Below are 576,716 nucleotides of genomic sequence, written 5' to 3' on the forward strand. Positions count from 1 at the left end.
AATATTGACAGTGTCATCTATGGAGAACCCAAAAACGCGAAAGGCATCGAAACCAAAAAGATTTTCTGCGTTGCTCTGGTCGACCACAAATATGGGAACAGTGCGAATGATTGATTTGTAAGATACCTCAGCATTAACCTGTCCCAAGAGAGAAATCTTCTGTTGTACGTCCGTAATTGCCGAGTGACAGGGGACAGGAGTGGAGAACCCAACTGAAGATACGTCTGAGAATTAATTATAGTGGCAGCAGAACCGGTATCCACTTGCATGCGAACATCTCAACCAAGGATTTGGTCAGTGAGGAATAACTTCCCTGAAAGGGAAGAAGCGCAATTGACAGACAATACAGAATCAGAATCAGCCCAACATTGGGGACAATTCTTGTGTGAATCTTTCGTAAAACACCACGGACATGAAGGAAGTTGCCGGGGGTTTTGCTGCAGTTTCTTAGCGGGTTGTTTATGGCTAGGCTGAGGCTGCGTGTGGGAGCGCACTGTGGCCACGTCGGCCGGCGGGGACGCGCCGCACGTGTCATCAACAGCGCACAGAGGTTGTATTTCCCCGACATCACCCCACGCCTCTATTTGCGCCCCAGTGGTGCGAGAAATTTCAAAATACTGCGCAATGGAGAGAACTTCATCTAGAGTTGGATTCGCCAACTGAAGGGCACGTTGCCAAACTTCTTTGTCGGACGCTGACCGGATAATAGCATCCCATACCATGGAATCGGCATAGGATTCTTTGTGAACGTCAGTTACAAATTGACACTTTTGACTGAGGCCATGAAGTTCAGCAGCCCAAGCGCGATATGGTTGATGTGGCTGTTTTTCACAACAATAAAAGGCAACACGAGAGGCTACCACATGCATTTGCTTTTGAAAATAGACAGACAGAAGTGAGTACATTTCAGCAAAGGGCAAAGACGCAGGATCCTTCAAAGGAGCCTATTGCAACAACAACCGATGGATGAATTAATTTGAGGTGAAATCCAGGAAAGGAACAGAGACTTACATGGTTGTTCGTCCGTGACATGAAATTCCAAGAAGTGCTGTCAAAGACGTTTTTCATCATCAGACCGGTCTTCCGCTGTCTCGTCGTGAGGAGGAAAAGGAGGTATAGCCAACGATGAGAAATGCCCCGCATTTGACGCCGCCATGAAATTGTGAATCGCCGCTGTTAGAAGCGTTTGCTGTTCAAGGAGATTTTGCAATAGTTGCTCGACAGTAGCCATGGAACCCTGTGGGTCAATGGTGAAAAGGAAAAATCCACTACCTCGTCGGCAATTGTTATAACGTCAAGTTTAACACATATATTTCAGAACGACACAACATATGTAAGTCACTGAGTAAGTTGACAAGCAAGACGTGTACACATTAGCATTCGAATGAGCACTGAGTCCCAGTCTAGCAGCTGCTGCACGGCTGGCCGCTTAGGTGGTGCAGCTGCTACATGGCTGGCAGACAGCGCTGCACATAGAGGACGCGCGTAATTGCGCGGCGGCACTTTGAATGATCGGCGAGTCACAACAAACAGTTAACAATGTTGACAGCCAACAACAAAGGTAAGTGCTGAAAATATTTTCTTCACATTTTTTGGTTCATTGTTTTGTTGTATAATTATTAACAATGGCAGTCATTGAAGAATCTGTAACAATAGGGAATAATACAGACATGGGATACTTAATTAGTGCAGTGAAACAACAACAGGAAAATGTTTGTGAAAAACTTATAAAACAGGAAAAACTAATGGATGAATTAAAACAAGATGATAATAATGATATAAGTACCACACTGTCATTGTTAATAAAAATGCACAATGATAATAAGGATCAGTTAATAAAAATGATTAACAATCAGTTTGCAAAAATAAATGAGCAACTTGAAAATCATAAACAAGAAAATACGAATCAGTTCACAGAATCTGTTCATTCAATAGGAGCATTATTTGATTGTATTGGAAAAAATACACTTCAATTACATGATGTTGATCAAAAAATTTAGAGGTTAGATGGTCAAGTAGAATCTGTGGAGTCTAAAGTGAAAGAAACTGAACTTTTAATAATTAAGTTAAGAATGTCAAAGATGAGATCACTGAAGTAGATTAAAACTGAAGAAATTGCAAAAAGATAGGAAATTAATGATATAGAACTTGGTTAAGTTGAAAGAACCAGGGGTGACTGAGAGTTTCAAAGGGCTCATTAGGTAACGATACACAGGAACAGGGGAAAGGAATACAGTAGAAGATGAATAGGTAGCTTTGGGAGCTGAAATAGTGAAGGCAGCAGAGGCTCAAATAGATGAAAAGACGATCTTGGTAGAAATACTTGGATAACACAAGACTTACTGAATTTAACTGATGAAAGGAGGAAATTTAAAAAATGCAGTAAATAAAGCAGACAAAAGGGAATACAAACATCTAAAAATGAGATTGACATTAAGTCCAAATTGGCTAAGCAGGAATGGTTAAAGGATAGCTGTAAGGGCTTAGAAGCATATTTCACTAGGAGAAAGATAGATGATGACTACAGGAAGATTAAAGAGGCCTTTGGAGAAAAGAGAAGCAACTGTACAAATATCAAAAGCATAGATGGAAAACCAGTCCTAAGCAAAGAAAGGAAAGCTGAAATGTGGGAGTAGTATATAGAGGGTCTATACAAGGCAGATGAACTTGAAGGCAATATTTTAAAAATTGAAGAGAGCTTAAATGATGATGATGGGATTAGAGATATGATACTGCAAGAAGAATTTGACAGAACACTGAAGCCCTAAGTTGCAGTAAGGTCTTGGAAGTAGACAACATTCCTTCCGAACCATTGGTAACCATGGAAGAGCCAGCTGTGACATAACTTTTCCATCTGGTGAGCAATATGTATGAGACAGGCTAAATAGCCTCAGACTTCAAGAAGAATGTAATAATTCCTGGCAGGTGTGAAAATTACCGAACTACCAGTTTAATAAGTCATGGTTGCAAAATACTAACACAAATTCTTTACAGAAGAATGGATACATATGTTAGATGCTGACATCAGGGACGATCAGTTTTGATTTTGGAGAAATGTAGGAACACATGAGGCAGTAATGACCCTATGACTTCTCTTATAAGATGGGTTATAGGAAGGCAAACCTATGTTTATAGCATTTGTAGACTCAGAGAAAGCTTTCGGCAATGCTTACTGGAAAACTGTCTTTCAAATTCTGAAGGTATCAGGGGTAAAATACAGGGAGTGGAAGCCTATTTAAAACTTGTACAGAAATGGATGAAAGTTATAAGAGTCAAGGGGTATGAAATAAACGGAAGCAGTGGTAGAGAATGTAGTGAGACAGAGTTGTAGCCAATACTTAATATTATTCAATCTGTTTGCCAATGACATTTTCATTCTATCAGAGATGGCAAAGGACTTGGAAGAGAAGCTGAACAGAAATGAAAGTGTATATAAGATGAAAATCAACAAAGAAAAACAATGATAATGGGATGTAGTCAAATTAAATCATGCTATGCTGAAGGAATTAGATTAGGAAATGAGACACTTAAAGTAGTAGATAAGTTTTGCTATTTAGGCAGCAGAATAACTGATGATGTCTGAAGTAGATAGGATGTAAAATGTAGACTGATAACAGTAAGAGATCATATTTGAAAAAGAGAAATTTGTTGACATCAAATATAGATTTAAGTGTTAGGAAGTCTTTTATTAACAAACTTTCATGGAGTATAGCGATGTATGTAAGTGATACATGGATGTAAAACAGTTTGGACATGAAGAGAATAGCATTTTTTGAAATGTGGTGCTGCAGCAAAATGCCAAAGACTAGACAAGTAGATCACGCATATAATGAGGATGTGAAGAATAGAATTGAGAAGAAAAGAGATTTGTGGCACAACCCAGGAATGTGTCCTATCAGTTGATAGGACACATTCTGAAACAACAAGGAATCACCATATTATATTGGAGGGAAGTGTTGGAGTGAAAATCTTAGAGGGAGACCAATAGTTGAATACAGTAAGCTGATACAGAAGACTGTAAGTTGTAGTAGTTATTCAGAGATGAAGAGGCTTGCACAGGATAGAATAGCATGGAGAGCTGCATCAAATCAGTTTTTGGACTAAAGATCACAACAGCAACACATTGTACTTAAAACAATTTTCAGATAAAAAAAAGGTCAAGAAGGGTGAGCAATGATGGCAAAAGTTTTTTGAGACATATTATAGAATCATATTTTCTGAGAACTGATGGTCAGCAAATTTTCATTGAATATGTGTAATTTGAATACCTATGAAAATTCTTGGCTTTGTAAAAATAATTTGAACTCCAAGAATGCACTAATATAATATTTTAGGAATTTAAAATATAAGTAAGTAAATGATATTGACAAAACTCTTTTTATTGTAAAAGCAGATAACAGGTGATTCATAGTCAGGGATAAAACCCTACTACTGTGAACATATACTATTAATAAGTGACATATGTTAATTCAAACAGATACAGTTCTTAGACAATATGTGCAAATTTAACTGTCTATGTCTTTTTTATGTACATAAAGAATTCAATAATAGTTTTTAGTATCTTGGGTGTCTAAAGGACTGCTTATGTAAGATACAAATTGATTTTCTTATGACTACAGTATGTCATTTATGCAACACTGATTATTTCACTATTTCATTCTGATATACAGGGTGATTATAATTAAAGTTAAACTCCCAAAACACTGTAGAAATAACACCACTGGTCAGAATGATGTCAAATTGCAACGGAATTTTATCAGAGAAGGGGTAACCGTATGGCAGAAGAAAAAAAGAGTTGAAAATTGATCAATAGATAGTGCTGTATGTGTCAGAATGAAAACACCTGTCATGTGCACAACCCATTGAAGTTTGTATAAACACACTCCTTTCATGAATGTGGCATTTGCTATGACTGTCTCAATGCAGGATTGCGCTCTGCTTGTAGATCTGTATTACAAGAATGATGATTGTGCACACACCACTCTGCAGGAGTTCCGGATACTGAAGGGTTTGAAAAAAGGCATTCATCTGAGACTGCCATATGTCTGTAGCAAATGATTTGGAAATTCGAAAAGACAGATTCTTTTGGTGTGCTACCTGGTAGAAGGAGGAAATGAATTGATTCAATTTCAGTAGAAGCAGTGCCCACATTAGTGCAGGAGGAGATGAGTGGTGGTGTGCAAACATGTAGTGCACAGAATTACCATAACATTGGACATACCTGTGAGTACAGTGTGTAAAATCATACAAAACATCCTTCTATGCTATCCATTCAAAATTATCCATGTGCACGAGTTGTTTCCTGTTGACCTGCCAGCAAGAGAGACCTTGGAAGATTTTGTGGACAGACAAAGCCCACTTCCATCTGACAGGGTATGTCAATACGCAGAATTGTTGAGTATTGCCAATGGAAAATCCACACACAAATGAACCAGTACCACTTCATCTTTAAAAGGTCACTGTGTGGTGCAGATTTACAGCATCATTTATCATAAGGCCACATTTTTTCAAAGAGACAGATTCTTCCTGTCCTGTTACCTGTACCATCATTGGTAAGTGCTATGAGTGTCTTTTGTCCAATGTCATTCCAGCTCTCCAAATGCGTGGATGTGTGGATGGGGTCATTTATATGCAAGATAGCACATCTTTGAACATTGAAAATCCAGTTAAGCAGCTTCTGAAGCACCATTTTGAAAATGCTAGAATTATCAGCTGCCATTTCTCTACAGCCTGGTCATCATAATCACCTAATCTTAATCTGTGTGACTTCTGGCTGTGGGAATATCTGAAAGATGTTGTGTTCAGTGTTCCAATTGCAAACTTAGCTGCATTGAAGGCATGCACTGTGCAACACATTCTGAACATGACCCTACAAACACTTTGATACATTTGGAACTTGCTGTTTCTCGATTTCAACTTGTTGCAGAAATAGGTGGACAACATATTGAACATGTTTTGTGCCAGCCACTTGGAAATTAATAATCAGATTTGATTTTGATAGATGCTTTTTATGCAGTTTTTGACCTCAGGACAATTAAAAACTGGTGAGTGATACTTTATGTGCGATTTTTGGCCTCAGGACAATTAAAAACCAGTTTCTCCCATCTGATGTGATAGGACCTTGCCATGGTGGATGGGCTTACATAATTAACAGTATCATACCAGTACACCCACCCACACTGAGTAGTACAGTTTGTTTAACGTCAAAGGTACACCTTAGGCATTTTTGTATGATCCATTTGGCATTTGGAGCCGACCACTATTAAATTCTGATGCTTACAGCGCCATCTATTGCTAAATTTTGCAACTATTTTTTTTTTTTATTCTGTCATACATTTCCCCCCTTCTCCAATAATATTCCATTACAATTTGATGTCATTCTGACCAGTGGTGTTATTTCTACAGTGGTTTGGAAGTTTAACTTTTATTATAATCACTCTGTAAATGGCAAATTGTCACATAATTTATACTACTTTTTGTGACACTTGCATAACATTTATTCATGTAATGATCATTGTTGTTAGTAACATGAGACACTAAACTTATAGAATGACTTATTATATAGATTTACATTAATTTTGTGACCAGAATTAACAGTTCTAGATTAATTAATAAAACATAGAGGGGACACTGTGAAGATGTCTTTGGTATTGAGCTTTCACACGTCGGTTAAACATTGTGATACCTGTAGTTTTAACAGGTGTCTTTGGAGTATCTTTGACACCAAAAATAAGGGGAAGCACAAAATAGTGAATTATCTCAACGAGGCTTAGCAGGCTGGCACCTATGAATAATCCCAGAGTTCCACCAATGTTCACTGAAACAGAATAATGAAAATGTTTATTTAGTATGAAAATATATGCAGTATGTGTGAAATATTATAGCTGGTTCTAATGCTCAGCTGCTGTTAGTATTCATATGGTAGTAAATTATGAGATGTAATTGCTGGCATGTACTCACCTTCAAGAGGCAAACTGTGTAGTCCTGCTGGCAGTCAATTTAAAAGTGACACACTGCACAAATTTTGGAACTAACTGTTCCTTCCATAGAGAGGAGAAAGGGAGAGTCTGGGAGTGAGTAAAGAAGAAGGGGAGGTCACTCAGACCTCAATGCAGGAGGGACCCACCTATAATGAGGAAGACAGACAATGATAAAGGAAGAAGGATCAGAGAGAATAGGTCAGAGACAGTACAATAGTGAGCACTGTGGCAGCTTCACTCAAGATAAGATGTCAGTTTGTGAAATAAAGATAGAGTAGGAGGAAGAGAGATCAATAAAAAAGTATGACAAAAAAAAAAGAGTGGGATGGATGTGTTAATGGAGATTAAGTCCATGAGATGGTGAGATATGAGAATGTGGAGAAGGACAAGTTCCCATTTCTGGAGTTCAGAGGAACTAGTATTTATGGGGAGAACTGATTTAGTCCACATGGTACAGAATGCATACAGGTTCTTAGACTCAGCCTATAGAACATGTTGAGCAACTAGATATTGGATGTCCCTTAGGCCAACAATTCTTCTATGCACATTCATGCACTCAGCCAGATTAGTGAAGTCATGCCATATAAATCAATGTACAGTGGAGAGATGTTAGATGATAAACAACATGTATGTTTCGCAAGTTGCTCACCGAACGGTTCTAGGCGCTTCAGTCGGGAACTGCGCTGCTGCTATGGTCACAGGTTTGAGTCCTGCCTCAGGAATGGATGTGTGTGATGTTCTTAGGTTAGTTAGGTTTAAGTAGTTCTAAGTCTAGGGGACTGATGACCTCAGATGTTACGTCCCATAGTGCTTAGAGCCATCACAAGTTGCTCTTTTGATGTAGTGTTTACCAATGGCAAGGCTTGAGTAGTTGATTGTGGGTGGCTGAATTAGTTAGGATTGTCATTAGGTTTGTCTAGGATGTTATGAAATTTAGGAGTATGATAGAAGATGAGAGTAGATGGTGTGCTGAGGATATAGACTTTAGAAACTCATACCCTTGGCAGAGGAAAGTACTGAGATATTTGAGGCCTAAGCAGTGCTGGATGACAAGGGGGATGCTTGTGAGTGTTTTTGGAAGTGGCTGCTGTAATAGTCAGAGGATAAGGGGGTACTCTCTGGGAGATTTATTTGTGAATGAGATCTTTGGGGTAATTACAGGAGACGAATGCCTGGGAGATGTTGTTGGTAAACCTGCTGAGGAATTATATGGGGGAGAAGATACATGTGCTACAGTTTTCTAGGCTGTAGCAAATGGAGTGTTTATTGTGAAAGGGGTGGAACTGTTGAAGTATAGGTATTCTTTGAATAGCTTGCAGGAGTGCAACTGGATGGTGTCTTGACAACCACCAACATTCCAGCAGTTGAACATCCCATCATTATCAAGGCATAAATGCAAAGAGAGTGTCATACAAGGAAATGACTGGTAGGTGGGACTGTGCTGACTGAGAATCATAGTACGGCATATGCAGAAAGACAGCAAACACAGCATAAACAACTGTCATCACTACACAACAAGGGACGACCAACATCCCACACAAAAAGAGACGACCAACATCAGAAATTATTGATAGTGAATATTAACTACCAGTAGGTGCACAAACAGCTTTAACTCTGTGCCTGCATTGTTTGACCAGGGAGAGAGGAGGATATCAAGAAAAATTTAAGCAAAAACCCCTACCTCTGTCTAGGAGGTCAATTGCTAATTTAATCTCAGTTGCTTCCTTAACAACACTGTCCCAGTAGCTTCAAGTCCATGCCAGAATGCTCAGCTGCAGTAACCTGTTGTCATTTTACACTCCACATAATGTTTCTTCATGGTCTTGATGGTCTAACCAATGTAAGGCATGCCACAACTGCATCCGATACAGCATGAATTTACCTTACACAAATAAACATCATTCTTTAAGGGCCATAGATGCCACCTCTTTACATTCATCACTCAATTGATTCATGGTTGGTTGATGATAGGGCACTGCATGTCTGATCTATCTTTGAATATAATTGTTCTGGCAAAAAGTGATTTTGAGGCCACACTGAGACAGTTGGTGCCAACTATTAGTGTGAGGATCATTATTCTTTTAAGGGCCATAGAAGGGCCCTAATCTCAGATACTGGCCATACTGGTTAAAAGACACTTTTCACATGATGTTTCCACATAACGTGATCAATCATGTTCGGGGGGGGGGATGTAGACTCTGATGCCACCTCTTTACATTCAGCACACACTTGATTCACGGTTCATTGTTGATGATAGGGCAATGCATGTCTCATCTATCTTTCACTATAATTGTTCTGGCAAAAAGTGATTTTGAGGTCACACTGAGACATTTATTAGCCCGATGTCAGTTGGCTTCCTATAAATGTTGTATCCTAATGTAGCATGAAACTCCTGACTGACAGATCAACGAGAGTAAGGCAGCCATCACTATAGTGACGTGAATATTCAGGTGCAGAGGATTCAGATGTTTTAAAAATCTGTATAAATTCTCACTGTTGTGAGATCAAACAACAAACATATCAGCAACCTATCTAAAAAAATCATCCTGGTTTTATGGCCACTGACTTTGGGGCACCTTCTTGAAATCTTTCATAACCATATTTGTAATAACAGGTTTCAAAAGGCTCCCTGCACAACTCAGTCAGCTTGCTCATAGAACTCATTAATTAATAAAATACATGTTGAAATAAGTTAATTTAACACTGAACTTAGCCTCAGTCAGCTCTAAAATATCAGGCAAAGAATGGAAGTGAAGGAGAGACCAACTCAGAACTTACTAAAATATCAGACTTATTAAAACACAGTACTTCTAACTGATGTTTCCTAATGTGTTTTGCTACATGGTATGTCAGAGCAAAATCTTCATTGTAAATGTATATGTAGGAACTTCTTGTTTCATTTTATATGAAGCTTCTGAATGAATTCCACATTAGGACTCTCTGTCTTTTGCCAAGTGCATTTATCTTCAACATAAACTGTAGCAAATTCACCTGTCCACACTTAATCCTGGTGCTTATTAGTGATGTCCACAGTTTCTAAGTGCATACTGATGAAATACTGTTTACACAAATCTTTTCTTCTTTCTTATGACAGATAGTAGCTCAGGCACAACATGTTAAAAATTTCACATGACATCAGCACCAAACTGGACATTTCAGCTCAATGTCAGCATCTAGAAAAGCATCATTTCTTGTTCATTACTACCATTTTTCATTGTCAAATTAACTTTGAGTATAGTAGTGATTGTGTGCAAAGTCTGTTCTTCATTCCAGAGAAAAATTTTGTGCTACCATCTGAAATAAAGTGACAGAAGTTGTCATCTTGTTGGCTCAGTGTAATGTCATTCATAAATTAAATCATTAACACAGAGGATCTAATTTGCATGGACTGTGTGAAACATACTGATATAAGATTGTTCGGATAAGTATGACATGAAGTGTTTACTTCAAGTGCCAGGCCACCACATTTATAGGCTTATATAAATTTTCTAATGATTTTATTTCATTTATCTGGTCTCTTTGAACTAAATTTATACACTGATTCATATTTTGACATTAATTTTGTTTCAACATCAGAAAGAGCACAAATATCTCTGAGCTGGTTGGACAGTTACTAATTGATACTGGAACATAAGCTTTTCATTAGTATTTATGGAATTCTCTCATGCAAATGTTAGGAATGTTTTTAGGCTAATAATCTTGATGATATAAACAACTTAATAAAAAGCATTATTATCAAACATATTTTATGAATTTTAAGACTAGAATGGTGGAAGGGTTCAAAATGACCCGTCATACATTTTTCGTTGATTGTCATATCCAATCAATTTATGTACTTCATTCATGAAATTATATGACTTTTACTAATTTTTTCTCCTCTTTCTGAAGATATTTTAGTATTTATAAAATATTTTAATTTTCTTCGCCATTTCATTCTGTATACCTAGAATGGCGGAATGGGTCAATTTGACTCCACTGTAATATTTCTTCTGAATATAAGTAAATTATCCAACAATGCAGTGTCAACAGTGAGCTGTAATGCAGAGCAGTTGCTCCTCATTGTTGCAACTTGGCCTGTGTACATTCCAGTCTGCCGCTGCTTATGTTGTGTCACTCAGGCAGTCTTCGTCCCTGAAATACATTTTTGAACATGTATGTCACCATGGACTTTCTGATGAAGAAGTGTTATATCTCTTAGAGAATTCCAAAGTTGAATCAGTAGTTGACTTCACTGATGAAGATGATGATTATGTATCTGACAAGTGAAAATGAAGACATTGTGAATGAGGGGTGATTAGTGGAACAGGATTCTGATGCTGATATATGTCAATTATCAATTCTTTCACCACAGCAGGTACAGTTGGAAACTATAAAGATGACTGCAAGGAATGGAACCCTGTGGGATATTGGAAATTATTCATCTTCTGGAAGGCGGTCAGCTATGACTGTTCTGAAGGGGGCAGGAGGTCCCACTGAATATGCTTGCCAATGAGTAGACACCTCTGTCATCAGTGCCTTTCATCTTATTTTTCATGAAGCAATGCTACATCTCATGAAGAAATACACAGAATCAAATGCTTGAAAAGTACTACAAAACAATGACTGGACTCTGTCACTTGAGGAACTGGAGAAACTGACAGCCACCATGTATGTTCGGGGTGTACAGTGCAAAAAAGGTATGTCTGTGGATAACCTCTGGTTGCACACTGGGGGGCCAGTTTTTATCAAGGACATTATGCCAAGGGACAGATATCAGGAGCTTTTCAAATTTCTCCATTTTGATGAAAACTTAACCTGTGCTGAAAGCTTCGCATCCAACAAATTCACTCTTGTATCTGAAATTTGGGTAAAGTTCATTGAAAACATTCTTTGTGCTTACCGCCCTGGAGAAAATGCAAGAATAATCACTGATGAGCAACTGTTACCAAGCAAAGCAAGACGCAGATTTAGCCAATTCTTATCCAACAAACCAGACAAATATGGTCTCAAATTTTGATTGGCTGTTGATGTAATGACAAAGTATATGTGTACTGCTTTCCCAAACCTCGGCAAAGAGGACACACACAGAGAGAAAGAACCACTTGGAGAGTACATTGATCTGTGTCTCATGGAGCCACTTGTAAATTAAGGAAGTAATGTGACCACAGACAACATCTCTTCAACATGCTAAAAAACTCAAAGAAAAGAAAAATACATTAGTTGGTACAATGAATAAGATCTGCCGTGAAATCCCCAATGAGTAAGCAAGCCAAATGCCGAAATACACTCCACCTCAATACTGCACAATAATGGCAATACAAACTGCACCTTGACTGTACACCAAGGAAAGAAGAATAAAAATGTAATTTTTCTGAGTACTGAGTATACTGCATGCTGAAGCAGCAGTAAGCAACAGAGGAAGGAAAGAACCTGGAATCATAGCATTCTACAATGCAACAATGTATAGGGTGGATGCAGTTGATCAAATGACCCATAAATATACTACGAAGGTTGCATGTAGGAGATGGCAAATGCATGTCATCTACAACATACTGGACATGGCGGTAATAAATGCATGGGTCATCTATAACATGGTAATGCACAAGAAAATGGAAAGGAAGAAGTTCATACTTCAATTGGCAAATGAACTCAATGGAATAAAAGAACAAGAACATCAGGCAAAGGAAGAGGATATGGGACTGAAATCACCTAGAAAGCAAAGGAAGTGCCAAATCAGACTCTGCAAAGGCAACAAGACCAGTGGAAACTTTGTAAAGAGCTGCAAAGCTGTGTGCAGAAGATGTGTGCATAAAACAGGAATCACCTGTGCTAAGTACATCTAGCAGCCTCAAATGACTTGAGTGAAAAGTAATACAGAGCTGTTGGGTAAAACCCATATGAGAGTAAAATGAATCAAATATATTAAATGTGTCTAGAAGATTGTATGAATAGTTAATAAAGTAAAATTTATAGTTGAGAAACTTGTTAGCAGTAGCAACAATAAATTTATATGGTACATTAGTGTTCAAATAAATTAGTAATTATTATTTATAATTGTAAATAACTGATGTGATTACTAGAAATAAAGTATGGATTAACAAACACAAAAAAGTACTTATTTAAGTCAAATAAGAATATATTTTATGTGGGATAAAAATGATCCCTTTCCGCCATTTTAGGAATATCAGAAACTCTGCCATTCTAGTGTTAATACTAAAAGCTAAAAGTCACATGAAATAGTATGTTGTGATGAGAGGACAACAAATTAATGCATTACTGGATGTGGCCAGTTGATATGCAGTACACAAGCAAGGTTTTGATTTTAATCCATAAATTTTCTGTTTCTAACAATGGATGACATAAGCAGTGATTGTTAGAAATATATGTAACCAGTGAATCAGTCACTGGGGTCTCAGTTTTCAAACAAACTTTCATGAGCCAGCTGTTTCTTTTTTCATAAATATGTAATTCTGAAAGTGAACATCATATCAACCTGAATTTCTGGAAAGTTTTCTTGGCACTACTGCATTAGTTACACTCTCAAGAATTCAACCAGTTGCAGCAAATTTGGATGTAGTAGATACTCACAAAATTATTATACAGATACTGCACCAATAGAGATCACCAAGAACTGATGATGAGTATTTGATAAATAACTTATGCCCTGGTATATTTAATGAGTAATGGAATTGATCAATGTTCCAATTTTCATTACGTTTTGTACTTACCATGTATCTTGTGAATTAGACCACCTGATACATAAAATTTTTTTTCTGAAATTACATAAATTTGAGTTTTGAGTTATCAGAAAGTAAAGCATTACTTTAGTTATATCCAAAATAAAAATTTATGCTGAAATGATGTATTATAGTGAAGAATTATTGATTTAATTATTTTTCAAAACACAATTTTTTCGATATTTCCAAATGAAATTGTAATTACATTCCAAATTATTGTCATTACTGCTATGTTTGTAATTTATTCTGAAAATATTTATTTGAAAAGATGTAATTACTTACATGTAACTCTCTCTGGATGTAAAAGAATAGTATGAGGACTAATCTGTGATGTTATGTGGAAATCTAAAATGGAGAAAATCCAACATCTGTTGGTAGAAACTGAAACCAATAGTGTTCAGATTTAAACTATAATACCTGATCATATTCCTAGACATAACATGTATTGTGCATGAGTCATGTTTTTCAATGAACCATATTTTTGACAAGCAGATGGGGCAACTATGTGTTTTTTGTATTGTTTGGTCTTGCTCCTTGGTAGTTGCACTACACTAGTGTAGGAATTGCTAATTCTATTATTTCTCAGTTTCTACCATTTAGTTGTTTTTCACAGTAATACATGGGAGATCTGTAATAAATGATATATGAGTTGCCTTATCAGCCACTTTGTTCTTTCCACCATATGGGACAGCAATTTACTGTTCACATAAATTTAGTTGACACCCAGTGCAGTCTCTGGTGGGAGTGAGCCTAAAGGCATTTCCCATTTACAGTCACTCCTATCAGACACTGCACTGTATGTCAACCTAGCTTGTAAAAACAAAACCTGGGATGCTGTGTTGTGTTTGTTAAGGGCAGGCAATGAATTATTTGAGGATGAGATACAAAGCTGCAAAAACATTACACAGTGCTGATGAAGCAATGGTTCCTGTAGGACATTGTTCAATTGGAAACATATTATGTCCCCATATATTGTTTACATAGAGCTGTGTTAATGAGGTTTATGATGGTTCTGCAGAATTACAACACTACTTTGCATGAGTGTGCTGTTGTGCTTCATGTTGGCGTTTACAGGCATGAGTGGTGACACATATTCATTCATGCATTCATTCATTCATTTATTAGTCCATTTGATTCATTACATTCTTAAACAGTACACTGAATATAGGACAAGTCAAAATTGTGAAAAGAGTAGAAACACCCCCCCCCCCCCCCCCACACACACACACAAAGAGAGAGAGAGAGCATGGCAAAATTAATTACAGATAACAATCATAAATTACAAGTGACAAATATAGCAATTTGAATTTAACCATTATTACATAATCATTGTTTACAAGGCTATTTTTTGTAATTTAAAAATTCTTTTACAGACTACAAACATTTTTCCACTAGAAATGACTTAAGATTACCGTATGTTTAAAAATAAAATTATGTTGCTGCGATTTTAAATACTGGGTAGGCTGTTATATAGCTGAAATGTTATCTGTGATACACTTTTTTGGTACTGTGCTGTTCTACACTGTGATATGTGGATATTATTTGTGTTTCTTGAGTTGTGACTGTGTATATGCTTATTTTTTGAAGATGTCCAGTTTCGTTTAAAAGATACTCATTTGGGAACAGTATACAATCATATATGTAAAGGCTCAGTAGGCTCATTATTTTCATCTGGATGAAATGTGGTCTACATGTTTTCTTACGATGCAGATAGCCCTGATTGCTCTTTTCTGCATCCTAAAGATCTTTATGCCGGTGGCTGAATTTTCCCAGAAGATTAGCCCATTTCGAAGTATTGCATGGAAGTATGCATAACACACCTGAATAACTGTTGACTTGCTTGCACTTTTATTTAACACACACAGAGCATAACAAGCTTTTGAAAGTTTTTTCTCAAGATCTTTTATATGACAGTCCCATTTTAAATTATCTTGTACCCATAGGCCTAGAACCTTAGTGTCAGTAACCGAGTTCAGTAATGGATTTTCAAGGTATGGTACTGTAACAAAGTTTTGCACATGTGGAAAGGAGTGGAAATTCGTAAAGACAGTTTTTTCTTCATTTATTATTATTTTATTTTTTTGAAACCAGCTAGTAGTTTGGGACATTACAGTATCTACTGCTATTTCCAATGAGATTTTGTCAGCAGCTGTTATTAATATGCTGGTGTCATCAGCAAATAAGATTAGTTTTCCCAATTTAATAAAGTCATTTATATCATCAATATAAAGGAGGAACAGTAGAGGTCCTAGGACAGAACCTGGTGGCACTCTGTACTTTATTGTTGATTTACTGGAGACATGTGTTGTTGTGATGACATTTCCTTGTACTGAAATGTCATCATGCCTTAATACCACCACTTGCTGCCTGTTTTCTAGGTAAGATCTTATCCACTGATTTGGGATTCCTCGGACACCTTTTTGATCTAATTTGTGAATGAGAAAGTCATGGTCAATTATGTCGAAAGCTTTTGAAAGGTCCAGAAAGATACCAGTAGCATCTTTTCTGCCATCAAGTGCTTTAAGCACAGCTTCTGTGTACTCATACATGGCTGTTGTTGTAGACTTTGATTTACTGAATCCACATTGATTTGCTGAGAGTAATGATTTTTTTGTAATGTGGCTTAGTAGTCTATTGTAGAAAATTTTCTCAAATATTTTGCAGAAAACACCAAGTTGGGATACTGGACGATAATTATTTACATTTTCAGAGTCCCCGTTTTTGAACAGTGGAGTTACTTTAGCTGTTTTTAGGCTAATGTCTCTATCAAGATAAGGTATATTTTTTTTTTTAATTAACCCAATCAATGGGCTGGATGTAGATGCATATTTCTGCAGTATGCAAGCTTCATTCACATAAAAGCTTTCATATTTTATGAAGCACTCTGTTATCAGTGGTGTGCCATATGTGATGCCCTGGAAATGGAGATGAATTGTTGGCTTTAAATTGTTGAATGCATGGTATCTTCATACTTCTGATTGTGTTTGGTGTAGGCATGGGTATTCAAACACAGAGATGTGTAAACAGGCAGAATACAGTGCTATGGTCAGCAATGCCTTATAAGACAACAGTTGTTAGATTGGTTACTGTTGCTACAATGGCAGGTTATTAAGATTTAAGTGAGTTTGAAGACTGTGTTATAGTTGGCACAAAAGTAACAGAATACAGCATCTCTGAGGTAGTGATGAAGTGGGGATTTTCCCATATGGCCATTTCATGAGTGTACCATGAATATCAGGATTCCAGTAAAACATCAAACCTCTGACATCACTGTGGCTAGAAAAAGATCCTGCAAGAAGGGGACCAATGATGACAAGAGAATTGTTCAGCATGATAGAAGTGCAACCCTTTTGCAAACTGCTGCTGATTTCAATGCTGGGACAGCAACAAGTGTCAGCATGTGAACCATTCAATGAAACATATGATACGGGTTTTTGAAGCTGAAGGCCCACTCATGTAACCTTCACAATGATTTCACACACAGCTTTATGCCTCGTCTGGGCCCATCAACACTGACATTGGACTGTTGATACTAGAAACATGTTGGCTGGTTGGTCAAGTTTCATTTCAAATTGTATTGAGTGGATGGACATGTGTGGATATGGAGACTACCTCATGAATCCATGGACCCTGCATATCAGCAGGGGACTGTTCTAGCTGGTGGAAGCTCTATAGTGGTGTGGGGAATGTGTAGTTAGAGTGATATGAGACTCCTGATTCGTCTACATACGACTCTGACAGGTGACATGTATGTAAGCATCCTGTCTGATCACCTGAATCCATTCATGTCCATTGTGCATTCCACCATACTTGGATAATTCCAGCAGGACAATGCAACACCCCACATGTCCATAATTCCTACAGGAACTCTCTTTTGAATTAATACACTTTCACTGGTGACCAAACTCCCCAGGCAGGAACATCATTCAGCATATCTGGGATGCCTTGCAACATATTGTTCAGAAAAGATCTCCACCCCCTCATACTCTTACAGGTTTATGGACAGCCCTGAGGGATTCATTGTGTCAGTTTCCTCCAGCACTACTTCAGACATTAGTCGAGTCCATGCTACGTAGTGTTATAGCACTTTTGCATACTCATAGTGGCCCTACAAAATATTAGGCAGGTCTACCAGTTTCTTTGGCTCTTCAGTGTATAATGCCTCACCTTGTGACCTTTGTTAATGTTGTTTCATGGTAAATACTTCTTTTCTAAGGCCTACTGTCAAAGGTTTCTCTCTAGTTTGAGAATGACAGTCAGTGGCACAAGATTTCTTTATTCCCCTGAACTAATCACTAATGGGAGACAGATCTTGCACATATCCATACTGCTAATTAATTTGCTTCAAATATTACTGCTATTGTTTCCATAAAATATTGCTAAATTTGCAGAAGTTATCAGTAACTGCATCTGGTCATACATTTATCATTGTGGGACAGTAGTCATCATAATTACACACTTAGTTTCTGTATTAATTATAATATCACAAAGTCAGCAATGCCTATGATGAGTCTGTATTCATTGACTGCAGTGGTCATCTAGTGGTTATGGTGTAACATATTATTGAGATTACTTTTTTCTATTCCTGCTGCCTTCCATGTCAGCAGATGTTGAGCTCCAATGTACCTACTGTTTGAATGTTGAGTTGGGTGCAGCTGTACTAAAAATATGTGTTTGGATTTTTCACTGTGATATAGTACTGTCCCCTGCTACTTGATTCTAGACTTCAGCATTCTTGCCCATGTTCTTTGGTGAATTGATGAGGGAGTTGCTGAGCCAAGGTAACTATCATGAGGCAGTCCCTTTTAAACACATAAAGTTATTCACAAATTTGTTTGGAGACAGCATGAAAAATGAAAACTGGCAATGTTCATATAAAAAACAATGTGGACATTATTGTATTGATGAAGAGAAGAGCAGAACCTAATTTACCCATAATATTCTGAATTTGATACTTTCAAATAAAACTTCAATCTAGCATCAGCCTTAAGCATTTAAAATGTCCAATTTCAGTGCTACTTGGCCCCCTTGTCATAATACAATGTTTATCGAACTATAGCTAATACACTGATTTTTTTAGCAGTTACCGGTCACAATAACATTAACATTTCTTGGTATTACTACCTGTCATATTTACTAAATCATTTACATTCATTTCCACATCTTTTATAATGAAACTAGGAGGCCTTACACCCATTAATAGTTGCTTAATGACAGTTAAAAATCATTTTTTCAATGTCATTTGTATTAGAAAGATACTTTTATAGCAGCATGACAGAAATCTTTAACAATTCTTACTTTATGTACTTAAGTACATTGGTGATTGTTCTAAAAATAATACATCTTGAAAAATCAAAATAACTTGTTATCGCTTTTGAGTAGACCAATTTTATATTCTTGTCTTACAATGAAATGTATGTGACAAATTTTATTAATTCATATGCTCTACAATTACTGAAAGTTTCAGGTTGTTTTGTCAAATGGCATATCCTTCTCATAATATTAGCTATAAGAAAAATATTCTTAATTGTAAAAGAAAAATAAAATAATGAAAAACTAAAAAATAATAAAAATTGTGGGAAAATTGTGGAAATGTTAACAAAACTTTAGTGGAAACATCAGCCATGGGAAGGATTTTCTGAGACACTGGTCAACTAGCTACCTATTCCTCTTTTAACAAATTCTGTCCTTTGTCAGCATGCTTCCCTAGGTCCATTTGTTTCTTCTCAGAATTCCTATTTTTCTCATCATCAATGGATGACATAGCATCAGTCACACAATTTTTAAGTGGGAATCTTTGCAGCGTATCATATTTTACATTATAAAGCCACATGGGAAGACAGTGGGAGACACAGGTGCAAGACTCCCATCCTACGAAAACCAGGGCCACCTGTGAAATGAGTCACATCAAATATCATCTGTTGTAACATCTACATAATACTTTATACAGGCATGACCACCAGTCAGTTGGCCACTGAAATGGACGGCTTAGTTATAAAGGCTATTTTACAACCCATACCATTTGGATCATTCACCTCTACACTGAATTCTCTGAAAAGCATAGATGAGGCAAGTCCTTGTAACAATTCTTTTATTTTCTGTATGTTTTCTAACAGTTGTTCCTTGAAACCCTGGCGGAACTTATGAATAACCTCACATTTGTGAAATATGAATTGAAATTAAATAGAATTGGCATGTGGTCAAAACGTATTACATAAAAAAGATAACTTCTCATTGTAAATTGTCTGCAGTTATACAAATGATATTGCATCTGTTTGTTGCTGATAATCTTATAAGTATGGAAAGCATTATATGATAATAAATACAAATTCAGAAAGATTATAAAAAGAAAATTTAGATTATTAGTGGCTGATAAATACACACATGTAGCTGGACAGAGATGTCACTACCTTATGAGCTATTATCCTTCCAGTTTGGGTATGCACTCTGACGCACACATGTCCACAGATACCAAGGATATATGCAAGGAATGGGTAATAGGCAATAGTAGTCAAAATGGAGGTATTATTAGTGAATTGTGCATGTGATACAAAGAGAGTCTTTCTTTGTGCCAAGATCAGTATCAAGAAAGGTAAATCACTTAGTATAAAAAGACCATGTGAATGTCACCTGTTCCACATTAAAATGTTTCTTACCTACAGGCATGGCTTCTGTGGGTGCCTCATCAGCACTGGGAAGCAGCAGCTATCCACCTTTTTTTATTGTATTCTTCATCCTTAGCTTTTCCTGTTAGAGGGGTTGGCTTTCCTAATCATCCAATACAATCTATGCTGCTGGAAAGCAGCATTTCAATTAATGCTTAGTTTCTTTATATCACTTTGGGTACCTGTGAACCAGGTAGTTTGAGGTTTCCCTCTTTCTTCCCTCTTTGTAGCCATGGAAAGATACTTTTTCATGACAAAGTCATTTATTCTTCATGTTAAGTGACCATCCATCTCAGCCTGGATTATGAGAGTTTCTAATTTGTGGAAGCAACTTTAAAGTTACTTCTTGTAAATTCATTACAAGTGCACTTTATCTTTTACTGTTACTTCCCCCATCCATCATAACAAGTCTTTTTTTCATGCCTGGGCATCACTGTAATACAATAATACAGGTGAGACAGCCATTTTATAAACTTTGGCTTTGAGTTTATAGGCATTTTCGCATCACACAGAACCTTTAAAAGCATACGCCTCTTGTTCCAACAAGATGTTATTCTCTGAATTACATCTGGTTCAATTGATCCTGGAGTTGCAGATGATGAAATGTGCATGTGAGTAAGTTTGTCAGAATCAGTACACACAGACATGATCTTGCCAAGCCAGTCCGGAAATAAAACTTACCTGCTCACCCTTCCTGTAACACTACCACACCCATCACCATTGTGAAGTCACTGGGCAATAATCATCTTATCATCCAGTCCTTTAAAAATTGAATAACAACATTTATCAGTGCAGACTGCAGTCAGCTACCTCTCATCACACCCAGAGCTGAAGGAAAGCCTACCCAAAGTCCTAGTTTCGTCCAAAGGAGCATTCTGTTTCAACTCATATGCAACAGCCTGGCCTATTCTCACGAAATCCTGGTTTTGAATACTATACCACATTGGTCAACATCAACATATATACTCTGTAAGCCACTGTACAGTGCATGACAAAGGGCACTTCACATTATTATTGTCTACTATCTGTTCTATTCCATTCAGGTACTGAACAAAGCAAATTTGATGGTCTGTATACCTCTGTGTGTGCGTTAATCTCTCTTGTCTTATTATCATGATCCTTAACTGAGATAAATGATGGGGTAACATAATGGTCACACAGTATTCTTTACATTCACATTCTCTAGAGTTGTTCAACTGGGTTTCATGAGAACTACATCTTTTGTCCAAGTATTCCCATTGAAGTTTCCTGAGAATTCTGTTACACTTCTGTATAGGCCATACCAACCTGTTACAATTCTAGCAATATGTCTCAGAATTTGTTTGGTGTCTATCATTGTGCTTACACATTGTGACATGGTCAAGATGTTCATCACTTATCTTGTAATCAGGTTCTTTTTATTTGTCATAATATCTCACATTTGTCTGTGCTTAAAGAGAACTACCAATGAGTACACCAACATCCTCCTCCTATCAATGCCCTAACTGTATGACCTGCCACATAAAGCCAGCCACCAACTGATAATGCAGTTCAGTCACAGACATTTTCTGTCCTTTAAAAGGCATGGCTATTTGTGAAAACAATCATATGATATATCAGCTGCAATAATAATTACCAAAAATACCACCTAAGCTACAAACAACTTTGACATTAGACAATGCTGCTGCTTTCAACCACTGGGGAGGAAACCAGTAAGTTTGTGCATATAAATAAGAGTAAAATATTCACTGATATAGATGAAATTTAACTGTGTGTACTAAAAGACTGCATTAGCAGTATGGAAGGTCCTCCAACAGACAGTACAAATGAGTCATTCATATCCTGCTCCTTCACTGATTCCTAAAGCACAAAAAATTCTTCCGATTGTAATAAAACTGGCCAGTCCTATTTCTATCACACATGGTAGAATACAAGTAATTTTGATAGATAAAAATTCTACTCACCAAGTAGTGGCAGGAAAAAACACTTACAAAAGGCATTACAGTTTGCAAGCTTTTGAAGCCAGTGGCCCTTTATTCTGACAGAAGGGTTGAAGGGGAAGAAAGAAGGGTGAAGGAAAAGGACTGAAGAAGTTTAGAAAAAGGGGTGGAGTTTAGAAAAACAGCTCAGAACTCAGGTTCAGGGAAGACTTATTGGATGGAATGAGAAGGAAAGAGTGATTGTTGGAGAAGTTCCCAACATCCAGTCCTTCTTTCTCATAGCGCCCAATAAGTCTCCCCCGACCTGGGGCCTCAATGACTTTTCCAAACTATACCCCTTTTCCTTCACCTCCCTCCCTTCCCTCTCAATCGTTCTGCCAGAAAAGCGTCCACTGGGTCTGAAAGCTTGCAAACTGTGATACCTTCTATATGTGTACTGCCCTGCCACTGCTTGGTGAATAGACTTTTTTATCTGTTCAATTACTTATATTTTCCGAAATTGGTAATTGACAGATAGCAGAAAATGATACATTAAATTTATGACACAATCCAGTAGAATCAAAATAATAAGACTGGAAATGTAATTCACTTTTATATTTACCACAAAACAGAATGAATATATAAAATTAACACAAGATTTATTTCCAGCATAATTTGAAACTGAAATTATAAATTAAAATTATTCTCATTATTCCTATTTGTTTAACTTATTCTGAAAATATATTTATTTTTCATACCACTATTTTAATTAAAAATTATGCTCATCTATAAAAATAACAAAGTTAGTCTATAAATACTTTATTTACATAACCAGTTTCAGTCATCTCACCATCATCAAGCTCATAAAAGAATTCACATCATTATGTTAGGTGAAATATGAAATTTTTATTGTCAGATGATAAAAAGATAACTAATACACTGTTATCAACCATAATATAAATTATGTTGGCAACCTATAACAGCAGTGTGAGAGGATGTACTCATTCATGTTAAAATTGTAATCGATATCACTGCTGTGAACAGATTCATACCAAAGAAAGATGACTCTGTCAATGTTTTTTAATATCACTGAACTACAACTTCTGGTATTGCTGTACTGTTGGTTTGTGTAACAAGATGTTAGTCAGTGAGTTTTGGTATGACGAGTTGTTAAGCAGTTGTTATGGAGATGTGAAATTGTTATTTTCAAATGACTGAATTGCACCAGAATGGAGGCTGATTTGTGATATGTGGAAATATGAAATGAAGAAAATAAAGTAGATGATGATGAAATCATGCAGTGTCCAAATGGTCAATATGAACCTAATTATACTGCTTAGATATAAGCTAATTATTGTTTTCAGCAAGCCATGTGATCAACAGCCCATACTTTCGAGAAAGAGCCATCAGAATGAGATGAGTACATTGTAGTATTTTAATTATTATTTCAAAATTCCTTCTTGTGTAAAATGTTTGCACACACTTAGTGATATTATTCCTGAAAAAGTGCATGTGAACCATTGAAGATTTTTATTAGCAACACAGGAGGAGTTCATAACACCAGTCACAAAAAAGTGCAGAAAATGCAGAGAATTAGAGATTGGTTTCATTACTGTTTTCTTTTTCAAAAATAGTAGAAACTCTTATGAAAAACAGACTTATGGGTTATCTATGTAAATTTCAAATTCTGTGCAAAGAAATGTTTGGTTTCAGTTCTGTTCAGAGAACAGAAGCTGCTGAAGCAAAATTTCTTTGGCTAGCAATGAAATAAATAACACTGTTTTTCCAATCTCTCTCAAGAATATTGAGAAGGGTTATGGTAGCCATGCTGAGCAGTTGTTTGTGCTCCATTTGGTGACTGGTACTGACTTAATCAGGTGTTTTGGGGAACTGTCATCAAGTTTTCTTTTTAGTGTAATCTACTGGATATTTTACCTGCAAGCAGTTAGCAACAAGTGTCAAAGCATTGTCGCTGGGAGATTTCTCTCAGCACTATTTTTAAAATGGAAACTAATGATGAAATCCCAGTCAATACTGGCCAATAGTTGGCTATCACTTTGCATACGAGTCACAACATCAAGACTGTCGTGATGCACCCTCCTTCAACACCGTTAATTACAAATAAGCATCAACTGGGAACCATCAAAATACGCTCTCAAGATCACTGTCCTCAGAATGATCAGATGGAGATGGATCAGCATTCATCAAGTTCAGCTGTCTTGTCTCAGTGTCTGACAAACAACACACAGTGACAAAAGGCAAGACACTGATCACCATCACTCCAACAGGCAGCAGCTCCGGATGCAAATGTTCCGAAGAAGGCAAAGGCAAGTGAAAAGCACAATAGTAATGGTGAAGGGGACATAAATATGGTAGATATTAAAAATGTTGCATACACTGTGGAAGTTCTAGAAGTAGACAGTAACTTGAGTGTAAATATAGGAGACAGGAATTGCAATAAGCAACCTACTTCCCTGTAAGTCTGTTACGGTAGTCATAAGAACTTGGACAATCCAGTGACCACAATGGTACCTCCTACAGGAAATAATAAATGGTAATGTAGGAAAGTTACATCTGATAGCTCTTGGAAGAATGTTATTTACAGAAAGTAATAACTTAAGACAAGAAATAGTTAATATCTCAGCTACTGGTAGAAACAGATATAAAATTGAAACCAAAACAGGGCAGTCTGCAAACAGGTTGCAGTTGCTTGGTATGTTTTTCAGCTGAAGAATATGGAGGCTTACATTACAAATTTCCTAACAAAGAGAAGAAGAGTTATCTGTGATGCTGATATTGTATTATCCTACCAAGATGTCCTTGCAGAAATAAAGTTGGAATTTTTAGTAACCGACGTATGAAGGTTCACAATGAAAGTAATAGAAAACAGAGAGCTGAAAGTATTTCCCACACTGAAATGTGTTGTAACATTTAAGTATCAACAACATATGAATTTTTGTGCAGTATATGATGCCCTGTTGCACTGTATGTCCAGTTAGTTTTGCAATGTCACAATTGCCTTAGATACTTCCATTTAAGTTTGCAATGTCGTAGTAGTGCCCGCTGTGCCAAATGCATGTGAGCCCATGAGACCTCACAGTGCTCACATGCCAGAGAGTCCAGGTGTTTGCATTGCAATGGAAACCACCTCACTGCTGATTGCTGTTGCCCAATTTATCAGCAGCACATGGAAGCAAAGTGCAGCAAAGCCTATGGCATTTCTTACACAACTACTGTCTCATCACCGCAACCATCATCTGCATAGACTACTGCTGGTGTTTCTGCAACACAAGAGCTCTCTCCTAGTGACTGGTCTAAAATATGCAAGAAACCAAAAGGTTTGAACATGATGGACAAAAGGTTACATCGGGACCTAAGCATGCAGTTATGTAGGTTCCAGCGCCTAGGTATTACAAAAATAAACCATTTATTCGCAGTCCATACTAGCAGGGTTATTCTGATATGTTATACAAATTTCAGGGTCCACAGGACACAATACAAAACAATCCATATCCTCCCACTCCTCTGGCAACATCTTATACTGGTCAAGGAACTACTATTAACAGTCTTTGGGCTTTAGTAATGCAGATCATTCTTTCTCTTAAAAATGAAACAGGTATGGTAACAACACAGGTTCTTACACATAATACTGTTGAAGACTTCTGCAAATCTGACAATGGCTTTTTAACTACTGTAGTGGAATACACGGTCAGCAATCTCGAACAGAGAAAGTCTTTATCAGGAGCTTAGCAGCAACCACATACCGGTAGCTTGTATTTGCAGAACTTGGTTTCAGCCAACCCAACGAATACAATTCAAAGGATATGCTGTTCTCAGAAATGAAAGAGATGATGGGAAAGGAGGAGGAGCAGCCATTTTGGTTAGAGAAACAGTTAAGTTTAAAAAATTGGATATCACTGTTAGGACAACAGAATGCCAGGTAGTTGCTGCTGTGATTCAGACTTTTAATGGCGCATTCACCATCATCACCATTTATAAACCACCTAAGAGTAAAATACAAGATCTTTCACTGGATCAGATTGTAGTCCAGCTTCAAATGCCATTTTTCCACTGCACAGACTTCAATGCACACCACTAACGATGGGGTTGCAAAATAGATGACGTGGATGGCAGAGAGTTAGTTACACTTTTTGAAAAGTTCAATTTGATTCTTCTAAATGATGGTTCTCCTACTATGATTCATAACCCAAAAAGACAACTGTTGGCCATCGGTTTGACATTGTGCTCTGTTGACTTCAACCGTGTAATAGAATGGACAGTCAAACAAGACCCTCTTGGCTCAGATCATTTCACTCTGGAAATCACGATAGACTTACCTATAAATACAGTAGAAATTACCTACCCAAACAGCAGGTGGAAAATAAAGGATTCTGACTGGCCAAAGTATACTGCAATAGTCCAGGTGATGTTTCAATCTTTTAACAATTTGTTAGCTCCAAAAGAGGCCTACCAACAGCTAATTTCAATTATTGAACACACTGCAACAATTTCCATTACAAGATAAAAGGAAGTCATCATTCTGAAGCAACAGGCCCCCAGTCTGGTGGACACCCGAGTGCTTTAGGGCCAAAGCACAGTGCCAATTTGCACACAGTAATTTCTTTAAACAACAAAATGTAGAAAACTTCATTGCATATCAGAAAATAGCAGCAAAAGTTTGAAGGCAGTTAACAGACTGTAAAAAGAATAGCTAGCAAAATTTCTGTGAATCTTTAAATAACAATGTTAGTATCACTGATGTTTGGAAGAAATTAAGATTTTTCAAAAACAGGAACTCCACTATGCATCTGCAGTTAAGTGACGCATAGCTTGAAGACTTTGTGAATTTAATCTCATCAGCTTCTGCAGCTGAGCAGCCATATTGCAGTTCAACTACCAAGAGATGTGATTAACAGTGGAAGACCTATGGACATGAAACTCCCATACACAGAATACCTCCTAAAAGTAAAAAAAAGATAAGCGTTTCTCTCATGGCAGGAAGAATGGAATGAAAGCCAACAAACAAGAGGTAAAAGCTATGCATGTATACTTACATTCATACCAAGACAGACATGGTTTGTGAACTTCAAACATTCAAGGAAAATTATAACATCCATCGTCAGAATGTGTCTCAGTCATGGATGTTTGCCTCCCCACTTATGTAGAATTGGTGTATCAGAGACACCCTATTGTCAATGTGAGGAGGGATCAATTGTGGAGGGATAGTATGGCAGGGGTGGTGGTCAGTGAAGTGCTGCAGGTTAGACAGAGGGCACAGGAGAGGTGCACAAAATACTGAACTGGAAATACTTTTGCAGTTATGGATTGCTGTAGAGGCAGAATGGATTAATATTTCTGCATGGGACTTCCAATGACTTATTGAGTCCACACCACATGGAGTTGCTGCACTATGCCATGCAAAGGAGATCCATCATGATATTAGTAGGTATCCCTTGACTCTTGACTCTTCAGTGTAATTTAGTCATCAGTAGATAAAGGCATAAATAATATTGACTTCTTTGTAGGTCTTAACCTTTTAAAACACTCATACCATGCTCTAGGACTTTTCCTTAAGCTGTATCATGCCTCAAATAACTTACAAACTCTATATGTTCCTTCCTTGCATTTAGGAGGTTGCTTCACATACATTTCTAAGAAAATTTACCATTAAGAAATTCACTCTGTAGATCCATTTCTCTACAATTAAACCTTTTGGACAACAGAATGGAACAAAACTTTCAATGTTCATATCATAGCTACTGTCAAATAAATATCATCCAGAATTTGTGTTTGTTGAAAGCCACTTAAAACTGATCTTGCTTTACAAGTGTTATCTGATTTTCTTGTAAATCCCACTTGAAATGAGAACATTTACATTCACTGGTTTGGTTATTAGTTTCCACATTTCATTTTTATTTAAACTTTCAATTTCCTTATCCATTGCTTGCTTCCAAATTTCTGACTCACTACTGTTCATCAACTCCCCAAAGTTTTCTGGACTGTCAGCAATACTGAAGTTTACATAAATGAAGCTACTCATTCCATAATTATTAAATCTATCAGGCATTCTATATTCTCTAGATGACCTTCTCAAATTATGTTTCCATTTTTGTTTATGATTGCTTGGACAGCCTTCAATGCACCTTTCTTACATTTGCTCATTTACTGATTCATTGTTTGTGCTTTTGCACTCAGAATCACTAAAATCTTTATTCCCTGAGTAAGAGTCCTTAATATCAACATCTGACATCATCTTTCACAGTATCAGCATGTGTGGCAAAGATAACTTTTGTTGTTAATCAATATTCTGTATCCTACTTTACTGTGATGATGATGATGATGATGATGATGATGACGAGGTCCCATACTTCAAGGACCATAGGGGACAATGCGGGAGACCTGCACCACTGACTAGGCAAGTTCTTAGCAGAGGTGATTTGCCATTGCCTTCCTCAGACTGTAATGGGGATGAATGATGATGATGAGGACATAACACTCAGTCATCTCAGGGCAGGGAAAATCCCTGAGCCCACCAGGAATCGAACCTGGGAACCCGTGTGTGGCAAGCAAGAATGCTACCATGAGCTGTGGACCTGTACTCTATTAAAATTTCCAAATCTGCTTTACAATGTCACTTTGACTTTCTCAATTGTTCCGGCACACATACAAAAACACTACTTCTATACCATTTTAAATATTTAATATTAAATTTCTTCCCATACAATATCTCACAAGAAGTTTCCCTTTCAATAGTATTAGCTAAAGTTCTGATTTTAAGGTATGCAGCTGCACAAACCAGTTCTGGCTAAAACATCCTATCTACTCTCGCAGGAATCTTTACATATCCCTAAGTGACCTGTTGTGTCTTTCAACACCACTATTTAATTCATGTATGTAAGGAGGACAGGCATTTAAGATGGTTCTTTTCTGTCTTAGAATTTGATACACACTAAAATTTAACTATTCTTTCCCATCTTATCAGTTAAATCTTAAATTTCAATAACATATTCCACAAAAAGCCATGTATTTGACTTTTAGATTTGATAGTGTAGACTGTAGCTGCTTATTTATAATCATAAATAAAAGTAGGAAAAAATATTTCCCCATGCAAACCTGGAGTTGAGTGAAGCCCATTCATATCATTTTGAATAAACAGTAATGCTTCTTTTGGTTTGCTTCTACTGTTTTCAAAAGGTAAATTATGCATTTTGTTTTCAATGCAAACTTTAAACTTCATAAATTCTGATTCTAAATCTGTTGCCAATCCATCTGCTATACGATGTTTACACAATGTCTTCAAATCATTAAAATTTACATGTCCAAGTGTATGATGCCATTTCTCCTTTAGTGATAAACTCTCCTTATTACTCACACTGATTGTATTAATCTCTTTCTTGTAAATTTTAGTTGTCATTTTATACAGCCTATCTTCTTTCAAATCAATTGCAAGTATGTTATTGTCTTTATAAAAAAATCTTCGAGATATTGCCTACAGGCACAATTTTATGTTTTTCTGTTACTTTAGCACCACTTACCAAATTTATATCCATGATTTTAATTCCAAATACGTTTTTAATTTCAAGTGAAATCACGTCATCATAAACTGTAAGATAACTAATTATATTTCCTACTTTGGAGCTTGCAAAACTTTATGACCCAGTATTTTTACATTCACAGGTGTTTTAAAGTTAAGCACTCAGAAAAATAGTGTTCATTATGAACAATACGATCTGTGCAACCACTGTCCAATAACCAGATAGTCTGTACATTGTTACCTGACTCAACATTATTACTCACCACTGCAGATAGAACCTCTCTTGAAAAACTGCTCATGCCAGTTCCATTCTATTGATATCCTTGGCATCCTGGATGATGACTGCCTCTTGAGATATAATGTTTACTTTGACAATGTGACCAATTGTTGATGATTGGTTTGCCTATGTTGCCAAATGCTGCAACTACTTCCTTGATGATGTCCACCACATATCCATGAATTTCTGCTTGTTCCTAACTGGCAGAAATTCTTGAAATGTCCTGATTTGCCACATCTGTAACACAGCTGCTCCTGACAGCCCATACTGGTTTCCTTTTCAGTATGAAATACATTGGATTTTACACTTTTTCATTTCCATCCTTGTCTTTTAAATCCATAATTTAACATTTACTTTTAACGTAGTCTTCTGTCTGATCTTCTTCTTTCAAAATATTGATCAAATTCCTGGCATAGCTCAGGATTCCAGCAGGATTCCCTCATTTGGCTTTTCCTTTGCATTCTCTTTTGTACCTGCCAATTTTAATTTGTTCAGCATGTTTCCAAAATACTACAGAATGTTGCCGTGTCATTATAGTCTTTGTCCAACTTGTTTCTGTAGTGCTGTTGATTCTTTGGAATATAGTTTATCAAACTACTTCATTATCTCAAATTATGGTTTCCTAATCACTCATGGAACTTAGATGCTTGTTCAAGACTGCTCTATATATGTATTTCATTGCAGTCAGATTTTCTTCATCCTTAGTATCCACCTTATCTGTGCTCATTTTCATTCTTGAAGCCACTATATAGCATTTTTTCATTTTCAGATACATTTCCATTTTTTGTTTCCAGTTCCCATAGTGTTCTCCATCAAACACTGGTATCTTAATGCCAGCCTTGTCCAATTTCACAAAGCATGCTTTTTGAATAACAATCTTCTTTTTAGATGATAGCTGATCATTACTTTTCTGAATGACACTCTTGTTTTTTAGTTTACAATTGTGGACTGCTATCACATTAAGAATGTTTATTTAGAAAAAGGTAAATACAAATTCATCTTTATTTACACAGTGAACACATTCATGGCTTAAAACTAACTGACTAACTGCTGTGCAGTTAAACACAACATTCATAGTTGAGATCCCTATCAACACAGTCACTACTATTGATATAATAGTGTCACATCCCAAGAATAGTGATGACACTCATCCAATGAAAGTTGTCTATGGATGAATGAGTAGATAAATAAATAAATAACTGTTCTGCAATTACTAAGCATCATTCAATATAGGACTGAGAACTGATAAACTACCAACTCATGTGAGTGCTTACTTCCAGGCTGTGGCTAAATACAAATATGCACACCAGCACAACACACCGCCAATGACTTCAACAGCTGTTCAGTAATCATGTCATTCAAATTCTCCTCACCTTACAAAACCATTTTCTTTTAACTACCTCTATCCTCACAATCTGTCTGGCCTGAATGTCAGCTAGTCTCCTTCTTGTTTATTTACTCTTACCTAACTTTTACTTTCCTGCTATTATCACATCACAGTTTCCCAGTCAAAATCTTGTACTTACCATTTCCCACATCCTAATAACATTCAAGGTTTATATGATAATGATGCTCTACATAAAAAGAAATCTAAGGTGTAATTATTAGTAAAACTTTGTAATCATTAGATGCATTTGTCTGTCAAGAGAAGTGGAGTATTTTGTGCTTCCTTTTTGTTTGTTTTTATTTGATTCTTTGTAGAATTATGTTTTGAAAAGTTACTTTTACATGTTTCTTTCCTGGGCATAGTGTTCTAGTTTTTATGTATTTATTTTTCTCTTCTTTTTGTGCTAAATTAAGCACAATCTCTTCAATCCATGGAAATGTTTACAATATGGGTACTGTACTTCATGTTACATTTTCTATTTGCTTATAACATTTATATTTTGACTTACTTTACTTCCTGTCATCATACATGTACAGTCAATAATGACATCACCCTATAAAACCTCCACAGTAAACAGTGCTATGTAAATTTACAAAAGTGTTCCATATAAAGTAAAAGACATATCATCATTCTTACTCTTTTGTAAAACCCTAAGGGCATTTTTATTGGATCATTGCTTCTATTCAGTAGCAGAATTTCTATCATTTAAGATACAAAAGATTTGAAACAAGACAGTGCAGCTACTGCAGGAAAAACTTTATGGATAAAGCTAAAATTCATGCATCTGCTGAAATAATTACTGTATATATAAAGAAACATTCCACGTGGGAAAAATACATATGTCTGCCTGTGTCTGTATATGTGTGGATGGATATGTGTGTGTGCAAGTGTATACCCGTCCTTTTTTCCCCCTAAGGTAAGTCTTTCCGCTCCCGGGATTGGAATGACTCCTTACCCTCTTCCTTAAAACCCACATCCTTTCATCTTTCCCTCTCCTTCCCTCTTTCCTGATGAAGCAACCGTTAGTTGTGAAAGCTTGAATTTTGTGTGTATGTTTGTGTTTGTTTGTGTGTCTATCGACATACCAGTGCTTTCGTTTGGTAAGTCACATCATCTTTGTTTTTATATATATTTTTCCCCCCACGTGGAATGTTTCCCTCTCTCTCTCTCTCTCTCTCTCTCTCTCTCTCTATATATATATATATATATATATATATATATATATATATATATATATATACCTAAACACAAAGATGATGTGACTTACCAAATGAAAGTGCTGGCAGGTCGACAGACACACAAACGAACACAAACATACACACAAAATTCAAGCTTTCGCAACAAATTGTTGCCTCATCAGGAAAGAGGGAAGGAGAGGGAAAGACGAAAGGATGTGGGTTTTAAGGGAGAGGGTAAGGAGTCATTCCAGTCCCGGGAGTGGAAAGACTTACCTTAGGGGGAAAAAAGGACGGGTATACACTCGCACACACACACATATCCATCCACACATATACAGACACAAGCAGACATATTTAAAGACAAAGAGTTTGGGCAGAGATGTCAGTCGAGGCAGAAGTGCAGAGGCAAAGATGTTGATGAATGACAGGTGAGGTATGAGTGGCGGAAATTTGAAATTAGCGGAGATTGAGGCCTGGTGGATAACGGGAAGAGAGGATATATTGAAGAGCAAGTTCCCATCTCCGGAGTTCGGATAGGTTGGTGTTAGTAGGAAGTATCCAGATAACCCGGACGGTGTAACACTGCGCCAAGATGTGCTGGTTGTGCACCAAGGCATGTTTAGCCACAGGGTGATCCTCATTACCAACAAACACTGTCTGCCTGTGTCCATTCATGCGAATGGACAGTTTGTTGCTGGTCATTCCCACATAGAATGCATCACAGTGTAGGCAGGTCAGTTGGTAGATCACGTGGGTGCTTTCACACGTGGCTCTGCCTTTGATTGTGTACACCTTCCGGGTTACAGGACTGGAGTAGGTGGTGGTGGGAGGGTGCATGGGACAGGTTTTACACCGAGGGCGGTTACAAGGGTAGGAGCCAGAGGGTAGGGAAGGTGGTTTGGGTATTTCATAGGGATGTACTAAGAGGTTACGAAGGTTAGGTGGCCGGCGGAAAGACACTCTTGGTGGAGTGGGGAGGATTTCATGAAGGATGGATCTCATTTCAGGGCAGGATTTGAGGAAGTCGTATCCCTGCTGGAGAGCCACATTCAGAATCTGATCCAGTCCCGGAAAGTATCCTGTCACAAGTGGGGCACTTTTGTGGTTCTTCTGTGGGAGGTTCTGGGTTTGAGAGGATGAGGAAGTGGCTCTGTTTATTTGCTTCTGTACCAGGTCGGGAGGGTAGTTGCGGGATGCGAAAGCTGTTGTCAGGTTGTTGGTGTAATGCTTCAGGGATTCCGGACTGGAGCAGATTCGTTTGCCACGAAGACCTAGGCTGTAGGGAAGGGACCGTTTGATGTGGAATGGGTGGCAGCTGTCGTAATGGAGGTACTGTTGCTTGTTGGTGGGTTTGATGTGGACAGACGTGTGAAGCTGGCCATTGGACAGGTGAAGGTCAACATCAAGGAAAGTGGCATGGGATTTGGAGTAGGACCAGGTGAATCTGATGGAACCAAAGGAGTTGAGGTTGGAGAGGAAATTCTGGAGTTCTTCTTCACTGTGAGTCCAGATCATGAAGATGTCATCAATAAATCTGTACCAAACTTTGGGTTGGCAGGCCTGGGTAACCAAGAAGGCTTCCTCTAAGCGACCCATGAATAGGTTGGCATACGAGGGGGCCATCCTGGTACCCATGGCTGTTCCCTTTAATTGTTGGTATGTCTGGTTTTCAAAAGTGAAGAAGTTGTGGGTCAGGATGAAGCTGGCTAAGGTAATGAGGAAAGAGGTTTTAGGTAGGGTGGCAGGTGATCGGCGTGAAAGGAAGTGCTCCATCGCAGCGAGGCCCTGGATGTGCGGGATATTTGTGTATAAGGAAGTGGCATCAATGGTTACAAGAATGGTTTCTGGGGGTTACGGATTGGGTAAGGATTCCAGGCGTTCGAGAAAGTGGTTGGTGTCTTTGATGAAGGATGGGAGACTGCATGTAATGGGTTGAAGGTGTTGATCTACGTAGGCAGAGATACGTTCTGTGGGGGCTTGGTAACCAGCTACAATGGGGCGGCCGGGATGATTGGGTTTGTGAATTTTAGGAAGAAGGTAGAAGGTAGGGGTGCGGGGTGTCGGTGGGGTCAGGAGGTTGATGGAGTCAGGTGAAAGGTTTTGTAGGGGGCCTAAGGTTCTGAGGATTCCTTGAAGCTCTGCCTGGACATCAGGAATGGGATTACCTTGGCAAACTTTGTATGTGGTGTTGTCTGAAAGCTGACGCAGTCCCTCAGCCACATACTCCCGACGGTCAAGTACCACGGTCATGGAACCCTTGTCCGCCGGAAGAATGACGATGGACCGGTCAGCCTTCAGATCACGGATAGCCTGGGCTTCAGCAGTGGTGATGTTGGGAGTAGGATTAAGGTTTTTTAAGAAGGATTGAGAGGCAAGGCTGGAAGTCAGAAATTCCTGGAAGGTTTGGAGAGGGTGATTTTGAGGAAGAGGAGGTGGGTCCCGCTGTGACGGAGGACGGAACTGTTCCAGGCAAGGTTCAATTTTGATAGTGTCTTTGGGAGTTGGATCATTAGGGGTAGGATTAGGATCATTTTTCTTCGTGGCAAAGTGATACTTCCAGCAGAGAGTATGAGTGTAGGATAGTAAATCTTTGACGAGGGCTGTTTGGTTGAATCTGGGAGTGGGGCTGAAGGTGAGGCCTTTGGATAGGACAGAGGTTTCGGATTGGGAGAGAGGTTTGGAGGAAAGGTTAACTACTGAATTAGGGTGTTGTGGTGCCAGATTGTGTTGATCGGAATTTTGAGGTTTTGGCGGGAGTGGAGCTGGAAGTGGGAGATTGAGTAGATGGGAGAGACTGGGTTTGTGTGCAATGAGAGGAGGTTGAGGTTTGCTGGAAAGGTTGTGAAGGGTGAGTGAGTTGCCTTTCCGGAGGTGGGAAACCAGGAGATTGGATAGTTTTTTGAGGTGAAGGGTGGGATGCTGTTCTAATTTGCGGTTGGCCTGTAGGATGATGCTCTGAACAGCCGGTGTGGATGTGGGAGATGAAAGATTGAGGACTTTTATTAAGGATAGGAGTTGTTGGGTGTGTTCATTGGCTGATTTGATGTGTAAGTGAAGGATTAGGTGGGTGAGGGCAATGGAGTGCTCATTTTGGAACTGGTATAGGGACTGATGGAAAGTAGGGTTGCAGCCAGAGATGGGAACTTTAAGTGTGAGGCCTTTGGGGGTAATGCCAAGTGTCAGACAAGCCTGAGAAAATAAAATATGCGAGCGTAATCTGGCTAGGGTAATGTAATACAGCTTGTTACGGGTTGGCTACAAGCAGCTTCCAACACAGACAGAAACATGTCTTTCCGCTCCCGGGATTGGAATGACTCCTTACCCTCTCCCTTAAAGACACACAAACAAACACAAACCTACACACAAAATTCAAGCTTTCGCAACAAACTGTTGCCTCATCAGGAAAGAGGGAAGGAGAGGGAAAGACGAAAGGATGTGGGTTTTAAGGGAGAGGGTAAGGAGTCATTCCAGTCCCGGGAGCAGAAAGACTTACCTTAGGGGGAAAAAGGGATGGGTATACACTCGCACACATACACATATCCATCCACACATATACAGACACAAGCAGACATATTTAAAGACATGTATATATATATATATATATATATATATATATATATATATATGTGTGTGTGTGTGTGTGTGTGTGTGTGTGTGTGTGTGTGTGTGTGTGTGTGTGTGTGTTGTAGCCCACAATCTGTAAAGATTTATAGAGTGAATCAATAAATCAGTTTAATCAGTGGAACTTCTACATAAATAAATAAAGCTACTTCATCAATTTTTGAACGTGGAATATCAGTGTGGTGAATAATGTAATACAGCTTGTTCCAGGTTGGTTACAAGCAGCTTCCAACACAGGCAGAAACATGTGATCAGTTCAGTGTATATGTGTGCAATGGGCAGGCAATAACAAGCATTATTTCCATTACAACAGCTCATACTGCCCAGTTCTCAGTTACATGCTTGGAAGCTATTAGTGAAGGTTGGTGAGTAATAAAGGACCTTGACCCTCACTCTCTTATTTTACATAGTTTTACATAGTTTGTGCTTCATGTCCCAATAAATGATATTTTAACATTCATACATCATATAAGGGACACTCAATTTTCTACAATGGACGAAAATTTACTTCATAAATTATAATATCCAAATTTATACACTCAGTATGTGTGTCTACATATAGACTTGTACTTCTGCAGGAAACTGAATAATCAGTTATGTGCCTTTCATGGTTTTTCTACTCTACATAACAGTCACACACTGTGCATTAATGCTGTTTATTATGTTTGTCTGAAATATCAAAATTTGAAAATTTACCAACTGTACATATAAATAAAAATGTTTACAGCTCAGATTAGAGAAGTATTCCTTTGAAACATTTCACAAAGGTTGTGCACCCATGTTTGATGAAAATATTAATTAAAGTATTCCATTTTGTTTAATTATTAGTTAATATGAAATAAAATAGACCAATTATTTTAAAGAATTAAAGATGACTACTCACCAACCATGTCCAAACTCCCACGGACTACAACTCTCCGGTAATGAAGTGATGAAGATCTTTCCAAAGAAATGTCTAATGTGGCTATGTCTCCCAAGTCTTTCCTGCAAGAAATCATTCCATAGTCTATTAAGCATAATAAGGAAAAGGGACAGAAGGTAGCCTGCAGAGGTCTCTTTAACAACTCAGCAGATTTGCTGCTACAAATCAATGTATGTACTCACTGATGATGTTTCTAGCCAGAAACAATGAATTATTAAAAAAAAAACAAAAAAAAACAAAAAAACAAAAACTGTCACATACACAAGCATAACACAAGAGAGGGGGAAAATTTCCACCAAGGCTCTGCAACTCTCACAAAAGTCTGAAGGGGAGTAACTAAGTCACAAATAAAAGTATACAACAAGCTTCCCATCAAAATAAAAAAGGAAATTAACAACATGTAGGTATTCACAAGGAAATTAAAAACATTCCTTAGAGAACAAACTTATTATAAAATGAATGAATTCCTAGAGTAATATGGCATCCTTCTGAGTAAAATTAGAGGAAACCACGTACATAAAAAAAGCCCTTTTAAAAGAAAATCTTTACCTATGTCATGAGACAAAATTGTATATTCCTGATGTAAATTTCAATGATGAAATGTAAATTTATTTATATTATAGATTAAAATGTCTACTATCATTTATTCTACACTATTAAGTATTCACTAAAACTTACTTATGTGATGAAAATAAAAATCTTTTATTTTAATTTAAATCATAATGACAGAATGTAAATTTAATTATTTATTTGTGGCTTGGAATGTGTACTTCTATTCAGTTTGCTCTTTAAGCATTCACTTGAACTTATACTATTAAAATGAAGCTTGTAATGTTGTCCGCAACAAATGGTTCATCAAAAATATGTATTTGTATGATATATATAATGCTCATAAACTTTTGTTTCATTTTACTTGACTTGTTCTTTATTACTATGCTGAAGAGCCAAAGATACTGGTACACCTGCCTAATATCATGTAGGACCCCCCCACGAGCACACCGAAGTGCCAGAACATGATGTGGCATGGACTAATGTCTGAAGTAGTGATAGAGGGATTTGACACCATGAATCTGTAAGGGTACAAGGGGATGGAGATCTCTTCTGAACAGCACATTGCAAGGCATTCCAGATCTGCTCCATAAAGCTCATGTCTCGAGAGTTTGGTGTCCAGCAGAAGCCCTTCCTGACATGCAGAGTCCATGAATCCAGGAGATTGTCTCCATAACTGTACACATCCATCCACTCAATACTGTCTGACCAAGCAACATGTTTCCAGTTACCAACAGTCCAATTTTTGTGTTGATGGGCCAAGGCCCAGGCTCAGGTCTTGTGTCGTGTAGTCATCAAGCGTACATGAGTGGGCCTTCAGCTCGGAAAGCCCAAATCAATGATATTTCATTGAATGTTTTGCATGCTGACACTTGTTGATGGCTCAGCATTGAAATCTGCAGCAATTTTTGGAAGGGTTACATTTTTTGTCACATTGAACAATTATCTTCAGTTGTGGTTGGTCCTGTTCTTGCAGGATCTTTTTCAGGCCACAGTGATGTCAGAGATCTGATGTTTTACTGGATTCCTGACATTCACAATACACTCGTGAAATGGTCATACAGGAAAATCCCCACTTCATCACTAACTCAGAGATGCTGTGTTTCATCACTCATTTGCCAACTATAACACCACATTCAAATTCTCTTAAATCTTGATAACCTGCCGTTGTAGCAGCAGTAACTGATCTAACGACTGCACAAGACATTTGTTGCCTTATATAAGTGTTGCTGACACAGTGCTGTATTCTGCCTGTTTACATGTCTCTATATTTCTTTGGTGTTTCCATGTACAATATGTACAATATGTAATCAGCAGGACCAAATAAAGAATCAAATCAAATCAAAGTGTGATAAAGACATTAAGAGCTACCAAAATATGTAATTTGCTCATGTTCCAAGAAATAGTGCACACCAACATACTATTTTTATGAATTGCTTGTTATGCAAAAATTAGTAGCGGTATGTGTGACAAAATTAGTGTTTTAGTGACAGACCATTGATCCAAAGGTATCAGGTTCAATGCCCTGTCACTCTTAGAATTTTTGTTTATCACTTATCACTAGTTTCACTTCAGGCAGTGATTGTTAATGTGCAAAAAATGCTGAGATACACTATGGTTTGGATCCCATGACAAATTATAGCTCTCCTGGTAACTGAACAGGTAAGTGAGTTGAAAGGTTGGAGAAAAGCAAAGGCATATGACTTTGAATTGGACGTTACCTAATATAAGTCATGAGGCTGAAAATTTAAATGAGTACAGAATGGTGTTTACTCAAAAATGTACACAAAGCTACAATTTTGCACTTTCTCACACATTTATTATCTGGGAAGCCCTATTGTTTAGATGATGAATGATTTTTCAACTTTTCAGGATCAATAGCACATAAAATCAGGTTGGAATTCACAAATGAATAAGAATCCAGTGGCAGAATTACTCACATAAATTTTCAAGTGATTGCAGTATAAATTAAAGCACTGCTCAAGAATCAGTGGTAGCTCTAAGTCACTAAACAAAGCAATTAAGTGTGGCATAGAACACAGTTCTTATTTATACAACATACCACAGTTCGCATGCAGTACTGTCATCTAGTACTCTAACAGAGAAAAATGCATAACAGTGTCTCACTCAGGACAGCCCTTAATAAAAATCACCATGCTCAAAAACAGTCCATTCAGATGACAATGATAGTTCATGTATCCACCAACCACAACACTGTTTAGTAAAAATATTCATTAATGTGAGTTACAGAAATCACATAAGGGTTTTTGACACTGTCATTATTGAGTTTTTGTCGATGTTAATATACATATTTTTGCCAACAATTTGTAGATACCTATTGCATTAGCAAACAGTGGGAACAGACTTGATATAGGTGTTACATGTTTGTTAACTTGACTGGGATTAGGGACTGCTGACTTTGAGGGACATTCAACTATTTAAAGACCAGCGTATGAGTACAATGTTATTTTGGAAACTACACAATCATTTGGAAAACAGGTTGATTAGATTTTTCTGCTCAGAATGGTATGTAAGTATTGATAAAAATTTTATTTGTGAAAAATGTGGCGGTCTACAAATTTAGAAATGTTTATGGAACGATTTTATGCATCCATATTAGGAATACCATACTTATGAATCCAACTGTCTTATTGGAAATTTTCGTAAATTACTCAAATTTAATGAATTTATCAATTAGTGAAGTATGTCAGCTTGAGCATATAATTTAGGTCTATAAAAGTATACTGATTGATGTTGGAATTTAATAAGCGTGGAGGCAAAATCTGCAATGGAAGATGTAGCTGCTTCTGAGACTGAATATTGATTATCTCACAAATTAAGTAGTTCCATAGGATTTGAAATATATTATTTGAAAGTTGAACTACCAATTTTAATAACTAGTGGTTTCAGTATGCCCAGAAGTACATATTAGCTCACAGTGTATTTCACGTTATGTAACACAGTGGATTTTTCAATTAGGTTTAACACTTTGTAAACAGATTTCCTGGTAAAACTAAGCAAGATATTGGGGTCAACACAATAAAATGTTACCATGACTAATGAATCTATGTGGGAAATAATTTAACTGATGTTTTTTAATATCGGAAACTTAGAGACTGAGCAAAATTTGAGAAATAATAAAAGGGGAAAATCATAGTTATTAACAGGAGCTGAAGTCCTAACAGATGGACCAATTACTCATCGCCCTGACACTGGATTTTATGGACAGATACTGACAAACAGCTGGCTGCATAGTCCACTGTACAGCAATTAGTTGTAAACATTTTAAAGTACAATGTAAATAAATTATCAAATTTTTCACGTAACCTTAATTTGCAATAACAGCATTAATCTGGAACTAGGTTTGGTCATTGCCTTCCAGACAAAAATTTACAAATTTTATACAATAGTTTTACATATGTATAGACAATAAATTTCTTGGATAAGAAAAAATTCTACCATTTTATAAATAAATAGCAATGATGATAATAATAGGAATAACACCATATTTATATTTTACACTTGCAGTATACTTCATCTATAATCCAACCAACTTCACAACCATCTCTATTCACAGCCTCCAAATGTTCAAGCCATGAGTTCATTTTCATGCAGCCCTGACAGTGTGTATGGTTATGCTCATGCTCAGTAAACAATTACATGGAAAGTATATACAAAATAACTTACATTAACAAAATGGTACATATATCTCTAAATCTAGAGCAAAATAATGAAAATGTTTCATTATGAATTTAACATTTATTTCTGTTTTATGGCAACATATTACTTAATTATTTCAGTTAGTTGGATGGAAGCTGTCTTTTAATCTCAATTCATTGCACTCAAAACAAATTACTTAAACTTATTGAGGAGAAAGTCAAATTTACTATTAGTATAAAATCTTACTTAGCTTTTGGTAAATTTTTGCTTTACTGTTGTTTCTCCTGTCAGAATGTTCATATTTACTTTAGGTATTGCAACTAGTTAATTATCATATCATCTTTTCTTTTAATGCATATTCACTGAATCCATTGGAAACAAAGATGAAAATAGCACTTTGTAACAACATGAAAAATGAGTTCTATTGTGCCATATAGTTCCATGTAGCATTAAAACAATAATATTTCATTCAAATTTGTTTAAAGTGCTACAAACTATAAGCAAAGTACCAAACTATGTGACAAATCATACAGACACTTTACCATAACAGAATTATATTAACCTTTGCATACGGTAGTTTGCCTTTATAATTTTATTTTTCTTGTGTTTTCTTGAAATACTTTTGATAACAAACCTTGTAAATTGCAAAAATGAATTTGCAGAAACAAATTAACACAAAGCCAGAGTTCCTAACCATTGCTGTCCTACGCAATACTTTTCATACTTGTCATTATTACCTCATTACCGATTTCCTTATTGCTCCACACATCTTCATCAGTACCTTGTTGCTCTTCACATACTTCATTACATATTTTCACTTCATTAGTGTATCTTTACTTCATTAAGTACTTCTTAATTATAATATAATTAAACCTTAATTTCTTGCTTTATTGACTTTCACAAAATTTCTTTAAAAATGACACTTTAAATCAAAAAATCAGTTTCATGTAACAAAACTTGGTGAAAGCTTGTACTTTTACTGCTAGTAATGTCACAATTATTACACCATTCTGTGCTATTATGCCGTAGTCAGATGGCTTTCATATTAAAACTGAATGGTTTATCCACATTTTAGCTTCTTTGAGTGTCTGATTGACACCCTGGCTCACTCCTTCTTTTCATTTCTCTTTCTTTCTCTTTTTTTATGTTTTGATGCAGCCTGTATCTCCTGTGCCAACCTCTTCATCTTGGAGTAGTACATGCAACATACATCCTCAATTATTTGCAGGATGCATTCCAATTTATGCCTTTCTCTACAGTTTTTGCTTTCTACAGCTCCCTTTGGTACCATGGAAGCCATTCTCTGCCATCTTAAAAGATGTCCTATCATCCTTTTCCTTATCATAATTTTCCACATATTCCTTTCCTCTCCATTTCTGCACAGTACATCCTCCTTCCTTACTTTATCAATCCACCTAATTTTCAACATTCATCTGTAGTACCACATCTCAAATGTTTTGATTCTTTTCTGTTCCAGTTTTTCCACAGTCCATGTTTCACTAGCATACAATGCTATGCTCCAAAGATACATTCTTAGAAATGTCTTCCTCATTTAAGGTCTATGTTTGATACCAATAGACCTCTCTTGGCCAGGAACGCCCTTTTTGCCAGTGCTAGTCTGCTTTTGATGCCCTCCTTGCTTCACCTCTCATTGGTTACTATGCTGCTTAGGTAATAGAATTGCTTAACTTCATCTACTTTGTGATCATCAGTCCTGATGTTAAGTTTCTGTGTTCTCACTTTTGCTACTTCTCATTACTTTCGTCTTTCTTTTATTTGCTCTCAGTCCATATTATGTACTCATTAGACTGTTCATTCCATTCAGCAAATCAGGTAGTTCTTCACTTTCACTCAAGCTAGGAATGAAATCAGTAAATCATATCATTGATATCCTTTCACATTGAATTGTAATCCCATCCCTGAATCTTCCTTTTATTTATGTCATTGCTTCTTTGATGTACAGATTGAACAGTAGGAGCAAAAGACTACATTCCCGTCCTAAACCAATTTTAATCCAAGCACCAGTTTTGGTTGTCCATTCACTATTATTCCCTCCTGGCTCTTGCACATATGTACCGGGTGATCAAAAAGTCAGTATAAATTTGAAAACTTAATGAACCATGGAATAATGAAGATAGGGAGGTAAAAATTGGGACACATGCTTGGAATGACATGGGGTTTTATTAGAACCACCCCATATTGCTAGACGTGTGAAAGATCTCTTGCGCGCATCGTTTGGTGATGATCATGTGCTCAGCTGCCACTTTCGTCATGCTTGGCCTCCCAGGTCCCATGACCTCGGTCCGTGTGATTATTGGCTTTGGGGTTACCTGAAGTGGCAAGTGTATCGTGATTGACTGACATGTCTAGGGATGCTGAAAGATAACATCCGACGCCAATGCCTCACCATAACTCTGGACACAACATTATTCCTTGACTACAGCTACTGTTGAGGAATGAAGGTGGACATATTGAACATTTCCTGTAAAGAACATCATCTTTGCTTTGTCTTACTTTGTTATGCTAATTATTGCTATTCTGATCAGATGAAGTGCCATCTGTTGGACATTTGTTGAAATTTTGTATTTTTTTGGTTCTAATAAAACCCCATGTCATTCCAAGCATGTGTGTCAATTTGTACCTCTCTATCTATATTATTCCGTGATTTATTCAGTTTTCAAATTTATACTGACTTTTTAATCACCCGGTATATTACATGTCTCTCCTACAGATTACCCCTATTTTCTCAGAATTTCAAACATCTTGCACCATTCTACCTTGTCAAATGCTTTTCCCAGATCAACAAATACTATGAATGTGTCTTGATTTTTCTTTAGTCTAGAATCCATTATCAACCAAAATGTCAGAGTTGCCTCTCTGGTGCCTTTACCTTTCCTAAAGCAAAATTGATAGTCGTCTAACACATCCTCAGTTTTCTTTTCCATTCTTCTGTATGTAATTCTTGTCAGCAACTTGGATGCATGAAATTAAGCTGATTGTGCAATAATCCTCATACTTGTCAGTTCTTGCAGTCTTCAGAATTGTGTGGATGATATTTTTCTGAAAGTCAGATGGTGTGTTGCCAGACTCATGCATTCTACACACCAACATGAATAGTCATTCTATTGTCACTTTCCCCAATGATTTTAGAAATTCTGATGGAATGTTATCCATCCCTTCTTCCTCATTTGATCTTAAGTCCTCCAAAGCTCTTTTAAATTCTGATTCCAATACTGGATCCCCTATCTCTTCGAAATTGACTCCTGTTTCTTCTTCTATGACATCAGAGAAATCCTCCCCCTCATAGAGGCCTTCAGTGTATTCTTTCCACATATCCACTCTCTCCTCTGCATTTAACAGTGGAATTCTTGTTGCACTCTAAACATTACCACACTTGCTTTTAATTTCACCAAAGACTGTTTTGACATTCCTATATGGTGAGTCAGATCTTCCAACAATCATTTCTTTTTCAATTTCTTCACATTTTTCCTGGAGCCATTTCATCTTAGCTTCCCTGCACTTCCTATTTATTTATTCCTCATTGACTTGTATTTCTGTATTCCTGATTTTCCCTGAGAATTTTTGTTCTTCCTTCTTTCATTGATCAGCTTAAGTATTCCGTCGCTTACCCATAGTTTCTTTGCAGTTGCTCCTATGTTTCTCTTTCCAACTTCTGTGATTGCCATTTTGAGAGATGTTCATTCCTCTTTAACTGTACTGCCTACTGAGCTATTCCTTATTGCTTTATTATAGCCTCAGAGAACTTCATGCATATCTCATCATTCCTTAGCACATCTGTACCCTGCTTCTTCGCTACTGATTCTTGCTGACTAATCTCTTAAACTTCAGCCTACTCTTCATCAGTACTACATTATAATCTGAGTCTATATCTGCTCCTGGGTATGCCTTACAACCAGTATCTGATTTCAGAAACTCTGTCTGTCCATGATATAATCTAATTTAAATTTTCCCATATCACCCAGTCTTTTCCAATTACACCTCCTCCTCTTGTGATTCTTGAATTGAATATTCAGTATTATAGGCTGAAATTTACTACACAACTCAATTAGTCATTCTCCTCTTGAATTCCTTGTCTCATCTAATACTCTACTGTAACCATTTCTTCTACTCCTTCCCCTACAACTGCATTCCAGTCCTCTACGACTGTTAGATTTTTGTCTGCTTTTGTGTGTTGTATTACCCTTTCAATATCCTCACATACTTTCTCTGTCTCTTCATCTTCAGGTTGCAATGTCAGCATGTATACCTGAATATCATTGTTGGTGTTGGTTTGCTGTCGATTCTGATAAGAACAACCCTATCACTGAACTGTTAGATGTAACTCACTTTCTGCCCTAACTTTCTATTTATAATGCAACCTACTGCCATCATACCACTTTCTATTTCCATTGATATTACCTTTTACTCATCTGACCAGAAATCCTTGTCTTCTTTCAATTTCACTTCACTGACTCCTATTATCTCTAGATTGAGCCTTTGCATTTCCATTTTCAGATTTTCCAGCTTCCCTACCAAATGTTCAAGCTTCCATTAGGCTTTTGTTGCTTATTCAATTTTTTTCTCATGGTCATCTCCCCTGTAGACCATCCACTCCCAGAGATCTGAATTGGGGAGACAATTCTGGAATCTTTTACCAATGGAGAAATCATCATGACACTTTTTCAATTAGAGGCAAGATGTCCTACAAGTTACATGTCTTTAATTCAGTGGCTTCCATTGCCTTCTGCATCCTCAAATGAGGGTGACTTCATATGCTGGAAGTCTTTGGCACCAATGCTGATTATTAATCAAAATTTAAGCAGTAGCGGGTTTTGAACCTGTGACTAAGGACACTATCCCTAGACCTTGGGTACATGGACAACTGCAGCAAAATTCCATTTTCATGTGTTCCTGCATAGTGGTGTGATGCCACATTCTTAGAATATTGAAGCACAATAGGTCATTGTAGGTTGCTGTTTTCTACTGTTGGTATCACCCCATGGTGGAAGACTTTTACACATATTTTCAGTACCAGGATCAAGATGCCAATTAATTTCTTGCCCGCCTCCTTCCTACTTAAATTCCTGAAGTATTTACCAATCTGTCTGGCCAGTTTGCACAGCCCTTTGTGGCATCCACTTCTGGCTGCCAGTTCTTCAGTCCTATCAAAATGAATGTTGTGGTTCCAGGCTGCAAACATGTTCATGTTTTGCCATAGCTGATCTGTCAATCTCCAATGTTACAGCTGGCCTTGTACTCATCTAGTGGTTTTTTACACCTATTTCCTTGGTACCCACGTACACATCCTGACAAATACACAGAACTCTCTAAATCCTGCATTTCCAGCAGTTTGCGGGGATCTGTGGCCAATTTCAGGTGATCCTGTCTCTTCTGAGTGGGTTTGTAGATTACAGCAATGTTTTGTTGTGTCAAAATGTTTCCTATACAGTCAACATCATTAACATAAGGCAGAAAAACTTCCAATTTCATTGGCACTTGTTCATCACTATGGATTTGTGTGGATGTCTTAAGACTCTTTTTATCTCAGCGGATGAAGAACTATTCTTGAGCACTTCACTGATGATGTGTTTTAATCCTGCATCAAGCAGCTCTGGTTTGCAGATGTTTCTTGCTTAACCTGGCAACGTTTTTAAAAGTTTTCCTGCCTTCTATCAATGACATTACTGATTGTGTAGGGAAAGTTTTGACAAAATAGAACACTGCTGTAATCTACAAACCCATCTGGAAGGTGCGTGATCATCTAAAACTGGTCATGGATACTCGCAAACCACTGGAAAAAGCAGAAATTTATTATAGGGTTCTGTGTATTTGGGGAACATGTAGACAGGTACTAAGCAATGAGCAGTGGAAAAAAAAAAAAAAAAAAAAAAAAACACGACGAGAAGAGCACAAGAGCAACCATAGAAGGGGAGACATTGATATATCAGATGTTGTGGAACATGCTTTTGCAGCCATTCATTTTGATAGGACTCAAGGTTGATACCATGAAAGGCAATACAATCAGACCACACAGATTGTTCAACATTTCAGGAATTTTGGTAGCAAGAAGGAGCGCATTATACTTATTGCCTTCTACATCCCCGTGCTGAAGATGTGTACTAGTCTTCCACCATGGGGTGATAGCAATGGCAGACAACAGAAACCAACAAGGGCCTGTTCCATCCAAGTATTCTGTTGTACATATGTTACTTAATGCAGTGACCATCGTTTGAATTTAGCGCCATTCCCAGAGCACAAAGAAGCCAAGGGTTTCTAGTGTATGCTTCTCTTCTCTATATGAGCTTCTATGGTGCAATTTGAGCAGTGTGTGCAAAAAACATCTCCATGCAAAGAATCTAGTGTTATGGTAGTACCTTTATTTGTATTGTATGTGTGTGATTTCTGCAATATATTTATCAACAGTGATGATGTGCATGTTTTAATTCAAAATTGTGAGAAAAATGAGGGTAACATATAGGCAGGATGGGAAATATTCAATATGTATAATGGCCAAGAGGGAATAATAACAATGGGTGACAAAAAATGAAGTACTCAGATTAAAAGGAGTTAAGACACAGGTGTAGCCTTTCACTCCTACTGTCCAATCTCTCTACATGGAAGAAGCAGTGATGGAAACAAAAGTGGGATTAAAATTCAAGGTGAAAGGACATCAGTGACATGATTCACTAATGACACTGCTATCCTGAGTGAAAGTGAAGAACAATTATATGATTTGCTGAATTAGTGAACAGTCTAATGAGTACAGAATATGGATTGAGAGTAAATCAAAGAAATATGAAAGTAAGGAGAAATAGCAGAAATGAGAACAGCAAGAAACTTAACATAAGGATTGATGGTCACAAATTAGATGAAGTTAAGGAATTCTGATACCTAGGCAGCAGATAACCAATGACAGATGGAGAAAGGAGGACATCAAAAGCAGACTAGCACTGACAAAAAGGGCATTTCTGGCCAAGAGAAGTCTACTAGTATCAAACATAGGCCTTAATTTGAGGAATAAATTTCTGAGAGTGTATGTTAGGGGCAGACCATTGTACGATAGTGAGAGATGGACTGTGGAAAAACCAGAACAGAAGAGAATTGAAGCATTTGAGATGTGGTGCTACAGACAAATGCTATATATTAGGTGGACAGATAAAATAAGGAATGTGGAGGTTCTGTACAGAATCAGAGAGGAAAGGAATGTGTGCCAAACACCGACAGGAAGAAGGGACAGGATGATAGGACATCTATTAAGACATCAGGGAATGACTTCCATGATACTAAAGGGAGCTGTAGAGGGCAAAACTGTAGAGGAAGACAGAGATTTTGAGTACAGCCAGTAAGTAATTGAGGATGTAGGTTGCAAGTGCTATTCTGAGATGAAGAGTTTGGCACAGAAGAGGAATTTTGTGGCAGGCCACATCAAAGCAGACTTAAGATTGATGATGAAAAAAAAGCATGTTATGAGTGTGGTGACCCTTTGTCATGTCATAAATTAAACACATTAAGGTAAGTGGAATAACATACTGGGTAATAAGTTACAGCAATAAAAATAAGGTGGCCTAAGTATAATGGCAACTGTGTTGTGTTTTGATTGTGGCAGGCACAGTGTATCATAAATTATAGCGATAAAGATAAGAGTGTCATAAATATATAAGCAGCCATGTTTTGACAGTGGCATTTACACTGGGTCATAAACTATACTAATTAAGATAAAGTTATTTTGTAAAAATATCCAGCTAACATTTTGAGTTGTAAATTATAAAGATAAGGATAAAAAATTATAGTGATAAGCCCTAAATAAACAATATCCCCTCTGCAAGCAATGAAATAACTCCCCAGGGTATGAAATTAGATCTTAAATAAACACAGAATTACAGCCAAAGTCATAAAAATTCCAATATCACGAAGGTTGCATGCTTGCCCCTGCTGCACAGTTGCCCTTGCTTGACACTGTGTCAGCTCCTGCTGAGCAGCCCTACGGCATACCTGAGGAACCTTTATACAATGGTGTGGAAAGAGCTCTAGAGGTTGACCAATAACAACTGCATTATGTCAGTTGTCACTGAGTCTGTTGGTGAACGTACTTCATTTTGAGTTCTTTTTTTAATAAGTGCAACATGCTAGTTTGATTTTGTTCTGCTGTATTGCTTTTATTATGTTAATGAGTAATGGAAAATCTCATATAAAGATGTGAAACAAATACTAACAAAGAGATAGAGGGGCTGGCCAGTACTTACTTCAGCTCAGTACAGCCGATAGATAACACAAAACAGAACAGAAAATTTACATTCCTAGCTTTTGGAACTTTGTTCCTTCATCAGGGAGGAGAGAGGGGAAAAAAGGGAAGAAGGGAAAGTGGATTTAGTTACCTGGGTTGTGAGTAACTAAATCCACTTTCCCTTCTTCCCTTTTTTCACCCTCTTTCCTTCCTGATGAAGGAACAAAGTTCCGAAAGCTGGGAATGTAAATTTTCTGTTCTGTTTTGTGTTACCTATCAGCTGTACTGAGCTTTTATTATGTTAACCAGTTTTTGGCTTACAAGGCCATCTACAGACATATTTTTGTTTTGCATCAGAGGTTTATGTCATACTCATGATCTGGATGATAAAGTCAAGATCTCCATACATTAAGATGTTCAACATTCCAATGGTGGTCACTAGAGCACATGCAGAGATACTCCTTAGCACTCTCTTACTTTTCTGTGGAAGCCAAGTATCATGCATTGGATGCTTTTGACATGCTTGGCAATACCCACTCCTTCAACCTCCACAAACACCAGGTAAATTGAGTATCTCTGTCATCGTACCCTTCCTTTTCCCCTCCTCCCCCTTCAGCCATCCATTCATCCAACTGCCATCCATTGCTCCTGCCGTCACCTCCCCCCCCCCCCCCCCCCCCAAGTCACCACAAACACACAGTGACACAGTGACAGACACCAAACTTGTCTGTCAGGAGGAGAATATTGGAAGAATGGCTGTTGGTAGGCCTCTATATTTGCATGAGAGAAAGAAATATTGTTGCTGAAGTATTCAAAATGTGCAGCCTTGTAACTTTACCCACAAGCCTCTCAGTGGTATAGTCTTCCAGCATTTTGCTCTGTCAAGGAATAAGTGTCCGAGAAGCTTTCATGTGATGTAACACATTGTGCACTAGCAATTGTAATAGGGACATGAGACTGCCAAGGGCTGAATCTGTGTGCTGGTTTGATGACTGTTGATTTGGTATACATGCCAGCTTGAATGTCTCTTTTGGATGATTCTCCAGAGAAGTTCAGGTGAATCTGGAACTAGATTCTGACCCAGAGCAGGGAAGTACAATCCAAAAATAAACTCAACACTCTGTTCATAAAATGATTTCCAGTAGTTGTAAAGAGAGATAGCAAGTGTCACATTCCTTCTGTTAGTTAACATTGCCCCATGCATCAGATCATGAGAAGCAATAAAGAAAAAAGCTTTATTATGTTAGATAATTAAGTATTTTATTGATACAAGCATTTTAAATCTATAATGAATATCCTACTAGAGAATTCATTGCTAAAAGACACAGTTAGGGGAACTATGGCTAATATCACACCATTTTTTTTGGGTGTAATTTTGTTGTTATTACTTTTATTGAGTTGCTTTGTTAATTTTTTAGCAACATGATTATTGCTGTCCCTTATCTGAAATAATTAAGTGAATATCTCATCTAATAAATAATTCAAAAATAAAAAACCACACCAAATACATATAGGAGTTTGGAAAAAGGTATTCCCAATATAGCACCAGGCGTCTTCCTAACACTGCCCCATGCAATATTAGAGTTACTAGCTCTAACAATTTTAAAATAGAATTAAGGAATGAAAATAAATTAACTGAACATTTTAGAATATTATTATATTTAATTACATGTGCAGATACAGTTCTGTCACACAATTTCACATAGAAAAATGTCATACACTACATACATTATACAAAGCTGGAATTTATGCTTTCAAACGGAGATCACAAATAAAGGTTTTATAGCCAGTACACTGTTCATGACACCGCATGTCAGTCATATAAAGCTGGTTACAGAAAGGACACTCACAATCATTTTCACTGTCTTTGTCATCTGTGGGCACTGTAAATCGTTTATCAGGATCTACATCTGATTCTGAGGATATCTCCAATAATGGCTTATGTGGGACATTCCTTTTCTTGATTACAATAGTTTTCTTCCTATGCATGATTTTTCCTTTTTATGTTATATAGTGAGTTGATTTTTTTTATCTATCAGCAAAAACAGTTTTTGCAACATTTTTATTTGATTTTTTTCAAAATCTCTTCACTGAGTTTCATTTTATTTGGTGTACTTGCCAAAGCAGTTGCTGGGCAGCTTGGTTATCCTCTTCTCTTCAAATGAACTGTTTGGTCTTTCAGTTCTGTTGGAAAAATGCTGTGGTCATTTGCAGATAGGGAGGAAGTTTCAGACCTGGCTTGTCCTTGAACAATAAGTATACCAATCTTGTTTACAGGTGGTTGGGAGCCACTAGGTCCAGGCTGGGGCTCAAGTAGTTCCTGTCTGATGTGATTCGTTTCAGCTGAATACCTGTCATTTCCTGCTGAATGATGGACAGAGTCTTGTGGGTTGTCTTACTGAGCAGTGGACATGGTAGAGTCAGCCACTGAAAATTCATGGTATTGGAAAATGATTCAGTGCAGTGGATACAGCCCAGTTATTCTAAAACCATGTTCTGCTGTAGCTACTGTGGCTGACTTTCTGTGGGCTTAACCAAACAGCTCTGCAATCTGGAAATGACTCACCACTCTACCTGTATGATTTTTCAACCTGCTTTCTATTTCCTGTGCATAGTAAGTTTTTGGGGGAAATATGAATACTCTGTGAAGAGCTTGCATCTCATGAGAACAGTAAGCTGATAAGCTCACTATGTGTACACCACTCTCCCTAGCTGACCTGAGTAAAGGTAAGTTTCTTGTGTGTGAATGGTGGCCATCTGAGACCAGCATCATGGGGTCTTCCTTGGTTGGTTTCACACTTTCTGAAAACTGGTCTTCAAATCATTTAAGGAAAATTTCAGATTCTATCCATGCTGATTTGTGTTAGACAGCCATGCTTGCATTTGGTGCCCCATCTAATAGTTCTGGATTTTGATTTATTCGTGAAAATATAGATAAAGGAGGTATAAAGTGACTTGTCGCACTCATGAAAGTAACAGCCATTACTAACAATCCTCTCTCTGCTGACGATACAGAGCCAATTTGGCTTTTAGCTTTCAGTGTAAAACTTCCACTGTCTTATGCTATAGAACTGTCTCACCACAACTGTAAAGTCTCTTAGGGTCAAAGTTTATCTTTTGTAGAAGAGGTTTGCAAATGTCAAAAAATTGCTGAGCATTTTCCCTGCTAAATCCTCTAATACGTTTCACTGATATTTGTTGAGGTTTTCTTAAACTAAGCTCTTGGTGTCTCCGCATAAGTGAGTGGAGCCACTTCCAGCCAGCAATAGTTGTCTCTTTATTAGAAGGAATTCATAAAGATTTTTTTTCTGCCGAATCAAAAGACATCTTCTTCATATATGTTGCAGTTAAACTGTAAAATCTGGTCTCCATGTCCAAGCAATATTTGTCTAGGGATTGCTCTAGCTCAGTTTTAAGCACAGGTTTTCTCCCAAGTTTAACTGACACTAACTTATTTAAATCCAGAATTAACTTTGTTTTTCAAAGTTGATTTTGGAACGTCAAATTGCTTTGATGGATGTCCCAGGCCCATCTCTGTATTCCTAACAGCAATAATAGCTCTTTTCATACTTCCCTCAGTCCACTGCTTTCTCTTTTTAGGTGGCATCTGTAACAATATGTTATAACTTGTTGCAAGTACAGATAGATCGATGAAATGTCAGAAATGGTATGCATAAAAAAGTGAGCCTATTATCGCACAATGCGACATTAGAATGATCATAGAGCTGCAGTATTAGGTGCAAACCAACATTCCATTATGGCTGACTCTATTGCCATAACTAACAATACAAACGACAATATGCCGATGTCTTGTCAAGCTACATTATTTGTGGTTCTGTTTTATGCTGCACATTTTAAAAAATAGCTTGTGTCTTAAAAGATTAATTACTGTGCTTTTGGAATTTCAAAAACTTTTGCTGTGCACAAAACTTTTGAAACATTACACAAACTGAATGCTGCAGTACATCCAACTAAAGATGACACAGTACTGAACAGTTGATGTTACATACCTGATGAACCTAATCCTGCGAGGTGGCAGAACCTACTTTGTGTTATTTAGAAGGTTACAACATTAGGCTGAGGTGCAATAATAGGCAGAGTTCCCCTAATGAGGTACAATTCCTTAAGTTTTGGCTGTGTAATGAGTATTCTGTGAGGTTTCGGTATTGCAGCCACAGGACATTGACATCTTGCCATATTTGGCTGGCAACTATTCAGCCATCTTCGGGTAAAGATGGCTGAATGATTCTCGTACAAAATTTCGTGGCAAGATGCCAATATCATCCAGGTGTAGCCCCAATATCACATGAAATTAATGTACTTTTCAGTTGATTTCAGTGAACTGGTGTTCATTATAAAACAAAGTACAAAATTATTTATGTTGAAGCAAAAATGCGAAGAATGAAACTGAGACTTAACAATGTTATTACAAAAATTTACCTTTCTACTACACTATTGAATGTCTCATCTATTTCAAGCTCTTCACATCCACTGGGGCATTGACAATAGATAGCATTTGTATCATTGCTGGATTTTGGCTTCAGCCTATATAACTTTTCTGTCATGTGGTGACATAGCAATCCCTCTATGTCACAGACATCCTTCTCCTCTGAAATGAAACAAAAATATATCATCTAATTGTGTTGTGTTTCATACTTACTGACAAAGTAAGTGATCACAGACCTTGTTCATAATTGTGAAGATGTATGGGATGATGTCACAGAGAGCATTGCCTTTTAAAGTGTAAGAGCTATTAATATTGTAATTATTTTGATGTTTTTTTGTTGTTGTTACTATCTTGTCTAATGCTGTCATTATTATTACTCCATTTGTAAATTAGACAACAGTGTGTTTGTTCATGAAATGTTTTAAAAAATTAAATGAATCACAAGTATACAAGTAGTGTCCACATCTTCTGGACTAATACAGGGCTATTACAAATGATTGAAGCGATTTTATAAATTCACTGTAGCTCCATTCATTGACATATGGTCACGACACACTACAGATACATAGAAAAACTCATAAAGTTTTGTTCGGCTGAAGCCGCACTTCAGGTTTCTGCCACCAAAGCGCTCGAGAGCGCAGTGAGACAAAATGGCGACAGGAGCCGAGAAAGCGTATGTCGTGCTTGAAATGCACTCACATCAGTCAGCCACAACAGTGCAACGACACTTCAGGACGAAGTTCAATAAAGATCCACCAACTGCTAACGCCATTCAGCGATGGTATGCGCAGTTTAAAGCTTCTGGATGCCTCTGTAAGGGGAAATCAACAGGTCGGCCTGCAGTGAGCGAAGAAACGGTTGAACGCGTGCGGGCAAGTTTCACGCGTAGCCCGCGGAAAATTGGCTCATGCCACAACTGGAGACCGACAGCGCTGACTTCATCTTTCAACAGGATGGTGCTCCACCGCACTTCCATCATGATGTTCGGCATTTCTTAAACAGGAGATTGGAAAACCGATGGATCGGTCGTGGTGGAGATCATGATCAGCAATTCATGTCATGGCCTCCACACTCTCCTGACTTAACCCCATGTGATTTCTTTCTGTGGGGTTATGTGAAAGATTCAGTGTTTAAACCTCCTCTACCAAGAAATGCCAGAACTGCAAGCTCGCATCAACGATGCTTTCGAACTCATTGATGGGGACATGCTGCGCCGAGTGTGGGAGGAACTTGATTATCGGCTTGATGTCTGCCGAATCACTAAAGGGGCACATATCGAACATTTGTGAATGCCTAAAAAAACTTTTTGAGTTTTTGTATGTGTGTGCAAAGCATTGTGAAAATATCTCAAATATTAAAGTTATTGTAGAGTTGTGAAATCGCTTCAATCATTTGTAATAACCCTGTAGAATGCACCACCTCCATAGTGCACCTCCTGTTCTATCAACTTTATCAAATGACAGCTGGATATCAGACTTCTGTAAAGGCAAACCAATGACAATCCATTGTCATTGTTTTTTCCATCTTCAGCTTACTGCAACTTGAGAGTTTTTTCACCAGATGCATTTTGCTTTTATTTCAAAGCATCTTCAGTGATAACTGACATTTTTTCTCTTGTTTACATGTTCTGAAGTCCACTACTTTTTCTCTCATTGTTGACAGAGTCTGAACTTGAATAAAACTTGGTTGCAGTGTGTTAGCAGTTAACATGTACTATCGGAATATTTTTATTTAAAATGTTTGTGGTTTTTGGACATAAGCATATCTGGTTACAAGATGGTACTGTATAGTAATTCTTCTTTGCAAATGGTTCCTAAATGTCAAGTCCATGGGGACACAACCAGGCTTAACGAATTTTCCCCCATATCAAGAGAATTAATTACTAAATGACAGTGTCTAGTATGTTTGAGTGAAACAATATTTAATTTTATTGGTTCCACCATCTATGACATACAGCGACACATGAATTGTGTAACTAGTACTAAGATAACAGTCATGCAAAGAGAACACTGTTAGAATGTTGTAAGATGACATTTAAAAGTGTGAAAAGCTCACTTGCTCAAATTCTTATGTTATTGGATCTTGGATGGGATTAGATCTTTATCACTAAGCTGTATTACTAAATATGAGTAGTATTTCCACATTTAGACTGAATATCCATTAAGAGCATTAAAATATTTTGTGTCATTAGAAGAAACTCTTTCATTCTGGATAAAAATAAAATATGAATTTCATTTAGTGCAAGTGAGATAACTAAATACAGAAGCTTTTTGTTTGGTTCATAATTATTTTAAAAGCCATTTTGTGTATAATTACTACTCGCATATTACAGCCATTAGAACCTCTAGTCATTTATTTTTCTTGTAGTCCAATAAATTTTTGACTGATATTATTACGAAAGTAAATTTAATTTCTTTTCATAGTCAAGTAAATACCAAACAATAATTTCCAAGCTAAGTGTGCGCGATAGCTATTTCGTAGTCTGATGGAAGGTAATAGTATTATTATCACTCCTGACTACCGTGAAAGTAATTGAGATTAATCCAAATATACAATCTGGCCACAGTTTTCTTATAATCTTATCAACATAGATAGAGTTCAAATAAATAACTTTGCATAACATTTCATACTTCTTGATGGTCATATTCAGAATATAAATTTAATTTGTCATAATTGAAGGTGGTAATGTCATAAGTGCCAGGATGTTTCAGAAACTACAACAGTGACAAAAAAAAAAAAAAAAAAAAAAAAAAAAAAAAAAAAAAAAAAAAAAAAAAAAAAACCAGCTTTTTCCAATTACTAACTGATGAAGAGACAGCAGTTGCAGGGTATAAAACCACTCTACAAAAAAAAAAAAACTAGAAACTTTCAAAATATTCACTTGTTTCCTTCAAATATTTTGAAGAAAGTGGTTTACATAATATAAATGTTTCTTGTGACTGGGACAGAAATATTCAACAACTAGCTGAGTATCTGGCATTGCCCTGGTATGTATTTACTTCAGTTGTATTAATCCATCTCCTCCTTTACCCTTTCTCTGTCCATTTCCTCTGCCCCCCTCTCTGTCCACCTCCTTCTGCCCCTTCTCTCTGTCCACCTCTTCCACACCCACTCCCTGTCCATCTCCTTCTTACCCTCTCTCTACCCTTCGCCCTTCTTCCCCTTTTATGTCCATCTCCTCTTCTCCACTCTGCCTGCCCATATCCTTCTCTCCCCCTTTCTCTGTCCATCTCCTACTCCTCCACCCCTCTTCATGTCCTTTTTCCCTCATACCTCTTGAACTATATGCCGTACAATGATACAATTTTTTAGGTACATTCAGTAGCATATGTGGATATCATCTGCTAAATGTGTTGCAAATAGAGTTAATAACAATGAAGCAATACATATAAAAGTCATGACGTCGTGCGTGATGCGACAGTTCTACTGAATGAACATCAAAAATTTAGTATCCAATAAACTTTTTTCCTTTCATCTTTTTGTAGGGCTTGGTAGCAAGGAAAAGTTTCATTAAGTTTTGAAATTATGTGTAATGTTTGTTGCAAGTCACTAAGTTATCTCATTATCAAATACTGGATACTGTGTATAGTAGCTATACATTATTTAATATGTAGCTACATTATGCAACAAATAGTGCAGAAGTACAGAATAAACACTCAATAGCAGTCCTATTTAGTCTTATTCCACATACAGATGAAATAATAAGCTTCAGGACAATATAATGAAATATTTTTTTAATCAGAATTACAAGACTAAAGGTAAAACATCAAATTCAATAAAACAAAAGAATAATCCAACTCTCAAATACTAAATGAGCTGTAACTTTAGAAGTTCCAAGGAATAAAATGTCAATGTGGACTAAGTGTACCTTACTCACATGATGGCAACTCCTGCAGATACTCCCTGCAGTATTGTTGTACTCTGAGGCTGTATGGTAATTTGTAGGTTATTTGTCAGTCCACGTTAGAATATCTCACTGGAGTCGATGTCTTCTCCCTCTAGCACACCTCGTGTGTTAGAGATGGTGGGCTGCTAGCCTGTGTTGTCACCACTTCTTGTCCAAGTGGCTGAGCGGACACCATCTCTTTATGTTGCTGATGAACTGTGTCATCATCTGGCAACAGCATGTGTGCTGGTTTCACTTTGTCTAGTGAGATGGTTTGCTGTTTTCCATTGATTACTGTCTATATTGTACATTCACCTCTTGTTATTACTGGGTAGCGAGCAGAATATGATAGTTGCAGTGGCAGTCATACTGCATCTGCCCATAATCATACTTGAGAGCAAGAACCTAGATATTTATGTGCAAACATTTAGCATATGATATGCCACTTAACCCTTGTTGGGCGGAGGTTAGACATATGTTTACACACCAACTGCAGGACAGGTGGCATACTGATCATTGTTTCTTCCGGTGGTGCAGCAAAAAACTCCAGTCCAGTACTTCCCAATAAACTAACTCTGCCGTGGAAGCTTATAACTCTGTTTTACAAGCAATCCTGAGGCCCCACAACACCAGCAGCAATGCCATGTTGTTGCACATCAGGAAAGCCTTCAAAGTCCCATGCCGCTACTCAGCCACACAGTTACTTGCTGGGTGGTAGGCAGTTGTGCAGTGATGTCCGAATCCACACAGTTTGGCTAGTTCCAAAAATAATGTCGATTAAAACTGGTGACCTATAGCTACAATGCAAAGGATATTTGAACCGCATGACTCAGGTAGATAATAATGCTTGTACCATTGTTTACACTGATGTATCTGCAACTGGCACTGCTCCTACTCTTCTGAAGGCATCAGTGGCCCACAATGTCCAGATGGACGTGAAAGAATCATTCCGTAGTCTGTGTGAACTCTACTACTGGTTCGTGAATGTGCTGACTGACATTACATCTCTGGCACACCAAGCACGCCTTTGCCTACCTCCCACAATCCCTCTTAATGCTCGGCCACACGTAGCGGTCCATTATAAATTTGATGCTGGCTTTTGCACTTCAATGGGCTACTCCATGAACACTGTCAAAGATAGTCTTCCGTAATTCATCAGAAACGTAAGGTCTAGGCTCAGCTCACAATAAGTCACAACAAAGGCTGACCTATGTCACTGCTGGCCATACTTGCTGAAGCTTCAGTCCGATAGTGTCATCCTACAGGACCTGTTGTAGTTGTTGATCAGTGGCCTGTGTTGCTGCCAATTCTTGATAATCAGTGGTCTGGGACATGTTTCCTACATTGGACCAATAATTGGATGCAAAGTTTCCACCTCCTTTCACACGGCGCAAGTCTGTTGTGAACTGAATAATAAGTTCCAACAGTCAGATTTGTCATGGGGAGTAGCTGTCCTTCAATTTACTGAATGTGAATGTTATCGGTTTGTGGCAGTGGCAAATACAGAAAAACCTCAAGGAGGGGGCAGTAAAGATATCTTCAGCTACCTTTACTTTTACTGTAGTAAAAAGTAACCAGTTGCAAATTTGAGGAGAGTTTTGTTTAAATTGATTATACACACATACAAGACAATGCCATCTTATGATATAAAAATGTTACAGTTGTTGTTCTCTTTCTTAAATGATGAATTCTATGTGCCTATTCTTCCTGTCAAATAGGATAATTACATCATCAATAGGACAATCAACATCAGGGTGAGCTAAGCCATTAAGTAGATCCTCCTTCATTGTGGACCTCAGCTGTGTCTTTGTAAGCTGCATTGTTGAAAAACTTCTTTCTACCCTAGCAATAGATGCAGATAGACAAGTAAATATTTTGTACAGCATGTACAAAGTAGGATAGTCAGATCTGGGACAAACAGACAACACTTGCATAACAGTCACGATCATTAAGGGCGTTTATGATAGTTTGCTTGTACTGAAAATCTTTCCCATTAGTCTCTTCTTAATCACGAAGAGTGATTCTTCTTCAACTAGGACTTTTTACTTATTCATTCTGCAGTCTTAATATTTATGCTCCTGAATGCAAACTAACTTCCTATTTGGCCCTCAACTCTTGTGAGGCCAATTGAGGAGCTACTTGACTGAGAAGCAGTGGCCAGGGGACCGGTGTGCTGCCCACATGCCCCTCCATATCCACATCCAGTGACGCCTGTAGGCTGAGGATGACACGGCGGTCCATCAGTACTGTTAGGGTCTTCAGAGACCTGTTCAGATGGAGATTAGTTAAGTTCTTTATGTATTAGCTATCTATGTGTCAGACAGAAACATATAAACTACGACGACGTGGATGCGCGTGCTACATAGGAAAGTACAGCTACTCGATAACTCAGTTCAATTGAGTTGACTGATGAAAGAAAGGAACAAATAGTGTGCAGGCTGACTGGTGGGGACAGCTTGGGTAGCAATGCGGGTGGCCCGCAAAAGAGGGGTGTGCGCCCCGCACGCAGCCCATATGTATCCATCACTGGTTTGTGGTCGGCATAAATTATGAAAGCCGTGCCCCCTATCTAAGGACAAAAATAATGACAGCTTCATAAATTACCAGGAGCTCTCTATGGTATGTGCTCTGCTTCATATATTCTGCTTCGAGTTTACATAAAACAAACGTTGCCCAACCTCATTCGCATATCACTGAACTACCCTTCTTCAATTTAAATGTTCGATTCCACTTAAATTTCAGCCTGACTAGTTTTTATGCTTCAATTATATATTCCACATCTAAAGACAATTTTCATTTATTTGATCAAGAACACACTATTTTTTTATAATGTAATTTTATTTTTCATATCAATCCATTTAGCAACATACAGCTCGAACCATGAAAATTAGTAATTACAGCTGTTAGCCTTAATGAATCAAAAATCATTTTATAGTAAAACTAAAGTTGTTAAGCTTTAGTTTTCATGTAAACAAAACTTCTGTTTTAATTTTTAATTTTTTAAAATTTGTTATTGCTAATTCACTATTGCTAATATCTGCAATTGTATGAAAACAGGAAGCTGATAGTTTTTATATTGTCGAAACTTGCAACCTGTAATATCACAACCCTTTTGGGATCCTGTATTCTCTCCCAGTCTTATCCCCACTCTCCTAAAGAGGGCATATGTGTAATATCAGTAATTTACTCCAATGTAAATTGCTGATTTGATTTTGTCTTTTCTGGTTATCTGGATTTGTGTACACTGAAGATTTCTTTTGTAGCAGATTATAATTTGCACTAATTTAAGCTACTGTTTTGACATTGTTTACATTGAGCCTCACCAGTATGCACAACAAAGGAAACATGTTGGATTAAAAGTTAATGTACTATAACAAATTTGTACATAATAAAAACTTCAGTCACATGGTAGTAATAATTTTGCTATTGTAATTATGGAGTAATTAACAATTAAAGTTCCAATATTTCTAGTCATCAAGAGACAGCTACTTTTATGTTTTCAAGCTAAAAAGTTGTGTAAATCCCTAATAGAAATATGACATGATGATTTTTCAATCAGAATTAAGCATATTCATATTTTAATTGGTATTAGTTAATGGAACTATAATTACAATTATGTAGGAATATAAAGTTTAACTCTTACAAAATTAAATTAACTGAATCTAGGTCTTTCATTCCATAAAACTAATCACTCTGTTTACCCGTAAATGATATGGTGATCATTCTCTAAGTAAGTAAAATGATGTATACAAATTAATGAAATACATTGTTGCAGTAATAAAAAAATAATTTATAATATTAATAGAAATAGAGTCTTTCCTGACTTTGTATGGAATTATTCACTTTTAATTCATGTAAATTTCTATGCAATTTGTGAAGATGTATCTAAAAATTTTAATTGTATAACTCTAAAAATTTAATATGTAACAATGTCAGAAGTCATATAAATAGAGGTGATTTGCACACCGCCATTAGTCAGTCTGAAGTCAGTCTTATGTCAATCATGAGACAGTGTTAAGTCAGTTTTACACATCTAGTGTGTGAAATGAAAATCTTTGTAGACAAGAAATACTGGAACTTATTTCAACCATTGAATAATTCCTTTATGGCAATGTAGTAACATTAAGATGAACATATGGCAGCATTAAGAAGCAGCACCACAGATTACACGAGATACATATTATTTATTTGGTGGAGGATAGCCATATTATGATGTGACATATTGTTTTTCTTCTGTTAAGCAATGATACACATCCCAAACTTCACCACGCAAAAACATTTTTGCTATATTATATAACAAACAATAATTATTAGGGCAGAAATCCTTGTATAAATAGTTATTTCCAAAAAAACATTATGTAAATTATACCTGAAATTTCAATTAACACAGTCATAATAAAATTTAGTTGTACTACATTCTGTTCTAGAACAATATGGGAGTCATGTAAGCAATACTTATAGAAATTTTAGACACCAAAGTAACTATCAACTTCTATCTTTTATATTAAAATGCTGCACAATGCATTTTCTTAACAAGCGGTGCTGTAGAAACTGTCAAGAATTTATGAATTAATGCTGATGATGTTAAAAAGTAAGAATATTCCAGATGCTTTTACTGAAATACGAAACCTTGAAGTCGCATGGGGTAGCTGTGCAGTCTGACACATCTTGTCATGGTCTGCGCAGCTGCATCCATTGGAGGTTCGAGTCCTCCCTCATGCATGTGTGTGTGTGTGTGTGTGTGTGTGTGTGTGTGTGTTGTCCTCAGCATAAGTTAGTCTAAATTGGATTAAGTAGTGTGTAAGCTTAGGGATCGATGACATCAGCAGTTTGGTCCCATAAGAGCTTACCACAAACTTCCAAAAAAATATACCTTGATCCTATTAATTGGAAGGCATAAACATAACTAACACCCTAGAGAATGAGACAGCCACACCAAGATAAGTAGCATTTATTTGCTAATATAATGTTTCTGCCATTATGAAACTATATAAACATTGACAACACTAGAATAGTTAGTTCAATGTAGGATATTTAATTTGTATGAACATTTTGATAGTAAGGGATATGTAACATGTAAGTGTGATACTAGGCATACTAACAGAACTGCCATCTGTAAATCTATCTTCACTTGGTCGAATGCTTTTCACATTTCTGTGGGTGACTGTAGCAGCCATCGGCCTCTTGCGCTCTTTCCCAGCAGTGCTGCTGTCAACAGTGCTTGGACCTCAGCAGCTCCTAGCAGGCATTGCGAATAGAAATATATCGCCCCTAAAAATTTTCTAAGCTGTCTTGATTAGTTGGTCAAGGTATTTCTTCAATTAAATCTATCTTGCATTTGTCGATGGCACCTGCCCCTGGAATGTCACTTGCTGTTGTTGGAGTGTGCATTTCACCTCATTGATCACTATGCCAAATTTGTTAATTGACTTGAAAGTGTCCTTGAGGTGCTCTTTGTGCAGCTCCGTCAACTCCTGAAATATTACTGTATCTCATTGCCCTATCAGAACCCCTTGGAGAGCATTAAAGATAAACACTAGTGCTAATAGCCTGATTGTAAAGTGACCTGTTTCCAAATTACATACAAAAATAACCACTATTTCAGTATACGTATAATTCGAAAATGATGCTTTGCTCATTAACATTGTTCTTATGTGAAAAACACAATATAAATGTGAAATTAATACCGTAACTAATCGAAAGAAATGCAGCACATGGTCAGGATGTACCAGTAAACCTATCATTATGAAATTACTACAGCAAATTAAATAGAACATATAAATAAAGCACGTTATTGAATCTCCGATATATGTTAGCACTAAAATTCAGGCACTAGTTGATTTGTTTTAAATGAATTTAGAAATGTAATTGTTACCTGTAACATAATTAGTAAGAAAATGTTATATTAACTCATAACTAAGTTGAAAATAGGTTCACCTTGTTCAGCACTGAGATTGTAAATTTTTAGCAATGTGTATCTCATATTCGGTTTAACTTTTAATCATGATTTTCCATAAAATTGTAGTTTTCATTGTCTGTAATTGTTAACAAAAGTATAAATAGAGGTCACGCAGGCACCTTGGGGCACTCATTTTTTGGCTAGGGTTGCGAGCAAATGTATTGCAGGCTCACTCGTTTGTTGATTGTTGTGAACTCTGTGTCGTTTGATGTCAACTTTGGGTACATGTGATGTAACCAGTACAGTTCACCAGGCTCGGACACCAGAGTCCTGGAAATATATTGGTGTTAAAACTGCACTGTACTTTGGAATTTATTTGGGAGTCTTCCGCAATCCTTTTCATAGGCTGCACAGTGATGAGACGAATCCGGGAATTTTACAACACCCCGAGAACTAAACAACTCTCACTGTTGGTAGAATTGACGTGAAAACAACAGCACATCGACTGGGCATTTCACTCAAAAGTCAAAACATTTGCAGTGCGGAGGTGGGAAAATACAAACATCTCAATGTGGTGGAGGTGCTGGGATCAAGTGGAAGACTGTGCAGAGGACGACTCGCAAGAATTCCATGTACAAGAGGCAGACTACGCCACGGATGTCGCCAGGAGCAAAAGTGATATTCTAGAATGACATCGTGAATGAATCAGATAAGTACCCCTTTTAATTGTGTTCTACAATTTTCTGTTTTTGTTTCATTGTGTGCATGTGACAATTTCACTTGATAGGCAGGAAAGTGTTTTGTCTAGTGTCTAGCCACTTTGATCAAAATGAGCGAAACTCAGTTAATTCAAATAGGCATGACCACGCTGTCAGGCCGTCAATTTCATGCTTCTGCTCCAAATGTACACTTAACAGTGAAGCAGATTCCGCGAGCAGTAGTTGTTCGCCTTTTCATGGTTTTTCGGGAGCAAATCAACAACTGAATTTAATTGATCAGGTATCTCAGTTGTTGAATAATAAACAAGAACAACTGGTAACTCAAAACAACCAGTTAGGTAGCAACATTAAAGAGGTCACAGAAAAGCTGGACCAAAATTTAAAATCATTGAGAGAAGAAATCAACTCATCAAATAACAAAGTAGAAATTGTTGCATGTGACATAGAAAGGGTAGAAACCAAAGTTGACTGTTTGGAGGCTTTCACAATCTCCAAATTTAAAGAAACAAACAAAAGCATTGAATTAGTTAATGAATGTGTCAAAAACATGGAAGTAGTCATTTTAAATGAATTAGTGAACCGAAAAGGTGAGTTAAAAATGTTGCAGGAACTCATTGTTTCAGAAAAAGAATTGGTAGGGGAAAGATTGAAATTAAATTCTGAAGTTGTTTCTGATAAGATATCTCGTATTGACAAGAAAGTAGAAAGTGTAACAATAGAACTGCAAACAGTCAGCTCTGAAGTTTCCAAATTGCAAAATAATATAATGCCCAATTTTGATGCAAACCAGATGTTTGTGCATAATTGTAACAATGTTAGCTTAAAATATTACCCAGGTGATGCGCAATTGCATCCGGTTGACTTTGTGTATTAGTGCAAAGTTTCCAACCTAACATGCCGGAGTCTGCTAAAGTTAAATTTGTGAAACGTTTTTTGGATTTTGAAGCCCTTACATGGACTTGTATATGGACCAGATGACAGTGTTGACAAATTTTTGCGTCATGTAGACAAAATTGACCGTGCATGGGAGAATGATGACAGACAGTACAATCAAAACCTCAGAAACACTCACAATAGGAATGGGGGGTCACAACAATATAATGGAGACAGAAATAATAACTGGCTTGGTAACCAAAACAGTAGTTACAACAGACACGAAAACCATCAAGAACAGAGAAACTGTAACCAGCTTCAGAACAGAAATTCCAACCAGGGAAACAGGTAACCACCTTGTTGGGAGCCTGTCAATTTGGGGTGAATAGTTAATGGCACAAACCAGGCAAATAGGAGGTTAAAGAGACAGAAACGTAAAAGCAACAAATAAATAGGGACTACTACTTAGATGATACTAGTTATAAGCAAAACGTTTGGGATCACATGTTGAGTGAATTGAATAATGCACATACTCAAGCAGGACCACAGTTTGAACTTAATGAACATGACTTAGCATTAATTGATGACACATTAACACCTGATGTAGACAGAACTTATGATATGTATGGCATCACTAGCTTGTTTTCTGATGAAGGTAAGTATAATGAGGTATCTATATTAGTAGAAATTGGTAGCCAAAATGAGGAAATAACACCTGACTTAGATAATGAAACAGGTAGCGATTTCAGTAGTGTAACTTCAGATGTTGAACACTTAGTAGTTAAGGCAGATGTGCATGCAGAGGTATCACCCACAGATTATTTTGATGATGATTTTGATAAAGATAGTGTTGTGAAGGATGATGTATTTGATGATATATGTACACAAGAGAAATTAGATGTCATTATTTATGTTGAAGTTATTGATAATGATGTTGCAACTGAAAGTAACTCTGAATGCGAAGTTGGTTCACGTGAAGATATTAAGAGTGCAAACAATGTAATGGTACCAATTTGTATAAAAGAAATCTTAAGTAAATCTACTAATAACAAGGAACAAGCTAAGTTGATAGGTGAGAAGATGTTGGAATCTATTATCAGTGAAAATGAAGATTGTTTCGAAAATAATAAGGAAAGTGAAGTCATCAAATCAGATCCATCCATGAAAGATAATTTTAAGTCTAGTGGAAGTAAGGTATCTGTCTCATGTGTATTTGATTCCAGTCATAATGACACTCAATCTTATGTTGATTCTGACATTGAAACCTGTAGTGAAGAAGTATGTAACAACATCATACAACTGAATTAGAAAGTGACTTGTTGGCAGAGAATGTGAATAGTGACCCAAACATTACCTTAGGTAGTCCTTATGTATAAATAATCATTAACAATTGGCCAGGACTTTGTTTTATTGACACTGGCAGTCCCATTAGTAGTATCTCAGACAAGTTGAGGAACAGGATAAAAGAAACGGAAAGTTACATCGAATTTCCAATCACAGGTGTACGGATTAAAGGTGCCACTGGCATGTTTAGTAAGTTAATAAATAAACAAGCTTTAATTACATTTTCTGTTGGCAACATTAATTTTGAACATGGTTGTTTAGTTATTCCAGAACTCAATGAGCAAATGATTTTAGGGATGGACTGGATAGTTAAAGCAAAGGTGAGTTTTGATTGGCAAAATTCAGAATAACTGTCACTGAATCAAAGACCAGTATTCAAGAAAAAGTAGTAATCCAGTTAAATTCAAGTATAAGCAGTAGTAACCATATTAGGGAAACAGTTTATCCAGAGTGTAGCCATTACATGGAGGAAGAGGAAAATAGGGATCACAATAACCAGAATTTGGTTGATGATAGTTACTCCCTAACTATATCAGAAAAGGTAAAAGAACCAAATGACTTGACTGAGTCTGAAAAGCAGGAATTAGAAAATGTTCTCTGGGAAAACTGTAACATTTTTAGTGATCAACCTGGTAGGGTCAAAGATTATGAATGTCATTTGAAGTTAAAGCCACACGAACCCTTTTTCATTAAGCCTTATGGGGTACCCATCTGTAAAAGGAAAGAAGTGGAGAGGGAACTCCAGAAAATGCAAAAATGGAGAATAATAGAGAGCAGTCACAGTCCATATAACAGCCCGATGGTCTGTATTTCAAAAAAGGATGGTGATGTTAGGCTGGTATTGGATTCACGTCACCTGAATAAGTTTATAGAATGAGAAACATATCATCCAGAATCCATGGAGGAAATCCTGTACAAATTCAATGACACAAAATATTTTTCTAGCCTGGATTTGACCTCAGGTTTTCATCAAATCACATTAGGACAGGATTCAAGGCAGTACACAGCCTTTTTATATAATGATAAATGTCTTCATTATTGTGTTGTTCCGTTTGGGCTGAATGTGTCTGTAGCCAAGTTTATTTGAGCTTAGGATCGTGTGATTGGAAGTGAACTACTATCTAAACTAATTATTTACGCAGATGATATATTAATAACCAGCAAAACCTGGGAGGAACACCTTGACACTTTGTACAAGTTAGCCAATAAGTTCAGACAAGGCGGTATGACCCTTAAATTAAGCAAATGCAAATTTGGAGTATCAGACTTGAAGTTTTTAAGCCATATAATTAACAGAGAAGGCATTCTACCTGACAGTGATAAAATTTCTGCAATTGTCCAAAGAAAAAGAAATTTCTGCAATTGTCCAAAGAAAAAGAAACAGCTGAGGTCATTTTATGGTCTATGTAATTTTTATCGTAAGTATGTCAGCACCCATGCTTTAAATGCACCGTGTTTGAGAGAGCTATTAAAAAAGAACTCCATGTGGGAATGGACAGATCAGTGTCAAGCAGCATTCAATGAGATCAAACAACAACTAAATAACAGTCAATTACTCCACAGACCTCACCTTTCACAACCATTTTGCCTAATGACAGATAGTTCAGATTACAGATTGGGTGTACATTTGTTTCAACAGAAGGAAATTGATAGAAAAATAGAACATCTTTCAATCAGTTTTGCCAGCCGAGGTCTGCAGAAACATGAACGTAATTACACAGTGACTGAGAAGGAACTACTTGCCATTGTATGGGGTTTCACTGAATACAGGAACTATCTAGCAGGCCATAAAGTCATAGTTTTCACGGATCGCAAAGCTCTATGTTATATTCAAGACTGTAAACTTTTCAATAGTAGATTAACCAGGTGGGCCATATTTTTACAACAATTTGATTATAGCATTCAGTACATAAAAGGGGATCAGAATATAATTGCTGATGCTTTGTCTAGATTACCTGTGGGGGTGGGTGGGGGGTGGGGGGTGGGGGGTCAGGAAGAAGAACTATTGGATAACAAAGTGTTTAAAATAATGTACATGAGAGGGATTAAGGGTGAAAAGGAAATTACTAACATTTGTAGTCAGCTTAGGAGATACCAGTACCAGGATGATGATTTGAAAATTGTGAAAAGCCTTATTTGTAAAAAGGGTTATGAAAAGTTTGGCATGTATTATCAAAACTTTAAAGGTATTTTATTCAGGAGTCATAACACTGACTCTGACATCTGGGAGGTTTGTTGGCCTATACAATGTGTTGATGTTTTAATTAAGTACACACATGAGAGCTATGGACACTGTGGAATCATGAAATGCACTGACAAACTTAAGGAAAATGTCTATTTTAATAATATGTTTAGAAGAGTAAGACAGGTTATACAAAAATGTGATCGGTGTCAAAGAGTAAAAGTCACAAATCAGAAATACCAAGGTTATTTACAAAGTATTGTGCCAAAGGCAAATTGGAACTGATAGGAATTGATTTGTTTGGTCAATTGCCGAGAACTAAAGAGGGTCATTCATATTTGTTTGTAGTTGTTGACTTATTCAATAAACTAGTAAAATTGTATCCACTAAAGAAGGCAACAAGCAGGAAAATTTTAAACTGTTTCTATAATGATTACTTCACATAGATTGGAAAACCAAAAGCCATACTTTCAGACAACGGGAACCAATTTACATCTAACATTTGGAAAGATTTCATGAAAGATGAAGACATTAAGCACGTTATTATTTCCATATATTCTCCATCTTGCAACCCAACTGAGCGCTATATGCATGAGATAGGCAGGCTTTGTAGAACTTACTGCTCTAAAGATCATACAAATTGGTCAAGTTACATATGTGATTTTGAAGATGTTTTGAACACCTTACAACATACAACAACTGGTTTTACACCTTATGAAGTCTATTTTAACAAACACCCACCAAACATCTTGTACGAATTGATCAATTTTCCTGTTTGTAATTAGTTTACACCGGACGAGAGAACGGAAATAGTAAAGAAAAATATTGAAACACACTGTGCCAAGACAAAGCTTAAACATGATTCAAAAGGAAAGTTTACACAGTACAATGTAGGTGATCTAGTCTTATCCAAAAGTTATGAGAAATCCAAGGCAATCAATAGAGAGATCAAGAAATTTTTCGATATTTACATTGGTCCTTTTGAAGTTTATGAAAAACCACATCCAAACGCCTACCGACTTATCTATCCCAAATCAAAAAAGCTATTTGGTTTAAGAAATGTCACTCAGTTGAAACCTTATGTGCAATAATTGCAATCCCTCAGGGGGGTTCACAATCTCTGAGTACTATGCGTGTGGCTTATGCAAGGTGCCCCAGCTAATGTGACATTTTCTTCTCGAAAACACTGATGCCACATTCTACGATACCTTTCTGACACACAAACTTCCGACAATACATATGTTAATTTTTCGTACCTATGTTTGCTTATATTTGTTATGTAAGATATTTTCATATGATTTAATTTGTAGTATAAGATAAATTTTGTTTTGTTTGAGTAATCTGCATCATCAGATGTATTGATAATTTGACATTTACATCCTACTGATTGTGAATATTACTGATATGTGAGGACTATGATTTGAACTTACGTTGCCAGGAAAAACCAATATGTATTTTCTAGTGAGGAACAGTTACACATCTTTACAGACAACAGACCATACTGTATTTATATCAGCTTATCCAGAAATGAAAGGTGAATTGTGTGAAGATACACTAAGCTTATTGCCAGCCGCGGTGGCCGTGCGGTTCTAGGCGCTGAAGTCCGGAACCGCGGGACTGCTACAGTCGCAGGTTCGAATCCTGCCTCGGGCATGGATGTGTGTGATGTCCTTAGGTTAGTTAGGTTTAAGTAGTTCTAAGTTCTAGGGGACTGATGACCTAAGATGTTAAGTCCCATAGTACTCAGAGCCATTTGAATCATTTGAACCACTAAGCTTATTAACACATACTTAAAGATTTTATGGTACATTTGTGCAGTTAAAAAGAACTATATACATCTTTTCACTGTTTTTTTTTTTTTAATCTTATATATATTATTCACATGGAAGGAATTACGATGTTTTGCTTCTCATACCGTTATACAATTGACAACTGAATTAATGTGTTACTATATATAAGACCACATGAGATGTTGAAAGACATTATGATTTATGAAAGGGTTGAAGTGATTTGTTAAGAAGGGATTATCACCATGATATACTATATACATGTTTCACTCAGTTATGTACACATGAGAGAGATGTTGAAATTGCTATGAATTGTTGAGGATTGTCTTGAAATAAGGTAAGTGATGTTGTGATTTGCATTTGTATTAAGGATTTGAGGTTGCTGACTCATTCCTGTCTCTGATTCACATGTACTGATGTTTACGGTTTACTGATGGAAGATGGTTTGATTTAATATTGCATTTTCATAGGGGTATTTGGATGAGGATGATGATGATAGGTTTAGGTTATATGATATGCGATGCTGCTGAGGTGGTTCGGTGGTATTCAACCCTCATTTATTAATGGTTTTGATGATTAGTTTAATTGAGGGGATTATGATGATGATGATACTGTGTAGTCACACACAACGGAACTTCTGAATGATTTGAATCACAGGAAGTAGAACTCATATACATTTTGATTGAAGGAAATGCTGATGTGAAATTACAATTGAGAGTTATTGTTGAACAACTATCACAACACATTGCACACAAATCACACTGAAAAACTGTTATTTTACATTAGTCACATCTCACAAGACACAATCTGGAGACTAGTTTGGTATTGAGGGGTAGGAAATGACAACTTTAGTAGACAGACTGAGGACTTTGACGAAATGAAATATAAGATGCCATGTGACAAGGTTCTGGATTTTATTTTACAGAATCTCCTTACTGCAAGGTTGCTAACTATAGCACAATTACATTTTCACTTGCTTAAGTGTATCTTGCCACTTTCAGGAATTTTATTGACGTAATACTTATTTTGTCTCAATTTATAAAATCATGAAGCTGTTTCACAGTGTTAATTTGATCTGACTTTCTGGATGTCTGGTAAACATTTTGAAACGTTATTGCATTTGATGTACAAAGCCAAGAAATATTGACTATAAGTAGTATATTCAGATACTTGTGACAACAACCCGGATTGGATATAAATGAACAGTTTCTATACTGTCACAATATAAATATAAAAATATAATGTTGAATACTCATGTTTGATAAGATTTGTAAAATATTTTATGGTATTGCAAACTATTAGGATAAATTTTATTCTTCTGTCTTTTATATGATAATATTATTCTAGAACATGTCATATGGACACTTTAAAGTGCAACGTAATCAATCCAATCAAATTTGTGATTCGTTAGTTTAGTTGTGTTTGAGTGTTTGAAGGAGGGAAAATTAATGGACGCTCTAGAAGTGATAGGTTCGGAAAACATTGATTCAGAAAATTTGATGTAAATATAGATTTTGTAAAAGTTTGAAAATTTCTTTGTAAACTCATATTTCCAATTCTTGTTTTCTTGATGTATATGTTTGCAGCTATTTGGAAAATTTATAAGTATGTAAAGTTGCATGATTAAATTTTGTATCTTTTGAGATATATGCAGTTTGTGTTATTTTGTCCAACTAGTACTGTATCACATCAATCACACTAATATTTCTGTGAGAGTAGTTTCGTCTATCAGGCTAGGCAAAACTCTTCGGGGGGTATTCAAATATTACTGTATCTCATTGCCCTATCAGAACCCCTCGGAGAGCATTAAAGATAAACACCAGTCCTAATTGCCTAATTGTAAAGTTACCTGTTTCCAAATTAAATACAAAAATAACAACTATTTCAGTATACATATAATTCGAAAATGATGCTTTGCTCATTAACATTGTTCTTATGTGAAAAACACAATATAAATGTGAAATTAATACTGTAACTAATCGAAAGAAATGTAGCACATGGTCAGGATGTACCAGGAAACCTATCATTATGAAATTACTACAGCAAATTAAATCGAACATATAAATAAAGCATGTTAATTGAATCTCCGATATATGTTAGCACTAAAATTCAGGCACTAGTTGATTTGTTTTGAACAAATTTAGAAATGTAATTGTTACCTGTAACATAATTAGTCAGAAAACGTCATATTAACTCATAACTAAGTTGAAAATAGGTTCATCTCGTTCAGCACTGAGATTGTAAATTTTTAGCAATGTGTATCTCATATTCGGTTTAACTTTTAATCGTGATTTTACATAAAATTGTAATTTTCATTGTCTGTAATTGTTAACAACAGTATAAATAGAGGTCACGCAGGTGCCTTGGGGCACTCATTTTTAGGCCAGGGTTGCGAGCAAATGTATTGCAGGGTCACTCGTTTGTTGATTGTTGTGAACTCTGTGTCATTTGATGTCAACTTTGGGTACATGTGATGTAACCGGTACAGTTCACCAGGCTCAGACACCAGAGTCCTGGAAATATATTGGTGTTAAAACTGCACTGTACTTTGGAATTTATTTGGGAGTCTTCTGCAATCCTTTTCATAGGCTGCACAGCGACGAGACGAATCCAGGAATTTTACAACACACCAAGAACTAAACAACTCTCACTGTTGGTAGAATTGACGTGAAAACAACAGCACATCGACTGGGCATTTCACTCAAAAGTCAAAACATTTGCAGTGCGGAGGTGGGAAAATACAAACATCTCACTCTGAGAACACCAAAATGTCATTCAGGCAAACAAAATATTACTACAACCCTCTTAGCACTCGTATCTAAACTGCTGCCACTAGTCCATGACTGTGCTGCATTCTTAAGTCCAAATGACACCTGGATGTACTCCAATAATCCGAATGGCATTATGATAGCTGTCTGCATTACGTCTCTTGTGAGTGGTATCTGGTCACATACCTTTTTGTATTCGATGGCACTAAACGCTGTTGCTCCTGCCAGTTCATTGGTGAAATCCCTGATGCAGGGCACTAGGTAACGATCTGAGACTGTATTGGCATTTAGCACTAGTATGGGAGGCTGTGGCCGGTATGGACACTTTTCATATTTCATATGGTATCTCAAAACTATTTGAACCAGAGTTTTGGAATTTAGTATCTTTGGATTAACCAGTTTCTGGACTAAGATCAACATTAAAGCAGTTCTTTGTGTCTTGCCATCAGCACATGGACCGTGCTGTTGAAGGTACTGAATTCAATGTGCTGGTGAATGCTCAGAAATGATGCGACTTTCATCTCCAGCAATAATCATTGACAGAAATGTGGAATCACGTCTATCTCTATCCAGTAGTTCATCAGAAATTCTCCATCTTCCCTCTTTCTGTTCAATGCTCAATGGTCTATTTACATAACATAAAATATTATAGTATATACTTCTATTATATATTTCTATTAAACTAATAATAAAGCATCATAACCTATTTAAAATGCGAAAGTTAGGAAAAAATAATCAACCACGGCAAAATGCGAACTGCTGCCATAACTCGCATGCTGTAGAAAATCAGTTTAGATTAGATTAGATTAGATTTACTTTCATTCCAATTGATCCGTAGTGAGGAGGTCCTCCAGGATGTGGAACATGTCAGAAAAACAACAATACATGACAAATATTTACAACTAAAACAAATAAGCTAATGTACCATTCCACAGGTCCCAAGTGGAATGATCGTCATATTTTAATGAACACTAAGAGTCATTTTACAAATACTAATGCACTGAATTTAAAATAAAAAAGTTTTTCATTTATTTATAAGGTAAATAAACATGTAATACAACTACTGAAATACTTATTTACAATGAACACATTACTGCACTGAAATGGTGCAGAAGTTAGATTATACTTACACACAACCACACACACACACACACACACACACACACACACACACACACACACACACACACACAGACACACAAATTTTCAGTGAACACATTACTGCACTGAAATTGTGCAGAAGTTATGTTGTACTTATATACAAATCAGTTGGTTTTACTAAGAAATTCATCAATGGAGTAGAAGGAGTTGGCCACCAATAAATCCTTTAGGCTTCTCTTAAACTGAATTTCATTGGTTGTTAAGCTTTTTATGGCTGCTGGCAAGTTATTGAAAATGTGTGTTCCTGAATAATGCACACCTTTTTGTACAAGACTAAGTGACTTTAAATCCTTGTGAAGATTATTCTTATTTCTAGTATTGATTCCATGAATTGAGCTGTTGGTTTGAAAAAGTGATATATTTTTAATGACAAATTTCATTAAGGAATAAATATATTGGGAAGCTGTAGTTAGTATCCCTAGTTCCCTAAACAGGCTTCTGCAGGATGTTCTTGAGTTCACACCACATATAATTCTTACTGCACGTTTTTGTGCCCGGAAAACTTTAGCTTGGCTTGATGAATTACCCCAAAAAATAATCCCATATGACATTATGGAATGAAAGTAAGCATAGTATGCCAGCTTTTTCATTTTTATATCCCCTATGTCTGACAAAATTCGCATTGCAAACAGAGATTTGTTAAGACGCTTCAGCAGTTCTGTGGTGTGCTCCTCCCAGTTGAATTTATTATCAAGCTGTAATCCCAAGAATTTAACACTGTCCACTTCTTCTATCTTCTTGTCATCATATGTTAGACATATACTCTTGGGACATCCCTTACAAGTTCTGAACTGCATGTAGTGTGTTTTTTCAAAGTTTAGTGACAAAGAATTGGCTAGGAACCTGTGATTAATGTCCACAAATATTTTATTGGCTGATCTTTCTAAGACTACACTTGATTTGCTATTTATTGCTTTTACAAAGATGCTTTGACATCCGTATTACAGTCTTTAATATTTTGCAGTATTTCTTATAATGTGCTATAGCATCAACATTGGAAATGTTTCGGATTGACAGATACAGTTTTCTTTTGGTTTTACAAGATACCCCTATTCCTCGAGTAATCCATGGCTTCTTTGTAGACTTTGCTCTAACCTTGGTAAGTTTGGGGGAAAGCAGTGTTCGAATAAGGTAAGCACTTTATTAGCAAAAATGTTATATTTTTCATTCATGCCATGAGCACTGTAAACATCAGTCCAGTGAATGTCTCTGAGGAGTGTCCTAAAATAATCAATTTTTGGCTTACTAATTACCCTTTTGAGCTCAGATTTAACAGATTTTATATCCTGTTCAGTATTAATATTTAACAGAAGGAACTGCATGTCATGGTCTGAGAGGCCATTGACTATTGGTTTTGTAATATAATTTTGTTCATTTGACTTTTCTATAAAGATATTATCAATGGCTGTTTGTGAGCAAGTGGCTATCCTAGTGGGGAACTTTACTGTGGGAATTAAGTTGAATGATAGTGTTACTAACTCAAATAAGTTCTTATTGGGAGAGTCTTTAAGGAAATCTACATTGAAATCACCAGCAACCACTATTTCTTTGTTTTTGGTTGTTAAATGGGCCAGTACAGCTTCAAGGTGGTTTACAAACAGATTAAAGTTACCTGCAGGTGCTCGATATACACTTAATATTATGAAAGATTTTTTGTGAAAATCTAATTCTGTTGCACATGCTTCCATATGCTGTTCTAGGCAAAATTTATGAATGACTATGTTCTTAAATTTATGACAGTTCCTGATGAATGTGGCAACTCCTCCTTTCTCCATTTCTGATCTACAAAAGTGAGATGCTAACCTAAACCCTGTAACACTTAAAAGTTCTATACCAGTGGTCACATGATGTTCGGAGAGCAGATTATGTCAGCTGGGTTTGAAGACTCTAATTCATCTATGCAGATAGTTAATTCATTAATTTTATTTCTCAGTCCTCGAATATTTTGATGCAATAAAGATAGCTGACATTTCACATTGACTGAGTTAAAATTGGGTGGAGTTAAAATATCTGCTGACAGTTGAAAATTCTTAACCAATGGCTGTTTATGTTGATGTAATAAGCTGGAATTATGTTTTTTGATTTCTTTCTCAAACTGAAGGTTTGTCTCAGTTCTAACCTCTCTTAAAATTTGTTTTCTTTCTGTCCTCCCTACCCTAAAAAAGGGTCTTTTCTGAATCCTATAACCACTGGTATTTTACCACTCATGACAGTGCCTCCCCCCTTTAACTTTCCTGCTATTTCCCCAGCCAATTTACCCTTCCCCTTCCTGTTGAGGTGAAGGCCATGCCTAGTATAATCCCACCTACTGATAGAATCAACATGAACCACACCAATGTGTGACCCCACACCCGACATGAGCAGCCGTTCCAGCTCCAAATTAACTCTCTTGACAGAAGAGTTCAAATGAGGTCGGTCATGGCGCCCAAGAACAGATACAAACTCAACACTGGTATGCTTCGATGCTGATGCAATCTTCACCGGGTCACACTCTATGCTGTACCCAGGATCTCTGCCAATACTGTTACCTGCCCCACCCACTATAACCACGGTGTCTTCCTTAGTGAAATCTTTGCAAAGTGATCCTAAATCCTCTGTCACCTGCTCCAGACCAGCACTAGGTTTAAAAAAATTGGTGACCTGGTATTCTGATCCTAGTTCATCCTGCAAGAGTTGGCCAACACCTCTTCCATGGGAACTACCTAACAACAACACTTTCTTTCTCTTTACTGATTTCCCTACATTCTTACTTTTCAATTTGCTGCTGAAAGTTCGTTGTGCCCTGTCTACACCTGTAACTGCTTGAGGCTCACCAGCTTCTAACTGAAGCAACAGGTCAAATCTATTTTCCACATTCACCATAAAGCTGTCAGACAAAGTTCTAGGCCTGTTCCTCCTGTTGCCTGTTGCCACTTCCCACCTCTCTTTACCCTTCTCCCTCCTTAACCTGTCAAGATCTCCCCTGGCCTTGTCTAACTCAGCCTGAAGGGCAGCAATTTTCCCCTCCTGTTCCAGTATCTTCCTATCTCTACTACAAATCCTACAAAACCACTGATGAGTCTCATTTACTTCCCCTATTCCCACGCCACTACAGTCACCCACATGGAAAAAACTACAGCACCCATCACACCAAAGCCCCGACCTAACTATTCTACGGCAAGTCAAGCACTTTTCACTCATGATAAACGTAATAATTTATTAAGAATAAGTCAGTTAAATTACAGATAAACACGAAAATATGGTTACACAAATTGGCACTACTCACTATGCTAAACCAATGACAAGTTGCCGATCGCTAATTTTAGCATATTTCCTCTTGCTAAAAGCCTGAATCATAGCTATGTTTCTAATTGAAATTTAATTATAACAAATTGTACCAAGAACACTGCATTTTTGGTGGATCCTCAGTGTGTCATTGCCTTCAAATGGCATAGTCTCATAATACACAAGTTACAATAATTCTTTTGCCATGAATATGATGATTCTCATATTTTATTTCAACGAATCACACAGTTAACAACGTGTTTTCAAGTGATTCTCAATTTAATGGTGCTCAGAAACAGTATATATATAAGCAATGGACACCAGAAAGCTATCCACAGCTGTTGTACACACAAGGGGGCACACCTTTCCACATCAGAGCAGCATCCTACTGCAGTGGTGGCAGCAGCAAAATCACAGTCGCAACAGCTTAAGTTAAATATTGCTGTAGGTATGCTATTTTTGTAATTCAGTTTCCTTATTAGCCATAGTGATGGAGTATAAGATTAGGAGGTTACCTAGTGACTCCACAACTGGTGAGAGAGAGCCTATTAGCTCACAGAGACAGAAAGAAGCAAGGGATAGAACTAGAAAAGACATGCTGACTTTGTTGATGATTCAAATTAATGGGCAAATACATGAGTCCTTGGATACTTTGGAAAGTTCTATGGGGAACAGAATAGACAGGAAAACAGATAGTTCCATGGGTGAGGTACAAAATGATAGAGAGGGAGCCATCAGCAAATTGGAGGATCTAAGGGAAGAGTTTGTGGAAGCAGAAAAGAATTTGCTTGTTGATACAGTTGAGGCTGAATTCAAGGTGAGATTGACTCATGCAGGCAATTTTGTAACACAAGAAAATTAGAGACATTGTTTCTAATGTGCAATAAAACATTTTAGATGAATAAGTTTACTACTGTAAGACTCTGCAATTTAATAAACAGAGGTTTACAATGTTCTGTTTTATCAGAATTCGTTATTATTCTTATTACTTTCTTCTGTAACAGTAAAATGTCATTTACAAGACAGCTACTGCCTCACAGTAAGATTACATTAGAGATGATGCTTTGGAAGAAGGCAAAATATGGTGATGTCACATAATTATTGGGAACACGTCTTTTTAAATTTCTAATTAGACAAATAACTCTTGAAAGTGTAGCCAATATATTTTTAATATGTGGTTCCCATGTCAATTTATTGTCAATAGTAACACCTTAAAATTTAACATTTTTCTAATTCTTGGTAGTTAGGAATCTCTTTGAGACTGAAATAAAGTGTATGGGTTTTGTTTCATTTAGTAAGAAGCCATTAGCCTTGAACCATAATGAGGACTGAGCAAGGGAATTTTCGGCCAGTGTTTTCAGTGTACCTAGATCAGAGCTTTTATATAGAAAAGTTGTGTCATCAGCATACAATATTGTGTGAGAGTTTATAAATGAGGATAGGTCATTAATCATTAGTATAAACAGTAAAGGTCCAAGCACTCACCCTTGAGGGACTCCATGCCTAACATTAACAAAATTTGATTTCTCCATACCAATGCACACAACTTGTTGACGGTTCTCTACAAAAGACCTGAACATATTTATACTGTTGTCATCAAAACCATAGCAAACTAGCTTATTCAGCACAGTGTCATGCTCTACACAGACAAAGGCTCTGCTCAGGTCACAAAATGTAGCCTGGGCATAGTCCCTAGCCTCAAAAACATCTAGGACTATTTTTACAAGTGAGTCCGTTGCTTCTGCTGTGGATTTACCTTTCCTAAATCCAAACTGTTTATCACTAATTATATTTAGTGTACCCAAGTAGACACTAAGTTGCTCATACATAATTGTTTCTAAAATTTATGAAAAAACTGGGTTATGGATATAGGTCTGTAACTAGAGGGACAGTTCTTTTCCCCCTTTTTATATATGGGCACAACTCTAGAAATTTTTAGTGTGTCGGGGAACTTACTTTCAACTCGGTACTTGTCAACACTAAAAGTTAAAGGATAAATCATACAAGCAACAACATTTTTCAACAAATTACATGACATGTCATAGTAATTAGCACTAACTGAAGGTTTTGAAATTTTTCACTACGTTTAGGACATTATTTGGGCTCACTTCCGTGAAAGTGGAGATGCTTGGGGGAAGCATTTCAAACCAGCTGTTCATAATACTAAATGCATTTTCAGGGGCTTTGTTTATTGAAGTACTAATTTCTTCAATGAACTGAATGCAATATTTATTAAATTTATTTATTTATTTCATGTTCCGTAGATCTTGTATTGTGAGCACGTTACATGAGATGTGGAATGAGTCAAACATACAAAACAACATACATACAAAAAGATACAAAACAGTCTTCATTAAATATATCAAAATGTTCTACATAACTGCATACAGTTAATACAAAATTTAAAGGAAAAACAGTGTTAATACAGAATTTCATGTTTTAATTTGGAGAAAAATTGCAAGCACATTACTTTGTTAACAAGATGGATAATTCTATCTAAATGCTATTTCCCCTTTTGCATCATAAAACTCTTCTAATGTATAAACAGACATATTTAACAAATATTCCTTTAGTTTTGCTTTAAAAAGAGATTCGTTTTCTCTTAAACATTTTGTCTGGTCAGGGAGATGGTTAAAAATTTTTGTTCCTGACCATTTGACACCTCTCTGCACAACTGTCAGGTTCTTAAGTTCACAATGAGGATTTTCTTTCCCTCTTGTATTATATTTGTGGTAGTTCTTACTTGATGGAAATTGTGCAGTATTCTTAATTACAAAATACGTCAGCGAAAATATGTACTGGGATATAGTGGTCATTATTTGCAGCTTTTTGAAAAGGTTACGGAATGATGTCCTAGGGGGTACTCTGCACATAATGGGTCAAAAATATTAATCCATATTCTGTAAGTAAGCCTTGGATCACAGAAGGTATTAAACAGTGATGCAGAACTAAGAGAGAAATTTATGCTAAAATCAGAACAACTAATGATACACAAAAATGGAATCATTATAGATTGTACTGCAAAATTTTAAAGAAAGTAATACAGAAGTCAAAAGCCCTTTTCTATAAGGAGAATTTCTAAGTTTTTCGTTGCAGTGGGATCTTCTCATGAAATTTCAATCACCAGTTTTCTGCCGGCCGGAGTGGCCGAGTGGTTCTAGGCGCTACAGTCTGGAACTGCTCGACCGCTACGGTCGCAGGTTCGAATCCTGCCTCGGGCATGGATGTGTGTGATGCCCTTAGGTTAGTTAAGTTTAAGTAGTTCTAAGTTCTAGGGGACTGATGACCACAGAAGTTAAGTCCCATAGTGCTCAGAGCCATTTGAACCATTTTTTTGAACTAGTTTTCTCCTCCGATTGCGAAAACATCTATTGGCACCCACCTACATAGGGAGAAATGATCATCACGATGAAATAAGAGAAATCAGGGCTTGCACAGAAAAAATTATGTGGTCGTTTTTCCCGCATGCCGTTCGAGAGTGGAATGGTAGAGAGACAGCTTGAAGGTGGTTCATTGAACCCTCTGCCAGGCACTTTATTGTGAACAGCAGAGTAATCATGTGGATGTAGATGTAGATTTTGCAGGGAGGAACTTTGTTTCACTATAGTACAATTGCATTGGCTTGGGCCATTCTGATCTTGAATGAAAGAAGTTGTTGCTACTGAAACAAAAAGTTTGTACATTGCATGCATTCCTTGTGAACAGTACTATCTGATTGCTTGTTTCATGTTTTGGTCTTAGGTTTAGCAGATCTGGATAGCAGAGTGAGTGGGTTTTGATTCGACTGATCCTCTTTATTCAGACTCTTGTAAATGGTAGGTGACTCACTAGGTAATTTTTGTTTCTTGCTACCATCATGTCAGCTGGCTGTCAGGAGAGTTTGAAACAGCACCCATGATCAAAACTACATTGTTGGAACGATATAAATGGTCCATTTGATAAGTCGTTACAAAATTAATGGAGAATACACAAAGAATCTTAGGTAATTTGATTGTGGTACTTTGACCACATGAGTTTAATTTTCATATTCATTTGTTTATTGTGTTTTGCCAGACAAGGTGTAGGTCTATGCATGGATACACCCAGAAACATGAGAAGTTAGAAGCATTAGTCTACTAAGGTCGCTGTTATTGTTTATGTTTTGTTTGCAGAATATGTGTTCTTACCTTTGGTATACACAGTGACCCATATCACGTTATCGATTACGGTAAGTAATGAGAGAGCTCTCATTCAGGTGTTATCAAAGATTTGAAATATGCTGTGCATATACGAGCGTGTAATCGCTGGACGGAGTGAAAGAGTAGAAATATCTCTAAGGACAGAGTGAGAGGAGGAAAACTGTCATAGATGAGAGAGATGGGTAATCACGAGATGATGCAGCTTGATGCAGTTGACAGAGTCTACTAACAAAAGCGGAATAATGGAGAAATGTTTAACTTAAAATTAATATTAATCATGTCTAGATGCATGTGGTTGGGCCAACACATGAACTATAAGGCAAAGGATGTGGCATCTAAGTACGATTTACTAGTTAACAACGATAGCATATCTGTTCTTATTTCTGCCAGAACCTTAAAAGAAAACCAGGGAAATGAGAGCAAAAATGGTTAGATAATAACTCCTGCTCATGAGGTTAACGTCAGGAAGCACACTTACATGCAAAATTAATGCAGCAACAACAACAAAAAGGAAATCACAAGAGAATGTTGTCTTACAGTCTTCCATAAAATGCACATCTAATTGCAAGGCACCAGTTGTGCTGGTACCACGTATGTCTACAAAGTTTAGGTGATTCTTCCTCTAGGAGACCTGCTAGCACTGTTTTAATAATTTGTGTATGTCTTTTTTCAGCTGTGCGGATTCCCAGAGACCAAACACTGCATATTTTGTACACGCATCTTTCCATTGTTTCTAAAGGTAGCTTCACAGACAAAGAGATTTACTTGAAGAAATAACATTCTTTGTTGATATGACATAGAACTGAAGCATAGAATTCCATCTGTCATCTGCAATCCCGCTGGTAAAGCTGCTGGTGAAGTGACACATGATACAAATGCAAACTGTTTGCGTGCAAAATGACTTCCCACTATGGCTTACACAAAGAGAAACTGTGTTATTTGCTAGTACCAGTAACATAATAATTACAGATAGGACACCAGAAATGTTGGAAGTACAAGTTGAAAAGGCATTTATGGTGGTCCACAACTGGTCAAATAACAATAGAGTAACCCTTAATGTAAAAAAGACTAATAACATGAACTTCTACATAAATAAAAACTATTATAACAAAACTTAAAGTATGTAGTTAAACTGTAGGGGGTGTAACTGCCACAAACATTTCATGTGTGCTTGTTAATCAACGATGAACATTAGGAGGTACTTAGAAAAAGAATTAGCACAACGTGCTATGCCTTAAGAATATTAATCACAGTGTGTAAAAACTTATGGCTAAAAGAATATAATTATAAAAACATTCAACATGGCGTCACGTGTGGAAGTAATAATAAATCGTTCTCCAGAAATTGACTTAAAAGTATCAGTTAGCTGTTTATATTGTAGCGAAATTGTTCGTAAAGGTGTCAGACTTTGTTCTGTGAGACAAATTTGGTGTCATACGAAATGTATTGCAGAAGTAAATTTGGAAAACTCGGACTGTAATTGCGGCGTAGTGACTTGTAACGGACGCCGAGCCGCAACAGAAATGGTATATTCTGGTGTTGAAGATTGTGTAGCGAGTGCATTGCAGCGTGATCTTGAACTTAGCAAAAAATACGCATCAGTGCTTCTCAACATGCTTAAGTATATCTCAAGCAGTTCTCATTGTAACGGTATACTAACAGAAACTAGCCGTGACTTTGAAATACCTAAAAAGTTCCGCTCCAAATCTGGTGAAACAGTGTACAAAGTACCGTTGCAGAATCGTTTTGATGCCTTGTATCCAGGCACAAACACGATAGGCCGCGAAACGTGTGAACTAAACAAACATTCACAAGAAAAGTGCATAAACACAATTTCTGAGTGCAATGAAACACAAGACTGTTACACAACTATACAGACTGATGTAAACACAGTAGGCCTAGCGGAAGAAACGTGTGAAGTGAACAAATTCAAAATTGATAAATGCATTATCGGAAGAACGAAGACGAAAAAGTGTTATAAACGTACAAAAGTAACAGTTTACTCTGATAGCCATGGACGCAATCTTGCAGAAATATTGCGTGCTGAACACAATGTGATAGCGTGTGGATATGTTAAACCAGGGGCTCCTATACGGGAAGTAGCTAAAAACATTGAGCAAGACAGATTACAAAACAAAAATCGGCGCATTGTACTGATTGCGGGCGCAAACGATGTGTATAGGAATGAACTGGCAACTGCAGTCCGCAACCTAAAGAAAATTCTTCATGCTACCGAAAAGGACACAGTGATAGTAACAGGAATACCTCATAGGCATGATCTCATACCTAATTCTTGCGTAAATTTAGAAATTAAAAAAGCAAACAGGCAATTCCAGAAAATCTGTAAAGCCTACTCAAATGCCTATTTTCTCAGTGTGAATTTTCTTCAGAGGTGCAGCTACACAAATCATGGAATGCACCTAAACAGAAGAGGCAAAAGACTGCTCAGTGAAAAAATCAGTGAAACTTTAGACAAACTCAACATGCAAGACGACTTTTTAACTGAAACTATTATGCCACTGGACTTTCATGCAGAAAGCAATGATGACCAAAACACACATTCAAAGGAGGTGACAGCAGAATTAGCCGCCATCCCAGGCTATCCCAATAGCAAAAACGATAAAAACTCAACACTAGTAGAAGTAAGAGTAACATCAACAAAAATAGATGCAGAAACACCAGCACAACTGCCACCAGTGTCACTAAAAGCAGCAGTACCAGAAACAGCAGACACAGCACCGTCAGCAGCAGCACAATCAACAGAAGCAGTACAGACATCAGGAGCAGCAGCAGTTCCAACATCAGCAGTGGCAGAAAAGTACACAACCTCACATGGAGCAACAAGCAGACGGAAGAGAGCGCCTCCCTCCCATCTGCAAGATTTTTTAGTCACAAGCATGATGAAAAAGAAACCTCCAAGATTAGTAACATTAAATCTCTAACAGTGCTTCACCAAAACATTCAGAGTGTAAAAAGCAAAGTGCAACAGCTAGAAGTTGAGTTACAATCCCTAGACAGTCCAGTTATCTGCATCACAGAGCACTGGTGCAAAGTCAATGAAATTCAATACATAAATTTGCCCTCATATGTACTAGCTTGTTCTTATTGCAGAAACTCAATGAAAGGTGGAGGATCATGTATTTTTGTTAAGAGTGGTATTTCATTTAAAGTTAGGAATGATATTATCCTACTAAGTGTAGACAAGCATTTTGAAGTGTCAGCAGTAGAGATACCAGCTGTAGATATGCCCAAAAAACGAATTGTACTATGTGTATACCATTCTCCCAGTGGTGATTTAGAAACATTCTTTTCAAAACTTATGCAAAGCCTAGAACAAGTGTCATCCCTGAAAAGTAACATACTCTTGTGTGGTGACTTAAACATTAACACAGCTAAGGCAGATGAAACCAGTAACACTTTTCTGAATATTCTGAATAGTTTTGGCATGTCCTCTTTAGTTAATTGTGCAACAAGAATAACCAAACACTCAACATCTACCATTGACCATGTAGCTACAGATATAGGTGGGGAAAACTGTGTCATAACTGTCAAAAATCTTGGACTGTCAGATCATTTATGCCAAATCATAAAAGTAAAAGCTTCTGTAGAAAAACCAGTAAACCTCCACATGTTTAAAAGAGTCTACTCAGACGCAGCAATACAAAAATTTTGCTTACAATTAAGACATGAAAGATGGGAAGAAGTATATTCAGAAAATAATGTGAATCAGAAATTCTCCAAATTCATGTCGGAGTTTAAGATAATATTCGAAGAAGCCTTGCCCAAAGCACTAAGTTCTACTGGAACATCCACCAAAAATAAGTGGATTACCACAGGAATTAGAAAATCTGCCCAAACTTTTAAATACCTAAACTCTATAAAAAACAACAACAGTGATCCAGATTTTCTTCATTACTACAGAAACTACAAAAAAATCTATAGGAAGGTGCTCAATGTTGCAAAAAAAGGCCAATGATAGACTAATAAATCTAGCTAAAAATAAAAGTAAAGCTACATGGACTATAGTGAAACAAGAGACAGGAACTGCAACACAAAGGCAAATAAACACCCAAATCAGGAACAAAGAAAACCTAACAAGTACCCCAAAAGAACTAGCAAACTTTGTTAATTCTTACTTTAGTAGTATAGCTACAAAGTTACAGGAAAATTTTTCAAAATCTCATAATCCACGAACACGGGAATATACATCAAATTCAATGGTATTGCTACCCACTACTGAGGAAGAAGTATGTAATGTGGTAAGGAAATTAAAGAGCAAAAATTCAGCAGGTTTAGATGAAATTCCAATGTCTGTGCTGAAAAAATGCATAAATAGTATCAAAGCCCCCCTAACCAATATCATAAATGAATCTTTCAAAGCCGGTTGTTTCCCTGATTATCTGAAACATGCAAAAATTTTACCTCTACACAAAAAAGATGATGTAGAAAACATTGAGAACTACAGGCCAATTGCCCTACTGTCATCATTTTCCAAAATAATAGAGTCCATAATGAAGAACAGACTTATGAGCTATCTAAACAAATACAACCTTCTTTCAAATGACCAATTTGGTTTCAGACCCGGCAGAGATACAGAAATGGCAATATCACATTTCACTAAAGTGGTTTTAGAAGCACTGGATGAAGGCAACTATGTATCTGGCATATTCCTTGACCTGTCAAAGGCCTTTGATACAGTTGACCACCAGAATCTATTACTTAAGTTAGAAGCACTAGGAGTAAGAGGGGTAATCAACAAATGGTTCCATTCATACCTAAAAAATAGAGTACAGTGGGTAGAGATCTCGCATGTCTCCAGTAGATCAAAGTTCATAGAAAAACACCTGTCAGATCCACAACATATTAATATTGGGGTCCCTCAGGGAAGTGTGCTGGGTCCGGTGTTGTTCTTGATTTATATAAATGACTTTCCACAATATATCCGACATGGAGAGAAGACATTGTTTGCCGATGACAGCAATATTATAATCACCAGTGAGACATCAGCACAAATGTTGGAAAATTGTAATGAATCACTGAAAGATGTCTACAAATGGTCTACAGAGAATAAAGTGACCTTAAATATTAAGAAAACAAATAGCATACGCTTTAGAATAAACAGAAAAAACAGTCCCCTAAAGTTAAAGCTACATAACACCTCTGTAGACGAAGTGCCCACCACAAAATTCCTAGGGTTGCATATTGACAGCCAGCTTAGGTGGAGTGAACATGTTAAAAAACTCACAAAGAAGATATCTACAACGTGTTACGCACTTAGAGTTCTCTCCTCAGTATGCAGCGATGAATGTCTAAGAACTGTATATTTTAGCTATGTACATTCAGTCATAAGCTATGGGATAATTTTCTGGGGAAATAATGTACTCAACTTACAAACAGTTTTTAAAGTGCAGAAGAGAGCAGTGAGAATTATAACTAAAAGCAGTAAGTGGGCTCACTGCAGAGAACTATTCAAAATACTTGGTATTCTAACTGTTCCCTGTTTATTTATGTTCCACACTATAGTATATATAAAGAAAAATATAGTGAATTATAGTACAAACAGCATTTTACACAGCTATAGCACAAGAACAAGCCACTGCCTTCATCTAGATAGGAGAAATAAGCATAAGACCCAAAAAAGTTTCTTGTATCAGGGTGTAAAATTGTATAACAAGCTGCCACAGGAAATCAAAGAAATTAACAGCATGTACTGTTTCAGAAAAACTCTTAAACTGTATTTTCAGGAACACTGTTTTTACACAGTAAGTGAATATTTAAATGTTTGAATGTAATTTAAGTGACATAATGACATTGTATTGTATATTCTGTAAATGTATAACAAGCTGCACAGGACATCAAAGAAATTAACAACATGCACTGTTACAGAAAAACCCTTAAACTATATTTTCAGGAACACTGTTTCTAAACAATAAGTGAATATTTAATTGTTTGAATGTAATTTAAGTGATAAATGTCATTGTATTTGTATACTCTGTAAATGCATATAAAAGTGTCAATGTATCTGCAAAAATCACTGTATCCAAACTGACAACATCCATACATTGCAAAATGTCTACGGATGGCTAATCAAATAAATAAATAAATAAATAAATTCAGTCTATCATCAACTCTAAGACAAGTTTCTGGGGTGTAAACGCTCAGAATGTGGAGAATGTGTTCAAACTGCAAAACTGAGCCATTAGAATAATGAGCAAGAGTCACAAAAGGTCCCACTGATTAAGCCATTCAAAAAAGAGGTATTGGGACAGTTACAAGTGACCACACATTGCAAACCACAGTTTTCATACAGAAAACATTGACCAGTATGCAACAAACAGCTCAATACATGAACATCAAACCAGATACAGCGACCGCTTGCACCAGGAATAAAGATCCAAAACCACTTTGTTTTATCAGGGAGACAAGGTATATAACAAATTCCTAAGATTGATCAAAAACGTAAAGAAACTATAAAAATTTAAAACATATCTTAAAGAATGTTTACTACAAATAGTTATTACACCATTAAAGAGTTCACGCGACATAAAATTATTAGAAATATATGATCAGGTTGACCAGTTACAAAGAGAATGGAATATGCTTGTAAGCAACACAATACATTGTAATTTGTAATTTACGCCAAGCAAGACAAAACTAAATTATATTATTGGAGGAGTCTTATGATTTATTTCTCATATGTTTAGCAGACTTTATCTGCCTTATGTATTGCAATGATAAATTGTGTATATGTATATTTGTATTACGAATTTATGAATTTCTTATGTATACCCTGTTTTTTTTTTCATTATCTTATGTACCTGTGTGTGTGTGTGTGTGTGTGTGTGCGTGTGTCAGAGAACGCTGAGGCGACTTATTTCTCTCGAGGTAACATGTTGATTATGAGCACCAGCTGTCAGAGCATCTATTTCGTTCGCTCCGTTCGTTGCATGCTCCTTACCCTCATGGTAGTATTCCAGTACCGTAGCAGTAATAATTTTTTTGCACAGTTGCTGAATTGTTATTCTTGTTGGACACGGTCTGTCATGGTGGGGGGCACACCTTTGTACATACAACTGAACTGTTCTCATCGCGTTTCTTCTGCACGTTCCATAAACAATTGGAAGCCGCCTCGTTATTCCACGAGACTACTACATGAGGAAGCCGGCATTCCCTTCCTGCGTGATCGCTTCGGACAGTCCACCAGGGTGTTTTAAACGACGCTGACTGGGCCGCCAGGTCCACCACAGGTCGACGATACGTTAGCCTGACCTGCTGGCGGGAGCAGTGTCTCCCGCGGCGCAGATGCTGACACAAATAGCGTCTCTAAATCCGGAAGGTGCTCATAGAGGCCAATCCACACTAATAGGCCAATAACCCAGAGGTTAGGTCTATGCAGGAACAGCAGCCTGGCTGCTTTTCCTGCACCCACACCTGGCTGATGAAGCCAGCGCTTCTAAGCGAGCGGCCGAGCCTGTTAACTTCCTTTTGGTTGGTGAAACAAATGTGTTCCTTTCCTAAAATTTTGAATTTTGAGATATCGCAATTTCTGTTAACATGTAAACAATTTCTGATTTCTATATCTGAATTTGAGTGAGTTTTACAGGTTGAATATCTGTGATGGAAAAGAGGTGTTTTAAAATTTAATTTTATTGCCGTTGTTTAACCGCACCAATATAAAAACAAATCTTTCATGTACAAGGTGTCTCACTATTCACGTTGCACACTTCTAGAAGTTGTAGGGGTGCTTACCAGATTAAGCTTTAGACTAGAATCCATGTCTAGAAATGTCATCTGGCGATGCTACGGAGCGTCAAAGTTATAGGCACTAGCACCCGTAAATGTATATACATATACAGAGTTGATGTTACTAGCCTTAGAGGATGATGGAGATGGATAAGTGTATCATTTTCATCCATTACGTACCCTACACAGCCTCTAGTAATGTGTAATATGAATTGTGAATCTCCCAAAACCCTTTAAATGTCCTCTTTTAGTTAACATTACACATTATGTGGTTAACCGCTTCAGATCCATAGTACATTACATCGTACATAAATTTAAAACCAAGTTGAGAGAAACAGGGAAACGCGTGGTGCTCTTTTGGCCACAATATTGGTTCAAATGGCTCTGAGCACTATGGGACTCAACATCTTAGGTCATAAGTCCCCTAGAACTTAGAACTACTTAAACCTAACTAACCTAAGGACATCACACACACCCATGCCCGAGGCAGGATTCGAACCTGCGACCGTAGCAGTCCCGCGGTTCCGGACTGCAGCGCCAGAACCGCTAGACCACCGCGGCCGGCACAATATTGGTATTTTTACTCTACGGTATGGCAGCATCTGCAAGCATTTACAACTCACATGTAAAAAAGGGACATCTTGCCTTGTTTGGCATGACTGTAATCACAAATTGTCCTTCATTTATACAAAGCTACTCTGAACTTCTTAAAATGCCTCTAAAATTTAGGAGGTTCTGTTCTGTGAAGCGTTTGTGCACACAGCCGCGATATTTTGTTGGGTCAAAATTATTTCCCCTTAACAACATGAGGACCGTTTTCAGAAGACATGTCGATTGCTTCTAACGCTGTTACTGACTCCTGTTATATTCAAACAACTTTCAGATCGATGCGAACACGTGCAGAATGAACTAAATTATCGTAATACGCAAAAAAATGAATATTTTAGACTTTATCTAAGATTTTTGTTAGTACTGAAAATTTTACTTCTCCAGCAACAGGTTCCTTTTCGCTTTCTGTTTCACATTTTTGTTCTCAAACAAGCAGCACTTCATTCATGTGAGCAACAGAAACAGAATGAAAGCTAGATTTTCTTCATGCCCTTTCATATCTGCATAGTGGCGGTGGAACACTATTTCCTTCTTATCCGACGTGAAGTATATCTTTAATTGGGTATGAAATCACGAACTTGAAAACGTATAAATCACGAACTTTATCCTGAGACGGTAATCAGTTTCATATTCAAAATAGATAAGTCTTATGTTCCGAAACTAGTAACCGGATTTGGACGACTTTTGAATTCGTCGCTTTTAGCAGCACAGCACAAGCAGCAGACATTACTATACTTCTATTTTAATATCGAAATTGATACCGATATTTCTGTAATTAATATAGCTATGAAAATGCGCTATTCGTCGTTTGGGTAGATATTCTTCAAAATTCATCTGGGTGAAAACAGAATTTCGATGTCTTAAACTATTTCAGGAAATACACGATCTCTTCAAACGTATCCAAACACCCTTATGTTATACTGAAGTGACCGTAAGACCACACAAGGGGCGGAATCACTAGTATAACAGGAGACTGGGGGTATTGTGTTGTCGGTAGAGAAACAGTTACAAGAGAATGGGGCGGTCAGGAGACTAGTGGGCTAGTCATTAGAAGTCACCTGAGTAACGACTCCACCAGAGACCTTTGAACCCTTCTAAAGACGCCCAAGTCGACAGTTGCTACTGGGACTGTGTAGTGAAAACGCGAACGAACAACCACAGCTGAACCGATACCAGGTGGGTTTCATGTTCTGATGGACTGGGACCGCTGAGAAATTCGGATGGTGGTTGTAAAGAATCACGTGACATCAGATGAAGGGGTCACTCGTGAGCTAGAAAGAGCTACCAGCACTCCAACTGACACAATGACTGTGCGTAGGGAGTTAAAAGGAAAGGGATGCAATGGTCGAGCAGCTCCTCATAAGCTACACATTTTTTTGTACTCAGTGCTAAGTGACTCTTGAAGTGGTGTAAAGAGTGATGTCACTGCATGGTGGATGACAGGAAAAAAGTGGTCTGTAATGCTGGACCGTGCTATACACTGTGGCAATCCAATGGAAGGCTCTGGCTTTGGCAAATTCTGAAATCATGGATAGTGCAGACAGTGGAGTACAAAGGCGGTGATGCTACGGATGGGGGTATCTCTCGTGGTTAGGTTGTGGTCTCCTCATTGTGTTTAAGAAAATGCTAAATGCGGACGGATATGAACAAATTTTACAGTACTGTGTGCAGTGTCTGGTAGAGAAACGGTTTGGAGATGATGGTTGTTTATACCAGCACAACAATGCACCCTGTCATACAGCGACATATGTGAGGCAACGGTATGAGACTAAAAACGTTCCTGAAATGGACTAGCCTGCCCAGAGTCCCGACCTGAAACTAATGGATCACCTTTGGGATGAGTTATGACATCGACTTCGCTCCAGACTCTGGTTTCAGTCGTAGAGAAAGAATGGGCTGCCATTCATTCACAGTCATTCAGACATCTCATTGTAAGTGTCCCCAGCAGAGTTCATCAAGATGTAGGGTGTACGCACCTAATACTGATGGCCGCTACTATGTGTACAGATACTTTTTATCGGATAGTGTATGTGAGGTGGGCCGTTTAGCTGTATGTGAAAGTATATGCAGATGTATCAAGTAGCTTATAATATAGGACATCTGTTATCACCAGTGACAGTTGTTGTGTGGTTACAATAAAACGACACAAAAAGCTCCACAATTAAGGTATGACAGCATGTCAGAGAACTGGTTTGACTGTTGAGATAGAACAGTAGTGACAAATCATGTCATGTATTTACATGTGCTTTTGTGTTACAGGTTAATTTATTACAGTGACTACAATACATAGAAATGAAATGTGTTAAAATATAGATATTTAAAATAAAAATAAATTAAACTGTAATTTTGTGCAGTGGTAGTTTGACGACTAGGAAAGACTGAAATGTTAAAAACACTGCTTAACATGGATTCTAATGTCATACAATAAAAAGCAAATTCCACACAAATGTAAATTTTGTGATCTAATTGCCTTGTTGTAATGTACCATTCTTTCTTGGCTGGTATGGGTTTTGTGATTTAAATTTGTTCATGAAAGTAATCTCGAATAATGACTATATCACATTGCTTATATGAAAAGAAAACATGCATTGATAAAGCTTGAAAGACGCTATTAGCGATGTTAATCTTTTATTATGGCATTTTCATGTACGAGGTCAAGGTCATGAAGGGGGATTTCCTGATGGAGCACACAAATGATAAATATGTCAGCATGCTTTTGGCGCTGGAGACATACGACAACCAAGCTGCTGTGGCTGCTGCTGCTACTGTTCATCTTTATGCTGCACAGTACCCTCAAAGGCATCATTCCGGTAACATTTTCCTTTGCCTGGAGCAATGCCTTCGGAAAACTGTAATCGTCATTCCACAATTAAACAGAGGTCATCCACAGGCTAGATGTACTCCACATACTGAAACATGATTCTACAACTACTCATCAATCATCTCAGCAAAGTACCCAAGATATTACCAGGCAGTTCCAGATATCTCAAAGACTGGTTGTTGAAGTGTTGCACTATAAATAACTGTATCCATATCATTACACGTTAACTTTAAACACCAGCTGAAAGAAGACCGCATTCGAAAAGTATAGTTTTGTGAATGGCATTTGCAACAAGTGGAAAATAACAGACTAAGAAAGGAGTGTATGTTATAAGATATCGATCTTATCGCATCTGGTGTCATGTTACACATCTGGTGTTGGGTTACACTCATGGGATCCTCGTTTCCTCCATTCCCTCTCCCTCGGGGAACTACCAGGAATTGATCAAACTCATCCGGGGGATTCACCCAGGCAGTTGTGCCTCATGGCATAAAAATTGCGAGGACATCTTTCCTCTCCACTCTGGACCAATGAGGATGAAGAACCTACTTTACACCTTTTACAACTGGAACATTTGTGTGAGAGAGGTTACAAATTAGCTGGACAGCATGATGTGGCGTTCGCTCTGTTACTCAGTGGTTTGGTATTTAACTAATTTGTAAATGGAAATGATAATCTTATTTTATTACACTGAGTAGTTACTAAATAATTTTTCTCCCGGCTAAAGATTTGATCAAGTTTCAAAAGAACTCCAAGTTAACGTCGTGTTAAAGTGTTGTCTGTAAGTTGTGTAAGTGTCACTAAATCACAGTTCATACAACAGATTCTATACAACTATTGATTAAGATGGAAGCAGTTATCTTCAGCAAAATGATCATTAAAACCACCGAATATCAGCCGCGCACAACACTGACGTATGTTACCTGAAACAATATTCTTCGCAACTCGTGCGTAATTAATTTCGGCTCCATACATCAGCTAGAAAAGCTTGTTATAACGTTCGTGCTATGAGCACTGTTTTTTAAGAACCAATCTGATTCGAATTATTTTCATTAAAATGAGTTCGGGACCACCGGTGCACATTTACTTTTACACATTTGTGTCACCTTCAGCATTTATTCTGCAGAGTTGTGTAATTTAAATTTGAATTTGCCGCTGAGATAATTGTTAAGATGGCAGCAGACAATTGATAGAGACTTTCTATTGTTAGAGCAAATAAGTAAATATTTAAAATGGTTATGAAACGCTATAAAATCTACTTTCGTATTGTGCACTATTTAGACTTCATCAAGCAAACATTTAATTTGTTTCTAAGGAAAACACAGACAAACACGCCATACAAATCGCTATCATCAATGACTGCGCTCGTTGCAACGGAAATAAATAATTATCACAGATAATGCATACTAAGAGAGGAATTAGAGTTACAAATAATTAATCACTCAGATTTATAATAATAATGAACTCTATTTTCAAGTAATAATTAACAAATAATTACAATTTCTTAACAGGCCTCAGTTTGATATGCGTCCGCAACTTACAAAAGCCAACCAACAAAAGGTAAAAACAAAGGAAGACAAACGCAGATCATAAAAGGAAATTACAATTATCATTGTCTTTGTATGATACACATCGATTTGTCCAAGTATATCACAGAATATTATATAAATAATTAATATTTATAAGTTTTCACTGTTTTTTCATACGCCGAATAGATAATGTTTATAACTGTCAGAGGCATAATTTCCTCTCGTCGCACTGTAGCTAAAAATTTATCACGTTGATGTTACAATGGGGAGAGGAAGTGTCTACTTGTTAATAACAAATTGTGTTGATTTATGTTACTTGAGTTATTTTTGTCAGTTCCAATATTATGTGACACCAGCAGACAGCACAACCAGACACAAATGTAAGTACTCTCACTTTTAGATATTTTATTTAGTTTCCTCAATTTTACATATTTTTCACTCATTTCCCACAGTTTTCCTATTTTATAACAGGAGGAACTCTGAAGTGCAGGGAGATGTTGTGGCGTTGTCTATATGTTTATAGCAAACTAAGCCGGCCTCTGTGGCCGAGCGGTTCTAGGCGCTTCAGTCTGGAACCGCGCGACCGCTACGGTCGCAGGTTCGAATCCTGACTCGGGAATGGATGTGTGTGATGTCCTTAGGTAAGTTAGGTTTAAGTAGTTCTGAGTGTAGGGGGCTGATGAGCTCAGATGTTAAGTCCCATAGTGCTCACAGCCATTTGAACCATTTTTATAACAAACTAAACCACTATAGGCTATGCTTTAATTTAGTACTATGTGACACCAGCAGAGATCTCATATAAGCAGGTATGGAAGCACTCTCAGTTTTACAGATTTTGCGTATTTTCCTCAGGTTTACGTATTTGCACAGCTTTTCCACAATTTTACGTGTTTCGTCCCATTATGCAACACTGTTCTCGACGATGCCATACTGTAATGTTCTCAGGCAATCCCATTACAAATTAGATATCACTGTTACTGGGACCACATCTCCATCTTTTATTAAAGGAGGCACTCTGGAGCATAAGGAGGGGTTGTGTCTGTCTGTTCATAAGAAATTACGCCACTCTAGGCCAATTTACTTAATATAGCAGAGGCCACACCCAGACAAGTAATGTGTAAGTATTCTCAGTTTCAAGTATTTTCCACACTTGTGCACGTGATATCCGATTTCGAGAGTTACATCGTTTCGCGTCACGACTTCGCTTAGCGTCGTGTAGATATCTTGGTGTTGTCAGCTTTGGATCGATTTATGTATCACTTCCAAGCAACCTCTCCATTACTAGTGTCTGACGTCGTAGTGTTAGAAACGAACACATTGGTAGAAATACTGTCGTCATAGAGAATTCTATCAGCCAAAGACATGGTAAAAGAAATATCACACTACATTACTAGATTATCTGATGTCTACTAAAATAGTGATGCATCAAATCAAAGATACTGTTTGCGTAGCACAACTCTAGAGAGAGTTGTCGATTATCTGTGACAACCACCATGGAGTTAATATCTCGGGAGTGAGCATTCACATGCGCAGGACAGATTTTGTGGTGTCAACATACATTGCCGGCCTGGTCACGCGTTCTCGGGACGTCGTGCGTTTGTCCGTATAGCGTCCTGTATATTTAGAATGTCACTACATCCTTAGTACAGACGGATTCTTTTCGTACGTGTCGTGGATTATCTATATATGTTGCGCAGACACTTTAACAGTATCCATTTCATATCGGGAATAAACCAGCTACGTAACTTTTAAGAGCAAGTGATATTGCATTCTGCTTCTTTGCGATAGGTGTCACAGATCAGATGCACTCGATTTTTGGTAGTTTTCGGCATGATACGGCACTTTATAGTATTACAGAGCCTGACGTACATTTTTGCAGTGATAGTCTTGCAAAACGACTTGACAGTACGCTAGTACTTTTGCAAGTGTCCGAAAAACACCGAATTTGCCACGCATTAGCGATTATATCCCTGCTAATTCGACCTTTTTTACTGCTATTTCTGCATATTTATTTTCTCGTTTTTGCGACCTAAAGCACAATGTTTCTTACTGGTGATACTTTGAAGTATTTATTTAATGCATTTTACGTACTTGCTCCCAGTTTGTTAAATAAATGTTAGACTGAGTAAGAAGGGGGGGGGGGGGGGAAGGCGATTGGAGAATAAATGTACTTTAAAGCAAATACAGTTGGTCATGTAACAGTCAACCCATATAACACCATTAAGGGAAGTGGAAAGTGACACAAATGAAAGAGTTTGGGGACATATTTACTAATATTTTAAGCTTCTTAATCAAATGGTGAAGAAAATAAATTGAAGGTAAAATACACCAAAGAAGATGAATGTGTACTTTGATTAGCTACCTTCAGCCACACACGTCCAAATTTTTCTCTGTCCAAACATTCCTCTTCAAAGTGTTTTGAACATACTTTGGAATATTTTGTGGGGACAAAATTACTTCCCTTTATTTTCTGGAGCCACATCATTAATCGTTGTTCATCATTCGGGAAACTAAAATATAAATCACAAATAATCATTCTCCATGTCCTAGACACATTTAACATGGTCTCCTACTCTAACTTTATAGTAAACAAAAAGGTCTGGACACACATTATACGAAGACAATTACAGACTCCCACTCTACTGAATTTATCTGTCTCCCGTCTTTCAAATCTATATACATAATCGACAAGTCACTGATAAATGCATGGAGGATAGTATTTGCTGAAACAACTAACCACTACCTTTCCTGTTCCACTAGCAAATTTACGAGAGGAAGCGATTGTTTGTAAGCTTTTGTACGAGCCGTAATATCTATTATATAGTCACAAAATTGTAGAAAAATAGGTCTACAGAATCAAGCCTTAATTATAATGCGTCTCGAAATTTTTAAACATATACAGTGTCTCTTACTAATATGCTAACTATAATTAGAGCTACATGGTATGTACCCATGAAAAGTTACTATCCCTCCGTTCAAATATTTTTCTTTGCATCCGTAGCAACAACAGTAATTCACCATCGCTATTACACTATCAACAAACGGTGAAAACACAACAAAAACTCTTGATATTATAAACTTCAAACTCTGTGGAAAGCACACACGCATAGCGTAGTCCCGAAAACACGTGACGATCCTGGTTTAATGCCGACAACATGTGCAGAACGCAATGCTCACTCCAGAGATATTTACTCAATGACAACCACAGCGAAAGTCATGTCGCCTGCTGGAGGGTGGATTACCTCTCAGACTCCGACGTGTGGGTGTGTAACCAAGAACGCCGATTACACCAATACTGTGCCCAGCAATTGCCTAGAAAGTAGCTGCTGGTGCTCAAAACTGCCGCTATATCAGTTCTGGCCGCTAGATCTCGCGCTCGCAGTAAAAACGGCTGGCAGATACCAAATCGCAGGTGGAAATATCGAAGACTATTACAGACTAGATTACGAGGAACTCATCTGTATTCACCGGATAATGCCGATTCAGAATCCTTACACCATCGTAGCCACCACTTCGTGCACGGGAGAGATCCACACGTCTGCAAAACACTATGCCAAAAGATCTCCGCAGACGTGCTGGAGAAATTTACGCAACATAAGTGTAATAACTTTCAACCTAGTAGCTGTCACAAATGGCGCTCAGTCGTCCAGAGAGAGGGGGGTCCTGTAACAGGAAAATCCTGTACTAACTTGTCGACGCTTTTGCAGATAAATACTGATAACAGTTTAAGCGCCAAGCACATCTCTCCCTACCAACCTTTCTTTCCAGACCAACTGGAAACATACTTCCCTGCTCCTTCCTCAGACGGTCATGCTTTTGAAAAATAGTTCCATTTAGACCCAGGCGGCAGCCTGGGCGGAATTAAGACTCGTAACAAAATAAACCTTTCAGGTACATGCGATATTACTATAACCCTCATACACTGAAGCACCAAAGAAACTAGTATCATCATGCGTATTCAAATATAGGGATACGTAAAGAGGTAGAATACGGTGCTGCGGTCGGCAGTGCCTATATGAGACAACAAGTGTCAGGCGCAGTTGTTAGATCGGTTACTGCTGCTAGAATGACAGGTTATCAAGATTTAAGTGAGTTTGAACGTGTGTTATAGCCGGCGCACGAGCGATGGGACGCAGCTTTTCCGAGGCAGCAATGAAGTAGGGATTTTCCCGTACGACCACTTGGCCAGTATAACGTGAACATCAGGAATCCGGTAAAATATCAAATCTCCGACATCGCTATGGGCGGAAAAAGATTCTGGAAGAACGAGACCAACGACGACTGAAGAGAATCGTTCAACGTGACGGACATGCACTCTTCCGCAATTTGCTGCAGATTTTATTGCTGGGCCATCAGCAGGTATCAGCATGCAACGAAACATCATTGATGTGGGATTTCGGAGCCGAGGGCCCGCTGGTGTACCCTTGATGAGTGGACAACACAAAGCTTTAAACCCTGTCTGGGCCCGTCAATACCGACATTGGACTATTGATGACTGGAAACATGTTGCCTGGTCGGACGAGTCTCATTTCCAATTGTATCGAGCGATTGGACGTGTACGGGTATGGAGACAACCTCATGAATCCATGGACCCTGCATGTCGGCAGGAGACTGTTCAAGCTGGTCGAGGTCTGTAATGGTGTGGGGCATGTGCAGTTGGAGTGATATGAAACCCCTGATACGCCGAGATACGACTATGTCAGGTGACACGTATGTAAGCATTCTGTCTGATCACCTGCATCCATTCATGTCCATTGTGCATTCTGACGGACTTGGGCAATTCCAGCAGGACAATGCAACACCCCACGCATCACACGCCCCGAATTGCTACAGAGTGGCTCCAGGGACACTCTTCTGAGTTTAAACACTTCCCTGTCCACCAAACTCCCAACACATGAGCATTATTGAGCATATGTGGTGAAACTTTCCCGTCTCCTCTATATCTCTTTTGTTACGCAACCTTCCCTTCTACAATAACCTATGAAACCTTCCCTTAGGAATTCTATCTCTTGCTTAATAATAACAAATGAAATCTTCCCTTTGAAATTAATTCTCTTTCTCAATCTTCGCATACAAATTTAAATGCTGCTTATTAAAAGTGATTTTCTGATTATTAAGACGAAACATAGAATGTGTCGTAGTCGTTGCCCTCAGTTGTTATCTGCAGTAACCCAAAACTGTTCCTTACCTTTTTACTGTTACTGGATCGCCATCTGACTGCTACATCGATCTGCGACATAAATATACTTACTCTGTTTTACTACACTCTATTAGCTGCTGGTGGGCTGTCATAATAAGTGGTTGTATTTATTACCAAAGCTGACGTTATTCTTTGATTAATTTGACTGAAGTTACGTAATGCATAGTTAAACTATTTCTTGACAACAATAAAATTTTGCCGAGTTTTATGTTGATGGCTTTTGGGATGGATTATAATCAGTAATGCAACATTGCTGGCAAAAATTAATTATATTCTGAGTGAAATGATTTTACAAACGTTCAAATTTGACTTACTTTTTACAATAATCTTACAACTAGCATTGCGCAAACATACCTTCAGCAGTCTTGAGTTTCTCAAAAAAATAATTGAATAATATTAGTTCCCCTCAGAAATCCATTCCAGTACGATTATGCCATAGGTGGTAAATCATTGGAAGCGGTAACGACCGTAAAATACTTAGGAGTTACTATCCGGAGCGATCTGAAGTGGAATGATCACATAAAACAAATAGTGGGAAAAGCAGGCGCCAGGTTGAGATTCATAGGAAGAATTCTAAGAAAATGTGACTCATCGACGAAAGAAGTAGCTTACAAAACGCTTGTTCGTCCGATTCTTGAGTATTGCTCATCAGTATGGGACCCTTACCAGGTTGGATTAATAGAAGAGATAGACATGATCCAGCGAAAAGCAGCGCGATTCGTCATGGGGACATTTAGCCAGCGCGAGAGCGTTACGGAGATGCTGAACAAGCTCCAGTGGCGGACACTTCAAGAAAGGCGTTACGCAATACGGAGAGGTTTATTATCGAAATTACGAGAGAGCACATTCCGGGAAGAGATGGGCAACATATTACTACCGCCCACATATATCTCGCGTAATGATCACAACGAAAAGATCCGAGAAATTAGAGCAAATACGGAGACTTACAAGCAGTCGTTCTTCCCACGCACAATTCGTGAATGGAACAGGGAAGGGGGGATCAGATAGTGGTACAATAAGTACCCTCCGCCACACACCGTAAGGTGGCTCGCGGAGTATAGATGTAGATGTAGATGTAGATAATAGTTAGCTGAGGTCTCTGTGCATCCGTTTATAATCTCTTGTAAATCATAGATGGTGGCTGGCAGGCACACCGCTCCTCTCAAACTCTCGCTTCAGACCTGCTGCCGATCTGCTTCACTTCTCGCTTAGTACTGACTTCCTACGAACGCTAAAGTGCGGTCTCTCCCGCCAACAATGCTTTCTGGTGCAGACAATCCCTGCTACCATTACAAAATTTATCAATGCTCGGTCTTTCCCGCTATTTTCTTGAAATATATCCATACACGGTCTCTCCCGCCCTTTTAAAATTATATCAATGTGCGGTCTCTCTCGCCAACAATACTTTGGTGCAGACATTTCCTGCTACCACAATTATTTCCAAAATGACAAATATTAATTATTCCTACTTAATCCTATTAATAAAATATAAACATCTTTCATAAATTGTGGTTTGACAATAGACAATAGAAATATACACATCTTACACTGCGATGCCTTGCTTCGTGTTGTTCAGAAGAGATCTCCATCACCTAGTACTCTTAAGGATTTATGGACAACCCTGCAGTATTCATGTTGTCAGTTCCCTCCAGCACTACTTCAGACATTAGTCGAATCCATGCCACGTCGTGTTGTGGCAGTTCTGCGTGCTCGTGGGGGCTGAAACCCGATGTTAGGCAGGTGTACCAGTTTCTCTGGCTCTTCAGTTTATATGAAGCATGGGAAAATCTAAGTACGTTATGTAAATTTAACTGATCCATAGAATTCCAAAGACACACGCTATACCGTCGACACACAGCTGTATTTGCTACTAAAACTTACTAGGGCATTAATAATGAGTAGGCTACTGAAACTTAACTAGTGCATTAATAATGAGTAGGCTATACCTGAAGCGTGAGCAGAACTGGTGCAAAGACTAATTTCCTCCACCATGCGTGATCTATTACTGGCATATCGGTGAAAAAATGTAGCAATGAAATGCAATCAAAGATCACGTCGACGGTAGGCTGGATCTGCCAGGCATGTAACCCTATCTATATTACGTCTCTAAAAGACTCGTAAATAGATTTAAAAATAATCATATACGACATTGGCACGTGCAAATGAGGCAGTGAAATGGTTACGGAGCAGCAGAGAAAATAAACTCTTCCTACATACAAAGTTATAGACAGACTCACAGGGGTCATATACTATAAAATGCCACCTTAGAGACTAAGCACCGTACACCGATAAACCGGTTCTCGAAAGACCTATTCCGAACGTAATTAAAATAAGTGAACAACACTCGCGCAATAATAGATGGAAAACACGGATTGCACGGACCTGATGACAGAGCAGTCAGCACCGAACTTAAGACGAGAAGATGTGTGTCTCTGTTGGCGCAGGATCACGACTCCTGCAGAAGCCACTTTTAGCATGAAGACAGACCTGGAAATAATCAGTCACGTCTATGTGCCCGCAGTTGCGGGGAAGTGCTATGTCATCGGCTCCAAATAACCGTGGGAAGAAATCATACGCAAACTGAGAGATGGGATGGTTTAACGGATAGCAGCACGTGTGAACGTCTTCGCCTAACTGGCGCAGCCTCTTAAGACGAGTGCTGCAGCGGCAGTTGGAAAGGAACAGGATCTGTGGATTGTCCACGTGCTGACGGTATCAGAGGAGGCTGGCGACTGGTAATATCGACAGTTTGTGCCACCTGGCGAAGATCGGTATCAGTCAGAGGAATGAAATCGTACTAAAATTAATTTATAGTATACGCCTGGGGGCTGCTGCTTACAGTCTTATTAACAAAAACAGCATTATTTACTTGCAAAAATACATCATACTCGTTACAGTTCCATCAGCAGATGTTGAACCTTAAGAATCTAGCCTGAATCCGTCTTTCATACATCGTTAGAGCTCCGACAACACGATGTTGTCGATGACAAATTACAAATCAGGAGCCTAATACTTCTGGTAGATATGGCAGCAGTATCTACCTGCACAGGGAGATTTTATAAGTCGGTTGTACTAAGAGAAAAATGTTCTGCGACAGGTATGGATTAACTTGTGTCGTGTTTAGTTGTGTGATGAGACTCATTGAAAAAAGCGATCTGACATCATATGTGGTGTTACATTGTGATCGATGTATCGCAAGATACACTCACACACTGTTTCACACGAAGAAGAAAAAAGAGCTGTGATCAGCCAAATTGTTTTATAAGGTTGCTGACCATTTTCGTAGCAGGCACTCTTTCGTCACTGTAACACACTCCTTAGTAAGCAGATAACTTCTTCAAAAATTCAATAGCATAATGTTGGATTTGTTAGTGGTAGTTCGCTCAGAAACAGTGTTGAGAACCAACATTCTCAGGAAACGAAATGGAAGCGAAAATGGACCTTGTATAGATAGAAACGTTTATCTCTCTCTAGCTCTTAAGTGGACTTGGTACAACAAGGAATATGTATCTGTGTTTTAAAAAGAGCTGGAAGGATACATGTCCAAATGATGTTCTTATAAGTGATCTAGAGTGCGGCTGCCAAAGAGGTGTTTTGTGTAACCGATAACCATGTTAAAACTACAGACATTCACTATGGACACTAAGCACATTGTTTTATAAGCAATTACAGGTCCTGACTGGTTTTTTCTTAGGTAGCGAATCAAGATATTGCATCCTACCATTACCGATAATCCATTAAAACTACAGTCTCCCACAACATTTACACATTCAGTTAAAATACACTCCTGGAAATTGAAATAAGATCACCGTGAATTCATTGTCCCAGGAAGGGGAAACTTTATTGACACATTCCTGGGGTCAGATACATCACATGATCACACTGACAGAACCACAGGCACATAGACACAGGCAACAGAGCATGCACAATGTCGGCACTAGTACAGTGTATATCCACCTTTCGCAGCAATGCAGGCTGCTATTCTCCCATGGAGACGATCGTAGAGATGCTGGATGTAGTCCTGTGGAACGGCTTGCCATGCCATTTCCACCTGGCGCCTCAGTTGGACCAGCGTTCGTGCTGGACGTGCAGACCGCGTGAGACGACGCTTCATCCAGTCCCAAACATGCTCAATGGGGGACAGATCAGGAGATCTTGCTGGCCAGGGTAGTTGACTTACACCTTCTAGAGCACGTTGGGTGGCACGGGATACATGCGGACGTGCATTGTCCTGTTGGAACAGCAAGTTCCCTTGCCGGTCTAGGAATGGTAGAACGATGTGTTCGATGACGGTTTGGATGTACCGTGCACTATTCAGTGTCCCCTCGACGATCACCAGTGGTGTACGGCCAGTGTAGGAGATCGCTCCCCACACCATGATGCCGGGTGTTGGCCCTGTGTGCCTCGGTCGTATGCAGTCCTGATTGTGGCGCTCACCTGCACGGCGCCAAACACGCATACGACCATCATTGGCACCAAGGCAGAAGCGACTCTCATCGCTGAAGACGACACGTCTCCATTCGTCCCTCCATTCACGCCTGTCGCGACACCACTGGAGGCAGGCTGCACGATGTTGGGGCGTGAGCGGAAGACGGCCTAAGGCTGTGCGGGACCGTAGCCCAGCTTCATGGAGACGGCTGCGAATGGTCCTCGCCGATACCCCAGGAGCAACAGTGTCCCTAATTTGCTGGGAAGTGGCGGTGCGGTCCCCTACGGCACTGCGTAGGATCCTACGGTCTTGGCGTGCATCCGTGCGTCGCTGTGGTCCGGTCCCAGGTCGACGGGCACGCGCACCTTCCGCCGACCACTGGCGACAACATCGATGTACTGTGGAGACCTCACGCCCCACGTGTTGAGCAATTCGGCGGTACGTCCACCCGTCCTCCCGCATGCCCACTATACGCCCTCGCTCAAAGTCCGTCAACTGCACATACGGTTCACGTCCACGCTGTCGCGGCATGCTACCAGTGTTAAAGACTACGATGGAGCTCCGTATGCCACGGCAAACTGGCTGACACTGACGGCGGCGGTGCACAAATGCTGCGCAGCTAGCGCCATTCGACGGCCAACACCGCGGTTCCTGGTGTGTCCGCTGTGCCGTGCGTGTGATCATTGCTTGTACAGCCCTCTCGCAGTGTCCGGAGTAAGTATGGTGGGTCTGACACCCGGTGTCAATGTGTTCTTTTTTCCATTTCCAGGAGTGTATAAGACCTATTCGAAATCTATGAGTCGTGATCAGAAAAGACACCATGATGAATTCCATCAGAGTATTACACACGGCCGGCCGCGGTGGTCTAGCGGTTCTGGCGCTGCAGGCCGGAACCGCGGGACTGCTACGGTCGCAGGTTCGAATCCTGCCTCGGGCATGGGTGTGTGTGATGTCTTTAGGTTAGTTAGGTTTAAGTAGTTCTAAGTTCTAGGGGACTTATGACCTAAGATGTTGAGTCCCATAGTGCTCAGAGCCATTTGAACCATTACACACCCGCAGTAGACAAATTTCGGAACAACCTTAGGTATACACATTCGTTAATATTAAGAGGTCTGCTCGACAACCAATGTATCATATCAGGAAAGCATAATTTATTCTATAGAGCAACCAACCAGACATTGCAGAGCAGGTGTGTAGTTAGTTATTCTTTGCACTGTCAGATTTACTCTCACTAGAATTTTCCGCACTGGTCTGCTTATGACGAATAGACATGATCCAGATGTGCCACTTCAGTACTGTCGCTACACCATTTGGTATTTAGTGTAGCCCTTTATCAAGCCATTTTAGTGGGGGTGCACGTGCTTCCACTCAGTCATATCTACATCAATTCTCCGGACAACAGTTGGTTAATCCCATGTCAATCTGTGTTAGTACCTTTATATATCTGTCACTTCACTATTACTGGGTAGGTCAGCCCCTGGAATTCGACATTAAATAATTAAAACTATAGGAATACAGATCTATAACCGATAACTCGACCTGATGGTCAGGAATACGAATGACTTTCTGCATGTCACCCATATCTACCTCTACTCCTGGAATGTTGTGTTTCAGCTCTCACATTGACTAGTCTCAGTTTTGACCACTTCTCTCTAACATGTATCATCTTTTGAATAAGTATGGTGAACATAGAATGACGATCATACGTACTGATGACAGAAAACAACATTCCAAGTACATGTTACGGCGTAAAGTCAAGCGCCGGCACTCCAGTGGGGAACGTTAGAGCAGAGAGGGCTGTGAGGTGACGTCAGCAAATAGCACGCTGACCGACCCTTCTTCAGACGACAACGCAACATAAACGACCTCTATGCGAAGAGGACATAAGCGCCACCGGCTGGGCGCCAGTTCAACAGCAGCATCAAGATTAGGCCCTTCAAGACATTGACTTAGGAAATGTACATACTGAAGAACATTGTTTATTTTGTCTGTCATTCTTTGCTTGCGACACATCTGTTTAACACAGTTAAGTATTGTCATGTACGTTTCGAAATAAAACTCATTAATACGATTTGTCTGAACTGTTGTCTAGTGATCTGAGAAGCAGGTTTCCCAGACACCCCATATTTGACAACTAGGCAGGATTCAACAGTACAGGGTTGGTGTCCTTTCAGCCATCTAATATACGATCGTGCGACACTTTAGACATCTGTACCATCACCAGTTAGGCCTCTTCTTTGCGTTACCAGAAATAATTTCACGAGATTTTTTTTCCTTAGTATTCTTAACATACCAGCAAAAATCTTTGGGAGTGTCGATGCTTTGGACGGTTTTAGAAACCGTAAATAATAACCATGTCTCCAAGTCTTGATTCAATGGCGTGTACCAGACCCCCAGCAGTAACATTTATGACGAACAGACGACCATTCCACCAATTTCACACTTTCTACAGCATACTAATTTACTTGCGAAGAATATCCATTAGCGCTTGGAATCTGTTTTATAAGCAACAATTTCTTTTACAACCAATGGACTATGATAGGAGAAGATCGCAGGATGGCAGATAGAGCTGTAATTGACCCTGGACTCTTCGACAATGTTAGACACCACCTGCCACATCCAGCAGCGATGAGACGTTGACTGGTGCGTGGTGCTCGATTACGGCGTTCCTCATGATTCGGTTACGACAACAGCCGTGACCTACCACACGGATCTGCTGTTATGGTCAGTATAGTCTGTGAATACCAGTCCTAATTCGGCGATACCTTTATTGACATTACTGCGGAGAATCAGGTCCGGGACTGAGAAAAATGCATTTCTCATACTTTAATGTAGGACTTCTGGGTAATACTTACGTCACCTTTGTTGGAGTCAGTGTTAAGAATCTCAATTAAAACTATGTGCAGACAGGACATAACTAACAAGCTTTCCTCGGTCTCGAATATCTGGACAGTGCAAGGAAAATTTCGAATACTCTTTCCACCTGCAGTAGATAAACTGCTGCTCTTCAGCAAGTCATCCGTTAGATGGCACAACATGGATGTAACTGGCACCGAGTACAATGTATCAAATTGAAAATACTGTTTGTTGCAATTAAAAAAACACTTCAACAGTCTTGCACTGGGTCAAACACAAGATCCATTTTGTAGTTGTATATTGTAGTTTCCAGCCTGGTAATACAAAGGTCTTTATCCAAGGAATACTTAAAACCTCCTCGTAGTCACACGTCTGGACACTTTATAAAATCCATAAAGTGATTTTTCAACTCTTGGTTTGTGATTTGACATATAAATTTATTATATTTCTGTACGCTACAATAGGATGTCATCAACTTTAAGCAGTCTATTCAGACAGTCTAAATGTTGTCAAAAATCACATAGCAGTTTCACTGGCAGTCTCAGTCAAGGTCTGATGTTACATAACCAGTGTACGTGGCGTTACCACTATCCAAGTATCTAGTCGTTACAGCTTCTATCGACCAACTATGCCCTCTGTATAAGGTTTTTTTCTAACTAATTGTGTGATGCTGTGTCCGCCTCCTCCTCTGTATAAGTAAGAAATAAATTCATTTTTTCCCCCAAGGGGTCTACGATGAGATTGCTTTTCAACCGTTAGCACAGGTCTCAATCAATTAGGTGACATATTGCGTAGTGATTGTAACAGATCACTGATACTCATAGGTTTCTAAGCAAAGGTCAAAGACTTCTTCTCCAGACACTTTTATCTAATGCTTATATCAAATCTCGATTACACTTTAAGTGTAAATGCAGATATCCTATGTGACCATATAATACAGAGGATTCCTATCGAATGTTTTGATATTCCCAACATATTTTCAATATTTATCTATTTTTCCCTATTCCATAAGTAAATGTACAAATACGAATGTGCTCTAACTTTTTACATGTCCAGATGTGGTATGGTATTTTATTTAGACACTCCATCTTTGATACAGAGCCCTAACCCAGCCAGGATGTATACCGGTACTTATTCCTCTAAATGGCAACACCAACGTTAAAACATACGGATTGCTGTTGGGGATAGTGTGTTGATGTTATTCGGCTATAAACACACAGTTACGCTATGTTGCGGGTAGGCTTCCCACTCCATCCACCGACGCCTTCAGATCGTCGTCAGTGAGGGTGGCGGTTGTGGAGGCAGCAGTGGCGCTGGAGATGGTTTTCTGGGATACATTTGGAGATGAATCCAAATGATGTACCACCCTGTGTTAGGTGTGGGATATTACTGAGCTGGATCTACGAGGGCAGTTCAATAAGTAATGCAACACATTTTTTTCTGAAACAGGGGTTGTTTTATTCAGCATTGAAATACACCAGGTTATTCCCCAATCTTTTAGCTACACAACACTATTTTTCAACGTAATCTCCATTCAATGCTACGGCCTTACGCCACCTTGAAATGAGGGCCTGTATGCCTGCACGGTACCATTCCACTGGTCGATGTCGGAGCCAACGTCGTACTGCATCAATAACTTCTTCATCATCCGCGTAGTGCCTCCCACGGATTGCGTCCTTCATTGGGCCAAACATATGGAAATCCGACGGTGCGAGATCGGGGCTGTAGGGTGCATGAGGAAGAACGGTCCACTGAAGTTTTGTGAGCTCCTCTTGGGCGCGAAGACTTGTGTGAGGTCTTGCGTTGTCATGAAGAAGGAGAAGTTCGTTCAGATTTTTGTGCCTACAAACACGCTGAAGTCGTTTTTTCAATTTCTGAAGAGTAGCACAATACACTTCAGAGTTGATCGTTTGACCATGGGGAAGGACATCGAACAGAATAACCCCTTCAGCGTCCCAGAAGACTGTAACCATGATTTTACCGGCTGAGGGTATGGCTTTAAACTTTTTCTTGGTAGGGGAGTGGGTGTGGCGCCACTCCATTGATTGCCGTTTTGTTTCAGGTTCGAAGTGATGAACCCATGTTTCATCGCCTGTAACAATCTTTGACAAGAAACTGTCACCCTCAGCCACATGACGAGCAAGCAATTCCGCACAGATGGTTCTCCTTTGCTCTTTATGGTGTTCGGTTAGACAACGAGGGACCCAGCGGGAACAAACCTTTGAATATCCCAACTGGTGAACAATTGTGACAGCACTACCAACAGAGATGTCAAGTTGAGCACTGAGTTGTTTGATGGTGATCCGTCGATCATCTCGAACGAGTGTGTTCGCACGCTCCGCCATTGCAGGAGTCACAGCTGTGCACGGCTGGCCCGCACGCGGGAGATCAGACAGTCTTGCTTGACCTTGCGGCGATGATGACACACGCTTTGCCCAACGACTCACCGTGCTTTTGTCCACTGCCAGATCACCGTAGACATTCTGCAAGCGCCTATGAATATCTGAGATGCCCTGGTTTTCCGCCAAAAGAAACTCGATCACTGCCCGTTGTTTGCAACGCACATCCGTTACAGACGCCATTTTAACAGCTCCGTACAGCGCTGCCACCTGTCGGAAGTCAATGAAACTATACGAGACGAAGCGGGAATGTTTGAAAATATTCCACAAGAAATTTCCGGTTTTTTCAACCAAAATTGGCCGAGAAAAAAAATGTGTTGCATTACTTATTGAACTGCCCTCGTACAACACAGAATGGCCAGGGATATTATTATTGGGTGTGAATCCAGCATGCACTATATCTGGGTTTAATCCATTCACATAAGTAGCCAGGATGTCAGTTGGGTGGATCCATCCACACAAAAAAATTCATGGATTATGTTCCGTATGGATCCACGCTCATATGATCCATGGTATCCTCCAAAAGGCTGATCCTCAAGCTATACGCATGGGAATATTGTTCTGGCTCGGTCCAGCAGGCTGTACATCGAGGAATATTATTCAAGCCTGGGTCCAGCATGGGTGCATTCAGTGTGGATCGATTTGCACGAAGTCCACGGTCGATCTATATGCTCAATAGTTCTTGAATAATGTTCTGTATGGATCCGCCCACGTATGGTCCGAGGTATCGTTTGAAAGATCGATCCTCGGGCGATACGTCCGGGAATATTGTTCGGGCTGACCTAGTGAGTAGTACGTAGGGGAAATATTGTTCGAGGCTGGATTCAGCATTCAGTACACCCGGGATGGATCATCCTGCATTAGGTCCAACGCCACATCCGCCACTGCAGCTGCCATCGGCGCCCCTGCGGCCTCTGCTTCTAACGACGACGCCCCCAGCGTTGGAGGACGGAGAGAGGGGGAGCTTACCCACGAAGTAGTATAACTGTGTGTTTTCATGATGTTACGTCAACACAGTACCTCCAACAGCAGTCCATGGGTTGCCATTTGGAGGAATAACGGTATACCCTGGCTTATTTGAGGCTCTGTATCATAGTTGGATGGCATAAAAAATAGCTGGCCAAATATGTTCGTGTAATCAGTAAGAGCATGTTTATACTTGCATACGGAATGTGGAAAAAATGGATGAATACTGAAGAAAGCGTCAAATGTCAAGAAATTTGATTGTAAATCTTGATACTCTCTGCTTACATAAGATATCTGTATTTTACTCAGATTGTAGTCGAATTGTGATATAAGCACTAGATCAAAGTGTATGGGGGAGAACACTTAGACACTTACCTAGAAAGTTAAGAGTACGAGTGATCTTTCAGAATCACTGTGCCGTATGCCTCCTAATTGACTGAGATGTGAGCCAAAGGATGAGACAGAGAGCTTGTCGTAGACCCCTTGGAAAAAAAAAAAACAAAAAAAAAACGGATTGTATTGTTACTTACACACAGGAAGTGATAGACGTAGCGTAACAGATCTACTTAGAAAAAAAAGAAACATAATCATTATACATAACTGACTGAGATCTGCGCTAAAGGATAAGAGAGAGAGAGAGAGAGAGAGAGAGAGAGAGAGAGAGAGAGGACTTGTTGTTGACCCCTTGGAAAAAAGATATCGATTTAATTGTTCCTTATACAGAGGAAGTGATAGACGCAGCGTAACAGATGTCCTTGGAGAAAAACATAATCATTATACAGAGGGTGTAATTGATAGAGAGGAGCTGTAACGATTAGTTATTGAGACGGCAGTGATGCCGCTTACACTGGTTACGTAACACCAGACCATGACTTCCGCAGGGAAGGAGGCTGCCAGGGAAACTGCTATGCGATTGTGGACAACGATAAGACAGTCTGAATAGACTGTTTAAAATGGGTGACCTATTATAGAGTACAGATATATAAAAATTTATATGTCAAATCACAACTAAGTTATTGGTAAGCATCTCACGGATTTTATAAAGTGTAAAGATATGTGACTATGAAGAGCTTTTATGTATCCGTTGGATAAATACCATTGCATTACCAGGCTGGAGGCTACAATATACAACTGCAAAATGGATCGTGTACTCGTATTTGACCCGTGCAAGACTGTTTAAGTGTTTTTGAATTATACAAAACAGTATTTACAATTTGATACAGTGCAATATGAGCCAGTTATGTCCATGTAGTGTCAACTAAGAGATAACTTGCGGAACAGCAGCAGTTTGACTACTGGATGGAGTAAGAATGTTCGAAAATTGCTTTAAACTGTTCTGAAACTGAAGACCGTGGAAAGTTTGTCCATTACGTTCTACCTGCATACAGTTTTAATTATCAACAACATAGAGAATTTTAACACTGATTCCAAAAAAGACGACGGAAGTATTACACAGAAGTGCTATATTAATGCATGAAAAATATATTTCTCTCAATCCTGAACATGTTTCTCCACGGTACTTTCAAACAAGATATCACCGAATCAGGACTTACTAGTGAAGTGAAAGATATATAAAGTTACTGAGATAGACTGACATGGGGTCTAACCATAACCATCAAGCGAATTAATGCAGATATGTGTAGATGACTGGGTCGAAGCACGTCCACCTCCCCCAAAATGGACTGATAAGACGTTACACAAAATGCCAAATGGTGACCTGACACTACTCAAGTTGCACATTCGGACGACTGTATACTAGTTATAAGCAAATCAGTATGGAAAATTATAGTAAGAGTAAATCTGAGAATGTGAAGAACATCTATGCATGTGTAGGAGAAGGTCTGGTTGGTTTTGATATAGAATATATTACACCCTTGTGATACGTGTAGGACACATTACTTGCCGAGAAATGTTAGACCATTACCTATTAAAGTATTCGCATATATATCCCTAAGATATTTCTAGATCATACGGGATTGATCATGACGTCCTTTTTGGTTATGACTCCCACAATTAGAATATAAAAGTATTACACTTTTGGCTGGATGTGTACATGGTGTGGAAGACGGCGGTTTTAATGGATTATTCGGTAATGGAATAATACAATACCTTGATGTTCTACTTAAAAAATTAGACAGCCTTGAACTACAGTTGTTTATCAAACCATGTGCTGTGTGTCTATAGCTTTAACGTAGAAATCAGTTATATGAAAATGCTATACTGGCAGTCGAACTCTAGGTCACTTACAAGGGAGAGCAAAAGAAACTGGTACACCTGCCAAATATCGTGTGCAGCCCACGCGGGCACGCAGAACTGCCGCAACACGACGTGGCATGGACTCGACTAATGTCTGAAGTAGTGCTGGAGGGAACTGACACCGTGAATACTGCAGGTCTGTCATTAAATCGTTAAGAGTAAGCGGGGATGGAGATCTCTATTGAACAGCACCTTGCAAGGCATCCCAGATATGCTCAATAAAGCTCATGTCTGGGGAGTTTGGTGGCCAGGGAAGTGTTTAAATTCAGAAGAGTGTCCCTGGAGCCACTCTGTAGCAATTCGGGGCGTGTGATGTGTGGGGTGTTGCATTGTCCTGCTGGAATTGCCCAAGTCCGTCAGAATGCACAATGGACATGAATGGATGCGGTGATCAGACAGGATGCTTACATACGTGTCGCCTGACATAGTCGTATCTAGGCGTATCAGGGGTTTCATATCACTCCAACTGCACACGCCCCACACCATTACAGACCTCGACCAGCTTGAACAGTCTCCTGCCGACATGCAGGGTCCATGGATTCATGAGGTTGTCTCCATACCCGTACACGTCCAATCGCTCGATACAATTTGAAATCAGGCAACATGTTTCCAGTCATCAATAGTCCTATGTCGGTGTTGACGGGCTCAGACGAGGCGTAAAGCTTTGTGTCGTGCAGTCATCAAGGTTACATGAGGGGGCCTTATGCTCCAAAAGCCTACATCGATGATGTTTCGTTGAATGGTTCACACGTTGACACCTGTTGATGGCCCAGCATTAAATTCTGTAGCAATTTGCGGAAGAGTTGATTTTCGTCACGCTGAACGATTCTCTTCAATCGTCGCTGGTCTCGTTCTTGCAGAATCTTTTTCCGCCTGTACCGATGTCGGAGATTTGACTTTTTACCGGATTCCTGATGTTAACGGTACACTCGCCAAATGGTCGTACGGGAAAATCCCTACTTCACCGCTACCTCGGAGAAGCTATGTCCCATCGCTCGTGCGCCGACTGTAACAGACGTTCAAACTCACTTAAGTCTTGATAGCTTGCCATTGTATTAGCAGTAACCGATCTAACAACTGCGTCAGACAGTTGTTGTCTTATATAGCCGTTGCCGACCGCATCACCCTATTCTGCCTGTTTACATATACACTACTAGCCATTAAAATTGCAGTACCAAGACGAATTGCAAATGACAAACGGGTATTCATTGGACAAATATATTATACTAGAACCGACATGTGATTACATTTTCACGCAATTGGGTGCATAGATCCTGAGAAATCGATACCACGAACAACCACCTCTGGCCGTAATAACGGCCTTGATACGCCTGGGCATTGAGTCAAACAGAGCTCGGATGGCGAGTACCCACGCAGCTTCAACACGATACCATAGTTCATTCGTAGTAGTGACTAGCGTATTGTGACGAGCCAGTTGCTCGGCCACCATTGACCAGACGTTTTCAATTGGTGAGAGATCTAGACAATGTGCTGGCCAGGGTAGCAGTCGAACATTTTCTGTATCCAGAAAGGTCCGTACAGGACCTGCAACATGCGGTCGTGCATTATTCCTGCTGAAATGTAGGGTTTCGCAGGGATCGAATGAAGGGTAGAGCCACGGGTCGTAGCACATCTGAAATGTAACGTCCACTGTTCAACATGCCGTCAGTGCGAACAAGAGGTGACCGAGACGTGTAACCAATGGCACTCCATACCATCACGCCGGGTGATACGCCAGTATGGCGATGACGAATACACGCTTCCAATGTGGGTTCACCGCGATGTCGCCAAACACGAATGTGACCATCATGATGCTGTAAACAAACTTGGATTCATCCTAAAAAAATGGCGTTTTTCCATTCGTGCACCAAGGTTCGTCGTTGAGTACACCATCGCAGACGCTCCTGTCTGTGATGCAGTGTCAAGGGTAACCGCAGCCATGGTCTCCGAGCTGATAGTCCATGCTGCTGCAAACGTCGTCGAACTGTTCGTGCAGATGGTTGTTGTCTTGCAAACGTCCCCATCTGTTGACTCAGGGATCGAGACGTGGCTGCACGATCCGTTATAGCCATGCGAATAAGATGCCTGTCATCTCGACTGCTAGTGATGCGAGGCCGTTGGGATCCAGTACGGCGTTCCGTATTACCCTCCTGAAACCACCGATTCCATATTCTATCAAAGTCGGAAACGTGATGGTACGCATTTCTCCTCCTTACTCGAGGCATCACAACAACGTTTCACCAGGCAACGCCGGTCAACTGCTGTTTGTGTATGAGAAATCGGATGGAAACTTTCCTCATGTCAGCACGTTGTAGGTGTCGCCACCGGCGCCAACCTTGTGTGAATGCTCTGAAAGGCTAATCATTTGCATATCACAGCATCTTCTTCCTGTCGTTTAAATTTAGCGTCTGTATCACGTCATCTTCGTGGTGTAGCAATTTTAATGGCCAGTAGTGTATTCTCATTTGAATACGCAGGCCTGTATCAGTTTCTTCGGCGATTCAGTGTATAAGAGGATCATTCCATCATGAGGTATCCCCGTTTGAGAAACAGAAACTATTCTTTATCGTGCCAAATGCCACTCAAGAGCTAAAGGGAGAGGAAAGCATATGTTTGTGCAGGGCCTAATTTCCCTCATGTTACGTTGACTCTGAACGTGTTTTCGAACCTGTTGACTGATTCTATCAGTCAGAATTCCAGCATTACCCTATTGAATTTTTTTAAGAGCTCATCTACTTACTAGGGAGTGTGTTACAGCGACAAAAGAGACAGTGCTAGGAAGGTGATCAGCAACCTTATAAAATACTTTGGTTGATCATAGCTCTTTTTTTCTTCTTCCTAGGAAGCATCAGACGCCGGCCGCAGTGGCCGAGCGGTGCTAGGCGCTTCGGTCTGGAACCGTGCGACCGCTATGGTCGCAGGTTCGAATCCTGCCTCGGGCATGGGTGTGTGTGATGTCCTTAAGCTAGTTAGGTTTAAGTAGTTCTATATTCTAGGGAACTGATGACCTCAGATGTTAAGTCCGATAGTGCTCAGAGCCATTTGAACCATTTTGAAACATCAGACATCGATCATAATATATCACTAGAAATGTCCGAACGCTTTTTCCAATGAGTTCTATCAAGATGGCAAAAGGAACACATGTTACTGCGCCGGCCGCGGTGGTCTCGCGGTTCTAGGCGTGCAGTCCGGAACCGCGCGACTGCTACGGTCGCAGGTTCGAATCCTGCCTCGGCCATGGATGTGTGTGATGTCCTTAGGTTAGTTAGGTTTAAGTTGTTCTAAGTTCTAGGGGACTGATGACCACAGCTGTTAAGTCCCATAGTGCTCAGAGCCATTTGAACATGTTACTGATTATTTGTGTCAGAAGGTTTTCCTCGTAATATAATCGACTTAATAAAATCTCGCTTTGTATATAGACTCTACTTCCATATCTCGCAGAATTATGAGACTCCTGATTTGTGACTTGACATTGACAACATTGCGTTTCGAAGCTCTAACGATATAAGACATATAAGAGGGGCGGATTCGTGGGTAGAATCTTAGGGTCCAACGTCTGCTGATATTATTGTCTCGAGTACAAATATGAAGTAGCTAATAAATGGTGCTGATTTTGTTAATAAGATTTAAGCAGCAGCTCACAGACGTGTAATATAAATTAATTTTAGTAGGTTTTTATTCCACTGGCTGTTACGAGTCTTCGCCAGATGGCATACACTGTCGATATTATTAGTATCATGTTGAACAATCGGGGTTTCGCCGGTGATAATGAAATAATAAGCAGCCAATTGCACAAAAATAAATATATTTTTTTAGCGGTTTTGGGCACTTAATGCCCTTCTTCAGATGGTTATACCTATCGCATTACCTGCGCGTGTCAACAGCGAAGTGCATACAGCAAAATGTCATGGTCCTAAAAGTATACAGGAGGAATAAGTAAAACTATACTGAATCCTTTAATACAATTATTAATGGTTTCTGCATTGTGTTACTTATTGCTCCGGTATACACCGAATCCTTTAATATAATTATTAATGGATTCAGTGTTGTGTTGCTTATTGCTTCTCCATATTTTTAGGACCATGGCACAACCATCTGAAGAATGACACTAAGTGCCCGAAAGTGGTAAAGAAATTAAATTTCTTTTATGCAACTTTTTGCTTGTTATTTCATTAATACGACTACAGCTGCTGAGAATGGATAAAATATTAAACTTTCTGCCGGTTATTCGCGTCTGTTTTGAACGAATTTCATCTGTTTGGCAACAGCAAAATGCATGACTCGTAGTCTTATCCGTGTTTATCAGACAGCACCTAAAGAAGACTGCGAATCACGTGTTTAACATAAGGTGCAAGGAAGACGCAAATAACCGGCAGGAACTCGATTGTTCAACATGACAACGTCTCGCCGCGAAAGCTTTAAGAATTACATAACAATATCAATGACTTGCTTTCTCTGATCCCGGCAGAACATGGGCAGTCTGCAGATCCTGCTTCTCTCCAACAATCGCTGGCGCATTCGTCTTAAGACGCAAAGGCGTTCGCACTTGTTGCTGACTGTTAGACTACCCACCGATAGGTGATTCCTAACATCCCTCAATTGGCATATGATTTTTCCCAGGGTTACTTGTAGCCAATGACATGTCACTTCCCCGCGACTGGCGAGCGCATACACGGGATGAACGGTTGAAGTTTGATAACTATTCCCAGATCTGTCTGCTGGCTCATAGTGACTTCTGCAGGAGTCGTGGTTCTGAGTCAATAGAGACACACATCTTATCGTCATAAATACGGTGCTGATTGCGCTGTTATCCATCATCATTGTACATGTTAGCACTGTGTCCTCTGCAAGTGTGTCTACGATTTTGTGTGTAGCAAGAGTTTATTTTTTCTGCTGCTTTGCAACCACTTCTTTGTCTCATTTGCGTGTGGTGATGACTTATATGATTATTTCCGCATCTGTTTACGAGACTTATCGTGACATAACATTGCTAGAGTTACATGTATGGCAGATCTAATCTACCAGTGACGTGGCCCTATGATTGTACTTGGTTCCTAAATTTTTTTCACCGTCGTACCAGTTATAGATTACGCATAGTGGGGGAAATACGTCTATTGCACCAATACTACTCTTTTTTTCAGGCACGCTCATTATTAATGCACAAATAACTTTTAGTAGCAGATATAGCTACGCGCTGACGGTGCAGCGTGTCTTTAGAATTCTATGGATCAGTAGAAATAACAAACCATCCTCAGATTTTCCCATTTTTACTATATAAGGCTTATAGTAATGTCGCATATATTTTCACAATTTACTTTGTTACGAGTGTTCATTCCACCCAGGAGGCCGCCTAGGTCAAAATGGAGTCACCCATGAACATGACCGTTGAAAACAGGCGGATAGGAATACGTTTCCGGTTGGTCTGAAAGAAAGGTCGCTAGAGAAAGGTGAGCTTGAAGCTGAAACTGTTAGAAGCTGTTATCCGCAAAGGAGTACACAGGTTTCCTCTGGTTAGCGTGTAGGTGTCAACGAGCTAATACTGGTTTGTCTAGGTGTAGAGGAGCTGGAAGGGGTGGTGCTTGGCGCTTAAACTGTTAGCGGTTTTCATCTGCAATAGCGTCCATAAGTTAAGACAATTTTTGCTGTGTAAGGACGCTCTTTCCATGGACGACTGAGCGCCATTTGAGACAGCTGCTATGTCGGAAGTGGTTACACATATGTTGTGGAAATTTCTCTACCACTTCTAGGGAGATGGTCTGGCGTAGTGTTAGACAGACGTGTGGTTCCCTCCAGTTCTCGACCTGGTGGCTCTGAGCGTACAAAGATTATCTAACCGAATCGACAATATCCGGCGAATGCAGGTGAGGAGTTCCTCGTAATCTATGTGTGTACTGGTATTTGATGTTTCTACCTAGGACTTGGGATCTGTTTGCCGTTACTACCGCGAGCCCGAGATTTATCGTCCAGAATTGGTATAGCGTCAATTTCAGACACCAACCGCTACTTTCTCGGCAATTGCTGGGCACTGTGTCCGCGATCGTCGGCTTTCGCAGTTACACGCCTCCAAGTCGATGTCTGAGGGGGCTGAACTACCCTGCAGCAGGCGGCATGACTTTCGCTGCATTTGTCACAGATACTGGACGACTCTCTCTAGTGCTGTCCTACAAATACAGTATCTTAAGTGGGAAGAATCATAATCTTACTATGACGTCGCACAATCTAGCAATATAAAGTGGTATTTTTTATACAATATCTTTGGCTTATAGAATTCTCTATGTCGTCATCATTTCTACCAACATACTCATTTCTAACACTATGACTTCAAATACTAGTAACTGAATGATGGGTTAGAAGTAATACATAAATTGCGACCAAAGCTGGCAACATTATGATGCTGATGCGACGCGACGTCATTACTTATGTAAGGAATCCCTCCACAGTGGCATTTTTCTAGATAGGCTTAAATATGCTATTGTCAAACCATTACACAAAAAGGAGACGAATCATCAGTGGAAAACTTCCGTCCCGTTTCATTATTGGCAATATTTTCAATAGAGTTTGAAAGTGTAATGTACAATAGACTTTATAAACACTTAGTACAGAAAATATTCTCATTCGCAATCAGTTTGGATTTCGGAAAGTATTGTCAACTGATCAAGCTATAGTCACTTTTACAGATGATATATTACAATCAATAAATCAAATGTTATTACCACTTGGAATATTCTGTGATCTGGCTAAAGCTTTTGATTGTGTTAAGCATGATATCCTTATACAAAAGTTAAAATATTATGGGGTAACAGGAGTAGCAGGCTCATGGTTCTTATCCTCTCTTTTTAACAGAAAACTGTGTGTGTCTGTATCAGGCTTACCACATAACAACAGTCATTCAAAATGTGAAAACATCAGACAAGGGGTGCCCCAGGGCTCTATTTTAGGTCCCTTGTTGTTCCTATTATATATCCTTCCATATGCAGTGTCACAAAATGCAAGTTTTGTTTTATTTGCAGATGATACAAGTATTGGTATAAAAAACAGTACCCATGATCTCACTGAGCAATCAGCTAATGAAATATTTGTAAGTATCAGTGGGTGGTTCACAGCAAATTGATTGTCACTGAATTTTGACAAGACCCAGTACATGCAGTTTAGTATCTCACAAAGAACACCTGACCCTATAAGTATAAGGTATTCAAACAATGAAATTCAAGCTGTGCACAGTGTCAAATTTTTAGAGCTAACCAAAACTGGAAAACTCACACTCTAAACTTAATGAAACACCTTAGTTCACCCACATTTGCAGTACGCATGATAGCAGAAATAGGTGATTTAAAAATGAAGAACTTAGTTTATTTGGCCTACTTCCACTCACTAATGAGTGATAGAATCATCTTTTGGGGAAACTCCTCTCACAAAGAGAACATTTTCAAAATTCAGAAACGAGTCATTAGAATTATATCTGGTGTCAGTCCTAGATCATCATGCAGAGACCTCTTTAAGAAACTGGGTATTTTAACTACTACTGCTCAGTATACATACTCACTAATGTCCTTTGTCATTTCCAACATGTCTCTTTTTACACAAAGTAGTGCAAAACTTAATTATAATACCAGAACCAAAAACAATCGGTGTAAGGACTATAAAAGCTTAACATTAGTTAAAAAAGGAGTTAAATACGTGGATACTCATATATTCAATAACTTACCAGAGCATATCAAAGGTCTTCTAAGTGATAAAGATCGGTTTCAGAGTGAATTAAAGAACTTCCTGTTCGCCAACTCCTTCTACTCCATTGATGAATATCTTCACAAAGATTGTAGCTCGTAACTCTGTCTGCATTAGAATTGTACATTATCCATGTATCTGAGAAAAAAAACCTTTGACTCTTTCCACATCCCAGACACTCCTCTCCAAGGGATCCATGGAAAACGATAAATGTAATGTAATGTAATTATTTGGGTACAATGTGCAAAATTGTCGAAAATACGTAGAACTTAGAGTAGTTACATATTACTTGCTTAGGTGTGTCGTCTGTTGATGCCTCGAAATATTAATCAAATAGACCTAGATGACGTAATGTTTATAAAGAAATTGAGACAACCCCTCCCTATGCTCCAGAATGCCTCCAGCTAGAAAAGATGGAGCTGGAGATGTGTGACTCAGCAACATGTCATCTAATTTGTAAAGTGATTGTCTTAGCGCATTATGACATCTGCGTGACGTCAGGAACAGCCTTGCGTAATTAGTCAATATACTCGTACATAGAATTGTGGAAAAAACGTCAAAAATATGTAAAATTGATGAAAATAAGAAAAATATCCAAAACTGAGAGTGATGGCATATCTGCCTAGATAGGGCTCCTAAATTGTTTTTAACAAATGGACCTAGAGTGTCGTAATTTGGTATGAACATACAAACAACGCCTACAACCTCACCTTTTGCTCCAGAGTGCCACGAGCTATAAAATAGGAAATTTGTAAAAAAAATGGGTGAAAGGTATGTATAACTGAGGACGCTATGAAAAGTATGGGAAAATACACGAAAATGAGAGTATCTGTCTTGTTGCGGTCTCTGTTAGTGACACATAATAGTGGTGTTAACAAATACAACTCAAGTGATGTGACTTAATGGAATTTTTTATTAACGAATAGACACATCCTCGCCCTACACTGTCCATCTCCTGAGTAATTCACCTCACACAAGTGTTCCAGTTATAAAAGATGAAGCTGTGTAGTGGGTGCATCATCCTCATTGGTCCAGAGGGGAGGCGACGAAGGTTCCCGCCATTTTTATTTCACATGCCACAATTGCCTGGGCGACTTCCCTGCGTGGAGAGGTGGTGGGGGAAACAAGGTGCCCAAGTACGTAACCCAACACCAGATGTGCAACATGACACCAGATGCGATAACATCGTTATCTCAGCCGGAACACATATTTCTTTCCTGCTAACGAACATTTTATGAAGGACGTTACATGGACTGACGAATCTAGCTTAACGAGTGCAGATATTTTCAACTTTCACAACAGACATTATTGGTCAGAACTCAACCCACATGCCACCTGTGAATGTGTGCCTTTCGGGAAAGCTTTGGCATAGACTGTGGGCTGGAAGTGTGAGAGGAGTGCTTTTTGGCGCTTCAAGTTGAATGTTCCACTCTATCGTGCGTGCCTTTGAAATAATTTGCCTGATGCATTAGAAAATGTTTCATTTGGTGGTCGGCGAAAGCTATGGAGTCAGCATGATGGTGCACCACCACATTTTGGAATGAACATGTGTAATTATTTAAATGAAGCATTTCCAAGAAAAAGGCTTGGTCATGGAGGTCCATTGTTCTGACCTCCACGTTTCTCAGACCTTAATCCACCAGATTTTTATTTGTGCGGACACATAAAGGAACAAGCTTATAATATTTCGCCCATGGATGTATACAACCTAATAAGTAGCGTGCATGCTGATTCAGGAGTGGTGGATGCTGGAGACTTGTTTAGGGTCCAGCAAAGTATGATCTACTGAGTGCAAAGTGTTTGCAAATGCAAGGTTGTTGCTTTGAACATCATCTGTAAAGTGAACGTTTCTCGTATGTGTGCGTGACGGCTATGTGAAGATAAGTCTAGACGTCAGATATACAGAATGGAGTTACTGTGCACAGCGTAATATGCAATCTAGTGCAGCCTACGCAATGTGTTTTATGTATCCCATTGGATACAGACGAAGTTACTGTGACCACTGTTATTCTCTGTTGGCTTTATTTGTGTCATGGACGAAACAAAGTGGTCATTCACATATGTAAGAAGTTCATGTTATGTCTTAATGTTTAAATATAGGTAACAGTAACAGTGAGAAATATACAAGATACTGCTTTGTAGAGGTGTAAACTGGATTCAGTTTGAGACTTTAACTGAAAACAAAGTTTGGCGCGAATGCAAATTTAACATTGGCGTGTCTGCATATCTTTCCCCATTGCATTACCATGTCTTGCTGAGCTAATTGAACGGATCCGGCACAGTGCAGAGTTCACGCAATCTTTTCTTGGCCATACTGCACGCAGATACAGCGATGCCAGAGCCTTGTTTTTTAAATTCACGTTTCTGTTGAACCTACTGGCGGAACTAGGTTTTGCTAGACAGACTTTTGTCTTGAAATGGCATGAAGAATTTGCATACCGACCCACAAATACGTCATTTTTACTTCACCCTTGTAGTATGTGCTAAGTCATCGGCACCTACATGGACGAGTCTGATTGTCATGTAATAATGTCTCCACATATGTTAATTATGCACCAGTATACAATTCAATTGGCTCTGTTAGTTGAGGCAAATAACACACTGAACTTAAGACAACGAGGCAGAGATGGGTGATAAAGTAAAACGAACCACATACTGCCAAGTACTTAAAAAGTTACATGTGGAGACTGCAAAAAAAGAAAAAGAGTAAGACATGCAAAAATAAACTTTTAAGTAAGCTAAAGTAGCTTTCAACGCATCCAAAGTGGCCTGTTGGAAGAAATTTAAACAAATGTAAAGAACAAAGTGGAATCAGCTTTCAAGCACCATTCTCTGACCAGCTCAGGTGGGTGCACACGCAACTTATGTCATAGCCGGCAACAAGTGCACAGATATTTAGGTTACATAAAGAAAGCGTGTTGAACAGAATTGACGAACTGCAGATGATGGAGGGACAAAGATCTTGCCGATGTTGGAGACGATACACACAACTAATCTGCTATTTACAGAATAGAGTCACATGAGAGTACGTTTCAATGCGAGAAAAGTGTATGCTACAGAGAAACAACACAACTTATTACCAAATTTTTCATTAATGTAATGGACATCTAATTTTTATCATAGTGTAATTGTAGTAACTTAAAAAAATATAAATCGTTTTGTAATCATTTTTATATAAGGGGTAACTGAAATTAACTAACCACTGCCAAAAACATATTTTTTTTATGAAAATGAATAGACTGTAATGTACTAAATTAATTCATGTAGCTTTTTCACCTACGCCATTTATTTATTGATAACTGTATATGGTAAATCAAGTGCAATAATCTCATAAATGTAATCAACTTTAATTAACACATAAACAAGGGCCTAACTAATCCATCACTGTTCTATATAACTGAACTTCAAGAATGTAACAGCCACATTGCAACTCGTGCGCTCAAACTGAAATTAATTGCGTCTCTCAGTATTTATGTTGGCCTAAACCAAACAACACATTCGTCCTCAACACAGTTTCAAGGAATATTGTCAGACTGAATGCGATTTTCCTCCGTATATCATGAGTTCTATACATTTTCAGTTGACCAATAAATTGCTTCCAAAACATACATTTACTTTTTTATCAGTACAATACTGTGATTACAGCACATTTGATGAATATGAAATACATTTTGTATGACGTAGACACTGAGATCTACTGGAACGGCAGTGGCCTTTGAAAATGTGCAGTGATGGAAATGGCAATATGCAACAGTTATGAGAATACATACCTGCAAATGGCATCAAGGGAGTATTGCAACCACAAATTTCTAGTTCCTTTTGCCTCCTACACTCCAAAATACATTTACTGTGCGAGTATCGTTTATAATGTTTCAGTCCATCAGTTTCCCATGAAAATCTACATTGTCTCACTTCTGGGTCCACTGATGGTACCAGGTGATCATTGTAAACCTGAAATTACAAATATTATGTCTAAAAATTAAACTATATTTTAAGCATAAATACCACTCAATATGAAATTGTATGTTAGAAATTGTTTGTTCGTCCAGCAGTTTCACTTTTATCCATTATACTTTGCATTTAGTAGATCACAACAGTTGTCTTTTGCAACATGTTGCATATTTCTGCAGTATTCAGGTTCGACTGAAGTCTCTGAGTAACCTTTTTGTATGGTCACTCAGGCACTTTCACAACTTTTGGAGGTCAGTTTGTCTTTCAGCCAATGGTAAGCCTTAACGGATTAGAAGGCATGATACTGTCTTGATTTGAAATAGCTTATGTTATTCTAGTTCATGGCTCTATATTTAGAGGTCTTTTCTGACTTCTACTTTGGGAATCAGACTGACCTTGTATGGTGTCAATGTGCGTTGGTTTTCATTGTCTACAATTATGTAAGATTTAGGTGGGAGTATTAAAATTTCTTGTGGTGGATAAAACTTGGGTGAAGTGGTTAAGTTATTTCAGGGCTGCTTGCCACATTTATACGGTTTACTCCGTTCACTACACTTTCACGCAAGTGGTGGTATTCTTCCACATAGCGAGATGGAAACTCATAGGCTGCTTTATTTTAATTAAATGGAAACTGAATATAGTGACGAACATTAATTTTCAGAATGATATTTTCAATCTGCATCGGAGTGTGCGCTGATATGAAACTTCCTGGCAGATTCAAACTGTGTGCCCGACCGAGACTCGAACTCGGGATATTTACCTTTCGCTGGCAAATGCTCAACCATCTGAGCTACCTAAACACGAATCAAGCCCAGTGTTTTTTTAGTTCAGATGGTTGAACACTTGCCCGCGAAAGGCAAAGGTCCCGAGTTCGAGTCTCGGTCGTGCACACAGTTTTAATCTGCCAGGAAGTTTCATATCAGCGCACACTCCGCTGCAGTGTGAAAATCTCATTGTGCAAACATCCCCCAGGCTGTGACGAAGCCATGTCTCCGCACTATCCTTTCTTTCAGGAGTCCTAGTTCTGCAAGGTTTGCAGGAGAGCTTCTGTAAAGTTTGGAAGGTAGGAGACGTGATACTGGCAGAAGTAAAGCTGTGAGTACTAGGCGTGAGTCGTGCTTCTGTAGCTCAGATGGTAAAGCACTTGCCCGCGAAAGGGAAAGGTCCCGAGTTCGAGTCTCGGTCGGGCACACAGTTTTAATCTGCTAGGAAGTTTCATATCAGCGCACACTCCGCTGCAGAGTGAAAATCTCATTCTGCAAACATCCCCAAGGCTGTGGCTAAGCCATGTCTTCGCAGTATCCTTTCTTTCAGAAGTGCTAGTTCTGCAAAGTTCGCAGGAGAGCTTCTGCAAAATTTAGGAGGTAGGAGACGAGATACTGGCAGAAGTGAAGCTGTGAGTACCGGGCGTGAGTCGTGTTTCGGTAGCTCAGATGGTAGAGCACTTGAACGCGAAAGGCAAAGGTGCCGAGTTCGAGTGTCGGTCACGCTCACAGTTTTAATCTGCCAGGATGTTTCATTTCAGCGCACACTCTGCTGCAGAGTGAAAATCTTCTTCTGGAAACATCCCCCAGGCTGTGGCTAAGCCATGTCTCCGCAGTATCCTTTCTTTCAGGAGTGCTTGTTCTGCAAAGTTCGCAGGAGAGCTTCTGTAAAGTTTGGAATGTAGGAGACGAGATACTGGCAGAAGTGAAGCTGTGAGTACCGGGCGTGAGTCGTGCCTTGGTAGCTCAGATGGTAGAGCACTTGCCCCCGAAAGGCAAAGGTCCCGAGTTCGAGTCCTGCTCGGGCACACAGTTTGAATCTGCCAGGAAGTTTCATATCAGCGCACACTCCGCTGCAGAGTGAAAATCTCATTCTGGAAACATCCCCCAGGCTTGGCTAAGCCATGTCTCCGCAGTATCCTTTCTTTCCGGAGTGCTAGTTCTGCAAGTTCCGCAGGAGAGCTTCTGTAAAGTTTGGAATGTACGAGACGAGATACTGGCAGAAGTAAAGCTGTGAGTACCGGGCGTGAGTCGTGCTTCGGTAGCTCAGATGGTAGAGCAACTTCCCTTGAATGCAAAGGTTCCGATTTCGAGTTTCGGTCGGGCACACAGTTTTAATCTGTGAGGAAGTTTCATATCAGCGCACACTCCGCTACAGGGAAAACTTACATTCTGGCTTGGCGATATTGACGAGTGTACGGTGGTGGTGGTGGTGGTGTGTTTACCTTGTGGTTGTTTCACAAGACGATCAGTTATGCCTCGTAGAAAACAGCGAACATCTTTTGATCAACTATCCGGGTTCGACAGAGGAAGGATAGTTGCTGACCGAAATTGTGGATTATCAAACAGAGAAATCGCTAGTCGTGTTGGACGAAATCAAACAACTGTAATGCGGATATGTGACCGTTGGATGCAGGAGGGTACGACGGACCGACGTGGTCGTTCGCATTCACCTCGGTGCACCACTGCACGTGCTGATAGGCACAGCACATTGCGTCTGTAACGCATCATCCAGTGTCTGCGCGTACCAATCGACGCCGATTACAGCAGAGTGGTCTGTCCGCTTCGTCTACCATTGACGCAGAACCACAGACGTCTCCGTCGCCAATGGTGTGATGACAGACGGATGTGGACGGCAGAATGGAATGACGTTGTCTTTACTGACGAGGCACGCTTCTGTCTGCAGCACCACGATGGTCGGATTCGAGTGTGGAGACACCGTGGAAAGAGGATGCTGGACAGCTGCATTATGCACCGCCACACTGGTCTTGCACCGGGTACTATGGTATGGGGCGGTATTGGATATTACTCTCGCACGCCTCTAGTACGCATTGCCGGTACTTTAAATAGCCGGCGCTACATATCCGAGGTGCTGGAGCCAGTTGTCCTTCCTTACCTTCAGGGCTCGACCACAGCCATATTTCAACAGGATAATACGCGACCACACGTGGCACGCATTGTCCAAAGGTTCTTCGTCAATAACCAGATTGAATTGCTTCCCTGGCCGGCTCGCTCTCCGGATCTTTCGCCGATAGAAAACATGTGGTCCATGGTTGCTCAACGAGTGACCCAGATTACATCCCCAGCTGCCACACCAGATGATCTTTGGCAACGTGTGGAAGCTGCTTGGGCTGCTGTACCCCAGGAACACATCCAACGTCTCTTTGACTCAATGCCGAGATGTGTGTCAGCGGTGATCTCCAACAATGGCGGCTACTCTGGCTACTGATTCTGGCAGGGACCACACGTCACAGACGTCTGTAAACGTAATCATTTGATACTTGGTCAACTTGTTATCTACAAAATAAATTTTGTTGTGCTACCTCTTGTCTTTCTTGGTGTTGCATTTACGGTGGCCAGCAGTGTAGGTTAATGAGTGCTGTTTCAATGATCAATGTTTGCTAAAAGTGCTGTAGTGTGATCTTACACATTACTGTGATATTAGATGCAAATCATATTCATAATTTTTGTATTGACATTGATGGCGCAGTTATTCTTTTATGCTTAAAGGCAATGATTTCAAAACTAAAGAAACATTCTCATGTGCGCTGTTGGACGCTACTAGAAGAAAGCAAATACTCCTTCAGTTCTTAATCACTTTCTTGATGGATCGTCATTCACAAGTCAGCGTACAAAAAATAGTTATTAAAAGCCCAATTTCAACTGTGCAAGATTATTTAACCACATATTGCTGTGTGTGTGTGTGTGTGTATGGTTCTTGGTAGAATAACATTATAATAAATGAAAAGTGCAACTTTGTATTTGCTTTTCAGTGGAACAAAAGTAAAGTAGCACTTTTCATTTATTACACCTATTGGTTATCATTGCATAATTATTCCTTTCTGTGAGTTCCTAGTTGCTTTTCAGCTACAGTTGTCTCAGTTAGCTGCAGTATTTATGATTAAATGTTTTACTTAAAGATATTGATACTGCTACCTTTAATGAGAATGTATAACTTTACATTGATATTCATGTTTTGAAAGCAACTTAATAATCAATGACTACTTGAATATTAAATACAAAATGTATGTCATAAATTGGAAGCAAGTTACTATGATGATCCTTTGGAAAATAGATTTTCTGTAGTTTAGTGCTATTTGATATTTGTTTGATATTGTTGGAAGAATATGCAGCTAAGTTAGAGAGAAGGTAATATTTTTAAATTTTCGTTTATAGCTTGGGTATGAAAACTGTGGTTAGGAGCTGCTGTATTGTTCATGTACTGTGGAGAGAAATTGATCTTCATATGTGAAGTAGAAGGTGAGTCTAGGCTATTTGTGATCACTCATTGAAATTATCCTGAGAACTAAAACAATGAAGTGTGGAGTACTCGAGGAATAATATGGAGTTAGGGTGTAATTACGATTTTCGTTCAAACTTGTGTTTGTCTGAAAATATATGGAACAACAACTTCGAATGAGAGGGATATTACTGTCTTATGTTTAAATGGAGAAACTATGCCACTTTCTTATTGTTTTTTTGGATGTTAGATGACAGATATTTCACAATTTGTTGAAATTTTTCGTCCTTTTAATGTTGCAATTTTCTTGCAGTGCTAATTTTTTTTCATTACATTAATATGTCATGTGGGATATTTATTTAGAAGTATGGATGTTTGTTCATTATCTTTTTGACTGAGAAAAGTTGTTTATTCTGTTGTTAATTTTTCAGCTTCTAGATCAGCTGTTAGTAAGAGAAACTTTATGTGGAAGTCTACTGATATTCTGGAGAAGTTGATAGTGCTGAAGGTGTAATTTTTCTTAGTGAATCAGTCTTTGTAACTTATGGTAAACCTTTGAAAAACATATGTCCGCACATGTATTTTCAAGTGTTGGAGGTGAGATACAGAGTTGACTGAATGTAAATGAGCAAACCATAATTTACCTCATTTATTCACTTATTTTTATATGACTTTGAGACATGTACTTTGCTAAAATTTGTTAGTGAGTCTGATCTGGTGTAGTGTTGACTATACTGAGGGAACATTAAGAATGTTCTGGGAGTTTTTGGTCATACAGATGACGCTTTTTATCAATTTCTAGAGTTCTTGAAATTATTCATTCCTAAAGTTGTATTTTGGTGAACTCTGAACATTCTTGATGTGATGTTTGTTTTGATTGAATATCTGATTGTTTCTGAGAAGAGTTTAAGTCTTGTGTTTTGTTGGTTATTCAAGTGAAAGTGCTTGAGTCAGTGATATTTATGTTGTGAATCAAGAAATCAGGAATGTTTGCATAATTAGGGCGCAATTGAATATAGCATGGTTCACCCACTTAAGCTTACTAGTAGTTTTGGTGTGTCAGCACGGGCTTCAGGAGATTGTCATGTTGTAGTTGAATGGCAGGATGTCAATTCACTTACAACAACTATTTTTATTCAGACTATTATGAAGTTACTATTAGCTATGAAGGTGGAAAACAAGGAACAAGTAGTTAATGTAAAGACACTTAGTAACAAATTGAAAACTGTTGTAAAGGGACTTGATGAGAAGATACAGATTAGTGTGAGGAATGAGGAGAAAGAATAGATGCTAGTTGCTAGGAAGTTATCTGTGAGATTAGAAGCAAATGCAAGAGAACAGCAAGCTAATGTTATTACTTCACAGGGGTAGATCCACAGTTCAGAGGAAAAATTTGAATTAATTGAGGAAGAGGTTACAGAGGACCTGTGTACTTAATACACAGTTAACAGAGGAGTTCTGTTCAGGACTATTATTGTTGAAAATAAACTTGCCATTGCTCAGGAAGAGCAGAATAAATTTCAGTAGGTTGTTAGTAAATAGAATTAGAAGATACAAAATGACTTTCTGACTTTATGAGAATAAGGTCAAATGAATAAAAGTGATTTGTTCGAGAGATTTGAGGTGATGCCTATCCAAGAAGTTGTTACTCAGAAACAATAAAAAGTTTCAAACAATTATGTACAGTACTACAGAGTTCAAAAGAGAATTTTGAGTAATAGTGATTAGATCAAATGGAAATATCAGAAAATAAGGAAGAGGTTAAACAATAAGTTAAGAAGGCTGATGGTCTGGCAACTTCTGTTACACAGTTGCTGTACAGAACTCCAGTGGTACTATGCCTATAGGTGTTGGTGAATCTGAAGAGATGGGGTCGTTGATAAGGTTAATGAAAGTCAGGTGGAAATTCATAAGACATGAAGAGAGTTAGGTCGGGAATTAAATGAGTGTGTACCTAAAACCAAAGGAAAGTGAGGTGAAAGTACAGCCACTCTTACAACAGAGTTCATGTAAGTCATTATGTAGATTCAGGTCATTAACATAAGGCAAATCCTGTGTCTCATAATGATATGAGGAGATATCATTAAAACTGTGGTCATTTCAGTCATGAAAAAGTATGTCATGAAGGCATATCTGGTTTTGACTAAAATCATTTCTTATCTGTTAACAAATTTAGTGCTCAGAAATGTGTCAAATAGTGTTCATCCTCATGCTTGGTCACAGCAATTTTATTATATACTCCTGCCCTCTTGGTCTGTTGGTTATAAGACAAAATTTTTGAATGGTTATTTGGAAGATGAAAACTGCATGAGAAAATTATACACTTTTATTCTGATAAAGACCAGACAGAAAGGAAGAGTAAAGAACTAGGAGGAGCTAAATGTCAGATTTCTGAAGTGGTTGACTGAATTTTTTTTTTGTAAAGTGGCTGTAATGGTAACATAAGCTTGTGTAAAATGTTATTGGTTTACTTGTCACGTCAAATTCTGATGCAATTCCACAGTTTCAGTGATGGAGGAAATCATCAAAAGCTTGGAATTTTATCCCAATTTTATTTGACAAGTAAACCGGGAACTTTTTATTTAAGGGCTCCGTCATGAAAAACTTTGTAGGCATAAGAGCAACATGTGATCCCCGTGATGATGCTACCATCAGTGATAAAGGGGAGTAGTTAGACTGCTTTAGGGATATGACTGAAGCGACTGTTCCCTATCAGAAACTGTTTGTTCTCAGGGACTTAAACAGTAGAGTTGGGCCTCGAATAAATAATAGTGTTGCTGGGAAATGTGGTGATGAAACGCTGAACATCAGTAGGAGTAGATTAATTGAAGCATGTCAGCAGATATAGTGTCATATTATGATTTGGTTTTTCCAGCAAGCAGGACATCTATAAGTACATATGGATTCAACAAATTAGGAACTTAAGGTCAACCATAGATTTAGTAATTGCCAAGCAGGATGGAAGGTCGGTAGTTCAAGATGTAAGTGTTTCGTGGGCTAGAATGTGAAACATATGACCACATAGTATTGCGAAGAGTCATAATCCGACCTGAGAGCCAAATATGTAGAGAGGAAACAGAAAGAAGAACTTAGTATCAAAATTCCATCTCCAAATATAGGGCTTCTTTCGCACTGGAGTATATGAGATCTGTACCAGGAAAGGTTGAGCGGAAATACAGAGTGAATACGGACAGAACTGCAGCTTCAGTAAATGAAGACTTAAATTCATGTTTACTGGGAGCAGTTAGGGGCCTCTTGGAAGTAAAGAAAGGAAGGAATGAAGAGTAGGGTTCAACATCCCATCGACATTGAGGTCATTAGAAACTGTGGAGATACGGACAATGAGGGAGGGATGCTGATGGGATGACTCATGCCTGGAGAGAAAGGACTGTAGAAAATATGACTGCCTTCCAGAAATGGTGAAGCGCTAAAAGAAAGGAAGATAGAGCTCAATAGAATGCAATTAAGAGAGTACTAAGAAGGATGGTTATCTGAGCTAAAGAAGAGTCGTGGGGGAAGAAATATGACAATGAAGAGTATTTAGTTAGATAAAGCATGGGATCAGAAGGTTGGCGATTTATATGTCAACTGAGAGCTCCTGCTTAAATTAGATGAGGATGCCAGTATGACTGCTGTTCTTAAATAGAAGACACATTTTAAAGATCTTGTTGCAGAGGATAGAGAATAGTTTCAAGAAGAGCAAAAAGAAGAGGAGATTTATCCTGTGGAAGAGGTGGTGGTAATGGAGTTTATCAGGTCCTTCAAGAATCAAAGAATGAAAGGCAGCGAGTCCTGATGGTATAGTAACGGAATTATTCAAGTAAACAGGGCGTAAAGCATTAGCAGTACTACTACCTGTTTTTAATAAAGTGGTTTGAGGAGATGAATTACTCTAAGAATGAAAGGTATCACACACTACACCCATATATAAGAAAGGGACCAGGAGAGATCTGACTGATTACATGGGAAGAAGTGTAATAGCTTCAGTCAGGAGGTATTTCAGTGGTAAAGCAAAGAACAGACTGGAAAATCTTGCACAGCTTGTTGTATAACAGAAACAGTCGGGTTTTACTGCTGAGAAAAAACTGTGTTGATAACATTTTTTATGTACGCCAGAAAATGCTCTGAAAAAGTCAAGAACTCAGTTTGGCGTTTTTTGATTTAGAAAAGGGCTATGATTCTGTGCCAAAGGGGACAGCACAGGGAAGGATGGAGTGGATGGTGCATTAACGAAGTTGGTGGAAACTATATATCACCAATACAAGGCAACTGTGAAGGTTGGCTGTAAGTTATCACAAAGTTTTAAAACAAGTAAGAAGCTAAGACAGGCATATTGTATGTCATCAACCTTATTTAAGTGGTATTTAGAAGCTGTTCTTGGTTACTGGAGTAGACAGTGCAAGTGTTTGGGTGTGACAGTAAAGTATCAAATCTTACATTCATTAATTTTAGCCAACAATCAAGCACTTATAACTCTGGATGAGGATGGTGCCATGTATCAAATAAGACTGTTAATGACAACTTGTAAACAATGGAGACTAACAGTCAGTACAGATAAAACGGAATATTTTGTTGTTGGAAGTGGGTAAGGTAAGGATTTGGATTTTGAGTATGCAAGGCTACGAAATGTGTTAGTGTTTAAGTATATGGAATCGCTAATTGATAATACTAGATATTAGATCATTAAATGGTATCTTTTGGTGTCGGGACATATCGAGATGAACAAAGAAAGTACTGCTATATGCTGCGGCTGAAAGCATTCTGACGTATGGCTCATAGAGCGACCCACATAAATGGACTTACAAATGAATTAATAAGTATAGAGATGGATGTAGTCGCACCATTCACAGACAGGACTAATGCTTGAGCACTGTGATAATATAGATACATCGGATAAATGGAAGAACAACTGCTGCATTGTTTACTCAACTCTAAAAAATGGCTCGGAGCACTATGGGACTCAACATCTTAGATCATAAGTCCCCTAGAACTTAGAACTACTTAAACCTAACTAACCTAAGGTCATAAAACACACCCATGCCCGAGGCAGGATTCGAACCTGCGACTGTAGCAGTCCCGCGGCTCCGGACTGCTGCGCCAGAACCGCTAGACCACCGCGGCCGGCTACTCAACTCTGCCTGGAAAAAGGTGCTAAGGAAGGCTAAGGGAAACATGGATGGGGATTAGACAAAGCAATGGAAAGGAGAGGTCTATTAGGAGAAGTTTGGCAGGTGATAAGTTTGGGGCATCTGAGAACAGGCAACTGCTGATAAGTGGGAACGGTTGCTAAAGTAAAAAAGAAGTTATACACTTGTTCTTGTGAGCATATTGGCGTAGGACAGCACAGGGCACAGAAGAACACTTTCTTTTCATGGTACAAAATTTCAGTCATTCTCGTTCGAGCAGTCTTCATTAATTCTTTGAACATAAAGATATGTCATTAAAAATCAATTTCTGTACAATCCTTACAGTCATGCTGAGTTCATTAGCAGTTATCTTCTGAAACATCCTTCTTGTTTATGTAACATTATTCTTGCTAGAAATTGTAAAGATGATATAAAGCTTGTCAGAGTTTATTGTGAGATATGGAATATAATAAAAGTGATGAGAATGTTTGTGGCAAGAAAGACGATCAGTTCTGTTATCCTGATCCGTGGCTACAGAGAAGTTAGAATTATGATTGTGGGCCATTTAATAGATTTTGTGAGAGATATGGATTAGTAAAAGGAGACCTCAGAACGACGTTGAAATGTTTGGAACTTTGGTCATAATCACGGCAGTAGAGGAAATGGCAGAGATGGTCGCTGGGATGTCAGAGATTCAGGTCCATGCACTGTGGAGGTATAATCAGCAGATTTAAGGAACAATGAGAGCTAGCAGCCATATAATGGACAGTTGCTGCCAGCAGACAATTGAGGTCTTGCAAATATGACAAGCTATAGCTATGAACCAATGAATATATTGAATTTCGAAGATCTGAGGGAACTTTTGGCTAGTGAGAGATGGGAAAAAATTCCTTTGTGGCTCCAGTGTTTCTAATAAACGGTAATGGAGTTGTTTTGTCTAGTGTTCTAGATATGAATAGCTAGATGTCTGTGTTGAGTGGGTCAGAATTTCAGAGGTGCTACTCTTTCTTTACTGTGAACTAAGGTGAAAGGGGGTGCGGATTAATGGAAAAATTGTAGAGGTGAAGAGACAAGTTGGTACTGAGTTTCTGTGTAAAGTTAATAGGGCTCCTGGAAATTTTGTGACTGTACCAAGGTTGGTAATTGATACAATTTTAGACACAGATTTTTTGACTACACACCAAGGAGAGATGGACTCAGGGTGTGCTTAAGCGATTTTGCAGTATTTGTATTTCACATGAAATATGGCGTTGTGCTCAGTGTGTTCAGATGGCAGAAGAAGTAATGAAAGAAATTTACTTGGTGTACTTTGAACTTATTCTCCAGTGTTTTCCAAACATGCTCATGCAACTAAGGGTTTTTCATGTCAGTTCAGTATTAAAGAAAACAAAGCGTTTTTTGTCAGACCATATCCCACACCACTGATTTATAAAGAGAGAGTGAAGGCTGAGGTTGAGAAAATGTAGCAGCAATGTGTGACTGAGCATGCTGTCATTTCTGTCAGTTCACACAATAGTCTGTTGGTGGTGGTTCTTAAGAAGAAAGATGGTATTATTTTGGTTTCAGATTCTAGAGAATAAATAAAATTACAATGCTAGAAACTGCCAGACCATTGACATTAGATGAAATCTTGCAAAACTTTCGTGGTATTAGAGTCATGCCTAATATTGACTTAAGTGTAGATTTTGGCCGCTTGAGTCGCAAATTTAATGTCATAAATTTAAAGCATATTTATTTTGTGGCTCCTATTATCAATTTAACAAGTTGCCCTTTGGGATGAACGTCAGCTTGTCTGCATTTATCAGAGGCTTTAATAGCAATCTTCCAGCAGATGTGATAAAAAGATTTATCACTTACAATGAAGATGTTTCATTTGCTGAAGATAGTTGGAAAAAATACATTGAGATTTTGGACTAAGTTATTAAGTATTTTCAAAGAATATGATGTTACTATGAATCTAGAAAAGTCAGAGTTTTGTAGGTGGAATGGCTTGGACAAACTATGATGGCATCAGGGATTCTATCTTAATGAAGGTAACAGATGTTGCACAATTGATGGTCACCTGTTGGTGTTCGTGCATCTCTCAGTTTTTAATAATATCCAAGCGCCCCACTTAGCTAGGTGATAGCACCAGCGAGCGCATTTTTCCTTAATTACGATCAAAATCTTGCATAAAATATTTCAGTAGCCAAATTCGTTTCTGATTACCAGTCATTTTCAGTAGACACGGAACGATTCCCGTGCTAAGGCTGCATTAAAATACAGCCAGGATAACCTTATGGATCATACAAGGATCACGACGTTAGGAAAACAGCCTACTGAAGGTATCTAGTACACATGGTGACTCTAGACATATTTTATGCAGCCTTAGAATAAGGAACGTTTCATAGGCTACTGTAAATGGCAAAACGCTGAATTATTTTATGCGAGATTTTGTAACACTGTTATAGCTTTTTAGTGTGATGACCCTTCATACGAGGGGGGGGGGGGGTTCAGTTAAGATAATCGACCCCGACATCTCTAGAATTAGTGACTATTTCCAGGTACAGCGGAAACGTGACGAAATTTCTGGCGTACGCAAGTAACATTTAGAGTTTATATAGGCGGAACGAACTACTATGTTTTCCATTTTCTCTCTGTTTTTAATGGAATTATCTGCTATTTTGTGTGCAAGAGGAAAGAGCCTTCGGGAGGTCTTCAGTGACATACCATGTGTCGAGCTTATTTAAACAGTAACAAGATAGCAGCGCCGCTAACCGCCGCCATTCCACCTGGAGAACTGGATTTACAAACATCTGTCTACTGTAGCAAATGTAAGCTAATATGTAACTCAAATCTGTTTATTGTCATATTTAGCGCTCAATACATTGACCTTGACAAACGATACATGTAATCCTAGATGCTAGTAAAGCTTAAATTAGAAATTTAGAAAACCTTACACCTGTAAAGGCCGTAAAAAGTAAAAAAGAATGTTTTGCTCATTTAAGTTTAATATACGTTGTAATATTTTGATTCAAGCGTCGTGGTGGTGGGGGGCCGCTAAGTAAATAAAAAAAAGTAGTTAACAGCAGCTATCCTTTCTAGAACAGCATACTTTCATTATTGCCCAGTATAAGCCACTTCTGTTTAGTGTCATCTTTTCCAGGCCTCCGTGTGCCACATCTGGACCTCAAAATAGCTAGTGAAGTTATAATTACTTGTTACGTAAAACATGGAAACCAATATGTCCTTAATACTGGCCTAACACTGTTAAAAAATAGAGTTCCTTATTTTTATATACAATTTTTTCCCATAATCTCATACGAACTTAGTTTGTTGCATCTGTCTTACGAGGCCTATGTCTGGCAATGTTTTGACAATAGAATACTAACTCACACATCGTTAAACCGCGAGCACGGGTCACGCGGGCTGTATGCGGCACGCAGGTCGTAACCAACTGCGGTGACCCGGACAGGCAGGCGCGCGAGAGCACGCCTCATTGACAGTTAAGTGTATATTGCGAATTTTTCAAATTATATTAATTAAGACTTATTAGACTCAACAATTTGATATTGTTGTTTTGATATTTGCCCCCGATGTGACGATGCCTGGATAAAAATATCAGGGGGCAAAGTTTTTTTTTACTTTTTACGTTTTTTTTGTGTTGGAGACTTTTTAGATTGTTGATTCAAGTTCTATTACATGCTTTTTAAACTTCATATCTTACTAGTAGACATAGTACGAGGGTAATCCCAAAAGTAAGGTCTCCTATTTTTTTAATGAGTACAGAACTCTGTTTGTGTGGCAGTTGGTCACACTGTTATGAAGAGTGCTTCACGCGCTCTGTGTAAACACGTGCACGCCGCGCAGAGGCGCTTAGTCTTGGCTTGGCAGCCGTTGAGAATGGAGCTCCGTTGGATGTTACCGCCAAGTGCGAATTGCGCGCAGTTATCGGTTTCTGAACGCAAAGGGCACTGCGCCGATTGAAATCCATCGCCAATTGACGGGAGTGTATGGCGAGTCGTTCATGGATCTCAAAAATGTACGTAAGTGGTGTAGAGAGTTTGCAGCTGGTGTAACCGAAAAAATGGTTCAAATGGCTCTGAGCACTATGGGACTCAACTTCTGAGGTCATTAGTCCCCTAGAACTTAGAACTAGTTAAACCTAACTAACCTAAGGACATCACACACATCCATGCCCGAGGCAGGATTCGAACCTGCGACCGTAGCGGTCTCGGGTTCCAGTCTGCAGCGCCTAGAACCGCACGGCCACTTCGGCCGGCGGTGTAACCGAAATTCACGACGAACAAAGGAGTAGGAGACCGTCAATTTCTGAGGAGACAGTGTTGAAGGTTGAGCAAAGCATGCGTGAAGATCGGCAGATCACCGTGGATGATTTCTGCACGTGGGTTCCTGAGGTTTCCCGAAGCACTACTCACAGAATTTTAACGGAAACATTGACCTACCGGAAGGTGTGCGCAAGATGGGTGCCATGCATGCTGACTGAGGACCAAATGCGGCAACGTGTTGATGCTTCCCACGCATTTCTTCACCGTTTTGCAGTCGAACAGGACAACTTTCTGGACTCAATTGTCACGGGTGACGAAATCTGGGAATACTACTTTACACCTGAGACCAAGCAACAATTACGCCGTGGCGGCATCATTCTTCACCAAGGCCGCGGAAATTCAAACAAACACAGTCTGCCGGTAAAGTGATGACAACCTTTTTTGGGATCGGAAAGGGGTACTATTGGTCGACTCTATGCCCACTGAAACCACAATTAACACTGACAGGTACTGCGAAATTCCGAAAAAACTCAAATGGGCAATTCAGAACCGGAGAAGAGGAATGTTGAGCAAGGGCGTACACATTCTCCATGACAACGTCCGCCCACACATCACTCGGCAAAACGTTGCTCTCCTGCAACAGTTTCAGTGGAACAGAATCACCCACCCATCCTACAGTCCTGACTTGGCGCCCAGTGACTATCATCTCTTCTCTAGGTTAAAAGAGCATTTGGCCGGAAAGCGATGCAGGTCCGACGACGAGGTGAAAGAAGAGGTTCATAACTTTCTGAACAGCTTGGCGGCGAGCTGGAATGGCATGGGCATACAAAAACTGCCTCGTGTCTACAAAAATGCATCGACAGAAATGGTGATTATGTTGAACAATAGCTAAATGTTCAAGCTGTATACTGATGTAAACCATTGTAGAAATAAATAGGTCTATGCACTTATAAAAAATAGGAGATCTTGCTTTTGGGATTACTCTCGTACGATTGACAATCTACTCCCCCTTCACACAAATACTTTCCAGGGTAAAACACGAAATTGCAACGTGCGATCTCTTTCACTTACGTGATTTACGTGTTTCTCTTTTTAATTCACACATATATTCATTGACCACGTTTTAGCATATATTTAGCTAGCGCAGGTAACACAAGCTATAAACGTTGACGATAATTCTAAGTAAAGTGGGAAGAAAGTGGGCTCCTATTATGCTCTCTTGCAATAGGCTGTCTAAATTATTAGGTTTAGTGCTGAACTGTAGACCTAAAAAAGAACTAGAAAAAACCTGCAAGAGCATATGTTTATCTTTTAAACTGAGTCACTATCACCCTTTCTTTGCTTTGTAGGTGCCGAAGTGGGCGACTTAAAAAGCCAAAAATCAATAATGTTGGTCAACCGCAGAAGATAAACATATGTTGTTTGGGGCTTTCGTTTAGATCTTTTGGAGCTCTACATTCTGGTATTACAAGCTCTTACGTATTGCGTAGCGTGTATCGAGAGAGTGCACTGGCGGAAAATATTTTAACCTAATTTAGCTGATGAAATTTAGACGGCAGAACAGACTTACATGGTACGAATGAGAACCACTGCTACTAAACCAGCTGTCAAATAAAAAAAAAACTGTATAAAATCGAATTTTTCGTATGGGAGCTACGATGCCGCAGACAGATATACAGATACACACGTTAAACTTATAACACCCGTCTTTTTGCGTCGGTGGTTAAAAAGAGATTCTGGAAACACAAAGGAAGAGTGATTGCAGTTTAATGCCCCAACGACAACGAGGTCGTCAGACACCGACTGAAAGCTCTGGTTAGGAAAGGAAATCTGTCGTATTCTTCCGAAGGAGGGATGTCGACCTTAGCTTTAACCCAATAACAGCGCATTTATAAGATCGCTAAACTAAAACCGCACGGAAAAGCTGATAAAGCTTTGCGCGGATGTATTGCGGAGTGTCTCTAGTATGTCAGTCTATTGTGCCACGTCGCACTTTTCAGTTCTGAGGTCACAGCGAACACGCAAAGATGCATAGAAACTGGTGTCTCCTGATTTCGTCGAGGCCATGTGATTAAATTGTCATGAGTGTCTTTCTTCATGAGAGGCGGAACTAAGATGCTCCCGCAGCTTTTTCCATGAGATTTTCGTCTCTTCTCTCATATGAACTGCTGGATATGAAGACAACATTTTGGCACAGATGCCGGACTGCAGAACAGCGTAGGGAGTTGCCTGCCATTTATGAGGGTATGGGGAAGTTGATACATGGCTATGACAAATGTCTGTGTCTGAGTGGCGACTGAGTAGAGAAGTAGCTGATAGGTGTGGCCAAATGTTGCATATAAAATATGTTCTCATTGTAGTTTTCATTTCAACCCGTAAACGTCGTACTGCTGGCTGTGACATAAGAATTAATACACATCAGCTGGTGTGGCTGTTTTATGTATCAGATGCATGATTTTTGAGTACGTTAGACATCAAAACGGTTTTCTAAACATAGAGCAACAGCACACTTTTTACAATTACGTGCACTTTCATTTCTTCTTTCTGATCACTAGCGCCAAAACACCATTTTGTCAGTTTTTTCTTCTGAATTGAGGGTACGAGCATTGCGAAATGAGTTTTTTAATTTTTTTTAAATTTTTTTGAAATCTCACAGGAGTGGTACTTGCCTGCGACAGTGTACTTAGAAGGGAACGTCCCCATCGCACCCCCCTCAAATTTAGTTATAAGTTGGCACAGTGGATAGGTCATGAAAAACTGAACACAGATCAATCGAGAAAACAGGAAGAAGTTGTGTGGAACTATGAAAAAAATAAGCAAAATATACAAACTGGGTATTCCATGCGCAAGATAACCAACATCAAGGATGGCTTGAGCTGAGGAGCGCCGTGGTCCCGTGGTTAGCGTGAGCACATGCGGAACGAGAGGTACTTGATTCAAGTCTACCTTTGAATGAAAAGTTTACTTTCTTTATTTTCGCAAAGTTATGATCTGTCCGTTCGTTCATTGACGTCTCTGTTCACTGTAATAAGTTTAGTGTCTGTGTTTTGTGACCGCACCGCAAAACCGTGCGATTAGTAGACGAAAGGACGTGCCTCTCCAATGGGAACCGAAAACATTTGATCGCAAGGTCATAGGTCAATCGATTCCTCCACAGGAAAACACGTCTGATATATTCTATACTACACTGGCTACGGCATGTGCGTCACATGACAGGAATATGTTGTCGACCCACCTAACTTGTACACTTGGCGAATGGGTAAAAAGATTCTACCTTGCCCGATTTAGGTTTTCTTATGGGTGTGACAATCACTCCCAAGAAAGTGATGAAAACGTAAGAGTTTGTCACATAAACTGAAAATAAAAAATTAAACTTGTCACTCGAAGGAAGACTTGAACCAGCTGCTCACGCTAACCACGGGACCAAGGCGCTCCTGAGCACACATTATCCTTGATGTTGCTTATCTTGCACATGGACTACTCAGTTTGTATATTTTGCTTATTTTTTTCATAGTTCCACACAACTTCTTCCTGTTTTCTTGATTGATCTGTGTTCAGTTTTTCAAAGCCTATCCACTGTGCCAACTTAAAACTAAATCTGAGGGGGGTGCGATGGGGAGGTTCCCTTGTTAGGTAGCTGTTCGCTCCTTAGCAGTTACTGTGCTGCGTTGGTCCTGAATTCAGTGTAGTAGTTTCTTTTCTTTCCAATGATCTTGTGGTATATAATGAAGGAGTTGAAAAAACTCGTATCAGTGATACAAAAGATTTCTTAGTATACCCCTTCACTCTGCGTCGTATGATTGGAAAGAGAGTAGTCATCTTGTCTTGAAGACCTTCTGATAGTGAAGGGCTCTTTGAATTGTCGCTGGGGCTTCTTCAGAACCTGAATCACTGAAAGACAGATCACTTACTGTCTTACCACTGTTGAAAGCAGTAACAATACGTTTCTGTATAACCTCCTCATCATCACCAAAAACTACTCTTTTCTCCAAGTTGGTTGTTTACTAAGTTCAGCTACCGTGTGGTAGAGTTGGCGTGTACTTCGTTTTAGAATACATTTAAGAGCCATCTACTAGATAAAAATTGAACTTCATGTATTCACTTGGTGAAGCACGTTAGCGAGCTGAGATCATCATACTGTTCAAATACCAAAACAACTTCATGCAACTGTATCTCGTCATTTTATGCAGTTGAGTTAAGCGATTTAGGGAAATCATGGAAAGCCTAAATTGGAATAGCTGGAAGTGGATTTGAACCGTACTTCTCCCAGACATATGTCCAGTGCAGTAACAGAATTCGGTTCGGGGAGACAGTACAGAATGTAGAAAATCACCTCATCCATCAAGCTGGTACCATTTGGATTGCGTTACGTCCATTGGGATGTCTTCCAATAACTGAGGCAACGTCCCTGTCTCACAATGTAGATAATTTTCGCTATTTACAGTCCCATGAATAGAAGAGGGACTAATGATGAGATTCTTGAAAAGCCCTCACCATACATCAGTAGGCCAAGTGAATTGTTTATCAACTTCTCTCAGACAGCGTGGATTTTCAACTGATCCTTAGCGCATATTGCGAAGACTAATTTGTCCATGGACTGTAAAAAACGCGTAATCGGTAAACAAAATTGTATATACAAAAATTCACTTCTCAGTTCTTCTAGACACCACTGGGGGAACTGAAACAGATTCTGAAACTCATTGTCATGAAGATGGTGATGCAGCGAAATTGGAATTTAGTATTCACAGGACATTCCACTGAGTGACCCAGATCTTACATTCAAGCTGCCTCGAAATGACACATCGACTTTGAGTTACTTCTCGGAAAACTTTATTAGTCTTTGTTTTATCAATAGCAAGTTCTTTTCATTGATCTATTTTATTCTCCACGCTTCCACTTTCTCGATATCTTTCTTAATATTTTCAATCGTGGTGAGAGCTTGGCACTATCATGATACCTTTCAGCATATAACCGCACTGCTGCGGTAAATTTTTTTTAGCAGTCACCTTAAACGAAAACCCTATCCACTTTTCGACCGTCGTCGAGTACATTGTGAAAGTATGAGCAAGTTGTGTGATCGCTACGACAGCAGAGCATAGACTAGTGAGCTTGAAGCGCACGGGCAAACACTATAACAGCACCAGAGGTATGTGTGTGCATGCATATGCTACAGTAGCGCAGGATTTTATGGGATCTCTTCTCCTCACAGCAAGGCAGTGACGCGCCGTCGTCGTCTTTCTGCCTGATCAAGTTCCACACATGTTATGCCACTGAAGCCCTCTTCGAAATGTTTCTCCAAAGAAAAACAAATAATAAACGGTTCTATGAAAGAATTAAAATCGCCAGTTTTAAATGTAAAAAATTACATTCGTTCATCAGAAAGCTCCCATCACATTACGTTGGTGTACAGCTGACGCTATTTTCGCACGTGAATTAATCTCCTCACTGTTAGCATCGGGATGACATTTTTGTGATTAGTAATCTTCACAGACTAACTATATACCTGGTCTGAAGCTTAATTACCACGTATTTTGTTTTCTAGGTGGGCAGGCATGTATCTGATTTGTTCGGCGACATAATCCTGATAGTTGTCTGTAGAGCTGTATTTTAAACTCAACTACAGTAGGGTATAAAATAAAGTTCCCATGGCACAAAATTAAAAAGTCCCTCTAATCTATACTATAATACGTAGAAGATTTTGTTGCGCCATTTAGTGTTTTTTTTTACCAAACACTGATTGTGGCATGTGATACTGTTGTGTTGTATTGATAGTTTTGTACATTAGATTAAGTCTAATTCAGATTAATTTCAAATGAATTTTCATGATTCTCCCTCTATGTTCCGACTTCACAAACATTACAGCTCTATGATATAATGACCTATGCTTTGCTTACCATAACATACCTCTGTAATTACGTAGCGTTGAAAGTACATTTTCTGATATTCAATGAACTTCCAATGAGTGATGCCGTAGTAAGGGATACCTTCTTTGGGCATCACAAATGCCTAAAAGAAAGATTAATTATACTCAAATATGTAACACTGTGTCTAGAATAATCAACTGAATGGTATTCATATAAATTGCTTCTAATAATAAAGACGTGAAATATCTAAGACTGAAACAGAAAAACCTTAATTTAACTAAAAAGAGAAAAGTTATCAGTATGCTGTGAGTAGCTTATAGAGTTCTGGTGGTAAGAAACGGAAGAACTGGTCGGGAGTGAAGACAAAATGAAACAGCACTGGCCCATGCTTCATACTCTGACCATTTCCCACTCGTATTATACTTATTAATGTCACTTGGATGAAAAAACCTAACTGAAAATCGGCATTCTCAAAGGTGCTAAGTGACAAAACATTGCTATTTAGTTATAAACAAAATTATATATTAATAAAGTATTTGCATTGGTTCTTGTATAAGAAACGATATCACAATAAAGTATTCTTGTTTGACTATTTACCATATTAAGCATATGTAAATAACACTAAGCTAAAAAGCGTGTAATGCTATTTTTAAATTTGAAATAAGGAAAAGTGCTTAACTACGGTAGATTTCCTCTGAAAGGTGTTATGTCATTTAGCTTACAAAAACATGTGATTAAGTGTTAATATAATTAAAATGTTTTTATCAGTACAAAACTGGGGTTTAACAGTATGAAACGTGGAAGTATTTTGTCACTGATTTTGCAAAAACATATTTTTCGAACAATAATAACACTAAATATCTTTACCAAAAAGAATGGAATTAAAAGCAGTATGAAATATGAACACTTTTCACTATAATCCTGACAGGATTCAAAGTAGAATAAGTTTACTTTTTCAGGAATGTAGTTCAACATTGACAACACATCTTTCTTCTTTTCAGCAACGATACTGCTCTGATGTTTCAGGCAAAAAACAGTCAATACCGTCACTGCGCGATAGCGATGGAAATATTACCGATGATGGTGCCACTAAAGCGGAGTTACTAAATAGAGTTTTCCGTAATTCCTTCACGAAAGAAGACGAAGTAAATATTCCAGAATTCGAACCCAAAACAGCTGTTAGCATGAGTGACATAAAAGTAGATATCTTAGGTGTTGCGAAACAACTGAAATCACTTAAGAAAGGCAAGTCTTCCGTTCTAGAAGGTATGCCAGTCTGGTTCCTCTCAGAGTATGCAGACACAATAGCGCCTTTCTTAGCTATCATATACAACCGCTCACTTGACGAAAGATCTGTTTCTAAAGACTGGAAAGTAGCACAGGTCACATCAATATTCAAGAAAGGAAATAGGAGTAGCCCATTGAATTACAGACCCATATCACTGACCTTAATTTGCAGTAGGATTTTGGAGCATATGCTGTACTCGAACATTATGAATCACCTTTAAGAAAATGACTTATTGATACACAACCAACACGGATGCAGAAAATATCGTTCTTGTGCAACAAAACTAGCTCTTTATTCCCATGAAGTAATGCGTGCTGTCGACAAGGGATCTCAGATCGATTTTCTATTCCTAGGTTTCAAGAAGGCTGTTGATACCGTTCCTCACAAGCGACTATTAATCAAATTGCGTGCACATGGAGCATCGTCTCAGTTGTGTGACTGGATTCGTAATTTTCTCTCAGAGAGGTGACAGTTCGTAGTGATAGACGATAAATCATCGAGTAGAACAGAAGTGATACATGGCGTTCCGCAGGATAGTGTCATAGGTCCTCTGCTGTTCCTGATTTATATAAGTGATCTAGGTGATAATCTGAGCAGCCCCTTAGATTGTTTGCAGATGACGCTGTAATTTACAGTCTAGTAAAATCATCAGACGATCAATTCCAATTACAAAATGATCTAGAGAGAATTTCTGTATGGTGCGAAAAGTGGCAGTTAGCACTAAACAAACAAAAGTGAGAGGTCATCCACATGGGTACTAAAATAAATCCGATAAATTTTGGGTATACGACAAATCTCACAAATCTAAGGGCTGCCAATTCGACTAAATACCTAGGAATTACAATTACGAGCAACTTAAATTGGAAATACCACATAGATAACATTGTGGGGACGGCGATACAAAGACTGCGCTTTGTTGGCAGAACACTTAGAAAATGGGATAAACCCACTAAAGAGACAGCCTACATTACACTTGTCCGTCCTCTGCTGAAATACTGCTGTGCAGTATGGGATCCTTGCCAGGTATTATTGACGGAGGATATCGAAAAAGTGCAAAGAAGGGCAGCTCCTTTCGTGTTATCGCGCAATAGGGGTGAGAGTGTCGCCGATATGATACGCGAGCTGGGGTGGCAGTCACTGAAACAAAGGCGGTTTTCTATGCGGCGAGATGTATTTGCCGCGCGGGATTAACCGAACGGTCTACGGCGGTGCAGACTTGGACTGTGCGGCTGGCCCCGAAGGAGGTTCGAGTCCTCCCTCGGGCATGGGTGAGTGTGTTTGTCCTTGGAATAATTTAGGTTAAGTAGTGTGTAAGCTTAGGGGTTGATGACCTTAGCAGTTAAGTCCCGTAAGATTTCACACACATCAGATCTATTTACGAAATTTTAATCACCAACTTTCTCTTCCGGATGCGTAAATATTATGTTGACACCCACCTACGTAGGGAGAAATATTCATCATAAAAAATAAGAGGAATCAGAGCTCGAACCGAAAGATTTAGGTGTTCCTTTTTCCCATGCGCCATTCGAGAGTGGAATGGTAGAGAAGTAGTATGAAAATGGTTCGATGAACCCTCTGCCATGCTCTTAAGTGTGAACTGCAGAGTAACCATGTATATTTAGATGTAGACAGGTATTTAACCTTCCTGTGTACCCCTCGATGGCTTTGCTTTTTTCAAAAGATAAAATTTCCTGCGTTTTCCTATATTACTGAAAATTGTTTTCATCAAAACTTTTCCAGGATATCTCGCATCTATTCAGAAGCAGGAGGCATTTGTTATGTTCATTTTGTTAATAGAAATTAAGGAATCTGCAACAAATTGCAAGTCAAGGAAATGATTTACCTCTATGTGTACATCTTTTAACTTATTTATATTTTTCCTGATGTAATAACTTTCCAAAGTTTTGCTGGGATAAATGACTTCATTATTCTTTTATTCCTCATAAGAGCAAAATCTCGGTAGCACTGTAAATAGGTGCGAGTGCTTCAAGATAATTTTGCTGAATTACTTCCAAAATTCCAAGAGAAATTAGGAACAGACACAAAATATTATTCTGCTTTTATTTCGTCCTGCACAGTTATCACTAGACGTATGTAGTTCCTTTCGTTCTGCAGTAGCAACACTGATAATTCGTGAAAGACATGAAGCTATTTCGTTAAATCCTCTCTCAGCAATACGTTCATACCATTAACACACATATGAAGTGCGTGTGTCACCTAAGCTGATGCAGAAGATAAAACAGCTCAAGTGATGACGATAAAAATTCTTAGAACGAATAAGAGTAGGGACATAGAGTACTCTCTCCTAATCCATAGAACTAATTGATATTTCACTTCCTGGAATTTGCGCTAAGGCAGTTATGGCTTTCATCTTGACCGTAGCGCTTTCTGCTTTACGTATGTGTAACTCTAGTGCGTGTATTGTGGGTACGCTTTGTGAACTTTGCCCTCGAATTCCGCATTGCAGTTTGTTGCATGTTTTACATGTATCTGTCTTCCGGATGACGGAATTTCCGTTCAGGGAAATTTTTCTGAAAGCTTTTCTCATAATATTTGTATCCAATTTCGTTATATGGAAATGTTTCATTAAACGGAACTTACAGTCTGTGGATATTTAAGTCTGGACTCAGAAATTGGGTGATAAATTTTGCCCTTGACGAATGGGTTCCATCCTTCGTAAATGAATTAATATTATTTCTCACTTTGCTCTCGTCATCATCTGTAACATAGATGGTGCATTAGGCTTCCCACTGTCAATGTTACTGCTACCACTCTGTCTCTTTTTAGAAATTAACACTTATGTTTCATTGCGGCCTGCATCGTTCATGTTCATAAACGTGTTTTTGCAAACCTTAAGTAACTCACCTTTCCCATTTGGGACACTGTACACTGCAGTAATCTGCTGCCTACTTTCACCTTCACTCTCGCTATTGCGTTTTTGGTGTCTCTGGACCTCTCCAACGTTGACATATTATATAAAATTTTTTCTGGCTTATCAGATCTAGCTTACAGCATTTAGTGAAGAGATGCAGTTTGGAATATTTGTCGAGTTCTCCGCATTAGAATTTGTATTTACATAATTTCTGCAAGAATGAATTACGAAGATGTAATCACCAATATCTATCCTAGATAATGGTTTCAGTTTTAAATCACAATTTAATATAATTAATTTTAACATGAAACTCAGTCACATCAAGTGCTGGAGATTTCTTCTCTTTAGTTTTAGACTGGCAGGCACGATCATAACCACCATTTTCACTTTAAATACAGGTAATGTATATAATTCCGCCTCATAAAGCATGACCCGCACTAAATTCAATACCGCCAACATTAACAATACTGAGCTGCATCTCGTCGGTGGTAAGATCAATGCGGCCCTTAACACTTTTCAAGAGGTCATGAGTGCTGGATTTGACACCAGTTTCACCATCCGTTTTATCCAGAAGTCGACGAGTAGGATCCTAGCGCTTATGAGACCGAAAATCTCAGTTATAAACATTTTGGAACTTAACATCATTGAGAATTCCACTCCACAATTAGAGAACGTTTGCACCTCTAATAAAACGACCAGCAGTTCTTAGGAGGGAAAAGTTGATAACTAACACAATAACAACTATAAACATCTTCAAAATTATAAAAAGCCCTGTCAGTTTCGTAGTCATGTTTCAAGTACAATGCACAGAGTATCTCGCTCGGCACTCGACTATTGCCTTCCCAGTCTACCCCCACCAGGAAAGCAGATGTCATCCTTAATGAGACTTGCGAACAATGTAATGAGCATTTATTGAATATACTGAGCAAATTTAAGCAGATCACTGAAGAAAGGTCTGTCATGAATAGGGAGGAGGAAACGTTCGGTGTACAGCAACGACCAAAATCAAGGAGAAATCGCGTCTCAGCTTGCCGTAGGACCCCCTAAGCTGTTACCTACGTGGAGACGATGAAAGTACTGATATTAAGCTTTCGTAGAAGCCGTTGAGAATGCTAAATCGGCTGCGAGTAGTGAACGCCAACAAAAATGAGCCCTGAAGTTTGAGACAACATCTTTTGTGATTGCAGATGGGTGCAAGACATGCACAGTATGTTACTTCTCTTTTCCCTACTACGTTTGCGGATGTATTGGATACAAATAAATGTACCTGAGGTGTAGATGACATCTAAGCCGAAAATCTATAAAACTTTGGTAGCATCTGGACATGAAAAACAAAATAAAAGTAACAAGAAGACGTAAAACGTACAAAACAGTGGTTACTGAATCCATTAGTTACCCAAATTTGGAAATGTTAATTACGTGATGTGTTGTCAAACTGTAACAGTGATTGCACAGATCAGTGAAAGAGAAGTATATTCCGCTGTTATGGTTTTTCTGGGTATGAGCGACGAAATGTAATGTCCCCGTGGCAATAGGTACTCACTTAAGTTAGGATCATAAACCAGGTTTTTTTATTTATTTTATTTATTTATTTATTGTTCCGTGGGACCAAATTAAGGAGCAGTCTCCATGGTCATGGAACGAGTCAATACATGAAATTATAACACGATATTAGAGACAGATAAAATGAAATATAAAAAGACATATTCAGGTGACAAGTCGTAAGTTTAAATAAAGAAAATCAACAATGTAACACTGCAATTTGCTTAATTTTTAGCTCTTCCAGGAGCTCCTCGGCAGAATAGAAGAAGTGAGCCATGAGGAAACTCTTCACTTTAGACATAAAAGAGTTTGGGCTACTGCTAAGATTTTTGAGTTCTTGTGGTAGCTTATTGAAAATAGATGCAGCAGAATACTGCACTTCTTTCTGCACAAGAGTCAAGGAAGTGCATTCCACATGCAGATTTGATTTCTGCCTAGTATTAACTGAGTGAAAACCTGCAAACTCTTGGGAATAAGCTAATATTGCTAACAACAAACGACATTAAAGGAAATGTATACTGTGAGGGCAATGTCAGAATTCCCAGACTATTGAATAGGGGTCGACAAGAGGTTCTCGAACTTACACCATATATAGCTGGAACAGCCCGTTTTTGAGCCAAAAATACCCTTTTTGAATCAGAAGAATTACCCCAAAAAATAATACCATACGACATAAGCGTATGAAAATATGCGAAGTAGACTACTTTTCGTGTCGAAGTGTCACTTATTTCAGATACTGTTCTAATGGTAAATAAAGCAGCATAGAGTTTCTGAACAAGATCCTGGACATGGGCTTTCCACAACAGCTTACTATCTATCCGAACGCCTAGGAAATTGAACTGTTACGTCTCGCTTATAATATGCCCATTCTGTCTGATCAAAATATCGGTTCTTGTTGAATTGTGAGTTAGAAACTGTATAAACTGAGTCTTACTGCGTTTTAGCATCAAATTATTTCCCATAAGCCACGTACTTAATTCATGAGCTACATTATTTGCTACTGTTTCAATAATACACACAAGATCCTACACTACCAAGCTGGTGTCATCAGCAAACAGAAATATTTTTGAATAACCTGTAATACTAGAAGGCATATCATTAATATAAATAAGAAACAGCAGTGGCCCAAGCGGCGACCCTTGGGGAACACCCCACTTAACAGTGCCCCATTGGGACTGAACATCACTACCACTCTCAATATTGTGGAGAATTACCTTCTGCTTTCTGTTGTTAAAGTAAGAGGCGAAGCAATTGTAAGCTAGTCCCCTTACTCCATAATGGTCCAACTTCTGCAGTAATATTTTGTGGTCAACACAGTCAAAAGCCTTCGTTAAATCAAAGTAAAGACCTAGCGTTCGCAACCTTTTATTTAATCCGTCCAAAACCTCACAGAGAAAAGAGAATATAGCATTTTCAGTTGTTAAACCATTTCTAAAACCAAACTGAACATTTGACAGCAAATTATGAGAATTTAAACGCTCCAGTAAGCTTGTATATACAACCTTCTCGATAACTTTAGCAAACACCGATGGCATAGAAATAGGTCTACAATTGTCAAAATTATCAGTGTCTCCCTTTTTATAAAGTGGCTTCACTACCGAGTACTTTAATCGGTCAGGAAACCGACCACTCCTAAAGGAAAAGTTACAGATATGGCTAAGTACTGGGCTAACACACATAGAACAATACTTCAGTATTCTGCTAGATACCCCATCATATCCATGAGAGTTCTTGGTCTTTATTGATTTAATTATTAACTCAATCTCCCTCTTGTAAGTATCACGGAGGAGCACAACAGCGGTGCGGTTTATGAAGGCTGAATTAGTTGAATACTCTGTTTATTTATGAAACGTGTAATTGCGACTGCATAGACGAACTCGAGAGTGTTGCATTGAAAACAACACCCAGACACGCACACACACACTACAGAACTTTCAGTATCTTATTATACTGTACTATCATTTTATCACTCGATTGTTCATATTTACATCACGTGAGGTTGGGCAGCTACAAGTGGTTTTCAAAGGAATCTCTGTGGGCTGAATACCAGAACTCATGAACTGTTGTTTGTATGATGTAATAATTACCTAGACGATGTGCTGTATACAGTAAAATCTTTCCTGAACATCGTGAGCATCTTGGCCAGGCCCCATAAAACGTGTAGGTTTGTCCGCTGGCCTGTCAGGACTTTTGCCTCCATTTCTATGTCGAATATATTATGGGTACTGATAATCAAATCGCTGATGCTCTTAGTCATACAATTTAGTGTGAACTGTAAATAACCGCTTAATCGCAAATCACCTAGAAACTAGCATGTGTTTATACAATCCTGAATGAAATACCTTAGTTATTCAGTTACTTGAACGAAAAACAGAATCAGGATGTTCGGAAAAATAACATCAAATAACAACTTAATGATGACCAGTACATTTTGGAGCATTCAGTTAACGAAGATCTTTTATGTTACTGTACTGTAATACGTCCGAAAGCTGCCACTTTCACCAAGTCGCCATGAGTGGCCGTGGAGGAGGAAGGGGCCGGACTCCCTGTGGCTAGCCCCCAAGAAGAGGGACACTTCACATTCTGCAAGCACACAGCGGGAAGCCGGGCCGGCGTCCTCGTCTCGTCACAATGCGAGGGGTCCATCTGACAACGAGAAGCGTGCCGAGACCTGATGGATACCTGCAGCCATTAGGACGGAACTCCAAGAGTGTACGAACGAAAGCACCCGAGTTCTTCTGGCCTGGCGGCAGTCACTTTACCTGCCTTAGAAAGCAGGGATGTACCGACAATTCCAGCACCCCACGGGCACGGGGAGGAAAGTACAAAAAAGCGCGGGGGATTGGCGCAGGAAAGCGTGTAACAAAGCCAGAAGATGTTTTTCTCGACAGTGGGGATATTCCTTGTAAATGACGGACTCCAGCAGATTTTGAGACGGAGCCCAAACATAGGACTGTCCAGGACTCACGCAGAGAGAGAGGTTATAGAGAAGTGTTGTGTAGCTTCTCTCCCAACAGCCTCGGAACGCAGGAAAACATCTTAAGAAAGATGCCGATTCACGAGCCACACTCCAGCCCACGCCAGCTAGAAAATTTCCACCTCGCACGGAGAGGCGTGGCGATGAAACGGTGTGATCTGTGATTGGGCTACATTGAAAATTTCGTCCGCCAAAGACAACGCCAAAAGGGAAAATATTTCGAAGAGGAGCTGAGCCGAGAGATGGAGGAAAAGCGAGAAGGGGGGTACCAGAGAAACGGCAGAAGGGAGAGGACTTGGGCGCTCTTCCACCATCGCCAGCATCCGCCTTCCGACGCCGTGATAGCTTAGCTTCAGCCAGGCAACCGACAATGAGCAGACAACACGGAGATGATACCTGGGTTCTGCCGCAAAGCCGCGATTGCTAATGAGGGCTGCTGACCCGTCAGCACAGCTCAGGCGCGACGCGCCGCACCGACGCAGCGCCTGCCGCCAACAGCAGTATAAGACGAACGATTACGAAGAATGTTGAGACGATTCGTTCCCTCCTCATTCTCCTTAACAACTGAGTTGTGTCCACAGCCAGTCAAATCGGCCATGAGATTTGTAATTTTGTTTTGGTTTGTGTAAACAGGATGGAAATAAGTACATTTCTTTCATGGTTTGATAATATAAGCAAACTTTTACGTTGGTACATGAACACTTTAAATTAGTACCCTTTTTGTTTGATTTCATTTAATTTCTCGAGTTCACAACATTTTGGCGCCCAACTTGGGGCCACCTCATTGTTAATTTTCGTGCTATCTGATGTAACAAAAATAATTTCACGATTTCACTACAGTATCCACAACGATCTAAATGAAAAATTTGGCTCTGTGAAGAACTGATTCCAGTTGTCTTCACATATCTTCGTTACGTAGAAAACAATGTCGAAAATTAACGAGCATCTAACTAGGGAGAATCTGAATTCTAACGAACGGAAGTTATTCAGTGACTGTCAGGACTGTAGGATGACTAAACCTAATTCGAATTCTCATCAAGATTTCTTACATTTCAGCTAAGAAGAGAGGCCGATAAATAATTTTTGTGGATTATCTGGAACCTTTTCCCTATACAAAAAGCCGTAAGAGGTATATATTTGTCGTGGTTAACACATTTACTCGTTTTGTTTGGTTATTTTCCAGTAACGAAATGACAACTCGAGTTAACATCCAACATGTAACAAAAATATGTTATGTTTTGAGGCTGGACAAGGTTCTGATAAGCAGTAACTCACCCAGGAATTTAAGAAATTTTGACTCAATAAAGCAGTTCCTCTCATCTTGACTACACCTTAATATCAGGAACAGTAACTTACAAAACGAGTGAACCGTAATTTGAAATCGACTCGTATTATATTTCACGCTCATTCTCAAGTGTGTAACGTTACGCATATGTAGGCGAGTGATTTGACTGCCTGGAGTTGGTGTGTGGGGAGGTGAACTGTTGTACAGCTGAATACTTGCGGGCCCAGGGCTCAGAGCGTGTTGCGGCATGTCCACCTAGGTGACCGGTACAGGTGACTACAGGTACAAAGACGAGCAGTACCAACGGAAGTGGGTAATCCCAAAGCCACATTCGTGGACGACTGCTGCTCGCATGGCCTTTGTGCAGGAGGTGCACCAGAAATGGTGGAGTGTCAGACGAGCTGAAAGATAGCTTCATACAGCTCTGTGGGAATCTATGATAATTTACACCCTCTCCATGAATCATGGATCTTTAAGTTGGTGGAGAGGCTTGCGTGCCTCAGTTATGCAGATAGCTGTACCGTAGGTCCAACCACAATGGAGAAATATCTGTTGAGAGGACAGACAAAGTGTGGTTTCTGAAGAGGGGCAGCTGTCTTCTCAGTAGTTGCAGGGGCAACAGTCTGGATGATTGACTAATATGGCGTTGTAACATTAATGGAAAAGCTGGCACTGTGAATGGCAGAGGACAAGAGGGAACTACAGCTGCAATTTTTCCCGAGGGCATGCAGCTGTACTACATGGTTATATGATGGCTGTATCCTCTTAGGTAAAATATTCCAGAGGTAAGATATTGCCCCATTCAGATCACGGGGCCGGGGCTATTCAGGAGGCTGTCGTTTTCAGGAAAAAACAAAACTGGCACTCTACAGGTCAGAGCATGGAACGTCAGATCCTTTAATTGGGCAGGTAGGTTAGAAAATTTTAAAAGGGAAATGGTTACGTTAGAATTAGATGTAGAGGGAATTAGCGAAGGCGCTGCAGTCATGGACTGTGTGGCTGATCCCCGCGGAGGTTCGAGTCCTCCCTCGGGCATGGATGTGTCTGTTTGTCCTTAGGATAATTTAGGTTAAGTTGTGTGTAAGCTTAGGGACTGATGACCTTAGCAGCTAAGTCCCATAAGATTTCACACACATATTTTTGAATTAGCGAAGTTCAGTGGCAGGAAGAACAACACTTCTGGTCAGGTGAATACAGAGTTATAAATACAAAATGAAACAGGTGTAATGCAGGAATAGGTTTAATAATGAATAAGAAAAAAGAAACATAGGTAAGCTACTATTAACGGCATAGTGAACACAGTATTGTAGCTAAGATAGACATTAAGCTACATGTACTACAGTAGTACAAGTGTAAATGCCAACTATTTCCGTAGATGATGAAGAGATTGAAGAAACGTATCATGAGGTAAAACAAATTATTCAGATACTTAAGAGAGACGAAAAGTTATTACACATGTGGAACTGGGATTCGATTGTAAGAAAAGGACGAGAAGGAATGAAAGAGGAAGCTGCCTGGTAGAATTTTACATAGAGCATAATTAATCATAGCTGACACTGGACTTAATAAACGTGAAAGAAGATCATATATGTGGAAGAAACCTGGAGATACCGAAAGATTTCAGACAGATTATATGATGGTAAGACAGAGATTTCGGAACCAGATTTCAAATTGTAAGACATTTCCAGGTGCAAATGTGGACTCTGACCACCATTTATTGGTTATGAACTGCAGGTTAAAACTGAAGAAATTGGAAAAAGGTAGGAAATTAAGGAATTGGGACATGGGACTTTGATAAGTTGGAAGAACCACAGTTGTTGAGGGTTTCGAAGGGAGTGTTAAGGAATGACTGAAACAGGGGGAAGGACTATAGTAGACGTCAAATGGGTAAGTTTGAGAGGTTATATAGTGAAGGCAGTAGAGGATCAAATAGGTAAAAGACAAGGCGTACTAGAAATCCTTAAGTAACACAAAAGTTACTGAATTTAACAGATAAAAGGACAAAATGTAAAAATGCAGCCAATGAGGCAGAAGAAAGGGAATGCAAACATCTAAAAACTGAGATTGACAGGAAGTGCAAAACGACTAAGCAGGAATGGTTCGAGGAGAAACTTAAGGATTCGAAGCATATGTCATCAGGGGATAGCTAGACACTGCCTACAGGAAAATTAAAGGAGCCTTTGGAGAAAAGGGATAGAGAACCAGTCTTAAGCAAAGAAGGGAAAGCTGAAAAGTGAAGGAGGATATGCATTGTATGTACAAGGGAGATGTAGTTGAGGGCAATGTTATAGGAAGGGATGAGGACGGTGATGAAGATGAGATGGAAGATATGACGAAGACCTAAGTCGAATCCAGTTCCTGGGAGTAGACAGTATTCCATTAGAACTACTAATAGTCTTGGGAGAGCCAGCCATGATAAAACTCTTCCATCTTATGAGCAAGATGAATGAGACAGGCGAAATCATCAGACTTCAAGAAGAATATAATAATCCCAATCCAAAGACAGTAGGTACTAACAGTTGTGAATATTATCAAACTATCAGCATCATAAGTCATGTTGAAAATACTAACACGAATTTCTTACAGAAGAATGGAAAAACTGGTAGAAGCGGACTTTGGGAAAGTACTGACCCTACGACTTATCTTAGAAGATAGGTTAAGGAAAGGAAAACCTACTTTTATAGCATTTGTAGACTTACAGAAAGCTATTGACAATGTTGTCTGGAATACTCTCTTTGAAATTATGAAGGTAGAAAGCGTAAAATACAGGGAGTGAAAAGCTGTTTACAACTTGTACATATATCAGACAGCAGTTACAAGATTCGAGGGGAACGAAAGGGAATAAGTGGTTGAGAAGGGAGTGAGACAGGGTTCAAGTCTATCCCCTACGTTATTCAATCTGTACATTGAACAAGCGATAAAACAAACAAAATAAAAATCTGGAGTAGGAATTAAAGTGCGGGAAGATGAAATAAAAATTTCGAGGTTGACTGGTCACATTGTAATTCCATGAGAGATATAAATGGACTTCAAGAGTAGTTGAACAGAATGGAGAGTGTCTTGAAAGAAGGATATAAGATGAACATCAACAAAAGCAAAATGAGGATAATGGAAATTAGTCAAATTAAATCATGTCCTGCTAAGCGAATTAGTTTAAGAAACGAGACACTTAAGGTAGTAGATGAGTTTTGCTATTTGGGCAGGAAAATAACTGATGACAGCCGAAGTAGACAGGATGTAAAGGACAGACTGGCGCTGGTAAGAAAAGCGTATCTGTAGAAGACAAATTTGTTAATGTCGAGTATAGATTTAAGTGTCAAGGAGTCTTTTGTAAATATATTTGTATGGAAGTGAAACATGGACGATAAACAGGTAAAATAAGAAGAGAATAGCAGCTTCCGAAATGTCGGGCTACAGAAGAATGCTGAAGATCATATAGGCAGATCACATAAATAATAAGGAGGTCTTGAATAGACTTAGGGAGCAAAGAAATTTGTGCACAACCTGACTGAAAGAAGGGGTTGGTTGATACGACACATTCTGAGACAACAAGGTATCACCAATTTAGTTTTGGAAGGAAGTAAAGGGAGACCAAGAGACGATTACAGTAAACAGATTCAGAAGGATGGAGGTTGCGGTAGTTATTTAGAAATGAAGAGCCATGTTGCTATTGTGTCGAAAACTGACATTCTGAGCCTGTGGCTGTGTACGAAATATAGGTTGACTCTTACATAGAAGATAACAGCGACCAGCCTCTTTTTGCAGTGCTATCTATTTATTTTAATAGCGCCGTTACCGCTTCCGAACATTATAGGTTAATCTTCAGAAGGCTAGTTCACTTTAAGATATATTTTACATTAACTTTCACTTTGTTTTCCCAAATTATGAAATTTTTTTGGGGTTGTGGTGCCTTACAACCAATGTGACACAATGTATTTTTACTGTAATGATGCATCAAACCGATTTTTAATGATGTGAACAAATTACTAGAGTGAAGATGTTTTGGTTAATTACGTTGAAAAATCCATGCCATCACGTTCCAGTGCTGACTTCTTGTGATCATGCAGCAGTGAAGACTGTATGACACACTTTTTTTTACATGTAGGGATTCACATTACCTACACACCACTCACACATAAAGAACTTTCACCACATGGACATATTATACAAAGATGGCGATATCGCAAACATAACAGTACCAAAGACTTCCACTCTGAGAAATGATTCGATATATACATATAAGTGACTGTAGGAGTTCACAAATTACTATACTTCGCGTCATGTTGGAAGGCGGTCCAGTTTTCAGCAGTTCTGCGCATCCCCCGCCATTAATTGCTAGCAGCCAATAAGATTCATTGTCATTCCGAGCGGCTAGTCGCGATTTGTGAACTAGACTGCGAGAATCTCTCTCCCAAACGCTGCGCCGTTGCCTTTTTTTTTTTTTTTTGCGACAAAGCAGTTTCATTCACTGAATGACCAAACTATTCATTCAGATGTCCTGTTGCTTTCTTGTAGCAGTATAGCTGTGATTGTGTATCTGTAAACGCTTTAGTGTGATTTTCAAATGAAAATGTCATGTGACGGCAATAAACGTTAAGTCCCTCACGAACAACTTTAATTTAATTGCGTGGCTGTGGAGTATCCTCTTAGTTGTTCGGCCGTATTCGTGAGAGGTGGTATCTGGCGTTAGCAAGGAATTGTTATAGACGCTCCTCTGCCCTGATCTTACAAACTGTTTAGGAGTCAATCTGAGCAGCCCTCTTGGACTGTTTGCAGATTATGCTGTGATTAACGGTCTTATAAAGTCATGAGCGATTAAAGCAAGTTAGAAAAGACAAGCTATCTGTATGGTGAGAAAAGTGGCAAAATTGACTCTATACATGAAAAGTCTGAAATCGTCCACATGAGTACTGAAAGGAATCCACTAAATTCGGTTTATGGGATAAAATAAACTATTCTAAAGGCTGTAAATTCAACTAAATCCTTAGGGATTACAATTACGAATAACTTAAAATGCAATTATCACATGGATAACGTTGCATGGAAAGCAAACCAAAGACAGCAATTAGTTGGTGGAACACATAGAAAATGCAACAGGTTTACTAAAGAGACTACATACACTATGCTTTTCCGCTCTCTCCTGGAATACGGCTGCCAGGTGTGGGATCCATAGCAGATAGGACTGATGGAAAACATTCAAAGAAGGGCAGCTCATTTTGTATTTTCGCGAATTAGGGTAGACACTGCAACGGATATGATACGCTTATTGGGGTGGCAATCACCAAAACAAAGACTTTTTCGTTGTGGCAGGATTTTCTCATGAAATTTCGGTCACTAACTTGCTCCTCATAGTGTGAAAATACTTTGTTGGCGCCCACTTACACAGGGAGGAATTATCATCATAATAAAAAAGCGAGAAATTACGGAAAGATTAAAGTGTTCGTGTTTCCCGCGAGAGGTGAACAGTAGAGAAATAGCTTGAAGGTGGTTTTACGAACGCTCTGCCAGGCACTTAATTGTGAATTGCGGAGTAATCATGTAGATGTAGATGCTTTACGAGCAGTCGAGGAGGTTTATATCCCGTATTCATAAGTTCTTCAAATGTGAATCTGAAAGCGATACTCCTATTTTTGACATTCTGAAGGCCCAAGAACGAACTGCAGAAGTACGTGTCGGCAAGAGAACTGTATCGAGAATGGTAACAAAAGTGTCTGAGTTGTAGAAGCCTCAGTAAAATTTGTTTTCGTGTCGCCTGAAAATCATCGAAATCGCAGGAAACCTGTAACACAAAAACACGAACAATTGGTTTGACAACGATGTTTCAAAGCGCTCTGTGTGTGAAATTCATATAAGAAAGGAATACCCAACATCACAAAAACTTGTTACAGTTATGCCTGAGCAAATCGTCAATGCAAAAAATTTTAAAATACATTGGTTTCAAATATGTTTAGAAGAGACTTTTTAACTGAAAGAAGTGACATAGAAGCAGCACGAGGCAAGCCCTTTATAAAAATGCACCATACGAGAGGAGGTGTATTACGTTGATGAAATATGGGTGAATCAGAAACATTCAATAAATACCTGCTGGAAAATGAGTGATGATACTGACGGTTTTAAAGTTTCGTTAGAAAAAGGTTCTCGGATACTTATTCTACATGCTGGATCTTCTTCTGATTTGGTTCCTGAGCGTAAACTTGTATTTAAGCCTGAGAAAAGCAATAGTGAGTACCATTCGGAAATGACCGCTGATTCACTGAGAAATTCCTGCCATACCTAGTTTCGAAGCCGGTCATTGTAATTACTGTACCAGCTATCATTCAGCTGTTACAGACAAATGATGAAGTACGAGCACCAGGAAAGGAGATATTGTGCTCTGTCTGAAAAATAAAAATATTGCGGATAGTAGAGTGGGGGATATGTGTGATGTTGTGTTTGGTAATCGGAGTGTTTATGTCTGAGGGGGGTAACTGATCTAAGTGTCAGACGCTAGGGGCAAGGTGTGGGACAGAGGTATTGGTGTATTCAAGGACTATGGGGAAGAGAGAGTAATCAAACTGGGGATTATGGGGAATGTAGAAGACATTGGAGTGATGGGAAGCAAAATGGTTATCCTTACTGAGATTGCCAGGGAAGGGGCAGTTGTCTTGAAGCAGGGGGGTAATGCAGGGTGGGATGGCTACTAGTAAGGCGTTGGAAGGCAGACCAGTACTTGGAGGAATTTGGCGCCAATACCAGAGTTTCTTTGCTGTTAGGAGGTTTCGGATGTGTCGTTGTAATTGGCAGTGGCGGAGGAGTGTATCCCGGTCACAGGTGCAGAAGAAGGAGTGGCAGAGGCTGCAGGATTCACAGAGGAGAAGGGCAGCCTGAAGAGGTAGAGTAAGGCAGTGAGGGTGGATAAGTTCGCTAGGAACATGGGCCTCCATGGCACCAGTGATGGTCTTCTGGAGGAAGAATGAGCCATGCCTAATGTCAGCTGGATGGTGAAAGGTAAGGGGATGGCTTTTGGCCTGTGATGCAATGGACTCTCAGTAGGTATTCCAGTTGGCACAACAGTAGTCATGGACATACTTCAGAGGAGCAGCAAGGTAGGGGTACAGGAGGGGGACGATGGGCTGATGAGATGGTGAGAAGAAGTGGGTGGTGGTTGCTACCAATGGGGTCGAGGACCTCTGCAGTCATACAATCAAGGAGATTGGGTGGGGGAGGGGGGGCGGAGCGAGGATAACATCTGGGGAGGACTTACGTTTGAGAAGGGGTTTGCTGTGTGAGGGGAACAAGGTCACTATGGAAGGTGGTGAGGAACTGATGCCACTGCTGAAGAATGACAGGGTCACAGCTGTGAATGATGAGGTCTGCAGCAATCACATAGGTGGTGTGGTCAGCACAGGAGATGAAGTCATAGGGGAGAGAAGCTGTGGAATGGACATAGATAGTGGTACAGGTGACAGTGAGCAAGGGAAAAAAGATGCTAAGTTGTTCCATCAGGTCATTGAGCAGGGGTTGTGGCCGGACAGGGACATGCTTGAGGTAGCCAGGAGCGACCCCACCGAATGCGAAAGGAAGGAGGGTGTCAGTGCAGTGAAGTAAATAGGGAGAGGTGTGAAAAACTTGGTAGGTTGGAGGACAGTTTCGTTAAGGATGAAGGAGTCAACCCGTTGCTGGGACAGGGTATGCATGAAGAGATATTTGTTGGCAGGGAGGGAGCAAATGTTTATGTGTAGGCTACAATACTGTTGGTGCACCAGGAGGTGACAAGGGAGAAGGGAGTGGGGGGAGGAAGGGAGAGAAGCTTCAATGAGGGTGTTTAGACAGGTGAAGGTGAAGTGGGGCTGGTTGTGAGAGTATGTGGCATAGGTATTCAAATGGAAGATGGAGTGGGCAGCAAGGGAGATCTGCTGGAGGGTATGAGGTCGTTGGAAGTGTTGGATATTCTGGAGCACGATGGTGTGGAACAGAATGGTATCTTTGCTCTTAGAGGGAGGGCAGAGGAATTTGTTCAGATGGATGGGCTGGTCTATGGGATGAATGGGGAGAGTGAGCTCGGGGTTGGATGGAGGGGGTTTGGCCTTGCATTTGGAGGAGTGGTGGGATGGGGTTCATTGCAGGTGTTGCAGGAAGGAGGATAGGTGAGGTCTGGACACTGTTTGAGGAAATGGGAGGCATTACAGTGGTGGCAGGTGGGGGGAGGTTGGCAGTTTTTGGTGAGGTGGTCATTATAGAGGAGACAGTGTTGGTAGCAGTAGGATTGAGGAGGGGAACAGGAGGGGGCAGCGGGATGGTGATAGTTGAAAATCAGGGCTCCCTTGGTGAGGAGGTGATCTACGGAAGAGCGGACTTGGTAAACATAAGCATCAGGAAGGTAGTGCTGGAGTTGTTGTAGATACGGTGGGCTGTGCAGATTTCCTGGGTGGGGTGGCCTTTCAGTTCTGCCAACACCTCTGCCACCAAGACCAGTTTTGTGATCATGTCAGTGAGGGTTGGCAGATGATGAGGAGGTTGGCACTGATGGGGAGAGGAGGAGGTAAGGAAAGGTGTGAGGGACACATGAGGGCTAAAGGTGATGTGGGGATGTTTCCAGAGGAGATCAGTGTGGAAAGAAGTGGAGGGGGATTTGATAAGGGCAGAGTCTCTGTGGAGGATAAGTTGGGCAATGGGAGCAGTGGGGATACATTTGTGGATTTAGAGGGCAGGGTGTGGGCATCAAGAAATTTAGGATCAGTGTTGGAAGGGACGAAGGAATGCAGTGTGAGGGCTGGGGATGTGGGAGGAGGGGTGGTGTCCATGGGGGATCAGAAGGAAGAGGGGTGGGTTGTAGTTTTTTGGAGGGATGGAAGTGAGGTGGCCACTTGGGCACTTGGGGGTTTTAATGTGGGGTCGCCAGGAGGAGGGGTGAAGGACCGGTTGGAATGGGAGGTGGTGGGAAGCAGGCCCCTCACATGTGGCAGAGGCACTTTGAACAGAGGATGGGAGCTCCATGGTGGCGACGGTGGCATGGCAGGCGATGAGTCGGGTGTGGTATACAGGGGTGGTCATAGCAGGGCAAGTGGGAAGGGGGGGAAAGTCTTCCTGACAGGTGGTACTGGCGAGAGGGGGGTAGGAGCAGGAGCAGATACAGGAGTATTGTTAGGAGGAGGAGAAGCAAGCACAGCAGCAGCATCGAGTTGGGGATACAGGGGAGTGGAGGAGATAGAAGGGGAGAAGACTGTGAGAAGAGGGGATGGAATAGACGAGATGAGGGAAGCCCAGAGGAGGCACTCAGGGAGGTAATGGTGGGTGCAGGGGAAGGGGAGGTGATATGATGGCGGTAACAGTGGGTGCAGTAAAAAGTGAGGTGAATGGGATGGTGGTACTGCAGGTGTCCATGGTGAACTGTGCGTTCTCCCAGCGACAGGTATCGTCGAAGTGTGGATGAGAACAAACATGGGTGGGAGCGGCTGTGGCAGGATCTTCGAAAACTTCTATTGAGCTCTGAGTGCAGCCCAGGCAACAGAATCTTCTGATTTGGGAGGTATGAGACTACAATCCACAGAATGTGCACAATCGTAATTTTGATATGAAGGCATATATAATTCGTCACCGTATAGTGAAACGAGTAGATAGCATTTTTCTCTATAAACCTTTACTTGTAAACATAAATAACGAAATATTAATTTTTATTCGTTGAAAAATGAGTTTTCTAACTTAAGTACTACCCCACAAGCTCTGAAAACGTAAATAAAAGCAAGTACACTTTTAAATCCTACTTGCCCCTGAAACTGCAGAGAACGAGTGCATAGCGTCACCAGCAGATGGCTCCATGGTAAAAGAAAGAAGTTCGTTCTTTGTACCACGATTTCATACTACCATCAGTAGATAGCTGCACAGATAGATATGCAACAGGGTCGTTAATCTAATTATTTTCTACATCCAAGAAGTTGAAAATTTTTTAAAATGCCTGCAAAATACGTCTGCAGCGAAGTTTGTATAGCTACTTGAGACGATGTTCGATCACTAGACCATGATATCTTACTGCTGCTAATATATTGTTGCGCAACCGAGTTGTAAGTCGATTATCTTTCTACTTCTAAAAAACCAATTCCCATATCTTTTATTCCACGGTCAGTGTCCCCCAGGGCTCCATCCTCTCCCTTCTCATCTATCTCCCGGACACCGCTGATATGCCCAAGCCAACCCCACCTGTCCACCTCCTCCAATATACTGATGGCACCGCCTTCCTGGCTCTCTGTCCTACCCTTCAACAGTCCCAATGTACCCTCCAAACCCACCTTGACCAGTTCACCACTTGGTGTAACCAATGGCTCCTTTGCCTCAACCCCTCCCCCCCCCACCCAAAACCCAGGCAATCACCAGAATCCGCACCACCCACTCCTTCCATCACCACGATTTCTACCTCACCGTTTATAGTCATCCAATCCAGCTCACCCCACCCTGAGATTCCTTGACGTCACCCTCAATCGTCACTTCACCTGGACCCCTCACCTTCTAACCATCCAGCAGAAAGCTCATCCGTCCTATACTCTGTTCCCCCCCCCCCCCCCCAGCCCCACCCTTTTACAAGGCCCTCCAAATCCTCGAACGCCATGCGCTCTGCCTTGCCTTCTGTATCTGCCTTCCTTCCTGCACAGAACTCCAGTATGACCTCATCCCCTTCCCTCAGCTGGCCGCGGTGGCCGAGCAGTTCTAGGCGCTTCAGTCCAGAACCGCGCAACTACTACGGTCGCAGATTCGAATCCTGCCTCAGGCATGGATGTCTGTGATATCCTTAGGTTAGTTAGGTTTAAGTAGTTCTAAGTTCTAGGGGACTGATGACCTCAGATGTTAAGTCCCATAGTGCTCAGAGACATTTGAACCATTTTTGAACCCTTCCCCCAACTCCTCTTTTTCCTCCAACATCTCCACATCCTTTACAATGTCTGCAGGCTTGATCCCTTCCACCCCCTGGTTTCCTTCCTCTCCATCCCCCGCCAACTGCTGCGCCTCTATCATTGTATCCCTCCCTCTCTCCACCTCCACACCCTCCATCTCCTTCAACAGGGCAATTTCCAGCACCTTCGCCTCCCAGATGTTGAACTTGCCATGACATCTACCCTTCCTTCCAACTGTAACCTGACCTTGCTCCCCCTCCCCTCCCCAGGGCCCCATATTTACTCTCTCCTCCTTCTCCCAGAGCAGATTTTCCCCCTTCCCTCCCTGAATTCCTGCACCCCCTCCTCGACTGCTTCCATACCACGTCCTACTCTCCCTGTCGCTCTTTAGCACGCCCCCCACCCGTCTCCCCTCTCTCCTCCCTCCATTTACTCCCTTCTCCCCCCCTTTCTTTTTCCCTCGTTTCTATTCCCCTGGCAGATGCTCTCAGTATGCTCGTCATAACCAGTGTGCTACGTCCGTGTTGTGTTTGGTGCTGTTCTCCTGTGCATCAAGAACTATGATTTTAGTTGTGTGCTGGTCTTATACATAGTGTTACTGTCAGTGATTGTTATGTGCTACGCCGACCGTCAATACTCTTATGCTACGGTCATACTTCACTTTGTGTTCCTTAATTGTTTCAGTGTGTGGTTTTTTGTGTAACTACTTTTTTTACTGTTTTATCTCCATTTTACAGTCGCCCCATGTTTGTCTGTTCTCTTCCATACAGTTGCCCATTTTTTTTATATCTATGTACGCCATGTTTTCTCCATTCTGTTATTTTAAATGTCTTATTACTGTGTTTCGGCTGCAGAGCGGCGCATATGCTGCTGCCAGCCCGTCTCAGATGGGGCACTGAAACACAATAAAGGAAAAAAGAATTCTAAAAAATTCTAATATATCAGCAGAATACATCAGTAGTGCCAGAAAGGGCTAACTTTACATTGATGAGTGAGTATAATACATACGAAAAAGGCTGTTTGGTGTCACAATATTGCAAAAACCTCTGTAATGTAAAAGAAAGCAGGAATTAATTTTCATATATACACATATTCATCAAATCAGTGCCAAAATTTCGAAGTATTCACCCCAGTCGTAGATTTCAATGTCTAATAACAGCTGACATTTTAGAAGTCAGGCCTAATAATTTGATGCTGTAAAACTACCCTGACCAGAAAAATACATGTTAACTAAGCAGGTAAATAGACTGAATGTAGCTAATGAGGCCTACTCACAAGACATCCTCAAAGAATATATTCCTGCATTAAAAAAAGTTTTCAAGCGGCATTTTGGGACGCACAAAGATAGTTCATAACATTATTCACTGGAGAAAATATAAACGAAGCTATTCATTTCCAGTTATTGTTGTTATTACAAACGTCACAGGCCAACTGGAAGCGATGTAAATAACAGCAAAAAATGGTTCAAATGGCTCTGAGCACTATGGGACTCAACTGCTGAGGTCATTAGTCCCCTAGAACTTAGAACTACTTAAACCTAACTAACCTAAGGACATCACAAACATCCATGCCCGAGGCAGGATTCGAACCTGCGACCGTAGCGGTCCTGCGGTTCCAGGCTGCAGCACCTTTAACCGCACGGCCACTTCGGCCGGCTAAATAACAGCAGTTTGCAGTCAGAAGGCTCTCTACAAAAATTTATACACTGCGTCTGTAAGATATTATTGCTCACTATATTCTAAAACAGAACGATGTTCACATATCTAAATACGTAAATTCTACATTAAAACTATGCAGTTTCATTTCCCGATACTATGGCACATGAAAATAGAAACGTGTAACCAACTACATCACCACAGCCACGGACACTCAGTACAATTTTCTTATTAGGGAAAGAGGGACAGAATAAGGAGTTTTTAATACCAAGATATTACTGAGATAACAGAAGAACATGTATGCCTAGTACTTATAAATACATGAACGAAAACCGTAACAGGGAAAGATGTGACGTTCCCAAGACAATGTTTGAGTTGATATCTCAGAAAAACGATTTACTGTATATTGTGAGACGTCTCACACTTTAATGGCACAAATTAAATACTGTCATATCAAATTTTGTTTGTTGCACTCATTAAAATCTTATTTATGGTAGTACAAACAAAATCGCTACAAAAATTCGATTTCATGCGGCTTGCAGATGCTAAGAGCAATCATAATATGCCTAACGCCTAACTCAAGACTTTGTATGACCACCCTCAGTTGTTATAAATGCTGAAAAATACCACAACATGTATTAAAATAAGGGTATTGTCTATAACAGATATGCAGACGAGATGCAGACGTCATCGTGTTCTAAAAAATTAGTGGATAACAGCCAGAAATGACGCTTGAGATTTTACCAGCCCATGATGCTGCCTCAGCTGGAACACACGCTTAATATCAAGATCCAAAGCACATCGTACATTTTAGGACTTAGCATAGTTCAAACAAAGTGTCTGTAAATACTACAAAGTATTGTACTTCAAGATTTCCATGTAAAAGCATGACACTGCCAATTTGCAGAGATGAAGATATCGATGTCGTAACACACAGAAAGCAGAGAAGAATTAATGTGATCACAGTAGCAATGCCGGCGCGAAATTACCATTAATTGACGAAGTGCCGTAATTATACTCCATAACAGAGTAGTTGAAAAGAAAGATACCAGTTATCATATAAGCTATGTAGCTAGACGGTCTTGCACAGGGAACAAACACACGGCCCATTCAGTAGCGATTTCCGGCTAGGTAACACCGAGTTCTTTAGCAAAGGAAGACGTAAAAACTTTGCTGTAGTTACATGTCTGGCCACTTGATAAAATACATAAGGTCACTATGAATAATGTTGCCCACTCCTGGGCTTGCGATTTGACATACATAAGTTTTATTCTAAAATACTGAAGGTCATCGATGTTAAACTCGCAACCCAACTGTCTTATCGCACCGTATAGTCCTACATGTTGCTGTATATGGGAGATATAATCTTTAACCGAACATTTTGTTCCACCTAGGAAAAACTTTATAGAATTACTGAAGCAGGTCGACTCCGTTCAGGTAGATTTATACTGCATTTTGGTGATGTAGAATAGTATGTGAATCCCACATGAGCTACGTATAAATTAATGGCGTCAGAGCTTAAATTGCAAAAAAATGACGGCGATTAATAATGTAATAGGATAATTTGGTGCTATATTCCGTGATTTATGTGACAGAATTTCAAATAGCGACGGACAGATTGAACCACCAACGGTGCTGTGGAGAACAACGCTTCCTCTGTTTTAATATAGCACTTCTGTCGCAATCAAGGTAGCTTATTAAAGACGAGTACGGATAGAATTGAGTTAAGGATCCACCTGTACAGTATCAGACAAACAACAGAGAGCCTTTTGACCCAATGCTAGCAGCACATACCGAAGTCACAGCATACAAGTGTAGGAGACACACTGCCGGAGTGGGTGGAACCTACTGTAATTGAGTGATATTAAATTGCCATCTATCGTCTGGTTCTCATGTGCTGTAAACGATTTGACTGCAGCAGGAAGGTAAAGCTGCAGCGATGTTGTTGATCAACAGCAAGCCAACACTGCGGCCATAGTGCTCTCAAACCATGTCATTGCACATGTAATACATCACAAAGTTCGTGTGGATGGCTGTATACAGGGTGGTCCATTGATACTGACCGGGCAAAATATCTCACGAAATAACCATCAAACGAACAAAATACAAAGAATGAAACTCGTCTAGCTTGAACTAGATGGCGCTGCCACAGGTCAAACGGATATCAACTGCGTTTTTTTTAATTAGGAACCCCCATTTTTTATTACACATTCGTGTAGTACGTAAAGAAATATGAATGATTTAGTTGGACCACTTTCTTTGCTTTGTGATAGATGGGGTTGTAAAAGTCACATGGACCGTTCACCACTTGCGGAAAAGGTCGATGTGGTGTTGATGTATGGCTATTGTGATCAAAATGCCCAACGGGCGTGTGCTGTGTATGCTGATCAGTATCCTGGACGACATCATCCAAGTGTCCGGACCGTTCGCCGGATAGTTGCGTTATTTAAGGAAACAGGAAGTGTTCAGCCACATGTGAAACGTCAACCACGACCTGCAACAAATGATGCCCAAGTAGGTGTTTCAGCTGTTGTCGCGGCTAATCCGCGCATCAGTAGCAGACAAATTGCGTGAGAATCGGGAATCTGGCAAACGTCGGTGTTGAGAATGCTACATCAACATCGATTGCGCCCGTACCATATTTCTATGCACCAGGAATTGCATGGCGACGAATTTGAACGTCGTGTACAGTTCTGACACTGGCACAAGAGAAATTACGGGACGGTGACAGATGTTTTGCACGCGTTCTATTTAGCGACGAAGCGTCATTCACCAACAGCGGTAACGTAAACCGGCATAATATGCACTATTGGGCAACGTAAAATCCACGATGGCTGCGACAAGTGGAACATCAGCGATCTTGGCGGGTTAATGTATGGTGCGGCATTACGGCAGGAAGGATAATTGGCCTCCATTTTATCGATGGCAATCTAAATGGTGCAATGTATGCTGATTTGCTATGTAATGTTCTACCGATGTTACTACAAGATGTTTCACTACATGACAGAATGGCGATGTACTTCCAACATGATGGATGTCCGGCACATAGCTCGTGTGCGGTTGAAGCGGTATTGAATCGCATATTTCATGACAGGTGGATTGGTCGTCGAAGCACCATGCCATGGCCGCACGTTCACCGTATCTGACGTCCCGGGATTTCTTTCTCTGTGGGAAGTTGAAGGATATTTGCTATCGTGATCCACCGACAACGTCTGACAACATGCGTCAGCGCATTGTCAATGCATGTGCGAACATTACGGAAGGCGAACTACTCGCTGTTGAGAGGAAATTCGTTACACGTACTGCCGAATGCATTGAGGTTGACGGACATCATTTTGAGCATTTATTGCATTAATGTGGTATTTACAGGTAATCACGCTGTAACAGCATGCGTTCTCAGAAATGATAAGTTCACAAAGGTACATGTATCACATTGGATCAACCGAAATAAAATGTTCAAACGTACCAACGTTCTGTATTTTAATTTAAAAAACCTACCTGTTAGCAACTGTTCGTCTAAAATTGTGAGCCATATGTTTGTGACTATTACAACGTCATCTATCACAAAGCGAAAAAAGTTGTCCAACTAAAACATTCATATTTCTTTACGTACTACACGAATACGTAATAAAAATGGGGGTTCCTCTTTAAAAAAACGCAGTTGATATCCGTTTGACCTATGGCAGCGCCATCTAGCGGGCCAACCATAGCGCCATCTGGGTTCCCCCTTCAAGTTAGACGAGTTTCGCTCTTTGTAGTTTTTTCGTTTGATGCTTATTTCGTGAGATATTTGGCCCGGTCACGATCAGTAAACCACCCTATATACGCAAATGCCGCTGGTCTCGGTTGCTAAATGAAAGCTGTCGGCCGCTGCTTTGTCCTTGATGAGAGGTAATGTCTCAAATTTAGTATTCTTAGCACACTCATGACACAGTGGACCTTGGAATATTGGATTCAGTAACGGATTCCGAAACGAAATGCCCAACACGTCAAGCTTCAACTACTTTTCTGCTTTCAATGTCTGTTAAATCCTGTCGTGCAGCCATAATCACGTGGAAATCTTTTCACATGAATCATTTAAGTAGAAATGACGGCTTCACCACTGCACTGCCCTTTTATACTTTGTGTACGAGATACTACCCCTACTTGTGAGTGTGTGCATACCGCTGTCCCATGACTTTTGTCACTCAGTGTACAGCAACACATACGGCTATGCAGTTATGCTATATGACAAGAAAGCTAGTGTTGACAGTTCAACGTCGGTGACCTCCAATTATAGAGTAAAGCTTATAGATCATATATGTCAAATCACAAGCCCAGGAGGAGACAACATTATTGTTAACCATCTACGGACACGAAACTAAAGAAAAATTGTTATGTATTCCTTGGATTAAGAACATGCTATTACCCGGTTTGAGACCACCACTGAATGGATCTCGTGTTTGTTCCCTGTGCATGACTGTTTAGGTAATATGGAATATAATTATGTCACTTCGGCAGTTATTGGTAAGCCCATGCCACTATTGTGACAGTGGTCACGTTGTTCCGTTTCTGCTTTCCGTGTATTACGACGTCGATGTCTTCGTCTCTGGAAACCAGCTGTCTCATGCTGTTACACTGAAATGTAGAGGTAACATTTACAGCCTTTTTTTTTTTAGCGTTGCTTGTTAATGTCCTACCATGGACGATATTGTTGTGGGCTTGACATGAAGCATATATTCCGGCTGAAGCAACATCATGGACTGGTAGAATCTCCAATGACATTACCGCTTGTGATCCACTAATTTTTTAGAACACTACGACATCCACATCTGCGTGTGCATATCTGTGCGTTACAGAGAATAGCATCACTTTAATATATGTTGTGGCATTTGTTTACCATTTATAACACTTGAGGGTGGTCATAAAAAGTCTTGCATTAGTTGTTAGGCGTATTATGATGGCTCTTAGTGTTTTCAAGGCGTATAGATTCGAATCTTCGTAGCAATTTTGCTTATATTGTGATAAACATGTATTTTACCGTATTAAACAGGCAGTTTAGATATAACGATATTTAATTTGTACTTGAAAACTGTGAAATATTCCACATTACATGGTAAGTCATTCTTCCGAGATATCGACTTTGACATTTTCTTTGGAAATTTCAAATCTCTTACTGTTACTGTCTTTGGCCGTATATTTACAAGCAGTAGGCCTACATATTCTTCTGTCGTCTAAGTAACATTTTAGTACTAAAAACACATAATTTTTTTCATATTTCCCTATGAAGACAATTATGTTGATCGTGTGTGCAGTTGAGGGTATAGTTGGTTAGAGGTTTTTATTTTGGGAGCCATATTTTCCGAAAATCCAACTGTGCAGTTTGAATACACAGTTTACGCTCTGCTGACGTAGTCGTATTTTTTAGAATGTTGTGAACATTAATATGTATCGGAAAACTGCAGTGTATAAAGCTTCTAGAGAGCCTTCTGACTGCAGACTGCTGTTATTTACACAGCCTTCAGTGGGCCTGTACACATTTGTAATACCGGCAATAACTGGCAATGAAAAGCTTCGTTTATAGTTTTCTCTAGTGAATAATAGAATGACATATTTTTGTTTCTCTCAAAATACAGCTTGTGAAATTATTATTAGGCGTTGAAGTCAACGCTTTCTTTTACACTGCAGATGAGTATGACATTACCTCAATCGATTTGAGTCTTACAGCCTTTTTTTTCACGTATTAACCGAAAATAAAACTGGAAACATCGTACTTTGTTGGCTACCTAAGAAATATTTTATTTGAAGCTGTGTTGTGAGTAGACAGAATTAGTTACATTTAATCTGTCCATCTGCCTGCTTAGCTAACACCTATTGTTCTGTTATTATAAGTCTGGTCAGTGTAGTTTTACTACATCGAAATTTCAGTCCTACCTTCTAAAATGTTACCTGTTATTAGGCATTGAACTCTGCCTTTAGGCCGGCCGGATTGGCCGTTCGGTTCTAGGCGCTACAGTCCGGAGCCGAGCGACCGCTCCGGTCGCAGGTTCGAATCCTGCCTCGGGCATGGATGTGTGTGATGTCCTTAGGTTAGTTAGGTTTAATTAGTTCTAAGTTCTAGGCGACTGATGACCTCAGAAGTTAAGTCGCATAGTGCTCAGAGCCATTTGAACCATTCTGCCTTTAGGGTACACAATTTAGCATTTTGGCACTGATTTAATGAATATATGTATATGTAGAAATTGACTCGTGTTTTGTTTTACACTTTTTCGTCCTGCTGATGTATTTTGCAGACATTTTAGAATTTTTTCCATAACTTAGATGTGGAAAAAGTAATTAATATGCAACTCTGTTGCGTTTTTTGCCCTCCATCAGTATATCGGCGACAGTAGGAAATCAAGATCTAAAGATCGAATTTCCCCTCAACTAGCTATATAAATATCGCATTTTTCGTGGTGCTGACATATTTTGCAGACGTTTTCCAATTTTTTCAGCGTCTTAGGTGTGGAAAATAGTTAAAAACTCTGTTCCGTTTTTTAAACGTGCAGCAAACTACTAGTGGTAGTGCGAAATCATAGTTCAGAAAACGAACTTCTTTGTTTTAACATGCAGCCATCTTCTGGTGGCGCAAAGCACTCGCTCTGTACAATCCAGCGATCTGCTAGTGATAGGAGCAAATGGAATGTGAAAGTGGACTTGCTTTTCTACGTTTTCAGAGCCTGAGATATTGTATTTAAGCTCATTCTCAACAAATACAAATTTATATTTCATTATTGATATTTTATAATCAAATTTTGATTTTTATTATTTGTAGAGAAATATGCTTTTACTGGTCCAATATTCGATGCCGAATGTTATATACACTACTGGCCATTAAAATTGATACACCACGAAGATGACGTGCTACAGACGCGAAATTAAACCGACAGAAAGAAGATGCTGTGATATGCAAATGATTAGCTTTTCAGAGCATTCACACAAGGTTGGCGCCGGTGGCGACACTTACAACGTGCTGACATGAGGAAAGTTTCCAACCGATTTCTCACACACAAACAGCAGTTGACCGGCGTTGCCTGGTGAAACGTTGTTGTGATGCCTCGTGTAAGGAGGAGAAATGCGTACCATGACGTTTCCGACTTTGATAAAGGTCGGATTGTAGCCTATGGCGATTGCGGTTTATCGTATCGCGACATTGCTGCTCGCGTTTGTCGAGATCCAATGACTGTTAGCAGAATATGGAATCGGTGGGTTCAGGAGGGTAATACGGAACGCCGTGCTGGATCCCAACGGCCTCGTATCCCTAGCAGTCGAGACGACAGGCATCTTATCCGCATGGCTGTAACGGATCGTGCAGCCACGTCTCGATTCCTGAGTCAACAGATTGGGACGTTTGCAAGACAACAACCATATGCACGAACAGTTTGACGACGTCTGCAGCAGCATGGACTATCAGCTCGGAGACCATGGCTGCGGTTACCCTTGACGCTGCATCACAGACGGGAGCGCCTGCGATCGTGTACTCAACGACAAACCTGGGTGCACGAATGGCAAAACGTCATTTTTACACATGAATCCAGGTTATGTTTACAGCATCATGATGGTCACATCCGTGTTTGGCGACATCGCGGTGAACGCACATTGGAAGCGTGTATTCGTCATTGCCATACTGGCGTATCACCCGGCGTGATGGTATGGGGTGCCATTGGTTACACGCCTCGGTCACCTCTTGTTCGCATTGACGGCACTTTGCAGGTCCTGTACGGGCCTTTCTGGAGACAGAAAACGTTCGACTGCTGCCCTGGCCCGCACATTCTCCAGATCTCTCACCAATTGAAAACGTCTGGTCAATGGTGGCGGAGCAACTGGCTCGTCACAATACGCCAGTCACTACTCTTGATGAACTGTGGTATCGTGTTGAAGCTGCATGGGCAGCTGTACCTGTACACGCCATCCACGCTCTGTTTGACTCAATGCCCAGGCGTATCAAGGCCGTTATTACGGCCAGGGGTGGTTGTTCTGGGTATTGATTTCTCAGGATCTATGCACCGAAATTGCGTGAAAATATAATCACATGTCAGTTCTAGTATAATATATGTGTCCAACGAATACCCGTTTATCATCTGCATTTCTTTTTGGTGTAGTAATTTTAATGGCCAGTAGTGTAGCTTCAAATCAAAGTTATCATATGTGTCTTGTTGTGCATAGTCTGGTAGGGGCACTCCGCTATGCTTTGCGTACGTTTGTGTCCACCGACGTAATTTGCTTGCGTCGTCGAGACTGTCTTCTGTGTGCGTCTGTACGTCACATCCTTGCGTGTCATCGTTTTATTGTCTTCGTAGCCGGCGCCGGCGGCGCTGCCGTTACCATCACGTTCCGCCGTGTTCAGCTGCCTTTAAATCGTCGCAGCCGCCGCTGCCGCCCCTGTACCGTCCCCCCGCCTGCTCCGTCGCCACAGTCTACTCGCCGCTGCCGCCTCCGTCTTCAGTGGCGCCGCCTTCCTCACCTACTGTCATCACATCGCGCCAGACGCTCCGCCGCCGGTAATTATCGTCGACCTACTGTTCCCTGTTTCCTATGACCCATGACAGACACTCCACGCAGCTACGTGATTTACACCACCTCTTCCTCTGCTCCCCCTATCACTATACGGAGCATTCCCTTTGGCCTAACGCCGTATGTCCAACCTCCCCTTCCAACAGTATCGTCCCCATTTGCAGTAGCTTCTTTTGCCTACCCTACCCTTCCGACAACCTCTTCCACGTATTCTAACGCATCCTTTACATATCCCCTACTTCCAACTGTTGCCACACAAATCACATCTCCTGCAACTTCTGCTAAAATAACTCGCCGAAATACTGTCGCAGTGCCCGAAACAACATTATCATCGACATTTGACCGAACATACTCTATATCTACACGGATACTTTACAAATCACATTTAAGTGCCTGGCAGAGGATTAATCGAACCACATTCTCAGTAATTCTCTATTATTCCAGTCTCGTATTGCGCGGGGAGAAAACGAACACCTATATCTTTTCGTGCGAGATCTGATTCCCTTAATTTATTATGATGATTTATTATAATGTAGCTCGGAGTCAACAAAATATTTTCACATTCGGAGTAGAAAATTGGTGATAGAAATTTCGATTGAAGATTCTGCCCCAACGAAAAACGCCTTTATTTTAATGATGTCCCACCCGAATCCTGTATCATTTCAGTGACACTCTCTCCCTTATTCCGCTTTAGTACGAAACGTGCTGCCCTTATTTTAACTTTCTCGATGTACTACGTCAGTCCCATCTGGTAAGGATCCCATATCGCGCAGCTGTATTCTAAAAGAGGACATACAACCATAGTGCAGACAAGTCTCTTTAGCAGATCTGTTACATTTTCTAAGTGTCTTGCCAATAAACGCAGTCTTTGGTTAGCTTTCCCCATAACATTTTCTATGTGTTCCTTCCAATTTTAGTTGTTTTTAATTGTAATCCCTAGGTATTTAGTTGAATTTACGGCCTTTAGATTTGCCTGATTCGTCGTGTAGCCGAAGTTTAACGGATTCCTTTTAACACTCGTGTGGATGACCTCACACTTTTCGTTATTTAGGATCAACTGCCAATTTTAGAACCTTACAGGTATCTTTTATAAATCGTTTTGCAATTTGTTTTGATCTTCTGATGACTTTACTAGTCGACAAAAGACAGCATCATCTCCAAACAACTTAAGATAGCTGCTCAGATTGTCTCCTAAATGGTTTTTAAATACATATGTAAGGAACAGCAAAGGGTCTATAACACTACCTTGGGGAACGCCAGAAATCGCGTCTATTTTACTCGATGACCTACTGTTAATTACTACGAACTGTAACCTCTCTGACAGGAAACCACGAATCCAGTCACATAGCGGAGACGATATTGCATGAGCACACAATTTCATTACAAGTCGATTGTGCGGTACAGTACCAAAAACCTTCTGTAAATCTAGAAATACGGAATTGTTTTGAAATCCCTTGTCAGTAGCACTCAACACTTTATGTGAGTTTTATAAATTCTGTGACTGTGTGTTAAATGTTCGAACACAATATATGCTCCACAATCCTGATGCATGTCGACTTTAATGTTATGGGCCTGTAATTTAATGGATTACGTCTACTATTTTTCTTGAATATTGGTGTGACCTCTTGAGCCTTACAGTCTTTGGGTACGAATCTTTCGTCGATCGTACGGTTGTATATGATAGTTGAGTATGCAGCTATTGCATCAGCATATTCTGAAAGGAATCTGGTAGGTGAACAGTCTGGACCGGAAGACTTGCTTTTGTCAAGTGATTTAAGTTGTTTCACTACTCCGAGGATATCTACTTCTGCGTTACTCATGTTGGCATCTGTTCTTGATTCGAATGCTGGAATATTCACATTGTCTTCTTTTGCGAAGAAATTTAGAAAGGCTGTGTTTGGTAAATCTGCTTTGGCAGCACTGCTGTCTATAGTATTTCCATTTCTGTCGTGCAGAGAAGAAATTAATTGTGTCTTGTCGCTCTTTGGGTTTTCTGTCAGGTTTCCAGACAAAGTTTCGTTGTGGAAACTATTATAAGCATCTCGCATTGAAGTACGGACAGAATTTAGAGCTCCTGTAAAAAGATTGGCAATCTCGGAGACATTGCGTCCGTTTGAATTTGGTATGTTTTTTTTAGTTGTTTCTGCCACAGTGTTCTGACGCGTTTTGTGTACCAAGGAGGATCAGCCCCGTATTTTGTTAATTTATTTGGTATAAAGCTCTCTGTTGATGCCGATACTATTTCTTTGAATTCAAGCCACATCTGGTCTACACTTACATTGCAATTTGGAACGAGTGGAGATTGTGTCTCAGGAAGTCGTCGAGTGAATTTTTATCTGCTTTTGTAAACGTTTATTTTTGGAGGATGTGGGTGTTACAATATTTAATCTCGCTACGAGAGCCCTGTGTTGTTCTCTAATCCCTGTATCCATTTTGATTGTTGTTATTAGCTCAGGATTATTTCTTGCTAAGAGGTCATGTGTGTTTGCACAACCGTTTACTATTCATGTGGGCTTATGAACTAACTGCTTTTCAGAGAATGCGTTTTGTACAATGTCGGATTTAAACATGTATTTTCGCAAACATATTTAGGGTAAATTAAATTCACCATCAACTATAATTGCATAAGATTGTATGAGTCAGGTACTTGGTTGAAATTAAACTCGAGTTTTCTCTGAACCTTTCAGCAATTTTATTATCTGAATTACGACATCGGTAAAAGGATCGAATTATTCCAGAATGAGATTTTCACTCTGCAGCGGAGTGTGCGCTGATATGAAACTTCGTGGCAGATTAAAACTGTGTGCCGGACCGAGACTCGAACTCGGGACCTTAGCCTTTCGCGGGCAAGTGCTCTACCATCTGAGCTACCGGAGCACGACTCACGCCCGGTACTCACAGCCTTAGTTCTGCCAGTATCTCGTCTCCTACCTTCCAAACTTTACAGAAGCTCTCCTGCGGACCTTACAGAACTAGCACTCCTGAAAGAAAGGATATAGCGGAGACATGGCTTAGCCACAGCCTGGGGGATGTTTCCAGAATGAGATTTTCACTTTGCAGCGGAGTGTGCGCTGATATGAAACTTCCTGGCAGATTAAAACTGTGTGCCCGACCGGGACTCGAACTCGGGTCCTTTGCCTTTCGGGGGCAAGTGCTCTACCATCTGAGCTACCGAAGCACGACTCACGGCCGGTACTCACAGCCTTAGTTCTGCCAGTATCTCGTCTCCTACCTTCCAAACTTTACAGAAGCTCTCCTGCGAACCTTGCAGAAGTAGCACTCCTGAAAGAAAGGATATAGCGGAGACATGGCTTAGCCACAGCCTGGGGGATGTTTCCAGAATGAGATTTTCACTCTGCAGCGGAGTATGCGCTGATATGAAACTTCCTGGCAGATTAAAACTGTGTGCCCGACCGAGACTCGAACTCGGGACTTTTGCCTTTCGCGGGCGAGTGCTCTACCATCTGAGCTACCGAAGCACAACTCACGCCCGGTACTCACAGCCTTACATCTACCAGTATCTCGTCTCCTACCTTCCAAACTTTACAGAAGCTCTCCTGCGGACCTTGCAGAAGTAGCACTCCTGAAAGAAAGGATATAGCGGAGACATGGCTTAGCCACAGCCTGGGGGATGTTTCCAGAATGAGATTTTCACTTTGCAGCGGAGTGTGCGCTGATATGAAACTTCCTGACAGATTAAAACTGTGTGCCCGACCGGGACTCGAACTCGGGACCTTTGCCTTTCGCGGGCAAGTGCTCTACCATCTGAGCTACCGAAGCACGACTCACGCCCGGTACTCACAGCGTTACTTCTACCAGTATCTCGTCTCCTACTTTCCAAACTTTACAGAAGCTCTCCTGCGGACCTTACAGAACTAGCACTCCTGAAAGAAAGGATATAGCGGAGACATGGCTTAGCCACAGCCTGGGGGATGTTTCCAGAATGAGATTTTCACTTTGCAGCGGAGTGTGCGCTGATATGAAACTTCCTGACAGACTAAAACTGTGTGCCCGACCGGGACTCGAACTCGGGACCTTTACCTTTCGCGGGCAAGTGCACTACCATCTGAGCTACAGAAGCACGACTCACGCCCGGTACTCACAGCGTTACTTCTACCAGTATCTCGTCTCCTACCTTCCAAACTTTACAGAAGCTCTCCTGCGAACCTTGCAGAAGTAGCACTCCTGAAAGAAAGGATATAGCGAAGACATGGCTTAGCCACAGCCTGGGGGATGTTTCCAGAATAAGATTTTCACTCTGCAGCGGAGTATGCGCTGATATGAAACTTGCTGGCAGATTAAAACTGTGTGCCCGACCGAGACTCGAACTCGGGACTTTTGCCTTTCGCGGGCGAGTGCTCTACCATCTGAGCTACCGAAGCACGACTCACGCCCGGTACTCACAGCCTTACTTCTGCCAGTATCTCGTCTCCTACCTTCCAAACTTTACAGAAGCTCTCCTGCGGACCTTGCAGAAGTAGCACTCCTGAAAGAAAGGATATAGCGGAGACATGGCTTAGCCACAGCCTGGGGTATGTTTCCAGAATGAGATTTTCACTTTGCAGCGGAGTGTGCGCTGATATGAAACTTCCTGACAGATTAAAACTGTGTGCCCGACCGGGACTCGAACTCGGGACCTTTGCCTTTCGCGGGCAAGTGTTCTACCATCTGAGCTACCGAAGCACGACTCACGCCCGGTACTCACAGCGTTACTTCTACCAGTATCTCGTCTCCTACTTTCCAAACTTTACAGAAGCTCTCCTGCGGACCTTACAGAACTAGCACTCCTGAAAGAAAGGATATAGCGGAGACATGGCTTAGCCACAGCCTGGGGGATGTTTCCAGAATGAGATTTTCACTTTGCAGCGGAGTGTGCGCTGATATGAAACTTCCTGACAGACTAAAACTGTGTGCCCGACCGGGACTCGAACTCGGGACCTTTACCTTTCGCGGGCAAGTGCTCTACCATCTGAGCTACAGAAGCACGACTCACGCCCGGTACTCACAGCGTTACTTCTACCAGTATCTCGTCTCCTACCTTCCAAACTTTACAGAAGCTCTCCTGCGAACCTTGCAGAAGTAGCACTCCTGAAAGAAAGGATATAGCGAAGACATGGCTTAGCCACAGCCTGGGGGATGTTTCCAGAATGAGATTTTCACTTTGCAGCGGAGTGTGCGCTGATATGAAACTTCCTGACAGATTAAAACTGTGTGCCCGACCGGGACTCGAACTCGGGACCTTTACCTTTCGCGGGCAAGTGCTCTACCATCTGAGCTACCGAAGCACGACTCACGCCCGGTACTCACAGCGTTACTTCTACCAGTATCTCGTCTCCTACTTTCCAAACTTTACAGAAGCTCTCCTGCGAGGAGAGCTTCTGTAAAGTTTGGAAGGTAGGAGACGAGATACTGGCAGAAGTAAGGCTGTGAGTACCGGGCGTGAGTCGTGCTTCGGTAGCTCAGATGGTAGAGCACTTGCCCGCGAAAGGCAAAGGTCCCGAGTTCGAGTCTCGGTCGGGCACACAGTTTTGATCGAATTATTATTTTATTCCGGTTACCAAGAATGACCTCTGCCCACACTAACTCACAGGAACTATCCACTTCAATTTTTGGAGTAGGTAAATTACTTTTAACAGCAACAAACACGACACCGCCAACTGTGTCCTTTCGGAACACAGATTTTTCGCAAAAGTTTCGGCTGAGCTTATCTCCGGCTTTAGCCAGTTTTCAGCACCTATAACGATTTGAGCATGAGTGCTTTCTATTAGCGCTTGTAACTCTGGTACTTTCCTAATACACCTACGACAATTTACAACTGTTATACCGATGATTCATATATCTACATTCTTCCTGTGTTTGGCCTGCGCCCTTTGAGACCGAAGCCCTTTTTGTGGTTTCCTGAAATCCTCTAACCCAAAAAGCCACCCAGTCCACGCCACACAGCTCCTGCTACCCCCATAGCTACCTCCTGCCTGTAGTGGACTCCTGGCCTATTCAGTGAACTCAAAGCCCAATGACTCCATGGCGCAAGCCTAGGAAACGGCAGCCTACAAGGTCGCAGACCCGTCTGAGCCTCTGATCAGACCCTCCATTCGGCTCTGTACCAGAGGTGCACAAGTTTCCCCCTTGAAGATTCTTTACCAGCTCATCACATTCCAGTCTCTCCTCACTCACGTGGAACTCCTCCAAACACTTTATATCATCCACAAACTCGACTCCAATAATCCTATCGTTTCCTCTCTACTTTCCAATCCTCACATGCAGCTGCGCCTTTACCAATACATTCCTCCAATCCTCCACTTACTCGCCCTCCATATGCTCTCCCAAGGAAACTTCAACCATTTCCTCCTCTCAGATCATGTACTCTGTTCCGACATTTACCCATCCTACCAGATATATGTCCACCCCACCCAATCAATCTTATTAGGGCTTCTTTCCCCTCCCCTCTCCACATAACCTTACCCCCCCCTTTTTCCCTTCTACGTTCTTTCCCCACCTCCTTTACCCAACAACTGTTAGTGTCACCGGCTCCCACCTCTATTCCACCCCTCTTCTGTCCCAACAGCCACCCCATATCAGCAGTGCACCGGTCCTACATCGTTATACCACCACATTTCTTTTCTATTCACTGGCCAACCTTTCCCATTCAACAGCAGACTACCTATCCTGTGGCATGGTCTTCCAATTTCTAGTGATAGGAAAAAGTGCTTCTTTTACAGGTTAGCGTTTCGGCAACATGTTTTAAATGTGTGATTCCTGTATTTGATTTTCATTTTAGCTATATTATTAATGTTTTTTAAATACCAGTACAAAAGTCATCCTTTGTCTATCTCAAAACTTCCATTTCATTTTCTCCCTTTGAAAGGGTTTTAAAGCCAGTGTAAGTATCTCCGTTATCTGTTTCTTGTTTTTTCATCTACTTTACTATTTTATTGTCCATTGACTGAACAGAGGGTCGCCTGTACCACGGACCCTGATATGGGGTGTGGGGAATATAATAAAAATAAAGGAAAAATAATTGCAATTTGACTGGTGAGCCAGTTCTTAAAGGAACTCTTGAAAGTCACTAATGCAAAAATAATAATTGCAGAGCGAGGGGCATTCAGAGCTGGGGATGTTTCAAGTAAAATTAGCAGAACTGCGTGGGGTTGGCCGTGTCCTCCTTTCCCTCCCCTTCCCATCTTGACCTTGGCATCTGCGGTTACCAGTATGACCTTGGAAGTAAGGAAGTGCTGTTGCTGCTGCCAGAGAAATATGACATGCGCTATTGTGTCAACAGTAATATGACACCACGTTGATGCTTACGACAGCACTTTTCTGCCCAGTATGCCTATTGCGACGCCACTATAACGTACCCTAGCTACATACAGTTTGCACTCATATCCTGATTTCGCTCTTAACAACAACTCCCAGCAATAACTTAAGCATTAAACAGTAAATTTATGACAATGTAGCTGGCAGTTACACTCACCACAGGCCAATCAGTCGTTGTAATTTCCTTAAATTTTACTACCAGTCTTGGCTCCTTAGTTGTTCCATTCGAAGTCATATCAATGGCAGTGCTTGGCCGTCGTCCATCTTTCCTGAAAAATAAGTATGGAGCTTTATTGGTATTTTTGAAAGTTTAAGTTATGTAAAGTGCATCATACACAGTAATGTAATTGGTAATTGTTATACGACCCTGTATCGTATCCATAATAAGCTTGAATGTCATTGCACCGAGTGTGATGTCCATAACAGGCAATGCATGAAAAGAATTTATTTTTTGTTGAAATCTGAGAAGACGTCTTACATTGATGACTAGTAGTGTAATGTGGTCAAAACGTGTTACGTATTTCACTAAACTTTATATAAGCTGCTACAGAACCAAAAATTTGTATATCGAAAAGCGAATAAACTCCGGCGAAAGAATTTTGCAGTTTTTCTCTGAGAATAACGAGGTTATTGAAGGCAGCAGGAGGCAGTTCTCATAGTACGGCAGTATAATGCCACTGGAAAATAGAAATGATTCCTCCTCGTACACACACCGTGGGCGATATTAGGGCAGAGTGCTGTGAGTGTATGATAGTGGGTAACCTGACACTTCTCCATTTGGAGATATACGTTGCTAGGATATGGTAAACGTTTCCGTCGGTAAAAATGAGGTATCACGATACCTCCTGCTGAGAGACAGTGCTCTGGTAGCTAGAACCAAAGCAGTATACTCTCTGGATAGCTAACGACAATTTCTTGTACCAGCAGAAGCAAGATACACCACAGATGGGCACAGTAGAAGATGCAATCACGGAAATAAAACCAAGTTTCAGGAGTGGGAGTAAAATTCAAGATGAAAAGCTATCAATGATACGATTTGCTGATGACATTGCTCTACTGCGTGAAAGCGAGGAAGAATTACATGATCTGCTGAATTGAATGAACAGTCTAATGAGTACAGAAAATGGATCGAGAGTAAACAAAAGAAAGACGAAAGTAATGAGTAGCAGAAATGAGAATATCGAGAAACCTGACATCAGGATTCATTGTCACGAAGTAGGTGAAGTTAAAGATTCTGCTAATTAGACAGCAAAACAATCAATGACGGACCGAACAAGGAGGACATAAAAACCAGGCTAGTACTGGAAAAAAGGGCACTTGTGGCAGTAGAAGTCTATTAGTATTAAACATAGGACTTAATTTGAGAAAGAAATTTCTAAGAATGTACGTTTGGAGCACAGTATTATATGGTAGCTTAACATGGACAGTGGGAAAACCGGAACAGGAGAGAATCGAAGCATTTGAGATGCGGTGCTACAGACGAATGTTGTAAATTAGGTGGACTGATAAGGTATGGAATGATAGGTTCTGCGCAGAGTCAAAGAGGAAAGGAATATGTGGAAAACACTGACAAAGCGAACGGACAGGATGATAGGACATCTGTTAAGACATCAGGGACTTATTTTCATGATACTAGAGGGAGCTGTGGAATGCACAAACTGTAGAGGAAGACAGAGATTGGAATACATCCAACAGATAATTCAGGATGTAGGTTGCTAGTGCTACTCTGAGATGAAGAGGTTGGCACATGAGAGGAATTCGTGGTGGGTCCTCGTATCAAACCAGTCAGAAGATGATGCCTCAAAAAGAAAAAAATCTAAGACTGATGCCGAGGCAACTCTAATGCAGCATGGGCCATAGATGATAGGTATGGACGACAGCAGTGGAGATGTCTATAGGCGAATAGATGTGCAGCTGTTGAGCAGCTAACCACCTAGATGAACCAAGGAACTACCAACAGTGTCTCCTCAACTAGCATTGGATTTGCAACAGGCACCTGGTATATGCACCCATGATGTCTGCTGTTCATCGACAACTAAGGTTGGAGTTTGCATGCAAGTACTCCACCTGGCAGTCCACTGAGAGATGCAGGTGGCATTTTAAGATAAATCCTGTTTTACACTCCACTGGACACACGGCTTTCGACGTGTATGTCGTGGAACTTCTGAAAGCAAATATCCTGCAACAGTCGTTGGAAGGGTCCATGCTGGAGGAGCGTGCGTTGTGGTCTGAATAATGCTTCCGTGGCATTCTCTGAATGATCTTGTCGTTCTAGAACGCACAGTCGATCAACAGAAGTATGCATCTATCCGTGGGGACCATATCTACTCATACATGTAGTTTTTTTTCCGCAGCACGATGACGTGTACAAGGAAGAGGATGGAACGTTTCATATTGCCCATAGTGTATGTGCATGATTCGAAGAGCATTGATTTTATCGGGCTACTCTGGCCACAAAACTCCCTGGATTTAAACCCACTTGAAAATCTGTTGCCGGCCGTGGTAGCCGAGCGGTTCTAGGCGCTTCAGTCTGGAACCGCGTGACCGCTCCGGTCACAGGTTCGAATCCTGCCTCGGGCATGTATGCGTGTGATGTCCTTAGGTTAGTTAGGTTTAAGTAGTTCTAAGATCTAGGAGACTGATAACCTCAGATGTTGAGTCCCATAGTGCTCAGAGCCATTTGAACCATTTGAAAATCTGTGAGACCTCGATCGTGCTATTCATGCCATGGATCCTCAAACTAGAAACCTAGCACTGTTGGCCATGGAACTGAAATTGGCATGGCTTCACATCCACATCCCAGTGCGTACCTTCCAGAACGTCACTGCCCGCTTCCTGGACGTCTCGCAGCGGTACTCACTGCAGATAGTGCTTATTCAGGCTTTTGACAGGTGGTCACATTGATGGGACTGGACAGTGTGTGAACATATTTTCTTATTTCATTTCCTCTTCATTGTATAATTTCATGCGGTTTTACACTGATACTGATTTTTCCTTTGTTTTCCTGATTTATCTGGACGTTGGACCAGTATGTCTTACAGGTTGGTAGGTTTTGTCGTGCTGCTCTGTTTAAAAGTTTTCCTCTTAGTATCTGCATTATAGCATGGTTATGGAGATGGGGCTATGTGTGATGATGCGATACACATCTGGACTATTTCTTACAGACAGAAAAGTGTACACTATCTGATCAAACCCAAAACCAAACACAGGTTTTTGCGTGATTTGTCACTCAGATCAGTCGTTCCCAGTCGTCCACTGTCCAGTGGCGTTATACAATACATCACCTCAAGCGTCTCCTAGCACTGACTACAGAAATATGTGGTTTATGAGGAACTGATCGATCATTGTAAGCCAATCTTTTTAACGCCTCATTGTGCTAGCTGGACTGATATTAGCACTTAGGAACTCAACAGTGATTCATTCGGCTGGTTTCATGCAACTTTTTACATCCACCCTCCGCGTTGCTTGACGGTCCCTGTGCGTCTGTACACGGGGTGTGACGGGTTGTAGTTTAACTGTGGTTGTTCCTTCGCAATCAAGTCACCAACAGACAACCTGGGCAGCTTTAGAGGGGTATAAATGTCTCCTGACCGACCCATCTTCTGTTACTGCTTCGCTACTGACAGTACTGCTTGCCTGTTTTTATACCGGGGTCTCTCGTGATATCTAGTAGTCAGTTCCGCAGTACGTTGGATTTCCTGGCTACATTTCATCAGTTAGTATATATATATAGTTTTCGATTATTCCCTTTTAAGAGAGTGATTTACCTTGAGTAGTCATGATTTCTTCTTCTTTCTTCGTTCTTTCCAAATTCTGTTCATACGTTCCCTGTGTTCTCTCTTGCGTTCTTCCGACGATCTTTTTCCCGTTCTGTTCTTCGTGTGTTCTTGTTTAAGTGTGTGTTTCTTTATGATGTTCCTAAACTGTTCTCTACTGTTTATGTTGTCTTGTGTGATTACAAGTTTTTTAATGTCTTCTTCTGTTTCAGTGATCCACTTTGTCTTCTTTTTGGTCTTGTTTCTAATCTCAAAGATTGGCCTTGAGAGCCTGGTTTTATTCATCCTGCTGATATGTCCATAAAATTGCATTCTTCTCTTTCTAATGGTGTCTATTATTGTTTCTTTGTCTTTGTGATCCACTTTGTCATCTTTTTGCTCTTGTTTACTATCTCAAAGATTGGCCTCGAGAGCCTAGTTTTATTCATCCTCCTGATATGTCCATATAATTTCATCCTCCTCTTTTAATAGTGTCTGTCATTGTTTCCTTGTCTTTGTAAATCTCTCTAGTAGGCCTCTTCATCCAAATTCCTTCCCGAAACAATAGTTCATACATTTTCCTCAGAATTTTTCTTTCCTGCTTTTCAGTATCTCTGATCTTCGTATGACCATGTGTCACTGTAGCTTCTGCAGCATAAAGTGCTTCTTGTAGGACTACTGTCTTCAATGCCTTAGTTTCGCATTGACATAAATAGATTTCTTATTATAGTGATTCCAAGTGAGCTTGTATGCTTTTTGTAATCTAGAGATTCTGTCTTTATTGGCTATTAAGTTCAGTCCTGATGGTTGGATTATCTCTCCCAGATATCTGAAGTGGACAACTTGTGCCACTTTCCCGTATTGAGTAGTAATGGGGAGATTATCTACAGGCTTGTTTTCCATATACTGTGTTTTGTCGTAGGAGATTTGTAGCCCAGTTTTCTGTGAGATTTCGTGTAGTTTTTCGAATGAAAGTTTGGCTTCCTCTCTATTGTTCGTTAGAATGGCAAGATCGCCCGCGAAAGCCAGATACTTCACCGTAATTCTCTGCTCTTTTTTAAACCCAAGCTGAGTTCCTTTTATTTCCTTTTTTCATGTCCTCACAATTCTTTCCACAACCATGGTAAATAGAAGGGGGGACATTCCATCTCCTTGACGAACACCAGTATGGATAGGAAATGTTTCTGATGTTTCTCCCATGAATTTAACTTTGGAGGTGGTTTCTGTTAATGCCTGTTGAATAAGTGACCTTGTTTTCCTATCAATCCTGAACTCCTCTAAAGTGTGGAATAATATTTGTCTGTCTATTGAGTCGTAAGCCTTTTTTAAAATCGACAAAAGTTACCCCCCAGTATTTCTACATCTTCTCATTTGCAAAATTGTTTTAAGATCCATATATGTTCGTTGCAAGATCGACCTTTGCGAAACCCTGCCTGATACTTCCCAATTAACTGGTCCGCTTGTTCTTCTAGTCTGTTTAACAAGGCCTTTGAAAGAATCCTGAATCCTTCCTGGTCATGCTGTCAACGTTTTATGAATTTATTTGTAAAAGTATAGACAGTGCAAATTAAAATGTCCTGTGGTGCCTCTCCTGCTCCAAGTCGGCCCGTTTGACGTCCTACCCCTCTTAAGGTATTCTGGATCAGTTCTAATGTTTTGTTCGTTGGTGGTTTCTTTCTGTTAGGTTGAAATCTAATATTTTCAGCAGATGGTGGTCTGATTAAAAAAAATACCTCTCTTGTTCGTACGTTATTTCTTTGGTATTCTTATTAGATATGGCAACATGGTCTATGTGAGATTCACCCAAAGCTGCATCAGGTGATTTCAATTTTGTACGTTTTTTTACAGGTTACGGAATTGCGTGGAAATGATCTTAATACTAAAGTTTTCGCAGAAGTTTATGAGTCTGTCGCCGTTTTCATTTGTTCTCTTGTGAACTGTATGGCCGGCCGCGGTGGTCTAGCGGTTCTAGGCGCGCAGTCCGGAACCGCGTGACTGCTACGGTCGCAGGTTCGAATCCTGCCTCGGGCGTGGATGTGTGTGATGTCCTTAGGTTAGTTAGGTTTAAGTAGTTCTAAGTTCTAGGGGACTGATGACCACAGATGTTAAGTCCAATAGTGCTCAGAGCCATTTGAACTGTATGAATTACGTTGTTTTTCCTGATTTTTTTCTCTTTACCGAATTGTCCATTGAATTCTCCTAAAATTATTTTCACATGATGAGTAGGGATTTTATTTTAAGCTTCCTCCAGTAGTTCCCACAAGTAATCTGTTACCTCTGGATCTTTTCTTTTCTAATCATTTGTGGGGCCATGTGCATTTGTCACTGTGTATACCTCGTTTCCAGATATTACTGAGATTGTGGAGATTCTTTCTGATGTTGAATGGAAGTTTATTATTGAATCTATAATTGATTTGTGCACAACTAAATCTGTGTCATATTGTTTGGGTCCCTTGTTCAGTTGGACAGCAGGTTTTCCTTTGTAGATTCTGAAGTTTCCCTGATCTAGATGATATTCGTCAGTTATCCATGTTTCTTGAATCGCAAGGATTTTTATGTGGAATTTTTCAATAATATTTGTGAGTTGTTTGAGTTTATCTACTTTGGAGAGTGTGTTAGTACCTATGACGTTTTTCTGTTTTGGTCTTAAAGATTTTGAGAAGCTCCGACTCGTCTGCGCATGACGTTCCTAGTCCCCGAAAATCCGATGACCAGGAAAATTCAGTCTTGAGACTGATGCCTGGGATATATATAATTACTTAATGTGAGCCTTAAGCTTCTTGTTGTGACTCTCAGCCTGAGAGTACTTTCATGCCAGTCCCTGATTGTGACTTCGGCTGTACACGTTTTGAGCATAGGGACTTATAATTTTCAACGTTCTTAAGGGGCAAAAATGATTCACAGTGCAGCACTACCTGAGGAAGACCGTTATGACCTCCATTTCGCTCTCCTCAATACATTGTCTTAGATTTCAAACTTTGTTATTTCTGACATTTTATACGACCTGTTTGTATCAATATGTAAGTTATTTCACAGTGTAGTAGCGGCCCCGTGGGAATTTGAACAGGAAGGTTATTTCTAAATAAAGTGTCTGCTCTTTCCCGTTACGCAAAGTAGGCCTATAATTGCAGGTAGGCCATTACAAACTAGGCGATCCCTTTTAACGCGGCGACTGAATTTAATCTAATACGTTATTTGCTCTGTTATCCAATGATTAATGTTTTAAAATTTGAAGCTCCTTTTTGTAACTGAGACCGTTACCTAGATTTTAATTAACGAAGTGCTCTATGAGAATGTTTCGAAATTTTATTACAGATTTTTACAAATAATCTCCAATTTGTGTAATTAGTATCTGGCAGGCTACAAATTATAGCGTTCGTTACGCTGTATTCCACAATTGTCGAATCGAACGCCCTTCAGTCGTCTAAATTTCCAAATTTAGACGGCTGTAAAGTGTTTGATTCGAGATTCTATAATGAACAGCCGAGGTCTCGAACCATCTCTGGAAAGATGGACATACAGAGGCGAGGTTTTTGTGTTGTTCTTGACGAAATTACTTTCATTTTCAGAACACCAAGACGAAAGTCACGATTAAAAATAATACCTACAATCCACAGCCTGATCAAAGCCCTGGGAGAGTTTCCATAGCTCAAACATTTTTTCATGGTTTACCTTAATCCTAACACGTATGGTTTCCTCTTTCATCTGTAAATGGTTCCCATCACACGTATGCAATGTGCATAAAGATTGGGAAGGATGGAGAAAATTACAGAGAGTATTTGGCACAAGGAAATAAATTGGCTCAGTTTATGAATAGGGTATTTGTTAGTGCTTATTTCTACAAGAGATTGAGTGCATCAAGGATGCACATGGCGTGATAAATCCCTTATGCCACCATGGTAGATTCAACGCTACTAGTGGAATAGGATATGCTTGTGTGTTATCAAATGGACGTGTAAGCGTCTCTATCATAGTCTTACCTCACGTATATTCGCGATGTTTTTTATTGCAGTGTGCTGGGGTCTGAACACTAGGTGAAACTGCATCTGAAGCTACATCGAATATGATGTTAGTGTAATAAACACTTGACTGTTTTGAGACGTTTCATGTCACCTTTGTACAAGTTAGTTGGACTTCGCTGCTTCGAACATATCTCATAAGCTGATCAGAGGAATTTGTATTCTTTAAATCCCTGTTCTGCCCAATTCGAACAATTTTCATTTGCAGAGAATGAGAGCTCTCTCAGTTTATGTGTATATACCTATCTGTCTCTTCCTTTAATCTGACTGCAAAGCATTCCTTGCCCTGCAGTATGGTGAAAGGAGTCAATCAGTTTTCTTTTACTAGGCTTTTGAGGAAGACAGACTGTGCTGAGTAATTGGCTCAGGTGGGTGGTGGATACATCAAAACTAGTTTAATTTTAGTCCACAAACATAATTTTAGGAACCTTTTTGATACCAGTGAAACTGTACGCCGCTACCATTTCTTCTGTTGGCCATTGTATTGTTGGCAGTTCCACATACCCTGCCGGCAGTTGTTAACCGTCCTGCAGGCAAACTGAAAGCATTTTGGAGGCATCCACTTTCTCTGTGCGCAGCTGTAAATTCGATTGGTGCCATTAGCGTTTATATTTTCTGTGTGATCAACATTTACTTGTCAACTAAATATCATATTTTTACGCTTAATTATCAAAACACCTTCCAGGCGCTTACTGAACACTTTCTCAAGGTGGCTGATCAGAGGCAGACTACTAAAACAACTAAGATTAATAGTCTCAAGAGTTTAGAAGAAACATCTCCCAAGATCACGTATACCCAATCTGGACTCGAAGAGGGAGTGATGCGCTCTTTACCCCATGCGCGCGAGGAAAAGAGCAACAAGTATTGCACCTCTTACAGTCGTCCAGTTTGCCAAAGTGTGGTTAGTAAAGAGTGTGGAGAAGGGAACCTGGGTGAATATTCAACCCAAATGAAAAACAGTGTACCAGATCATATGTGAAGTTCATTATATGCTGCTAATTTTTAATGCCATATGTGTTCATCTTACAGGAATCTATTACTCTGTCGAGTTATTTCTTAGACAATAAAGTAGTTTGAATTTTTGTTTTTCACTTCACATCACTTTTATCAAGTGTTACATTAACTCGTTTCCCTTTTATGATTTTTTTTATTTTTTTTTTTTTTGTTCAGCTGATCTTTTACTTTCTAATATATACAAACATGAAATATATAATAAATATTTGTGATAAAAATAAAATAAATTACTTTCATCGCTAAGCCAAGTCGATATCATTTTAGAACCCACAACATAATTTATGATACAAAGAAAGCACTTGTGGATTTTATCCTGGGAAATGATAAAACCTAGAAATAATAACGGCGCTGCTGCAGATAAAATTCACTTTATTATTTACAGCGGTACAACCCAGTACGCGCCGTTAAGCTAAGAGCACACCACACCCCTATCAAGATATTCCACTTGAGAGGACTGCCGCGCTGCTCAGAGAGCCTTATCTGGTCCACTGCCGTTATCTGTGGTAAAGTTCCCGAAAAGTCACAACTCCATCTGAGGGTTAAGGGCTCTTGAAACTAGACACGGACAGTATTGTTCTTCTCACAGAGCTATACATTCTGAGATAGTTCTTCTCACTGAATAGGTTCAAAAGAACTACGTAGTTCATTTTTCGTGTTAAAATACTACCAACAAACCTTTAAACTACTAAATTAGAAGCAAGATTTTACTGCCTACTAAACTGTGTGACCATTCGGAACAAACCCAGTGTGCATATTTCTAAGAACTTTTTTTTTCTACATGGAATGTTTTAGTTAGGGATGGGCTGACCGCATTCAGTTGTAATCCTAGCCTTTGCTTGGAAACTTGTGTAATGGGAAGCACTGAAAATTAAATTATTCTTATAGTCACCAAGAGCGTTTGTCTCCTTTTTCTTATCTGATAGGGCCTGGAAAAAGAAATAAAACGTATTCTTATTTAGTTAAAAAAATTCTTAAGATGAGGAAGAAATATTTACCTACAGTGTAAATAAAACTACGTAGCGAGTGCTAACAAGTGTCAAGGAACAGGATATCGGAATTGGAGCCTTTCAGTAGTGGAGCCTGTACTGCACTACAGTGAACTAGCGGAGTGGTTTCGGTCTTCTGATTCGACATAGTTCGGAACTGGATCCGGAACTGAACTAAGAGAAAAAATGGATGGGTTTTAGTCTTTTGACCTGGAGTCCTAACTGAACTACAGTGAGCTAACAAAATGGTTTCAGTCTTCCAGTTTGGTACAGTTTCGATCTGGTGCTTGAAGTGAGCTAAGTGAACTACCAGAACGGTCTTGGTCTTCCAATCTGGCACAGTCCGGAACTGGAATCTGAACTGAACTAAATGAACTAACAGAACGGTTTCAGTTTTCCAATCCTTCACAGTTCACACGGATCGATGCTGGGCCAGAACTGAACTAAGTGAACTAACGGAAATGTTTTAGTCTTTCAATAAGACTCAGTTCATACATTTCACCGTTAAGAGTTCAAAACTGCAGACACTTAGGTCCTGGAAGGTAGGATGTACTCAGTATAAAAGGAGGGGAGATTCGTGCATGTGCATTCTCAGTTCCAGAACGTAGGAAAATGAGTAGTAAAAGAAAGATAGGTCATTGAAAGAAAGGCTGATCCAAACAGTTCCTTTCCTAGAATAATTCATTTGAACTAATTCGTTCATGAACTACACATCACTACTTAAAATGATAAGTTATTGAAAATATTTGAGTACTGAAAAAAAAATCAGAATACTTAAAAATGTTACAGCAGCTATTAATTTTATGAATTTTGTAATGTCATGAACCAATGTAGGTCTGTAAATGTTAACTTTAACTGTAAATAAATTTTGTTTTACATAACAAAACAGTCCAAATCACATAAAGATGTTGATCGATTTACTGGTTACCAGTTTCGACCACTGTTCTGATCAGCTATGTCCATAGGAGTCTGCTGAAACTGGTGAAGAGCAGGCCCCACTCTAGTATACGTATGACCACTGTTGCATGACATGCAATTTACGTTGCTTAAATAGCGGAAGCTCCACCCACCGTCTCCAGCATTACATCATTGCCAACCAGTGACCGTAAAACACGTTAAATCAAGTCTAAATGCAATTATTTGTGTACAATATTTACGTCCAGATCATAAGGGTAGCTAGTAACCAATAAAAATTCGCATGATGCCCACTATAATTCCCTGAATGTAACAACCAGAGGCAAAGATCTTTAGCAGGAACTCCACCAGTAACCATGTCAACGTTCTGAAGATCGATGTACTATGACTACACACCAAAGTACATCAGTACTGCCTTACAGTCTTTGGCTCGCCAGTAATCAAGGTACCACCGTCAATATTGACATGTTACTACTATCAATCAGAAAACGCAATAGTTATTATACGTTGAAAATAGTTTCTGTCACAATTATATTCAAAACTGACGTGGCATTTCACTCCTAAAATGAGTTACAAGCATACAGTGTTAAGCTAAAAAACATTAGTGCCCTTCTATAAAGACAAGTGCATAGGATATGTCAGGTACAGATAGCGAGAAAATACTTTCTATAATTATGTTAATCTACATCTACGTTTACATGGTTACTCTGCAAATCACAGTGCCTGGCACAGGGTTCATCGAACCACCTTCACAATTCTCTATTATTCCAATCTCGTATAGCGCGCAAAAAGAACAAACACATATTTTTTTTCGTACGACCTCTGATTTCCCTTATTTTATCGTGGTGATCGTTTCTCCTTATGTAGGTCGGTGTCAACAAAATATTTTCGCATTCAGAGGATAAACTTGGTGATTGGAATTTCGTGAGAAGATTCCGTCGCAACGAAAAACGCCTTTCTTTTAATGATGTTCAACCCAAATCCTGTATAATTTCAGTGACACACTCTCCCATATTTCGCGATAATACAAAATGTGCTGCCCTTATTTTAACTTTCTCGATGTACTACGTCAGTCCCATCTGGTAATGATCCCACACCGCGCAGCAGTATTCTAAAAGACGACGGACAAGCGTAGTGTAGGCAGTCTCCTAAGTACATCTATTAGATATTCTTAAGTGTCCTACCAATAAAACGCAGTCTTTGGTTAGCCTTCCCCACAACATTTTCTATGTGCTCCTTCCAATTTAAGTTGTTTGTAATTGTAATTCCCAGGTATTCAGTTGAATTTACGGCCTTTAGATTTGAATGGTTTGTCGTGTAACCGAAGTTTAACGAATTCCTTTTAGCACTCTTGTGGATGACCTCACACTTTTCGTTATTTAGGGTCAACTGCCAATTTTCGCAACATTCAGATATTTTTTCTAAATCGTTTTGCAATTTATTTTGATATTCTGATGACTTTATTAGTCGATAAACGACAGCGTCATCTGCAAACAACCTACGATGGCTTCTCAGATTGTCCCCCAAATCGTTTATATAAATAAGGAACAGCAAAGACGACCTGTGACCTCTCTGACAGGATGTCACAAATCCAGTCACATAAATGAGACGATATTCCATAAGTACGCCATTTCACTACCAGCCGCTTGTGTGGTACAGTGTCAAAAGCCATCCGGAAATCCAGAAATACGGAATCGATCTGAAATCCCTTGTCAATAGCACTCAACACTTCATACGAATAAAGAGCTAGTTGTGTTTCACAAGAACTATGTTTTCTAAACCCATGTTGCCTGTGTCAATAGACCTTTTTCTCCAAGGTAATTCGTACTGTTCGAACACAATACATGCTGCATATCGACGTCAATGATATGGACCTATAATTTAGTCGACTACCTTTCTTGAATATTGGTGTGACCTGTGCAACTTTCCAGTCTCTGGGTACAGATCTGTCGTCGAGCAAACCGTTGTATATGATTGTTACCTGTGGAGCTAATGCATCAGTATACTCTGAAAGGAACCTAATTGTTATACAGTGTGGACCAGATGACTTGCCTTTATTAAGTGATTTAAGTTGCTTCACTACTCTGAGGATATTTACTTCTACGTTACTCATGTTGGCAGCTGTTCTTGATTCGAATTCTGGGATATTTACTTCATCTTCTTTCGTTAAGGCATTTCGGAAGGCTGTGTCAGTAACTCTGCTCTGGCAGCACTGTCTTCGATAGTATCTCCACTGCTATCGCGCAAAGAAGGTATTGATTGTTTCTTGCCGCTAACATACTTCACATGCGATCAGAACCTCTTTGGATTTGCTGCCAGCTTTCGAGACAAAGTTTCGTTGTCGAAACTGTTGCAAGCATCTCGCTAAATTTCGAGCTTCTGTAAAACATCGCCAGTCTTGGGGATTTTGGGTCTGTTTAAATTTGACATGTTTGTTCCTACCGATACTATTTGTTTGAATTCAAGCCACATCTGGTCTACATTTAAGTTATTGATTTGGAAGGAGTGGAGATTGACTCTCAGGAAGGTGTCAAATGAATTTTTATCTGATTTTTTGAATAGATATATTTTTCGTTTATTTTTGGAGGATTTGGGGGCTACAATTTTCAGTCTCACTACAACAACCCTGTGTTCACTAATTCCTGTATCCGTTTTGGTGCTTGTTATTAACTCAGGATTATTTGTTGTTAAGAGGTCAAGTGTATTTTCACAACCGATTACTATTCAGGTGGGGTCGTGAACTAACTGTTCGAAATAATTTTCAGAGATTGCATTAGCACAATTTCGGATGGTGTTTTATGCGTACCTCCGGAATTAAACACGTATTTTCGGCAACATATCGAGGGTAAATTAGTCACCACCATATATAATCGTATGAGCCGGGCTCGTATTTGATATCATACTTAAGTTTTCTTTGAACTTTTCAGCAACTGTATCATCTGAATTGGAAGGTCGGAGAAAGGATCCAATCATTATTTTATTCCGGTGGCCAACTAACCATACTAACTCACAGGAACTATCCACTTCAATTCTGCGGCAAGATAAATTACTTCTAACTTTCGGAACACCGTTAGGTTCTTTGGCTGAGCTTATCTCGGGCTGCCTATGAGGATTTGTGCAGCAGTGCATTCTATTAGTGCTTGGAGCTCTGGTACTTTCCCAACACAGCTACGATAATTTACAACTGTTGTACCGATGGTTCTGTATCTACGTTCTTCCTGTGTTCGGCCTGCAGCCTTTGTGACTGAAGCCCTGATTTTGTTTTCCCGAGACCCTCTAACCTAAAAAACCGCCCAGTCCACGCCACGCAGTCCCTGCTACCCGTGTAGCCACCTCCTGTGTATAGTGGACACCTGGCCTATTCAGCGGAACCCGAAAACCAACCACCGTTTGGCGCAAGTCGAGGAATCTGCAGCCTACATGGTCGCAGAACCGTCTGAGCCTCTGATTCAGACCCTCCACTCGGCTCTGTACCAGAGCTCCGCAATAGGTCCTGTCGACTATGCTACAAATGGTCAGCTTTGCTTTCATCTTGCAAGCAAGACTGGCAGCCTTTACCACTTCCGTTAGCCACTCGAAACCAGAGAGAATCTCTTCTGATCCAAAGTGACACACATCATTGGTACCGACGTGAGCACCCCCTGCAGTTGGGCCTAATATTGGAGCTCTCAACTAACAATAATCCCACCCTCTGTGATTATTCAGATCTTGCAGGCTGAGAAGTTTCCTGTGAAACAGGAAAGGCGACAACATCTGGCTCAGTGATAGTGACAGCCACAGACAGCACCTACACCCTGTTTGTAACCGGGGAGGCCTTACGTGCGGCCGCCTGGGAAGTCTTTCGCCGCCTGCTACGCCCAGAGACGACCTCCCACTCGACCAAAAGTCAGGGGTCAACCAACATGCGAGCGGTAACTGGGCTGGCCACCGGTGAGGACCGATCGGAGAACTCGGACCTACTGGACGTCCGTTGGATACCCTCGGCCGGCCCACACCAGTGGCGCCCATCCACTGCAGCCTCAAGCCGTGTAACCGAAGCCATCACAACCTGAATCGTATGAAGTTTGACATATGCCTATTCTTAATATTATATAAAACATTATATGTGAGGGATTAATTATACGGGCAGTGATTGAATTTCTCGTAGCAGAGGAAGAAACCGTGGGCAATATTCATAAACGCTTGTGCAAAGTCTACGGAACATCTGCAGTCGATAGGAGTACTGTTGGTCGCTGGGCACAGAGGGTGAAAGCATCAGAGGGCGGTGCTGCGGAGCTCCGAGATTTGCCGCGGTCGGGAAGGCCTCCCACGGCTGTCACGCCTGACATGTTGCAGCGGGCTGATGTTCTCATTCGACGGGATCGACGCAATTACGCATTACGACTCGACAATTGGCACTGGAGTTGTCAGTAAGCAAAGGAACTGTGGATGTGATTATCAATCAGCTTGGATACTCAAAAGTGTGTGCAAGATGGGTTCCTCGGTGTCTTACTGTCGATCACAAATCCCAAAGAAAAGACATTTCTTTCGATTTGTTGCGACGCTTTCACGTTGACGGGGAGGCCTTTTTGTCACGGATTGTGACAGGTGATGAAACTTGGGTGCATCATTTTGAGCCCGAAACAAAAAGACAATCGATGGAATGGCGTCATGCTTATTCTCCACAGAAGAAAAAATTCAAAACAGTTCCTTCAGCCGGAAAAGTCATGATGACTGTGTTTTGGGATTGCGAGGGCGTAATTCTCATTGATGTGATGCCAAAAGGCAGTGCCATAAATTCAGAGGCTTATGTCAAAACATTAGACAAACTTAAGCAGCGCTTCCGGCGCCTTGGGCGTCATGTTAACCCACAGGATGTTTTGATTCAGCATGATAACGCTCGTCCTCACACAAGTTTGAGGACTTGTGAACACATCGCGAAACTGGGTTGGATAGTGTTACCCCATCCACCCTACAGCCCCGATTTGGCTCCTTCAGACTTTCACTTGTTTGGGCCAATGAAGAATTTCATTCGTGGAAGACGTTTTGCCGATGACGAAGAAGTGATTCACGAAGTGACAACCTGGCTCCGTAGGCAGAGTACAGATTTTTACCGGCAGGGAATACACGCTCTTGTGTCTCGCTGGAAAAAGGCCGTCGAACTTGAAGGAGATTATGTGGAAAAATAAAGCAAGTAGACAAAACATCAGTCTTTCACATATGTAAATTTGATTGTTGTGGAATAAATACTTCTGGAGAAAAAAAATATGGGGCATTATTTACTGGGCAACCCTCGTATGTAAGGTAACGACAATTAGGACTGTGCCTTACAGGTACCTTGGTAACAACAAATACATGAATGTATCCTCATTATAGAGTAAGTGCTGACCTGCTATCACTTCTTGGTTTATACAAATATTACATTATAATATGTACAATGAAAATAAATTGTATTACGTCAACTGTAAAAGGAGAACTAGTTCATTTGTCAAAATTAATACTCCTGAGTATACAGTGGCCTCACCACGAAACATGAGCTAACATTGATAACCAGAGGTATTTCAACATTGTGGTCAATATTCAGGTAATAAATGAGCAACGATCAGTCATTAAAGCTTTGACTTGAATTGTAATCAGCTATAGTACAAAAATGCGAATATTCAATAACAAAAGTGGTCCATTACTGAACCTCTACTTTGATTAAACAAAGTTGTTTATTAAAACTGCCATTCTTTAGGTATAAACAAAGTTCAGAAAACAAAGTGACTAGGACGTGCGATGTTGAAAACACCGTCAAATACAACTATATATTCAGAGGAAACTTTTACATCAACGAAACAGTAAACCTATAAACGAATGAAGCAGTCGAGCGAGGAATCCTAGAGTAAATTCTTGAAGAGATCAGAAAGAATTGTCCTCTGAAATCTAACGGTTCATTAAGCAAAGACAGTGGTTTTCTTTTATGATGAACATACATTTATAATTATTGTAACGTCTTGAGCAAAGAGCTCTTGCAAGGGGGGCATTATGAACAATCCTTAAGTTACTTGAAATAGATTCTACTGAAGCATGTTCACGGAATCCCAATAGAAATATTCTCACATTTGACGCAGATTATTTTGTAGACCCAGGATTTTGAATACTTATCCTGATGGTTATCAGTGGTGTGTCTAAGTTTAAACTGGAAGGCACTGTTAATTGTGAAAGCTATAGTTAATTCTGTATTCTTTAATAATTTATTTATTTTGTCGGATATGCTACTTAAGTATATCGTTTTAGTTGTTTCACAGTTATTGTTAACATTGCCGGCCTTTGTGACCGATCGGTTCTAGAAGCTTCAGTCTGGAACCGAGCGACCGCTACGGTCGCAGGTTCGAATCCTGCCTCGGGCATGGATGTGTGTGATATCCTTAGTTTAGTTAGGTTTAAGTGGTTCTAAATTCTAGGGGACTGATGACCTCAGATGTTAAGTCCCGTAGTGCTCAGAGCAATTTTTTTTTTTAACATTGAGTTGAAGCAAATTCTAATACGATATTTGCAACTTCCTGAATAAACGATCAACGTCATGAGCTTCATACTCATTCGCATCCGCTATCTGCTTCAGAATATTAACTTCTTTCTCAATCATTTCAGGTTCTAATGGTCACCATGCGTATTCTTATACAGTAATAGTTAATTTTCTTTCTTTTTATTCAATTTTAAGCTTTGTATTATGGTTTGATAAAGCTTCTTTGTATTTTCGATATGCCTATGGTCTGGACGTAAATACTGTATGCAAATAATTGTATTTAGACTTAGTTTAACTTGTTTTACGGCCTAGGCTGGCAATGATGTATTGCTGGAGACGGTGGGTGGAGCTTTCGCTATCTAAGCGATGAAATTGCATGTCATGCAGCAGTTGTTGTAAGCCTACTAGAGTGGCGTCTGCTTCTCGCCGATATCTGCCGACTCCAGTGGGTATAGCTGTCTTTCTTGTACTGTTTGTTGATGTTATATGTTCATTTTTTGTACTTGTAGTTTACGTTCCTGTAAGTATCTTCATGTTACTCTCTTCACAGAGAAAGCGATCTGATGAGGATCAGAACGGTGGTCGAAACCGGTCATCCATAAATAAATAAACATCTTTATGCGGTTGGGACTGTTTTATTATATAAGAAAAAGTTTTGAACAGAACTGTTGATTTAAACTGGTAACCAGATAAAATGTTGCAAAAAATTGTAACTAAATTTTCTAATAGAAAGTTAAAATTTCACTAAGTACAGTAAATTCGAGAAGTCTCCATATCTTCTTGAATAGGTACGGCGGGGGAAAAAAGAGCTTTTTTGTATCCTTGCTTTGAAGAAGGGGAAAAGCACTGATGTCAGTACGGCATTGCTTTATTTCAGCATTGCGTCATTTCATTGGGGAAGCCATGGCTGATGTAAGCGGACACGGTAATGCTACTGAAAAGCTATTAGTGGCGCGTTTGTGGTTGTGCCAACGTTCACAGACGGGTAAAACAATGGCGCAGATAATGGGTGAGTTTGGAGACCACTTGGGTAAGGCCACACCCGTTAAACACCTTTGCTTGATACGGCAAACATGCTTTGTTTTCAGCAGGGCAGTGCTTAAGCCATGAAAATCACAAGTTTTTGAAAACTTGTGATAAAGCTTACAATGAGAAATCATTTCTTATAAAATACTCCTGTGAAATTCAGGTTCTTACAGCAAGATTTCTTATAATCAAAACAATAAAACCACAAATATAATATGAACAACATGAGCTACAGTCTGTCACTTTGCTCCCCAGTTCTACTCGAAACATATCGACAAAAGTCGGCAGTCTTCGTGACTATGACGTCATCTTTTCAACTGCTGAAAGTAGCAACTTTCAAATAGTTCCGTTGTAGCAGCTCGGTTGGCGTGCGTCCATTTTTAATTAATAAAGCATATAGCAATGAATGACGATGAACGTTTCCTGGGCTGTCGGCGTCACATACAATTCTAACTTCCCGAAGAGTTAGCAAAAACAAGAGGCGATGTGGTATGATGCATGGAGTCAGAAATTTAGCAAAAGCTTTGAATGTCGTTTCTATTCTACTCACTGAGCTGTATTAGAAATGGTATGATTTAAGTACATTTTCATTACAATAAATAAGTAAGACAGTCAACACAAGATTTGCCGATATGTACCGATCACTACTTCAGAATGAGGATCGATACATTTTGGGTATAGTGTAGACACACAAACACGCGCACGCACGCACACATACACACACGCACGCAAGCACACACGCACACACACACACACACACACACACACACACATACACACACAGACACTGCCTCGTCCCGCGCCCATGCCCAGCACATACGGTGGTCACCCTTTGTTATGTTCAGTAGTTCTGGCGCAGCGGCAAATTTTGGTTCCTCTGCGATTTAATATACGTGTCTATTTTAAATCTACGGTATTGAATAATTGCAATTCCGGCCGAAATTCAGTACTGAGGCAGTGTCAAATGCAGCCCGCTTAGTGGACGTAAGAAAACATGGGAATGAAAGTTTGCTGCAGTCGAATAAGCTATTCAGCAAATTTAAAGAAAATCAGTTCGAAAAGAGCAGCTGATCTTCAAGTACCAAGGTCAACAATGCGTTATGACGTTAAAAAGCATTTAAAAATCAGGTTCCTTTTATCTGCCGTGTAAGGTTTGTTGAAAAATATATTCTACTCATCAAATTTGTCAAACCAACCCGCAAATAGAATGCAAGGCGTCACATTCCAAGTCTATGTAACTTCGTATCAGGGTATGGCTTGGCCCTTAATGAATGTTGTGAATTGTCGACACACACCGTCTCTCCTTACACTGTTTATACGACTATAAGGGCACATACAGAAACCAATCTCGTATTAAAAAGGATCAGACCCGAAACTTTCTGGAAGGACTGTGTATAATTTCCATTGAAAGGAAAACCGTGACAGAAAGCAACGGCGTAAAAAAAAAAAAAAAAAAGAAAGAAGGAAGACTAGCGTCTAACGTTCTATCGACGTTGAGGTCATTAGAGATAGAGCACAAACCCGGATTGTGGAGTGGTAAAGTAGGAAATCGAGCGTGCTTAAAAAAATGAACTACACTGCATTTGACTTAGGGTATGTGAAGAAATCACGATAAACCCAAATCTGAGTTGCCACATGAGGATATAAACCGTCGTTCTCCCGGACACGAGTCCCCATTGCAGCACCTCAGTTGGTGGCATTTTTCTTTATCTAAATTCTCACTTTTGTATTGCTACGCCGAGAAGTACTGTTCTTGTCATCGTAATTTTCTTGAAATATTGATTTTACGAGTAGTCGGTGAGGTTGCGGGCTCTGAAACCCATAAGAGTAATACAAAGCTGTGCTGTGGGTCAAAATGCCTTACTCCAGAATTACTAATGACTACTAGACACTGGCTGCAAAAAGAGTGATGCACCCAGAAGACATGGATGGATACCAATGTAGAATCGTACATGAACACACCATCGGCAGAAATCAGAGTTGCAATTCTCTGTGAGGGTGGAACAGCCAGCAGAGTGTATTAATGTAGCTTGCGTTTAGTCTTCTTACCAGGCCTGCTTAGCATATAAGTAGCCTGGTTATGTGTTTGTATGATGGCAGCGCTATAGACTGCATTAATATCACTGACAGCTCTCTCCACCCTCGCTAAGAGTCTCTGTGGCTGGTAGACTCGCAGTTTTCAGTTAATAGTTAGCAGTGATGGAGGTTGGACTCGCAGTTGGAAGTTAATAGTTAGCAGTGATGGAGGTTGGCAGTGTGTGGACGTGCGGACGGTGTGGACAAGTGGCCATCATGGAGATTTATTGTTCGTTGGAAATGGAATGTAGAATGATGATTGATGTATCTGCTAATGTTTGGGTAATGGGATTATTGATGATTATATAGTTTTGGAACTGGATGTCACAGATTAAGGTAAAATCTGTTAAATGCATTGTTTGCTCTGCAACAAAATCTTTCCTTTGCTAACCACATGGCTATTAGTAGTTAGAGCTTACAGTAGTTAGAATCTTTTATTCAGCTGGCTGTAGTTGCTGCTTGCTGTTATTGCTGTAGTTCGTGTAATGAAGATTTTCTGTGAGTTAACTGACTTATGAAAAAGTGCAGGTTGTTATTATAATTTTTGTAATTTAGAGTCATTCTTTTGTGTTAATTATTTGAGGAGTCAGACTGCGTTATTCTTTTATATTGTGGGTAATAAACGAATAGGTTAATTCTGAGTTGCATTTGTCAGGGAAAATTCTATAGGCCAGTGTTCAAATGATAAAAAAAAGTAAAGCATTCAGCAGTTTAAGTAGGTTCAGTTTCGAAACTTCCTGGCAGATTAAAACTGTGTGCCGGACCGAGACTCGAACTCGGGACCACTCGCCTTTCGCGGGGAAATGCTCTACCAACTGAGCTACCCAAGCATGACTCACGACCCGTCCTCACAGCTTTAATTCCGACAGTACCTCGTCTCCTACCTTCCAAACTTCACAGAAACTCTCCTGCATACCTTGCAGAACTAGCACTCCTGGAACAAAGGATATTGCGGAGACATGGCTTAGCCATAGCCAGGGGATTTTTCCAGAATGAGATTTTCACTCTGCAGCGGAGTGTGCGCTGATATGAAACTTCCTGGCAGATTAAAACTGTGTGCCGGACCGAGACTCGAACTCGTTCAGCAATTTCATCTCTCGGTAAAGACTAAGAATTTTCACTCAGAAGTTGAAGAAGGTTAAGTAAGCATTCAGCTATTTAAGTAAAAACCTAGAAGTTTCACCCTCTCAGTTATTTCAGTTTAAGTAAAAACATATTTAGAAGTTTCATCTGTCGACCCTTAGCCGAGGATACCTTACTGGAATCTTCTGATTTTCTTGCAGTTTGAATAATTAGTGCATGACTGGTAATTAGTTATTGTGTACTGCTATTGCTTAACTGTATATGGAATTTGCTTTGCAGTTGTAGTCTCTTATTGTTGTACTATATTGTAATGAGCAAAGCAGTTGTGTCATGCATGTGGATTTGCACTACGTATCTTGTAGTCGCTTTTTCAACTAATAAGATATTGATTATTTTCAGCGCAATTTTAGTGTATTTTCCTATTTTTGCTTTTCACATTGTTTTTTATGTGTCATCGTGTGAAATACTGTGATAATCAAGGCGTGTCACAAGCGCAACACTATGCTGAAAGTAAATTGAGAAATGACAGTGACGATGAGAGTAGCTTTTTAGCACCACCTAGTAACGAAGTGACAAATATTCAAGACAATAATTTGGTAATTGGGATTAGGGACATGGAACAGGCAGTAAATAACGGTGTAGAAATGGAAAACAAGCAGTGAACAGGGAACTATTGTCTATCGATCGGTTAGTAGCTGTTCGCCTCAGGAGTGCGAAATAACAGAATGAAATCTTGTAAATACCGTAGATTAAGGTTTTGCGTCTTTACCATTCTCTCAGTTAAATCACGACACTCTCTCCGCTCTTCAAAATATGAATATTGCCGTTGCAAACGCACTGACAAAAAACACAATGGAACTTGTTTCAGTCACTCATGCTTTGTTACTGTATTTAATTCAAAGCTTGATCAAAATCAGAAACAAATACAGTAAGAAATGAAACAATATCAGGAACGAATACTGCAACAGCTCCAAAAAATTAACACAATTGTACAACCACTTGAACGAAGACGTGAAGATTTAACCGCTGAGACACCCGAAATCGAATCGAAATATCAAAAAGTTTCTGAAGATGTAAAAACACAAATTTGTGAGTATCTTCAGCCTATCTTTCCGCAACATGAAGACACATTACAGAATGATTAAGCAGCCATGAAAGAACTGCAGATCGTTGTTCACGAAAATCACGACACCTTGCAGGCTAAAATTGACTTAGTTCCATATATCGATACGGTCACACAACATGTAAAAAATCGGGAAAACCTTAAGGAACCAGTAGATACGACTATGACACAAAATTCACATGGCGATAATACATGGTATTTCTGAGATTTTGAAAGGAATCGGCAGGGTGCATCGAACTTTGAGATGGAACTGCCGACACGATGTAAGAATGACCGATTTGCGACTCTACGTCATGATGACTTTGACTATAAACTCTTCATCACAGCAAGTAAATTTAAAACATTCAAGAATTCTAGTAATAACACACATCCACAGCCTTGACTTCATCAATTTTGTTACGGTTTTCCTCCCAACTGGTCATTAGAACACAAAAAATTTAACAAAAGATTACACCACATTTCTCATGTAAAACCGTTTATTGAGAAATATTTTGGTTTATGACTTAGACTTTGCCTTTAAATTTTTCATCTTAAGTTACTATTACGCTGTGTCACATTTAGCATACAGCGATGCTTTTAAGTTAATTATCTAATCAAGAGCCCATGGAATTTATTAAGATAGTAATTTTACGAGTACACTTTTATAGGGAAAAAACGACACAGTCTTATTGTGTGTACATTTTTGCCTGTTAGTTGCACGATTACATAACGACTATAAGGTTCACATTCTTGGAACAGATACTGCTAGTGAGGTTCTACTGCAACATTTTGGTTTACTTGAAGAAATTTTTTTTTTATTTAAAATACTTTCGGAGAGGTCGCAGATGACACAATGTTTGGTTTGTTTGACAGCTGTACAATTACATTACGACACTACTAACGAGTGACACAATTTTTATTCTTGCTTTTGCGCTGAATCTGCTTTATGTCTGCACAGTTTTCTGCATTCTTCTGAAAAGTAAAACAAGTTTTGGTAATGACTTATGTGGCATAGATACAATGAGACAGTTATTTTTGTAACACAGCAAAACATTACAGTATAGTACTTTCACGGTCACGGCAATGTACGTAATAACTAGGGCATTTATACGCATAGCTCTTTACTTTTGTGTACGACAAGTTAAATACGTCGATTTTTGGAGACCTTTGCTTATGGACGACGATAACTACGACACTTGGCACATTTTTAGTGTTAAGCGATTACAGAAATATTCTTACAACAAGAAGCATAGTTTAGCGCCATAGGACAGCCATTTTAGTGATTACTTTTTGTACTTGGAACATTTTTAGAAATATTTTTGAACTACAATGATACAAAGAAGGGTCTGGTGGTACACTTCGTTCCACAGTTTAATTTGTAACATCTGAGATACTGTTCTTGCTTTTGTGCTGAATCTGTTTTATGTCTTCACAGTAGACTCAGGGGGTACGCCTACTTTGTGTACCATGCGTGTGGCAAGTGCAAAGAGCCCTAGCTAATATAGTATTTGCTTATTCAGTTTCACACATCGGTACCATATTTCTCTAACACAGAATTACACAGCTATCTGGTCATTTAACTGAAAGAAATAAACATTTTTTACGACGTCTATGTAATTACACAGTTGGATTACTTTGCATTTATAACATCGTACTTTGTCTGCCTTTTGGGAACTGTTCACTTCGATTTTCTGAACCACTGTGAAACTGCGAGTGCTTTGAGTGATGTATTTTTAATTAGATCATGACTTTTGAAGTACGTTTGAGGTAGATGATGTATATTGTGGGTAATAAGTGAATAGGTTAAATTTGAGTTGTATTTGTCAGGGAAAATCCTATAGGCCAGCGTTAAAACGATAAAAGAAAGTAAAGCATTCAGAAGTCTAACCAAATTCAGTTGCATACAGCAATTTCATCTCGTGGTTAAGAATAAGAAATTTCACTCAGTACTTTAAGAAGGTTAAGTAAGCATTCAGCAGTTTAAGTAAAAACTTAGAGGTTTCAAGCGTATATAAGTACTCGTGAAAAGCATCAGCTGTTGAATGAAGGACATAGAGATGTTGCGTACTAGAGTGACACAGCATTATTAGTACCTGACAGAGTTTCATAAGGTCCTCATTGTTGATTTCCACTTCGCTGCTGATCGAATCGTGCAGTATCCAGATTTGTGGTGCATTTGTATACGACAAGAGACCGATTTGGAATGCGTGGGAACATGGGGGCAGGCAAGTCATGATTCCAGTCAACCACGTCCGACGACTACAAGAGAGCACCGCTGTATTATGCACCAAGCACATTGTAACCCCATCACATCTGCAGAACAAGTAATGGACTACCTGAAACATTCTGTGCAGTCACATATTATTCATCGGAGACTAGCAGCAGACAAATTGGGCAATCGTCATTTCATGCGTAGCCCGCGATTAATCAACACCAAGTGGTGCGTTTGAAGTGGAGTTTCCCGGCCACCAGGAAGCGTGGACTGCTGATGAACGACATCACGTTGTGTTCAGCTATGAATCGCAGCTCTGCAATATGCTAGATGACTATAGTTGGCGTGATGGTTACCTGGTGAGAGGACCCATTCTTCAAATGCCTTAGAAAGGCACAGTGGTTTTAGCCTGCCGTCATGGTGGGTGACGTCGTCGTGTATGACTTCATGTCATGGCTGGTAGCTATCGTGGGAACTCTGACGGCACACCGGTACGTCACAGACATCCTGCAACCTTACATGTCACGTCTCATTGACTTTGGAGCCATTTTTCTACAGTACAATGTCGTTCAACACACGGTATGAGCCTCTTTTAACTGTGTTTTATTGTACTGAGGTACTCATATGGCAAGCAAGATCCCCAGAACTATTCCAAAGAGAACGTGTGTGGGACCAGCACAGACGTCAGTATGTCCCAGTGCCAGTGTGTGGGGTATTAAGGACCGTTGATGCACCCCACCGACTCGAGGGGAGTTGTTGTTGTCTTCAGTCCTGAGACTGGTTTGATGCAGCTCTCCATGCTACTCTATTCTGTGCAAGCTTCTTCATCTCCCAGTACTTACTGCAACCTACATCCTTCTGAATCTGCTTAGTGTATTCATCTCTTGGAACCCCTCTACGATTTTTACCCTGCACGATGCCCTCCAATACTAAATTTGTGACCCCTTGATGTCTCAGAACATGTCCTACCAACCGGTCCCTTCTTCTTGTCAAGTTGTGCCACAAAATCCTCTTCTCCCCAATTCTATTCAATACCTCCTCATTAGTTACGTGATCTACCCATCTAATCTTCACCATTCTTCTGTAACACCACATTTCGAAAGCTTCTATTCTCTTCTTGTCCAAACTATTTATCGTCCATGTTTCACTTCCTTACATGGCTACACTCCATACAAATACTTTGAGAAACGACTTCCTGACACTTAAATCTATACTCGATGTTAACAAATTTCTCTTCTTCAGAAACGCTTTCCTTCCGATTGCCAGTCTACATTTTATATCCTCTCTACTTCGACCATCATCAGTTATTTTGCTCCCTAAATAGCAAAACTCCTTTACTACTTTAAGTGTCTCATTTCTTAATCTAATTACCTTAGCATCACCTGACTTAATTAGACTACATTCCATTATCCTCGTTTTGCTTTTGTTGATGTTCATCTTATATCCTCCTTTCAAGACACTGTCCATTCCGTTCAACTGCTCTTCCAAGTCCTTTGCTGTCTCTGACAGAATTACAATGTCTTCGGCGAACCTCAACGATTTTATTTCTTCTCCATGGGCTTTAATACCTACTCCGAATTTTTCGTTTGTTTCCTTTATTGCTTGCTCAATATACAGATTGAATAACATCGGGGACAGTCTACAACCCTGTCTCACTCCCTTCCCAACCGCTGCTTCCCTTTCATGCCCCTCAACTCTTATAACTGCCATTTGGTTTCTATACAAATTGTAAATAGCCTTTCGATCCCTGTATTTTACCCTTCAGAATTTGAAAGAGAGTATTCCAGTCAACATTGTCAAAAGCTTTCTCTAAGTCTACAAAAGCTAGAAACGTAGTTTTGCCTTTCCTTAATCCAGCTTCTAAGATAAGTCGTAGGGTCAGTATTGCCTCACGTGTTCCAATATTTCTACGGAATCCAAACTGATCTTTCCCCAGGGTCGGCAACTACTAGTTTTTCCATTCGTCTGTAAAGAATTCGCGTTAGTATTTTGCAGCCGTGACTTATTACACTGATAGTTCGACAATTTTCACATCTGTCAACACCTGCTTTCTTTGGAATTGGAATTATTATATTCTTATTGAAGTCTGAGAGTATTTCGCCTGTCTCATGCATCTTGCTCACCAGATGGTAGAGTTTTGTCAGGACTGGCTCTCCCAAGGTCGTCAGTAGTTCTAATGGAATGTTGTCTACTCCCGGGGCCTTGTTTCGACTCAGGTCTTTCAGTGCTCTGTCAAACTCTTCACGCAGTATCATATCTCCCATTTCATCTTCATCTACATCCTCTTCCCTTTCCATAATATTGTCCTCAAGTACATCGCCCTTGTATAGACCCTCTATATACTCCTTCCATTTTCTGCCTTTCCTTCTTTGCTTAGAACTGGGTTTCCATCTGAGCTCTTGATATTCATGCAAGTGGTTCTCTTTTCTCCAAAGGTCTCTTTAATTTTCCTGCAGGCAGTATCTATCTTACCCCTAGTGAGATAAGGCTCTACATCCTTACATTTTTCCTCTAGCCATCCCTGCTTAGCCATTTTGCACTTCCTGTCTATCTCACTCTATACGTTTGTATTCCCTTTGGCCTGCTTCATTTACTGCGTTTTTATATTTCTCCTTTCATCAATTAAATTCAATATTTCTTCTGTTACCCAAGGATTTCTACTAGTCCTCGTCTTTTTACCTACTTGATCCTCTGCTGCCTTCACTACTTCATCCCTCAGTGCTACCCATTCTTCTTCTACTGTATTTCTTTCCCCCATTCTTGTCAATTGTTCCCTTATGATATCTCTGAAACTCTGTATAACCTCTGGTTTAGTCAGTTTATCCAGGTCCCATCTCCTTAAATTCCCACCTTTTTGCAATTTCTTCAGTTTTAATCTACAGTTCATAACCAATATATTGTGGTCAGAGTCCACATCTGCCCCTGGAAATGTCTTACAATTTAAAACCTGGTTCCTAAATCTCTGTCTTACCACTATGTAAACTATCTGATACCTTCTAGTATCTCCAGGATTCTTCCATGTATACAACCTTCTTTTACGATTTTTGAACCAAGTGTTAGCTATGATTAAGTTATGCTCTGTGCAAAATTCTACCAGACGGCTTCCTCTTTCATTTCTTAGCCCCAATCCATATTCACCCACTATTTTTCCTTCTCTCCCTTTACCTACTCTCGAATTCCAGTCACCCATGACTATTAAATTTTCGTCTCCCTTCACTACCTGAATAATTTCTTTTATCTCTTATCTTTTATCATACATTTAATCAATTTCTTCACCATCTGCAGAGCTAGTTGGCATATAAACTTGTACTACTGTAGTATTCATGGGCTTCGTGTCTATCTCGGCCACAATAATGCGTTCACTATGCTGTTGGTAGTAGCTTACCCGCACTCCTATTTTTTATTCATTATTAAACCCATTCCGGCATTACCCCTACTTGATTTTGTATTTATAACCCTGTATTCACCTGACCAAAAGTCTTGTTCCTCCTGCCACCGAACTTAACTAATTCCCACTATATCTAACTGCAACCTATCCATTTCCCTTTTTGAGTTTTCTAACCTACCTGCCCGATTTAGGGATCTGACATTCCACGCTCCGATCCGTAGAACGCCAGTTTTCTTTCTGCTGATAACATCGTCCTCTTGAGTAGTCCCCGCCCGGAGATCCGAATGGGGGACTATTTTACCTCCGGAATATTTTACCCAAGAGGACGCCATCATCATTTAACCATACAGTAAAGATGCATGCCCTCGGGAAAAATTACGGCTGTAGTTTCCCTTTGCTTTCAGCCGTTCGCAGTACCAGCACAGCAAGGCCGTTTTGGTTAGTGCTGCAAGGCCAGATCTGTCAATCATCCAGACTGTTGCCCCTGCAACTACTGGAAAGGCTGCTGCCCCTCTTCAGGAACCACACGTTTGTCTGGCCTCTCAACAGATACCCCTCTGTTGTGGTTGCACCTACAGTACGGCCATCTGTATCACTGAGGCACGCAAGCCTCCCCACCAACGGCAAGGTCCATGGCTCATGGGGGGTCGAGGGGAGTACGAAGTTAATTTATTTGCATCAGGCTTTCATTTAGCAGATCTAATGTACGCAGCCAGTTAGTTGTGCTCCTTGTGTGCTTCAGCAAAACTATAGGTCCTCTTTCATGTTTGCCTGGACTTTCTTCTATGATTTAATTGAAGGAGGAGGGAGGAAACATAAAATGGAAGGGATTTGTGATATGAGCTGCATCAGGAGTTTCTGCGACATGAGTGGCGACGAGCGAAAATGTGTGCCGGACCGGGATTCCATCGCACGATATCTTGCTTATGAGGCAGTTACGTTAACCGCTGCACCACCTAAGACGCAGTGTTTATCGAAAATGCGTCGGTACCCCTCACGGCCGATCCACATTCCCACGGATTGCCACCTGTCCGCAGTACCTGTGCATTTCTTCCATGCTCGCTACTCTGAGATTCCCCTCGGAGGTAGAACGTCCTTGTGCATCCACAATGAAGAAAGTGGATCCATTGCCCATCCAGGCGAATCAATTATATGAAAGCGTGGTGTCTGTTCTTTTGGACATGTCCTAAAGGACGTACATCACGTATACAAATAAACCATTTTTAAAATCACTAACCTCTTTAGGAATCTTTGGGCGTACTTGCGACACAGTTTCACTTTGTTCATTACGTGTCCACCCACCAGTGCCAAGGCTGTTGTTCATATTTATAATCTGTCGTACACTTATCAGATGTTTAAGTAGTTGATTTAGTGGGCAAATCATTCTGTGTGTCGTGTTATGGCAATAAACCATATATTTTTAGTGACCACTGGTTTCGTTTACTGATTTGATGGCTCTTTTCATTAACATGTCCATGTGAGGTGTGGTGCAAGACTGGATTACTATTAGTGAATTCAACTTAGATATTAATCTTTGCGCGATTTTATTTCTTTTACATTTGCGTTATCTTATGGGTAGTTTTCCTTCCCTGCAGGTCACCGAGGATCAAATCTATAGCATCTTAGAGGTTTTCTAAACAGCTTAACCGCCACCTAACACTCAACGCCAAGAAGATCTGATTCACTCTGCTAACGAGAGCTGCTGCTGCCTCATCCTCGCCTATGCTGATGGAAAGAATTTGGTGCCTCATAGCACCAGCCACCTGCAGGCCTCACTGATGGTCCTTGGCGAGCTGATCAACCAATATCTTGACTCAAACTCAAGGCACACCCTGATGTCGCAGGCCATTGTGTTGCAGAGAGACCGTGATGTAAGCCTTCACACCAGGCAAATGCCGGGATGGTTCCTCTGAAAGTTCACGGCCGACTTCCTTCCCAATCCTTCCCTAATCCGATGAGACCGATGACCACGCTGTCTGGTCTCCTTCCCCAAACCAACCAACCAACCTTCACACCTTTATTGGGAATCGTGTCCGACGTACACGAAAATAACCCGGAAATTGGTTAGCAGATTTGCAGACCACGACACTATCCCAACTACTGTGGAGGCCGCTATCCGGGGCATCCGTTATAGTAAGTCAACCACACAATATAATGTGAAAGTCTCTTAACCCATAAATTATGTTAATATTTGCCGCCATTTTTCGAGTATTATAACTCTGTTGCTAATGGTCCTCTCGCTACAGCGTATAGACCTCGAATGCGAAGCTCGTGCAACTGAACTAGAGAAAACAGGAAGCGGAGGATGGGTTTCCCGGCATTTTAATGTGTTCCCTTGGCCCAGAGGCTCCTGCCAACCTACTGAACGAGATCAGTGGAGGACGATGGTTCTGAAAGTACCACACAGTAGTGGCCGAGATGTGGTGATTCCCAAGGGGCAGGGAGGTAACCTTGAAGATAACAAGCCCAACTGTCTCAGGTGTAAAATCAAAAAGAGAAGTGAACTTGAGATAAGATCTTTATCTGTCCTTGTACTGCTGCAGCTATCTTACTTAAGTTGGCAAGCTGTTCCTCCCTCCAGTAGCACTCTTTCCAGTTACTTACTTACTTCGACTTCCATGATCAGACTATTAGTCTGTTCTGACCTCAGTATTCTTGCCACCTCTTAATGAGTCGACCAACTTCTCCTCTTTCAGCAGGATGGCATCTACTGGAAAACTTCGGTATTCTGTCGTGCTCCATTCTAAAAAGGTGTGCCGCGCAGGGTAGCCGTGCGGTTTGAGGCGTCTTGCCACGGTTCACACAGCTCCCCCCGTCGGAAGTTCGAGTCTTTCCTCGGGCATGGGTGTGTGTGTTGTCCTTAGCGTAAGTTAGTTTAAGTTAGATTAAGCTTAGGGATCGATGAACTCAGCAGTTTGGTCTCATAGGAACTTACCACAAATTTCCAAATTTAAAAAGATGGTTTTCTTAGGTTCTCTTGTGAAATTAAGTGTGCATATTTAATGTCGAAGCCTTTGCCTTTAATGTCTCAGAAAGCGGTTTACATTTTCCAAATGTTGAATGCCTTTCTGTTGATATTTTACTGTAGATATCTCGAAATTTTTTGTGCACCCATTTCGCCTAGCTTCCTTGAATTTGCAATGGATTTCATCCTGAGTAATTTATATTGCTGTATTCATTCATGTTGTTGTTGTTGTGGTCTTCAGTCCCGAGACTGGTTTGATGCAGCTCTCCATGTAACTCTATCCTGTGCAAGCTTCTTCACCTCCCAGTACCTACTGCAACCTACATCCTTCTGAATCTGCTTAGTGTATTCATCTCTTGGTCTCCCCCTACGATTTTTACCATCCACGCTGCCCTCCAACACTAAATTGGTGATCCCTTGATGCCTCAGAACATGTCCTACCAACCGATCCCTTCTTCTGGTCAAGTTGTGCCACAAACTTCTCTTCTCCCCAATCCTATTCAATACTTCCTCATTAGTTATGTGATCTACCCATCTAATCTTCAGCATTCTTCTGTAGCACCACATTTCGAAAGCTTCTATTCTCTTCTTGTCCAAACTATTTACTGTCCATGTTTCACTTCCATACATGGCTACACTCCATACAAATACTTTCAGAAATGACTTCCTGACACTTACATCTATACTCGATGTTAACAAATTTCTCTTCTTCAAAAATGCTTTCCTTGCCATTGCCAGTCTACATTTTATATCCTCTCTACTTCGACCATCATCAGTTATTTTGCTCCCCAAATAGCAAAACTCCTTTACTACTTTAAGTGTCTCATTTCGTAACCTAATACCCTCAACATCACCCGACTTAATTCGACTACATTCCATTATCCTCGTTTTGCTTTTGCTGATGTTCATCTTATATCCTCCCTTAAAGACACCATCCATTCCGTTCAACTGCTCTTCCAAGTCCTTTGCTGTCTCTGACAGAATTACAATGTCATCGGCGAACCTCAAAGTTTTTGTTTCTTCTCCATGGATTTTAATACCTACTCCGAATTTTTCTTTTGCTTCCTTTATTGCTTGCTCAATATACAGATTGAATAACATCGGGGAGAGGCTACAACCCTGTCTCACTCCCTTCCCAACCACTGCTTCTCTTTCATGCCCCTCGATTCTTATAACTGCCATCTGGTTTCTGTACAAATTGTAAATAGCCTTTCGCTCCCTGTATTTTACCCCTGCCACCTTTGGATTTTGAAAGAGAGTATTCCAGTCAACATTGTCAAAAGCTTTCTCTAAGTCTACAAATGCTAGAAACGTAGTTTTGCCTTTCCTTAATCTTTCTTCTAAGATAAGCCGTAAGGTCAGTATTGCCTCACGTGTTCCAGTATTTCTACGGAATCCAAACTGATCTTCCCCGAGGTCGGCTTCTACTAGTTTTTCCATTCGTCTGCAAAGAATTCGTGTTAGTATTTTGAAGCTGTGGCTTATTAAACTGATTGTTCGGTAATTTTCACACCTGTCAGCAACTGCTTTCTTTGGGATTGGAATTATTATATTCTTCTTGAAGTCTGAGGGTATTTCGCCTGTTTCAAACATCTTGCTCACCAGATGGTAGAGTTTTGTCAGGACTGGCTCTCCCAAGGCCGTCAGTAGTTCCAATGGAATGTTGTCTACTCCGGGAGCCTTGTTTCGACTCAGGTCTTTCAGTGCTCTGTCAAACTCTTCACGCAGTATCGTATCTCCCATTTCACCTTCATCTACATCCTCTTCCATTTCCATAATATTGTCCTCAAGTACATCGCCCTTGTATAGACGCTCATTATACTCCTTCCATTTTCTGCTTTCCCTTCTTTGCTTAGAACTGGGTTTCCATCTGAGCTCTTGATATTCATGCAAGTGGTTCTCTTTTCTCCAAAGGTCCCTTTAATTTTCCTGTAGGCAGTATCTATCTTATCCCTAGTGAGATAAGACTCTACATCCTTACATTTGTCTTCTAGCCATCCCTGCTTAGCCATTTTGCTCTTCCTGTCTATCTCACTCTATACGTTTGTATTCCCTTTTGCCTGCTTTATTTACTGCGTTTTTATATTTTCTCCTTTCATCAATTAAATTCAATATTTCTTCTGTTACCCAAGGATTTCTACTAGTCCTCGTCTTTTTATCTACTTGATCCTCTGCTGCCTTCACTACTTCATCCCTCAGAGCTACCCATTCTTCTTCTACTGTATTTCTTTCCCCCATTCTTGTCAATTGTTCCCTTATGATATCCCTGAAACTCTGTATAACCTCTGGTTTAGTCAGTTTATCCAGGTCCCATCTCCTTAAATTCCCACCTTTTTGCAATTTCTTCAGTTTTAATCTACAGTTCATAACCAATAGATTGTGGTCAGAGTCCATATCTGCCCCTGGAAATGTCTTACAATTTAAAACCTGGTTCCTAAATCTCTGTCTTACCACTATGTAAACTATCTGATACCTTCTAGTATCTCCAGGATTCTTCCATGTATACAACCTTCTTTTACGATTTTTGAACCAAGTGTTGGCTATGATTAAGTTATGCTCTGTGCAAAATTCTACCAGACGGCTTCCTCTTTCATTTCTTAGCCCCAATCCATATTCACCCACTATGTTTCCTTCTCTCCCTTTTCCTACTCTCGAATTCCAGTCACCCATGACTATTAAATTTTCGTCTCCCTTCACTGTCTGAATAATTTCTTTTATTTCATCATACATTTCTTCAATTTCTTCGTCATCTGCAGAGCTAGTTGGCATATAAACTTGTACTACTGTAGTAGGTGTGGGCTTCGTATCTATCTTGGCCACAATAATGCGTTCAGTATGCTGTTTGTAGTAGCTTACCCGCATTCCTATTTTCCTATTCATTATTAAACCTATTCCTGCATTACCCCTATTTGACTTTGTGTTTATAACCCTGCAGTCACCTGACCAGAAGTCTTGTTCCTCCTGCCACCGAATTTCACTAATTCCCACTATATCTAACTTTAACCTATCCATTTCCCTTTTTAAATTTTCTAACCTCCCTGCCCGATTAAGGGATCTGACATTCCACGCTCCGATCCGTAGAACGCTAGATTTCTTTCTCCTGATAACGACATCCTCTTGAGTAGTCCCCGCCCGGAGATCCGAATGGGGGACTATTTTACCTCCGGAATATTTTACCCAAGAGGACGCCATCATCATTTAACCATACAGTAAAGCTGCATGCCCTCGGGAAAAAGTTACGGCTGTAGTTTCCCCTTGCTTTCAGCCGTTCGCAGTACCAGCACAGCAAGGTCGATTTGGTTATTGTTACAAGGCCAGATCAGTCTATCATCCAGACTGTTGCCCTTGAAACTACTGAAAAGGCTGCTGCCCCTCTTCAGGAACCACACGTTTGTCTGGCCTCTCAACAGATACCCCTCCGTTGTGGTTGTACCTACGGTACGGCTATCTGTATCGCTGAGGCACGCAAGCCTCCCCACCAACGGCAAGGTCCATGGTTCATGGGGGGGTATTCATTCATATTATTATGCAGTTCATCGACGAAAGAAGGAAAGTTACTAATTTTTAGCATTATTCATTCATATTGCTAAATATTAGTAACTTTCCTTCTTTCGTCGATGAACTGCATAATAACTCTCAGTTTATTCGTAGTTATCTTTCTTATACCAATACTGCACGGCCCAAATTCCATGATTACCATTGTTGGGGTCATTCCTTCTTCCTCAGGTGAACCATCTATTACAATACTCACCGTTGCAGTATTTATAGCATCACATTCAATGTCCTAGTTTGTTTGGTGGTTGTATTCCTGTCTTCTTCCTGTAACAATTTGTACCCTCTACAGCTCCTTATAGTATCATGGAAGTTACCCCATAGTGTCTTAATGCCCCTATAATCTGCCTCTTCCTTCCTCCTACCAATGGGTGCCACATATTCCTTTCCTCACTAATTCTGTGGACAACCTCTTCATTTGTTATGAGTCCGTTAAATGACATAATTTCATATTTCAAAATCAAAACTTTAGTGTAGGGTAGTGCATGTGTGTGTGTGGGGGGGGGGGGGCGGGGGTGAGAGAGAGAAAGAGAGAGAGAGAGAGAGAGAGAGAGAGAGAGAGAGAGAGAGAAGAGGCAGAGCTTGGAAACTTCATTGTAACAAGTTTACAACCTGAGTGTTGTTAGTTAAATTTGGGTTCATCAGCAATCACACTATTTTTCTGCTGATTGTATTTACAATGACAAATAATGACTGACACTCACCATGTATTTACATTGTTGATGGCGAAGCAAATTCCTCTGTCTGAGTGGAGTGGCAAAAAATTGTCACAGCAATTTATCTCTTCACCTCTCCAGTGACAGGTATCGAATAAATCTTTGCACTTCATCTGCAACTGATAAACAACATAATTTGAGAGCGTTGATACAATGCCAAGTTAACTTACATAAATTTTTGTAGTACGGCAACACCGTATTAAAAATATAATTGAGACAAATGTGTACTTTGAACTTTCCATCAGAAAGGTGTCTGTTATGGACGGCAGTCTTCCACATGTTCTGTTTTTACGTAGCTTCGTCTCACAAGCGTGCATTGCTGTTATATCTGTGGCACATTGATCGACTTGTGCCTATTCACGGCTGCTTCTGCTACACGATTGTATTTGCCTGAGATATTCGAGGCTTCGACCAGTGTCTAGGGAGGTCATGGTCACCACTGGTGGCTTTACGGTTTGGCAGGAAAACATAGCGTTCTGCACCAATCTATTTCGTTTCCGCTGCTCTGGAGTGAAGGATGTTTTGCTCGTGCTGATATATGCGCTTGTGAGCTTGGCTCCCTTAACATACAACTGAGAAAAAGAGAGGGAACCATTCGTGGAAGTAGTAATGAACTTGTATTGACGAAGTGATTGCAATTAGGATATACAGCTCCTCTCTATGCACCTATTATGCAACTCAAGGTAATGTGGTTCTTTATTTTACGACCTGGCGAGTTACATTCAAACAGCGTGGTTTCTTAGGCAGTGTGATAGTCGCGGTTATGATCGTTCTGGGGCAGATCCGTTTCGTTTAGGTGTTGTTTCTGATTCATGACCAGGTCTGTCAAGGCAGTGTTTCAGAAACCAAATAGATTGTGTGTCTTACATGATTTTAAAATGTTGGTTGAAGAACTGGTGTTTTTGTAGGTGTGCTAAGGACAGCACGTTTTTCGTGTAACTTTACACTGAGGTGACAAAAGTCATGTGATATTTCCTGACTCCATGTCGGACCTATCTTTTGCCCGGCGTATTGCACCTATTCGACTCTACAAGGGCTCAAGTCGCTGGAAGCCGCCTGCAGAAATATTGAGGCATCCTGCCTCTAACGCCGACCATTATTACGAGAGTGTTACCGGTGCAGGACTTTGTACACGAACTGCCCCCTCGATTATGCCCCTTAAAAATTCAATGGGATTCATGTATGGCAATCTGTGGTGCCAAATCATTCCCTGGAATTATTCAGAATGTTCTTCAAAGCAAAGACGAACAACCGTGCCCCGGTGACACAGAGCACTGTCATCCATAAAAACTTTATCGTTGTTTGAGAACAGGTAGCCCTTGGACGGTAGCATGGTGGTGCTCCAGGCCACTTCACCGCTAACGTCGCTACGCATCTCAACCGTGTCTTCCCCGAGGGGGTCCAGTAGCTTGTCCTGCTCGCTCAGCGGTTCTCAGCCCGTGCGATTTCTGGGTATGGGCCATCTCAAAAGTACCTTGTATGCAGCGCCCATTCCAGGCGGAGAGATTCTGGAGCAGCTTATTCTTGCTGCCTTTGACCCTGTTCGGATGCAGGCTGGCCGATGTGAACGTATGAGACAGAACATGCTACGGCGCGCACACGCATGCGTTGAGGCACATGGAAACCATCTTGAACATATACTGTAACTGTGGGTTCATGTCTCTGTAACAAAGTGTGATTTAATAAATGGTCTCTGCTGTGTCGTCCGAACAAGACACGGCTAGGGCAAAAGCACCACAGGCACAAAGATGCGAGCTGGAGCCGGTGCCATAGAGGCTCGGCACTAGCGCGAGTTTCACCAGCGCTATGGGCGGCGATGAGGATGATGAAGATATCGACTTCGCCTCGGCCGATTGCCGGCCTAGTACAATCTGCCAATGACCGGATGACAACGGGCAGAAGACTACTCGGAAGACAGAAGAGCAGCTGTCACCCACTTGCCTATAGATCATCGTCCAGGGCTAACTTAGACAGGGAACGCCGTTTAGTGAACTCTTAGAAGTGATCAGACAGTTGTTGTAAACTGCATTTCCTATGTACTGTGAAGTTCACCTACTTATTTGCACTTGGCCATTGAGGGCCTATTTTGTGTTATATTACATGCTGTGTTGCAGACTTCATTATTCGACAAGTCACAAAGGTAAGTAAACCTCAACTCATTTGTTACTAATTGTTGGAGTGTTGTACAACCTTCGTTCTCCTATCCTGTTAACTGACCTGGAGCATATATGTTTAATAGTGGTAGGGAAAAATTGACTTAGCGGTGTACTGCAGCAGAAGCCGTTTCACGAACTCACAAACTTGGCCTACCGTAACAATAACGGCAACTCGTCCTCCACAGCAGCAGCGACGAGGCCCTTAGGAAACTGGCGACGAGGGTTCACTAAAGAATCTAGCACGGAAACCATGCGTTTCCACGTAAGTTCATTACGGTTATCCATTACGGATCTTTTAGAGCCGTGACTGTTAATCGAATGTAAATAACTTATTTAAAACTGCAACCAGTCTCTTTTTTGAATAATTGTGTTTTTTTCCATAAACCTGTTTTAGAACCTTTTCAGGTTCATCTTAAGATGGTTTCTGGAAGTTATATGATCATTTCCAGCATAATTCTGGGTGCTGGCTGTATGACAAAAAGATGGAACACGCTTTAATGTATCGCCACGACTAGTGACTGGCGAATCTAAACGTTCCAGTTTCTACTGGTAGCGCCAAGCGCTGATTACGTCAGTATTGCTCCTTCACATGTCTCCGCCCAGCGTCAAGACCATCCTTGTCATATAAATTTTTGTTCATCATTTTCATCAACTGTTTTTGAAGAATACCGTTGTGAAGAAATAGCACACGAGTTGCGTTAAAAATTGTTTTTTAACGCGACTGGGTGCTACTTCTTCAAATTGCAAATCTTATTAAATTCGTGCCGCCATCATTTACCGGCAGTGCAATCGGACTTCTTCTTTTGTGCCACATACACTTGCTTCACACAGTCAAAGAGAAAGATTGGACGTGTTTAAAGCTCAAAAAGTAGTAACACTCCTTCGCACGGTGAAAGTAAAATTATGTTCTACTACAGTTTGAAAAGAACAACTTCAAATATTTACCGAAAATTGCCAAAAATATATAATATAAAACAAAAATATCGACTTTCGATATTGCCATTTTGATATCAATTTATCGGGATATATCGGTGGAAAAAATATTACCGACATACATCTATATTTTTTGCAAAAAGAAGTAGTCCTCCTACTGACGTAAAATAGATAGCGGCTCTAAACATTAGAATACCTGCACAGTGTGTATTGCCTGTACACCTACCTATCGTTTGGAGAACAGAAGTGAAAGTGGACGATAAATGTTGCAACCACAGAACAAAAAACTGAAGTGATCATGATTCACGGAGAATGTAGGATAAATGTTGGGGCAGTTGTTGCCTTGTACGCCGAGCGTTTTCCAGAGAAAGCTCGCTCTTACAAGGTTGTGAACGCCTTTATGACTCTGACAGCAGCGTACAGACCGGCAAAAGTAAAAGAAGCAAACGTGTTACAGGAGAAGCTAATGAATTAACTGTACTCATAAACGCACAGCAGTTACCCTGCGATTCCGATACGTCACAATACTGCGTCGTCATAAGTATGGTCCATACCAAGTGTCACTGCATCAAGAACTTCAAGGCGCCGATTTCCATTACCGGCTGGTGTTTAGTGAATGGGCACAACAATAAATGCAAACGACGCCCATATTCTTTGGCGAGATACTATTTTCCATTGAGTCTGCTTTGACAACCCATGGCAGCGTTAACAGGCCTAACATACATCACTGGAGCGTAGGCAGTCCCCACTGTTGACGTTGAGCTGACCATCAACGTCCTTGGTCGCTTAACATATGGTGTGGCATCAGGGGGAAGAAACTCAATGGTCCGTATTTTATCGACACCACGTTGAATGGACGCGAATATCGAACGCTTTTGGGACAGGAGCTACCGGTACTATTGCAGGATGTTGCCTTGGTCGTTCGACAATGTATTTGGTTTCAACATGACGGTTGCACAGTGCATCTCGCAACTGAAGCACGGGTGGTATTAGACAGCATTTACATAGTCGGTGGAACGGTAGAGGTGGCCCTATTAATTTGGATTTGATGTCGCCGTAGTTCTTTCTGTGGGGATATTTAAAAGATAAGGTGTATCAGCAAGTGCCAATGGGCCGCGAAGACTTGATCGACGGTATCAGAAACGCTTGTGCCTGTGTACGGTAATTTTAAAAGCGTATCACTAAGTTAATTGAAGTTGGTGTCTGAACAGTTACTCTCATTCGAAAAGCAAAGTAGCGTTCGCCTCGAGCCTAGGCCGCAGTGGTGCATCGAGTACTCCCTTTTCGATATTTCGGAGGAATACAACGTTGCGAACGCTGTTTCCAATTAGAAGCTATGAAATACTGGCCGCCCTACCCTCGCAGCGTGGAGGTGGGCTCACGTGCCACTGGACGATCAAGGACCATTGAGTAGCATGTCGTAAATTACGATTGTGTACCTATTTCTATTTCTCCGATTACAGTGCCATCTTTGGCGAAATGAAGAAAATGCTTCTGACAAAACGGATGCAGATTTTGCCGTTGAATCGTAATCTGAAATAGAAAACGTGGGTTTCGATTGAAGATTTCTAAGTGGTCCTTGGCCACCCACGCACGGGGTGGAGTGGGGAGGGGTCGAGTGTGGTGTTATTGGATGTCCTCGTCGGAGACAGACAAATTTCAATTAAAACTTTTTTGATCCTGAGTGTAGTTTTAGAGATATTTCAATGTCTTCAGCTAAAATCAACATCCTGTATTGTTGTTGTGTCGTCAAGATGACTAGCTGACGATGGAAACTGTTTAGGAGCAAATTGCATTTTGCTGACAGATTACTGGACAGAAAAGAAAAAGAATCCGTAATGAACGTATAATTAAGTTGATGGATATAATCGTTTTCACCTATTCGCTGTCCGCAGCTCGTGGTCGCGCGGTAGCGTTCTCGCTTCCCACGCCCGGGTTCCCGTGTTCGATTCCCGGCGGGTTCAGGGATTTTCTCCGCCTCGTGATGACTGGGTGTTGTGTGCTGTCCTTAGGTTAGTTAGGTTTATGTAGTTCTAAGTTCTAGGGGACTGATGACCATGGATGTTAAGTCCCATAATGCTCAGAGCCATTTGAACCATTTTTGAACCTATTCACTGAAATACTCGATGCTTGCAGATTCATTGATATAAGCAATCATTAATGAGAGTGTTAGAATAAATGTATTATGAGATAAAGTGGTGAAAATGAGAAACATCTCTATATTTACGTCAGTATCAGTACTGCGCAAGCCACCTGACGATGTGTGGCGTAAGGTACTTCCGGTACCTTGACCCTCCTTTCCCCGCTTCATTCGCTAATGGTGCATGGGAAGAATGCTTGTGAGTAAGCCTTTGTAATGTCTCCCGTTTTCCTGTTGTGACGATACGTATGTGGAAGGAAGCAATATGTTGTCCAACTCTTCCCGGAAAGTACTCTCTCGAAACTTCAATAGCAAACCTTTCTGTGATACACAACGCCTCTCTTGTAGCATCTGCGGCCTCTTAGTCTCCTGAAACTGCAAATGGACTTGGCAAAGATATAAATTAAGACATCATGTAAAACGATCTTTGAAGAGTTGTCAGAAAGTTGTCTGATGATGGAAGTGTTATTTCTATATAATAAAAAAATTGACACTGAAGTTGAAACACTATCGAGAAGAGTGGCTTCTAGAAGTAAAAGTTGTAGCCCTTACCCTCCAGTTGGGGTTGCTTGTAGAATGGAAAATGATAATATGAAAATTTGTACATGTGGAATAGGGGTATGGTATACATACAAAGTATACTGAGTTATTACCCTCACTATTGAAAATATCTGTGTTTACTATGTAGCAAGTATTGTTGTATTGTTATGAAAAAGGCGTTATTCGGCATTCTGAGGGCGGAAGAGTGGCGGCATGTGAGAAACCACTTTGCTCTCCTGATTTTTTTGTGGTTTAGCGATAACCCAGACTACAGATGGTGCTGAGCCCCGAAGATGTCACTCTGGAACGCTGCATCTGTGGTGTCACCGCCATACACCACACTTGCTAGGTGGTAGCCTTTAAATCGGCCGCGGTCCGTTAGTATACGTCGGACCCGCGTGTCGCCACTATCAGTGATTGCAGACCGAGCGCCGCCACACGGCAGATCTAGTCTAGAGAGACTCCGTAGCATTCGCCCAGTTGTACAGTCGACTTTGCTAGCGATGGTTCACTGGCTACATACACTCTCATTCGTCGAGACGACAGTTTAGCATAGCATTCAGCTACGTCATTTGCTACGACCTAGCAAGGCGCCATATTCAGTTACTATTCTGAACAGATAATATTGTGAATCATGTACCGTCAAGAGCGACGTTCATCATTAATGGATTAAAGTTACGTATCAAACTAATTATGTCCGCTTTCTAAATTCTAATTCCTTGTCATGTTCCAGACCTCACGTCAATATAGTTGTTCCCTCCTCACGCCTGCCTGCGTGAGCTAAAACGCGTGCGTTTCGGCCTCCTCTAGTAACACGGTGTTGGCTCTTCTGCCAACATAACAGCATCCACTGGCGGAGATGGCTACTATTATTATACGGATTGTAAAGCATTAAAAGACGCTTATTTGTCGGTTGAAACTGGTCAATGTTAGTTTTATCGTGAGTATGAAGTCAGAGCCAGCGATTAGAATTTGGTGACCGATAATATTGCATGTTGTTGCTGTGGTCTTCCGTCCAAAGACTGATATGCTGCATCACTCCATGATTCCCTATCTTGGGTACGTCTATATGCTGGAAGGTAGTAAACAAACGTGTGTTAATTCTCAAGCAAGACATGGCCTTTGAGTGTGATTGACAAAATACTGTGTAGATTAATATTGAGAGAGCTTTTGATGTTAGGTAGGTGAAAGTACCGTGAGAAGAAACTGCCTGTTTTTGTTTGGTAAGTTGGGAAGTGGATGTGCAAGCTACGATAGCTCTAGCTTTTGTTTTATTTTTGTGATGAGTAAGCTTAGTTGGAATGTGGGGTAATATGACGCTTGTTTTGACCCAACTATTTTGTCAATCAGTGTACAAACTGTTTTGCTGAATAAAAAGAAAACACAAGTTCATTATCCCATCTTCGGTATTTATCTTAGTAAAAGCAATGAACATGATCACTAATGTCCTTTCAATGTCTCTTTACTTGTTATAGTTTTTGAAAGATTGTAAAACAGTTACAGGTCAAGCAGTTACAGAGTTGAAACAATGAAATTATTCCTGTTGTGCAGTCATCCGCTCAATCGTCTGTGCATCGATATTTCTGAAGCAGAGATAGTGCTAGAGCAATAGATGCGTATTACAGAATTCTTACTGTTCGATGCTACATAACGTTTCTTGAAGTTAGACGTGTCTAATTTGTAGTTGAGGGGCACATTGCACTAAGCATATCTCATACTAAAGATCACACTGTCTGCCGAGTTAAGGAATGATTTAACGAGCTTGCAATGCACTTAGCTCTTCTCACAATAAAAAGTAATAATAATTAACCGACTACGATGACCGTAGTCCCACTGATGTATCAGGTGCCACTACGTTACAGCTATATGGGGCCAAAATTATTAATAGCTAGTGTGATATATTTGAGAGGTGCCGTCATGGCTATTTTACATAGAAATAAAAAAAAGAAAACTACGGTGTCTGGTAAGTGCTACTTCTGTGTAGGTACAAGATCATCACTGGAAGACGCCAGGTGGGTGGAAATTTTCAGTTTTTCAGTTTTCTACCGTCCTACATCCCTAGTACAAAGGGGGATAGTTACGTGCAATGTGTGATACAGCTTGCACAAAACTACTTGGTCTGTGCGCAGAATCGCATTCTCGTTCTCAGCAATGGGCGATTCCACCCTTCTGTTCCGAAGGAACGGACGTGTGCTGCCTCGCTTTGCTGTCGCCTACTAGCTGTGTTATGAACGAAACATTCTTTTCCTACGATGGCTACACCGCGGGAATGAAGGCGTGCACATTCTGTCTGTACTACAACCTTTCTGAAACTATTTTAAAGAAATTATTCGGTGAAAAAGTTGGTTCTCAAGTGTTTCAGACCCTAATGCGTCAGCTGCATTATGAACTGTCTATTGTCTCGTTAAAGTCATAATTACTGTGATATTTCTATATTGAATGATTTACTGTGTGAAACTAGAATAGTTTACAATGAAAAATAGGGACTGCTGCTATTCATTACCACAGTATTTATAGCGTCAGAGATATTCATACGTATCTCTTCATTTCATGGTGCTTCCGTAACATACTTTTTTGTGGATTCATTCTTCCTGACTAGTCTCTCAAACTTCAACCTTCTCTTCATTACTACCGCATCGTGATTTCAGTCTATATCTGCTCTGGGCAAGCCTTATAATCCAGGATCTGAATTCTGAATCTCTGCCTGACCACGATACAATCTGGCTGGAATCTTCTCCTATCCCCAGGCCTTTTCCAAGGTTACATCCTTCTCTTCTGATTCTTGAACAGTGTGTTCGCTATTACTAGTCGAAATATGTTGCAGAACTTTAGCCTACTCTTCATTACTACTACATTGTGATTTCAGTCTATATCTGCTCCTGGGTAAGCCTTACAATCTAGTACCTGAATTCGGAAACTCTGGCTGAAATCTTTTCGAATCCCCAGGCCTTTTCCAAGTATATATCTTCTCTTCTGATTCTTGAACAGAGTGTTTACTATTACTAGTCGAAATTTAATGCAGAATTCATATTTCTCCTCTCTCATTCATACTACGAATACCGCCCATATTCTGCCCTAATCCTGTTTTCTGTTCCTTCTCCTACAACCGCATTCCAGTCCCCAAAGACTATCAGAGTTTCACATCTTCTTACGTACTGAATTATCTGTTCATTACTCTCATGTACTTTCTTTGTCTTTTTCTCTTCCGCTTGCGACTTCGTCATGCAAGTTGTTGTCGGTGTTGGTATGCAATCCATTCTGACGAGAACAACTCTGTCGCTGAACTGTTCACAATAACTTACTCTCTGCCCTACCTCGCTATTCAAAAAGGACGGTATTCCTGTTATAGCATTTTCCGCTGCTGTTGACATCGTATACTCACCAGACCATAGATCCTTGTCTTCTCTCCATTTCACTTCGCTGACCCCCAATACTTCTGTATAGGGCTATAGCATTTCTCTTTTCAGATTTTCTAGCTTTCCTTCCACGTCCAAACTGCTGATATACCACGCTCCGACTCGGAGAACGTTATCCTTTCGTTGGTCAATATTTTTCTCATGTTCTCCTCCCCCTTGGTAGTCCGTTCCCGGAGATCCGAATGTGGACTAACTCGGAGTGTTTTGCCAGTGCCGCGCGGGATTAGCCGAGCGATCCCGGGCGGTGCAGTCAAGGACAGTGCGGCTGGTCCCGTCGGCGGTTCGAGTCCTCCCTCGGGCATGGGTGTGTGTGTTTGTCCCTAGGATAATTTAGGTTAAGTAGTGTGTAAGCTTAGGGACTGATTACCTTAGCAGTTAAGTCCCATAAGATTTCACACACATTTGAACATTTTTCTTTTGCCAATAGAGAGATCATCATGATTTTGCTTTAGTTACAGGCCACGTATCCTATGGATACACGTTATGTGTCTTTAATACGTTTGTCTTCTGCCGTCTCATGAAGCTGACTACAGCTCAATCTTCCGCCTCTTAGGGCAGTTTCTCACCCCAAGGATCTGGGAGAAGCAATCGATCAAGACAACTGTGCATCTGTCCTTGCGGACCATGTCCATCTCCAAATGCAGTTTGTTTTTCTTCAGGCTGGTGACACCTACCAGGACAATACAGCGTGTCACACAGCTCGAAGCGTACTTGAGTGGTTCGAAGGGTACCGCTATGAGTTTACCGTACTCTCCTGCCAATTCAATTTAGAATCTGTAGTTTCACCTCAATGGGACTGTTGGCGCCACGGGTCATCAGCCGAGAAACGCAGCTGGCCACGGCACTGGATTCGGCACAGTCTCCACACCCCTTTCGGTACCTGCCAGAACTTCACTGACTCTCTCGTTGCACGTCTCGGAGCGGTCAACGCTACCGTATATGGTTAGTCAGGGTTTAGAACGGTGGTCACATTACTGTGACTGGGCCGTGTATGTTAAATGAGTGTAAATTTATTTAAATTATCCCCTTTTTACCTGCGTTCCAGCCTAGTTCTCCCTCCTAGAAATACCAAAAGGTAGATAAAACATACACTCCCCTTCCACAGGGCAAGCCCTGACTACAATTATTGACGAATAACGCAAACAGCCACGAACACTCCTACACAGGTTTACTTCAGCGCCATAGCCGGTACCGAAGATAGGCATTCACGCCAATCAGACGGCTAACGTTTCCAGTTAAATCATTGTTTCTATCAGCAGCTTGTCATCACCTCCAAACACTGCACAAGATTATTTAAATGTTTATTACCACGCTGTACGTTGTTTCGACAGTAAAAACTTGCTAAGTTGCTTCCATTTGTTTGGATGTGAATTGAAAGAGTTGTATACACTTATTTACACTGAAGTGCCAAAGAAACTGGTATAGCCATGCCTGTTCAAATACAGAGATATGTAAACAGGCAGAATACGGCGCTGCCATCGACAACGTCTATATAAGACAACAGTGTCTGGCGCAGTTGTTAGATCGGTTACTGCTGCTACAATGGCAGGTTATCAAGATTAAAGTGAGTCTGAACGTAGTGTTATAGTCGACGCAGGAGCGGTGCGGCACAGCATCTCCGTGGTAGCGATAAAATGGGAATTTTCCCATACGACCATTTCGCGTGTGTACCGTAATTATCTGAAATCTGGTAAAAGATCAAAACTCCGACATCGCTGCGGTCGGAGAAAGAACCTGCAAGATCGGGACCAACGACAACTGAAGACAATCATTCAACGTTACAGAAGTGACCCCTTCCGCAAATTGCTGCGGATTTCAATGCTGGGACATCAGAAATTGTCAGTGTCCGAACCATGCAATGAAGCATCATCGATGTGGGCTTTTGGCTCCCAAGGCCCACTCGTGTACCCTTGATGACTGCACAAGACAAAGCTTTACGCCTCGCCTGGGCTCGTCAACACCGACATTGGACTGTTGATGACTGGGAAAATGTTGCCTGGTCAGACAAGTTTCATTTCAAATTGTATCGAGAAGATGCACGTGTACGGGTATGGAGACAGCCTCATGAATCCATTGAGCCTGCATGTCAGCAGGGGGACTGTTCAAGCTGGTGGAAGCTCTGTAATGGTGTGGGGCGTGTGCAGCTGGAGTGATATTGGACCCCTGATAAGTCTAGATACGACTCTGACAGGTGACATGTACACGAACATCCTGTCTGATCACCTGCATCCATTCATGTCCACTGTACATTCCAACGGACTTGGGCAATTCTGACAGGACAATACGATTCCCCACACGTACAGAACCGCTACATAGTGGCTCCAGGAACACTCTTTTGAGTGAGTCACTTCCGTTGTACACCAAACTCCTAGATATGAACATTATTGACCGATCTATGATGCCTCGCAACGTCCTCTTCAGAGGATATCTCCACCCCCTCGTACTCTTACGGATTTATGGGCAGCTATGCAGAATTCATGGTGTCAGTTCACTCCAGAACTACTTCAGGCATTAGTCAAGTCCATGACACATCGTGCTGCGGCACTTCTGAATGCTCGCAGAAGCCCTACTCAATATTAGGCTGGTGTACCAGTTTCTCTGCTCTTCTCTGTGAGTGGATATACATATATAATTTAATTATTTTGCATATCAGTTTGATACAAAAAGTGTCCTAGCACCGCCCTTACCCTACCACTGCTGCCGAGTTTGGAGATGTTAGTGAAAACCAAAAGTGAAGGAAGATGGAATACGAAGATTTGATTGATATAGAACAAAGATTCTGTAATGTGGGCAAATCTCCTGAGCTCATAGCATCACGTCTGAGATATCGAAGTATTGATTCCAATGGCAATGGTTGTAGATGCCATTTCAGCCCAGTACACCTACCGTTTAGTTGTAGACCTCATTGTTCCTCTCAAATTAGATGGAATATTTAGGTTTAATTTTAATAATGAATATATGTGTAGTGACGGAGCAGTTAAAGTGCCTAGTTCCTTGCAGAGGTACCAACATGTCGTCCCTGGGTGAATACCACATATTAGCCCTACTGCTTGCTTTTCTGCAATCAATACTTTCTTTCGAAGCAGTGAGGTACCCCAGCCACTGAGTGGGAAAGTGGAAAACGTGCCAAAAGGTTAATTGTTTTTTTTCCAAGATTAACAATTACACAAAGAGTAAAAGTATCTGATGTTAATTGCTTGAGAAACTTGGTAATATGCTTTTTCGAATTGAAGCTTTCATCAATAAGTACATCCAAAAATTTGGAGCACTCTACACTATTTACTGACACCTGCTCATGTGCTACATCAACTGTTGGTATTACACCATTTGTTGTAAAGAAGCCAATATAGTGTGTTTTTTTTCAAAATTTAGGGAGAATCCATTTTATGAGAACCACTTAATTCTTCTTTGCGAAATATAATTTAGAATCTCTTCTGTTGCGTTCTCTCTGATGGCATTTTTTACAAAATTTCTATCGTCTGCTAAAAGTTCCAGTTTTGCTTATTTAATGATGGTCATTCATGTGCACAGTGTGGTTCCTTGATGATGTTACAGACATTTAGGGATGATGGAGAAGGGTTAAGTATCAGTTTGAGGTAAGGGACACTAGTCCAGAAACGACTGAGATGAAAGCTATAAGCAAAGAATGTTCTGATACCACTGACATTCGAATACATATACAGATACTCTTGTTGCCAAGATTTTAGGTTAGGCAACTTTCAGAGATGGCTGTAAGGAACAAAACAGGAAAAAAAAACTGAATAGAAAACGTGCTGTAAATGCATATCTTAAGAGCCAACTTCGATAATGTGAAACAAATCTCTTTCACTCTAAGCTCTTTCGTTTCAATACTTTTGGATGAGGTAGTACGAACCAAAACAAGGAAAAATGTCCAGTAAATATCGGCTCTAAATTACGTACCTTAAGAGCTATGGGCACTTGCTCAGTGTGTTTCAGAGTATCGAAAATCAAAAAGTGCTCCTAGCTTTTAAAGTATGCATTTCAGAGCTCATATTTAGTTTACATTACTTTCTTGTTTTGGTCCAACTACCTCTTCTGAAAGTTGCCTTCCATACAGTCCTAGAAACATCAGTGCTGGTACATTTATTCCACTGTCAGAGGCATCAGAACGATTTTCTATTATAACTTTGAACTCAGTCATTTTCGGACCAGGGTCCCTTGCATGAAGTTGACCCCACCTGACATTCACCCTGTATTCTGAAGAACTTAGAGTATAGAAATACATATCTCATCAGTTATGGAATAATGACAGCCGTTTTTGGATGCCATGTGTAGCAAGGTATTTATTTCTTTGTTAGTGTCATCAGTATTTGGCGTAATCTGCTACTCATGCTTGAAAGAAGGCATTTTCTTATGTTCTGCTACATGGCATGAATTCTGACAAAGAATGAATCAGTTGTAATACAATAAATTCCGAATGATTGGCTCTGATTCTTGTTTGTTATGCAGAAATTCAAAACATTAATCGGAATGTTCTACAGTAAAGTTATTATTACGATGAAGTTCGTTCATCTTACAAGGTAACAGATTTATGTCATCCTTAAATCCTTGGTATTACAACAGAATGTCATCAACATATGTTCTGTAAAGTATTATTATCTATGCCCCTTGTAAACGTTTATCGAAAAACTGCTTCTCACGTCAGTTAATAAATGAGTTGGCAATATTGTCAGCAAGTGGAGAGCACGTGGCTAATCATCCTTGCTGAATAAAAATTTTATTGCTGAGAGAAGTAGTACTGTTACTGCGTGTGATAACGTTTTGCGGGTGAAAGGATTATTCTTAATTAACTCAAAGGTTATATTTACTGGAATGTTGGAGCAAAGATTAATAATATCAGTGGCAACAAATGTAGCTCCTTGTGAAACGGTAATGGGTATACTTCGCTCAGCTTGCAGTAATTTCTAAGTAATTTTTATGAAAAATGAGATGCATTTAAAGCTACATATTTATTTTTGTAGAAATTAAATAGCCTGTATTGTCAACCGCATCAACTATCAGTATTATTGGTAGATTTTCTTAATGTATTTTGAACTTGGTCCTCAGTCCTTCAGTCAATAGATTCATTATTTTAGAATCATTTTTTTTTGAAATTCATTAAGTAAAAGGCTAGCCTTTGTAATGTGTGTTTGAAAGGTACTCATGGGAATCGACGTTATCTCTACGATGTTATTTTCTGCAAAACAATTGTCTTAGAAATATATTCTGTTTCATGATTAATAACCACTGTCTTCTGCTTACCTGCTTTGTTTTTAGGGAATTACTGAGTGATAATTTAGGATTTATTCTCCTGGAGATTACATGTTCATGATTAAGAAATCCCTTAGCATTAATATTACTGGAGAAGATTTTATCAGATTTGACGGCAAGTTCAATATGCTGACTTTTATTAGCTTCAATTTTGTCTATAGCTAAATAAGATGTGTGGCGTAGGATTGTGCTGGTGTACTACGAAGACTATATTCCAAGCCTTTGCCTAGCGTGTCAGTTCCATGTTTGGAATAGCTATATTGGTTTTAATGAGGACTATGTTATGAAAGTTAAGCTCTATGTTGGTCTTCAGACCGCCGTCATCATGATGGGGAGCTTTTATATAATTATCCCTGTAAACTAGTGATAAACTATCTAGCCTCTTGTGTCTTTCAGTGATGGTATTCTATTGTGGCAATATATAGCATACACGACATGCATAAATGTAATCGAACTGAAGAGGAGTCAATAATTTGCAGAGCTTCACACAACTTAGGCTTCAAAAGATACTTTTTTGTTACATAGACACCTACAGGAGTCCTTCAGGCTGAGTGTTTTACAAATATTGTGCTTGTGTGCAGAGACACCCTTTGCTGTTTCCACCTGTTTCCCATCGCTGGTTTCCATGCTTGACTCTTCATTGTCCTTAGATTATTCTCTGAGTGTCGTCTCTTGTCCTTACTGTTTTCATAATATTATACTATTTTTCTTATGTAGCTACGGTAATACGGTAAATACCAAGTACATCAGTACTTAATTTTTATAACGTTGTCCAACGCTCCTCCACCTCGTATCCAGCGGCGCCAGTGGTGGACAATGACATGAACCGATGGACACGTCATGGCCTGTGGGTGGACATCACGTTTACATTTATAGCATTGCATCTATATTCTCATCATTACCTGCGGTCCCTGCGTACCCCTCAGCCCTCTACAGACCACCCTGTAACTTGCCCCTCCCACTTCCGTGCAGTTCTCATCAATCTCTCCCTGTTTTCATGATTTACGACATGTAAGGTCCCGCTACATACATCGATTTCTCGAATTGTAGTTCAATTTTTGCAACATTATTTATGTTATCATGCCAGTTTAATAATGTTTGTAGCAGAGATGCTTTTCAAAATTATTTAGTTTACATTACCTGTCTCTATTTCTTTAATAGTGTTTACATAAGATTATTTATTTTATTGTACTGTTATGTTGAAGTTTGTGGACGAGTTGTTCTTCTACATCATTTTATTACACTTGTTGATGATGCATTTGGATACTTTCTTCTCTATATGAATAATTCCACTGTGTACTTTGTTTCTCGATAAAATGTCAAGAATCACTGGTTGATGGCGGCGGGGAACGAAATGTGCTGTGGTTTTTAAAGTAAAACGTAAAGTGCAACTGCTGCTGGCATTTTATTCAAAGCGAAGATTGTGCCGCATAACCTGCATCAGTGTGTAAACATGCCCCGTATGCTGGAAAAGAATTAATTATTGATCTGATGAAGTTCAAGCTCTGGATTAATTACTTTTACGATTTTTGTGAACAAATTTATAACAAACTGCATAATTGTATAAAAAATTTAACTACTGGAGTAGATATACCAAATAGCTTTATTACGACAGACTGTTTCGGCTTTATCATCATTTTCAAGTATCTGCAGTTATAAATTTGGTGAGAAAAGATATGGATGCCAATGTCAATTTTAATGTGCCGTTGCGATGTCGAGAGGAGGTAAGCACGGACCGTCACTATGGGTAATTGGCCTAAAAGTGTTTGTGTGTTGGGGGAGGGGGAGTCACACACTCTCCAGTTCCCCGGGCTAAGATACGCCACTGTATCTGTATATTGTTAGCCACATCGAATATTTATTCTGCTGTCAGCCGGAAAAATTGTTATATGTGTTTTAGTAGTAGCGGTAATTATTTTAAGTTTTGCCATATGAATGGAATACAGTACAGCAAAGTTTTGGATGTATTAAACAGTGCTTTTCATGAGTCTTCCGTGATTAAACAGGATTTTATGAGTGATATAAACGTTTCGAAGATGGCCTTGAAGATAATGATGATGATGATCAGTATCCTGGACGCACCAGAACATCGACAACCGTTGATTTTGTGAAAAAAGTGAAATAAATGATTATTAACGATCGCCGAATCACGATCAGAAAATTCACTAATGAGGCTGATGTGTCAGTTTTCTCCTTCCATGGAATTTTACGGATGTTATGTGTATGAAACGAGTGACAGCAAAATTTGTGCGAATAGTTAGAAGAATTCCGAACAAAGCAGCTGCTAGAGCACTTCACTCAGGAGTCTCTACATGAAGTCGGCAACGATGTAAAACAACTGAAAGATGTCATAAAATGTAATGAAACGTGGGTTTACGGATATAAGGCCGAAAATAGGACTCAAGATCGAAAAAGGCTTCATGATTGCGGTAAGATGCAAAGGTTATGGTCAGTGTGTACTTAGATTCTAACGACTTAATACACCTGAGCTGTCACCACAAGATCGAATGATCGAGAAGGAGTACTACTCATAACTTCAACGCCGTTTTTGTGAAGCAGTCCGAAGAAAAATAAACTCCCAGATTTACGGCGAAAGAAATCACGGCTTTTGCAGCATCACAAAGCGCCTGCTTACACTTCTTTGTTTCTTCGTGAGCCATTGGCCGAAGGAAAAAAACGGTAATTCAGCGTCAGCCTCTATACTCGCCAGACATGGCCCCACTTGACTTTTCTCTGGTAAAAAATAACGCGACGTCGATGTACAAGCATATAAGAAGTTAAAAAGGCATCACTGAGGTAGCTAAAAGCTATTTCCAAAGATGAGGTCCACATGTGTTTCAAGGATAGCGAAAAGGGTTGGAATAATCGGAAAACAAGTAATGGCGACAATTTTGAAGGGAAGAATATTGATGTAGACGTTTATATAAAATTCTTCCCAAAAAAAGAAAATCCTGTAATTTTTATAGATTTGATTTTCCAGCTATGTTGCTTACACGGATCTCAGTCTATAGCACATCTGAAGACGCCTATGGTATGCAACAGAAACTGGTCATACTTTTTGATATCCTGGTGACTGTATGGGAAAAGAGATGTTCGGGCAATAGTCAACTACCACGTGTTTCCCTCAACACAATGTCTAAAGAATTAATTTAGATTCCAAACTTATTGAATAAATTTACCCATATAATAAAGTATCTGAATCTCACGAAGAAATTAGTTTACTTAATTTGACAATTCTGTATGTTTCTTCGAAATACTTACTGAATATACCAGATGCGTAAAGTTGTTTCTAAAACACTTGGAATCAGGGTCAAAAACATTATCCTTCATGCAAACTGTCCTATAGCTGGCTAGACGCCCAGTGAAGTACACCACTTCTTTAAGAGCATCACCAAACTGGAATATATCCACTTTTGATTTTGTTTTAAGGTACCTGCCAACAAAACAAAAAAAAAAAACATTTTGAAATAGTTCTCCAAATTATACTCATACACCAAATTTGTAAAAGTTACCAATGTGTAACCATGCAATGTTTTATTTTCCAGTTGTTAAGGACCTTCTTCCGTCTATCATACTTTTTCCTGTTATCTACAAACTAGAGCACCAAGGAAAACATGTTCAATAACGTTTTGCGTATCTTTGATCCCGCAACCAATCCCCTCTACTGCTCCTTGCAATGTCTACTTGACTACAGAAAAACGTCTTAGTATGTCACACCAACACGTCTCTTCACATAAAATTTGCTTGAAACTTATTTGCTGGTTTATTCATTATCCTATGACGGCCATTTTGAATGCTGTGAGCAACCATGAGTTAAAATTAAAATTCCAGCAATGCAACAAAAACGACTGCAGGATCATAATCTACTGACTTCACACAACATGATACCATATTGCATCGTCATTACCGTCCATTACGTGACGACAGGCAGTAATTCCAGAATGGCAGACATCATTGTTTGTTCTTGGCAGCGTGCTCTCATTGAATGCCTTGTGAAAGAGGACAATGAGCAGCTGAAATTCACGTCAGACATTACTGTACCTATGAAGATGACCGCCTGCGAGATGAGTGAAATATTTCACAGATGGAAACTCGAGTACCCGTGATAAGCCTAGTAGCGGTCGCCCTGGAACTGCATCCACGGAATCTAACAAGGAATGATTCAGATTTTCTTGAACCGGCACAGACAGTAAGTGCTGCCCGACGGATATCTTGCAAAACTGGGCCGTATTGGAGGGGCTACTGCTGCCCCCCACCCCTTTCCTCACAACTTCTTCCCGAGGGATACATCATCCACTACTTCATATGGAGAACATTTTCTTATTACAGAACATCACTTTCGTTATTTATAGAACTTATAGAGGTTCACTTTTCATCTCAGTGAAGTTATAGGCATTGTAGCAGACAGTTCTGTTGACTTCAACGATTCTAAATGTAACTTCGCTCTTTTAATGCCCAGCGTATTACGTTTTCAGAGATAAGTTTATAAATTGTGCTAGCAACTGAAAGATGTCTCTTTCAAGTATGAAACCTTGTACAGTAGATAAGTATAGTAGATTATTTCGGTAAATCCAGATCGAGCTTTTCAGCTACAGAAGATGTTCCACGTATTTCGAAACGATGTGAAACTGATACGGACCCATCTACGTCGTGTAAGAATAGAGACACCGGAACGGACATTGCTGACGATAAAAGCCAATCATGTGATGCAATTCATTGTTATTTGAATTTTAAAAACGCATCTGGTAATCTTGTTTCCTGGAACAATAGTACGTGGAGGGAATTTAAGACGAAATACGCTTGGATGATGTTTAGGTAAAATAAATAGGGGTGCTCAGTGCAGAATATAAAAATGAGTAACTCATAGGAAAGGTACATTTCTAAAGAACGGAGTAGTATTTCGGTGGGTCCAGTTTGTGGAAGTGATCAATCCCAAATATCATTGAGAGAAAAGAATAATAAACATACGAATTCCGAAACCCATTTAACTGCTTTCAGACAAGGAGAAACGAGACGCGACAGTGTTCTAGAGAGACGTGTAAATGAGCAGGATAAAGCCATTTTTCGAAGTGTAAGGAGAGTGTTTCGCACAGCATATTCTGAAACAACGAAAAACAAATCATATTTAGTCTTTCACAAGCTTGTGAATTTGCAAATTGAAAATGGTCTCCACATAGAAGAAATACTGCATAGTAAACTCCGTTGTGTGAACATCACAGATTACATTGCGTGAGCTATGATCCATAATATCGAAGAATTACAAGATCACTGTATTCATTGATTAGTCTACATCGGTGGCTTCACAGTCTATTTGAATAGTGTAGTTAAGGTCAGAAGTTAGGGATGGTAAAGGAAACGCCTTCTTCCCGGATGTTACTGAACTTTAAAAAGCAAGCGCAAAACACAGGGGCTTACCTTTTAAAATATCTGTTGCAGAATATTTGTCTTCAAACTATTTGAATGACAGTTTGATTGGAACATGTAGTGATAGTGTAATGCTAGCTAGGAATTCAGGTGTTTTAGAACGACTCAAGAATAAGTAACAAACTGTTTAAATGGCGTTGTTTGTGCCACCGATTTGGCTTAGGGATTGCTGATTCAGTTGAACAGGTTCTGGGTTTGAATCATATCAACATTTTCTTAACGAGCTGTATTCATGATACCATTATTATGCAACATGAACCGTCAGTTGTTGCACAGGAGTCAGGTGCAGAACTTTGAAGATACTTGAAGTATTCTCAGCGCACTGGGTGGCCTCAAGCTTTAGAGCAGTGCAGGCAGCATGGAAGACTTGCCAGGCTTTGGATGCACGTTCTAATGACATAACAGGAAAATTAAATGTAAGGGAATATTTGAAGAGGCTACGAAAAACCCTATCAAGTAGTGAGTTCGTATGAAACATTGCACTGTTTTGTGACGCTCTTGAAGAGAATAGTATCCGCTCATAAGGGGTTGCAGAAAACACTATCATGTCGCGAGTTCGTATGCAAACTTGCATTGCTTTGTGGCGTTCTTGAAGATAGTAATATCCTGTCACAGTACCTCCCAAAGGGCAGGGCTAGCATGTCCTCATCATTTAGAAACATTACGAGGTCAGTAAGAGTTACTGAACAACTGAAGGATATGAGTGGTGCTTGCATGAATGAAGTAAAGAAAGCTATTTCAGAAGTGTGCTTTAAAGACGTTTCATTGGTTCCCAGAAGAGAATCAAGCAGAATGACTGACAAAATTTCTAGGAAACAGTTCTGTCAGAGCTTTAGTGACAAATTGAAGCAAACGTTAATTTAGAATGACAGTGAAGAATTCAGACCCTTCATGAAAGAGACTGACATACTGAAGAGTAAAAAATGGCCCTGTGACATTGTAAGCTGAAGGCCAGAAGAGAGAAAAAAATCAAAGAAAAATGTATGAATGCTTTTACAAATGTAAGAGCAGGTTTCAGAGTTTATTTTTGACAACAGTGGAGAGTACATTCTTGAAAACGTGTAATCAACTGTAGTTCCACTTTGCGTAAATAGAATGGGACTGAGGCTTGTCGAAGACTTGAAGAAAATAAAAACGGAAAGCAGTAATTTTATAAATTATCTAATTTGACAAACAGTTCCGGTGCCTTATTGACACCATCTTCAGACCCCTGTATGAATCGGTAAAATCAGGCTTACAATAAACAATTCTGATACGCAATATCAGTTCTCATTATTTAAAATAAGTTAACCATACACATGCATCAGTAAAAAGTATAAGAAGAGAGATAAATACATCAAGATGGTAAAGTATAATGCATTACACACAACACTGGTCACAGAATTATCACGTACCCATTAACTTTATTAGTAAAAACCGCTTAAAACACGATGCTAACATAACTTACGAAATAAAGTAGAAGTTCTCATACTGTAGCAATTAGAGAAACCTTAATTGAAAAATAAACTGAATAATGTCGTACAAACAGTGGTGTCACATAGTGGTCGTACTTAAACGTCCTGAATACAAAGAATTTGTCTCAATATTTAAATATCGAAAAATAAGAGCCAGGAATATTGAAAGCATAAAACGTGAGAAAGGAGTAAGGAAAACTAACTGTAGCACTGTATTTGAAGTATGAAAGAATACAATAACCGTTAGAAAAACCAAAAAACCTGAAAGTAACTATGCGTTGTCAAAGTAAGAGCCTAAGATCAAAAGCGCATTTTTTTTTGAAGTATTTAGCTGTGATTCAAATGCCTTATAGTACATGTAATAGCGTATTTTTCAATGAAGGTTGCTCTAATTACTAAAATATGAGAACTTTCACTTTTTATTGTGCAATATTATGTTAGCATTGTACTTTAAGCGGTTTTTATTGATACAGTTAATGGATACATGAGAATACTGTGACCAACGCTGTACGTCATGTATTTTATGTATTTTACCTTACCGTCTCGATATCTTTGATCTCTCTTCTCATACCTTTTACTAACCTATATATATATATATATATATATATATATATATATATATATATATGGTTAATTTATTTTAAATAGTGACAACTGGTGTTGCATATCACGTTTGTCTATTGTAAGTTTGGTTGTGTCCGTTCATTCATGAGGCTGAAGATGGTGCCAATGAGGCACGGAAACTTGTAGTCAAATAAGATAATCAGTAAAATCACGGCTGTCGGTATTTATTTTCTTCAAATCCTGAAACTGGAATTGTTTCTGATGAGAAACTCTCTGTTCGCACATTAGACTGTTAAAGAGGCAGCAGCACCATGGACTTAGTTAGAAACATTGTTGGATCCGCTTTCTGGTTGCAATCTCTCCTCTCTATTTCAGTTGTGGGGTCTCCGCCGCATCTATGGAACCCCGAGGATTACAGCTAAGTGTGGATCAGAACACATATGCATGACGAGGACATTCATTGCAAGAAGGCTAATCTACATGTGCAGCAGACTGCGTGATGTTCCAACTTATGGAATCCTCTTGAGATGAGCCCCCACCCCGTTCCCACTGTTTTCGTTAGGAATACAGCATTACTTGCAACACTGCTCGTGCCACTGCGGAGAAGGCCAGAAGATTTGGGTGAGAAACCCTCCGACTACTGCCTTTTCAGTTCTGTTAAGGAACAGAAGTGAGGTCAACAATGCGAGATGATAAAGGATGTTTGGCAAGCAATGTGTCGGTGTCTTCGGGAAGCTGGAATGGAATTCTAGTGTAGGGGTGTTTTAAATTTTGGAGAATGATGGGGAAATTGTGTGCAAAGTAATAAAGACTATGCTGGAAAGTGATTTACACTATTTCTATTGAGATGATTTACTAAGTTTCTCGAAAAAGTAAAAAGTAAAAAAAACTGAAAAGTTTTGCTCATTACATTCGGTGTGGCCCCTGTGCTTTTCTATTAAGTAGTTTCAGTGTCTAACTCGTTTTTAACATCGTTCTGTAGCAACACTTTTCAAATACAGCCAGTTGTTTCTCGTATTTTTCCACGTTTCTCTTCCGTACACACAAATGGGCAATTTATATGACTCCCTGAGCGCTGAAATGGAATGATCGTATGGCACTGTTTGCCGGGATGCCCCAGTCGGGTTCGGCCACCAAGTGCAAGTCTTATTTCAGTCGGCGCCCACGTTGGGCGACTTGCGACCGACGATGAGAATGAAACGATGATGAGGACAGCACAACATCCAGTCCTCGAGCGGAGAAAATCTCCAACATGGCAGGGAATCGAACCCGGGCCCAGTGCATAGGAGGCAAGCACGTTACCACCCAGCTAAACAGGCGGACTCCTTGAGCGCTGCCGCAAGCACTTGTTGATGCGTTCTGTGAAACGCGTAAAAACAAAAATTAATGTGTCACTCAGCACATCATGTTTCTCACTGATGCGTCACACCTGTTACATCGCACTCACACATGCTCTATATTTGAATATTTCTGGGAAGATATTACTTACTTCACTCATTTACAGTAGGGGTGTTAATCAGAGAAGGAACAGTTGGTCCAATACTTTCATCTTAAAAATTTTTCCTTTGCGTTTATTCTGAATGAAAGTTTCCGAAAAGAGGAAAGAAACTGTGCTGTCGAATAACTACACACACAATGGCAACAGTCATCAGAGATAGAACGGTAGATTGGGCAACACGAAGCGGAACAATCGTGATAAAGTTGAACTTCTTCATCATATAAGAAACATAAGCTCATCATAACATGACATGAACTGAGAAATTTGAAGCTATTTCTACAGATGACCTTTGTATATTATAACATATTTTGTCACAGCAGTTTAAGAAATATATCTTAAAAATACAAACATCAAAGAAAGTTTTGCATCTCCCTGGTCCCCAGATCTCCGGAAGATAGACGTTGACTGTGGATATTGTATCACAGACACAGTCCCTTGACTTTTCAGAGATGTCACTAAAGCCACCCAAAGATATAAACAACCACGGATGAGCAGCACCTATTAGACGGAGGGGGTCCGACTGCCGATCTGTTCCAGTCATTCCACCGGGAATGAGGTACACGGCTTGTGTTGTCTGTAGTTCAACCATGCCTAGACGGTCAATATCGCAGTTCGATCGCGTCCGCGTTGTTACTTTGTGCCAGGAAGGGCTCTCAACAAGGGAAGTGTGTAGGCGTCTCGGAGTGAAACAAAGAGATGTTGTTCAGACATGGAGGAGATACAGAGAGACAGGAACTGTCGATGACACGCCTCGCTCAGGCCTCCCAAGGGCTACTACTGCAGTGGATGACGGCTACCTACGGATTATGGCTCGGAGGAACCCTGCAGCAACGCCACCAAGTTGAATAACGGTTTTCGTGCAGCCGCAGGACATCGTGTTACGACTCAAACTGTCCACAGTAGGCTGCATGATGCGCAACTTCACTCCCGACGTCCATGGAGAGTTCCATCTTTGAAACCACGACACTATGCAGCGCGGTACAGATGGGCCCAGCAACATGCCGAATGGACCGCTCACCGATGAGTTTCGCATATGCCTTCAACGAGACAATCATCGGAGACGTATTTGGAGGCAACCTGACCAGGCTGAAAGCCTTAGACACACTGCCCAGCGAGTACAGCACAGTGAAGTTTTCCTGGTGTTTTGGGGTGGCATTATGTGGCGCCGATGTCCGCCGCTGGTGGTCACGAAAGGAACCATAACGGCTGTGCGATACGTAAATTCCGTCCTCCGACCGATAGCGCAGCCATATCGGCAGCATATAGGAGAGGCCTTCCTCTTCATGGAGTACAATTCGCGCCTCCATCGTGCACATCTTGTGAATGACGTCCTTCAGGATAACGACATCGCTCGACTACAGTGGCCAACATATTCTCCAGACATGAACACTATCGAACATGCCTGGGTTAGATTGAAAAGGGCTGTTTATGGACGATGTGACCCAGCAACCGCTCTGAGGGATCTCCACCGAAAAGCCGTTGAGGAGTGGGACAATCTGGACCAACAATGCCTTGATGAACTTGTGGATAGGATGCCACGAACAGGCATGCATCAGTGCAAGAGGACGTGGTACGGGTTATTAGAGGTACTGGTGTGTACAGAAATATGGACCACCACCTCTGAAGGTCTCGTTGTATTGTGGTACAACATGCAATGCGTGGAAATGATATTTATGTTGACCTCTATTCAAATTTCTGTACAGGTTCCGGAACTTTCGGAACCGAGGTGATGCAAAACTTTTTATTGATGTGTGTATATATTAATATCCTGTTCCTGTGGGCATAGGTGGCCATAATGGGTTGAGGTGTTGAGGGCAAGAGGGAGCACTTGTGCACCATCCACCCCCACCCTCACCAGTACAGAGTTTTTGTTCACAACGAGGAACGATAATCAGTAATTCTGTGGGATATGATACTTTTTTTGTAAGGTATAAAATGTAGGTTTCATGACACGACATTTTTCGAAGAACAACTCATTTTTTATGTAAATCACAGTTTTAGAGCCTTGATGATGATGTTGCCAATGACATTCAGGCCTATAGTGCCCTACTAAAATATCTATGAGAATGGTTTGATTAAAAGAGACAAAAACACAAAATACAACCACAGGTAAAGTGGGCTAAAACAATTCATTGTTAATTGATTCTTTACCATATAGTGGAGATGCTGTGTCGCAGACAAGTACAACAAGAAGACTGACATACAAGTACGCTTTCTGCCAAAAGGCCATCTTTTGAAGTACACAACATGCAAACATACATTTACACAAAAACAACTCACACATATATGACCACTGTCTTTGGCTGCGGAGGCCAGACTACAAGCAACTGTGTATGTTGGAAGAAGCAATCTGGGCGACTGAGCAAAGGAGGAGGCTTAGGTGGGAGGGAGAGGGCCAGCAGGGTAGGGGTGAGGGATGGTAAAGTGCTGCTTGTAGAATATAATATAAGACATATATATATATAACATAAGAAATTCTGCACGTTTCATGCAGCACTTTCAGAACCTCCGAATGGGCTAAAAAGACCTCAGGATGAGCCTCTATGTGGTGGTCTATCTCTTTACAAGAGTATCCATAGGAGACTCCGTAAGCCTCAAAAGAGGAAAGATTGTGCCAGCGCAAACACAACTGTTTGAAATAAATGATTGTACATAAGTTTTTTTAGGAAGCATATTTTTTAATTCTTGATGGTGACTAGTTTCGGACATTCACGTCCGTTTTCAAACCATCCAGCAAAGAAAACTAGGCATGACGATTTTATACAAATGAGGCACACATATTTGCAGTACAATTATATTACACTAATATACATCTAAATTACACAAATTTGTCGTGATTATTTAGGTTTTTGAGTTGCCTTGGCAGCTGCATAGCGTATTATAAGTTTGACAACACAGGAGGAAGTGTGTGTACAAACTTTTCCTTTTAACGAAGATCAGAGAGGCAACAATAAACAGACCATAAAGGACAGACATTGGAAAAAAGGTGTACTGAGATACCAGTGGTTACCAGAAAAATCCTAGAGGCCGCTGACAGCAGGGCGCTTCGAACATAGAGGTTTGTTGACTGAACAATACGTTCTTTTTTCTCTCATTAACTTACTGTAGGCTTGAAAACCCTTTTTTTTGTTACATCATGATATGGTGTTACCTGCACAAAAGCAACAGTTTCATGAGCTATGCTCAGTAGTTACACTTAACGTATGGCCAGTCCCTAACAAGTTGCATGTCTTACTGCCGATGTACCCAAACCATCCGCACCTGTTTATCTCCTCGAATTTTCTGATGACACCACTTTCCTGGTACTCTATCCCACCCTTCAACGTACCCTCCAAACCCACCATGACCAGTTCACTACTTAGTGCAACCCCTCCAAGACCAAGGCAATCATCATAGGCCGCACCACCCACTCCTTCCGTCTCCAGTGATTTCTACTTAAGCTTTTCACTCCTATCCTGACATACCTTGGCCTTATCCTTGACTATCACCTCACCTGGACTCCCCAACTCCTTATGATCCCAAACAAAGCCCCCAATAAATTCTGCCTCCTGAGACGCCTGTCTGGCCAGACAAGGAGACTGTGTCCTTCCACCATCCTTCACACCTACAAATCCTTGATTCACCACATCCTTTGCTATGCCAGTGTCACTTGGATTTCCGCCCCTCCCAGATTCTATAAGGCCCTCCACATACTGGAACGCCATGCAGCCTGCCTCGCCTTCCGTATCTGCCTTCTGTGCCCCATGTGCATCATCTACAACCTCATCCCCTTGCCATACCATCTTCTTTTCCTCGAACACACCTACACCCTGCACATCATCTGCCAACTCGATCCCCCCACCCCCTGGTGTCCCCCTTCCACTCTGCTCCAGCCCATTACCGCGCCTTTACCGTAGTGTCCTGCCGTCTCTCCATCTCCACACCCTCCACCTCCTTTCGAACTGCAACATCCAGCACCCCCCCCCCCCCCCTGGATGCTGAGCTTTGACCTGATGACATGTACCCCTCCTACCAACTCTAACCCCACCTTCCTTCCTTTGCACTATTCCTCAGGGCTCCCTCTCCCCTCTCCTTCGTCTGGGCGGTTTTCCTCACTCCTACCCCCCCCCCCCCCTTATTTTTCTGTGTCCCCCTTTTGTGTCTCTGTGCTCCCTCCTGCATCCCCTCTTCATTTCCTGCCCTGGCCATCTCCTGCCTCTTGGTGCGCCACCTGCCTCCTTCTTTTTCCTCTTCCTTCCCCCCCCCCCCCAAGTCCCACCCCCACACCACCTTCCTCCTTCCCTCCTCTCCCGCAACCCATCCCTCGGCAGGTCTCTACCAGTGATTTTAATTCTTTGTGTGTACTGTGTCGTTTACAGTAGTTTTTTAAGTGTCATTTACACTGGTTTTTTAAGTGTCTTGCTCTGCGTGTTTTTTTATACTATGGCCGACTTTTAACTTGTATTTGACTCCAGTGTATTATAAGTTCCCCACGAATTGCCAGCTGTGTTCTTTTAACATTATGTCGACTGTTTAACTGTCCCCCAGTCCCGGTATTAGTGTACATTTTAACTTCCATTATCTCCATTTACTGTGTTTTCATGTCCCCCTTATTTTCTCCTTTTTTATGTATGAGTTCCTCTTTTTACATTTTTTGCAAAGCCACTCGGCTGAAGAGCGACTGACAGTGACACTGCCAGCCCTCCCCTGCCCATATGGGGCAGGGACATGAAATTACAATAAAGAAAGAAACAAAATTGCATGTCTCCACTATAATTCAAAACCAGAAAATGCGGCAGCCCACACTCCAAAACAAATAAATTAACCTGCCAATTTACAAGAATACTGCCCGCTAAGCAGATCATCTCAACAAAAAAATGGTTCAAATGGCTCTGAGCAATATGGGACTTAACTTCTGAGGTCATCAGTCCCATAGAACTTAGAAACTACTTAAACCTAACTAACCTAAGGACATCACACAAATCCATGCCCGAGGCCGGATTCGAACCTGCGGCCGTAGCGGTCGCGCGGTTCCAGGCTGTAGCGCCTAGAACCGCTAGGCCAGTCTGGCCAGCCTCACGTCATCAGTAATCCAATGGTCTGTATTCAGTCCTCAGTGGATACAAGAAATGTGTTATTTCGTACAGAACATACCAAAACAGTTCTACATACAGAGACCAAAAACTGCATTTAATAATAATGTCAGAACGCGCAGTGTGAATCACAAAGATAAAAATGTGCAAACAAATAATCAGCACGCAGTAAATCACGCACAGACAAGCCATTTATCACAGATATGCTTAATTTTACTTACTGTGTTCTAACGAGCAAAATGTACAGTTCCTTTTTTTAAATGCATAGCGCAGCCAAGTGACAGCACATCCAATATTGTAACAACAAGCACCATCGATTGGCGAATACTGTAAGAAAGGAGCAAATTGGATATCTTAAAAGTTTTAAATTATGTCATAAAGATAACAAATCCTTCCTTTTTAAGGATTAAACTTTTTTTATAGAACTCATGTTAGATTCTCAGTGCAAACTGGTGGAGAGCAAACTGCTGCATTGAAACGTAATTAGGTTACGACAAACTGTCGATTGACAAAATCTAGATGAGTAAAAACTGAATTATTTAAAGAACTTTACAGTATATAATATAAGTAGTAAATCCTTTCTTTTAGACTGATGACCATAGATGTTAAGTCCCATAGTGCTCAGAGCCATTTGAACCTTTCTTTTAGCAGATTAAACTTCTTATTATGTGGCTAAATAATGCTCTGTTGCAAATGGCTTGTCTACCGGTGATTTACTGTAAGCTGGTTGTTTAGTAATTGTGTGCAGTGCCGTAAGTTGTGATTTTAAGTAATTATAATCAAATGTAATTTCTGGTCACTGTATGTGAAACTGTTGTACTATGTTCTATATGAAAGTAAGACGCTTCTTTTCTCCATTAGAGGAGTCAATATTAAATAATGTGTTATTGTTGAGATGATCTACTTGGGAAACGGTCTTATTGTAAACTGGCACGTTAATTTATTTTTGGAACGGGGTGCTCTCGCTCTTTTTGATTCTGAGCTGTTGTAAAGACGTGTAACATTTTGGGGTCAGGGTGCAAATTATGTGTAATGCATGACAGTATTGAGTGCAGCTCACGAAACTGTAGTGTCTCCTGCAGATAACGACATGTCATGACACTTTGTTGTAAATCGACTCACTGGAGACCAATGAATGGTTTTCGCATAAAAACAAACCTTTGACATTGTAGGGTTTTCAAGACTATATTAAGTTAATGAAAGAAAAATGAATGTATTGTTTGTGTGTGTATTGTGTATTGCACTGGCGACCTAGAAACGATGGAGAGGCTTCGTCCCACCGTAGCCCGCAGTGGCCCACAATCCCACAACAGGTCACAGCAGTCCACCCACCACACCGCCTCCGCACACCGAACACACAGTTATAGTGCAGTTCGGCTCCCAGTGGACCCCCCGGGAACGTCTCATACCAGTCGAGTGTAGCCCCAATGTCTGCGTGGTAGAGCAATTACGGTGAACTCGTACGTGGAGACAGTGTTTGCGCATTAGTCGCCGACATAGTGTAACTGAGGCGGAATAAGGGAACCAGCCCGCACTCGCCAAGGCAGACGGAAAACCGACTTGAAAACCATCCACAGACTGGCCGACACACTAATCCGCTGGGCGGATTCGTGCTGGGGACCGGCTCGCCTTCTCGCGTAGCTAGCTGGGCGTGCAATACGTATATTGTTTAGTCAGCAAACATTTTATCTTCGACGCGAGGTTTGAAAATGCACATAGGCGTCCGAAACTAGTCACCATCAAGAAATAAAAAAAGGTACTTTCTAATACAACTTATAAAGGAGCTGCACCATTTATTTCATTTATAGAACAAATTGCGGATCTTCTTTTCATCTGCAGCAAGCTGCAATATCGTAAAACTGTTTTAATTCGTGCTTACTTCAGTCTACCAATTCTTTGATGGGAATTACTATGAATGAACAGACAGAGTGGTGATGTATTGTATGTCCATCCCTTTGACTGGAGGTCTTGGGGGCCACAGCCGTTCACCATTGTAAGAAAATGGACCCCTTACAGCCTTCCTTATGACCTTATTTATCACATAGCTACCAGTTTCGGCTCTTCAATGAGCCATATTCAGGCCGTGGTTGATTCTGACGGGGTTATCACGCTTCATATATACACTGCATCACTGGCCATAGTAACTGGTATACGCAGAGTATCTGTAACTGTGGTGTCACCACTTCAACCATCAACTGCCAAATGACTGGAGAAACATTCGAAATACAGATCAGCGACACATGTTTTTGAATGTTGTATATTGAATGTGTCTCCAGTCAGTTGGCAGTTGATTGTTGGAGTTCTGACTCCACAGTTATAGATAGTATGCGCAAACCAGTTGTGTTGGCCACTGATGGAATGTATACAGGGTGGTCCATTGATCGTGACCGGGCCAAATATCTCACGAAATAAGCGTCAAACGAAAAAACTACAAAGAACGAAACATGTCTAGCTTGAAGGGGGAAACCAGATGGTGCTATGGTTGGCCCGCTAGATGGCGCTACCATAGGTCAAACGGATATCAACTGCGTTTTTTAAAAATAGGAACCACCATTTTTATTACATATTCGTATAGCACGTAAGGGAATATGAATCTTTTAGTTGGACCACATTTTTCGCTTTGTGATAGATGGCGCTGTAATAGTCACAAACATATGGCTCACAATTTTGGATGAACAGTTGGTAACAGGTAGGTTTTTTAAATTAAAATACAGTACGTAGGTACGTTTGAACATTTTGTTTCGGTTGTTCCAATGTGTTACATGTACCTTTGTGAACTTACCATTTCTGAGAACGCATGCTGTTACAGTGCGATTACCTGTGAATACCACATTACTGCAATAAATGCTAAGAATGATGTCCGTCAACCTCAATGCATTTAGCAATACATGTAACAACATTCCTCTCAACAGCGAGTAGTTCGCCTTCCGTAATGTTCGCACATGCATTGACAATGCGCTGACGCATGTTGTCAGGCGTTGTCAGTGGATCACGATAGCAAATATCCTTCAACATTCCCCACAGAAAGAAATCCGGGGACATCAGATCCGGTGAACGTGCGGGCCATGGTATGTTGCTTCGACGACCAATCCACGTGTCATGAAATATGGTATTCAATACCGCTTCAACCGCACGCGAGCTATGTGCCGGATATCCATCATGTTGGAAGTACATCGCCATTCTGTTATGCAGTGAAACATCTTGTAGTAACATCGGTACAACTTTACGTAGGATATCAGCATACATTGCACCATTTAGATTGCCATCAAATAATGTGGGGGCCAATTATCCTTCCTCCCATAGTGCCGCACCGTACATTAACCCCAGGTCGCTGATATTCCACTTGTCGCAGCCATCGTGGATTTTCCGTTGCCCAATAGTGCATATTATGCTGGTTTACTTTACCGCTGTTGATGAATAACGCTTCGTCGCTAAATAGAACGCGTGCAAAAAATCTGTCATCGTCCCGTAATTTCTCTTGTGCCCAGTGGCAGAACTGTACACGACGTTCAAAGTCGTCGCCATACAATTACTGGTGCATAGAGATATGGTACTGGTGCAATCGATGTTGTAGCATTCTCAACACCGACGTTTTTGAGATTCCCGATTCTCGCGCAATTTGTCTGCCACTGATGTGCGGAGTAGCCGCGACAGCAGCTAAAACACCTACTAGGACATCATTATCTGTTGCAGGTCGTGGTTTACGTTTCACATGGGTCTGAACACTTCCTGTTTCCTTAAATAACGTAACTTTCCGGCGAACGGTCCGGACACTTGGATGATGTCATTCAGGATATCGAGCAGCATACATAGTAGAGTCCTGCATGACCGAGTAAGCGAGCACAAAATACGAGATGGGGCGAGCACACCCTAACTGGATAGGCTGCCCGCACTAGTTCTTATGACCGAGCACAGAAGCCGTGACCGAATACGTAGCACGCAACTTCAAACACATTACACGTGGCATTATCCGTGTGAGACTGCAGCCAGTACGGGCTTCTCATTTGTGGTGTCTCTCTCTCTCTCTCTGCAATCATGCAGTGCGAGGAAACCAGTGCAGTAAGACGTAAGATTGAAATCAATGTTTACACATTGAAGAGACGGGAAGGTCTAAAAAGCCAAGTACGAAGCATATTTTTGGTGGTTGTAGACGAAAACAGTGCGTCTACTGGATACGTATCGTGCATAAACTGCTCCACATTATTGTGTTTCCAGTCGGGAACCACTCTTTTAAAGAAACACAGTTGCAAGAAACCTCACAAAGATACAGCTCCTTCTGGAATACCGGCAGTAATAAAAAATAGTATTACAGCAAAGTGTGTTGCAATGTGTGCTAAAGATATGAGATCTTTTAATGCTGTTTGCGGTGAAGGTTTCAGAGAACTAGGCCAAGAATTAATACATCTAGGTGCGCATTATGGAAAAGTTAACGTGGCAGATGTCACGCCACATCCCTCTACTATAAGCAGACATGTCAAAGAACAAGCTGATGCAATACGAAACAGTGTAATGCCTTCTGTTATTGCGGAAGTTATTAATAAAACATGTGCTGCGACAGTTGATATATAGACTGATTCGCATAATCAGGTACACTATTTTACGCTTACATCTCATTACATTAACACAGATTGGTCTCTTCTGATCAATGTTTTATTTACAACAAAATTCCCGGACCTTAGGAAGACGGGAGTAAATATTATAAAAGAAAGTGCTCTATGAATTCGGCTGTGTAACGTACCCGTTCTTGGAAACGTTACTTTTGTATTAAAAGAAAGAGAGAGAGAGAGAGAGAGAGAGAGAGAGGCGTTGGCAGTACAGAGCAGCGAGCCGGGGCGAGGCGAGGTAAGACGTCAGCGGTGACCGGTCATGCTCGGTTATCCGCGTGTCCGGAATCCGGACATCAGACATGGGGCGAGTACGTGACCGAGCCGAGTCGTATGGGGCCGGACACGAGCGGCTCGGTCCCCCCGTCAACAGGCGAGCCGTGACCGGTCAAACATGGAGTGTTGCAGCACTCTAATACATAGCACACGACCGTTGGGGATTTTGATCACGATAGCCATACATCAACACTATATCGACCTTCTCCGCAACTGGTAAACAGTCCATTTTAACACGGGTAATGTATCACGAAGCAAATACTGCCCGCACTGGCGGAGTGTTACGTGATACCACGTACTTATACGTTTGTGACTATTACAGCGCCATCTATCACAAAACAAGAATAGTGGTCCAACTAAAACATTCATATTTCTTTACGTGCTACACGAATATGTAATAAAATGGGGAATCCTATTAAAAAAAAAACGCAGTTGACCTATGGCAGCGCCATCTAGCGGGCCAACCATAGCGCCATCTGGTTTCCCCCTTCAAGCTAGACGAGTTTCGTTCTTTGTAGTTTTTTCGTTTGATGATTATGTCGTGAAATATTTAGCCCGTTCACTGTCAATGAACCACCCTGTATGGATCGCGATAATCCCTTCAGCATCGTCTACAGCCTGAAGATGGCGCACTGAAGTGCCAAAACTGGTGGCTACACAATAAATAAGACCACAAGAACGGCTATAGGCGTTTAATTTTCTTACAAGAGTGGTGATGGGCTGTCCATGACCACTGGTGGCCAATACGTTTATTGGGGCATGTGAAGAAGAGGCCCTGGAGTTGACAGCCTACAAGCCTTCGTGCTTTTTTCGATATGCGTATGATAGGTCCGTAATCTGACCTACAAGACATCCTGGACCACCTGATTCAGCCAAGACGAAATCCATGTTGAGATCAATTAAGGATGATATAGCACTTCGGAAACTAGGAGCCTGCCACATCTCCTGCTAGTGTGAGAAATGCATGTACGCCAGACTATCCTGACAGTACAGGAGAGATGCACTGAAAATAAACGCTACACATACAACTAACAGCTGACAAAGTCCACTGTGGAAGAGCACTACTTTTGTCACAGACACGTTATGAATAACGGGGGGACCAAGTTCTAGCAACAGTCCAGTACCTTCTGAGACTGTATTCTAAAAGAGGCTGTAAATATTGGACTACATGGTGAACTAATAAATAGAGAAATGAGTTTTCAAATAAGAAAGGATTGAGATCCAACTTCGTCATGACCAAAACAGCACAGAGGTAATCTACGTGGAAATTCGTCGTTGTCATGGCAACTGAAGAAAAAAAGGCCGGATTTTCGCTGCGTCTGCACAGACCTTCATCCGACGCTGGCGGCAGAGTGAATGAAGGCGTAGGAATGTTCCCTTCTGACGCAGTTTCCCCATCCCCGCACTAGGTCTCCGACAAGAGTCGAGGCTGTGGATGGATGGGAGAGCATATGAAGGTAGGAACGCCTGAAGATGGCAAGAAATCGCCTTGCTGTACTATCACGCTTTCTGCAAAATGACATCAGGCTAAATACCAAAGGAATACTCAAAATAAAACATGTAACTGGTCTACAACGGCCGCTGCATACAGATGAAGGAGTTAGAAATCACGATGTTGTATTTAGCAGGCCACAACATGTGCTGATTTGTCAAGTTGGTGAGCTCCAACACACCAGGAGACTGCAAGACGTACTGACTTGCTCACTAAGCAGTTTTTCTTGTCGGAACCTTTCTGAAGGAGACGGAAGCAGCTGCTGCGTGAGCAGTTGAGTATGTATACAGGGTGTTACAAAAAGGTACGGCCAAACTTTCAGGAAACATTCCTCACACACAAAGAAAGAAAACATGTTATGTGGACATGTGACCGGAAACGCTTACTTTCCATGTTAGAGCTCATTTTATTACTTCTCTTCAAATCACATTATTCATAACATGGAAACACACAGCAACAGAACGTACCAGCGTGACTTCAAATACTTTGTTACAGGAAATGTTCAAAATGTCCTCCGTTAGCGATGATACATGCATCCACCCTCCGTCGCATGGAATCCCTGATGCGCTGATGCCTGGCGAATGGCATATTGTATCACAGCCGTCCACAATACGAGCACTAGGAGTCTCTACATTTGGTACCGGAGTTGCGTAGACAAGAGCTTTCAAATGCCCCCATAAATGAAAGTCAAGAGGGTTGAGGTCAGGAGAGCGTGGAGGCCATGGAATTGGTCCGCCTCTACCAATCCATCGGTCACCGAATCTGTTGTTGAGAAGCGTACGAACACTTCGACTGAAATGTGCAGGAGCTCCATCGTGCATGAACCACATGTTGTGTCGTACTTGTAAAGGCACATGTTCTAGCAGCACAGGTAGAGTATCCCGTATGAAATCATGACAACGTGCTCCATTGAGCGTAGGTGGAAGAACATGGGGCCCAATCAAGACATCACGAACAATGCCTGCCCAAACGTTCACAGAAAATCTGTGTTGATGACGTGATTGCACAATTGCGTGCGGATTCTAGTCAGCCCACACATGTTGACTGTGAAAATTTACAATTTGATCACATTGGAATGAAGCCTCATCCGTAAACAGAACATTTGCACTGAAATGAGGATTGACACATTGTTGGATGAACCATTCGCGGAAGTGTACCCGTGGAGGCCAATCAGCTGCTGATAGTGGCTGCACACGCTGTACATGGTACGGAAACAACTGGTTCTACCATAGCACTCGCCATGCAGTGACGTGGTCAACATTACCTTGTACAGCAGCAACTTCTCTGACGCTGACATTAGGGTTATCGTCAACTGCACGAAGAATTGCCTCGTTCATTGCAGGTGTCCTCGTCGTTCTAGGTCTTCCCCAGTCGCGAGTCATAGGCTGGAATGTTTCGTGCTCCCTAAGATGCCGATCAATTGCTTCGAACGTCTTCCTGTCGGGACACCTACATTCAGGAAATCTGTCTCGATACATACGTACCGCGCCACGGCTATTGCCCCGTGCTAATCCATACATCAAATGGGCATCTGCCAACTCCGCATTTGTAAACATTGCACTGACTGCAAAACCACGTTTATGATGAACACTAACCTGTTGATGTATTGATGTGCTTGATGATAGTACTGTAGAGGAATGAGTCGCATGTCAACACAAGCATCGAAGTCAACATTACCTTCCTTCAATTGGGCCAATTGGCGGTGAATCGAGGAAGTACTGTACATACTGACGAAACTAAAATGAGCTCTAACATGGAAATTAAGCGTTTCCAGACACATATCCACATAACATCTTTTCTTTATTTGTGTGTGAGGAATTTTTCCAGAAAGTTTGGCCGTACCTTTTGGTAACACCCTGTATATACCAGGAACTACTAGAAGAAGTAAGTTATTTGTGTTGTTGCTGCTGCTGTCCTCTGTGTGTGCATCATCGAATTAGAAAGAAATTAAGTCTGTTGTGCTGTATTACTACTACCAACTATTTTGTCTATTATTTATTTCTTATAATTCAAGAAACCAGGGATTCTGCTACTTCCGTGTTTGAGAACTTCAAGCATTTGTGTGACGGTGGAAGCACAATATGATCAGAAAGATTTTAGACGTTCGAGTAGTAGGAGAGTGAGCCGTAGTGGCCACGGCTTATACCTTGGTTTAAATCTTGACTGTTACTCTGTGTTTGGTTTCCCGCTGTTATTGCGTTTATGCCGTGGTTCTTCCTCTTTCTACGTGTGACAACAGCGGTGTGTATCGATATTCGCACATTGTGCTATCCTTGGTCTGGTGCTTATAGTTTCCTGCTATCCGGTGTGCTACAGTCGGTTGGTTATTGTGGATCAGCCAGGAAATTTCCGCGCGGCGCAGTGGACCGGGCCCGACGGAGGTCTCTACGCAGTGTCAGAGTGCGTGGGAGCTGTTCCGATTGCTACGAGGTTTGTGGCTGACCGACCCAGGACATCAAAGTTGAGTGGTGATTTAATTTCCGAAGCTAGTCTGTTCATATTGTGACATTGGTATTCGTAGTTGGCTGTTGGGGGTATACGGGCCGGAGTGGCCGAGTGTTTCTAGGCGCTTTAATCTGGAATCGCGCGACCGCTACGGTCGCAGGTTCGAATCCAGCCTCGCGCATGGATGTGTGTGATGTCCTTAGATTAGTTAGGTTTCAGTAGTTCTAAGTCTAGGGAACTGATGACCTCAGATGTTAAGTCCCATAGTGCTCAGAGCCATTTGAACTATTTTTGTTGGGGGTATTCGTGTGGGCAACAGCGAGTGTTCAAGTTGGCAAAAGTTTGGGCACCATCCGGTGGAGTTTAACTGTATTTTGGTTATTTGGAGTCCAAGTGCACCAGCGGAATTTTCTGCCTTGTGGCCGTTAGCGTACCAGTTACCTGCCCTGGCAGCTGACGTGAAATTCAGGCAGTGTCCTTTCCTCACCGTGTAGTCGCTGCCCAACACGTGTGTGTAGTTTTGACAGCTTATGCATACTTGGCTGTGGGCGGCTACTCCTTTTACGTTTTGGCTTTGGAGTTCCTTGTGTACTGGTCGGGTGGAAGGCAAGTCGTCTTGTCGGTGGGTCCATTAACTATCTCTTGGTTGGGTTGCCGGCGGATCGGATATAGTTGGGCCGACTACCTGTCTCCTCTAAGCGAACGTTACGATTGCAAGTGCAGACCGACCCCCGGAAACTTCTGAGCGCCGCTGGCTGTACTGCCTTTTCTTATTGGTGTTTGATTGTGTATTTTAATGGCTCATAGCCGATGGTTTGAATTGGTATGCTATTAGTTGTGTTTTAAATAAAAACTGAAAGTTTCTTACTCGTCAAGTCTTGCATTGTTTGAGCCTTCAGCCTCCTTTCTCAAAATTATTTAAAGATAAGGTTTTGGGCTTTCTTCCTTGTAAAAAATTGTTGTAGTTGTGTTGTAAATCATGGACCTTCAGCCGTTTTAAAAATTGAAGACGTTGTGCCCTTAAGCCATAAGGTTGTGTGACATATTCAGTCGGTAGTTAAGCTCGGAAATTTGTGCTGTAATGGTTGGGCAACTAAATAAAGTTACATGTATTCGAGTGTTCTGACAGACGCTCATTTTTGGCCCCTTCCCACAATTCCAACTACCTGTTCTGTCCTGCGGTTTAACCAGGCGTTTCAGGGAGCGGTACACAATCTTGAGTGCAAGTTAACTTCAATACCAAATCTGGAGCGGTAGTGCTGGCTTAACTGAAGGACTAAAACATATATCAAGCGTCAAGATTTGCAACTATTAGTGATGTAGTACTCGACTTTCTCAGCAGTGGCAACAGGAGTACGATCTTTCATGGAAGAGTAAATAACAGGGATACAGTTGGTTTCGAAAAAACAGTAATATGAACCATTATTTATACATGTCTGCGTAAGATTGTCATTTCACTCAGTGCAGCTAAATGAGATATTAATGTTCAATGTCTCTGCATTTAATTTGCGAGAATATTTAGTGCTCACATATACAGTCATTGGATTTGGTACCGATCTAAATGCTTTTTGCAGCAGTGAATGTGAAAATATGCAGTGTCTGAAGGACTGCTTTACAGATTCTGAGCACTGTACTGCTTTTGAAGTGTATGAGAAGTATAAAAGTGTCAGTTAGACTGAAGTGATTCTGCTCCAGTGTAATAAACAGATTGATCGCTGCATTACGGACCACAAAATCCAATGCGCTGTCATTTCTGTTTTATTAAGTCAGATACAGCTCTCAAAACTTTGCTGGGTGGTGGAGGTATTTAAAATGTTTACTCAAATTGTAACAGCTTACTGCTTACAACAGATAATATTCTAAAACTGTTGACGATGAAGAAGGATGTATATTAAATTCGTGTTGTCCAATGCGTTTGAAATCGTGGTTGAAATGGCTCGGAGCACTATGGGACTTAATATCTGAGGTCATCAGTCCCCTAGAACTTAGAACTACTGAAACCTAACTAACCTAAGGACATCACATACATCCATGCCCGAGGCAGGATTCGAACCTGCGACCGTAGCGGTCAAGCGGTTCCAGATTGAAGCGCGTAGAACTGCACGGCCACAACGGCCGCCTATGCATTCGTAAAAAGTGCTTCTGTTTCAGTATAAGGAAGTGGTTGACTGGTGCATTCAGAAGTAATTTTGCAGTGTGACAATTTGTTAGAAAAAAGAGGTGTCTGCAAACCCCTTGTAAATGTTGATTGGAAAAAGAAATACACAATTTAAACTCTGCATACCCCTTGTGGTAGCTGGAAAGTATGTAAATGTGCACAGTCAACCAAGTGTACATGTAGCTACCTCCAGAATGTTTCTACTTTCCCATTCCCTCTGTATTATATACAAAGACAGAGGCGATATTTACTGGTGATTAGGCAGCACAGGACTTCGCATAAACAAACTATCATGAAGTATAGTGATTAGGCTATGGCATTTGACATAAACATTTGGTGTGTGTGTGTGTGTGTGTGTGTGTGTGTGTGTGTGTGTGTGTGTGTGTGTGTGTACTGAATAGCATCAATTTACACAAATCAGATGAAGTTTGGGTTCTAATGTACGTAAAATGCCTAGTGGTTACTTTGCCGAGTTTCGTAACTTTAATGACACTTAGTTCAGAAATTGAACCTCAATTTCTGTTGGTCTTATTTTATGATTTTGATCAAATATTTCACACAAGTAGTATCTTGATTAAGATTTACGCTATTTTAGAAATAGTGACTGATGTAATACCTTTTCGTAAATTTTTTTATGACAGGCCTGTTGTCCCTTGGGCAGATGATTACTGAGGGAAACGACGTGGCGGAGCCAGGCTCGGCAGGCTGCACCACGAAGTTGATGGGGTTGTAGCGGAACGCGTACCACGCCTCCTGCACCAGCAGCACGGCGCACACCCACGATACGGCCACGCACACCAGCCAGAATGCCCTGACAAGCAGCAGACGATGTCAGTCAGCACCGTGAGAGCAATGACGTACTTGCAGACTTAATGCCAGTCATGCCTGGACAGAGTAAAACTAGCGTTTGCTCACTTTGAAAATACAGCCTTATTGTACTTTAATAATTAGTGACAGTCAGCCACATTGCAGGCACAAAATACAGGGTGATCGATAAGTATCGTAGAGGTTTCACAACACGGCTGGGCCGGCCGGAGTGGCCAAGCGGTTCTAGGCGATACTGTCTGGAACCGCGCGACCGCTACGGTCGCAGGTTCGAAGCCTGCCTCGGGCATAGATGTGTGTGATGTCCTTAGGTTAGTTAGGTTTAAGTAGTTCTAAGTTCTAGAGGAGTGATGACCTCAGAAGTTAAGTCCCATAGTGCTCAGAGCCATTTGAACCATTTTTAACAACACGGCTGCAGGAAGACTACAGGGCATACGGAATAAAATTTAAATTAAAAATTTAAAAGAATCCTGACACAAAAACCCTCTAAAAAGTAAAAAAAGGTCGTTTTTCCCTTTGAGCTCCTAATATAAGCAGTAACATTTCGATCCGTGCGTCGTCATTTTGGGAGACCGCTACGTAAATAAAAAGAAAAAAAAATAAATAAAAGAAGTTAACAGCAGCTATTTATTCTAGAACAGCATAACTTTCATTCTTCTCTTTGGCAAAGTCCTGCACCCACACCTCAAAGTAGCTAGTGAATTTATTTCCCCCATTAATATATCTTATGAGGCACATGTGCTACAGTGGTTTGACGGTAGCACGCTTACTCAAATCTCATTACACCGCGAGAGCGAGTCGCGCGGTGCGTGGGATGCGGCGTGCGCCAGGCCAGACCAAATGCGGCTGCCCGAACGTGCACTTCCATGAGGGCAGGCGTCGTTGACGGTTGTGTCTATATTGCAGTTTTTTCGGAGCACATTATTTAAGGCGTAGACTCAACGGTTTGATATTGTTGTTTTTCGATACTGAACTACGTTGCCTAGGTAGCTTATTTGTATTTAAATTTCATACTTTACCATTTTAGATGTAATCTGTTTTTATTTTACCGGTCCCCCGACTCAACGATGCTTGGTTCAAAGTATTAGTACTTGTATTAAGCTTAAAGGGACAATACATAACACTTGAAGTTTTTAGAGTATTTTTGTGTCAGGGTTTTTTTAATTTTTCAATTAAATTTAATTTTATGCTTTTTAAACCCTTTGTTTTGCTACTGGACACGGTACGAACAACACTCTAGCCTTACATTCACACAAATACTTTCAGGGACGAAACACGAAATTGCGATGAGAGTACGTTTTTCTTTTTTAATTCATGAAATGTTCAAATGTTCAAATGTGTGTGAAATCTTATGAGACTCAACTGCTAAGGTCATCAGTCCCGAAGCTTATACACCACTTAACCTAAATTATCCTAAGAACAAACACACACACCCATGGCCGAGGGAGGGCTCGAACCTCCGCCGGGACCAGCCGCACAGTCCATGACCGCTCGGCTAAAACCGCACGGCTTTTAATTCACACATATATTCATTGACTACGTATTAGTATATATTTAGCTAATTTAGGTAACATAAGCAATCAGCAATGGCTACAATTCTAAACCAAGTCGGGAGAAAATGGGCTGCAATTGCACTCTCTTACAATAGGCTCCCTAAACTCTTACTGCAGAATCATTTGATTTAGTACTAAACTATAGACATCAAAAACAGCTACAAAAAATCACCCTCTTTCTGCTTTTTAAGTGCTGACACTGGCGGCTTCAAAAGACAAACATCATCATCGTTGGTCAACCGCATAGGATAAACCTATGTCCTTGCGGATTTTATTTATATTATTTTGAGCTCTACAATCCAGTACGACATAATCTGATGTAGCTCTTATGTATTACGTGGCATACATCAAGAGACGCGCTGGCAAACATCTGTACTTAATTTAGCTGATGAATTTAAAATTCTGAACAGACTTTCGTGGAACATACACTATGTGATCAAAAGTATCCGGACACCACCAAAAACATTCGTTTTTTGTATTGAGTGCATTGTACTGCCACCTACTGCCAGGTACTCCATGTCAGCGATCTCAGTAGTCATTAGACAAGGTGAGAGAGCAGAATGGGCGCTCCGCGGAACTCACGGATTTCGAATGTGGTCACGTGATTGGGTGTCATTTGTGTCATACGTCTGCATCCGAGATTTCTATATTCCTAACCATTCTTAGCTTCACTATTTCCCATGTGATAGTGAAGTGGAAACGTGAAGGGACACGTACAGCACAAAAGCGTAGAGGCCGACGTTGTCTGCTGACTGAGAAGAGACCGACGACAGTTGAAGAGGATCGTAATGTGTAATAGACAGACATATATCTATAGCATCACATACCAATTCCAAACTGAATCATGATCCACTGCAAGTACTATGACAGTTAGGCAGGAGGTGAGAAAACTTGGATTTCATGGTCGAGAGGCTGCTCATAAGCCACACATCACGCCGTTAAATGCCAAACGACGCCTCGCTTGGTGTAAGGAGTGTAAACGTTGGACGATTGAACAGTGGAGAAACGTTGTGTGGAGTGACGAATAACGGTATACAATGTGGCGATCCAGTGGCAGGATATGGGTATGGCGAATGCCCAGTGAACGTCATCTGCCAGCGTGTGTAGTGCTAACAGTAAAATTCGGAGGCGGTGTTGTTATTGTGAGCTTGCACCCTTTGTTGTTGTGCGTGGTACTATCACAGCACAGACCTACATTGATGTTTTAAGCACGTTCTTGATTCTCACTGTTGAAGAGCAAATCGGGGATGACGTCTGCATCTTTCAACACGATCGAGCACCTGTTCATAATGCACTGCCTGTGGCGGAGTGATTACACGACAACAACATCGCTGTGATGGACTGGCCAGCACAGAGTCCTGACCTGATTCCTATAGAACACCTTTGGGATGTTTTGGAACGCCGACCTCATGCCAGGCCTCACCGAATGACATCGTTACCTCTCTTCAGTGCAGAATTTCGTGAAGAATGGATTGCCATTCTCCAAGAAACCTTCCAAACACCTGACTGAAAGTATGCCTGCGAGAATGGAACCTATCATCAGGGCTAAGGGTGGGCCAACACCATAATGAATTAATACGTTACCGAGGGAGGGCGCCACGAAACTGTAAATCATTTTCAGCCAGGTGCCTGGATACTTTTGGTCATATAGTATAGCTGAGAACCACCCCGATGAAAGAAAAAGCATAACAATCTAATCTTTCGTTTGGGAGCGAAGATCCGCGTATGCTCTGGGCGTTAAAAATGGCACGTGTTAGTGAATGGATTATGAAGTTTCGATCAGTAGTACGCACCGTCGCGTAGTTACAGAGCGCACCACTTGGTAGCAGGCGTATCAGAACACGCAGACGAATCATAATTGTCGCATGGAGTTTGTTGGCGCACCAGATAGGTAAACCAATGAACGTATTTCTCAAGTGGCTGTAATTGGGTAGTCCGAAGTTGCAGACAGCTGGAATGGACGTGATATTATTCTTGGCTACTTCCTGAGCACATCTTCGGTTGACTGTTGTGGCTGATGTACACATAGGATAGGACATTTTGAAAAGTTTGATGTGGACTTGCTGCATCCTGTCAGGAAGCTAATATGTGGCGAAATGCGCCCATTTATCAGCTTTATGGCTAATCACTTTCCCATAGGTGCTCAGCTTAGTAACTAGCATCATGGGGGGAACGTCAGTGGTAGTTCACCTGCCTAGATTGGTCTCTGTATGAGCCTTCCATGTTCAACCTGCGCATTACTTATATGCCAACACAAATGCTGGAAATTAAGACCACCTTGCGTCTCATTGAGAATCCTGTCACAAACCGTGTCGTTGACCTCTTCACGTGCATCTCACTGCTCACAACTGAAATAAGGGAGCCAATAAGATCGTTACAATCATCCAGACTACGTTGTATAAGAATTTCTCGACTTCCATTGCCTTCGGTCTTGGATTATCGTTCGAGAAACTAAACTTCAGTGTATTCTTTCGGTATGGATACTTCATTCTTGTTTTATGTAACTTCAGTTCATGAGGGCAGCTGAGGTTCTCAAGAACGTTGTGCATATGCTATCACAGGAGGGATATAAACAGGATGTTCCTACTGCTCCACTGCCGAATGCAGACTGTGTTACTTGTTCAGCTATCTTTGCACACTTCTCGCACTGACCCAAATTTTCACATGCCTTACAGTCTGCATCCTTATATCGCAGTTTACTGAATTCATGACCTAATGCTCATTACATTACTGGCATTCCCGGCAGGGTATTGAATAATAGATACAGGGTGAGTCAGCAGGAAAGGTACACGCTGTAATGGGTGATAGTATTAGTGATTCTGAACAGAAAAATTCATATGGACGTTTGCCCTATTCCGAATGGTTTCCGAGATAGAACACATTTAATATCACATTTGTACATTTTCCTTGAATAACTCGAAAACCGCACCCTCCAGCGAAGATGTCTCGCAGTACAAAATTAAACTGTATTAAATTTCCTACAAAAAAGATATATTCATTTTCTTCTTTAGAAGTAATGGTTTGTGCGAAGAGAGCGCGAGAATGTTGAATAACTCGCTCGACACGTATGCGCTGTCGCTTAGGTAGATTTTGTAGGCCAGTTTGAGGTAGCATATTGAGGTAGCAAGCTGTGACGAACAGTTTCATAAGGGACACTTGTAGTCTATCAAATCGGGACACTACCTCAAATTGGCCTACAAAAACTACGTAAGCTACAGTGCATGCGCATCGAGCGAGATTTTCAACATTCTCGCGCTCTCTTCGCACAAACAATTACTTATAGAGAAAAAATGAATTCGACATATTTTGTAGGAAATTTAATATAATTTAATTTTGTACTGCGACTCGTTTTCGTTGGAGGAAGCGGTACAAAAGTGATATTAAATGTGTTCTATCTCGGAAACCATTTGGAATAGGGCACACGTCCATACGAAGTGTTTTGTTCAGAATCACCCCTCAAAGCACGTACCTTTCCTCCTGACTCACCCTGTATATACCTAATACACCTGATGTCAAGAAACTCACATTCAGTGAATTAATTTCGAATTACTTTGTTAGAGTGTGGATCGTAAATAGTGTCTGTTCTTTCAAAAAGGCATGTAAGAAATGATTACTGTGTTGTATTCACTTCTAAATCCAGACTTCGTCCATTGATATGCACCTTCAAATAACCTTACGGTGTGTGGAGAAGCATAGACGGGTCCTACTAACTTTTTAAGCTTTCTCCATTCATTTGGATAAATGACTGTTCGTTAACCTCCATTTTAGCCCAGTTTCTCCGATTTTCTCGTTATGGTTGAAGTGTTGCTAGAGGAGGCCGAAATGCACGCGTTTAATTACACGCTGACTGGCGTGAGGTCTGGAACAGTTAAGGGAATTAATAGTAGCAAATAAAGTACGTAGTTGATATAATACTTAACTTTAATCCACAATTGGTGTACATCGCTCTTGACGGTACATGTTATAATCTCAATATCAAATGCTATGGCGCCTTGCTAGGCCGTAGCAAATGACGTAGCTGAAGGCTATGCTAACTATCGTCTCAGCAAATGAGAGCGTAGTTGTCAGTGATCCATCTCTGGCTAAGTCGGCTGTACAACTGGGGCGAGTGCTAGAAAGTCTCTCTAGACCTGCCGTGTGGCGGCGCTCGGTCTGCCATCACTGACAGTGGCGACACGCGAGTCCGTCGTATACTAGCGGACCGCGGCCGATTTAAAAGCTACCACCTAGCAAGTGTGGTGTCTGGCGGTGACACCACAATGGTCATTTCATGACATGCATGTGAGAGGAAGTGACAAGCCCCGAACTCTCACAGTAACGTTCTCTGTCGGCATTTCAACAGTAATCAGCGATGCACAACGCCTCTCTTTCAGCGTCTGTAAGTGGGTTTTATTGGGCACCTCTGTAACGTCATCGCGCGGAGTAAAGGATCCCGTGGCGAACCACTATGCTCATCTCTGCATCTTCTTTATCACTTCCATTAAGCCAGCACGGCAATGTGCCATAGCGATGATCAATATACTCAACAATCGGTCTATCAAGTCTTTCGTAGCCACATCTTTTGTCGATGAATTACATTTTCTTACAAAAGCTCTCTGCCTAGCATCTGATTTTCCTGTAATGTGTGTGGTTAGTCCACTTTATACTGCTCCGGAATGATATTTGCTGTAGTTCCTGTTCCGGTAATTCGTCATGCATGATGTTTTCGAACAGTGGGTGGTTTCCTCGCCTATTTTATGCAATACGTTGCATTTATTTACTTTCAGGACTAGCTGCCTGTCCCAGCGTCAGTCATCAATCCTTTGCAGCTCCTCCTGCAATTCCTTACAGCCTTCTGGTATTGCTATTTTTGTGTAGAAATTTGCATCAACTTATCGAACTTCCAATCCTAGATCACTGATTTCTACAAATATGGTGTCATTTTTAACAAATTTTGGACAATACACTGATGTGAGAAAAGTCATGGAATGGCGATATGCGGTAGTATCGCGAACACAAGGTATAAAAGAGAATAGCACTGGCGAAGCTGTCATTTGTACCCATGTGAGTCATGTGAAAAGGTTTCCGACGTGATTGTGGCCGCACGACGCAATTTACAGACCTTGTAGACGGGATAGTAGTTGGAGCTACATTTAGACATTTCGGAAAACGTTACGGAAGTTACTATTCCGAAATCCACAGTGTTAAGAGTGTTGCGAGAGTACCAGATTTCAGCCATTACCTCTCACTACAGACAACGCAGCGGCCGACGGCCTTCACTTACCGACCGAGAGCTTTAATGGTCTATGGCAGCCTTTTATAACAGCACGGTATCGCTTGCAGCGCCTCTCCTTGGATCGTGACCATATCGGTAAGACCCTAGATGGCTGGACGACCATGGCCTGGTCAGATGAGTAAGAGCGTTCGAGAGTGGCGCAGCCCCCACGAAGCCATGGACCCAAGTTGTCAACAAGACACTGTACAAGCTAGGGGTGGCTCCATAATGGTACGGCCTGTATGTACATGGAATTGACTGGGTCCTGTGGTCCAACTGAGCCGATCAGTAACGGGAGATGGTTATGTTCGGCTATTTGGAGAACACTTACAGCCATTCATGGACTGCACGTTCCGGAACAACAATGGAATTTTTATGGCTGACAATGCGCCATGTTTCTGGGCCACAGTTCTTCACGATGGGTCTGGAAAACACTCTGGACGGTTTGAGCGAATGAATTGGCCACCAAGATCGTCCGACATGAATCCCATCGAACATTTATGGGACATAGTCGAGAGGTCAGTTCGTGCACAAAGTCCTGCACCGGCAACACTTCGCAATTATGGTCGTCTATAGAGGCAGCAAGGCTCAATATTTCTGCAGGGGACTTCCAGCACCTTTTTTAGTCCATAACAAGTCGAGGTGCTGCACTTCACCGGTAAAAGGAAGTCCGACACGATATCAGGAGGTACTCCATGCCTTTTTTCAAAAAAAATGGTTCAAATGGCTCTGAGAACTATGGGACTTAACATCTGTGGTCATCAGTCCCCTAGAACTTACAAGGGAATGGTCAGACTTGTCATGCCGAAACATGTTTTGCTTTTTTTTAGCACTGTTATTTAACTGTGCAAAAGGTCCGTATGCAAAATTGTAGCTGCTGACATGAACTGGAAGTCACCTAAAAAAAATCACGAACATGGCTGTGTTTTCTGCTTGGCGCTTGCAGTGACGGCTGGCCACCCCTGGAAACGGCGAGTCGCGAGCGTTGTGCGCATGGTCGGGAAGTGCGGCCGTCTTATCGCGGCGTTCACTAAAGAGGAATATCGCTGCACGATTTTGGTGGAAAGGGGAAACGAGTATTCGTTTCTGTGGCATGCACGTCCTTTTAATTTCTGGTACGTATTTCGAAACATACCGTTCTGAAACTGATGTGAAAGAGATGTGAAAGACGTTCTGTACATGTTCATCTATACTCCGCAAGCCACTTTACGGTGAACATTCAATCTCCCGTCACAGGTGATGGTGAACCCTGTAAATGTTTTGCTGCTTGCCATGGAGATATACCACAGATGCAAAATGAAGCAATCAACAGAAAACACGCGTGAATACTATGTGTTGTGCGACATGGTTGTTAAACTTCTAGACGAGCATCTAAATGGCGCAGACATGTGACTAGAAACAACTGAAACACTCGATATTGCAGACTGTGAATCTACAGACGGCGAAGACACCTACAAAAGTTGCACTCATGAAGACTCTTCGATTGATAGTGTCACGTACCATCATCAATTATCTCCGAAAGTAACACCAGCAACTACAGACATCTTACCAGACAAAGAAAAAGCGGTGGCGTATTGGTTGAACGAAAGTGGTAATAAACGCCTACGTGTAAGTACTGTTCAAAATAAGTATCGCTTGGTGCGTTCTGAACGTGAATTGTATAGATGGAAAAAGGAAGTCGCTGGACGACGTAAGAGTCGACTGGAAATTGCTACGGAGATAAATGCGCGACTTTATGAGCTATTTACCGATGCCAGACAAGTCATTTAGTGTCAGCGATACAACTTTGCGTGATTGGGCGTTAGAGATTGCCAACGCGATAGGCGCTAAAGAATTTACAGCTTCTCAAAGTTGGATTAGTCGCTTCGAAAGATCACATAAAATTGTGGCAAGAAAAATAACAAAATTTGTATCGAGAAACAGGTCGTAAAATGAAGTGACACAAATCGAAATGATAGAAGCTTTTCTTACGAATGCGCAGAATAAGATCGCTAGTTTTAGTGAATCGTACGTGTACAATGCAGATCAGTCAGGTTTTCAAAAAGAAATGCGTGTGAAAAGAACACTGTCATTCAAAGGAGGAAAACATATTGAGGTGATTGCGCAGTCCATGACTGCACTCACCCATTCATACACTATAATGCCCATAATTAGTCTGGATGGTTCATTGCTGCCTAAACTATATGTGTGTCTTCAAGAACCAACTGGACGTTTTGGATCACGTGTCAAAAGAACAATGTTCTACGCAAACAATCTTGTGGTAGACGCATCGACGTCTGGAAAAATGGGAAATGAAAACGTTACACTTTTCATGCGTCATGCTTTTCTTCCGTTCTGCGGGAACAAAACTCTTCCCCTTCTAGAATCGTGGTCAGGTCATAAAAGGTCTGATTCATTAAAAGCTGTATTTCGAGCCCACCCTGACAAAGAAGTAGAGATACTTCAGATTCCACCCGGCACGACGAACGTAATCCAACCTTTAGACAGAGAATTTTTCCGTCAGTGGAAGGCATTTTACAGAAAACTAACAGAGAATATTATTGTGTGCAGATCACTGCAATTTCCTGTCTATCACCGTGACAATATTCTCAAGCTGCAATCAGTAGTACATTATCAATTCCCCCTCCCCCCCCCCCCCCCCACGGTTTCAGAATTTGATTAAATATGCGTGGCACTCCTCGAAATATACTGATACTAGGCCTGATTAATTCCTAACACCAGCCCAGTTTTGTCTACGGACATCTAACAACGTCTGTGATTCGCAGGGCTGTCATATGTCGTCTTTGCTTGTATGTTCTTGGTGCACAAAAAACATATGTTTTGAACATTGTATCAATATTTCGCGTTTTTGCGGTAATTACAAGAAATAAAATTTGGACGAGTTCTAAACCGTATATTTATTTGTGTCTATTTCGTAGCTATTTGGAAAGAATGTTGTAGATAACATATCAGCCATATTTGTCAACGAATGTTTAATTATCATACGATTGCTTTCACTGGGGGAATCAGCTCTCTCACTGCTGTGGCAAGAGAGCGGCGCGTAGGTGACGCCACCTTGTCCCTAGGTGGCGTTGGTATAACGTAGCGAGAGAGGTCAGGGATGTACAAGAGCAGTTATAAGCGCGGAAACCATGCAACAATAATGTCTTCCTTCATAAAATTGTTTACAGACTTCCAGGTCATGTCAGCAGCTAAAATTCTGCATACAGACTTCTTGCAATGTTAACTCACAGTGGTAAAAAAAGCAACACAGGTTTCGACATGACAAATCTGACCATTCCCTTGTTAGAACTACTTACACCTAGCTAACCTAAGGACATCACACACAGCCATGCCCGAGGCAGGATTCGAACCTTCGACCGTAGAGGTAACGCGGTTCCAGACTGAAGCGCCTAGAATCGTACGGCCACATGGGCCGGCCGCCTTTTTTCAATTTACCATTTATGTTGAACGGAGGAGGTTGATAGGGATATTATTTCTTTATGTCTCATTTATTGTGAAGTAGAATAATGAGAGCATTGTCCCAGTTTTGGGAATTTATCTATCTCCAGAGACAGCAGGTTAAGAACTTCGTATGTTTCTTTCACATTACCCGCTGGTTATAATATATCTTACTCTACTTGAGTGGACCCCCATGAAAAACAAATGATCGTAGGATATGTAAATGTGGGAACATTTGTAAGGACTCGGGGAAGAGAAATAACGAATAAACCTTTGAAACAAATACATTTTAGTTTTCATATGAAAAGGTAAAATTTTGTTAACTGCGTATCACTTATACGTTCCAGGTTAACTACGTTGCTCTATGTGGGGACTACGACAACCTGGAAGTTCGTAAGGCTGCCACTTTACAATTGATTGCAGCACATTTCGAATGGTGGACCATGCAATGGTAAGCCGTCGCGACACAGCTCGTGTACCGCTTGAAGATCGCACACTGTATCCAACGTTCTCAGCCATGGCAACAGTAACTTCTTCAATATTTTGTGGCGCAACTGGCCCTCGACCTAACCCAGTAGCAGTCCTCAAATCACCAGTTAATTCAGACTTCCCATTTATGTTCTTCAACCCCGGGTGCGCAAAGAGGACCTTTCCGTATTCCTTTATTACGTCGATCCTTGAGGAGAACAGTAGAAATATTGTTGTTCTCATGGTGAAACAGCTTTACGAGTAAAGCCGTGTTCTCGTTGTCTAGACTCAGTTGACTGTCTGCAAGTGTAAAGGAACACTGACGTTTGCGTCTTGACCCTACGTCACCTTGCCTGTACCAACGCCTAACGGCAGATGATAGAAAAAAATGGTTCAAATGGCTCTGAGCACTATGGGACTTAACTACTGAGGTCATCAGTCCCCTAGAACTTAGAACTACTTAAACCTAACTAACCTAAGGACATCACACACATCCATGCCCAAGGCAGGATTCGAACCTGCGACCGTAGCGGTCACGCGGTTCCAAACTGACGCGCTTAGAACCGCACGGCCACACCGGCCGGCGCAGATGATAGAGATAATCTTCGAAAGCTCGAGGTTGGACCCTGAACTGAAGCGATAAGATGTCCAAGAATGTTTTATACAACAGTGCCGTCGCGAAAAACTTCATCGACATGCACAGAGTTACAGTAATTGTGGATGCAAATCAATCAGTGATAGGCAAGGAAAAGTACTTGAATTCGCTTCAGAGAAATTGTTAACCTATAAATCAGGATCGTCAGAAAGGGATCGGAGGACTTTTCCTGCAGTGCATGGTTTCAGTGTGCTAGTCACTGCAATCATTCGGATTGTGAAGATCCTGCGGTGTGGCATCCACTTGTTAGAAAAATCCACTTGTTAGAAAAATCATATTCTGTAACATTTAATGTTAAGAATCAGTGTAATAAAATACTTACCTCTCGACAATATGACGATCTTCTTCTACAAAATATCTTAACCCATGAATAGTAGTATTTAGACAGTAATTTTTCAACATTTTCAGGAACTTCCATGGAATGGCAGACCATCCATTAGTTTTCACATTCCCACGAACAGCTCCTCCCTGCAATTATACGAACAATTTAAATATTATTATCTGCAATTGTGTTAAAGAAAGTTCATGTAAAGTTTAATAATACGGTTGAGAAGAGTAATAAAATATAGTTTTTGGCATCCGAAAACATTTTCTTTACCAGGATCTCTTGCGTCATTTTACAGATAGCTGTGGCAGCATTAAAAAAAGAAAAGAAATAGTAATTTTTAGCTAATAGCCCAAAGTTCCGATGGGTGGTATGTTAAGGATTCTGCTGTGGATGCAGGTTTGGCTGTGCGGCTACGCCCCCTGTGCCTATAGTTACATGACACCTTGCCATGGTCTTTTTGTGTCTAATTCTACATCTTCTGGCGGTACATCTGTTTAATGACATGTGGGGAAGCTACCAATATGGAGCAGGATTTATTACATTATTCAACTTATAAATATGAATCGCAGTTATTAATTATAATGAATATACTTGTGTGGCATTTTAAAGCAAGGCAAAACAGACGGAATAGTTGTTCCAGCTGCAGAAATGTTGTTTTTCCGTAAATTTGATTTACTTTGGACCACAGCTAAATTTGTTGTAGTTATCTGTTTCAAAGTTACTCATTTCTTTCTATGTAATGTCTGAGTCAAACCAACTGATATTGTCTATTACGAAATAAAATAATGTGATGTCTCTATTAATAATAATCATTGAGGACTTACGTGGGTTTTAGTTATTAATTTCAGTTGAATGGGGAACTGGAAGGAATGCTTTACTGCATGTCACTATCAGGCAGAGCCAATCCTCCACAGTAAGGGTGACAGAAGCTCGTTCAATCGATGCCACTAGATTTGTAGGTAGCTAGTTCGATTCCTGATGGCGGAATGAATGTTCAGAGCCAGTAATTAACTAGGGAGAGGGGCGGGAGTAAAGTTCTTGGGCATAAGGCTTTGCGTCAAAATCTTGGATTAAGTTTTAAACCTCATTACGGCATGAGCGCACGTGATACTGATCATGGAGATTCATCAGTATGATGAAGGCATTAAGCTCAACGTCTCTCTTTGCGGCAATTCAAGAGGAGTGGGCTGTGTGCCAGGATCACTCTTCAGTATCTGAAAGAGGCCACTTCGGTTCAGCAGTCCATAGTGTCAATCGGTTTTTGAGGCGATATTAAGCAAGGACGTCGGACGCATCCCATTGCAATCGAGGGTAGCTCTATGTTATCGGACAAGATTCTCCGATTCTCCGCCCTACTCACCAGCTCTACAGTCAACGTTCTGGCTACAGCATTCGGTAGTCAAGAAGGTATTGCATGGCCGTATCTCGTCACCCAGTGAACGCTTTCCCTCAGGAGGCAGGCTCAAGCTCATGGAATGTCCTGAGATTAACCCAAATGAGCACGATTGGTACCACTGAAATTAGCAGAACGTCGTCGCTGGAGCATTCGCCGCAAGCTGACTCTCAGGATGGTCGCCGTGGAGGAGTGGGACACATTTGAGTTGTGACGTCTCAACCACCTTGTGGACTGAAGCAGAGGATGATAGAAAAATGTTAAATGTAGTTTTCACTGTCAAGCAAAGATGTCCGAAATGGTTCAGATGGCTCTAAGCACTATGGGACGTAACAGCTGAGGTCATCAGTAACCTGGACTTAGAACTGCTTAAACCTAACTTAACATAAGGACATCACACACATCCATGCTCGAGGCAGGATTCGAACCTGCGACCGTAGCTGCAGCGCGGTTCCGGACTGAAGCGCCTAGAACCGCTCGGCCACAGCGGCCGGCAAAGATGTTCAGTTTCAAACAGACTGCCTTTATTTTTGGTTAGTGTTTATATTATTTCTTTTTAATATTTATAATGCCTTTTTTATTGTTTGCTCACATAGAATCTTAGCCCACATAGATCAGCAGATGTGCAAGTGAAATGATAATTAAATCGACACCCTAGCTTGATATACATCGTTGTGGACATGTTGAAAATGTGTGCCCCGACCGGGAGTCGAACTAGCGATCCCCTGCTTATATGGCAGACGCTCTATCCATCTGAGCCACCGAGGGCACGAGGGATAGTGCGCCTGCAGGGACTTATCCCTTGCACGCTCCACGTGAGACCCATATTCCCATGTCCACACCACTACATCCGTAGTGCGCCTAATAGATGACTGCCCATCACAATAATTACTCGTGTCAGATTAATCTATCAAGTCCCGTACGAGTTGGGCCATAGCGTATGCGTTCGCACTAGAAATTCAAACATCTATTAGGCGCACAACGAATTAGTGGTGTGGACATGTTGGAAATGTGGGCCTTACGGGAAGTGTGCAAGGGTTAAGTCCCTGCAGGCGCACTATCTCTGTTCTCTCGGCGGCTTAGATGGATAGAGCGTCTGCCATGTGAGCAGGAGATCCCGGTTTCGAGTCCCCGTCAGGGCACACATTTGCAACATCTCCCCAATGATGTATATCAACGCCTGTTTGCAACTAGGGTGTCGATTTAATTATCATTTCATCCTAGAAAAGCTGCACTGTGATCAATTCGGGAACAGATACAAAAAGGTGTTACAAAAATGTACGGCCAAACTTTCAGGACAAATTCCTCACACACAAATAAAGAAAAGATGTTATGTGGACATGTGTCTGGAAACGCTTAATTTCCATGTTAGAGCTCATTTTAGTTTCGTCAGTATGTACTGTACTTCCTCGATTCACCGCCCGTTTCCCCAAGTGAAGGAAGGTAATGTTGACTTCGGTGCTTGTGTTGACATGCGACTCATTGCTCTCCAGTACTAGCATCAAGCACATCAGTACGTAGCATCAATAGGATAGTGTTCATTGCAGTCAGTGCAACGTTTACAAATGCGGAGTTGGCAGATGCCCATTTGATGTATGGATTAGCACAGGTCAATAGCAGTGGCGCGGTACGTTTGTATCGAGACAGATTTCCAGATCGAAGGTGTCCCGACGGGAAGACGTTCGAAGCAATTGATCGGCGTCCTAGGGAGCACGAAACATTCCAGCCTATGACTCGCGACTGGGGAAGACCTAGAACGACGAGGACACCTGCAATGGACGAGGCAATTCTTCGTGCAGTTGACGATAATCCTAACGTCAGCCTCAGAGAAGTTGCTGCTGTACAAGGTAATGTTGACCACGTCACTGTATGGAGAGTGCTACGGGAGAACCAGTTGTTTCCGTACCATATACAGCGTGTGCAGCCACTATCAGCAGCTGATTGGCCTCCACGGGTACACTTCCGCGAATGGTTCATCCGACAATGTGTCAATCCTCATTTCAGTGCAAATGTTCTGTTTACGGATGAGGCTTCATTCAACGTGATCAAATTGTAAATTTTAACAATCAACATGTGTGGGCTGACGAGAATCCGCACGCAATTGTGCAATCACGTCATCAACACAGATTTTCTGTGAACGTTTGGGCAGGCATTGTTGGTGATGTCTTGATTGGGCCAATGTTCTTCCCGCTACGCTCAATGGAGTACGTTATCATGATTTCATACGGGACACTCTATCTGTGCTGCTAGAACATGTGCCTTTACAAGTACGACACAACATGTGGTTCATGCACGATGGAGCTCCTGCACATTTCAGTCGAAGTGTTCGTACGCTTCTCAACAACAGATTTGGTGACCGATGGATTGGTAGAGGCGGACCAATTCCATGGCCTCCACGCTCTCCTGACCTCAACCCTCTTGACTTTCATTTATGGGGGCATTTGAAAGCTTTTGTCTACGCAACCCCGGTACCAAATGTAGAGACTCTTCGTGCTCGTATTGAGGACGGCTGTGATACAATATGCCATTCTCCATGGCTGCATCAGCGCATCAGGGATTCCATGCGACGGAGGGTGGATGCATGTATCCTCGCTAACGGAGGACAATTTGAACATTTCCTGTAACAAAGTGTTTGAAGTCACACTGATAAGTTCTGTTGCTGTGTGTTTCCATTCAATGATTAAAGTGATTTGAAGTGAAGTAATAAAATGAGCTCTAATATGGAAAGTAAGCGTTTCCGGACACATGTCCACATAACATATTTTCTTTCTTTGTGTGTGAAGAATGTATCCTGAAAGTTTGGCCGTACCTTTTTGTAACACCCTGTATAGAGTTGCAAGTGTTTTTACTTTTTTAAAAATAAATTTTAGACATAATGAGCAATGTAGTGTGAACAGCTGTCATGCCACTATTGTGTGTGATGAATACTAACTAGTTTTTGTAGCTACTGTTAGTGAGAATGTCTTACCGATTGGTGGTCGGCAGTCATGTCTGTGGTGTGCCTGGGTCTTCAGCAGACGGAGCGCCCACGTCTACTGACACGTCGCGTGTAACGAGCCCGCGGCAGCGCTCGCTCCGTGACGACAGTGTTTGCACACTCTGCTGATGCGATCGCGGTACCACGGCCCACATTGCACGTGGCACAACGTTGTTTACTGGAGAAACGACTCCGGCGAAGCGGCGAGTCGGAATAGCGTTTAAACACAGCTCGCCATGAAAAATATGGCACCATGAAAGCGGCATGCAACAAACATCAACTTTACACGCAATATACTACACACTTGTTGATGCAAATGATTACTATTTCAGCATAACTACGTAGAGCAGTTACGATTAACTCTTTCTACATTCTTTATAAAGGGTGTCGAAGCGTTCAAAAGTACATAAACATGGGCTGTAAAATGCGTACCTTAAGGGCTATGAGTACTTGTTCACTAGAAGAAATGTGTCTCACAGTAGCGAAGATGAGAAAGCGCTCATAGCTCATAAGGTGTGCACTTTCGAGGCCCCGTTTACTGGACTTTTTTCTTGTCTTGGTCTATGCTAGCACCTCTCAGAAAATGGAAAGCAAACAACTTGCAACAGAAGAGCTTTATTTCACAATATTGAAGATGAAAAAGTGCACATAGCTCTTAAGGTTTGCGTTTTAGAGCCCTTATTTATTAGATTATTTTCCTTCGAATGATCGTTCCCGTAATATCCCAGAATATTGCGCATTCCTTTAGGGACACTCTGTATAAGGAAAGATCACGCAGCTGGATTCGCCTTCAGAAATTATAATTGAATGTTGCTCGTTTGTGAGAAGATGGTGTAATACCACGTGTGAAGAAGGGACTAGACAGTGGCAGACTGGACAGTGACAGAATCATTGTTATCTAGACTGCAGTATATCGTTCTGCAATACTGCTGCTTGCGTTCAAAGGTTTGGCGCATTTGGGCACTGAAATGTACCAATGGTAACAGGTGAAAATTTGTGCCGGACCGGGACTCAATCCCGATTTCTCGCTTTAAGCGAGCGGTCGCCTTAACTGGCTAAGCCATCTGAGAACGCTTGCCTTTCGACCCAAATTCCCAGCCTGTTACTCACTACTGATGAAGCGATACCTACCCATGAACCCCTTACTCGAGATCAGGCATCGTGTGCTTCGACACTGAAAGAAAGGATCATAGGTCGAAGTCAGTATAAATGGGCTCAAGTAGGGTACTTATTTTGACCACTTGCAATCTTTTCTTCGAGCGATGTGACCAGCCCACTGTCATTTCAAGGTATTCACTCTTTCCATTACGTCACTAACCTTTGTTGTCTGATATGAACCGCTTCCTTTCTATCTTTATTTGTGCAACTAAACATTGATCTTTCAAAAAATGGCTCTGAGCACTATGGGACTCAACTTTTGAGGTCATTAGTCCCCTATAACTTAGAACTAGTTAAACCTAACTAACCTAAGGACATCACACACATCCATGCCCGAGGCAGGATTCGAACCGGCGACCGTAGCGGTCTTGCGATTCCAGACTGCAGCGCCTAGAACCGCACGGCCACTACGGCCGGCATATTGATCTTTCCATTTCTCCTTGAGCTACTATTAGCTTTCTAACAATGAACTCATTCAATGTCCATGTCTGACACGCATAACTCATTACCGGTAGTATTCGCAGTAAAACGTGATGACTGGGTGTTGTGTGATGTCCTTAGGTTAGTTAGGTTTAAGTAGTTCTAAGTTCTAGGGGACTGATGACCATAGATGTTAAGTCCCATAGTGCTCAGAGCCATTCGCAGTAAAAACTGTTTTCTTTAGCTCGGCTGACATCTTGGACTACAGAATTGGAGAGAATCTTCCACATGCTTGCCAGCCTAATTCAACACATTGAAATATTTCTGGTTTTAGGTGTCCTTTAATATTTAGCAAGTGACCCTTTGCAGTTGTGTTTCTTCTGGTGTCCATTCATTCATCGTGATGTTGGTTTTATCGTAATTTATATTTATAACAACTTAAGGGGAGACTGAAAAAATGTCACTAACCACTATTTGAAGTTATTCTATACTATTTGCAAATAGTACATTATCGTCAACGAACCTCAATTTATTTAATCTGTTTCCATGAATTTGGATTCCCTTTATTTTCCAGTTTAATTTGGACATTGCTTTTTCGAGGACTGCTGAAAATAGTTTTGGAGATGTAGAGTCATCTTGTTTTACACCCTTTTCGATGGGAAATTCATTGGTTTCTTCACCTACATTCACAACAGCAGCAGTCACGACGCAGGTTCTCAAAGATGAGACTCTAAATTGGAGTTCAGAGATCCATTGACGTGTTTATATGTTACTCCTAATCAGAGTATATTAACCAGGTCAAATATTGGTTTTCAGGTGTCTGTAAATAAGCTGTTCCAGCTTACTAAGGACGTTGAAATGATTATATATATATATATATATATATATATATATATATATATATATATATATATATATATGTATATATATATATATATATATATAATAGAGACAGAGAGCAATTTCCTTATGGATGTCGTAAGGATGAGATCAAGGAGGAAATCGTTCAAGAAAATTTGTTTAAAAACCTTATCCACTCCTATTAATGTGAGTGAGACTGTTTTATCATATTCGTCCGTGACCTGCATACTAAGGAAACTAGTGTGACATGATCTCTGGAAAACATCGTTGTGATGAATTTGAAGAATGTGAATGAGTAAAGGCACAAATCTGTTCCTGTGATCAGAATTAGCGAATGTTTTGTCACCGGCAAATGAATGTGGACGAGAGCGTTTGCGACTAAAAGAAAGGGTGCTCACAGTAGTTCACAAATTATCCAGCTATGAAGCTTACGTGATTACTGGCAGTCAGTTTGATTTTGTTAATTTAGGAAATATATCAGTATCCGTATGTGTCTTTCCATCCGATAAATATAAACTCACGTTCGTTTCAGTAAAGGAGTAGAATAACTACCTTCTTCTTCTTCTTCATGTGCCGTCTCCTCTAAGAAGGTTGGCTGTCATCATGGCAATTTCTGATCTTGATTTGGCTGATCTAAGGAGTTCTGACGTTGAGCAGTTGTACCAATTTTTTAAATTGTCAATCCAGGATGTCCGTCTTCTACCCCTCGTTCTCTTCCCACAAATTTTCCCTTCTAGTATTATTTGCAATATTTTGTAATTTACTCCCCTAATAACATGGCCTAAATATTGTAGCTTCCTTACTTTAATAGTTTTAATTAATTCTTTTTCCTTTCCCATTCTTCTTAGGACATCTTGATTAGTAATCCTCGACACCCAACTAATTCTAAGTATTCTTCTATATGCCCACATTTCAAAAGCTTCTAAACTGTTCATGTCCTTCTTTTTCAGTGTCCACGCTTCCATTCCGTATAGTAATTTTGAGAATACATAGCATCTTAGGAACCTCATTTTTGTGTTTAAACAAATGTCTCTCGAACAGAATGCATTTTTCATCTTATTAAAGATACTTCTGGCCTGTCCTATTCTCGATTTAATTTCTTCTGAGCTTTCAATCTCCTCATTTACAATTGTTCCGAGATATTTAAATTTACGTACTTGATCGACTCTTTCCCTATTGATTGTAAGATTTTCTTGTTGGTGTGTTTTAGATATCACCATGAACTTAGTCTTGCTTACGTTAAGAGTCAAGCCAAATTCTTCACTTTTTTCTGCGACTTTGTCAAGAAGTAATTGTAGATCTTTGAGGTTTCCAGCTAGTAGTGCAGTGTCATCAGCAAACCTAGCATTGTTAATGTTTAGCCCATTCACTTTAATGCCAGCTATTTCATCTGATAGAGCTGCCTGGAATATGTCTTCTGAATACATATTAAACAATAAGGGTGAGAGAACGCAACCTTGTCTCACACCCCTCTTTATTTCTATATCATTCGATAACTCATTTTCTACCTTCACGGTTGCGGTTTGATTGTAGTAGAGGTTATATATAATGCGGATGTCTTTCTTATCAAGTGTTTTCTTTTCTAACAATTCTATGAGATGATCATGACGAACTTTGTCAAATGCTTTATTATAATCCAGGAAGCACACATATAGTGGCTGATTAACCTCCATACATCGTTGCGCTAATATGTTAAAAGCAAACAATGCTTCTCTTGTACCGAGGGAACTTCTAAAACCGAATTGTGTTTCACTTATACCTTCTTCTACTTTTTTGTATATTCGTTGGTGTATAACTTTTAGAAATATCTTTAAGGTGTGACTCATTAAGCTTATTGTACGGTGATCATTACAAGTTTTGGCATTAGCCTTTTTGGGTAATGTAACAAAGGTAGATGTCAACCAATCCCTAGGAATAATTCCCGAATTATAAATATCATTAAACAATTGTACAAATATATCTATATGGTCTATTCCTATGAGTTTCAGGATGTCATTTGGTATCTTATCCAGTCCAGGGGCTTTTCCTGTCTTTGATTTGTTGATAACATGTAATATTTCTTCTTTCGATATGCTTGGTCCTCGTTTTCCGATGATGTTATCATAAATTTTTTGATCTTTTCTTGTATCTTCAAATAGTTCTTTGACATATTCTGTCCACCTGTCCAGTTTACCTTTAACATCAGGAATTATTTTGTCATTTTTATCTAACAATAAACTTGTACTTTTCTTTTTATTAAGTCCAGCTAAATCTTTAACTTTTTTGTGTAAGTTGAAACTATCATGTCTTGTTTCATAACTCTCAATTTCAGAGCATTGTTCCTTGTACCATTCTTCTTTTGCTCGCCGTGTTTCTTTTCGTATTTCTGCATGTAATCTTTTATACTCACTTTCATCTCTATTTTTAAGTATTCTTCTTTGTTCCATCAATTGTAATATCTTCTCTGTCATCCACTTCTTTTTCATGTTGTCGTGTTTGGTCGCCATTGTGTTTTTACATGCATTATTTAATGTGTCTTTTATAAGTTCCCATTTGCCATCAATGTCTTCTGTTTGATTATTCTTTATCCTAACTAATTCCTTATTAATCTCTTCAGAAGTCTTTTGTTTAGTCAAGGGGTCTCTTAGAATAGTTGTATTTATATAGTCCTTCTTTTGTTTCTTTTGTATGGCTTTCAGTTTCACATGGAACTTTGCTACTAAAGGGTTATGATCAGAAAATATATCAGCTCCTGGATATGTTTTCACACCATGAATAGAATTTTTGTACCTCTTGTTTATAAGTATGAAATCAATTTGATTTCTGCAAACTTCTTCATTACAGTCTCTTGGTGATTTCCAAGTATAAAGTCTTCGTTTAGGGAGTTTAAAAAATGTGTTTGTAATAGACAGATTGTTTTCCTGGCAAAATTGTGACAGCAAATCTCCTCTTTCATTTCTTGTTCCTAAACCAAAAGGTCCAATAAGATCACCTTCACTTCCTTCACCTATTTTGGCATTAAAATCTCCCATGATGATAATAATGTCTCTGCTTTTTGAGGTTCCTATTGCTTGTGTTAATTCTTCATAAAATTTTCCTATTTCTTCTTGGTCTTTGTCGGCTGTTGGAGCATAGATTTGGATTAAATTAATATTTGTTTGTTTCGTTTGTAAATGTAGACTGATTACTCTATCTGAGATTGGTAAAATGCTTTTGACAGATTTACTAGCATACTCATCTAAAATTATTCCTACCCCATTCCTGTGCTGGCTATCAGAATTTCCCGAGTAATATACTTTCATGTTGTCAATGGTCATTTCTCCTGAGTCAGGCCATCTTGTTTTACTTACACCCAAAATGTTAATTTTTAGTCGTTTCATTTCTTGTATAACATTATTTACTTTGCCTGGTTGGTATAATGATCTTACATTCCAAGTTGCTATTGTTGCATTATTTTTGTATTTACTTGTGGCATTGTTCAAGGCTCTCCCCCCCGGAGATCCGAGTGGGTATAAAATTTCTTCTTTTCTCTCATTCTACACAAAATCACATCGTCCAAATTACCAACAATTTAAAGCTCAAGAAAGAGCCTGGTACCCTAATAACGGCTTAAATGCAGTAGAGCGCTTACGCGCAGCGAAAATCTATTGTGGACCCTCAAATCCGGCATTCAGATCCGCGTATCCGTGGTCGGTACCGGACAGCTTTCACAACCAACCAGAAGCTGTGGCACTGCGAAATCTGTTCACGTTAAACGATACTGGAGATCCTAAGTAACCGTAGAGATTGTAAACGTAGAGATTATGTTGTATGCATGTCTTCCGCTGATTCCTGATTGCCGCAGCATTCAGCATAAAATCACACTGAGGTTACAAACGTCATCAAATACCTTATAATATCGCATCAGATTTCCTGTACCCCGCATAGTGCATCAAGTCGAAGTGATACGAAGTTAAAAAGTCGTTGGAAGCCTGCCGCACAAGTATTGAACCATAATGCTTCTAAAGCCATCCATAGTTGCGAAAGTACTGCCGGTGTTGGATTTTCCGCACCAACTGACCTCTTGATTATACCCCATAAATGTTCGATGGGATCCATATCGTGTGATGTGGATGGCCGAATCATTCGTGCGAACTGTCCAGAATGTTCTTTAAACCAATCGCGATCAGTCGTGGCCCATTAACACTGCACATGTCATGCATAAAAATGAAGCCCATGAATGGCTCGAAATGATCTCCCAGAAACCGGTCATAACCGTTTCCAGTAAATTATCGGATCAGTTGGACCAGAGGACCCAGTGCATTCCGTGTCAACATAGCTCACACCATTATAATGCCACCACCAGCTTGCACAGTGTGTTGTTGACAACCTGGGTGCATGATTTCGCGGAGTCCGCGCCACATTCGAAACTTACCATCAGCTCCAACCAAGTGATATCAAACTCATCTTATCAGGGCATGGTTTTACAGTCATCTAGGGTTGAACCGGAATGGTCAACAGCCCAGTAGAGGCGTTGCAGGCGATATCGTGCTGTTAGCAAATGTACTCGCATCGGCCCTTTGCTGCCCTAGTCCATTAACGCAAAATTTCGCTGTACGGTCCCAACCGATACGTTTGCCGTTCGTCCCACATTTCTGCTGTTATTTCACGGAATGTTGCTTGTCTATGATAACTGACATCTCTATGCAAACGCCGCTGCTCTCGGTCGATAAACGAAGGCCGTCGGCTGTGAAACCGTCGGCCACTGCTTTGTCCGTATTAAGAGGTAATGCATTTCCTCGGCTCTCTCTTGATAATTTGGATCCAAGAATATTGCATTTCTCAACGATTTCCGAAGTGGACTGTCTCATGCATTTGTCTCATGCACTCTCATTTCACGTTCAATGTCTGATAATTGCCGCCGTACGGCCATATCACGTCGTAAACAGTTTCACATGAATCACCTGAGTACAAATGACGGCTCTGCCAACGCTTTCCCTCTTATACTTTGTGTACGCTATACTACCGCCATCTGCATATGTACGTATCGCTAACCCATGACTTTCGTCACCGTATTTCATTCTCACACCGTCTCCATGCAGCGCAGAGGTGGGGGAAGCCGCTGGTCGGATGCGACTGTGCTCCAAGGGTGCAAGCAAATACCGTAACTGTAGTGTAAGTGTAGGTGTAGTGCTGAAACGCATCTGTGAGTAGTGTAAAGGGCTTTGCACCACAGTGTACTTCTGTCCGTGAGGTTGCTAAGATATCAGTCGCACAGCTTTTTGTTGGTGCGCAGGTAGTGTGCAAATGAACCCCTCATTAAAGACATTTATGTTGAAATTGAGCACTGCCCTGCTGACTTAAGGCCAGGAGTTAAGGAACACCTACTCACTTCCGGTGCAATACATGATCTCCATTACAATTTTGAGTAAGGAAAAAACGAGTGCTTTCACTAGAAATGTATTTTTATCTTTGGGACATAAAAATGAAGCCCATGATTGGTTGCAAATGATGCACTAATTGCGGAGTAATGTAGGTAGTTAGGTAAAACATGACACACATGCCTGAGATGCCATGAGGTTTTGTTGACATCAAAAACGAATAACAAATGCAAAAAGCTGTCAGCTGGCTGTGGTGGCCGAGCGGTTCTAGGCGCTTCAGTCCGGAATCACGCAACTGCTACGGTTGCAGGTTCGAATCCTGCCTCGGGCATGGATGTGGGTGATGTCCGTAGGTTAGTTAGGTTTAAGTAGTTTTAAGTTCTAGGAGACTGATGACCTCAGATGTTAAGTCCCATAGTGCTCAGAGCCATTTTGACCATTTGAACCAAAAAGCGGTTAACACATGCCACTGGATAGCAACACGTCATTGAGACCGCTCGGGAATCGTGTATGAAATGAGCTGTAGTGAGACAGGGAGTCAGATGCGCCAGCAGACGTGGCATGTTGGGATTCACGATATCCAGTTTTATGGCGCTATACGATAAACTCATTGATTTGAAAAAAGCTTGTGAGGCCTGAAGATGGCAAAATGAATTGCCGAAACTGGTTGCTTTCGAAACAAAATAAAATATATTAAAGTGTACGGCTGTTCGTAAAGTTTATTGAATTGAAAATTACATACTGGCCGATGTCCCCTGGCCATAATGGACCAGCAAAGTCACAATAGCTTGGTCCCTTTCCTGAAGTTCTTGAGATTTACTCCGAAGTGTTTATATCAGACACGTCATTTTTCTTACAAGGATTCCAACACGGAGTCTTCTGTCGATTGCCCAGTTGGAACGCCTTGATTTCCTTTAGAACCAGGTGGCTATGTTGTGCGACCAGAAGACACTATTTTGAATAGATGTCTGTCTGTAAGTACCTAGGGAGATCGTACCGTGGCTGCTTCTCTCAAATATTCTTAGAAGAATGCTTGTAAAATATAAAAATTAAGACACAAATGAATTACATATATGGGCTGCGAATGTGGATTGAATTAAGTAAATGAGGAAAAAATAAAATCTGTGTATCAATACAAGAATGCTGGGAACCATTTTGCGTCATCACTCCCCCACCCCACTTCCTCCCTCTCGCCGCACGACTTAACGGACGGTTCTATTGACGACGGGTATCCTCCACGGAACCTGCGTCGTAAACTAAAGACCCAGAGGAAGTGTAAATGTGCCAACGTTCTGAAAGCTTCGAGGTGCGGAACCTGACCTATAGCCGGGAACTCACTATGACGCCAGGTATAATGGGGGAAGGCGCCCCTTTGAGGGAAACAATCGGTGATCTCACCTTTATTAAAAAAATTTCCGCACATAAGGGCCAAGATATTAAGGGCAAGATGAGGCCGTGTTACCGGTGCCTCTGTCGTATCATTAACATACTGAGCCCGGTTAATCTGGAGGTTAAGGACGTGTCCTCCGGCAGACTACCCCGGGTTCATCTTAGTCAAGTGAAGTCCGGGTGACAGCAGGTGTAAGCTTCGGGCCCATTTTGATGGAGGCCGTGGCCTTCATTGAGAGGCGAAGGATGGTACGTGGCGCCGTTGGCGCTAGGTGCTTATCTGTATTCATTTAAGACCTCTGCGATCGATTCTGTATCGCCGGCCGTTGTGACCGAGCGGTTGTAGGCGTTTCAGTCCGGAACCACGCGGTTGCTACGGTCGCAGGTTCGAATCCTGCCTCGAACATGGATGTGTGTGATGTCCTTAGGTTAGTTGGGTTAAGGTACTTCTGAGTCTAGGGTACTGATGACCTTAGATGTTAAGTCCCACAGTACTTAGACCATTTTAACCGTCTTTTAATTCTGTTTCGCTTGGCCGCGGTTTTCCTCTTTCGTCGCTTTTCAGCTATTTAAGCACACGGCGCTATGGGGAGAGGGCTGGTTTTGATCGGTTGATTGGCGCTCCGGTATGCGTCCTGGTTGTGGGCGGTCGCTCTTTGCGCATCCTCTGCCTCTTTCTGTCACGTGGACTGTGGGGCTGCGGACGGAGACGTGCGTGCGGTCGGCGAACGTGTACGGCGTCTAGTGAGAGGGCGATGGTCTCGTCTCTGCTGCTAAACGATATGAACACGTGGAAGTGGCTTTGGAGTGTATCAGCCTGCAACCGGATACGCTTCAGAATCAAACGGCGGGAATTATTCAGGTTTTTAAAGTCTTCCTATATTTATGTATATTGAATTTCGTGCTGTTTGCAGTTAACAGCTCTCCCAGTGTTTGGACGCCCATGTTATCTGTTTCGTATTGACCACTAGTGCACAACTTATTGAACAGTGGTTACCTGTGTTAATGAGGTTTGCCTGTTTGGACGCTCTTGAGGTACGGGCGAGGAGTGTATATCTAAGCGCGTGTCTGTGCACTCGGAAATAATCACAGGTTCGGTTTTCTGACCGTCTGCTGGTATTTACACAATGTGTTCGGAGGTAAACAACTACGGGTTAATGATGAAAACTTAGTGTGCTAGAGTCCTATCGTATTGTAATTATTGAGTGTGTGTTTATGGAATATATTTAATTAATCGGTTCTGGGGGTATGTTATCAGTTACGCTACGAGTGCGTGATTTAGCACTATGACCACCTTCTTATATATTTGAGTATATCATCACTTCCCGCTCTGGCAGTAATAAGCCTGTTTGTACATATTATTAATGACAAAGTATTGCAGATATTTAATGTGGTTGATTGTGAATGGCTTGTGGGTCCCTTGTGGCCGTATTCCTGTTTCGAAACTTTTTCTAATGTTTCAAGGATTGTGTTACTCAGGATACTGCCCAGTTGCTTTGTGATTTTATGTCGTTGTGTCAGTGGTATAATCAGCGTCGTCCGTTGTAGCTGGTCGTTTAACTGGAGGACGACACCTTGGCGGCGGTCAGTTTGAATTGTAACCGATAGCGCTGTCGCTGTGCTTATTAGTAGATCCCAGTTCTTCGGCGAATTTAATTTGAGTATTTTATTATTTGTTCCTCGTGACGCCGAGGCGTCCGTCTTTCCTTCTTCACAGTTCGTTGCAGCTTTCCTTCAGGCCCGATGTGAGTTATACAGGGTATTATAAACATGTACGGCCAAACTTTCAGGAGACATTACTCACAAATAAAGAAAAGAAGTTATGTGGACATGCGTCCGGAAACGCTTACTTTCCATGTTAGAGTTTATTTTAGTTTCGTCACTATGAACTGTACTTCCTCGATTCACCGCCAGTTGGCCCAATTGAAGGAAGGTAATGTTGACTTCGGTGCTCATGTTGACATGCGACTCATTGCTCTACAGTACTAGCATCAAGCACATCAGTATGTAGCATCAACAGGTTAGTGTTCATCAGGAACGTGGTTTTGCAGTCAGTGCAATGTTTACAAATGCGGAGTTGGCAGATGCCCATTTGATGTATGGATTAGCACGGGGCAATAGCCGTGGCGCGGTACGTTTGTATCGAGACAGATTTCCAGAACGAAGGTGTCCCGACAGGAAGACGTTCGAAGCAATTGATCGGCGTCTTAGGGAGCACGCAACATTCCAGCCTATGACTCGCGACTGGGGAAGACCTAGAACGACGAGGACACCTGCAATGGACGAGGCAAATCTTCGTACAGTTGACGATAACCCTAATGTCAGCGACAGAGAAGTTGCTGCTGTACAAGGTAATGTTGACCACGTCACTGTATGGATAGTGCTACGGGAGAACCAGTTGTTTCCGTACCATGTACAGCGTGTGCAGGCACTATCAGCAACTGATTGGCCTCCACGGGTACACTTCCGCGAATGGTTCATCCAACAATGTGTCAATCCTCATTTCAGTGCAAATGTTCTGTTCACGGATGAGGCTTCATTCCAACGTGATCAAATTGTAAATTTTCACAATCAATATGTATGGGCTGACGAGAATCCGCACGCAATTGTGCAATCACGTCATCATCACAGATTTTCTGTGAACGTTTGGGCAGGCATTGTTGGTGATGTCTTGATTGGGCCCAATGTTCTTCCACCTACGCTCAATGGAGCACGTTATCATGATTTTATACGGGATACTCTACCTGTGCTGCTAGAATATGTGCCTTTACAAGTACGACACAACATGTGGTTCATGCACGATGGAGCTCCTGCACATGTCAGTCGAAGTGTTCGTACGCTTCTCAACAACAGGTTCGGTGACCGATGGATTGGTAGAGGCGGACCAATTCCATGGCCTCCACGCTCTCCTGACCTCAACCCTCTTGACTTTCATTTTTGGGGGCATTTGAAAGCTTTTGTCTACGCAACCCCGGTACCAAATGTAGAGACTCTTCGTGCTCGTATTGTGGACGGCTGTGATACAATACGCCATTCTCCATGGCTGCATCAGCGCATCAGGGATTCCATGCGACGGAGGGTGGATGCATGTATCCTCGCTAACGGAGGACATTTTGAACATTCCTGTAACAAAGTGTTTGAAGTCACGCTGGTACGTTCTGTTGCTGTGTGTTTCCATTCCATGATTAATGTGATTTGAAGAGAAGTAATAAAATGAGCTCTAACATGGAAAGTAAGCGTTTCCGGACACATGTCCACGTAACATATTTTCAGCACACTGCAACGCATACCAGATATGCTCAGTAATGTTCATGCCGGGGAGTTTGGTGTACAGCGGAAGTGAGTAAACGCAGAAGAATGTTTCTGGAGCCACTATGCTGCAATTATGGACGTGCGGGTTGTCGCATTGTCCACTCGTGGTCATACGGGAAATACCTCACTTCATCGCTACCTCGAAGATGTTGTGTCCCACCGCTCATGCGTTGACTAGAACACCACGTTCAAACTGACTTCAATCTTGATAACGGCCCATTGTAGCAGCAGTAACCGATCAAACAACTGCGCCAGACACTTTATTGTCTTATAAAGGCGTTGCCGACCACGGCGAGGTATTCGGCGTTTATATTCCTCTGTATTTGATTACGAATGCCTATACCAATTTCTTTTGGCTCTTCAGTGTATGGTATTTGCAATGGATCATGCAGTTCTAAAGACATGAATGGACAAAAATTCTAAAATATGACAACAGTTACTTGATTTCAAGCTTTACGTGAACTGCTGTTCGAAATGAAGAACGACCGATGTTCATCATTTGTTTCAAAGTCCTACATACTGAAACCATTATTCCTAATAAAATAAAAAAATCATTTACAGTCAAATCACAGTAGTTCGGTAAAAAAGAAACCAAGATGATACTTTTTCCAGAAGTTAAAAGAAATAATAGAACAGAACCTTCACTAAACAAGCTACATAAAGATGTTCCTCAGGCATTTAGACACATTGTTTTTTCACCGAGAAGCACTGGCATCAAACACATGATCTCTGTCCTTCAAGAGGTTATTCAGTCAATGATCGAAGTGGTAAACTTCAGTAAAAGTCGCACGCTTCCGTCTAGAAGTTTTCGACAAATGTGTGTAAATATATGGGATGAGCACAATTTCCTTATTTATTACATTAGTTGTCGCCTGCCTTCCTGTGCGAATGTCTTCAAAACGTTCTATGCACTCAGGAATAAACTTTACTTTTACGCTATTCCAGAGAAATATTTGATACTTTCCTAGACAGGACTGTTTCGAAGTGTATACTGTGTCTCCCTTGAAAAACTCAATTCACTGTATGTATTCCGCCAATACAGTGAGAGAAACGTTCTGAAACTGTCAGACACATTGTCAGTCTGGAGAAAGAAAGTAATACTGTGGAAGAAACAGATGAGTGGTAAAAATGCATATTACGTTTTCTCTACTATTCAAACGGATTTCGAAGACTGTGTTAGTGAATCATTTAAATTTTCGGAGTACTTCCAGAAGTTGATAACACAACAGGATCAAAGATTCTTGTAGTACTGAACTTCTATCAACACTTATGACGGATATTTTCTTAGACTCTACATTGTAATTGAAGTTAGTTTTCTCATCACTGCTTGAGTTCTGGAGTTACGAAGCAGGAGTACCGGCAAGTAGGTAACCAAGTCCATATGAGTTTCGTTACCTTCTGCGACTTCCTGCTTATGTGAGGTAGGTTCCCAACATTGGAAGTCGTCAACACAAAATATGGATTGCGAATGAATGTGGAGAAAGACGAGTGAGTCGAAATTTCAAGTCTTGTACCGAGATTTGTGGAACTGATGATGAAGAAGCAAGCTCAACCTTCCGACAGATTTCAAGAAACAGATATAATAACATCGGAAGTTGATTGAAATGTGTTATGTCTGTAGTTCCTGAAGAAGCAAATACTCCTATTCATTTTTTTGAAGGCGTGTGTTTATTTACCCCACACTTCTAGTCGGATGTCACCAACAAAATGAGTTGCGGGTGTTTATGTATAGGTCATGGGCGCCGTCGACCTACATAATTTAAAAACAACTCTTTAGTTGACACACACCTCTTTTGTGCATAATTCAAAATCAGAGTAGCTCATTAAATCAATTACATATCCAGAATTACTCAATTAAAATTTCATTCCACATAGCCTTTCACATCAATAATTACAATTTCTAATCAAATTAATTATGCAGTATTTATCATCAAGGTAGCATCAGGCGGAACAGGGTGTGGTCTCCAACATAGGGTCATGCTACAACTTGTCATGCGGTAAAGTTTGCTAGGCAGAGAGCGTGAAACGTCCCCTTAGAAAAATTTATACACGACTGTGCTTAAACTGACACACAATATTTTTTAGCGCAACGCAATCTGACTTTCAAAAATCCCTACAAAAGAATGGCCCTGACTAACATTAACCTATGCGTTTCACAAATCACTTACCTCACAAAAATCTTCGTTACTCAAACTACTGCAATGCAGCGAGCGCCACTACTGCCAGCTTAATAAAAGATTCGAACTATGGAAGGCACTAACTACTGATAGGCATAGTTAGCAAATGAAAGATGTTAATAGAGAACAAACAATGTATTTACCTTAACATCATAATATATACAGCAGTTCATGACATCCATTCTGTATTCAAAAATCTGCCATCTCATTTCCCACATCCACCACTGCTGGCGGCTCACCTCCAACTGCGCAACGCTACGTGCTGTTAACATCCAGCTGCCCCTCTACAATGGCAGACAATAATGCAAACTAGCCACAGACTGCACACAGCACAGCCAGTGATTTTCATACAGAGCGCTACGTGGCATTACCAATATAAAAATCTAAACAGCCTACTTACATAGCCCCCATGCTCCCCACAAAAAATTTACAAATTGTTTTGGGCACTGGCCAATACAGATTTGAAAAATTTTTTCATAATTACGGTAAAAAAGATATAAAATGCACACACTTATTAATACAATGTTGGTCAAAAGCTAAAATTTTCTCACAGTCCATAAAGACAGTCCTGATCATTCATCATAATAGTAATTACAGTTTTTTTTCACAAAGTCTCATTAGTAAAAGAAATTGCACACAGAAGTAGTGGATTTCCATGCAGTCTTGAAGAAGTAGTGTTGTCCTTCCAACGGAAAGACAGTGCTGACTCTTGACATGCTGACAGGTAATGGGCTACAACAGAGCAAACCTACAGCAGAGTCAGTTGAAGTTTTGAAGAATATTGGTAGGTAGGTCATAGAACAGATCACTGTAGTCCTGGTAGAGAATATGGTATTGGTGGGCCACCAGAGGTGCAGACCCACTGTAGTCCTTGTAGACATAATGGTATTGGTGGGTCATCAGAGATACAGACCCACTGTAGTCCTTGTAGAGATAATGGTATTGATGAATCATCAAAGGTGTAGACTCACTGTAGTCCTTGTAGAGACGGCCAGCAGCCATCTGTTGCGACTGTGCAGGTGCACAATCACCATCGAAGAGTCTTGAAGAGAATGTAGCAAGTCCATAAACCACCACTTGTGCACTCACAAAGTTTTTGGAATTGTCCTTAGAACCAGCAACGCTGTTATCTAGTCCCTTGCTGAATTATTAACACACATGTAAACACTAAGAGCCCCAACTTCTCACATATTGTCCATATACTATGACCAACAGAAACCTGTGCAGTGAAATGTAACTTACAAGTTACTTAATTTGATGAACTAGTGTCAATTACAATATTATAACATGAGAATACAATTACAAAGGTACAACATACATCATTAAAAACATAACAATACAGATAACATTTGTAGTAATACAGGCTTTATGAAACAATAGAAATAAACATATACATTAGTGTTACAGGAATTATGACATAAGTACATACATAAAAGATCAGAATAACTTTCGAAACATCAACTTTACACATGAGCAGTAAAACAAAACAGAATAAATAATGTCTAAGCATATTTACAAGGTAAATAACATATTATTAATGCCAATTATATTTGAGGATAACAGTATTCCTCATCATAGTGAATGTAACTTAGTATTAGAAGAAGAAAAAATTCTATGAAACTACACAGAGACAGGAAGAAAACAAATACACAAGGGTACACAAACACATAGTGGGATAACACAAAAGGAAAGTACAGGGTTTGTTTTCAGTGTAACATTTGGTACTGCAGTCCAACCCAAAACTTCATTCCAGAAATCTTTCGTCTTATTTCAACCTTTGCTTCCACCAAAAAAAAATCCTATCCAAGCATGCTTTGTGTATTTTTCTCGTATAACCTCTCAGTGCATTTCTTCAAATTCATCGTAACTCATTCTCTTATAGACTACCCCCTCTTAAGTTAACTTAAATCTACTGAGCTCAGATGCTAAACTAAGGGACGAGGCAATGCAGCAGCACAAAACAATTGAACAGCAATGACAAAAAAATTCAAATTGGCAAAGTAAGCAACAATATTACAACTAATATAAGGCAATGAGCAGCAAACAAGAAAAATAAATCAGTAGTAAACTGGCTTAGCAGAGTAACACAAAGTTAAATTCAGTAACACTATGCCTGGCAAACAGCAGTAACTTATACCTAAACATGACATAGCTCAAGCAGAAAAAATATTACAGTAAAAACAACAATGCAGATAAGGGAAATGTATATTCACATCTTAATGTCTTTGTAATTAAAGTGGTGCACCACAACTTATTCTACGAAAAATATTACCAAGTAGTTGAAAAGAAAATTATGTATGCAAGTCCTGTGAAAGGAAATGTCTTTTTGTGCTCCTTCGTTTTTTTTTTAAAGTTATTGTTTACTGGATCTGTAGGCATAAAATATCTATATTAGTACATTCATAAAATTTTATTTTAAACAATGCTGCAGTGCAGCTAGAAACTAGATATTAAATGAAATAAGCAACTATGAAAAGCAAAGCACAAAAATATCATTCAACAGTCATGTGACATTTCATAAGTTAGTAGAAATTCTCTTAACTCTCGTACAAAGACGCCTGTCATAATCAGGTGTGCAGATGTAAGTATCTTTCCAAGTAATGAGCCTGTCGTATCTGCGATGCTTTCTCTAAAGGAATGTCAATGGAGAGGATAATGACCTCTTTTTTTCTCCACCTAATGGCCCTCTTTTGTCAGATGGCCACCTCTTAGCTGGGCGCCCAAACGCCTTACGTCAAGGTCACTTACCTTTCTTACTGAAATATTTACGACAGCAGTTTCTGCTACAGTGGCAGTCTCATATAAAAATATTTCACAGGTCAAGAATTTGCGTTACAAATCTGTAGAAACAAAATGCTATTGATATAACAGTGTCCAAAAAATTGTCGTCAGCATTGTGATACAATCACACATTTACATACACATTTCATAACTCTTAAAGTACGATTCTTGGTTTCCAACATCCTTTTTCACCAACCAGAGTACCTAACCACTACTCATTATTCCTTACCTTATTTGTCAACACTTCTTCAATATTTCATGATAATAAATACGTAGCATAATCAAATTCCTCATATACGGTTGCATCATCTTATTGATCATAAACATATCTCAACATCATAATACACATCGTCGTTGTAATAATATCATAACATCTCAGTCAATTCTCAAAATCGTCGTAGCTTCCTCCAATAATTTCAAAACCTAAAAAGAATTCTCTGCTGATTTCAATAGTGTCATCTACCTCAAACGTACTTTAAAAATCATGATCTCATACCAAATACATCATTCAAAGCTCTCATAGTATCACAATGGTTCCGAAAAAATATGAACAGTTCACAAAGTACAGACAAAATACAATTTCGTAAGCGTGAAGTAATCCAACTCTGTAATTGCGTAAACATGTGTCACTGACGTAATAAAAAAAATGTTTGTTTCTCTGTTAAATAATCAGGTAGCTGTGTAATTCTGTGTTGGAGAAATATGGTACCGATGTGTAAAGTTGTATAAGCAAATACCATATTAGCTAGGGCTCCTTGTGCTTGCCAAACACATGGTACACAAAGTAAGCGTGTACCCCCCTGAGGATTAATGTAATTATACCCTCAGGTGTTACAGATTACAAGAATGGAATGAAACGTATTACGGAAGATCTTTGTATAATTGTACTTCAAATGTCTTTAAAAATAAATGATTTAAGTACAAAATTAATCACTCAAATACGTGTACTGTAGCGCTAAACTGTGCGTCTTGTTGTAGGATAATCTCTGTGGAAGTGTTGTAGGTATCGTCCTCTGAAAGCTAAGTTTTGCAGAAGCCAATGTACTTACCTCATGATAAACAAAAGTGAAATGCTTTGCGTATAGATATCTAAGTTATTACGCTTATTGTTGTGATGAAGAAATTACTGTGCCATAACGTATTGTTGTGCTACGGAAAAGGCTGTCTCATTGTAGCTATACCACAAAAGTTATTACTAAAACATGTTTTACTTTCCAGAATAATACAGAAAAACTGTGCAGATATGAAACAGAAACACCGCAAAAGCAACATTGTAAATTGTCACTCATTAGTAGCGTTGTGATAAAATCGTGTAGCTGTCACATAAACTAACCACTGTGTCATCTGGTATCTCACAGAAAGTACTTTAAGTCCAGAATGTATTTTCAAGTAAACCAAAATGTTGCATTAAAGTCTCATTAGCAGTACTGGTAAATGTTCTAAGTATGTAAGCCTTATAGTCGTTACATAATCGTCCAACTAACAAGCAAGAATGTACAAATAACAACACTCTGTCGTCTGTTCACTATAACAATGCATTCGTAATTTCTGTTTAAAAATGTTCCCTAGGTTCTAGACTGGATAGTTAACTTCAAAACATTGTTGCATATTAACAGTATCTAAGTCTGACAAAGCATCCTAGTAACGTGAAGTGAAAAATTTAATGGCAAAGACAAAGTTAAAAAGCATATTATCTTTCAATAAACGGTTTTACACGTGAAATGTGGTGTAACCCTTTGCTCTTCTCAGTATGCAGAGTTTCAACTTGAATGCAATTATCATGCGGTATTCGTCCGTAAAGAATACTGGAATTTTGGTCAAGGTTAGCGTCAATGTTATTTTTCCCTGAGCCAGCGGGCGCAGGTGGCTGCCTGTGGTGCGAGTCATTGTCTGTTTCTATGTTGGCGCGCGTCGTTATTGGGATTAGGAGACCTAGCTTCTACAAATTCACGTTGTCGAAAGTGCCCTGCTCTATTTGAATCCCGCCAGTTCTGATAAAATTCAGGTCTGTCGTTATGATTATATCGTCTGTCGTCATGTCGGTACATCCCACAGTTTCTTTCTTGTCGGTCAAGTCGTGGAGAATTTCTCCCTGAATCGTAACTGCCCGCTGAACTGTTGCGTCTAAAGTTATTCTGTCTCCCTTGATAATAATTATTTTGGTTCCCATATTGTCTGTTTCTCTGATTGTCTCTGTGATAGTCATTACCACGGAGAGGTGATCTTTCCCTGTAATTATTACTATTCTGCCAACGGTTGTCATACGGGTGGTGTCTGTTTTGATCACGATTTACATTGAAAGAATAGCCTTGTCGTATATTATTTCTGTCATCGCGGAATTGTGACGGATGTGATCTGTAATTGTTGTGCTCCTGTTTTCGCGTTTCGCGATTGTCAGTGTCAATTTCCAGTTCTTGTAACAGTCCCTGAAAAGCTTCAATGTCGTCTTTGCAACGTCCTGCTAAAATAATATGTCGTAAATGTTCAGGCAGTTTGATTAAGCAAATGCGGATGAGTCCTGAGGGGCTGTATGGGTTTGACAGGTACTGATTCTTGTGCAACATGTTTTCAAAATATTTCACAAGACTGGAAAATTCAGATTGTTCGAAATGTTTCATCATTATGATGCTATGTTTTACTCGGTCTTGTGAAGCTTGAGACCAATATGCTGAGAGGAATGCATGGTAAAATTCTCCTTCACTGTGACAATCGTGAATGACCGATCGCATTCTTACAGCTGGTTCATTCTCCAAGTAGCCACACATAAATTCTAACCTGTGCTCCAATGACCATTTGGGGGGAAAACAATGAGAGAATTGATGGAGCCACGCTTGTGGATGAATGTCGTTGGCAGAATTCTTGAACGTTTTGAATTTACGTGTAGTAATGAACAGCTTATAGTCAAAATCATCATGTCGGCGAGTAGCATATCAGTCATTGTTACGTCGTGTCGGCGGTTCCATCTCAAAATTCGGTGTACCTTGCCAATTTCTTTCATAATTTCCGAAGTGCCCTGAGTTATTATTTTATGGCTGTTCCGTATTTCTATGTCCCTCTTCCCGTATTGAAGCGCGAGTGGCCTCTGAAATACGTAATTCTTGTATTACCTGTGTCAGCTGATCTTGTACTTCCCGGATTTCTCTTTGGTGTTGCGTATTAATTTGATTTTGATTTTGTTTGAATTTCCTAATTTGTTCGCACTCTTCTGTGTCAGTGATGGCTACAGGTCTTGTGTCATTCAGATCATCATCTACCTTCGTAGATAAATTATTTAGCTGATCCGAAAGTTCAACTACTTTCTCTGATAATGAACTAATTTCCTCCATGTGTCTTTCTACTGTGTCCTTTAAGTTTTCCTGAGTTTTTGCAAGTTGCGTAACCGAATCGGTAGATGCAACTGAGTCCATTTTAGCTTGCAAGGTCTCCTGATTTTCATGAACAATAGTTTGCAGTTCTTTTATGGCTGCTTCGTGATTCTGTAGTGCATTTTCATGACGCGAAAAAATAGGTTGGAAATGCTCACAAATTTGTGTTTTTACGTCATTACAGACTTTTTGACATTTCGATTCTATTTTATGTAACTCAGTAGTTAAATCTTCACGTGTTTGTTCAAGCGTGGTTTGAAGATTTTGTTCCATTGCGTCTAACTGTTGCTGTGTTTGTCACTGGTGTTGTTCCATTGTGTCTAACTTTTGAAGATTTTGTTCCATTGTGTCTAACTTTTGAAGCTTTTGTCCCATTTGTTGCATTAATTGTAACAACAATGCACTGGTGTCTGAAACATGTTCCTCAGTGCTTTTCGGCAATGCATTTGAACTGGCAATATTCGCAGTTTGAAAAGCAGAAAATGTGTCTTGACTTATTTGAGAAAACGGTGAGGACGCAAAACCTGAACCTACAGTATTTGCAAGATTGTGTCCTGTCATTTCGGATTTCTGAGGCGAGCTGTTGCCGACCGATCGATCGATAATGCTTCCCTGTTCACTAATTATTTCACTGTCTACACCATTGTTTGCAGCCTGCTCCATTTCCCTATGTACAAATACCAAATTACTACTTTGAACATTAGTTAATTCATTACTCGGTGGCGCTAACACACTGCTTTCGTCTTCACTGTCATTTCTCAGTTTACTTTGGAGCCTAGTATTACGTTTTTCACACGCCATTATTGTCACAATATTTCACACGATAACACAGAAAAACACAATTTGAAGAGCAAAAATAGGGGAACACATTAACATAGCACTGAAAATAATATCTAGTTAATTGCAAGCGCAGCTGCGAAATACTTGGTGCAAATCTACATGCGTGCCACACCTGTTTTACTGTACAACAATGAAAGACTGCAACTACAAAGGAAATTCTCTCTATAATTACGCGCTAGCAATAAACAATAGCTACACTAATTACAAAAACTACAAGAAAAAATCAGAAGATTCCAGTGAGGTATACTAGGCTAAGGGTCCCCTTAGAAAAATTTATACACGACTGTGCTTAAACTGACACACAATATTTTTTAGCGCAACGCAATCTGACTTTCAAAAATCCCTACAAAAGAATGGCCCTGACTAACATTAACCTATGCGTTTCACAAATCACTTACCTCACAAAAATCTTCGTTACTCAAACTACTGCAATGCAGCGAGCGCCACTACTGCCAGCTTAATAAAAGATTCGAACTATGGAAGGCACTAACTACTGATAGGCATAGTTAGCAAATGAAAGATGTTAATAGAGAACAAACAATGTATTTACCTTAACATCATAATATATACAGCAGTTCATGACATCCATTCTGTACTCAAAAATCTGCCATCTCATTTCCCACATCTACCACTGCTGGCGGCTCACCTCCAACTGCGCAACGCTACGTGCTGTTAACATCCAGCTGCCCCTCTACAATGGCAGACAATAATGCAAACTAGCCACAGACTGCACACAGCACAGCCAGTGATTTTCATACAGAGCGCTACGTGGCATTACCAATATAAAAATCTAAACAGCCTACTTACAAGCGGATCAAGACAATTTTTCACTTGTGTGAAGCTCTTCTACAAGACCGCAGGCCATTAAATTGTAATTCATGTTTTATGCTGCCGATTCCTGTTTCTATAGTTTTAGGGAGACTTCAGAGAAAAATTTGCCATTGTATGTCACCATTCACAGAAAAGGTTGTTGTTCTTTTCGATTTTTGGAGATCTGGAAGATTTCTGGTTGTGCCGACTATTTCGGCTATTAGCTTGATACACTGCACTGAGAACACACTCTGTAACTCTAGCCTAGAGATGCTGCACTTTCCCTCTCGCCAGAGTTGATAATTTAAATGGGATCTGTCAAGGAAGAGTTCTAAATTGTTACAACGCTGTTCCCATCTAGTCTCGATTACTATCACATAACCATCCATGTAGTTTACACATTTTAAGAATGCTTGAATGAGCTGTTGTAAAGTATTCTTAGTATGTGACAGGCACATTTATGTCTATTAATGGCAAAATTGAAAGCTTATAAATTCCTAATAGGATGATTAAGACCTCTGTTTTCGCATTCACTTATTATTGCGAGTAAAAATCTATTTTAGAGAAGTACTAGCCTTGGTTAATTGAGACGAAAAATTTTTCGGTCAAGGAAGGGGTAAAAATCAGTGCTGCAGAGTGTTTTCATCATGGCCTTAAAACTAATGTGTATGTATATAAACCGGCCTAGCATCATCAGATTTCGTTTCCAATAGATCGTGAATGATAAATAGAAATGTACAAACTATGACAGTATGAACCTAGACAAAAGATTCAAGCCCACATGAGAGGAAAAGAAATCTTTCGCCTTTACCAGCACACGCTCAATCAACTGTCCGTAACGCACAATTGTTTTAGATCACTGGATAAAACGGCCCTGGAGACTAGGCTAACATGCTCCTTGAAAATAAATCCGAAGAATGTAGTAGTGGTGGTAGTAGTAGTAATTTTACTTATCCACAAATCTCATTTCCGAGGATACTCCACATGTATTAGTATTAAAATTTAAGAACAACGAAAATAATTTACATGTACAGACATTTGCAGACTTACAGGTCTAGAATGCAATGGGTGTGGGTGGAACAGCCATGCCATCCAGGCGTTTGCCTGAAATAATTTAGGAAAATCACGGAAAACCTAAATCAGGGTGGCTGGTTGAAAACTGGAGCCTCCACCCTCCCGAATATAAGGCCACTCTGTTTAAAACAGCGCTGTGTGACACTCAAGTGTACAATACTGTTTTAAGAATAAGGCTTATGCTACACTGTTTATTCATTTCTCGCTCCCAGAAACTGCACACACTATACACAGATTATTTTATGAAGTTACACATACTACACGCACTATCAGCTGATGTCAGGACTATTTTGCGCATCCTAACGTCCCATTTGCTATCTTAAAAACTGATTCAGAATTTCTCTACAACGAGTGAGAGGTTGAGCTCAGAAAAAGAATAAGTTGTTAGTACTATACATTGCATACTTTCGGGAGTAAGTATTTCCAGAAAACGAAAAAAGGAAGGAAAAATAGGACCTGAAAGTTTTGTTTGATGTGTTATGTATTTTATTAACGTTATTATTTTTCTTACATATTTTACTAAGCCCCTACTATGTGTTTAATCAGTAATGCCTCAGTGTCTAGAATGTCTCGATTAACAGATATTTTTTAACTGCCTTTTTAAGTAAGTTCGTTTTAGCAATTTCCGTGATCTCCTTTGGCAATTTATTCTGCAGTCTTACTTCTTGGCAGAAAATGCTATCTGAGTTTTATGATTATTCGTTCTTGGTCGATGTAAGTGAAATCTGGATCTTGTTCCATGGTCATGGACAGAGCTGTATGTGTAATAGTGATCAATGTTATTTTTGATGTGTGCAGCTGTTTGGATTTGTACAGAAGACTGGAAATTTTGACTGCAGCGTATCAATACATTTGCATGCTGCAGTTAGAATTCCTAGCGTTTTGCACAGATCCTTAATATGAGCTCGACAACAATTTTTGGTTATTATTTTTAAGGTCTTTTCTTATGTTTGAAAACTGTGTTCATATTCTGTGCAGTTAATAATGTTGTAGCTAGGAAATGAGTGTACATATCAACAATATGTAATTAAAAGACAATGGATGTTACACACTGATGACAGGACTCTAAGGGCGTAACATGCGATGACATTCTATTTCCAAATATCTCTGTATGTTCACAGCAGTTCAGTTGCAAATCAATATTTTTCTTAGAAATTTTGCTTCTGTTATACTATCTATCGAGGTGCCATCTACATTTAATTTGATAGGGTCATTTTCCCTCTCTGGTAAGTGTTTTACTATAAGTTTAGACTTATTTGAAGTATGTGCTATCGCTGCTCTTTACATCCTTTCTGCTAAGTATCATCAGAACTAGATGTTAGCTACCCCTCATATGCCTAATGCTTCTAACTTATTTAGAAAATCTTATGGTCCAAAGCCTCAGAAAGATCTAAAAATATGACTGTGACACAGTCATCTTTATCAAGTGAGTCAAGTACCACTTTCGTGAATTCTACCTATGGCTGATTATGTACTTCTACCACGACGGAAACTAAACTGTGATTCACTTAAATGGCTGTATTTATTCGAGAAGCTCATTAACACTCTATTATGAAACTCCCTGGCAGATTAAAACTGTGTGCCCGACCGAGACTCGAACTCGGGACCTTTGCCTTTCGCGGGCAAGTGCTCTACCAACTGAGCTACCGAAGCACGACTCACGCCCGGTACTCACAGCTTTACTTCTGCCAGTACCTCGTCTCCTACCTTCCAAACTTTACAGAAGCTCTCCTGCGAACCTTGCAGAACTAGCACTCCTGAAAGAAAGGATATTGCGGAGACATGGCTTAGCCACAGCCTGGGGGATGTTTCCAGAATGAGATTTTCACTCTGCAGCGGAGTGTGCGCTGATATGAAACTTCCTGGCAGATTAAAACTGTGTGCCCGACCGAGACTCGAACTCGGGACGTTTGCCTTTCGCAGGCAAGTGCTCTACCAACTGAGCTACCGAAGCACGACTCACGCCCGGTACTCACAGCTTTACTTCTGCCAGTACCTCGTCTCCTACCTTCCAAACTTTACAGAAGCTCTCCTGCGAACCTAGCAGAACTAGCACTCCTGAAAGAAAGGATATTGCGGAGACATGGCTTAGCCACAGCCTGGGGGATGTTTCCAGAATGAGATTTTCACTCTGCAGCGGAGTGTGCGCTGATATGAAACTTCCTGGCAGATTAAAACTGTGTGCCCGACCGAGACTCGAACTCGAGACCTTTGCCTTTCGCGGGCAAGTGCTCTACCAACTGAGCTACCGAAGCACGACTCACGCCCGGTACTCACAGCTGTACTTCTGCCAGTACCTCGTCTCCTACCTTCCAAACTTTACAGAAGCTCTCCTGCGAACCTTGCAGAACTAGCACTCCTGAAAGAAAGGATATTGCGGAGACATGGCTTAGCCACAGCCTGGGGGATGTTTCCAGAATGAGATTTTCACTCTGCAGCGGAGTGTGCGCTGATATGAAACTTCCTGGCAGATTAAAACTGTGTTCTGCAAGGTTCGCAGGAGAGCTTCTGTAAAGTTTGGAAGGTAGGAGACGAGGTACTGGCAGAAGTAAAGCTGTGAGTACCGGGCGTGAGACGTGCTTCGGTAGCTCAGTTGGTAGAGCACTTGCCCGCGAAAGGCAAAGCTCCTGAGTTCGAGTCTCGGTCGGGCACACAGTTTTAATCTGCCAGGAAGTTTCATATCAGCGCACACTCCGCTGCAGAGTGAAAATCTCATTCTGGAAACATCCCCCGGCTGTGGCTAAGCCATGTCTCCGTAATATCCTTTCTTTCAGGAGTACTAGTTCTGCAAGGTTCGCAGGAGAGCTTCTGTAAAGTTTGGAAGGTAGGAGACGAGGTACTGGCAGAAGTAAAGCTGTGAGTACCGGGCGTGAGTCGTGCTTCGGTAGCTTAGTTGGTAGAGCACTTGCCCGCGAAAGGCAAAGGTCCCGAGTTCGAGTCTCGGTCGGGTACACAGTTTTAATCTGCCAGGAAGTTTCATATCAGCGCACACTCCGCTGCAGAGTGAAAATCTCATTCTGGAAACATCCCCCAGGCTGTGGCTAAGCCATGTCTCCGCAATATCCTTTCTTTCAGGAGTGCTAGTTCTGCAAGGTTCGCAGGAGAGCTTCTGTAAAGTTTGGAAGGTAGGAGACGAGGTACTGGCAGAAGTAAAGCTGTGAGTACCGGGCGTGAATCGTGCTTCGGTAGCTCAGTTGGTAGAGCACTTGCCCGCGAAAGGCAAAGGTCCCGAGTTCGAGTCTCGGTCGGGCACACAGTTTTAATCTGCCAGGAAGTTTCATATCAGCGCACACTCCGCTGCAGAGTGAAAATCTCATTCTGGAACACTCTATTATTCTTGAGAAAGATGCCAGCAGGAGAATGGACCGGCCATTTTCTGTGACTTTTGCTTTACACATGTTTAGCATAAGTACAGGCCTTGCCTGTTTCACATACTCTGGAAACTCCCTGGCGCAAATGATTAGTGTGAAGTTTCATATCAGCGCACACTCCGCTGCAGAGTGAAAATCTCATTCTGGAAACATCCCCCAGGCTGTGGCTAAGCCATGTCTCCGCAATATCCTTTCTTTCAGGAGTGCTAGTTCTGTAAGGTTCGCAGGAGAGCTTCTGTAAAGTTTGGAAGGTAGGAGACGAGGTACTGGCAGAAGTAAAGCTGTGAGTACCGGGCGTGAGTCGTGCTTCGGTAGCTCAGTTGGTAGAGCACTTGCCCGCGAAAGGCAAAGGTCCCGAGTTCGAGTCTCTGTCGGGCACACAGTTTTAATCTGCCAGGAAGTTTCATATCAGCGCACACTCCGCTGCAGAGTGAAAATCTCATTCTGGAAACATCCCCCAGGCTGTGGCTAAGCCATGTCTCCGCAATATCCTTTCTTTCAGGAGTGCTAGTTCTGCAAGGTTCGCAGGAGAGCTTCTGTAAAGTTTGGAAGGTAGGAGATGAGGTACTGGCAGAAGTAAAGCTGTGAGTACCGGGCGTGAGTCGTGCTTCGGTAGCTCAGTTGGTAGAGCACTTGCCCGCGAAAGGCAAAGGTCCCGAGTTCGAGTCTCGGTCGGGCACACAGTTTTAATCTGCCAGGAAGTTTCATATCAGCGCACACTCCGCTGCAGAGTGAAAATCTCATTCTGGAAACATCCCCCAGGCTGTGGCTAAGCCATGTCTCCGCAATATCCTTTCTTTCAGGAGTGCTAGTTCTGCAAGGTTCGCAGGAGAGCTTCTGTAAAGTTTGGAAGGTAGGAGACGAGGTACTGGCAGAAGTAAAGCTGTGAGTACCAGGCGTGAGTTGTGCTTCGGTAGCTCAGTTGGTAGAGCACTTGCCCGCGAAAGGCAAAGGTCCGGAGTTCGAGTCTCGGTCGGGCACACAGTTTTAATCTGCCAGGAAGTTTCATATCAGCGCACACTCCGCTGCAGAGTGAAAATCTCATTCTGGAAACATCCCCCAGGCTGTGGCTAAGCCATGTCTCCGCAATATCCTTTCTTTCAGGAGTGCTAGTTCTGCAAGGTTCGCAGGAGAGCTTCTGTAAAGTTTGGAAGGTAGGAGACGAGGTACTGGCAGAAGTAAAGCTGTGAGTACCGGGCGTGAGTCGTGCTTCGGTAGCTCAGTTGGTAGAGCACTTGCCCGCGAAAGGCAAAGGTCCCGAGTTCGAGTCTCTGTCGGGCACACAATTTTAATCTGCCAGGAAGTTTCATATCAGCACACACTCCGCTGCAGAGTGAAAATCTCATTCTGGAAACATCCCCCAGGCTGTGGCTAAGCCATGTCTCCGCAATATCCTTTCTTTCAGGAGTGCTAGTTCTGCAAGGTTCGCAGGAGAGCTTCTGTAAAGTTTGGAAGGTAGGAGACGAGGTACTGGCAGAAGTAAAACTGTGAGTACCGGGCGTGAGTCGTGCTTCGGTAGCTCAGTTGGTAGAGCACTTGCCCGCGAAAGGCAAAGGTCCCGAGTTCGAGTCTCAGTCGGGCACACAGTTTTAATCTGCCAGGAAGTTTCATATCAGCGCACACTCCGCTGCAGAGTGAAAATCTCATTCTGGAAACATCCCCCAGGCTGTGGCTAAGCCATGTCTCCGCAATATCCTTTCTTTCAGGAGTGCTAGTTCTGCTAGGTTCGCAGGAGAGCTTCTGTAAAGTTTGGAAGGTAGGAGACGAGGTACTGGCAGAAGTAAAGCTGTGAGTACCAGGCGTTAGTCGTGCTTCGGTAGCTCAGTTGGTAGAGCACTTGCCCGCGAAAGACAAGGGTCCCGAGTTCGAGTCTCGGTCGGGCACACAGTTTTAATCTGCCAGGAAGTTTCGTATCAGCGCACACTCCGCTGCAGAGTGAAAATCTCATTCTGGAACACTCTATTATTCTTGAGAAAGATGCCAGCAGGAGAATGGACCGGCCATTTTCTGTGATTTTTGCTTTACACATGTTTAGCATAAGTACAGGCCTTGCCTGTTTCACATACTCTGGAAACTCCCTGGCGCAAATGATTAGTGTGATGATTGTTAATGGATCTTGTCAAAGACACTAGACTGATACAAAAATGGGGTCGTAATTTTGTGTTTTTGTTTTACATTGAGAATTTATCTCTGTACCTCAAACTTTCTATGTTGCACTATAATGAAATCTACAGTTCTGTTAACTTGGCACTCTTGTAACTGATATTGGCTCTATTGTCATCGCTGCCTAAATCCATCATCTTGATCGCACAGTCATTTATTAAAAGCATGACAGAATTGGGCCTCTAGCAATAGGCCACCTTCAAATGATGCACCATCTGGCTGACGATGACGACGCTTTGAACAGATATGAGATGCCGTGTTTCTTGACTTCCGCAAGGCGTTCGATACAGTTCCCCACAGTCGTTTAATGAACAAAGTAAGAGCATATGGACTATCAGACCAATTGTGTGATTGGATTGAAGAGTTCCTATATAACAGAACGCAGCATGTCATTCTCAAGGGAGAGAAGTCTTCCGAAGTAAGAGTGATTTCAGGTGTGCCGCAGGGGAGTGTCATAGGACCGTTGCTATTCACAATATACATAAATGACCTTGTGGATGACATCGGAAGTTCACTGAGGCTTTTTGCAGATGATGCTGTGGTGTATCGAGAAGTTGTAACAATGGAAAATTGTACTGAAATGCAGGAGGATCTGCAGCGAATTGACGCATGGTGCAGGGAATGGCAATTCAATCTCAATGTAGACAAGTGTAATGTGCTGCAAATACATAGAAAGATAGATCCCTTATAATTTAGCTACAAAATAGCAGATCAGCAACTGGAAGCAGTTAATTCTATAAATTATCTGGGAGTACGCATTAGGAGTGATTTAAAATGGAATGATCATATAAAGTTGATCGTCGGTAAAGCAGACGCCAGACTGAGATTCATTGGAAGAATCCTAAGGAAATGCAATCCGAAAACAAAGGAAGTAGGTTACAGTACGCTTGTTCGCCCGCTGCTTGAATACTGCTCACCAGTGTGGGATTCGTACCAGATAGGGTTGATAGAAGAGATAGAGAACGTCCAACGGAGAGCAGCGCGCTTCGTTACAGGATCGTTTAGTAATCGCGAAAGCGTTACGGAGATGGTAGATAAACTCCAGTGGAAGACTCTGCAGGAGAGACGCTCAGTAGCTCGGTACGGGCTTTCGTTAAAGTTTCGAGAACATACCTTCACCGAAGAATCAAGCAGTATGTTGCTCCCTCCTAACGTATATCTCGCGAAGAGACCATGATGATAAAATCAGAGAGATTAGAGCCCACACAGGAGCATACCGACAATCCTTCTTTCCACGAACAATACGAAACTGGAATAGAAGGGAGAACCGATAGAGGTACTCAGGGCACCCTCCGCCACACACCGTCAGGTGGCTTGCGGAGTATGGATGTAGATGCAGATATACTGACCCCTGTCCATTTTCCTGCTGGCATCATTCTCTACATTTAGGCAAAATGTTTCAGTGAGAAAAACGTCTCTATTCTTCCAACAATTCTATTACAAACCCATAGAGCATTTCTGATGCACTTTCGTATGAGCAATTTGGTCTGTTACCATCATTACATCATGTGTATCGATTCGTTTACGATCCTTACCTAGCGTGTCTCGATTCGTTCGATATTTGCTCTCGTGTTTGCTTGATGAAGAGTCTGAAGACTGCAGCACTGAAGTTCTGAAGAAGTGGTCATAGCCGCATCCAATTTAATACTAAAATAGTGGTCGTAGCTGGCTCGTTTATACGAGTTTCTTTAAAGACGAACTACACTTACTCAGAACTTCTTCAACAAATCTACAGTTCAGAATCGGTATGCCAATCAGGCAAAATCATTTGAACCATTTCTACAGCGTGAATAAGCCCGTAACAGGATTCGTCGTCCCTTCGAGGCATTTTAAGGGACCGATGGCGAGATAATTGCATGGGGAGAGTTCGGAACTATAGGGCGGGTTCTCGAGTGTCTCCCAATTGAGTTAGAGTAACTCTGAGTCGACGTCATTTGCAACACGGGGACGTGCGTTATCATGAAACACGAGCACCACTAGACGCAATACTCTGCAAGTGTGGTCATTGACAGACGTGCTTCCGCATACACGTTCTTCATTCTGCGATAGATGTCTACCGGTATTTGTCCTTCGACAGTCAAGAAAATAACAGAATGTTGATCCTGTTTGGGCGCATTTAGGTAATAACGTCGCCATAGTTCTCATTTCCGTCTTTACCGTATCCACGTCGGAAAGGCACGAATCCCTTGGCTACAAATCAGAGCTTGTACAGTCACATCACAGTAGCGCAACGTTACTTATACGTTGCAGCAACGCCCTCAGACGGAAACTTTTTGATCACCCATTTTATGTATTCCATTAGGTTTTCATAATACTGAACTCATTTATTAGTCAAATTTAGTGTCACTTCTTAGTAGCCCCCGAATATTTAACTGATGTGACATGCTCCGCAATATTATGGCTGATCTTGCAATCGTGCACTAGTAGGTTTTCTCGCTTCGTTACGACCCTACCTTACTTTCATCTGCATGTCAAGAGAGTTGCCGTTAATTATACCAACTGTAAATTACATCCACCACATCTTTCTGCAGATCATTACCATCATCCAACGACCGTACTTTCCTGTAATAAATATCTTTATCGGGGAATAATCCGATAGTGCTGCTCCTTCCATCTGATAAATGCTCTCCCTAAGAACATTTTCATTACTATGTTCTATTAGCCTAGACTTCTTTTAGCTAAAGGTTTATTTGTGAAGCTACTCCGTATCTTAATAATGGAAATAAATGTCCTCACTGAGCCGCAATCACTGTGGGTATCTTGTGATCACGCCTTCTATATCGTTTATTACATAAGCTCAGCAGCCAAATAGAATGTCACCCATAGAGGAAGCATTGCAAGCATCATTTAGTACGGTGTAATTCTTCCACTGGACTTGATAACCGCGTGGATTGGTCTAGGAAGTGAGTTGAAGAAGCTCTGCAGGTACGTCGTATCCACTTGATGATGATTTCATCTTGCAATTCACCAAATTGCTGGGATGCTGATTGCCTTTTAACCTCTGTTCCAACACGTCCTATAGATTTTCAGTGGGTTCAAGACCAATCACATATTCTTCCTGCCGGAGGATTTAGTTGTTGTCGTCTTTATGTGCCTGTCTGAGCAATTGTATCTTCGGAAGTGACCGACTCCCAACGCTCACTGTATGCATTTCACGTCGGAATATTCTTTGGCTAACAGATAGATACGGACTTTGATACACTGCCTATTGAATGTGGAAACGATTTTGGGACACAAGTCGTGAAACGCATGTCCAGTCCCTCCGTTTCGATCTTATTCCGACCAATAATTCTGTCGTCATGCGTCTTGGCGACGTGTGTTACACTACTGCTCGGAGACACGTTAAACAGTTCGCCGCGAGACATTAACGAATCCATCAATTCTACACTCCTTGTGGGCGTGGACACGACCCAACATAATTGTTCCTTTTGCCATTCTGTCACGCTCTCGCATTTACGCAAGTGTACGCACAACGTCTGTTTGAAACACACATGCCTCACTGATCACTACTGCTTACGCCCACGTAGATGCAGTGCGCTCACGGTTGAACACGTGACTGAATCGCTGCGCCATCTGTAAAGGCTTAACGATTCGTTTGTGTGTGCGCACTGCCTTGAATAACTTTTTATATTTCTCTTTAGAACTCCATTTCGGCTCGTGTCATCACGAGATCAAAACTTAGAACGCGTAAATAACAATAGAGTGCATCAGTAAAGGCTATGCGAAGCGTGGCTTCAACGGTTCTTTATTGCTCCGGAGAGATCTAAATGGAAGAGATAAATAAGTTCTGCCTGACACCGTCTTCCTGAAGAACCTCGACTCTCCCCGGAGCGTGATGGTGTCGGATTCGTCTTCACGTACTGTAGGGATTTCGATTGCTGATTGCAGTTAACTGGTTAATGAAGAGAAGAGGAGGAGACTAAAGATCAGCAACAGAAAGCTAAAAGATAGCCAGATATCCTTGAGGACATACTGGGCGTCTCGATGCACATACAGGGTGTTACAAAAAGGGACGGCCAAACTTTCAGGAAACATTCCTCACACACAAAGAAAGAAAATATGTTATGTGGACATGTGTCCGGAAACGCTTACTTTCCATGTTAGAGCTCATTTTATTACTTCTCTTCAAATCACATTAATCATGGAATGGAAACACACAGCAACAGAACATAACAGCGTGACTTCAAACACTTTGTTACAGGAAGTGTTCAAAATGTCCTCCGTTAGCGAGGATACATGCAGCCACCCTCCGTCGCATGGAATCCCTGATGCGCTGATGCAGCCCTGGAGAATGGCGTATTGTATCACAGCCGTCCACAATACGAGCACGAAGAGTCTCTACATTTGGTACCGGGGTTGCGTAGACAAGAGCTTTCAAATGCCCCCATAAATGAAAGTCAAGAGGGTTGAGGTCAGGAGAGCGTGGAGACCATGGAATTGGTCCGCCTCTACCAATCCATCGGTCACCGAATCTGTTGTTCAGAAGCGTTCGACCACTTCGACTGAAATGTGCAGGAGCTCCATCGTGCATGAACCACATGTTGTGTCGTACTTGTAAAGGCACATGTTCTAGCAGCACAGATAGAGTATACCGTATGAAATCATGATAACGTGCTCCATTGAGCGTAGGTGGAAGAACATACTGACGAAACTAAAATGAGCTCTAACATGGAAATTAAGCGTTTCCGGACACATGTCCACATAACATCTTTTCTTTATTTGTGTGTGAGGGATGTTTCCTGAATGTTTGGCCGTACCTTTTTGTAACACCCTGTATATGTTAACTAGGGAGTGCACAATTTCGGTCTGCACAGGTTGGTCTGGGTCAAGTCACAAGCACATGGAAAGACATAAAATAGGAACAAAGGTAACGATAATTATTGTAGTTCCAAGAGGGATGCAGTTTAACAAAGATAAAAATTCACGATTTGAATCTCAAGTTATAATAAAGAGCCTGAGTAATAACACCTTGCGAGCATACTGATAGGGGCAACACGACAAAGCCTACCGATTTAACATTGATGAAACCTTGAGGCTGACCTCTCTAGGTGCAAACCGAGTAATCGAATCTTGAACAGGGGCAGCTTTGCTATGAACGAATGACTTGATAAAAGCTGAGAGTAAGTGTCCAGCGTTGCGAACAAACGAATTAAACCCAAAATGTTGGTTACTACCGCGCGACAGCTGACCGCGAAGTAAAGCCTGCCAAGAACTGCCACAGACTGAGCCTCCTAAGCACTGCAACGAACTCATGTTCTCACATACTGTATACTTCCTCCGAGCACGAAAGGTTGCTGCTGCCAACATGAGTGGCGGCGAGAGTGCCGATGGTCACTTGAACTCTTAGCGAATGTGTCGTTGGATCCACCTCCGCACAAGTTGGCGTTACTGGGGTGGCGTCAGGCGTCTGTCCGTCGGAGAGGCCAGTGTCCCTCCCTGTTGCATTGGCCTGCATTTTTTAAACCAACAGCCACTGCAGTTCTACACACTTTTGAGGAATTTGTGAATCAACTGATACGTGAACGTAGAATTTTCTCCGTCCCCTCCATTTGAATCTCTTGTACTCAGGCAAGCTATCTTTGGCTAGACATGAGCTGAGGAAATTGCTTTTAAGGTATAACTAAGCCAATGAAGTTCATCTTCTTAATAAAGGGGTGTACAGCCTTGTACCTGCTACCAGTGAACTCGTAATTCGTGCAAGTGTCCGCCCACCTAACTGAGTGATGGCCAGCACGGTAGCTCAGTGTGTTCGGTAAGAGAGCTAGCTGCCCTCTGTAATAAAGTGAGTGAACGGATTAAGAATGAACTTGAACAACCTTCATGGGACGTCTGATCCGAACAAATGCAACGACCGATAACGAACTACTATGCAGCGGGCCCGGGTATGAATCCCGTTCCGGTTGGAGATTTTATCTGTTCAGGAACTGAGTGTTGTGTTGTTAACGTCATCATCGGCACGCCAGTCGCCAAATGTGGCGTCAATTGAAAAGACATGCAACGTGACGGCCGAACTTCCCCATGTGGGTTCTCCCGGCCATCAATGCCGTAAGATTATTTTCATTTTGTATAAGTAGCCTGAATCTGTCACTGGAGCAGCGGTTTTAATTTTATTTAACCACCTCCCTTTTCACAGAGACTTGGCTCAATGGATATAGAGACTTCAACACGTGCTCTAAACGTCTTTGAGTTACACACTGTATGATCTTATCTATAAGCACTCAATCGTCAGGCCACAAGTGGCCCATCGGGACCATCCGACCGCCTTGTCATCCTCAGATGAAGATGCGGATAGGAGGGGCGTGTGGTCAGCCACCGGTCTCCCCTTCGTTACGATCGTTTTCTGTGACCGGAGCCGCTACTATTCCTTCGAGTAGCTCCTCAATTGTCATCACGAGGTTGAGTGCACCCAAAAAACGGCAACAGCGCATGGCGGCCAAGATGGTCACCCATCCAAGTGCCGGCCACACACAACAGCGCTTAACGTCGGTGATCTGACGGAATCGATGTATCCACTACGGCAAGGCCGTTGCATCATATCTATATGGTGTTCGGAAATTGCCGTTACCAACTTCTACGATTTGTAGAATGGAGTGAACACTCATATTTGAATAGGAACCCATATCTGGAAACGTATCGCTTCCGTTCCACGAGGGTTTCAATCCAGACGTGTAACAATCCACGTTTGCTGAGGGAAAGAGAAAAGTCCTAGAACTACTAACTGGTCATTAATACTTGATCTTCGTACAAAACATATTGGACTCGTTCTTGGAAGTTGTACCACTGAATGTCCGTCAGGAAGAGTTGTTTCAGTATGGCAATGTACCACCTCACATTTCAAGCGACATCTCAACAGAGGTGATGAAAGATGGATAGGCCGAGGTGGTCAAACCGTGTGGCCGCAGTGATCGTCGGACTTCACCCTATGGACTACTTCTCGTGGGATTGTATCCAAAATTTAATTTACGAGACTCCTGTAGAAGCAGAGGAAGATCTGCTGGCACGAGTTCTAGCCGCTGAACTAGAAACTCAAGAAACACCAGGTGGGATGAAGCGTTTGTTCCAGAACACGCTTCGTACGTACAATACCTGTAACAACGTTGATGGTCGTAACATCAAGCCGCTGTTGTAACACAACAGTATTGTTTTTTACGTACAGTATGCTGTGGTCTTTTATGTTTTGGAAAAAATGTAAACACGCAATGTTTAAGGGTTAATACGAACAGATGTGCTTAAGTGATACATTTATGTTTTCTTATGTTTCCTTTGGAATTGTCATCTGATAACTGCAGTGCATCACTCCTAATTCAATTCCTCAAACGGAAGTGAATGAGTTAAACAGCTGTTTAGAAACCGTCGTAGAACGGAAGCGGTGTGTTTCCGGACTTGGTTTCCTATTCAAAATATTATGTTCTCACTCCCCTCTACAAGTCCTAGGAAGCTTTTAACAGGTATTTTCGAACACTCTATTATTAGAGGACTACGTGGTACAGCTGGTAATGTCATTCGGAAATCTAGGATACGGAATGTGGCTGTAGATTTTTGCTCGTTCGTAGCCTGTCCTATAATATTAAAACGAGACAATGCTTCGTGAAAGTTCTCTTTCTCTCAGTCTCTCTCCCTCCCTCTCTCTCTCTCTCTCTCTCTCTCTCTCTTTTCCTCTCCCTCTATCTCCCACCGTTTTTCTTCGTTTCCTGGCTTTATCGCCACTGCTGGAGTTGGTAAACGTTTCGCACTCGTTCTGGATTTAGCGGCGATTATATTTCTGCGGCCCAGTATCACTGCAGTCGCCGGATATGTCCTGTGAAAGCACAGTCGATAAATTGTGCGCAGCCAGCGCGAAGCTCTGCTGTGAACGTGCGGCCACATGGCTGCCACAAAGCAAACACTGTGCGGCGTGCGTGTTGGCGTGCCGAGCCGCGCGTTGGTTAATATTGCAGTTCACTGGCTGCACCCACTCTGCTTTGTGCCTGCCCGGAAACAGCCGCGAGCCACAGTGGACGTTACGCCGTTTGAAAACAAAACGATTCTCCTAAAAAAATATATAGAGCAAAGTTTGTTCACATAACTGTAGCGGGAACAGCAGTTTAGAGCAGGTTCCGTGAAGCAAGAAATTATACCAATAGTGTATTACCAACTAGTCTTTGGTTCTAGGCGCTTCAGTCTGGAACCGCGCGACCGCTACGGTCGCAGGTTCGAATCCTGCCTCGGGCATGGATGTGTGTGATGTCCTTAGGTTAGTTAGTTTTAAGTAGTTCTAAGTTCTAGGGGACTGATGACCTCAGATGTTAAGTCCCATAGTGCTCAGAGCCATCTGAACCAACTGCTCTCTTACTCCACTACTTCAGGTACCACTGAGCAGATAACTTATGTTGCTGTATATTAACTGTTAAATGCAGTTTTAATTCAGGCTACACGGGGTAATCATAACTGACAGTTTTAGCCTTTCCCTATAAGGTGAGCAGAAAGTCCAATTACACCTAAACTGCGCTGTCCAGTCACTTTAATGTGATCATCGCCTGTGTCTGACGTCAACGTGCAATAACTACTCACAGACAGAATGTGGCAGCACCAGCAGTAGCAGTGGAGGGTATATAAAAAGTGTCGGAGCGGGGAGGAGGGGGGTGGGGGTGCTGAAAACGGTGGTGCTGCTGTAATGAGGAAACGGAGTGATTTATCTGGCGTCCAAAAGGGCCTTGGGCTGATGTTGGAAGCATTTACGAAACGGCTAAGTTTGTGAACTGTTGGCGTGCCGTCGTGGTTACTGTACCAGTGCTTGGCAAAATGAAGCTATCTGAAGCTGTTGCCGAGACCTGTGATGCACCACGGGCCGTAGCAGGCATCCGATTCATACCCTCATGCTGACTTCTGCTCATCTGCGACGAAGACTGGAATTTTCTCGCTGGTCAACTGGACGTGCGCTGAGTGGCGGCAGGTGGCCTTTTCAAATTAAACACGTTTTATGCTCCAACAGACAGAAAGACGTTGGCGTGTACAGTCCTGAAACAATCGACGTGAGGGTCCAAGCCGAAGCGTTATAGTCTGGGGAATGTTTTCGCGGCATTCCCTGCGTGTTCGGGTCATTCTGGAAGGCACAATGAATGAACACAACCATGCACCTATTCTTAGAGACCACGTCAATCACTAAAGGCAGTTTGTTTTTCCTTGGCACGACGGCATTTACCAGCAGGACAACACAACGTGTCACAGTGCGTAGTGTCAGCGCCAGAATGAGTTTTACACCGGTCACCAAACGCACGGATTGGAACCCAGTCGAGAATATGTGAGAGAAGATGTTTGCGCCATGGATTCTCAAGGAGCTGGCTTCACATCCCTCTCGATCTCTCGATACCTTTCAGTTTCTCAGTGACTCTTCCTGCATTCCTCGCATTAGTGGTTATTCAGGCTTTTGACAGGTGGTGAAATTAAAGTGACTGGATAGTGTAGGGCCATGTGACCGTTCACCTCCACCCATTAAACTTGGATTGTTGCACCGTTGTTCCCCGTCAAATGTGGAAAACTATTTACTGCATAATGCTGTAATTCATCATTGAAACAAACAAAACTCTAATTACGTAATTTTAGTTTTTTGAGATTGTGATTAAAGCTTTATATGACTACCCCTCAAATAAAGAGAGCACCATAAAAGCACTTACAGTTTGCTGAAGTGTTACGCATTTCTTCTACTATACATTGACTTAACTACAGTTGGGACATAGCTCGACTGGTTATTGGTGAAACTGATGTGCTACAGCATTTCTTAATATGACACCATTATACATGACTTTAGTCCGTTTGCCGACCGGGGTGACCGAGCGGTTCTAGGCGCTACAATCTGGAACTGCGCGACCGCTACGATCGCAGGTTCGAATCCTGCCTCGGGCTTGAGTGTGTGTGATGTCCTTAGGTTAGTTAGGTTTAAGTAGTTATAAGTTCTAGGGGACTGATGACCTCAGAAGTTAAGTCCAATAGTGCTCAGAGTCATTTAGTTCGTTTAATTAATGGAGCTCCGTATGATCTGAGTTATATTTTCATATTCTTGAAACTTGGTTCAAATGGCTCTGAGCAGTGTGCGACTTAACATCTGAGGTCATCAGTCCCCTAAAACTTAGAACTACTTAAACCTAACCAACCTAAGGACATCACACACATCCATGCCCGAGGCAGGATTCGAACCTGCAACCGTATCAGTCGCGCGGTTCCAGACTGAGGCACATAGAACCGCTCGGCCACAGCGGCTGAAACTTGGTTATGACTTCTTGTACGTGATAATAGGAACGAGTCAAGACTTACGCATTTAATTCCTTTGTGCATTTTTGTATTTATGAATTATTTGATAATGATTTCTATTAATTACATGACATGAAATCTTGAACCTAAACATTGTACTTTTGACTCATTTAGATAGTAATACATTATCATGTCGGTCTCTGAAGTGGTACTAGGGTACTTGGATTCAGTTTGTGTCTTATTCCTTATGATCACCCCTGTTTTGCATAAAAATATTTTTTTATCATGCTATTGTGTCATATATATATATATATAGATATATATATATATATATATATATATATATATATATATATATATATATATATATATGTAAATTAATTGTGCACCTTGTACATGATATGGTCCTACATGACGAGCAAAAAAGAAAAATATAGCCATTTCACCCAATGTTAAACATGGCTATTTGATTGTTTTTAACTTACGACACGGTATTACCCACAGGTCTTACAGTGTTACTACTCACATGGGTTCTCTTTGGTCCGTCAACTAACTAGATCGTTACCTGCCTACTGGACTTCCAGTGTATCGCTTGCGACGTGCAAGTAGCGACAAACAAGTGATTACAGTTTCAGAAAAATTTAATGATTTATTCAAGTAAAGAGCAAAACAAATTGAGAAAGTCAATAACGCGTTGGTCCACCTCTGACCGATACAGAAGCAGCTACCGCTGGAAACATTTGAGGATTGTTTTACACATTATGACCTTGCTGAAAGTGTCGTCGTATGTGAAGGCATGCCTGACATGTGCTGTTGTGACTGTATTATTTCATTAGCACTTGAAATTGTTTAATTTTATAAGACGTTGCATTCCATTTTGATGCAGCCTTGCGTTTCCTTCTGTTTGATCGTTATACAATTATCTGGAAAAGGAATTATCCGAATGGGGCGGAAATCGGTAGATGCGGTGCGACGTGCAAGTAGCGACAAACAAGTGATTACAGTTTCAGAAAAATTTAATGATTTATTCAAGTAAAGAGCAAAACAAATTGAGAAAGTCAATAACGCGTTGGTCCACCTCTGACCGATACAGAAGCAGTTATTCAGCTCGTCATTGACATCGTTGTTGATGACCTCCTGAGGAATATCATGCCAAATTCTTTCGAACTGGCGCGTTACATCGTCAACATGTGTCGACGTCTCCGGGTACGAAATTTTTGGAAATTTATGGTAAGAGCCTATGGGTCATTGATCCCTAAGCTTACAAACTACACACACTCATGCCTGAGAGAGGAGCCGCGCGGACCGTGACAAGGCGCCTAAGACCGCGCGGCTACCCCGCGCGGCTCCGTTTAAGACACAAAGGAGAGTTATTCACGGGCTGTTGCTGTCCTGCACTGAACCGGCTACAACTGTGTTATCGACCTGGCGTTGACTGTGGTGGCGGTGGTTGTCCCTGAATCAAAGTAATCCTAACCGTCGATGATGTGGCACATGATAATACTAGTGTCTATCTGGCCACGTATCTTGTGCATTCTCTGGTCAACTGACAGCCAATAAACAGTACCTTGTTTCAGTTCATTACAGCCATGTGACACACCAAACTACTTTATTCACCTGGGGACAAGGAAGTCTCTCATCAACATTGTAAATATCCCCCCAAAATTGCTCGTGTGTTTACATGTTGTAATGTGTTTAGAGTCACTTGTAAAATACAATCGTGAACTGTAGATAACTGCCTCTGACGTGCGGCACCGTCATGTACTCTAAGCCCATTGGGAAACCGTTGGAATCAACTCATTCTGGAGAGTAGCATCTTGGCTACTGTGACTGAAGGCATCCAGCGGCAAAAATTACGTTGGGATCGAAATCGTCCTTATCCTTATCAGAGAGTCTGTAGAGTGTAGACTTTCCGTAGACTGGCCTGCCACCAGTCGCTACTGCTGCATGATCCAGCTCAGTGACAAAGGGAGAGTGCACTAAGTAAACTAAATCAGTACCTTTGATATCAGATACGGATTATTCAAAAAATTATCTTTCGTTTGATATGGATCTCGTGTTTATCAAATTGTTATTTCGAAAGTAGTCATAATAAATCTTTAGTTGTTCACTGTAAAACTAATTTTCCCCGACGATTTGAGACCACCGGCGGTTTGCCTAACCAGCAGATTACGGGCTTGTGGTGGCGCTCAGGTTTTCTGGTACCTAATTCGATTAATTTTACAATATCGCAAGATGACGAATACTGGAAGAGGTTAGCCAACAGTTAGTTTCAAATTCAGGCCACTGCTGCTTCACTTGGATGAACTCGAGAGTACCCGCCGTTTCGAGGAAGTTGCCTCCTCTTCACCATTCCCAACCCCACGGCCGTGGTTTCTGACCGCTGCTCGGAGGAGTAAATTGTAACTGCAGCGCTGGTTAGATTGGTTATAGAGCCTCGTCTTGTTGGTGGAAGCTTCCTGTGTGGAGGGTACCTTGGCCGCAGAGGTGTCGAGAGACGCCCTGATAGCGGCAGTTATGACTAGCTGATCGACTTGAACGGAGGTGTGCAGTTACTACGGTCATGAGCTCGGGACCAGCCGCCATCTCAACGTCAATGGGCATGCTTTGTGCACAGTCTGCCGCCATTCATCGTTCCGATCGTGAGGTTGTTCATAGTTAAATTCATCATCGAGTTCACATTCAGTAGAGGCCGAAGTTGTGCTGCTAATCGATCAGAAGACACAGACCGGGAGCTATTTAACATGATACCGGAATAGTTGTTTAATGTGACCTGCACAGGCTGCCGTTGTGTTTCATGATTTTTGTCCTTGCATTACCTCGTATTTCAAGAACGTTACCGTATTAAACCAATACTGCCCACAGATTTCATTGTTTTAATTTTTATATTCATGTTCTGCAGCAAGAATCCACAGAATGTGGTGTTCATAAATTTACTGACATACACTTGTATCATGCTACGTCGCCAATTTATTATGTGTTATTGGAGGAACAATGTAGCAGATTTTTACGAGATCAGATGCATTTCGCTTGTCTGTTGCTTCCCTCTATTGTCCTATTGATTCCGTCAGTTAACCATCAACTGAACTCCTGCTAGAAGAGAATTAATTCATTGCAAGCCATGGTCGGGATAACAGCCAACAGTCAGGTGAATAGAAAAGCTCACCACTTGCAGGGAAAGAGAGAAACTGTTTATACAAGTCATTATTTTGCCGCATCTCTGAAAATAGCCCTTAATTGTTATTATCATCGTGTACAGCATCGAACAACCGCAATCCCGCCATTTTCCTAAAAAAAACTAGAGGAAACTACGGAGAATCTAATTCTGGAGGCCAAGATGGAGGTTTGAACACTGTTTCTCTGGAACCCCAATATCAAGCCACTTTGCTCTCATCTGAAGCACAGCTGTTGTCTTTTTCAGCAGCAACAAATTTTGTAAAACTTATCAACTGACGCAAAAATAATTACCACACATTATGAATATTCTACCTCGATATGAGCTTTCGGAGCCGAAGGCCCACTCGTGTACCATTGATGACTGCACGAAACAAAGCTTCACGCCTTGCCCGGGCCTGTCAAAGCCGACATTGGACTGTCTGCCTGGTCTGACGAATCTCGCTTCAAATTGTATCAAGCGGACGGGCGTGTACGGGTATGGAGACATCCTCATGAATTCATGGACGCTGCATGTCAGCAGGGGATTCTTCAAACTGGTGGAGGCTCTGTAATGATTTGGGGGTTGAGCAGTTAGAGTGATATGGGACCCTTGACACGTCTAGATACGACTCTGACAGGTGACATGTACGTAAGCATTCTGTCTGATCACCTGCAGCTATTCATATCTATTCTGCATTCAGAAGAACTTGGGCAATTTCAGCAGGACAATGCAACACCCAACATTTCCAGAATTGCTGCAGAGTGGCTCCAGCAACACTCTGAGGGCAAACACTTCCGCTGGTCACCAACTCCCTCCCCCCCCCCCAGGCATGAACATTATTGAGCATATCTGGGATACCTTGCAACGTCCTGTTCAGAAGAGATCTCCGCCCCCTCGTATTCTTACGGATTTATGGACACCCCTGCAGGATTCATAGTGAAAATTCCCTCCAGCGCTACTTCAGTCATTACTCGAGCCCATGACACGTCGCGTTGCAGCATTTCTGCGTGCTTGCGTGGGCCCTACACGATATTAGGGTGGTGTACCAGTTTTTTTGGGCTATTATAGGTTCATAGATTGATAGACAGATAGATAACGTAAGTGAACCAATTAATTATGGACTTTTATAGTGAGAATTTGATGCGATAATAAGAAATGAGGATAGCGAACATTTTATGATTATTTTGCAGACGATTATGATTTATGATATGAAGTACGGCATATTGATGTTAAGGATTGTTAGGGTGACATTACGGTTTTACCCTTGGTGCATATTTTGTTGATTGTGCTTTGACGTGTTTCTCTGATGAGTAGTATTTCTAATGTTTTGCGATGAGATGGTGCAAAACGAAAATACAAGTCTATGAGTTTACAGGGAGATTACCACTTCCTTTCAACAATATGCATTTTTTTTCTTTGTGAACAGCCACGTGATGAATTGAAGACACTCATTGCCATGTACCTGCTTTCATGAATTTGTAACTTTGCCTGCGCTAATGGATTTTTCTCATTCACAGGATAATACAGATTCTCACTGTTTCTCAGCTGTAGTTAACCGACACAATTTCTTAATTATTTTCATTCGGTATGTTTATTTTGCTCGTTCGTAGATATTAAATACTCTTCTTGATACGACTTAAATTTTGCATTTTGGGTAATTTTAAGTAACTGGCACGTGCACTGTACATGTAATGATTATTAGATTTTAATGTTTCTTTCCTCTCACAGATAAAATAGATTTTGATTATGATTATTTTCTTCGAGATGTAACTATCGACGTATCTTATAAATTGTAATTTCGATGTTAGTAAGAAATGTTTGTTATTCTTTGTCATGTAGTCTGGGAATTTACCAAATGTAGTTTCAGATAATTGTCTCAGCTTTATTTTCTTTCACACTATTGTAACCGAATATGCGTACTTTGTAAAAGCAACCCATTCATGGACTCACTTAGTGTTACACTCTGCACTGTGAGAAAGTTCCACGTACTATGAATGTTTTCTTTACCACGACATGCCACATCGATTATCACGATTTTAGATGACTTCACAGACATTTGGTGAAAATGACATGGCACTGAATAGCTGGTTCTGAGTTGTCACTGGATTTATTATGGACAAGTGCTACATTCACTGAGTCTGCTCTTAGCCGCCTCACAAACAATCACGTTACACTGCTTTCACTTGATGAGTTATTACAACGTTATAAGTGCTAAAAGACATTTCAACACGTGCTACGTGCTGTTCTGAGTACACTTATATCAAAAGCTTCGTTTACAACCACTACTAAAAGGCATTGCTTCGATACATATTTGCTACGACTAAAGACCAATGTAATCACAGCCAGTCTCACGAGTTTTAAAGGCAGATTAACTACAAAAATAACTCCATGAATGTCTTTTCCCCCACAACTGATGACTAGGTAACTTGTGTGGATAATTTTCTTTAACTTGTGCATGCCTCTGTCAAAAGAAATGTAAAATACTCTGAGAGCACCTGAGCACAATAGCAAGCAACATCTGTAACTTTACTTGGAGTGCACATGCACACCAAATGTACGAAATGTTTTACAAATTAATGTATGTGCGACTGAGTACCGCTATTTGCACACTCACACATGCACACCAAATGTACAAAACTTTTTGCAAATTAATTTATGTGCGACTGAGCACCAGTATTTGCACACTCACACATACACACACGTTCTGACTAATACTTTTGCGTAATATCGTATAGGCGTTATACAAAAATCATGGGACAGCGAAACAGGTATATGGAGAATGTTTATTATTTGTATGTCTGTAATTTGTACATATTTTCGATGTCTCAAACGCTAAGCGACGATTTTGAATCTTTTATTCGCGTGCCGTCTTTGGTCAGAGTAGCTGTGTCGCTGGAAGATGTACACTCCTGGAAATGGAAAAAAGAACACATTGACACCGGTGTGTCAGACCCACCATACTTGCTCCGGACACTGCGAGAGGGCTGTACAAGCAATGATCACACGCACGGCACAGCGGACACACCAGCAACCGCGGTGTTGGCCGTCGAATGGCGCTAGCTGCGCAGCATTTGTGCACCGCCGCCGTCAGTGTCAGCCAGTTTGCCGTGGCATACGGAGCTCCATCGCAGTCTTTAACACTGGTAGCATGCCGCGACAGCGTGGACGTGAACCGTATGTGCAGTTGACGGACTTTGAGCGAGGGCGTATAGTGGGCATGCGGGAGGCCGGGTGGACGTACCGCCGAATTGCTCAACACGTGGGGCGTGAGGTCTCCACAGTACATCGATGTTGTCGCCAGTGGTCGGCGGAAGGTGCACGTGCCCGTCGACCTGGGACCGGACCGCAGCGACGCACGGATGCACGCCAAGACCGTAGGATCCCACGCAGTGCCGTAGGGGACCGCACCGCCACTTCCCAGCAAATTAGGGACACTGTTGCTCCTGGGGTATCGGCGAGGACCATTCGCAACCGTCTCCATGAAGCTGGGCTACGGTCCCGCACACCGTTGGGCCGTCTTCCGCTCACGGCCCAACATCGTGCAGCCCGCCTCCAGTGGTGTCGCGACAGGCGTGAATGGAGGGACGAATGGAGACGTGTCGTCTTCAGCGATGAGAGTCGCTTCTGCCTTGGCGCCAATGATGGTCGTATGCGTGTTTGGCGCCGTGCAGGTGAGCGCCACAATCAGGACTGCATACGACCGAGGCACACAGGGCCAACACCCGGCATTATGGTGTGGGGAGCGATCTCCTACACTGGCCGTACACCACTGGTGATCGTCGAGGGGACACTGAATAGTGCACAGTACATCCAAACCGTCATCGAACCCATCGTTCTACCATTCCTAGACCGGCAAGGGAACTTGCTGTTCCAACAGGACAATGCACGTCCGCATGTATCCCGTACCACCCAACGTGCTCTAGAAGGTGTAAGTCAACTACCCTGGCCAGCAAGATCTCCGGATCTGTCTCCCATTGAGCATGTTTGGGACTGGATGAAGCGTCGCCTCACGCGGTCTGCACGTCCAGCACGAACGCTGGTCCAACTGAGGCGCCAGGTGGAAATGGCATGGCAAGCCGTTCCACAGGACTACATCCAGCATCTCTACGATCGTCTCCATGGGAGAATAGCAGCCTGCATTGCTGCGAAAGGTGGATATACACTGTACTAGTGCCGACATTGTGCATGCTCTGTTGACTGTGTCTATGTGCCCGTGGTTCTGTCAGTGTGATCATGTGATGTATCTGACCCCAGGAAAGTGTCAATAAAGTTTCCCCTTCCTGGGACAATGAATTCACGGTGTTCTTATTTCAATTTCCAGGAGTGTATTTGTTTTGTCATCGCTGCATGACAGTGAGCAGCGCGGAATTTCTATCGTTCGAGGAGTAATGAGACAGACGCCGAGCACAGGACTCGTGGCAATGTAGACCTAAAGTTAAGTGCATCTGTGTTTAAGTAAAATGATTGGTGTCTGAATATTGTGAAACTGAGGAGAAAGATTTGATTAGTGACTTAGAATGGAAAGAGTATGAAGTGGAGTGAAGGTAATATTTTCATCTATTGACATTGCAACCACCTACTTACGTTCTATTGTTGAAAAGACCGCCTTCTTAGCTGGGTGGTAACGTGCTTGCCTTCCATGCAATGGGCTAGGGTTCGATTCCCGGCCAGGTTGGAGATTATCTCCGCTCGGGTATTGGGTGTTGTGTTGTGCTCATCATTATATCATTCTCATCACCGGCTGCACGTCGCCCAATGTGGCACCGGCTGAAATAAGACTTGCACTTGGCGACCGAACCCAAATGGGACCTCCCGGCCAAAAATGCCAAAGGTTCATTTCGTTGTGGAATGAGACACCCACATTATGGAAAGTTAGATTTTTCGTTACAGATTGAGTAATTTTAGCTGTAAGGTATTTTCCATGTTTTTTTAATGATTTGTCTAAAATTTGTGAGTGTAAGGGTTTGATACCAAGGTTGCCCTTTGTCAGTGTTAGTGGGTGATCTAACATGAATTTTATACTAGTAATTACATATTAGATAGTTTAAAAACAGTTTTTAAAGGACTGTTTCACCGAGGAACGTTGTCCAAATTCTCGATCAAAGTCTTTTTTATTTGAAAAGTATCTCACTCAATGATGTGTACAAAATAGTTTACATGTGGTCTGGATCATTGCACTAAGCTCTCAGCTACTGTAGGTAGAAATCAGCAGCTGGCACACAGAGAGCAGCAAGCAACGAATTTCCCAGCAATTACATTATGAGATAAGGTATTTTCATTTCAGGATTAGTTTGCTACAAAAATTATCAACGCACAGGAAACATTTCAAGAACAGCATTATTAGGCAGATATTTACGCACTGAACCACTCTGTTTAATTAAAGAGATTAATAATAAAGTTTAGGATTTCACAGTTTGCATATTTCTTAGAAATGTTATGAAACAGAGCGAAATTCATGTTGTATTGTCACAGTCAGATATATTTTGTTTCTCTCGCACTAAAAAAGTGTACAGAGTCAACAAAGCTAAACAAAATCAAAGTTACAACCACTCAACTAAGCCAGTAAGAAATTTCAAATCAAATGAAAATAAATTTATAAAGGAAACTTTCAGAAGGTGGAGTTTTTTTTTCCAACAGAACAACGGACATCCACATACAGCTGTTGTGACTCAATTGCCCTTAGTGATGTATAGCGACTGCCCTGGACAGGAAGATCTCTCACCAACTGAACAAATTTGTGGGATGATGAAGCAAAAACTCACCTGTTCTCTAGGGTCTGCAAGAACCACTGCTAAATTACAGCAAAAAGTTCAAGATTCTTGGAACATTTCACTGCAGGATGACATTTGGCACCTGTATGACCGATTACATCTGATAATATATGCCTGCATTGCAGCGAGACGAGGTAAACTCTGTGTATACACAACTTTTGGGCAACCTTTACTGTGTGATGTGTATTCCATTTGGTCTGAGTTTGCCAAGCTCACGTTTGGCAGAAACGTCGCAATTGCCTCTTTGGTGCCTTTACATCTAAAACCAAACTGATCGTCACGTAACACGTCCTCAATTTTCTTTTCCATTATTCTGTATATTATTCTTGTCAGCAACATATGCTATGTCTTCAGACTCATACATTCTACATACCAACGTGAATAATCGTTTCATTGCCACTTTCCACAATGATTTTAGAAATTGTGGTAGAATGTTATCTGTTCCTTCTACCTCACTTTATATTAAATTCTCCAAAGCTCTCTTAAGTTCTGATTCCATTACTGGACCCCCTATGTCCTCCAAATCGACTCCTGTTTCCGGTTCTACCACATCAGACAAATCTTCCTCCTCATAGAGGCCTTCAATGTACTCTTTCAAACCATCCACTCTCTCCTGTGGATTTAGCAGAGGAATTCCCGTTGTAGTCTTAATGTTACCACCCTTGCTTTTCAAATGGCTCTGAGCACTATGGGACTTAACATCGGAGGTCATCAGTCCCCTAGAACTTAAAACTACTTAAACCTAACTAACCTAAGGACATCACACACATCCATGCCCGAGGCAGGATTCGAACCTGCGACCTAGCGGTCACGCGGTTCCAGACTGAAGCGCCTAGACCGGCCGGATACCCTTGCTTTTAATTTGGCCAAAGGTTATTTTGACTTTCCTGCATGCTGAGTCAGTCCTTCCGACAATCACTTCTTTTTCGATATCTCCACATATTTCATCCGGCTGTTTCTTCTTAGCTTCCCTGCATTTCCTATTTATTTCATTCGCAAGTGACTTATATTTTTGTGTTCCTGAATTTCCCTGAACATTTTTGTACTTCCTTCTTTCATCCATCAACATAAATATTTATTCTGTTACCCTGGTTTCTTCTTTGTATCCACTTGTTTCTTTCCAACTTCGGTGATTGTCCTTTTCAGAGATGTCCATTCCTCTTCAACAGCCTATTGCTGTTTTTTCAGCCTTAGAGAAATTCTAACTTAACTCGTCGTTCCTTAGTACTTCCGTATCCCACCTCTTTACGTATTGACTCACCCCCATGAGTATTAGATTTTCATCCCCATTAGCGTACTATATTACGCTTTCAATATCCTTATATACTTCCTTTATCTCTTCATCTTCAGCCTGCAACGCCGGCATGTATATCTTCGATGTTGGTTTGCTGTCGATTCTGATAAGAACAACCCTATCACTGAACTGTTTACAGTAACACACTCTCTGTCCTACCCTCCTATTCATAACGAATCGTACTCCAATTGTGCTATTTTCTGCTGCTGTTGATATTACCCTATACTCATCTGACAAGAAATTCTTTCCTTCTTTCCGTTTCACCTCACTGACCCCTACTGTATCTAGATTCAGCTTTTGCATTTCCCTATCAGATTTTCTAGTTTCCTACCACGCTCAAGTTTTTGACATTCATGCTCCGACTCGTAGAACGTTATCCTTTCGTCGATTGTTTAATCTTTTTCTCATGATCACCTCCCCTTTGGCAATCCCTTTCCGGAGATCCGAATGGGGTACTATTCCGGAATCTTTTGACAATGGAGAGATCACTATGACACTTTTTCAGCTACAGGCCACATGTTTTGTGAATACACGTTATGTTTCTTTAATTCAGTATATATATACGACAGAACACAACTACTTATGAACGTGTCAGCTTAGTCTCAGATTCAACAGATATTAATCAGATCGTTATGTTTGTCCAAATCAGACTGGGGAACATAGATGAAAAAATCGAAAAGCTATGGAGTAACACGCCTAACAATACTTATATCTATGCTTCAGACTGCGAAACTCCCCTGGAAATGGAATAACTTTAATACATTTCCAGAAAAAGAAAAAGTAACACTCTCAAGGTCAAGGTCAAGGTCATTTTGTTTACAAGTGAGGTGACAGTTCACTGTTTAACAACGTGTAGGTGTTCTCAACCGTAAAAAAAAACAAAAAAAACGATCGTTTGTTGATTAGTCTCTCGAGAGTCTTTCAGTACAAAATTTAAATTACGATTTAGACAGAGGACGAAATTGTGCTCATTTCTTGATTCGTTTCTGTATATCACTGTATGTGGTATCTCAGAGTCATAAAACGTAGTAGCTCACAATCTGCTTATGCTGACCATATAATGACCCACAGCCACTGAAAACAAAGACACAGACGTAATTACGCGCGGCGAAGGAAGTGGATGAGAAGTGTGATGGAAGCGCAGCTCACCTATCAGGAAGTACGTGGGCCAGAGCTGACAAAACACGAATGAAAGCAGTCCTGTTTCGAGTATTCTGCACTGACTGCAAAGCAATCAGCGAGAGGCATTCTGTTTCGGAGAATTCAGTTGTGTTAGTTTTTTATCCAGTGACGCAGTTCTCATCACAAGAAATGCCTTGTGACGTCAGAGCGTGCTTTATTCTGGGGCAGACTACCGTAGCTTAGCTATTTGCGTTATGATTTGCTGCCCGTAGTCATACGTCCATCAGCTTTCTACGAGCTACTGACACAATATGAACCGACCAAGTCTTATTTAGCTCGCATTAAAAGGCCTAATTCTGGACATAGCTGTTGCCAACAACGTGCTATGAACATTTGGAAACATATATCGATTAATGAATTTTCAACGTTTCTGCTTTTCTTTCTAATCAAATTGAAATATTTCTTTTCATTTGGTTGTCCAGGGAGACCCAGCCAATTTACGCCGTGTTGCGTCCCTTCAGTAGAAAATTAAAAAAAATCGTACATAATATGTAGAAAAAATGACATTAAAAATTAACAAACAGTATTTTTAAACTTATAAACATGAACAAACTCTGATGTAGGGGTATTTTGTGTTTTTATATCGTATATTAATTACATTAAAGACGTGATTTGAGACTTTCTCGGCGTATTCCATTCGTGAAATCTTCTCGGGTGATCAGCCGAGTAGAGGCGTTGTCTTCTCGCAACGTTTCGAAGGGTTTCGTACCCATCATCTTCAAGCGAAGTCACTTCGCTTGAAGATGATGGGTACGAAACCCTTCGAAACGTTGCGAGAAGACGACGCCTTTACTCGGCTGATCACCCGAGAAGATTTCACGAAGAGTACATTAAAGACAATCAAAGAGATGTAGATATAAGCAGACATTGTAAATAGTGTATAAATAGCAACAAACATTGAAAATAGTGTATAAATAGCAACTCAAAAATAGTATCTCTATCACTGTTGATTTTTACTGCTCATTTCGTTTGGATCTCGTTGCTCGTATGTCGTGTTGAGCTACTTTTGTTTCATTTGTTATAAGAGTTACTGTTCTTATTTGGACTTATAAGTCGTTATTGTGGTACATGTATCATGCTTATGTTTCTTAATACGCTGTAAAGCAACGCTGAGCGCACATGCATTTGTTTATTAAATCACCTCCATTTGCCACTTATTTGGGATTTTCCAGCAATTTAACACAACTACCGCAGAGGAGAAAAAGATTATTGCTAAACACAAAAATTTCGATTTAAATGCCAGAACTTGACGTGACTAAAAAGGGGTAAAACATACGATCCTGGTTTCACTGTATGAAACTGCGTAAGTAACACAAATCTAATTTCCAGTTGTAATGATAGTGACGAGTGAGTCATCTTCCGACATATCTTGCAAATCATTTTATTGCCTCATAAGTAATTGTGTTTTGTGGGGTATATATAACTTCCAGAACCCGCGAATATCAGGTGCATCAGTACAGCTTATGTGATTTTTTTTTCTTTTTTTGTTAGCTGCTAACAAATACGAACCATTGAGTTTGCGGAAGTGTTAGATTGACATTACTGTAAATTTTCACCCCTCGCAGATGACGTCAATACAAACAATGCATGCAGCACCGAAAGTGCAATTCTATAATCTCAAACATTTCTTCATTGTTTATACTATGTGCACCACAAAACTGAGACAGCAAGGAATTACATCTGTGGTAAGAACATGTAGCTGTAGATGGAAAAAGCTGTAGAGGGAGGCAGAGACTGGAATACATTCAGCAAAAAATTGAGGACGTAAGTTGCAAGTGTTACTCTGAGATGAAGAGGTTGTGTAGGGAAGCAGCCTACTCACGCCGTATAAAATTCACATAAGTCTTTCCATTGTGTGCCAGCCAGTCCGCTGTAACTAGCTCTGACGTCATAAATGTTGCGCAATACTTTAAGAATCAAGTAAATAACCTGTAACGTTTCCAGCATGTCAGGAGTAATACTAAATCAATATGTGTTGAATATCAGTTCAATAACTTTAACCATTTTCGAAATTTGGACGTTTTTCTGTAAAAATCATTGGCGCAACAGAAAAGAGCTAGAAACTTAAAAATTTATATTTAGATTCCTTTTTCATAATAATTTAGTAGAAACAGTATTCTGGATCTCACAAATTAAAACTTTAGTTGAAATTCATGATTTTCTGGTTTTTTCTTAAAAATTAAGGAAGCAAGATAGATTAAGTAGGTGAATAAATAAAGATAGGATGTTTAAATTTAAGTAGAAAGGAGATCCGCTATAATCATAAAGATATGAGAAGTTTCAACTGAATAACTATAAAACTATAGCGATAGCGTATCTCCAAAGAGCAATTTCAGAGCTCGTCTACTGCGTGTAGTGTAATTAAATTAATTCTGTCGCCCAAAATATTTGACTTAGCCACGTCAGACTTTTATTATGATTACTTACCTGTGTGCTGATTGCACATTTAAAATGAGAGCTTTGTTGGCCATCAGCAAAGGAAGCAATGATTTATTCAATAACTTGAAGTGGTGCATTACTAGCCCAGCGGCTAGTCGGGAGAGCGGATTTGTTCAGGCGTTCCCTTAGCCGTCCGCACCGCGGCTTTATATGTAAGAACGCTGCGCAAGAGAGGAAGGCCCCAGTTCTCTCCAGACGTTGATTAGCGCACCACCTGTGCCGGGAGTCCTGTCGCGTGGGTATCATTGCTATAAACAGCCTCGGATGCGTAACCATGAAATCGTTTTCGAGTGAAGTGTTAATTCTGGGATGACTTTAATGATCTATCTTCAGTTTGCGTATGTCGTATTTTCACGTGCCGCCGCGGGACCGACATTCTACCATTATTTAGCGTGGCGTTTGATGAACATTATCATCAAATTATGGCGAGCATTTACATAAACATTTAATTTGAACAGTTATAGTTGCATCAGCGCATTAGACTCTGAACTGCTCTGGTAGTTGGATTGTGTGGATGCTTTTTGGTCTGTGACTTTCAGAATATAGTGAACATTTTAGAGAGAATGGTTTTTTTGATTATGAATCCCAGACAATCTCCTAATTCCTCAGAGCTATTAGCTGTAGCTATAAATGTATTTCTCAGATGAAGTGGGCACTAGGAATTCTAATTACAGACTTCACGTTTTGCTAATCACTTTCTGGTTGCCAATATTGTAGTTAGAGAGCCAGTGTTGAGAATGGCACACAACAGCATTAAATATATAAAAGGAACATTTATAACAATAATTCCACCCGCCGCCCCACAGTTGGTACAGGAGACGAATTCGTGGTGGGCCACATGAAACCAGGCAGAGGGCAGATGAATCAAAGAGAGAGAGAGAGAAGAAAAGGAAGACCCTGTGATCTTCAGAGCCCCTGATAACAGCATTTCTCAACAATAATCTACCTGTACAATTGATCGGCAATAAGGAAGTTTGTATTTCACCACTCAAAGATTTCAACGTGACGCTGCGCAGAAACAGTAGTGAGTGTAGAATCTCTGGGCATGCTCCCAAAGGTAAGAGATGAGCAGTGGTGGCCCTCTATCATGTGCTAATGTGGTACAGCATATTGTAAATACCGCACTAAAATTATGCCGTTTCTCTTCTAACGCGAACCAGAAATCTCACTAAATTATGCCATATCTTATCTAACATTAGCCCAAAATTACACTTATATCACACCATTTCTCTTAGAAAGCATGGTGAATGCAGATAAAACAGACGAGATCATATTTTGTAGAGCTCTCTCTGCAATAACTCAAAACCAGTGTCGAGGGCTGAGACTATGGTGAGCCACCCTACGATCAACTCAGAACAGGGATACAGCTGTCTGTTTTCAATTGCACATGCTCTGTCATGACGTTGTGCCTTCCACCACTATCAGTGCTACTTTGCTCCCAGCACAAGGTCAGTATTTCTCTCTGAAATTTTTTGTAGTATGTTGTGTAAGTACTGAAAATTAAGGTCTGTTGAGTAGGTTTTTTGGTAACAGCACTGTGTCCAAGTGCTTTAATGCACAGACTGGCAACTTGCGGACCCATGTTTGATTCCCACTGTTACCAAAATTTTTTCGATTTTATTTTATTTATCACAATGCTAAACTATTAGTTATAAATTTTAAATACATTTTAACAATTGAATATATACACATAAATTAATATATTCAGTTTAGTTACAATTACTACTCTTTTAAGTCAAAAGTCTACAGGCTAGTTGGTGGTAACAAAAGCATTTGTCTGTATATGATCTAAAGATGAGCTGCTGAACAGGCTCCTTTCCAGTAGTTCACTGGAGGAAAAAGGAAGATTTAAACAGTTGCGTAGACATACATCAGATGTAGGGGCATGGTATGTGGCTCACCTATTTGGCTTATGTAATATTGAAAATTTCGAAATTTTGCAAAATATTTTCATCAGTTTCTAAATTCTCCAGAACCATTCCATTAATCCGAATACTCAAACCCTCATGAAAATCGAGGAGGAGGATCACCCCAAATTGTTAAAGAAACTGAAGAAATTATTAAAATCTGATGAAGCTGGTGGAAAAGGTACTACTACAGCATAACATTTTAAATCGACCCTCACAAAAATTAAGAAGTGAGCTAAAATTAATCTTTGAAAAAAAAAAAAGATTGGAAAACTCAAAGACTCCCAGGAGAAGGTTATCTAGATTCATTAAGTAAGTGATAAAGGTAATAAACAAGACAATAGCAACTACGGATGAATTTTTTGCAATGACTTGCATATAACATATCTTCAAAGGTGACACTAAGCAGAGAGGAAACAACACTGGGGAGTAATTTAGTTGAATATGAAGGTGACTAGGAAGGGCAGATTATGTTGTGAACAAATATTTAATCTGAAGGCAAAGGCTTGCCACACATTACTGAATTCAAGCGATGCTTGTGGATTTAGAAAAAAAAAAAAAACATTCATTCCGCTGACAGAAGATAAGAATGAGATAAAACTATGTGGTTAAAAAGAAGTTGATACCGCTTTCAAGTTCCTAGAGTATGTAGCATGTGTGTACCATAAGAAAACGTGAAAACTCTCGAACACCTTACGTGTAAAATATGAGGGGTTTTAGAGGAATTTCCTTCTTGATTGCGTTGCCTCTCTATTGAAGCACCAAAGTCTCGAGGTGCCTCTCCCTTAATCCCGTCTCCAAGACTTCATAAAACTTCCGATATGTATTCCCGATAAATTAATAATCATTCTAGTTTAGATGCTCGGTATAGCACAGAGTACTTGTCTCTAAATGCAAACATTTTTGTTTAGGTTTCAGTGTGACTGCTACTCGTATCGCATGAAATAACAAGTTTAGTGTTACCAGTCGGAACTTATTTGTATCTACGACGCGTTTCGGAGGTTTAAATTTCTGCCCTCAGGTGGAGTAATAGACATTATGTACTATGTTACCAGTCTGTGTACACCTGTGGCACTGTCTAGTCAAAAAGAGAAAAATAAAAGAAATATTTCAGTAAATAAAGCAATATGGTTCACAGTTTTGAGGAGGTTTTTATTCAAAAGGTGAACGAAAATATAAATGTAAGACAAATATCCAGCGATCACAGGTTTCTTTACTTTTCATGTTACGTCACATACACTTTCACACTTCGTAAACACTGAACAGGGAAAATATGGCGCCTAGAATCTAATAACTGCAAACAAGGTACGACAAACAAACCACTATTTTTCAGAAATTTGGAAGTCTTTGGTTGCATAGGTGAACAGTGTTCACAGTTCTTGTATGCTGATTATTACTTCGTTACATCAGGTGTGCATGTGCGGATAGGACTGAGAGACAGAGAGCGAAAGGAGTGAGAGAAGGAGACCACAGTTTTGATTATGACATTGGGTTGTTAAGTTTACATCTCTTACACGCTATGTCTACGTATTGGTTGAAATAAGATATGGACTATGATGTGAATATCATACGCAGATAAATGAACTCTTAACAATATAAACACACACTATATATATATATATATATATATATATATATATATATATATATATATATATTCAGTTGCACTACCTATGGGTTTTTTGGAATTTGCAATGCCTTCAGATACCGCAAGAAATATTTGCATATTTTTTTCGCTCTGTTAACACAAACCGTAAGTCCGCAGAAAAAATAAGAATAATCTTTTTGCACAAAATTTCATGAAGTTAAATTTTTTGCCGGAATATGCTTCCGCTAGATGGCTTAGTTTTCAAATTATTCAAGAAAATCTTACAAAACTGACAGTCATGTTTTTTTATAAATAACTGGAAAACCGTGGCCGCCAGCGAAAACGGAGACCAGTACTAAATTCAACTTTATTAAATTTGCTACAAAAAGATCCGGTTCATTTTTTTCTGTACGGCTAATTGTTTGCAAGTAGCGAGTGACAGAATATGAAAATTTCGCGTGTGGTTGTTAAATATTTTGTGAGTTACATCAAATCAATAAACAACCCATGATACCACTAACAAGGGATCCTCCCCATCGCACCCCACTCAGATTTAGTTATAAGTTGGCACAGTGGATAGGCCGTGAGAAACTGAACACAGATCAATCGAGAAAACAGGAAGAAGTTGTGTGGAACTATGAAAAAATAAGCAAAATATACGAACTGAGTAGTCCGTGTGCAAGATAGGCAACATCGAGGAGGACGTGAGCTTAGGAGCGCTATGGTCCCGTGGTTAGCGTGAGCAGCTGCGGAACCAGACGTCCTTGGTTCAAATCTTCACTAGAGTGAAAAGTTTATTTTTTTATTTTTGCAAAGTTATGATCTGTCCGTTCGTTCGTTGCGTCTCTGTTCACTGCAATAAGTTTAGTGTCTGTGTTCTGTGACCGCACCGCAAAACCGTGCGATTAGTAGACGAAAGGACGTGCCTCTCCAATGAGAACCAAAAAGATTTGATCGCACGGTCATAGGTCAACCGATTCCTCCACAGGAAAACACGTCAGATAATAATTGTCTGAAAATAAAAAATTAAACTTTTCACATGAGGAAAGACTTGAACCAAGGTCCTCTCGTTCCGCAGCTGTTCACGCTAACCACAGGACCACGGCGCTCCTGAACTCAGGCTATCCTTGATGATGCCTATCTTTCTCATGGACTACTCAGTTTGTATATTTTTCTTATTTTTTTTCATAGTACCACAAAACTTTTTCCTGTTTTCTCGATTGATCTGTGTTCAGTTTTTCAAGGCCTATTCACTGTGCCAACCTATAAATAAATCCGAGGGGGGTGCGATGGGAAGGTTCCATTGTAAGAAGCAAAAAATAGCACAAATGAGTGGTAGTCATCCACCTTCATGAAACATCTACATGACGTCTCTACAATTCACATTCAGCGCTTCTTAGAGGCTTCACAGGACGGATTTCAGATTATTTATCGACCGTTCGACTCTCAAATGGGAAAAAATAAACACCTAAATTTTTCCACAACTGCTCTGACACCTCTTACACTACTGGCCATTAAAATTGCAGATGATAAACGGGTATTTATTGGACAAATATATTATACTAGAACTGACATGTGATTACATTTTCACGCAATTTGGGTGCATGGATCCTGAGAAATCAGCACCCAGAACAACCACATCTGGCCGTAATAACGGCCTTGATACGCCTGGGCATTGAGTCAAACAGAGCTTGGATGGCGTGTAAAGGTACAGCTGGCCATGCAGCTTCAACACGGTACCACAGTTCATCAACAGTAGTGACTGGCATATTGTGACGGACCAGTTGCTCGGCCACTATTGACCAGACGTTTTCAATTGGTGAGAGATCTGGAGAATGTGCTTGCCAGGGCAACAGTCGAACATTTTCTGTCTCCAGAAAGGCCCGTACAGGACCTGCAAAGTGCCGTCAATGCGAACAAGAGGTGACCGAGACGTGTAACCAATGGCATCCCATAACATCACGCCGGGTGATACGCCAGTATGGCGATGACGAATACACGCTTCCAAGATGCGTTCACCGCGATGTCGCCAAACACGGATGCGACCATCATGATGCTGTAAACAGAACCTGGATTCATCAGAAAAAATGGCCTTTTGCCATTCGTGCTCCCAGGTTCGTCTTTGAGTACACCATCGCAGGCGCTCCTGTCTGTGATGCAACGTCAAGGGTAACCGCAGCCATGGTCTCCGAGCTGATAGTCCATGCTGCTGCAAACGTCGTCGAACTGTTCGTGCAGATGGTTGTTGTCTTGCAAACGTCCGCATCTGCTGTCGCAGAGATCGAGACGTGGCTGCACGATCCGCTACAGCCATGCGAATAAGATGCCTGTCATCTCGACTGCTAGTGATACGAGGCCGTTGGGATCCAGCACGGCGTTCCGTATTACCCTCCTGAACCCACCGATTCCATATTCTGCTAATAGTCATTGGATCTCGACCAACGCGAGCAGCAATGTCGCGATACGATAAACCGCAATAGCGATAGGCTACGATCCGACCTTTATCAAAGTCTGAAACGTGATGGTACGCATTTCTCCTCCTTACATGAGGCACCACAACAACGTTTCACCAGGCAACGCCGGTCAACTGCTGTTTGTGTATGAGAAATCGGTTGGAAACTGTCCTGATGTCAGCACGTTGTAGGTGTCGCCACTGGCGCCAACCTTGTGTGATTGCTCTGAAAAGCTAATCATTTGCATTTCACAGCATCTTCTTCCTGTCGGTTAAATTTCGCGTCTGCAGCACGTTATCTTCGTGGTGTAGCAATTTTAATGGCCAGTAGTGTATTTGTTTACGATATTAATTTCTCCTATGTGGGTGGGCGCCCACTAAAATATTTTCTCATTCTGAGGTAAAATTCAGTCACTCAAAATTCTGAGAAAAATTCTCACCCAACGTAAAAACGCCTATATTGTAGTGATTTCCACCGTATTCCTCGGTATCACTCCATCCCCTATTTCGCGCTAATACAAAACGAACTTTTTCGATGTCCTCCGCCATTCCTGTCTGGTAAGAATCACATACCCCACAGCACTATTCCCTCAATGGACGGACAACCGTAGTATAGGCAGTCTCTTTAGTTGATTATTTGCAACTCCTGCGGGTGGCGTCACAGGGAACAGATATCGTTGGACTCTGCCAACAACAGACACTGGCCATGGGTAGCCGCCTTTTTCAAAACAGTACGCCATTACGTTCCTGCTCACAATGCAGCGGATCTCACTGCTCGAACTTACAGACTTCAGAAGACAATCGGTGGAACTGAGTTCTTTCTTCGGTTAAATCGGCCGGTGTTCTCATACAGGAAGCATGAACTGTGAGAAGCTGCTAATTTCAGTCCAACAAAGGTGCTTGTAATATCCTTAAGGAGAAAAATTTCAGAATCGGCCTATAGTTCAGAATGTATGGGGTGAAACTGCAGTTTTGTAGGAAATCACAAATGAGTAAAATCTATATCGGAAATTTCAGACATAATTTATAACCTCAAAAGTAATTTAAGTGAGACACGTGGCGTATCCTATTCATAAAGGCACTGTAGCGGATCTTTCATAGGTTGTGGTATTCAGGCATTAGCTGTCTACGGTTTATTATTACAGCTAACTGGCCTTTTTATGCTAGTTGGGTGGTCATTCTGTTACATGAGGTGGTTTGCAAATGCTGTGTACGAGTTTACAGTTTTCAGTACTTTATGTGTTCGGAGTACCTTAATTTAAAATTCGTGCTTATCTTTCACAAGTACGCTGAATTAAATTCAGTGAAGGTTGACTAATGTATGACTGTTTTGCTGAATTTATCTGAAATTGTGCAGTGTGTCTGTATTCTTGCTTTCCAATGTCAGCACGAATCATCTGGCATATGTAAGAAACGTCTCTCTCTTCATCTCATATATTCGTAAAATGTTAATCTAGTAACTGAAGAAGGAGTCTGCATTACTCGTCATTTTCTTTTCGAGACGGATGTACCCGTAGTTCATTAAAATGCTTTTCTTATTGATAGTAATAGTCAGAATGGAGCACTCATCTCAAGCCACAGAGGGGACGTGATAGCCATCACGCAAGTTAAAATAGATTGTAACATCCTTACGAGAAAGCCGGCCGCGGTAGCCGATCGGTTCTAGGCGCTTCAGTCCGGAACCGCGCGACTTCTACGGTCGCAGGTTCGAATCCTGCCTCGGGCATGGATGTATGTGGTGTCCTTAGGTTCCTTAGGTTTAAGTAGTTCTAAGTTCTAGGGGACTGATGACCTCAGATGTTAAGTCCCATAGTGCTCAGAGCCATTTGAACCTTACGAGAAAAGATTATAACCTAACCAGACCTAAACTATCGTCGTTGATCCCGCAAAAGCCTGGCGAAGGAAATCGGACGTAATGTGACCACACAGGCGGGCGAAGTTATCGGGCGACCTCTGCCGACGGCATCTGACGTTCGTTGACAGTGCCACTGTGAACGCAACCGAACTCTTCTGCCAATAAACCGCAGTCTTTGGTTCGCCTTCTTCTCAGTATTTTCTACTTGATAGTTCCAATTTAAGTATTTCGAAATTGTAAGCCCTAGGCATTTAGTTGAATCGACAACCTTTAAATTTCAATCATCTGTGGTGTAAGGACATATAAAGGATTCTTTTTAGGACCTCAAAAACTTTAGTGTTCAGGATCAAAAACCACATAGGCATCCCGTCTAAATCAATTTGTAATTCGTATTGACCTCCTGATAACGTTATTTAAAGGTAAATGACAGCATCATCGGCAAACAATCTACGAGTGCTCTTCACACAACCCACGAATACTTTTATATAAAGTGGAAATATCAAACTGACTTTCCTTGGGGAACACCAATTATCACTTCTGTTTCACACGTTAGCTTCACGTCAATTATTAAACCCCATGCTAACAACACATGTTCAGCAGTCTACATATGCAACTTAAAGCCAAAATGCTAGATATCCTTGAAACACTCCAAATACATAAATTACAAACACCTAAGAAAACAACCTGACTTCATCCTGAATGACAACATTTACAACAGTATCTACTCTGTTTTCAACAGCAGCCTACATTATTAAATTTGCATCACACGCACACACACACACACACACACACACACACACACACACATACAAATTTACTAGGAATGTGAACATGATGTTGGAAAGGAATAACAGTTATTACTTACACCTGGTACAATTTCATGGTATCTGCCCTCTAAGAGTGCTTTCTCGAGATGGCCGCGTTATCTTCGGAGAAATCTTTCGATTTTAAATATGTTTCCGCAAAAGACAGAAGAGTCCTATATGTTTTGTTGTCTTTCACGTTTTGAAATCTTGCCGCATCCGACACCCTATCATTAAGATTCACTTGCAAATGCCGCAAAGAATATTTTGCAGCAAGCCACACTAATGAAAAAACATTCAATGCTTCACGGGAAAACAATGAATTGCGTTTGACAGGTAAACTGTCTCACGCAACTGCGCATTACCTCTTCCCTACGACGCATGGACATGTACGGCATCCTACATTTTCGTAATGTACTTGGAAAAAAGTGGGAGTGATGATTTACTTGAGCTACAAATAACAGTGCTACTGAGTACAAATCACTTGCAGATATACTTTCAAATTCTTGCCTGATCACACAGAAGCTGATAGTTGTAAGACGCGCCGGTTCAGCGGCCTTCAAACTCTCCTGGCCTCTGTTGGGGAAACGCGTAAACACTGCAGAGTCCTAGCAGTGGTGCCCCATAGCGGTAAATTTGGAAAACTGTTCGCAGCTTCAAAAATTCCCGCTACATGCCTTTGCTCTCTAAAGCACATGAATGATATACACGTGTGCTATTTCAGTATCGACCAGAAATACCAGTCGTTTAATAAATCTGAGAGAGGAATGGCTACGAATCGTAACAAAAAAGTAGAATTTCCTTATTATTTGGATACCAGATTAATAATCTAAGGATCGAGGATAACTTCTTTACGTTTTCTATGATATTATTTCTTTCAGTAACGGAATGGCTGATTATTTTCTTCGCATCCAAGATCTCGAATTGCGTCTCTTGTCATTGATATACTGACTCAACAAATTTTGTTAATTATCTCATTCATTATGTATTTCTCAGATTCCATAAAAAAATTAAGATCTGACTCTACCGTACTAAATATGGCAGAAACTGAACACAAAATTTATTCATAGCGCATCAGTTTCTTTGAATCAGAACCAGGCAAAGAACTGGAATAGTTAACCAATATGGGCTCTAGGTTTGGACAGCAATGGTTGAAATAGTAAATTTTCCGTGGATTTCTCGTTTTAATGATTTCTTATGTGGGACAAATAGCAATTCATATCTCGATCCACTTTGTTCTTTAATTTAATGCTTTGACAACTCAGTTTCCAAGAACAATAGAATAACGCATAAATTCCAGAGCGCCGCGGTTACTGAAATCCTAACTATTGTTGCAAATTAAAAGCGCTGTTACAGACGGCAACAACGGTACCATTGGACATGCAAGTGAGGCGTCTGTCAATGAGCTCTTCCATCCACTCATATAATTCACAAACGCTTCGTGCGAAGCCCTGAAATGCGAGGCAGGGGTAATTGCATGTATACAGAATTCGCGGACTTGTGCACTGAAAATTTGTCACCTTTGTCTGTAAAATCAGTAAACAAGAGAAATGGGGTGGAAATTTCTTTAAATATTACAAACCAATGATTAACCAACGGTACAATAAGAGTGGGAAATAGAAAAACGACAGAGTGCATGGGTACACAGCCTGATGGAGAGAGATATCGAAAAATCAGCAAAGATTTAACCATGATAGTGATTTATGCTACATCTACACTTATAACATTTTGTGATGGAAACTGATTTGCTAATTGAGGCAGAGCGATGTCTGCTTTTCTGTACGTTAATCTTTGTTCATCAGTTATGTTGAAAAATTATACGTAGCCATCACCACAATAATCCACATCAAGGATTATAGCTATTGATTCTTTTGACGTCAACATTTTTTACCTCCACATTTTAGAGAGAGAAGTGTAAATCTTTTTCCTCTTAAAATCTGTACAATACAGCTACGATTGTTCTGTTATTTGTATTGACTAGGATACAGTTTCATCAGCTTAATGTTAATTTATTGACATTATTTTAGAGACTTAAGATTTAATTTCTGTCCAGTAATCTAATTATTGTTGTATTGTAAGAGTGATTAGCTCCTATTTAAAGCAGAAATCTCATTTCACATCGTTGACAATAATTTATTAATCTATTAACAATACAATTCTGGTGTTGTAAAACTTAAGTAGAATTTCCTTTCCAAAATCGTTTCCAAAATTATTTTGTTGTATAGCAGAAACATAACGAGATTCATTCCTCCATAATCAGAAAATGGTGCTTAAAATGACCGCTTTATTAATTTTGTAGTAAGTTCGTTTTCTACTATGTTGTCTCTCATAGGATAATTGTCTATATAAACTGTTGCTCTGGTTCTTAAAATTTTCATCTTAAATTATAAACATTGTGCGTTTTTCTGTTTAGACGTCGTCCTTGCAAATATTGAACTATTCATCGTCCATGATTATTGTGGAAATGAATACCGCTGGCAGTGAGAGAATCCTTTACTGTGCAGCTGTTTCCCATGTCCTCGTTAATTTAGGCAATTTCGGGTGTAACGGATTATTGTTACGGTATGTATCGAAAGCGTTCAAGTACCAAGTGCGGTTAAATTAATAGAAAGATGCCTTATTTACTTCACGATTTTCTTGCCGATATTTTTCTTAATTCTGCACCTCTTTTGCGTTTTCAGCCGAGGTTAAAACCAACCGCCACCTCGTCCATCGCTAACATCACGTCATAGCATAGCGTAACATGTCTGACACTGTACAGTTAATCTATTTTGTTGACGGTGTTGTTGTTGATGATGATGATGATGACGACGACGATGATGATGATAGAATTGTTAATCGAACTGGAAGTCCTGGTAGAGGTGTGTGGGCATAATATCAGTAACTATGACTGTGAATTTAAAAGCGTTAGTAAGTCGCATAAGTAATACAGACCCAGATGATTTTGACCCCATTATTGTGCTTGTGACGCGTTTCGGACACAGTCCATCATTAGATGACTGTGTAACAAATAATGAAAGGAAGTGCAAATAATGATATCATACTTTACAAATTTACCAAGAAATTATGTTTTGAAGAATATAAGTACATAAAATATAAGATCATTATATCTATGGACGCAGAATAATGTCCGTACCGTACAAATGCCAAGCAAAACATATGTTGTCGTATACAATAATATGGTAGCTGGCTGCAGTTACAGCGTCAAGGCACCGCTAAGCTCGTATCTTTAGAGGGCAGCACTTCTGATGACGTGTAAATCAGGATTGTTGATATAAAATAACAAAAGCTCAATCAGGATTTATTTGCTGGAAGAGCAATTGTAAAAACACTATAATAGTAGAAGAAATTCCTTTTACAATGACGTCATATAGAACTACTTTCCCTATGATTTGTTCATAATATCAATAGAGGGCATCACTTCCGATACAAAGTTAATTAAAATAATTATTTTTTCAATAAAACAATATTAGTCAAAGTAATTAGTTCAATTTTACCAGCACAGTTGTGCAGGGAGTTCAACAGTAAGACAATGCAACAGTAGAGGTTTCATAAAGCAGTCACTCTGTTACGTATCTTAGTTGCGTTTCTGATATGACTTAAAAACGAATCGCTAGTAAAATTACATGTGTTCATTAAGTATTCCATAAAACCTATAGAAAGATTAGTCAGATGGGTATACTCTTATTGTTTTTTCCTACATACAAATAAACTACCGAAAAAATCAAAGAACCACCTACGAGTGCTCGAAATCTGCCTATAACGTAAGTTCTAGGTCTACATGATTGTTCAGATATGTTTTAGTTCTTCCAAAACCTCCAATACTATATCTTTATTAACGAAATGCTAAATGAACATGTGTTTATCAATATTTTTAAGCTGATGTTCGTTCTCTGTTAAAAGCCCAATGCACTTCCACTACTTACGTATCCCTGTTGACGAAATCGAATTTGAAACCCCTTTCCAGTTTTCCGGAGGTAATGTTTCATACATGAACTGCAGAAAATTTTATACATACTTGCCCCACAGAAATTTTTCGGTGGGGCAATGTGTTCGAAAGTCCACTGTAATATTACATTTGTGGAAGACATTTGCTAGCCTATGTGAAGTGGACCCATAGTGAGACAACGAAACACACTTTTCCGTCTCATTGTTAACCACTACTTTCTTTTCTATTCTATAAAAAATTGTCTTCCATTCCCCCCGATTGCCACCTCAGTGAAGCGCGTATCCACTGCGACCTGAACAATCAAGTTAGTTTCCTTCTCAGTCACACCTTTAGAGCAATATAGCATAAGTAGCCGATAAAACGTGATGCAAAAAATGCACGCTTTCGAGCTGAAGGGTCCAATGAATCTTGCTACATTCTCAAATTCGTAGGCGTTGGCTTACGATACGTCTCAGTTTTAACACAATGTCTTCTTCTGCTGTTTTGTAAGTCCAAAAAATTAATTGGACCCTATACTTCGATGTCATGAATGAACTCCATATTTCTGTGCTAGGAATTAAGAACGTTCCCTATATCACCTGAAAAAATTATGAAAATATCTTCAAAATACCTGCGATAAACTGTAATCTTTTCATATACTGAAGTGTACGTGTCTACAAAACTTTTTGAAAGACCTGAGCCCGTTGCAAGGCCATTTATCTGGTGATAAATTTTCGTATTAAATGTAAAATAATTAATAGCTAACTGCAATAGCTTAGCGATATGCATGCGATCTACTTCTCCGACCTGCATAAAGTTGTAAATAATTTCTAAAGTTTCAACTGATACATTCATACGAAGTTTCTTAGTATCAAGAAGTGAAAATTGAGACGAGACTTTTTTTTTAAATATGTACCATCATTAAAGTATTTTTGATAGTGATCAGTTTTTGAAACGAAAACGATTCTTTAATTTTAACTTGACGAAAGCTATTAAGAAGTAATTAGAGTTTTGCAACTTCTAATTACAGAGCATATCAGATAGTTTTCGTTATGGAGCTTGATTTGTGCTCGTAAGAGTAACATTTTTGGGTTCATGACCAGTAACCTTTTCTTTTGCCTTTTAGTATCTAGAAATATTGTAGAACTGTTAATAGCATTTCTAACATCATTAGCAAAAGCCACAAGTAGCTGTTTATTTGCCTGTATGATTTCACTGTCTTCAAATTTTTTTTTCTATTTTTGAAGTGTAATTACCATCGTTAATGAGAACAAGGGAGGAATTCTTGTCCGCAACCATGTGACCAAGTTGTGGGGCGGCGGTTAACTCGTAAAAATTAGCTTTTGCTGCTGTATAAATGCTTGCAATACAAATGTTTGAATGTTGAATCAGTTTCAGGCTTTTAGAATGTTGTTAATGCTGTCTTTCGCCGTTCTCAACACTGGCTCTCTATTTACTTTTTAGCACCCAGAAAGTGATTTAACAAAACGTGAAGCCTGTAATTAGAGTTCCTAGTGCCCACTTCATCTGAGAACACCATTATAGCTGCAGCTTATAGCTCTAAGGAATTAGGAGATTGTCCGGGATTTCTAATCAAAAACGATTTTCCAAAATAGTTGAGTATATTCTGAAATTCACTGATAAGAAACACACGTATCCCTACAACCTAACTAACAGAGCAGTTCAGAGTCTAATGCGCTGATGCAACTATAAATGTCCGAATTAAATGTTAAAAAGAATGCTCGCCAAAATTTGATGAGAACATTTCATCAAACGCCACGCTAAATAATTGGTAGAATGTCGGTCCCGCGACGGCACGTGAAAATACGACAATACGCCAACTGAAGCTAGATAATGAAAATCATCCCAGAATTAACCCTTCACTTGAAATGATTTCATGGTCCCGCGTATCGCTAGTAACTTAATACGGCACCCGAGGCTGTTTGTAGCAGTGATACCGATGCGACGCGACTGCCGACACAGATGGCGTGTTATTCATCGCGCAGCGCTCTTATATATATAGCCGCGGTGCGGACGGCTAAGGGAACGCCTGCTCAAATCGGCTCTCCCGACTAGCCGCTGGGCTAGTAACGCACCACTTCAAGTTACAAAATAATTTATAGCTTCTTTTGCTGATGGCCGATGAAGCTCTTAATTTAAACGTGCATTCAGCACGCAGGTAAGTATTGATAATAAAATTTTGACGTGGCTAAGTTAAATATTTTTGGCGAGAGAATTAATTAAATTACACTGCACGCAGTAGATGAGCTCTGAACTGGCCCTTTTGAGATCCGCTATCGCTATAATTTTATAGGTATTCAAAAGAAACTTTTCACATCTTCACAGTCATAGCGGACCTCCAACCTCTTTAAATCTAAACATCCTAGCCTTATTTATTAACCTACTTAATCTGTCTTGCTTCCTTCAGTTTTGAGACGAAAACCAGAAAATCATGAATTTCCACTAAAGTCTTAATCTGTGAAATCCAAAGTACTGTTTTTATTAAATCATTATGAAAGATGAATCTAAATATAAATTTTGAAGTCTCTAGCTCTTTTCTGTTGCGCCAATGATTTTTTTAGAAAAACGTCCAAATTTCAAAAATGGCTGAAGTTATCAAACTGATATTTAACACACATTAATTTAGTATTATTCCTGACATGCTAGAAAAGTTTTAGGTCATTTGCTTGATTTTTAAGGTATTGCGCAACATTTATGACGTCAGAGCTAGTTACAGCAGACTGGCTGGCACACAATGGAAACTGATGTGATTTTACTACAGCGTGAGTAGGCTGCTTCCCTACAAAGTGACCAACACCTTATTTTTCAATAGTTTTTAATTTAATTTCTTTATGGAGCTAGACACTGCAAAGGCTGATTTTTATTAAGAGATAGGACAAATACATTACACGTTTTTATGTCTATATTCACCTGTGCAGGTTTAAAAACTTTAGAAACTTGCAGCCACTCTGAACTTCTGAAATTATTTCTTTAAACTGCTTTTTATCAACGTTTGAGGCCAGATTAAAATTTAAGCCTCTATTAAGCGATATAATTCTTAACTAGAGGAAGTGTTACCGGTCAGATTAGCCCCTCCTGTGGTGAATTTGATTATATCACAAGATTCATGCCACCTGCCAACTCAAAAACGTGCATTTCTTAGGCTAATTTTTTATAAACTACCTAGGCTAGGCTGCTCTAAAGATGAGAATGTTCTGGTCGTAGTGGCCAACTGCTTCCTTGAGGCGGCAATCAGTAGTATTGGAAGAAAAATTTGTAATAGAAATGAAGAGAAAGTAGCGGTTAATAAGAAGAGAGAAAAATGTACTTCGTTGTCATAGTGTGGGTCTATTTCAGATAGGACAGCAGATGTCTTCCGCAGATGTAATATTACAGTGGGGTTTCGAACGAACATGAAACTGGGTAAATTTCTGCGACAGAGCCCAGAACCACCACCGAATCAATTCTGTGGGGTAGGTATCCATAAGATTTTCTGCGGTCCATGTAAGAAACATTACTTCGGGCAAACTGGAAAGGAGTCTCAAATTAGATTTCGTGAACATGGATACGCAAGTAGTGGAGGTGCGTTGGGTTATCATTTAAAGGAGAACCAACATCAGTTAAAAAGTTGAAGGACGCATGATTATTTTGCATTTTCGTAATAAAGGTGTAATATTGGACATTTTAGAAGAAACATAAATATAAGTGAGTAATCAGGTAGACCCAGAACTTATAAAAAATGAGCAAATGTCAAGTAGTCGTGGGTGGTTCTTTGAGATTTTCAAAGATTTATTTGTGGATAGAAAAAAAAATGTATGGATCTCCACCAGGCTATTCTTCGTTTTATTTTTCTCTACGTTTCATAGAATTCTTAATAACCACATGTGATTTTGTTAGCGAAGTGTTTTTCTTGAGCCACATTAGAAAAGAAAAGATGATATGAAAGACAGTGTTTGGTTTATGGAACCTGCACTACAGCATTGAGCTTTACTGTTGAATTTGTTACACAACTGTGCCGGTAAAATTGAACTAATTACTTTGACTAATTTTGTTTTCTTTAATAATAATTATTTTAACTGAGTTTGTGTCTTATGTTATCCCCACTACTAAAATTATAAACAAATCAAATCCAATGCGTTTGTACATGATTTTATGTAAGGAATGTCTTGTACTATTACACTGTTTTTTTTTTTTTTTTACATCTTACCTTCTTGCCCAATAGCGCTGATTGAGATTTCTTTATTTTTATCATCATTTATGTATTAAAACGTTATCCAAATTGCTTCCCTCTAGCGGTACCAGCTTTCTCTATGGCTCCGTTAGCAGTGCAGCCAGCTGCTCATTAGGTCTACTTCTTACATACGGTAGCACATGTTTTGCTTGACACTTGTAAGGACAATATTCTACGTTCTTGTCAGTATATGTAATGATCTAATATGGTATGTATTTAAGATCTTCAGAACTGAGGACGAATAATTTCATTTTGAGATTTATTTAACTTCATTGCTTCGGTAAAGCTGTATTATATGATATCATTATTTGCAGCTCTCTCTGTTATTTGTTACCAGGTCATCTGATGATGAGATACGCCAGAAAGGCGTTACGAATACAACAAAAGGTTTCAATACAGTCTGGACCTGTATTACGTATGATTACAATCAGTATTTTTAATTTGCTTTGATGGTTGATGCTAACATTATTTTTGCAAGTGCTATAAAGGTCTTTAGATCTCATACAGTGGTCGGATGAGACGACTATGGTTAAAATAACTGAAAGTGTCAAGGTGCACTAGAACAATAAAAAAAATCCTAAGACTTCTTATACCCTTTCCCCCACCCCCACCCCCTTTTTTCACACACAAACACAAAAACATAGACGCTGGCCACACGACAGTTATTGTACAGAAATTGACGCAGAAGAAAGTATAGATTTTGGGGAGAGAATACAAAAATACTATAGCAGATACACATAACGGGATGATCACAGATGTGAAACTGTATTCGACAGCTGCTATGTAACATGCAAATTTCTCCAATCGAGTATTTTTGGCTGGAGTTTTAACAGTTCACAAAATTGTATAGCATTTGCCACACTCTCCCCATTGTCAAATACCCTCTCGATATAATAGGAAACCCTGTTAAGCTGTGTTGGATTGAAGTACATACTCATTAAGCTCCAATTCCTTTGAACTAGAGAGAGTTGTAAAGGGTAACAGCTTTAGAGGAAGACAGGGGCTGGAACACATCCAGGAAATAATTGAGGATGTAGATTTTAAGTGGTACTCTGAAATGAAGAGGATGGCTCAGGAGAGGAATTCGTGGTGATTCCCATAAAATCACCAGAAGAAGAAGAAGATAAAAGCTGGTGGCTTCTTTCCTGGGAGTAGTAGGCCGTAGGTCAGAGGACAACAACAGAGTCTGGTCAGCGCCACTTCAACAAGTTTATGCCGAAAGAAGGAGAAACGCAACTGCTTACCATTCGACGCTTCCAGCCATTCTCATCTCCAATGGCTTATAAACCTTTGGCTCAATACCAAGGAAACTTCATTAACTTACCTTCCATTAGGAATGTGGAATGCACTCAACGCCCGTGATATTACTTTCAAAATGATGGAGCACAGCAATCAGTCGTTCTTTACTTTCAGGCTTTATTAAAGCAAATCTAGATTTCGGCTAATGCCTTGCCATTTCCAATGCCCTATTTCATAGTTTCAATACATTAAAATCCTGAATGAATTGCGACGAAAGCCTGAACCACAGGAGACTGATACACTAGGACATGTATTGAAACTATGAAATAGCGCGCTGATAATGGCTAGGCACTAACTGAAATCTAGATTTGTTTTAACAAAGCCTGAAAGGAAAGACGACTAATTGCTGTGCTCCATTATTTTAAAAACCAAGGAAACTGTTCCCAGTGGGACAGCACATTATTCTGCACTGTGTCTCTGACAAGCTTTCTTGGATTTTATGTCAAGGTCTTCAGTTCCCTGGATTCCAAAGTGCGCTTGTATCCAGCAGAACAATACCCCCTTTACCTTGTTGTGGAGACGCTTGAAGGAGTCCTGAATAATCAGAACCATTTTCTCTGGTGGACATGTCTGTGAAATCGCTTAGAGGGCACTGAGGGTCCAAGGCAGATGTGAAAATTCTTCCCTCTGCCTCTTCTCATCTGCTCCAGTACCATCGTAATCGTATAATCTTCGGTGTTGTAAACAATGCATTTGACAGGCGAATCCTTAAGACATGGTTAGGGAAGTACTGGGCAGTCAGTTAAAGCCCCCCCCCCCCCCCTGCTTTGATCCATTTGTGTACAATGGAAAAAATTGTGGTGCTTATGAAAAATATTGCTATAAAAGTATTCGAAGCCAACACTAGATGTGCCATTTTTGAAAAATTTCTTCATATCTAAAATAACTGTCGGCCTCTTAAGAACCCAAGGTGTTGAAGTAATTCACCTTAGGTGTAAAACAGTAATGTTCTCTAAGAAAGTTACTGAAAGAGCGGCTTCTCTGCCAAATGGTCAAAAAAATGTCCTCCAGTGGCTTGTGAGTAACATTGTATTGTACAGGTGATTGTGCAACCATGACGATGTGGGAGATTGTCGCACCATGAGGAGTTACTGAGTGATATAAAGTGGTGGTTTATCAGCCTCATACAGACTTCGGAATTCGGGATGGACTTAAACGCTCCTTTGGCTAGCGTGATGCCCTTATGGTGAACAAAGATTTTCAGATACCGGTAAGACGGCCTAGCAGCTTCGCACACTGTTCACCCACACTAGAACCGGGATAATAGAAGGATTGAATAAAATTGGGGCAAATTTGTTTTGTCCTCATCCAATGACTTGTGACTTGTAGATTTCAGAATATTAAGAGCCTTAAGGGTCCTTGTTTCAAGGTTCCTTAGGTTATAACAAAACAACACAGCGCTTTCGGTTACTTAATTCTGTAATTTTAAGGTAATTTCTTGTTTGTGTATGGAATTTATTAATTTTGACAGTATACATCATTTAAAAATTGTAATATGATTATGATAATGCAACTGGGAAATAATATTGTAAGAATTTTTAGTAGAAACGCTGGCGAAGTCAGGAAATTTGGTATGGTACAGAATCCAAAATATCTGTCCCATTGTTGACAACAATATCGTTGAGCGCAAGTGCTCGCACAGTAGCAGAGAGAGAGTGTAACTAGAGAATTACTAGTCTTGTGGCGTGATGTACTGACGAATAGTGGCGGCGCTATAATGCAATATAGGCGTAGTCTTCAACATCCTTTTTGTTGTAACGTGTTAAGGCATTGTGAAAACGTGAGCGAGCATATATTTGGCCACACTACAAGGCAGTTGAGAAGAAATGTTAATGGAATAAGAGTGTTGTGAGGCTCAGAATTATTAAAAGTTGCTCATTGATAAAGTATTGCCTGTTGCCAATAATGGTCATTACACAATGCATTACGTCGCACCACTAACAACTCGCCACAAAGTAAGATAAAGCCAGTTATTTTTTCAGCAATGTGCACAACTTGCCAGCGTAATAGTTTCAGTAATGAGTCAGAAACGTTGGGAGAGATGCTGATTATTATGATTCATTAACCATCAGCGAGGTCCTGACCTTTCAGCATAAATACAGAGAAAGTCACGAGCGAAAGCGATGATTCACTGAAGATAAAAGTAATTACATTTGTAATTAAATTAAATCAGGTAATTCCTGAAATTAGGTGCAGCAGTAATTAAAGTTCTTTGTGCAATATAAAGTTTCCATTGCATCCAATCAGCGAAATGAAAATAGTTTCAATAGCAAACTGCATATTCCATTTCAATCAAAGTGACTGATATATCGCTTTATGGTATGTGTTTTACAAATATTTCATTTGCTTCTGCCTTTCGTAACACTGGCAGCGCAAAGGTGTCTACTGTTAATTTCGAAATCTTTACCAAATTTTCTAATGTAACATTGATTATGAAGCAGCGGTTAGTCGTGAATGTTTGTTCCACGAAAACTCATGACAGATAACATTACAGCGAGAAATGTTATCCAGAACATTTCACATAACAGGTTTCCAGTAAGTAATCATTAATAGTTTTTGTCAATTGAAAATAATGTCAGCGCATTCTTAATTAACTTAAAATCATTTTATCTTACCTCGCTTTACAATCAAAACAGCGTGTGCGCATATTTGTAGCGCTACTTCCTTCCTACACATTTTCAATTATTCAGTAATTTCAGTGTTAGTTCAGTAATTCCTCAAATTTAACTGTTGCTCGTATGTGAGCTACCGACCCCAATAAATTATGTGCGATCTAAATTCCATACTATTTACAGGACTTATTCAAAATTATTGCTAGCCACAGTGGTTATTGTGCCCGGGAAATAACTAATAACTGTGCAATAACGATCAGGTGGTAAGTATGTACATTGTTTCGGTTAGCATTGTTGTTCGGAATCGATATCTTTTCACATTAAATAATGAACATTAGGTAAAAGTGTCACTAAAATTAATTGTATACCAGAGAGTGCAGATACAATATAAGGTGTTCAATCACTTTAGCTTTTCATCAAAAGTGAGGTTTGTAACTTCACCGAAGCGTTGACATTTAAAATGGTGTTTCTCATTTTAATTTCTACAAGATTAAAAACACGACTTGAACAGTTAAAAAGAGCACACGCGACTTCTTACTACACTCGGAAAACCCTTAGTATCCGTTAGAAAGAAGGCAATATTTTAGACACTACTTTTGGGCGCCATTATTTTCCTTCACAAAACGATCAGTTTTCATGTTACCGATTCTGTATTTAAAATAACGTGGGGACAGACAGGATCGCAGCAAAACTGCAAAACCATGAAAGCTCAACAGGTGAAGTTGTTAGAGGATATCATGATTCCACAGAGGATTGTAGACCTCAAATTAAAAAAAAATCTTTTTAGGTGGTATCTCGACCGGAGAGCTTGTTGCCTCCAGCAGAGTCATTTTATATTGAAAACCAACGCACGAAGCAGCCAGAGAGCTTTCTGTATTCCAAGATCCAGACAAGACAGTGGTTGATAACCCAAAATCTTTCCCTCGCAGCTGGTGAATGGACACTACATTGACTACTGAGATTTGCGGAGTTAAAGGATTTTGCTATTACGAGTGTGAAAATGGTCTTGTTTCGTAAATAAAATCCAACACATTGAGAAAGATTTCTTTGTAGCGTCGCCACCGAAACGTCCCATCATCCTGTAATGAAAATGATGTGTCACATGACACAGACCATGCCCAACCAACCTCCCAAAATAAAAAACAATCTCTCAATGCTGGCAGAAACTTAGCTCTCGATCGGCAGTACGGTAATCTTCTTCCATAATTTGAGCACGTTATATGGATGACTACATTGTACACTGCAGCAGTAACTGGGCACCTTACACCTTCCCTTAAATCCTCTTGATGGTTTCCCATACAACCGACGCAACTCTATGTTAAATATGAAGGCATTTTGCTCCAGCGACTTGGAAGACTGCATGGTTCTCAACTGATGGTCTGCACATGAAACTCTGCTATCCCTTATTGAGAAGCGGCGGTTTTCATTGTAGCAGGGTTAAGCTTTCATAATAATAATAATAATAATAATAATAATATTCCCGTGGAGGCCCGGGAATAGAATAGGCCTTCGGTTTGTTCTGCCAGTCGTAAAAGGCGACGAAAAGAACAAACCTGTAATAGGGCTAACCCACCTTTTAGTGTGATTAGTTGGTTCAAGACAGACCTAATGAATCCTAGGACAAGCGCTGTCATGGTCGGGGACGACGTTTGAACCCTATGCCCGTCCATAATGGTAAAGACAGTTTTACACACGGAAAATGATTTAAATCCAAACAGAGGTGTTTTGCAGGATATGCTTCCTGCAACCACTCTAGAAGGAAAACAAAGACAGAGGATGAGATGGTCAGAACAAGTTAACTCACACCTAATGTTCTGTTATTATCAAGCAACAAACTTAGGAACCAACACAATTGGATACAGATCACAAGTATACACAACATTTATTACCAGATACCAAGAATTAAATTTTTTTACAGAAGAACGACTAGCTGATCAGATCTGTGTAATAATAAAAAATAACAGGATACTCCAGTCAGAATTAGAAAACATCAAACAAGAACTACAACAAATACTGGAACAAAATAATGTGCAATCAGAAGAAGAAGAAAATACAGTATTGGACTCAAACATCCCAGAGCAAACAAACAAAGAACAACACGCATCAGTTAAACAATCGGAGGAAAACGAAATTTTAAGACAGCCACCAGAACAAGCACAAATAGAACATGAAGTGACACACATGTTAGATATAGAAGAAAAATTCCAGCTGGCATATATAGAATACAAAGACACAAACAGAGACATTAGACCATTTTTGCAAGGACCACCAAATAACCCACAAGTCGAAACAACAATAACAACTATCAACACAATGATACACAACAAAATAAATGAAAATACAACTATGGAAGAGTTACAACTACTGGTTTATATAGGAGCACGTACTACACTAAATATACACAATAGGCAGAGATCAGAACCAACCAACAAATAGAAGAAACCCACAAAACCAGCATGGCAACACAGGCTACAGATCAGAATAGAAAAACTGAGAAAAGACATCAGACAGCTAACACAATGTATAAGAAATGAAATATCAGACAAAAAACGAAAAAAGGTTAGGTAAAATCCCACAAAAGAAGCGCTAGAGCAATTAGATGAAAAGAAGTAGAAATTCCAAGCATTGGCCAAACGACTAAGGAGATACAAAAAAAGTGAAAATGAAAGGAAACAAAACCAAACATTCTACACAAACCAAAAGAAATTTTACCAGACAATAGATAACACACACATTAAAATAGACAATCCACCAAACATAACAGACATGGAACACTTTTGGAGCAACATATGCTGAAACCAGGTACAACATAACAGACATGCATGGTGGATACAAGCAGAAAGAGACACATACAAGATGATACCACAAATGCCTGATGTGATAATTTTGCAACATATAGTCAGATGAGCTATTAAATCCACACACAATTGGAAAGCCCCTGGAAAAGATAAAATAGCAAATTTCTGGCTAAAGAAGTTCACCTCAACACATTCACATCTAACTACATTATTTAAGAGTTACATTGCATACCCATACACATTCCCTGATATACTTAGACAAGGAATAACTTATCTGAAACCTAATGATCAAGCAGACGCAGCGAACCCAGCAAAATATCGCCCTATAACATGCCTACCAACAATATACAAAATCTTAACTTCAGTCATCACACAGAAATTAACGACACATACAACACAGAACAAAATTATGAGTGAAGAACAAAAAGGCTGCTGCAAAGGAGCACAGGGATGAAAAGAGCAACTGATAATAGATACAGAGGTGACATATGAAGCTAAAACTAAACAAAGGTCGCCACACTACGCATACATTGATTACCAAACAGCTTTTGATAGTGTACCCCACTCATGGCAACTACAAATATTGGAAATATACAAAGTAGAACCTAAATTGATACAGTTCCTAAACATAGTAATGAAAAATTGGAAAATCACATATTATATCCAAACAAATTCAAATAATATCACATCACAGCCAATACAGATTAAGCATGGAATATACCAAGGAGACTCGTTAAGTCCTTTCTGGTTCTGCCTTGCTCTGAACCCACTATCCAACATGCTAAATAACACAAATTATGGATATAATATTACTGGAACATACCAACAAAAAATCACACATTTGCTATACATGGATGATCTGCTGGCAGCAACAAATCAGCAACTCAACCAATTACTAAAGATAACAGAAGTATTCAGCAATGCTATAAATATGGCTTTAAGAACAGGCAAATGTAAGAAAAATAGCATAGTCAAGGGAAAACACACTAAACAAGAAGATTACATATTGGATAACCACAGCGAGAGCATAGAAGCGATAGAAAGAGATACCTATAAATATCTAGGATACAGACAAAAAATAGGAATAGATAATACAAATATTAAAGAAGAACTAAAAGAAAAATATAGACAAAGACTAACAAAAATACTGAAAACAGAATTGAGAACAAGAAACAAGGCAAAAGCTATAAATACTTATGCTATACCAATATTGACCTACTCATTTGGAGTAGTGAAATGGAGTAACACAGACCTAGAATCACTCAATACACTTACACGATCACAATGCCACAAATATAGAATACATTACATACATTCAGCAAAAGAAAGAATCACATTAAACAGAAAGGAAGGAGGAAGGGGATTTATCGACAATTTAAGAAAATTTTTTATAGAATGAGCAGAAAGTAGCAAAATACACAAAGCAATCACTCATATAAATAAATGGGCTACATCACTGCAATTTCATAATCACTTCTACAACCCTTTAGATCACATAACATCAACATATACGAAGAAAGTAAATTGGAAAAAGAAAACACTACATGGCAAGCACCCGTATCATCTAACACAGCCACACATCGATAAAGACGCATCCAACACATGGCTAAGAAAAGGCAATATATACATTGAGATGGAACGCTTCATTATTGCAATACAGGATCAAACAATAAACACCAGGTATTACAGCAAGCATATAATTAAAGATCCCAATACCACAACAGATAAATGCAGACTTGCAAACAACAAATAGAAACAGTAGATCACATCACAAGCGGATGTATAATACTAGCAAATACAGAATACCCCAGAAGACATGACAATGCAGCAAAAATAATACATCAACAACTTGCCATACAACATAAACTAATAAAACAACATATTCACACATACAAGTATGCACCACAAAATGTACTGGAGAATGATGAATACAAATTATATTGGTACAGAACCATTATAACAGATAAAACAAGACCACATAGCAAACCCGACATCATACTCACCAATAAAAAGAAGAAATTAACACAACTAATCGAAATATCCATCCCAATACAACAAATATGCAGAAGAAAACAGGAGAAAAAATTGAAAAATACATCCAACTAGCTGAGGAAGTCAAGGGCACGTGGAATCATCGTAAAGTTGATATTATACCAATTATACTATTAACTAAAGGAGTCATACCACACAATATCCACCAGTACATCAACGCAATATAGTTACATCCAAACGTATATATACAACTACAGAAATCTGTAATTATTGATACATGTTCAATTACCTGAAAGTTCCTAAATGCAATGTAACATATACCGTACAGTTAAAAGGAAGTCACGCTTGATCAAAGTCCGCGTCACTTTCCATTTTTAACCAGACATAACGTCTGAGAAAGGAAAGAAATAATAATAATGCACCCGTGGTCTAGAGCAAGCGTCAGTGACCACTGATAAAAATGCCCTGGGTCCCGAGTTTGAAGCTCTCCACTCTTTAAATTTTTTATCAAAGTATCAGCAGTGGCAGCCGAGGACTTCCGGCATAAAACGTCGCTCTCGTTCTGCCAAAGGCCTTGTCAAAGAGCAGGAGGAGCGGACAGAGTGTCTGGATACCCTTCTGCCCTTGTAGTGGGATATTGCCCTGAAAGCCGGAAGACTCAGCACTGATCAACGGCATGAAGATGCAGAAGGCAATGGAAACCACTGCATTGAAGATACATAATGTGTGTCCATAGGACAGGTGGCATGCAGTTGAAAAAGTATTATGATGATTTCTCCATGGGCAAAAGGTTCCGGACCAGCCCCCATTCGGATCTCTGGGAGGGGGATGCCGAGGGAAAGTGACCATGAGAAAAACATTGAATGATCAGCGAAAGGGTAACGTTCTACGAGTCGATGGGTGGAGTGCAGAAGTATGGACTTTGTAGGGAAGCTAGAAAACCTGAAAACGGAAATACTAAATCTGAATCCAAGCATAACGGAGTAGAACTCGTTATGAATGGGGAAAGTATGGCAGAGAATGAGTTACTGTGAATGGTTCAGTGATAGGATAGTTCTCATCAGAATTCACAGCAAAACAACACTGAGAACAATATTTCAGGTGTACATGCTGACGTCGCAAGCAGAATACGAAGAGATACAGAAACTGTATCAGAATATTGAAAGGGCATTAAGTACGTAAAGGGATATGAAAATCTAACAGTAATGGGAGACAGGAATGCGGTTGTAGAAAGGAGTAAAAGAAAGCATTATGGGAGAATATGAGCATGTAGTAGGAATGCCAAAGTAGAAAGACCAATTGAATTTTGGTAGTAACGAATAATATATTAAAGCATCACAAAAGGAGGAGGCATACTTGAAAAAGGCCGGAAGTACGAGAAGATTTCGGTTAGGTTACATCATGGCCAGGCAGAGAATCCGAAATCAGATATTAGATTGTAAGGCTTACACAGGAGCAGATATGGACTCAGTTCACAGTTAAGCAATGATGAAGAGTAGGCTGAAGTTTAAAGACTACTCAGGAAGAATGTGTGCCAAAGAAGTGTGATGGGGAATTACTAAGGCAGGAAGTGGTACGCTTGAAGTTCTCTCAGACCATAGATACTTCGATAATGGATAGCTCAGTAGGTTGTTTGGTTGAAGAGGAATCGACTTCTGTAAGTAGGACAATCACAGATTTTGGAAAGAATAGCTTGGGCTGAATCGAAGGTAATAGCGAAGAAATCGTGGGTAACATAAGAAGTACTTCAGTTGACCGATGAAAGAAGGAGGTACAAAAATGTACAAGGAAAGTCAAGAATACAGAATTCCAAGTCACTTAGGAATAAAATAAACGTGAAGTGCAGGAAAATTAATATAAAGTGGCTACATGAAAAATGTGAAGAAATATAAAGAGATATTATTGTCGGAAGGCCTCAGCATACAGAAATACCTAAACACACTTCGGTGAGATTAATAACAAGGGCAGTAACATTAAGACTAAGATGGGAATTTCACTGTTAAGTCAAGAGGGGAGGGCGCATAGGTGTAAAGTCTACACTGCTGGGATCTATGAGAGGGGAGATTTTTCTGTTGATGCGAAGAAGACGAAATTCGTGACGATATAGAAGAAACAGGGAATATAGTATTAGGGTCAAAATTTAAAAGATATTTGGAAGATTTAAGATCAAATAAGGCAGTGGGAATGGATAATATTCCACCAGGATTTCTAAAATAGTTGGGGGAAGTAGCAACAAAATGACTATTCACTTTCGATTATAGAATGTATGAGACAGGATACATACCATCAGACTTTTGGAAAAACATCATCCACACAATTCCGAAGATAGCAAGAGCCGACAAGTGAGAGAACTGTCGCACAATAAAATTAACAGCTGATGCATCCTACTTGCTAACAAGAATAATACACAGAAAAAAAGTAAGGATGTGTTAGAGGACGATCAGTTTGGCTTTAGGAAAGATAAAGGCGCCAGAGAAGAAGTTCCGATACTACGGTTGTTAATGGAAGTAAAACTAAAGGGAAATCAGGACACGTTTTTAGATTTTTTTGACCTGTAAGAAATGTTCGACAATGTAAAAACTTGCAATATGTCCGACATTCTGAGAAAAATAGGGGTAATCTGTAGGAAAAGACGGGTAATATATAATGTGTACAACAACAAAGATGGAACAGTAAGGCGGGAAGACCAATAATAAAGTGCTCGGATTGAAAAGGTTGTCAAATAGGGATGTAGTATTTTTCCCTTACTGTGCGATTTATACATAGAAGAAGCAATGATGGAAATGAAAGAAAGATTCAAGAGTTGTATTAAACGTCAAGCTGAAAGGATATTATTAAAATCATGACATTGCTATCATCAGTGAAAGTGAAGAAAAACTACAGGATCTGTTGAATGGAACCAAGTGTCAGCACAGATTACGGGTTGCCAGTAAATCGAAGAAAGACGAAATTAATGAGAAGTAGCAGAAATGACGACAGCTAGAAACGTAACATGAAAATTGGGGATCACTACGTAGATGAAGTTAAGGAATTCTGCTACCTAGGCAGCAAAATAACCTGTGGTGGACGGAGCAAAGAGGACATAAAAAGCAGAGTAGCACTGACAAGAGGGCATTCAGAGCCAAGAGAAGTCTGCTGGTATCAAACATAGGCCTTTATTTGAGGAAGAAATTTCAGAAAATGTACGATGTATGTTTTGAGCACAGCGTTGTGTGGTAGTGAAACAGTACTATGGGAAAAACGGAACAGAAGAGAATCGAAGCAGTTGACATGTTGTGATGCTAGAGAAGATCGTTGAAAATTAGGTGGACTGGTGGGTAAGAAATAGGGTTATTCTTCGCAGAGTGGGCCAGGAAAACACTGATAAGAAGAAGGTACAGGCAGATAGGACATCTGTTAAGACTTCAGTGTACAACCTCTGTTCTCTCATTTGTTTTTTTATGATATTCCAACCATGTCTCAAACAAAGAGGGGGGGGGGGGGTTTGAAGATCTGATCCTAAGCCTATATGTTTCAACTGGTTTGATGCAGCCCGACACGAGTTCCTCTCCTGTGCCAAACTCTTCATCTCAGAACAGAACTTACATCCTACAGCGTTCACCGTTGTAGGAAACGACATACATCTTTTTCGCCTCTGTGAAATTTTCCGTTCGCAATGAGACGTAGTGTGGTCTTAAAGACGTGTAAATAACCAACACTGATTAATTTTGTTGTTCAGGACATTCGCCATGATAGACATGAACACACAGGGCATCCACGTATAAATGTGGAAATGATGCTGAAACTTTATTCAAAGGATCAAGGACTTTTACACGTAACTGTATGTAAACGCGCACGCACATACGTACTCACACACACACACACACACACACACACACACACACACACACAAACACATAGACACACACACACACTAACACAAACCACATGCACACGCACACACACGTACATACACCCAGCCTCAATAGTTTACTGAAGACACACCAAAATGGCCGTCCAGTCAGACCCATAACCAATTTCAAAAATGCACCCTCTTGCCACCTAGCTAGCTAGACATTTACGTATATTACTACAGAAAGTATTCACTTTCAAAAACAATAGAAACCTAAAAAATACCAGTGAACCGATAGTAAAGATAAAAGATTTAAACATACCATCAACAGCAACCCTGATGTCTTTGGACATCACATCCATGTACACAAATGTGTAAAAAGAGTTGTATCAGCAAAAAGAAGGCCTACCAATGGGATCACCACCAGTGGTCTACTTGCAAACATATTTCTAAACCACGTTGAAAATAAAATATTCAATGAAATCAGACATCCAAAACAGTATAACATTATATACTGTACTGATATGCGAATGACATCATTTGTTTGACTGATGAAACAAATACCCAAGTAAAATAATTACACAGTGACATAAATACAGTTCACCCAAAAATAAAATTCATCATTGAGGCAGAAGAGGGAATGAAACTTAATTTCTTAGACATTACCATACACAGAATCAACAACAAACATAATTTTGGAATTTTCAGGAGACCTAAAGCCACAGGTGCAACCATTCACATCAACTCCAACCACCCCCAAGCATGCAAACACTCAAGTTTCAGACACATGCTACAGAGGCTCAAAAGCACTCTACTGGACAAATTCAACTACACACAGGAACGAAATACAACACACCAAATAGCCAGAGAGAATGGGTACACCACACAAATGATAAACAAACTGAACAACAAAATTAAAAAACAAATTAAAAGAGGACAAACCATCAACAAATCACCAGCCACAACAGAGTAACAAGAACACAAACTCTAGACAAACGCAGGGTACCAGGAATACTCACAAAGAGTACAGTGCGGTACATACCAACATATAGCAACAAAAACGTCCACAGGTTGGCAAATCTCGAATATATCAGTTAACCTGTTTTCCATGGCAGTCGGTCTACACAGGCCAAATATGCAGAAATTTCAAAACTAAGTACTCTGAACACCTCTGAGCCCTAAGAAGGGGTAGTACACACTCCACCTTTGCAGACCATCTAATACAAGGACACCACCACCCAAAAAACATGGAGACTGATCTTAAGATCCTCAGAGAAATCAACAGTCTCTGTCAAAAACTCACAATACAGGAAAATTACCACATACAAAAAGCAATAATACAGGGAAAGAGAGACCTGAATGAAAATACAACAATGTGCAACAAAACACTGCATGGAACACTCAATGAACTATACAAAGGCGACTCCCCACAAAAAACATAATAGACAAACCGAATTAAAAAAATGATAACAATAAAAATAAGAAAAATATGAAACGAGACTTCTGTTCCCTCCCCACCCCTCTTTCCATCTCTCTCTTCTCTTTCTTTCTCTCTCTCTCTCTCTCTCTCTCTCTCGCACACACACACACACACACACACACACACATACACAATTCAAAATTAGCGCCACAACAAACACAAGACCAAAGGGGAACTAGTGAGCAGTGACAATAACATAACACCTCCAACTGGGTATGAGGTCAGAAGTGTCTGCTCAGATCACATTTCGCCACATTTTGTGAAAGTGCATGTGAGGTGAAGTAGTGAGCGGAAATTTGTGAAAAACTGAGTGAAAACGATGCCCTAAATAGCAGTTGATCGAGACACCAACCAGAGACACGAAACAGGACGAAAGATGTAAGTACAGAAACGTAAATAAACTCTACCCTCGAAACAGTTCTAAACAAATATGCAATAATTTTCTTCATGGCTAGTTTGCAGATGATATTCTGTCGAAAAAACGACGAAAACGAGCACTAAAACCAGTGTATAATAACACAGTTCAGGTACCGACGTAATTTTAAGTGAGTGTCTAAACAAAACAAAGCAAATTGCATATATTGTAATTCTAAGGCCTATGGCAGTTAAATTATTGTAAATGTGATATTGTACTTGCAGAAATAAAAATTTGACCCACAGAAGACTCATTGGTGTCGAAACATGTCTCGGTAAATATAAAAATAAACTAACTGTGTTTGTATAATGCTGATTTCCAAAAAAACCAGCTCTTAAATCGCGAACACGGAAGAACAAAAAAGAGGAGATTCAAACATTAGTAAAATGAGTATTCTATGTTTCCTGCCAACAAGTCCACATTTCCACACTTTCCTTGATCACATGATGAACTACATCATATTGTGTTCATTCAGATTCCCTCCCAGCTTCTCAAACACTCTGGGCATACTGTTACTGCCACTATCAAAGTCAGGCCTAATGACAGCATCACAGATCCTTAATTTCAGTGGAACCACGCGAATTAAAATCCTCTACATGAATCGAAAAATTTAAAACGAAAAGTCTTCGCAAAGCTTGGCGCTGTAAATAACCAAAGCGTTTTGAGAAGTAATCGCAAGACACAACAGACCTATAGTTACAAACCCAAGAATGTATGCGAAACTCAATATAGCTGAAAAATAATAATAGTAGTATCTGAAAAGGATACAAAGCCCCCACCACCACAGAAATCTATTGTAAATATATAGAAAAACTTACTGCGAATATAGTTGGTACATTTTGTGAAGGCGCAAGAAAACACATGATAAAGTCTACAACACTCTGTTTTCCTCTAAAAATATATAGCCAAAGTTTTAGAAAATTATGTTCAAGAAGCAGTAAATGATACATTCTTCCAGTTTCAGCAAGAACTCATATTCGAAATGTAAATTATCTGCTCATTACCATTCCTTCATTACACTTCAGCTTGATTAGGGTTCATATAAACAATTCGACGCTTTATTAGTGCAGCAGTGGGTCGTCCAATATACTCAACAGAAGAGGTAATTCTCGCGGTTGTTAGGGTCTTCTGTTCCACCGTCTACGCTGACACGGTGAATTTGCTACACTTCGTAATGGCCATTATTTCTTCTCGTTATTCCGTCGCTACGGTCTGCTACTCGTATAATGGCGCCTCCACACTTCTCTCTAATGGTCCTATCGCGTCAGCTCCAGGCCATTACCTCTCCAGGAGGTGAATTCTATGGGTGTGGCCGATAACCTCTTGCAACAGGATCAGCGAATGAACCCGTTATTTTAACTGTGCAGACTAATACTATTTTCCAGTTCATCGCTTTAGCTGTCTCGTTTCTAAATACTGTAACAGGTGCGCGGTGGCCGCCTAGCTGTTATCTTACTACTGTTATCTCAGCCAGAGATGAAATTCCACTAGGCGGCTGTTTCATTTCTATGGCGTGCTGGCGAATTCTTTGCGTCACCCTTGTAACTGCACCTGTAATTTCCAGGCGAAAGTCGTCCTCTTGGAGGCACATTACGCTTAGCACTCTCTCATGTCAGTACGTTCCACAGTTTTTGTCGTGAAAATGAGTTCCGGATAACTACAGCCTACACGACTGCAACAGAAGCTGGACAAACACTTGGTTTACGTATTAAGCTTAAACGTAGTTAAGAAGGTGAGCTCGGATGTAAGTCAGGAAACTGTATGCCAGATAATTACAATGAGTAATTATTATAAAGTATATGCCCTACGTACCCCTTCCATTAATGTTCTAAATATCTTTCACAGTGAAAAATCCTTTTAATACGGACGAGAATGAAGTTGCCCCGCTGATTACAGACAATGAAGTCTGAACTAGCCATCAAATATACAACGGTCGACGGAACTGGACGGTGGAGATTAAAACAGATTTTGGACTACTTCTTCACGGCTTAAGTGACAGCTTGTTATCCTCTAAGTGGTGGTTATGTGTTACTAACCACAGCACCATAGATCCTTAACTTCGTAAGACTAGCGCGGTTGGAAAATGTAAAAAAGTACGGCATGAGGAACTACAGGATACTGCATAAGCAAAGTCCTTTGCATAGTGTCCTGTTGTGGGTGATGCGCGCACAAGAAGAGGAATGTGACCAGGTAATGTATAACAAATGAGAGTTGTTACAACAGTGAAAGTACACAATAATGTTAGCTGCTGAAATAGCTTCCAAGTAAAGGGAGCTTAAAGATCGTTCTGACCTGATGAAGAATGGCCACTAACACGATAGTAGTTGTTGAATCTACAAGGTGAGCACACTATTGGTCACAATCGAGAAGCACTAGAGTCACTGGCGAGCGCTGTGCTCTGACGAGTATACCGGCTGTACTTCCACTGTCGAGTCGAGACGTCGAGATGGAGACAAGAAATCACCCTAGCTGGCGAATTGCTGCATGGTGTTCTATGAAGGCCGCCAGGCAGAGGAATACCAGGAAGATGTCACGCGGCTCGCGGACGTGATCCAGTGCCGGCTGTACCCGGTGGATGTGCTGCCCCCAATACTGCAGCGGCTGCTGTAGGCAGGACAGGCTGTATAACTGAAGGAAAGGAAAAGTGATGGGAAATAGACCGGAAGGAAATAATGATTTCCAGCCGCACATGACTTTGCGGTGATGCAGCGACGAGAGCTGAAAATTTGTGCCGGACCAGGGGTCGAACCCGGATGCTCCGCTTCTCTAGACTGGTTGCTTCAACAGCCTCAGCCAACTAGGCACGCTTTCCCTGGGACCAAAATTCCCAACTTCCCGCTCGTCACGCCCCATTGGCTCCCACCCAGTAACCCCTTACTTCGTAACCCCTTACTTGGTTCCCGTAGAGTTTGGATGTTGATTGTATATCCGCACTGCAGCCTTTTCATCAAACAGCTGTAGCGCCTATAGAATTAGAGACATGAACGGCATCTGTTACGTCTGACAAGTTTGACAGATCTGACACCGAGCCAATCTGTCAAGGAGGAATTGTGGTTGAAATGCAAGTACCTTAAGATGGCGTAAACCCGCAGCGCTCAGTTGTGTGGCGTGTGACTGTGGCGTTAGTCGTCAGGCTGACCCTACAGTGCTCCTCCTTACGGTGGAGATGGCAGAGATACCTCGCTGTGTAAGCGGTGGATGCGGCGAAGACGGCAGCACTTCGAATTTCCATTTAGTGCAAGGAGAATTGATTTTCTTCAAACAGTATCGATGGACTAGAAAAGTACTAGTGTATTTAATTGCCTAGTACTATGCACGTTACCGTGCGGTTAAAGGCGCTGCAGTCTGCAACCGCAAGACCGCTACGGTCGCAGGTTCGAATCCTGCCTCGGGCATGGATGTTTGTGATGTCCTTAGGTTAGTTAGGTTTAACTAGTTCTAAGTTCTAGGGGACTAATGACCTCAGAAGTTGAGTCCCATAGTGCTCAGAGCCATTTACTATGCACGTTAAACGTGAGACAAAAAAATAGCAAAAAATTATAATATATCAGAGTAGAAGACTGAACTGTGGGAAGCCTTCAGGGTTAAGGAGAAAAAATTAAAGGCAATGGAAATAGAAATTTGGAGACGAAGTGTGAAGCAACAAGAAGAGGAAAAATATGAAATGAAGTGCTTCGAGAACAGATGGATGTTAGAAAATATGTTGTAGACACAGTTGAAAATAAACGGCTAACATGGTATGGACATCTTAGAAGAATGCCAGAGAAAAGATAGCCCTCTAAACTAAGTCACTGGAAACCTCCAAGACACGGAAAAAGTGGAAAACCTTTTGCTACATTGGAACGACGGAGTGAAGCGTGCGATGCTGGATAGAGGACTGGCAGGATAGAAGGATATGGAAACTTGGATGTGAGAGACGCCGCATGTTGAAGAAAACTCCCAGAAAGAAGAGGAAGAAGAATAAGAAGACATGGAAGATTTTTCCGTCTAGGAAGAAAAGTACGCAAAATATTACAAGCGAGGGAGACATCAGAAGCAAATTATACCGGACAACAAAAACTTTTTTCGCCAGAGTAGTGAATTCCGCTATATGCGCAGTGTGGACCTTTCTGTCTCTGTCTCTGTGAAATCTAATAGTGAGAAAGAGTGAAAACTGCAGAGCAGGCAGAGGGCCGGAAGGAATTTTAATTTCCTGCTACAAAAAGTCATCCAAAATAGACAAAGTAAGGACTGAAATGTACGAGAAAGAGAAGGTGAGATTTTTTTATTAGAAGATTGCACAGTTTGATAAAACAACCTGGAAGAACAGTATTATCAACTTTCAGCACTGCAGCGCGTCAGCAATCGTAAGTATCGAAATAATTAGGAAAAATCCGCCTCGAGTGCACGAACTACCTGGTGTTAACCTAGGTTTCAGCGTAGATAACCACGCCTTCTTCAGAACAAATATAAAAAAAACAGCTTGCCTAAATAGGCATAGTCAAAGGCTAAAATCAACACCTATAACGGCAAGACCCCATAAAATTATTTTACAAATATACGCTACCTATGTACCAAGTCAATGTTACTTATCTCAACCCTGCGTGTGCTGCCTCGCCGCAGCTAACGTACAATGGTCACAGGCTCTCCACCGAACACAGCACACACAGGGTTGAGATAAGTAACATTGACTTGGTACATATGTACCGTATATTTGTAAAAAATTTTTATGGGGTCTTGCCGTTATAGGTGTTGATTTTAGCCTTTGATTATGCCTATTTAGGCAAGCTGTTTGATATTTGTTCGGAAGAAGGTGTGGTTATCCACGCTGAAACCTAGGTAAACACCTGGTAGTTTGTGCAATCGAGGCGGATTTTTCATAATTAGTACAGTATTAATAAAACCATTGAACATCTGGAAGGATTTTTCAAGGAGACCTGTTGAAAGTATTAACCGCATAAGGTTTAGAGCACTGCAGGCAATGGCATTGAACACGGAATATATTATACACATTCCCACAAGTTGTGGTCATAAAGAAGATTGCGGAGTTTTAAATTATGTTGCATTGAGATGAAATAAACACGCTCTGCAGAAAAATAAACAGTAGGTAAACCCAGAGAAAAAGTGGATTCGACTGTTAACAAACATAGAAACACTAATGCAACAGAACAGTGTTGGAATCAATCACGTCTTATCACGTTTTCAGACATATTATCTTTGACATATCTGATAGCGTTGTTTGACAATTTTCACGTGCTTAAAGTTAATTTATACTTCAGATCACACTGCTAATTTACAACTGTTGTTCACTAACACCGTAGAGAGTTTTCAACATCACACGCTGGTAAAGTACCTTTGAGGTCTGTCGTTTGAAGTACTTTACCCGAAAATGTTTTCCTATTCATGAAAGTGTAATACGCAGAAATTAACGAAATGTAATTCCTTTACCTACACTTATGAGCCGAAGGGTTGTGTCCACATTCTTAATGACGCGTTGGTCCACATGTGGAAAGCAGAACAGCTGCGAGTCTGCTTGGCATGGACTTTGTAAACGTTTGGTGGATTTGCAGAGGAATGTGGCACCAGATGTCTACGCCCAAGTCACACAATTCCCGATAACTACGAACCAGTAGTTTGTGGGCACGGACTGGTGCCAGATAACGTCCTATACGTTCTCCATCTAGTTTGGATGATGCGAATTTGATTTCCAAGACATCGTCATATGTATGCTCCTCAAATGGCTCTACGACAGGGACAGTTATCCTGATGGAAGATGCTATCCTCAACGGAAAAGACAGCTCACACGAACCGACACAGGCAGTCCACGTCTGTCATGGTACCTTCAATTACCGGTTCGTTGGTTGGTTTGTGGGGGCTGAAGGGACCAGACTACAAAGGCCATCAGTCCCCCTTCAGTTAACACCACAGGCTCCGTCGAGCAGTCGTTCTCCCGGATGACGGTGTATTCGTACACGATCATACACTTTGAACGTGATTCATCCCATCACACGATTTATTCCCACTGATCCATGGTTCAATCCCCATGATCAGCGAGCCCACGTATTTGTAAATGACGATGATATTAGGACAATATGGGAATAAGTTGGGATCATCTGCTGCAATTCTTATGTTCTACCACGTGCACTGAACGGTGTTCTTCAAAACACATTTTATTCCTGAATCAGTGTTCTACTCCATCGTCAGATCTGCTACAAGTCGCCACCTATCCTACTTTACGGGGTGGGCAGGTCTCCGACATTGAAGTATCGTGATGAGTGAGGCATGCAAGTCAAACACATTGTCACACACTTACGATTTCACCGACCTTAAAGAACTTTCCGCAGATGATCATGACGATAGCACGCGAACAGCCGACCGGCTGAGATGTTCGCAGCTACGCACTGGGCCATAACAGTTTGTTCTTTCTGTAAGCGCCAGACGGTGTGGCCGAGCAATTCTAGGTGCTTCAATCTGGAACCGCTCGACCGCTACGGTCGCGGGTTCGAATCCTGCCTCGGGCAAGGATGTGTGTGATGTCCTTAGGTTAGTTAGGTTTAAGTAGTTCTAAGTTCTAGGGGACTGATGACCTCAGATGTTGAGTCCCATAGTGCTCAGAGCCATTTGAACCATTTCTTCATGTAAGCAGCTTATTTCAATGAATTACTCCAGTTGCGTTCCATTTCTTCTCTAGAATGATTTTACATTCGTCTCTGCTCGCCTTCTATATTTTTCCTACCGGTTCACGTGACCGCAAAACATCCAGATGGCATTCAGTGTCGCGGTGGCTCATCAGTGTTTTTTTCAGTATCGGCGCACGCAAATGGCACCTTAACCAGTTTTAACTTCTTTGCAAGTCATCGTCAGATGATTTGTTTGAGAAGAATGAAAAATGGTGTAGGACATAATTAGAAATTCAAACTAACAAATGTACAACCACATACGCATGAATAAGAAATTTTAGTTGACCGATTCTGAACATCAGTGGAGCGAGACACATGTGTCCCTCCGCTCTATGTCCATCTCGTCATTTACCGACAATTGTAGTAATTGTTGTGTAATTTTTTAAAGGGCGATGGCTTTATAAGAGTAGCTTTCTGATTGAGAAAATTTTGAATTTTTGTCAGAAAAATGGGCTGTAAAATTACTGTTCTACTCGTGAAATTACCAAAATGGACGACTGTGACTATGCATATGGTGTGCATTATAAACGGAAGAAAGAAAGTACAATTCCGTTAACATAATTCATTAACGTAACACATTCGTACAATTTTTTTGCAGAGCACGCCATTTATAGATGAAATTTATGTTTTTTACGTTATTAGTTTCATGAAGCCCTGGCAGCAGCCCAGATGCTTTATTCATCTTGTTTGTAATCTAGACCATGCACGTGACTTCATCTCCGGCGGGTTGTAGTAAATCAGTTGATAAGCGAATAAAAGACTCTTTCCAATAACTTTAAACAAAATGTTAACCCTACATCTGTATTTGCATCCTATCAACATACTTTCATGTTGGTAAATTCAAGATCCTTGGTTGAGTTCGTATCTGAGGAATTGAATGTGTTGCTCGGTTTCGCTCCCACTTTGCTCTTCAGCCAAGGCCAAGGGACTTAGTACAGATGATATGAGTTTTCCGTCGGGGCCACCGGTTCTGTCCTGCTGGTATCTCTTACGTCAATACTATTTACTGTGTGGCCCGGGTTATTCTAATTAGCGTCCACGTTGCGGTGTGGATCTTGACTAACGTGGCTGACCTCCCTGCATTGCTCCGTTTGGACATTTCTGGTCCGCAATTTCCATGCATATTGCTGTTTATCCAAGTAACGCCGGGAACAATTTGCCAGCATTACCACGCCATTGTTATCATTATTTTGGTCCGTTCTGGCTGACACCTGGCATCGTATCGGCGCTCTCCCCGTGCCCTGTAATTGTTGTTACTTACGCGGTAATTTGCACTTCCCTGTTTATTGTCCTTATTGTTGGTTATAAGCGGAGTAGGGAGGTGCCAACAGCCGGAGTTGTTATTATTGTTGTTGATAGTGCTGGGGTTGCTATCCCACTTGTATTATACGTGCACTGAATTGCTAGCTCATCCCTTCACATCTTCATGAATGAGATCACAGCAATACAATACGGAAAAGAAGAACTCAGAATCTGTTTGGGGCACTGTTACAAGTTATTCTTTCATATTTCGCGGTAATTTTCCTTTAAGGATCTGACTCACATTTATATGAAAAATTCGGTTTGTTTCAATACCTCGTTTTATTAATATAATTGTCACAGTACCCTCGTAAGCCCCTTTGTTTAGTGTGTGCGGGTTCCAGATTGAATACCTGCCTTCTAAGACGTTCTTCAACAGAATACGACCAAAATTTGTCTAAGAATGCTTGTTAAAATTGTGCGTATGTTCAGCATCTCTGGGTCATATCTGCCGTCCAGAACATTTGTCCAATTTCGCCAAAGTACATTACGGAAGGACTGTATAAATACTATCGAATGCCCTCGCTTCGATTCTAATAAGGAAAGCTGAAACTTTTGGTGCTTTAACACGTAATACACATGATAGGATGGGTTCTATCTCAAGGTTTTATGTCATTGGCATAGGTGATGTTACCTGCTGATTTTCTTGATTAGTTGCTGGCATAAGTGTTTGGTTACGAGTACAATAACCTATTTCCATGGCACTGTGTGTAGGAAAAAGTGAGTATGTATTTTCTTGCAAGTGAGGCAAATTTTTGTATGTGTTACCGAATTCGTTTACACTTCATTCTGGTACATGGACCTTGCATGGCGCTAATTCGGATCGCATCTGCTGCGCCGTAGCTTTGATGCTCATGTCTACTTTTACTGTGAAGTTAGTTTCTTTAGCAGATATTCTTTCGGTTTCCTGTAGACAGGTTCGATGCGCGTGTACCACATTTTGTGCGAGGCAGAGTCATTGGGAAATGTACATATCTGGGTATCATCGTTTAGTTTTTTCATGCCATCATTTACCTTTATTTGTTCTAGTTTAATGAAACCCAATTCCTCTGACAGTTTCTACACTCTATCTGGAAATTCACTGCAAATCGATTGTAATTCAGATATTTTTGTTTGAACGTCGGATACATTTGTTTCTGACTGGTGATACGCTAATTGTAGCCTTGTTTAGCAGCGAGATCTTTAATTGACATGTAACTTTTTCTTGTTCCTCAAGAACTTAGGAAAATTCACTGCCCAACTTACTATTTATTTGTGTAAAGATTGACTGCATGTATTATATTATTAAATTCACGCCTACCGCATCGTTTAAAACTGCGTCGCCAATAATCGGTGACATAAAATTTCTATTCCCGTTCATGTAGATTCCCTGTGTGGAGTCTGGTGATGCATCTTTCTCTACTTGTGTTTCAGTCTTGTGGCTGCAAGGACACGTCATCGGCAAGGCTCACACATCTTTCCACTATTACACACGTTTCTGTGCATTCTTGTGCCGAACCCGGCCCCAGATTTGCATATGAGGTACTACCACCCTGTACAGTTTATTTCCCATTTCAGTCGCTAACTCTTTTCTCTCGGTCGTGGCACTGTCTGAGTTCACCTGAACATTTGCGCTCAGATAACGATTCGTTGTTCGATTTTCTTCGGACGTTTTGTTTATATTCCCAACTTTGTCCATTATAGTAAATAAGTTACTTTCGTTCAATGATTTAAGATATAACTATTGTAAATAACCTAGCTGCGACAATGACCAACAAGGAAGGAAACTTAAGCCTTAGCGGTAAAGCATCTACTATTGAAAGTACTAGCAACCAAACTTTCGTTCACTACTGAAACACTACGCATTTGGAAAACTTTCTGATCAAAAACGATCATTCATAAAATTTTAAAAGACTTTTAGGTTACTTTAGTACTTTCTCTAGCTGATTCTTTGACTTTATATCTCGTAAGAAGCGCAATAATTGTACGAATTTGCTTCCTTACTCGGAGTTTGTATGACCAGCTACTTGTTTTTTATATTACTATTCATTACTAATGTTTCTTATTTCTGTGACCTCTTTCAGCAATGATTTCTGTTTTCATCTCTATTGGGTGTTTATATGTATGTGTATCATATTGGAGAAGTTCACTCATGAAAGAAAAAAATTACATATTACTTTATATAAATTGATATTTTCCTCTACACTTATTACGTGGATGTTATAGTCACCAATAGTAGTGTAAATTTTAAAAATAAAGTGAGAATTTTTACTAGAGAAAGTTTTTGGTTCAGAAAATGTTGAATTTTTTCAGACATAGGGACTGCAAAATTATTGTTCCGCTCGCGAGATTACAGTACAATGGACCACTGTGATTAATCTATGGTGCACATCACAGCCGAAAGAAAGAAAGCACAAGTTCACTAACGTAATCCATTAACGTCACAAATACCCACAACTTCTTTGCAAAGACGGTCAGTTATAAAAGAGACATGTTTGTTACGTTATCAGTTTGATGGCTCTCTGGCAGCCACCAAGATGTATTTTATGTCTAATTTGTAATGAAGACCATGTACGTGACCTCGTCTCTGGTGGATTGTAGTAAATCAATTGGCAAGAAAATAAAACACACTTTGCTTTAACTTTAAACTATATTTTCACTCATTAAGTACGTTTGCGTTCCATCAATATGCTATCCTATCGAAAAAGAAAGAGAGACTTACTGAGATCCAAAAAGAACCCTAAAATCTTTTTCGCCATTTTTTTTTGCGAGAGGACATAATCAGCATTTAGAGCGCATATTCACATATACCGTTGTTTATGCCACTGTGTTAGCATTGCAGCAAACTTGCTGTGACGAAGGAAAAACAAATAACTCAAAAAATTCAAATCAGCATACAAAAAATTATTATCTTTTGTTGCTCCCTATTTATTTGTAATAGTATCACGTGTTACAAAGTAATGTCTTCATTGCGTAAGTAAACTCTTTCAGATATCTATGGAACGTAGAAGATGGTAATTTGAGTTGATTTTCTTGCAACAAGTGGTTTGCACCAGCTACAAATACACGCCACCCTCCACTTGATCATTCAGAGCTTTCGAGCTGAAGTATTTTCCACCACCTTAGATAATAGCACTAGACGTCTCAATGCTCAAAACTGCATATGTCTCCAATTAACCACGAAAGAGTTATTGACATACAAGGCACAGAAGAAGAAGGATTAATTCACAGAACACAGGTCACGTAATAATAAAACATAACATAAAATAAGAACGTGTTTGAGAAAGAGGGACCTCAAAAAGATACCGAACAGACTGAACGATTCAGAAGGAAGTTGGAGACACAGGGTACAGCCACTGACACAATCAAGTTTCAAGCACGCAACAACTATGATGTAGTTGCTGTGAGACGATATACGTGGGACAAACAATCAGCAGTTTTAAAGGAATTATTGTGGACATCTCTGTGTCCTATAGAGCAATAAATCATACAGCACATTTGTTGATCTCTTAGCCTCACAAACACCGTCCAACTAAAATTCACGAATTCGGCTACAACTTATACCCGATATTTAGACCCCAGCTTATACCCGAAACTTACCGCGGAAGAAAACTTCCAAATACAGAGGGAAATAGCAGGTGGAAAACAGATGACAAACGACTACGCTACGATATGCAATAGCTAATTGCTCGACTCTTTAAAGAAGCTAAAAAAGAAAGCAAAAACAGAAAAAATGAAAATATCCGCACACACACACACACACACACATACACTGGGTGGATAAGTGAGATAAAGAAGTGGGAGAACTTGTGAAAAGAAAGGTAAGTAGGACAACATAAAATAAGATGACAGAAAGAGCACTAAAAGAGGTGACCATCAACTAGGACTAAGTGGACACGAGGAATATAAAGAAGTTCATTGTATTAATGTATGTCTGCTGGTCATTCAAATAATATTTACTTTGCTTCTGGAAGAAATCAACGGGAAAAAAGCTAGAAGTAATCTCCAAATGTTGTTATGAAATACTTTCGAGCTACGAAAAGACGGTTAAAGAAAGACTGATTTTACTAATCAGTCAACGAACTGCGAGGAAACATCTTTTTGTTGCAGATGGCAAGCTGAATGACCATCTAAAGAAAGTCCTTGGAAACTTAACCTTCTAGAGTATAAAGAATCCTTAAAATAGATACAAAATGTTCTTAGGCTCAACTTTCATTGCAGTTGTTATTTCTTAAAACAGTTTGCATTTTACGGACTTCAATAAAAAGCGACGAACTGATGATAACACGAGTGTGCTAATATATGCTTGCGCAAGAGAAAGATAACTGCTCTCGTAGCCAGAGGAGCCTGTGCCGTCTCGTGGTGTATTTTTCCTTGTGAGTATACTTGAAAAAAGAACTTAATATTTTTCTGTAAAATGCGAAAAACATAGACATGTGAAGTGCATCAAGGGAAAAGGACAAAGACAGTAAGTACGATTTATTCTCTGTGTAGACAATGATTAAAGAAGACTATATATACTCTATTAATTTTCATTTGCTTGATAAAAGAGAAGTCATAGTAGCTTTTAGATTAGTACCGTTGACCTAGCAAGAAGCACTCTTCCTACGTTTCATATTAAGAGGCCTGTAATAAGTGGTATAATTGTTAATTTACCTACATCATTTTCAGAATACAAAAAGTTATTTGTCACTACTGAAACCATCTTTTATTTATAGAAGAACTGTGTCTTTTCTTGCAGTTATTAAAAGCTTTATTAGTTACGACCTTGCCCTATTGTTGACCGCCATAACGGTCGGTAATTTTTATCATTTATGAATGTAGTAAAGCATTTCATCATTGTTTTCATTTTCTGATGCAAATTTTGCCCTACTGGGCCACTAATGCCGTGTACGCTATTTTTCATGTAGGCGCCATTACAGAGAAAGCTATAACTAAACATGCTTGCTGCAATTAAAATTTTCAAACCATTGTTGAAGTAATAAATATACATACATAAGAACCCTAAAGTTTCAACTCCTGAGAACAAAAGAGAACATGTTCATATGTTGTTTTTGCTTTGGTGTGCAATAACGTGTCTGCACGATAACGTAACTTCAATAAAAGGAAATAACTATAATCAGTTATTTAGCACACCAAACTATTGGGTGGAATTAGTCTGTATTAACATTTTTACAGTTTAAAAGATTGTAAGAAGGTCTGTGATAAAAATAATTAACCATTATCTTTATAAAATACTATTTCATACAACGCATTACAATTACAAAATACACATGGATAACATATAATATACAACAAGCTCAATTACCATCATAAAAAAATAATATCCACACGGAAAGAGACGAGTGTAGCGCCACATGATTCGTTATTACAGGTAACCTCATAGGATGCATGCTGTCAATGTTGTTGTCGTCATCATTTCAATTTTCTTTGAACCACATACAGAAAGTTCCTTTCATGTAGTGACGATCTTGTATTACGTGGAAATCGTGTGTGCGGCAGTGTAATCCAAATTGAAAGTTATGAACAGCAGCAAAAGAAATTCTGAGCACATTGACGCACAGACCCGCAGAGGTCGTCGAGACAACCTCTCCCGTACATCCAGAGGACGCACACAGAGTGTACGTAGCAGTCAGCAGTACAGCACAGCCGGCTCCGCGCATCACGGGTATTCATCAGCAAAACGACTTCCTCTTTCCAGCAGGAATGCCAGCCACGTGGTGCACGACTGAGAACAATATGTAGACCTACCGAGACACGGTCTGTATAATTCCACTGCGTTACTAACTGCGTGTGCTCGTGTCATGGTGCATAGATCTGCCAAGGGCGCCTGTCATTGTGTCTTCATATGCGACTATTCGAGTTGTTCCTGACGTAACAGCAACAACGCTGACAAGTACCGTTAATTAAAGTTTCTTCCGCTTCCATTCACAGAGGACATCCGGGAAGAACGACAATACTCATCTTAACAAGCAATAATTTGGCTAATTTTATTGACTACAACTCTATGGGACGGCTGTAATGACGTATCTGCACCTAGATCCGACTTGGAGACGAGAGAAATCTTTTCCTCACTGGCATTCCGGATGACTCCAACGACGTTATTGTGATGGGAGAGACTGCGTAGATGTTTCTTTCCGCCTCTATATTAGGAGGTAACTAGTAACACCACATCACTGACTCTTGAAAGAGTATAACTCTCGTGTATAAAATAGCTTCAGAGGTCTGAAAACATATGAGCTAATGTTTTAAAATATCTGACGTTATCATGTAAAACCATTACGACAGAAAAGTAAAACCTTAACTCTGTAGATTTTATTAGCTAGAGATAATTTACCCTTGCATTAACGAAGTAGTTTTATCGCATAAAGAACGAACATTTAATAAACGCTCAGCTGTTTACCTTTAATTTTCTGTGGTGCTGCAACTCAGAATGAAGTTTAGAAAAGGTGTGATATTACTTCTAAATTTTGGTGGAAGTCGCTAATTGTTCTCATTATCAAACACTGGACGAATATAGTCTTAATAATGAGTGTAGTATTAAGTAACTTGTGCTCCGTTTTAAGATAAGGTAGTTTTCCATGCATCTCAATGTTTATGACCTCGCATCTTCTGAACTATGTGTCTCACACTGATATAATTTTACAGTTATGTTCAGTGGTATATTTCGTGCTACACTGTCTGCAAAAAGTATTGTGAATAGAGTTAGTAGTAAGGAAGTAATAAATCAAAATAAATAAAAAAATTTAATAATCCACCATTTTTTTTCTTTCTTAATTTTATTGGAGTTGTTAGCGACAAAGATTTGAAGGTCTTAAATGGTTGAAATTATGTGTAAGGTTTTTGAATGTCACTGAGTGCTCTCGTTCTCTGATACTGGATTAATGTACTCTGGGTGTGGTGTGCGTACTGTAAGACCTTCGGTACACACACCATCAGATTATTTGACTTGTCGCTCTAACGAAGTAGGCGAGTGCCAGCAATATGTCTCGTGGTCTTATCGTGGCGTGTTTATCTTCTGCCGTTAGGTCAGACGATAGAAATTTCACTTGCACGCTTAGAGTAGCATATTGACGGTGACCAACTTTAAACAGAACTTGATTAATTTTCACACACATCTATTAAAATAATAACGAGGATAAAAATAACTTAACTTGGTTCTGGATGCTATTTACAAACGACAATCTGAAGTTCCTTTGGTCTTGGTACGTTAATCTTATTCTCACATATCTATGATACTTGACAAAGTGTCTACACATTTATCTTCATGGCTATGTACAGGAATATGATAATCTGATTAGGCGCAGACTGAAACTTGACTATAGACTAACGCGGACTAATGCAGACTAACTAATCGGAGGTCTGTACACTCGTTATAATACCTCGATCGTTCAGGTAGCACTGCGCTAGTGTGATCCTCGAGGAGAAAAGATTCTACGTTAGCAGCAATCTCATTGGCTGCGTTACATATTAATACGCGGATCGGCGGAAGCAGAATTTGGTCCGTCTCTATGATAGCGCCATCTCGTGGTGCGGACACGGACGAGCGCGGAGCCTGCGCTGTTGTGCTTAGCGGGGCGCGCTCTATTGGGAAGTTTGTGTACGCGCTGACTACGCGGAACTATGTACACAACACTGGGCATTTGCGCGCTGTGAGCTACGCAGTGTCAACACGTATACTCAGTATCTACCAGCAAGACTTGTTTTACTGTATTCAACCTGTAACGTAAGATTATAACTGCTAGTGAGCATTTTAAATTTTTAAATTCGGTTAATAATCATATGATATATTAAAAATAAAATTTTTGTTGCCCCCTGAAAACAGTTTGATAGTCAACTTATTATTGGAATCTGCGCCATGAACGAACAACAGGTCTAGCCTTTTAGTCATATAGACGTACTGTGTGTGACGTACCACTCCTTTAACCTACTTACCTAAATAATGTTAATCGCTTCCAGCTGTCTTTAATACTAGCCCTCCCAACAGTGTAAACTGTAAATAATAGGGTAGCCAGCCTCTTTACAAAATGTTGACCCACGGGACAAGAGTAATTCACTCTGACTCATCAGGACCTTCTGATTTTTCTCCCGGAGACCCAGCCACCACTCAAACGATCGGGGAAAATAGGATATTAAAGCCGGAAAAATGTACAATAGTAAACTGAATTAAATGAACGACTCTTCTGTTCACTTACATCTACCAAACACAAATACTACAGAACGCAGTGGAACGCAGCGACGACACAAAATACCTGAAAACACTTTAATGAATGGGAGGACTAAGTACTACTAAGGACATCCACATAGATTACAGAAATGGTTGCACATATCTGTATTCTAAGAGGGCGAAGACAAAAGGACGGACTACCACGAAATTTTCCCAATGAGACGGATTGGCAGATGTACAAAGGGCGTTCAAAAAGTTTTGCACACTCGTATCTATTTTTTTTTCAAGAGGAGAGTGAAATTTACTCCCTGTTTATGGGGAGGACACAGTGGATCGACGCAGTATCCAGCAGTGGTTGCAGACGTTTAAAGATAGTGATTTCTCTCTATTGGATTATTCACGATGCGGTAGACCATCGACGGCAGCGAGTGAAGTTAATAAGGAGACCATTGATCAAATCATCAAAAATGAAAGATGTGTGACGGCACGACAGCTTGCTGAAATGACTCGTTTGTCATTTGGTAGTGTGGTATCGCTGGTACAGTTACCAGGGTACAGAAAAATCTGTGCACGTTTGGCGCCTAGATTATTGACTGAGTAATGGAAACGATGAGGAAGAATGTGTACGAGGGTCTCATGTAGACCTTCAATAAAGAGTGGAAACAGTGTTTTGATGGCGTCATTACCCAGGATGAAACATGGTGTTCTTGTAGGAACCTGAGGGCAAAACCCAATCTATGGAGTGGCATCATCCTGGTTCCCTCGGAAGAAGAAACCAAGACTTTCACGAACAGCACGCCGAAAGGTGAGGGTCTCCTTCTTTTGGGATCAGCGTGGTGTCAGTTACGTTGGCTTTTTGGAACCTGGCTCCACAATTAACCGGGACTATTACTGTTTGTCATTGGACAAGCTGCGACTTGCCATCAAGACCCACAGACCATAGATTCCGGGTCAGCTTATCATACTATACCATGATAATGACAAACCCCATACAGCCCTTATGACACAGGAGAAAATCAGAAAAATAGTTTGGAGAAGTGTTCCTCGTCCTCCCTACAGTCTGAACTAGGCTCCGTCTGATTTTTACTTGTTTTGTCGTCTGAAAGCCCACATGCGCGGTACAACATTTGATAGTGAGAAAGACTATTTCCTGTGTCAAGTGATTGTGTAAAAGACAATCCTCAGCATTTTATCAAAGTGCATTTACTTCATGGAAAGAAGATATAGACTGGGAGACTCAAACGTTCATAACGGATGGCAGGGATAAAGAATCCAGTGAAATTTTTTTAAGTGCTTTATCTGAAAACTACCTTGAGCAGTTAAACAGAGAACCGACTCGTGGCGATAACATATTAGACCTTCCGGTGACAAACAGACCCGAACTATTTGAAACAGTCAACGCAGAACAGGGAATCAGCGATCATAAAGCGGTTACTGCATCGATGATTTCTGCATCGATAAATAGAAATATTAAAAAAGGTAGGAAGATTTTTCTGTTTAGCAAAAGTGACAAAAAGCAGATATCAGAGTACCTGACGGCTCAACACTAAATTTTGGCTCAAGTACAGATAGTGTTGAGGATCAGTAGACAAAGTTCAAAACCAGCGTACAATATGCGTTAGATGAGTATGTGCCAAGCAAGATCGTAAGATATGGAAAAGAGCCACCGTGGTACAACAACCGAGTTAGAAAACTGCTGCGGAAGCAAAGGGAACTTCACAGCAAACATAAACTTAGCCAAAGCCTTGCAGAAAAACAAAAATTACGCGATGCGAAATGTAGTGTGAGGAGGGCTATGCGAGAGGCGTACAATGAATTCGAAAGTAAAGTTCTATGTACTGACATGGAAGAAAATCGTAAGAAATTTTGGTCTTATGTCAAAGCGGTAGGTGGATCAAAACAAAATGTCCAGACACTCTGTGACCAAAATGGTACAGAAACATAGGATGACAGACTAAAGGCCGAAATTCTAAATGTCTTTTTCCAAAGCTGTTTCACAGAGGAAGACTGCACTGTATTTCCTTCTCTAGATTGTCGCACAGATGACAGAATGGTAGATATCGAAATAGACGACAGAGGGATAGAGAAACAATTAAAATCGCTCAAAAGAGGAAAGGCCGCTGGACCTGATGGGATACCAGTTCGATTTTACACAGAGTACGCGAAGGAACTTGCCCCCTTCTTGCAGCGGTGTTTACCGTAGGTCTCTAGAAGAGCGTAGCGTTCCAAAGGATTGGAAAAGGGCACAGGTCATCCCAGTTTTCAAGAAGGGACGTCGAACAGAAGTGCAGAACTATAGACCTATATCTCTAGCGTCGATCAGTTGTAGAATTTTGGAACACGTATTATGTTTGAGTATAATGACCTTTCTGGAGACTAGAAATCTACTGTGTAGGAATAAGCAAGGGTTTCGAAAAAGACGGTCGTGTGAAACCCAGCTCGCGCTATTCGTCCACGAGACTCAGAGGGCCATAGACACGGGTTCCCAGGTACATGCCGTGTTTCTTGACTTCCGCAAGGTGTTCGATACAGTTCCCCGCAGTCGTTTAATGAACAAAGTAAGAGCATATGGACTATCAGACCAATTGTGTGATTGGATTGAAGAGTTCCTAGACAACAGAACGCAGCATGTCATTCTCAATAGAGAGAACTCTTCCGAAGTAAGAGTGATTTCAGGTGTGCCGCAGGGGAGTGTCGTAGGACCGTTGCTATTCACAATATACATAAATGACCTTGTGGATGTCATCGGAAGTTCACTGAGGCTTTTTGCGGATGATGCTGTGGTATATCGAGAGGTTGTAACAATGGAAAATTGTACTGAAATGCAGGAGGATCTGCAGCGAATTGACGCATGGTGCAGGGAATGGCAATTGAATCTCAGTGTAGACAAGTGTAATGTGATGCGAATACATAGAAAGAAAGATCCCTTATAATTTAGCTACCATATAGCAGGTCAGCAACTGGAAGCAGTTAATGCCATAAATGATCTGGGAGTACGCATTAGGAGTGATTTAAAATGGAATGATCATATAAAGTTGATCGTCGGGAAAGCAGATGCCAGACTGAGATTCATTGGAAGAATCCTAAGGAAATGCAATCCGAAAACAAAGGAAGTAGGTTACAGTACGCTTGTTCGCCCGCTGCTTGAATACTGCTCAGCAGTGTGGGATCCGTACCAGATAGGGTTGATAGAAGAGATAGAGAAGATCCAACGGAGAGCAACGCGCTTCGTTACAGGATCATTTAGTAATCGCGAAAGCGTTACGGAGATGATAGATAAACTCCAGTGGAAAACTCTGCAGGAGAGACGCTCAGTAGCTCGGTACGGGCTTTTGTTGAAGTTTCGAGAACATACCTTCACCGAAGAGTCGAGCAGTATATTGCTCCCTCCTACGTCTCCTACGTATATCTCGCGAAGAGACCATGAGGATAAAATCAGAGAGATTAGAGCCCACACGGAGGCATACCGACAATCCTTCTTTCCACGAACAATACGAGACTGGAATAGAAGGGAGAACCGATAGAGGTACTCAAGGTAACCTCCGCAAAACACCGTCAGGTGGCTTGCGAAGTATTGATGTAGATGTAGATGTAGATAATTGTTTGTCCTATCTCTGCGGCTGTTATTTTTTAAGAGGAGCAGATTATATATAAAAATAGGCTCTCAATATTTTGTTCAACAGACTATTGATTTAGGAAATACATTTTTTTGTCACCTGGCCCATGACGTCAGTGCCAATGAAGCTATCAAACAAAGGGTATTTAGATTTGTTACCTTCAGAAAAGCAACATATTAATTTCTGTTCTCTTTATTTGAATACATGAAGGACGTTAATACCCACAAAACAAAACAAAATTAATTTTCTTTTAACGCCAAGCAAAACACACAGAACGTAAAGAGAAAAAGTGGTGTAATACCGGCGGTGTAGACATAACACTTTAATGTTATGGATACTAAAATGTTTCAGATTTTTAGAACATCTACTGTAAAAGTTGTGAGTAAGCAACAAATCTTTTTCATAATGATAGCCTTGAAACACAATTTTCTTTAGATTTATGTCAAAGGCATCATCCGTGAAAGACAGACACACAAATGAAGAGACAACAACACAGCATATATTACAAAACATAACATCCATAGGTTGGACTTCGTAATCTGCGAATAACATGTTGTTCCAAATCTAGAAATGCCGCATTGCAGGAAACGATAAGAAATCACAGAAAAAGCAGGCGCAAAATTCCGTCGAAAATTAAACAACCGAATGTATGCAGCGCAAATTCGATTCCACCTTGTGCTAAAGCGAAAGGAAAAGCGGGTGTTATCAAATAGTGAAACAAGGAATAAAAAACGCTGACGGCAATGTCTAGTAATTCATCCTTGAGTAAAACTGACATTCTGTCACTAACTGCTAAGAGAAAGATATGTATAATTTATTCGTTAGCAGTTGAATGTATCGGTTGATGATGATTTGTCAAAAAAGTCGAAAGCGCCTATGTTGTAGAGATCTTCTACGTACTGTACCCTAAAGACATAGAGAACCCGAAATAGAAAAAGGTTCACCAAACTCATCGTGGTGCTGGTATTCTATGCACCACTTGCGCAGAGTGTTATTAATTTAGCCCCTAACGTTTTAATATTAACGACGCCTCTTGTTTAGTCGTATGAGAAATATCGCGTTCTGTTGCAGCGGCAGAGATGGGCAGACGGGTCTAGAATTCGCAGAGACTATCCATATGTTTCTGAATCATAACGCCAAACTACCACTACATTAGATTATAGGCCACATTTAATTTGAACCTGAGAAAGAACTGCTCAACAGTGACTGAATAACATCATCACCACAGACCCCTCAAGCTACACGCTATACGTAACAGTTAGCCACTGCAAAATGCTCTATGACTTAATTTCTATCGCAGGACTGTCACCGCATTACCGAGGCGATAGACAAGTGTTATGGTCTACCACACCCTCGTTCACACCCACCCCATCTCCACACCTGCAGCACCCACTGTGAATGTCTCATAAATTATGACACCTATCGCAGATTTATACCTAAATTAACCAGCTTGTTATCAGCATTTCCAACAGGGTATTCTGCCATTGCTCTGAAAAGAAGTACTTATGGTAATTACGAATATTCCGTGTGGCGATCATCCATTGTTTCCATTCTTCCAGGACCACTATTCGAAAAATTGTGAAAATAAGCGACAGGGAAACACCTATGAATTAATGAATAATAACCAGTGAAATGTGGCATACTTCATCAGTCTACTTTTTGACCTTCACAGAAGTGCAGTATGAACATAAGAGTTCTGTAGGGAAGTTTTGCTTAAATTCGTTGCTGTCTTTATCAGTTAAGAAAGGTGAGGAGGAAAAACACTGAGTTTAAATATATTATTCAAGTGGGATCTGAACCTATGGCTATAGCTTTAGTGACATTTAGCTACTGGAGAATCAAGAACGTTAAGAATATTCTCTCATTGGTGTAGTACAGATTAATGGAGAGAGAAGCAGTTTAATTACTTATTTTGTGTTTAATTATACATATTGCAACGCATTTCAAGCATATTTAGCTCGTATTCATGCGCTTATGTATACGGGAAACTGTTGTATAAAGATAAAATACCTTAATCTAACTTAACATAGAACTGTTTTGTTCGCTGTTCGCTGCTGGGGGACCACTGGAATATTTGGGGGCGGGATGTCAGTGAATGGCCACACGTCAACGCCCAGTGGTGCCTTGTGCTGGCTTTGAGTTGTAACTCGTTGGGGTTGCACCATAGCCTTTCCAGGAGTTATTGTGGTGCGTTATCATGTGACGTAACAGTGTAATGTTACAACACAACTCCTCCAGAGTACCAAAAAAGCAACTGAAGTTTGGGAAGCCTAAATCATAAGTGAACAACTGACATATAAAAAGTTTATCACACGGTAAAGCACCACAATAACTGGTGCAAAAATGTTTACCTCTCAGGCTGTGGTGTCACTCACAACGAGATACAGCTCCACGCCACTCGGGCCACTCACTAGCGCCTCCACCCCCAAATACTACACTAGCCGCTCCAGCTGCGAACAGTGAACAAAGCAACTGTATGTTAAGTTAGACTAGGATAATTTATCTTTATGTAACAGTGGTCTGTACGCGTAAGAGTCTGGTTACGGGCAAAACGTGCTTACAGTCCATTGCGATATGCAAAATTAAACATAAAACAAATAATTTAACGGCTTCTCTTAAGAATTAATCTATGTTACACTAACCACAGAATGTTCTTAACGTTTTTGATTCCTCGGTAGCTGAGTGTCACTAAAGTTGTAGCCATGGGCTAAAATCCCCCTGGAATAGTACATTTAAAGTCAGAGACTTTTCTCCTCCTTTCTCTTAACTGATAAAGACCGCAACCAATGTCAGTAACTGATTCTTACGAAGCTCTTGTGTTTGAACTGCAGTACCGTGTAGGTAAAAAAGTGGTTTTTCGTAATCGTCAGATGACAGATGAAGTACTTCACATTTGACAGATTATTATTTATTAATTCATAGGTGCTTCTCTGTCGCTTATTTTCACAATTTTTCGAATAATGGTCAAGGAAGAATGGTGAAATTGGATGTTCGTCACACGGAATGTTCGTATTTACCATAAGTATTTCTCTTCAGAGCAACGACAGAATAGCCTGTCAGAAAATCTGATAGCAATGTGTTTAATTTAGGTATACACATGCGTTAGGTATCATAATTTATGAGACTTCCACAGTGGGTGCTGAAGGTGGAGGCATGGAGTGGGTGCAAACGAGAGTGTGGTAGACCATAACATTTGTCTATGGCCTCGGTAACGAGGTGACAGCTCCGCGATAGAAATTAAGTCGTTGTCAGAAAGGTGTGAGCATAGAGCATTTTGCAGTGATTAACTGTTACATATTGGGACTGTGAGGAGTGTAGCGTGAGGGCTAGTGGTGAAGATGGTATTCACGCACTGTTGAGCAATTCTTGGACATACAGAATTTAAGTATGCCTACAATCTGATGTATGATAGTTTGGCTTTATGATTCAGCAGCATATGCATACTATCTGCAAATTCAAGAACAGTCTGCCCATCTGTGCTCCCGCAAGAGAACTCGGCAATTCTTATACGACTGTAAAACGATAAACTGGTAGGCAAGATCGCAGGAATTCTTTTTATTCCATGATTAGCGGTTCCGGCGAAACTAAAGCCGCCATCGTCGGATCTTAGCACACATACAGGTTCCAACACCAAAGCAAACAATGGTGATATTAATAGTTGCCTATAACACGTAGGCCTTACAAAATTGTCGTTAAGTAGCACATAGGCGTCCAAGAGAGATGACATTATAAATGTTAAGTGTCTCCATCACATACAAGCGCAAGACGTTTAACATTTATAATGTCATCTCTCTTGGGCGCATATGTGCTACTTACGTCAGTTTTGTAAGGTCTGTGTGTTTCAGGCAACTATTAATATCACCATTGTTTGCCTTGATGTTGTAACCTGTATGTGTCCTAAGATCCGATGATGGCAGCTTTAGTTTCGCCGAAACCGGTAATCATGGAATAAAAAGAATTCCTGCCATCTTGGCTACCAGTTTATTGTTTTACAACCACCCAGATCGCTCCCACGCGAGCGCAATGTGCTCCCTACAAAATTCTCATGCGACTATTGTGGCGTCGTTAATATTATAACTCTAGGGACTAAATTAATAACAGTCTGCGAAAGCGATGCATAGAATATCAGCAACACGATCAGCTTGGTGAAACATTTGTTATTTCGGGTTCTCTCTATTTTAAGCATATTGCACGTTGAAAAGCTCTACATGTTGGAGGCTTTTCGATTTTACTGACAAAGCATCAGCATCCAGTACATTCAAATCGTAACGAACAGACGACAGGTATGTATCATTTAATATTCCTAGACCTCTCATGGGTGTATTTGCTGCTAGAAGTATAACTGAAGCGAGGTATCAATGCAGGATGTGTTTGTCAACTCTGTGGCTGACGAGTTACTTCCTGGATGACACAAAATTAGCCTACAAAGTTCCCTTGATATTCGTATCGTTTCCATTAAATAATCTGAGTGATTTTCACATAATATAAGCAGTGTAATCAATGAGTCGCAAAAATTAGCAATTTAGTCATCCAGTACTTGAAAACGAGTGCCCTTAGTGACTTGCAATAAATTTTACACGTAATTTCTAGCCGTTACGAAACCTTTTCTCAGTGACAACCCCCACAAAATAATGAAAGGAAAAAGTTTATAATTTACTACATTTTCGCTGTTCTTGCAGTAAAACTGCCATATGAATCATGTCGTTTGAACTTATTACTTCTTTACTACTAACTGAATACGCGACATATTTTACTGACAGTATTCACATGTACCACAAAATGCACCAGCCAAAATGTATTTTGTACATCGAATAGTTCACGAGAGTCGATGTCATTAACAATAAAATGCGTGAAAAGCTGCCGCATCATGCATGTCTCTTAAATCTATAATTTTTTTGCCACTAAATCTGTTTACAACACATTTCACAGACAACAGAGTCACATGACGCTGAATGTATCTACAAAAATATATCCTTGTACGGGACATACACACATCAAAAAAAGTCTTGCATCACCCCAGTTCCCAAAAGTCATGAACTTAGACGTTGACTGTGGATATTGTGTCACGAACACACTCCCTTTGACTGTTCAGAGATGTCACTAAACCCGCCCAAAGATGTAAACAACCATGCATGAACAGTGCGTATTAGACGGAGGGGGTCCGACAGCCGATCAGCTGTACGATACGTGAATGCCATCCTCCGACCGATAGTGCAACCATAACAGCAGCATACTGGCGAGTCATTCGTCTTCTTGCACAGCCGTTCGCGCCCTTACGTGACCATTTTGTAAATGACCTCCTTCAGGATAACGGTATCGCTCGATTATAGCGGCCAGCATGTTCTCCAGACGTGAACAATATGGAACGTGCCTGGGATAGATTGAAAAAGACTGTTTATGAACGATGTGACGCACTAACCACTCTGAGGGATCTACGCCGAATCGACCCTGAGGAGTGGGACAATCTGGTTCAAAATGGTTCAAATGGCTCCAAGCACTACGGGACTTAACATCTGAGGTCATCAGTCCCCTAGACTTAGAGCTACTTAAACCGAACCAGGGACATCGCACACATCCATGCCCTGGGCAGGATTCTAACCTGCGACCGTAGCAGCCGCGCGGTTCCGGACTGAAGCACCTAGAACTGCTCGGCCACATCGACCGGCTCACTTGTTACTAGCGGGAGAATGTTGTTATAAATAGTTCATTTGTAGGCAAGTTGTATAGCGATTGGGCGACAAGAATCTGACGCTGTCCGATCCAGCAAGATTTTGCCTCGGGGAATATAGGGACGCCTTAGCTTAGATCTCCAGAGAGGGAACTACTTCGTCATGACTATCAGAGGGAGAAATTCCTTGAGAGAAATGTCTTTTTCTTGGAGATTTTTGTCCTAGAGCTGATCACAGATGCCAGGACTGCTCACAGCTATTACTGCATCAATCCCCTGCACCTTAGTTTTGAACTATGGTAAGTATGAGATGCATTTGTATGGATTGTGAGGAGGGCTACCAAGTTAGAGGTCTGCTTTTCTAAATTAATTCATGCAGTCACTAATTGAACTCAATATCCACTTAGTCAAGGGGACTGGTGCTTGTATTTACTTTTCTGAGTCTTCACTTTAATCTGTTGACTAATTCAGCAATCATTGGGGGTTTTCTTAGACACGGTACTCGCAATTCTACCCAAGTGTGTCAAGGTATTACCATAGATGTTTGGTAAATGACGCGAACGTTGAGAATTTTGTAATAATTTGTTTTGCTTATTCAGTGATTTGAATCACGTTAATGCATCTTAATAACAAGCAAGATTTTATTTCGACCTTTGGGTTTATTTTGTAGTTCGTTGCAACCACGTTCCCATTATGTTCATGTGAGCTGTGGTACCCATTTTTCAAGTTTAATTGTTTCACCCCTGTTTAAATTCAGATGTTGGTTTGTTTCCGTTGCGCGACTTTTTCTTAATACGAGGGCTATTCGGACAGTAAGTTCAGAGTGGTCGCGAAATGGAAACCACTGCGCAAATCCTTTGAAGTTTTGCTCAGGTGTGTTGGGTAGCGTCTCTAGTATGCCCGTCAATCGCTGCATGTTGCTCTGTTGAATTCTGAGCGAATAGTGAGTACGTAACGATGCCTAGAAAGTAGTAGCTCCCGCCAAGTATGAAGGCCTGATGAGGGATTTCGCCTGACATCTTGCAGCCTACATAAGATAACTGTTATGCGTTTCGGTCTTCATGAGAAATCTCGGTCGCTCTCTGCAGGGCCAATGAAGACGCTCCTGCAGTGTTTTCGATAGGAAATGTTTTATCAACCACAACACAGCCCGTAATTGGCTCGTCCTGGCTATGAAGACAACATTTTGGCACAGACATCGAGCTGTAGACGAGCGTAGAGAATTGACTCAAAGCGCCGGCGGATGCCTTCTATGACTAGGGTATCGGAAAGTTAATAGAACTCTGTGAGAAATGTCTAAGTCGGAGCAACGACTATGTAGAGAAGTAGCAGTAAGGCGTAGTTAACTATTGCAAATAAAACATTTTTGATTTTCACAGTGCTTTCTATTTTACGACCGATCTGAACTTCCATTTCGAATAAGTCTCGTATTTCACATGATTTTCTGGGGAGCAGTTTCCCTAGGTCACTGGGTTCAGGTGTTGTTAGCATTTCAGGAGTATGTTAAATGCTCAGTCATAGTCTGCCTTAACATCTCTCGTCAAAGTCAACACTTACGAGTCCTCTCTTCGGCAGCCAACACTAACCTAACACCAGCTGACTCTGCACCCTTCCACTTCCTGTACCCTGATACACATTCTTGGTCTCTTTATTTCTTTGATTGGTTGCCTCGTAAACATCAGTAGAAATGTACACTCATTGATACTCCTTTCCACTGTACCTCGCTGCCCCACTTATTCTACTCCCCCCCCCCCCACCGCCACCCTCCCTCTCCCTCCCCGTCCCTGGCGAATTTTTCGTTATATGACACATATCCGGTCGGTGTTTGAAAATACTCTTTGAGTTTCCGGAGCCGCTATGTTTCCATAGCATGTTTCCACAGCAACTCCAGGTACGTACGGATTTCGTGACAAACATTGCCATGCAGAGGTGGTTCAGATGGCTCTGAGAACTATGGGACTTAACATCTAAGGTCATCAGTCCCCTAGAACTCAGAACTACTTAAGCCTAACTAACCTAAGGCCATCACATACATCCACGCCCGAGGCAGGATTCGAACCTACGACGGTAGTAGCAGGGCGGTTCCGGACTGAAGCGTCTAGAACCGCTCGGCCACAGCGGCCGGCTTGCCATGAACAGCTTAAGTTTGCTGTGAGTGGTGTTTCCCGGACACTGGTACCTGAGCTCATAGATAAGCGTGCCATCGGACTTCCTAGAGATACGTCACAATATGCACTGCTCCCACATTTTATGCAGATCATTATACAGGGAGAGATTCTCCTTGCGCCCAAATAAACAGATTTCTCACATTCCGTCTTGAACGAAGGAATCACTGGTGTGGAGCTTACGGATATCTTCAGATTAAAGCTTCACTAAATGAGTCGTCACAAACAGAGGTGGCCATGGAAAAATCTTACAAGATTTTCTACTCCACACAGCATGAAATCTGCATCTTTATAAAAAATAAACATTACCCATTGCACGTTATTTAAGGTAGGAAAGGAGGGCTCTACGCGAAAGCACCGAAAGTTTCTAACATATAATTTAATAAGCTAGATTATGAATTTCAAATGGCCAAACAGATATAAAGATGCGCACAGAATACTGCAGAACGCTAGTAGAGAATCTTACACATACCTAGACTTCGACCGTTGGCACGAGCTATGACGCTCAGTTGGAGTCACAGCTGCTACTAAAACGTGGCGTTCAATTCAGCCTAGGTCACAGCCACAGACACGCGTCAGTCGTGAGGTGTCACCTAATCCACCAGTCTCTCGGTATCAGCTCATCATCATGCACCGCATTTTAATGACACGCCTGAGAAAATTGCTACATGACAAAATTCTTCTTGCCTCAGAGTAATAATTAGCACTCAGAAAATAAACCTTGAGACAATTATTAAAACAGTGGCCATATTATTTTTTCTTTTTAATCTTAGTCTGTCTTTCATAATAACTTTTGTAAAGTACAACTGCAGTTCGTCTAGTAGTGGTCCACAATAAGATAAATTTTATGGAAAAAGTAACTACTATACGTAATTGCATTCCTCCAGCTGGTGTACCGAACCATACTGATTGCAAATTATATGTTCAAATGCAAATTTGGTAGTCAACAAATTAGCTTCTCAACTTGTATGGTGTGGTAAATGCATGACTTTTTAACTGCCCAGAGCAGGCATAACAAATTAATCACTACTTACAGTACCTGCCCTATGTGAGACTAACAAAAACAACGAACCGTAATAATTTAGTAGGGATTGTAGATTACTTGTTGTTCCTGTCCTGCAAGTCTGTTCTTGAAGTTTTCTAAGCAGGTTCTTATGATATGTACTGCATTGTTCCCCAAGTGTCTGGCAGATAAGATTTTTCAACAATTCTGAATACACTCCCTCACTAATCAAACAAGGCCATGACCATTCTCGCCATCATCTGTACACACTCGACGTCTCCTGCTAGTTGGACCTGCTATGCTTGCATCTGAGTACATCTTGCAAATGTATGGCCCACACGTTTGAATTTTTTATGTATTCTCTGTTTTAGACATCTTACTGCAGTTTTCATAATCCTACCAACGACTCATCAGCTGCCATTTCTTTTACATGGAACAGAGATTATGTCTTTGTAGAATTTAATATCTTTACACGTTGTTACTCGAAAATATTTGCATGATGTTCCTAACTGTAGTTGCGTCATTAATACAGCAGTTTTAGTATAGCATGCTAGTACGGTACATGAAGTAAACAAACCAGTCTTCCCACTCGATTCATATTTTGTCTACATCTCATTACTTAAATTTTACGAGATACAATTTCCTCATGGGTAACTAAATCATCTACGAAAATCCCGGAACTTCAGCTAATACTATACGTTAGGCAATAATATGAAGAAAATACGAAAAGAAAATTGACGATCTCTTAGATGAATGTCACATTGGCTTTGGAAAAGTTAAAGCACCGAGAGGAAATTCTGACGTTGCGATTGATAACAGAAGCAAGACTTAAGGGAAATTAAGATACGTTCACAGGATTCGTCGACTTAGAAAAAGCTTTCGATTAGTAAAAAGCTGCAGGCTGTCCGACATTCTGAGAAAAATGAGAATAAGCAATAGGGAAAGACTGGTATCACCACAATGTGTAAGAGAACCAAGAGGAAACAATAAGACTGGAAGACGAAGAACAAAGTGTTCAGTTTTAGAACACTCTACACTGTTCGCTCGATACATCGAAGAAGCAATGACGGAAGTAAAGGAAAGATTCAAGAGTGAGATCAGAATTCAGGCTGAGTTTCGCTAATGACATTACTATTCTGAATGAAAATGAAGATGAATTACAAGGCCCTGTTTAATGGAATGAACAGCCTAATGAGCACCGAATCTGAATTGGGACTGAAGAGCAGAAAGACGGAAGTAATGAGATGTAGCAGAAATGAAGTTACCAAAAAAGTTATCATAAAAAATGACCACAAATTAGACAAAGCGAAGGAATTCTGCTACGTTAGAAGCAAAATAACATATGATCGATGAAGCAGGGCGGATATAAGAAGCTGTTTAGCACAGCAAAAAGAGCATTCGTGGTCAAAAAATGTCTACTAGTATGAATTTCGGCCTCAATCTCAGGATGAAATTTCTGAAAATTAACTTTAGGAACACTACATTGCATGGTAGAAAATCATGGACTCTGGATAAACCGGCAAAGAAGATAATCAAACCTTTTGAGATACCGTCCTGTAGAGAAATGTCAAATGTTGGTTGGACTGGTAAGATGAGGAGTGAAAAAGTTTGAAGAATCGGTGGAGAAAGGAACATAGGGGGAACACCGACGAGGTAGTGGGCTGGATAATAGGCCATGTGTACGACATCAAGAAATAACTTCCATGGTACGAATGGGAACTGTAAATTCAGAGGGTAAAAACTGTATAGGAAGACAGACGTTGGCACACATCCAATAAATAATGAAGACGTATGGTGCAACTACTCTGGAATGAAGAAGTCTGCATAAGAGATGAATTCGTGGCGAGCTGCATCAAAACAATCAGAAGAGTGTTAACTTAAACTGATGAAAAATTATAATGATGGCGCAACAGAAATCATCTCACTAAGCTCCTTGGGGCACACGAGATATTAAGTCAAAGTCTGGAGGCCGTCTGTCTAGGATCAGTTGGGGTCAGCAGCAGAATTCAGAAGCAGTGAGATGTTGAGCACCGCAAGGGGCAATTCATGCAGGCTCTAAGGGCTCCAGAGAGTGCCTTGCACATACCGGGTCCGATTCGGCGGAGCGCATCGCTAGGCACGTAGATTTCCCAGTCTGTGAGGCAGACCTTTGATGTTGCACTCGGTTGATGTGTTGAGAGCAGAGTTTCAGTGGGGAACACGTGGCCATATGCTCTTACACAAATGTAGAAAGGCATGCAGAGCAAAGCGCAGCTGTGGAGGAACTCACCTAGCAGAGAATTCCTCGAATAGTTCACGCTTGTTTGCCGTAGACTTGTGGGTATGTACGGGATGTGATGGCTTCCGGAGCTGCTTGCCTCTATAAGACTGCGTCTTTCATATACAATGATTGGCTCAAGCGAAGCGTGTGTATCAATAGCTAAAAAAGAACTTATTTAACTTTTCTTTCACTTCAGGTCTATTCGTCCAGGAAGCAATAGTTTTTTCTCTGTATTGACCAACTATGATCACGTAATACCTCTTCTTTCTTTGCTATTTTCTATTTTTCCAGTACTTCACCTTCTCCCCATATTGTCTTTTTCCGCCTTCATCCATATACTTCCTGATTTGTTATTTATTTTGCCGGAGGACTTCCTAAATTTAGTAGCTAGTTTATTCTGAAGTAAGTTTTATTCTACTGTTCCAATGTTTTGATGTTGTTTCTTCCCAGTGTTTTTTTTTCGTCTGCAATCCATGCTAAGGTTTTGTTGACTTCTTTTTCCTCAAATACGAGAATATTTGTTACGTGAGTCTGTTCTCATTCATTCGATATGTGTCCAAAGTAGAGTAACATTTGCCTTGACATTATTTGTAATAGATCTCATTTTCCAAGCATCTGTAACTTGTATTGCCCCCCCTCCCCAATTATTTCTTTAACAATCCGTCTTTCAGGTGTCTCGATTCTTTCCATGTCAAAGTTTCTCGACAAGCATTCTCGTGGATATAAACATTCAGATCATACCACTGTGGTATTATGTGATAGTTCTATATTTCTATCGATGCACTTCTTCTTGTAGACACCTTTAGTTAAACCGTACACTACTTACAATTTAGTAATTCTTAAATTTATTGCGATTTTTTCTAGTTTATTCTGCTGTGTGTTTTCTCCAGTACATTTAAATTTACTGATTCGCTCTATTTTATTGTACCTGTATGTGCTTTTAAGTATTTTGGTGTCTTTATATGTTTGTCATGATTCTTTCTTTTTCTTCATTGCTGAAATTCTGAGACCAATTCTAGCGGCAACTATTTTTGTTAACGTCATTTCAGCAGTCCGCCCCGATAGCGGAGTGGTTAGCGCGGCGGTCTGTCATGTCAAGGGGCCCGGGTTCGATTCCTGGCTTTATCGTCTGGTTTCAGTATCTTTAATGGGATACAAAATCCCGTCATCTTTGCCAAGAATTAAATTTTCTGTTGTAATGCTGCTTTTGTGAACAAATGAATTGTTTTGCGTTATTGCACCCGTGAGCACCCGTTGGGAGAGTGTTCTGTGTTTTCGAACGCCATAGTTTTTCAACTTAGTTCGTGCATAACCATAGGGAAGGGATCACTGATATGGAGAGAGAAGTGATTATAAAAGCTACTAACAGTGAAGAGTGTGTAGACCTAATGAGAAATGGTTCTGAAAGGGAGGATTCTGATGATTTCTAAGCCAGCGTTCTATTTAAAAACAAGTTATTCCTTCAAGAAATCGTGCTATAGATTGGCTGTATAGACTGCTCATACAACACGTCAAGGTATGAGAGGTGTACTTCGTGCTACCAATGAATTACACCACCTAAAAAAGAAAATAAAGCACGCACAAGACATTGTAGGATATCACTGCCACTTCGTACGCATACACATCATCGGTGGGTATGTAAATTATGGGAATTGTAATTCTGTGTTACAGGTAGAATGACCACCAAACTGCATTAGCGTTGTTCGGCGGCTGCCTTTCGAGTGGTCCGGTAACTGTACAGCATGGGCTGCGCATGAATGGCGTTACATGGAGTACAGCAATGAACTGTGGTCCTGCAGCACTGGATCACCGTCCTCGGTGGATGTGGGGGCGACAGGTGAGAGGAGCCGCATATTATGACTTCACGCCACAGCTTGCTGTAGTTGACTTCATTCTGAAAGCAGAATGGTAGGTCGCGGGCACCCTCTGCATTTTCCAGTGACAATATCGTGGTACTATTTTTTTCCCAGCACAGTGTTCATCAACACATGGTACACTTCTTTTCAGGTTATTAGTTCGACCAGCCATAGTCAGATCCAGTGGGCTCACAAGAGGCACATACATGTCTCTATCGCTGTCCTTTGGGACACGAGCTTTTTACAGAAGAATGGAGAAAGTGGTATAATCCGACCTCGGGGAAGATCCTTTTGGATTCCGGAGAAATGTAGGAGCACGTGAGGCAATACTGACCCTACGACGTCTCATAGAAGTTAGGCGAAGGAAAGGCAAACCTACGTTCCTAGCTTTTGTAGACACAGAGAAATCTTTTCATAATGTTGACTGGAATACTCTCTTTCAGATTCTACAGTTGGCAGGGATAAAATACAGGAAGCCAAATGCTATTTACAATTTGTACAGACACCACATGGCAGCCTGTCCCTGATGTGGTGAAATCTGTATACTGAGCTAGCCGTAAAGGAAAGAAAAGAAAAATTTGGTGGAGGAATTAAAGCTCAGAGAGAAGAAATAAAATCTTTGAGGTTTGCCGATAACACTGTAGTTTTGTCAGAGACGGCAAAGGACTTCTAAGAGCAGTTGAAAGGAATAGACAGTGTCTTCAAAGGAGGATACATAACGAACATCAAATGCGAAACGAGCGTAATAGATTGATTAAATTAGGCGATGCTGAGGGAGTTAGATTAAGAACTGAGACATTAAAAAGTAGTAGATGGATTTGCAATTTGGGCAGAAAAAATAACTGATGATGGTCGGAATAGAGAGAGGGTTTAAAACGTAGACTGACAATGGTAAGAAAGGCGTTTATGAAGAAGAGAAATTTGCTAACATCGGGTACAGATTTAAGTGGCAAGAAGTCTTTCCTGAGAGTATTTGTTTGAAGTGTAGGCACATATGTAAGTGAAACATGGACGATAAACAGTTTAGAAATGTAGAGAATAGAAGCTTTTTTTGAAATGTGGTGCTACAGAAGAAAGCTGAAGATTTGATGAGTATATCACGTAACTAATGAGAAGGTACTGAATAGCATTGAGGAGGAGAGAAATTTGTGGCACAACCTGACTAGAAGAAGGGTAGGACACGTTCTGAAACATCAAAAGATCAATCGTCGAGGGAGACCAAGAGACGAATACAGAAGCAGATTCAGAAGGATGTAGGTTGCAGTAGTTACTCGGAGATGAAGAAGCTTGCACAGGATAGAGTAGCATGGAGAGCTGCAGCAAACCACTCTTCGGTCTGAAGATCACAACAACAAACAACAACATTGTAAAATAAAATCACTGTAATTATTTTTATCAAAGAAATTGCACGAAATATGAAACAGAGATTACACCTTTGCTATTATTCCTACAGTGGAATTTTGTCGACCTATTTGATGGTTTTGCTGAATTTCAGCACAGTGGACCATACTGGTGCAAACTATGTATCCATGTAACAAACAGAGCAGAACATCAGGTTTAATAAATCTGATGTTCTAGCAGAAATGCTTAGCCTTACTATAAAATGAAGCCATGTGACTGAGATATAGTTGATGAAAATGAGGCGTCCTTTGGAACTCAATATGAGAATAACAGCAAATAAACAATTTTTTCAGCCTTCAGTTGCAAGGTAATTTTACTCGTTTACCTAGGTTTCGATTCCAGTAATGGAAGAAGATTCCATTACTGGAATCGAAACCTAGGTATACGAGTAAAATTACCTTGCAACTGAAGGCTGAAAAAATTGTTTATTTACTGTACATTTCACAGTTGCTGACACGATGCAATATGTTAAAGATTTGCAATATGAGAATACCGCGGAAAAACCGAGATCAGCTTTATTTAGTGGTACGGGGGATTATTTATATTGATTTTTCTGTCCAAGTAGAACTGAATTCTCTGTTGCCTTCTCAACGAGATAATGCTATCAAAGACAATTTCTTAAAAATGATAGGCAATCATTAGTCTGATGCACGCATTTATCGGGTGGCTACAACGTCGTCAACAAATGGCTCACATATAATGGAAGTGTCACAGATCACCATCTGCTTTCAGTAGGTACTAGTTATGTAAACATAATTTATGTACTTAGTAAAAAACCTCTACGTGGAATTTGGAGTGATCGTTACGAATTCATCTGATGGATCGTGGATAGTGTTCTTAAGTATCAATTGATAGACGGTAAGATGAAGTCATTTCCTCGTGTATTCTCCAATAACCAAATCGTTTCGTGTTTTGGGAAGATAATACCAAGATCTCGAGAAAAATTCTAGACGAGTATCGTATTCGTCTCGTCGGATCTACATCAGGATGAGACGAATGCGAAAGGTACTGACAAGTCGCATTGCCATGGCCTTGTTACTTGACTAATTATCCTAGAAGATTGTTTACTAAGAATGGCTGTACTCGCATTTTGGAAATGGACGATCATATTAATTTAACAGTTGTCAAGGAATTTTACATTCTGTGTTTATACATTGTGGTGTCATGTAGCATCACCTTGAAAAGAAATTTGTGCCAAGTTACACACAGTTCCGGAAGGGAATGAGATGCCTTAAGAAATCACTAGACTGGAGAAGTCGATTAAAGTCGGAAACTCATTTCACTATAAGACTTATGTTCCTTTGAAACATGCGTGCCACAATTGTCACGACATAATTCTGTTAACGATTGCAAGAGAAATTTAAAAAATACACTAAAAATTAAAAAGAATAGACACACACACACATACACACACTCGTGCGCGCGCACGCTCAAACACAAGAACTACGATTATAAGCATACACACAGATAAAGTATCACAACCAGGACACATCACACTACTAACAACTTTAGTCTTGAAAATGGCTTAAATTCATCAAGGAAGGGAGTCCCCAACAAGTCATCATGATAAGAGCCAGCAGAGCTACCAAATCGGTGGATATTGATTGCTTCATTCCAACATCCGTTTTAAACAATGGGATTAACAGTGAGTGATTAAGCGGGCGAGTCAAGAGACAATTTGCCGCGCTTGGTAACCATGCGGTCTGGGACGCCTTGCCACGGTTCGCGCGGCTGCCCCCGGCGGAGTTTCGAGTCCTTTCTTTGGCATGGGTGTGTGTGTTGTCGTTAGTGTCAGTTTAAGTCAGATTAAGTAGTGTGTAAGCCTAGAGACTGATGACTTTAGTAGTTTGGTCCCATAGCAACTTACCACTACCAAGATACGATTTGGAACCAAAGAGTTTGTTGAACCTGGAACTGTACACGCAGTCCTGTGAACATGGCTGCTGTTCTCTGGGAGGACGGAAATATCCATAGCGCACGTATCATAAAAATATAGAAGAAAGGACAATACTCGGACACTTAGAGTGTTGAAATAAATATCCACGTTCATGAAACTCCCTGGGAGATTAAAAGTGTGTACCGGATCGAGACTCGAACTTGGGACTTTTGCCTTTCGCGGGAAAGTGTTCTACCGCATGAGCTACCCAAGCACTACTCACGGCCCCTCCTCACACTTTCAATTCTGCTAGTATCTCGTCTCCTTGCAAAACTAGCACTCCTGGCTGAAAGTATACAGTGGAGACATGGCTTAGCCACAGCCTTTGGGATTTTTCCAGAATGGGATTTTTCATTCTGAGGAGTTTGCGCTGATATGATACGTCCTGGCAGATTAAAACTGTGTGCTGGACCGAGATTCGAACTCGGGTCTATGCCAGTTTTAATCTGCTAGGAAGTTTCGTATCAGCGCGCACTCCACTACAGAGTGAAAATCTCATTCTGGGTCCACGTTCACCTTTGCGGTAACCTGAACTAGTGGACTACATCTACATCTGTGATCCAAAATCACCAAATCACCGTATGGTGTGCAGGCGATGGTAGCTTTGTACCATTGGCATTTCCTCTTTTCCTGTTCCAGGCGCTTATGGTTAGCGGGAAGGACAATTGCTGGTAATCCCCGTGCGTGTTCGAACTCTGTAATTCTATCTTGATGGTATTTTCACGAGATACAAGTAAGAGGAAGCTAAATATTGGTTGACTATTTTAGCAGCGCACGCTCTCGGAACTTCAACAGTTGGTTGAGGATGTCCGTGACGCATTGTCGCTTACTAAGTGTACCTGTAACGAAACATGGTGCTCTTATTTACATCCTCACTATTTCTTCTGTCGGTCCTATCTGGTACTGGTCCCATACTGACGAGGAATATTCAGGTATTGGTCGAACGAGAGGTTTGTTGGCTATTTCCTTTGTTGACGGAGTGTTGAGGGCTCTTTCAACATATCTCAGTCTAGGTTCTGTTTTACTTGCGATTAATTTCATGTGGTCGTTCTGTTTAAAATTGTTACGTACGCGTACTCCTGGATATTTTATGGAAGTAACTGCATCCAGTTGTTGTTCTACAATTTCGCAATCATACTATAAAGGATCTTCCTATGTATTCGCAATACGTTACATTTGTTTGGGTGTATGGTAAATTGCCAGTTCCTGCATCAAGCGTCGATCCTCTGCAAGTCTTCCTGGGGTGCACCCATCTGCAGGTGGTTGCTCATGCCGGCACCAATGATGTGTGTCGCTATGGATCGGAGGAAATCCTCTCTGGCTTCCGGCGGCTATCTGATTTGGTGAAGACTGCCAGTCTCGCTAGCGGGATGAAAGCAGAGCTCACCATCTGCAGCATCGTCGACAGGACTGACTGCGGACCTTTGGTACAGAGCCGAGTGGAGGGTCTGAATCAGAGGCTGAGAAGGTTCTGCGACCGTGTGCGCTGCAGATTCCTCGACTTGCGCCATAGGGTGGTGGGGTTTCGGGTTCCGCTGGATAGGTCAGGAGTCCACTACACGCAACAAGCTGCTACACGGGTAACAGGGGTTGTGTGGCGTGGGCTGGGCGGTTTTTTAGGTTAGATGGCCTCGGGCAAGTACAGAAAGGGCAACAGCCTCAACGGGTGCGGGGCAAAGTCAGGACATGCGGGGACCAAGCAGCAATCTGTATTGTAATTGTAAACTGTCGAAGCTGCGTTGGTAAAGTACCGGAACTTCAAGCGCTGATAGAAAGCACCGAAGCTGAAATCGTTATAGGTACAGAAAGCTGGCTGAAGCCAGAGATAAATCCTGCCGAAATTTTTACAAAGGTACAGACGGTGTTTAGAAAGGATAGATTGCATGCAACCGGTGGTGGAGTGTTCGTCGCTGTTGTTGTTGTTGTTGTTGTTGTGGTCTTCAGTCCTGAGACTGGTTTGATGCAGATCTCCATGCTACTCTATCCTGTGCAAGCTTCTTCATCTCCCAGTACCTACTGCATCCTACATCCTTCTGAATCTGCTTAGTGTATTCATCTCTCGGTCTCTCCCTACGATTTTTACCCTCCACGCTGCCCTCCAATACTAAATTGGTGATCCCTTGATGCCTCAGAACATGTCCTACCAACCGATCCCTTCTTCTGGTGAAGTTGTGCCACAAACGTCTCTCCTCCCCAATCCTATTCAATACTTCCTCATTAGTTACGTGATCTACCCATCTAGTCTTCAGCATTCTTTTGTAGCACCACATTTCGAAAGCTTCTATTCTCTTCTTGTCCAAACTATTTATCGTCCATGTTTCGCTTCCATACATGGCTACACTCCATACAAATACTTTCAGAAATGACTTCCTGACACTTAAATCTATACTCGATGTTAACAAATTTCTCTTCTTCAGAAACGATTTCCTTGCCATTGCCAGTCTACATTTTATATCCTCTCTACTTCGACCATCATCAGTTATTTTGCTCCCCAAATAGCAAAACTCCTTTACTACTTTAAGTGTCTCATTTCCTAATCTAATACCCTCAACATCACCCGACTTAATTCGACTACATTCCATTATCCTCGTTTTGCTTTTGTTGATGTTCATCTTATATCCTCCTTTCAAGACACTGTCCATTCCGTTCAAAGGCTCTTCCAAGTCCTTTGCTGTCTCTGACAGAATTACAATGTCATCGGCGAACCTCAAAGTTTTTATTTCTTCTCCATGGATTTTAATACCTACTCCGAATTTTTCTTTTGTTTCCTTTACTGCTTGCTCAATATACAGATTGAATAACATCGGGGAGAGGCTACTACACTGTCTTACTCCCTTCCCAACCACTGCTTCCCTTTCATGTCCCTCGACTCTTATAACTGCCATCTGGTTTATGTACAAATTGTAAATAGCCTTTCGCTCCCTGTATTTTACCCCTGCCACCTTTAGAATTTGAAAGAGAGTATTCCAGTCAACCTTGTCAAAAGCTTTCTCTAAGTCTACAAATGCTAGAAACGTAGGTTTGTCTTTCCATAATCTTTCTTCTAAGATAAGTCGTAAGGTCAGTACTGCCTCACGTGTTCCAGTATTTCTACGGAATCCAAACTGATCTTCTACTAGTTTTTCCATTCGTCTGTAAAGAATTCATGTTAGTATTTTGCAGCTGTGGCTTATTAAACTGATTGTTCGGTAATTTTCACATCTGTCAACACCTGCTTTCTTTGGGATTGGAATTATTATATTCTTCTTGAAGTCTGAGGGTATTTCGCCTGTTTCATACATCTTGCTCACCAGATGGTAGAGTTTTGTCAGGACTGGCTCTCCCAAGGCCGTCAGTAATTCCAATGGAATGTTGTCTACTCCAGGGGCCTTGTTTCGACTCAGGTCTTTCAGTGCTCTGTCAAACTCTTCACGCAGTATCGTATCTCCCATTTCATCTTCATCTACATCCTCTTCCATTTCCATAATATTGTTCTCAAGTACATCGCCCTTGTATAGACCCTCTATGTACTCCTTCCACCTTTCTGCCTTCCCTTCTTTGCTTAGAACTGGGTTTCCATCAAGCTCTTGATGTTCATACAAGTGGTTCTCTTATCTCCAAAGGTCTCTTTAATTTTCCTGTAGGCAGTATCTATCTTACCCCTATTGAGATAAGCCTCTACATCCTTGCATTTGTCCTCTAGCCATCCCTGCTTAGCCATTTTGCACTTCCTGTCGATCTCATTTTTGAGACGTTTGTAATCCTTTTTGCCTGCTTCATTTACTGCATTTTTATATTTTCTCCTTTCATCAATTAAATTCAATATTTCTTCTGTTACCCAAGGATTTCTACTAGCCCTCGTCTTTTTACCTACTTGATCCTCTGCTGCCTTCACTACTTCATCCCTCAAAGCTACCCATTCTTCTTCTACTGTATTTCTTTCCCCCATTCCTGTCAATTGTTCCCATATGCTCTTCCTGAAACTCTGTACAACCTCTGGTTCTTTCAGTTTATCCAGGTCCCATCTCCTTAAATTCCCACCTTTTTGCAGTTTCTTCAGTTTTAATCTACAGGTCATAACCAATAGATTGTGGTCAGAGTCCACATCTGCCCCTGGAAATGTCTTACAATTTAAAACCTGGTTTCTAAATCTCTGTCTTACCATTATATAATCTATCTGATACCTTTTAGTATCTTCAGGGTTCTTCCATGTATACAACCTTCTATCATGATTCTTAAACCAAGTGTTAGCTATGATTAAGTTGTGCTCTGTGCAAAATTCTACCAGGCGGCTTCCTCTTTCATTTCTTAGCCCCAATCCATATTCACCTACTACGTTTCCTTCTCTCCCTTTTCCTACACTCGAATTCCAGTCACCCATGACTATTAAATTTTTGTCTCCCTTCACTATCTGAATAATTCCTTTTATTTCATCATACATTTCTTCAATTTCTTCGTCATCTGCAGAGCTAGTTGGCATATAAATGTGTACTACTGTAGTAGGTGTGGGCTGCGTATCTATCTTGGCCACAATAATGCGTTAACTATGCTGTTTGTAGTAGCTTACCCGCATTCCTATTTTCCTATTCATTATTAAACCTACTCCTGCATTACCCCTATTTGACTTTGTGTTTATAACCCTGTAGTCACCTGACCAGAAGTCTTGTTCCTCCTGCCATCGAACTTCACTACTTCCCACTATATCTAACTTTAACCTATCCATTTCCCTTCTTAAATTTTCTAACCTGCCTGCCCGATTAAGTGTTCTGACATTCCACGCTCCGATCCGTAGAACGCCAGTTCTCTTTCTCCTGATAACGACGTCCTCTTGAGTAGTCCCCGCCCGGAGATCCGAATGGGGGACTATTTTACCTCCGGAATATTTTACCCAAGAGGACGCCATCATCATTTAATCATACAGTAAAGCTGCATGCCCTCGGGAAAAATTACGGCCGTAGTTTCCCCTTGCTTTCAGCCGTTCGCAGTACCAGCACAGTAAGGCCGTTTTGGTTATTGTTACAAGGCCAGATCAGTCAATCATCCAGACTGTTGCCCTTGCAACTACTGAAAAGGCTGCTGCCCCTCTTCAGGAACCACACGTTTGTCTGGCCTCTCAACAGATACCCCTCCGTTGTGGTTGTACCTACGGTACGGCTATCTGTATCGCTGAGGCACGCAAGCCTCCCCACCAACGGGAAGGTCCATCGTTCATGGGGTAGTAGTTTATCCTGTAGTGAAGTAGAAGTGGATAGTTCCTGTGAATTATTATGGGTGGAGGTTACACTCAACAACCGAGCTAGGTTAATAATTGGCTCCTTTTACCGACCCCCCGACTCAGCAGCATTAGTGGCAGAACAACTGATAGAAAATTTGGAATACATTTCACGTAAATTTTCTCAGCATGTTATAGTCTTAGGTGGAGATTTCAATTTACCAGATATAGACTAGGACACTCAGATGTTTAGGACGGCTGGTAGGGACAGAGCATCGAGTGACATTATACTGAGTGCTCTATCCGAAAATTACCTCGAGCAATTAAACAGAGAACCGACTCGTGGAGATAACATCTTGGACCTACTGATAACAAACAGACCCGAACTTTTCCACTCTGTGAGTGCAGAACAGGGAATCAGTGATCATAAGGCCGTTGCAGCATCCCTGAATATGGAAGTTAACAGGAATATAAAAAAAGGGAGGAAGGTTTATCTGTTTAGCAAGAGTAATAGAAGGCAGATTTCAGACCACCTAACAGATCAAAACGAAAATTTCTGTTCCGACACTGACAATGTTGAGTGTTTATGGAAAAAGTTCAAGGCAATCGTAAAATGCGTTTTAGACAGGTACGTGCCGAGTAAAACTGTGAGGGACGGGAAAAACCCACCGTGGTACAACAACAAAGTTAGGAAACTACTGCGAAAGCAAAGAGAGCTTCACTGCAAGTTTAAACACAGTCAAAACCTCTCAGACAAGCAGAAGCTAAACAATGTCAAAGTTGGCGTAAGGAGGGCTATGCGTGAAGCGTTCAGTGAATTCGAAAGTAAAATTCTATGTACCGACTTGACAGAAAACCCTAGGAAGTTCTGGTCTTATGTTAAATCAGTAAGTGGATCGAAACAGCATATCCAGACACTCTGGGACGATGATGGCACTGAAACAGAGGACGACACGCGTAAAGCTGAAATACTAAACACCTTTTTCCAAAGCTGTTTCACAGAGGAAGACCGCACTGCAGTTCCTTCTCTAAATCCTCGCACAAACGAAAAAATGGCTGACATCGAAATAAGTGTCCAAGGAATAGAAAAGCAACTGGAATCACTCAACAGAGGAAAGTCCACTGGACCTGAAGGGATACCAATTCGATTCTACACAGAGTACGCGAAAGAACTTGCCCCCCTTCTAACAGCCGTGTACCGCAAGTCTCTAGAGGAACGGAAGGTTCCAAATGATTGGAAAAGAGCACAGGTAGTCCCAGTCTTCAAGAAGGGTCGTCGAGCAGATGCGCAAAACTATAGACCTATATCTCTGACGTCGATCTGTTGTAGAATTTTAGAACATGTTTTTTGCTCGAGTATCATGTCGTTTTTGGAAACTCAGAATCTACTATGTAGGAATCAACATGGATTCGGGAAACAGCGATCGTGTGAGACCCAACTCGCTTTATTTGTTCATGAGACCCAGAAAATATTAGATACAGGCTCCCAGGTAGATGCTATTTTTCTTGGCTTCCGGAAGGCGTTCGATACAGTTCCGCACTGTCGCCTGGTAAACAAAGTAAGAGCCTACGAAATATCAGACCAGCTGTGTGGCTGGATTGAAGAACACAGCATGTTGTTATCAACGGAGAGACGTCTACAGACGTTAAAGTAACCTCTGGCGTGCCACAGGGGAGTGTTATGGGACCATTGCTTTTCACAATATATATAAATGACCTAGTAGATAGTGTCGGAATTTCCATGCGGCTTTTCGCGGATGATGCTGTAGTATACAGAGAAGTTGCAGCATTAGAAAATTGTAGCGAAATGCAGGAAGATCTGCAGCGGATAGGCCCTTGGTGCAGGGAGTGGCAACTGACCCTTAACATAGACAAATGTAATGTATTGCGAATACATAGAAAGAAGGTAGCAGTTACTTCTGTAAAATATCTGGAGTATGCGTGCGGAACGATTTGAAGTGGAATGATCATATAAAATTAATTGTTGGTAAGGCGGGTACCAGGTTGAGATTCATTGGGAGAGTCTTTAGAAAATGTAGTCCATCAACAAAGGAGGTGACTTACAAGACACTCGTTCGACCTATACTTGAGTATTGCTCATCAGTGTGGGATCCGTACCAGATCGGGTTGACGGAGGAGGTAGAGAAGATCCAAAGGAGAGCGGCGCGTTTCGTCACAGGGTTATTTGGTGATAGCGTGACGGAGATGTTTAACAAACTCAAGTGGCAGACTCTGCAAGAGAGGCGCTCTGCATCGCGGTGTAGCTCGCTCGCCAGGTTTCGAGAGGGTGCGTTTCTGGATGAGGTATCGAATATGTTGCTTCCCCCTACTTATACCTCCCGAGGAGATCACGAATGTAAAATTAGAGAGATTAGAGCGCGCACGGAGGCTTTCAGACAATCGTTCTTCCCGCGAACCATACGCGACTGGAACAGGAAAGGGAGGTAATGACATTGGCACGTAAAGTGCCCTTCGCCACACACCGTTGGGTGGCTTGCGGAGTATAAATGTAGACGTAGTAGATGTAGAGGTAGATTTCGCTACGAATTTCTCAATTCGAAGCCGCTCTGTATACAGCAGCATCACGGAACTTCGGACGTTGTCTACTCGGTCGCTGGTCTGTGCACAACAATCGACGGTAACAATATGTTACAATATGCTGGCAGATTTCTACCATGAAGTCATGACGGAAATCTGCCAAGGACAGTACTTCTGCTTATGGCATGTATTCGTTAGAAAAACGCACCGATGATGACTGATATCAGTCGAAATAGATCTGCAACAAGATAAATAAATTATGTTTCCGCGCCTGGTTGCTACATTCTTTATAATTTTGTATTTCACAGTCACTGCACAGAAAGGGAACCTTATGGAGCCTAACATTCAAGGGGCTAGTAACCACAAAGATAACGGAAAATAAGTCGTTCCTGTTCGAAGTTCTTGAAATAATTCACAAATGAACGTTGTATTCGCCTCATCTGCTGCAGGGACGAACAGAGTTGCCTCACAGACAGTCTAAGCTTGTCCTTCTGCCTCGGCGGCAGTGATCTACCCGAAAGGTGAGGAGGAATGTAAGACGGTGCTCAGATCTCCGTTCTTCCATGTGGATATCACTATCCCCGACAGCAAAATCGCCATCGGAAGGGAGAGTGCCCTCTGATCCACCGGTTTTGCTGCCACTTTCTTCGATTTCGAATAACATTTTGTGAGACGTTCTTCCTTATTATGGGAGAAGTTGCTTGCAAGGACAGAGAGGGCGACTTGGTGGTTTTCTGTGATGTGTAGTGGTATGTGGTTGACTTTCCAAGTCCGTCATTGATAGGTTCAGAACGATATGATGTTTAAGTGGAGCTTTCCCGCACATATACTCGTACATCTACAAGTGGATTTACTCGTACTTGAATCTGAGATCTGGGTTTGTGTGGCAGTATCACACTTGGCGACTGGCTTCTCAAGAACCATGCAAAAGATATAGAAAATGCCAGAGGTTGCACAGCATTAAAAGCTTTCTTAGCTTCAGCATTGGGTATACGTCTAGGAACTTTCAGCTCCTAATTTTCCTTTCGACAATATAAACTCCATACTTCCCGTTCCAAACTCGGTAATTCCCAGATCAATTTATACATTTCGGAGGCAGTGTACAAGGGTTGCCAGGTTCGTAACCTGAGCCTCATAATTTTGACATGGAGCTCTGCTGTTACATAGAGCAATATGACCAAATCTTTGACATTTGATGCATCGCAATGGGTTTAGGGCAAACGGTAGAACCTTCAGACGAATGTAACCTACAAGACTATGTTCAGGTGATTCCACAGTGTTGAATGATAGAATTAATGTAGCAGTCTTTTCCAATGTGCCGTTGACTCTCTTCATATAGTTCTGCTATTTTTCCCTTCTTAAAGTACCTCCTCGGGGCCCACCTCCATTGTATCAGAGCAGGTAAAAATACCTTTGCAAAAGTAGAGGATGTCAAGCAACTCAGCCACAAGATGGTAGTCACGCAAGGTCTTGCGTTCCTTAGATATTTGGTTTGACGTGGCATTTGCACCTGTAAGTGTTCCGTTACGGAAAAGTTTTAGCGCTTTTTAAGGACCCTGCGATGCCTTGCGAATTCAGCAAGGAGAAACCTTCTGAAAAGTTCATTCTGCTCTCCTTATTACAACGTAAGTGTTATGGCAGACTAATGCCCTGTTACTGTACACCTGTAATTTTTTCTCAGGTGGATTGAACGGCTAAGCTCGCTTTGTTTGTTGGGTGTAGGTGCACATGTCGATACACATGTCTCGTCAGGAGCAGATTTGAATTTAAGTTGCTCCATAGGGATCCCACGAGCCACTAGGCAAACAAATGTCAATCCAGACAGACCCCCCCCCCCCCCGCATATCTGAGCAAGACTTACGCAACTGGAGAGATGCAAGTGACCCAGAAGTTGCCCATTAGAGACTTTTTTTCCGCAACAACAACGTATCTCATCAGCATGTGCACACCTTGAGCCTGAGGCTTTTTTATAGTGGTGTGTACTTTCCTTGGAGTCCAGGTAGCGAAGCCAAGAACCCCTCTCACTGAAACAAAAAAAAAAAGTTCCACCACTGCACGTAACGGTGGTCCCTGAAGTACACCCAGAGTTTACGGATGAAGAGTTCTAGCGGCACTCGCACAGTCCATAACTTGGGAAACCTGCGGTCAAAGTCAATGTCAAATGTGTGTGAAATCTTATGGGACTTAACTGCTAAGGTCATCAGTCCATAAGCTTACACACTACTTAACCTAAATTATCCTAAGGACAAACACGCACACCCAAGCCCGAGGGAGGACTCGAACCTCCACCGGGACCAGCCGCACAGTCCATGACTGCAGCGCCCTAGACCGTTCGGCAAATCCCGCGCGGCACACCTGTGGTTGCCATCCGTATACACAGTCATTGCTGGCGGAGCTCTCTGGGAAGAACACAGCTCTCTCTTCCCCAAGTTGTGAGACATTCTCTGTCGACCCCATCGGCGAGGCTTGGATGGTCCTGCCAGTCGCTGTGCTACCGTCTGCATAGCCCTCATCGTTATTGAGGCATGTAGTCTCTCCGGCATGGCACTAAAGGTGCCTACGAAAAGGTGGTATTGCCTGCGTAGGCATTTGAAAAGAGGCAAAATGGCGACTTTTAGGGCCGAAACATACGCCTACAGTCAGATACTTCCGAGTTTCTGTGTTTCGCCCACTGAAGACGTACAGCTTTATGCACTAGTGTAAGGCATGACGTTTGGCGAGGTATCCTACTCGTTAAGTCCACTGGCTGCAGTTCCCTCGAAAACTGATTGAGACTGACACGCTTTCATTCACAGGAGTAATTACTGTCGGGATAGAATCCGATTCTCGTTTTCAAGGCCTGAATGGCTCTGAGCACTATGGGACTTAATATCTATGGTCATGTCCCCTAGAACTTAGAACTACTTAAACCTAACTAATCTAAGGACATCACACAACACCCAGTCATCACGAGGCAGAGAAAATCCCTGACCCCGCCGGGAATCGAACCCGGGAACTCGGGCGCGGGAAGCGAGAACGCTACCGCACGACCACGAGCTGCGGACTTCAAGGCCTGACACTCATCTCCAGTCCACGTCGGTTAGGATCATTTTGAGGGCACTGTTATTACGCTGTGTTACACAGCTGCAAGCGGTACAACATTCCTTGTAGACAGGCAAGGTAGTTAGCGTTGATAAACCAATAAATGCAAAGAGTGGATAAAAATATGTAAACACCAAAAACGCAGCACATCACCATGCCTAATATGATGGAGTGAAACTAATGGAATTCAAAACAGCTTCTAGTAGGCTCGGAATGGATAAATAAAGTTTCTGTGTGGTTTTGAAGGGAATATTGTAGCATTCTTCCTTCAAAATAGTGGCAAGTTCGTGTGACGATGACGAATGTGGATAGTGGTTAAGCACCCTTCTCTCCAACGTGGACCACAAGGCTCAAAAATTTTGAGATCTGGTAACTATGTTCACCAGGGGGGATGCTGTAACTTTTTCGTCGTGGACGACGCGAGCAGCGTGAATAACGGGCCTGTGACTTGGAACACAGCATCACCACAGGAGAACAATCATTGAACTGTGGAACTGCCCTGACCAACCAAAATGGTCATATAACCCTAGGCAATAAAGCAACGTTGCAGAGTAACCATGGCGCCTGTGTAATAACACGACTTGGCTGCCGAAATCGTCAGCTAATACCCGGCTTGTTTCATTCTTGCGACGCAACATCGGCCACAAGTCTGAAACAATGTGACACAAGACTCATCATACCAAATGACATTCTTTTATTACTGCATAATCCACGTTTTTCAGCCTCAGTAACACGTTTTCCTGTTACGGACATTTGCGTCACTGACGATCTGTTTTGGAATTCCAGCTTTTCCATCTGTTTCTTCCTTTTGGAACTCCATTTGTGTATCTTTTCTGCTGACTGTGTTCGCGCCTGTGACATTCTGTTCGGCAGTGACTTTTTCAGTTGCCATTATCTTACTTTTCGTCACAATCTTTCTCAATGACTGTCTGTCACGACCACTAAACACTCTATTTTGTCTTTACTGTGACATAGCAGATGGTGTTTTCCCGTTTTCCTTTATGCGGTGTGAATCTCAAAAACACCAAACACTTTGGCTACCTCGATTATGGAAGCAGCCATCACACGGCAACCAACAATTTGCACACTTTAGAATTCACGTAGCTCCGACATAACGCATTCACAATATACAGAACACTGTTCCGACCACGGCTGACACTTACAAGATATTGACCACATTGTACAAGAGCCGTTCGTGGTAAAAAACAACAGCACCGTCTATAGGCTTGGCAGGCATCTTTATTTACGTTCGAGGATGCTTTTATCGTGGTGTTTCCATATTTTGTCCAATATCTGTACGGCATGTGTACGTCCAAAGACGACAACTCGTTCATTCTGTCAAGACTCCACGCCGTCCGATACAACTAATATTTTGTCCGATGAGTTTATATAAAGTTTATAATATGCTATACAGCAAAAGACTCTAATTAATAAAGGTAACATTCCAACTCCACTTTAAAAATTTGCGGTTCACCGATCATTGTTATCAGTCCTGCTGCAACCCTTTTGGAAATGAAACCTGCAGTGTGTTGCACATGTTACTGTATGGTGGCCTAAGAAGTGTAACTTGTTTGTAAATCGTTTTTCCGTCCACTGTTCACTGAGGTACTTGAATAACTGCCTGTATGAAGAGCACAAATTTGCACCGCTAACTGTCGCAACAAACTTTAATAGTAAGAATACTGACTGAAAACTGTCTACATTACATCCCCCTCTTTTGACATATGCAAATATACACCGCCAAGAAAGAAAAAGGAAAGGAAAGCCCTAGGTAACGCGGTAGACAACTATTCGTAATATGAAAATTAACTTCTGAAATTAGTGTCAGATCACAGTCCATAAATTATTTTTCTGATTATGGGTAACGACAATAAACTTGCCGTGCGGAATGGTATGTCAGGGTAGCATATGACCTGCCCAGTTCTGTCAGTGCACTGTTTCAGAATGGGATTAAAATTAAACATCTGACGTGAATCTTGAATTTGCAGCTGAAAACTTCAGTTTACCGAATAAGTTGGTACATTTATATTAAATATAATTATATTGATAATTGCCTCGTATACTCATTTCTATTCAGCACGTAACGTTTCGATGTATGATGGAGCATTCTTTAAATGACGCTCTAATTTTCCCCCTTGCATTAGTGAACTGTGTGCAAGAATGCTGGCTGACCCAAGGTCACAGTATGAGATCAAATTTCTCCGAAATCATCGTCACTATCATTTCACGGAAATATGTGGGGGTAATTAATGTATTACTTGACTCTTATTGGAACGGAAACTCATGGAATTTCAACAGTAAACCATAACGCGACACACAACGCCTCTCTTGCAGCATAAGCTGCTGAAGTTAGGTGAGTATTTCCGTGGCTTTTTCGTGCTCACTAAAGAACGACATGATAAAACGAGCCGCTCGCCTTTGAATGTTCTGTGTCTCTTCTACTAAGCCCACCCCATAAGGTATCTTAAGAACTTCTCCAGGAAATGCCGAACGAAGATATGCCACCTCCCACCTTCGTGAGTATTTTACATGTCCGCAGGGTTGGTCTCATGAACTTCAGTCTGGTATCTGCTTGTCCTCTAACAGGGTGTATGCTATCGTTCCGCTTTAAACCATTTAAAACGTATTCTTCTACAAATGCGGCTGTACAATGAATGAGGAACCCATGTGCACATCTAGACAAATTGATTAAGTACTTCCTTCATCACTTGTTTTTTCCTGTCAATGAAGACTTTATTTTAGGTTCAGTGTCTTCTTCACTAGCGTCTAAAACTACCTCTTCCGTTACCAAAGAAAAGCTTCACAACCTATTAAGAATTGTACCCACTACTGTATTCGCCACAATGTAAGATTCATATCAAGGAGGAATTTATAATTACTAGACACACGTATAAGATTCTGTAAACGTTGTAGTTCTCCTCCAATAAGAAACGGTGTTACTAAATTTGGAAGAGACCGTTTTAACTGAACTTACAGTGATCATTTGCTGAATCTTACCAATGAATGCGACAGAAAAGGTTCCGGCTCGTATCCTCCTCTCCACCTCGTACACTCACAGAATGGGCATGATGTAAGACTGATACAGAGCACATACTTTTTTAATAAGCCGTTGTAAAGTGTGTCCATCGACTATATACACTCCTGGAAATGGAAAAAAGAACACATTGACACCGGAGTGTCAGACCCACCATACTTGCTCCGGACACTGCGAGAGGGCTGTACAAGCAATGATCACACGCACGCCACAGCGGACACACCAGGAACCGCGGTGTTGGCCGTCGAATGGCGCTAGCTTCGCAGCATTTGTGCACCGCCGCCGTCAGTGTCAGCCAGTTTGCCGTGGCATACGGAGCTCCATCGTAGTCTTTAACACTGGTAGCATGCCGCGACAGCGTGGACGTGATCCGTATGTGCAGTTGACGGACTTTGAGCGAGGGCGTATAGTGGGCATGCGGGAGGCCGGGGGACGTACCGCCGAATTGCTCAACACGTGGGGCGTGAGGTCTCCACAGTACATCGATGTTGTCGCCAGTGGTCGGCGGAAGGTGCACGTGCCCGTCGACCTGGGACCGGACCGCAGCGACGCACGGATGCACGCCAAGACCGTAGGATCCTACGAAGTGCCGTAGGGGACCGCACCGCCACTTCCCAGCAAATTAGGGACACTGTTGCTCCTGGGGTATCGGCGAGGACCATTCGCAACCGTCTCCATGAAGCTGGGCTATGGTCCCGCACACCGTTAGGCCGTCTTCCGCTCACGCCCCAACATCGTGCAGCCCGCCTCCAGTGGTGTCGCGACAGGCGTGAATGGAGGGACGAATGGAGACGTGTCGTCTTCAGCGATGAGAGTCGCTTCTGCCTTGGTGCCAGTGATGGTCGTATGCGTGTTTGGCGCCGTGCAGGTGAGCGCCATAATCAGGACTGCATACGACCGAGGCACACAGGGCCAACATCCGGCATCATGGTGTGGGGAGCGATCTCCTACACTGGCCGTACACCACTGGTGATCGTCGAGGGGACACTGAATAGTGCACGGTACATCCAAACCGTCATCGAACCCATCGTTTTACCATTCCTAGACCGGCAAGGGAACTTGCTGTTCCAACAGGACAATGCACGTCCGCATGTATCCCGTGCCACCCAACGTGCTCTAGAAGGTGTAAGTCAACTATCCTGGCCAGCAAGATCTCCGGATCTGTCCCCCATTGAGCATGTTTGGGACTGGATGAAGCGTCGTCTCACGCGGTCTGCACGTCCAGCACGAACGCTGGTCCAACTGAGGCGCCAGGTGGAAATGGCATGGCAAGCCGTTCCACAGGACTACATCCAGCATCTCTACGATCGTCTCCATGGGAGAATAGCAGCCTGCATTGCTGCGAAAGGTGGATATACACTGTACTAGTGCCGACATTGTGCATGCTCTGTTGCCTGTGTCTATGTGCCTGTGGTTCTGTCAGTGTGTTCATGTGATGTATCTGACCCCAGGAATGTGTCAATAAAGTTTCCCCTTCCTGGGACAATGAATTCACGGTCTTCTTATTTCAATTTCCAGGAGTGTATAATAGATCGTTATCCTCTTCTTCTTTGGTGGACTCCACTGGCCCCAGAACAAACATTTATGTTTAAGGACGTGCACCGGTAAATTACAGAAATCGTGTGTGAGTTCAACTTGAACACTGCTTCTCAATATAAATCAGTTCTCCATAACATTCCTAGATCTCTCAATCTTTAACTGTTCAACACATTTTTTTTTCTAATACTGTGAGCCATAAATCAACTCTGTAAATGAAAAACTGTATTTGCATCCTAACTGATACTAACTCGTACCGGAATGGCCCATATGGTCAATTGGTTTCCTGAGCCCTCCGAAACTATTGTTAGCTTCAATGGTAATATTGCACGTATTATACGTAATAGTACTGTACTCTAGCCTGCCCGGTTAGCCGTGCGGTCTAACTCACTGATTTCCGGGCGGGAAGGCATGCCGGTCCCCGACACGAATCCGCCCGGTGGTTTGGTGTCGAGGTACGGTGGGCCACCCAGTATGTGGATGGTTTTTAAGGCGGTTTTCCATCTACCTCGGCGAATGCGAGCTGGTTCCCCTTCTTCCGCTTCAGTTACAATATGTCGGTGATTGATGGGCAAACACTGTCTCCACGTTCGAATGGGGTTACACTCGTCTGGTGTGAGACGTTGCTGTGGGGGTGGGGGGTGAGGGGGGTGAGTGGGGGGGGGTGTCTACAGGGGGGGCCGAACAGCACAATAACCCTGGGTTCGGTGTGGAACGACGGTGGGGTGAGTGGACTCCTGTAGCCTGTTGTGGGGTTGTGAAACACTGAGGGCTACGGCAGGGACGAAGCCTCTCCGTCGTTTCTAGGTCCCCAGTTCAGTACAATACAATACTGCACTCTTGCATAAGGGTACTGTTTTCTTACATATCTCCATCATAATTAAATCATTTCATACAGATTAAACTGAGAAATAAAATTTGGACTGAAAGATACGAAAAAGTGAAACTTAATAATTACATTAATTAATCACTGTGTGACATGATGCTATTGATCAATGCTACCATTGAATTAAGTTTTTGGCTCATCTATGACTATTAATTAAACATATTTAAATAATTATTGCTTATGCTAGCGTTTAACAAGCAACAGCTCTGACTGAGAGACAAACTGGTAACCGTTTTTCTATGCAATGTCATAACTGTTTGTTTGTTTGTGTGTGTGTGTGTGTGTGTGTGTGTGTGTGTGAGATAGTACGCAGAAGGCGTAGCAACTGTTTTAAATAAAGCTAGGAAAAGACATCAAATAAGTTGTACGTGCAGCCTATATTAGCGTAGTGATAAGCTATTACTGTCATTACTGTTACTGTCTCGACTACTCGTACGATTACTAGTACGGATGCTTGTCCAAAATTCGTGCTCCTGTGGCCCATTTATATCTCGTGGAGTGAAATTTGTGAAAATATATTGCAGAAAAGTATTTCACGGTGTTTTCGTGTTCTGAGTAATTGGAAAACTTAGCCTTTGAAGACAGCGTCTCTGCCCAAGCAAGGCCTAATTACGAAAAGGAATTAATTCAATAAAATGGCAAGCTAAAATAACTAATGCAAACGATAAAGACAGTTTCGAATGAGGAAGTTTTTTTCTGAATAATAAATCGCAACGAAAAATCTGAGATGTTCCAACCATTCTTGACAGTTGACTCGCAGCGACTGCATGGGAGTAAAATCTCTGACCGCTGACATAAACGTTTCTAAATAATTATCAAACAATCCCATCCAAGTTATTTAGTGCGAAACGAAAGAATTTTTCCAGAAAGTACTTTAAGAAAGTGACTATTGCAAAACTGTGACTTTAGGTTAGGTTAGGTTAGGGTTGTTTAACGTCCCGTCGACAACGAGGTCATTAGAGACGGAGCGCTAGCTCGGGTTATGGAAGGATGGGGAAGGAAATCGGCCGTGCCCTTTGAAAGGAACCATCCCGGCATTTGCCTGAAACGATTTAGGGAAATCACGGAAAAACCTAAATCAGGATGGCTGGAGACGGGATTGAACCGTCGTCCTCCCGAATGCGAGTCCAGTGTGCTAACCACTGCGCCACCTCGCTCGGTAACTGTGACTTTAACTAACTAGTTTGCGACATAAGGCATGATCTACCAGTACAAACGTTGTCAACATACGTAAATAGATGCAGTGAACAGGAAGGCAAACGACATAGTTTTCTCAGATTATAAACTGACGCTCCTTGCAGAAGAAAGCATTAATTCCTTAAGGATATCAGCAACTTCTTGCTGTAATAAATTATACAAATGTGTCCCTGCGTTACCAGTGAAATTGGGTGGAAGAATCAAACATTACGTTCATCTAGCCAAGATGGGAGCGGTTTCATTGGCTACGACGCAATATGGGGCCGGAGACGAAAATGAACTAGGTAATTAATACGAATATGTGACTTTGGTGAAATTATGACATTATTTTGAGTTTTGAACCTGAATGGACTTCAAAGCTATTTGGTCAATACAGATTCTTCAGTATTGACGTGAAGGTGAGATATAAGAACTTACGAGGTCGTGACTTGTTTTAACGTTTTCCTTTGTCTCTCTGGATACATTGGGTGCTAGTGGAGATTAAGTACTTTGTGTTTAATCATCAAGGCAGGATCTCAGTAATTTCAGATTTTATAAAATTTTCTTTATTATTTTGGAGGGCATATTGTATGGTTTTTGGTTGGAGCGCTATGGATATGATACGAACGAAATTGGCGAAGTTTAAAGTTAGACTTTTTTCTTTATAAAAGTTGAATGGTACTGTTAAGACTTAAATAAATTTAAAATAACTGAACGCACTTTGAGCGAAAGGTTAGAAACGGATATCGGGAGAACGTGCACGATGAAGAAGACGTCGAATTAGAAAATGCTCAGACGATGATTTGTCGTAGTATTCAAATTCTGACTTACGTAATCCTGACAAAATAGTGTTCAGGTGGCTTCTCGTTTGGTCGAGATTAATTCCAAGGTGATGAAATAGAATGAGCAAGACGATGAGAGACCAGGAACGGGAGAAAATCTACCAGTTGTGTGCCTAGCCACTTACTCCCTTCAGGTTTTACTTATGCGATTGAAAACTTCGAAAAGAATCAAGCTGAACGCGATGCTCATTTGACTGAAAAACAAACCTAACGCGATGCTGCTTTTGCTAAGGAGCTAGCAGAGCGCGATAGGAGCCGGGGGAAAGTAATAACTCCTAGAAGAGTTAAATGCTAGACTGGTTGAAAGAGACCCGAAAATTTTATGACCAAGGTTTAGCTGATGGTCGTACACAGAATGGGGGCCGCCTGAATTGGTAGACGTTGTCACCAAAAACAGCCAGTCCAAAACAGGTAGGAAGAGCGATAGAGGATTTCGCAAATAAAGTAGAAGACCTAGAGCTTGAAAAGCAGAAACAGATCGATGAATATTTACTGAAAAGGACTTCTAAATGGGAAGAGGAAATTTCAGATTCGATCAAAATAAAATCCTTTGGTATTAACATGCCAGTGCAGTCAGAAATTAACAGAGCGATGGAACGCGTTAGCAAAGATTCCTGTTCACTAACTAATGAGAGTACAGAAAGATACCAGGCGTAATTCCAACAAGTCAAGGATAAAGTAATCTCTGAAATATCGAAATGGCAAAAAGAAATATGTATTCGGTTAAGAACTCTAGAAAACGGTGTACCGAATGAATCTAAATGAAAACAAAGTGGTTCTGCTCGAACGGCAGGCTCAGAAAGTCCTTTTAACCATTCGACTCTGAATACTTATTTTGAGAATCGTCCTTACTGAGAGACAGGAAGACACACCCCATCACTGTCGACGATTAAAATTGGGCAGAGTGTTATAAATACTGGGACATTTCAATCATGGTTAGCAGAGAAAGACCGTCCTCATCCGATTTCCTTTATTAAAAGCTTCCAGAACAAATTTCTACATTCGTAAACAAAGAGACACAAAATACAATTTATCATGTGACTTCTGAAATTTTCCCGGCGTATTTCTTCTTCTAATAATTTCCGGGTATGCAGCCGGATCCCGTCGACATTCTGCCACGATATTTCGGCCCAGAGACGTCCGGCCATCATCAGGTGAGTACACAACTACTGAAGAGCCCAGGTGCAGTCGCGGTATTTATGCCGAATCTCGCGCCCGAGTTGTACGTGCTGCCCTCGGTGGTGGAAATAAAGGTTCATCTAGTCATTGAGTATCGAATGACACTGTCGATTCCGCTGTGATTGTATAATTTTAATAACAGGATTCCAATTTTTATCCAGCTGAAAGCCGTTGTCACGATTTATAAGATTATTGGCAAGACGTATTTCCACTGATTCCTTGATTACGGAATCCCAAAAACCGGAAACCGGGGATAAAATTTTTGTTACATTGTATTCCATTGAATGTCCCAAAGAAATACAGTGCTCTGCTACTGCCGATTTTGACGGTTGCCGCAGACGGGTGTATCTTTCATGTTCTATACATCGTTCATGGACAGTTCTTGTCGTCTGGCCAATATATGCAGCGCCACATTCACAGGGAATTTTGTAGACGCCTGCCTTCTTCAGTTGTAAATCGTCTTTAACGGATCCAACCAGGGCCCGGTTCTTAGCTGGTGGACGAAAGATAACCTTGATTTTATTTTTCTTCAGTAATCGGCCTATTTTCGACGACACATTCCCGGCGTATGGAAGGAACGCAGTTGATTTAAAGTCATCATCTGCGTCCTCAGTGCGTTGCTTCTTGTTATGATAGTTGCGCATGGCCTTCCGTATTTGGCGAGAAGTGTAGCCATTCTCTTTGAAAACCTTCTCCAAGTGTTCTAATTCTGCGTGGAGATTTTCATCATCCGATATTATATGCGCTCGATGTATTAAGGTACTGAGAACACCGGCTGTTTGTGCTGGGTGATGGCAGCTTGACGCCTGGAGATACAGATCTGTGTGAGTCGCTTTCCTGTACACAGAATGTCCTAATGACCCATCATTTTTACGGCGTACTAGCACGTCTAGAAATGGTAAAGTGCCCTCTTTTTCAATCTCCATCGTAAATTTGATGTTCTCATGTAATGAGTTTAAGTGATGAAGGAATTTCTCCAGTTCCTGTCTGCCATGAGGCCATACAGCAAAAGTATCATCTACGTACCGCCAGAAGACCGTAGGCTTTAAAACAGCAGACTCAAGTGCTTTCTCCTCAAAGTCCTCCATAAAGAGATTAGCTACCACAGGCGACAAAGGGCTCCCCATGGCGACGCCGTCTGTTTGTTCAAAGAATTCGTCATTGAATAAAAAGTACGTTGAGGAGAGTATATGTTCAAACAAGGCCGTCATTTCTGCACTGAATAAGTTACCAATAAGATGTAATGATTCCATTAAAGGCACTTTGGTAAAAAGTGAGACCACATCAAAGCTGACTAATAAATCCGAGCTGCTAAGCTTAACATCCTTCAAGCGACTGACAAAATCCTCGGAATTACGTATATGGTGGCAACACTTACCCACATACGGCTTTAGTAACGAGGCCAGATATTTTGCTGTAGAATAGGTCGCAGCACCAATATTACTCACTATTAATCGTAGTGGGGCACCATCCTTGTGTATCTTCGGAAGACCGTAGAGTCTTGGTGGTACTGCATTGTGTGGTCTCAATCTCTTGATAACTTCTTCAGGTAGAGAACAGTCGTTCAAAAGGGTAGTAGTTTTCCTTGATATTCGGCTTGTTGGGTCCTTTTCAATTCTACGGTACATAGAATCATTTAGCTGACAATATATCTTCTCGTTGTAGGCTTCTCTTGTCAGAAGAACTGTGGCGTTACCCTTATCCGCAGGCAGTACGACTGTGCTAGTATCTTCTCTCAGGCTGCGGAGAGCAGCTCTTTCAGCTGGCGAGATGTTACTCCGTTGTGGCGCACATTTCAACAACGTTCGGCAAGATTCACGTCGAATTTCGTCTGCAGAATCCACAGGGAGACGTCTAATGGCTTCCTCAATGGAACTGATGAAATCCGTTAAAGGCAGTGAGGCAGGTGTAGGAGCGAAGTTTAAACCTTTCGCAAGCACTGACATCGTCGCATCGTCAAAAGATTTCTCCGTGAGGTTCACCACGGATCGTCCAGAGATAGCTTCTTGCGGTTTTCGTGTTACGAGTTGACTAAACTTCGCACTTTGTCTGTTCGTACTGTCCCTGTGAGCCCAGTCTGCCTTGGCCCAGGATACGCCGTCAATCCAGTCCCAACTAAGGGAAGAACATCTTGCTGAAATCTTCAGATGTAAATAATATAAATTCCTGGCGACAGCGTCTAACTCACGTCGCGTAAAACGGATTCGTTCTCTTAATAATGCCAGACTCGCCTTGCGTTTTATATTGTTGGCAGCCACACTATTAATAAAATGAACAACTCTGGCGAAAGTTGGAATCAAGTTATTGTCTCTACATTTCAGTAAAAAATTTAGTGAACACAGCAACCTGGCTCTTTTCTCACGTAATTTATCCAATACGTGGATATCCTGAACCATCTCCTCCCCGTAAAGGTATTTGATGTGACTTCTGAAATTTTCCCGGCGTATTTCTTCTTCTAATAATTTCCGGGTATGCAGCCGGATCCCGTCGACATTCTGCCACGATATTTCGGCCCAGAGACGTCCGGCCATCATCAGGTGAGTACACAACTACTGAAGAGCCCAGGTGCAGTCGCGGTATTTATGCCGAATCTCGCGCCCGAGTTGTACGTGCTGCCCTCGGTGGTGGAAATAAAGGTTCATCTAGTCATTGAGTATCGAATGACACTGTCGATTCCGCTGTGATTGTATAATTTTAATAACAGGATTCCAATTTTTATCCAGCTGAAAGCCGTTGTCACGATTTATAAGATTATTGGCAAGACGTATTTCCACTGATTCCTTGATTACGGAATCCCAAAAACCGGAAACCGGGGATAAAATTTTGTTACATTGTATTCCATTGAATGTCCCAAAGAAATACAGTGCTCTGCTACTGCCGATTTTGACGGTTGCCGCAGACGGGTGTATCTTTCATGTTCTATACATCGTTCATGGACAGTTCTTGTCGTCTGGCCAATATATGCAGCGCCACATTCACAGGGAATTTTGTAGACGCCTGCCTTCTTCAGTTGTAAATCGTCTTTAACGGATCCAACCAGGGCCCGGTTCTTAGCTGGTGGACGAAAGATAACCTTGATTTTATTTTTCTTCAGTAATCGGCCTATTTTCGACGACACATTCCCGGCGTATGGAAGGAACGCAGTTGATTTAAAGTCATCATCTGCGTCCTCAGTGCGTTGCTTCTTGTTATGATAGTTGCGCATGGCCTTCCGTATTTGGCGAGAAGTGTAGCCATTCTCTTTGAAAACCTTCTCCAAGTGTTCTAATTCTGCGTGGAGATTTTCATCATCCGATATTATATGCGCTCGATGTATTAAGGTACGGAAGGCCATGCGCAACTATCATAACAAGAAGCAACGCACTGAGGACGCAGATGATGACTTTAAATCAACTGCGTTCCTTCCATACGCCGGGAATGTGTCGTCGAAAATAGGCCGATTACTGAAGAAAAATAAAATCAAGGTTATCTTTCGTCCACCAGCTAAGAACCGGGCCCTGGTTGGATCCGTTAAAGACGATTTACAACTGAAGAAGGCAGGCGTCTACAAAATTCCCTGTGAATGTGGCGCTGCATATATTGGCCAGACGACAAGAACTGTCCATGAACGATGTATAGAACATGAAAGATACACCCGTCTGCGGCAACCGTCAAAATCGGCAGTAGCAGAGCACTGTATTTCTTTGGGACATTCAATGGAATACAATGTAACAAAAATTTTATCCCCGGTTTCCGGTTTTTGGGATTCCGTAATCAAGGAATCAGTGGAAATACGTCTTGCCAATAATCTTATAAATCGTGACAACGGCTTTCAGCTGGATAAAAATTGGAATCCTGTTATTAAAATTATACAATCACAGCGGAATCGACAGTGTCATTCGATACTCAATGACTAGATGAACCTTTATTTCCACCACCGAGGGCAGCACGTACAACTCGGGCGCGAGATTCGGCATAAATACCGCGACTGCACCTGGGCTCTTCAGTAGTTGTGTACTCACCTGATGATGGCCGGACGTCTCTGGGCCGAAATATCGTGGCAGAATGTCGACGGGATCCGGCTGCATACCCGGAAATTATTAGAACAATTTATCATGTCGCACATAGTGGGAGATGCTGCACTGGGGGCGAACTCAGCTGCAGAATTTTGCAATACCTGCGAAGAATTTGAGGAAAAATTCATCGCAAAGTATTGGTCTCCGACCAAATGGTTTCACAAAGTATTTCGAACGCGATACTGGGATTGACCGATCTCACACAGAGAAGTATTGCGTGTTCTACAAGATAGACTGCCAATACCCATCCAAGACAAACTTATGTGCATTCCCGATACTAATCTAGAATACTTCCTGTCGATAATAGACTCTATTGACTTGATCCATAAAGACCTAAAGCACTTAAACCGGAAGAATGTTGATTGACCAGAATCGCATGTGCTCGAATGGCAATGGACAAAACGAAAACAGTAGGCCTACAAATTACAGTAAAAAATGGCTCAGAGCACTATGCGACTTAACTTCTGAAGTCATCAGTCGCCTAGAACTTGGAATTAATTAAACCTAACTAACCTAAGGACATCACGCACATCCATGCCTGAGGCAGGATTCTAACCTGCGACGTAGTGGTCGCTCGTTCCAGACTGTAGCCCCTAGAACCGCACGGCCACTCTGGCCGGCTTACAGTAAAATAAATGGTAATTGGGGAACAAATCCCAAACGAGTTAATTACCATTACGTGTAAGAAAACTGGGGATATCCTCCCAGCTCACAGGGTCAACGAAAATCCGGTGGCCCCTATAACAATGGTGCAGGGCATAATAATAATGGAAATTCCAATCAATGTAATAGAAAAAGGAAGTATATTAGTAATTTTAATAATGATACTAACCAGTTGCGTAGTGCCCGACCTGTAAGACCTCCTTGGACGCAACCTGATCACAGTAGCTAGTCAAAAACTCTCGTTCAATCATGTATGCCGCCATCCACACCAATACGAGTTTCACATGCATCCAATCATAGGAGTGGTAATCGCAATGAATCACAACAATCACAAAATCCAGATAATCCATGGCCGTCACATTACCACAGTATAAAAACAATTGACGTAACTCATGATCTCGAGGTGGGCAGTCCACTTCGACAAACTAAAGCCAGCCAACTTTATCCTTCCAAAATTGTTCGGGGGACATTGGGAAGACAAACCAGAAGTAACATCCATGATAACGTATGTATGTTGAAACGGAATGAAAGAAAGCTAATATTGAAGAAGTCAAACTCAAACTATAAAATGGCAGGTACAGTTCTATCTGCGTGTGCAGAGGGAAAGACTAAATGCACCTTTCAGTGCGTACCTCGATTATAGGGACAATCCACATGGGGCTGGGACTGTTTTGGTGAGAGTAAATAGACCTTTCGGTGGGTTATTACCTCCTATAGGATTCAGGGAAATTGATAAGGCTGAATCTGTTAAAGACTCCTCAGTTTCATGGCACATACTATCAGCTTTTAAAGTCCGTGCAGCCAAAAGTGGTATACATTATTTTGGAGAATCGCCCATAAGCTTAGGACAGACGATGCCGGATATATTTAACACCATTCAACAGAAGGTATCAAAATCGGAAATTTTAGCAAACCAACAGAGAAATGAATTAACTCAGGCGTCGTGTCAGTACATTCAAGATTTTGAACAAAAATCCAGAATTATTGAAGGGTATGTGTACGAAATGGATGTACATCCCCACGAAATATTCTGTCGGGCCACCTGCCCAATTAAATGGACAAAAAAGGAAGTACTAGCCAAAGAAATTCGTAAAGTGTTTGACTGGCAAATAATCGAACCATCTAGTTCACCTCACAATAGCCCTCTGTTAGCCGTGACCAAAACAGGTGGGAGTATCAGGTTGATTTTGGACGCATGTGACATAAATGAACATAAAGGAGTTACTATAAAAGTTCCAAGTCAGCAATTCTTGACTTGAATAGATTTAAAATCGTTGTACTGGCACGTCCTGTTAGCAGAGAAATCGACAAATGCACAGCCTTTATTTTTGCTGATCGAAGTTATCGGTTTAAAGTGGTGCTATTTGGATTAAATGTCAATGGTGGTTATTTTGTAGTAGTTCTAGACACTGTCCTGAGACCAGAGATGCTATACAGTGTCACTTTATTGTAGATCATTCGTTAATAGCCACCGAGACATGGAGAAAATGGGAAAGATTTCCAGAAATTTAGCGATTATAGTGTTGTTGCAAACTTAAAAAAGGCCAAATTTGCAAAGAGTTAGATAAAATTATTAGGACACATTATGTCTCCTAAAGGAATTCGATCAGACCCAAAGAAATTACATGCGATCAGAAACTTTCCTCACCCCTCTTCGAAAAAGCTGCTGAAATCCTTTTTGGTCCTTGCATCATTCTTTTTACGTAAGGTCGTACCAAATAAATTACTAAATAATGATCACAAGTTAAGATTACTCAGAAAGAAAAATTCCTGGCATTGGAGAGATGAGTGTGCGGAAAATTTTGTAGCTGCTAAGTCGGCGTTAGCATCTGAATTTGAATGAGGATGTCTGCCTGGCCGCGGATGCTTCCTCAACAGAATCTGGAGCTTATTTGTTCCAAATTGAACATACAGGTAATGAACGAAAGATAAAAATCATCGGTTTTTATCAGGATGTGAATGGACCTACACAGTGACTGAGCTAGAAGTACAGGTATTAGCTGCTAAATGAGTGTTCGAAAAATTTAATTATTTTATACATAGCAAACACGTAAAAGTTCACTGTGATCATCAAGTGAGTATTCTTTTATCATGTCCGCTGTTGCATTCTAGGTTAGCCAGGTGGGATTTGGTACTGCACCCTTATGACACTGAGCTAATCCTTGTCAAAGGTTATGACAGTGTCATTGCAGGTGGCTTATCTAGGTTTCCCCAAGGGCTTTAGATTGTCAGGAAGGAAACGAGGAACGAGGAAAGGGATCCAGAACAATTTAAAGTATGTTCATAAAGGAGACACAGTTTAAGCATTGTTGCATACGTATTTGTCATAATGTGGCCAAATAGCAGGATGATGATCTGCAATGGTATTGTACAAAGCAAGAATTAAAGCAAAATAATGAGGGAAGAGAGTTAAATGTGTTATATAAATTTCATGACGTATTGAGAGGGAACACAAATTCGCCACCTCATGTCTGATAGGCTGGAAATGAGGTGGCGAATTTGTATCCCCTCTCAATGCGTCATGAACTTCATACGGCTTACCCACGACATCTGGACCATTTCAATATTGACAAATGTGCGATCAAATGGTTCAAATGGCTCTGAGCACTATGGGACTTAACATCTGTGGTCATCAGTCCCCTAGAACTTAGAACTACTTAAGCCTAACTAATTTAAGGACATCACACACGTCCATGCTCGAGGCAGATTTCGAACCTACGGCCATAACGGTCACGCGGTTCCAGACTGAAGAGCCTAGAACCGCACGGCCACACCGGCCGGCGACAAATGTACGAACAAGATAAAGTAGCATTGTTACCTCGCAATATGAAAAGAGAAGTACAAAGAACTGACGAAAACCTGTTTGTCATGTCAGGAGGTTAAACCGATTAACAGGCGCAGTAAGACTGATTTGCATCCAATGGTATCAACAAAATCACTGCAGTAAGTTTCTTGTGATGTTATTGGAGCCCCCTCACCTCAAGAGGTAGATTGAAGTACATATTTGCTATACAGGGTGTTACAAAAAGGTACGGCCAAACTTTCAGGAAACTTTCCTCACACACAAAGAAAGAAGATATGTTATGTGTGCGCTTACTTTTCATGTTAGAGCTCATTTTATTACTTCTCTACAAATCACATTAATCATGGAATGGAAACAAACAGCAACAGAACGAACCAGCGTGACTTCAAACACTTTGTTACAGAAAATGTTCAAAATGTCCTCCGTTAGCGGGGATACATGCATCTACCCTCCGTTGCATGGAATCCCTGATGCGCTGATGCAGTCCTGGAGAATGGCGTATTGTATCACAGCCGTCCACAATACGAGCACGAAGAGTCTCTACATTTGGTACCGGGTTTGCGTAGACAAGAGCTTTCAAATGCCCCCGTAAATGAAAGTCAAGAGGGTTGAGGTCAGGAGAGTTTGGAGGCCATGGATTTGGCCCGCCTCTACCAATCCATCGGTCACCGAATCTGTTGTTGAGAAGCGTACGAACACTTCGACTGAAATGTGCAGGAACTCCATCGTGCATGAACCACATGTTGTGTCGTACTTGTAAAGGCACATGTTCTAGCAGCACAGGTAGAGTATCCCGTATGAAATCATGGCGGTGAATCGAGGAAGTAAAGCACATACGGATGAAACTAAAATGAGCTCTAACATGGAAATTAAGCGTTTCCGGACACATGTCCACATAACATCTTTTCTTTATTTGTGTGTGAGGAAGTCCGCAGCTCGTGGTCGTGCGGTAGCGTTCTCGCTTCCCGCGCCCGGGTTCCCGTGTTCGATTCCCGGCGGGGTCGGGGATTTTCTCTGCTTCGTGATGACTGGGTGTTGTGTGATGTTCTTAGGTTATTTACGTTTAAGTAGTTATAAGGTCTAGGGGACTGATGACCACAGATGTTAAGTCCCATAGTACTCAGAGACATTTGAACCTTTTTTTTTGTGTGAGGAATGTTTCCTGAAAGTTTGGCCGTACCTTTTGTAACATCCTGTATATGATATGTTCAGTAAATATCTTACATTATATCCTACTCGATCTGCAAGAGCAGTGACTCTTCTTCGGAAGTTCGAGCAGAACTATATTCCTAGGATAGGAAAATCAGATACGATTCTTTCGGATGATGGTTTGTACTGTACTGGACAGAACCTGAAAGAATTTTTGCGAATGCTAGAAATTAAACAAATTTTAATAGACACATTTAACCGAGAAGCAAGTCTCGTGGAAAGGATATTTCGTGAACTAAATTGGTTCACTAGGTCGTACGCCTCAAGATAGCAGACTAAATGAACATAGTTTGCGCCCATTTTCGATAATACATTTGTCTCAGTCTTCGACCAATTATATACTGGCAGAAGTGCTGCTAAATGGGAAAGAGTCGAATGAGTGGATAGTTCCTCTTCAAAAGTTAACTGATCGGAGCATTAATCAAGAAGAAAAAGTAAATTAGTATTAGAAAATTTAAAACAGAGTGCGTAACAGCGTAAAATGAAATATGACACTAATTTAGGTAGTCACTGGGTACCACGTGAGTGAAAAGATATTGCTTCGAGTTCACCGTAAGTCCTCAGTACTGAAGAAATAAAATAAAAAGTAGAAAACTATGTACGCATGTCCATACACAATTGTCGATGTACCCATGAGGGTAGCTATTTGGTAGTGCACAGAAACAAGACGATAAGGGACTTATACCTCCACATTGTTGCTAGTTTTGTGCAAACGCACTTGCTAACATCGGCTACAGAATGGTAAATAATCTAATAACATAGAAACGTAAACCATTTTATTAGTGCTGCGTTACTGAATAAGTTGTTTGACCTTTTTTTTGTTAATTGTTTAGTAGAAGTCGTTCTTCTAGTAAGATAAGTTTCTGTGGTTGTTTTGTCTACTAGGTAGCTACTTGGATAGGAAACTGTTTGCTAAGCTTAGTGCAAAAAGGGCCATTTCGAAAAAGTATAGGAATTGGTGTCATTATAAATCGATTAGATAAGCAGGATTGGATAGTTTACATGGGAGCGACAAAAATTTGTCCAACTCATGCAGCTCATTGAGAAGATAATGCACAGAAAAGATTCCTTATTGCCCATTTGCTAGCGGAAAATTGGTTAACGACTCGTGTCAATGACTATAACAAGTGATTTGAGAGCTTATCGCAACCATAAAAGGCGAATGCAAATTCCGTTGTAAGGTAGCTCTCAACTAATGTCGTTCTGTTCTTTAGAACTCATGTGTGTTAATTAATTTGTGAGCAATTACCAGAAGGACATGAGTACAGCAATCTATAAGAAAGACAGAACACAACCTTTGAATATTGTGATTCGTTAGTTTTGTGTGATACAGACTATTTCCAGACTCACATTGTAAATAATAAATATGCCATAGATCTTTCTAACGTTAAGTTCAAATGAGGACTGCTGTAGAAGCAATTACTGACGTATGGGAGAAATGTAGATAACGTGTATTTTTTACATACTGTGAAGTATATGTTATGCTTCCTAGTTGTTAAAGACTATTAATGTAACGTTTTCAGAATTATACGTATAATAAGGACTAAAAAAGCAGCCATCGCTATAATGTAAATGGTAAGTGTTACATAATCGTAAGAATTTGTGTGAAGTGAACTGCCTTAGCAACGATTACGTCAATGCTTTCGTGATTACGCAACGAGAGTTCAGATGGGAACTTCATTTTATGAGAACAAACATTACGTTCATTTAGCGAAGCAGGCAGTGGTTACAATATCAGTCATTACCATTGTGTATGAAATTGTACACAACAAATCTAATAGCAGTTAAGTTTGGACTTCCGTCAACAACTTCATCTTAGTTGGGGCTCAGTTAATAAATGCACTCTTCGACACTATGCGATGATTGCAGCAAAGTGACGATATCTGTTCGTAACTGCTGGTGACTCGCTCATAACTTCAACTGTAACTGTAACAACTACAGGATACGTGGAACCGTTCGGCAACTGTGACAACTGGAAGTGCTCGAGTGACGGAGTGAGGCCGCTTAAATCTGTGGTCAGCGCCAGAATGATAAACTGCGAACTAATTGACGGGTGGTTTCAGTGCCCTCTTTGGCATCACACATAACTGTTGGTGGATGGATTGGACGATTTCCTAGTTGTGTGGCGTAATCACAATAAGGTTCCTGTTAGGTGCGACAGGTAATAATCATATGCTGTCAAATCGTAGACACACTATCTTCTGTTACACAGTTCACGGAATTAGAAAACTTACAAGGGGACCGCGCCTGCTCGCTATCACAGATTTCGTCCAAATTTATGGTATACGCAGGGCCTGGACAGAAATGAAAGTGGCAGCTGTAGGAGCTCCAGCTGGCTAAGCGAAAAAAAATTGGATTTTCGCTACGCATAGGACGAGGCATTAGCTGTTTATGTTACAGTGGTTTTCATGCAGCGAGCGGTCTAGCGGAATCCGTAATCCGAAGAGCGCTGGGTCGAGTCCCTATGCGGAAACTTTTTTTTAATCTTCAGCTTTTACGTTCAAATAAAGCGATATACTTCTCACTGTATTGTATTTATTAATATTTTCATTGAGAGAATGAAAAGAAAGAAAAAGGAAAATTTGCATTTGATAACAAATTTCAAGAAAGTGATTGTAAGACTTACACAAGAAAATCATATCAGAAATTAGATACTCTTATTATTTTACAATAGATGATATACACTTCCGGTGTGATACTTAATGTAAAAGCAGGGGACGTAGTAATTTTCCCATCTTGCACACTTTGCAAACATCGCACTTCCACAGTTACATTCTTGTTTTAAGTGGCCTAAAGAAAAACAAACTTGGTTTGCATTTAGAACAGTTATCTGTCATTACACAGTTTGGTACCAGACCATGCATAATGCTGTATTTCGCCAGGATTTGACGAAGGTCGCTCGTGATGTACAATGGAATATACCGGGTGATCAAAAAGTCAGTATAAATTCGAAAACTTAATAAAAATTGACACACATGCTTGGAATGACATGATGTTTTATTACAACTAAAAAAAAAATTCACAAAATATCCGACAGATGGCGCTGGACAGCAAAACGTCAGTGACTGCGAATGACAATCGTGTATAAAAGGTAATGAGAGAAAGAATCAGATGCGCCAGCAGTCGCAGCATGTTGACGTTACCTGAAAAGACGCTTTTAGTGAAGGTGTATTATTAGAATGGCGAATGTGCTAGTTCAGCGTTACGATCCTGTCACCATAGGAAGGGGATACGAACGGGTAAAGGTCCGTTGACAAATGCAGCTGTGGCGACAACGATTTCGAACTTCGAAGCCACGGGTTGTTTAGACGATAGACCCCGTAGTGGCGGACCGAGCACAAGTCGTAATGCTGCTGAGACAGTTCAGGAAGAAATGGACACTGTAGCGGGTTCGTCTATGCACGGTGAAGTCAGCGCTCGTTCAGTCGCACGTCGACCGGCATTCCCTACACTACTGTTTGATTGGCACTTAGGCGTACCCTCCGTTGCTATCCGTACAAAATTCATCGGCATCATGAACTGTTTCCTGGCGATTTAGTGAAGCGGAGGGCATTTGCGGTGTGGGCGTTTCAAAAGATGGCGGAAGATGACGATTGGTTGAATAACGTGTTGTGGAGCGACGAAGCTCATTTCACGCTCCGAGGGTCTGTCAACGCCCGCAACTGCAGAATTTGGGCTACTGAAAATCCTGGAACTATCGTGGAAACTCCATTGCACTACGAGAACGTCACGGTATGGGTTAGATTTACCATATCTACCGTTATCGGTCCTTTTTTCTTCGAGGAAATGCTTGATTCTGGTTTTGTAACTGTTACCGTGACGGGTGGGAGGTACGCCGATAAGTTACAGAATCGCATCATCCCCAGCCTGACTGATAAACACCTGCTGGAACGTACGATGTTTATGCAGGATGGTGCTCCACCCCATATTGCTAGACGCGTGAAAGATCTCTTCCGGGCGTCGTTTAGTGATGATCGTGTGCTCAGCCGCCACTTTCGTCATGCTCGGCCTCCCAGGTCCCCAGACCTCAGTCCGTGCCATTATTGGCTTTGGGGTTACCTGAAGTCGCAAGTTTATCGTGATCGACCGACATCTCTAGAGATGCTGAAAGACAACATCCGACGCCAATGCCTCACCATAACTCCGGACATGCTTTACAGTGCTGTTCAAAACATTATTCCTCGACTACAGCTATTGTTGAGGAATGATAGTGGACATATTGAGCATTTCCTGTAAAGAACATCATATTTGCTTTGTCTTACTTTGTTATGCTAATTATTGCTATTCTGATCAGATGAAGTGCTATCTGTCGGACATTTTGTGAACTTTTGTATTTTTCTTGGTTCTAATAAAACCCCATGTCATTCCAAGCATGTGTGTCAATTTGTACCTCTCTATCTACATTATTCCGTGATTTATTCAGTTTTCAAGTTTATACTGACTTTTTGATCACCCGGTATATTAATGCAGGCTTCTCGGGATGTAATTTTTTGCTCTCTCAATGAGATAAGACCAGTTTTGTAAGATTTTTACGGAATTATTTACTTGAAGTTAAGATCATGCAACGCAAGGTTGCACTGATGGAGTACATTTGGGAGGAAACACTTTACTATTGCACTGTGGCAGCCCTTCATCTTGAAAAATCTCGTCGTAGAATTGTCTGTTTCTATGTCCTCGACGTGATTCAATTAGCAGAACATTTCCTTCTGTTTGTAGGGCTTCAGCACAGCAGCCAAAACGTTTCTTATATAGCTGTTGTAAATTTCGCTGATTTCGATGAAGTAATGACGATATTTCTATATTTTTCCGCGTACTCGTCTCCCGTTCTTTGATTCCTCGGTCCAAAGATTTCCCTCGCTTTTCGTTTTCATGTTGTCTAAGAAAATATTTATAAATACAGTATACTGAGAAACATTTCGCTTTACTTACACTGTAAGTAACGTTTAAATTACAATAAAAACAGTTCCGCATAGGGACTCGAAACAGTATCTCGGATTACCGTTCTGCACTCTTTATGTTGCTCCACCCGTTGCCCGACCCACGCCAAAAACGCTGTTTTCTCTTAACGCTTGGTCATATGCAGATCCCACTTCCATCACTTTAATTTATAGTCAAGTCCTGCACATACTAAAAATTTGGAGGAAATAGATCATGATGAGTAGGCGCCATCTCCTCGTTAAACATCTGTTCTGTATTAAGTGAAACGTACAGTTTTCTTCCTTAATTAACAACGTCGATACCATTTTGTTCCGTTTTTCCCATGGTGACAATGTTCACTATAGTCCTGCTTGTTACAATTCACATTTACACATAATTTCTACATTTGCTACATGAATTAAAATTTAGTAGTAGAGTACACAATTTCTGGACCAGGCTCTACTAAACAGTGTTGCTTGCAGTTCTACACGAAGCACCACTACTGCAAATAGCTGTTACAGTCACAGTATTGCCATGTTGATTTCTCGCACTCATTCGAAGACTATGTGGGGTTCGGTGTCCCGAAGAAGCTGTCGCCAGGTTTAAGGTGTACTCGTTGATGACTATGGCAGATTATTAAACCTTTTCTTGTTTTTTTCTGAGCTCCACTGGTTCCAGAACGTACATTTATGCAGCTAGGATGTCTGCTGATAAGTTACAAAAATCCAACTTTAGCTGAACTTGAATGTTGATTATTAATACGAATCAACTGTCCATCTTTCAGAAAGGTTCAACTTTTTTTCTTAATGGTGTACGCCAAAAATTAGCTCTGCAAACCCAAACCATCTATGCATCCTACCTGGTTCGTTACTCACTACGGAGTAGCATCTGTGTTTACAGAGCCTGCCAAAAGGCATTATTCACTTTAACGATAATATTTCACTCATTATACGTAGAGTACTGTACCCTTACACCATTACTGAAGCTTTGGCGTTTTAAGGTGATCTTCTAGCTACCTAAATATAGGGAACGTCCTACCAGTGACGCATTGTTAGCGGAGGAAATGTTTCCTTCTGTTTTTTTAGGAAAAATTCTGTCATTATTTGTTCTTGAATTCTCTGTTTGAACCTCTAATTTTTCGGGAAAAGTCGGTCGCTGAAATTCTACAATGACTAATCTTTCCGTGTTGAGTAGCCACCTTAGCCGAAAAATACACTACCTGCCTCAGCACGATAACTTTATCTGGCATTCGGGTAACATTTATGGAAAAATGTTGGAAGTACCTTTACCTTATACGCAATAGGGTGATTAACTTTACCGCAGTAAATATGCCTAAGAAGAGTAAGTGCTGATTTGAAATACGATAGTCTTTTCCACTTGTTGTTAAACATATTTAACGCTCTCTAAGACGTGTGATAGATAGTCTGGTTCTCAGATATCGAAGTCCAGTGGAGACATAAATTTTCTTTTGCTTCCGCATATGAAATTTAAATGTGAGCTGCATGAATGTGATATTCGCTATTACGAACCTTCCAGGAAGAATTACTCTTTCCTGCTTCCGAAAACAGATGGCCCACCCATGAATAAAGCGGAATTACAAAACTTGTAGAACAGAGTATCTCATTATTCATTCTTAATAGCGTAATTATACCACAGGACACACGAGAAAAGCTGACATTAGTTTCGTAAGTAATTTCATTGAAGCTACTCAGACGAACGCACAAGGGACGAAAAGCTTATCTAGATGCTCATACATACGAAATATTAAAAGATTAAGTATTAGAAAATGTTTAAGCATTTTGACAGATGTGTTTAATTACGCGCATTGCCCGCTAGTGCACTTTTGTCTTTCTGTAAATATGTCACGGAGAGTCCTAGCAATTAAATGACTTTTTGGGCATCGTAGTACTTACGTTTCAGCTGGAACACCAGTTCAAATAAGAGGATTAAAAAAAGTCGCTTTTTTTCAGCGTGAAGTGTTTAGCACCACTGAATTCTTTATTCATGGCTGCGACTGTGTAAGCTTGTGTTAAGCACCTTTCCCTCTAGGGATTAATGTGATATATTCATCTGTGAAGCGTTGGCAGACGTCGCCTCAGTTTACCATTTCGTGTCTGCTACTGCGGCCTTTCCTTTCGTGAAGCAGTGCTGCGATGTGGGAATGTCGTAATGATGTGGCTTGAAAAGCCTGACACAAATGTTGTCAGTGTGCTATGAATGATAATGAAAACGGGTCAGGGAAAGGAACAATAATGAAAGAAACATTTTATTGATTTTTTCGTATTAAAGAGGATAAAACAGTTTATTTTCTTTTATCGTTGTTTTACCTCCAATTCGCCGTATTTATTGCCGTTTTAATTGCCTACTTTCAATTGATTTCAAACAGGAAAGCCTGACTTTCAGGTGCATAAGATGGTAAGCGACATTTTGTACATTTGGTGTGCCTAAATCGCTACTTCAGGGAATAAGTAGGTTTTATTCTCTATAATTATATATTTACTCGCAGAGGTCCCCATTTATTTTGCAAATGACAAGTTACTGAAGGAATATTGACCAAACAATACAAACGTAGATTATATTGGAGAAAACGTAGATAAACCTGTAGAAAATATGTAAGGCTTAACTTTCAAATGGTTACACCTAGAATAGAAAAACAATTCGCGTTGCAAAGGCCGTGAGATTAAGACTAACTGTCTGTCTTATATGTAAGAGGTGCATTGCAGCCTAAAACTACTAGTTAAATAGCTGCAGTAATTTTGGCCAGCATACTCATCGCATTGTGGTAAGAATCATGTCCAAGGAGTCACACGGTGAGGTAAAATCTTTTGAGGCATCAAAGCAGAACTAGCCATATCAAACGCTGTTTCAAAGAAAAAGGTGCGCTGTAGTTCCTCTTTTAAGGTGTCGCACGAACGACAAAATAACAGAATGAAATAACTGACTGTGGGATAGAAAAGCAAACGAAATCGCTCAACAGAGGAAAAGCCACTCGACCTGACGTGTACCAGTTTGATTCTACATCCATATGCGAAAGAACTGGCCTCTCTTCCAGCAGTAGTGTGCCAACTGTCTCTAGACGAGCGAAGCGTTCCTAATGATTGGTAAAAAGCATAGCTCATTCCAGTTTTTAAGAAGGGTAGTCGTACAGATGCACATATCTACAGGCCTATATCACCGACGCCAATCTGTTGAAGGAAATCTCCTCTGTAGTAAACAACATGGGTTCAGAAAACAGTGATCGTGTGAAACACAGCTCGCTGTATTCGTCCACGAGCCTCATAAAACAGTAGATACAGGCGGCCAGGCAGACTTTGTGGTCCTGAAGTCATTCAATACGGTTCCGCACTGCCCCCTAATGAAGAAAATACGAGCTTATGGATTACCAGGCCTACTGCGTGATTGGATTAAACATTACATTCTCAATGGAGTAACTTCGGGCGTTCCCCAAGGAAGTGTTATATCATCATTCTTTCTTTCTTTCTTTCTGTTTTTTGAGTCATCAGTCTTCTTACTGATGCGGACTGCTACGAATTCCTTCAATTCCACTTCGAGCATTGTAGCGCCTACTGCATCGGCATCCCATTTCACGTCCAAATATCACAGGATGCCTGCATCACAGAGCGTATATTCTCCAGGAAAACCTACGTCGTCTGTGTTCACAAAGCGAATACTTACCAGTGGCCACAACACAACACCAGGTCTCCACCAAAGGCCGCCAGAGACAGCTACCCGTTCGCGGAGCCTGTAGAACAGCTTCACCAGAGGTCGCAGCTAGCCAATGAACTACTTTTCTACGCCAGTCACGTGATCGAAAATATTTCCGGCAGATACATCCGCCATCGGGCTTTATAAGGTGACACACTGCCGGCAAAAGGCACTTCGATGCACCACTTGGAAGGATACAGAGCTGCCGCCTCTTGTGGTTGGTCGATCTCTTAGTGTAGTCAACGAACCTTTGATGTTGTAGAATTGTTTATTGTGTTCGTTCCCCGTGAAGAGTCGGGTCTTTTCTATTATTATTGTTATTTTGTATTTGTGTCGATCCGCAGTTGAGATCGAGCTGGCTGTTCCTTTGGAGATTTTATTACTGTTTTGTTTTCGTGAGTCAAATAAATTGTTTTCGGACTTGTGCTTTCCGCATTTCTATTCTGCTAGTGCAGATCCTTCATTACTCATCAGTGTGAGATCCCTAGCAGATAGAATTGATGGAGGAAAGATAGAAGATGCAGCAAAGAGCTCCACGTTTAGTTTCAGGTTGAATTACTAAGTGTGAAAGGGCCACGGAGATGTTCTGCCAACCTCAGTGGCAGACGCTGCAAGAGAAGTTTTCTGCACCACGGTGTGGTCTACTTTTTAATTTCCTAGAGCGTACGTACCTTGTAACGGAACTGAAATGATGGTGGGCTGACAGTAATTTGGAGCCCGCGCGTCTGAAACGGGCGCGCTTGCGTGAGACTGCCAGGGAGTGCACCCTGATGCCATCTGTTGGCGAAACTGGGAATTAGCGCTGCCTGTCAGACAATGCACTAAGCTCTCGGAGTCAAATGTATCCTTTTCTTGGTAATTATAAGTTATTACTGTATAATTTAATGTTGTAAAGCGCTAGTAGTAAATTATTATGACTGGTATGAACTCCAGGGTAGTAAATACAAATATTCTTAAATACTAAATGATTTCGGTAAAAAGGTGGTAGGGGAACGCCCCCACTCTTGGTGATACGAGCGTAGCTAGGGGTAGCTGGAGACACAGGGACTGAACAATGGAATGGCGTGGGGAGTGTTGACGTGATCGGACGTGTGTAACTGTGCTCACGCAAAAGTGATTGTGCAACAGCGAAGAGGCGAATATCGTCGCCGTTTTTGGAGTAAAACGCGACGAATGGTTGTTGAAGCCGCCTTTATGCCACTGGGGCTGATTGTAAGAGTTCCTGCGGCCAGATTTTATGGCGGACGTGCAGTAGCTTATACGAGTGCTACAGCTCATAGTTCCAGCCGCCATTAAGGGCATGAGGCGTGAAGAGCTGCGTTAGCCACATGCATCTCACCACCAGCACCGACACGTCTACCCAAGGCAAGACTGCTTGCAATTGTTAAGTCGAACTTTGTATACATGTAAAAGGAGAATACCAGTTTTCTTTTATGCAAGTGCAGAGGACAGAATATAGTAATGAGTAAAATTACGATGCATGTTGTTCATTGTAAAGTGTAGTAAACTCAAACATAGTATAGTGAAATCAGACTGAGGCCACCATCGCCTCTTTCATTTACAATTCTTTTGGTTGTAGAATACTTTAGCGTATAAGAATGTTGAAAAGAGCAATGGTCACACCAGAATGAGTCGCCTATTTACAGTTACTTAAATTTTTCTGAGCAACCTTTCAAGTAAAGTCACTTAACTAATTCTGTATCAATGGTCCAAAGAGTAATATCCAAAATCATTAAATAAGTTGAAGGATAGAATTTTGTTAACCGAAGTTGCATAACCTGTCTTGGTAGTAATTACCAAGCCAACTCACAGAAATTGAGAGTGTATTTGCTTTGTAGAATCATCTAGAATGATTAGAAATAGTAATATTCAGAATTAAGTTTAAATTCAACTCAAGCCATTTCACTTTGAAACGAGCCCAAAAATTGATTTATTCTTTTGCTCCTTCAGAGCTGGCGACCGTAGTTATAAGTATTTTCAGGAGGATTCGACGGTAAGTCTGCTGCTCTCGTCGTGCTGATAGGATTATCCACTGCTGCTAGCAGTGGTGATTGGATACATAAGCTCACTACCAAGTTAAGTGGGTCAGGTAGGCAGTGTTACCGTGTGAACTGTAGGGCACTGTAGGCCGTGGATCGAACCCGTTCAATCATCACAGCTCTTAGGGAAATAGTCTGGTTAGGAGTGTACTAATCATTAGGTAAATACTGGCGAGTAACGGTCAAAAATGTATACGCAAGTGAATTTAGCAAGGTCCACGTAGCACCTAGTTAATGTGGTGCAATGGCGAGGGTAGGAGTGGAGTAAAAGTGAGCTGAGCTTGTGGCAGCTGTGCTGGATTCAAATATTAACTACGTGAATTCACTACTGCCTCTTACCATTGGGACTGAGCTATTTACAGTTAAAATACGTAGCAGTAAGCGCAAAGGCGTGACAGCTACAAGTCCGTATTGGTTTTATACATACGGAATTGGGAAGTGGGTCATTCCGTCAGTGGGGGGGGGGGGGGGGGGGGTTAAAACAACCGAGTCAGTGGAGAACATACCCCATTTACTGATGGAAAGATTCAGCGGTTCGGTCGCAACCTGGAAGCTTCCTCCAAGACATAGATTTCGAAAAGGCCACGAAGATGAAATAGGAGAGATCTGGCCACACAGAGGCTTTTCATTATCTTTGTTCCCGTGAACAATTCGCAGCTGGAGCAGGAAAAGGGAAATGTGACACTGGTACCATCCGTCACACACCGTAAGGTGGCTTGCGGGGTAAAAGTGTAGATGTAGATTTTATTGAGGAGTCAAATGGCTCTCTGTATCGCTGAACACTATCAAAATTCTTTGCTGAGTCCATTTGTGGCTATATACTCGTTTTCTTGCGGAAAACATGAATTATTCGGTAAAGACCTTGACTACTAATGGTGGACCACCATCATGGATAAACGGTGATGGCAGATAGTGAAAGAGAGGAGGAAGACAAACAATTATCAGGAAGCGACCTTGGACGCACAACAATAATACTTTGATAAAATTCTGTTCCTCTTTAATTACCTGGTATTCTGCTTTACTCAACAGCGATAGCCTACCAATTATAGCCCGAAGATTTTTATCGAAATAACACTTCTTCCAAATATTTCTGGAGGCTAGTCAGGTATAAGTGGACATGACACAGATTTTTGGTAGTGTACAGTTACCCGGAGACAGCAGAACCTACTTAAGAAGATAACAACAGAGCGTTCCAAACGTCTCATTCGGTGGAAGCATAAAGCGGAGTACGAAACCGCGTAACAAATCAAAATGTTTTACTTCAGCGGCAATGGACACGGAAAACGTCGATATGAGTGAAATGTTTACACCTCCCTTCGGTGGCTGGAGAACCAGCGCTGCAAAAAAAGGGAAATTTCTTGGTGATAAACCTTTTCTTTCCGGTTTCATGGCAGTGGCTTTATACCTGATTTTTGTAAGTTTATTCCATGTGTGCCACGAAAAATTATAAAGAATATTAACCAACCAATTTGTCAAAGAATTCAACAAGCACGAACGACTTAAATCACCTCATTGCTAACTGGAATACATCTTTACTGCAGACGTTCCTCTCATCTCAAGACTGGAAAAAGTGGATAGAATAAAGTTTAATTATGCTGCAAAAGTATCAAATATCAATGTTCCGAAGCAAAAGTAGATGTACACGAATGTGGCGGACAACGTACTCAGGAAAGAAGCATTCTCAATTCAAAACGAGTAATGGTGAGTCTGTTGTCTGCGGAAATACAGTGCAGAGCTAAGGTCTGAATTGCGCTACTACTTCAAAAAGTACGCGCTTAGAAGAGACCAGAATCCGTGAGTACTGTCGAATCATCCGTACTTTCTCTTCAATAATTTGAGATGAAGAGAAGTAGCATGTATCGAGAATTCTAAGGAAAGGGAAACCATCCACGAACAACATAGAAGAGGAGGAAGCGGCCTTTCTTAATGATCCCGACAGAAATCAAAGCATAGTGGTTACGAGAGGGAACAAGCGAAAGAAGACCATTGCTATGGACGCAGTGGATCATCACAGGAAGACAGAATAGTTGTTCATGCAACACAATCTAAAATATGATCCACGAAAGGGATGCAAGAGAACTGAGAAAAGAAGGAAATGATATCAGACTTCACAATTTATATCTCTATCACAAAAACTCTGGAGCCCTTAAATACGTCGTACGTGTAATATTTGATACATAATGACGTTGGTTTGGTGCAGTATATAGTGAAAGTGATAAAATCTTAAGCGTAAATGTAAGCACTTCGTTTATCAGGTAAAATTAAATAGCTAGTGTCGGAAAAAAGGAAGATGCCTCTGAAGGATTCAGAAGTTTTCTTAGAAATATTACGCTCAGTGAGGGTATCCGCAAATTACACTATGGTGAGCTTCGAAGTGAGATCTTCATTTGCTAATATCCTAGCACCAGATACCAAGGACAGATTTCTCCAGACGAATCCTGCCTACTGTAGAGCAACACCGTTTAGGTTTCTGTCCAGCACGATGAAGTACAGGGCAACGTTAACAAAACCAGAAAAAAGTGAATGCTAGAGGTCTGAATAATGATTTTTGTATTATTTGCGGATAACTGTTCTGAAAGCACCAACTAAACATGTTTGCTGGTAGTGACTTATATGAGTAAAACGCGTGATGGGACTTGCAAAGACAAACCAGAAACGACCAGAAGGATGCAATTAATAATGCACTAGAGTCATATGGTTAAGAACAGACACGCCACACAGTAGAAGAACGCAATTTACGGCCTCGCTTGCAGATTGGAATTTATCGTAGACCATTGCCAGACTGAAAGAATCCGGTACCAAGTTTGAAAGGAAACTGCCACTTCTTCAAGGAAGGAAGAACTTGCTTCTTCACGATTTCAAATTTGATGATGGGTGCTCGCCACCGAGTCGGTTATTAATAAATTTTAATATGCAAGTGAGACTGTTTACTAATTAGTTTTGCTATCTGGATCTTTATCTGATCACAACTATGAGTTATTACACTTCACTGAACTGCATCAAGCCTTTTCTCGCTTCCTATCTGTTCACTGGAAGACCCATCTAGTACTTTTCCCACTTCGATCAGTATTGTAGAGAAATTTTATGTTGCGAGCCTTGAGAAAAGAGTCGAACTGGAACTCAGAAGAGATTACCATTGAAGCAATTAGCATTGACCCTTCTCTGGTTTCTACTACCACTTCTGAATTTCATTGGGATCTGCAGGTAAATCTGCACGGTGTTCCCAATACACATCGTTTACGATGTTGTAACTGGGCCAATAAGTGTCACAGACCTTCAAATATAAAAAAGGTTGTGCCGTGTTCATAATAACATCAGTGGCGGTCCTTGAGTATCGCATGTACCGGTGAAACGGGTGAAGGAAGGTTGCAATAATTTATGTCTGAAAAATCGAGGCATTTATCTTAAAGTGATTAAAAATGGACGTAATTTCGGAAGCAGGAATTGGGACGTTTTCTTAAGCTTAAAAAGTGAATTAATTAATGGAAATATTTTATCGCCTGTGTGATTGCTACCGTCTTTAGTCATAGTAAAACACCCGACCTTTGATAGAGCATTCCGTACTTGTTTGTCAGTGTGGTACTCTTAACACTCATTTCACAATTTGCTTTTGATGTTCCGTCCAACGTCACATATTTTGCTGCTTTGGAATCATTATGAAGTTTGGAGCTTAGCCTAGAAGTACACTTCACTGATTTCAAAGACATATGATGTTTAACAGCATGATACCACGTAGCTAATTCCGCTGCTGCTACTAATTTTCCCCGTTTAAATAAATTGAAACAAAGTACCTTTCCATTATTTTAGTCCTTGCTGAATACACGTTTGATTTATGGTTTACGCTAGCTAAATGATCGTTAGTACCAGGTAGTTATAATTAAAGTGAGGCTACTCGCAGAGTTACGTTGTAGACTGTAATTATCGTATGGCAGTGAAACTTGGTACATATTCCAATGCAGAAACGATTTACGCTAGGAAAAAATTAGCTCCAATTTTGGCCACCAGAAGCAAATATGGCGCTCTGAATGCAAGATAGATGTACAGAAATGTTACCGTATATAACGGGTTAGGAACGGGACATGGACAGAAAACGTCAAAGAAGTGAGAAAGGTCGCTTACACTATTTGTTCAATATGATCGCCGGAGACGTTGAAGAGGTGCTGTACATCGCTAGATTGGCAGTTGGTAGCAAAAATTGTAACTAATTTTTTCCGGCATACATCGACTCTACGTTAACGCATTGTCATATCTACCAAATTTCGCTGCCATTCAATAAGTACAGCCCACACTAGACCTCTATGAATAGCTGCACTTCAATAGTATAGCGATCCGGTATTTGCTCTTCCTCCATTTGCAACATTTTACTTCATACTCACTTATTTCTCCTTTTATGAAGAAACATTTTCTGAATATTTTTCTTAGTTGAATGCTTCTTCTTTGAAATTTTGAGTTCACTTGAAACAATGAAACACTTTATTAACAAATTAACTGCGATAGGTGTCGGACAGAGAAACAAAGAACCACGATGGTGCAAAGTTTATTCTGAATTTTCAGATAATGTACAATAATGGAGACCCAGCAGCGTTACTGTGGAATAGTACTTCCTAAGGGACTCAGTCAGCTGCGGTAATAAAAACATTCGGTATTTAGCCCAACAGCTGGAAAGGCATGCCATAATTTGGAGACAAAATAGATAGTATGAGATTATTTCTCTGAAATCCGAAATCCTGGACAAACTACAGTCCCGAAAGTATTTTTCGGGACACCGATTTCTTTAATCTCAAACCGGGACTGTTCCGGAAAACCGGAACATGTGGAGAACTTAGCAAAGAGGTAATTCGTTTTCGTTGGCACGACTGCTCGCTACTAGGGTCCCTGCAGTTGTGTAATTGGCGCGCAGTTTGTTAAGCCGCTGCCGGCACGGCCGCACCTGGCGCCGAGCGCCCTTTCGACCCGTGGGCCGCTCCCACAGCCTGTGAACTTGCCCGCGCTCTCACGCTCATTAATCTTGGCAGAGCTTGATTGGGATGTGCTGTAAATCGCATTTCGAGCCACCTAACTTCACGAATAATTTATACCTCAGCGGAGGAACTGGCGTAATTAATCCGATGTAGCTCGTACCGAAAGCGACGACTGAGGCGGTACTACTGGTTGTTTCCTATGCTTAATGTTCTTCAGATAGTTAACCAGTGGACAACCATAGAATGTCTTTTTTGGAGTTGCATGAAAATGACCAGTTAATTTCAGCAATCATTTACTACCGAAAAGTCTAGAACTGATAATAAAGGCAAGTGCAACCTTTTTATAAATAATTAAAAGTGTAATTCTTTGTTCCTAAATTAGAAAACAATCTCTTTTGCAAGTGTTTCGTCAATAACGACGCATTTCAGACAGTAAGCCCATCTTGAGATTACGTGTTATTAGTAACAGCATTCTTATTGATATATATAGTAATGGGTAGCTAAGCCATGGTGAGAAGTAAAGTTATTCACTTGCCTTGAAGAGCAGAGACCATATTAGTCACATCTGAAACCCATTGATGTAATGACGTTACGGAGAAAACAGCAATCGTCAAATGTAGACATAGGAAAGCCCGAAATAATAAACGAAAAAATCTAACTTAAAAGCTTAAAATTGCAACATTAAAAACAAATAAATTCCACCTACGCTCAGGATTGGGAACCAAGAAAGAAGCTCACCAAAAAATGGCAGAATGCCGTGTGAAGATAGATTAGCGAACACAGGCACGTATTGCAATGGAAAACAAATACTGCTCTCTGCCGACGAGAGTAGGACGCACGTGGAATTACGACTAAATGAAACTTAATGAAAGGGTCGACTGACGACGCTGACAGTAGAAAAGGATTGGAATGAAATATATGCTAAACACAGATAGTTAAAAATGATAGGATAGACTAGAGTACTCTTAAAAGTTTGGAAGGAAACAAGTTGGAGCTGACATGAGAGTAGGAAATAGTTATTTCAATGAACTGCCTGCTATTAAGAGGGAGCGAAGTGTCAGTCTAAGTGAATAGGGGGAAGGAGAAGAGGAGGGGGGCATTTCAGGGGAAAGTATAGAAGATGTAAACATATGGAGGGAGGGGCGGGAGGGAAAAGGTAAAAAGCGCAAAAACTTAAAATTTTTTGTGATAACGAGAAAACCGAATATCATACCATGGCGTTAGGAGGCTAAAGGCAATAAAAGTATAAAAAAATTTCTATATTTTGACAAAGCTGACATCGTCGTATCATACACAATTAGATTTTAGTGAACAATTGATCATTACGGCTTAAGTCTTCCGACTGCTTGAGATATTTGGTTTCTTCGAACCCTTCCAGAAGGGATGGTTTCCCCATATTTACTACATCTAACAGACCGTCCTTTCACAATGTCTAGTAGCCCTGATATGTTCAGTGAAAGAATATTTATTTTTTAAGCGCCCATTGTAGTGAGAACGTGCTCCCGAAACCTCATTTTACCCTAATCAACCTGTTCGTTCAATATATGTACGAGGGTACCGGTCACGACTGAGTCTATAGACTCCTGAGTTGGAAACGAAATCTTTGACCACCATGGCCTTAGAGGAGCTGATGAGTCTGTAACTATGTCACCGACTGGCAGTAAAAAGATATAGATGCACTTACAAGGGGTACTGCGAGTGACAAACTGCCTATTGGCTTCTGTCTCGGGTTCTTCGGACACGAAAGCCTTAACAATTTTGAGGTACTGCGACTACAAGCTGTGATATTCTTATTGGCGGACTGCAAATAAAATATGTCTTCTACTAAACTGGGACTATAGCCACTGGAATAGGCGATGTCCGAGGGACGTTCTGTAAGTAGTGCAACACGTTTCTTCCTCAAAGCTGACTGGGTTTATTCAGGATTTCAATATACCATATTTTACCCACTGTTTTTGGCTACAAAATCCTTTTCCCAGCATATTCATTGATAAGGGAGAATTACTTTTTCGCTTTAAAAGAATTATCACAATCAAAGATAAAAATCTCATTCCCTATTTCCATCCGATGAATACTTCTGTAAGCCACTTTTCAGTAAAAAGTGCAACGTTTTACACCTTAACTTCATGTGTTTCGCATTGTTGAGGTACATATGCATTTAAATACAAGCTGTCATTGATGAACTGGCACTATTCGCAAGCATACGAAATCCCTCTCAATCCAAACAGATGAAAACATTTTAAAAAATGTAAGACAGAGAGCTTTATTAATAGTTTTTTATAATTACCACTAGTTCCAGTATTATACAATCTTGTCTGTCTGTTGTTTTCCAAGTCAGAAATTGTGATTAGATAATATGAAATCATTCTCATACCGAGAATGTGGTGTATTACCGAAACCTGTACTAATATTAAAACTGTGTTAATATAGATGTGTGCAATGGCATTTTAAAAATACCTTAACAGTGTTGAAAATCACGTGCAGAAAAGGTCGTTTGAAACAGGTTTGTAAAGTACTTGATTACATTTAGATTACTTCATGCTCCTCAAATAAAGATAATAAGCTAGTATCGACTTCTTAACGTGAGAAAAAACCAAGTGATATACCGTGTAAAGAAAATAAAATTATTCAAACTACAGCTGCTCAGTAAGCTGAAAATACAAGTACAATAAGGGATTACAAAGGCCAAAGAAGGATGCCTGAAACTTCTGTTAGACATTTGACATAAAAGCGTCTCCTTGAGCTTTCCATGTCCTATGCATCCATGGTTTTCTAATATCACCCAAATACTTCCCCTGAGGTCGTCGTCTCGGTTCCTTAATTCCTGGAATGTAGTTAAGGACTTACTTGGCCCTTCTACCATCCATATCGCACCCACATTAATTCACCTTCGTTACTGTTTAATTGCATTTCCACCTCGAGACTATTTTCTGATTCATTCGTTTTCGTACATCACCTCGTAATTTTCAACAAACAGCAATCAACAACTGACACAGAAACATCCAGTTTTTTAAACAGTATTCCCGGTAACAATTCATATCTCACTGACAAACATGAAAACCGGTAACTGACACTGTTTATAAGTTTTCTGTTTCAGACACATTAGATGCACAGTTAAGAAAACTCCATTCAGTTTACTAAAAGCACTCAAACTTCTGTACAACTATCTTTACTCTTGAATTTGATTCTTTTCAGTTCATTGCACCACCTTCTTCAGATGCCCTATGTTAAAATGCGCATATGCATTTTTACGAGAATTTTTCTACTTTCTAGTATTTTTCAGTAGGCTCATTACAAATTATATTGTTATAACTGTTATACCTTTATTCAAACTTGCTGTATTAAGCTCTTCGATGAGTTGTTTAAGTCAATTTGCGCTAGAGGCAAGACGTACAAGGGTTATTAGGAAAGTAAGTTATGACAGGCCGTGACATGGAAACCTCTGAGACAATTAAAAATGTTTTATTTGCAACAGTTAGTTACAACTTCCAGCTACTTACCTACTGAGGCGTGTTGTGGCTCGCATTGATGTCGTTATTAGGTTGGCATCGTGTAATACGGAGAGTAGCGTCTCGTTTTCTTCTTGTGTTTACTGGCGCCGCTACTTTGCTAGCGTTGTCTGCTCATGAGTGACAGAAGCAGCGGTTATCGCTATCTAGTACGGTGGTACTGAGGTCCGGCAGTGCAGAGACATGCCGGGACCGCTGGCGGCATGCAGGCACTGCCGGACCGAGGGGCTGTAGTTTCGAGGGCCACAACCTCGTTGTCCACCGGATCCAGGGCGTTTGAACTGAGTGAACATTAACCCAGAAGTGAAACCTTCACTATTTTGAGATCACGCCATTTGTTCATGCGTTGCTGCTCGCAGTGTTGCTGAGACGAAGAGCAATGAATGGAGTGTTTGGAGTTGACGAAGTTAATTAGCTGTCTTCCACTTCTTATTATTAATCACTGAATTCCTTGTGTTATTATTGGTGAAGTTCTACCAGCCGTATATTTGTTCCTAGTGGCCGCTAACGCCCCAGTTAACTGCCCTGGAGGTTGGCGTATTTTCTTGGCAGTGTACCTTTCCTCGCCTTGCCGCTGCTGTCCAGTAAGGCCTGTAGTAGGTCTCACCTACATAGTCGCCGTTCCCACTTAGACATTTGTCATAGAATTGTATCAACTTTCCATTACTCTCATCATAGAAGGGAGCCGCCAGTGCTTTCCACCAATTCTCTACACTGGACTACGACTCGTTTTCTGTGCCAAAATGTTGTCTTCATAGCGAGTGGTTCATGTGAGCAGGGATGAAACTCAAAGACAGCCAATTACGGACTGTATTGTGGATGATCAAACACTTCCCATCGAAAACGCTGATGAAGCATACTCATCGCCAGTCCTGAAAGGGGTTGAGAATTATCTTGAAGAAGGAAAAACATGACAGTTACGTTATGTGAGCTGCACAGCTTCAAGCAAAATCTCTCTCCAGGCCCTCATACTTGGCGGCAGAGTCTATTTTCTAGGATCTCAACGTACTCTCTGTGCGCTCATAACTGAAAAGATGACATGACGCGATCGAGACATTGCAAAACACAGCTGTGCAGTTTTTCATCAGATTTTCACACTGTCCCATTGGCACTTCCTTTCCAAAGAGCCCTCGGATATCAGTAACAAAACGAAGTTGGTTCATACCTGATCAATTAACACGTAATCTTTCTTCGTTTCCCCAGATTAAGGGTCTGGAAAGTTCTTATCGGACTACCGAGGATACTTTTGGTGATTATGGAATTTCCTTGAATAGCATCTTTTCCATTTATAAATTGGTCACTATTCTGACAAATCGTTTTAGAAACTGTAGCACTGACGTATGAATTATTTAACTAACAAAGGTTGCAACAATGCCGCGTTTCAGGAGTGTTGGAACAGTTTGTTCTTAACATTATTTTTGGTCAGAAAATTACAAAATAATGATAAAATAAATTCTAATGTTTATTTTTTTAATATTTGTCACATCCACTACTACTTCTTTATTGTGTAGCAACATCATCCCAGTTTAACTTTTCCTGGTCCTAACCACATCTACATTCTCTGTATTTTCCTCTGTGAAAAAGGCAAATCTCGTTATTCGTCTCACCAAAATCTAGTAACGTATGACCTTTCTTATTTGTGATATCACATGCGAAGTTCCCCAACGAATCACCATTCTGTAGTTTCCATGCTACTTTTATGATAAAATCATGTGTTACCCTATTGTAAGAAAATTTGATTAAAAAGTATAGTATTGGAATTTTTGTAAGCGAACAAATGATGGAGACGATGAAAACGTACACTATATGATCAAAAGTTTCCGGTCACCAGGCTGAAAATGACTTACAAGTTCGTGGCGCCCTCCGTCGGTAATACTGGAATTCATTATGGTGTTGGCCCACCCTTAGCTTTGATGACAGCTTCCATTCTCGCAGGCATACGTTCAATCAGGTGCTGGAAAGTTTCTTCGGGAATGGCAGCCCGTTCTTCATGGAATGCTGCACTGAATAGAGGTATCGATGTCGGTCGGTGAGTCCTGGCACTAAGTCGGCGTTCCACAACATCCCAAAGGTGTTCTACAGGATTCAGGTCAGTACTCTGTGCAGGTCAGTCGGTTACAGGGGTGTTATTGTTGTGAAACCACTCCACCATAGGCCGTGCATTACGCATAGGCGCTCGATCAGTCAAGAAGCTGCTTAAAACATCAATGTAGGCCTGTGCTGTGAAAGTGAGATGCAAAACAAAAAGGGGTGCAAGCCCCTCCATGGAAAACACGACCACAACATAACACTGCCGCCTCCGAATTTTACTGCTGGTATCATACACTCTGGCAGATGACGTTCACCGGGCATACGCCAACTCACACTCTGCAATCGGATCGCCACATTGTGTACCGTGATTCGTCACTCCACACAACGTTTTTCCACTGTTCAGTCGTCCAATGTTTACGCTCCTTACACCAAGCGAGGCGTCGTTTGGCATTTACTGGCATGTGTGTGACTTATGAGCAGCCGTTCGACCATGAAATCCAAGTTTTCTCACGTACCACCTAACTTTCATAGTACTGGCAGTGGATCCTGACGCAGTTAGGACTTCCTGATGGTCTGGATAACGTCTGCCTGTTATACATTACGACATTCTTCTACTGTCAGCAATCTCTGTCAGTCAACAGACGAGGTCGGCCTGTACGCTTTTGTGCTGGACGTGTCCCTTCACATTTCCACTTCACAACCACATCGGAAACAGTGGACCTAGAGATGTTTAGGAGTGTGGAAATTTCGCGTACAGACGTATGACACAAGTGACACTCAATCATCTGACCACATTCGAAGTCCGTGAGTTCCACAGAGCACCCCATTCTGCTCTCTCACGATTTATAATGACTGCTGAGGTCGCTGATATGGAGTACCTGGCAGTAGGTGGCAGCACAATACACCAAATATGAAAAAGATTGTTTTTGGGGGTGTCCGGATACTTTTGATCACACAGTGTATCTAGAATATTGTTGAACATTGGCTTAAACATTTTTACACCATAACCAGAATCAAGTTAATTAGTTAGATACATGTTCTGTAGAACATCTAAACGATTCTTTTATCGAAATAATGTGAAACGTGTCAGTTTACAGCACATGTGTACATTATTACTGTTAACACTACTGCTCGTGCAACTATACTCAGAAACAAGTCCAAATCGAAAAGCAGGGTCATCAGTGAGAAACCTTTTCTTCCCCTTTAATGGATTTCTATTTTACCCCAGGGGCGAAAGGTGGGGGTGGGGGCTGGCAGCAGCGTAATACGCCACTCTGCAGCCTACAGAGAAGATAAGAAACATAAAGTGAAGGTATAACAATAAAAATAGCTGACAGAATGGTGACTGCTTAAAACGAACATGGTGAAAAGTGACGAAGAAAATACAAAAACAAAGTGTTGGGGATGCTGATAAAACACATAGTAATTAGACAGGCACAATTTAGAAAACAAGGTGACAGCCTAATTTCTGTTCACAAGAGTTAAAAAACACACCTAGTGACAGTATGGTGTCTGTTCGCAACACTGAAAGGTGACGCAAAACACTGAACACTAACTTAAAACTGCACCATAGAGGAGACAAGATGGCAGATTGGGGGAGGAAGCTGGGGAAAACCCAGATTGATGAGGGGGGGAAAATGTGGGAGAGGAAAGGAAAAGAGGGAGGAGCGGATGGAGGGAGAGGAAACAGAAGTGGCGTGGGAAAAGAAGCGGAGGGGAAAGAAAAAAGACTCAGGAGAGAAAGGAGTGAAAGAGAGGGTAGGCAGAGAAAAAAGAACAGGATGGAAGGAAGGAGAGAGAGCCTGGGAAGGACAGAGAGGGGGAGGGGTGGTGAGGATCAGAGTTGGCTAATGGTTCACATTGCTCTGAGCACTATGCGACTTAACTTCTGAGGTCATCAGTCGCCTAGAACTTAGAACTAATTAAACCTAACTAACCTAAGGAACCCCCCCCATGAAACATGGACCTTGCCGTTGGTGGAGAGGCTTGCGCGCCTCAGTGATACAGATAGCCGTACCGTAGGTGCAACCACAACGGAGGGGTATCTCTTGAGAGGCCAGAGAACGCGTGGTTCCTGAAGAGGGGCAGCAGCCTTTTCAGTAATTGCAGGGGCAACCGTCTGGATGTTTGACTGATCTGGCCTTGTAACACTAACCAAAACGGCTTTGCTGTGCTGGTACTGCGAACGGTTGAAAGCAAGGGGAAACTACAGCCGTAATTTTTTCTGAGGGCATGGAGCTTTACTGTGTGGTTAATGATGATGGCGTCCTCTTGGGTAAAATATTCCGGAGGTAAAATAGTCCCCCATTTGGATCTCAGTGCGGGGACTACTAAAGAGGAAGTCGTTATCAGGAGAAAGAAAACTGGCGTTCTACGGATCGGAGCGTGGAATGTCACATCCCTTAATCGGGCAGGTAGGTTAGAAAATTTAAAAAGGGAAATGTATAGGTTAAAGTTAGATATAGTGCGAATTAGTGAAGTTCGGTGGCAGGAGGAACAAGACTTTTGGTCGGGCGAATACAGGGTTATAAATACAAAGTCAAATAGGGGTAATGCAGGAGTAGGTTTAATAACGAATAAAAAAATAGGAATGCGGGTAAGCTACTACAAACAGCATAGTGAACTCATTATTGTGGCCAAGATAGACACGAAGCCCACACCTACTACAGTAGTACAAGTTTATATGCCAACTAGCTCTGCAGATGACGAAGAAATTGAAGAAATGTATGATGAAATAAAAGAAATTATTCAGATAGTGAAGGGAGACGAAAATTTAATAGTCATGGGTGACTGGAATTCTGTAGTAGGAAAAGGGAGAGCCGGCCGGAGTGGCCGTGCGGTTATAGGTACTACAGTCTGAAATCGCGTGACCGCTACGGTCGCAGGTTAGAATCCTGCCTCGGGCATGGATGTGTGTGATGTCCTTAGGTTAGTTAGGTTTAAGTAGTTCTAAGTTCTAGGGGACTGATGACCACAACAGTTAAGTCCCATAGTGCTCAGAGCCATTTGAACCATTTTTGAAAAGGGAGAGAAGGAAACATAGTAGGTGAATATGGATTGGGGGTAAGAAATGAAAGAGGAAGCTGCCTGGTAGAATTTTGCACAGAGCACAACTTAATCATAGCTAACACTTGGTTCAAGAATCATAAAAGAAGGTTGTATACATGGAAGAAGCCTGGAGATACTGACATATTTCAGATATATTATATAATGGTAAGACAGAGATTTAGGAACCAGGTTTTAAATTGTAAGACATTTCCAGGGGCAGATATGGACTCTGACCACAATCTAGTGGTTATGAACTGTTGATTAAAACTGAAGAAACTGCAAAAAGGTGGGAATTTAAGGAGATGGGACCAGGATAAACTGAAAGAATCAGAGGTTGTACAGAGTTTCAGGGAGAGCATAAGGGAACAACTGACAGGAATGGATGAAAGAAATACAGTAGAAGAAGAATGGGTAGCTCTGAGGGATGAAATAGTGAAGGCAGCAGAGGATCAAGTAGGTAAAAAGACGAGGGCTAGTAGAAATCCTTGGGTAACAGAAGAAATATAGAATTTAATTGATGAAAGAAGAAAATATAAAAATGCAGTAAATGAAGCAGGCAATAAGGAATACAAACGTCTCAAAAATGAGATCGACAGGAAGTGCAATATGGCTAAGCAGGGATGGATAGAGGACAAATGTAAGGATGTAGAGGCCTATCTCACTAGGGGTAAGATAGATACTGCCTACAGGAAAATTAAAGAGACCTTTGGAGAAAGGAGAACCACTTGCATGAATATCAAGAGCTCAGATGGGAACCCAGTTCTAAGCAAAGAAGGGAAAGGAGAAAGGTGGAAGGAGTATATAGAGGGTCTATACAAGGGCGATGTTCCTGAGGACAATATTATGGAAATGGAAGAGGATGTAGATGAAGATGAAATGGGAGATATGATACTGTGTGAAGAGTTTGACAGATCACTGAAAGGCCTGAGTCGAAACAAGGCCCCGGGAGTAGACAACATTCCATTAGAACTACTGACGGCCTTGGGAGAGCCAGTCCTGACAAAACTCTACCATCTGATGAGCAAGATGTATCAGACAGGCGACATACCCTCAGACTTCAAGAAGAATATAATAATTCCAATCCCAAAGAAAGCAGGTGTTGACAGATGTGAAAATTACCGAACTATCAGTTTAATAACCCACAGCTGCAAAATACTAACGCTAATTCTTTACAGGCGAATGGAAAAACTAGTAGAAGCCGACCTCGGGGAAGATCGGTTTGGATTCCGCAGAAATATTGGAACACGTGAGGCAATACTGACCCTACGACTTCTCTTAGAAGTTAGACGAAGGAAATGCAAACCTACGTTTCTAGCATTTGTAGACTTAGAGAAAGCTTTTTACAATGTTGACTGGAATACTCTCTTTCAAATTCTGAAGGTGGCAGGGGTAATATATAGGGAGCGAAAGGCTATTTACAATTTGTGTAGAAACCAGATGGCAATTATAAGAGTTGAGGGGCATGGAAGGGAAGCAGTGGTTGGGAAGGGAGTAAGACAGGGTTGTAGCCTCTCCCTGATGTTATTCACTCTGTATATGGAGCAATCAGTGAAGGAAACAAAAGAAAAATTCGGAGTAGGTATTAAAATCCATGAAGAAGAAATAAAAACTTTGATGTCCGCCGATGACATTGTAATTCTGTCAGAGACAGCAATGGACTTGGAAGAACAGTTGAACGGAATGGACAGTGTCTTGAAAGGAGGATATAAGACGAACATCAACAAAAGCAAAACGAGGATAATGGAATGTAGTCGAATTAGGTCGGGTGATGCTGGGGGTATTAGATTAGGAAATGAGACACTTAAAGTAGTAAAGGAGTTTTGATATTTGGGGAGCAAAATAGCTGACTATGGTCGAAGTAGAGAGGATGTAAAATGTAGACTGGCAATGGGAAGGAAAGCGTTTCTGAAGAAGAGAAATTTGTTAACATCGAGTATAGATTTAAGTATCAGGAAGTCATTCCTGAAAGTATTTGTATGGAGTGTAGCCATGTATGGAAGTGAAACATGGACGATAAATAGTTTAGACAAGAAGAGAATAGAAGCTTTCGAAATGTGGTGCTACAGAAGAATGCTGAAGATTAGATGGGTAGATCATGTAACTAATGAGGAGGTGTTAAATAGGATTGGGGAGAAGAGACGTTTGTGGCACAACTTAACTGGAAGAAGGGATCGGTTGGTAGGACATGTTCTGAGGCAACCAAGGATAACCAATTTAGTATTGGAGGGCAGCGTGGTGGGTAAAAATCGTAGAGGGACACCAAGAGATGAATACACCAAGCAGATTCAGAAGGATGTGGGTTGCAGTAAGTACTGGGAGATGAAGAAGCTTGCACAGGATAGAGTAGTATGGAGAGCTGCATCAAACCAGTCTCAGGACTGAAGACCACAAGAACAACAACAACCTAAGGACATCACACACATCCATGCCCGAGGCAGGATATGAACCTGCGACCGTAGTGGTTCCTCGGCTTCAGACTGTAGCGCCTAGAACCACACGACCACTCTGGCCGGTTAGGATCAGAAGTGATAAGAGGGATAAATGGAGGGAGAGCGGGTATTATCCGTGAGGGGGAGTTGATGGAAGCCATCTTAGAAAAGGAGATGAGGGGTGTAGAAGTGATGTGTAGAGGGGACACAAAGGGGAAGGTGTGGCAGTGTGCAGGTGTTGGAGAGGAGAGGAGCAACCAGTGGATGGGGGGGGGGGGGGGGGATCAAATTGGCGAGAGGTGTAGAGGAATCAGGAAAAGGAGCAGATGGGGGAAGGGAATCAGGTCACAGCGATCCGCATGGGGTATGGGAGGCATATCAGGAAGTCGAGGTGGATTACATGGCGCTCAAGGATCTGGAGTGACATAGAATTTTGGAGGCGGGGGTGGATATCCAGGTAGGACTGGCATAGCAGAGAATGGGACGGATTAAGGTTTTGTAGGTGTGGAGGATGGTAGATGGGTTGAACTCACATATCCAGCCAGACGGAGATGGTTGTAGGCTTTGGATTGGATAGAGCAGAAATGAGGGATACAGATGAGGTGACAGTCAATGACGAGTTCAAGGTAGGTGAGGGTGGGGGAGAGGCGGACAGGACGGGCGCAGATGGTAACGGAAAAATCAAGGAGCGAGAAAGAGCGATTATTGCCTGGGTGTTGGGAGGATTAATTTTGAGGAGCCACTGGTTACACCAAGTGGAAAATAGGTCAAGGCGATTCTGGAGAAGGCATTGGGACCGCTGAACGGTAGGAGGAAGGGCAAGGAAAGCGGTGTCATCAGCATACTGAACGGCGGCGTCAGTGAGACACATCACTTGGCACGTTTATTACGAACACCACCTAACAGCCGCTAGAGAACTGAACTCCCGGACGATGAGTGCAGTTATTTATACAAACTACGAATATTTCGACAAGCAGAAACATTACAGACATATTAAAGTTCGAGAACTTTCCAGAAATGATAAATACTAAATAACAGATACACTGTACAGTCACATTAATATCACTACCACATATGTTCGATGATAACGTGAAATAACTACTTGCAAGCGACAAGTGGCTGCACTACCTACGGTGGATATACATCAAACCTTTCGTGGGAGATGCGTACAACATTGCAGTCGATTAATGTGGAAACGTAGCGATTTATCTGACAGACGCCAATGGTGCTAACATTTCCGAAACGGCTGGGTTTATAAACTGTTCGCGTGCATGGAATAATGGCAATATCCGAAACTGGCGCTGAGGGAAGGGCTATGTTCCGCGTGGCTTGGGTGACAGAGGTGAACGACGGTTGAAGAGACATGCACGGGCGAACAGACTTGGAACTGTTGAGCAGCTGACCGCCGAAATTAAACGAGGGCTACCAAGTCTCTTCAAAGCCCGTTCAGCAAACGTTGTTGTGCAATCGCTTCCACAGCAGGTCTCTGGTTCATGAACCCATGCTGACTGCTGTTCACCGACGTAGAAGGCTGGAATGTGCACGCCAATTCCTCAAATTGATGTTCACCGAGTGGCGGCAGCCTTTTCATGTGAATCACGAGTTATGCTCCATAAGACAGATGACTGTGAGCGAGTAAGCCCCTGCAACAGTCGTCGGAAGGATCCAGGCCAGAGGAGGAATGTTCCCGTATACACCTATCCTTGGGAACCATGGCTACCCCTTCATGCAGTTTGTTTTTCCTCGGCACGACGGGGTCTAGAAGAGGACGATGGAACGTGACACAGATACGCTTACCATACTGCCCAGGCCACCAAACTCCCAGAATTAAAACCCTGTCGAGAATCTATGGGACTACCTCGATTGGGTTGGTCGCGCCATGAATCCTCTGCTGTGAAATCAACTTTTCTGGTGACGGCAAAGGAGTCGGTATGGCTTCATATTCCTGTCGGTACCTTCCAGAAGCTCATCGAATTAATAGTGTATTTTAAATACAACAGTATGCCATCTTAGCCCCTGTATAACACTTAAAACACTTGACAATTGCACTTTGTAGCCGAAATCATGATTGTGGAAGTGTAAATGTAACACTGCAAATAAACAACAGTCTAATGGCGGTACTGACTTTAAGGAAATTATTACTGAGGCTTCTGGCAGGTGGTAGGATTAAAACTGCCCATGCGCAGCCTTACAACCGGCGATGTCAACCGCTGCGCCACACTGCATGTAACAAAGCTCGTGTCATTGATCTCTCTCCAGGTAAAAAAACGAAAATGGCTCCAAGCGCTATGGAACATAACACCTGAGGTCATCAGCCCTCTAGACTTAGAATTACTTAAACCTAACTAACGTAAGGACATCACACACATCCATGCCTGAGGCAGGATTCGAACCTGCCACCGTAGCAGCAGCGCGGTTCCGGACTGAAGCACCTAGAACCACTTCACCACAGCGGCCGGCTGGTAAAGCAATGACCTTCTGTTCCAGAAGACCTTATCGGAGCCGACTACAGCACTCTGGATTTAGATCTTGTCAATAGTCCTCTATATAAAAGCATTGGGGATCTTCATGTTCTAGTTCTGTAGTCACTTCCTCTTTACTATGTCAAGTGTGTCCCATCGTAGTTTTGTGTTCGTCGAGAAGGTCTTCAGTTTCCTTGAATGAGAAGCCACATCGGCGATCTGCGTCGCACGATTGTAGTAGGGCTTCATGTGGAGGACACGTGCGATGCCACTGCATATTTCTCTTTGTCATGAAGCGCCATAACATTCAAGTTAGTGCGTTACTTTCGATAAGCGACGAAGGATGCGAAGGTGGTCGAAGCAGCACTTTAGTAATATTTCAAAATTTCTCACTTTCCGCAGATGTGTAAAAATCTATACCAAGTTCCGCGTGCTGTATCACACTATCTGCGTGCTGTATCACAATGGCGTTATAGCTCTGTCGGGCTTCCTCCTGGGTGCCCAGGGTCCGTATTTGAACCAACTGTCTTGCTTCTTAAGTCCTGATTAGGAGTGTTTCATGTAGTCATCCCGAGTATCATCCGGATGAAATGGGAACATTATATCATTCATTGTTTAGGCCGTGCGACACTGAAACACGAAGAATCGCATGAAGATGATAGTTTCTTGCTTCGATGTGTTGTACACAAATACCATGAAGGCCTGTTTCCTATCTAAAGTTCTCTATTCGATATCAATTTATATCGAGTACGTATTTGCCAATGAGTTATTGACGAATTCTGCGAGACCACTCGTCTGTCACCAGTAAGTAGTTGCCATCCGGTACATCATTTTCCAACGTGACGTTATCTCTGATATTAATCTTGACTTTTCCATGATCCGAGATCATCATTCAGAGAGTTATCTGCGTCAGAATTATGTCTTCTAAAGGGCTCAAAGGAACGTTGTAATTTCTAGAGCTTCAGCAGTTGGAACTGGTTTTTTGACAAATTAATGGCGTAGCTAGTGATCTGAGACTGTTATCCATTGATTCTTGTTTTTTGACGTAGAAACCTTGATAAGAGATCAATTCCATGTCGATGGAATGATGCTGCTACAGGCACCAGACGCCCCGGATGTAATTTGAGCCGACATTTCCATCGTAGGAATTCCTTAAAGTTGTTCATGTGACGTCTAACACCTCGAATGGAGACCTGCCCACTGATACCTGTGTCTGATTCTGTCTATAGCCTTTACAAATTACAGGCAACTAGATGATGAAGCTCAGTGTAAAATCGTCAGGATATCTGGCTGCTGATGAGCTAGAATGACGAACAACTATTCCCACCCCATAGGATCACACATGGTCCAATAACATTAATTTGGTCACCACTAACTTTCGACGTCAACGTGCAATAACCATTCACAGATGGCAGGAGGTGGTACTAGCAGTGGAGTGTATATAAACTGTGTTGGGGGAATGCGGAAAAAATGCAGTTAGCGATTTATCTGACATACAAAACTAGGTAATCATTTCCGCTGTGGATGAAGTATACCGTACGGGGCAAAATGGTGCTGATCAAAGCCGGCGCTGAGGAAACCACTGGCCATAGGTGAAAGTAGTGACCAGTGGCTGCGGAGACGTGATGGGTGAACAGAAGTGCAACTGTCGAGCAACTGACCGCCCAGATGAATAAGTCTACCAACACTGTGCCCTCAACGACCAATCAGCGAACGTTGCCGTGTCGGGCTTCTACAGCAGGTGTCTGTTTCATGCATCCATTCCGACTACTGTTGATAGACATGAAGGCTGGAATATGCTTTTGACAGGTGGCTATTCAGGCTTTTGACAAGTGCTCACATTAATGTGACTGGACAATATAGTTCCTCTTATACAATATTTCGTTTATTATTCGGAATTTGTCACTGGTTGGCAACTCTAGGTCTTCCCTCCTTCCAGCAGCAAGTCATCTAATGTACCTATGAGCAACGTTCGACTGCACTGCTGTAGTGCATCACAGGGCTCTTTAGAAAGCAGCTCGCGTTCCTTGTTAGCGTCCGTTTTTGTGTATCGTTATGACGTCGTATTTCTCAAGCGTCAGTGCTCACCTCGCTAGTAGACCCGACGGATCCTTCAGGCTAGTCCACCAGCGTATACATTAGTGATCCAACAAAACAAAAAAATTACTCTAAGCACTATGGAACTTAACCTCAGAGGTCATCAGTCCCCTAGACTTAGAACTACTGAAACCTAACTAAGGACATCACACACATCCATGCCCGAGGCATGATCCGAACCTGCGACCGTAGCAGCAGCGCGGTTCCAGACTGAAGCGCCTAGAACCGCTCGGCCACAGCGGTGAGCCTAACAACACAACGAATGGTGGAAATAATTATGGCTGACCACGCTGATGACCAGAAACGTGCAAGGCACTCTTTAGTGCCTGTAGAGTACTTCCTCTCAGTCTCGGAAAGTAGTCTGGAAGCATAAGATGTGATCATTCCAGCAACTTCCTGGTTTTGTGCAAGACAGCAACTATCCCACAACCGCTAGGGCCTGAGTGTAGTCCTGTCTGGATTCTCATCATAAAATGCTAGCATAATGCAAGGTATTTACTGTACCTCGTTCCAGAAAAATCTGTTGGCTTTCTGAATCTTTTGTTGTAAGGGACGAGCCTTTAACAGTAATCGTAAGTGGTAATATAAGAACCTACCGAGGAAACGTCCCCCCCCCCCCAAAAAAAAAAACACGAAGTTGCCAAGATGTCAGAAAATCTATGACTCCTTATTTTCTCTGGATCGAGACGGATTCTATTGCCATTCGTTAGGTTCCTCAAGATTTTTATTTCTTTGGTGTATTCATGCAGAGGCCTGCAACCTGAAGACACTGGTGGCTTAGATGTTCTTTAAAGGTCTTCGAAAAAGCGACAGTGTCGTCCAGATAGCAATGATATGTCATCCATTTAAGATGCTGAATCAGGTTGTCTATCATATGCTGGAAGGTGACTGTGAGCGTTACATCGTCGAAGTGGGATAACTTTGAACTAATAGAGGCCATCAGGAGTTATGGAGGCAGTATTTTCCTGGTCAGCTTCGTCAGCCTCGACTTTCCAGTGTTTTGTCTGCATACCTACGACTGAGGAATTTTTTGGTCCTCTCAAGCATTCTGTCATCAGTGCACAGCAATGGGCAGACATCTTTTTTCGTGGTCCTGTCTCCCGCCGTCGGCAGTTGTTGCAAAAACTCAAAGTGCTATCCTTTCTTACAAGGACCACAGAACAGGACGAAGGAATCACCGAAGTTTTAGTGGCGTCATTTTTCAGGAACTTCTCCATCTCCTCCCGGATTATCCGTCGTTCAATTGGCGACAATCTCAACAAATACTCGCTCATTGGTGGATTATCCTGTGTCGATATTGTGTTTTATCATGGGCCACTTGGTCTGCAGTAAGTCCATTCCGGACTTTAAAACACCCGAAAATTCGTACGGAATGGTTAATATCAATCGTCGACATTGTTCTTCGGTCAGAGCACTGTCAGTACTTATAGCAGTGCATAGCTCTTCGTTGATGGCACTAGTCTGTCCTTCCTGGATTGTTTCAGCGGCCCCTAAGCATATAACTTTAGTGATGAATTGTGGCAGCTTGTGATGCAAAAGTTCTTCTTGACCACATGATCGTCACTGGCATGTGGACTCTTATTTGAAGCTGAGTAATTTTTCGCAGTTGACAACAGCTTCACATTTTAACTGACCGTCTTACTGACTACTGTAACACATCCCGTTAAATGACGGCGGGATAAGAAAGCCTTAAACGGGAAATAACCGGCCAGGGAATACTTTATTATATGTTATTGTTGAAACAGTTTCATCAATCTGAAGCTTTGATCTTAAAGCTTTATTACTCCTTGTGATTCCTGCAGCAAGTCACATCAAGAATGATAAAACGGGAAATTCGAAGAACTGTTTTCTGTTATTGATTGTTATTCTTCAACTATATGATCCCGTCTGCGGGACATATTACCCATTTGCGACTTCCAGTACAATCGCTTTCGCGTCACTAAATACACTACCCTCCCCCCATGAACCATGGACCTTGCCGTTGGTGGGAAGGCTTGTGTGCCTCAGCGATACAGATAGCTGTACCGTAGGTGCAACCACAACGGAGGGGTATCTGTTGAGAGGCCAGACAAACGTGTGGTTCCTGAAGAGGGGCAGCAGCCTTTTCAGTAGTTGCAAGGGCAACAGTCTGGACGATTGACTGATCTGGCCTTGCAACAATAGCCAAAACGGCCTTGCTGTGCTAATACTGCGAACGGCTGAAAGCAAGGGGAAACTACGGCCGTAATTTTTCCCGAGGGCATGCAGCTTTACTATATGATTAAATGATGATGGCTTCCTCTTGGGTAAAATATTGCGGAGGTAAAATAGTCCCCCCTTCGGATCTCCGGGCGGGGACTACTCAAGAGGATGTCGTTATCAGGAGAAAGAAAACTGGCGTTCTACGGATCGGAGCGTGGAATGTCAGATTACTTAATCGGGCAGGTAGGTTAGAAAATTTAAAACGGGAAATGGATAGCTTGAAGTTAGATGTAGTGGGAATTAGTGAAGTTCGGTGGCAGGAGGAACAAGACTTCTGGTCAGGTGCCTACAGGGTTATAAACCCAAAATCAAATAGGGGTAATGCAGGAGTACGTTTAATAATGAATAGGAAAATAGGAGTGCGGGTAAGCTACTACAAACAGCATAGTGAACGCATTATTGTGGCCAAGATAGATACGAAGCCCACACCTACTACAGTAGTGCAAGTTTATATGCCAACTAGCTCTGCAGACGACGAAAAAATTGAAGAAATGTATGATGAAATAAAAGAAATTATTCAGATAGTGAAGGGTGACGAAAATTTAATAGTCATGGGTGACTGGAATTCGGTAGTAGGAAACGGAAGAGAAGGAAACGTAGTAGGTGAATATGGATTGGGGGTAAGAAATGAAAGAGGAACCGCCTGGTAGAATTTTGCACAGAGCACAACATAATCATAGCTAACACTTGGTTTAAGAATCATAAAAGAAGGTTGTATATATGGAAGAACCCTGGAGATACTAGAAGGTATCAGATAGATTATATAATGGTAAGACAGAGATTTAGGAACCAGCTTTTATATTGTAAGACATTTCCAGGGGCAGATGTGGACTCTGACCACAATCTATTGGTTATGAACTGTAGATTAAAACTGAAGAAACTGCAAAAAGGTGGGAATTTAAGGAGATGGGACCTAGATAAATTGAAAGAACCAGAGGTTGAACAGAGTTTCAGGGAGAGCATAAGGGAACAATTGATAGGAATGGGGGAAAGAAATACAGTGGAAGAAGAATGGGTAGCTTTGAGGGTTGAAGTAGTGAAGGCAGCAGAGGATCAAGTAGGTAAAAAGACGAGGGCTAGAAGAAATCCTTGGGTAACAGAAGAAATATGGAATTTAAATGATGAAAGGAGAAAATATAAAAATGCAGTAAACGAAGCAGGCAAAAAGGAATACAAACGTCTCAAAAATGAGATCGACAGGAAGTGCAAAATGGCAAAGCAGGGATGGCTAGAGGACAAATGTAAGGATGTAGAGGCTTATCTCACTAGGGGTAAGATAGATACTGCCTACAGAAAAATTAAAGAGACCTTTGGAGATAAGAGAACCACTTGTATGAACATCAAGAGCTCAGATGGAAACCCAGTTCTAAGCAAAGAAGGGAAAGGAGAAAGGTGGAAGGAGTATATAGAGGGTCTATACAAGGGCGATGTACTTGAGGACGATATTATGAAAATGGAAGAGGATGTAGATGAAGATGAAATGGGAGATACGATACTGCGTGAAAAGTTTGACAGAGCACTGAAAGACCTGAGTCGGAAAAAGGCCCCCGGAGTAGACAACATGCCATTGGAACTACTGACGACCTTGGGAGAGCCAGTCCTGACAAAACTCTACCATCTGGTGAGCAAGATGTATGAAACAGGCGAAATACCCTCAGACTTCAAGAAGAATATAATAATTCCAATCCCAAAGAAAGCAGGTGTTGACAAATGTGAAAATTACCGAACAATCAGTTTAATAAGCCACAGCTGCAAAATACTAACACGAATTCTTTACAGACGAATGGAAAAACTAGTAGAAGCCGACCTCGGGGAGATCAGTTTGGATTCCGTAGAAATACTGGGACACGTGAGGCAATACTGACCTTACGACGTATCTTAGAAGAAAGATGAAGGAATGGCAAACCTACGTTTCTAGCATTTGTAGATGACAGGCATCTTATCCGCATGGCTGTAACGGATCGTGCAGCCACGTCTCCATCCCTGAGTCAACATATGCGGACGTTTGCAAGACAACAACCATCTGCACGAACAGTTCGACGACGTTTGCAGCAGCATGAACTATCAGCTCGGAGACCATGGCTGCTGTTACCTCTGACGCTGCATCACAGACAGGAGCGCCTGCGACGGTGTACTCGATGACGAACCTGGGTGCACGAATGGCAAAACGTCATATTTTCGAATGAATCCAGGTTCTGTTTACAGCATGATGACGGTCGAATCCGTGTTTGGTAACATCGCGGTGAACGCACATTGGAAGTGTGTACTCGTCAGCGCCATACTGACGTTATGACCCGGCGTGATGGTATGGGTTGTCATTGGTTACACGTCTCGGTCACCTCTTGTTCGCATTGACGGCACTTTGAACAGTGGACGTTACATTTCAGATGGGTTACGACCCGTGGCTCTACCCTTCATTCGATGCCTGCGAAACCCTACATTTCAGCAGGATAATGCACGACCGCATGTTGCAGGTTCTGTACGGGCCTTTCAGGATACAGAAAATGTTCGACAGCTGGCCCGGCCAGCACATTCTCCAGATCTCTCACCAATTGAAAACGTCTGGTCAATGGTGGCCGAGCAACTGGCTCGTCACTCTTGACGAACTGTGATATCGTGTTGAAGCTGCATGGGCAGCTGTATCTGTACACGCCATCCAAGCTCTGTTTGACTCAATGCCCAGGCATATCAAGGCCGTTATTAGGGCCAGAGGTGGTTGTTCTGGGTACTGATTTCAAAGGATCTATGCACCCAAATTGCGTGAAAATGTAATCACATGTCAGTTCTAGTATAATATATTTGTCCAATGAATACCCGTTTATCATCTGCGTATCTACTTGGTGTAGCAATTTTAATGGCCAGTAGTGTATACATCATTATGTCTGTCATAAGATGACCTGAAGACAAAAATATGTGTAGTTAGTTGCAAAAGAAAAGGTATATAATCCAACAGAATAATGCAATCATATCCCATACGCAGCCAATAAATAAAAAAAAATGCATCATGAAGCATATAATATGTCAGAAATGTAATACATGCAGTCGAAGCTGCTGGTAAACGTTTCGGGAAGTGAGGTCGTGTTTCAAGATACGCTTCTGTTCCTGACGCCAGTCACTACTCTTGATGAATTGTCATGTCGTGTTGAAGCTGCATGGGCAGCTGTACCTGTACACGCCATCCAGGGTCTGTTTTACTCAATGCCCAGGCGTATCAACGCGGTTATTACGGCCAGAGGTGGTCGTTATGGGTACTGATTATTCAGGATCTATGCACCCAAATTGCGTGAAAATGTAATCACATGTCAGTTCTGTTGTAATATATTTGTCCAATGAATACCCGTTTATCATCTGCATTTCTTCTTGGTGCAGCAATTCTAATGGCTAGTAGTGTACGCGGTTGGTTCCTCTAAACGGCGGAGCGCAACGGCTCTAGCGTGTTGGGGAATTATCGCGTCCAAAGTAAGGCGATGGGCCTTGTTCCAAAATGTTCAAATGTGTGTGAACTCCTAAGAGAACAAATTGCTCAGGTCACCGGTCGCTAGACGCCCGAGGGAGGAATCGAACCTTCCTGCGGAAGGGACCACTCCGACCACCTCGTGCGGCGCCTTGTTCCACACGTCGACTATAATCGTCTGCAGCTGTCTGGCGTTAATGAGACTGTTGTGGTGGTTAAAGTCTTGCGGCGCCATAGTCGTCGAAAACGTGCCTGCTTTCTCTGTAATATCGTAAAGCGTGTACAGGGTGTGCATGGTGGAAACAAATTGTGGTGTTGTCCTCTGTCCTCCAAATATCTGCCCTTATTTGGGGCGTTATACCTGATGGAGGCGTCGGTTGTACCTGCCTTGGTCGAGCGCTAGGTTGTATTTTGACGGCTGCGGCACAAGTCTGAGTTGTTCGAATCTTTTCTTCCTGGCGCGTTCGACAGGATGCTGCAATTGGTACTGAAGATCGATACAATTCTTCTACAACGTTCTCTATTACCTCCTCAAGTATGGGGTCGACGTTAGTCGCTGCTGTCTGTTGTTTACTTGATCCAACTGTTCTGGCTATCATATAACAATAGAGCTTGGTAGACGTCTTCTGCTACCGAGCGAGGTGGCGCAGTGTTTGTCACACTGGAGTCGCATTCAGGAGGACGGCTGTGCAAACCCGCGTCCGGCCATTCTGATTTAGGTTTTCCGTGATGTCCCTAAATGACTTCAGGAAAATGCCGGGATGGTTCCTTTGAAAGGACACGACCGATTTCCTTTCTCCTTCCTACCCCAGTCCGAGTTTGTGCTCCATCTCTAATGACCTCGTTGTCGACGGGACTTGAAACACCAATCTTCTCTTTCTCCTTATATCTTCTGCAACTCGTTTCATCAGGTGTGAGCTTATGTCAGCTTACTGACAGACATATTCGGGTTCACAGTGGGTCATAGGGCTATAACATTCTGTAAGCAGGGTACATGACATTGAACCCTTGCTTTCAATTGATCTTTCGCTAACAGGATTTGTTGCTGACTGTCACCAATCGCTTTTTAAGTTCGGCCTTCATTTATCTCAGCTATTGAACTAGTGTTTGGGTGTGCCGCCCATGTAAAAGTACACATTTGCAAATAATGTTATCCTACTTATTATGTTTGGCTACTCGGTTGAATCTTTTGTACCACTTCGTCGTGTCCGGTCCAACGACAGCGGAAAACACTGATGGACGCTTGATTTGCAGCTGACTTACTGCTGTTTTGGAATCCTTTGTGGCCTTTAAATCGGCCGCGATCCGTTAGTATACGTAGGACCCGCGTGTCGCCACTGTCAGTGATTGCAGACCGAGCGCCGCCACACGGCATGTCTAGTCGAGACTCACTAGCACTCGCCTCAGTTGTACAACCGACTTTGCTAGCGATGGTTCACTGACTACATACGTTCTCATTTGCCGAGACGACAGTTTAGTATAGCCTTCAGCTACGTCATTTGCTACGACCTAGCACGGCGCCTTATATAGTAATTAAAACGAAGTCTGAACAGATAATATTGTGAATCCAGTACCATCAAGAGCGACGTTCATCATTAATGGATTACAGTTAAGTATCAAACTAATTACGTCCGCTTTCTGAATTCTAATTCCTTATCATGTTCCAGACCTCATGTCAGTATAGTCCTTCCCTCCTCACGCCAGCCTGCGTGAGCTAAAACGCGTGCATTTCGGCCTCCACTAGTAACACGGTGTTGGCTCTTCTGCCAACACAACATCCTTTGGTGTGAATACGTGCATCTTGGGAATGATGTACTGCTAATTTCCTGGTTCCTGTCCGTGTAGGTGTTGGCTTTTATGTTGCCTAATTGGAGCGACGGTGATGTAAATGCTTCTAAGTAGCCATCATCTCCACCATAATACAAGGGCTATTCGGAAACTAAGAATCGATCGGTCGCGAAATGGAAACCTCAGCAAAAATCAAAACTTCTCTATAAGGAGTTTTTTTTATGTCCATCCTTGCGAATCATGGTCTGTGAGAATTCGGCCGTTCACTTATGTAAGAGAAAGAAACACTTCCAGCCATCGTTATGATGTTATTTTATTATGATGGAACCAGTTTCGCTATACGTACTTGCTGCTCCGACTTAGATGTCTGTCGTAGCATTGTACCAATTTTCCGATACTGTCGCCCTAGATGGTAGCCTCCTGTACTTTCCGACAATTTTCAACGCTGGACTGCGGCTCGTTGTATATGACAAAATGTTGTTTTCATAGCCAGCGTTTCATTTGGGCAGAGATGAAAATCAGAAGGAGCCAAGTCCGGGCTGTATGGTGGAAGATCAAACACTTCCCATCGGAAGTGCGGATGCAGCGTCCTCATTGCCCGTGCAGTGTGCAGCAGAGAAGTGTCATGAAGAAGGAACTACAGGACAGTTACGTTGTGTGCGGTTACATGAAATCAGGCGAAATCTGAAAAATGAACCAAGTGGCTACCAACAGTGTGTCCTCAACGGCTGTTCAGTGAACGTTGATGCGTATGGGCCTCTGCAGCGGGTGTCTGTTTCGTGCAACCAGGATGACTGTTGTTCATTGACGACGAAGACTGGAATTTGCAGGCCAGAATCGCAACTCGACGGCCAGTGAGTGGTGACATTTGGACTTTTCAGATGAATCACGTTCTATGTTCCATGAGACACTGACTGGCGTTTTCGGCCCTACAACAATCGTCTCAACCGAGAAATTGAGCGGAGCTGACCACGGCAGTGGAGTTTACGTGGTTCCAAGTCCCAGCCAGTACCTGATAGAACTTCACTCATTTACTGGATGTTTCGCAGCGGTCTGCAGTACAAAAAGTGGTTATTCTGCGCACCGACAGATGGACACATCAATGTTACTGGACAGTGTGGTGATTGTTCATGCTTTTGACATATGGACACGTGAATTCATGGTCACATGCTAACAAAGTTCTCCTTTACTGAAAAGCTCTTCTAGCTATTGATAGTCTGGATTTACTATTTACATATTGTCTACTTAGGCCGAAACACAAAAACTCATGTACTACTTTCAGTCACCCATCTGCCAATCTATTTCCCTTAGCATCGCCTGGTTTCCGCTAATGAATCAAAACGTTATGAGTATTTGCTTAATAGCATGTTGCACCACCTTTGAAACGCAATACAGATACGATTGTCTGCGAAATCGATTGGACAGACCCTTGCTAGGTTTCGGAAGGCATGTGTCACAAGATGTGACTGGTGCAATTCCAGTAAATTGTGGGTCGGTGATTGGTGCGCTCGGAGCAGGCGCTCGATAGTGTCCCAAATGTGTTCCATCGGGTTCAGATCAGGCAACTTTGGTGGTCAAGACATTAAAATCACTATAGCACGATTCTGACCTTGTGACAGGGCCGAGCGGTTCTAGGTGCTACAGTCTGGAACCGCACGACCGCTACGGTTGCAGGTTCGAATCCTGCCTTGGACATGGATGTGTGTGATGTCCTTAGGTTAGTTAGGTTTAAGTAGTTCTAAATTCTAGGGGACTGATGACCACAGCAGTTAAGTCCCATAGCGCTCAGAGCCATTTTTGAACCTTGTAACAGGGATAGTTATCCTACTGATAGATGCAGTCGCCATCTGAGAAGGGATCAAGCATTAAAAGATGCAAAAAGTGCCCCACCGATCTGCTTCCTTAGTGAGGTGAATGTGTCGAGCTTCCATTCGCCCGGATGATGGCATATTCAGACACGATAATAGCCATGATTTAAAAAGAAATGTGGTACCCCCTACAAGGCGACATTTTTCATACATCAAAGGCCCAAACTCGATGACTCCAGGCCGCCAACAGTTGTAAATGATGTACTTGCATCAACCTGGGAACACATAGGAGTCGTCTGCTGCGGAGCTCAAGCTCAATTACATGCGCTCAACGGCGTACTTTGAAATCCTGTCCTCAGATCTACCACAAGTTGCTATGTATCCTGCTATACAGGGAGGGCAACCCTCCGATACAAACTTTCTATGTTGTCGTAAAACACCTTGTCACTTAGTCGTGGTTTCACTGTCGTTCAATCACTTTCCACAGATGCTCAAGACAGTAGCACTCGAACAGCGGACCAGTCTCACTTTTTCCATGATGCATGTAACCACAAGAATCTATCCTTTCTCAAAGTCTCTTATATTATTGGATTCCCCCATTTGCAATCCGTATAGTTGCTAGAATGAAGCCTGTCGTCTCTTCTCACGTACTTTCGTTGCGACGTCACGACACCGCAGCGCCACTGGGTGGCATTCGACCTCGCGATATGCAGTGGCTGTAATGTCTTCGCCATCAGTGCGATTCTGTCAAATTCTACTATCCTTGTTTTCTTTTGTTGATTTTCATATTACACTCCTGGAAATTGAAATAAGGACACTGTGAATTCATTGTCCCAGGAAGGGGAAACTTTATTGACACATTCCTGGGGTCAGATACATCACATGATCACACTGACAGAACCACAGGCACATAGACACAGGCAACAGAGCATGCACAATGTCGGCACTAGTACAGTGTATATCCACCTTTCGCAGCAATGCAGGCTGCTATTCTCCCATGGAGACGATCGTAGAGATGCTGGATGTAGTCCTGTGGAACGGCTTGCCATGCCATTCCCACCTGGCGCCTCAGTTGGACCAGCGTTCGTGCTGGACGTGCAGACCGCGTGAGACGACGCTTCATCCAGTCCCAAACATGCTCAATGGGGGACAGATCCGGAGATCTTTCTGGCCAGGGTAGTTGACTTACACCTTCTAGAGCACGTTGGGTGGCACGGGATACATGCGGACGCGCATAGTCCTGTTGGAACAGCAAGTTCCCTTGCCGGTCTAGGAATGGTAGAACGATGGGTTCGATGACGGTTTGGATGTACCGTGCACTATTCAGTGTCCCCTCGACGATTACCAGTGGTGTACGGCCAGTGTAGGAGATCGCTCCCCACACCATGATGCCGGGTGTTGGCCCTGTGTGCCTCGGTCGTATGCAGTCTTGATTGTGGCGCTCACCTGCACGGCGCCAAACACGCATACAACCATCATTGGCACCAAGGCAGAAGCGAATCTCATCGCTGAAGACGACACGTCTCCATTCGTCCCTCCATTCACGCCTGTCGCGACACCACTGGAGGCGGGCTGCACGATGTTGGGGCGTGAGCGGAAGACGGCCTAACGGTGTGCGGGAGCGTAGCCCAGCTTCATGGAGACGGTTGCGAATGGTCCTCGCCGATACCCCAGGAGCAACAGTGTCCCTAATTTGCTGGGAAGTGGCGGTGCGGTCTCCTACGGCACTGCGTAGGATCCTACGGTCTTGGCGTGCATCCGTGCGTCGCTGCGGTCCGGTCCCAGGTCGACGGGCACGTGCACCTTCCGCCGACCACTGGCGACAACATCGATGTACTGTGGAGACCTCACGTCCCACGTGTTGAGCAATTCGGCGGTACGTCCACCCGGCCTCCCGCATGCCCACTATACGCCCTCGCTCAAAGTCCGTCAACTGCACATACGGTTCACGTCCACGCTGTCGCGGCATGCTACCAGTGTTAAAGACTGCGATGGAGCTCCGTATGCCACGGCAAACTGGCTGACACTGACGGCGGCGGTGCACAAATGCTGCGCAGCTAGCGCCATTCGACGGCCAACACCGCGGTTCCTGGTGTGTCCGCTGTGCCGTGCGTGTGATCATTGCTTGTACAGCCGTCTCGTAGTGTCCGGAGCAAGTATGGTGGGTCTGACACATCGGTGTCAATGTGTTCTTTTTTCCATTTCCAGGAGTGAATAAACAATTTTCAGGACACTTGAAAGGTTCTCATATGCTTTTGCTATTGTTAATAATTCACCCTTATTATACTGGGATAAAAATAAATGAACGCACTCTATGAGTTGTGTATAAGAGCCTTGTTCTGTGTTTAATGTGTGGTTGACTTGACAGTCAATCAGTTGTGCAGCACTGGGACATTATTACATGAGGCATGTTAGCTTGCAGTTGAGTTTTTAAAAGAATGAACTCTGTTTTCTGTGAATCTGGGAAAAGCTAACTAGACTACTTTATTACAGAGATGAAAACTGATATACTATAATATTTTCTTGATCTCTTTATTGACGCAGAAGATTTTGGAGGAATTTTAAAAGTATGTTCGTAGTTTCTTTTAAATGAGAGAATTTTGTAATTGTTGGAGTTCTTCCCATGTTGTGCAATCTTTTTGTCAATAATCAGTGCTTGATTTCTCAAAAACGATTTTCTTTAAAGTAAAGTTCTCGTTCATGATTTACAGTAAAGTATTGAATACTATTGTGTGTGCATTGCATGACACCACACACAGCAACAGATCGTTTCTGACATGGAAAAAAATTTAGGGTAGATTATTGAGCTTTAGCTGCAGGATCTCCTGATTTGTCTTTGCTTTCGAGAACGACAGTACTCCAGACGCAAGAAGTCGTGACGAGCAACAGATAAGTCTCTTTTATTTCAGGGCAGATGCCACCTTGCATTCTTGAGCAAATAGTTTGTAGTCAGGATTCTCAGGTGTCGTGCAACCAAGTACATTAATTTGCACTAGACAATGTTGGTAATTCTAGTCATTTTCTTCCGAGTAGGGCACTTATTTATTTTGGTCGACATTCTTAGTTTTACGTCGCACTTCATGCACACAACGTTCATAACGTGCTTCGGAACTGAATTTTAGTTATATAGTTTTTACTGAGCACACAATTAGTTTCCTTTAGCATTTAAGTAGATTCGTTTTTCTTTATTACAGATTTTGCGTTTCATGACGTTTAAAGTTTTATTTCACACCACTGTTCACGTGCGCAACACAGGACCAACCAACAGTCAGTTCTAGTCGACAGTTGACTACGTTATCTAAAGCACATATTACATGAGGAGAAATTTTTCGAAATCAATGTCTTCAGTTTTCTCTTATACTGTCAAATTTTACAGAAAGCTTACACATGTCGACTCTATTCGCCTAGGACAGTCCTGTGGTTTTTCTGCGATTAAGTGGTTAGACTGCAGCACAGGTTCTCGAAAGCAAATCAGCTCTACTTGTTTATGTGCTAACATTTGTATTTTCTCTTTCAGCCATTGTAATTTTCATTGTCATTTTTATGAGTGATTTTTCGTGTGACATTGCTGTAATTCATGAAAACTTGTTGTGTGCAACGACAACATTGAAGTATAGATTTTACGTGCAGTCTATTTGGCAGACAAATTTCGAGTTCATTTCTCTTGCATTTACAGAAACATTTAATCTCACCTCTTTGTCAGTGGTGTGTGAAAAGAACTGATTTTGTGAGAGATAGGAATTTTGCAACAGTTGATATCTTTTTACGACTCGTTACATCTTGTTACAATGGCATCTAATGCACAGACTACACCAACGGTACCTTCCGTCGGCAGTTACTTTGAATCTGAATGAAATTATTATAAAATTGGTGTTACGGTTTTAGAAGAATATGGGTGAGAAAAACAAATCACAAAAAGAATTTATTAGGTCACTAAGAGAGATGAGCACGGCATGGAAAGAAAATACTACATCACATGTAGAAAATACGAAGAATCAGAACGAAATCATTACTTCCCAAAGAGAACAGATAGCGGTGATTCCGGACAAAACTGATGAATTCACTACCGAAGCGACACATTTGTCAAACAATGTATTAATAAAATATGACGACACTTCATTGGTTCACCGTTCAAAAACTGTAGAAACTAAAAGTTTCGAAACAGTGTAATGGTGATCAAAGTCAACAGAAACATGAAATAAATACTTAGACAAAATTAGCAAACACGAGCTTAAATGGAGAAACATATCCACTCAAAGACGAAGTATAAAATCTATCTAAGGGAAAGAATGTAACATTCTGTACCATTACAGCTCGTGGTGAACAACAAATCGAACACCTTGTTATGACAACCTGTGAAGAACATGATCAAACAGCTAACATTTTGAATAAATTAAGCACAAACTCAGACAACAGTTTACTATTGTTGTTTTTTCTTCACGTACAAAGGAACATAAATAATATGAAACAGCGTGCAGACGATCATGAAAGAATAATGGAACAACAGCTTCCATTTATAGAAAGAAAATGGAAATGCGATTACTTTGGTTATTCTTATTTATATTTTGGCGTTTTAGGTATCTGTACGTATCGATGGCAATTAGGTGGCTATTCGCGAGAACACAGTTGTCTGCGTGCCAAAGAAGTTTTGTGGATACCAGAAGGTTACAGTTAAGATTACAAACGTTTCCATATTATCAAATTCAAGGATTTTTCCCTCGTATAAAAATGCTCTTACACCAAGACAGTGAACAGTCTGCTTGCAAGTATACTGCACAATTGAGCAAACGAATTACAAAAAGTATTGCTTGTTGTTGCAACTTGATCGTGTATCAGTGGGTAATCCATTAGGTCCTGCGATCGCTAATTTCTATATGGAGAAATTCGAAGAATCGGCTCTGGACAAAGCAAATAAGAAACCATCTCGCTGGTATCGGTTTGTAGATGACACATTTGTGGTTTGGTCCCGTGGTAAAAAGGCTCTGGATGAATTCTTTGATCATTTGAATAAAATTAATCCAAAAATCCAGTTCACCATGGAAATGGAAAATGATAAAAGAATATCTTTCTTGGATGTTTTCGTTATGAGGTGTTCCGATGGATGTTTGGAACATAAGGTTTTTTCGGAAAGTAACACATACGAACAGATATTTGCATAAAAACTCCAATCACCATCTACAACAAAAGAGAGGTGTCATTAAAAGTCCACTCGATAGAGCCGAACGGATATGCACATCGGAACACTTGGACGCTGAAATAAAACATCTAAAGCAGGCCTTCGAGAAAAATGGCTTCTCAGGGAAAGAGGTAAAGAGAATTCTGGGACCAAGGAACAGAGGAGCGAAGGACAAGGATGAATCACAACGACGGAAACATATAGTTTCTCTCCCTTTTATTAAAAAGGTAATGGGTAAGGTTTTACAGAAACATGACATCAAACTGGCCTTTAGACCAACAAAGAAAATTAGTCAAACACTCCGATCTGCGACGCCCTCCTCTGTGGACATGAGGTGAATACAAAAATTCCTTGTACGTGTGGTAAAGTTTATATTGGAAGTACCAAGAGGAGCGTAAATACACGGCTAAAAGAGCACAAAAGACTTTGCCTACTATGAAAAATCAGGCGTAGCAGAGCATGCTCTTCAGTCAGGAAACCAAGAAGTGAAGCTTTCTGCAACAGAAATTTTATCTATAACGCTAAATGATTAACCACGATCATGTAGAGAAGCCATTGAAATTTATAAGCACCGTGATAATTTTAATAGGAAATAGGAAATGAAACTTAGAGGCATATGAATAGTAGCTCTGCAGAATCGCTAGACAATTTTATCTTTGATAAGACGACAATCGACAGATAAGTTTTATCTTTGAGAAGAATTATCTCCGTTCATCACGTGTTACTTAGACTAACCCCCTTTTCTACAGTATGTATGTCGCTCTCGGACGTCCGGCCGGTAAGTTGGCAGGACTCAAAGGAGGAGCGCCGCTGAGGATGTCCAGCGCAGTGGTGGACGAGACGTCAGGAACAGAAGCGTATCTTGAAACACGACCTCACTTCCCGAAACGTTTACCAGCAGCTTCGACTGCATGTATTACATTTCTGACATATTATATGCTTCATGATGCATTTTTTTTATTTATTGGCTGCGTATGGGATATGATTGCATTATTCTGTTGGATTATATACCTTTTCTTTTGCAACTAACTACACATATTTTTGTCTTCAGGTCATCTTATGACAGACATAATGATGTATACACTACTGGCCATTAAAATTGCTACACCAAGTAGATACGCAGATGATAAACGGGTATTCATTGGACAAATATATTATACTAGAACTGACATGTGATTACATTTTCACGCAATTTGGGTGCATAGATCCTTTGAAATCAGTACCCAGAACAACCACCTCTGGCCCTAATAACGGCCTTGATATGCCTGGGCATTGAGTCAAACAGAGCTTGGATGGCGTGTACAGATACAGCTGCCCATGCAGCTTCAACACGATATCACAGTTCGTCAAGAGTGACGAGCCATTTGCTCTGCCTCCATTGACCAGACATTTTCAATTGGTGAGAGATCTGGAGAATGTGCTGGCCAGGGCAGCAGTCGAACATTTTCTGTATCCAGAAAGGCCCGTACAGGACCTGCAACATGCGGTCAGCATTATCCTGCTGAAATGTAGGGTTTAGCAGGGATCGAATGAAGGGTAGAGCCACGGGTCGTAACGCATCTGAAATGTAACGTCCACTGTTCAAAGTGCCGTCAATGCGAACAAGAGGTGACCGAGACGTGTAACCAATGGCACCCCATATCATCACGCCGGGTGATACGCCAGTATGGCGATGACGAATACATTCTTCCAATGTGCTTTCACCGCGATGTCGCCAAACACGGATGCGACCGTCATGATGCTGTAAACAGAAACTGAATTCATCAGAAAAAATTAAGTTTTGCCATTCGTGCAATCAGGTTCGTCGTTGAGAAAACCATCGAAGGCGCTCCTGTCTGCGATGGAGCGTCAAGGGTCACGGCAGACATGGTCTCAGAGCTGATAGTCCATGCTGCTGCAAACATCCTCGAACTATTCGTGCAGATGGTTGTTGTCTTGCAAACGTCCCCATCAGTTGACTCAGGAATCGAGACGTGGCTGCACGGTCCGATACAGCCTTGCGGATAAGATGCCTGTCATCTGGACTGCTAGTGATACGAGGCCGTTGGGATCCAGCACGGCGTTCCGTATTACCCTCCTGAACCCACCGATCGCATATTCTGCTAACAGTCATTGGATCTCGACCAACGCGAGCAGCAATTTCGCTATACGATAAACCGCAATCGCGATAGGCTACAATTCGACATTTTATCAAAGTCGTAAACGTGACGGGACGCATTTCTCCTCCTTACACGAGGCATGACAACAACGTTTCACCAGGCAACGCCGGTCAACTGCAGTTTGTGCATGAGAAATCAGTTGGAAACTTTCCTCATGTCAGCACGTTGTAGGTGTCGCCACCGGCGCCAACCTTGTGTGAATACTCCGAAAAGCTAATCATTTGCATATCACAGCATCTTCTTCCCGTCGGTTAAATTTCGCTTCTGTAGCACGTCATCTTCGTGGTGTAGCATTTTTAATGGCCAGTAGTGTGTATTAAAATGAATTGGGCTAAAATGTATGTATTCCTTATTTATGAGACATAATTGCACGTAGGATGCACCGCTGTGTAACAATTTTTATGATGACATCAGGCAGAGATAGCATGAGGTGTATTTTTGTGGTAAGATTATTATTTTTATGAACAATTTGCTACTAACTAATAACGTTTTCTTCCTTTTTGTATTTTAGCACTTATTAATCAATTTTGTTGTCATGGTGTAGCTTGGTATTGTGGAAGGCATATAATTTTGTCGCATAAAATGACTGCTGTTTAACATAGCTTTTGCCTCGTGTGAACTCATCCATTACACAATTATTGATGCATCAACAAGGCTTTTGACAGTGACTTCTTATTGGCATTTTGTCATAACACTGGTATCTAGCATTTTTTCTGAAGACATACTGTGCTTTGGTTACTGCCTTGCTTTTATGACAAAACTTTTGTGTATGGTTTGCATTAGCATAAGAATATGGTCTTCATTTTGTTTATTAATTTACCATAATAATTTTCTTCTGCCTATGGATAGGGTTCACCCCCATGAACCATGGACCTTGCCGTTGGTGGGGAGGCTTGCGTGCCTCAGCGATACAGATGGATGATTGACTGGTCTGGCCTTGCAACACTAACCAAAACGGCCTTGCTGTGCTGGTACTGCAAACGGCTGAAAGCAAGGGGAAACTACAGCCGTAATTTTTCCCGAGGGCATGCAGCTTTACTGTATGGTTAAATGATGATGGCGTTCTCTTGGGTAAAATATTCCGGGGGTAAAATAGTCCCCCATTCGGATCTCCGGGCGGGACTACTCAAGAGGACGTCGTTATCAAGAGAAAGAAAACTGGCGTTCTACGGATCAGAGCATGGAATGTCAGGTCCATTAATAGGGCAGGTAGGTTCGAAAATTTAAAAAGGGAAATGAATAGGTTGAAGTTAGATGTAGTGGGAATTAGTGAAGTTCGGTGGCAGAAGGAACAAGACTTTTGGTCAGGTGAATACAGGGTTATAAATACAAAATCAAATAGGGGTAATGCAGGAGTAGGTTTAGTAATTAATAAAAAAAATAGTAGTGTGGGTAAGCTACTACCAACAGTATAGTGAAAGCATTATTTTGGACAAGATAGACACGAAGCCCATGCCTACTACAGTAGTACAAGTTTATATGCCAACTAACTCCGCAGATAATGAAGAAATTGATGAAATGTATGATGAGATAAAAGAAATTATTCAGGTAGTGAAGGGAGACGAAAATTTAATAGTCATGCGTAAATGGAATTCGAGAGTAGGAAAAGGAAGATAATGAAACATAGTGGGTGAATACACTCCTGGAAATGGAAAAAAAGAACACATTGACACCGGTGTGTCAGACCCACCATACTTGCTCCGGACACTGCGAGAGGGCTGTACAAGCAATGATCACACGCACAGCACAGCGGACACACCAGGAACCCCGGTGTTGGCCGTCAAATGGCGCTAGCTGCGCAGCATTTGTGCACCGCCGCCGTCAGTGTCAGCCAGTTTGCCGTGGCATACGGAGCTCCATCGCAGTCTTTAACACTGGTAGCATGCCGCGACAGCGTGGACGTGAACCGTATGTCAGTTGACGGACTTTGAGCGAGGGCGTATAGTGGGCATGCGGGAGGCCGGGTGGACGTACCGCCGAATTGCTCAACACGTGGGGCGTGAGGTCTCCACAGTACATCGATGTTGTCGCCAGTGGTCGGCGGAAGGTGCACGTGCCCGTCGACCTGGGACCGGACCGCAGCGACGCACGGATGCACGCCAAGACCGTAGGATCCTACGCAGTGCCGTAGGGGACCGCACCGCCACTTCCCAGCAAATTACGGACACTGTTGCTCCTGGGGTATCGGCGAGGACCATTCGCTACCGTCTCCATGAAGCTGGGCTACGCTCCCGCACACCGTTAGGCCGTCTTCCGCTCACGCCCCAACATCGTGCAGCCCGCCTCCAGTGGTGTCGCGACAGGCGTGAATGGAGGGACGAATGGAGACGTGTCGTCTTCAGCGATGAGAGTCGCTTCTGCCTTGGTGCCAATGATGGTCATATGCGTGTTTGGCGCCGTGCAGGTGAGCGCCACAATCAAGACTGCACACGACCGAGGCACACAGGGCCAACACCCGGCATCATGGTGTGGGGAGCGATCTCCTACACTGGCCGTACACCACTGGTGATCGTCGAGGGGACACTGAATAGTGCACGGTACATCCAAACCGTCATCGAACCCATCGTTCTACCATTCCTAGACCGGCAAGGGAACTTGCTGTTCCAACAGGACAATGCACGTCCGCATGTATCCAGTGCCACCCAACGTGCTCTAGAAGGTGTAAGTCAACTACCCTGGCCAGCAAGATCTCCGGATCTGTCCCCCATTGAGCATGTTTGGGACTGGATGAAGCGTCGTCTCACGCGGTCTGCACGTCCAGCACGAACGCTGGTCCAACTGAGGCGCCAAGTGGAAATGGCATGGCAAGCCATTCCACAGGACTACATCCAGCATCTCTACGATCGTCTCCATGGGAGAATAGCAGCCTGCATTGCTGTGAAAGGTGGATATACACTGTACTAGTGCCGACATTGTGCATGCTCTGTTGCCTGTGTCTATGTGCCTGTGGTTCTGTCAGTGTGATCATGTGATGTATCTGACCCCAGGAATGTGTCAATAAAGTTTCCCCTTCCTGTGACAATGAATTCACGGTGTTCTTATTTCAATTTCCAGGAGTGTATGTATTCGGGGAGAGAAATGAAAGAGGAAGTTGTCTGGTAGAATTTTGCACAGAGCATAATTTAATCATAGCTAACACTTGGTTCAAGAATCATAAAAGAAGGTTGTATACATGGAAGAATCCTGGAGATACTAGAAAATATCACATAGATTATATAATGGTAAGACAGAGATTTAGGAACCAGCTTTTAAATTGTAAGACATTTCCAGGGGCAGATGTGGACTCTGATCACAATATATTGGTTATGAACTGTAGATTAAAACTGAAGAAACTGCAAAAAGGTGGGAATTTAAGGAGATGGTATCTAGATAAACTGACTAAACCAGAGGTTGTACAGAGTTTCAGGGAGAGCATAAGGGAACAATTGACAGGAATGGGGGAAAGAAATACAGTAGAAGAAGAACAGGTAGCTTTGAGGGATGAAGTAGTGAAGGCAGCAGAGGGTCAAGTGGGTAAAAAGACGAGGGCTAGTAGAAATCCGTGGGTAACAGAAGAAATATTGAATTTAATTGATGAAAGGAGAGAATATAAAAACGTAGTGAAAGGAGCAGGCAAAAAGGAATACAAACGTCTCAAAAATGACATCGACAGGAACTGCGAAATGGGTGAGCAGGGATGCCTAGAGGACAAATGTAGAGGCTTACCTCACTAGGGGTAGGATAGATACTGCCTACAGAAATATTAAAGAGACGTTTGGAGAAAAGAGAGCCACTTGTATGAATATCAAGAGCTCAGATGGAAACCCAGTTCTAAGCAAAGAAGGGAAAGCAGAAAGGTGGAAGGATTATATAGAGGGTCTATACAAGGGCGAAGTACTGGAAAACAATATTTTGTAATGGAAGAGGATGTAGATGTAGATGAAATGGGAGATACGATACTGCGTGAAGAGTTTGACAGAGCACTGAAAGACCTGAGTCGAAACAAGGCCCCTGGAGTAGACAACATTCCATTAGAACTACTGACGGCCTAGGGAGAGCCAGTCCTGACAAAACTCTACTATCTGGTGAGCAAGATGCATGAGACAGGCGAAATACCCTCAGACGTCAAGAAGAATATAATAATTCCAATCCCAACGAAAGCAGGTGTTGACAGGTGTGAAAATTGCCGAACTATCAGTTTAATAAGTCACAGCTGCAAAATACTAACGCGAATTCTCTACAGAGGAATGGAAAAACCGGTAGAAGTCGACTTTGGGGAAGATCAGTTTGGATTCCGCAGAAATGTTGGAACACGTGAGGCAATACTGACCCTACGACTTATCTTAGAAAATAGATTAAGGAAAGGCAAATCTACATTTCTAGCATTTGTGGACTTAGAGAAACCTTATGAAAATGTTGACTGGAATACTCTCTTTCAAATTCTAAAGGTGGCAGGGGTAAAATACAGGGAGCGAAAGGCTATTTACAATATGTACAGAAACGAGATGGCAGTTATAAGAGTCGACTGGCATGAAAGGGAAGCAGTGGTTGGGAAGGGAGTGAGACAGGGTTGTAGCCTCTCCCAGATGTTATTCAATCTGTATATTGGGTAAGCAGTAAAGGAAACAAAAAAAATTCGGAGTAGGTATTAAAGACCATGGAGAAGAAATAAAAACTTTGAGGTTCGCCGATGACATTGTAATTCTGTCAGAGACGGCGAAGGACTTGGAAGAGCAGTTGAACGGAATGGACAGTGTCTTGAAAGGAGGATATAAGATGAACATCAACAAAAGCAAAACGAGGATAATGCAATGTAGTCGAATTAAGTCGGTCGATGCTGAGGGAATTAAATTAGGAAATGAGACACTTAAAGTAGTAAAGGAGTTTTGCTATTTGGGAGCAAAATAACTGATGATGGTCGAAGCAGAGAGGATATAAAATGTAGACTGGCAATGGCAAGGAAAGCGTTCCTGAAGAAGAGAAATTTGTTAACATCGAGTGTAGATTTAAGTGTCAGGAAGTCGTTTCTGAAAGTATTTGTATGGAGTGTAGCCATGTATGGAAGTGAAACATGGACGATAAATAGTTTGAACAAGAAGAAAATAGAAGCTTTCGAAATGTGGTGCTACAGGAGAATGCTTAAGATTAGATGGGTAGATCACATAACTAATGAGGAGGTATTGAATAGAATTGGGGAGAAGAGGAGTTTGTGGCACAACTTGACAAGAAGAAGGAACCGGTTGGTAGGACATGTTCTGAGGCATCAAGGGATCACAAATGTAGCATTGGAGGGCAGCATGGAGGGTAAAAATCGTAGAGGGAGACCAAGAGATGAATAAACTAAGCAGATTCAGAAGGATGTAGGTTGCAGTAAGTACTGGGAGATGAAGAAGCTTGCACAGGATAGAGTAGTATGGAGAGCTGCATCAAACCAGTCTCAGGACTGAAGACAACAATAACAACATGGATAGGGTAAGATGTTTTGCTGCACTGGCTTGTTGGTAAAATATCTGTTATGTTTACATGTGCGTGACAATGGATTTGGTTGCACTCCTTTCCTGATGAACTATTTTTGTGAATATATGTATTTCAGCGTCAAAAATTTATGAGAGCACACTTGGGATAAGCATTTACTGTTACAGGATATAAATAAGGTAAATTTCATGAAATAACAGAATTAAGAGAAATGAGTATAGGAAGAGAGTAAGTTGAAAATGTGACAGAAACACCTAGAAATAAGAAAGAAATATGGACAAAAAAGGAAAATGAATGTAATAAAATATGTGATTAGGCAGGTCAAATAAAATTGCATAAAGTGGATTAAAAATGAGTGTAGGCAGGTTTAATAATGATTATATTCCGAGGTTGTAGTGATGTAATAACGATATGCAAGCAAATGACGTGAGGTTTTGGGCAGATAAACTGAAATGACATCTATTATTATGCGAATATGAAGATTTGACGAGTAAACTCAGATGAAGGACAATATGGGCGAAATATTGGGTTTCAGAGAACGTACAGTATGCATAAAGCACATAAGTTAGAAAGCTGACCAGTGCACTAGACTAGTACATGATACTAGGATAAAATATCACACAGACTGACTGAGACTTTGACTCTGAAGTGCACTTATTCACCCTACATTTTCTTTTTTGTCAATTACGATACATTTGTTTGTCCTTTATTTCTGGTCTGTATACCTTCTTCCTATTGCGTTGTGTATATATTTTTCATGTACATATTTTTATTACCACTGTTTCTGTTTTACACGTTAGTTGTTAGTTCTGTACAATTAAACATTTTCTGTAACATCAGGTCTATTGCTGCGTACACACTAGATTAATTAGTAAATTTTTATGACCATTTGTCACTGTTAGAAGATAATGATGTTCTATCAGTTGCTCCTCTTGTTAACTTTTCTTTGTATCTAGCACAGAATATTGCATAATCCTTTCTGTATGTAGATCTTTTCCGATCACACTGGATATTGTAATCCACAAATATTAATGTTTTATACATAAGCTTCATCTTACATTTTCATGCAAAGCTCTTGTGCCATTTCGAATATCTGCTAGAAATTAGGTCATTTCTTAGAGAGACAATATAGCGTGTACGGTTCAGATTTTTGTAGTCACAAATTCAATAAAGTTTTCCAGAGGTTTAATTAAGTTTTCCACACACTTGTAGGAAATATTCAGGGCAAAGTTACCTACGAGACTTTACTGGATATACAAGATGTCATTTGAAAACTACTTCCTGGGGTCTGCTCAATTTACAGATAGTATTCAGGGCGTAGTCAGTGACGGACATTCGGTTGCCCTACCAGCTGCCCCCTAGATTGAAACATTCTTCCTATTCGTCAGTGTTGCTTACCTGTGGGCGTCAGCGGCGTCATCAGTGACCATACTTCAAGAAATGTGTCAATACTGTGCAAGTTGCATTCCTTTCCTTAGCCACAAGATTACTAAGAAGAGGCATTAACAGTATCTCCTTTGATGTTAAATAATGGTACATTTTACCTCCATTTGTATTCACATACTAGCCTCAGGATTAATGGTATGAGACATTATAGCAAATCTTCAATGGTTGTGGGTGATACAATATTCACTTACAATCTACAGAGCTCAGCAAAAACTATATGTGTTTTCTCCCTGTCCAAAGTCAATTCTGATATGCAAAATACCAAGAACAACATTCTTTTATATTTTGTAATCTTAATATTGATACTTACAATGTTATTTATAACTGTAAATTATTGTACTCACTTCTTTAACAATTTTTTTTTAATTTGAAGCTTGTTGCTTTATCACAGCCAAGACATTACGTACGAAACTTTTTTTTCTGGATGCAGGGAATAACGTAAATTTCTCACAGGTTTTCTGCTGTTATAAATAATTCACTTTTACTTTACTGGGACAACTCCATGATTTGTGAATAAGATCATTGATTCCGTTTTATCTGTGGTTGACTTGCTAGCCAGTCAGTTGTGCGGCGCAGGGACATTTGCAGAGTAGCGCGCAGTTGATTTTTGAAAATAATGAATTTTTTTTTTCTGAATCTGCGAGAAGCTGTTTAGAATACTTTATCATGGACATGAAAAGTGATATATAAAACTTTCTTGTTACGTATATTAATGGAGAAAATTATGGAGGAATTTTAAAGCTATGTTAGTAATTTCTTTGTTATGAGAGAATTTTGTAATTGTTAAACTCTTCCTATGTTGTGCAGTCTTTTTGTAAATAATCGGAGTTTGGTATCTCAAAAACGCAAAGCAAAGCTGAATCAGTCATGTGTGCATTGCACCACACGCCACACACAGTAAAAAAATTAAAAAAAAAAAATAAAAAAAAAAAATAAAAAAAAGTTACATTTTTTTTCTTTAGGTGCTGCATGTGTTGATTTGTCTTTGCTGTCGAGAATAACAGTACTTCAGACACAAAAACAACGTGATAAGCAGGAGGTAAATCACTTTTATTTCAGGGCAGATCTCACCTTCATTTCTTGAGCAAACAATGTGTTGTCACGATTGTCAGGTATTGTACTAGCAAGTACATTAATTTTCTGTGAACAGTGTTGCTAATTTCAAACAGTTATTTTGTTCCTGGTAGAGCAGTAATTTGGTTTGGGGGATATTCTTACTTTAATATTGCACTTCACGTTACGCATCGTTCATAACGTTCTTTGGTACTGAGTTCTAGTTGTATAATTTCACTGTGCACACAATTAATTTCCTTCGACATTTAATTAGATTCGTTTTTCTTTATTTCAATTTTTTCGTTTCATAAAGTCTAAAGTTTTATTTCGCGATATTCTTCACATGCACGTCACACAACCAACTAACAGTCAGTTTTACTCTGCAGTTGTAGACGTTACCTAAAGTACATATTATATGAGGACAAAAAAGCTTCAGCTGTCCATTACGTCGAACCTGTCATCCAAATTCTGTGTCATGTCTGGCAGAATTACCTAGCCATGAGAAAACCCCTGAGTTCTAATATGTTTCCCATGAAGTTTAAGTCCCCTTTCAAACTTTATCGTAGGTTTCCTTTACTTTAAGCTTAATATAGATGTTAAATAACATTGCGGATACGTTTCAACCTTGTCACACTCCGTCCCGACTACTTTCCTGCTACCTTAACTGTACTTTCAAAGCGATTCATTTGTTCTATTCGCTTTGTAATGTTCCTACGTAATGCAATATTATTGTAATACTCCGGCTGCGCGTACCAGCGGTGATGCGCTACCGTAATTGAGGCGACAACATTCTTTGCTGTGAAAAAAAGACATCTAGGCGTTTTTGCAATTGTTGGAGATCAAGAATGCCAATTGGAAACTATGATTTTTGAGGTCAGATAAGTTTGCATATAGAAGTAATTTCGAAGTGCAAAGAAGATACAACTTGTAATTGCAAATACCAAGACTAAAAAATTTAATTTATGAAATAGAAGGTAAATATCACTTACGAACTTTTATTCGGTGTTGGATCTCCGGACCTTCATAAAACGACCAGTGTGTTTAGCAATACAGTGCATAGTAATTTCTTCGCAAATTGACAATACAGGACGAATCTGCTACTATCACGGTCCGAACGACGCGCAATATTTCTCCGTCAGCTTGTGAGTTAAAGATGGTTCCTGAGCGACCAGTTTGTTAGTCAGAAGATATCATACTGCCACTGTTGTTCAACCTTCTCATTCTGAAAGTGTCTCCAAAAAATCTTACGGCGACTGTGAGTATTTTAGCTGCCACGAGAGACGGAGTCCTCATCGTGAGTTGTAGCAGTTTTCTCTGACTTTGCCTGGCGTTCTCTGAGAATCGGAGAAACGGAAACCTCCGACCGCCAACTCATCCTGTACTTAACCCGTTCTCTCCTTACAGCAGCCACGAAGAAAACATATTCATCTATAGTCAAATTTTTTCACAGAGATTTGTATCAGATAGTTAAAAAATATTTAAAATGTATGCCTCTAGGAAAAAAATAAAAGGAGAGTTTAAATGCAGTACCTATCTTGTCTGTGTCAAAGTCAAAGGTCGAGCAAGTTAATTAATTAAAAGTTTTCTACGACGTAGGAGTTCAGTTTACCTTGCTACAGTCAGTTGTAGCCTGATGTTATCTTTGAAACTTGCAGCAACATGTAGTCCCTTACAGGACTCTTTTCATTAATATCTTAACTTCCTGGTATATCTGCAATTGTAGTCCATCTGCCAATGCATGCGTTTATAGTAAAATATTGTTTTTAACATTGTAATGTAAAATACAACACAATGATAATATAATCTGTGTGAAACGTGCTGATGTCTCCAATTTTATTCCGCAAATACAACAGTCGTTTTTTGTTCGTAATCCTAACGTTAGTAATGACTAACCTGTGCTCCACGCAAAAATTCTATCGAGTGGCTTTCCATTTTATTCCTTTCCCTCATTCCGTACTATATAACAATTTTCCTTCTTCCATTTATTATTATAGAATTATAATCCTCCCACAACAATGTGAATAATTTTTTATTATTTTCACATTCCTTTATTCTTTCCTTTTTCACCCTGCATCCTCAATCATTTGGATATATTCCATTCTCTGTCTCTCCCTACAGGTTTTACACTTTACAGATTCCTCTAGTACTATGGATGTTACCGATGTCGTTATGTAGGTCTTATCTTCCAGTCCATTCTCATTGTGGAAGTTTTTCCATTGTACTTTTTGTGTACCCATTCTGCGGAGAACCTCCTCGTTCCTTACCTAATCAGTTCACCTAATTTTCAACCTCTCAAACACTTCGAATCTCTTCTTTTTTGGCTATTCCACTGTCCATGGTTTGCCACCATGAAGTGCTGTACTCCAAAGGAACATTCTCTGAAAATCTTCTTCAGATTAAAGCAGACGTTGGATACTAGCAAACATGTCTTGGCCAGGTATGCCATCTTTGCTGTGCTGATCTGAAATCTGAAATTACCTTTTTCGCTGTTATCATTTTTGCTACTTCTCATTCGTTTCGTTTTTCTTCGGTTTGCTCTTAATCCACACTGCATGCTCATTACACTGTTCATTCCATTCAACAGCTCTTGCTATCTTTTCCTTTAGTGAAACTAATCACTTATATCCTTTCATCCTAAACTTTCAACCCAATCTTGATTTATTTTATGTCCATCATTGCTTCTTACATGTAGAGCTTGAAAAGTAAGAACGAAAGACTACATCCCTCTCTTATACTTTTGTAATCGGAGCACTTTGTTCCTGATCTTCGATTTTTATTTTCCCTTCTTGAATCTTATACATATTGCATATTACCCGTCTTTCCTTACAGCTGAAGGCTATTTTCCTCAGAACTTCGAATTTCTTGCACATTTCACATTGTCGAACGCTCTTACTATGTTGACAAATGTTATGAAGAAAAATGTTTTTCTGCAGTCCTAGTTCTGCGTAATATCAGAAATGGCTCTCTCGTGCCTTCACCTCTCTTAAAGTCAAACTGATCATTAACAGGTTCAAGATTTTCTTTTCTATTCTTCTTGATATTTTGTTGTCAGCTATTTGGTTGCATGAGAGTTTAAGCTGATTGTGGGATAGTTCTTACCTGGTCCTCCAATCATCGAAATTGTGTGGATGATATTTTTGTGAATGTTTGATGGTGTGTCTCCAGTCGCATAGATTTTGCAAAAGAATTTATTCTATGTAAAGCAAAAAATGGCGATTCAATTGACAAGCTTTTGGAGGGCGACTGTGATCTTAAACCGTAATCCTTTCTGTAGATATCATTACATGTAATGAGAATCGTATCAGGTTTATGCAACTCAGTCCTTTCGTGAAAGGATTCAAAGACTACAATGTACAATGAAATGCGAACTGTCATCTATCAGCGCCAGTTTAGGCAAACGATTGTTTGCTAAAAAGGCGAGCGATTCTGTGGGCCTGGCGAACAGTTCTGCTTTAAAGCATATTCTGCCCAGCAGGTAAGTTCTGGAGCCCTAGATAGTAGACGCCAGCTATGGATTGTAAACCAAGTGAAAGAGCGCCGGGAAATGATAGCGACGTATTTCATACTCTTATCTTCGACTGTCTCGTTTATTCCACTGGCGCTGCTATACGGACTTAATCGAGCAGATCAGATAAGAAGACGCTACTTAAGCTTTTACGTGCTTGCAGACGGTTACGCGCTAGGACAATTTAGCGTCTGTACAACAGGAGATAACGTCGTAATGCCGGGCGTGGTGCGAAAGGAGGAGCAAATAATTACATCTTATCTCGCTGAGTCAAGTTAACGTTCATTTTCGTTTCTAAACCTCTCATTTGTGGAAGTTCCCTGCTGTAAAATTAACAAGAAGAACACTGCTCTTGTCATAGTCGAGTAAAGCAATATCTAGGCAATTATTTATTTCATTGTGCGTCACGGGTATAACTAATTTGCGGTCCACAGACTGGAAGTTAACAATAGACTGTAACTTAAAATCACAGAATTGTAGGCACTACCCACTTAACAAAATGTCGTTTCCTTTGTATTCTTGAGACACTTCAGATTTATGAGAAGATACTGAAATAGACATTCAGGAAATAAAGCATACGTCTTCTCCATGAAATTCGAAAACTGATTTTCAATATACTCACAAGCAGGGATGAGAAATGTAGGATATCGTAGTTTTTAAGTTTGTAAAAAGTCAGTCGAAACGAAGGCTGAAAGTTGCACAAGTTATAAATAATTTTCATAGATAAATTAAATCGCTACCAGAATAGTTCATATTAATGCAAAATGTTAATCAGCCCTTTAAACTGTACTGAACGTCGTAATGCCGGGCGTGGTGCTCTCAATAACTACAAAACATTTTCAGAGCTCTAAACTGAAAAAAATAGAATACGGTGGATGGCTTTACATCGTGATAAGAATTGCACATTTCATAGATACTTCTTAATGGCAGCCCTTACTGTAGTTAGGTCATTAGTTTGTTGGACCTTATTTCACTTAATTCTCAAAACGAAGTGAGAAATATAGAAATAATTATGATGAGCTATGAAAACAGAGTTTGTGTTTCCCTATTGCGGACAAACTAATGTGAAGTACACTCCTGGAAATTGAAATAAGAACACCTTGAAATCATCGTCCCAGGAAGGGGAAACTTAATTGACACATTCCTGGGGTCAGATACATCACATGATCACACTGACAGAACCACAGGCACATAGACACAGGCAATAGAGCATGCACAATGTCGGCACTAGTACAGTGTATATCCACCTTTCGCAGCAATGCAGGCTGCTATTCTCCCATGGAGACGATCGTAGAGATGCTGGATGTAGTCCTGTGGAATGGCTTGCCATGCCATTTCCACCTGGCGCCTCAGTTGGACCAGCGTTCGTGCTGGACGTGCAGACCGCGTGAGACGACGCTTCATCCAGTCCCAAACATGCTCAATGGGGGACAGATCCGGACATCTTGCTGGCCAGGGTAGTTGACTTACACCTTCTAGAGCACGTTGGGTGGCACGGGATACATGCGGACGTGCATTGTCCTGTTGGAACAGCAAGTTCCCTTGCCGGTCTAGGAATGGTAGAACGATGGGTTCGATGACGGTTTGGATGTACCGTGCACTATTCAGTGTCCCCTCGACGATCACCAGTGGTGTACGGCCAGTGTAGGAGATCGCTCCCCACACCATGATGCCGGGTGTTGGCCCTGTGTGCCTCGGTCGTATGCAGTCCTGATTGTGGCGCTCACCTGCACGGCGCCAAACACGCATACGACCATCATTGGCACCAAGGCAGAAGCGACTCTCATCGCTGAAGACGACACGTCTCCATTCGTCCCTCCATTCACGCCTGTCGCGACACCACTGGAGGCGGGCTGCACGATGTTGGGGCGTGAGTGGAAGACGGCCTAACGGTGTGCGGGACCGTAGCCCAGCTTCATGGAGACGGTTGCGAATGGTCCTCGCCGATACCCCAGGAGCAACAGTGTCCCTAATTTGCTGGGAAGTGGCGGTGCGGTCCCCTACGGCACTGCGTAGGATCCTACGGTCTTGGCGTGCATCCGTGCGTCGCTGCGGTCCGGTCCCAGGTCGACGGGCACGTGCACCTTCCGCCGACCACTGGCGACAACATCGATGTACTGTGGAGACCTCACGCCCCACGTGTTGAGCAATTCGGCGGTACGTCCACCCGGCCTCCCGCATGCCCACTATACGCCCTCGCTCAAAGTCCGTCAACTGCACATACGGTTCACGTCCACGCTGTCGCGGCATGCTACCAGTGTTAAAGACTGCGATGGAGCTCCGTATGCCACGGCAAACTGGCTGACACTGACGGCGGCGGTGCACAAATGCTGAGCAGCTAGCGCCATTCGACGGCCAACACCGCGGTTCCTGGTGTGTCCGCTGTGCCGTGCGTGTGATCATTGCTTGTACAGCCCTCTCGCAGTGTCCGGAGCAAGTATGGAAGGTCTGACACACCGGTGTGAATGTGTTCTTTTTTCCATTTCCAGGAGTGTATATAAAAATGTGACAACCGTAACTGAAGTGTGTTGCTGAAATTAGGCCACTGTGTTATTGTCTGCTAATGAAGCAGGCATTACTAAAGTAAATATATTTCTATTAAAAATAAATTAAAAGTTGTTAGACTTCTGAGAAGTAGATTCTAAGACACAAAAAGATACAAGGAATTATCCGAACGTGACGGAAGTCGGTAGATGCGATGCATACGTACAGACAAACAAATGAACACAATTTAAGAAAAAATTTATGATTTATTCAAGAGAAAAAGCTTCACAAATTGAGCAAGTCAATAAAGCGTCCGTCCACCTCTGGTGCTTACGCAAGCAGTTGTTCGGCTTGGCATTGGTTGACGGAGTTGTCGGATGTCCTCCAGAGGAACATAGTGCCGAATTCTTTGCAATTGGGGGGGGGGGGGGGGTTACATCGTCAAAATCCCTAGCTGACTGGAGGGCGCTGTCCATAATACTACCAACCTTCTCAGTTGAGGAGAGACCCGACGACCTTGCTGGTCAAGGAGGCGTTTGGTAAGCACGAAGACAAGCAGTAAAAACTCCCTCTATGTACAGGCGGGCATTATCCTGTTAAAATACAAGTCCGAGTTCGATTTCCAGGAAGAAAAACAAAACGAGGCGCAAAATATCGTCGACGTGCCGCTATGCGTAAGGGGGCCTGTGGTGCCGTTTCATTTGTTAGGAAGACCCCTTTGGTTGTCAAGCGCGGCACCTTTACACCACAGCGGTATGTCGACAATATTCTACGAACAAAGTTCTTTCCCTTCATGGAAAAACCATCCTCGTCTTGCATTTCAGCGAGATAACGCCCACTCACACACGGCGCGAGTATCTTCTGCTTATGTTTTCCCCTCCAAACCCTACCTTGGCTAGAGAGCTCGACGGATCTCTCTCCACTTAACTTTTGGAGAACTGTGTCCAAGGCACTGCAACCAGCTACGGGTTTTGACGATCTAATGCTCCAATTGGACAGAATTTGGCACGATATCCGTTAGGAGGATACCCAACAACTCTATGAAACAATGCCAAGCTGAATAACTGCTTGCATAAGGGTCAGGCCTGGACTAATGTGTTACTGACTTGCTCAGTTTCTGATGCCTCTTCTCTTGAAAAATCATCAAGTTTTCTTTAAACTGAAATTATTTATTTGTCTGTACATACACATCACATCTACCGATTTCCGTCCCATTCGGATAATTCCATCCCGGTGCGGTTTTCTTTGTCTTAGAGTGTATTTGTATCAGTTAGTATAATTTAGTAGTGTAGGACACTAAAAATTAAAACCTGGAGAGTACACACACTAATGTTATAAAACTATAGGTTTCCTATCTGTTCATCGTGGGAGCATGCCTTGTTTGTCCACAAAAGGAAACTACGGGAAGTACATGGTGAGAAAATCAAATTTGTGAAGCAACGGGAAGTTATTCTAGAGAAAAATATACGGACAACACCTGATGTCTGGAAATTGCAGTTCCATAAGTATTATCTACTGATTTTAATTTTATTTATTTACATTTAATTTTTCGTGACTACTTTGGAGGTTGCAGCACCATTCGTAAGCGTTCATTCTTGTAATCAGTAAAGCTGTCAAAATGGAAACTGACATCGCGACGGGCCACAAATTAGTACCTGAGTAAAGTAGTTATGTGTTTGGTTATTGTTCACCTAAACAAACTGGTCATTAGGATGCAGTTAGTTTTCCTTAATTTGCGGTTAGGCATTAAATGAGTCATACAAACAACTAGGATCAGTCCAGATTTGTGCATTAAGCATTGGGTGAAAGATGCCACTGTATCTCAAACAAATCGAAGACGTTAATCACAATTATGCGGGCAATGAGTGTTTAAAGCTGATTCAACTAAAATTGACATCAAGTGTGCATTAAGTACAGTTTTTATTTACTGAATCTCATTGTTTGCAGCGTTATGCAAATATATATGTTCGAAAATAGAAAGAAATCAAAGTATTTAAAGCACTGAAAACTGTAACATAATGGATAAAACTACAAGATAAAATGTAATTTGACACAGCTTCTACCTCAATCTGAGTTCTAGTACGACTCGTTTATTGTTTTGCTGCTAGGCTATTTAACCAGCCTTCAAAAAATAGTGTCTCATTCGGTACTGGAGTTCTTCCTAAATGTGGTTCGTCCCCTATACGTTTCTTGTTTGTTGTCGATGAAAATAAATTTGTGAATTAAGATTCCGAAAATCCTACTGTAGATGGATCGCCCAACGTGAATCCCATCGAACATTTATGGGACATAATCGAGAAATCAGTTCATGCATAAAATCCTACACCGAGAACACTTTCACAATTAGAGACGGCTACAGACGCAGTATGGTTCATTGTATTTGCATGTGACTTACACCGACTTATTGAGTACATGCCACTTCCATTTGATGCACTACGCCGCGCAAAAGGATGGCAGACACGACATTATGAGGTATCCCACGACTTTCGTCACTTCGGTGTGTGTTATAGATGAATGTAAGTAGTCACATCTAACAGAAAGGTATGACGAAAGTGCAGAAGGAATCAATATGGAGATGAAATTGACTGGTCAGAGAGCGAGCAGTAATAGGTTAATATTACGTAAGCTCTTGCTTTGAAATTTAGGAAACGCCTGTCCGTATTTAGTATTATTTCTCTGATACCTCTGTCTCTCGTTGGCGCAGGGTCGGAACGATATTCACGCATTTGGCATGGTTAGCTTTAAGGGTTGGCAGGATGCCCTGCCTGTCGTCACCCCATTACCCGCCGGGATAAGATATGTTACCCCAATTGTCAGACTGTGAAAGTGAGCGAAAGTTCTTCTAAATGTTAACGAGTCATGTAACTACGGTGGGAATGAGCTACCAGTCCAGTATTCAACTAATACGATGAGGGAAACCGCCTAAAAACGACATACAGGCTGGCCGGCAAATCGACGTTCTTTCTTAATCCGCCAAGATGATTCGATCCCAAGCCGGACCATCTCCCCATTCCGAAAGCGGCGTTGTAACACGAACGGCAGTCCAGGCAGGCTATTGACCTCTCTTTAATAAAAACCAAAACATCGCTCTTCTCTCTTCAGCTTCTAGTTTAGATGAACACATACCCCTACAGTCTAGGTTCATTCATGTATGCATTATTCTCTGTAAATCCTCTGGTGTGAATTCTACTCTGTCACTGGGTGTGAAGTGTTTGAAATATTGATATCGTGTCAGCTACAGAACTCGCCTCACGTCAGTGGATGTTTTATTACTCTGGAACCGACGTATAAGGGAATTATTATAATATTTTCGGATATTCGGATCGATTAATTGTCTGTAAGAGCGTGCGAAAATTTAACAGGAAATAGAGGATGCTCCACTGTACAATTTGAGGTAGGGAATCTGGGGTCGGAGAAGCCAGTTTAAGGAGATATCGGAGTAAACATGTCTACCGCTCTATCTAGCAATATTGTTTTCCAGCTTATGTACAACTACCATGCGTACAAGTTTACACGTACTGTGCTATTCATTCACATGTACATTTTTTATTCCCTGCAAGGACAAGGAGGAAAATCTTATTTGGCAATATCTTTTACCTGGCGGTCCGAACTTAAGGTTCATGCAAAAGAGCTATTCCTGAGTTGTTCGAGAAAGTATCCTTGACTGTTTGTGAGAGGACGTGGATACAACACGACGGTGCACCGCCTCCCTTCCATGTGGATGTCCGCAAACATCCCAGTGCTTTATTTCCTGGCCGCTGGATTGGAAGGGGTAGTCCTATTCCACGGCCTGCGAGGTCACCTGACGTGAATACCCTTGATTATTATCTTTTGGGGTTGCTACAGTCACTGTGTACGAGACTCCAGTGGCTACGGAGATGGAATTAGTTGTTAGACTCGGAGCTGTCTGTGGTGTGATTCAAAACACCAAAGATATTTGTCAGGCTGCATCAGAATCTTGTTCGCAGATACTGTATCTTGCTTGCATGTTTGAGGACGTTTTGTAAGATACAATTAAAATAGTACGTACATTGTGTCAGTGATGGTATTTGCCGGCTGTGGTGGTCTAGCGGTTCTAGGCGCTCAGTCCGGAACCGCGGGACAGCTACGGTCGCAGGTTCGAATCCTGCCTCGGGCATGGATGTGTGTGATGTCCTTAGGTTAGTTAGGTTTAATTAGTTCTAAGTCCTGGGCGACTGATGGCCTCAGAAGTTAAGTCGCATAGTGCTCAGAGTCATTTGAACCATTTTTGATGGTATTTGACTGTAGCTAACTAATGTAAATAAAAAAGTAGACAGCAGTGTGATTTTATCCCTATTATGCTCTTAAGCTGGAGTCTACGACCCCAGGTTTCCTAGCTTACACTGTTCAGTTGAGCATCATCTGTGTCCCGGTAATTTTCGCGAGCTGTTACGAAGACACACTGCATAGTACTATGGGAATACCGCTTTGTACCTAGTAACTGAAACTTCGTAATCTGTTTTGATTTAAATTTCTCCGCATCTGACTGTTGTCCTCCGTTAATCTACAAATTCGCTACCTTCCAATACTCTGTCAGAAGAGAACTATTCTTTCAAACTCGTTACTTGACATAAAATAAATCGAAATAAATCGCTTAAAAACGTATCAGAAGAACATAATATTCAAACTTTAGAGTTAATACTTCTTCACAGATACTAAAAACAGGATTGTTTGTTGTTGTTGACATCATTTCACCCACTTTCTTTAAGTCAGTCTACTCGTCATAGGTCACTGTGTTGCGGTTTGAGGCGCCTTGTCACGGATTGCGCGGCCCCTCCCGCTGGAGGTCTGAGTCCTCCCTCGGGCACGGGTGTGCATGTTGTTCTTAGCATAAGTTAGTTTAAGTTAGTTTAAGTAGTGTGTAAGTCTAGGGACCGATGACCGCCGCAGTTTGGTCCCTTAGGAATTGACACACACACACACACACACACACACACACACACACAGTTGATAGCTTGTCTCTGTCTCATGCTATATTATTTATAATTAGTCTTCGTTCACTTGGAGAAATACAGTTTAATTAAATCTTCCGTTTAGTGTGTTAACTTGCTCGTGTCCAGCTTTCCTACGACGACACTTGGCGCACCAGTCTCTAGCCAACCTCTCCTTACTGTTGTGCATGAAGTCATATACAACAAAACCTACCTGTGCGAAGTGTAACCTTTGCGTCCGTGAATGACAATAGCTTCACATGGCAACGCTTGACAAATTTGACAGTACGAGATCAGGAGCTCTAATAGGGTAAGCAACTAGCAGTACCGAACACCAATAAATACATTAAGTAATAATTTACTATCTTTAAAAGGCTGTACGTTTCCAGTTGTTTCTTATACTTTTTACAAATACTGAAACTTGTGAAACCACTTTTGTGGCCCAAATTGTGGGTAACAGTTAGATAGCGATCCTCCTCTCTCATAAGCCTTTGTCTTTAGTGGGGTGCTAGACTGTTGACGCTAAACTATCAATAATCGTATTTGGAGAACTATAAACAGGACCTATGAAGAATAAGTGTCTACTAGGGAACTACATACATTTTAATAGGCAAGTGTAACATCCGTAAATAATCAAAAAATGAGATAGTTATTGATCATTACATCTCAGAGAACTTTGTGCTAGCGGAAGATTAAATGTTGCATGTGGGCCTCTAGAAGGCAGTTTCACATGGCAATGGAGGAGTTGCAGATGCTCCACGTCCTCCAAGTGCGGACTGCTGCCCTCATCCACGGTGTAGGCAGCTGGCACTGACACTCCCTCTGAAGATGAAACCCACTGGTGTCGTAAACGTCCCGGAAAGTGTCCAAGGCTCAGCGTCGCAATATCATGCTCGTCCGTGGATCTTTTCAGGAAATAGACCAGCGAGTGGCTGCAGTAAATTAACCAGCATAAACCAAAGTGGGTGAGCATACATTCTGATGTAGCAGACTACTAGGCAACAAAAGACTAAGAAAGACACCAAGTAAACGTAGCAAGATATTTTCTTCTGTGTATTGTTCCCTTATACCGATCCATAACCATTCTTTCGTACCTTCTGAGACAGAAACGTTAGTACACATATAGCAATGAACAGTTGGAATTTAGGAAATGGCTGTACTGTTAATATCAAGCAATTTACTCATTACGCTGAGGTGACAGACACCATGGGATGTCATGGGATAGCAACATCCACATGTACAGAAGGCTTGACGAGAAGCAATCAGTCTGTACCCCATCAGTCGTTGTTGTTACTGGCCATTAAAGTCTCCGACTTCCTCCCAGTATCGGCGAGTCCCTGCTTCTCCTACAGTTTGTCACATTTCATCTGTGCATCTGAGAAACCACGTTAATTGATTTAGATTGATTGCCCTGTCTAATCTGTCTTCTCGTATACAAGAACAAGAGCTTTGACCAGCGTCTTTTTGAACACTGTGTGGTGTATATACTTAATATATTTATGCATTTATTTCATTTGGAAAGGTAAATAATAATAATAAACATACATATAGTAATGAACAGTTGGAATTTAGGAAATGGCTGTACTGTTAATATTAAGCAATTTACTCATTACGGTGAGGTGACAGACACCATGGGATGTCATGGGACAGCAACATGTACATGTACAGAAGGCTTCAGCAACACGTACACAAGTTGTAAAAGGGCAGTGCATAGGAGAAGCTGTCATTTGAACTCAAGTGATTAGTGTGAAAGGTTACTGGCGTGATTGTGGCCGCACGACAAAAATTAAGAGACTTCAAACACGGAATGGTAGTAGGAGCTGGATGCATGGGACATTCCACTTCTTAAATCGTTAGGGAATTCAATATTTCGAGATCAACAACGTCAAGAATGTACCTGGAATATCAGATTTCAGAGATTACCTCTCCCCATTCTCAACCTAGTGGCGGCAGCGTACGTTTAACGACAGAAAGCAGCGGCTTTTGCGTGGAGCTGTCAGTGCTAACAGAGAAGCAACACTGCGTGAAATAACCACAGAAATCAAGGTGGGACGTACGACGAACAATCCGTTAGCATAGTGCGGCGAAATTTGGCGATAATGGCTACGGTAGCTAACGATCGACGCGAGTGTCTTCGCTAAAGCATAGCATAAAGTGCAGCGCCTCTCTTGGGCTCGTGACTATGTTGGCTGGGCTCTAGACGATTGGAAAACCTTGGCCTTGACAGCCGAGTTCCGATTGCAACTGATAAGAGCTGACCTTCGGGTTAGAGTGTGGCGCGCACGACACCAAGTGGTGGACCCATGTTGTCAATAAGACATGGTGGCTCCATAACGGTGTGGGCTGTGTCCTTTGGTCCAACTGGACTGATCGTTGACTGGAAATGGGTATTTTCGATTACTTCGAGACCATTTGAAGCAAACAATTATGGAATTGTTATTGATGACAATTTGTCATGTCACCGGGCCCCAACAGTTTACGATTGGTATGGAGAACTTTCTGGAGAATCAGAGCGAATGACTAGACCACACAGATTGCCCAACACGAATCCTATCGCACATTTATAGGACATCGTCGAGAAATCAGCTCTTGCATAAAATTAGGGTGTTTGCTTTGAGACGTTCCACGCCGCATGCGCCAATGGCCATTTGTGCGACGGAGGATAAAACATGATTCATCTAAAGAGGCCACCTGTTCACTACTCAGTGAACGTCCAGTCACGGTATTAACGAGCAGATTTCATCCTTCGTCGCCGATGAACCTCAGCATGGGTGCATGCATCAGGCGCCTGGTGCGGAGACCCAGACTCAGCATCGTTCGCCGAACTATCGTACTGGACACACTCTTGATAGTGCCGTGTCATTCCCTGCCATTCCGCCACGGTCACCATCTACGCATCGAGATGACTTCACCATCCCCCTCCGAAGAGAAGAGGAATGCTGTTTGCGGGTGGTGCCTGATGACGCGCCACACCCATCAAACAGCTCTGCCCTACGGGTTGCCACCCTGCCAGATGCCTGCAGCTGACTTTGCCCGACTTCACTGCGCCATCCGCTGCATTAGAGAGAGCAACACGATTACTGAACACAGCAGGCACTATTTCGAATCCGTGAAATCAAGTGACCGCTGCCATTTTCTGGTATACATATGTCGGGCTGCCTTTATAGGATCCCCGCCTGCAGTTCTCCGTCAATCTGTCCAGTGCGCAATGTAGCCGAGGAAGGACAGCGGGTAAATTTGTCCAGGCAAGTGATACAGCCGGCCGCGGTGGCCGAGCGGTTTTAGGCGCTATAGTCTGGAACCGCGTGACCGCTAAGGTCGAGGATTCGAATCCTGCCTCGGGCATGGATGTATGTGATGTCCTTAGGTTAGTTAGGTTTAAGTAGTTCTAAGTTCTAGGGGACTGATGACCACAGATGTAAAGTCCCATGGTGCTCAGAGCCATTTGAACCATTTTTTGAAGGACAGTGGTGCGTGTGCGGCCCATCGCCGTTCGGCGGGGCTTGCACCGCCGCCGGTCTTACCGTCCGCTCCACGTACGTCGACTAGGGCAATGGTGGCAGGATTCTAGAGTATGAGGACCCACGCAACGGCTACAGTTATCGAGAGGCTCACGACACACCTACCTACTGCCGGCGGCGGCGCCCAAGAGACTTCTCACCAACAACCCGACACCAACGAACTAAAACACGACCGAACAGGACATGTAGACAATTCGGCTGCTAGCCGCCGTTTCTTCGACCCAAGCCTCTCCATGCAGGAGGACAACATGACGGAACTCGACAACGACAGCAGAATGGTCTCCACAACGGAGGATAGTAGCGGTCCTGGTGCCATCTCTGGAAATAAACCGCACAGTTTAACCTCGAAACTACACTGCGCGCCCTCGCTAGCTCGTCCCCAAGAGTAGCTGCAGAAGGAACCGATCCCTGATGACGATCGCCGTCCACTCGCGCCAGAAGAAGTAGAGTTGTACCAGCAGTGCTCTGACGACGATGATACTTGCTCCTGGGAAGAGGACGACTTTACTACTGTCCTATACAGGGTGTTACAAAAAGGTACGGCCAAACTTTCAGGAAACATTCCTCACACACAAAGAAAGAAAATATGTTACGTGGACATGTGTCCGGAAACGCTTACTTTCCATGTTAGAGCTCATTTCATTACTTCCCTTCAAATCACATTAATCATGGAATGGAAACACACAGCAACAGAACGTACCAGCGAGACTTCAAACACTTTGTTACAGGAATGTTCAAAATGTCCTCCGTTAGCGAAGATACATGCATCCACCCTCCGTCGCATGGAATACCTGATGCGCTGATGCGGCCCTGGAGAGTGGCGAATTGTATCACAGCCGTCCACAATACGAGCACAAAGAGTCTCTACATTTGGTACCGGGGTTGCGTAGAGAAGAGCTTTCAAATGCCCCCATAAATGAAAGTCAAGAGGGTTGAGGTCAGGAGAGCGTGGAGGCCATGGAATTGGTCCGCCTCTACCGAACTAAAATGAGCTCTAACATGGAAATTAAGCGTTTCTGGACACATGTCCACATAACATCTTTTCTTTATTTGTGTGTGAGGAATGTTTCCTGAAAGTTTGGCCGCACTTTTTTGTAACACCCTGTATAAGACGACGACAGGAATAGTGCGGAAGAGCTACAAAACCCTCGAAAACGACGCGTGGACGATACAGAGATGACGAAAAGATACCAAGCGATTCCGTCACCAGAGCCACAGTCCAGAGATACCCAAGAACCAGAAGATGCAGCAGAGTCTGAAAGACATGAAACGGACCATTTCAAACCATTTGTGGTTCCACCTGTGGCCATTCACCATACGAGGTGCTCAGCTCGCTTCTCCATGACAGTCTGAAACCCATTTATCAGAGGGGAAGAATAAAATACCGCTTCGACACGTTCGCAGACAAGCAACAAGCCATTTCTTTTCCGCCGATCGCGACATCCATTTTGTCACTCACAAATCTCCGGAGGACAAGGAGCTCACAGTCGTCATTAAACGACTGCCAAAACAGACTCCTGACAAAGAATTTCAAAAATTACACGAGAAAAAATTTATTTCATCGATGTTTATCAGTACCACAACAAAGAAGAGAAGGCAAAGAAACTCGTCCCGCAGTCGACATATTGCTTGCGGCTACCGTAGGGAAAGGACAACCATAAGATCTAAGACCTGAACTATCTCTTCTACAACTCCAAAGACGGCCCAGTAAAGTGCAAGCTATGCCAACGGTGTGAACACACGACCCATGACTGCTGCCTGCCACCGAGATGTGTCCGAACTGGCGCCCATGATAAATGAGCGGACTGACAAGTACTAAAAACAAAAAAAGAAAACAGAAAAAATTAAATGAACCAATTGTGAAAAATACGAAGCACTTCTGAAGAAGTACTAAGTTAGACCAAGATGGCTATCGAGTCGGTTCCAAAGTGGCTCCGCATTCGGACGCAGTTTTCGTAGGTATAAATTTGGTTATGGACAGTGGTACTTAGTAAACGGGTCCCGGGAGTGTTCTCTTACATAGTGCGTTCTTGTTTACTCTTTCTGTAAATAAAAGAGAGAGTGATTAAAGAACTTATCGTCCGTTGGCACTGTTGCGACACGTGAACGGAGAAGCGGTCATAGTCCCGCTGGTGGAGCGCGTGTCGGTTTCGCGAGTCAGCCTTGTCCGTTCTCGCGTATCAGCACGCCGCGCTGCGACACGTCATGTGCTACGACGCCTCCCCAACGCCAGCCGCAGCGGAATCCGACGCGTCGGCAGTGGCCACCAGCTGTTCCGCGCCCTGTCGTCTATGTCAGAGGCCTCCCTATGTGCTTCTTGCACTCGACAAACAGCGCCGGCCGGAGTGGCCGTGCGGTTCTGGGCGCTACAGTCTGGAGCCGAGCGACCGCTGCGGTCGCAGGTTCGAATCCTGCCTCGGGCATGGATGTGTGTGATGTCCTTAGGTTAGTTAGGTTTAAGTTCTAGGGGACTGATGACCTCAGAAGGTAAGTCGCATAGTGCTCAGAGCCATTTGAACCATTTTTTTTGAATCGACAAACAGCAACCTGCCGACGCTCGGCTCTGGACTGCAGCAGACGAAGCAGCGACACCGCCACGCCAGAGGCTGACGAAAAACGAAATGACAGCATGGGGTAAGCCGCTAGCTCAAGCCATCAACGACGCACCCGGAATGGAACACTTGGAGGAAGAACTCTGGACTATGTCGCCCAGCCAAAGGATAGCCGTCGTAGCCAAAATCCTGAGCGAAATAGGAGCGTAAATACAAGCTATACATGCTTCATCTGCTCTGTTAACCGTCATTAGAAACAGCGTGTTTCCCTTAGCTTTCCAAATAACTAGCCTTGAGGGTAAATTATCCTGTCTAAATGATGAAAACAGACGATTAAGATTTGAACTACAGAGAGCATTTAAACCAGTTAAATCTTTACAAATAAAAACTCTGGAAGAGAAGGTTGAGAAATTAGAGGACGAAAATAGAGAAGTCGGTATATCGAACCAAGACTTGAAAAAAAATTAGAGAATTAACTGATAAATTCATAGAACAAGCCCAAACACAAGCACAGACACTAACATATGCTGCCCTGCGCGAAAAATTGAACAGGTTAAAACCAAACACAACACTATACACTAAATCTACAGCAAATCAAGAGCTGAAGCTGTACGACAGATTATCATCAAGAACATAAACCCTAGGAAAGAGAACCTACATGTCAAGCCAATCAGAACCACCCAGACTGCAGTTATAGTAGAAACAACACAGCGGGATTGTCGTAACATAATAGAGAAAATGAAAGACCCGCACAACTTTGTGAAGGGCTGAGGAAACGCATGCCACTCTTGCCAGTGTATTACTTGCCTGGACCGATTTACCGAAGAGGAATTTCTAGAAATCCTTGATGAGCAGAATCTGAGTGGTGACACTACAAAAGAAGACTTCGACAGAGAAGTCAAAAGAAGGTTTGTAATAGGGCCTAAGGGAAGGCGTTTCAATCATCAGGTACTCAGGGTCAGTCCCCACCTACATAGAGTCCTAGGACAAACACAGAGAGTCTATACAGGCTTCGAATAACTGTCTGTGAAAGATTATACATTAGAATGCTGTGACCATGGACATACAAGTGAAACCTGCCGAACGTTACGAGAGCCAAGTGTAGCAGCCAAGGCGCACTAAGTGCACGTCCACTGAGGCTTACGTCTTCATCCCCCGCTGATACGCCTAATTACGATAATTTATAATTTAACTTACTTAGATTGTGCCATCCAAAATGTGATTCTCTCTGTTTTCCAGTAACTGTGCAGGAAGGTAGAATTATCCGTAGGACAGAGAATATTCCTACATCTGCAGAGCCACTGCTCGCCCTCATGGTCCAGGTCTGTTTGAGCAGGTCAAAACCATTCTACTTGTACAAAATATATACGGATGAAGTACGAGCACATGGACGAACATATTTCAGTTATTGACAGACAGGCGGTAAATGCTTTGTACACGTAAAACGCCTAGTACACATGGACATAAAATGAATATATTACAACATAATGCAAAAAAAAACACTACTACAGTCAGTGCGGAAATCCCGTAAATAGCTCACGACTTGCAGGCAGATATCATGTGCTTGCAACAATCTTATAACGGAAATGGGCAAGTAATGTGTTGTTGTGGTGGTCTTCAGTCCAGAGACTGGTTTGATGCAGCTCTCCATGCTACTCTATTATGTGTAAGCTTCTTCATCTCCCAGTACTTACTGCAACCTACATCCTTCTAAATCTGTGTAGTTTATTGATCTCTTGGTCTCCCTCTACGATTTTTACCCTCCACACTGCCCTCCAATACTAAATTGGTGATCCATTGATGCCTCAGAATATGTCCTACCATGCGATCCCTTCTTCTAGTCAAGTTGTGACACAAATTTCTCTTCTCCCCAATTCTATTCAATTCTTCCTTATTAGTTATGTGATTTACGCGTCTAATCTTCAGCATTCTTCTGTAGCACCACATTTCGAAAGCTTATATTCTCCTCTTGTCTGAACTATTTATCGTCCACGTTTCACTTCCGTGCATGGCTACACTCCACACAAAAACTTTCAGAAACGACTTCCTGACATTTAAATCTACACGCGATGTTAACAAATTTCTCTTCTTCACAAACGCTTTCTTTGCCATTGACAGTCTACATTTTATATCTACATCTACATGACTACTCTGCAATTCACATTTAAGTGCTTGGCAGAGGGTTCGTCGAACCACAATCATACTATCTCTCTACCATTCCACTCCCGAACAGCGCGCGGGAAAAACGAACACCTAAACCTTTCTGTTCGAGCTCTGATTTCTCTTATTCTATTTTGATGATGATTCCTACCTATGTAGGTTGGGCTCAACAAAATATTTTCGCATTCGGAAGAGAAAGTTTGAAATTTCGTAAATAGATCTCGCCGCGACGAAAAACGTGTTTGCTGTAATGACTTCCATCCCAATTCGCGTATCATATCTGCCACACTCTCTCCCCTACTACGTGATAATACAAAACGAGCAGCCCTTTTTTGCACTCTTTCGATGTCCTCCGTCAATCCCACCTGGTAAGGATCCCACACCACGCAACAATATTCTAACAGAGGACGAACGAGTGTAGTGTAAGCTGTCTCTCTAGTGGACTTGTTGCATATTCTAAGTGTCCTGCCAATGAAACGCAACCTTTGGCTCGCCTTCCCCACAATATTATCTATGTGGTCTTTCCAACTGAAGTTGTTCGTAATTTTAACACCCAGGTACTTAGTTGAATTGACAGCCTTGAGAATTGTACTATTTATCGAGTAATCGAATTCCAACGGATTTCTTTTGGAACTCACACTTTTCGTTATTTAGCGTCAACTGCCACCTGCCACACCATACAGCAATCTTTTCTAAATCGCTTTGCAACTGATACTGGTCTTCGGATGACCTTACTACGGTAAATTACAGCATCATCTGCGAACAACCTAAGAGAACTGCTCAGATGGTCACCCAGGTCATTTATATAGATCAGGAACAGCAGAGGTCCCAGGACGCTTCCCTGGGGAACACCTGATATCACTTCAGTTTTACTCGATGATTTGCCGTCTATTACTACAAACTGCGACCTTCCTCACAGGAAATAATGAATCCAGTCGCACAACTGAGACGATACCCCATAGGCCCGCCGCTTGATTAGAAGTCGCTTGTGAGGAACGGTGTCAAAAGCTTTCCGGAAATCTAGAAATACGGAATCAACTTGAGATCCCCTGTCGATAGCGGCCATTACTTCGTGCGAATAAAGAGCTAGCTGCGTTGCACAAGAACGATGTTTTCTGAAACCATGCTGATTACGTATCAATAGATCGTTCCCTTCGAGGTGATTCATAATGTATAAATACAGTATATGATCCAAAACCCTACTGCAAACCGACGTCAATGATATAGGTCTGTAGTTAGATGGATTACTCCTACTACCCTTCTTAAACACTGGTGCGACCTGCGCAATTTTCCAATCTGTAGGTACAGATCTATCGGTGAGCAAGCGGTTGTATATGAGTGCTAAGTAGGGAGCTACTGTATCAGCGTAATCTGAAAGGAACCTAATCGGTATACAATCTGGACCTGAAAACTTGCCCGTATCAAGCGATCTGAGTTGCTTCGCAACCCCTAAGGTTTCTACTTCTAAGAAACTCATGCTAGCAGGTGTACGTGTTTCAAATTCTGGAATATTCCATTTATCTTCCCTGGTGAAGGAATTTCGGAAAACTGCGTTCAATAACTCCGCTTTAGCGGCACAGTCGTCGGTAACAGTACCATCGGCACTGCGCAGCGAAGGTATTGACTGCGTCTTGCCGCTTGTGTACTTTACATACGACCAGAATTTCTTCGGATTTGCTACCAAATTTCGAGACAATGTTTCGTTGTGGAACCTATTAAAGGCATCTCGCATTGAAGTCCGTGCCAAATTTCGCGCGTCTGTAAATTTTAGCCAATCTTCGGGATTTCGCGTTCTTCTGAACTTCGCATGCTTTTTCCGTTGCCTCTGCAACAGAGTTCGGACCTGTTTTGTGTACCACGGGGGATCAGTTCCATCTCTTACCAATTTATGAGGTATGAATCTCTCAATTGCTGTTGCTACTATATCTTTGAATTTGAGCCACATCTTGTCTACATTTGCATAGTCAGTTCGGAAGGAATGGAGATTGTCTCTTAGGAAGGCTTCTAGTGACACTTTATCCGCTTTTTTAAATATCCTCCCTACTTCGACCATCATCACTTACTTTGCCCCCCAATTAGCAAATCTCCTTTACTACTTTGAGCGTCTCATTTCCTAATCTAATTCCCTCAGCGTCACCTCATTTAATTCAACTACATTCCATTATCCTCGTTTTGCTTTTGTTGATGTTCATCTTATATCCTCCTTTCAAGACACTGTCCATTCTGTTCAGCTGTTTCTCCAGGTCCTTTGCTGTCTCTTGCAGAATTAAAATGTCATCGGTGAACCTCAAAGTTTTTATTTCTTCTTCCATGGATTTTAGTTCCTACTCCGAAATTTTCTTTTTTTTCCTTTACTGCTTGCTCAATATACAGATTGAATAACATCGGGGATAGGCTAGAACCCATTCTCATTCCACTCCCAACCGCTGCTTCCCTTTCATGCCCTTCGACTCTTATAACTGCCATCTGGTTTCTGTACAAATTGTAAATAGCCTTTCGCTTCCTTTATTTTACCCCTGCCACCTTTAGAATTTGAAAGAGAGTATTAAAGTCAAAATTGTAAAAAACTTTCTCTAAGTCTACAAATGCTAGAAAAGTAGGTTTGCCTTTCCTTAATCTATTTTCTAGGGCAAGTAATATGTCTTCCGAAACATGCTACCATAATGACAGGCAGCAATGAATGTAAGGCTGAAACAGTAGTTTTAAATACAACTTATAACATCATTAAGGTAACACAGTTATGCAATCAACATTTAGTTACCATAGAGATAAACAGTGGGAACGGTACGTGGTCGATAGTATCCATGTACGCCCATACAGCCATCAAATACAACTTTACACAGACCACATCAGAGACCTAGCAATGTATACCAGATGCAAAAAATTAGTCATAAGTGCTGAATTAATTATGGATTCACTCTCTGGAACTCAGGATGATGAGAGAGGACGCGTAGCCACCGACCTAATACAAGAAATATAATTACATGTAATGAACACAGACATACCTATACCAGTACACGCAGGATACTACCAGTAATATCGACTTTACACTAGCAAAAAATGGAGCAATGATATTAGTAACAAACTGGACTGTACACAACAACATAACCGGTAGTGACCTCAGTGCCATCACATACACTGAAAAACGCACTCAGAAGACAACTACCATGTAGCACACCGGACACAAAGCATACTGGAACAAATTAACGAAAATTATGCAAAACACGATCTAGAACACATTGAGGTAGGTATCGATTAAAGAGCACATAAATAACACAGGTAATACACCACACTAAAAACACATCAGTACAGACCACAAATAACACAAAACGCTCACCAATTCCGTGGACCAAAGAACTCATGAGACTCACACAAGATGCCAGACGCAAACGATAACCATACCTATGGGCGATGCTTTATTGAGACGGACGCATAAGACTTGAAGCATATAGGCATCCACAAAACTTATAAAGACAGGACCTAAACAACATGCGTAAAAAGAATGGGTACGATTTGTAACAACACAAGCAGAGCAAAATATATGGGGGCAACCATACAAAATTCTTTTTATTTATTTACTTACACGTCTAGTTCCCTAGAACCAAAGTAAGCAGCAAATCTCCAAGGTCGTGGAACCTGTCAGTACATGAAATTACTACATAAAAGTAACAACAGGTAAAATAAAACGTTTATAAACCCAGGAAGTTCAAGCCATTAGGTTAAATAAACACAATCAACAATACGATTTACGAATCAGCTTAATTTTTCAAGGAATTCCTCGACAGAAGGAGTGACCCATGAGGAAACTCTTCAGTTTCGGTTTGAAAGCGCGTGGATTACTGTTAAGATTTTGAATTCTTGTGGTAGCTTATTGAAAGTGGATGCAGCACTATACTGCACACCTTTCTGCACAAGAGTTAAGGAAGTACAATCCAAATGCAGATTGGATTTCTACCTAGTATTAACTGAGTGAAAGCTGCTAAGTATTGCAAATAAGTTCATACTGTTAACAAGAAACGACAGCATATATTATATACTTTTTTTTGAGAGGCCAATTTCAGAATTACCAGACTAGTGAACAGGGATCGACGAGAGGTGCGCGAACTTACACCATGTATCTCCCTTCCTGCCCTTTTACAAGCCAAAAATATCCTTTGAGTGTGGAAGGATTTACCCCAAAATATAATACCACATGACATAAGCGAATGAAAATAAGCAAAGTAGACTAATTTTCGTGTCGAACGATCAGTTACTTCAGATACCGTTCGAATAGTAAAAATGGCAGCATTAAATCTTTGAACAAGATTCTAAACGTTGGCTTCTCACGACAGTTTACTTTCTGAGCACCTAGAAATTAATTCAGTTACACTAATCAAATGCCCATCCTGTGAAAGTAAAACGTTGGGTTTTGTTGAACTGTGTGTCTGAAATTGTAAAAACTGAGTCTTACTGTGATTTAGCGTTAGTTTATTTTCTACAAGCCATGAACTTATGCCATGACTTGCACTATTTGAAACAGATCCAAAGTTGCACGCAACATCTTTTGCTACCGAGCTAGTGTCATCAGCAAACAGAAATGTCTTAGAATTACCTGTAATACTAGACAGCATATCATTTATACAAGTAGGGGGTGGCCGTGACACTGATCCCTGGGGCACCCCCGCCCCCTGCTCGGTCCCCACATCACAGCCATTCTCAACACTGTGAATAATGACCTTTTGCTGTCTGTTGTTAAAGTAAGAGGTGAATTAATTGTGAGCTACTCCCCATTTTCCGTAATGGTCCAACTTCTGGAGCAATATTTTGTAATCAACACAATCAAACGCCTTAGTTAAAAAATATGCCTAGCGTTCGTAGCCTTCTGTTTAATCCATCCAGTAGCTCACAGAGGAAAGAGTGAGAAATTTCAGTTGTTAAACCACTTCTAAAGCCGAACTGTATATTTGATCGAAAATCATGTGATATAAAATGATGAATTATCCTTACACACACAGCCTTTTCAATATCTTTAGCAAACACTGATGGCATAAAAATTGGTCTAAATTTGTCTACATTATCTCTTTCTCCCTTTTTATAAAGCGGCTTTACTATCGAATACTTTAATCGTTCATGAAATTGACCTTTCTTAAAGGAAAAATTGCAAATATATCTAAGTACATGGCTAACACATGCAGCACAGTACCTTGATATTCTGCTAGGAACTCCATCATATTCATTGTCCTTAGTCTTCAGAGATTTTATTTTCGACTCTATCTCCCTCTTGTCTGTATCACAGAGGAGTATTTCAGACAATGATCTCGGAAAGGCATTTGCCGAGAAAGAAAATTTTTATTTAATTAACCAGCAATGCTCAGAAAAAGATCGTTAAATGCCTTACATACATGTGACTTATCAGACCTTGTGCTGCTGACTAGACACTTCCTTCACAACCGACCATATGGTCTTAATTTTATCCTGTGAGCTACCTATTCTATTTGTGAACCACATACTCTTTGCCTTCCAAATAACGCTTTTAAGCACCTTACAATACTGTTTGTAATGGGCTACTGTAGCTTGATTGTGACTACTTCCACCATTTTGATATAATTCCCGCTTTGTTCTAAATGATATTCCTATTCATAGTCAGCCATCCAAGCTGCCTTTTACTGCTAGTATCCTGTTTAGAACGTCCCATGGAATTCAACTCTCAAAGAGCACGAGAGATGTGTTAAGGAAAGCATTATAGTTCTCATCTATGTTATCGGCATTATAAACATCCTGCCACTTTTGTTCTTTAACGAGGTTTAAAAAACTCTCTATTTCCATTGGATTAGCTTTCCTACGTAGATTGTAATTATATGTAACATTGGTTGGGTACAATAGCCTTTTAGTGTAAAAATTAGTGCATCATGGTCCTGAAGGCCATTCACACTTTTACTAACAGAATGACCATTCAGTAACGCAGAAGGAATAAAAATATTGTCTATGACTGTTCCCCTTCACCTTGGTTGGAAACAACGGTCTGCATCAGACCAACCAACACCCTCTTTCTTGCACATTCACATAAAAAATTAATTTAATGTTTGCTACTTCCTATAAAATGAACCAAGAATCCTCTCTAGCTTGAACAGAAATGCTCTGAAGTCAGAGTTAGGGGACCTATGAACAACAATAATTAGTAGTTATACTAAATTCAACTGTCCCTGCAAAACATTCAAAAATCTGTTCAGTGCAGTGCCGTGATATGTCTACGGGCTCAAATGGAATACTGTTTTTACCGTACACGGTCACTCCCCCACTCCGCAAAGAACTTGAAAAACAGCCAGCGAATCTGTATCCTGATACAGGAAGCCTATGAATTGTCAAATTATTTAAGTGCTCCAATATACGAATAGCGTTAGAGTCAACATCTACGTATAATCACTTCACTAATTTTATCTCTAGTACATCTTATATTTTGGTGAAATATGCTAATTCTTTCTCTACTTCGATAGCTGACATCCTCTGAAGGTGATTCCTTTGTTAGAGGGGCTTTCTTTAAGCAGGTTTACCTAAAAGCTGACTTCAGTTTTAAAAAGGTGCTGCTGTAACACGAACTACTACAGGAATTTTTCCATGAGAGATCCCACCACCACCCACTACACAGTTACCTATAAGCTTTGCCAAACTTCCCCTCCCATACCTATTGAGGTGCAGGCCATGCCTAATGAAACCAGATCTACTGATATCTGGCACCAGAGTGTGCGCGTCTCCGCTGGTGCGCCGCCAAGACCATGCGACAAGAGTGTTTACATAACAAAACTGTTGAATCCTTGAGCCTCCGGTTCTAGATGTAACCTTGTCCGGTTATTGGCTGACGCTACAGATCTTTATTTATGGAAATATACAGTACAATCACCAACAAATTTTACATATTCACATACACCTTTACCTTTTATCCAAATAAATACAGATTCATTAGGATTGAGTTTTCTTTTGTTACGTGTATACAATACAAGTGGAGACGTAGAGTCATAAGTAGATTTACCAAAGTCTTTATTAGCAATTTCAAACATCATCATTAAAACTTTCGAGTCCAGGTACACTTGGAACTCCGCTACCACCTCTTACTATGGCAACTGTCAACCATCCATTCCCATGAGAGAAGGTATCGTTTATGTCCAAACTAAAATGTAGAGTACAGCCAAGAAACACACATGGTCCATCAACGAGCGCGTTGGCGGCGTCACTCTTCACTGGGATGCGATTCTTCTTGTCGCCTGTTGTTGTTGTTAGTTCGATGTTTTCTAATGCCTTCCGCCATCAGTGCCTTCTCCAGCCCCATGTTAAAAAGCCTAACTGCAGCATTAAGATGAGGCCGATCGTGACGCTGAAACAGTTGCACAAAGTGCACACTAGTGCAACCAGTTCGAGCAGGTATCTGTACTAGGTCACCAACTACATCATTCCCCCCTTCTCTATCATGACAATTGCCAGCTCCAACCACGATCACTACCTGACTTTCTTTATTAAAATTGCTACATAACTCCCCTATGTTGCAAGCCACCTGAGCCAACCTTGCACTATGCTTCACAATGCTGGTGACGTTGTACTCACTCCCCAGCACTTCCTGCAACTGCTGGCCCACACCTCTACCGCGCGAACTACCTAGCAGCAGAACCTTCTTCTTTCTGTTAGACTTTGAAACTGTTTTAGGCCTCCTAACTGCTGAGGCCTTCTTTATTTTTCCTACACCTACAGCTACAAGATGCTCCTATCCATTCAACTCCGACAGTTGGTCAAATCTGTTGCATATATGCAAAGCAAAACTGTCTGAATACCTCCTCCTCCTAGCTGCCTTCTTACGAACTGCCAGTTTTCATTCCCAAGCATCTGTCACCATCCTCAACCTACCTAGTTCCTCCTTTGCGTCTTGTAACTGCACGGGAAGGGCACAGATCTTACGCTCCTGCTCCTCTATCAACTAATTTCTGCTACAGATTCTGCATTCTCATGAGAGGATCTCGCTAGAATGCCCACTGGCCTCCCCGCAGCAATTCCCCCCAAAGGAAGACACTTTGAACGAATCCCACACCCTAACCCACTATTCACAAACCAACGACAAAGCCCACTATTATCACTTGTGTAAAAATTTTTACAGTTATTGAAACAACTAAACTTCTACGTTACCTAAGTTCAATTACAACAGCAGAACTATTTTAAAGGACTAACAATAGTGGTCTCGAGACTTTCTCTCTACTAAGAAAGCAACAACTTTATTAATACTACTAAACCACAACTGATACCAATACGGCAAAAATTCACACAAATTAAAACACTGAATGTAAATTTTACTGAAATATTTCACTAGAATCAATGAGAAACGTCAGCTGAAAAATAGCGCACGAACTTTACTAAACCACTTCAATGTTCAAATGTTCAAATGTGTGTGAAATCTTATGGGAACAAACTGCTAAGGTCATCAGTCCCTAAGTTTACACACTTCTTAACCTAAATTTCCCTACGGACAGACACGCACACCCATATCCGAGGGAGCACTCGAACCTACGCCTGGACCAACCGCGCAGTCTATGACAGCAGCGCCTTAGACCGCTCGGCCGACTTCAATACACAGACACCTCAAACAAACACAGCGGGCGAACGTGTTCAGAAGTTTATTAAACAGTTTTTTCGCCACAAACAGAACGAGACAGCGTTGAAAATTACTAAATTTAATAACTCTATAACAGTGGGCAAACAACTTTGTCAATACTTCGCTTCATAACCGCTACAGCTGCAACCGCACTGCTGAGGCCTGAGACTTGGATGAACGACGTTAGCACACTCATGAACAACAGACCACTCGAATCAGTAACACAGAAAGAAAGACTCAGATGAATGAAAATCCATTAATAAGTTACTTTTACAGCAAATATTAACACAAATAAACTTCAAAATGAGTAGCTTAACTTTATAAAATATTGGCGAGCCATTTGAACAGCAGTCCAGCACACGTGACGTCACACCAAAGATGATCTGACAGACAATATAAAAAAAAATCACTAGTTCTGGGGACGCTAGGACAGGATGATTGCTCGATGATGAGGGGATGGAGCAAATACAGCGGAGTTTCTGCTGTATAAACTACTCCATGACGACGTCATCGGTATAGACACACAATACCATAGGACGTTAAACACGCCATTAAACAGTGCAACTGTCCCCTATCCTTTTTTGCAAGAATAGGTTGCACTAACAATATCAGAGCTCTAAAAGACCGAAAAAGACCTGGAGCAGATGGTATCTTCTCGGGAACACTGAAAAAAGCTAGCACCGCAGATCACCCCGTTCCTAATGTTACTGAACGATGCCATACGGCTGGACAGTGTACCTACAGTATGGAAAACCTCCGAACCAGTTACTCTTAAGAAATTAGGAGACAGAGATACTTCAGATCCAAAGACTTACAGGCCAACATCCTAGCAAAGATTCAGGACAAGCTACTGCGTAAGTGCTTGAAAACCCACAGAGCATGAGCCAACATCATGCCGGTTTCAGAACCGGCAAATCGATAGATGATGCCATCAATTATGCCCTAGGCATAGTTATTACTACAACACTGAGATATGCCATGACGATAATGACTGAAATTACTGGGGAATTAGATAACCTCTGGTGGCCCGTAATGCTTAAAAGATGAAGACATCTGGAGGTACTGCAATTGCTGTACTACAGTTTCCTATACTACTGTGGGGATCGAGTAGTTCAATGCCAGATAGACAACCGGATAGTAATTGAAAGAATTACCAAAGGCTGTCCTCAAGGGTCGATCTGCAGATGTAACAATCGAACCCCTCCCCATAAAACTGTAGAGGAGAATGAAATGCCAGATGGAATTATCGCCCAGTCAGATTGCCTATTAGTTGGAGTCACAGCAAGCAATACAGCCCAGCTAGAAGAGAAAGCCACTGAAATGCTACAAACAATTACACAATGGTGTCCCAAAAACAAACTTTAGAGAGCCGAAAACAAAACAACGTACCCATTACTGAATGGATCACTCAAAAGGAACCCTTCAGTTAAAATAGGGGACACAGACATCAAATGAGCATTTGTTACACGCTATCTTGGGATACACATAAATGAGAAATTTAAGGCTAACAACAGACAGAGCAGAAAAAATACTATGTAAACTGTTGTGGATAAATTCAAAACAGCACAGAGTCCCTCCACTAGTGATATGGACGTATCATTGTGCGCTCATAGAGGCAATACTTAACTTCCCAGCTTGCACGTGGGCACACTGGTTACCAACAAAGCTTCAGTCAGACGAGGGCAGAGAAGTGTCTTAGTAGGCTTTCTGCAGCCTTCGGCACCACCTCACTGCATGCACTGTGTGTGGTGCTTGGAATATGACACATAGATATCACGATCAAATACAGAGATGCAAGGTACTGGCTGAAGATGGGTAGACTAGATAAGGTGCACACAATAACTGGTGTACCGACACTGATGACACCTCACCTTAAAAGTTGGCGTTTGGATACCAGACAAGGTGTCCTGACATAAGGGAGCTCTTGGAAATAAAACATATCGATCCCAGCTGCGGTATGATATATTTCTTAAATGGACACGGACCTTACTTTATGCATTTAAACCGCGTGAATCTGAGACAGACTTCTAAATGCATATCTGGGGAAGAGGGTTTCTCAGGACATGCTGCCTTCTTCTGTGGGCAATAGACATTCATGTACGCAGCAATAAGAACGAAAAACAATGGACACAACTACATGGTTTGACAAAAAGTATTTGAAAGACAACACATGAAGAATAACTCAGACACGATATAACAGTCATACTTATATGAAACGTAACCACAGTCTCCAGAGGGCGGACGGCGACAATCACAGTGACAGCGAAATCAATGACACTGAAGAGGAACTTGAGGAGGAAGACGAGATGTAACAGTAAGTAAGTGTAAGGTGTTGGCGATGTAGCCAAGAAAGCATCAACTGTTGTACACGGATGAGCACCTAATGTTATTGCATAGGATTAAAAATACTATTTCTTTACTACCAACCAAACTCTTTTGTTGTGACCGGCGGTCAACAGCTCGAAAAAAAATTCCGAGGTATTAACCACTAGTCACAATCGGTGATGGCACTAAAAATCTCCCCTCTATCCTATCATCTTTTTACGTTATTCTTAAAACATTTTTTTAAATATTTTGACGTTAAATTATTGTTATTTTAGAAAAGTATTATTCCCCGTCTAATATTGTAAGTGAAAACAAAAGAAGAAAGTACGAAAAAGATGACGAAAGAAAACTATAAGATGTACGACGTGTTTTAATAACTCTTGTAAAAGGTCTTAATTTTGAGATAAATGAACAAATAAGAAAAAGTGCAAAGCGAAGCCCGTTCATCAGCTTCCACGATAGAAGACCATCGTCATCAAAAATACCCGGCCCGGAGAGCAATACGACCACGTACAGCGACTAGCCTCGACAGCGGCCGGAAAGTTGACACTGCACCTGGCTAGACAGGCGGCAACAACAGCCAGCGGCCGACTCGTGATCTCAACGACGTGACTTAGCCGACGTGACATCCCAGTGTCTTCTAGGAGCCTCCAGAGAACCAGCGACGTTCACCGAACACACCACCACACCAGCCATCACGTGTATCGCTCCACTACTGACCTCACTGCATCAAAAACTGTGCACTAAGCTTTCAGTGGTGGAGAATATTATCAAAGCATTCGTTTCGCCCTAGAAAGCCTCACAGACACCCCAAAACGCCCCTCAAGACCTTCGTATGGAACACGAAATGTGTCTAAACGTAGAAGACGGAACTAACGGACTTCCTGGCATGCCATGGACTCACATTAAGCTCATTTAGGAGAGAAATACGGAATATGCACGTGTGCCGTGACCATTGGGTCAATCAAAGAGAAGGCGGGACAGCCGTTCTAGTCAAAAACGAAATTTCTCATCAGGGAAACAACTTCCAAGGTTACGATGATTGGAAGGTACGGCGGTCACCATCGCCTCCGCCACAGGAAACTTCACGTGTGTTGCCGCGTACCTCAGTTGAAGCGGCACTTGTTACCCGAAGACCTGCGTAATATCTTCGACTGTTGCGACAGAGTAGAGATGGGAGGCGACCTCACCAGCAAGCACACTTCTTGCAACATGAGAAAAACGATCCCAAAAGGTTCGGTCTAGAGGAGGATTAACATTACTGTTATCGGTCCGAGGGACCCTGCAGAGTGCCACCTTCTCTCGACTTCAGGTTGACGTCCTAGATGTAGAGGTTCTCAAGAATGTCAACGTTCACTTCCACCTCCTGGTGATCCATGACCTATCATGAAATCAAAAGCCGGTAAGAGCAATACTGGGAAGGGCACACATACCACTGCCGCCACATAGCACAACTCAGACCGACTGGCAACAGTTTCAGCGGTTCCTGGACAGCAACGTTCGGCCAGCACAACACGTTATATCGGGGGTCGCCATCGACACAGCAGTACAGGCGTTAACGGTAAAATCCGAACCCAGAAATGCGGGTCAACTACACGAATTTTTCAACCAAACGTCAACTTCGAGGCGTTTCCCCATGTCATCAAGCCATCAAAAGGCAACCGAATTAGTTCCATAGACAGTGAGTCTGCTTTAAGAATCCTGACGATGGGAGACAGATGTACCAGCTAGACAGGGAATCCACGAATGTCTCATAGAATTAAGCCAGGAAGTCCGATTTCTTGCTACGAAAGCCTGACGAGTGGCAGATGGTGAAGAACCTGCGTCTGCAAAAACCATCAGACGAGCAGTAAGTGGTGCAAATAGTCCTATATACGATCCAGTGGCACAAGCAGAACCTAATTCCGAACACATCAGCAGCAGTTGACAACTCCACCTCGACCAATACAAAGTGACGAGGAGCCGGTTCGGACAGCGCTTATGATCTCTCGGAATGCGCTAACGAATTTCCGGCCACAGTTTCCCACTCCGACGTAACTTAAAGAGCTCATCCTTAAAACGGCCTACAACTCGCTGCGTCACAAATTTCTCACCAGTGAAGATTTAAAATGTATACCCAGAAATTCCCTGGTTCTAGTCACGAGATTTTTCAATAGTTGTCTTCACCGTGGTTACGTCCCAGAAGATGGTACCGTTGCCGAAAGCCTGGAAGGCTCTCTCACTTCCGAACAGTTACCGTCCTGACAGCCTTCTACCTATCTTGGTGAAGCTCCCCGAACTCAAAAGACTATAATACAATTTGGTACGGGACAACGTGATCCGACCGTAACTGTTCGGATTCCAAAGTAAACTCTCCGCCGAATTTCAACTCCTCTGGATAACTGAAAAAAATACAAGAGAACCTTAATAAACGATATTCGATAGTTGGAGTGTTCTTGGAACTCGAGAAAGCTTATGATAAAGTATGGGAAGGAAGCCGGAATAAGGATGTTGAGACTTCTCATTACCTTCTTCAAGAGTAAGAATCTGAATTTGCTACGAAGATGAAAATATACCGAGCCACTTTGAATCCTACACTGCTCTAAGGAGGACTTCTTGGGGCACAACATGCGACACCAATTTCAAGAAGCTGCAAGTCATACAAAATAAGTGTTTCCGATGGACACTCGGAGCATTATACAGGATAAAGACACCGGAACTCCACCATACACTGTACGAGAAATACCTACTCCAAAAAGTATTGGAAAAGCCCCAAAAGCTCTTTCACAAGATCAACGCACCATTCATCAGGGAGCGACAGTAGGCACAGCTTTTCCCCAGCGATGAAACAAATATAAAGTGCTACGGTCCATCCTGGCAGACGATGGAGTTGCATCCGAAGGACACTAAATGATCTCGTTTCAAATAAAACTCACAATCAAAGAAAAGTACGCCCACCATCCGAACAGGCGAAATGTCCCTCTACGTGCCCTACAGCTGTGATTAAAGAGCAATAATTATAAACCTCTCCCTTACGTAATACATAGGCAGAAAAATTGTCAAACGCGATAAGGCTCCACCGACATCACACATTAAAAAAAGTAAGTAAACAAAATAATTTAGGAAGCTCTCTCACGATCCAACGCCGAACCGACTCCGAGTCCGATTCAGAGTAAACGACGAGTTTTCAACGCAGCGCTGGCGAACCAAGACAACGCCAGTGCACCAGCTATCGTGACCGCGATCGATTACGACCTTGCAGTAACTATGGTGACCATTCTTACTATTAGATCACAACGATCTCTTGTGGTATTATTCAGTGTCTCATATTTCTAAATAATTTAATTTTATTTAAGCCGGCAGGTGTGACCGAGCGGTTCTAGGAGCTTCAGTCTGGAACCGTGCGACCACTACGGTCGCACGTTCGAATCCTGCCTCGGGCAGGATGTGTGTGTTGTCCTTAGGTTAGTTAGGCTTAAGTAGTTCTAAGTTCTAGGGGACTGATGACCTCAGATGTTAAGTCCCATAGTGCTCAGAGCCATTTTTTCTTTGTTATTTGAAAAATAATATGAAAATTTGACCAAAATAAGAAGTACTACGCTACTGGCCATTAAAATTGCTAAAACACAAAGATGACGTGCTACAGACGCGAAATTTAACCGACCGGAAGAAGATGTTATGATATGCAAATGATTAGATTTTCTGAGCATTCACACAGGTTGGCGCCGGTGGCGACACCTACAACGTGCTGACATGAGGAAAGTTTCCAACCGATTTCTCATACACAAAACAGTAGTTGACTAGCGTTGCCTGGTGAAACGTTGTTGTGATGCCTCGTGTAAGGAGGAGAAATGCGTACCATCACGTTTCCGACTTTGATAAAGGTCGGATTGTAACCTATCGCGATTACGGTTTATCGTATCGCGACACTGCTGCTCGCGTTTGTCGAGATTCAATGACTGTTAGCAGAATATAGAATCGGTGGGTTCAGGAGGGCAATACGCCATGCTGGATCCCAACGGCCTCGCATCACTAGCAGTCGAGAAGACAGGCATCTTACCCGCATGGCTGTAACGGATCGTGCAGCTAGTATCGATCCCTGAGTCAACATATGGGGACGTTTGCAAGACGACAACCATCTGCACGAACAGTTCGACGATGTTTGCAGCAGCATGGGCTATCAGCTCTGAGACCATGGCTGCAGTTACCCTTGACGCTGCAGCACAGACAGGAGCGCCTGCGATGGTGTACTCAACGACTAACCTGGGTGCACGAATGGCAAAACGTCATTTTTTCGGATGTATCCAGGTTATATTTACAGCATCATCATGGTCGCATCCGTGTTTGGTGACATCGCGGGGAACACACATTGGTAGCGTGTATTCATCGTCACCATACTGGCGTATCACCCGGCGTGATGGTATGGGGTGCCATTGGTTACACGTCTCGGTCACCTCTTGTTCGCAGTGACGGCACTTTGAACGGTGGATGTTACATTTATTTATTTATTGTTCCGTGGGACCAAATTAAGGAGAAGTCTCCATGGTCATGGAACGATTAAATACATGAAATTATAGCACGATAGTAGAAACAGATAAAATGAAACATAAGAAACATATTGAAGCGACAAGTCGTAAGTTTAAATAAAGAAAATCAACAATGTAACACTGGAATTTGCTTAATTTTTTAGCTCTTCCACGAGCTCCTCAACAGAGTAGAAGGAGTGAGCCATGAGGCAACTCTTCAGTTTAGACTTAAAAGTGTTTGGGTACTGCTAAGGTTTTTGAGTTCTTGTGGTAGCTTATTGAAAATGGATGCAGCGGAATACTGGACTCCTTTCTGCACAAGAGTCAAGGAATTGCATTCCACATGCAGATTTGATTTCTGCCTAGTATTAACTGAGTGAAAGCTGCTAACTCTTGGAAATAAGCTAATATTGCTAACAACAAACGAGATTAAACAAAATATTTACTGTGAGGGCAATGTAAGAATTCCCAGCCTATTGAATAGGGGTCGACAAGTGGTTCTCGAACTTACACCACATCTAGCTCGAAGAGCCCGTTTTTGAGCTAAAAGAATTACCCCAAAAAATAATACCATACGACATAAGCGTATGAAAATATGCGAAGTAGACTACTTTTCGTGTTGAACTGTCACTTATTTCAGATACTGTTCTAATGGTAAATAAAGCAGTTTCTGAACAAGATCCTGAACATGGGCTTTCCACAACAGCTTACTAGCTATCCGAAGGCCTAGGAACTTGAACTGTTCCGTCTCGCTTATAATATGCCCATTCTGTCTGATCAAAATATCGGTTCTTGTTGAATTGTGAGTTATAAATTGTAAAAACGGAGTCTTGCTGTGATTTAGCATCAAATTATTTTCCACAAGCCACGAACTTATTTCATAAACTACATTATTTGATACTGTTCCAATATTACACACAAGATCCTTCACTACCAAGGTGGTGTCATCAGCAAAGAGAAATATTTTTGAATCACCTGTAATACTAGAAGGCATATCATTTATATAAATAAGAAACAGCAGTGGCCTCAACACCGACCCTTGGGGAACGCCCCATTTAACCATGCCCCACTGGGACTGAAAATCACTACCACTCTGAATATTGCGGAGAATTACCTTCTGCTTTCTGTTCTTAAAGTAAGAGGCGAACCAATTGTAAGCTACTCCCCTTACTCCAAATGGTCCAATATCTGCAGTAATATTTTGTGGTCAACACAGTCAAAAGCCTTCGTTAAATCAAAGAAAACACCTAGCTTTCGCAACCTTTTATTTAATCCATCCAAAACCTCACAGAGAAAAGAGAATATAGCATTTTCAGTTGTTAAACCATTTCTAAAACCAATCTGTACATTTGACAGCAAATTATATGAATTTAAATGCTCCAGTAACCTTGTATATACAACCTTCTCGATAACTTTAGCAAACACCAATGGCTTAGAAACAGGTTTAAAATTGTCAACATTATCCTTGTCTCCCTTTTTGTAAAGTGGTTTCACTACCGAGTACTTTAATCGGTCAGGAAACCGACCACTCCTAAAGGAAAAGTTACAGATATAGCTAAGTACTGAGCTAACATACATAGAACAATACTTCAGTATTCTGCTAGATACCCCGTCATATCCATGAGAGTTCTTGGTCTTTAGTGATTTAATTATTAACTCAATCTACCTCTTGTCAGTACCATGGAGGAGCATTTCAGGTAACAGTCTCGGAACACTTTTTTCTAAGAGCGCTATATGATTCCCTGTTGGGACTAGTTTCTATTTAATTCACCGGCTATATACAGAAAGTGATTATTAAATACTGTACATACATACGACTTATCAGTAACATGGATATTGCCACTATGCACTGATTCTATATCCTCGACTTGTCTCTGCAGACCAGCAACTTCCTTTACGACTGACCATATGGTTTTAACTTTATCCTGAGACTTTGCTATTCTATCTGCATACCACATACTTTTTGCCTTCCTAATAACATTTTTAAGCACCTTACAATACTGTTTGTAATGGGCTGCTGCATTTAGATTTCTCCTGTTTCTAACGTTTTGATATAATTGCCACTTTGTTCTACAATATATTTATCTCTCTAGTCAGCCACGCAGGCTGCCTTTTTGTGCTAGTACCTTGTTTTGAACGTTCTAAAGGAAAGCAACTTTCAAAGAGCGCAAGAAAAGTCTTGAGGAAAGTATTTTATTTATCATCTAGTGTATCAGCACTATAAACATCTTGCCACTCTTGTTCCTTGATAATGTTTACAAAGGTCTCTACAGCAACTGGATCAGATTTCCTAAAAAGTTGATAACTATATGTAACATGTGTTGCAGCACAAAAATCTTTTAGAGTTAAAATTTGTGCATCATGATCTGAAAGGCCATTCACCTTTTTGCTAATAGAATGCCCTTCTAATAATGAGGAATGAACAAAAATATTATCTATGGTTGTTCTACTGTCCCCTTCCACTCTCGCTGGAAGGAATACGGTTTGCATAAGATTATATGAATTAAGGAGGTCTACCAGCATCCTTTTCCTTGCACAGTCACTTATACAATTAATATTGAAGTCACCACATATAACTAACTCTTTGTATATCCTATAAAGTGACTCAAGAACCGCCTCTAGCCTTAGCAAAAATGTTGTGAAATCGGAGTCTGGGGATCTATAAATAACAAGTTAAAAGTTTAGCTCCACTAAATCCAACCACACCTGCACAACATTCAAACACCTTTTCAGTGCAGCACTTTGAAACATCAATTGACTCAAATAGGATGCCGTTTTTCACATACATGGCTACACTCTCACACCGCAAAGAGCTCCTAGAAAAGCTGGCAGCCAACCTGTATCCTGGTGAAGGAAGCCTCTGAATTATCTCCTTACTTAAGAAGTGTTCAGATATACCAATAATTTCAGTCAACATCTATAAGCAGTTCACTAACTGTATCTCTAATACCTTGTATATTTTGATGAAGTATACTAATTCCCTCATTACTCTGACACCTAAGCTTTGTCGAAAGTAGTTCCGTTGTTAGAGACACTTCCCTTAAGCAGGAATACCTATCAGCTGACTTCAATCTAAAAAAGGTGAAGCTCTAACACCCACCACTACTACAGGAATTTTCCCATGAGTGATCCCACCACCCCCACCTATGCTGTCACCTATAAGCTTTGCCAACCTCCCCTTCCCATACCTGTTGAGGTGCAGGCCATGTCTAGTGAAACCCCCCTTGCTGATAGACTCCACCGACACCACTGAAATGTGACCCAAGCCTTCTGTCATCAGCGCACCCGCAGGTCTCATGTTATTACGCCTGACGGCTGTATTACGATGAGGCCAGTCTGAGTGGATATCTTTTCCAGGTCACCATCTATGTCATACTCCCCATCCCTATCAATATTATTACCAGCCCCACCCACAATCAATACCTGATCCTCTTTAGTAAAATCCCTACATAACCCCCCTATGTTAGCAGTCACCTGAGCCAATCCTGCATTAGGCTTCACAATGCTGGTGACCTGATACTCACTGCCCAACACTTCCTGCAACTGCAGGCCTACATCTCTGCCATGAGAACTACCTAACAGCAGAACCTTCTTCTTTCTCTTCGTCTTTGCAACTGTCCTAGCCACCGTAACTGCTGAGGTCTGCTGCATACTTCCTACATATACAGCTACTAGAGGTTCCTCTCCACTAGACTCTGACAGTTGGTCACATCTATTGCAAACACCAATAGTAAAACTATGTGAAAATCTCCTTCTCCTAGCAGATCTCTTGCCAACAGCCAGCTCCCATTCCACAACCCCCTTCTCCCTCCTCATCCTATATAGCTCCTCCTGTGCGTTTTTCAGCTGCACCTGAAGGGCACTGATCTTACGCTCCTGCTCCTCTATCAACTTACTCTTGCTATATAACGTGCAGTTCCAGGAGAGGATCTTATCAGAATGCCTACTGGCTTCCCCACTGCATTCCCCCCAGTGAAAATACTTCCAAGTCTCACACCGCAATCCACTACTCACGAACCTACGGCAAAGCCCACACTTCTCACTCATGGTAAAATTTTACAGTTATTGAAACAAGAAAACTACTTTATGTAAGTTCCGCATGTACAACAAGAAGATGTTAAAAAACTGACTACAATAATCAAAAACTTACTCCACAAGGGAAGTAACTACTATTATTAACAGTATTAATCAACAACAAATGAGAATATAACACAAGACTAATACAGAAAGAGAATCAAACGTCTAATGACACAGTAACGAAGCTGTAAACAGTTCCCAAAAGGTTCTTCTGAAATTATTTCACCAGAAAACACCAAGAACACCGGCTGATGACTAATAAAGTTCCTAAATAAACCACTATACACAAACAATTAATTAGTACTTAGCTTTCGATGCGCCGCTACAGCTGCAACTGGTCAGCGCGGAATGTAAACACAGGTCCAGATGTGTTACGACACGTGGCTCTACCCTTCATTCGATCCCTGCGAAACCCTACATTTCAGCAGGATAATGCACGACCGCATATTGCAGGTCCTGTACGTGCCTTTCTGGATACAGAAAATGTTCGACTGCTGCCCTAGCCAGCACATTCTCCAGATCTCTCACCAATTGCAAACGTCTGGTCAATGGTGGCCGCCCCACTTGCGACTTACACCACGGTAGAACAGCGTTCTGTTATTCGATTTTTGCGTAGTGAAGGTGTGAAAGCTATTGAAATTCATCGACGAATGAAGGTTCAGTACGGTGATGCACGTCTGTCACAGAAGCAAGTCTGCGAACGGAGTAGGAAGTTCGCAAATGGTGTGACTTCAGTGGAAGTTGCTCCTCGTCCAGATCAGGCAGACGAGTTGTGATTCCACAGAACGTTGCAGCAGTTGAAGCCATAGTGAAGGAAAACGACCAAGTGACACCGAATGACACTGCAGCATATTTACAGATTAGTCACGGGTCAGCACACCACATTGTGCATGATGTGCTCCAGTTTCACAAAGTGTCTGCAAGATGGGTTCCACGGCAGCTGAGTCCTGAAATGGGAGAACGACGCGTTGACACTTTTGAAGAACTTCTTCGGGGCTTTGAACGAGAAGGTGATGGCTTCCTTGCAAGAATCGTTACTGGGGACGAAACCTGGGTTCACTTCCACTAACCGGAAACGAAGAGAGCGAGCAAGGAATGGCACCATTCCTCATCACCAAAACCAAAGAAGTTTCGAACAGAACCATCAGCAGGTTATGCTGACTCTCTTTTGGGACGAAAAAGGCGCCATTTTGGAGCATTACATGCCTGGAGGGACCAATGTCACCAGTGCATCATGCACAGATCTCCTAAAAAATCATATGGGGCCTGCAATCAACTCAAAGCGACGTGGATTGCGGTCAGCAGGTGTCCTTTTGCAACACGGCAATGCAAGGCCCCACACTGTCCGTACAACAGTTGCAACAATCACAGATCTGCATTTTGAGTGTCTTCCTCATCCACCATACTCACCAGACCTTGTCCCAAGTCATTTCCATATGTTTAGACCACTCAGAGACGCAATGGGAGGAAAAAAGTTCCGTTCTGATGAAGAGGTACGTTACACGTTGCATGAGTGCTTGCGCGGACTACCAAAGAATTTTTTTTCTAATGGAATGTATGTACATTGTAAGCGCTGGAGGACTTGTATTGAGTGTGGGGGAGACTATGTTCAAAAGTGATACAACTTTGTACCACTTCTGCACAATAAATAATATTTAAAAAAATATTTAAGGTTGTGATTTGACTCACCCTCATATTAAAATATTTGTAAATTCTACTCGCGTTTTTTGGTTCGATAGCAGTCTGTACGAGTTGTACGTTCGATTGATCACAGAGGCAACTACTAACGGAGAGATCCAACATTTTTAATGGCTTACTTAGTAATGTGAACAGCATGAAGGTCTCAGATAATAGTAATAATAACGAAGTGTTCTTTTTCCAACTAACACAACAGTAGTAAATGTTTTATCCTTTGTTACATTCTATAGTAATCGTTATTGTTGTTATTATTATTACTGTTGTTGTTATTGCACAAAGGCGTCTCTCTTCATACAAATGTCACATATTTTGCACAACACGTAATGTACTCTATATAGTACACACTCTATATTCATTCTCGCTGTTGGCTTTTTACACAATTTCACGCTTATTTTCCCATGGGAAAGTTATAGTTTTCCATAGAGATGCAGTATTCTGTTATTCTTATTTTCTAGTTGCTTTCTTATAGAAATAAATTGCGATTGTCCAATGCTGCATGGGCCTTTACTCCTTTTCTGCATGTACCACCTCAGAACGGGACGCCAGCTGCTGTGGCCGAGCGGTTCTAGGCCTTTCAGTCCGGAACCGCGCTGCTCCTATGGTCGCAGGTTCGAATTCTGCCTCGGGTATGGATGTATGTGATGTCCTTAGGTTAGTTAGGTTTAAGTAGTTCTAAGTCTAGGCGACTGATGACCTCAGATGTTAAGTCCCATAGTGCTCAGAGCCATCAGAACGGGACACCTCAGTTAGCCCCTTGATTCATATTGCGGTCAGTTGCTCAACAGGTGCACGTCTGTTCGCCCAGACTCATCTCAGCAGCCGTCGTTCACCCCTGTTATGTATGGTCTATGGTGCATCACAGTTACCTCGGCGTCAGTTTTGGTTAACGCCAACATGTCATCCTCGATATACTTTAACCACAGCGGTACGCGAACAGTTTACAAACTTAGCCGTTTCGGAAGGGCTTCAACCTTTGGCCCGAATGCCAATGAATTTCAGTTAGATGATAAATCACACAAATATAAAGGCTGTAACTTCAGCTAAATACTTATGGATTGTAGTTACGAATAACTTAAACTGGGACGACACACAGATAATGTTGCGCGGAAAGCAAACCAAAGACTGCGATTTATTGCCTGGACGCTTAGAAAATGCAACAGGCCCACTAAAGGGACTGCTTACATTACGCTTGTCTGCCCTCTTCTGGAGTACTGCTGTGCGATGTGGGATCCGCATCAGATGGAATTGACGGAGGACACCGAAAAAATTCAAAGAACGGCAGCTCATTTTGTATTATCACGAAATAGGAGGGATGGACATGATAAGCGATCTGGGATGGCAGTCACTCAAGCATAGGCAAGTTTCGTTGCCACAGTATGGTCATGAAATGTCAGTCGCCGTCTTAGTCCTCATGGTCTGAAAATATTTTGTTGGATCCCAACTACATAGGGAGGAATGATCATCACAATAAAATAAAAACCAGAAAAATTTAAGAGTTCGTTTTTCCCATGCGCTGTCGAGAGTGGATCGGTCGAGAAATAGCATCAAGGTGGTTCGATAGACCTTCTACCAGGCATTTAATTGTGAACTGCAGAGTAATAATGTAGATGTAGGTTATACCCTTTTAGTCGTCAGAGAAATTGCTCCGTTTCCACATTACGGCAACGACTGCAATATTATCCGCGTTCCACTCTCCCCCCCCCTTCCCCCCCCCCCCTTCACCCCATCGCCCACCCTACAGGCTTTGTACACCGTCGACAGCTAGTGCTGCCTTGTGCCGTCTGTGAGTGGTTACTCGACGTTGACGTCGAACATAGTCGATGGTTACAGTAATGTGACTGGGCAGTGTATGTGTCAGTGGGAATGTACACTCCTGGAAATGGAAAAAAGAACACATTGACACCGGTGTGTCAGACCCACCATACTTGCACCGGACACTGCGAGAGGGCTGTACAAGCAATGATCACACGCACGGCACAGCGGACACACCAGGAACAGCGGTGTTGGCCGCAGCATTTGTGCACCGCCGCCGTCAGTGTCAGCCAGTTTGCCGTGGCATACGGAGCTCCATCGCAGTCTTTAACACTGGTAGCATGCCGCGACAGCGTGGACGTGAACCGTATGTGCAGTTGACGGACTTTGAGCGAGGGCGTATAGTGGGCATGCGGGAGGCCGGGTGGACGTACCGCCGAATTGCTCAACACGTGGGGCGTGAGGTCTCCACAGTACATCGATGTTGTCGCCAGTGGTCGGCGGAAGGTGCACGTGCCCGTCGACCTGGGACCGGACCGCAGCGACGCACGGATGCACGCCAAGACCGTAGGATCCTACGCAGTGCCGTAGGGGACCGCACCGCCACTTCCTAGCAAATTAGGGACACTGTTGCTCCTGGGGTATCGGCGAGGACCATTCGCAACCGTCTCCATGAAGCTGGGCTACGGTCCCGCACACCGTTAGGCCGTCTTCCGCTCACGCCCCAACATCGTGCAGCCCGCCTCCAGTGGTGTCGCGACAGGCGTGAATGGAGGGACGAATGGAGACGTGTCGTCTTCAGCGATGAGAGTCGCTTCTGCCTTGGTGCCAATGATGGTCGTATGCGTGTTTGGCGCCGTGCAGGTGAGCGCCACAATCAGGACTGCATACGACCGAGGCACACAGGGCCAACACCCGGCATCATGGTGTGGGGAGCGATCACCTACACTGCCCGTACACCACTGGTGATCGTCGAGGGGACACTGAATAGTGCACGGTACATCCAAACCGTCATCGAACCCATCGTTCTACCATTCCTAGACCGGCAAGGGAACTTGCTGTTCCAACAGGACAATGCACGTCCGCATGTATCCCGTGCCACCCAACGTGCTCTAGAAGGTGTAAGTCAACTACCCTGGCCAGCAAGATCTCCGGATCTGTCCCCCATTGAGCATGTTTGGGACTGGATGAAGCGTCGTCTCACGCGGTCTGCACGTCCAGCACGAACGCTGGTCCAACTGAGGCGCCAGGTGGAAATGGCATGGCAAGCCGTTCCACAGGACTACATCCAGCATCTCTACGATCGTCTCCATGGGAGAATAGCAGCCTGCATTGCTGCGAAAGGTGGATATACACTGTACTAGTGCCGACATTGTGCATGCTCTGTTGCCTGTGTCTATGTGCCTGTGGTTCTGTCAGTGTGATCATGTGATGTATCTGACCCCAGGAATGTGTCAATAAAGTTTCCCCTTCCTGGGACAATGAATTCACGGTGTTCTTATTTCAATTTCCAGGAGTGTACACTATAATAAGGAGTACATCGTGTCTCTGACACACATAAGACGGCTCTTGGACTGCGTAAAAGTCATAGATTATTGCAGCTGACTCAGACTGGCAATAAATATGCGAGAGCTCATCACATTATGAAATGATGAGACGTTCAATTCAAGACATTAAACTGGAAAATGAGTAATAATATTCTGTGGACTTTGCTTTTATTGTAATTTTTGAGTCATTCTACACTGTCATAAGACTAGCTTATATATTTGAAATTATATTCAACACATATTGCACACAGACACACACACACACACACACACACACACACACACAAACACAAACACACACACACACAGCGCACATAGAATCTTATCTGTGTATGTAGCGCCTTTCAGATTCAGTACATCGAAATATTTACTTTGATGAACAGTTGAATTAATAATGCCGACTGTAAACAACTCTGTTTATCTCGTCGAATTTCTTTGTTAACATTACTTTCGCTAAAGAATGTTCATTTTACTGTAATTTTTACAAATGAAATTTTGACTATTAAGTCATATTCCATTATTTGAGCTTTCTGTCGTTAATGTAACGCGGGAACGTAAACTTATACGTTGACGTTACGAATAAATGTGCCTCCGAGTCCAAGATCAGTTTTTCACGCATAGGCAAATTTATGCTGAACACAGCTCATGTCAATCTGCGTGAAACAAATAGAAAGGATATGACCTCCTATGGCTCGTATCACCATTCATTACATACACCATCGCTACGTAGTAGATTGAAACAAATCTGGTGAAACTGAATTCGTAGTTTCTACACATGTCAGTTCCTGTCTATAACTTTTGTATGTTATTGCAATGAATGTTGAGTTGGCTAGTGGCAGATCCATCTTTTCTAATGTTCCTACTGAAAACAATGAGCCGGCCGGAGTGGCCGTGCGGTTCTAGGCGCTACAGTCTGGAACCGAGCGACCGCTCCGGTCGCAGGTTCGAATCCTGCCTCGGGCATGGATGTGTGTGATGTCCTTAGGTTAGTTAGGTTTAATTAGTTCTATGTTCTAGGCGACTGATGACCTCAGAAGTTAAATCGCATAGTGCTCAGAGCCATTTGAACCATTTGAAAACATTGACACTAACCACATGTTGAAGACTAAAGTCCAATTTTTTTTCAGCGTAACCTACCAGCCTGTTGACATAAATAACGTGGGCAGCATGGACGTCGATAACGCTGCTATATAGATCACTAGATAAAATGCCTTTGTTTTCTTAGCTCCAAAGCATATCCGCACAACCCGATAAAGGAAACTGCCGTTCAAGAATTTTAGGCCTATGTTACGGATGCGTATGTACTTGTTTGTAAAGTATTTTTTAACCATTCTAAAGAGCGTTCTGTCGTCCAAGTAAAAGCACAAAGAACGGATGTACGTGAAAGTCGACCAAAAAAATCGATGTCTAACTTTCTTAAAAATATTCTCAATAATACGAAACTTTACTTCCTGTTTCATTATTCGACGGAATTTCTGAGATAAATGTTTTTTTGCTTTTAGTATGCTATCAGAAATGTATAAAGTGTTTCTTTCTCAATTCGTAAAGAAGTTGCAGTCTCCCCTATTACGAGAAAGGCTGCGGGGTGAAATTTACGGAGATAAAAAGCTTTTTGATGGAAATTAATTTGTTTTCCAAACGTTTTTTTTCTTCTCTTTCTGTAAGGCGCGTTTTTCTTGATGAATACTGCCTGATAATAAGCTTATTGTCCCAACGTGAGTCAAACATAACTACTTTTACACTATTAACAGCGTCCAAAACATTAGGAAAAAAGAAGGAAAGATAAACTTTGCAGTCAGTGCAGTCACTGAGAAGTTCCTTACGTCCAGCTTACGTAGTCTTTGGCAGCTCGGATTATTTCTTGTAATGCCTGCCACCAGTTGGCACTATGATTTTAGTCTGCATCCATGTAATATTTTATTCATACACCAGCGTAAGTCGCTGCAGCCATTTGTCATCTTCAAAACACGAATCAGGATATGTTTAGAAAACGGTCGTTTCAGTCACTATAGCAAGTGGTTTTTATTAGGGTGATATAAATCAGTAAATACATCGTCCTGCTGAAGAGGAAGTGACCGAAATGTTAGTTTTATAAACATTGTCACGGCCTGGCCACATACCTGCCAACGTTTTGTTGAAGATTATGTCTGCACTTTGCAAGTCAAGGAGGAGTGCGAGGCGCCACACTTCATACAAGAATTTCTTCTCATTACATTCGCGAATGGAACATTCCAACTATGACACGTAATACGGTATTTAATTTAATTTAATTTAGAGTGATATGCCAGAAGCTAAAATCGTACATTCGCTTATTCCTTACGGTTCGAAATGGCTCTGAGCACTATGGGACTTAACATCTGAGGTCATCAGTCCCCTAGAACTTAGAACTACTTAAACCTAAATAAACTAAGGATATCACACACATCCATACCCGAGGCAGTATTCAAACCTGCGACAGTAGCGGTCGCGCGGTTCCAGACTGAAGTGCCTAGAACCGCTCGGTCACATCGGCCGGCCATTTCTTATGGAAGTGAGCTTTTGTTCACTATTTCTCGTAAAGGTGTTGTTAATTTTCTGTATGCTAAATAAGTCCTGATAACCATATGCTTTTGACTTTCCTCATATTTTCTTGGTTGGTTGTTTTGGGGAAGGAGACCAGACAGCGAGGTCTTCGGTCTCATCGGATTAAGGAAGGACGGGGAAGGAAGTCGGCCGTGCCCTTTGAAAGGAACCATCCCGGCATTTTCCTGGAGCGATTTAGGGAAATCACGGAAAACCTAAATCGGGATGGCCGGACGCGGGATTGAACCGTCGTCCTCCCGAATGCGAGTCCAGTGTCTATCCACTGCCCCACCTCGCTCGGTCCTCATATTTTCTCTGTGGGCAAGTAGCTCCATCCTCCTGGCATCGTCTATTAAGTGACTATATTACTATATTCTATTTTCTCCAAAATTGTTTTTCTTCTGTCATCGGCCAAAATGAAGTATTTCCATCATCACTCAGGACTTCCATGCAGTTGACTTTGTGGTACTGATATTTATACTCTATTTTTAGGAACGGCGATTTCTATTCAGTTGAACTACCAATTGTAACTATAGTGTAACTGCAGCCTCAAAGAAATTCAACTGCACATCGTCAATGTTGTAAGTATGCATACTTCCATGGGCAGAATGTATTTTAATTAATGTCTGTTTAAGGTTTATTACCTGTAGCCAAGACAGACTGCATGCTTTTATTGTTGTGATCTTCAGTCCAAAGAATGGTTTGATGCAACTGTACATGGTACTCTGCCCTGCGCAAGCATCATTGCTACTGCAACCGACATCCATTTGAACTTTGTCGCTGCTTTTATTTCCAGGCCTCTCCCTACAGATTTCATCTCCCACACTTCCGACCAAAGTAGTAAGAGGGCATGGTGAGTGCACTTGGGGGCTTTTTAGTTAGCCTAATTTCTGCGAGCAATGGGAAACTTCTAAAATCCTAAAAAATTAAATCAGTAAATGAGCAGAGAAATGATCAAGTTTAGGATTTTATCTAATTTATTTTATTTGTATTACTTTTATTTTATTTTTTGTATTTTTATATGTTTGAATAATTTTCAAGCGCTAGCCTTATTGTGCCACGAAAAAGCATAATGAATGAAGTATAAAATATCACAAGTAGTCACTATATTTTTATCTTCAAATAAAGTAAATAAGTAAGGCAAATGTTTTAATGTAGTTAAGCAACAGCTGCATTCACATTAAAAAATTCCAACTCGTGAAGTTGTAACACCTATATCGATTAGAAGTGGATTTATACTATGTAACTGTGTATCTGTGATTATGAAGTGTTTATTCTTTGTTAGTTAAGGTCATTGATTTGTGACAGGAAAGTTTGTGATGTATGTATAGAAAAAGCTAAATAATGTTTAAAATAATGAAATTTTATAATATTTGTATGTTTATAAAGAAAACATTGTATATTGGAAGCGGGTTCATGCTTAGGACGCTTATATTGTATAACATAAAAGGTATAGGGAAGTCCCTCCGCAACGGAAGTGGCTCGGCGGTCGAACTGGGCGGCTCCTTTGTGGGAGCGGTACGCAGTCAGTGGCTAGCCGTTGCACGCTCCACATCGAGGGTGCCCAGGGAGGTATTCGGGAGCAGTTTTGCAAGGAATTTTGCCTCGGATGTGGATTTGGGTGTTGCATGGTACTCTCGGCAACAAGGAATGGCTCTAACACGAAAAAAATCACTCGCCAAGAAGAAATTGGCCATAGCATTCAAACATCAAGAGACGTGAGTACAATTAGTCGCCAGGTCGCTTGCCACAACTACTTTGCCACTCCTCCACCAATTCAATGCGAACAGATATGCATTAGCGCATGGACTAGTTAATTTGTGTGAGTGTTTTCAATAATAACCTATCTGCTACAAGGCTGTGTTTAGAACCATGACTTTTATCCTAATCGTAAACGTATACAGGATCCCCTCCTAAGTGTTCAGAATACCGAGTATCCTGTTTCTAACGAATTAGTGATTTATTTCTATGTAATAAAAGTGCTAAAATTCAGTGCCAGACTGTGTAAATGTTACTGTCTATAATAACAGCTTCACAGGTAATGAAAAAGGCCCACAAATTAAACTTATTTGAAAGATAATTTAACCTTGATTGCTATCATGAAGGTTTTTTGTGGTTAATCGAACTGAGTGTTGAGTAACTTGCTTTGAAGGATGAAAACGTAAACGATTCCAAGTGGGGCTAACAATTAAATTTAGTTGAATTGAATCTTACAACTGAAATAATCATTGAGTCTGGAGAGCGATACAGTATCAGTTTGTGGGTCCCCACCATAATTTTCTCATGTTAGAAATATAATTAGAAAATTATTGCTACTAAAGAAATCTGATACAGTTCTATAAATGGGAGCATAAACAGTGTAATTGTGGTATTATTTAATTTTATTTGTGGTAATATTATGTCAGTTTGGTTAGAAAGCTTTCCATGTCCAACTTTAGTTCTGCAATGACTCAAGTAATGATCGTGATTGTAACCGTTATTATTATCAGTGAGGTACTGTTTTGGTTTCCGTGATTACTGGATTGTGTATTAATGATCTACTGCTAACCACAGCTTAGACTGCCCTGTATTCGCGTGTATCCAGTGTGCTACACAAAGCGAACCTTAAAGAAAGTCTCTACAACAACTAGCATTCATTTTCCTTGAACATAATATTCAAATTAAAGTGCCTAATTGGGTTGGCGACAGTTCGATTTTTCATTCCTATATGAACTTTACTACTTTCATTATCCCCAAAGAAAAAGCCTGTTTAGTTTTTCTATTAGTTACAATCATCATCATCATCATCATTTAAAACTGATTATGCCTTTCAGCGTTCAGTCTGGAGCATAGCCCCCCTTATACAGTTCCTCCATGATCCCCTATTCAGTGCTAACATTGGTGCCTCTTCTGATGTTAAACCTATTACTTCAAAATCATTCTTAACCGAATCCAGGTACCTTCTCCTCGGTCTGCCCCGACTCCTCCTACCCTCTACTGCTGAATCCATGAGTCTCTTGGGTAACCTTGCTTCTCCCATGCGTGTAACATGACCCCACCATCTAAGCCTGTTCGCCCTGACTGCCACATCTATAGAGTTCATTCCCAGTTTTTCTTTGATTTCCTCATTGTGGACACCCTCCTGCCATTGTTCCCATCTACTAGTACCTGCAATCATCCTAGCTGCTTTCATATCTGTAACCTCAACCATGTTGATAAGGTAACCTGAATCCACCCAGCTTTCGCTCCCATACAACAAAGTTGGTCGAAAGATTGAACGGTGCACAGATAACTTAGTCTTGGTACTGACTTCCTTCTTGCAGAAGAGAGTAGATCGTAGCTGAGCGCTCACTGCATTAGCTTTGCTACACCTCGCTTCCAGTTCTTTCACTATGTTGCCATCCTGTGAGAATATGCATCCTAAGTACTTGAAACCGTCCACCTGTTCTAACTTTGTTCCTCCTATTTGGCACTCAATCCGTTTATATTTCTTTCCCACTGGCATTACTTTCGTTCTGGAGATGCTAATCTTCATACCATAATCCTTACATTTCTGATCTAGCTCTGAAATATTACTTTGCAAACTTTCAATCGAATCTGCCATCACAACTAAGTCATCCGCATATGCAAGACTGCTTATTTTGTGTTCACATATCTTAATCTCACCCAGCCAGTCTATTGTTTTCAACATATGATCCATAAATAATATGAACAACAGTGGAGACAGGTTGCAGCCTTGTCCTACCCCTGAAACTAATCTGAACCATGAACTCAATTTACCGTCAACACTAACTGCTGCCTGACTATCCATGTAAAGACCTTTAATTGCTTGCAAAAGTTTGCCTCCTATTCCATAATCTTGTAGAACAGACAATAACTTCCTCCTAGGAACCCGGTCATATGCCTTTTCTAGATCTATAAAGCATAGATACAATTCCCTGTTCCACTCATAACACATATCCATTATTTGCCGTAAGCTAAAGATCTGGTCCTGACAACCTCTAAGAGGCCTAAGCCCACACTGATTTTCATCCAATTGGTCCTCAACTAATAGTCGCACTTTCCTTTCAACTATACCTGAGAAGATTTTACCCACAACGCTGATTAAAGAGATACCTCTGTAGTTGTTACAATCTTTTCTGTTTCCATGTTTAAAGATTGGTGTGATTACTGCTTTTGTCTGTCTCATGGAACCTGTCCCGAATCGCAGGCCATTTCAGTTATCCTGTGTAGCCATTTAAGACCTGACATTCCACTGTATTTGATGAGTTCCGACTTAATTTCATCCACCCCAGCCGCTTTATTGCACTGCAATCTATTGACCATTTTTTCCACTTCCTCAAAAGTGATCCTATTTCCAACATTATTACTATCCCATTCTACCTCGAAATCTGAAACATTACTGATCGCATTTTCACCTACATTGAGCAACTCTTCAAAATATTCCCTCCATCTGCCCAAGGAATCCACAGGATTCACCAGCAGTTTTCCTGACCTGTCCAAAATACTTGTCATTTCCTTCTTACCTCCCTTTCGAAGACTGCTAATTACACTCCAGAATGGTTTTCCAGCAGCTAGACCCATAGTCTCCAACCTGTTTCCAAAGTCTTCCCACGATTTCTTCTTGGATGCTGCAATTATCTGTTTGGCTTTGTTTCTTTCTTCAACATAACTTTCTCTGTCTACCTGGGTTCTGGTATGTAGCCATTTTTGATACGCCTTCTTTTTCATTTTACAGGCTGCCTTGACTGTATCATTCCACCAAGCTGTTTGCTTCATCCTACTTTTACACACTACTGTTCCAAGACATTCTTTTGCCACTTCTAGTACTGTGTCCCTGTACCTTGTCCATTCCTTTTCCAATGACTGTAATTGACTACACTCAACTAAGTGGTACCTTTCTGAGATCGCTGTTATGTACTTGTGCCTGATTTCCTTATCCTGAAATTTCTCCACTCTTATCCTCCTACATATGGACCTGACCTCCTGCACTTTCGGCCTCACAATCCAAATTTCACTGCAGATTAAATAATGATCAGTGTCATCAAAGAATCCCCTGAATACACGTCTGTCCCTCACAGCCTTCCTGAATTCCTGATCTGTTATTATATAGTCAATGACTGATCTGGTTCCCCTGCCTTCCCAAGTATAGCGGTGAATGTTCTTATGTTTAAAAAATGAGTTTGTGAATACTAAGCCCAATCTGGCACAGAAATCCAAGAGGTGTTTCCCGTTCCTGTTGGCCTCCATATCCTCTCCAAATTTACCCATAACCTTTTCATACCCTTCTGTTCGATTTCCAATCCTGGCGTTAAAATCACCCATGAGCAGAACACTGTCCTTGTCCTTTACTCTAACAACTACATCACTGAGTGCCTCATAAAAACTATCCATCTTATCTTGATCTGTCCCTTCACAATGCGAATATACTGACACAATCCTAATTTTCTTGCTAGACACTGTCAAATCTATCCACATCAGTCGTTCGTTTACATACCTTATTGCAACTACGCTGGGTTCCATTTCTTTCCTGATGTAAAGCCCTACACCGAATTGTGCTATTCCTGCTTTGACTCCTGACAGGTAGACCTTGTATTCTCCCACTTCCTCTTCTTTCTCACCCCTTACCCAAATGTCACTAGCAACTAAAACGTCCAGCCCCATCTTACTTGCAGCCTCTGCCAGCTCTACCATCTTCCCAGAGTAGCCCCCATTGATATTAATAGCTCCCCATCTCATTACCATTTGTTTGCCAAGTCGTATCTTAGGAGTCCCTGGTTTGTCAGTTAGAGGTGGGACTCCGTCACCTCCAAAGGTCCGAGGCATTTTGCTCTGATTGTTGCCAGCATCATATTTAAAGTACCAGGGAAGCAGGTTGCTAGCCTTACTTGCCCCGAGTCCCATTGGGTTTTACCCCTAACGGCTGAGGGACTAACCGGTGGATTTGGTAGTCTTTGCCGTATGAGCACAAAGGTGACCACGCCTCAGAATATGTCCGAGATGCCCAGCCTTATTCCAAAGTAACTGGTATTCCGACTGTCGGGAGCACTTACTTGGCCAATCATACGTTGCCCGTGGTTCATGAACTAGGACATGAGTACAGGAACCCACACCATGAACCACTATTAGTTACAATATATTCAAAATTACTGTCTGATACCCTCATCCATTAGAAACACGCCCAGTCAAAAATCAAAATCTTCCCACAGTGTAACACTAGTTTGTGTCATAGCAAGCGAGTGTTATACTTAGCTCCGGGTGACAGAACACTCGTAAACTTTACTCACTAAAATATAGTTCATAACGTAAATATTGAGAATAAAACAACTGTAGGGCGGGTATTGAGTGACCAGTGGCGCGAACTTGCAATAAATCAGGAAAAATAATTAACAGAAGTGTTCACTGGTCTTTAAAAGATAAAATATAAATTATTAAGAAAATGAAAATGGATGCAAAGACGACAGTATGTCAGGACGAGCGGGACGAGAAAGTATCTAGTTTACTAGGTGGCATTAGTTCATTAGAAGAAAACACAGATGACGCCACGAGGCGGCAACAGGCTTACGTGGCGTACCATTTGCACGTCAACGATTAAATTCAAATGATTAGCTCGTCACGTATATAACAAGAAAGTGGTTATGTCAACGACTCGATGGATAAGTTCAATTCAAGTTGAAAGTGAAACGAGCGAAACACGAGAAGGAGAATCTGAATATGAGGATACCATAGAACAAGAAAGCGAAAAACCACTGAATATGACCAATTTGTTAAGAACGTTGTCTGCACAAATTGCAGAACATGTTAGGAATATTAACAAACAAATTGCAGCACAAGGTCATCAAATTAAAGCACAAGGTAATTATATTAACAACCAGATTAAAAGACTTGAGAAAGCACAAGGTCATCAAATTCAGATGCAAGGTGTTAAAATAAGTAAACAGATCAAAAGAAGTAAACTCAAATGTAGTTGTCACGAACAATGCAATCAAGGACTTAAAATTGAGATAAGTACTATTAATAATAATGTTGCCACTACGCAAGGACAGATTAATGATATTAGCGATAGTTTCGCTACTGAAATAATAAAAATTCAAGACACTGTAGAACCTTTGGTGATAACAAAAGTTGATGAAAAAGGTTTCGCCTACAAAACCCAACTAATAAACACATGTAACACCGAAATTTCTCAATTGAGACAAATGGTGAATGATTCCAAAGAGGAACTGAGTAAACAAGTGGCAACTTGCGAAAAGAAATGTGAATAGAACACTTCCCAGATTCAAGGTAAAGTGAGCGACCTTAAACGGACAATGAGAGAAAAACCGAATTAAGTAACTGACTGAATAATGTGTAGGAAATTTGCTGGAGGGAGAAGAACGATTCTATTCGGCCAAAAGACATAATGGATGGCACACTTTGGATTTTTTGAAAAATTGTGAAAGGAATTTTCCTAATTATGTAACGTATCAGGAAACTATCAATGTAATCATTAGCGCCTTACCAGGCGATACAAAAAGATAGGAATTAAATTTAGATATGGAAAAAATGTCATTTGTTAATTTAAACAAAAATTTAAGTAGGAATACTGGTCAGAACAAAAACAGGACTGCCTATGGCGAGAGTTGATCATGGCAAGATTATATGACAATATAGGCAGGAGCTCAATGAAAGGATTTTGCGAAATGTGGTATCGTTAACTGACACATTTCAGAAACAGTAAAACGGAATCCGAAACAGTGAGGGAATTGTGAAGAAAGCTCCTGGAGGTTCGAAATGTTACGTAGGAAGTAACCACAAAAGTGTCTCGTCGTTTTTGGTAAGAGTAGAAGACAAGGATCACTGGAGAGGAAATCGTGATTATCCTCAAACTAATAACAACCGGACGAGGGAAAATCACGAACATAATGAACAAACTGAAAATGAACGTCACCGAGTAAATATGATGAAAAAGGTAGAGGTAGAGGTCGCAGTAGCACGTCCTTTTCGCGGTAGGGGTTTGTACCGCGAAACTGTCAAAACTGAAATCATGTGGAAAACTGAGGCCTGAGTGTTATACCTGCCAACTTCGCATGGATAATTATTATTGGCCCAAACTAAACAAACCATACCGGATAAAACGAAGTGAATTTAAGACTGGAGCAAACGGCAGAGATGCGTCACAAGACAGTAAGCGAGGAATAACAAGTGCGGGCAGGGATGAGTCACTTACAGGGGAATATGTGGCAGGCAGTAGCCTGTGAACTAGGCCACTGTGTGCATTAAGCTTAGCTGAGCCATCAGCTGGCCCCCGTGAGGCTGCAGTAGCGGCAGTAGGAAGAGATGACAACGCAAAGGCATTTTGTGGACCTATTTCGGTGGAGAATATCACCAAAATGATAAGAGAATCGGACATGTTATTAAGTAAATATGGAGAGACAGACAATTTGTGCGGAAGGGAGTCGTCAGGGATCGCAGAAGTCCGAGACAATCTGTTTTACTATTCAGAGCTATATAAGCGGGAAATTTTGGAAATGGTTATACGGCCAGAAATTTAATAGACGGGAGAAACGAATGTGCAAACGTCGGAAAGAGGACGTTGTCCAAAAATGAAAATTAGGTGGAAGTATTTTGCGTCGTTCTAGGTGCGGCAGGAAAGGGTTGGTAAGAGAAAGGAAGGAGCCATGCAAAGCACGCAGGCTGCCAATATCAGGAACATTTGTGCTGAAAGTAGAAACATATTCGGTATAAATAAGAATCTGGAGGAGGATGAAATCCTCAATAGTGTAGATGACGAGATCCTGACTGACAAAAACTCGTGCAAGCAAATATTAGTGTTGCTGTGGTCTTCAGTCCAGAGACTGGTTTGATGCAGCTCCCCATGCTACTCTATCCCGTGCAAGTTTCTTCATCTCCCAGTACCTACTGCAACCTACATCCTTCTGAATCTGCTTAGTGTATTCATCTCTTGGTCTCCCTCTACGATTTTTAACCACCACGCTGCCTCCAGTACTAAACTGGTAATCCCTTCATGCCTGAGAAAATGTCCTACGAAGCGACCCATTCTTCTAGTCAAGTTGTGCCACAAATTTCACTTCTCCCCAATTCTATTCAATACCTCCTCATTACTTATATGATCTAGCCATCTGACCTTCAGCATTCTTCTGTAGCACACATTTCGAAAGCTTCTACTCTCTTCTCGTCAAAAATATTTATCGTCCATGTTTCATTTTAAAACATTGCTACACTCCATACAAATACAGAAACGACTTCCTGCCACATAAATCTATATTCGATGTTAATAAATTTCCCTTCTTCAGAACCGCTTTCCTTACCATTGCCAGTCTACATTTCATATTCTCTCTACTTAGACCATTATTAGTTAGTTTGCTCCCCAAATAGCAAAACTAATTTACTACTTTAAGTGTCTCATCTCCTAATCTAATTCCCTCAGATTCACCCGGTTTAATTTGACTACTTTGCATTATCCTCGTTTTGCTTTTGTTGATGTTCATCTTATATCCTCCTTTCAAGACACTGTCCCTTCCGATCAACTTCTCTTCCAAGACCTTTGCTGTCTGACAGAATTACAATGTCATCGGCGAACCTCAATGTTTTTATTTCTTCTTCATGGATTTTAATACCTACTCTGAATTTTGCTTTTGTTTCCTTTACTGCTTGCTCAACAAAGAGATTGAATAACATCGGGGATAGGCTACAACCCTGTCTCATTCCCTTCCCAACCGCTGCTTCTCTTTCATGCCCCTCGACTCTTACAACTACCATCTGGTTTCTGTGCAAATTATAAATACCCTTTCGCTCCCTGTATTTTAATCCTGCCACCTTCAGAATTTGAAAGAGAGTATTCCAGTCATTATTGGCAAAAGCTTTCTCTAAGTCTACAAGGGCTAGAAACGTAGATTTGCTTTCCTTGATGTTGCTTCCAAGATAAGCCGTAGAGTCAGTATTACCGCACGTGTTCCAACATTTCTACGGGATCCAAGCTGATTTTTCCCGAATTCGTCTTCTACCAGTTTTTTCATTCGTCTGTAAAAAATTCGCGTTAGTATTTTGCAGCTGTGACTTATTAAACTGATAGTTCGGTAATTTTCACATCGGTCAACACCTGCTTTCTTTGGGATTGGAATTATTATATTCTTCTTGAAGTCAGATGGTATTTAGCCTGTCTTATAAATCTTGCTCACAAAATGGTACAGTTTTGTCAGGACTGGCTCTCCCAAGGCTGTCAGTACTTCTAATGTAATGTTGTCTACTCCTGGGGCCTTGTTTCGACTTAGGTCTTTCAGTGCCCTGTCAAACTCTTCACGCAGTATCATATCTCCCATTTCATCTTCATCTACATCCTCTTCCATTATTAGCCCTCGTCTTTTTACCTACTTGATCCTCTGCTGCCTTCAGTATTTCATGCCTCAAAGCCACCCATTCTTCTTCTACTGTATTTCTTTCCCCCATTCCTGTCAATCGTTCCCTCATTCTCTCCCTGAAACTCTCTACAACCTCTGCTTCTGTCAGTTTCTCCAGGTCCCATCTCCTTGAATTTCCATGTTTTTGCAATATCTTCAGTTTTAATCTACAGTTGATAAACAATAGATTGTGTTCAGAGTCCACATCTGCCCCCGGAAATGTCCTACAATTTAAAACCTGGTTCCTAAATCTCTGTCTTACCAATATATAATCTATCCGATACCTTCTAGTATCTCCAGAATTCTTCCATGTATACAAGCTTCTTTTATGATTCTTGAACCAAGTGTTAGCTATGATTAAATTATGCTCTGTGCAAAATTCTACCAGGCGGCTTCCTCTTTCATTTCTTACCTCCATTTCATATTCAACTACTACATTTCCTTCTCCTCCTTTTCCTACTTTTGAATTCCAATCACCCATGACAATTAAACTTTAGTGTCCCTTCACTATCTGAATAATTTCATTTACCTCACAACACATTTCATCAATCTCTTCGTCATCTGCAGAGTTAATTGGCATATAAACTTGTACTACTGTGGTAGGCGTGGGCTTCGTGTCTATCTTGGCCACAACAATGCGTTCACTATGCTGTTTGTAGTAGCTTACCCGCACTCTTATTTTTGTATTCATTATTAAATCTACTCCAGCATTACACCTATTTGATTTTGTATTTATAAACCTGTATTCATCTGACCAGAAGTCTTGTTCCTCCTGCCACCGAACTTCACTTATTACCACTATATCTAATTTTAACCTATCCATTTCCATTTTTAAATTTTCTAACGTACCTGCCCGATGAAGTGATCTGACATTCCACGCCGGCCTGATAACATCGTCCGCATGAGTAGTCCCCGCCCGGAGATCTGAATGTGGGACTATTTTACCTCCGAAATATTTCACCCAAGAGGACACTATCGTCATTTAATCATACAGTAAGGCTCCATGCCCTCGGGAAAAATTATGGCTGTAATTTCCCCTTGCTTTCAGCCGTTCGCAGTACCGGCACAGCAAGGCCGTTTTGGGTAGTGTTACAAAGCAACATCAGTAAATCATCCAGACTGTTGCTCCTGCAACTACTGAAAAGGATGCTGCCCTTCTTCAGGAACCACTTGTCTGGCCTCTCAACAGATACCCTTCCGTTGTGGATACACCTACAGTACGGCTATCTGTATCACTGAGGCACGAAAGCCTACCCATCAACGGCAAGGTCCCTGGTTTATGGGGGGAGGCAAATACTGGTGATGGACATGAAAATATAGATTCAGACGAGGATATGCGAACCACTGAAATCCAGACGATTATAAGAAATATGAAGTTAAAGTTGACGACATCCGACGTGATACTGAAGAAACCCCTGTGACCGAAAACGAAATAGATATTTTAGGAAAGGATTTGAAACTTGAAAATAATGAAACTAATGATAGATCAAAAGAAGAGCTGGCTCGGGGTCTTAGAGTAGCGTTCATGCTAGAATCAGACAAAAATGTGAAATAAGTGATAGTTCAGACGAAGAAAGCTTAGAAACAGAGGAAACTGAACTAATCATAACGAAAAATACATCTGAAAAGCAAAGGCAAGTTTTTTTCTAAACAAAATTCGGCCATAAACACCCAACCGAAAAAGAAAGAGCTACCTGACTATACAATACCGGGGAAAGATTTGATTAGTCGTAAAAGATTTCGAAATCAGAAAACCAAAGACGTCACCAGACATAGGTTACAATTCGATACGGTGGCAAGATTTAACATGGATCGTGAAAAATGTAGAAATCAGGAAACTGAAGAAGCCACCAGGCATAGGTTATTGGCCAGTAAAGAACAACTTATTGCCACCACAATCATAAGGCATGGGGCAGGTTTATTGTGGACTTTGAAAATGTAATGAATACCCTCCACCATGAAACAACAGCATTTACACCCGAGGATATTCTACTTAATTATAAGAGCAAAAGTATAATTGAAGAAGCCTTACGATTTCCAAACTGTGTAGAACTAGGTCTGAAAGATAAAAAGACTTAGTAAGAAAACGAATGAAATAAAAAGGAGAAGCCAGACCTAGAAGGCACAGTAAGTGACTTAAAGTGGCCAAATTCAAAATTGGTGAGTTTGTTCTCGTAAAAACTGACGAAAAATCTAGTGAAATAAACCAAGAAATATCTGAGTTCAAATATAATTATAATGGTCCCTTTGACGTGCTGGGATCTCCGCACACTAATGCCTGTTGTCTTGTTTATCCTAAGTCAAAAAAGCCATGTTGTGTTCGTAATATCGTATGAATACTAACGAGCAAAAGTGAAAAAAGTGCTGATGTATTTTAATCTACACTCCTGGAAATTGAAATAAGAACACCGTGAATTCATTGTCCCAGGAAGGGGTAACTTTATTGACACATTCCTGGGGTCAGATACATCACATGATCACACTGACAGAACCACAGGCACATAGACACAGGCAACAGAGCATGCACAATGTCGGCACTAGTACAGTGTATATCCACCTTTCGCAGCAATGCAGGCTGCTATTCTCCCATGGAGACGATCGTAGAGATGCTGGATGTAGTCCTGTGGAACGGCTTGCCATGCCATTTCCACCTGGCGCCTCAGTTGGACAAGCGTTCGTGCTGGACGTGCAGACCGCGGGAGACGACGCTTCATCCAGTCCCAAACATGCTCAATGGGGGACAGATCCGGAGATCTTGCTGGCCAGGGTAGTTGACTTACACCTTCTAGAGCACGTTGGGTGGCACGGGATACATGCGGACGTGCATTGTCCTGTTGGAACAGCAAGTTCCCTTGCCGGTCTAGGAATGGTAGAACGATGGGTTCGATGACGGTTTGGATGTACCGTGCACTATTCAGTGTCCCCTCGACGATCACCAGTAGTGTACGGCCAGTGTAGGAGATCGCTCCCCACACCATGATGCCGGGTGTTGGCCCTGTGTGCCTCGGTCGTATGCAGTCCTGATTGTGGCGCTCACCTGCACGGCGCCAAACACGCATACGACCATCATTGGCACCAAGGCAGAAGCGACTCTCATCGCTGAAGACGACACGTCTCCATTCGTCCCTCCATTCACGCCTGTCGCGACACCACTGGAGGCGGGCTGCACGATGTTGGGGCGTGAGCGGAAGACGGCCTAACGGTGTGCGGGCCCGTAGCCCAGCTTCATGGAGACGGTTGCGAATGGTCCTCGCCGATACCCCAGGAGCAACAGTGTCCCTAATTTGCTGGGAAGTGGCGGTGCGGTCCCCTACAGCACTGCGTAGGATCCTACGGTCTTGGCGTGCATCCGTGCGTCGCTGCGGTCCGGTCCCAGGTCGACGGGCACGTGCACCTTCCGCCGACCACTGGCGACAACATCGATGTACTGTGTAGACCTCACGCCCCACGTGTTGAGCAATTCGGCGGTACGTCCACCCGGCCTCCCGCATGCCCACTAACGCCCTCGCTCAAAGTCCGTCAACTGCACATACGGTTCACGTCCACGCTGTCGCGGCATGCTACCAGTGTTAAAGACTGCGATGGAGCTCCGTATGCCACGGCAAACTGGCTGACACTGACGGCGGCGGTGCACAAATGCTGCGCAGCTAGCGCCATTCGACGGCCAACACCGCGGTTCCTGGTGTGTCCGCTGTGCCGTGCGTGTGATCATTGCTTGTACAGCCCTCTCGCAGTGTCCGGAGCAAGTATGGTGGGTCTGACACACTGGTGTCAATGTGTTCTTTTTTCCATTTCCAGGAGTGTATATGTTCATGTTCTTGATGTTGTAGTGCCAAGTGCTGTTATGTTGAAAAAAAAAAGTATTGTTTCAAATACTGTATAACACAATGGGATATACATTACATGTCAACTCCAGGCTATGACCTATATAAGGACTGCGATAATGGAATATTGCAGTATGGTCAGTAGGACTGCCAGAAGTGTTACTGGGCAGATAAGTTTTGATGATGGAAATAACAAAGGACTGCCTTAAATACAGATTGGGCAGCACAAAAGACTTGCAAAACTGGGGCAAGAACGTATGTCCGAATATGGTAAAATGTTGTCAATCATGGACTGCCAAACCTCAGTGATAGGCAGTGTGCGAAACTGAAACCATTTTGATTGTTTTATGTATTTAAATTTGTGTCAGTAATGAACTGCCATAAAATCCATCTACATCTACATTTACATCCATACTCCGCAAGCCACCTGAGTACCTCTATGAGTTCTCCCTTCTGTTCCAGTCTCGTATTGTTCGTGGAAAGAAGGATTGTCGGTATGCTTCAGTGTGGGCTCTAATCTCTTTGATTTTATCCTCGTGGTCTCTTCGCGAGATATACGTAGGAGGGAGCAATATACTGCTTGACTCTTCGGTGAAGGTATGTTCTCGAAACTTTAACAAAATCCCATACCGAGCTACTCAGCGTCTGTACTGCAGAGTCTTCCACTGGAGTTTACCTATCATCTCCGTAACGCTTTCGCGATTACTAAATGGTCCTGGAACGAAGCGCGCTGCTCTCCGTTGGATCTTCTCTATCTCTTCTATCAACCCTATCTGGTACGGATCCCACACTGCTGAGCAGTATTCAAGCAGTGGGCGAACAAGCGTACTGTAACCTACTTCCTTTGTTTTCGGATTGTATTTCCTTAGGTTTCTTCCAATGAATCTCAGTCTGGCATCTGCTTTACCGACGATCACTTTAAATATGATCATTCCATTTTAAATCACTCCTAATGCGTACTCCCAGATAATTTATGGAATTAACCGCTTCCAGTTGTCCACCTGATATTTTGTAGCTAAATGATAAGGGATCTATTTTTCTGTGTATTCGCAGCACATTATACTTGTCTACATTGAGATTGAATGGCCATTCCCTGCACCATGCATCAATTCGCAGCAGATCCTCCTGCATTTCACTACAATTTTCCGTTGTTACAACCTCTCGATACACCACAGCTTCATCTGCAAAAAGCCTCAGTGAACTTCCGATGTCATCCACAAGGTCATTTATGTATATTGTGAATAGCAACGGTCCTACGACACTCCCCTGCGGCACACCTGAAAACACTCTTACTTCGGAAGACTTCTCTCCATTGGGAATGACATGATGTACTCTGTTATCTAGGAACTCTTCAATAATATCACAAAATTGGTTTGATAGTCCATATGCTCTTACTTTGTTCATTAAACGACTGTGGGGAACTGTATCGAACGCCTTGCGGAAGTCAAGAAACACGGCATCTACCTGTGAACCCGTGTCTATGGCCCTTTGAGTCTCGTGGACTAATACCGCGAGCTGGGTTTCACACGACCGTCTTTTTAGAAACCCATGCTGATTCCTACAGAGTAGATTTCTGGCCTCCAGAAAAGTCGCTATACTCGAAGATAGTGGCCTATTATCTTGGTTATTATCTTGATTAATGTTGTATGCGTTTCGCTATGGTTTTCAAAAAGGGACTGTCTGTTTCAAGTAATTGCAGTGATAAAATAATACTAGGTTCAATTTCACGTACAGTGATAAAAATTTTTTGTGATAATCTTAGGTGTGTACTTGTATGTGTATAGCTCCATTTTTTGAATGCTTAAAACATGCTACGCACTATTATGGCTAATAAAAGAAATTTTGATTACAACTTAATGTTTCATAAAAGGAGAGTCAGTCTTCAGAGGTCTATAGAACTAAACATTGATGATTCTGTCTTTGGTATTAATGTGTAAATGTTATATTATGTTTTAGTATATTTTTTAATATATTTTTTATGCCCAACTCTGGGTGGTTTCATTATTTTCCTTTACTGCTCGACACCCTGTCGAAAAACGTCAATGAGACATCGGGCATGTGGAACACCTATTTCGATTAGAAGTAGGTTTATACTATGTAACTGTGTATCTGTGATTATGAAGTGTTTATTCTTTGTTAGTTAAGGTCATTGATTTGTGACAGGAAATGTAAAGTTTGTGACGTATGTATAGAAAAAGCTAAATAATGTTTAAAATAATGAAATTTTATAATATATGTTTCTAAAGAAAACATTGTATATTGGAAGCTGGTTTATACTTAGGACGCTTGTATTGTATAATGTAAAAGGTATAGGGAAGTCCCTCCGCAACGGAATTGGCTCGGCGCGATGTAAACGGTGGTTTTGGCGGTCGAACTGGGCGGCTCCTTGATGGGAACGGTACGCAGTCAGTGGCTACCAATTGCACGGTACACATCGAGGATGCCCAGGGTGGCATCTGGAAGCCGTTTTGCAAGGTATTTTGCCTCGGATGTGGATTTGGCTGTTGCACGGTAGTCTAATAACGAATGGCTCTAACACGTAAAAAATTTGTCGCCAAGAAGAAATTGTAAATAGCATTCAAACTTCAAGAGTCGTGAGTACAGTTAACTGCCACGTCGCTTGCCACAACTACTTCGCCATTGCTCCAGCAACTTCAATGCGAACAGATATGCATTAGAGCACGGGCCAGTTAATTTGTGTGAGTGTTTTCAATAAAAAATCCATGTGCTATAAATCTGTGTTTAGAACCATGACTTTTATTCTAATCACGAACGTATGCAGGATCCGCTCCTAAGTGTTCAGAAAACTGAGTATCCTATTTCTAACGAATTAGTGATTTATTTGTGTGTATTAAATGTGCTTAAATTCAGTGCCAGACTGTGTAAATGTTACTGTCTAAAATAGCTGCTTCTCAGATGAATAAAAAGGCCCACAAGTTAAACTTATTTGAAACGTAATTTAGCTTTGCTTGCTACCATGAACGATTTTCTGAGATTAATCGAGCTCAGTGTTGAGTAACATGCTCTGAAGGATGAAAACATAAATTATTCGATGTGGGGCTAAGAATTAACTTTATTTGATTGAATCTTACTAATGAAATAATCATAGAGTCAGTTTATGGGTCCCCACCATAATTTTCTCATATTAGAAAGATAATTAGAATATTATTGCTGCTAAAGAAATCAGATACAGTTCTGTGAATAGGAATATAACCAGTGTAATTGTGGTATTATTTAATTTTATTTGTGATAATTTTACGTCAGTTTAGTCAGAAACCTTTCCATGTTCAACTTTAATTCATTACTTCCTGCAGTAACATCTCAGTGCTGAGTCACGTAATGATCGTGATTATAACTATTATTATTATGAGTGAGGTACAATTTTGGTTTCTATGATTACTGGTTTGTGCATTAATGATCTACTGCTACACACAACTTAGACTGCCCTGTATTCCTATGTATCCAGTGTGCTACACAAAGGGAATCTTAATGAAAGTCACTACAACTACTAAAATTCATTTTCCTTGAACATAATATTTCAAATTAAAGTGCCTAATTGGGTTGGCGACAGTTCGATTTTTCATTCGTATATGAACTTTACTACTTTCATTATCCCCAAAGAAAAAGCCTGTTTAGTTTTTCTACTAATTACAATTACAATTACTGATGCTCCTCATGCATTAGACACACACACATGGTCAAAATCCAAATACTTCCCAGAGGGTAACACTAGTTTGTGTTGCAGAAAGCGAGTGTTATAAATGTCATCTTGTTATTTTAAAGTTTCTTGATTCCTGTATATCTTAGTTTAATATTTTAATCTCCAGGAACTCAAATTCCGAGCCACCAATTGATTTAATCTCCATAAAAAATTTTTCACCAAATCTAGTATGGAGATGCCGATAACCTGTAATGTTACATACAACATTTACTTATATCTCACTAATATTTTAAACTAATTTGAATTGCTACGACTGTTGAGTTTCTTGAATAAAGTATCCTCTTTTATACACAGAAAACTCTTAATGATATTGAAGAATCTATATTGGTCACTAACAGTTCCTAACTACAACAATATATAAGCTTAAAAATTTATAATAAAAATTCTATACTCAGCATCATATGTAATATTTCTTTTACCATGCATGTAAACAAAGGTTTAATTCGGAATTTCATCATTGAATGTTGCATACATCTTCATTGATATTTTCTGTGTGGTCACTGCAGTCATTCTTCTTAACATATTTATGATACAGACAGGATAATTAGTTATGAAATTGTATGAGTTCATATTAATATCACCATTCAATAGTGTGACTCATAATCTTTCAAAGCAACATGAGATTTTATAATTCGAGAAGAACAACAGCCAACATGAGTAACTTCGAAGTATATATCCTCTGAGTAGTGAAACTACTTAAATCGCATAATAAAACAAGTCTTCCAGTCCAAAGTGTATACCAGTTATGATCCTTTCAGAAGATGCTGATTCAATAGCTCCATATTTAACAATATATACAACACTTCGCTTGACGAAAGATCCGCATCCACATTGGAAAGTTGCACAGGTCACATCAATATTCAAGAAAGGCAATAGGAGTGATCCACTAAAGTACTGTTCCATATAATTAACTTCGATATGCAGGAGAATTCAGAAACACATATTGTGTTCAAACATTCTGAATTACTTCAAAAAGAACTGTCTATTGTCACAGTCAACACGGGTTTAGGAAACATAGTTCTTGCGAAACACAACTAGCTCTTTACTCACACGAAGTACTGACTGCTGTTGACGAGGGCTTTCAAATTGATTCCGTATTGCTAGATTTCCGGAAGTCCTTTGACACTGTACCATGCAAGTGGCTTGTAATCAGATTGCGTGATTATGTAATAGCGTCTCAGTTATGAGAGTGGATTCGTGATTTCCTGTTAGAGACGTTACAGTTCGTAGTAACTGATGGAAAGTCATTAGGTACAACAGAAGGGATTTCTGGCGTTCCCCAAGGTAATATTTATTATAGCCTCTCGCTGTTCCTTATGTATATAAACGATTCAGGAGAAAATCCGAGTAGCTATCTTAGGTCGTTTTCAGATGATGCAGTTGTTTATCGTCTAGTAAAGTCATCAGAAGATGGAAACAAATTGCAAAGATATCTGTATGGAGCAAAAATTGGTAATTGACCTCATATAATGAAAAGTGTGAGGTCATCCGTATGAGTGCTGAAAGGGATCCGTTGAACTTCGGTTACATGATAAATCAATCAAATTTAAGAGCCATAAGTTCAACTAAATACCTACAAATAACAATTACAAACAAGTTACATTGGAAGGAACACACATAAAATGTCATGACGGAGGCAAACCAAAGACTCTTTTTTATTAGCGGGACACTTAGAAGATACAGTAGATCTACTAAAGAGACTAGCTACACTACGCTTGTCTGTCCTCCTTTGGAGCACTGTTGCATGGTGTGGGATCCTTACCAGATATGAGTAATGGAATACATCAAGAAAGTTGTATTATCGAAAAATAGGGGAGAGAGTGTCACGAACATGATACCGGTTTTGGGGCGGTCATAATTAAAACAAAGGCGTTTCTCGTTGCAGCAGGATCTTCTCACGAAATTTCAATCACCAGCTTTCTCCTCAAAATGTGAACATATTTTGTTGACCCCGACGTACACAAGAAGAAAAGACCATCATAATTAAATAAGGGAATTCTGCTCTCACACAGAAAGATATACATGTTCGTTTTTTCTGTCCGCTGTTAAAGAGTGGAATAATAGACGTTAATTGCGAAAGTGGTTCAATGAACCCTTCATTGTGATTTCCAGAGTATCCAGGTTAATGTAGTTGTAGATCTTTAACACCAGTTCAGTTATGGTCTGCGCTTCTTTGTAATCTTTAAAGGATCCACAAAGCATGTCTAGTGGAAAAAGTGCTTTATTTGTCTTACTTTTTATCTTCCTGTCATTGACGATTAGTGCTTCCATTCTTATTTTACCAGCAAGACATGAAGTGAAATGCAACGAAACAGATAGTGAAATAAAATTATTGCTCAATTCTGGATAAAATATTATTTCCTTTCTTTATTGTGTTACAATCAAATTGCTTTGCTACACAATTATTGATTAATATGTTGTTGATTTTTCCATAATATCTTGGGTAATCTGATCCCCGAACTTTAATAAACCTAAAGCTCTTGTACAATTTAGCACGGTCAGGAAGAACCCAACCATCAACAATATGGACGTTAATCCCAGTAACTTTGTTAGGAACATTTATGTTGTATTTACTTTCTCATTCACAGGGAGTGAGTAAAGCTGATAGCTTTCACTTTCGTTCATTTAATACATATAAAGTTTTGTTACAGCATTTCTTAAGCAACTGTACACGAGCACCACCATAGTCAATCAAATAATAATTTTTATTAGTTATACCCATAGTTATTTCCAAGTCTTGAATTTTATTGTGATCCATAATAAATACAGGATAATATGTTCATGAATTAGCAGTCCCCCAAATTCTGCACTAGGCTTAAATGAATCAATAATATTAGTTTCCTGACTAAAGTGATCAGTATGCTTCACAAACGTTCCATCAACTAGAGTAAAATGTATGTTAGTTAAATTGACAGGATAATTTTAAAAATCAGTAGCGACAGTCTTTTCATTAGAAATAAAAAAAACACTATTTATATCCATACCCAATTTAACATTAATTTCAGTAATAACTCTTTTTAAAATTTCATCTGCCACGAAAAGTGAAATCATTTGTATCTCAGTGACCTCCCACGTTATTTGAAAGTCTTTTCAACAGCCTTATAGTACCGACATCTAGCCATCAGAGTGTGCGATAAACTCATTTCTAATATAATGGACTTGGGGCGTTTTTCCCTCGAGGAAGTTTTGGTCTGGTCATGTGTCGTGTACGGATAACCAAAGAGGTTAAGGCCACCGCTAGCGTTCGTGTCCCGATCCGGCACAAAGTTTCACTGTCGTCATTCCCTGGTACAATTGATGGTTATTCGTATTCGCAGTCTGTGAGTAGATATGATGTAATTCGCGGTTTTTTATCACGCAGAGAACCAGAGGCATGGATCCCTGAAAAATTACGTTTTTATGCGCGGCGTTGTGGAACATATTAGATGTACCGATAAATTGAGCTATGGGGTATATCTAAGACAAAACGGGAGACCCATTCTCGGTTGCATACATGTGAGGCGTCATCGATCGCGTAGGCGAGGTGCTGCAGTGCGGAAGACACATTTAATATTTCAGAGTGGCTGGTTCGTCCGAGGTGTAAGGAGGTCCACGAACGATTTCGTAGAAACTCTCTAAGAAGAAGATTTTTACGAACTACGGTGTGAATGCGTCGACGTCTTTGTTGAGTGAAACTAGTGACTGATTAGCATTAGCGTTTTGGAACATGATCACTACGTACTAGTGGTGCAACGCAGATAATTAATAATACTCGAGCACAGTCTGGAAAGTGAGCCATTTCAAGAAGGTTGTGTGCGTGATCAGTAGTCACGGATGCAGCGTTACTAAGCAAGAGAGGCTACTGAGATATTTAAAGGCCACAACACCATGAGTAGGGTTTGCGAACGTTGCCGACTGCCTGATTGCCAGCGATCTCAGGCCAAAGAGCCACGAGTGCTCGTTAGCCATAAGATGCTCAAGTGCATGGTTCAAAAGTACAAACAAGCAACCACAAGAGGAATGCGCCGAGCAGTGTCGCTTGTCTACAGGAAAATGCTACCTCTGAGTGCAAAGAATCGAATATCTCTTGCCTACCAATCATCTGCTAGAGTTACACCCACAACCCCTCCACAGTCATTTGGACTTGGGATATGTAGGAGCGTTCATGGAAGCAAGTCTTATCCAGTGGCGACTGATATGAGGACGATATACAGGATGAAGAAGAACTTTACTGACTTTCAGAGGTCGTAGTATAGAACAAAACAAGAAAAAATGTCGAGTAAGCAAGGACTCAAGAATCCATAACAGAAGAGCTATAAGCACTTGTTTACTTTCGGTACTATGAGACACAGCTCTTCTAGTCCTAGCACTTATCTTTCAATGTTTTTGGAGGCTGTACAGACCAAAACAAGAATAAAATGTCCTGCGAACATGGGCTTTAAAATGCATACCACAAAAGTTATGAGCATTTGTTCAGTAGAAGAGATGTGTTGGACGGTACCGAAGATGAGACCGTGCCTATTGTTCTTAAAGCAGGTACCTTAAAGCTCATGTTTACTGAATATTTTTTTCTTTTTTCAGTCTATCTTTCCACCTATGAAAGTTTTTCATGAAGTTCTGGTTCACTGTATCTTCACAACATATCAGTCTAGTCACACTGAAGAGGAGCTGTTTTACAGATGCTTTTACGTTCAAAATTGACACAGGTTAATACCCAAAAAGGTCGTGTAAAAATATAGCATTGTGATTATCCAATAACGCAGTATCGTCTTTCCGTATACGTTGATTCTTCCCGCTTATCCTCTTAAACTTCCGCCTGCTATCATCGTAACTAAATTGTGATCCCAATCTGTATCTGTTGTTGTCTACAATGTAGTGTATGATTTGGAAATCCCTATCTCATCACAGTGTAAACAAACTGATTTTTTTCTGTGTCTTCGGCTGACGAGATATCTTTATTTCCATTCCATTCAAACTCCTCGCATTTTCTTTCTCAGATGGTGTAGATTCTCTACCATATTTAGAATTCTGACGTATCGCATTCTGACCACCGTAATCTTACCGTTTTGTCTTTTTTTCAGTCTTTTTCTCACGCTGACCACCCTCTTGGCAGTCCACTCCTAATGATATGAACGGGTGATTCATCCGGAATGTGTTGCCACTGGAGAATTGGTAATTAGACTTTTTGCATTGTAAGCCGTATTTCCCCTTGATGCATATTATATAGTTTTAATGTAGAGGTTTCCATTGCCTTTTGTACCACCACGCCATAGGTCAAGGTGAATTCTTTGGCCTTTTGTGGCCATTCAAAATGGTTCAAACGGCTCTAAGCACTATGGGACTTGTTATCTGAGGTCATCAGTCCCCTAGAATTAGAACTACGTAAACCTAAGTAACCTAAGGACATCACACACATCCATGCCCGAGGCAGGATTCGAACCTGCGACCGTAGTAGCCCCGTGGTTCCGGACTGAAGCGCCTAGAACCGCTCGACCACTGCGGCCGGCTTCGTGGCCATTTCCCACCCCATAACAAGAGGTCACCCTGAGGCTGTATCTGCTCCTCCGCCTTCTTGTAATGCTTCAGGGCGTAAGTTTCATGTTGCACTTATATGCTAAACAAAAGGTAAAAAAGCTCACTTTCGTTATGATCAACAATCACAATGAAAAACAACTTACGTTGACCTCTCCTAAAATTGTTGACGTCGCACACATGTGTCACACGCTTCTAACTAGAACCACGATATCTTGTGGTCGTAGAATTTTGAAAGCCAAATTTTTGGTTGTAGAGTGATTATACTCGGATGAAAAGAAACACAGAAAGAATTATAACAAATCATTACCAAACAAATTTATCCCACTGAGAAACATAGACATGAAGTTTTCAAATAAAATTTTAACACAAAATTTCAAAAAGGCCCTTGCTTTATCAAACGCCAACGTGTCCTACATCCCATGGTGTTTTGCTCGGACATATACATCCTGCCACATACAAATTATGTAGAAAGAAATAGAATTGCTGATGTGTATACTAGCGCTTCAAGAGAACGTCTATGTCGTGCAAAATAACACAGCTATTTATTTTCGACATTCTTACAACGGAGAACATGATGATTTGGTCATCCTGAAGTAGGTACGTGTAGTGTCTCTTTCGGCTGTAAGTTATATGAGGATTCTATTAAGTTCGTGAAGTTAAATTTCGTAAAGCTATCTTTCATAAAACATCGTAAGAAACAGTTACAAATAAGAAATACACTCCTGGAAATTGAAATAAGAACACCGTGAATTCATTGTACCAGGAAGGGGAAACTTTATTGACACATTCCTGGGGTCAGATACATCACATGATCACACTGTCAGAACCACAGGCACATAGACACAGGCAACAGAGCATGCACAATGTCGGCACTAGTACAGTGTATATCCACCTTTCGCAGCAATGCAGGCTGCTACTCTCCCATGGAGACGATCGTAGAGATGCTGGATGTAGTCCTGTGGAACGGCTTGCCATGCCATTTCCACCTGGCGCCTCAGTTGGACCAGCGTTCGTGCTGGACGTGCAGACCGCGTGAGACGACGCTTCATCCAGTCCCAAACATGCTCAATGGGGGACAGATCCGGAGATCTTGCTGGCCAGGGTAGTTGACTTACACCTTCTAGAGCACGTTGGGTGGCACGGGATACATGCGGACGTGCATTGTCCTGTAGGAACAGCAAGATCCCTTGCCGGTCTAGGAATGGTAGAACGATGGATTCGATGACGGTTTGGATGTACCGTGCACTATTCAGTGTCCCCTCGACGATCACCAGTGGTGTACGGCCAGTGTAGGAGATCGCTCCCCACACCATGATGCCGGGTGTTGGCCCTGTGTGCCTCGGTCGTATGCAGTCCTGATTGTGGCGCTCACCTGCACGGCGCCAAACACGCATACGACCATCATTGGCACCAAGGCAGAAGCGACTCTCATCGCTGAAGACGACACGTCTCCATTCGTCCCTCCATTCACGCCTGTCGCGACACCACTGGAGGCGGGCTGCACGATGTTGGGGCGTGAGCGGAAGACGGTTGCGAATGGTCCTCGCCGACACCCCAGGAGCAACAGTGTCCCTAATTTCCTATGAAGTGGTGGTGCGGTCCCCTACGGCACTGCGTACGATCCTACGGTCTTGGCGTGCATCCGTGCGTCGCTGCGGTCCGGTCCCAGGTCGACGGGCACGTGCACCTTCCGCCGACCACTGGCGACAACATCGATGTACTGTGGAGATCTCACGCCCCACGTGTTGAGCAATTCGGCGGTACGTCCACCCGGCCTCCCGCATGCCCACTATACGCCCTCGCTCAAAGTCCGTCAACTGCACATACGGTTCACGTCCACGCTGTCGCGGCATGCTACCAGTGTTAAAGACTGCGATGGAGCTCCGTATGCCACGGCAAACTGGCTGACACTGACGACGGCAGTGCACAAATGCTGCGCAGCTAGCGCCATTCGACGGCCAACACCGCGGTTCCTGGTGTGTCCGCTGTGCCGTGCGTGTGATCATTGCTTGTACAGCCCTCTCGCAGTGTCCGGAGCAAGTATGGTGGGTCTGACACACCGGTGTCAATGTGTTCTTTTTTCCATTTCCAGGAGTGTATTATATTTTCTGGTTGCCAAAATAAACTTTAAATTGTGGTTGAAAACGAGCGCCAGGCAACCTACAAATAATATCAGATGCGTTAGCGTAATAAAACTTATGCAAAGAGGTACCTGACCTATAATAAATTGTGTCACTGTAAATAGTCACTTTATGATAAAATAAATCTTGTGATTTGATGCTAATTAATCATGATCGTATTTTTAAATAAGTTCTTCTACTCCGGCTTCGTCGTATTTCCTGTGGAAATACAAAATTTAAATGCACCCCGTAATGGGGGCCAAGTTTCTCAGTGAAAAATGATCGCAGTTAGCTCAGCAGCAGCTGCAAAACATGCTACACAAACTCTTGCGTTATAACAAATGTGGCGTGTGTTCCTTAAATGATTACACTGCACTCCAGATTAGCTTATTATTTTTTCGTAACTCTTTTACATATGAATTATGTTACAGCAATTAAACGAGAGCAAGACAAAAGCTATGGTAATACAATCGTACCTTCTGCACTCAAACAATACCTAAGACACAAGAAAACATCAGAAGACAACTAAGTTCATTGTCTTCCAGTCCTTTTATAATATAACAAAGATTATAGTGTTCAGTTCTTTAGTTTACACATGTGATCTTATATCACGCAGAGTAATGTCTTTTTTCTATTATCAGAATCGATAGATTGTCTTTAAAGTTATTTCTTCACTTTGTCCGTATCACAATTAGGCACCGAAGTTCACACAACATTACGCATGTATAGTTCTTTTGTCGTTATGTTGTTCATGTCAAATATTTGGAAAGGGACACTATTTGCGCTATACCAGCTATAAACACCTGCCGCCCTATTTGACCACTCACTGCCTACTATGTATCTATCCCAAGGTCTGTAGTATTTTTAGCTATGTTACGAAAGCTTCTCGCTAAATGGTAGCACAAGACAGATACGAGATCACATGTCAGCCATCAACAACGAAACTGTTAAAAGCTGCTGGCAGACCGAAGGCTACTCGTTGCTCCAGAAACCTTTGGCCTCCTTAGCTGATGATTTTCATTCAGCTAAAGGCATTCATAGGTAGCGGTTCTCATTCAACATCTAAGCAATAAGTGAAATTGAATTCGAGACGCCAAAGATGCTATGCTTAGACTGCAGTGAACTAACAGATAGAACTTAAATTGATGGTCGCTAGTTATTAAAGCATTCGATGCGTATTCTTCATGGTCGTGTGTCTTTTAGTGTAACCATCTACGTGAACAATTTCCTTGTAGGAGCTATCACCTGTGGGTCCTTGTGGAGGGGGTTGGAGGCGGGGGAGAGCGAGGTTCCAGAGGGGAACTTTGTTTCTAGCCGCAGCAGCGGCAGCGGAACACTCTCCTGATGTGGCGTTTGCGGCGGCCGCCCTGAGAGACGGAGGAGCCGCCTTTATGGAGCAGTAAATATCGGCTGCCCCCGTCCCCCCACCCCCACCCCCGCCTCCACCCACAAGATAGCGCGCCAGAACGGCCCGGCTCGGCCCACATCGGAGGAGAGGTCGTAACACCGGCCTCTGCCAGCCAGCAGTGCGGTCTATACCACTCTGGTGAGACTGATGGTCCGTGGAAAGTCACGTGCATGCAAAAACGGGCAGCTCCTGCATACCGTCCAGACAGTGGCAAAAAGGAACGCTGCTGCAGTATTTCTGTAGTATGCTACGTTTGAAGGACATTTATTAACAACATATATAGTGTCGAAATTGTGACTCCCAATTATCCTAAAACAGCACCACAATCATATTTTCTGAAACACTGAGTCGTCATCATCATCCTCTCCAGTTTCCAACCACTGTCTGTGACTGGAACATCCATTTGTTCGCCATTTCCTATTCGCCCCTCACGTTTCCTTCTCCACTCTATCCCTGTCTTCTTCTCTCTACTTCACACAGTAGCGCCGTCATTACTTTTTGGCGTTACTGCGAAAATTAACAGCTCAATTACGGCATCTATAGGGGTCATCGGTTGCCGACTGGCTGAGGTTTTGATATGCTGGTTGCAGCGACAAAGCTGCTTATGCATTGCGAGGATAACTATGGGCTGTACTCTTGGAGGCTGAGATAAACAGTTACTACAGCACCAAAAAACGTTTTATTTTTATTCCGAACGTGACTGGAAGCAGTGCTTCAGCACTATTAGTCATCATCGTCTGACTGTTTTCAAGTGGCCCACCGTGCATTTCTCTCCAGCGCCAACGTATTAGTCTGAGAGTAGCACTTGCAACCCATGTCTTTAGATATTTGCTAAACGTATTTCAGGCTCTGTCTTCCCCTATAGTTCGATCTACTACCATGTAGATTATTACTTGATACCTTAACACAGATCCTATCATCCTGTCCCTTCTTCTTGTCTGGGTTTCCCACAGACTAACGGTCAAAATGTTTCGATCACCCTTGAGTAGAGCTATCTAATTTATTTCAATGTACAAAAATATCGTACAAACTTATTAAGTTTGTAGAAAATAAATACTTTTTCTCTCTATCATTGCATACAGTACAATATGTTTCAGGTTCATATTTTAGCCTCTTAACAAATTATCCACCATTTGCCCTCAAAACAGCTGCACAAATACGTGGCATTCTGGAAATGATTTTGTGTAGTGTTTCAGCAGGTATTGCAGTCCAACACGTCTGGAAATTATTCCATAAGCCTTCCATTTTAAATGGCTTGCCTTTACTGACCTACCTGTCGGGTTCATCCCGTAAGAGCTCAATGGGATTTGAGTCAAGTGACTGACTTGGCCTAATCATATTCTTCAATTCCTCACATTTCTCAATAGTTTCATCTTCCGCACAGTTTACAGACACGTTTGGGATTGTTGGTCTGCTGCAGAAAGAATCAAGGACTCATAAGTCTCTTGTCAGATGGAACTGTATTATTCATCAGTATCCTGTAGTATCCCTCCTTCTGTAATGTTCCACTAATTCTCACTAGACAGACTTAATCACCCGCAAAACATCCTACACCATGACCGATCTTTCACTATGCTTCACAGTTGGCGTCATTCACTTAACTCTTTATACGTTCTCCATGAGGTCGATGACCCAACATTCGACGAAGGCGTCCAAATACTTCGAATTTGGATTTGTCCGTCAATAACACCTTGGCCCTATTGCTAGACGCTCCAGTTTTATGTTGCTTTGCCCATTTCATATTTTCACTTTATTTTGTTTGCCTAATAATGGTTTTCGGCCCAATGGTAAACTAATGCGAACTGATTTGCTAAGCAGACAGTTGAAGGAAAGAAGCCTATTCGAATGGAAACATCTTGAGGCACGTCATTGTTCTTCTAGATACTCATCAGTGCCTTCTAGACGAACTGCTAGTCAAATCCACAACAAAGGCGCTTAGTCTCTACCTATTTATTCTTGTTTTATTATCGGAATGGGAATATGATAGAATAATTAAAACCAAATAACTGTTTTAAGCAGATATCCATAGTCGTGATGGGTGATCGAAAACTTTTGACCAGTATGTTTGTTCCTTTTTTCGACAATTCTGTAGAGAATGTTCTTATTCCCGCCACCGTAAGTGCACCTAGTTTTCAAGATTCATCCACAGCATCTGATCTCAAAATGTTCGATTCTCTCCTGTTCCAGTTATTCCACAGTGAATGATTAACTGCTACAGAATACTGAGCCCCAAGCGTACATTCTAAGAAATTTCTTCCTCAAATCAAGTGCTATGTTTGATGAGGGAGCTTCTCTCATGACCTGTGTGTGCGAGTCTGCTTTATAAGTCGTCCTTGCTTCACCTGTCATTGGTTATATTGTATCCAAGGTAGCAGAATCTCGAAACTTCGTCTACTTTTCTGAACAATTTGGATACTCGGTTACTTGTTACTCTCATTTCCGCTGCACTCGTTTCTTTCATCTGCCTTCACTTTACTTTCAATCCATATTCTATACTTATTAGGCTGTTTATTTCATTCAACTGATTTTGTAATTCTTGTCCAGCAGGACGCGATGAACACTAGACACGATAAATTTACTAGGGTGGATAGCAATTGTGGTGCAGCGCATAGCATTAGTAGTGGTGTAAGGGCGGCATGAGGACACTTTTGACATCAATTAGATTGGCAAATTAATTAAGTTGTCCAATTAATTATCCCCACGCCTCCCAACACCGACATGAGATCATGTGTTCTCCACAGCCAGCACATGTGTCCCGGCCCCTCCTCCATCCCACCCCTCCCCATCCCCCTCCCTCACCTACCCTATTGGCGAGAATTTCGAATTTTGGCGGTAATACTGGGAAATTCAAAATGGCGGGAATTTTTTTCTCCCTTAGCTGTGCTGACGTCCCATCCCCACGTCCTCCCTCAGAAGTTGGCAGGAAATTCGAATTTGGGTGGAAATTTTTTTTCTCCATTCACGCGACCAGAACTGGTGGGAGAGTTTCTGTCGGTGCTGAGCTGTCGTGGAAGCATCACGATGTGTTCAATGAACGAAATAAATGTGAAGGGTAGAGTGGGTTTCAGCAGCTAAATTACAGGTAGACATTCGAAGATTGATTTTCCTGCATTACAAAATAGCTAGGTCGACGCTTGCGATTTGCTGCATAACAAGGTGCGCAGACCACAACCACCTCTGTGGCCTATCTTGCGTGATAGAAGACGCATTGGAGGAGGAGGCGGGTGGTATTCTCGACAGACAACCAGTCGAATTACACATTCCTGGATATAACTATTGTGGACCTGAAACAAAACGTCAAAAACGATTGACAAGCGGTGATATGGGGATAAACCTGCTCGACAAAATCGTGAACGCAGCAATTAAAGATCGTCACATCACCCATCCAATTTCAGCTGATAAAGTTAAGCAGTACGTGTGAAAAGATATATTGGTATAGGTCAACACATTGCAGCAGTTGAAAACACTACGTGTGGTAAAGTTAAGTTGGGATTGGGTGTGAAGAAGTTCAGCCAAGTTGTGAGCGCTGCACGTCGGGCGCTAAGGAAGAAGAAGACAATCAAAGGGTGCATGAAAAACTGCAACCTGACAGTGATGTATAAAGCTGAAGCAGAAAGGAACTACAAAAAGAGGACCGATTAAACCAACCACGGTTCTGCCAATATTCAACTAGTCAGGGACAGTCAACAATGCAAAAAATCTCAGGAACAAACGCAGTAGGAGCGAAGACATAACTGCGTGATGAAGGCAGCAGCCATCGTAAAACCTCTATACTTGAAACCATATGAGTAAGGCATAGGACTCTCCACAAACAAAAAAAGGCTCCCTAGTAGTCCTGCCAGACAGGAAGCTTACGAGTACAGATCTGCTTAATTTTCTTAAGAAGAAATTCCGCATTCCAAGATTCTGAAGTGTGTTTATGCGTAATACATTACCGAAGACTATGTGGAAATCAGCAAGCTAAGGAATTGTGAATCTAGACATAGCAGGAAAACCTGGAACTCACTGAGTAGCATATGTTAAAAAGGAAATACAAATAACTTCCACTATTTCGACTTATTCGGCGATCGGCCACCTCCATAAGAATTACAAACATACTTTCTGAGGTGTGGGGTTGATCTATTATTCTGTTATTCTGCGCAACGTATTAATCTGAGATGTACCCTTTACCCTGTGGCTCCTGCAAGATGCAATTTCCACCCCCCACACTACTACAGAAATCAGACAGACGCTCCTAACGTTCTAAAGAGAAATGCCTGAAAAACTTTCAGCAATAAATATCTTCTGGAGATGTCCGCTGTAAGGAAATGACACAAAAATTCACAAAATTTCTTACGTAACTAGTGGGATACTTGGGTACTGGAGTAGTGCTAGTTAGTGTAAGAAAAACATGAAACTAACGAAAGTTTTTATTTATTTTGCAAAGTTCTGAGAAATCACAATGGCACTTTTAGTTATGAATTGAACAAGTTATATCCTGGTTCTTTTAAGAATGTGAAGTTACCTTTCAAGGATAGGATTCGCTAATGTAATTTTGTACACAAAGTTTAAGATGGTAGTTAACTTGGCAGAATGGCTGAGAGGCGCGCCTACTCAACTTGAATAATTATCCTTTAAAATGTTGCTAGGTACGGTCGAGGCTGTCGCGTGTGTAATACAGTGAAGTGTACTGTTGTGGAGGAATCAAACTATCCCTATGCCTTGATGAATTCAAGGATTCCTATTCACCCCTAGTCTCACTATTGGCGTGGTACACCGGTCAGATAACCAGTCCACCGCGATGCCTCTGAAAATTCGCTTGCAGGCGTTTAACTATAACTCTGTCCGTTCACACTGCACAGTAAGTGTGTCGGCCAACACAGTGAACAACGCTTAATCGCAAGGACTCAATATAGAGTAGCACTTCGATTCGCTCTCGACAGAGATGCTCTCCCTGTGAAGTACTGAGGAGACACTTGTTCCTCGCTCTTTCGAGTACACGTACGAGCGCGCACGCTCTCGTTATGTGTTCTCGCTCCAAGAGCGTCAACGGAATGCCAGACATGAAGGGGTATATCTTTCGGTCTCTTCCATTATTCCTTCAGCTCAAGGTTTCAGAAATACCGTCCGCCAATCAGCATTGCTGTTCTAAAACGGGAGAATGACGTTTCGTTTAAGGCGACCAATCCGGAAGCTTGTAGCTTTGACGTTTGGCACTTGCTGTCTCTCTGTGAACATCTCAGAAACTGCATGCTATGTGTAACGAATGCATAGGCTGGCCGCTCCCACACAATGTAGCGGAATTTGCTTTTAAGCCGAACACGGGGTTGTTCCCCCTTTTCACTCGGGCCCACGCTGTCCATTACGGGCGGTCACCGGCCGACATGGGCTGGGTCATCCTCTGAAGGGCCTGGCATCCCATTGTGCGGCCTCTCTCCCGAACTAAAAGCCTCTGTGATCATCGTGTCTGGAAAGTATGTGTGCATGCCAGCCTCGAGTATTTCAACCACGGTGCGCTCACTTCTCAACTGCATGAATTTATACAACATTGACTTTAACTTATCGAGTTTGGGTTCGAATGAAGCGTCTTGATGTGCGGAACATGATTGTGAGGTCAGAATATGTAAGCAATGAAGGTCAGGAGACAATGACGTCTTACATACCTCCCTCCATCTGACAAAATTTTTGTCTGGGGATTTTCAATACCGAGGAAAACACTGAAAAATTCAGGCCAAAATTGTTCTTTTAGATTTTCCAATAAACTTTTCTCAGCCATTCTTAACAATTTTTTCTAATGATTTCTTTACAGCTTTTGTTTCTATTTTTTAATTTTATAATTTATGTTTGTTGTTAGGCAAATATAGGCTTTAAAAAGGTTGTTAATCTTTGTCATTGCCAGTAGGTGTCTCTGTTTTTCTTATTCATTTCCGAAGATTTGTTTTTACAATACTAATTTTTCTAAACTCGTAAGTACACAGTGTATCATGTTTTAGTGTGATTATATTTTTCCTTTAGTTAAGTTTGCATAAATGTTCGCAAAAGCTCTGTTGTATTACTTTGTTTTATTTGTTTAGGCATTGTCTTTTTCTTCATGTGTTTTTTTTTTTTGTGAAAATGAAGAAGCGTTTCCTCTTAATTCTATCCTCGGTATTGATATTATTACCCCAAAAAGGTGTTTTTGGATGTTACTTAAAGAAGAAAAATCCTACACAAATCCTTCTATAATTTTACTTACAAAAGAAATAAATAGACTTTCCATGAGTTTATGGGATTATATAACTATACTAACTAAGTTTCTTTACAAAAGTTTTAAGGTATCTATAAATTGTGGATATTACATACCTAATAAAAGTAATTACTTTTACAAAAAAGGAAATAGAAAATATTTTTACAAACATATCATTTTCTTAACTCATCATTCGTATTTTATCAATTTTTCGTTTCATTTTGTGCTGTGTCAGTCACTGAAATACTGGAAGTTGTCGACTCACTTGTATGGGTGTCACAAATCATGAGAGAAGCGCTCTAGCATGCGATGCCGGGTCTTACTTGTTGACATTGTCATCATGGAGTGGTACTTTTAACCGTGATGATGACTGTGGTTTACTGCATAAACAGTGATGTTTTGTACTCCTTTGCTGTCACACTTGGGACATGAGTAACTCGTATTTAATTTTGTTTTGCGCCTCCTTGGACCAATATCTGTCGAGAAATCCTGTTCTGAACTGTAGGTAAGATGTACAGGTAGCCGCAATCTTTTGCATCACCTCTGCTACTTTCCCTGACATGTGTGCACAAATGAAGTCAAGTTTGTGAGCTACGCTCCAGTGCTTTGGACGTCTTGGTACTTCACACCTGGTTCGGTAGGGAGAATATTGTTCATTTTGCTGAATCTATTTCTAGGTAATGTTGGTTGGTACTCCTTAATATTCCGTTTGCCGTTCGCTTGTATTTGTTTGACGATTCAAGGATTATTTTTGGAGAGGTGGTTGTAGTACACTCCTGGAAATGGAAAAAAGAACACATTGACACCGGTGTGTCAGACCCACCATACTTGCTCCGGACACTGCGAGAGGGCTGTACAAGCAATGATCACACGCACGGCACAGCGGACACACCAGGAACCGCGGTGTTGGCCGTCGAATGGCGCTAGCTGCGCAGCATTTGTGCACCGCCGCCGTCAGTGTCAGCCAGTTTGCCGTGGCATACGGAGCTCCATCGCAGTCTTTAACACTGGTAGCATGCCGCGACAGCGTGGACGTGAACCGTGTGTGCAGCTGACGGACTTTGAGCGAGGGCGTGTAGTGGGCATGCGGGAGGCCGGGTGGACGTACCGCCGAATTGCTCAACACGTGGGGCGTGAGGTCTCCACAGTACATCGATGTTGTCGCCAGTGGTCGGCGGAAGGTGCACGTGCCCGTCGACCTGGGATCGGACCGCAGCGACGCACGGATGCACGCCAAGACCGTAGGATCCTACGCAGTGCCGTAGGGGACCGCACCGCCACTTCCCAGCAAATTAGGGAACTTTTGCTCCTGGGGTATCGGCGAGGACCATTCGCAACCGTCTCCATGAAGCTGGGCTACGGTCCTGCACACCGTTAGGCCGTCTTCCGCTCACGCCCCAACATCGTGCAGCCCGCCTTCCTTTTTTCTCGATTGATCTGTGTTCAGTTTTTCAAGGCCTATCCACTGTGCCAATTTATAACTAAATCTGAGGGGGTTGCGATGGGGAGGTTCCCTTGTCAGCAAGCATTACATCACTGAAGCCTTTCAAGGATGTGAACTGTCCTAAGACATGGAAGGGTGTAAAGTGGCTAACAAATTTCTTCCATGGACTCCACAGGGACGATCCTTGTATACCTTATACAGAGATGATGACGACACTTCGAATATTTGGTTATCCTTATACCATCATCTACGTCAAAGGCGGAGAGGACATCATGTGGATGCAGCGAATTTTCAAGTTTGCATCTATTCATGACCTGGAATTCTACAGGTGTGCTGTTACGCATCAGCTCAAGAATAAGATGTGTGATAATAATGTTGTGTTCACCTATGAAAATGTAAAACAAATTTTTAGTTGGATTACAGAAAATAAATTAATTTTTTACCTGACATTCTGTGTTTTTCTTTCTTTCTACCTAGCTTCCACTTAGTATGTAGATGTGTCCAGATGCTACGTCTCTGGCCCTGTCCAAGAACAGGGCATATAATTTCAGCCATGTCTGCTACATGTCTTTGGAAGGGGTGCACCGCCCTTTCCCAAAAACCTATATGGCATCACGATAGGCAAAATCCCAAGCAGTCATTACATATATTTTGTCGTCCTCCGTCTTAAACGTCACTTCTCTCATTTTCAAACTAATACCTTGTGAATCTTGCACAGCCTTTACATACATTTACAAAGGTAGGGATTCGTGAAATAACAACAAAAAGACTGGCAACGAAAAACAATTTTTTTATTCAGACGTTAATATTCACAGTAGTAATGCAACTTTACATTCACAAATCTTGTTGTTTTTCAATACACGAAGTATTACTACTTTTAAATTCACTGTTCTTGATACTGTTTGAATTTTTTTACTCACAGTTTTCGGTTTTACAAATAATAGTACTGGTTGAAAAAATTTTTGAACTTACATAACAGTAGTGATTACAGCTACTGCAGAGGTACAGTTTCTCTTACATTAATAATATTACTATTGAAAAACCTCCCAAACAGATGACTTAATTTATACATTGAGCTGGGCGGCTCTAAGCGTTTTCCGCCTCAAGCAGCTCAAGGACTGACTTAGCAGGTAAAGGTTCCACCTATAAAAATATACGCATTCATACCCATCACACACTGCATTTATATAAGTGCGTTTGTGGTGTTTTTACGTTACAAACATCACAAAAAATTTAAAACTTGACACCGTAGCAGGCGCTGAAGCCACATTAAAAAGCCTAAAACGGAACTATTTTGTCAAGTTTGAAAAACGTTTAATGCAGTTCTTTCAGTATATGTTATTAATGATGAGAATACAATGTAGGAAAGTGTTATGGTGATCTATTACTATCAACATACCATGTTTCTTTCTATTATGTGTTTGGGAGCCTCTCGTAAGCAAATCATTTAATAAAATTACAATGTCACATTTTATTACCACCGAGTCTCACACAGATGCTTCAGCAAAAATGTCATGACCGCGTCACATACAACAGTACTACATGCCACTCGTCTTGGCGTTTATTATTGCTACGTTAAGTTCGCAGCTGGGATACCCATTTCACTCCTTTCTACAAAGCCTATACGACGCTTCACAGTCCTGTAATAATCCTCGTGTACAGCTTCTTCAGGCCGTAAAACACAGCGCTATCAACAATGTAGATTCAGACCATGATGCGTCGCAAGCGCCGCCGCCAGCCACAGTTCGTCATTGATTAGTCGTTCTTCTTGTCTGAAGTTGCCGTAGTAATATAGTTGTCTTGCCAAATGGTCTTTGAGGTTTGTTGAGGATAAAAAAAAAACTGAGTGCACATTTTGACGTTGCAATTAATTAAACACTCCGTTTATTAACAAAACCAGTAGTTGTAAACGAGGTCAGTCAGCACGCGCAATGTCGGATAGATAGATATGCATAGAGCGGGGTATGACTGCACTGCCTGTTCATCGCCAAAACCGTTAATATTTTCATCTTAACTAAGTCTTGCAGCTTCCATCACTTTTAAAAGGAAACCAATCTTGACGAAACTGTGCATTGACAGAGTAACTGACTGCTTTCCAGCTGCGACAACACCTACAACTATCTTATAGCGTTATCTGTATCGTCTCCTTCATTTATTACGTTTGTAATGTGACCTCACACCCTCCTCATGTGCGTATAACGTCTGCAGCTGTTTTACGCTAAATATAATTTATTAATTCTGTCAGCAAGAATGATTCTTTGCTTCTGTTTTTCACATAGTCGAAACAGGGACATTTTCCGTTACAATTAGTAAGATGTCGCTGCGTATTTTCCTCATGATTGTCAACATGATATTTGTTCGAAAACAGCGGTTGCTTCGTAACGACCCAATCATCATTATGATGATATTTGATTCACATTCATCTCAACGTAACCTTCAGCATTAGTATTTGTTTTACATTTTAAGATATGTAACTCACTATAAAATGGGTTCCATGAAACTTTCTCCGTCTCTTTACCTTCAACTTGTCTGGATAATAAGTTTGCCTAAATCCCATAGTCGAGGTAAATGAACGCAAAGCAGCCAACCGTTGAAACCGTTTCCGCCAACCGTTGGTTTTATTCAACCTTTGACCATAGTTCCGACAGACGTAAGCTCCTCCTCTTCAGAAATACATGTAACCTGATGACGACGTATCAGTGATAACTACAAACCTGGAAGCTTACATGCAAATATGGTGACCATTCCTCTATAGCCTGTCAGCAAGATGAGCTAAATGTGATTTGATCTATCGCAGTCTACAACGGATATGACCAGGACATGTTAAATTATGTCTTCGGTAAGAAAACCTCTCAATATGCTCGACTTTTATGAACAACACTTCCTCCAGTAATAACGGAGATGCTAGTAAATTCACACCCATTTCATTCTTGTGAAATATTTTTTATAATATTAAGCTTCCTCTAATGAAAAATTATAACTTACAATTAATTAAATGTTTCGGGCTGTTATGCCTTGGCGAATGGATTTCACCTTGAAACCCAACGTTTCGTCTCCATCTGCGGAGGACATTTTCAAAAGGAATATTAGTTTCTTTGAATGTCCGATTCACACCCTAGCTCGCTACTGACTACAGCGTGCTTCCGCGCAGTCGAGGCCCACGTTCTCGTGGGTCTCGCAGCGCAGTGGTGTGACGTCACACTTTTTCAACGCGCAAGGGCAATTGGCCTTTGTCGACTGTTGTCGTCTGCTATTGCTATCACCCCTTGGCGGAAGACGGGTATACATCTTCTTCAGCGTCAGAATACCGATGTCATTCAACTTCACGCCGTCCTCGTTCCTACTGAAATTCTTGGGGTGATTTACAATATCTATGGCCTACACTTTACAAAATTATAACTGTTATGTTTCCTTCCCTATAGACAACAGTTTAAAGAAAAACTTCTGTACATCGGGAAAATATTGGTGATGATTTTTCCAATTGAGGCGGCTATAAATTGACCTGTAATGAATAACTGCCCATGCTGTTTCATTGGTCAATTACATAGCGCTGTGAAGGCAACATTTAATAGTCGAAAGATCTACCCTCCACCATCAATTGCACTGTGGCTTGTCGAGCAGATATGTAGAAACAGCTGGTTTACGGTGTGGTCAGCAGCCTTCCTAGACTTTCATGGCTGCATTGTTAAAAGAAGTATTTACGTGTATGAAAAACGTAATCTTTTTAAAAGAGAATTTGCATTTGCGACAGATCGCAATATATACGAACACATGTATACAGGGTGGTCCATTAAGCGTGACTGGGCCAAATATCTCACGAAATAAGCGTCAGACGAAAAAACTACAAAGAACGATACTTGTCTAGCTTGAAGGGGGAAACCAGTTGTCGCTATGGTTGGCCCGCTAGATGGCGCTGCCATACGTCAAACGGATATCAACTGCGTTTTTTTTAAATAGGAACCCCCATTTTTATTACATCTTCGCGTAATAAGTAAAGAAATATGAATGTTTTAGTTGGACCACTTTTTTCGCTTTGTGATAGATAGCGTTGTAATAGACACAAACATATGTCCCACAATTCTAGACGAACAGTTGGTAACAGGTAGGTTTTATATATTAAAATACAGAACGTAGGTACGTTTGAACCTTTTATTTCGGTTGATCCAATGTGATACATGTACCTTTGTGAACTTATCATTTCTGAGAACGCATGCTGTTACAGCGTGATTACCTGTAAATACCACATTAATGCAATAAATGCTCAAAATGATGTCCCTTATCCTCAATACATTTGGCACTACGTATAACGAAATTCCTCTCAACAGCGAGTAATTCGCCTTCCGCAATTTTCGCACATGCATTGACAATGATCTGACAGTGGGCTGGATCACGATAGCAAATATTCTTCAACTTTCCCCCGGAAAGAAATCCGGCGACGTCAGATCCGGTGAACGTGCGGGCCATGATATGGTGCTTCGACGACCAATACACCTGTCATGAAATATGCTATTCAATACCGCTTCAACCGCAAGCGAGCTATGTGCCGGACATCCATCATGTTGGAAGTACATCGCCATTCTGTCATGAAGTGAAACATCTTGTAGTAACATCGGTAGAACATTACGTAGGAAATCAGCATACATTGCACCATTTAGATTGCCATCGATAAAATGGGGGCCAATTACCCTTCCTCCCATAATACCGCATCATACATTAACCCGCCAAGGTCGCTAATGTTCGTTTTGTCACAGCCATCGTGGATTTTACGTTGCTCACTAGTGCATATTATGCCGGTTTACGTTACCGCTGTTGGTGAATGGCGCTTCGTCGCTAAGTAGAACGCGTGCAAAAAATCTGTCATCGTCCCGTAATTTTTCTTGTGCCCAGAAGCAGAACTGTACACGACGTTCAGAGTCGTCGCCATGCAATTCCTGGTACATAGAAATAAGGTACGGGTGCAATCGATGTTGATGTAGCATTCTGAACACCGTCGTTTTTGAGATTCCCGATTCTCGCGCAATTTGTCTGCTACTGATATGTGGATTAGCCGCGATAGCAGCTAAAACACGTACTTGGGCATGATCATTTGTTGCAGGTCGTCGTTGACGTTTCACATGTGGCCGAACACTTCCTGTTTCCTTAAGTAACGTAATTATCCGGCGACCGTTCCGGATACTTAGAAGATGTTGACCAGGATACCGAGCAGCATATACAGTACACGCCTGTTGGGCATTCTGATCACAATAGCCATACATCAACACGATATCGACCTTTTCCGCAATTGATAAACGGTCCATTTTAACACTGGTAATATATCACAAAGAAATACCGTCCGAACTGGCGGAGTGTTACGTGATACCACGTACTTATCCGTTTCTGACTATTACAGCGCCATCTATCACAAAGCGAAAAAAGTGATCCACCTAAAGCTGCTATCGCGGCTAATCCGCACATTAGTAGCAGACCAAATGCGCGAGTATCGGGAATTTCAGAAACGTCGGTATTGGGAATGCTACATCAACATTGATTGCACCCGTACCATATTTCTATGCACCAGGAATTGCATGGCGACGACTTTGAACGTTGTGTACAGTTCTGCCACTGGGCACAAGAGAAATTACGGGACGTTGAGAGATTTTTTGCACGCGTTCTATTTAGCGACGAAGCGTTATTCACCAACAGCGGTAATGTAAACCGGCATAATATGCAGTATTGGGCAACGGGAAATCCACGATGGCTGGGCCGGCCAGAATGGCCGAGCGGTTCTAGGCTCCACAGTCTGGAACCGCGCGACCGCTACGGTCGCAGGTTCGAATCCTGCCGTGACCATGGATGTGTGTGATGTCCGTAGGTTAGTTAGGTTTAAGTAGTTCTACGTTCTAGGGGACTGATGACCTCAGAAGTTGAGTCCCATTGTGCTCAGAGCCATTTGAACCACGATGGCTGGGACAAGTGGAACATCAGCGGCTTTGGCGGGTTAATTATGGGAGGCATTATGGGAGGAAGGATAAGTGGCCCCCATTTTATCGATGGCAATCTAAGTGGTGCAATGCATGCTGATTTCCTACGTAATGTTCTACCGATGTTACTACAAGATGTTTCACTTCATGACAGAATGGCGATGTACTTCCAACATGATGGATGTCCGGCACATAGCTCGCTTGCGGTTGAAGCGGTATTGAATAGCATATTTCATGACAGGTAGATTGGTCGTCGAAGCACCATACCACGGCCCGCACGTTCACAGGATCTGACGTCCCCGGATTTCTTTCTGTGGGGAAACTTGAAGGATATTTGCTTTCGTGATCCACCGACAACGCCTGACAACATGCGTTAGCCCATTGTCAGTGCATGTGCGAACATTACGGGAGGTGAACTACACTCTGTTGAGAGGTATGTCATTACACGTATTGCCAAATGCAATGAGGTTGAGGGACATCATTTTGAGCATTTATTGCATTACTGTGGTATTTACAGGTAATAGCGCTGTAACAGCATGCGTTCTCAGAAATGATAATTTCACAAAGGTACTTGTATCACATTGAAACAACCGAAATAAAATGTTGAAACGCACCTACGTTCTGTATTTTAATTTAAAAAACCTAGCTGTCGCCAACTGTTCGTCTAAAATTGTGAGCCACATGTTTGTGACTATTACAGCGCTATCTATCACATAGCGCAAAACGTGGTCCAACTAAAACATTCATATTTCTTTAGGTACCACACGAATATGTAATAAAAAAATGGGGGTTCCTATTTTAAAAAACGCAGTTGATATCCGTTTGACGTATGGCAGCGCCATCTAGCGGGCCAACCATAGCGCCATCTGGTTTCCCCCTTCAAGCTAGGCAAGTTTCGTTCTTTGTAGTTTTCTCGTTTGACGCTTATTTCGTGAGATATTTGGCCCGGTCACGATCAATGGACCACCCTGTATATTTGTGTGTGTGTGTGTGTGTGTGTGTGTGTGAGCTGTGCCTCGGATGGCATCAGAGCTAGGCATCTACCTAAAGCATTTCCGGTGAAAGGAAGTGAAACCGCGAGGACTGTACACCGTCCTAGATAGCTTAGATTTCACGGAAGTAGGGGTTGCAAGTGGCGAGATCATTTTCCACCTTTAAGGCGAGCAGTTAACGTTCAGTGATTATAACTCAGAGTTATAGACCATTTTACCTGGAAATTTCCTGCCAATAGTGCTGTTTCCGATGGGGACATTATTATTAGGAATATTATTGCATTTGGTGCGTTTGAACTTTTACTGATTATATCAATCAGATAAAACTGAAACTTTTATATATAGTCATTGTTGCTGCTCCCACTGCCTTAATAGCCAGTAGGAACATTTTCTTTCAATGGGCACAGTGAGTAATGTGGACTTCCAGACCAGAAATTATAGTCAATATGTTCTCCATCGCTTTCTGGCAAACCGCAAAAATAGTTTGTAGGCTCTTGTAAATTGCGAAGGTAGGTGTAAAGCACGCAGAGACAATTGAAGTTTATTTTATTTTATTTTATTTTATTTTTTTTACTAACGACGTTCCAACGAAACGAAGTAACGACTAAGTTTGTATTATTTACCCACCACCCCACAGCACCATCGGTACGGAGTAAAGCTTAATCAGTGTGTTTTCTGCATGTCCTTACTACAGATGAGTTGATTATGAATTGTTCACTATTTTGACACTCAGTAGTTTACCAATTTTGCTAATAATTTTAAAGTTGTAACTGAAGTGTGTTATCTTATTCTTATGTTGGTTTCAAAAGAGTTTTGATAATTGTAATGGCTTAATTAATGACGAATCCTTAATGGTGAAGATCTTTAAAGGATTTTTTTTCAGTTGATACTTGGTTCCGAGTGCTTTATTTAAACTGTGTTAAACCACTTTGAATATGCCCTTTAAAATGATTGTGTCAAATTTCCTTTACGGAGACCTCTGGAAAGTAAAAGCAATTATTACATTAATACCTCACGTTGCTGGGGCCCGGTACCTATCGCTCCCCACCTCCATGCAGTTGCTACCATGGTAGATACCATTCACCATAGCATGTGAAATGTCTTACTACACCTGCCTACAGCGATCAATTACATACTCGGTAGAACTCCAGTGGCAGTCGTTGAAGGTGAGGTTTCTTTAATGAGGAAGTCTGCTGCTAAAATTCTAAGAACATGCCTTTTGAGGAGGTTCATTTCCTTCCAGATGATCTTTCAGTAATTTACGGTAAAATTGACACAATTAAAGTTCATACTCAGGCTTATCAACAGTCGTTCTTTCCTTGTAGCAACTGCAAACAGAACAAGAAAGAGGAAGAGGAGAAACGATAGAGGAGCACAATAGACCCTCAGCTGCACACAGTAAGGTTTCTGACGGAATATACATGTTTATTTAGGAGGAAGTCTATAGAAAATGTCTTTCTGCAGACCTTGTAAGAAGTTACATTTGCTAGAAAGCCAGGCGTCTTCTTCCATCAGCACGAAGTTATCATTCACTGCAGACATGAAGCGCTTCGTCAGTTGAATCTAAGTATCTCTGATAGACGCCCACAAGTCATCCGCTACGAAACTTTCAAGAGCTGACCCTACAGGATTTCCTGTGGGAACTGACAGGAGCTGATGTATGTACATTGATACGAAACGCATATATCTGAATAGTTGGCTGCATTATCACAGCTGGTTTTTTTTTTTTTCTTGTTGACTGAAATTCACAGTCGTTTAAAACTTTTAAAGGGACATCATTGTTGCCATTGACTTCTGAGTTTTTTTATATTTACTGTTACAATTTCGGCATTCAGCCATTTTAAAGCTAAACTCAGCGAACATTACGTGCTGCAGTAAATGAAAAAGATTAGAAACTTCCCAGCTGGGTATTTACCGTTCTTGGTATCTTTTGCCTAAACCACAGAAAACTACTGCGTACGTTCACTCTTTGATGGCTTCTGAAGCTTTCCATCGAAGAATGAAATGAAGTTTTTGTATCAAATCGTAAACATTTGTAATAGTTTTCATGCCTGTTAGATCTGCGATACTTCGTCCTTGGCCGTTACACACAGAATGCACACATATGAGGTAGACAGAGTTCGATGCTTTTTTCCGTCAGGTGACTGTGCGTACGACCGCCAGACTGTTGTAATATAAGATCATACTGCAAACTATAGGAGGTACAAAAAAACACATTTTAAAGAGTGCGTATTGGGGAGCAACTTGAGAAAATGTTGCGTTTGTATTAAGCAAATTAAATGTACTTCGGTGGGATGAAGGTAAAAGTAACAGACAAACCTTGTAGAATTAAGTACTGTTAACTAACGATCATCACGCTGTGAAATTTGAGTCCGGTGAGTCAACTTAACAAATAAATAAGTTGACATGTTGATCAGAAACACGATATGATACCAATGAAAGGCATATATATATATATATATATATATATATATATATATATATATATATAGCCGAGTACTGTTTTCGTAATTTAAATATGTGTGGTGGCGCTGCCACAGCCTAAAAAGTATTTGTGCAAACAGAAGGAGGAGGAGGAGGATATTAGAGTTTAACGTCTCGTCGGCAACTAGGTCATTAGGGACGATGCACAAGCTTGGATTATCGAAGGATGGAAAAGAAAATCGACCGTGACCTAGCAAAGGAACCATCCTGGCATCCGCCTGAAGCGATTTAGAGAAATCACGGAAAACCGAGATCACGATCGCCAGACGCTAGTTTCATACCTCGTCCTCCCGTATGAGAGTCCAGTGTGCTAACCATTGTATCATCTCGTTTGCTGTTTGTACAAACAGCCAGAACGCGATGGAGAATGCGGTATTCAAACCTTTCCGTCTATTCAGGTCACTGAAACTGCAATAAAATATTATAACCCTCTAAAGAGAATGCAAAAACATCATGATCCACGACGATAGATCACCAGTATACTGTATCTAAATTTCTCACGCACAGGTCCCAGTTTAAATATCATTAAAGCTTGTCTTATCGTACTCAGCACTCGACACCGTTCGGAAGCGATTTCCATTTTCATAATGTTAGTTATTCGTTTTAAAAGTAGAGAATAATCTGGGACAGTTGCCGTACTGCTTTCTATAATATAGCGGGCGGCACAGAGACAGAACACCGAGAGCGAAACACGGATTTCCCAGATAAATTATTAATAAAATTAAGTTCACTATTGCACAGTTTCGCAAGATATAAGTGACCGAAACACAGTAATGTCACTCACCTTTAACACTATGTGAGACTTAAACGGCCACTGTCGTGGACAAAATCACGGGACATTCTGTTGCGGAGCGCAGCGCCTTTCCTTATGAGAAACAACCATCGAATAACTTCTAATGCGCAGAGACCTCGTTCTTCATATATGTTCGGCGCCGACAATGAACGAAGCACTCGCTCCAAAATCGTTTCCAACTTACGGAGCAACGACCAGTCGGCAGCCTTCTTCACAAAAAAGAAAAAAAAAATTCTGTTAGTTGAAGAGTAACAACAATACCAATTTTTTCTAAGTACATCTGTCCTTTGTTCACGTTCTATAAAATCCGTAGCACGACAACTTAAATTTTGAACTCCAGAATTTTTCAAACGGAACCGAGGGTAGATGTTGGCATCAGAGCGTCCTTTTTAATTCATTTATGTCTCTCTATGGTATTACGATATTATCTTCAAACTTGTAGAGCTTCGGTATTACATATAAAGAAAACTATGAATATTTTTTGGGAATGACATCAGATTCAAGCATGGACTCAGCGTTTAAAATAATGTCACTTGATGATTTATGGTGCAAGATTCGACGGTTCGTCACGAATTTCCGTAATCTGCCACACAGACTCTGACTCTTCTACTCCTAACAACATTCTTGTGTGAAAAGGAGTACTCAGCATACGCAGCTACAAAGACAAAATAACACAATAGCCTGGTTGACAAACCTGGACAGACTTCATCAACTGTCTTCTATCAAGTCTGACATTAAGCAGTTGGTAATTAAAAAAAACTTAAACCTTAATGTCTCCCTTAAATGTAAACAATTTCATCAGTTTACAGCAGGATCAATACAATGTTATTTTGTGTATTGTTTTGTGTATTGATGTAGCAGTGTTATAAAATTACACTATACAGTACTATAATTAAAAAATGAATGAAGTAGCAGTTTTCGTTATTTTAGGTTTCCGTAAAATATTTAGTGTCAAAAAAAGTTCTATCGGCAAAAACGTTTGAGAACCGGAGGTCAAGATAGTTATTCGAATCTGTGCAATAAATAAGGAGATCGTGAACATTGAATTCTGAGGCTTTAGACAGTTGATACCATCCAAATGGAGCGATAGTATGAGGGTTCTTTAGCTGATTCGTTCATGGATGATGGTTCTATACACTGACAACTTCAAACGTAAGGGCCACATGATTAATAGCGTATTGGTCCACCTTTGCGACACGTGGGATAGATTTCACACGTCCATGGCAGTGTTTTGGAGGTGTGCGATACCAGATAGAGGCCTAAGCAGAGCTCATACAATTGCAGTAAATTATGGGTCAGTGGTTGGTGACCATGGAGCTGAGGCCCGAAATCTGTAATGATATTTTTCGTCACTTTCAGATTAGGTGAATTTTTGGGGCCAGGACATCGGCGTGAGTTCACTATCATGCTTTTAAAACCACTACAGTACGATTCTGGACTTGTGTCGCAAACAATTATCCCACTGGCAGATGTTATCGGGGAAGACATGAAGTATGAAGGGACGCGGGTGTCCACAATAACCTTCAATTAGTCCACAGCTGTCATGATGATGTTGATTACTTCTATAAGTCCCTTGGGAGGCACCATGGAACAGTACTTCCCTCACCGGCCTATATTCGTGGCGTGGTACATGTTTTCCTCGATGACGGCGTATGCAGAGACGACCATTGATCTCGTGCAACAAGAGACGTGATTAATCCAGTCAGGCGACTTCTTTCCATTTATCCACGGTCCAATCTCGGTGATCTGAGCAACAAACAATCCAGTACAAATAGTGAGTGTGGTGACGAATACAGGGATTAGCGACCACAAGGCAGGGATTTGCGACCACAAGGCAGTTGCTGCTATGCTGAATACCGTAACACCTACAACTATAAAAAAGAAACGCAAAGTACATCTATTTAAAAAAGCTCATAAAAATGCTCTTAACGCCTTTTTAAGAGACAGTCTTCACTCCTTCCGATCTGATTATGTAAGTGTAGAAAAGTTGTGGAATGTTTTCAAAGAGATGGTATCGATAGCAATTGAGAGATATATACCACATAAATTAATAAGTGATGGTACTAATCCCCCATGATACACAAAACGGGCCAGATTTTTGCTGCGGAAGCAACGGAAAAGGCATGCAAAATTTAAACGAACGCAAAATACCCAAGATTGGCAAAGTTTTACAGATGTTCGAAATGTGGCGCGTACTCCAATGCGACATGCTTTTAATAACTTTCACAACGAAATTCTGTCTCTTAATCTGGCAAAAAACCCAAAGATTCTGGTCATACAAAAGCACACCAGTGGCAAGACACAATCAATACCTTCACTGCGCGATAACAACGGTGAAGTCACTGATGACAGTGCCACTAAAGCAGATTTACTAAACACGGTTTTCCGAAAATCCTTCACCAAAGAAGACGAAGTAAATATTCCTGAATTCCAATCAAGAACAACTGCCAAGATGAAAAACATAGAAGTAGACATTCTCGGCGTAACAGAGCAGCTTAAATCATTTAATAAAGGTAAGGCCTCCGGTCCAGATTGTATACCAGTCAGGTTCCTGTCAGAGTATGCTGATTAAATAGCTCCATATTTAGCAATTATATACAACCACCGGCTCACAGAACGATCCGTACCTAAAGACTGGAAAATTGCTCAAGTCGCACCAATACCCAAAAAGTGAAGTAGGAGTAATCTGCTGAATTACAGGCCTGTATCACTAACGTCGATTTGCATTAGGGTTTTGGAACATATACTGTATTTGAAGATAATTAAGTACCTCGAAGAAAACGATTTATTGACATATAGTCAGCACTGATTCATAAAATATCGTTCTTATGAAACACAACTAGCTCTTTATACTCATGAAGTAATGAGTGCTATCGACAGGGGATGTCAAATGGATTCCATATTTTTCGATTTCCAGCAGGCTTTCGACACCGTTCCTCACAAGTGTCTTGTAATCACTCTGCGTGCCTACGGAGTATCGCCTCAGTTGTGTGACTGGGTTCGTGATTTCCTGTCGGAAAGGTCACAGTTCGTAGTAATAGACCGAAAGTCATCGAATAAAACAGAAGTAATATCCGGCGTTCCCCAAGAAAGTGTTATAGGCCCTGTATTGTTCCTGATCTATATTAACGACGTAGGAGACAATCTTAGTAGCCGTCATAGATTGTTTGCAGATGATGCTGTCATTTACTGTCTAGTAAAGTCATCAGATGATCAAAACGAGTTGCAAAATGATTTAGATAATATATCTGTATGGTCCGAAAAGTGGCAATTGACCGTGAATAAAGAAAAGTGCGGTTATTCACATGAGTACTAAAAGAAATCAGTTAAATTTCGATTACGCGATAAGTCACACCAATCTGTGGGCTGCAATTCTACTAAATACTTAGGGATTACAATTACAAATAACCTAAATTGGAACGATCACATAGATAATATTGTGGGTAGAGCAAACCAAAGACTGCGATTCATTGGCAGAACACTTAGAAGGTGCAACAGGTCTACCAAAGAGACTGCTTATTCTACGCTTGTCCGCCCTATTCTGGAGTACTGCTGTGCGGTGTGGGATCCGCATCAGGTGGGGCTGACGGATGACATCGAAAAAGTACAAAGAAGGGCAGCTCGTTTTGTATTATCACGAAATAGGGCAGATAGTGTCACAGACATGATGCGTGAATTGGAGTGGCAGTCATTAAAACAAAGGCGTTTTTCGTTGCGACGGGATCTTCGCATGAAATTTCAATCACCAGTTTTCTCCTCCGATTGCGAAAACATTGTGTTGGCACCCACCTACATAGGGAGAAATGACCATCACGATAAAATCAGAGAAATCAGGGCTTGCACGGAAAAATTTAAGTGTTCGTTTTTCACGCGTGCCGTTCGAGAGTGGAACGGTAGAGAGACAGCATGAAGATGGTTCACTGAACCCTCTTCCAGGCACTTTATTGTGAGCAGCAGAGTAATCACGTAGATGTAGATGTAGATCTCAAGCCCACAGCAATCATAGTTGACGATGCCTTTGAGTCGACATGGGATCACGTAGCAGTCGTCTGTTGCGGAGACCGATGTTCAACAACGTGCGCTCAACCGTGTGCGCCTAATATCTGATGCCTCCACAAGCATTATACTTTATCGTCGGAACTGTAACAGATCGCCGCTTATCGTGCTTTAAAGGCGAGGGGAGCCTCCGAGCTCCACTTTTTGTGATGAGGCGTAGACGTCCGCCACCGTGTTACCTACTCATGGTGACACCGTTCTCCAACCGCTTTCCATAGATGCTCACGTCGGTAGCACTCGAACAGGCGACTAGCTTCGTCGTTTCCATGATGCTCATTCCGAGGCCCCGGGCAGTAACAATGTACACTGACAGTTAATTGCACCATCTACACTATTATGTTACTCTGTCGTGTAGCTTCCATATGAATTCGTGGGTTTGATTTCACACAATAGTATTAGCTAAGCGCTTAAGAAATACGTTTTCTTCTTCTAACCGTTTCTTCTTCTATGGATACGACGATTCACGCCATTACAAATTGGGGAAATAAACACGTTGGTGTAACATAATGACAAATGAACCAGGTACGTGAATTACAAACAAAACATACAAGATAGGATATAAAAATGTGGCGAATGTATGATGTATATTTGCAGAGTAAAGCGACGATTGAAAATTTGTACCAAGCCTCGGATTTGAATCCACGTCTGCTGCTCAACAGGCGAATGCGCTGACCCTACGCCACCCTGGCCCAGTGGCTTCATACAACTGCACGTATGACCCTAGCACACCACTTTCCTCAAGCTAAACCCCTATTCATGCCTCAGTCCCCCTGGTATTCCCCCTAAGCTCGAACAGCATTGCAGAGGCTCCACGGGGGATTCTGTCTGAAGCCCAGGCAAAAAGTGCTTTAATCAACTAAAACAATATGGTTCCAGAGACGTTCGTAAGTCACACACATCTAAGATAAGGTGATATTCCAATAGAGGTGGAGAGACTCTGCAGTGGTGATCGACTTTAGGTGGAACAGCAAATGGGCTGAAGCGTGAATTGTAATTTGGATTGAAGAGAGAAGCGTGCTAGTGTAGTCGGTGCCTCTGTGCAAAGCCACTGCACCAGGGTGGCGTACTGGTTAGTGCCTCTGCCTAGTGAGCAACAGACCCGGGTTCCACGTACAAATTTTCATTCGTAAGTTCCGTTTGCATATATACATCATGTTTGACACTTGAAACGTTCTCTGGAATCATATACACTCCTGGAAATGGAAAAAAGAACACATTGACACCGGTGTGTCAGACCCACCATACTTGCTCCGGACACTGCGAGAGGGCTGTACAAGCAATGATCACACGCACGGCACAGCGGACACACCAGGAACCGCGGTGTTGGCCGTCGAATGGCGCTAGCTGCGCAGCATTTGTGCACCGCCGCCGTCAGTGTCAGCCAGTTTGCGTGGCATACGGAGCTCCATCGCAGTCTTTAACACTGGTAGCATGCCGCGACAGCGTGGACGTGAACCGTATGTGCAGTTGACGGACTTTGAGCGAGGGCGTATAGTGGGCATGCGGGAGGCCGGGTGGACGTACCGCCGAATTGCTCAACACGTGGGGCGTGAGGTCTCCACAGTACATCGATGTTGTCGCCAGTGGTCGGCGGAAGGTGCACGTGCCCGTCGACCTGGGACCGGACCGCAGCGACGCACGGATGCACGCCAAGACCGTAGGATCCTACGCAGTGCCGTAGGGGACCGCACCGCCACTTCCCAGCAAATTAGGGACACTGTTGCTCCTGGGGTATCGGCGAGGACCATTCGCAACCGTCTCCATGAAGCTGGGCTACGGGCCCGCACACCGTTAGGCCGTCTTCCGCTCACGCCCCAACATCGTGCAGCCCGCCTCCAGTGGTGTCGCGACAGGCGTGAATGGAGGGACGAATGGAGACGTGTCGTCTTCAGCGATGAGAGTCGCTTCTGCCTTGGTGCCAATGATGGTCGTATGCGTGTTTGGCGCCGTGCAGGTGAGCGCCACAATCAGGACTGCATACGACCGAGGCACACAGGGCCAACACCCGGCATCATGGTGTGGGGAGCGATCTCCTACACTGGCCGTACACCACTGGTGATCGTCGAGGGGACACTGAATAGTGCACGGTACATCCAAACCGTCATCGAACCCATCGTTCTACCATTCCTAGACCGGCAAGGGAACTTGCTGTTCCAACAGGACAATGCACGTCCGCATGTATCCCGTGCCACCCAACGTGCTCTAGAAGGTGTAAGTCAACTACCCTGGCCAGCAAGATCTCCGGATCTGTCCCCCATTGAGCATGTTTGGGACTGGATGAAGCGTCGTCTCACGCGGTCTGCACGTCCAGCACGAACGCTGGTCCAACTGAGGCGCCAGGTGGAAATGGCATGGCAAGCCGTTCCACAGGACTACATCCAGCATCTCTACGATCGTCTCCATGGGAGAATAGCAGCCTGCATTGCTGCGAAAGGTGGATATACACTGTACTAGTGCCGACATTGTGCATGCTCTGTTGCCTGTGTCTATGTGCCTGTGGTTCTGTCAGTGTGATCATGTGATGTATCTGAGCCCAGGAATGTGTCAATAAAGTTTCCCCTTCCTGGGACAATGAATCCACGGTGTTCTTATTTCAATTTCCAGGAGTGTAGTTTAATTTGATTGTAGCGAATGTACGTTTGTAGTACATGTTGCAATTGTTAACGAGCTAATTATAAAGTAGGAACTTACGGTATTTATAAGACGTATTTGACGTGAGTGGTCGTGGAACACGTATTGCTCACTACAATCAGACACTATTATGTACGTACTTGGTGGGGAAGCGATCACCAACTTGAAAGGATTGCGGACGAGTGCGAACGGGTTTTGGCCGGGAAGCTGCTTTAGTTAAATCGACGAAGCTAACCGTTTCCGGTGGTGCCAATAACAATCACTTCTAAGATTTTTTTGACTGTGGGCTTCCGCAGTTTTCTGAGGCCGAATAACGTCAGTAACGGTTAATGGCTGTACACATTTCCGCCCAGAATGTACCTCATCGATGTTTACCCACTGCGAGGCTGTGTGGCAATTATCATTTCATGTAACTGAAGTTAATGGTGAGCTCGTATCTGCTGTACTGCATTATAAGTGAACTTTGCGAAATGTGAGTGAACTCGGTAGCTCTCGTGCGAGTTAGGCTGTTCTATCATTTATGCATTTCTTTTATTCAGACTTCTAAGGGAGTGCCAGCGCTAACCTGTGTGTGCTTTTGGCGA

The 576,716-nt window shown here is 41.1% G+C and overlaps 1 protein-coding gene across 1 annotated transcript; it reads right to left on the bottom strand.

Annotated features, from left to right (window-relative positions):
* Positions 1–6,440: 6,440 nt before the first annotated feature.
* LOC126095525 (sodium channel protein Nach-like) lies at positions 6,441–274,071 on the bottom strand. Its single transcript, XM_049910308.1, has 11 exons — positions 274,040–274,071; positions 269,673–269,818; positions 257,771–257,965; positions 235,429–235,600; positions 217,700–217,830; positions 182,573–182,684; positions 144,126–144,227; positions 124,423–124,603; positions 54,052–54,220; positions 37,140–37,240; positions 6,441–6,817 (listed from the first exon to the last, which is right to left on the bottom strand). The coding sequence occupies exons 1-11, from the start codon at positions 274,058–274,060 to the stop codon at positions 6,609–6,611; spliced, it is 1,539 nt and encodes a 512-aa protein (XP_049766265.1). The 5' UTR covers positions 274,061–274,071; the 3' UTR covers positions 6,441–6,608.
* Positions 274,072–576,716: the final 302,645 nt, after the last annotated feature.

Source organism: Schistocerca cancellata, chromosome 8 (assembly GCF_023864275.1).
Source record: "Schistocerca cancellata isolate TAMUIC-IGC-003103 chromosome 8, iqSchCanc2.1, whole genome shotgun sequence".
Lineage (NCBI taxonomy): Eukaryota > Metazoa > Arthropoda > Insecta > Orthoptera > Acrididae > Schistocerca > Schistocerca cancellata.

Coding starts and splice junctions, on each gene's coding strand:
- LOC126095525 (XM_049910308.1), bottom strand. CDS start 274,060: ATGACTGCCGACCACCAATCG. Junction 217,831..235,428: donor TTACGCATCTGGTATATTCA/GTAAGTATTTCG, acceptor GTTGTTTATCAG/TTGCAGATGAAGTGCAAAGA. Junction 6,818..37,139: donor TGGGAGTTTGGACATGGTTG/GTGAGTAGTCAT, acceptor ATTCTGTTTCAG/TGAACATTGGTGGAACTCTG.